The 576,716-nt window shown below is 40.3% G+C and overlaps 12 protein-coding genes and 10 long non-coding RNA genes across 27 annotated transcripts; 14 read left to right on the forward strand and 8 right to left on the reverse strand.

Moving 5' to 3' along the window:
- The first annotated feature begins 6,673 nt into the window (after positions 1 to 6,673).
- On the forward strand, positions 6,674 to 7,150 carry LOC145445042 (uncharacterized). Its single transcript, XR_013916867.1, has 3 exons — positions 6,674 to 6,822; positions 6,884 to 6,958; positions 7,016 to 7,150. It is a non-coding gene; the product is annotated as an uncharacterized LOC145445042 (long non-coding RNA).
- A 301-nt stretch (positions 7,151 to 7,451) lies between these two features.
- Positions 7,452 to 9,133, forward strand: LOC145445041 (uncharacterized). Its single transcript, XR_013916866.1, has 3 exons — positions 7,452 to 7,647; positions 8,031 to 8,125; positions 8,987 to 9,133. It is a non-coding gene; the product is annotated as an uncharacterized LOC145445041 (long non-coding RNA).
- A 9,768-nt stretch (positions 9,134 to 18,901) lies between these two features.
- LOC145445040 (alpha-actinin-1-like) lies at positions 18,902 to 41,902 on the forward strand. The gene is made up of 22 exons (XM_080323135.1): positions 18,902 to 19,021; positions 19,089 to 19,193; positions 19,252 to 19,381; positions 19,887 to 19,973; positions 20,030 to 20,117; positions 20,940 to 21,018; positions 21,129 to 21,210; positions 22,658 to 22,743; positions 22,806 to 22,898; positions 22,964 to 23,089; positions 24,227 to 24,408; positions 25,967 to 26,096; positions 28,218 to 28,309; positions 28,370 to 28,478; positions 30,888 to 31,028; positions 32,535 to 32,669; positions 34,505 to 34,663; positions 35,808 to 35,933; positions 36,776 to 36,976; positions 37,435 to 37,518; positions 39,698 to 39,856; positions 41,097 to 41,902. Exons 1-22 carry the CDS (start codon positions 18,956 to 18,958, stop codon positions 41,253 to 41,255), a joined length of 2,619 nt encoding a protein of 872 aa, XP_080179261.1. The 5' UTR covers positions 18,902 to 18,955; the 3' UTR covers positions 41,256 to 41,902.
- Positions 41,903 to 52,373: 10,471 nt separating this feature from the next.
- Positions 52,374 to 53,751, forward strand: LOC145444153 (uncharacterized). The gene is made up of 2 exons (XR_013916623.1): positions 52,374 to 53,552; positions 53,636 to 53,751. It is a non-coding gene; the product is annotated as an uncharacterized LOC145444153 (long non-coding RNA).
- Positions 53,752 to 57,917: 4,166 nt separating this feature from the next.
- Positions 57,918 to 79,256, forward strand: LOC145445417 (uncharacterized). The gene is made up of 14 exons (XM_080323610.1): positions 57,918 to 57,999; positions 58,065 to 58,131; positions 63,562 to 63,678; positions 64,090 to 64,217; positions 64,412 to 64,552; positions 65,550 to 65,694; positions 65,758 to 65,811; positions 68,216 to 68,341; positions 68,978 to 69,160; positions 71,671 to 71,837; positions 72,890 to 73,025; positions 74,366 to 74,520; positions 77,830 to 78,067; positions 79,032 to 79,256. Coding segments are annotated over exons 2-14 (1,611 nt in total). The 5' UTR covers positions 57,918 to 57,999; positions 58,065 to 58,112; the 3' UTR covers positions 79,034 to 79,256.
- A 1,149-nt stretch (positions 79,257 to 80,405) lies between these two features.
- Positions 80,406 to 126,313, forward strand: LOC145445416 (uncharacterized). The gene is made up of 13 exons (XM_080323609.1): positions 80,406 to 80,628; positions 80,691 to 80,757; positions 91,797 to 91,913; positions 94,849 to 94,976; positions 95,900 to 96,040; positions 96,159 to 96,303; positions 99,931 to 100,056; positions 101,248 to 101,433; positions 118,225 to 118,388; positions 118,960 to 119,098; positions 122,330 to 122,481; positions 123,184 to 123,574; positions 125,714 to 126,313. Coding segments are annotated over exons 2-13 (1,710 nt in total). The 5' UTR covers positions 80,406 to 80,628; positions 80,691 to 80,738; the 3' UTR covers positions 125,716 to 126,313.
- Positions 126,314 to 127,003: 690 nt separating this feature from the next.
- LOC145444506 (uncharacterized) lies at positions 127,004 to 301,192 on the forward strand. 2 transcript variants are annotated; one of them, XR_013916697.1, is made up of 3 exons: positions 127,004 to 127,018; positions 297,902 to 298,019; positions 300,843 to 301,192. It is a non-coding gene; the product is annotated as an uncharacterized LOC145444506 (long non-coding RNA). The 2 variants fall into 2 exon arrangements; XR_013916696.1 differs by lacking the exon at positions 127,004 to 127,018 and having other exon boundaries at positions 297,576 to 298,019.
- On the reverse strand, positions 128,999 to 129,306 carry LOC145444512 (uncharacterized). The gene is made up of 2 exons (XR_013916705.1): positions 129,257 to 129,306; positions 128,999 to 129,187 (listed from the first exon to the last, which is right to left on the reverse strand). It is a non-coding gene; the product is annotated as an uncharacterized LOC145444512 (long non-coding RNA).
- LOC145444939 (uncharacterized) lies at positions 145,166 to 167,935 on the forward strand. The gene is made up of 9 exons (XM_080323003.1): positions 145,166 to 145,352; positions 151,312 to 151,439; positions 151,634 to 151,774; positions 156,157 to 156,301; positions 156,365 to 156,418; positions 157,726 to 157,845; positions 165,650 to 165,832; positions 166,018 to 166,184; positions 167,800 to 167,935. The coding sequence occupies exons 1-8, from the start codon at positions 145,223 to 145,225 to the stop codon at positions 166,110 to 166,112; spliced, it is 996 nt and encodes a 331-aa protein (XP_080179129.1). The 5' UTR covers positions 145,166 to 145,222; the 3' UTR covers positions 166,113 to 166,184; positions 167,800 to 167,935.
- LOC145445070 (uncharacterized) lies at positions 193,324 to 196,410 on the forward strand. Its single transcript, XR_013916871.1, has 2 exons — positions 193,324 to 193,383; positions 196,018 to 196,410. It is a non-coding gene; the product is annotated as an uncharacterized LOC145445070 (long non-coding RNA).
- Positions 212,921 to 232,085, forward strand: LOC145444490 (uncharacterized). 2 transcript variants are annotated; one of them, XM_080322481.1, is made up of 14 exons: positions 212,921 to 213,078; positions 213,143 to 213,208; positions 213,441 to 213,557; positions 214,537 to 214,664; positions 214,783 to 214,923; positions 215,040 to 215,184; positions 215,247 to 215,300; positions 217,586 to 217,711; positions 219,812 to 219,994; positions 220,847 to 221,022; positions 221,290 to 221,425; positions 227,094 to 227,248; positions 227,855 to 228,470; positions 231,466 to 232,085. In XM_080322481.1, coding segments are annotated over exons 2-14 (1,998 nt in total). In that variant the 5' UTR covers positions 212,921 to 213,078; positions 213,143 to 213,189; the 3' UTR covers positions 231,468 to 232,085. The 2 variants fall into 2 exon arrangements, with proteins under 2 accessions (XP_080178607.1, XP_080178606.1); XM_080322480.1 differs by lacking the exon at positions 212,921 to 213,078 and having other exon boundaries at positions 213,174 to 213,208; positions 213,396 to 213,557.
- Positions 254,444 to 257,572, reverse strand: LOC145444511 (uncharacterized). Its single transcript, XR_013916704.1, has 2 exons — positions 255,757 to 257,572; positions 254,444 to 255,647 (listed from the first exon to the last, which is right to left on the reverse strand). It is a non-coding gene; the product is annotated as an uncharacterized LOC145444511 (long non-coding RNA).
- On the forward strand, positions 291,054 to 329,109 carry LOC145444495 (uncharacterized). The gene is made up of 9 exons (XM_080322488.1): positions 291,054 to 291,243; positions 291,883 to 291,917; positions 291,976 to 292,237; positions 306,577 to 306,666; positions 306,729 to 306,843; positions 316,366 to 316,419; positions 316,482 to 316,543; positions 321,542 to 321,700; positions 328,688 to 329,109. The coding sequence occupies exons 1-9, from the start codon at positions 291,169 to 291,171 to the stop codon at positions 328,916 to 328,918; spliced, it is 1,083 nt and encodes a 360-aa protein (XP_080178614.1). The 5' UTR covers positions 291,054 to 291,168; the 3' UTR covers positions 328,919 to 329,109.
- LOC145444513 (uncharacterized) lies at positions 294,473 to 296,545 on the reverse strand. The gene is made up of 2 exons (XR_013916706.1): positions 295,705 to 296,545; positions 294,473 to 295,086 (listed from the first exon to the last, which is right to left on the reverse strand). It is a non-coding gene; the product is annotated as an uncharacterized LOC145444513 (long non-coding RNA).
- Positions 329,110 to 347,492: 18,383 nt separating the features above from the next.
- Positions 347,493 to 378,818, reverse strand: LOC145444325 (uncharacterized). The gene is made up of 13 exons (XM_080322272.1): positions 378,109 to 378,818; positions 365,838 to 365,966; positions 365,190 to 365,319; positions 365,002 to 365,130; positions 362,313 to 362,452; positions 362,021 to 362,247; positions 356,605 to 356,644; positions 354,578 to 354,706; positions 354,385 to 354,514; positions 354,192 to 354,320; positions 352,459 to 352,598; positions 352,172 to 352,398; positions 347,493 to 348,387 (listed from the first exon to the last, which is right to left on the reverse strand). Exons 1-13 carry the CDS (start codon positions 378,201 to 378,203, stop codon positions 348,038 to 348,040), a joined length of 1,995 nt encoding a protein of 664 aa, XP_080178398.1. The 5' UTR covers positions 378,204 to 378,818; the 3' UTR covers positions 347,493 to 348,037.
- Positions 378,819 to 414,049: 35,231 nt separating this feature from the next.
- Positions 414,050 to 467,392, reverse strand: LOC145444542 (growth hormone secretagogue receptor type 1-like). 2 transcript variants are annotated; one of them, XM_080322534.1, is made up of 7 exons: positions 466,304 to 467,392; positions 465,203 to 465,331; positions 465,021 to 465,150; positions 423,789 to 423,917; positions 422,061 to 422,200; positions 421,770 to 421,996; positions 414,050 to 414,528 (listed from the first exon to the last, which is right to left on the reverse strand). In XM_080322534.1, the coding sequence occupies exons 1-7, from the start codon at positions 466,381 to 466,383 to the stop codon at positions 414,212 to 414,214; spliced, it is 1,152 nt and encodes a 383-aa protein (XP_080178660.1). In that variant the 5' UTR covers positions 466,384 to 467,392; the 3' UTR covers positions 414,050 to 414,211. The 2 variants fall into 2 exon arrangements, with proteins under 2 accessions (XP_080178660.1, XP_080178661.1); XM_080322535.1 differs by lacking the exons at positions 414,050 to 414,528; positions 421,770 to 421,996; positions 422,061 to 422,200; positions 423,789 to 423,917 and adding exons at positions 460,100 to 461,465; positions 462,699 to 462,925; positions 462,997 to 463,136; positions 464,830 to 464,958 and having other exon boundaries at positions 466,304 to 467,387.
- LOC145444539 (growth hormone secretagogue receptor type 1-like) lies at positions 431,939 to 448,207 on the reverse strand. Of its 2 annotated transcripts, XM_080322530.1 has the most exons (8): positions 447,570 to 448,207; positions 443,704 to 443,804; positions 442,087 to 442,215; positions 441,503 to 441,632; positions 441,309 to 441,437; positions 437,988 to 438,127; positions 437,696 to 437,922; positions 431,939 to 434,609 (listed from the first exon to the last, which is right to left on the reverse strand). In XM_080322530.1, exons 1-8 carry the CDS (start codon positions 447,720 to 447,722, stop codon positions 434,299 to 434,301), a joined length of 1,320 nt encoding a protein of 439 aa, XP_080178656.1. In that variant the 5' UTR covers positions 447,723 to 448,207; the 3' UTR covers positions 431,939 to 434,298. The 2 variants fall into 2 exon arrangements, with proteins under 2 accessions (XP_080178656.1, XP_080178655.1); XM_080322529.1 differs by having other exon boundaries at positions 443,704 to 448,206.
- Positions 467,393 to 476,782: 9,390 nt separating the features above from the next.
- LOC145444545 (growth hormone secretagogue receptor type 1-like) lies at positions 476,783 to 486,881 on the reverse strand. The gene is made up of 8 exons (XM_080322540.1): positions 486,614 to 486,881; positions 486,464 to 486,551; positions 485,468 to 485,596; positions 485,284 to 485,413; positions 485,091 to 485,219; positions 481,300 to 481,439; positions 481,000 to 481,226; positions 476,783 to 478,171 (listed from the first exon to the last, which is right to left on the reverse strand). Exons 2-8 carry the CDS (start codon positions 486,541 to 486,543, stop codon positions 477,921 to 477,923), a joined length of 1,086 nt encoding a protein of 361 aa, XP_080178666.1. The 5' UTR covers positions 486,544 to 486,551; positions 486,614 to 486,881; the 3' UTR covers positions 476,783 to 477,920.
- An 11,283-nt stretch (positions 486,882 to 498,164) lies between these two features.
- On the forward strand, positions 498,165 to 502,181 carry LOC145445422 (uncharacterized). 2 transcript variants are annotated; one of them, XR_013917013.1, is made up of 4 exons: positions 498,165 to 498,791; positions 499,072 to 499,216; positions 500,875 to 500,954; positions 501,764 to 502,181. It is a non-coding gene; the product is annotated as an uncharacterized LOC145445422 (long non-coding RNA). The 2 variants fall into 2 exon arrangements; XR_013917014.1 differs by lacking the exon at positions 498,165 to 498,791 and having other exon boundaries at positions 498,999 to 499,216.
- Positions 502,182 to 517,840: 15,659 nt separating this feature from the next.
- Positions 517,841 to 533,761, forward strand: LOC145444996 (uncharacterized). The gene is made up of 12 exons (XM_080323080.1): positions 517,841 to 518,207; positions 518,273 to 518,458; positions 520,424 to 520,545; positions 523,512 to 523,626; positions 523,701 to 523,847; positions 523,910 to 524,027; positions 525,694 to 525,836; positions 526,272 to 526,460; positions 526,520 to 526,638; positions 531,838 to 531,934; positions 531,997 to 532,122; positions 533,390 to 533,761. Exons 1-12 carry the CDS (start codon positions 517,873 to 517,875, stop codon positions 533,484 to 533,486), a joined length of 1,794 nt encoding a protein of 597 aa, XP_080179206.1. The 5' UTR covers positions 517,841 to 517,872; the 3' UTR covers positions 533,487 to 533,761.
- An 8,612-nt stretch (positions 533,762 to 542,373) lies between these two features.
- On the forward strand, positions 542,374 to 554,951 carry LOC145444533 (uncharacterized). The gene is made up of 12 exons (XM_080322519.1): positions 542,374 to 543,093; positions 544,661 to 544,849; positions 547,317 to 547,438; positions 547,551 to 547,665; positions 547,722 to 547,868; positions 548,241 to 548,352; positions 548,411 to 548,535; positions 549,277 to 549,471; positions 553,164 to 553,285; positions 553,948 to 554,047; positions 554,110 to 554,241; positions 554,305 to 554,951. The coding sequence occupies exons 1-12, from the start codon at positions 542,630 to 542,632 to the stop codon at positions 554,408 to 554,410; spliced, it is 1,929 nt and encodes a 642-aa protein (XP_080178645.1). The 5' UTR covers positions 542,374 to 542,629; the 3' UTR covers positions 554,411 to 554,951.
- Positions 554,952 to 558,190: 3,239 nt separating this feature from the next.
- Positions 558,191 to 568,301, reverse strand: LOC145445080 (uncharacterized). The gene is made up of 2 exons (XR_013916878.1): positions 563,600 to 568,301; positions 558,191 to 563,287 (listed from the first exon to the last, which is right to left on the reverse strand). It is a non-coding gene; the product is annotated as an uncharacterized LOC145445080 (long non-coding RNA).
- Between the last annotated feature and the right edge of the window lie 8,415 nt (positions 568,302 to 576,716).

Consider the following 576,716-nt stretch of genomic DNA (forward strand, 5'->3'; position numbering starts at 1 on the left):
AGTGGTCATTGATTCTCAGCCGATGACCCTGTATCGCTCACATATACGTGACATAGCCCCAGTGTATAGTTGCCAGACAAAATACCGATTAGATAATAGAAAATCGGATTGATAAGATGCAATGCATTACCCATTTACAAACTGATATGATACAATTCGAGCCTGTGCCAATGGTTGAGGAATATAAAACTATATTCGAATTCAATTTCAATAAAACAAGAGGTTTGTTTAAGGTAAGAACAGAGAACAGAAATAGACATCTTGCTATTAAACTATTTTACTATATTTAACGACAACGAAAGCTGTAAGCTTCGATCACTTCGTTTGCGGAAAATTTATTTGTGTGAGAACAATGAAGGCTCATTAAAACGCACTGTCATTGAATGATTGGACGCTCTCACGGCGTTTCACATCAGCGTTTTGCGAAAAATCCGACCATGCTAGATACAGTGATTTTTGTCGACACCGATACTTGATGACCCGAGTCAAGTCATGACTCAAGTCATCCCAACACTGGTGCATGGTAAACAAGACGTTGCAGGGTCTGAACGCAAATATAATGTTAGTTGAGTGACAATAGTTGGAGATAATCACGACTGCGGGATGATGGAGCTGCAAGTTATTACAACCTCCACGAACGAATTTCTATTTACGTATGCAGTGAAACCAGTCGATTTTTCGCATTTCAGACCATTGTATAGCTGAACTAAGCAAATTTCCCGCGGAACGGAGCACCGCTTGAAATAACTTGGTTTAGTGAATGATTTGGGGAGGCAAAAATATTCATAATTATTGCCGAAGTCGCGATGCAGAAGGAATGTATATAATTACAATTCGCCAAACTTCATCCGTGGTCCTGTTTTACACTATGATGTATACCGCCAAGTCCGCCGATTCCTACATTTGAATCGCACGTTAAGAAAGCTGTGGAGCAGGGGTCGCGGACCGCATGAATTCAATATCGATATAAAATAGGCATTAGGCAACCAGGTTTTAAGAATTTACGTCTGTATGCAGGCGTGTAAAACTCAAATTGCGTCGCGGGCAGAATTCAGTCCTCCAAATCGCCCGCGGGCCGGACGATTCAACTGATTCCAAAATGTTACCTCATGCTCTTGCTTTTCAAGTGAATACCTTGAAAGCATATATATATATATATATATATATATATTATGTATATAGATAATACACGGATCAAGCCGCAACACTTTCATTCGCGAACAATTGAATTGGCAAAAATACGATGATTGTCCGGTTGCAATATATAGACTACAACTGTAGGTTAGTAAGCTTTAGTGGGATACAATTAAGAACTGCTCAAATAGTGGCGTTAACGACAATATTAGTTGTCATATTCGATTCTCCCTTTGATTTAGTCGTAATTTGGCGTTGTGAGGAATATACAAGATATTTATTCGGAAACGCGGACGTTGGAATCTGGTCTGCTGTTGTTGAGCCGCCAGTAGGTTCCTCCTACGTCTGGGGATCTACTGGGACGAATGGAAGAAAATGACACAGAAGTGTGACCATAGATATATTTCAGTTATATATTTGCGCAACTGACATATATTCCATGTAAACTGCATGGATCAGTTCCGCATTGGCATTTGTTACAAATGTGCTGGAAAAGTAATTTTTCAATATACTCAGAATTGGTGTCATATGGTATCATTGTCTTCAACTGTATAAATTATGTATTTGAATTGAAATAAAAGTTCACCCAAGGATGGTATTTATTGAAAATATGTGCCGTTATATAGCCTGGTACAGGCCTCACATTTCACATTAAAAATTATTGTAGGTTTGTTCGTGTTGAATGCAACCATGAATGCGTCGATCGAAATTTATTTTACACCCCCAAAACAGAAAACATCTGTCACAGACCCCATAACTCATGCAGGTCGAAGTTTTTTTTGCATTTGAGGAAAGATTATGCCAGCATGCAATTGTAGACAAATTCACGGAGTGTAATCATGGGATTATCATAGAGAACTTTCCAAGTATTTTCGGTCCCAGTGTCTCATCGGTTCCACATCTCCCCCTATTTAATTACCACGGGCAAAATGCACGTGAAGACTGTTTATTTTACATATGACGCGAATGTTGATCAAACAAGGTCAGCTCAGCGGAAAGTAGACGCGGAAACAAGTTTTCCAAGCACCTACTCGGATGACCTTTTTAGTCAAATCACCAGCGATCAGAGTTACTTCAATAAATTTCCTGTATAATATGTCCTCTTTTTAGAATCCGTACATATTGGGAGTGGGGCTAATTTATGACGGGCTTGATGAGTGGGCGATGAGTCGAAAAAGGTTGGGAACCACTGCAGTAAAGCATGGGGTCATTCAAACATATACGGCCTGCGGGCCACGCACCGCGCACTCTTCACCCGATTTCATCCTACCCGCGAAGCAATTATGAGTAGATCAAAATATGCTTGCATTATTCTGCAAGTTCTTAACAGATGTTGAGATTTTTTGTGAATGCCTCGAAGCAGCAAATATCGAATATGCTCATAGGACACACAATATAACCGTCCGATGGCAATGTTGCGGTTTCACATGTGTCACCATTAGGAACAAGTCGGTGACGTTGACACCAGCATATTCACACAATAAGGGCTAAAAAAGTGCAGACTGAATGCCGATTTTAATGGAAAAATGGACCAAACAGTAGTTGTAATCACAGAAGCTAAAACACCAATGCGAAATGTAGCTTCCATATGGAGATGATTATAGTGCAAAAGGAATGCGTGGGTCTCAATCCCGTATAACTATAGGCCTAACTGACTCAAAATATCCCCATTTGCAAAGTCCGCGTTTACAGCTTAATCTCTCGTATTCCTGTCAACGCATATGCACTGTGCAGGGATCACGCCAGCACATATATTAGGCATACGACTAAAACAAAGGGAGCACGGAGATTCGTCAACTTATTGTTTATTTGTTTTATTGCATGAGACAACAAGAGTGGCGCTTTAAACCTATTAGGGCCATGCACGCCACGACAGTAACAGGTGTAATATTCAGCTTCTTTGCATTTCTCGTCATCTTCAGGGCGACTTTTCACACTCGCACTCTTTTACCATCGGCCTCCCTTGTTTCTCATGCGCCCATATATCTTCGTCTATACTGCCTGCTTTTGGCTCGGTTCACTTTCTATCTGGGCTTTTCATACAATGCGGTTTATACCTGTATTCAATTGGCCAACCATGATATTTTCCTCGATCTCGCTGCTTGCGAATAAAGGTGTTCCCAGCAAACACGAGATATATTCAGGACATGTTCGGATATCTTTTTGTTATCCTAATTATCTCAAAATTGTGTTTATGCATATCTTGTGCGGAAACGTATCTTGAATACATCTTTTTCTTATCCATCAACTTTCGTCAAAATGCCGAAAATATATTTGTGAGGAATCAAATTCGAATATTGTTTCATTTTATGGTATAATTTATCTACTATCAATTTTATTGATGTCTTACTCTTATGGGGTGATATGTCACCGTAATTATTGCCACTATCGAATCATAGCAATTTACATCGTTGTAAATTGCTATGATCGAATGTTTTTCCTTTTGTCACACGCCGCTATCGCGTGATTTTGCAGATATTTTGATTCTTGGCCATCCCAAATTTTGGAATCCGAATCCATTACGGCTCCAGGCGGCAATTTGATAGTCTTATGAATTTCCAATTCTGGGTAATCCGAAAAACTGCTGCATAAATAATGCTATACTATTTGAAAGTTAAATAGAAAAATCCTGCTACAATCCGACTGTCAAAGCAAATTCAGAATCCGGATCCACTCCGGCTACGCTGAAAACCATCTAGCCGTCGGAGCCGAGTGACTCAATGGCTTGAGGCACTTTCTCCCACGCGAACACCCGTTTCGGCGCGCAGGTTTCAAATCGTCAGACAAAAGACACAAGCGCTCTGATAATGGCGGCTTTCAGTGCAGATATCGTTGTCGTTTTGGTTTTAGTTGCGTTCAGGGAAATCGCAGTTAATTGAGGCTAATCCAAGCATATTTCTATGGAAGAATACCGAAAACTGCACTGTATAGGCTATGCTTCTTATATAATCATAGTTAAGGACTTGACTTGAGGTAATACGATATAACTTCATAGAACTAGGGGTAAGTCCATGTCAAATCAACCGCACCCGTCACCACTAGGTGTCAGATTGCAATGAAAATGGAGGGGTAAATCTGGTATCCAGTTCTGACTGCAGCAAACTTAATTTTGTCAAAATTGGTCCATCCATCACAAAGTTATCGCATTTTAAAAAATGGCCATTCTGTGCTCACCCAACCATGAAGTTCAATTACTTTTACATTACCTGTTACAGTAACGTTTATAAAACAGCATAGTCAAGTACTTGAGAGTGGATTATGGTGTCTAATGATAGAATAGAGGACACTCTTGCTATTGAAGGGAAAATTGTCACATAATCAAATGGGGTCAGGGGTTAAAACCCACCTCATAAACTGACACTTTTCAAAATCGTTCATGCGTAACATGAACTTCAATTATATCTAGCGTAATTCTGTCTACACGAAAATTGGAAAGTAACATGTCATATGAAAGCTTGTTTGGAGAGGAAACTGGCTGATATGTTTTGTTAACTAATATTTGACGGCCATAGTACCTCTAAATTAAGTTGACATAAATACTTCATAATCCATGGAGTAATTCAATTTGAGATTAATCAAAACAGAGATTGGGTATCTCTTGAGTTTCAGATTTTGCTGAAATTTGGCTTAAAACACCATGAAGTATATCTAAGTAAATATCAATTTATTTTAAATGAATTACATAAGTAGTTTTCAAGTTATTGCATGATAAAGAACAAGCTTTTAATGCTCATCCAACCGCGAAATTCAAGTAATTTTTCAGGCTGATTTGTAATTTTCTGTAAATGAGCTATTTTGACAATTAGAGAGTTGTTCAATTTGTTATGTTGTATAAATTGATCTATTCTATCATGCAGGACAAAAATTACTGATTTTTGGTTGACAGCCCAAAATGTAACTCATTAAACCCAGAAACCACTGAAGCGTAACATCAATATTTCAGCGGTCTCTCTCTCGTTTCTGTCTGTTTCAAAATTTTTGTAAATGGTGTCATATGAAAGCTGTTAGAACAAAGAATTTCCAGAAAATTAGTAACATGCTGGAGTTTGTCTCAAGGTAACACAGCAACTAGAATATGAAACATCATTTTTAGGAAAATCACTACATTTTCATGACCTGAAATATACCCTGTTTTCAAAACTTTGTAAGTGAATATTAGATAAAAACTTATTTTCTAAGGAATCTAGGTTACAACAGCTTTCATTTGCCCCCCTTCATAACTTTTTTCAAGTAGACAGAAATGAGAGGGAGACTCCGGAAATATTGTCATGCTTGAGTGATTTCCAGAGGTACCGTCTTTCAACTTGAAATAAATTCTGGGCCGTGCACCAAAAATCACTAATTTTGCACTTGAATGATAGAATAGATCAATTTAAACAACATAACAAAGTGAACAACATTTTAGGGTCAAAGTAGCTCATTTACAGACAATTCCAAATATACTTAAAAACAGCCCTTCAATTTCACGGTTGAATGGGCATGAAAAGCCTGTTTTTCATCATGCGATAACTTTGAAACTACTGAAGTAATTCCTTTCAAATAAATTGCGATTCAGTGAGCTATACTTCGTGATGTTTTCAGCAAAATTTCAGCAAAATCTGACACTATGTGGTGACGAAATCCATTTTTTTGGTTGATCTGACATGGAATTACCCCTAGTCTAGTCTTTCTGGTAATATGGTGTCCATATCATAACTGGGCGGCTATGTCTGAATATAATTCTTTGATACATATCAAACCAACTAATAAACTATAGAACTTATGCGGCTAATCATGAGCACATTTTCTGGATATCAACTTACTCCAACCTTACTTTAAGGATTTGCTGTAAATGAATATAGGTGGGTATTAGTCGATCAATAAATCGAGCAATCATTTGCTGTTGTGCTTTTTATTGAACAAGAACAATCGGTTGCTGTTGCTGTAATGCATAAAAGCTGGAAAACCGATGTAGAAGTGATCTCATTAATTCAGACTAGCTTATATCTTATGAATTGTGAATTGTGTGAAATTGTTTGTATCTATAATAGTATTGCATGTCTGGTGGTTGCGTAAGAATGCAAATAGCACGGTAAGGCTAAGAATAAAAAGCAACCATAATATGATAATCGCAATCGAACTCTGTATAAAAGATACAGATGAAATGCTCATCCAGTAAGTTATAAACTCAGGATTAGCGTACTGTTTTCCAAGTGGGTCTACCTTTGCCATCTACATTATCCATATGTTTTAGATGTATTGAAGGTAGCTTTTAGTGATATAATAAACGCTGTGGAGGCCGGAGAGTAGTGGCTTGCTCACGTCTTTGTCATTGTCTGGACTGAAAATGAAGCGCAGCGGCCAAAACGAAAACGTCAGCTGAACAAACAATTATTGAATAATTCGGCGTCAACTGATGGTCAAGGACTCAAGGTACCCTTTTATTCCGTGAAATATGTTAAACGTTTATAATTTGTAGATGATGTTTTTCCTGCAGTGCAAGGAAGAAACGTAATCCAAGTATTCAGATACAAGACATGCCAATTTCAAGAATGCGGTCATCTTATGATTCTGGCAATGAAAGTGTGGCAAGCAGGAGTGATATCAATGATGCTCGCAATGCAAGTTTGCCATCATTAAGCGAAAAGAGTGTTCAAGAATGGCATGATCCCAACATTGAATGTAACGGCCAGAGATCTAAGTCCTGCAGTAAGTTCCTAGCACTTTGATGCGTTCTCGAATTTGAGAATAAAGTCTCTCCGTTTTTCAGATGCTCCTTCATTTAAAATCATCGTTGAACTACAAAATTTTGACCATCAACAATGTGGCCTGTCATAAAGTAATGGTAAGTATATCACATATGATGGTCAATCTAACTTTCTTGTAATCGAATCCTTTTTAGCTTGTGCATCAAAGACATAAAGTTGCATAAAAACCAGATGATGGATTTCCTCAGACATCATATCGACAATGACTCTAAAAGACCTCAATCGAGTGCCCCAATTTTGCTGGAAGATATAATTGAAGATCCCTGTGAAACCTTGTCACAGCTGGAACACCTTTGAACAACGGCAAATACTGCGCTGGTATGTTTTTGTTTCTCATTCGAACAATGCGATTGACAGTCTGAATCAGGGGTGTCCGCCGACACCAAGGAATCATTTTCAGACACAGCAGGGGTCCTTTTCGAAATTAGTTCTATCATCAAAAATTGAATTGCCAATGTGATTTATTGCAAAATCGCAAAGTCAACCAAGCCTTTGATTAGCGTGACCATGAAATTTATGGTGTGGATGGTTTTATCTAGAATGCCCATAAATGTTATTGTTAATTCTGGTGCAAACCATTAATGCAAGGCAGTACCATCTGTATTGTGTACCACTAATATAATGTTTTACAGGTAGCCGCTCTAATGGGAATCCGGGGTGTACAATTGCCGGAAATATGATGACCAGCATAGCTGTAAAGAAAGTATGAAAATCCTAGTCTTAAGGGTCAAAACAACAAGGGTGACACTTGAAAAGACTATTAGACGTAAGTTATCAACGGTTATTGACGGAAATTAAACGTAATCAACGTAAAAAAAAGTTGAGCCCTAGCCTCGATTTTTCAACATTTTAATAGTTTGACGTCATATTTGGTAATAAGAATACTGATGTCGTGATGTGCTAAGTTACCTACTTTAGTACTCTAGTTGCTAATGAGTATTAGCAGAAAATATTCAGCTGCAATTGAATATATTATTGCAATATGCAATATGCATTATGCATATTGCAATATGAATATATTATTCAATAGTATATTGGAATTCTATACCTCCAACAGTCTCTTATATCAATGAAACTTGTTCGTTGTCTGATGTGTAATATACCATGACTGGACAGTGGACATCTTCATCTAGTTATATCTCTTTTTAGGAGCATGCAGATCGGCTCATCCTGACCTCGAGATCCCAGATAAAAGAACTAAAGATCAGGTTGCAAGATCTCTAACTGTTGCTGCATCTTGCAAGGTAATTTTGTTGTTAAGTTAAGCCTGTGCGGTGTGACAGTTGTGTCTTTGATGATATGATTGTGTGGTGTGACAGTTGTGACTTTGATGATATTATTGAACTGTAAGTGAATTGTTGTTACCGCTCATCTTCAGAACATTGTATATCAGTGGTCCCCAAACTTTACGAGAAAATTTACGAGACAGACCTTTACAATTTCCCTCCGCGGGTCGCATTTGTCTCGCACGGGGAGATTAAAATTTAATTTGAATAACTATACTTTGTGTTGATTTACAAAATAATTTTAAGCAACTTCGATTTTGGTTTAGACAATAACCTGTCTAAAGATTTTTATACTCAAGGAATTAAAATCTCTGAAAATTTCTGGATCGTGTGAATTTCTGGAAGGTACTACGCAGTCATAATAATTCTCGCTGACCACAGTTTGGGAACCACTGCATATATTTGCTGTGTCGTGCATGGAAGGAGCGATCAATATCACATCAGCCTCTCACAGGCAACTATTACCATATTAATATTAAAATAATAATGTGGAGAACAATCTTCACCCCGTGCCCAAACTATAGGTTTTGAAATCCGTTTCCAGCAGCAGCCACTTCATGACGCCAATAGCATGAAAATCATCTCTATAATGACAGGCATTATTGAACAGGTTCTGGTGTCTCATCTTGACAGCGTAACTGCGTTGATTATATCTTCAGTGTAAAAGTAAAGGTCATGTCGCTTTTGAAAGAGGACTTCAAGTCTTTTGGTGAATGTGACTTAGACCACCATCCCACTTTACTCACAACCAAACACAGAACAACTTTTATTCTACAGTGATAATAATCAATTGTACTAATCTACTCGTTTATGTTATAGGGTGGCGATAAAGAAGATAACAGGAACAAGGCTGCTATCACAGAGTCTGACAATTCCGACAACGATTTCGAACTTATGCTTAGGCAGCAATATTTGCTGAAGTGATTGCGCAGTTCTGTGCTGATTTAATACACGAACAAAGCCATGCATGATTTGTAAAATTATCAGTCAGTCTTCCTTGATAAGGGTAGTGCAGGATGTGGCAGGTCCAGGTACCTAACTAGGGTCAGGGGTCACCTAGGGTCAGGGGTCATCTAGGGTCAAGCAAGATATCATGACAATGTCATACAGGTATCTTTGAAGATATCCTATATATGTGCAAATGTGTCGACAGATTTATATAAACAATACGTATGACTAGATATATTTTGAAGTAGTTGAGACATATACACAATATATATGCAATATATTCTGTGTTTGCTGGGTTGTTAGAATAGTACTCTTATGATCCGCAATGCAATGTAGGCGGGGGAGTAAGCGTGGAGGTGACGGTAAGCGCATGCTCCCCGGGCGGCCCCGTCGGAGGTTTTTTCTGGGCTCCTCCCTCTGGGTCCCGCGTCGCTCTTCTTACGGCAACAAAAAAGCCCAGAAAAAGACCCGATGAAAGAACGCACTCGCACGGTATGGAAAGAGCAAGAAAGAGCCGCGAAAGAAAGATTAGCATCGAAAAAGAACTGTGACATCGGGCACTAGGCTGAGGTGGAAGCCAGTTTAAGATACCGCAACTGGTCGTTCGGGATCCTCCTATCTGTTCATTACATCGCATTATACATTGTGTGTGTCTTGATCAGATGAAAATATAATCTGACGACTATCGATTTTATTATTGATATTGATATACATGGCTTAAAGATAAAGTATTCCAATGAAAACCAGCAGGGTATGGATTTGGACGCAACAGTTCGGAATCATTTGACTGGTCCGGCCCGCGAGCGATCAAATGGTTTGAATCCGGCCCGGGAAGCAAGTTGAGTTAGACACATTCCTGTTGTTGAGAGTAGGTTGCACGAAGTGAGCACCGCAGAACCAGCTGCGTTTAAAATGTAAGCCTACGCAGAAATAATGACTTTCTACATAATGGATCTAATTAGCCGGTTATCACACCGATTAGTCATGGTTTTGAACCAAAAGCTCTCACGCAGTTGGAGCTAATCTCCTCTCTTTTAGGCACACTGTGTAATACAAAATAAGATATCGGCAGGCTTAAATTAGGGTTACCATACTTCCCCCTTTGGGAGGATAGCCTATGTCCTCCTCTATCTAGAAATCGAAAAGGTAATGTCCTCCGGTGGCACCAAAATGTAATTCTATTAATTGGCAATTCGTCTTTCTTTATAGGTTTGACAGCCAGGCGATTGTACAGGCACAACTAAAAATGACGCGAAATCTGGATTTCGACGACAGTCACGGCAAGCATGACTAAATAAAAGGTCAACCACTACCTAATTAGTAATTACATTAGAGCGGGTCTTGTCGGAGTAAAGTTTGAAAAATGATCTTTTTTTCTTTTTAGTCAATACAACACTATTTACCGTGAAAGTTTTCAAATTAGCCGCTTTCTAGTCCGATATTATAAGTTTTGTGATATGTAAAAACTGTCCCTTTTTCTGGATTTCCACATATGGTAACCCTAGCCTAAGTATTAGTCGACACTTGGCAGACGAAAACTACGTTTTCTTCTTGTGTTTTTGACTTGATCATCAATGTTGCGTTCGCTAGGTGGCAGTATTAGTACGCGGCCGCTTGCGGTTGATTTTTTGAAACATCACCGTGATCAGTCAACTCGTTGTAAATAGATTCAGCTAAGTTAATTTTATTAAACTTTTATCTAATCAATACACCACAAGATGGCGGTACAATGAAGAGATAGATAGGGTTGTATTTGAAACAAAAATCAATTTAATACAATCGTGTTTAAAACAAGGCCCTTGTTTAAAACATGTTTTTATTTAATTTTAATTTTTTTTAAAGTCATAACGTCATAGTGGATTGACATTGACAATAGGAAATATAGGATAAATATAGCTCCTTTGACGAAATGTCTACGTACTTTAGCTGTTGAACCGACTATGAGGGTTCCAACCATCTAATATCGTATACGTCAGGTATATCGGGTGGTAATTTTCGGTAGGCTCATACAACATGTTTTTTTAAAGTATTTACACAATTATGGCTTAATTTTGCAACTTAAATTTTTTCAAAAAAAATGACCCTTGTTTAAAACACTGTGTAAAACAGTGTTTTAAAAATCATTTGTTTTAAATCCAGCCCTAGATAGGAAGGTATCGAAACGACTTTGATTAGTCTGTAGCAGACATCCACCTGCGCCTAGGCGAAGTAAAGAGTAGACATGCACGGCGCATAGTGAATGAAAAGCAATACGAGATAACAGAGAAAGACAAAACGACAAAATGCGGTTTATTATGGACAATTGATGAATGCCCAAAAAGCCGTCCCAGCAAGTCGCAATTTTCTGGGTGCGACTAAAACCGTTAGTTTTACCAAAACATAGTGCTTACTTGCGATTCTGATTTGATCAATGGCCGTTGGACTACGATATTTGTGATAGTGTGATTAAAATAACTCTAAAGCCAAAATATTGATAGTCCCAGTTCCATATCAGAGACATACCCAATATTATTCAAATTAGACACGATAGACTACATACACGTAGGTTACAGCAACATAAAGCCGAATGAACGAACGAGCGAATGTGAGAAATAATGTAAGATCGACTCTTAACTTTGTGACGTTGTAAATATCCAATTATACTGGTCGTTCGCAAACGTTTTGTACATCGATGATAGCATCCTATACGAGACAGTTTATTTACAAATGATTGTTAAATGACTAACGCAAATGAAAATGAGCAAAACATACGTCACCACCAAAGCCGAAAGAACTGACACATCTGACATAAAAAATATAGGATGCGACAGTTACCCCCGTGCTCTTTCCCCCTATGCCCTGCCCGAGTGGGCATATTATCCGCGCAAATTAGACCTTTCCATAGAAATAAATGTTAGACAAATGTTATCATGACATTAAACCAACTTGTGTAATAAAAAGGTCGGCACGTTTTCATGGTCACTCCATTGTAGTAATAACGACTTTTCCGGGTGTCTCACTCATTGGCTATAGTAGCCTACTCAACACAGTGACCTTGTATATGCACATTAGGGCTGTTCAAAAATAACTTTTTTTCCCGGATTCCGGCCATTCACTGATCAAATTGTCAGGTTACCCTAAAAACGCTGCACACCAAATTTGGTTCAATTCCGACAAGTATAGGACTCCGCAGATCCAATAAAAAAAATTAATTTATTAGGGAAAATTGAAAAAAAATATTTTCAAATTTTTCTGCCAATCCCATCAAATTGTTGAGCTGTCTTCAAAGGCCATGCAAAACAAATTTGACTCAATTCCGACCAGTAGAAGCAGAGTTATGTGAGTTTTTCGTTGAGAATTCTCGGATTATTCACCGATCTAGGAGTATGAAATTCATTGTCATCTTGAACACAACCCTAGATATAGTAGTGTCAAAGCCGAGCAACCGAGGAACATTTTATGAGCAAAGCCTGCATTCTACACGCAAAAAGTTATACAATATCGGGCGGAGGTACACGAGACACGAAAGGAGCAAACAGTTACTAAAATGTAACAGGGATTGCAATGAATACCGAACGGTCATTGAATATGGAATCGCGATGGTAAATTTTCACATATTCTGATAGCGATATATGTGATCAAATTTGGCATAAGGTCTATTGGTAATCAGCATGAGCACTTTGAGCAGCCCCATTGCAAAATATGGTGAAGAGTGACAACGTGCTTTTTTACAAAGCACGAACATACTAACAGCTTAATTGTCAGTCTTTTTCCGTGACGGATATGCACTGTCTAGTAGCCTACGAACTCTTATATAATGCTGCAACCAGACGTGTCATTTCAATTGCATCTTTCGGGTGAGTGTCCTACTGTCCATGGAAGCTGATACCTAGTGCAATGTGTTGTAAAATGGCTGTACACTGTACAGCAATTCCAATCACTGCACGTGAACCACTGACCAAAATGTTGCGGGTGTGCAACCTGTGAATCAACTAGATAAAACAGAATTAATTGTACTAAAACAGGATTAGGCGACTTCCTAGGGAGGAATGCGTTGACAGGGATACGTCTGTATGTTAGGCTAAGTGACAATATTACTGTATAACTTTTATCGCAAGCTTATGTGGTCTATATAATTATATCGCCACCCTTCGTAACGCCAGTATAGTGAGTGTTGTATTTTATCGATTTTCTGTATCTTCACGTCTCAACTTCTCGTCTCAATTGATTAAATCGTAAACCTTGAAGATATCAATTTGTTGTCGACAATCTCAACACCACTGTCGTTGTTTATCGAATCAATGTTACGCCGATATCGACATCTTTATGGACTTCACATGTATGTTCTATCCCTTTTGGGTGTAGGCTACAAGCGCACCGTGTGATGAAGCATACAGCATATAACATACAATGACGTTCTCCGAAGCCGTACCGGTATTGATCGTTTCACGCGCCAGAGTAAATTCACCAGTCGCATGCCAGAGTGACTATTTGTGACTTCCGCGGTGACAGAAGCTTGCATTGTTTCAGCGTTCGAGCTATATACAGGACTACTGTCGCTTCAGCTCGACTGCATGTGAGAGCGTACAGTTCCGGCCAGACTGGACTGTTCATTGCATATTATAACTGCGATATAAGTTGCCTTACGGAGAGATTGAAACGATATTTTTGGACAGTTATTCTATTCACAAGTTTTTACGCATAGTAGGTCGATCGATATACGCTATGATAGCACTTCGCCAGGTTAAGCATGAAGCTCTAATGTTTCGTTTCAGATATAGGCGGCATATTACTTTGAAAGCATTTTAACTGAGCGCCATAATCAGGGTGATTATGATTTTTTTAACAGAGTGCACCCTTTATGTAGAAAATATAGACTATGTCGTTCTAACCAGGGTCGTATTTTTATCTGCCGTCTTCCTTGACCAAATTACTCCAGGGATTTCATAAGAGTGTAGAACGAGTAGGTATAGCACTTATTTCGTCAGACCTGCCAATGCATAGCGCGTGTAATATCGTCCCACTTGTATACTGATTGGCATATTGCTGAAGCTCTGGAAATTACAATTCAATTGAACAGTTGTCAATGACTGCAATGTCAGTGTGTTCAACATAGGGTATCTTATCCTTACCAAAAGCATGCTCGGTAGTCGTTATATTAATTAGCCTGCTTGGCATCGTAACTTTGAACATCAGTTGAGTGATCCCCTCATCCGCGTTAGTGCTGATATAAATGCGTGATACCGTAGCTTACAGCACGAGAATGATAGGACTCTAGATAGCTAACTTAATCCGTAGATAGTTATGTATAGTAGGGCAGTATACGGTCAGTAGACCGACTACTCCAAGTTGAAACTTGATCATCTGAACCAGCGCTCATGTTGGTTTGGTGTGGAAATTTGTGTCATATCAAGGAACTCCTCCACAGAATCGCATCCACGCAGCAAGTTTAAGTACCTCATTTATAATAAAGTTCTCCGTAACGCGCGACCTCTTTTCTGTAGCAGCTTTAATGCTGCGCAACTGATCAGTGATCACTAGGGCAAGTTTTTATTGCAGTTAAATCCGTGGAAAGTTGCATTTATTTTTTAAAAAAGTTAAGAAGTTGCAGAAGTTGCATTTTGACCACATCTTGCTCGGTTGACTAAAAAAAAGGTCAATTTTCCGGCTCAGCTCCCGAAATATCCGTAAAAGCGTTACTTCGGTGCTGATTTACGGTGTTTCAGTCAAATTTGGCCGTGTATTTCACCAAAATCGAAAATACTTTCATGAAAATTCGAGAAAGTTGCAAAAAGTTGCATGGAAAAAATGGACAAAAGTTGCAAAAAGTTGCACTATGAGATTCCTTCAAACAGCTTAAAACAGCATTCTACATACCTTGCGAGTATTTAGGAAGCTGCCGGAAACTGTAAAAAAAAGTTGCAAAAGTTGCAGAAACTCGCCCTAGTGATCACTGATCTCTAGTGCCTGACCTCAAACAAATGTTCAGTAGAAGCGTATCAGGCGCACCGGTTCGAACTTGGAATGCATATTTTCCTATTCAGATCCGTAGGTGAATCATTCTCACGGAATCGTCACGTGCACTCGTGCAGGCGATATTGCCCCATTTACTATCATATATTGTAGTGACTGGCCAACAATGGCAATAAAATAAAGATACAACTTCAACACATTCATTTATTTTATGATTGTTGATATAAATTTTCTTTCCAATTCTCTACTAGTTGCTGACCCCTGACGAGTGTAAGCCGACACTATTCGGGCTCATTTCAATAAGAATATACTATTCAATTGTATATTGGAGTTCTGTACCTTCAAGAAACTCTTTATTATATTTTTATGTAGGCTACATTTGTTGGATTTTTTGGCGCCTCGTTTATATCATCTACCTGGTGAGGTTGACAGAGGCTTTTGCAGATCATATAACTTCTGCAACTAATCAGGAATAGCGACCACTGGTTAAGAGGAGATAGAACTTATTGAAGTTGCTTCAGAATACCATGTTAGTGGCAATACAGTAGAGAAACCTTTTAAATCAGGTTGCGATGTTGAATTAACGTATAACTGTTACGGTTAGATGCGGGCAGCATTTGAGCACAGGGTAATATCTAGCGCCACGACGAGGGTTGCATTTAAAACAAAAATCAATTTAAAACAAACATTTTTAAAACAATGCCCTTGTTTAAAACATGTCTTTTACCTTTTTTTACTAGACATGACGTAACGAATCTTTAATTCTGACGTCGCAGTCGATTGACATAGAAAATTGAAAATATAGGGTAAATATGGCTCCTCCGACGAAAAGGGCTTCCGACCACCGTCGTAAACGGACTAAACACAACTTTAACTAGGACTACATCATTATGCAGCATTTTTACGGTCGGCGGTCATCATCATCAGAACACCCATTCTGTATCAAAAATCTCTATGTACGCGCTATAACTGTTGAACCGACGACGATTTCGAGGGTTACATTCACCCCACAACGTACACGTCGACTATATTGGGTGCAAATTGTCCGTAGGCTCATACTACATCTTTTTCCGGCAGTATTTACACAATTATGCAACACCGTTTGTGTCAAATGCAACCCTAACCACGACATGGTTTATGGTGGAACACGCGCACTGTACTCGTGAGGTAATGGACACGCGTTCACAATAGCAAGCTCAAAATATCAAGAGTCATGATAAGGAGGAATTCAAAATAATGCAATCTAACCCTGACTGTATCCTAACCCTAACAAAATCTAACCTAGCCCATATCCATAACCAAGGCGAGGCACAATGATTTGAGTACTCGAATCTGAACCGAGTATTAATACCAATGATTCGAGTCGGGTAGTGAGAGAGTTCCTTGTCCTTGTTCGTACCATATCATATTCGCAGAATAAAGATGCGGTACCGGTACGCATGTTAATGGGAATCACATATCTGTGCAATCGCGGTCAACCAAAAACATTGTCACAATGTGCAAGATATATAGACATGTTAAATAAGATACCAAATTAACTTCAATGTGATGTAGAACTGACATTCTTTTATTTCTGGTGGCATAAAAGTGCAGCCCTAACCCAAATCCAATATAACCTGACATTCGTAAAGCTGACTCGCAATTTTCAATGCCCCGCAATCATAATACTCGCTATTCTGAATAATTGTCAGTGGTGCGGAGCTGATTAAGTGATTAAACGTATCCCGAATTTCAGGCCCGTCGCCACAATATGCCCAGTTCTTAAACCGACTATAAACTACACTTTCCGAATGCAATTTTACGCTGTTGGAGACAAAATGTACAATGTATTGTACAACATGTATAAGGGCCTCGTTTCTAGGTTCCGTTTTCATTCCACCATGGAGCAGGGTTATGAATCTACGTGAAGAATGCGCGAGACTTTGCGGTAATCAAGAAGTTCCCATAATACTTTGGAAAAATTTCCTATGCAATAGCTGCGCAAAAGTTCCATAGCCATTGCTCATGCTCATGCCTAATTGCTCATACCTGATAAACGACCCTTACAATGTTTGTTTGTTTTGATATTCATGGTGTTCCGACGACATTGGTCATTTACACCAGGCCGATATGCTTTAATTTTGACTCTGTGTTCACCGACTTGTAGCACGGCCCACTTCTAGACTTTTTATGAGACACCGCTGATGCGGATCACGTGGCGAGGAGGAGCCTAGATAAACCTCCAATGCTTAGGTAGGACTTCTGGAGTCGACCTCGGTCGGACTCGAACCCGCAACCCATTGGTGTTGCAGCTGTGGATTATATCACTACACTAACCCTTACAATGCGTTTTCATGGGTCTCGCTGTATCGATTCGCAAATTTAATCAGGACGTCTCGATCCACGTGTTACGTGTACTGACTTCTGTATTAATCATACAGGACGCGCGGAATCGATTGCACAGTACAAGGTTAGATGATTACGAAACTGATAAAGCCATAAAAGGCACCGCGCGGGTTTCGGGCGTTCTTCATTTGTACGAAACCGCGTAGCGTTGGAACTGGAAACAAGGAAATAGGAAGTTTACCAACATTTATTGACCGTACATTTATTGCCCTGTTCTATTATGCTGCTGCAATGTTGCGTAAATCATGTACATAGACGTATCAGGAATTATTTCACGAAGGTCTGATTCGACTTTTCCCTTCCAATTTATATCGTATAGAGCTCGGATACTCAATTATTTTTTGCAAAGGGCCTGTTACAAAAGTTAAAAAATGCTGTGGTCCGATGTTACTCGCATGAAGTCTTTTGCAGTCATACTATAAATGTAAACACGCTACAACCATATAGAAAATTCGGTAAAGCGGTATCAGCAAAGTCAAATGTGAAATGTATTTATTGTTCTGTTAGTCTCTTGTTCACAGCTAGTGGGACAGTTGGCATTATTTCGTTCTTGCTAGTTTTATAAATCTTGTTTCGAATCTGGTGAGAGCGAGCCGAAGGCAGTGGTGACGGTTTCCCTGGACATACAGTTGCGAATATATTAATTATAAAGTTCATGTTTAAAAGCGGTGACTGGCAGCTGTAAGCAGACGCAAACATAGTGAGAATAACGAGTTTTGCTCTGTTAGAAGACGAAGTGAACACCAAGAGAGAGATAATGTCCGGACTCAATACTGAAAAGGTCCGCCTGTTGAGTAGCCCTGGGGCCTATACAATTATGTTTCTTCAATGTTATTTCACATTTATCTGATTTTACTTTTCCCTCCATTTCGGATCATAGACTGTATTTCATAGGCAACTGTGTGGTAGAGTACGCCGCGTTTCCAACGCGAATTCTGTCGGTTTCAGTAGAGTCAGCGTTTGTTATTCATTCTCGGGCTGTGTGCGGCAGCCGATAGCTGATAAATATTGCTCACATCCTGATGCGCGATCTACAGGAAGCCGCGGCTGTGACGCTCAGCACCATTATGAACAAGGAAGTTATTTTATCACAACTGCATTGAGGGCGCTAGACTTTGGGTATAGTAGGCGTGCTGCCTCCTTAGCGTTGTTGATGGGCGTGGAGCCAACTTTAAATATACATCAAGTTTATGGATACAGCGCTGATCTGCGGCGTAAGACTCGGTCAATATTTAGTATAAATCAGACGCGTCGTATGCTACCAGGTATTTTAGATCTCACGGAAATATGCATCACTACGTCGTTCTGTAAACATGTCTTGTTCGAAAATTAACGCATGCTAGTCCGTATTCAGGAAGTGATGATGTAGAGGTGAGATATTTGTGTCAGCACGCGATATTGATAAGAATGCAAAAGTGTAGCAATACTGACGTCGACCGTGTATATTATTAGTTTACAGTTCTGTAAGCTCGCCTTAAGCACTGTAACTCAAACGGCTGCAACATGGATGAGCAACAGGAGGATAGCAAGCTGATCATGGATCTGGCATGGCAGCAACAGCAAAAGAAGGTATTGTCCCGTAACTAATGATATCTGGAAGGCTCAGCAGCCCGATCTTGGTAATGGACTTTTCCAGACGTTCACCGCCTGGTGCAATTCCCATCTGCGAAAGAGGAGACTTGAAATCAAAGAAATCGACCAGGACTTTCGTAGCGGGCTGAAATTGATGGCATTACTCGAGGTAAGACTATTCAACGTCAACCCAGTTTCATTCGATGCAATGCGTCTTCCTTTGTAAGATAATATCTGGTGAAAACTTGCCGAAGCCCGAGAAAGGAAAGATGAGGTTTCATTTCGTTAACAATTGCAACAAAGCTCTGGATTTCATTAGGGGCAAAGGCGTGAGGCTAGTGTCCATCGGTGCTGAAGGTAAGGGAGAGGATAGGCATTTGGGCAGTCGTTATTAACATTTACGACCATGGCGAACCTTAACGCTAAACTGCCAGCCTTCGGAGAACCCGAATTTTTCGATTGGTCCCAATATCTACCGCATAACACATCTAATAAAAAGTTCTATATAATGGTGCACAATATCAACTGTATCATCAACAGTGTTCAAAGAACAAAACCAATGAAAAATGATTTTCACGCAGAACAAAAAGACTGTAATGAATATTCACTGCAAATCAGCGTGGCTTCTACTGTATGAGTCGGATGTGTGTCATGACCTCCAGCAGACCCGTGGGGCTGCGTGATCCCCGGTGGTCACGAACCTCTGCATTAGGGGTTACAGTATGTAATGGAGCATATCGAACTATTTGTGTTTGTGAGGTCGATATTTAGCAACCCACCAAATAAAATTGACCTATGTTCCTTCCTGCCAATACGCTCCTGTTGCGAGTGAGCGTTCTAAGCGAAACTTTTGATGCTCTAGAAATTGTCGACGGCAACTTGAAAATGACTCTGGGAATGATATGGACTGTTATTTTACGATTCTCGATCCAGGACATATCTGTGGAAGGTCGGTAGTAAACCCGCATCCCTAAGTTTGCGAAATCATTTATAGCGTATTTACAGAGTCGTCGGCCAAAGAAGGCCTTCTGCTTTGGTGTCAGAAGAAAACTGCTCCATACAAAAACGTCAAAGTAACAAATTTCCACATGAGGTGTGTCATTACGTCATTTCTAGATAACCGCATCAGCGATATGATGACCTATAAAATCTGCCTCTTTCTATTACGAGCGACAAACGCAGGCTTTCCTAACATGGATAGCAGAAAATATACTACGAGTGCTATAAGTCACGCTGATTTCGGCCTTTTTAGCGCACGACTATTGACGTAGTCGCGTAGCGGCCTATATCCATCGCTGTAAATCTGCAATGCGTAACGTATATCTTTCGATCGACCGGTTACTGCTAAATTAATGTCTTCTTGCGAGAACACAACATTGGTTAGTGTCAAGTGGAATCGTTGAACCACCGTTTTCCCCCTTCATGATGTTTCAACCACTATGGTCTTTAACACCATGCCGATATTTCTTATTATGATTCATGAGTTGCTGTGTAATTTACAATATTCTCGCGGGGTTTGATACCTTAATAGTCAATATTGGTATTAGTTTATACTTTAACGACATCTTCTACCGTTTTATTCCGTTACAAGACGCGTCTTGGGTGGAGAACTTTCGCTTTCGCCACACCAAACACGCCGGCTTCAAAATCTATTCTGTAACATAATAATGATCGCGTTATCTGCGTTGCTCCGTAGAAAATGAATGTGTGCGGCATCAATCAGTATCAGATTAATAATATTTTGATCATTTCAAAACACACGACTGCGATACGATGAAAAGATAGAAAGGTGTCGAAACAGCTTGGAGTAGTCTTTCAAATCAGACACCCATATCCCCTGGGCCTAGGCGATGTAAATAAGCGACATGCGCAGTACAGGATAACCGCTTAAAAACTACTGTTTTCTTTACGACAGTTGGAAAGACGGCTTGGCGTTCTGCGCTTTGATACACAGACATCGCCCGGACTTGATTAATTACGACTCCCTATCGAAGGTAAGCGTTGTTGGCAGTGCAATGTGTGCGCTGTTGACCGCAAATAAAGGAAAGCGATTTGCTTTCGCTGTAATTCGCCGCGAAGATTTAATCGCGACCCTGTTTGCTAGGATGATCCTCGTAAAAATCTGGAAACAGCCTTCGAAGTCGCCGAAAAGCACCTGGACATTCCGCGAATGTTGGACGCCGAAGGTAAGCAAACGCGGCTTCTCGTTTGCAAATATTTAGTGTCGAGTTTTCGCGTCCTTACCTGTCCAGTGTCCTATAGTGAGTCAATTTATCGGGTCTTTTAAAGGTTCCCAGCATACCTTTACTCATAATCAAGTGTCTCAACCTAGTGTATAATGACGAAATACCACGTGTTCTAAACAACTACAACAGCAACCTTCACATATGTCCGGTGTCCAGTGTCGTATTAAGTTATAGTATCGGATCTGTTTAGGGCTTCCAACATACCTTTAATCATAACAACTATTTCGGCCAGGTCTAACTTAGTCATCGAAGTCGAAACTTCATGAATTCTAAACAAAAACAACCCTTACCAGTCCAGTGTCTTGGTAAGTTATTATATTGGGTATTTAAAAGTCTTCCGGCCTACCTTTACTAATAACAAGTATTTCGACATGTTGTAAAATATTAATCGATGTCGATACACAATAAATTCTTAACAACAACCTTTACTCGTGTCTCGTGGTTGCAAAAACAAATAAACATCAAAAACAGTCGAAGATACTAGCTGTAACACTGTTATGTGCTTGATGTACCGCGGTACAACGACTTTGAGTGCGTGTTAACTTCCCGAAAAGTGGTGGTCAGTAATCGAATTGTTTCTAGTTTAACAGCATTGGCCTTGCCTAGACTGAGTGCAGGTGCTGGGCTATCTAGTCGGTTCACTTTACCACCGACTCCTCTTCGACTGCGATTCCCGTTATTTTCAATATGCCGACTCCGGAAACTTTAAACACACCAACTCCCACCTTTTCTCCGACTCCTGATATTTTCTCTACTGAACTCCGACTATAATTTCTACTCCGATTCCTACAGTTATGTAAAACTACTCAGAAAATGTTACCATTACCAAAATATTTAGTTATTATTATTACCGAATGGTGGTTACAGGAAGAAATTAAACTTTATGTTCCGCCTACGTTAAAAATATGGTACCATCTTTAACTACAACGGCACTTTGCAGTAACATTTTAGGGCATTTGGTTCGACGTTTAAGTTGGTGGAGTCGGAGTCAGACCATTTAAACAATCACCGAGTATATCGCTTTGCTATATTACCCGAACGCAAGTGGAGTCATGTGTTGGGGAACCTACTTGAAACAATTACTTGACGTATTGAAAATATTAGTCATCGCAATGTAAGAGTTACCAGTTTTTTACTTAATAATTTTTACGGGGGCGATCGTAGACGCTTTCTAACCCGCCGAAGGTTTTGATACCGTGATCCTAACTAAGAAACCTAACAGTACATTAAAGCTGAAGGTTCGGAAATCACAGATCATTCTAAAACACCAGATTAGAATATGTAATACTTGGCATTTCCGGGGCTTTTGTCGCGATTTGATTAAAACATTACATGTCCATGTAATCTTGCCACCCAAACAGATTATCATCTCCATACTCTTGTTTAGATCTCACTGAGATTGTCAAACCAGACGAACGCGCCGTCATGACCTACGTTGCATGTTACTATCACGCTTTCTCGGGAGCTCAAAAGGTATGCGATCACAGTACGAAAAATTGATTCGCGGGGTGTTTTATCGATTCCATAATACCCAGGCCGAACAAGCGAGCAACCGCATCTGCCAAGCTCTCAGAGCCAACCAAGAAAACGAGGAGCTGATGGACAAATACGAGAAGCTTGCAAGCGACGTAAGATCGCTGTTTTGAAAGTTCCCATTGCCGCGTTTTTGTGTGTAACACGAACTGTGCATTAGTTGCTGGAATGGATTGAGAAGACCAAACCACCGCTGGAGGACCGCACCAGCGACAACACGGTAGAAGCACTGCAGAAAAAGCTGGAGGACTTCAGAGACTACAGGAGAACTCAAAAGCCGCCAAAGGTATGCCAACCTTTACTATGCACACAGCAGATGTGGTCGGCACTTAGCGTTGCTATTAGTGGTATAGTAGAAGCAGCCCTGGAATTTCAATTGAATCGCAATTAGGAGTATAAATTTGCAAGAAATGTCCTAAGTAATTGAATTAGTAGTTTCGTAAAGCAGTTATCGGAGGTTGCTAATTTCGAAATACAAAACCATTAATGACACTCCAATTTGGTGCAATTTTCGGAAGTAAATTCAGTTACGGCAGTGTAGAGTCGAACTCACGAAGGTGATGCAAACTTACGCTAGAACTACTTTGTCTTTTACAAAATCCAGAATCCTAGTTCGGAGAAGTGGAAGTAATGTAAAAAACGCATTCCGAGGTAATGGAAGGAGGTTAAACCTACTTGAATACTCTGAAAAAGTAGAAGTACTTCTTTTCTGAACACAGCAGAGCTACAGAACCTCTCCCTGGAGCGAAAAGATGCGTAATGGGTATGGTTTTGGACGTCCAAGTCTGTACTTGAAGAGTTTTTAAGGCGAAGCTAACTGGCTTTACAATCTGGATTTTGAAGGTTAGCTAGCAGATTTAGGAGAGGTTTGCATCACTTTTTAGGAGTGAAATTGAGAAAAGAACCGGGTGAAATGGCCCCTGTATTATCTTAGATTGAACATGTCGACATAACCAATAATTACTTTGCAATTTGGAAAGTAGCCACCCTCGCACCCTCGACCAAATCTGCTGTCTGAAACTGTTTCTCGTGCCTATCATGTTCAACTTTCGCTTAGTTGTTTTGATCTGTCAAGCGAATTCTAATATTCGAGAAATTAAGAAGTAAAGCTGATTATTTTAACAACCTCTGCATCCAGGTAATACTATGCTATCGATTTTTCGTTTCGACTAGTTCGCTACCGAACGTGCTCTCTCTCTCTCTCTCTCTCTGAGGCTCCTCTGAGTAGAATTCTGGGTTAATAAATTGGGGATCAGACCATCTTACATCAATCTCTTTAAAAATGATCCGAATATTCTGCCCACATGACGTGACATTCATCATAATGCGATGGCTGTCGGTGGCGCGTTATGTCATTGCAAAGTTATAGGATGAAGTCGCCGTCCCTTGAAGTTTTGGCGATTTTCATATTCGTGATTTGTAGGCGGAAGAAAAAGGTCAGCTGGAAAGTATATTCAACACCCTGCAAACGAAGTTGAGATTGAGCAACCGGCCTGCTTATATGCCGTCGGACGGCAAGCTTGTTTCCGACATAGCCTCCGCGTGGAAAGGACTTGAAGGGGCCGAAAAGGGATACGAGGAATGGCTTTTGACTGAGATGCGAAGGTGACTGTTATGAATCTTATTTTGTTTCGATATAATTTCATTTTGCTATGCATTTCGCCAGTAGAAGAATCCCGTGTTGCGTCCCGTGCCAGAGCGCGGTTTTAGTATACAGTGATGATTGATGAACACTGAACAGTTTTCGTACAGTCGGTATATCCTTTCCATAGGGCGATATGGATTTGGTCAAGATTAAGAAACATTTTCAACACGTTACAACATGACTTGGACTTAAACATAGCAAATGAATATGGTGTATAATACTCCGCTGTACCGTGTAAAATAGTTCCAGGCTTGCAAACCTAAGAGGCTATTCCTTTATTTTCGTGTTGCCTTATTAATTATTATTATGATTAGCTTCGTGATAGTTGTCTCACGAAAAAAGTAGCCCGATTGCCAAAAAAGGCTATCTTTCCCGTGCAAGCACTTCTTGAATAATACAAGCCGAGGCTTAAGCTCCAGGACATACATAACCAAAATTTTTCTAAAACAGACCGCATTCCACTTATAGTAAGCTACCGCTAGCCCCTTCCCTCTCATTTATTCAACATTCTGTCTATAATCTTGCCTAAAAAATATGTATGTCAAATGAAAATATGGTCGTCACTTTCGCTTGTGGCTACATTGAGGAACGCGATTTAATGGTGTCAGATATCTTGATTATTGTGTACCCTTCCTCATAGAAAAAATACGCATGATTTAAACAAATGGGCATTTCGGCGTCGGCCGTTACCTTGCCACAACGCACTAAGACATATCAAGTTTTAGCCCTGTCCTGTCCTGGCAATCCAAACCCCACAAGACAAATTCCATCCCGCAGAAGAAAAAAAACTGCCAATGCAGAAATACCAATTTATATCGTGTGCGTCTCTTGGTTTAGTACGTTTGGGCTACTTCAATATCTTTTGACATAGCAGCTGTAACCAAGTCACACGGTTCCGAGTCACAAGTCAATCTCACTGTTATAGTTTTGACTCGATTCAAGTCGAGTCATTTTCAATTCAGCACCGAGTCAAGTCCTGACGAAGTGCTGTTTCGGTCCTGAAAATATGAACAATTTGGTGAGTCAAGGTGTACCTTCCACTTTGACCAGCATTTCCGCGCCAAACCAAAGCCAAATTTCTCCCTATACCCTTAGCAAAAAGAGAGTGCTGTATTCACACCCAAAAGACCAAAAAGGGTGGTACACGAAACAGAATCTAACTCAGAATTATCGCGGTCATAAATGGTACCCGCATACCTTCCCGCGTTCCTACGTGCATGCATAATTTGGATTAAAATGTTGTACCCGACTATTTATACCGCGGTGTAAGGCTGAGGTAGGTACTGGTTTCGCGTGCCATGGGTGTATATTCGCACCAGTATATCATGGGTGATACATGCGCAGAAATACACAGTCTAGTCCCTAAGAGGGTACAGATTACAAAACATTACTATTGAGTTAGTACAGTACCATTCTAACCCAAAGGGTGCGTTTCAATACTCATTTGTGAATCGAAATCGTGTGCACATGCCGGTGATCGTGTCAAGGCTGCGTCATCAATCATTTTCTTTCTCACAGACTCGAGAGTCTGGAACACTTGGCCAAGAAATTCCATCATCGCGTGGCCGTGCACCGGGCTTGGACTGAGGGCAAGCACGATCTGTGCAATAGTAACGACTACGAGGACTGTTCTCTTCAACAATGCAAGGTAAAGGAAACGTTGCTGACGTATGTGTTGACAGACAATAAAACTAATAGCTTACTATGAAGATTAAAGTGTAAACCAGGAGAAAATGAAAAAATCTCCGAGTCCATATGACTGTCGCCTTTCGCCTGCACCAGAATTTAGTGTTATAAAGCGGTTATGTGTTCATTACATCCAAAGGTACTCAGCAGGGTTGTTCAAAAATAATTTTTTCCCAGATTACTGGGATTCATTGAACATATTGTTTGAATCGTCGAGTTGTCTACAAAATCGATATAGGACAACTTTGACGCAATTCCGACCGGTGGAGGCAAAATTATTTGAGTTTTTCGTTTATAAATCTGGGATTACCCGCCGTCCAGGATATTTTTGCGATTCCAAAATTTTCAACTGCAATAACTTCCCTTCCACTGGATGTACGTGAGCTCAAATTGATAAGAACCATAATTTTAGATAACCTAACAATATCATGGGGATGACAGGAAAACTTGAAAAATAAAACGCATTTTAATTCACTTGTGCGTTCACATCAACCGGTTGGAATCGAGCCAAATTTGGTGTGCAGCTTTTTTTAGGCAACCTAATAATTAAATCAGGAAAAAAGTTATTTTAGAGTATAATTTGTCCACTTGCATTATCTATTCTAGTTGGTATATTTATAGCCGCCTTCCACTTGCACTTGACAGTTTTTTGCAAAGCTGTTTGCTTTTTCATTAGCACATTGACTGTTGAAAAGTAGAAATTAAATTTAAGTTATTTGGTACATGTTTACGTCGCTATTATGAGTGAAAGTGTCATAGAAGTCGCGTGAAGCACCATCCGTATCACGGTAAATCGATAAATATTTTAAGGTAGCAACTGTAGAGTCTTGCCATGTCGCGATGTGCTATACCTCCGAATAACTACTAAAATTACGCGACCCACTGACCAAACATACTTTTAAATCTATATATTCGAGTACGATTCATACCGTTCATTCTTTGCCCCACTAGAAGCAGTTTTGAGATATCTCAGAAATCGCTATTTCTATTAACAATTGAGTATAAATTTACGGCGTTACTTATAACTCTGCCTCTAGTTGATTAGCAACGCTGAGCAGGGTTGCAAGACTCGATTCGTGATTTTTTGTTGACTCGACTTGACTTAAGTCATTTTTTCAAATGTGTAAAATGATTCAACTCGAGTCAATTTTTGTATTGACTCGACTTGCACTCGAGTCATTGCGCATGATTCGAACTAAGTCATGTGACTCGAGACTAGGACGGCCAAGACAGACATTCCATTGTAACATCGAAGAATAGTGAAGTCACCACATTATTGGTATTTCGTCTATCAGTCCTGATACTTGGAAAATAGGGTCGGAAACTGTTAAGACTGAGAAAAATTAGAATATTATGAATGCGAGCCATTCTATATCACGAGCGCAGAGTTGAAAAAAGTGGTTTGAACCGGATTGAACCGAAAACTGAACAGTGAACAATGAACATAATCACTTGGAGTCGGACTCGAGTCAAAACACTTGACTCGGTTGTGGATTGAAAATGACTCGACTTGACTCGAGTCTAATCAATGAAAGTGAGATTGACTTGTGACTCGGAACGTTGCGACTTGGTTACAACCCTGACGCTGACTGCATTGACCACGTCTGCACTCCTGCGTCTCCTGGCAGGGCTCGAGCCATATGTGCACGTTCCAAGTCCGAAAAAAATCAGACACACAGATCGTTTCGGTTTATTAGCAATTTTATCTGCTCAATACACCACAAAAACTGCGATACAATTAAAAGATAGGACGTTGTCGAAGCGACTTGGAGTAGTCTTTGAAATCCGACACTCTCCTCGTCCTAGGCGATGTAAAGAGGAGGTATGCACAGTGCACACTGAAGATAATATAGAAAAGCAAGCTTTAAAAATGAGGTGGCATGTCACAGAAGGCGAGATCGATAGGTCAGGTCGTGGTCCGGTAATCTTGAGGTAGTATTTACCGACACTAAACTTACCATTGAGATCAAAGTAAAACCCATGATATAATGAATCCGGCCAATGCCAGTATGGAGTGTGCCAAGGCAGTTTGGTGCTCATTCCGTCCGGACCTTGCATTCTAATCCATTGCTTGTTTCTACAGGCTATGGTGAAGAAGCACGAAGCCTTCGAAAGCGATTACAGTGCCCACGATGACAGGGTGGAACAAATCGATAAAATTGCTGAGGAACTCAAGTAGGCATATATGCTTCACTTTAATAACTTACACACTGAATAACATCCACTTTTCCACAGCACCCCGGATTATTACGACGCGGCCAACATCGTCGCGATCAACAACGACGTGAAGCAAGACTGGGACGCGTTACGCCAGGAAATGGAGAACAGAACAAAAGCGTTGAAGGTATGACGAGATAATGACGCTTAAAAAGAAGGATATATTGGAATATTCCATCGCATAAGGAAATCTACCGCAATAAACATCTAATGCATTACTAGAGATTAATGGTGCACAGATTGACCTGGGAGTTAAAATACCTTATCTAATAAAATATTATTTCTAGACGAAACGAAAACATGATAATGAATAGTTATTGCAAATTAGTGTGACCTATGCAATTCCCATTGAGGAAGGCGAGTCTTCACCTTGGGAAATATCATCGTATAGTTCGGTCGAAACGCAGTAGCGTGATACCAATTGCTTACTTACAAATGAGCTTATAAACATTGTATAGATAGAATCGACATTTCAGAATAACGAGGTTTTAAGTTAGAACCCCAACCTCCCCATGCGTACGCCACTACACAAAACGTACCACCACAACACTCACAATTTAACTGATGATCGGGTCCAATTACCTGCAACCAATGATGGCCAAGACAGGCGTATCATCACAAATCACAAGTATGAGCTCAATGTGTGTGTCATGACATCCAGGAAACCCCTGACAATGACTCAGGCACCCCTAATGTTCCATGCAGCATCACTGCATCATTAGTAACGGCTCGAAATTTCCGACAACGGAAGGGCATGATGATTAATTTAAACAAACGTCTTGCCTTTAATGTTAATTGGACGTAATAGGCGATACGTTTGAAATTTTGTATTTTAAACATTGTGACGTCATTATATTAATAACCAGAAATCGAAGACGAAAATGTAGCGCATCATTATTCAGCAGTTATTTAAAGGTATTGATTGGCCAAATTCAAAGTAGGCTTGGGTGTGGAGCCCATGCAATGCACGCAAGGTATGATTTGTTGTCATAAGAATTTTAGCATTGTTTGCAATCACGTCGTAAGCGTTTTATCAACAAGGTATGCCTATATAACGAGTAGGGCTATAATTTGTAATGGTGGGTTTGATCATGGTCTAAGAGTACGATGTAAACTCCCGTGGCCAAAGTAATATTGAGTTGGGTTATTTTATTCCTTGTAAGTCGAGAATGGAGCTTTAAAATTGCCTTGTTAGCGATATGACTGTTCAACTGGAACTCAATTTCCTTCCTCAACGTACGTGCGTTTTTGAAATGATGGTTATGATATTTCAGCATGAGTCGATTCTTCCGGGTTTGGGCCGGTATTTTCTCGATAGTAAGTCGGTATTTCCACTCGTGTTTCCTCTTATTTCATTGGAAGAAGATATAAGATATGGGTCGGTTAATACTTGAGCGAATTTTTTGGTAATCCCTATTTGCTTCAAATCCCCGGCCTGTACGATCATTCCGTAATTCTGGTAACCACCCGACTATATATGCGTCATGTTACCGTACTATCAAACTAGACTTAGACCACTAGATAATTCTAGTTGTTTAATTATAGTAATAAGAGAGAAATTCCGTTAATCCAATTATAATATAATTTGCGAATTGTTTCCATGCTTTAATTTTAAATCTACTCTAATTTCTGGTTTCCCTGAAAATGCTACACTAGACCTGTGTAGTCCGAAAGGTCTATGCTTGGTGTTTGCAGACATTTGTCATTCTCTTGCTTATGAGTAGGGCTGGTCACAATGATTCGAGTACTCGAATCTGAATCGAGTATTAATTTTAATGATTCGAGTCGAGTAGTAAAAGGTGATTTTTTCGAGTACTGAAATTATACGCGACTCGCCACTGAAAGTTAATTTAGCAACGAGGATTATAGTTTCGAATCTAATTTTCACTGCTGAGCCTTGAAACCTTGATTGGCCGTATCGTAGCATACGAAACATAGTACAAAGCAACGAACATTACTGGAAATAGCACATTTCCGAAGTCATGGTCATCCCACAACATTGTCAGCAAGTGCAATGAAATTAGTAAGATCAAACCCAAGTATCTTTAATGTGATGGATAACAGGCATTATATTCTTTGTGGTGGCATTAAAGGTACATATTTGAATTATAATGTATTGCATTCTGCTATGACGTCATAATGAGAGATACTCGATTACTCGACTCGACTCGAAGCATATTACGTGATTCAGAATCGAATCACTCAGGTACTCGATTTTGCCCAGCCCTGCTTAAGAGATGAAGTCTGATTTGATATGAATTGAACCTGATTTTTGCAGTGTTTCTTTCTAATTAGGACTAATCCAATTCCAAGTTTCTGCGGATTCAGTTATTATAATCGTAAGCAGTAAGTATACATTCGTTGAAGCTGAAAATTGTGTTGTCGAGCTCTCTCCCAAACCTTTGTATCGTAAAGCTACTGACCTAAAATATCGCGACCATCAAACTAGAAGATTCTGTAGCGTGCGTGAGTGGTAGTCTACCACATTCTTGTAATTGCGGTGATGGTGTAGCTACAATCTCTGCGTTTATTACAGGAAAAAGAAGCGGAACTAGAGAACTTGGAAGCGCAACGTCTGGATTACTCGAAACGCGCTGGAAAACTTAACAACTGGATGCTGAGTTGCATGGAAGATATGGAGGACACGTTCAATGTGCATTCGATCGAAGAAGTCACTGTAAGTGTGTAGTGGCGTTGAAAATTGCCACCGTCACATTTCAGTGCTGTTTATGAGAGTCCACAAATTGAAAAACGCGTCAAGACGCTCGTTATGTCGATGTTGAACTAACAGTCATGTCGCCGTGCGACGCGCATTATATTCTCAATATGTATACAGTATACTGCCCACTAATGGAGTTCAAGTCCGGTCGCAAAGGTTGCTATATTGGTATCGGTATTAAGTACAGTTCATGGATATTTGCTCGTGATGGGAATGTCGATTCGAGTCATGATTATTGTTCTATTGATGAACTCGATTTTCAAAATTTTCACAAACGAATTGGTTCTAGATTCTGTTCCATTATTTCTTTTCGATGGTTATTTGCCACATAATTCAGTAGGATTCAAGCGTACGTCATCCCTGAACTTGAACCGGAGTTTACGCTACCGCGCGAATTTGTTTAAACCATCGATCAGTGACGTTCTAGAATTAGAACTCGCCTTCAAGCTTACATTTATTGGAGATGGTCGAGTTCCACACGAACACAAACTATTTAAACTCGCCATCCTTCTTGATCATAACAATTTCCAAATTGGTGAATGCCGTTTAGATGCATTATAACATGAAAATAATTTTTACATCTGATAAGAATTTGCTTATTTATAGAGTTTAGATTATGAGTACACTCTGCGCCCACTTTACGGAATGCACCCTTACTGGTAATATTAGCCTAGTAATTCGAACATATCAAAATACTTCGAACATATCACAAATAAGTCACACACTGCAAAACAGTTCCTCTTGGATACTATCGATAACAACGCATCTACTATTGTGTACCGTAGTAAGAGCGCGTCCTATGCAAATAAAGGCGAATAAATAATATTGGAATCATTGATTTCACTTCATGAGAGTTGACTCGCAAAAGACATATTGTTTGGTCATAATAACATGCCCTAGTTGTCTACTAAATGCATGAACCAATTCGTTCAATATTAGCCGTAAATCCCGCGACTAGTTTGTCTTTTCACAGCAGCGCCAGAACGCACATTCCCAATTTTTCAACCTAAAATGTAACATATAATTACATGTGATTGCTCCATTAATAGGGAAGTACAATTAAAACTACTTTTCACTGCATTTGCTCAATCAGAATTTGAATTACATTTCAGATTTTTTCTCAATTACTAATGCAATTACTAAGGCCTAAAAATGTTAAAAATTACATTCAATTACAATTACTTCAACTCTGGACTATGTTGGCATTAAAAATGTATATTGCGCATTCGTTTTTAACTCCAAGTCAATGAGTTTCGGACCACAGCACATTGGAGCGTGTGTTTCATATCAAAATACGTGTTTCCACACTATCACGACTCATTGCAGCCCGGTAACAAGAGCTTGCAGTATAAAGCAAGTCATACTGGAAACTGACTATCAGTACGAAACCTATATACAAAGACACATTTTCACCCAGTCAGAGCGTTATTCGTCCTTCAAAACAATTCAACTTTTGATCAACAGGAACTAATCGAAGAACACAAGGCGTTCACATCCAGTATCGGAGATGCGGAACAGGAGAAGAACTCAATACTGGAATACAGCGGCACGGCCGCGGACCCCGAAACTGGAAATAGCTACACGTCAGTTTCACCGAACGTGAGTCAACTATTCTATATCGCGACTCGCGTTGCAGTAAAGTCAGTTCACATCGGTTGTTGATGTGTTTTCGTTGGAATATAGGCGTTTGCCATGCGCTTAGTACGCACATCCGAGTGTAATGTTTTGTTGCAAAACGGTTGACGCTTCGCTATCATTATGAGTCGGTAATGCGTCGTTGCACGCGGTTTTGCTATTACCCTTTATAGGCCACGCTATACGTGACTCGGGGAAATGGCACGGCGACTATAAGCTAGATCAGTGGAAGGTTACCTTTTTCAGAGACGGCCCTAATTTAAAGAAAATCAACTCATGCGACCTCATTTGGTCTTCCGATACCGAGTAAACCATTCGAAGGAATGCTGAAACTAAATAGTTAGAGTTACCTATATGTGCGTAATTATAGAGAAATATAAATACACAAAAGTATTCCATAATGACTGTTGTTAATCAGTTTCCATTAGCATACGAGCTTCATGTCACCAACGCCAAATGCCTCCGTTTAATTTCACTGTCAATGCGACAGCCTGTATGTTGTCCAACCGTTGCCGAAGCCGCGGCTTGACTTTCGTAAGCTTAACAGTATCTCATGCTCTGCTTCAAATTGCAGTAGGTGTCCATTTATCCAAGTACGGTATTTGGCGAACGGAATGTGTAATACGAACAGTCAAGTTGTGGCGGTAAACATGTAGTACAGAACACACGCTTTCTTTTACTGTTGTATGTTATGTATTTTTCATTCCTACATTCAATATTGGATGCGCATAGTTCCTTCTTACGTAACCTGTGTGTGATGAGTGTGCTAATTGATGAAGCCAACAATTGAATCAGTTAGTCTTTTAAGATTTACGAATTTAAGCCCCAGCGCTCGTCGGTGCAATAAAAAGTGAAAAGCTACGGTACATATCAGGGATCGGTAACCTATGATTTCGGAGCCATTTTGATGATGGATATGGCTCGTCGATAAAATTTTAGTCGGACCCTACATTAGTATCTTATTTTTCCATAATCTTGAAACTTGTCAATACATTTTCAGAACGGCCAGAATTATTATTCTTATGGTATCTGAAACGAGTCGCTGGGAGTCCAAACATTGGTATATCCTGGGGGGTTTAGGCTCGGAAGCCCTCTTTTCAAAATCCCAATATTTCTGTAAAATATTGTCCCACTGAAAATTGCTCATGTTCTGTATGGTAGTTTTATTTTTTCCAAGAGGACAAATATGGTATCTGTGTTATAACATCACAGCAGCTTTTACACATAAATTATAGCGCTTACGACAAATATCATTTGGCGAACTTTGATCATCATCGTGAATGATTCGAACTAAAACAGAAACATTCGCCTTCTAAAACTGAATATCGTGAGTCATAGCGACCCCAAAACGAATTTACTGCAGCCCAACTTGGGCTGCGGGCGTAGTGATTCGACTAATAATTCTATTGATTCAAAATCGAGCATAGAGAGATGATTTTTTCCAGTACCGAAATACACGTTCCGTACTAATTAGATTTGATTTATCAACAAGTATAGTTTCGGTACTATTTCCGCGGTGGAAGGTTGTAAACCTAGATTTATCGTTTCGGAGCCTACGAAACATGTTATAATCTTACCCATGTTAATGAAAATGGCATATATGTGAAGCGATTAATCCGCAACATTATCACATAAAGCGCAAAGAAATAGGTATGATCGAAAAATATACCAAATGATCGTTAATGTGACGTAGAACCGCGGGCCCCAGTTGAGATCCACTGAACTAGAAGATTGCACAGTGACCGATTCAACGTAGCATTACAGTATGGTAGGAGACCTCACGTTGCACTGTCTCGCAGGAGATCGAGCAGAATTGGAGCCGTCTCGTTGAATTGAGCGACAAGAGGAACGTCGACCTCGACGCCGAGCTGGCGACGCAGCACGAGCACGAGAAGCTGCGCGTGCATTTCGCCGAGCTGGCCAACGCCTGCGACAAATGGATGCAGGAGCAGAACGAGGTGAGTCTATCTCTGGAGTCGGACTTTACCGCTTTTGCGTCGCGGACGACCGTGATAAGAATCCGTAGCCCGATAGGCTTCGTGAATTGGTGAAAACCACCACGGTCTGGCGGGATCGGGATTTCAAAAATACTATGCTGCTAAGATTTAAACGAATATTGTTCAGGGCTAGAGATGTATTTGTCGCTGCTGCAGTTTTTGTTGTGCATATGATGTCGCGATTATATTAGGCCTTTTACTTCATTCCGAAATAATATTATGATTCCGTATTGCCGACTAGTAGCACGGTCTATACTTGTAAACTTTAACCATGGTAACATGGCAAGGAGGACCTAGTTAAACCTCCGACGCTCATATGAAGATCGATTCTCAATGTCCTGTTGCAGAGGTACATCAGTGGTTCCCACAGTGGGCGCCAGAAATCAGTGATGGAAATCCAATACCGTAACCATTATCTTTATTTGTGCATTCAAATGGGATATATCAATATGTGGTCACTGGCCACGTCGTTCTTCGTACCCTGTTGCACAAGGCGCATTCCATCTGACATCGTCACCACCCCTCTCCAATAGATTTTACGGGCATGCTATATTGAGTTTTCTAACCAATCTGACAAAACGAACAGAATCCTTAGCCAGCGAATCTTTTTCTACACACATTTAAAAACGCCTGTGCCACGACAATGATGAATTAAAAAAAACTTAATACACCACAATGACGGGAAATCTGGAGGGAAGTTGGCTTGCACGGTTTCATTCCTTGTAACTGTGTATCATGAAATTTCTAGATTTGTGGCTTTGAAATAACGTGTAGTGCTGCCTATGAAGTATATAAGCATAAAAATAGCATAAGCGCCAACGTCGTTTGTGTGAGCAATAATCAAAACGACTTTTTGTCGATGTTAGGGAGTAGGTGGGCGTTTGGTAACTGGATTATTGGCCAAGGGGGAGTTGTGTAGAAAAAGTTTGGAAAAGAGTGAGCTACATAATATCTCCTACATAATCGCCGCAGTTCATATGATTGTAGCCATAATGTCACTAGGCTGAAACTGTGACTTCTCACCAACATTGTATGTGATAGTGTAGCGACCCGCTAATTGATTGATTGATTAATTGATAGATTGATTTACTAATTCGTCCTTCAGAAATGCCGCGCAATCACGATGCAACAGAGCGGATCTCTCGAGGAGAGCCTTCAGAAACTGCAGGAGCATCTGGAGACGATCGAACAACGAAAACCAGACATCGAGGAGATGGAATCCACCCATCAAGTAATGGCGATGTTCTGTTAGCACAACTAGCGCTGCTATTACAGATAATATGGCCTCGTGATGCTTTTTCTCGTAGACTGTTGACGCTTTTTTTCCATATATGGATCTCCATGGCGTGTGATTCCTCTAAGATTGTAGGACAAAAGATGCTTGAAATCGAAGGACACCAATTTTAAATTCTCTGTGCGATCTTGACGCCTATATTATACGCTATATCGTCGCCGAACTTTGGTTGGTTGATTCCCGAACGACCGTATTTTACTGGTAAATTTTCGAGTCATTGCTAGAAGTGTGAGACCCCTCTATAGCTATAACTTTCCCTAATACATTTTCAGACCTTTCAATATTTTTACTTCCAATCGTAGTAGTTTCGACAGGCCTTGAAAAATGCTATATTTCTGCTGGTACTTGTACTCGAGTATAGCTTTACGGTGTTGTGTCAGTTTCTACTAGAGTAGCAACGCTACTTTGACCACCCTGGCCGCAACAGCACCACCTCTTTCGCCTCGATTATCCGAAATTCCATTCGCGCTACGCCTGATTTACCTCCAGCTCGTAATTGTTGATCTGTGCATAGTCCGATCTCCATATTTGAGAAGTTTCTCACCATCCATGACACCTTACATGCCGCCAAGAGTGCGTATAGAGGTTGCAAACATTCCAGCTGCTCTTTTAAATATTTTTTGATGTGGCGAAAAGAGGGGCGCAAAATATTTCACTATCATCAAGGGGGCGTATCGATAAAAGTTTGAGAAACACTGGCCCAGTCTCTTCAAACACACAGTCAAACGCATACTTATAACAAGCCAAGCAAACGGTGCTAATCCTCACTCCGGTAACAGGCTATCAACATCGCCCGCATCTACGACAACCCCCACACCGCTCTGACTATGGAGCACATTCGCACCGAATGGGACCATCTCCGCACCACTTGCTCTAGGACCATCAACGAGGTCGAGAATCAGATCTTACTGCGAGACGCGCTCTCTCTCACGGAAGAGCAGATCAAGGAATACCGGGCGTCGTTCGATCACTTCGACAGGGTACGTGGCTCAGTTGGTCAACTAGGAAATTGTCAGTTTTTTCCGCATAACATCAGAAGTAGAAATAGAGCTACACAGTTTCTGTCCAAATTAGATGAGAATTAGGTTTAGACTTACTAAATTCGCAAACCGGGGGTAATTGAACTATATTCTGAATTAGAAAGCAATGCAACAAAAATTCAGTTCATCGTATCAAGTCAGAATTCATCCTCATCAGCATGAGAATGGCGAATATGTGCATCAAGTCGGGCTCATACCGCGCTATACTGTTCTGTAGCATTTTCGTTAAAACCAGAAATTAGATTCTAATTATAATTAGAGCATAGAAACATTTCACAAATTAGATTGGAGTTATGTTAGCAGCATTTCTTCCTAATTAGATAACTAGTTATGTCCAAGTCTATCATGTGAACGCTTCTCGATTTTGATACCTGTTGATCGATGCGCTTGCTTTTCAGGACAATTCGGGTCGTTTGGATTACGTCGAGTTCCGCGGTTGCTTGCTTTCCCTGGGACACGAGGTGGACCCGAATGCCCCCAAGGTATTGCTCTTATATTTGGGCCTATCAGCGCGATGGGATATCATTTCTGTTTGCCTACGCATCTGAGAATGAGCCAGTCATGTTGAGTAAAGACTCGGAATTCAGAAACGCTCGAATACGTTTTTGAATGCGAAATGCGAATCGTCCGCTCAAATGGAGTTGAACTCAGCCTTTGCTCCGTTGAGCACGACTTGAGTTTGGGTTCGAGACATCTGTACGGGCCTTGGAGTCTTGATTCTAGCCAGGGTTACCATATTTATGTGACTCAAATTCCGGACACTCTTCAGCGCCCACTGGTGGATTTCAAAATGAGTTATGACATCACACTAGCAAAGCTTTGCTCATAGACCAGAGGCGGTAACGATCCGGTTCAGGAGTATATGGCTGTGTGTTGTGTAACCGGGACCGAAAGCACATGTTTTCAGCCCCATCCCGCCCGTTACAACGATTTTGAGCCCACACTCTGGGGAAATCGATGCGACTTCTGGGGGGGGGGGGTTGCTGTATGAATCTGGTTTCTATATGCATCTGGTCTGGGATTCTGTCAATATTATTGGTTGTTCCATATATTACTATATAGATACTACTCTCCGCCCACATGATCAGAGTTAGCGGTGGAGGATGATGAGTTCGAAAATACAGGGAGCGTAATTTTACATCGTTAAGTCATGTTCATGTCCTACCAATAACATTGTTTATCAGCCTTATGCCGGTGCGCATCACGGAGCTTTATAAACACCCGAGATCCAGTGGTTTACAACCTTTTATGGTCACGACTCCATCTCTAATTTGAAAATGTTCCGTGGCCCAGATCAAAATTTGACGAGCTGATTACTAAAAGAAGTCAGCGCCTTTGCCCGGACTTACTCACGGGCTATTTTGGAAGCTGATTACGTTCAACATATTCGCAAACCCCAGAATGGAGGAAAACTACCCCCACGTTTGGAACCACTATCTTTGAATAAAGCATTTAAACGGTCTTAACGATATCTAGGAATATACCGTTCTGCTATAATTGCGATTACAATTAGGCTTATTTCAGTGAATGAAAGTTGATTTTATTTATATGTTATTGCAGTTTTTGCGAGGGTGGTAGTCTCCATATTAAAATCAATAAATGTGATAGTAAATCGCGCGCAGCACGATGAAACATATCATGCATCAGCGTAAATAGTCCGAAAAATAATGTTTCTATGTTGATTTGCGAAAAAAATATGAGCCTACTTCAAGTCTTCAAAATTCTGGACATTTGGCATATTTTAGAAATTCCTCCCATACGCTAGCTTGAACCGTGAAATTCCGGACGTATAGCAACCCTATTCTAGCCGGATAGGATTTACGAAATCGTATTGAATCGGGTTGAATTTTGGGCCAAATCGGCCTGATCCGGATAGGATTATGACTTTTTAATTTATACAATGGATGTATTACCGGCTTACCATCTACGCTTCCTATCTACGCTTCATATAGCTTGACGTGATCTGACAGTTTCTAACCAGGAATGTGGCGTTACCTCCATCAATGCGTTTGAGTTTGATTACGATTTCTTCATAACCGTGTGATTACGATCCCGATCAAGAGAAAATCCAGCAGAAGTCGATTATGGTTACTATTTCACGGAGAAGTACTGACGATTATCCACGATTGCACATTACGGTTTACATATCTGAAGTGCTATCCAACTCTCAGCAGGCTGATGCGCCAACTACCAACTTAGACAGTTGACGAACAACTAGCAACTGATTTTTTGAGTAGTTGAATAGTTCCAGTTGTACATTAAAAAATGATTGCCGAACAACTAGAAAACACTGTCGTTGTTTGGCGTGAATCGTGATACCGGTGTCCTGTTGTGTTATGTTCTTGTAGCCATCGCTATCTCAGAGTCATCACTGCTGACGGTGGCATCGCCAAAAGATGGATTTTGGGCTCCCATTTCGAAATTGTACTTACGTTCAGGCCTATCCTACTCCGACAAATAAAAATGATCAAGTTCGTACAGATATTAATCTATAGTTCGTTTTGTTTTAATTAATTGCGGATGTTTAAATGGCCTTTAGTTCTAGTTGCGTCCGACGCAGATGTGTACTCGAATGGTATTTTCCCTGTCGCTTAACTATTCCGTGACATCTGGAAGAATCGAGTTCCTAATTGATCGATTTCCAATCCGTTTGCTTTCCAGGGCGAGGAAACGTTTAATAAAATCATGGATCAAGTCGATCCCAACAAATTAGGTTACGTTCCGTTCGAGACATTTATGGATTTCATGGCGAAGGACACCGCTGTCGAAGACACGGCCGCTCAAGTTACCGATTCCTTCAAGGTCTTGGCGGGAGACAAGGTAAGCTGGCGCGAAGTATAGGCTACAATCTAAGGGAAAGAGTATGTATTCACACCCTAAAGGAGGTACACGAAAACGGGGCCTACTTCAGATTTCAGAAACCCTGTTCTCGGAGTGTCGATTGAATATATAAACGGACTTGTTAGCGATTGTATTCCTTTTTTGTGTATTTCAATTTAGAGCCAATCGTCATGAACAATTGCTGTTTCCTTTCGCTGTATATCTTCAATCGCTAGTTTGGTTCGTTAGGCTAGTACACGAATGAAACGGTAGTGAATGATTCATGGTTTCCAGTGTTGTTATGATGCTACGTGTCTATACGTGTGCACCTTTCAACGTCTACGTTCTTTCGTACCCCATTCTCCTCCATCCATATCTCCATTGCCTGAAGTATGACCATGTGAGTATCAATCTAATTGAGTGCCGCCGAGCGAAATAAAATACCACTATTCCGCCGGAATCCCTAGTCACCGATTCCCATACTATATGCTGGCCATTGATCAGTCATCGAATTAACGATATCAATTGGTAGGGCAAAATATATATTAATGAAGCATTGAAATAATGCATAAGTCATTATCATGGAGTAAAAAGCCGAGTAGCTAAGCCCCAATACCCCATACTACCTACCTACATACGAGCGCTGGATCAGTTCCTTTGGTTGGTTCAAGGAAGACACGGCTGTGATTGATTCATCTCCAAACAGAATCCACCACAACCCCGATATAAATAGGAATAGGGATATGACGTAGTGTATGTTTGTCCTTCGTGCTTTTGCGGCATATACACCGACTCATGATATAAATACACACGATCTGTGCATGTGCAATTTGTGCATATCATGAGTACCTGATGTGCATATGCCGCTGGACAAGAAGGTGCAGATATAGCCTTGTAACGCTCTCTAAGTCTTGCACTTCCCTTCCATGCTACCCCGGTATTGCCTAGAGCCAAGCGGGGAGGCCGTGAATGCCAGTGTTCCTAATCATGTCTTTAGTCTGACCTGGCCGGGTAGTGAACCCACGACCTATCGACGCTCCACGATCACGTTATCTTGTCAACCTTCATAAGCATTGATGTAGTTCACTCATTTTCACTCATCTGAAGGGAGTAAAAGCACAAAATGGAACCCGAAAGTGCCGTTTACCAGGTTTCATTCAGGCTTAAGCGGAAATCTGTTAAATGCACCTATTTCTCACCCACGGATTCACAGTGTAACCACGTGGCTCTATATATTCAGCCTTACATCCTACCCGACGAAATTCGAAGAGAGCTCCCGCCCGACCAAGCGGAATATTGCATATCAAGAATGAGCCCCTACACCGGACCGGGGGCACCGGCCGAGGCGCTAGACTACGAAAGCTTTTCCTGCGGTCTCTACGGCGAGAGCGACTTGTAACTTAAACTCCCGCCGACTACGCGACAATGTTCCGTGGCTGTCTGAGGCCGGGGGCCTCGTTACTTAGATGCTTGTCGTGCGTTCGCCGATGCGAGTCTAGTTGGTATATTTCAAATTAAGTCGTCGTGTATTTCATTTTCCGAAGCCTGAATAGGCCGACACAGTTTGCCGCGCTACCGTGAGATTAATCCCTGTACATTAATTACGTCTATGCATGTAAATCAAGGGATCTTGAACTGGGGTTCCCGAACTAGTTTTAAGGTTCTGTGAAATGTCAGTGTTGGAATCATGTCATCCCATGGTAATGGCGCCATTACTGGGACTATGACTACCTTGTCTAGTCATGAGTTAGATTATTCGAGGAGTGGAGTCTATTTTGTGTCATCAGGCATCTTAGAGATCAGATAGCCTAAATCGAGATTGGGCCACACAGTGACGCCTTTTTTATGGATGGGCTACTGAAATTTTGCGACTACCCGGTGTCACCCACAAATCCTGAAGCAATCTGCGATCAAAACAGTTTAAGATCCCTTGGTGTAATTGAGCGTGTAAGCAAGATTCGCCCTTTCGTTTTACTCGTTAATCAAGACCGCTCGGAATGATTGGTTATTCCGTTTTTAAAATCAATATATCTTACGGTGTTCGTTTGTGATGAGTTTACTTAGCTTAGCAAGTGTCTTAGGCAAGGGAGTCTGAAGCTGTAGGTTACGAGGTATTATCCGTTGCTTCACCAAGGATACAGTCTATGGAAGGGGTCTCAATAACGCGACCCGTGATAGCATTTTGTGTGGCCTGCGTCGGAATTTATGATCTTCAAGTATCTGACAATATTTAAGTGGTACATACCTTTTTTATTATTATTTAAAAACGTAAAATTCACTCGAAAGTAGTACAGAAAACCTGAAACCACTCATCAAAATTCACGAACTCATCAATCTTTAACCTACAATTCAGTGGAGGATATATTATTACGTCACTTTGCCTATTTATCAAGATAAAACAAGACCCGTGTAGATGATTCGTCACTGAAAATTGTGACTTATACTTAGGCGTGACCTTTCGTAGAATGATTCGGACTCAGAATACCTTGACGATAAATTGAAAATGACTAAGACGTTAAAATCCTGGGAATATCCACGATCGGGGCTAATTTTGCGAATACCAAATTTTCAACTGCAATAATTCCGCTTTTACCGGTTGGAAGTGAGCAAAATTGTTAGGTATTGTCCTTTTAGACAACTTGACAATTTCATGGGGTTGGCAGTAAAATTTGAGAACTGCGTTCACATCTACTAGTTGGAATCGAGTCAAATTTGGCCTGCAGCGTTTTTTTAGGCAACCTAACAATTTAATCAGTAAATTCCCGGCATCCGGAGAAAAAGTTATTTTGAACAGCCCTAAGAGTCAATCAGTTGTATTTGTTCGTCGTTAAGTTATCGGGTCTTTGCTTCTATAATTCTCTCTTTTATAGTGATAGCATACTAGGACAGTGACACTGTCTCAGTAGATATGGAAACAGTATATCATCTTCACCTGCGTTCGAGTGTAGGTTCTCACATGTACCAGCCAGACATGGGGTAATCGACATGTCTAATCGATGAAAACATTCTCAAGTAATCGTAATCGATTTTTGGGTACAATGAATAATCGATTGCTTTGCAAAAGTACGATTGTACTATTAGATAAGCTGAACAGTGAGTAAGGTATAATGCGATGTCACGTGTAACTCACAGTTAGAGTTGCATTTAAACAAATGTTTGTTTAAAACACTTTGTTTAAAACATCTTTTAAAACAATTTTTTTTTCAAGTTGTAACATCATACGAGGACCGATTAGATAAGCTGAATAAGGTATAGTGTGGTGTCACGTGTTACTCTCAGTTAGGGTTGCATTTAAAACCAATGGTTGTTTAAAACATGTTTTAACAGTGTTTTAAACAAAGGCCTAATTAAAACAAAAGATTATGTTTTTATTAAGTTGTAAAATTATGCTATATAATTGTGTAAATACTTTCTAAAAACGAAGTTTTAAGCCTACGGACATTTTTCACCCGTTATAGCCGACGTACATCGAGATGGCGTGGTTGGAACCCCGGAAACAGTCGGTTCAACAGCTACAGTACAGATATTTCGTCGTAGGAGCTATATTTTCCCTGTGTCTTCAATTGTCAATGTCAATCCATTATGACGTCACTATTGAATATTGGTGACGTCCTGGATAAAAAACAAACATTAAAAACATGTTTGAAACATGTTTGTTTTATATTGATTATTGTTGTAAATGCAACCCTACTCACTGTGGAAATCTAGGATTTGTGAATCTCGTTGTTTATTATTAGGGCTAGGCAAAATTGGGTTCTTAAGTGCTCCGGATCGAGTACGAGGCCCGCGTTTATGATACTGCTGATATGATGAAATTATTACCAGGTATATCACGACAGAAATAAATTTGTTTTTCTTCACCGTATCTATTTCATAGTGCTTTGCGACAATGGTTCGCTTCTATCACAATGTCACGGACATGCTGTCATCAGGTAAACGCGTGCCTTTGGGCTGGGTTGGGTTTTAGATCGGTGTTCCTAACCGGTGTTCCATAGAACGCGAGGGGTTCCTCGAATCAGTGTATAGCGTATAGTGGTATAATCTACAGCTACAACACCAATGGGTTGCGGGTTCGAGTCCGACCGAGGTCTACTCCAGAATTGCTACCTATCTGTTGGAGGTTTATCTAGGTCGGCTCATCCGTTCAAGAGGTGTCTTATAAAAGTCTAGAAGCGGGGCGTGCTACAAGTCGGCATCTACGGAATAAAAATGAAGAAAGTTGGTCTGGTGTAAATGACCATAGTAGTCATCAAACACCATGAAGACCATATATACAGCAGTGGTCGGGAACCTATGGCGTGCGAGCCATATATGGCTCTTTTGGGTGTAGGACAGTGGTCGGGAACCTATGGCTCGCGAACCATATATTGCTCTTTTGGGTAAAATATATGGCTCTTTGCCCAATATTTATTTTTGCACTTAATTTATCAATATTGCAGCAAGTTGTTAGTACATTTACATCAGGACCAGAATAAATATTCTCATGGCTGTGTATAAACATGACCCAGAGAGGTCAAGACAGTGGTGTATTCAGGGCTAGGACCCGGGCTCCCTTTCCAAAAATCCTAAAATTCAAGTTGCTTTAGCGCCGGCGACCACTATCATCCGCGAGTTCAGTGCACCCGACGTCGCGCTTCTCGAAATATCGGATTATGTAGCCTACACGATACGTTGATTAATGAAATGATCAGAGAAAATAACCGACATCGTGACGCCTGTACGACAATGCAGTTTTCAAATACGCATTGTCTTCCTGGTCTACGGCGAGAAATGAACTGCCGTGGTAGTGACATTCACAATTACAAACAACGCCATGGCTGTCAGTGTACATATTCTTGATTAGTAAGAATTGTTTTCTAGTACCGGCGTTACAATGTAGGCGTGTTGCGCAACGTTATGTTACCGCCGAATACTTTGAGAATTGAGAAGTCGATCAATATTTAGATTTTCGGAATCAGTGCGACAATTACATTTGATAATTATAAATTTTAGGCAATTTATAGTGAATTGCGCTATCATAGGTGAGGTTTGATATGCGGCCCCAGCTATGTAGCCCGTTAGAGCCTCACATGTGCCTTAGGCTACATCACACTTTTGAATAATAAATATGCAAATTGCGTGATTTAAGGAAATAGAAATGATCAAAATCTAGTCATTCATAAAAAAACGATGAAAATACCAATATTCAACAAAGGTTTCACAACTTTCGTTCAATCATCCTGACGGCAGGTGATGCACTTCCTCACTTGAGTTCTCCCACGTCACTGACGTATAACACTTTACATTGGGTAGGCTATGTAGCCTACTGCTGTAGCGACCATGTTTGGTTCCACTTACGCGTGTGATCATGGGTCCTCATATTACAAAGTAGCATCAAGACGAGCTTACGATCTCGCACAAGTGACGAAAGTAGATTCACACTTTTACTGTTGTCTACATCTGTTGTAAATGGTAATTATCTAAGTATCGAAAAATATCATACGGCTCTTCTCACTGTAATAAAATTAAAAATATGTAACTTGCAAAAGAACTATGTAACTCAACTTACTCAAGTTTCGCCTGCTTAAATAAGGCAAAATGCATGAGAAGTAAAATTCTTTTCAGGTAAAAGTGAAAGGTTCTGAGAGGTTCTAGTTCGTGTAAACACCAACCATTTTTTAAAGGTTCCATGCTAAGTGAACGCGAATATGAGCACGAACCTTTGATGTCGCGTGAAGTCACAATGCTAATTCCAACATTACATTTCCGTAATAGGCCAACCATATATTAGTGTACAGCTGTACACCATATCTTGCGACGGCTATAGCCACATCATGCTATGATGCTGAAGTACAGGATGACTTATTTATTTATATTATTTGAATTTCGTTGCTTTCTAAAATAACACTGGTCAACACATATTTTTAGGCAGACAAAGTAAGAGGGGTTTTGGGGGTTCTGAGGGGCACTGATTTCGAATATGACCTTAGTCTTTTCAAATTGGCTCTTGTTGTGGAGATAACCCATGGGGCTATTTTGACCAATATCCCCCATCTTCGCGGTAATGACTAGATATAAAATCGGCTCCGTCGTACTATAAAGTTTAGAAAATCAATCTACTTGTTATTTTTACACACAGAAGACTTTTTTAAATCAAAATACAGCAACAGCACTATATCTAGGGGTAATAGATTTATCATAGTTACAGATTTTCACAGATATCATGTACATCAGTGGTTCTTAACCTTGCCACCAGCGCCCCCCAGGGGGCGCTGGCGATCTTGAAGGGGGGCGGAAACGCTCAGGGGGCGATATGGGGGGCGCTGGGCTCAGGGGGGCGGTATGGGGGGCGCTGGAGAAAAATGGCTTCGCAGTAGATGATGTGGTGATAGGACATATCCTTAATGAGTATTCAGAGCAAATTAACACCGAAAACGTCGTTACATATAGCCTTCAAAATACATATAGGTTTAATTGTCCATGGGCGCCTAAATGACTGACACCGAATGTTCCTGTCTTGGCAATCAGAACCCCAGAAGACGAATTCCATCTGGCAGGGAAAATTTATATGTCAGTAAAGAAATATCAACCTGAAATCGTGTGCGTCTTTTAGTTTAGTACGATTGGGCGACAGGGATATTCCTGCTGGGCGATATCCCCGTTGAGCGATTCTATATTTTTTGATATTGCAGACAGGGGGTCAGGAAATAACATTATGCAACGAAGTCATACCAACGGGTTCGCCCGCCCGAATATGTTTAATTATTAGTAACGGGCCCTACAGTTTCCAAGAAACCTCACAATGTTCGCTTTAAGTTTTGATTAGTCTGCGCACACTCAACGACTCACTGCGCTGACCCTTGGACAACAGTGCGTAACGACTTAAAAAAAGATAATAACTCCGGATTTGTTGTGCGCAACGTAGATTTTCTGTGTGCAGAGACCGTGTCAGTACTGCGCACGTGCGCAGCTTAGAGGGAACATTGCACCTCACTCAGCTCTACCGGTAAATGCGTTTACGTGAGCAGAGAGAGGATAAAAATTGATCTCAATTTACATGCAATTCCCGGTGATATTGACCAATTCAATCATTAATTAGTGAATTTTTTCGCACTTCGCGCGAATAGACGAGAATAGCTGCCTCAGTAAATGGACACCCAATGTAGATACCTAATAGGCTATCAGCAAATAGCGGACAGCCTAATGGGGGTCTGGGAGTGAAGTCCCCTGGAAGTTTGGTTTATCACCCGATGGGGCCCAGGACCAACGTTTTTAGTTTGGGGGGGGGGGGGGCTGACGAAGTGCTGTTACGGCCCTGGTAACGAATAATTGTACTTGCGGGCACGCCCGAATATGTTTAATTAATAATTACGTGCCCTTTAATTTCCTATACAACAGCTCACTCAGTGCTACTGGTAAATCTGATTACGTGGGCTGAGAGGATAAAAAGTGTATATAGCGACTTATATATGTAATTACCACCTATTCATTCATGCATTATGGAAAATTTTGGTACTTAGGGCGACCAGGCCACACAAACTTTGCTGACCATCAAAATCACGATATGGGGTTCGTGGGGGCGAAGCCCTCAGAAGTTCGGTTTATCACGCTATGGGTGCGCAAGGCAATCGTTTTTAGGGGGGTTAACGAAGTGCTGTTACGGCCCTCCCTCTTACTCATTGTCTTTATTACATTCCTTACAATATGAAGTTGGGGGGGGGGCGCTGGAGCACGATAATTTTTGAAAGGGGGCGCTGGAAGAAAAAAGGTTAAGAACCACTGATGTACATAAATAAACTCCAGTCATGTTATTAAGTATTTACCTAGATACTCAAATAACGTGGAATTAATTCAATCAGTTTTACGCCAACCACCTATTGCAAATTTGAAATATTCAGTTGGAATATAATATTATTGATATATTTTAAATCAAAATTGTTTTTTTTGTAAGATTTTCGCCTATAGGCTATTTAGTGCAGTTTCTTGAAAGGTTCCGGCAATGGTCTGACATATTATGTTCAATTGTTCATCTCATCTGTCCTGATATTTCTATTTTGTTGTTCTGATGTCTTGGTAGAGCCTCTCCCCTTTGATAATCAACAAGATGATCAGGAAATATATCAATATTTCTGAACAGGAAGTGAACTTTTATGCTCATGTTTGTGCTCAGGTGTTCGATATGCAGATACGAAATTTCCGACCAACTGTTTGTGGTTGGGTGCATTTTGATCATCTGAAAAGTTTATTCACTACATCTTAGGAGAAATTACAGGCAGTGAACTCCTTCCTAATGTGAAATTGGAATCTTTCATCAGTATTCGAATATACCAGACAACAGATTTAAGCTTCTCGTTTGATAGGGTTACTAGGTATATCCACTTTGTTGACTCAGCGAAAAATTATCCATTTACCAGTCAAAAAAAGAGACGCATATGAGTATTGTTGGTAAGCCTTCCAAGGACATATTTTATAGTTTTATATCCCTTTTTAATGTAGGTAGAATGACCAATTGTGTTGTGCAAAAGTACAATTTTCATGCTTGACAGACTGTTTTTTTGACAAACAAATATTTAACATCATGTCATGTTAATATTGATAGAATGACTGAGAATGACATGAGGGCTCTTCAGAGTCAATTAGTTATTTATGCGCTGTATAAAATTAGAAAAAACTACGATTTTCTTCCTACCAAATGAAATATTTAAGGGTAAATACAGTAATTTTGGGCTTTTTTAGGGGTATAAATATCTTCTGACTATGAGCCAATCTGACAAAACTAATGTGATATTCGTAATCAGCATCCTCAAAAACCGCAGAAACGACTCTCAGCTCTCAAATAATTTTTCATTTTGTTGACCAGTGTAATCGATTGGTTATAACACACAATTCGCTGATCATCTAGCATTTTAGCTAGAGCCACATGTCGTGTATTTCGCTCTTAATGTTGTGTGATTGTGGGCCAAGCTCACAGAAGAAATTCACTGCATAGCATATTCACAAGCGAGAAGCTCAATATTTCGAGCAAACTTTTCTAACAAAGCGAACAAAATATTCAAAATAGGCAAGGTGCATGATCGTTTAATGCTGAGTTTATTTTCATGATGTCAGCACCACGCAGAGAGTGATCATAGAATTGGAATGGAAGGAATTTCAATCAAAGATGTTATAATGACGTGGAAAATTGTAATATGTGAAAAAGGTTCACAGTGTAGAACAGGGGTTTCAAACTCAACTTGGGTCGCAGGCCGGATTCAAAAGTTTTGATCGCTCGCGGGCTGGAGTGTCAAATGATTCTAGTATGTTAGCCACAAATCCACACCTTTATTTTTCACTGGAATGCTTTATTATCATACCTATAGAAAATACTATTGTATTTTTTATCACGGATCATGTGGGCTCTATTCGAACAACACCGTTATTGGCAAACAATGGAAGTGGTAATAATACGACGATTGGTCGATCGAATGCAGTCATAAACCACTAACCCCACTGGCGACTAGGGCTGGGCAAAATCGACTACCAGGTGATTCTAATCTGAGTCACGTATTACGCTTCTAGTCGAGTCGAGTATTTGCTTCGCTTATCACCCATTATGACGTCACAGCAGAATGCACTATGTCAAAGTTCAATATGTACCTTTTATGCGACCACAAAGAACATGATGCCTGTTATCCATCACCTTAAAGATACTTTGGCATTTGTTCGACCATACCGATTTCATTCCACTTCTGGACAATGTTGTGGGATAATCACGACTTCGGAAATGTGTTATTTCCAGTAACGTTCGTAGCTCTGTACTAAGTCTCGTATGCTGCGACACGGCTAATCAAGGTTTCAATGCTTGCTTAGTGGAAAATGGTATCAAACTATAATTTTCGTCAGTAAACTAACTTTCAGTTGCGAGGAGCGTATAATTTCAGTACTCGAAAATATCGTGTCTTCTACTACTCGACTCGAATCATTAAAATTAATACTCGATTCAGATTCGAGTACTCGAACCCAGACATGGGGTAATCGCGATTAGTAATCGTAATCGATTACGACGATTACAGCATTTTCAAGTAATCGTAATCGCAATCGAGTGCATTCGAGAAAATTCAAAAGTAATCGTAGTCGTAATCAACTACGTCCCATATTTAATCGATTTCTTTGTGAAAGAGCGATTACTTTATATTTGTTCAAGACTATGACATAAACTGAACTTTCGTGAACATGGAAGAGGCATTATACCAGTTAGTGATAGCACAAACGTCAGATTTTCAAACGCAACTGCTCATTATTACGTCAGAAGTGGCCTATTAGCTTTGCTCGTTATTGCGTAAGAAGTATTCAGCCAGCTACCCACACCAGTGACGCGCGGTCCAATGAGGCCAGTGAGGCAGTGCCTCACCTTTTGTCAGGGGGAATAAGTAAAATTGTGAAATCCCTCTATGATTATTGATATTTTCCATTGATGTTGATAAGTAACTGAATATGAACATTTTATACACCCGAAATCATCAATTTGCATAATTATTATTCAGAAATACAGCGCGAAGTGAGAGGTGAGGCACAGGTGAGGCACGGGCGGGTCGTGCCTCACCTGCGACAATGCAATTCATCATAAATAACTCGGAATTCATAATAACTGGTATCAATCAAATGCTATCGTTGCACTGATTCCGTAAATCCAGATATTACTAGTGTCAGTGCACCAGAACCCCCAAAATCGCCAAGGAAGATGGCATTCTGCTTTATTACAAACAATGCCATCGCAGAGAAACAATAGCTAGGTGAGGCACAAACGAATCTGCCTCATGCACTATTCGCTAACAATTGGACAATCACAGCACAGTGAAAAGCGCTATCGATTTCGGAATCGTACAGTCTCGTAGGCAGTGGTGGCCTTACAAACGGGGGGCCCTGGGCGAGACTTACCGGGGGGCCCCCTATAGGTATCTAACCGTAACTTCTGGGGGGGCTCCGCCTCCCAGACCCCCCTTTCCCGCGGTAAGGTTGGGCCAGGTGCTGAATTCGGCTATGTCTATTATTGCATGGGTGTGGCATGCGCTGGCTGTGAAATCCCTCTAAAGATAGACTACATCAAGACTAAGTAATTCTACCGCATGCAGAGACGTGATGATCATCGGGATACGGGACTTTTCTAACAAATGCAGAGATTTGATGATGATTGACACATCCGTACGGAATCATATTCTTGCTTGGTACACGGATTTCCATGTTTATTCGTTATTATCCTTAAAAACAGTGCATCATCCGAATAGGGGGCCCCTTCGACCAGGGGGGGGGGGGCTTCGGGCGACCGCTCACCTCGCCCACCCCAGAAGCCACCACTGCTCGTAGGAATTTTATAGTAACGACTGCCAGTACGTAATGCGGAGCAAATACATTCCTTTACTGATGAAGCTGTTATGTATCTTCCATCCATAGCTTCGTTAAATTGTGGTATGTGATAGCTACTAGCATAGCCTGTGTTGTCGTTGTTTGTTGCCTTTTATGCTATGTTCGAATGCGATAGCTATAACCTTAAATTGTGGTATGTGACAGCGCAATGCAAACTTCCTGGAGGGCTTCTGAGATTTTTAACCCAGGAGGATCTGCTTCAGACGGTTCCAGAGACCACAAAGTTACTCCAACTGGTGCTCACTGTGCCGGCTATTACAGCGTTAGTGGTCATACAGTCGAAATAGGACATATTCAGGGCGACTTTCCTCTTTGGCTCTCATCTCAATTGAGGCGAAGAGACTTTTGAAACTGAAGCAGAATAAGGAGGAATATTAATACAAAACAGAGGTTTTGTGGCAAAGGATAAGCGCATGGACTTTATCTACAAATAAAGGACAATGTAATTCCAAAAAATATTTATTTTGTGTTTCTGTTCATACTTATCGTTGAGTAATCTGTAATAAATCGATTATAATGGAATATTTCACGCGCTTGCGTGTTTGTATGTGTATGTGTGTGTGTGTGTGTGTGTGTGGGGGGGTCCGTACCTCACCAGCCATGAACCTCACTGCACGTCACTGACCCACACACAGTGAATAGATTTTCGATGTACATTAGTGTGATTGTAAGAACGCTCCCCGTGCTGTATATCAGGTTATCAATACATTCCAGAAGCCACTACCTCGCAACAGGATAATTAATCACCACTCTGCCTAGTTTAAAATAGTAACTTTTGTACTGATGTTTGGTTTTGCTCAGTTAAACGCAGTTTGACCGTTGCTGCTTGGCGAGCAGTAGGCCTATGTAGTACGAACGTACACTGGACAAAGGTTTGAAATTTTGTAGCCTACTCATCAAATAAACATTACTGTTTCCATGACGAAGCATTAAAAATCAACAGCTACTGATAGGCCTATATATCATAACCGAGTCGTTTCTCGTAACGGTCGCTTGCATTACATTATTTGTATTAAGTTGAAGACAGAATATTATGTTCACTTTCTCTTATTTTCATATGATTCGGCTTGAAACGGCGCCAATCGTTATCTCACAATTCTTTACTCAACATTTGGACCTGCCGCCATACCCATCATCATTGGTTTATTAGCAATTTTATCAGTTCAATACACCACAAAAATGCGATACAATGAAAAGACAGGAAGATGTCGAAGCGACAAGGAGTAGTCTATGGAATCTGACACCCATCTTGGCCTAGGCGATGTAAAGAGGAGGCATGCACACTGAATGAAAGTGAAGAAGATAGTATAGAAAAAGAATGCGACAAGAAATAGGGCGGCATGTCATGGGAAGCGAGATCGATAGGTCAGTCGTGGTCCGGTAATCTTGAGGATGGACTGTATTTATTTAGTAGTAATTGCTTGTATTTCGACTTGAATGTGGACATGCTCGTCGACTGTCGGATGGCCGGCGGGATACTGTTCCACACATCAGGTCCGGCATATTTGATGGAGCGATGATCTTTTCGGTCGATCATATGATATTTGGACGACGTGGACGCGCGTGTGTTGTAGCCTACTTGTGCGCTTTTGATTCAGAGGTAAAGAAGTCATTGAAATATTCGTGGCAACGACCGCAGTGAAACTGATACATAAACTTGGCGATTTCTAGTTTCCGCATATCTTCTATGTTTAGGACGTCGAATCTCTTCAGCAGCGACTTGTTGGATGGGCAACCAGGCCTATTTGGGGCTCTAGCTATGATTCGGAGTACTTTATGCTGTAGTTTTTGCAGTGGCTTGAGTGCAGTTTTACTGGCAGCCCCCCAACACAGGATGCCATAATGTAACTTCGATTGGATTAAGGATTTAAAGAGTATCAGAAGAACCCATGCTGGCATGAAGCATCCAAGGTTGTAGAACAGGCCGCACTTCGGTGATAATTTAGTTTCTAGGGACTGAATATGACTCTTCCAGGACATGTTCGAGTCCAGTAAAACTCCGAGATATTTGGCATTATCTGTGTTGGAAACGGGCTGACCAGCGATATTAATGGTTAGGTTATTTTTTGAATTTACTGTCAGCAATTGCGATTTCGAGGCGTTTATGCAAAGGTTGTTCTGGGCCGTCCACTCATGGACTTTGAGCATTTGGTCACCAGTCAGGGCATCCAGCTCTGCCGTCGAAGATGCGGAAGAGAGGAGGTGAGTATCATCAGTGAACAGTGTGGTGTTCAATGAGGAGGTTTCAAAAATGTCGTTGACATATAAGGTGAAAAGGACCGGTCCAAGTACTGAGCCCTGGGGCACACCACAGGTCACCGGGTGAGGAGAGGACAAGGTGTCTGAGATCGCAACCATTTGTTGGCGTCCAGTGAGGTAACTTTTCATGAGCTCAAGTTGTGGGCCCCGAAGTCCGTAACGCGCCAATTTCGAGATGAGAATTTTATGATCTACGCAGTCAAACGCTTTTTTAGGTCGAGAAAAATGCTACATCCCACATTTCTCTTCTCTGAGATATCATAGCTATCATATCATTGGCTTGTATACAATGTTAGCGTGGCTTGTAGCTAGAATCGGGACAAAAACAACAAATCGTCCCCCACTCCAAACGTTGGTCTTGTGCCCCCATAGGGTGATTAATTTTCAAGTTGAAGATTTAGTTTCGTCAATAATATTGGTATTTGCATTATATTACTATTCATTTTTAATCCTCTCTCAGCCCCCGATGGTCAGATTTGCCTGAAGAGCTGGGAGCACGTAATTCATAATTATAACATCTGGTATCTTGTAATAATTACTTTAGGGTATGTTGTTAATTCGTGACCTCCGGTCTGTTATATAATCAAAAGATATTGTTGTGGCCAAAACGTAGCAGACTAAAAGAAATACTTGCGTGAGACGCACACACAAATTGCCATCTCTTTTATGTTCTGTGGGTGCCCGGGTGGAATTTGCATCATGGGCTCAGATTGTAAGGACCGGACTATAAATCACGCCCACCCAGCGCGGCTATTGACAATGGACAAATACCCCAAGTTTCGGCCAATGTCTTTCATTAGTATCATACTTCATGGATTCGCATGTTGGCCGAAACTGCATATGTCTTTTGGTGTGTTTGTTTGTTTTGTGGTATTCATGGCGTTACTCGACTACTATGGTCATTTTCACCAGGCCGATATTCATTATTATTTTCCGTAACTGCCGACTTATAGCACAGCCCATATCTAAGCTTTTAGTAAGACACCGCTTGCGGATGAGGTGGCGAGGAGGGGCCTAGGTATCGGAATTGTGAAGTCGACCTCGGTCGGACTCGAACCCATACCCATTGGCGTTGCGGCCGCGGACTGTCTTTTGGTGTGTCATGGCGCGATCTGGCACCTAATTGCCTGTTTACTATAAATTATGCATGCTTTTTTTCTTGAGGAGGAGACGTAGGCTATGTATTTCAAAATCAAGCTATCTAGAGACATTTAAATCGCGATGCTCGTACACAATTTTCAAGTTCATGAAATCTCTCACCAATAATTTGTGTTGGTTTACGAAATGCTTTTGAGTTCCCTTCGAGCTCGATCTCCACCCTATTAGGAAATTTGGGATTCGGCAGTTATGGACCTGGCAAGATTGCAAGCCGTTGGGTGCGATAAATCGTCCAATATAAAATGGGCAATGGGTACTTTATGACGTAACAAGCAAATGTCGCATCTTTTAAAATAAAGTTGTTCTCATTAGGCCTCTTCAGCGCAATCCATATATTGTCTTCCAATATAACTTCTGAGATGTAATCGTGACTACTTTTCCAATGTAATCGTAATCGCAATCGACTACTTCCTGATTTTGCTGTCATCGTAATCGTAATCGCGTCATTCAAAAGTAATCGTAATCTCAATCGACTACATTCACGAAGTAATCACCCCATGTCTGCTCGAATCATTGTGCCCAGTCCTACTGGCGACGATTCAGATGGAATATATCTATACTCCCCTTGGATTTATCATGATGGTTCGCTGGCCCTACGTATTCATGGTGAGGAATGCAACAGATTGTAAAAGCGGATTGCGGGCGTTGGAATTTCGTTCATTATTTTTGTATCACCAATTCACCGTTCGAGTTTCTCTGGAGACTGGCGCGGAGCCCTTTGGGTCAGTGTATGGTAAACAGCGGTGCGACCGAAGCTATTTGAATTATATAATTTCTGTAGCTCCATGTATTTTACAACGGTTTCGGAAAGTCGTTTTCGCCTCCAGAAAACACTGAACTCAATATGCACTTTTTTACCTTCTCAGAATGCAGTGTCAATATCACCGACTTATTCCTGAAGGTAACTTGAGTTAGAACTCAACACTGCCGACATATTGTTATTATGCGACTTCTATGGACAATATTGGACATGCTCGACATTTGCTGTCTGAGGGATTATTTATTATTCACATCAATATATTTATTACAAAAATCTCAAGTTCTGTTATGTGCTGGATTAGGCAACTATTTTGCAATTTGTTGAGAATGGCCTCGCGGGCCGTATGTTTGACACCCCTGGTGTAGAACCAATGTTTGTTTGTGAACTCTAACCACCGAATGTCTGAGGTTGAAACTTTCGCACCATCCCTAGTCGGGAACCTATAGCTCGCGAACGACATGATATGGCTCTTTGATAAATTTTCAATTCGGCTCATAATTCACTTTTCAATTATCGATATTCCTGCAACTTTTTCAACAATTTTCACAACTTCATGCCTTCAAGTTATGTAGGGGTCTTCGGACAAATCTTAGCGATTGAGTTCAATACGACGTTCGTATCATGGCAAAAACAAAGTTTCTGTCCCTCCCGCAATCAATATCTCTCACGAATTCGACTCACCGGACCTCATAAAACATGAAATCTTGGATTGCACGGCACGCTGATTCAACAAAGAAAAGTAGATACGTGACGACTGTGCGACAATGCCGACTTCCAATCTTCATGGTTTCCTGATCATTAGGGCAATTTTTCTGACCTTATAAACGGAAGATTTTGACCTAACACATCTTAATTTTGACCAAATTTGACCTAACGTATGCAAATTGGGTGATTTCCCACATAATGTTATAAGAATTGTAGGCCTACTACTAATCTTCATTTCTGGTTGGAACTGTCTGTCCTTACGAAGTAGTTTGACCTGAAAAAACACTTCATTTTAACGAAATCTGTTCCTATGATGAATTCCAGTAGTTACATTACGCATCACCGTAAAAATAATTAAATTTATGTAGTACAACGAAAGATACTTTCCTACATTTTCGGATAGCAAGTGTCTGTCCTTACTATGTAGCTTGCCAAGAATGGAGACAGAACGTTTCACACCGAAGTTGTGCGTACACTGCTGGTGACAAACTGTGTTGCTTCCTTCTAGCAACGGTGTCTACACCACAATTTGTCATCATGCGCTTCTTGATATACGACCCATGCAATGCCCACGCAGTCTTGCTTCAGTTGGGATATTGCGGTACGTTGAGCATAACACCATATCAACCTATTTGTTTTATTTGAATGTTTATGATTAACAATGAGCAGACAATGGGCCGCCTACAACGGTAAGCCTATAAAGTAGGCTACAAGCTGCAAAATGTCAAATGATAAGTTCACCAACAATGCAAAATCTACGGTACAAACGAAATGCAGGTTGCAAAAAAGTATTTGAAAATTGAGAAGGGAAGTCAACCTAATGATATCAGTCAACAATAATATCCATCGCTGAAGTTATTATTTCGATTTGCAGGAACTGATTGAACCGTATTTGCTGCATGGATTCCTTGGAAAGCTGCATCAATGTAAAAAAAAACACGTGTAACGGAAGAATAAACATTAGACTCATACCTTTACTGTTGTCTGTAATTATTGTGACGCCTACTCAGAAGTAGGGTAAGAGACTTGATTGGTGCGAGGGCCAATATGGCTCTTTTGACAAACAATGTGTTCCCGACCTCTGTGCAGTATAACAATGGACAACCAAGTGCATTGGGCAACCCGGGGTATGTTACATCCCGAAATCGTCATCTAAGCATTGTAATGTTGTGCCTTGCGGTGTCAACCTCAGCCAAGAATTGGTCCCGCACCATTTCTAGAATCAGACTACACATTGTTATAATTCTCGATTCTGCTCCGGATCGGACTTCGGCATTTATGCATGGGTTTGAGAACTCGCAGCTAAGATCAAAGAAGATGATGATACATAATAATGACGGAAAAAGAAATATACAAACATTTTGTTTTAAGACTGCTGTGATTTCCGCTATTCGTAACAACCCGCTATCTCTCAGGATGTTAAGAAAACACATGAATAAGTCATTAGTATAATCACACCGGCTTGGCATCCATATTCACTATTCCTGTTTCCTGTCATATATGTGCGTACTACAAAGAATGTGAGCATATGTGAAAAAGCTCTCTAATAAATCATATCCTCAGCAAGTTTTTCTAACGTACAGTCTGACCACTTTAGCAGCCCAAAACGTCGATAAACTATCACTATTAATCACTATATAAACCGTCAGAATGGATGTACGATGAAACATACTGTTTTCATTTGTCTTGTAGCAGCTTGTATATGGAAAGGTACAGCATTAGGTCATCTTATGAGTATGACGTGTCAAGTGAAAGGAATGTGTATTTACTTTAAAATTATAGGATATTGGTACCTTGTCCGAAGACTATAAATAGTTCCGTACGTCATGCAGAATCAGTACAGATGTATTGTAACTGGGGGACGAATACATCGTGACAGGTGAGAAAATGACCATCCTATATTCGTGGGTACAAAAGTATAAAGATAAATATTTTTCTGTCCAGGATATTAAATTTTCACGGGACTCCACTCTGCCGAAGACTGTTTACACCATGAAGCTTCAATATGCTCGTAGGTGCCGCTAATTAGATGTAATAGTCCTTCTTCATTAGGATGACCAATTATTAGGAATCATATTATGATATGTTCGTATATTTTCATCCTTTCATGACTAGAGTTTTGATCGTTGCAAATGCTTTTTCGGTTTCACTGCTTGCAATTGTCGCCCAAATGCAGTGGCGGCTCGTCCTATAGGGCAACTGGGGCATTGCCCCACCTAAAATTAGGTTCAATAACAATTATTTACCATTTATAGATGCACAAAAATCAATATATACCGAAATCACAGCGAAACCCGCATTATTCTTGTGCTTTCGCTTGTAAATGCCCATACCTAGCAGAGATGAGCGGATTTGAAATTTCTATGTCCTAATCCAATCCAAATCCGAACCTTCAAATCCAAATCCAAATCCTAATCCGTAACTTTTTCAGATTCCAGTCCATGTCCAATCCTAATCCGATTCCAACTGGAAATTCAGAAAAAATACTAATTTATGCAATGGAGGGATTCGAAAATTTTCTTTCACAACCAACGATTCACTTGATTCAAGATAACTAAGTAACCATAATTACATTAATAACTGATCTGAATAAAGTTTGTCGCGATTCGCCACACGACATTTCAATCTCCAAGAAAATAGGTAAATCCAATCCAAATCCTAATCCGTTCTGATAAAAATGTCTAATCCAAATCCGACAAAATTTCGCAAATCCTGTTTTTTCAAAACCTAATCCTAATCCATGCTCATTGCTCATCTCTGATACCTAGCGAAGTCTCTGCGAAAATCGAATTCTCTTCTGTGTTTTCGCTTTGTGAATGCCTAGCCGAGGCTTGCCCCGGTAGCGCTAATAGCAAACTTTCACTGTCTATTCTCTCAAAGCCACGCACAATAAAGAAACGGTGATTTACTCTCTCCTATTCATAAAATTACCGAGCAAGTGGGGCAACCAGCCTGGGTGCCCTTAAGGTGTGATGTAACAATCGTGTCTATATCTGAACTCGCTTACCGTCATGTGCGTTGAGTCGACCTTTGTTGGTATAGGTCGATTTTGACGATCTTTCGCTCCATGATAATTCTTGAAACTTGGTATGTTATGTCGTGAAGGTCGTATTTACCACTGCTCCAAGCTTCAGGGTTGCTACTCAAAGTGTAGGGTAGTAATTTCGTTTCCATAGTTGACTGTGTGCTGATCCGTCATGTATCGCAAACAGATTTTACTCAAAAGCAGGTATTGGTCTCCATTGATTTTGACGATGTTCCATACCGAGATCGGTCATGACATTTGGCTTAGTTGGTCGTAGTGTTAGTATCGATCACTGTACCAAGTTTAAAGTTTATCACTGAACTATGTGGGTGGTAATTTCGTTTCCTAAGTCGAGTGATAGCTGACTCGCCATTTATCACTAACAGATTTTACGCAATACCGGTATTGGTCTGTATCGATTTTAACGATGCTCCATACCTATATCCGTCTTGAGCTTTTGGACGGTATATCTTGATTTCAGTATCGAACGCTGTGCCAAGTCCCGAGGTTGACACTCAATGATTAGGGCATTGATTTCATTATCGAGGTCGAGTGTGGTTGGCCTAACGCTGACTACCACATTGCGGATTTCACGCAAAAGCCGGCGTTGGTCTGTGCTAATTTTAACTGTGTTTCATACTGATATAGGAGATGAGATGATGATTTCATGAAACAGTTTACTAAGATTCTCGGTTTGCATTCAAATATTTACTTTATTTTATATTCTCCAATGCCAATTTCACCGTGAAATTGTGGCCTTCAAGCCATTTTCTGACAACCCGATGTCAAGCGCGTGAGCTAGTTCGTTTTCGATGACGGCTAACAGCTGATCAATTGATCAGCCTACTCCTCAATATTTTTACGCAAAATTCAGCGTTTTTAGGCAAGACTCGGCTCTTATCAGCCTGGAAATTGTCCATTGATCTAATCGTACACGGGAGGAAAGCGCACTCTTACCTTTTCCCAACGTATTGCGATAAAAAATGAAAGGCTGACGTATAAGCGAGGATAAGGACGCCATGTTATACACTTTTACATTGCTGGTGCCAGGGGACAGTGTCTCTAGTTCGACCAAAATTGGGTATCGTATCGTGACCTGAAGCATGTGGTCTACTGCAAACGGTGTCTCGATATTACCCGATAGTCGACATTGCTCGGCTCGAGTTGACTTGTTGATATTCTAATACATCTTTTTCCGAAGTAGTAACCACTAGTGAACTTTTAAAATTCCTATGGTTGAAAAATCGCTTTAGGCCTGCTGATACAAACGTTAAAATATGCAGGTATGAACAACTGTACTTGATATTTTCTTTCGAATAATTTGAAATGCAAGTCTTGTTTACCATGCTTAATGTATATACCCCGTACAAACTGTGTGTGACAACACATTTTCACGTCGCAATACACTATTGTGACGTCATTTAGACAATTAAAATCGCGTACACCCCTTGCCCCACCACCCGATATTATCACGAGCCGCCACTGCATATGACTGTAAGCGAGTTCAGATATATACACGATTGTTACATCACACCTTAAGGGCAACCAGGCAGGTTGCCCCACTTGCTCGGTAATGTTATGAATAGGAGAGAGTAAATCACCGTTTCTTTATTGTGCGCGGCTTTGAGAGAATAGACAGTGAAAGCTTGCTATTAGCGCTACCGGGGCAAGCCTCGGCTAGGCATTCACAAAGCAAAAACACAGAAGAGAATTCGATTTTCGCAGAGACTTCGCTAGGTATGGGCATTTACAAGCGAAAGCACAAGAATAATGCGGGTTTCGCTGTGATTTCGGTACATATTGATTGTTGTGCATCTATAAATGGTAAATAATTGTTATTGAACCGAATTGTAGGTGGGGCAATGCCCCAGTTGCCCTATAGGACGAGCCGGCACTGTCACAAACGCATCCAGCACGACTAGTTTGACCTGAAACAACGCTTCCTCGAAATTTTGAGCGATACTGGTATCTGTTCACAATACGTTTTATGTTGAAGTTATTGGCGAGGGGGGGGGGGCGAGCTCGAAGGGAATTATTTCGTGAATTAAAATAGATTATAGAGTATTTTTTGGGAAATTTATGCCACTTTTTCCAAATATTTTTACGCTGCGATTTAATGTTGCCGAATATCTTTATTATTGGGTACCCTTTCCCCACAAAAATAGGTAGAATTTATAGAAATGGACTCTTCGGCGTCGGCCATTACTGCACCTTGACGCCATGGCCATGTAACATACGACTCCGAGAAGTGTGCCAGAACGATCAGCAGTGAGAAGAGCTTGGCCGAGAAGGAATGCCCTTGTGGTGATAGAAAACTTCGATATATATACAATATACATATATGTTTAATTGTCCATGGGCGGCTTAATGGCTGGCGCCGAATGTTCCTGTCTTGTCGATCTGAACCCCAGAGAACAAACCATTTGCCAGTAAAGCAATACCAATTTGAAATCGTGTGGCCTTTTAGTTTTGGCGATTTACATATCTTTTGAAATAGCAGATATAGGAGGTCACGAAATAGCATGCATAATGTAACGAAGTCAATATACCAAGATGTTTAATACTTATTTAGGAGTCTTACCTTTTCCAACACACCTCACTTAGCTCTACTGGTAAATCCGAATACGTGAGCAGAGAGGGGATAAAAAATTGATAGCAAAACATATGCAATTCCCGATCATATTGACCGATTCAAACATGAATTTTATAAATTTTTTGCGCTTCGCGCGTTTAGTAGACTCAATGTAGCTGATACGTAACGGGGGAAAAGCGTACAGGCTCAGGGGGACTGACGGGGTTCTAGGGGGCGTGGCCCCCGGAAGTTGGGTTTATCACCCTGTGAGGAGCCCAAGACCAACGTTTTTTATGGGGGGGACTGACGAAGTGCTGTTACGGTCCAGGTGGGCAATGAAGGCTCGGAATAAATCTGAAGTGGGAAATGAAGACAAAAAGGTTGAGAACCACTGCTCTAGAATATGTCAATATGCAACCTGCATTTCATTTGTAACGTAGATGTTTGCACTGTCGGTGAACTCATCATTAGACATTGTACCCTAGGGCTGTTCAAAAATAACTTTTTTTTTTCGGATTCCAGCCATTCAGTGATTAAATTGTCAGGTTACCTTAAAAAATGCTGCACACCAAATTTGGTTCAATTCTAACAAGTATAGGGCTCCGCGGATCCAATTAAAATTTTAAATTTATACAGGAAAATTGAAAAAAAAAATTACAAATGTTTCTGTCAACCCCATGAAATTGTTGAGCTGTCTTCAGAGACGATGCAAAAAAAATTTGACTCAATTCGGACTAGTAGAAGTGGAGTTATTGGAGTTTTTCGTTGATAATTCTCCAATTATCCTTGATTGGTGGATAATCCGAGAATTATCAACGAAAAACTCCAATAACTCCACTTCTACTAGTCCGAATTGAGTCAAATTTTTTTTGCATCGTCTCTGAAGACAGCTCAACAATTTCATGGGGTTGAGAGAAAAATTTGAAATTTTTTTTTTAAATTTTACGTAGTAAATTAAAAATTTTAATTGGCTCTGCGGACGCTTAGACATGTTCGAATTGAACCAAATTTGGTGTGCAGCCTTTGTTGTGGCAACCTGACAATTTAATCAGTGAATGGCTGGAATCAGGAAAAAAAGTTATTTTTGAACAGCCCTATGTACAGCTTGCAGCCTACTTTATAGGCCAGACCACCGTTATAAGCCAACCGTTTTAGACGGCCCATTGTCTGCTCGTTATGAATCGTAAACTGTCAAATGAAACATATAGGTTGACATGGTGACATGCACCGCAATATCCTAACTGAAGCAAGACTGTGTGGGCATTGGTTCCTATATGAAGAAGCGCACGATTAAAAATTGTAATGTGCATTGTCAGAATGTAGCAGCAGGGTGTGTCATCAGCAGTGTGCGCACAACTTCAGTGTTGCCAGCCAACAACTGCTGCTGTTGAACGTTGCTTCTCTATTCTTGGCAAGTTACATAGTGAGGACATACACTTTCTACCCAAGAATGTAGGAAGGTATCTTTCATTGTTGCACTACAACAACTTTTATTTATTACTACCATAATGCGTAGTCCAGATTATAGGTTCAGATCATGGGTCCAGATTCCGTTAAAATAAAGTTTTTCAATGAAAAATTCGTCAGTTCTCAAGTCAAAAAGATTTTTCCAAGCTAAAGTACTTGGTAAAGACAGACAGATCCAACCAGTTATGAAGATATGTCGTACAATTCTAACATTGTGTGCGAAAACTCCTAATTTACATACACGAGGCCCAATTTTGTCAAAATTAGGTTTTGTTAGTTAAAAACGACAACATTTTGTTTCTTTTGGTCAAAATCTTCGGTTTTTCAGGTCCAAAACATCGCCCTATTTATTACAATTCACGAAATGTATCACTCAGGTTTATTGCTGGTGTTGGGACTGAGCGGTCTATCGATAGCGAAAGACGTATGCAAGAGAATTTCAGACGGGGAAATAGTGGATGGCGTATCGGAGCAAGAAATCAACGACTGTTACGGTAACCAAATATATTTCTTTAAACAGTACAGTATTAAGTCATACAACTGGACACATTTTATATGACTTATTCAAGTTTCGTATGTCAGGACCGATAATGGAAAAACTAGGTCCAGAAACGGTCTTTTATCTGTTTCTATAAGCACGTTTCAAGTGAGAAAAAGAGTATATTATGAATCCAAGGTCATTGATATCACCCTTCACTGAACTCAATACCTTACAGTAAACATTATGACTTGGACTGAACCCGTTGCTGCCTGACTTGGACTCGTACCTGACTCGGTAGTGAATTGCAATTGACTCGCCTTGACTCGAGTCGAAACTATAATAGTTGGATTGACTTGTGACTCGGAACCTTGTGACTCGGTCACAACCTTAGCATGTCTCACAGCCGGTCTGATTATTTTCTCAGCATGCAAGGGATGGCATAAAGTTGAAGAAGGAACCGCTTACTCCGTGTTGCAATCGCTTCCCGACAGAGAGGTGGTGTATCAACAAGAGTATCAATGGTGCGGAGAGACGGCAGATGACAAATTTGAAGTAAGTCGTCTAAAATGGGAGGGAAGGAAAGGACGTTATGTATGTTTTGTCCTTGATGTTTTTGCGGCATTATACACCGACTCATGATATACAGGTAGAGCCTCCAGCGTACAGACGTTGTGTGAGGTCTCTGACATATGGTATCACAAATGATATAGGATTTTGAAATCAAGCGTTTCTCAATCATTTTGCAGGTAATCTTTCGCCGACCAATCAAATTAGCAGGATTTACCATCAGGGCATCGGAACCAGATGCTTGGGTGAAGGAATTAGAAGTCTGGTATGGTGACGACAGCAACGAGCTATCGCGAGCCAGGAATGCAGCGGCTGGCGAGGTAGTTAGGTATTAGAATCCACGTAGGCCTATATAGTTAGCAGTTTTGCGATCAAGTCACTACCTTGGAGTCATAAGTCATCTCGAGTCATTGCGCAATTTGACCCGTGTCAAGTCAAGTCAATTGGTGTGTGAATGTGATTAGAATCAGGTCAAGTTACTTGATTTGGTGGTGACTCGAGTTAAGTCAATTCAAGTCAACAGTCAATTCACAATTCAAGTCAAGTTGCTTTTGCAAAGTACGAGGTATGATCACGTCAGTACATTTTGGTAGCCGTTCGAAATACAGATTAAGCGGTCATTTATTTCGAATCGAGGACCGAACATAGAAAAAAGGCACTGTATCTCTCATATATACGTAGAGCTGCTAAACTACGGAAGTAGATGTGTAAACTCAGTGTACAATTATTAGCCAAACTGGAAAAGAGAATATAACCCCAGAAAGTAGTAACGAATTGATATGACGACTATTATAAACGTTTATGAATTACATTCAAATTCTATTTAAATCAAACAAAAGGTTTGGTTAAGGTTGGAACAGAGCATAATGAGCAGTTTATAGACCAGGGATATATATTTTGCTACTTGATTATTAGTTTACGTCAACGTAGGCTGTAATCCCCGATCACTTCGTATGCGGTCAATTTATTTGTGATAGAAAAATGGAGACTCCGTAAAGCGCGCGGTCATTGAATGATTGATTGCTCTCACAGGTTACACCAGGTTTTCGCGCACAATCCGAACACATGCACGATAGAGTGATTTTTATCGACACCAATTATTTGATGACTTGAAAGTGACTCGTAAATTTTGCTCCCGGTCACGAGTCAATCCACATTATGATACGCCGAGTCAAGTCAATTTGGGTCATTTTTGCAAAGTGACACGAGTCATCCCAACACTGATTGATAGTCAATATATTTCAATAGTATTTTATGGACTGATATTATGCAGTAACAGTAACAAGTATATATAAATGAATTATATTATATTTCTAGGTGTTTTATGGAAACGTGAATGAACGGACCACAAAAGAAAATAAGTTTGCTCCGCCAATCACAGCTACATTCATCAGAATCGTTCCCAAGTCTTACGAATCAAGACCATGCTTCAGGATCAACTTCTACTCGTGCAAGAAACAAAGTACGTCTACCGTTACGGAGTTACTTCTAAACCCCCCTTGAAATGAATGTATGCAATATTCAGGGTATGCTGCTCTTGAACCACCCATGAGCATGGACACTGATTTCTTGATGGAAGGTAAGAAATTGCCGAGATACGTTCTTGGGCAGTGGTTCTCAAACTGGGGGGCGTCAAAGCATTCGAAGGGGGGCGCGAAGCTGCGGTTGACTGAAGAAAAAAAATTGCGCTTTTCGCTATTTACCTTTAATTCATGGTCTTTGCTCTGTGTATAGTCCGAATTTCATATTGGAGAATACTCCCATCAACAGTCATGCCACCCAACTAGCCACCCGTTGGGATTGCTAGCACTCTCGTTGCATTTTGTGATATGACGATAAGGCGGGCACGAAATATTTCACTGTCATAAAGGAGGGCGTGTCAAGAAAGTTTGAGAACCACTGTCCTAGGGTGTAGGTCGAATGGGCAATTTATATGATGCGAGCGTCTTTCATTATCTTTAATATATTACTTTCTGTATGCGATGTATCCCCTTGCATGAATATGCAGCTTATGAGTTATTTATTCTCAACTGATCGTTCTCAACCTTGGCTCCAGCGTCCCCCGAGATCGATTTGAATTTGGAAGGAAACGGAAACACTCGGTGAATAATAACATGATTTTGATTGTGTATTAGTACTCACGTAAATATATAATTATATTGTAGGACTATACTTCTATTTATTTCTAATTCGTTGTTGCAAGTTTACTCCTGACAAAATGCATAAAATCTTACAGTTTTTCGTCGCGCTTTCTCGAAATATTCCAACGATGTATGCAGTCTCTCTGTAAATGAGGTGGATATCACATTTCTTGTGAAATGAGAGCTACGTGCTTCATGCGCATATCTTTGTGTCGAAATGAATACCCCCAACACACCAGATTGGCGTGTCGAAATCGGGCATTGAGACACTATATAGGCTTACCATATTTTGGGAATTGGGAAAGAGGACTGAAAATTTCCAGACGGCAAATACTGGAGTAAAATCCACGAGATTGCTCAATTTATTGCGAGTTCATAGTTAGGCGACTGAAAATAGAGAAAAGTCATTTTTCTGACTCGACTTAAGAAATACATAAACTTCCATTGAATTTTCCGTTGGTTGACTAACCAAAATGGTCAACTTCCTGGCATAACTCCCAAAAGACGCGCCAGACCGATATATACTTGAGTACTGATTTCCTATATCACATTCGAATTTTTGCGTACATTTAACCTAAAGTTACCAAAAAGAGTACTAATTCTCAAAAAAGTGGACATTTGGGCGTCTTCTTTCACTTTCAAACATGTCAAAAAGAAGACAAATCCTTTTAAAAGAGGACGTATGGTAACCCTAGCAGCTAGCACTACACCACTTTTGAGAATGAGAGCCCTTTGCACAGTAGAAATGATTTGCAGCATTTGGCAATAATGAAAATAAAACCAGGGATGTCAAACATACGACCCGCGGGCCGCATCCAGCCGGCCAGACGATTCATCTGTTCTGATTATATTGAAATATGCCTATATCACGCAGCACAATTTTACCAAATGTTGAGATTTTGGTAGGAAATACTTCCATCAAACAATCACTCAAGACAGCAAATGTCGAGCATGTCCATGGCCATAGGCCCCATTAATTATCACCCAACTACGGTGTTGGTGTGTCACTCTAGTTTAAAGTTATCAAACGTTCGCTCTCAACCTGATTTGTCCTCTGTTTTTACAGTGTCCTCGGAGAACACCCAAAGGTCCACTTTTATGAGATTTTATCCTCTTATTTGAGAATTTTGTTTAAATATAGGGTAAAATTCGAGGGATATACAGTAAATCAGCACTGAAGTAACTCTCCACCGACTATTTCCTGGAGCTGAGCCGTAAAGTTGATTTCCCAACCACAAAGTCGGTTAAAACTTACTATTTATGCCGGATCTTACCCCGGAATTGCAAGTCGGAAAATTTTGAAAAAGTGTCGTCCTATTTTCACATTTCCAAAATATAGTAACGATAAATATAGGATTCACTATATATTTACCTGATAATATAATATTCAAGGGAAAATAAAGGGCATGAGATAACATTCTGGAATAATTTAACTGGTGTGGCCCGCGAGCGATTTGAAGGTTTGAATCTAGCCCACCACGCCATTCCAGTTTGACACCCCTGAATTAAACTATACGTTTTTTTCCTCGTCGTACCATAAAGAATGATTCTATTGAATTTTTAGTCCAACGAACTGACTTATACGTTTTATTATATCAATTGCTTTGAATGCAGTACAGTTTAAAGTTAGGAACTGTTGTAATGTTCTCGATATGTTACCGAACAAAATTAATTCACTGGTGAAATCGGGGCGTTTACGTTTGGCGCGAACCCGACGGTTTCATTTGATCCCGAAAATACTACATGCAATCACTAGATCGGTAATTATTTGAGTGGACGCCGGGCGCGATTTTAGCATGAGATATCTGCAATATTGAAAACCAAACTATTGATTTGCTGCAGAAATAGAATCGGACGAGATGAGTGAAGAAGATGACTGTCGGCCCGTCGTGTGCGATATTACTTGTCTCGTATACCTGGAAGACGAGTATGGTTGTAAGAGGTGTGCTTGTGACAGAACAAACTCAGGTAAATTGTGTTTCAGAGTCGAGGCATTTCGAGTCGGATCTTACTGTGACAGCTAGAGACTTTTAATCTGTTTTAAATTAGATTAGACTTAGAATTATAACTACACAATGTATTTGAAATTTGATTCTGCGAGCCAAGCTTGGCTCGCTTCTCATCATACGGCTCTCCTGTTACATTTTCAGGAAAGATATAAATTAGTTTGGAAATGAAATTTGAGCATAGAAGCAATTTGCAGATGAAATTAGAATCGTAGCGCCTTTATTTCGTTTTAATTAGTCTAATAATAGAATTATAAAGATCGCCATGTCTGATACAGATGTGATAAATATTAAGAAGTATGCGAACCCTCGTTATTGATCGGTCTACAAACGAGCCTCAGTATTGTAGATTTTACCCCACGAGTATTCTTGCCAATACCTGTGTTCACAGTAATCGCAATATCTATGGATACAACTCCTTGGATTTCAGCGTCATATCATTCGCTGCATCACGATGGCAGTAAAAAAGGACGGAAACAGCCACATATGCTATCGACCCTATGTGCGGAATCAGTACTTCGAGATTAGCATTTTGTAGATATCTTATTGACTTCATCCTGTCTATGCCAACAATATTGAAGTTGTACTTTTCAAACAGTCATGCTGGAAGGGGATATCCTCATCGATTCATCAACGATGGAAGCTGCCGAAATCGCATACGGGATTCGAAAAGATCCTTACGGAATTATGCGAGGAGGTATCGCGGATGATGACGATCGTTGGGTTGACTATCCGTCAGGCGACAACTACATCATTCCGTACGTATTCGACGGAAGCTTGAGTGAGTTCAATATCACATCGCGGCTACCACGTAACTATAGCAATTTATGGATGGGATAGCATAGAGCAGTGGCGGGCAACTTCTCCAGTAAGCGGGCAGGATATAGGTAAATTGAGTACTTGGCTGGCCGGATTGCTGAATCGATGCATTATTTTCCCATTTATCCACATATACAAGGAAACAATAATATTAAATGAATGTATATTACCGACAGCAATGTCACTTCAAAGCCGTTCTCGCCGATAATGACGAATACAATGTGGATTTGAGAACAGCATTTTCATACAGGCTCCGCCATGTCTGCTTCTCTCAGATCAATTAACACACGGTGCAATCCTTAATTAGGATTTCAAGGCTTTAGATAAGCCCGGTACCCCTAATTTACCATTATATCAATTCATTAGGGTTGAGTACATGGTAAATGCCCGCAATGCAAGTCTTCTCGCTTCGACGAACTTACGCGTAAGCTCTACTCTACAGTCACTAAAATTTGACATTTAAGCAAGTAATAGGGATCTCGGCAGACTGTACGGGGCCGCGGGCCACATTATCACGTAAGACGGGAAACCGTCGCGGGCCGTATGTTGCCCATCCCTGACATAGAGGGTTACCATATTTTGTGATCGGGAGAGGAGGACATTTTTACCAAATCATACAAGTTAGTCGAGCGAAATTGAAAACAGTTGATTTTGTAGTATTTTCTAATCTTGTGGTGTTGACTAAAAAAAAGGACATCACCCTTACTCGACTCCCGATTACCCACTTTTAACATTAAGTTTGTGGTTTTGACTAAAAAAAGGTCATTACTTCGACCCGACTTACGATTTACCCACTTTTTACGTTAATTAAAAAAAGGTCGTCTCTATTCGACTCCCGAATGACCCGCTCAAACGCCCGTATTAACTATTTGATGTCAGTTATGCCGCTTTTCAGTTGACTCTGTCCATAATCCTAGCTGTAAAGGCTGTAAAGCAGGCCTGGGCAAAGTGCGGCCCGCGAAGCTATTCTGTACGGCCTGCAAAAGGCTCATTGGAAATCAAAACATAAAACTTGCTTTTTGAATGACTAAAACTGGCTGTATCAAATGAAAAGGAAATTCGTTTACTTTGAAGTATGTTCATTTCTATGCCACGATAACGCTGCCTACGTACCTACGTACCTACGTACGCATGCGCAGTCCAGATTCAAAATAAAGGCAACGTGGCAAAGTATGAGTAGCAATTGAAGACAAAAGAAATCGCTCTTTCCATATAGTTTAGTTCAAACCTTCCTTGTTGCCATTGTCAAATTACGCATTATACGGTATGAGATTCAATTTGTTAGATGATATGTTTCCCAATTCCTAATTCGTAAAACAGGTCAATCAGTGCTTGCGATTGTTATATGACTCATAACATATCTATCAGCACACATAAAGGATTATTGGTCATGCCCAAAAAAGAAAGCCGAAAACTGAAATTCAAAGAAGATTTAGGTTTAGAATTTAGAACACTATATAAATACACCAAACTGGAAACAAGGGTAAACCGGTCCTTTCAGTTTTTGCCGAGCATGTCGCTAAGATTAAGAATTTTAACAAAAGTCGGTCTTATGACAAAAACACGAAAAAACACTCGGTCAAGGGAGGGCGAAGTTCAGAAAAACTGCAAGCTTCGCTCAACATCAAGTTTATTTAAGTTTCACACTGCTCGGAAGGCAGCGACCAAGAAAATAAGCTTTGTACTATTACATATACATGTCAGTGCAGTGGTTCTCAAACTGGGAGACGTGATAACATCAGAAGGGTGGCGCGAAGCCGAGAAGTTTATTGAAAAAAATTATCGCACTCCGCGCGATATACCCCAGCTTATAGTTGTTACTTTGTGTATTGTCCGACTTTATATATGTCACAATTCTCTCATTGACAAGCCATAATCTTCCATGCTATCAAACTATCTATTGGGATTATTAGCATTCCGGCTGCACTTTTTAATATTTTGTGATATCATGATAAGGGGGGGGGGGCTAGAAATTGTTCACTATCATAAAAAGAGGAGTGCCTGGAAAAGTTTTGGAACCACTGTTTTAAATTCATAATAGAAGAACACGGATAGAGGTTTTAAGAAAGCAAAAATGTATCATGTTTACCTATGTTACGAATCATGACAGCAAATAGATATTTTTTAATTAACCGTCACTTTCTCATTACTTAATATCAACTCATTCACTGAGCAGCATTTATTAGGAATGTAATTTACAAATAAAATTAAAATACCCTGGAGAATATAGCTAAAATTTTTCACTCGGCCCGCCAACATATTTATCATTCTCATTTGGCCCGCGGAGAAAATAATTGACCTTCCCTGCTGTAAAGCAAGACTTATTGTAACCCTAGGATAGTAGGTTTTATCATCCATATATTTCTCAAAGCTGACAAAGAAGTACACGCAGATCCAGGAAATCATGCACCTTTTTATTTACATTATGTTTACCGCCGCCGTATAAACGTCATAAACATTTATTCTCTGTAGCGAGCGCTGCAAGACAAGCTATCCCTCCGGCATTGCAAGAAATCGAAGACGCGTCATGCTTGCGATTCCGAGAAAGGACAAATCAGCAATACTACATAAGATTTATCAGAGATTCTGGTTGCTACTCGTACGTCGGAAACATTAAGCGAGCGTCAGGCGGGCAAGAGGTAATTTTCATAAAACATTCCTATTAGTATGAGCGAAAATAGAATGTTGGAAACTGACCTATGACAGCGGTTCTCAACCTTTTTGAGCTTCAGACAGAACAAATTTGCAGATCGGCTAACCCTAAAAAATGAAAACAAACTTAAATATAATTACAATGAATAAATGCAACCAAAAACATACATTCGAACTTCATTTAATTCTGTCATATTGATATTGGTGCGCGCTATACGTGGTTCTATTGGAGTTTCCGTTTGGTTTCCTTTGAAAGAAATGTCACTTAACCGATTGCTATAGCCTTTATTATACTGTCAAATATCGCCACAGGGTGCTTTCGAAAGACAACGAGAAAGCTTTCACATATAACTATGGTAAGGGTTGCATTGAAAAAAGCGGTGTTTTAAAACAGCGGCCCAAAAAGCCTTAAAACACAATGGCGTTTTTTTTAGTTGAAATCATGTCATAATTATGTAAATACTTTCCAAAAACACGTGGTATGGGCCTACGGACAATTATCACCCGATATAGCAGACGTATATTGATATGGGATGGTTGGAGCCCTCAAAATAGTCGGCTCAACAGCAATAGTGTATACATTTCGTTAAAGGAGCTATATTTACCCTATATTTTCAATTGCCGATGTCAATCCACTATGACGTCACATTTGAATATCCGTGACGTCATGGCGTTAAAAAGGAAAATGTTTGCTTTATATTGATTTTTGTTTTAAATGCAACGCTACCTATGGTAATAAACTAGTTGTAGGCTATTTTGAAACAGTCTCGACAACACTTGCAGCACTGTGAGTCGAAAGTAGACCATGTATTCTAAGTTTCAAAATCAATTACAATTTTGACGTTTCGTGGACAAGCGCCCAACTTTTTCAATTTAGATGTGAAATTATAGTGTATATATTACGTTCTTATGACGATAATTGCTGGGTTCGGTTGTAATCGTAAAGATGAGATTTTGCAGCAAGCGCCATCATATACTCCACTAATATGATATTGCTATGAGCCCGTATTGTCTAGGAAAAAAGATTTTTATGTCTTAGATCTCGATTGGTGACGGATGCCAATACAGAGGAATCATACAACACGAAGCGCTCCATGCGTTGGGATTTTGGCACGAGCAAAGCCGGAAAGATCGCGATGATTATGTGATCATTTTTCCGCAGAACATCATATCAGGTGAATCTCGAATAAACAGTATCAGTTGCGTGATATCACGAATTCAAAGACGTGAATATTACGAATGCATTTCCTAGAAGCCTGATGACGAAGACAGATTGACGAATGAAGATTTCATTCCGGCTTTAAAATGTAGCTAATTCGATTGCAATTCAAAAATCACCAACAAAATAGTGGTATAGAGCCTTGTCATATCGCGTTATATGATACGTGATCCTGATCATCCATCCTCAGAAACAATGTGCGTCGCGTTCAAAAGGTCTTTAAGGACTTGCGAAGCGACGAACTTCGGTATTGAATCTTTCCACACACCGAAAGAGAAACAGTACGGCGACCTTCGCCATCCCACATAAACATCATTTTTAGGGGGTCAAATTTAAACGACATTAACTTATATTCATTCGCCATACTCGATAGGTCATATAACTTATCAATGTCGCGTTCTATATGCAAATGACATTGTTTAAAGGACTTTATGTCCATAAAAAAGAATTAATTTTCACGCTTGACACATTCAAGTGACGTGTTCGATTTGATACGGGAGAAAGCACATTTGACTCATTCAATCATCGTTACCGGCAACCGTGACCGTACGAAAGACAGTTCAATCTCGAAGAGTAAATCTCATGTATATATATATAGGCCTACATATATGTCATCTCTGCTGGTCCGTCTATTTTCGAGGAGAATGTCTTATCCTTTGCCTTTAACGAACTGTAGAATAAGCTTAGCAGTTGCCACGATGATGAATTCGAAATATCTAATAACAGTGTTTTACAGCTGGAGGAATACCCCTCTCCACTTTGAGGACAATTTGTAATATTTAGGGGGGATCTTGTTTTAGGATGGTAAAGGAAGCTACTCCTGGATTCGCAAAATTATTGATTTTTATGGCGGAACTTTATTGCTGGAAACTTGTCCATTCTAAATGTGCCCCTGTTGAATTATTTCAGCTAACAGTATGTTTAAGTGGTATTGAAAACCATCCCTTTTCGTACAAATTGATCCCTGACTTTTGTAAAGTAGTTCAGGTGTGATAAAAGGGCGCTTTGTTAGACGATGTTTTGGGACGCTCGAAAGCCTTTCGACTAAATTGACTATATGCGGGAAATAGCCATGCCGAATCAATAAAAATTAGGATTGGTTTCATGAACGTTTGAGGCTAAATAACATAATTGACGTATGCAATAAGCGTCTGCGTATTACTTGCTGGCTGCAGTCGTTGAACTGGATCAAAACATAACTGAGAACAACGTCAACCTATAGCCTATCCATTCAACTTTCCCACTGTAGTGTTTCAATATCTCTCACAGCTTACAAGAACCTACATTCCTTTCCAGGATACGAGAATAACTTCGAGAAACGTGATGACACCAGAGACTTCGGCTCACCCTATGACTTCGATTCTGTTATGCACTACGGGAACAAAGATTTCTCGCGTAATAACCAGGATACCATTCAAGCCAGAAGTGATCCTTCGATGGAATTGGGCCAGGTAGCCATCATAGATTAACATAATACCAGAGGTGGTTAAAGTAGTCAAGAAAACTACTCAAGTACGAGTAGAAGTACTTCTTTCATAAGCAACCTAAAACTACTTGAAGTAGAAGTAGAACGGACTGACTTTAAATCTACTTAAATAAGTAAGTAGTTGTCAAAACGATCGTAAATCGTTCACATGGACCGTCAAAAGCTGTAAATTGAGGTATGCGGAAGGTGTAGAGATCTTGATCCACATTGATGCATTGCAGGAGGTATCAATATTTGACAGAATAAGTAGTCGTCCACACCATGGGATGTAAATGATAGTATTGATATAGAAATGCAATAGACATACTAATTCTTTGCTTACTCGAACGCCCTATTTTATAGAATATCATGGCATGGCGCCCTCCCCCATATTTATATATTAGAAGACCCCTAGTTCAGTCGAAGAGCAATTAGGAAAGAGCAAAAGACTTTGCGCGATTGGTATACGGCAGTGGTTCTTAGCCTTTTTTCCCTCCAGCGCCCCTTTCAAAAATTATCGTGCTCCAGCTCCCCCACCTCATATTGTAAGGACTGTAATAAAGACAATGGGTAAATGGAAGGGCCGCAATAGCACTGCGTTACCCCCTAAAAACGACTGTCTTGCGCACCCATAGCGTGATAAATCAAGCTCTTGGGGGCTTCACCCCCAAGAACCCCGTCTCGTAATTTTGATGGTCAGCAAAGTTCGTGTGACCTGGTCAGCCTAGGCGCTAAAATTTTCTATAATTCATGAATGAATAGGTGGCAATTGCATATATATGTCGCTATAAACTTTTTATACTTTGAGCCCACGTAATTAGATTTACCAGTAGCGCTGAGTGAGCTGTTGTATTGGAAAATGAAGGACACGTAATTAATAATTGAACATATTCGGGCGTGACCGTTGGTACAATCAATTCGTTACATATTCTTATTTTATTACTTTCTTGTCCGCTATATATTCAAAAGATATTGAAACGCATAAACGTATTAAACTAAAGTAAGCACACGATTCCAAATTGGTATTTTTTCACTGGCAAATAATTTTCTCTGATGGATGTTATTTGTCCTGTGGGGTGCACTGGGCGAGGACATGATAATTCGGCACGAGCGGTTCAAGTACCTAGGTACAACTACACATATATACATCGAAGTTTATTGTCAACATAAGGGCAATCCTACTCGGCTAAGGTTTTCTAGCTGACGTTCTTTTTGACACACTTCTCGGAGTCCCATATTGACAGGAACTTCATATGTTTCGTGCATCGTGGCGTGGTAATGGCCGACACCGAATTGCCTATTTCTATTTTCTATAATTATGAGTATTCTTCCGTGGGAGAGTCGTCAAAACATGATGTGTAATTTATGTTGATTGACCGACATAATTTAGGGCACCTTCGATCTCACCGATTGGGGGTTTGGTTTGCAGCAGTTTCGGTCCTGGTAAGAAGTCAAAGTCCAGTCGGTCTTTTCGGGACTTTGGTATTGGAAGTATTTCGCGCTTCAATCGCGCTCGAGGACCATTCGACTATAATAAACCATATAATAATTGTGTGTGGTATATTCAGGATCAATTCCAGGTTGTTATATCAACAATGTGATACGGTCTCATACCCTGTGGTTCGAACCATATCGTGTTAACATCTGGGATTGGAAATACGTGGAAATTATTGGTATTGGATTTTTCTTCAGTAATTTGTGAAACAATAAATAAGTCAAATGAGAATGAGATGCATATATCTGCTCACATTGAATTTAGTAGCCTACTGTACCCATTTATTAATTTTAACATGAATGTATTCCAAACAAAGCAACTCATATTACATAACGTTCATGTGAGGTTGTGAACCACAACACTAGATAGTATCATCCTTTATGATACGATGAAGAAATCTTCTGACGATTTAATTTTGTAGCTCTCAAATACAAGTATATTTTAGTTATTCATTTCTTGCACAAAACTTCAAAACTTATTTAATGTACAAGGGAATCTCACTCTCAAAAGTGATATACGGTGTCTCTTTTTCAATTTTCACACGCTGTGCGCTGCGGGATATAATACCTAATGCGAAAGATTTTGTTGAAAATAACCCTAGCAAGCGTAACGGCAGTGTTTTAACGGGAAATTGGCGATCTTAAAGTACGTGCAATTCGCTTTTCATGAATTATAATAACCAACTATATTTATGAAAATATATGTAGCAAATATCGTCGCGTAGCGCGACCAAAAATTTCGGGATGTGGCATGTTTTGTGGAATGTTAATTTGCTCTGAATACTAATTAGGGATATGTCCTACTACCACATCCTCTAATGCGAAACCATTTTTCTTCAGCGCCCCCATATCGCCCCCTAACCCCCTCCCATATCCCCCCCTGACCATTTCCACCCCTTTCAAAATCGCCAGCGCCTCTTGGAGGGCACTGGAGGCAAGGCTAAGAACCACTGGTATACTGTAATTAAAATATGGCAGACCGTGAAAATGCCATATAGTGTGTAGCTTTATTTTCGGGAAATATAAGTCATTACTACACTTGCTTTTATACTTCAACATGTATGTTTTCCAGAAAAAGAACGGGAAATATTATTAGAACTGTACTATTGAATTTCGTCAAATTTAATTTAGAATGTCTTCTTCAGCTTTCAGATATTGTTGGAGGTTACCAAGTCGTGTTTTTAGGGTTGCATTCAAAACAAATGGTTGTTTAAAAGAATTTGCTTGAAAAATAGTTTTTGTTTGAAGTAGTATAACTATGCCATAGTTGTGTAAGTACTTTCCAAAAACATGTTATATGAGTCTACGACCGACGATTACCACCAGAAATTGCCGACGTATACGATTAAGGTTGGTTGGAACCCTCGAAATAGTCGGTTCAACAGCTATAGTAGTCATAGCAATAATAAACATATTTCAAACAAGGTCCTTGTTTTAAAGATGTTCGTTTTAAAGTGATTTTGTTTTAAACACAACGCTACGTCTTGTACTTCTAAACATCTCTCTATCCATCCATCTATCGATGCATCCATCCATGACATTGGATAAGTCGAAAGTATATCACGCCAGAAAGCGTCATATGCTAAACTACGTTCTGAATTTCCAAATTTATTTTTAAATGTGGTTCTTCATTTCGATCAGCAATAGAAAAGCCTTCGCATTCGTAGGGTTTGCAATTAACAATATAGTTGTAAACTATTTTCCCCACCGCTAGTAAATTTGACGCGGAATCGGTTGAGAATCACTCATTTATCCTATGCTTTTCGAACTAAAAATCTGCCAAATATCGTTTATTTTTCAGAGAGTTCGATTTTCTACCGAAGATATCAAACAACTGCAAAGAATGTATCAATGCAGCGGCCCTGTTACCACGACAACTGCAACGACCACTCCTCCGACGACCACCACCACTACAAAACCTTGCTTCAATAGACTTCGGCGCCGTCGATGCAGGAGATTGAGGCGCAGGGGATATTGTCGTCATACGTATGTACGTTTCATGAAGAGAAACTGTGCAAAGACATGCAGAATGTGTCGATGTGAGTATGTGAAAACATCTACATGTCTCCTCCTATACATTTTTGCCAATGTCATTATATGCAAGTCTCTACCATCGAGTCACAAGTAATCTCGACTTATTGCACATTTTGACTCAAGTCAAGTCGAGCCACTCGATTTTTGAAGGTGACTCGAGTCCAGTCAAGTCAAGTAGAGTCAAGTTACGAGACAAGTCACAAAGTCATTTCGAAACACAAGTCATTGCTTTTTTCAATATGATTGAAGTAGAAGTATTACAGTATTAATTCTGAATCGAGTAAAGAATATCTGAGCGTCGTATGTCTCACATATACGCAGAACTGCTATTCTACATCGGCAACGCTAAGTTAAAGAGATGATAGAATAAGAAACATAATAAAGTTCAAACAAATTCATATGATGCAATACACAATTCAGCTACACATCCATACAATAAAATTTAAGCATGCGCCTATTGCTGGTCACTAATATAAATCCATACACTATATCAGTTCTCATATACTCGTGGTTCATTAAGGTTAGCATTGCGCAGTCTACAGAACACAAATACACTGCTCTCTGTAGCTATATTACTCTACCAGTCTACTAGTCTACTACAACGTAAGCTCTAATCAGTTTTCTTGCGGGCAATTTATTTGTGACACCTATACGAAGACTCGGTGAAACCCGGGTGCGAAATTTTTGTGTACAGGTAGAGCGACTTCGGCGACACCGACTACTTGATGACTTCAAATTGACTCGAGCATTTTGCTTCGGGCCACGAGTCAATCCTCAGTTTTGAAAAGCCGAGTCAAGTCAAGACATCTAAAAAAGTTGACTCGAGTTCTAACACTTGTGTGCCATGTTGTCCCTGCGAAGATATCCATTGATTCGCAAGTGGTAGTTTCAGCAGTCGGTGCTTTACTGTCGGATTCCCAGGTCTGGAGATATGAAATCTATAACTTGTCTTACCTTTTGCTCATTCAGAAAGTGACGAAGAACAGATGATGGCATGCCTACAATTGAAGATGTGAAATAACAATAGAAATGTCGATCACACTGGAAAGTGACAAAGAACTTATATGATGAATGCTATCGAACTCATGACCACTCGCAATTGCTGTAGTAAACCTAGTATTAACGTGTATTTCCTATATGTAGTTAACGTGAAATGTGCCAGTACGCATACAATAAAAATAACCCAATCGGTAATTGCTCGTTTATATTATCTTGATGTAATCTACCATGCGCCGTTCACGCAGTACGTTAAATTAAACGAAGTCGAAATTACAGTGTGCGATTGTACTTATAGGTACTTACTTACGGATGGTACTTATAGGTCAGTGGTTGGGGACCTTTTCCGGCCGAAGAGCCTTATTGGTCCAATATTTTCAATTGTAACTCCCAAAGAGCCATACATGTTGCGTCATAATTCAACATCAGTAACGTATTGGTAGCACTAGTATAGATTCGTAGTTTGCGGCATATTTTTCTGCTCACATGGGTAGGTGGAGCCAAAAATGGCAACTACACCAGTATATATCCACCGTGTGATACGCCAGTGTCGTGGGGTTAGGGGAGTCAAGTGAGGCAGTGCCTTAGAGGTCGTCAGGGATGAGCGAAGTAAAATTGTGAACCCTACAATGGTTATTGGTATCTTCTATCGATGTTTATGAATGACTGGATTTTGATCAATTTTATTCCCAAAATCACGGTATTTTCATATTTTTTCGTTCGAAAAAAAAAGCGCCAAAGGAGAGGTAAGACCCAGATGAGGCACAGACGGACCAAGGCTCACCTGTGACAGCACAACTCATCTTAAATACCTTGAAATTTATAATAATTGATAATACTCAAATGTAGGCCTAATTGTCGCACTGATTTCGAAAATCCAAGTATTGATCGACTCCTAAAATATTCGGCGTAACGTAACGTTGCGTTACACATCTACATTTTTACGGTGACGCTAGAAAGCTAATATACAATCACGAAAATGGATAGGTATGGCGTGGTTTTGAATTTGAGTTTGAAACTGTGAATGTCACTTCCACGGCATTTTATTTCTCGGTGTGGATCAGGAAGACATTGTGCATTTGAATACTGCATCGTCCTACAAGTGTCGCCATGTATGCTATTTTCTTTTAACAATGAAGGTATCGGATAAGTTACTATAGTATAATCACACCGGTTGTGTATCCATATTCACAATTCCTGTTTCCTGTCATATATATGCGTACAACAAAGAATGTGAGCATATCTGACAAAGGTCTTTAATATATCATATCCTCACCATGTTTTTCTAACGCAAAATCAGACCATATATATACATATATAAACCGTCAAGGTGGATGTAGCCTACGATGAAACATACTGTTTTCATTTGTCTTGCAGCAACGTGTATAAGGAAAGGTACAGCATTAGTTCATGTTATAAGTATGACGTGTCATAGGAAGGGAATGTGTGTTTACTTTAAAAGTGTAGAATACCTGTACCTTGTTCGAAGATTATAAAGAGGTTTTGTACGATATGCAGAATCAGTACACGTATCGTAACTGCGACCTGCGGGACAGATACATCGTAGCAGGTGAGATGACTATCCTGTATTCTTTGTTACAAAAGTATAAAGATTAATATTGTTTTCGACAGGATATCAAGTTTTCACCGGGCTCTTCACTGTCGAAGATTATTTACACCATGATGCTTCATTATGCTCGTAGGTACCTCTAAATCGTTATAATAGTTCATCTTCATTAAAATGACAAATTATTAGGAATCATATTATCATACGTTCATAAATTTGATCCGTTCATGACTAGATCGTTGTAAAAGTTTTTTCGGTTTCATCGTGTGCAATATCTTTAGTCTCCTATATGCGAATGTACTATCCTTCTAGAGAAGTGATTCCAAAGATTTTTGTATTCATTCGCCACTTCAGGTTTATTTCGAGCCTTCATTCACCACTACCCAAAACTGCTGTCATTACGGAGCAGCTATTTGCTTGTTTGAGGCACACAACTGCACCAATACGCAAGACAATGGGCTTTAACTGCAACATAAAACGTATCGTGAACCGATGCCGGTAACCCTCAAAATTTAGCGAAAGCGTTATATCACGTCATACTGGTCGTGCTGGATGCGTTCGTGACGCCGTGATTGGTTGTCCGGAGTTAAAAATGAGATTTGTGAGCAACACGCAATATAATTTTCGATACATACCCAGAGGTGGTCAAAGTAGTCAAGAAAGCTACTCAAGTAGAAGTAGAAGTAGCGACGAAAAAAATCTACTCAAGTACAAGTAGAAGTACTTCTTCCATGAGCAACCTAAAACTACTTGAAGTAGAAGTAGAATTGACCAATTTCAAAAGTACTCAAGTAAGTAAGTAGTTGTGAATACGATCCTAATTCGTTCACATGGATTGTAAAAAGGTGCAAATTGACTATGCGAAAGGTGACGAGCTTGATTCATATTGCTGCATACCAGCAGGTATCCAATTTTCGTTAGCATAAGGATAAGCATTCGTCCACATCATGGAATGAAAATGATAGTATTGATATGGAAATGCGATACTAATCCTCTGTTTACTCAAACAGCACGTTCTAGAAAATATCATGGTATTGCGCACTCCCCCATATTATGAGGCCTGTAGTTTAGTCGAAGAGCAATACGGAGATGGTGTGTTGGATACACATTGTGCGATTAGTAAACGTTAATAAAAAATATGGTGAACCGTAAAAATGCTATATTGTGTAGCTTTATTTCTGGAAATTGAAGGCATTACTACACTTGCTTTTATACTTCAACATGTACGTTATCCAGACAAAAGAACTGATATTAATTAGAAATCACATTACACTGGGAATTGAAAATGAAATATAAATCTAAAAACGGAACATGTATTTAATGTCTTTAGTCCAGAAAGTTTCGAAGGTTGGTATGCTAAAACAGCTCTAAAACTAAAGAAAAGTCAGAGATGAGGACACGCCATTGACAGCTAGATTACGAAATGATAAGTAAATGCTAGATTGCGAAACATCAGTTTCAAACATTATGATAAGCCATATATACTGTGATGAAATATTTGATATGGCTAAGGGTGACAATGCGGTGTGAACGGAACCACGCCAACCCGCTATCTAAATTCTATTCACCGATACTTTCGTGAAATCATACTTGATACTACGCATTCACTGGGCGCGAAGCGCGACCAAAATTCTAGGCTTATTTCGACTTGTATGAAAATTAAATGTCGATACTCCGTGAAAACAGCCCCGAAATTTCTCAGGCTATATTCCTGATTGGAGGATTTAACTACTTCTACTTGACAAACTGAAAATAGCGAAAAGTAAGTAAGTAGATCATAAAATATTATGAAGTAAAAGTAGAAGGAGTGAAATTGAGATCTACTTGAGTAATTACCAGAAGTAGAGGAATACTACTTGAGTACTTCGAAAAAGTAGAAGTACTTCGTTACTGACCACCTCTCTACATACCTTCCAGAGCAGTTAACTGGTAACGGTAATTGTGCATGTGTCTCCATAATATGTAGACTGTTCTATATATAGTGTTTAACAAATGGGTCTATTCCCCACCAGAAACCATTGAATTTCCCACCGGTTGGGAACCACTGTTCTAGAACAGTGGTTCTTATCCGGCGTTCCATGACGCACTAGTGGTTCAGTGAGCCAGTCCCGGGGGTTCGCGAGGGTCAAGACACTCACTGAACTCATTCATATGATTTGTGATGGTGGAATAGTCTTGGTCACAATTGGTTGAATGTAATTGAGCCCATCAGTAGTCTAATTGTGACTGATGTGTGGTGCAGAGTGGCGTACACATGAGGAGCTTAAGGTTTGAAATAGAAATCCCGCCCGTTTGAAATGAGAATTCTATCTCTAAAATGTATATATATACAGGGCCGTAACAGCTCTTCGTCAGGCCCCCCTAAAAACGTTGGTCTTGGGCCTCCTCAGACGGTGATAAACCAAACTTTTGGAGGGCATCGCCCCCCCCAGACCCTCCTCAGGCTATGCGCTATTTACCGCCACTTATCATCTACATTGGGCATCCGTTTAGTGTGTAATCTTTTCTCGCCTAAACGTGCGAAGCGCGAGAAGTCTCTATAATTCATGACTAAATCGGTCAATATGATTGGGAATTGCATATATATTGCTAACGGTATCAATTTTTATCCTCTCTTTGTTGGCGCAATCTGGTTTACCTGCAGATCTGAGTGAGGTGTAGTTAAAAAGGTAGGCTTCCTCAATTATAATTAGACATCTCCGGGTGTATACCTGTTGGCAGGAACGAAACAGCACTTCGTCAGCCCCCTCCTCACACGAAAAAAATTGAGTCTTGGGCACCCATAGGGTGATGAGCTAACCCTCCATCACGTTGTACTCTTTTGCTACGAAATTATAGCTGTACTGTTTAGTGAACCAGCACGAAGCGCGAAAATTTCGATAATTAATTATAAAATCGGTCAATAAGATTGGGAATTGCATATATATTGTTATCGATTTCTTGTCCTCTCTGCTCACGTAATCGGATTTACCGATAGAGCTGAGTGAGGTGTCTTTGAAAATGTAAAGCCCCGAAGTCTACAAACGATCCACCGTCAGGCGATTAGTGCTAAATCTTTATGTCTAATAAACAACAACAACATCAACAACAAACGACCCACCGGAAATCGCAAGACGCGCAAAGATTTTTTTTGAAACTTAGCAAATACCTAAAAATACCATACCTAAAAAATCGCTCTGATGCCATCGCGACCAAAAATCATACCCTTCGCGACCCATACTTTCAGCAGTCCTGATGTAAATTACCTGAAGAGATAACACGGATGTTTACTAAAACAATTTAAATGTTGATTTGATTGTAACACACATGCGTCAGAAACATTACCGAGATTTTATAAGCTGGCCATCCTGAACCAATTCGCATAAATAAGGCACCAAAGTATAGGCCGTGGCGATTCTCGGGATAGGATGGAAATTTGAATATGTGAGCAAAGAGCGGCTTATAGATGTATGTTGATTCCGCGTTTGGTCAAGCTTCAGAACCAGGGCTTTGGAGCCGGAGCTGGAGCCCCGGAGCCGGAGCCCCGGAGCCGTGCATTTTTAACGGAGCTGGAGCCGGAGCCCCGGAGCTCTACATAAAATTCAGCCGGAGCTGGAGCCGGAGCTGGAGCCAGTTATTTGAGGGGTAGCTCTGGCTCCGACGTATTTCATAAGATGCTATTATATATGCAACAACCATTTGGCTACAGGCAATTTGACGGTCATTTTTGACCGGCTTGCCGAGCATTAAATTTGGTAAGACGGGTATCAATCGAAAGCTGACTCTGCACTGATTACGAAAATATAAATTTAATTCCGCCCGTGGCCCTGAAACTCCCACAATCAGCCTCGAATTTTTCATTGTTATGGAGATTGGCATTTGGACGCAACAATGCTGTCTGGCGAAACGAGAGAGTAGCTCAAGAGAAAAAGAGCCAGACAGCATTGTTGCGTCCCAATGCCAATCTCCATAACAAAGAAAAATTCGAGGCTGATTGTGGGAGTTCCAGGGCCACGAGCGGAACAAAATTTATATTTTCGTAATCAGTGCAGAGTCAGCTTTCGATTGATACCCGTTTTGCCAAATTTAATGCACGCAAGCCGGTCAAAAATGATCGTCAAATTGCCTGAAGCCAAATGGAAATTGTGACGTGATACAATTTCACTGCGGCGTGAGATTTGCTTGTGTCGACACCATATAGGACACTATGGTGTTATTGAATGTGCAATTATGCAGGCTAATTGGAATTCATTACTGCGTATCATCGTCATTCACTCCAGTAAGGATTTTCGAGCGTAAGTAGGGGATGGCAGAAGAGTAGCCCAAACCCCATGGGCGCCATGGTATTTTATGTTGGAGACAAATTACTGATTTGATACGCGATTTCCAATTTGTAATCATCTGTTTCGTAAACTTGTAAATGTGCAATGTGCATACTGCATAGTTTAATTCGTTATGGGCATGGCGCAATGTCCATGGCACAGGGTTTATTCGATTATTCGATTCGTTTCAACGGAAAAATATTATATTCCGATAAACTTGATCGACACCGGATGGACTGGTAACAAGTGCACCAATATCGAACGTCAAACCATTGGCCATTTGGTACAAATCGAATTTTTATAGATCACGTCGTGATATCCGCCCATATTGCTGTTACTGCAGTTACAGTTGAATAATAATCGCACATTTAAAGATTGAATTGAGCTGTATGGCTTAAAGTTAACGAGTACAGTGCCAGCGTTAAAACGCCGCATCCGAATTTTAATGCTGTACACTGCGATGGCATGGAGTAAAGTGCATTCTACTGCAACTATAATGTTATCGACAATTGACAAGTATTCATTATGTCGTCACAAGCCGGCACGGCGGCACCTATGTCTTCGTTGCTGCATCCGATGTTACTGACGGCTGAGAAACTCTAGATTACTATAGATAACTAACCTACGGGTAAATAGTAATCTATACAGACCAGAGGTGGCCAACCTTTTTGGCTGAAGGGCCACATGAACTTGACGAACGAGTGCGTTGCCCACTAGCCGCGCCAGGCGCGTAATATTTCCATAGTTATTATTATTATTACTTGGGTACATTGCGGGTCGACTGTATACCGCCCGATGGGCTCAGTTTACAAGGACAGGACTATTCGGCATCTGGACATATCGATATCGCAGATTTCCGCTAATATACGACAATCATTTTGTGCCTACATTTCATCGTCGACGATCTTTCTGCGAGCGCAAACGCGGATATACTTTATCTCGTAATTGCTAATATAGTTAGACTCAATCGGCTAAATCGGGCGTGTTTTCATTTTCAGGTGGGGGTAGGCTACAGAGAAAGAAATCGTGTGACAATTAAACACGCGAAGCGTGAAGAAAAATTTTACTACTTTTTTAGTTTATTGTAATGTACGACAATTTACTAAAAATTTGACTGCTGGACCCTGGATCTGCCAATGCGTCGGAACTGATATTTTAGTCATTACAATCCCAAGTGTCGCGGCCATACTAATTATATTTTTGGTTGGCCTTGCAAGTTCACAATATGACCAATTCAATTTCGATAATAGAATGGGAAATTAGCTCGCGGGCTACTCAAAACCTTCGCGCGGGCCACATATGGCCCGCAGGCCGCGGGTTGCCCACCCCTGATATAGACAGACACCTTCGATAGTTTTCAGATCCGGAGCCGGAGCTGGAGCCGGAGCAGTGGTAATAATGCGGCTCCGGAACTAGAGCCGGAGCTAGTGTATGATAGAAGAAAGCTCCGGAGCCGGAGCTGGAGCAATGTAAATTTACGGCTGCTCCAAAGCCCTGTTCAGAACACACAATGCTGACGCCAGCAAGTTACCTTTAAATACAGTTCAGCAAAGGGCTTGCTATATTAAATGTGCCTTTCTCAAGTTATTTTATTGAGACGACATCAACATAATTTACTATTGTCTGAAATATTTCAACAATTCGATTTATTTATTTTGCACCTCATAATTTGATAAATTGTAATGCCTATTGCCTTACCGTCGACACCGGAGCAGGAGTAGTCCTGCGAAGTCATTTGATTCTTCATTGATTGCAGCATTCATAGCATTCATCTTCTACGTACTGTTTTTGTAGCCTATTACTTCGGACAACTCATTATGAATGAGCTATATAAGACCGAAGTTTTAAATGATTGGCAACTAACTTCCCATATACAGCTGTGTTGGGATTACTCGAGTCAACTTTTTCGTACGACTTGACTTGACTAGAGTAACTTTGCAAAAATGACTTGACTTGACTTTACTCGACGCTTAAGAAATGTGGATTGTCTCATGACTCGGAGCAAAATTTACGACTCAATATCAAGTCATCAACTAAAGGGTGTCGATTAAATCTTTATCTTGTTTATGCTCAGATTATTGGCGATACGGCGGTGTGACTTGTGAGAGCAACCAGTCATTCAATGTTTGTACTAGGGATGGTGTGAACGTGAGGTTCACGTTCGCGTTCTGTGTGTGAACCTCGGAAATTCAGAGGTTCGCGTTCACAACAGAACCTTGATAGGTTCTGCAATGTGAACCTTTTTCATATATATTTTCAATTTTCACTTCATTATGACATCTTCAGTACAGATTTATTGCATTTTAACTGCGGGCTACTCTGTGCATGCCGCTGGCAGCTGAAAAAATCAACACAAAACGAATATGCACCTTGCCAATCTCAAAAATGTTACTTGCTTTGTTACAAAAGTTTGCTCCTGATTTCCGTTTGTGAATATTTAGCGACTCTCTGCTAAGAGCTCGACTTGTAATCACACAACGTCACGAGCGAAATACACTACATGTAGTCAGCGAATGATGTTTATGTTTATTGTATCATAAAAAAACGTGCGATTGGGGTGTTGGCTACCGCTGTATAACTTATTAATGGGATAATATCGGTAGCAAGTCTAGAAACCCTGTTTTACACTCTGCTCAAAATCAATGTAGCAATACTCAGAAGCTGAATACATAGTCCGGTCTGGCCCAGACTGTTAAGGCGTAAGCATATATTCCATGGCAAGTCCTCATCGAAATTGTTGGCAAAGCGACGGATAATATTGATTTTATGGAAGTATTATATCATTTGATTGCCTCAGTTGATACATTAGGCGACGTTTAAAACGCCAATATGCACTTCAGCATTGTGACATTATGTGGCCCGGGTCTTCGCTAGGTATCGTATACATCAGGGGTGGGCAACATACGGCCCGCGAGCCGGATCCGGCCCGCGAAGGGATTTTGTCCGGCCCGCGGACAGTTTTCCGTTTTACATGATAATGTGGCCCGCGGCCCCAGTCTGCCGAGATTTCCCACTACTTGCTTACAACGTCAAATTTTAGTGACTGCATGTGCATGTTATTATATACGTATATGCGCAGCGTGCTAGAGTGGAGGTTACGCGTAAGTTCGTCGAAGCGAGAAGACTTGCATTATCGGCATTTGCGATGTACTCAACCCTAATTTCGTTTGTGGTAATCATGGTGTTTGTCGACTACAATGGTCAATTACACCAGGCTGATATTTCTTATTTTTCATTCTGTAACCGCCGACTTGTAGCACGGCACACTTCTAGGCTTTTGTAAGACGAAAACACTGCTTATACCAGGGGTCGCCAACTCAAACCGGGTCGCGGGCCACTTTTCAAATTTCGTAGAGGTCGCGGACCGCATGAATTCATTATCGAGATTTCTCAGGCCACACAGTTGAACAACGATGCTATCTCGTCACCTACTCAATCCTAACGAATATATGTGTTGGTAAATTAGGGGTACCGGGGTTATCGAACTCCTTGAAATCTTAATTGAGGATGGCACCGTGTGTTGATTGATCAGATAGAAGCAGACATGGCGGCGCCTGTATGACAATGCTATTCTCAAATCCACATTGTCTTCGTCATTATCGGCGAGAAATGGCTTTGAAGTGACATTACTGTCGTTAAAATGTATTCATTAAATGCGATTTATTCCGTGTATATGTGGAATGTGGATAAATGGGCGAATATTGTATCGATTCAGCAATCCGGCCCGCCAAGTACTTAATTTTCCTATATCCGGCCCGCCGACTCGAGAAGTTGCCCGCCCCTGGTATACATTAATATACGCTATCACTTCATTGAAAGATAGGGTTGGGATTAGCAATATGACGTCACGTGACGTCATGAGGTTCACGTTCGTGTTCACACAGAACCTTTCAAAAAGGTTCGCGTTCACACGAACCTGAACCTTTCAGAGGTTCACACCATCCCTAGTTTGCAGAGATGAGCATGGATTAGGATTAGGTTTTGAAAAAACAGGATTTGTGAAATTTTTTCGGATTTGGATTGGATTTGGATTAGACATTTTTTTCGGAACGGATTAGGATTTGGATTGGATTTACCTATTTTCTGGGAGATTGAAATGTCGTGTGGCGAATGGCGACAAACTTTATTCAGATCAGTTATTAATGTAGTTATGGTTACTAAGTTATCTTGAATTAAGTGAATCGGTGGTTGTGAAAGAAAATTTTCGAATCCCTCCATTGCATAAATTAGTATTTTTTCTGAATTTCCAGTTAGAATTGGATTAGGATTGGACATGGACTTGAATATGAAGAAGTTATGGATTAGGTTTTGGATTTGGATTTGAAGGTTCGGATTTGGATTGGATTAGGACATGGAAATTTCAAATCCGCTCATCTCTGCTAGTTTGCACCTTTCACTGATCCCCCCTGTTACATCACAAATAAATTGACCGAAAACGAGATGACGACGTCCTACGATTATGTACTGAAATGATTTCCAGTGAACTCGGCCGTCGGTGAATTCGGCCTCACAAACTCTGCTCTCGGTGAAATCGGCCCTCGGTGAATTCGGCCCTTGGGAAATTTTGTAGTAAAGCGTATTATTAATAATAGGAATTAGTAAACTAATAATATTAATATCAAGTGATTGATCAATCTTAGATAGGGAAGAATCACGTGCTGTGGTAGATCTCGCAGTGCGAGAGCCTGATATAGAAGACTCCACCACACACGCTACCGGTTCACCGTGATTGGTTACTGGAATTAATCGAATGTTAACATGAAATGGCAACGACCGATTTTGCAGCTTCGCTGTGGCTATATTTGGAATTATTTTGCGGCAGCGACTGTAGGATTTCTGGCAATTCAAAAGTTATCTTCCAGACGGCAGAATTTACTGAATCTGGTATTGATCAAAAGCTACTGTCGCACTGATTCCGAAAATATAAATGATATGGTTGGGGTATATTCATGTCAGGGCACCCTAATCTTGGGATACCCTAACCCTAACCCACTATCAACCCTAATTTCCCCCTCCTCCAACCATAATATCCCTCTCCCCTGACCCTAATTCCCCTTCTCCACTAACCCTAATCTTGGGATACCTTAACCCTAACCCACCATCAACCCTAATATCCCTACTCCCCCAACCCTAATATCCCCCTACCCCAACCCTAATGTCCCTCCTCCTCTAAGCCCAATCTTCGGATACCGTAAGTTTAACTTGAACCCTGACCCACTATACCAACCATCTCCTCCTCCTCCAACCCTAATATCCTTCTCCCTCAACCCTAATGTCCCTCCCCCTAACCCTAATCTTGGGATACCTTAACCCCAACTTGGACCCTAACCCACCACCAACCCTAATACCCCCAACCCTAATATCTCCCAACCCAACACTAATGTCCCCCAACCCTAATATCCCGCCGACCTCACCCTAATGCCCCACCCCCAACCTACAGTTGCAATAACGAGCAGACCACGCGTGGTTGATATGTGAGCGTCGCGTTATCTCCCGCGCTTACACAATCCGTGATCTAATCACGTCGTGACTGCGTGATCTACGCATAGCCCTGACCTCCGTACAATATTGTCAAATCACTTGATAATAATATTATTATTTTAATAATTCGTATTAATAGTTGTTGTTACGTTTTTTTACAAAATTTCCCGAGGGCCGAGTTCACCCAGGGCCGAGTGTGTCAGGCCGAATTCACCGAGGGCCGAGTTCACCGGCAACCAGCAGTAGAATGATCAAATAGCAACGTATCTTTGTTTCTTGGACGGCTAAGTGCTTACATCGCGCAGTGCCAATTTAGCCAACTCTCTTGTATGTTTGAATCGAACGAATATAGTTTATGCATTTATATTCTCACGGATGCGTAGATGGGTAGTGTATTATACCATATCAATTTGTTTTAACTTCTTGATGCTTCGTATTCGATCTTTTATTATGGTTAACGTATTTTAGTAGCTGCTCTACGTCTGCGTGAGCGATACAACGCCTTTTTGCATGTATAGGTGACATTATACTCGTTATTTGACTCAAGATATATGACCCATATATCTGTCTTCCACACATCTAGCAAAATGTAACGACTTTGAATCATCACTCATACTTCGAAAATTCAATTGACTTGAATTGTGACTTGACTTGACTCGAGTTACCTAAAAAACGAGTGACTTGACTTGACTCAAGTCGCGTTTGAAAATCGATTGACGTGACTTCACTTGAGTCAAAATGTGCAATGACTCGAAATGACTCGTGACTCGAAGGTAATGACTTGATCCCGACACCGATGGATGAAGAATCGACCGCAAACACGCGCCAATCGGTTTTTCAAGTAGGCTACAACACTGAAAGTTCTAATCTAAAATCACAATTGTGATCCGAACTCACTCATTTTTGTTTCGATTGTCTTGGATATTTAGCAACCGAAGCGTTTCAAAATGCGTAGGCTTCGAGCCGAGGTCGGTCTATTGTGCTAACAATAAAATCAGAAAATGCAATATTAAGATTATGACTCACTCAATATCATGATAAAATCTATTAGGAAAAAGTTTAATCAATTCGATCTAGTATAATTTGATTCTTCACTGCAAATTTTTATCAATATTTGTATCACGTTTCTTGATGCCTTCGCGGGCCGTATGCGGCAGGAAAGGCTGTAGTTTTCCCACCCCTGCTCTAGTAGATTTGTTTGTTCGGGGACGGTTTACAGGTATGTAAATACCCCGCAGATTAGTGAAGGTTTAAGAAACAAACTATAAACGACATTTATAAAATTCTACTCAAAATTCTACTCAATGATAACGTTGCCGCCATCGGAATTGAGAATATACTATGCCGTCAAACTGTTATTACCACTTACTAAATGTATGTTTTATTCAGGTTTATTGCTGGCGTTGGGACTGAGCGGTCCATCGATAGCGAAAAGCGTATGCACAAGAATTTCAGACGGGGAAATAGTGGATGGCGTATCGGAGCAAGAAATCAACGACTGTTACGGTACCAATTATATTTCATTATAGATAACAAACTTACACATCGATGCAATGACACGTGACTGTACGGTTGGAGAATCGATGTGGAACGCACATTAATGTAGCTTCGCAAACGCCCACGGTGATGATACAGCTATCCGTTCGACTAGATCGCACAATTCATTTAAAGTGGTCTTATAGTCCGACAAGGGTACTGCAGCTACCCCAGAATTGCTATTGTTCCGAACAATCGAAACGCTTTAATACCAGGGTTACCATATTTTGAAAATCCGGAAAGAGAACACTTTTTCAAAATTTTCATACTTACAATACTGGATTAAAATCCAGAAAAAATTGTCAGTGTCAATTTTTGACTCGTTTCCTGAAATTCACACTATTGTTGAATTCTCCGTATGCTGACTAAAAAAAGGTCAATAAAAAAGGTCAAGTTTCTGGCTCAGCCCCCGAAATAGGCGCCGGAGTATTACTTTAGTGCTGATGTACTGTATTTCAGTCGAATTTTACCCTATATTTAACCAAAATTCTCAGAAAAGAGGACAAAAGCTAAAAACTGGACATTTGTGAGTCCTCCGAGGACATTTTCAAAATATCCAAAAAAGAGGACAGATCCTCTTAAAAGAGGACGCATGGTAACCCTACTTAATACACGAACAATAACAACGGCCTTTTGCCTCGCAACAATGTTGATTCACACCGTGGTTTGTGTGTCCGACTGTGCAGTCACTTGTTGCGCATATGTCCGCAGCTTAGTTATCTATATAAAGTCATTGGATATTGATTCGTAGGATGGTCTAAAGCTAATGTAATCATATCCTCATCATCAAAGGCCTGTCCGAGGGTTCTAATGACTCGATCAGATTCGAATCGCAATTTTTCGTGGACTCGATTCGACTTAATTAGTGTATTGACTAGACTAATTGTAATCGAGTCATTGCGCAAGTTTCGATCCTGTCATATGACCCGACGCATTTCGATAACGGGAACTGGCCGACAATGGAAAAATAGGTCCAGAAACTGTCTTTTATCACTTTTAATAAACACGTTTAGAGCGAGGAAAAGAGTATATTATGAATCCAAAGCCTTCGATATGACTCAAGACCAGTGGTTCCCAAACTTTTTCGGTGTCAGGGCCAAATTTAGAATTTCAAAGCACGGTCGGGGCCGCACGAATACCAGGGCAATTAAACGGACCCAAAATGTAATCAAAATATAAAAATTGGCATTGTTCCGATCAATCACTTGACGCCATTGGCCATTGTTATGGTCATTGTGTTGCTGCGCTCCCATTGTTCAGAACAGTCGACCTTTGGAGGCTATTTCGGAGTAGTTTTATTGCTTTGACGAGATTTAAATTTGCATTTCTGGAATCAGTGCGAAACTAGCTTTCGATAAAGACCGGACCTATTAAATTATGCGGACGCTTCGGTCGTGAGCTTTAGTGAGTCAGGTTTTATCGCCTAGACGCGTTAAGCGCGAAATTTTCTGCAATTCATGATTGAATCGGTCCATATAATCGGTAATTGCATATATATTGCAATCAATTTTTATCCTCTCTCTGCTCACGTAATCAGTTTTACAGGTCGAGCCGATGGAAGTGTGTTTGAAAAGGTAGGCCCCTCAATAATAATTAAACATCTTCGGGCGTATATACCCGTTGGCAGGAACTAAACAGCACTTCGTCAGCCCCACCCCCCAAAAATTAGTAAACTTGGGTCTTGGGCTCCCATAGGGTGATAAAACTATCCCTATCACCTTGTTCGCTTTGCCACGAAACCAGTTGCACTGTTAAGTGAGCTAGCGCGAAGCGCGACAATTTTCGATAATTCATGATAAAATCGGCCAATATGATCGGCAATAGCATATATATCGCTATCAATTTCTTGTCCTCGCTGCTCATGTAATCAGATTTACCGGTAGAGCTGAGTGAGGTGTCTTGGAAACTGTTGGGCCCATTAGTATGATTCCGTAACATGTTATTTCGTGACCTCCTGTCTGCTATATCAAAAAAATATAGAATCGCCCAAACGTAGGCTTCTAAACAAAGAGACGCACACGATTTCGAATTGGTATTTCTTCACTGGAATATAATTTTTTCCTGCGGGGTGGTATTTGTCTCGTGTGAGGTTAAGATTGCCAAGACAGTATTCTGTATTTATAACGACGTTTTCGGTCAGCATAAGGGCAGTCCTGTTCGGCCAAGGTTCTCTCTTGATGCGTCGTGGCACGGTAAAGGCTAACGCCGATATGCCCAATGCCCATTTCTATAAATCTTGCGCATTCTTTCTTGGGGATGAGTACCCAAAAATCAAGATATTTGGCAGCATGAAATCACGCCTACAGCAAAAAAGAAATTGAAAAAGATGCATAAATTTTCTAAAAAATACTCTATAATTTATGCTAATTCACGAAATAATTTTGAGCCCCGTTCGAGCTCGCCCCCGCCCCATTCATTGTGGGTTTGGCATGCGCCAGTTACAGTCCTGTCTTAACCTATATCTATAGCTACTGCTCGTTCAACTGAACGTAACGATAGCACTCTACTCACGACTTTCCCGCAATCTTAATTAAAAATTCCAGACTCCAAGCCAAGCTAGTGTATTTTATAAATATAAATTTCATTTTTTGTCATAACTCGATTTCTCAATATTTTTTGGGGCCGCAAGAAGGCTAGCTGGTGGCCGCGCTTAGGAATCACTGCTCAAGACTCTCACATAATTGAGTTGAACCTGACCTGAACTCGATACTTAACAGTAAGCATTGTGACTTTGTTTCGACCAGTTGCTCCATGACGTGGACTCGGACTTGACTCGGTAGTGAATAGAAAATGATTCGCTTCGAGTCGAGTCCAGATTATAATAGTGGGATTGACTTGTGACCTACGACCGGCTTACAACTTAAAACCCTGGCCTATCCCACAGCCGGTCTGTTCATTTTTTCAGCATGCAAGGGATGGCATAAAGTTGAAGAAGAAAATGCTTTCTCCGTGTTACAATCGCTTCCTGACACAGAGGTGTTGCATCGACAAGAATATCAATGGTGCGGAGAGACTACCGGTGACAGATTTGAAGTAAGTCGTGTAGAATTAGAGGAGCCTCCGGCGTACAGACGTTGTATGTTGTACGCAGGGCCGAGACAGAACTTCGTCAGCCCCCCAAACGTTAATGTTGGCCCCCATATGGTGACAAAGCAATCTTAGCCCCCTAGACGCCCTCATCCTACACTTTTTCACCGCTACTTGTCGGCGAGATTCTTTCTACTATTTAGTGAGTCATGCTTGTGCCGCCTATACGCTCGAGGCGCGAAAATGACTTCGTTACAAGATATTATTTCGTGACCTCACGTCTGTTATGTCGAAAAATATTGAAATCGCCCTAACGTACTAAACTTAAAGACGCACACGATTTGAAATTAGTATTTTTTCATTGATGGCAGATAATTTTGCTCTGCGGGAAGGCACTTGTCTAATGGGGTTCAGATTGCCAGGACCGGAACATTCGGCGCCATCCATTAAAACACCGATGGACAATTAAACACATGCAGGCAGATGTGTAATTGTATATGTGTCGAAGTTCCCGGTCAGCATAGGGGCAGTCGTTTTCAGCCAAGGTTTTATCGCTGCCGATCGTTCTGGCAAACGTCTCGGAGTCGCATGTTACATGACCTAAATTTTTTTACTTCCTGTTGCATCGTGGTGCGGTAATGGCCGACGCCGATAAACCACACGTATTGCTCTTGTGGGTGTGGTACCCATTAGTCGATATACTTGGTAGCTTTAAATCGCGCGTGACGGGAAAAATTGAAATAGTTGTATGAATTAAAAAAATTAAAATTATGCAAATTCTCGAAATAATTTGGGGCCCCTTCGAGCTCGCCCCGATTGGTTGGTTTGGGGTGAGACAGTTACGGTCATGGTTGTATGAGGTCTGTGGCATATGTTATCGCTAATGGTTCAAGATTGTGAAAATCAAGCATTTCTCCGTCATTTTGCAGGTAATCTTTCGCCGACCCATCAAATTCGCAGGATTCACCATAAGGGCGTCGAAACCAGATGCTTGGGTGAATGATTTTGAAGTCTGGTATGGTGACGACAGCAACGAGTTATCGCGAGCCAGGAATGCAGCTGCAGGCGAGGTAGGTAGGCCTCAGAAAACACGTACATATAGATAAACAAAAGTATTCTGTCTGTTCAGGCTGATATTATGCAGTAACAGGAACCGGTGTGAGTAAATAAATTATATTATGTCTCTAGGTCTTCCAGGGAAACGTGAATGAACGGATCACTAATGAAAATAAGTTTTCTCCGCCAATCACCGCTACATTCATCAGAATCGTTCCCAAGTCTTACGAATCAAGACCATGCTTCAGGATCAATTTCTACTCGTGCAAGAAGCAAAGTATTTTCAATTGTTACGGAATCACCACTAAACCCGCATTAAAATGAAGGCATATGTTATTCAGGATCAGAGGTGGTCAAAGTAGTCGAAAAAGCTGCTCAAGTAGAAGTAGAAGTAGCGACGAAAAAAATCTACTCAAGTACGAGTAGAATTACTTCTTTCATGAGCAACCTAAAACTACTTGAATTAGAAATAGTATTGACTGACTTTAAATCTACTCAAGTAAGTAGTTGTGAAAACGATCGTAATTCGTTCGCATGGATTTTGAAAAGCTGCAAATTGAGCTATGCTAAAGGTGCAAAGTTTAATTTAAATTGATGCGTGCCAGGAGATATCCAATTTTCGACAGCATAAGCATTCATCCGCAACATGGGATGCAAATTACGGTATTGATATGAATATGCAATACTAATCCTTTGTTCACTCGAACACCCCGTTTTAGAAAGTATCATGGCATGGCGTCCTATAGCCCATATTACAACGCCCCTAGTTTAGACGAAAGGCAATACGGAGAAATTGTATCGGATATGCTTTCAACACTTTTCGCGATCAGTGTACGTTAATAAAAAATGTGGTGGATCGTGAAATTGCCGTCGAATGTAGACTTATTTTCGTATAATAGAGGCATTTTCTACACCTGCTTTTACACTTCAACATGTAGGCCTATGTTCTCTTGACAAAAATACTGAAGTAATTAGAACTCAAAGTATGATACTCGCAATTGAAAAGGAAAATACAAATACCACTTCTAAAAAGCGAAAAATATGTTTCATGTCTTTTCTCCAGAAAGTTTCAAAGGTGGAGTGCTAAAACAAGCGTAACGTTAAAAAAGCCGGAGTTCACTTTTCCAAACTATGACACGTCATGGGCAGCTAGATTACGATATAGGTAATTGCTAGATTGCGAAGCGGTAGTCTCAAACGTTATGGTGGGCCATATTTACTCTGATGAAATATCTGATATATGTGACAATGCATTGTGAGAGGAACCACGCAATCCGGTACCTGAATGATATTCACCGATACTTTCGTGAACACATATTTGGCACTCCGCAACTACTGTGCGCGAAGCGCAACGAAATTTCTGGGCCTTACGTGACTTGTATGAAAATTAAATGTTGGTACTCTGTGAAAACAGCCCCGAAATTCCTCAGGCTATCTTTATTATTGGAGGATTGAAGTACTTGTACTTGACAAACTGAAAATAGCGAAAAGTAAGTAAACAGATCATAAAATACTACGAAGTAGAAGTAGGAGTAGCGAAAATCAGATCTACTTGAGTAAGTACCGGAAGTAGGGGAAAACCACTTGAGTACTCCGAAAAAATAAAAGTACTTCGTTACTGACCACCTCTGTTCAGAATATGCTGCTCTAGAGGCACCCATGAGTAATATAAGCATTAAGCATGGACAGTGATTTCTCGATGGAAGGTAAGAATTTGCCGAGGCACAATCTTTGGTGCCTAAGTGACTGGCGCCGAATGTTCATGTCCTGGCAATCCGAACCCCACAAGACAAATGCCTACCCGCAAGAGAAATTTAATTACCAGTAAATTTGAAATCCTCTGCGTCTTTTAGTTTAGTACGTTTGGCCGATTCCAATATCTTTTGACATAACGGACAGGAGGTCAAGAAACAATATCATGTAATGAGGTTATTATACCCCCAAATATATTTAATTATTATTAACTGGCCCTACAGTTTCTAAGACACCTCATCCAGCTCTACCGGTAAATCTCATTGCGTAAGCAGGGAGGATAAAAAGTTAATAGCAACATAGCCTATATGCAATTCCGGATCATATTGACCGATTTAATCATGAATTGTTGAAAATTTTCGCGTTAGGCGCGTTTGGGGGAGGTAATGCGTCTCACTAAACAGTACAAGCAATGTCGGTTATAAATCGAAGCAAACACGACCGACGTTAGGGGGGTCTGGGATTTGGTTTATCACCCTATGGGGGGGGCCCAAGACCAACGTTTTCAAGGAGGCCTGGCCAATGGCTGTTACGGTCCATCACTTTATGCATGCAATGCTTCCCTTTGTATGAAAATAGAGTTTATGGGTGATATATTACAAAGCTAGACTAATGGTTCTTAACCTTGGCTCCAGCGCCCACTTGAGTTTGATTCGAATTTTTAAGGAAGCGGAAACAATAAGTGGACAATATCGGAAGCGTTGCTATGGCGTGCTGAAGAAAAATGAAATGACATAGCATTGAATGGTGTATTAGTTCTCATACGAATGTATTATTTTATCTTAAAATTATACTTCTATATATTTCTAATTTCACGTTGCAAAGTTACTTTTGACAAAATATAAAAAAAAATTTTTCGTCACGCTTCTCGCGAAATATTCTGTCCATATCTGCATTGTTTCCACAAATGCGGTGTGTATTATAAGTCATATAAAATGTGAGGTACGTGTGCTTCATGGGCGTACCTTCGGATCGAGTCTGCGTTAACACACTTCAATCACATTAGATCGTTTTTTTTTAACGAAATGTTTCGAACTAGGTATTATATATTTCAGCACCCTGCATTTGAAATCTGGCTATGTGGCTACTGTTGCATCTAAAACAAAAATCATTTCAAAACAAACATGTTTAAAACAATGCCCTTGTTTAAAACATGTTTTTCATTCATGACGTCTCGGATCATTATTTGCGACGTCATAATGGATTAACATAGACAATTGAAAACATAGAATAAAGATGGCTCCTTCGACAAAAAGGGCTTCCGACCACTGTCATAAACAGACTAAATATATCTTTAACCAGTACAACATCGTTATGCAGCATTTTTGCGGTCGGCGCTCATGATCATCAGAACACCCATTCCGTACTAAAACTCTATATCTACGTGCTATAACTGTTGAACTGACGACGATTTCGAGGGTTGCAGCCACTTCATAACGTATACCTGTAATATACTGGGTGCTGATCGTTCGTGGCCGCATACTATATCTTTTTCGACAGTATTTACACAACTATGCTCTAATTATTCAACGTTAAAAAAACACTATTTTGTTTTTTAAAAATAGCATTTGTGTAAAAGACCGTTTTAAAAGAAGTGTTTTAAAATACCGTTTGTTTGAAATGCAACCCTACTTTTGAGAGAGCAAGCCTTTTGTACAGTAGATTTAAAGCTTTCTAGAAGAAAGGTTAATTTAGATATCCTTGCATTTGAGAGCCTCAATTGAAATAGTCAGTTATTATCCATAAAGAATGATTCTGTTGAGTTTTGGGCCCTACAACTTCACATATAGGTTAAATTGAACTATAACATTGTGTACAGGATGTTAATGTTAGGAACTGGTGCGGTGTTCCCGATATGTTACCGAACTAAATCACTGTGAGCATCAGTCTGTGCCACATTTTCAGTGGCTTTATTAGTCGCACAACGCAATGAAACAATACCCAATACAACTTTACCCTATCGCCAATGGCAGAGATAGAATCGGGGTGTGTCTACATTTGGCTCGAACCTGGCGACTGTTATAACAACCTTGATTTGATTCCGGAATAGTATGAGCAATCACTAGATCGTTAATTGGTTGAGTGGTCATAGGACGAGATTTAGGCCCGAAATATATCTGGTAGTGAAGTGCATACCCTTGATTCGTCAAAGAAATGGAATCGGACGAGATGAGTGAAGAAGATGACTGTCCGCCTTTCGAATGCGATATTAAATGTCTTGTATTCCTGGAGGACGACTATGGCTGTAAGACCTGTGCTTGCGACAGAACGAATGAAGGTAAATTATGTTTCAGAGTTAAGGCATTTAGAATTGGATCATACAGTGATAACAGGAATATTTGTTTCGTTTTCAAATTAGATTTGAATTAGAGTTTTAGCTACAAAATTCATTTCAAATTTGAACAGAATTAGAATCACTGAATTTGAAAAGACTCAGAAATTGAAATAAATTATGAATCAGAAAGAAATTCAACAAAAATCAAGATTAGTTGACATCAAGTCAGAGCTTATCCTCATAAGCACAAGAATGGGACGGTTCAACTAACTAACTGTTTTTGAGTAGCTCTAGTTCTAGTTGCGGCTATTGTAAAGCGAGTAGTTCTAGTTCTAGCTCTAGTTGCAGATTTCGAAAATTCAGATGTTCTAATTCTAGTTGCGCATTTGAAAAAATATGTTACGTGCCGAACACTTAAAACGCACGTGTCGTCGTTTTGCGTGAATCAAGATACCCGTGTTCTTTTGAATCATGCTTATGCAGCCATTTCTTTTTCAGAGCCATCACTACTGACAGTAGCGTAGCCAGCGAGTGTTTTTATGTCCAAATCTTTCTCATTTCAAACTCGAGTTCTAGTTGTAGTTATAATTGGGAGTTTCAAAAGTTAAGTAGTTGTAGTTACAGTTCTAGTGGCGCTTTTTGAAAACCCAATAGTTTGTACAAATCTGGTCTGCACGCCAAGCTTGGCTCGTTTACCATTATACAGCTCTCCTGATACATTTTCAGGAAAGATATAAATTAGAGTCAGATTTAAATCAAAGCATATAAACATTTGGCAAATTATATTACAATTAGATGACCTGCATTTCGCTATAAGTAGTCTAATTAGAGAATTATATATTTGGCCATGTCTATTACAGATGTGATAAACATTATGAATGGTGCTAACGTTCTTTATTGATTTGTTCGTTTGCGCAAACGAGCTTTAGTAGCATATTTCACAGCACGAGCATTTTGGTCAATTCGTGTTCACGTTCACAGTAATTGTAACATCTATGGTTATAACTCGTTGGATTTCAGCGTCATATCATTTGCAACATCACGATGACAGTATAAAAACTACGAAACTCGCATATGCTATTTACCCAAGTTCCTCTTTGCGGGTTTAGTACTTCGAAATTGGAATTTTGCAGATATCTTATTGAGTTAATGGTGTCTATGCGAATAACATTGAAGTTGTAATTTTTGTAACAGCCCTGCTGGAAGGGGATATCCGCATCGACCCTTCAACAATAAAAGATGTCGAAATCGCATACGGGATTCAGGAAGATCCTCACGGAATTATGCGAGGGGGTACGGATGATAATAGCCGACGTTGGGTTGACTATCCGTCGGGTGGCAACTACATCATTCCGTACTACTACAACGACGAGGACTTCAGTGAGTTCAATATCACATATAAACTACCGCGCAAGTAGTGTAGTTGGTATCGTTATACGCCCGCCAATCAGAGAGCGCCACGTCATCCTAATTGCCACGCCCATTTTCATACCCTAAGGGTACATTCATCTGCTACGTCATCTGTGCCACATCATCAAGCGCCACGCCTATAGTGCCACATCATCCATCCATTGCTATATCATCGCTGCATTGATTGCCGCATCTTGATACTTTTCTCAGATATTCTATTTTGTGTATTTAGGACTAATGTCATCCGTCCATATTTTTAGACTTGATTTTATGTGTACAAGTTACGGTTTCTGCAGTCTCCACATTTTACGACTTATGATTTCCACGTCAAAACTTACCTTGGCTAGAATCGACGGCATGATTTTTGTGATAAGGACCTAGGTAACATTAAGAGTCTGCAACGATTGTTTGAATATACATTATATCAATACCCCACCAAATTAAAGGCGGTTATATTACTCTATTGGTCAGAGATAACTCATCCGTCCACATTTTTAAACTTGATTTTATGTATACAAGTTACCGTCTCTGCAACCGAACTTCAACGTAACGATTTTTCAGTAAGCAGTTATGTTTCCATGCTACTTTTACTTCTATTTAACGGGTTTTCATAGCGATTTTGAGTGCAGGCAGATCGCGGTTTCGATTTCCGAGGTCTCCACATTTTAAGCCTTATTATCAGCTCGCAGTACAACCGCTACCCGTATAATGTTTGCATGTCGAGTATAAGGGTATTTAACTCAGCACTAAAATGCCAACGGACTAGCCGCAGGGCCCGGTTCTCGTCGCTATAATTAAACGAACACCTTTGCCGCAGGTACGCGATCCCCGACGTTATAATGATAGGGCCAAATTAGCCCCATGAAAGCGAGTCTAATGAATATAACGACAGACACCAAGTTAGTTGAAAAGTAAAACTAATCGTGACCGATGCAAGACGGATTGAAACAGCGCTTTCGCTCGATTCTTGTAGTGACGACATTTCATACGATTCAGTCCTTTTCATGTCACTAGAATAAGGGTGATTAAACCGACAGTGAAACGCCGCCGGCGTCTTATAACGTAATAATGTAAGCTGCGTCGGGTGCTGCTATAATGTTAGGAGCGAATATAGTAGAAAGTCCCCGTCCACGCATACTACCGTAGTAAAATGCAATTCACGCAAAAGTCGATATTGCTTTGTGATGATTTTGATGTTGTTCCATACCGATTGGGAAGATAGGACTCCTAATTCCTTAACTAACTACATAATCTCTAGTAACGTAGTCAGACGCATAACGGAATTTACGCAAAATCGGTATTGCTCTGCGATAATTTTGACCACTATGTTTTGATAATAACTTGCTTCCGAGAAATAGATAACATTCATTATACGTTAGATGATACTTTTCCTTTATATTCTATTATGTGTATTTAGGGCTAATGCGACATCACTATGTTGGCGACAGGACTGATTTGAACACACTAATTTTACAAATTAAACTTGTCACCCACCACGAACACTCAATGAAGAGCACCCAGGAGCACCCTCGTAAATGCTCCACAATTCGTGACGTATAATATATACTGAGCATATAATAAGCTGACAAAACTGATACTTGAGTACTCCGAAATGTTCCATTGTCATAATGTCCTACACCTGTGAACCAATCTTCAAGTTGCGCATTCAATGTTTAGCTCGGTAATTCCGTTATTAAAGTTGAGTATGCATAGGTACGTGCTACGCTCCCGCAAAAGTCGGTATGGAACTGCGTTAGTTTAAAATTTGTTCAATCATGAAATGCGTAACAAAATTTGACATGGTGCATTGTCATAATAATGTCTTACAACTGCGTACCGAGTTTCGAGGTGGGGAGTCGAATATTAACATGGTAATTCCGTTATTAAAGTTGACTATGTATAGGTACGTGCTACGCTACGGAAAAAGAGATTTAGCCAAAAGTCTGTATCGAACTGCTTTGGTTTTAAAGGTGTTACATCATGAAATGTCTGACGAAATTTGGTATGGTGCATTGTTATTATGTCCTACAACTGTGTACTAACGTTCACGGTGAGAATTTAATGTTTAGCATGCTAATTCTGTTATTGAAATTGACTTTCCCACCTTTAAAGCTGGTACGCGGTTATAGGACATACCAAATCCAAATCCACCATACCACACCCCATCACACATTTCATGATGGAACAACTATAAAACGAACACCGCTCTACATCGACTTTTTGCGTACATCTGTTTTGCGGGAGCGTATAGCACGTACCCATACATAACAAACTTTAATAACGGAATTACCATGCTTAACATTGAATCCCAACTCTAAACTTGATACGTAGTTGTAGGGCATTATGGTAATGCACCATGCTAAATTTCATCATACATCTAATGACGGAACACCTTTGAAACTATCGCATTCGAATACCGACTTTTACGCATATCTGTTTTTCGTGAACATAGCATATACCCATACATATAGCTACTTTACCTTAATTTAATGGATTTATCTGAGATCATTGAGAAGAAGCGTTTCAGAGTCGAACCAAGCACCTTGTCGAGCTACCTTGCTCATGGTCGACTGCTACCGGACGCATAGGCTACTCTGAAAACTACGAATACAATGCGTGCCGCACTTTGCAAATTGTTTCGATTTATTCTACCCGTTTTAATTTAAGGAAGCCCATTTCACTCAATGTATCGATGCCTACAGTATAGAGTAGGCCTATACTCTACAAAATTTTCTGATTAATTCTCCCTACGTTAATTTACCATAAGAAAGACAATTTGACTCCTAAAGTCCGAAATACTTGTTCGCTTGAGCTAAGCCGCAGCGCCAGGAGTGGAATTTTATAGTTCTTGTAAAAAGTTGTTTGTACACAATATATGTTTAAGGTAAGTCCTACGCATTCATGATTTCGTCCGAGTTTGTATTTTAGTAATATACACTCATTTACGATACCACGTTTGTAACTTGTGCAAGTAGGCCTACAGAAATATCATAGTTCTTAAACCGTACTCAATGCTCAATAGACCATTTTTGCTATTTTTCATCGCCATAAGTCATTCTGGATCGCGTAAACGCATCGTACGATATAGATGAAAGTTATGCAAATTCTAGGATCCTCATTTTTAAAGTAGCTTAGATCTCGAAATAAGCTCCGACTCGCTAATTTCCTCAAAGCATGGAATTATCACGAGTATCACCTTCGATCGCTAAGAAAAGGATGAGATTATATATGAAGCAGAGTTGGATCAATTGTAATTTGTAATTGTAATTGAATGTAATTAATTACATTTTTCAATGTAATTGTAATGTAATTGTAATTGAAGCATTTTTATTTTGTGTAATTGTAATTGTAATTGTAATTTGACAAAAATTTTGCTCAATTACAATTTCAATTACATTAAATTGCTATTGAGACCTGACAAGCACAACATAAAATAATTGACTTATAATGCATTCTCATTAAGATACATAGTAACCAATTTGTTTCACACCTGAACAAATAAATGTTGTATTTTCATCTTCTTTCTGTATAACAATTTTCGGTTAGTTAGTGCGAATGAAATTTACTTTACAAAAAAGTGCGAATGAAGCTCAAAAGGTTGAAAAGCACTGCATTAGACAAAGATGTATTCTTTATATAAATTGCATTGATTGGTTGAAAAAGCATTATTCGCTGACCTACATCAGGGATCTCCCTGACCTGCATGTAGTGTAATTATTTCATTCTTGATGTGTGATTGCGGTTCAAGCTCACAGCAAAGAGTCATGAAATATTCACGAGCAGAAAGCGGAATATTTCCAGCAAATTTGCGCAACAAAGCAAGTAATTTTTTTTTAAGATTGGCAAGGTGCAGGCCAGTGTTTGGATGACCCGAGTCATGACTTGACTCGAGTCAGACTAGAGTCACCGTTTTCCTATGACTTGACTTGACTCGAGTCACTTTGCAAAAATGTCTTGACTTGACTTGACTCGACGTTCTAGAAATGCGGATTGACTCGTGAATCGAAGCAAAATTCACGAGTCAATTTCAAGTCATCAAGTAATCGATGTCGACTAAATCACTGTATCTTGAAAAAGTTCGGATTGTTAATGATACGCTTGTATGAACTGTGTGTGCAGCCAATCTTTGCGTTTTACCGAGCCTTCATTGATCACAAATAATTTGATCACAAAGCAGTGATCGGAGCTACAGCTTACGTCGTCGTAAAGCTAGTAATAAAGTAATATACTAGCAATGCATCTCCGCTCTATTAACTGCTCACAGTGCCCAATGCTCACCTTTACCAACACTCTTCTATGATTTATATCGAACGAATATCGTCCATACTTGTTTATAATGGCATAACATGGATATGTAGGTCGGTAGGGTACTGCATCATATCATTTTTCAACTTTCTGAGGTTTCGTATTTTATCCTGTATTTTGGCTGATAATTGTAGACTGGGGCTTCCATAATTTAGAAGTTCTGCGTATGCGTGAGCGATACAGCGCCTTTTTGCGTGTATATGATCAACTCATTTTTCGTTCCTCGATTCATAATAAATGGGGACTCCATCTGTATTTAAATGTCGACAAGGAATTTGGTGGATCCATTCGTGTAAGCCCTTGACTGCGACTCACGATTGAATACGCCGAGAAGCGAACTGCTGAGCCGGCTAAAAGCAGCAGAATTGATAGTCCCATAGCTGTCTATCCAAGCGTCGAAATTTGATATGTAGCCTATGGTGCTAATCGAAAGCTAGTGTCGCACTGATTCCGCAATAATAGTATATTTCCAGGCAATGGTACCATCCCAAAATAGTCGTGAAAGTCTGGGAATCGGCATTGTTCTGAACAATCGCTGGGCGTAATTGGTAATTGTTGTGGTCATGCTGCTGCAGCGCTCTCACTTTTCAGAACAGTCGGCCTTAAACGGCTATTTTGGAGCAGTTACATTACCCTGACGAGATTTTATTTTGTATTTTCGGAATTAGTACATCAATAGCTTACGATAAAGACCAGATGCATCAAATTTGGACGCATGGATCGCCAGATCTAGGACTACAAAGTTAGCTGCTTTTAGCCGGCTCTGCGGTACGTTTGTCGGTGCATTCATCCGTGACTCACATCTTGTGGGTTGGCAATCTACAATACGATTTCTGATCACGATGCTGCATCGTTATTTCGTCTGGCTAACTAACCAGACCACTGTATATTATATAGCGTCTTATCTGACAAAGCGCTGTTTTGTTTTTACTCCTCATCCTAATTCCTACGTCCCTCGATAAAAATATTATTATTTCTTTAATTATATACTATATACGCAAATCCAACTCATGCATATATTATAATACTTTTTCAACGACATACTGCACCCTATCCTTAATCCTAACCCATAGGAAATTAGGTAAATAACATTTTACATTTCCAATTACGTGCGCCATAATTACCGAGCATACAAAACACGCTTATATTACGTCACAATGACATCTTACATAGCATACTATGTACGCACATAAACGCATTTATTACTACACAATCTGAACTAGACTTGTTGTTGAATATGACGCTACGGTTGTCAAGGAGCACGGTTGAATTTATGATTATTAAATTACATGTTCAACAGCAGCAATTGTAATTGTAATTGTAATGTAATTGAAGCATGCAAGGAGTAATTGTAATTGTAATTGTAATTTGATATTTTTCGCATGGAGTAATTGTAATTGTAATGTAATTGAAACATTCATGAAAGTAATTGTAATTGTAATTGTAATTGAACTGAAATAATGTAATTGATCCAACTCTGATATGAAGCATATTCCTTGACCAGGAATTTTATCATGTACGAACTGGATGCCTCATGCGTTAAGGTAAATACGAAAGCAGAGAGAACCTTAAGCGCGCAAAATTATATTTTGGGGGGCCGACGATCAGTAAACCATTTCGAAGTGCAAGTACAGGAATATCACCGAGTTGCGTAAAGCTAATGCTCCCCCCGTAGCTGAGATCAAGGTTTGCAATTTCGCCTATGGGAATGAGGTATTAGAAAATACCATTTCGAGAGCTTCTCTACTAGATAGTGCCTATAGCTTTCAATACCACAAACTTTGCTTGCTTTCAGAGCCGGCAACTAAATTCAAGACAGACTTTACGCAAAACTTGCTATTCTGAAAATTTTGTCAAGGTAATGCGTATCCGTTTTGCGGGGACTTAGCATATACCTATACATAGTCAATTTTAATAGCAGAATTACCGTGTTGAACATTGAATTCCCACCTTGAAAGTTGGTATACGCGGTTATAGGACATTATAAAAATGCACCATACCAAATCCCATCAGACATTTCATGATGGAACAACTTTAAAACTAACGCGGCTCTACATCGACTTTTTGCGTACATCTGTTTTGCGGGAGCGTATAGCACGTACCCATACATAGCCAACTTTAATAACGGAATTACCATGCATTGAATCCCAACTCTAAACTTGATACGCAGTTGTAGGGCATTATGGCTATGCACCATGCTAAATTTCATCACACATCTAATGATGGAACACCTTTGAAACTATCGCAGTCGAATACCGACTTTTACGCATATCTGTTTTCGTGAACATAGCATATACCCATACATAGTCAATTTTAATAACAGAATTAGCATGCCAAACATTAAATTCTCACCTTGAACGTCGGTACGCAGTTGTAGGACATATTAACCATGCACCATACCAAATTTCGTCAGACATTTCATGATGTAACACCTTTAAAACCAACGCAGTTCTATACAGACTTTTGGCTAAATCTGTTTTTCCGTAGCGTAGCACGTACCTAAACATAGTCAACTTTATTAACGGAATTAGCATGTTAATATTCGACTCCCTACCTTGAAACTCGGTACGCAGTTGTAAGACATTATGACAATGCACCATGTCAAATTTTGTTACGCATTTCATGATTGAACAAATTTTAAACTAACGCAGTTCCATACCGACTTTTGCGGGAGCGTAGCACGTACCTATGCATACTCAACTTTAATAACGGAATTACCGAGCTAAACATTGAATGCGCAACTTGAAGATTGGTTCACAGGTGTAGGACATTATGACAATGGAACATATCAAATTTCATCACACATTTCATGATGGAACACCTTTAAAACTATGATATAGTCTCTACAAAAGGTTTTGATATCAAGATAACATTTTTACATGAATGGTCACGTATCCTAATATTCAAATAACTCTTTAGTACTTACAGGAATATCGTAGTTCTTGTAACAAAGCTGTATGTGCACAATATATGTTTAAGGTAAGTCCTACATATTCATGATTTCGTCCGAGTTTGTATTTTAGAAAATATTATACAACGATTTACTTTACTAACGAGAAGTGTCGAGTTATCGAATGATTTTCCCTTGCATCAAAACAAATATATTTTTAACCTTCCTAACCCTTTGCACACCAGATGTAAATCACACAAGCAACAAGTTTCGAGAATCGAGTTATTGAATAACGTGAAAGTGTTTTCCAGTGTCAAGTCGTTATGTTGATTAAAGCGTATATTGTAATACTCCGAAGTGAGTCTTCGAAACTATCGCCAGTTCTCCGAGAGCAAATATCGTGTTCTACAAGTGTTAAGTTGTTGTATTATGTAGCTAGTAATTGGTGCACGTAAGCTCAGGATCGAACCAACTTGTGTTAACTTGCGTTATTATGTACCTATAGTAATTGGTGCGAGTAATCCTGCAACTGCTGCTGTTCAATGGCTTTACCGCGTTCTTACCAAGCACCTTAATAAGGATAGACGACCCCAAGCAGATAATGTAAGTATATATGCATGAATGACGGGTCTTATGGTGCTTGACAATAGAAGCTGGTCTTCTATTCTATATTCCGAAATAATCAAGTTGATGGTTTTACCAGCCCCGCGCCACATAGAACCTTAATTTTCCAGCAGTGTGATACACGCCGTCAGATGGTACTCAACATCGCGCAATTCCGCTCGAATACAAGTAAAAGTACAGATTTCAAAGTAAGTAAGTGAGTAACTGGTTATGTTTGTAGACTATATCTTGTATTTCTTCAAAGTACTCAAGTGGTTTTTTACCTACATGCACCAACTACTCAAGTGTTTATGATATAGGCCTGTTTCAAATTCAAGACAGTTTCAGTATTAAACAAAAATGGACCTTGAATATTAACTTTTACAATGTGAAATTTTATATGCATAAGCTAAGAAACGTCACTTTTACAATGGTTCGGTATGATTTCTATATTATCCCACTCTCGTTATTGGACTGCGGTGTGACGCCGAGCTATATCTCGATGCCTAGGCTTCCGCATTTATTTATTTCGATTTATTCTGCCCTATGTAGATTTAACATAAGGAAGGTTATTTCACTAATACAATTCGGAATGCGTATTTGCTCGAGTTAAACCCATAACGCTTGGAGTGAAATTTTACGTGGTTTTCGTTGATATCCAACTGGGCTAATTTCGAAATGTAAATTGAAAAACTCAAATACCGCATAGTAGGACTTCCCAAATTTTCGGTATATTTTTGCTATTTTTTCATGGTGATGATAAGACATTCAGGACAGCGAAATGCATTGTAGGAAATAGATGAAACTGGTACGATTCATCAAGACCCCCGAAAAAAGTGCATTACATTTCAACATTTTATTAGCATGTAATCGAAATACCACAAACTGTGCTAACCTTCGAAGTTGTTAAGTAAAGAAGTACTAGTACTTTTTCAGAGTACCCAAGTAGGTTTTTGCCTACATACACCAAATACTCTCAAGTCCTTATGATATTGGAGTGCTTCAACTTCATGATAGTTATAGTATTAAGCAGAAATATACCTGGAGTACTAACGTTTTACTTACTTACTCGGAAATGACTACTTCTATCTTATTTTAAAGGATTCCTCGCTCGACGCGAAATTTTATGAGGTTTTAAATAATATCCAGCATATAGGCTCACTTTGAAGGGTACTTCGTAAAACTCAAATATTGCACAGTGAGAGTGCGCAAATTCTCGACGTATTTTTGGTATTTGTATTGTGGTAAATCATTCTGCAGCGCGAAAATGCATCGTAGGATATAGATGAAACTGACACCGCTCACCAAGGCCACTGAAAAGAAGTACATTTCAACATTTTAGTAGCAGTAAATTCCTAGTAAAGTACAAGAAGTGATGATTTCCGAGTGAGTTAAAAAGTAAGTATTAAAGGTATAGTTTGCTCGAAAAATCGACAAATCTGAAATAGAAGTAGATGCACTTGATTAAGTATAGCGCAAGCAGGCCAAACCTATACTTGAGTACTCAAAAATGTACATGTACTTCGCTATCGACCCTCTCCGCGTAAAACGTGACTAGATTTTAGAGTACTTTATCAGTACTTGACAGTTTAAGTTTTAGACAAAATTTGGAATAAAAATCTAACTCATTCACCCATTCGGAAATCTCTTCTTTAACCTGTACTTGAGTGTAGCAAGTAAATCTCATTTTTTTTTATTAATTCTACATGTACTTGTACACTTGACCATGTGTTATGACTTACATAATTACTTTTCGCTATATTTGAATTCTGTCAAATAGCAGTATATCTTACGGTGAGCTTATATTCGTTCTGCTTGATCATCTTGACTAACGATATTAATCCGACGAGCTCTTCAGTGATAGTCCTGGGACTTGGAACAGTGTTATATGACATCATAGCGATACGAAGTTACGACAGTTTACAATTATCTACCTTACGACACCAAATTTCGTTAGTTCATCTCCACCTTCAAATATCGTGTTATACAAATATTGTGTATACGGGACAAATACATATATGGCTATGTTGTTGCAATCTTCAAAAAAGTACCTCCCTCAGTAAGCAATTTCTCGTAGGCTATGCATACAAATGAGGGCAGTTACATCAACGAGTGGTAACTTGTTGTATTATGTAGGCTAGCTAGTAATTAGTGCAAGCAAGTCCGCAACTACTGTTCAAGGCCTTTTCCTCGTTTTTACCAAGCATCCTCGTAAGGATAGACAGGCCCAATCAGCCAATGTAAGTGTGTACTGTGTATGTATGTATGAGGGGTCTTATGCCGCTTGACGAATGAAGTTGATCGTCTATTCTATTCCGAAATAATCAAGTTGGTGGTTTTTTACAGGACCTCACCTCGTAGAAACTTCAGTTGAATAACTTGTTAACATTAAAGTAGTTTGAGCTTACGTTTTTATCACCTTGACATGGCATTATCAGACATGAAAATGATATTATCACCTAATACCAGAAGTTAACACACGTAAATGTGGTTCAGAATTCACGAGAAATTGGTTACTAAGAGAAGTATATTCTTGTATACACAATTGCGGAGAGAATCTCTAAAATGTAGTAAGCAGGCCGATGGGTATTCGTTGAGTTGTACAAGCATAAAAAACATTCCCGCGCGCGTCTTAGGATTAGGTGGTAGGGTTAGGAAAAATTAGGTTTATGAGCGCGCAGTTTGTGGTATTTCGATTACATGCTAATAAAATGTTGAAATGTAATGCACTTTTTTCGGGGGTCTTGATGAATCGTACCAGTTTCATCTATTTCCTACAATGCATTTCGCTGTCCTGAATGTCTTATCATCACCATGAAAAAATAGCAAAAATATACCGAAAATTTGGGAAGTCCTACTATGCGGTATTTGAGTTTTTCAATTTACATTTCGAAATTAGCCCAGTTGGACATCAACGAAAACCACGTAAAATTTCACTCCAAGCGTTATGGGTTTAACTCGAGCAAATACGCATTCCGAATTGTATTAGTGAAATAACCTTCCTTATGTTAAATCTACATAGGGCAGAATAAATCGAAATAAATAAATGCGGAAGCCTAGGCATCGAGATATAGCTCGGCGTCACACCGCAGTCCAATAACGAGAGTGGGATAATATAGAAATCATACCGAACCATTGTAAAAGTGACGTTTCTTAGCTTATGCATATAAAATTTCACATTGTAAAAGTTAATATTCAAGGTCCATTTTTGTTTAATACTGAAACTGTCTTGAATTTGAAACAGGCCTATATCATAAACACTTGAGTAGTTGGTGCATGTAGGTAAAAAACCACTTGAGTACTTTGAAGAAATACAAGATATAGTCTACAAACATAACCAGTTACTCACTTACTTACTTTGAAATCTGTACTTTTACTTGTATTCGAGCGGAATTGCGCGATGTTGAGTACCATCTGACGGCGTGTATCACACTGCTGGAAAATTAAGGTTCTATGTGGCGCGGGGCTGGTAAAACCATCAACTTGATTATTTCGGAATATAGAATAGAAGACCAGCTTCTATTGTCAAGCACCATAAGACCCGTCATTCATGCATATATACTTACATTATCTGCTTGGGGTCGTCTATCCTTATTAAGGTGCTTGGTAAGAACGCGGTAAAGCCATTGAACAGCAGCAGTTGCAGGATTACTCGCACCAATTACTATAGGTACATAATAACGCAAGTTAACACAAGTTGGTTCGATCCTGAGCTTACGTGCACCAATTACTAGCTACATAATACAACAACTTAACACTTGTAGAACACGATATTTGCTCTCGGAGAACTGGCGATAGTTTCGAAGACTCACTTCGGAGTATTACAATATACGCTTTAATCAACATAACGACTTGATACTGGAAAACACTTTCACGTTATTCAATAACTCGATTCTCGAAACTTGTTGCTTGTGTGATTTACATCTGGTGTGCAAAGGGTTAGGAAGGTTAAAAATATATTTGTTTTGATGCAAGGGAAAATCATTCGATAACTCGACACTTCTCGTTAGTAAAGTAAATCGTTGTATAATATTTTCTAAAATACAAACTCGGACGAAATCATGAATATGTAGGACTTACCTTAAACATATATTGTGCACATACAGCTTTGTTACAAGAACTACGATATTCCTGTAAGTACTAAAGAGTTATTTGAATATTAGGATACGTGACCATTCATGTAAAAATGTTATCTTGATATCAAAACCTTTTGTAGAGACTATATCATAGTTTTAAAGGTGTTCCATCATGAAATGTGTGATGAAATTTGATATGTTCCATTGTCATAATGTCCTACACCTGTGAACCAATCTTCAAGTTGCGCATTCAATGTTTAGCTCGGTAATTCCGTTATTAAAATTGAGTATGCATAGGTACGTGCTACGCTCCCGCAAAAGTCGGTATGGAACTACGTTAGTTTAAAATTTGTTCAATCATGAAATGCGTAACAAAATTTGACATGGTGCATTGTCATAATGTCTTACAACTGCGTACCGAGTTTCAAGGTAGGGAGTCGAATATTAACATGCTAATTCCGTTAATAAAGTTGACTATGTTTAGGTACGTGCTACGCTACGGAAAAACAGATTTAGCCAAAAGTCTGTATAGAACTGCGTTGGTTTTAAAGGTGTTACATCATGAAATGTCTGACGAAATTTGGTATGGTGCATGGTTAATATGTCCTACAACTGCGTACCGACGTTCAAGGTGAGAATTTAATGTTTGGCATGCTAATTCTGTTATTAAAATTGACTATGTATGGGTATATGCTATGTTCACGAAAACAGATATGCGTAAAAGTCGGTATTCGACTGCGATAGTTTCAAAGGTGTTCCATCATTAGATGTGTGATGAAATTTAGCATGGTGCATAGCCATAATGCCCTACAACTACGTATCAAGTTTAGAGTTGGGATTCAATGCATGGTAATTCCGTTATTAAAGTTGGCTATGTATGGGTACGTGCTATACTCTCCCGCAAAACAGATGTACGCAAAAAGTCGATGTAGAGCCGCGTTAGTTTTAAAGTTGTTCCATCATGAAATGTCTGATGGGATTTGGTATGGTGCATTTTTATAATGTCCTATAACCGCGTATACCAACTTTCAAGGTGGGAATTCAATGTTCAACACGGTAATTCTGCTATTAAAATTGACTATGTATAGGTATATGCTAAGTCCCCGCAAAACGGATACGCATTACCTTGACAAAATTTTCAGAATAGCAAGTTTTGCGTAAAGTCTGTCTTGAATTTAGTTGCCGGCTCTGAAAGCAAGCAAAGTTTGTGGTATTGAAAGCTATAGGCACTATCTAGTAGAGAAGCTCTCGAAATGGTATTTTCTAATACCTCATTCCCATAGGCGAAATTGCAAACCTTGATCTCAGCTACGGGGGGAGCATTAGCTTTACGCAACTCGGTGATATTCCTGTACTTGCACTTCGAAATGGTTTACTGATCGTCGGCCCCCCAAAATATAATTTTGCGCGCTTAAGGTTCTCTCTGCTTTCGTATTTACCTTAACGCATGAGGCATCCAGTTCGTACATGATAAAATTCCTGGTCAAGGAATATGCTTCATATATAATCTCATCCTTTTCTTAGCGATCGAAGGTGATACTCGTGATAATTCCATGCTTTGAGGAAATTAGCGAGTCGGAGCTTATTTCGAGATCTAAGCTACTTTAAAAATGAGGATCCTAGAATTTGCATAACTTTCATCTATATCGTACGATGCGTTTACGCGATCCAGAATGACTTATGGCGATGAAAAATAGCAAAAATGGTCTATTGAGCATTGAGTACGGTTTAAGAACTATGATATTTCTGTAGGCCTACTTGCACAAGTTACAAACGCGGTATCGTAAATGAGTGTATATTACTAAAATACAAACTCGGACGAAATCATGAATGCGTAGGACTTACCTTAAACATATATTGTGTACAAACAACTTTTTACAAGAACTATAAAATTCCACTCCTGGCGCTGCGGCTTAGCTCAAGCGAACAAGTATTTCGGACTTTAGGAGTCAAATTGTCTTTCTTATGGTAAATTAACGTAGGGAGAATTAATCAGAAAATTTTGTAGAGTATAGGCCTACTCTATACTGTAGGCATCGATACATTGAGTGAAATGGGCTTCCTTAAATTAAAACGGGTAGAATAAATCGAAACAATTTGCAAAGTGCGGCACGCATTGTATTCGTAGTTTTCAGAGTAGCCTATGCGTCCGGTAGCAGTCGACCATGAGCAAGGTAGCTCGACAAGGTGCTTGGTTCGACTCTGAAACGCTTCTTCTCAATGATCTCAGATAAATCCATTAAATTAAGGTAAAGTAGCTATATGTATGGGTATATGCTATGTTCACGAAAAACAGATATGCGTAAAAGTCGGTATTCGAATGCGATAGTTTCAAAGGTGTTCCGTCATTAAATGTATGATGAAATTTAGCATGGTGCATTACCATAATGCCCTACAACTACGTATCAAGTTTAGAGTTGGGATTCAATGTTAAGCATGGTAATTCCGTTATTAAAGTTTGTTATGTATGGGTACGTGCTATACGCTCCCGCAAAACAGATGTACGCAAAAAGTCGATGTAGAGCGGTGTTCGTTTTATAGTTGTTCCATCATGAAATGTGTGATGGGGTGTGGTATGGTGGATTTGGATTTGGTATGTCCTATAACCGCGTACCAGCTTTAAAGGTGGGAAAGTCAATTTCAATAACAGAATTAGCATGCTAAACATTAAATTCTCACCGTGAACGTTAGTACACAGTTGTAGGACATAATAACAATGCACCATACCAAATTTCGTCAGACATTTCATGATGTAACACCTTTAAAACCAAAGCAGTTCGATACAGACTTTTGGCTAAATCTCTTTTTCCGTAGCGTAGCACGTACCTATACATAGTCAACTTTAATAACGGAATTACCATGTTAATATTCGACTCCCCACCTCGAAACTCGGTACGCAGTTGTAAGACATTATTATGACAATGCACCATGTCAAATTTTGTTACGCATTTCATGATTGAACAAATTTTAAACTAACGCAGTTCCATACCGACTTTTGCGGGAGCGTAGCACGTACCTATGCATACTCAACTTTAATAACGGAATTACCGAGCTAAACATTGAATGCGCAACTTGAAGATTGGTTCACAGGTGTAGGACATTATGACAATGGAACATTTCGGAGTACTCAAGTATCAGTTTTGTCAGCTTATTATATGCTCACTATATATTATACGTCACGAATTGTGGAGCATTTACGAGGGTGCTCCTGGGTGCTCTTCATTGAGTGTTCGTGGTGGGTGATAAGTTTAATTTGTAAAATTAGTGTGTTCAAATCAGGCCTGTCGCCAACATAGTGATGTCGCATTAGCCCTAAATACACATAATAGAATATAAAGGAAAAGTATCATCTAACGTATAATGAATGTTATCTATTTCTCGGAAGCAAGTTATTATCAAAACATAGTGGTCAAAATTATCGCAGAGCAATACCGATTTTGCGTAAATTCCGTTATGCGTCTGACTACGTTACTAGAGATTATGTAGTTAGTTAAGGAATTAGGAGTCCTATCTTCCCAATCGGTATGGAACAACATCAAAATCATCACAAAGCAATATCGACTTTTGCGTGAATTGCATTTTACTACGGTAGTATGCGTAGACGGGGACTTTCTACTATATTCGCTCCTAACATTATAGCAGCACCCGACGCAGCTTACATTATTACGTTATAAGACGCCGGCGGCGTTTCACTGTCGGTTTAATCACCCTTATTCTAGTGACATGAAAAGGACTGAATCGTATGAAATGTCGTCACTACAAGAATCGAGCGAAAGCGCTGTTTCAATCCGTCTTGCATCGGTCACGATTAGTTTTACTTTTCAACTAACTTGGTGTCTGTCGTTATATTCATTAGACTCGCTTTCATGCGGCTAATTTGGCCCTATCACTATAACGTCGGGGATCGCGTACCTGCGGCAAAGGTGTTCGTTTAATTATAGCGACGAGAACCGGGCCCTGCGGCTAGTCCGTTGGCATTTTAGTGCTGAGTTAACTACCCTTATACTCGACATGCAAACATTATACGGGTAGCGGTTGTACTGCGAGCTGATAATAAGGCTTAAAATGTGGAGACCTCGGAAATCGAAACCGCGATCTGCCTGCACTCAAAATCGCTATGAAAACCCGTTAAATAGAAGTAAAAGTAGCATGGAAACATAACTGCTTACTGAAAAATCGTTACGTTGAAGTTCGGTTGCAGAGACAGTAACTTGTATACATAAAATCAAGTTTAAAAATGTGGACGGATGAGTTATCTCTGACCAATAGAGTAATATAACCGCCTTTAATTTGGTGGGGTATTGCTATAATGTATATCCAAACAATCGTTGCAGACTCTGAATGTTACCTAGGTCCTTATCACAAAAATCATGCCGTCGATTCTAGCCAAGGTAAGTTTTGACGTGGAAATCATAAGTCGTAAAATGTGGAGACTGCAGAAACCGTAACTTGTACACATAAAATCAAGTCTACAAATATGGACGGATGACATTAGTCCTAAATACACAAAATAGAATATCTGAGAAAAGTATCAAGATGCGGCAATCAATGCAGCGATGATATAGCAATGGATGGATGATGTGGCACTATAGGCGTGGCGCTTGATGATGTGGCACAGATGACGTAGCAGATGAATGTACCCTTAGGGTATGAAAATGGGCGTGGCAAATAGGATGACGTGGCGCTCTCTGATTGGCGGGCGTATAACGATACCAACTACACTACTCGCGCAACCATCGACATATGGAACGGATTATAGGATTTAAAATCCATGTATTTCTTCAAATCTGTTAAAAAAGTACATGCATACCCAGAAATCACGAACCTGCTAATGGACATTGTATTTACCGCCGCCACGGAAACTGTACAAACGTTTATTCTCTGTAGCGAGCTCTGAAAGAGACAATTTCGCTGCGGCATTGCAAGAAATTGAAGATGCGTCATGCTTGAGATTCCGAGAAAGGACAAATCAGCATTACTACTTAAGATTTGTCAGAGGTCCTGGCTGCTACTCGTACATTGGTAATATGCGAACATCAGGCGGGCAAGAGGTAATTTTAACAGATAAAATCATACATTGGAACTTCATTTATATCTGCCATATTGATATTGGTGCACGCTATACGTTGTTATATTGAAGTTTCCGTTCAATTGCCTTCGAAGCAAATGTTACTTTACCGATTGCTAGCCTTCATTATACTACCAAATGTCGCTACATTGTACTGTCGAAAGACAACGAATTTTCTTTAAAAAGTGTTCTTAGCTTTCACATATAACTGGTCATAAACTAGTAGTTTGGTACTATAAATCAGTTTCGACAACACTTGCAGCCTTGTGCCTTATACGCGAAGTCGAAAGTAGACCATGCCTATACCGTATTCCAAATTTCAAATTCAATTGATATTTTGACGTCTCATGAACAAGAGCTCAACGTCATGCATTTTCAATTTTAATGTGAAATTTTAATGTGTATATAATGTTTTCATGGTTGTAATCACTGGCTTCGGTTGTAATCGTGAAGATGAGATTTTGCAGCAAGCGTAATCAATTAATCAGATGCTCCACTACAATGATATCCCGGGGAGTCCGTATTGTCAAGAAATAATTATTTTTGCATCTTAGATCTCGCTTGGTTCCGGATGCTTGTATACTAGAGGAGTCGCACAACATGAAGTACTCCACGCATTGGGATTTTGGCACGAGCAAAGCAGGAAAGATCGCGATAATTACGTGACTATTTTGACGCAGAACATCATGCCAGGTGAATCCTGAATAAAGAGTATCAGTTGCGTATCACGAATTCAGAGGGGTGAATAATACGAATGCATTTCATTGAATCCTGATCACGAAGACAGATTGACGACTGATTCTGGAGATTCCATTCCGGCTTTAACATGTTGATAATTCGATTGCAATTCAAACATCTCGTACAAACAACATTCGTATAGGGCGGCGATTCCCAACGTGGGCGATTTGGCGACCTAAGGGTCGAAAATGACGAAGGTAGCGACAGGGGGCGCAAATAGCGAAGGGGGCGATAGGGGGGCGATGACGCGTTAAAACGACTATATTGGAGTCAAGTCGGAGACATAACCTTTTTTTTAGTCAACCCACGAAAACTTAGTTGCAAAAGTGTAAAATTCGACTTCGAGCCGAAAAGTTGACCTTTTTTTAAGTCAACCCGCCGGTGATTACAGTTTGTATGCCCATTTTTCGGTTCACAAAATTTGGGGGGCGATAATCAGTGTTGTGCTTGAAAAGGGGGCGATGGATCGAAAATGGTTGGGAACCACTGGTATAGGGCCTAGTTATATCGCGCTATATGGTACGTGATGATTCATTCCCGAGGAACGATTTGCGTCGCGTTCGAAAGCCGATAAGGACTTGCGAAGTGACGAACTTCGATATTGAATCTCATCCCATACTGAGGTAGCAGAGGAACAATTTGATGACCATTGCCTTCCCTAAATATTTCAAAACATCAGTTTTATGGGGTCAAATTTGATAATCACTTTATATTAATTCACCACACTCGATAGGTCATATACATCACCAATGTCGCGCTCTATTCGCAAATAACACTGTTTGAATGAATTTAAGTCGGTTAAAAATAATAGCTTTTTACACTTGAAACATATAACTGAAATGTTTGATTTGATACCGGATAAAACTTACTTTACTCATTGAATGATCGCTAGCAGTCGACCGTGACCGTACAAAAAAAGGTTCAGTCTCAAACACTGAAGTTCTAGAATATATTATATATATATACATATCATCTCTGCTGTTATTTTTCGAGAAGGCTGATTTTATCCTTCCCCGCTTATGGGCTGTAGAATAAGTTCAACAGTTATCACGGTCAAGACTTTGAAATATCTAATACCAGTGTTTTACAACCGGTGGAATACCCCCGCATACACTTCAGGGGTATTTTTTAATATTTAGGGAAATCTGGCTTTAGGATAGTAAAGAAAGCTACACTTGGATGTGCAAAATTATTGATTTTTAATGGTGTGACTTTATAATAGGGAACTGGTCCTTTCTAAAGGGTCTTCCTATCAAGTTATTCCTAGTTAAAAATATGTTCAAATGCTATTCGAAATCTTCCCTTTTCGTACAAGTTTTTCCCTGATTTGTGTGAACTAATTTAGGAATTATCAAAGTGTTGTGGGGTGCGCGAAAGCCTTTCGACCAAATTGACCTAAGCGGGGAACAGCCATATGCTGAGCCATAGGATTGGTTCCATGAACTTTGGAAATTAGATAACATAACCTAGGTATAGCCTACGATAGGTGACTGCGTGTTATTTGCCGGCTGCATACGTTGAACTGGATTGGGACATAGCTGAGAACAACATCAACCTCTATCCATTCAACTTTTCCAGTGCAGCGTTTTATTGTCCTACACCAGTGGTTCTTAACCTTGCCCCCAGCGCCCCCAGGGGGCGCTGGAGATCTTGAAGGGGGGCGGAAACGCTCAGGGGGCGATACGGGGGGCGCTGGGCTCAGGGGGGCGGTATGGGGGGCGCTGGAGAAAAATGGCTTCGCAGTAGATGATGTGGTGATAGGACATATCCTTAATGAGTATTCAGAGCAAATTAACACCGAAAACTTCGTTACATATAGCCTTCAAAATACATATGGGTTTAATTGTCCATGGGCGCCTAAATGGCTGACACCGAATGTTCCTGTCTTGGCAATCTGAACCCCAGAAGACGAATTCCATCTGGTAGGGAAAAATTATATGTCAGTGAAGAAATACCAATCTGAAATCGTGTGCGTCTTTTAGTTTAGTACGATTGGGCGACAGGGATATTCCTGTTGGGCGATATCCCCGTTGAGCGATTCTATATTTTTTGATATCGCAGACAGGGGGTCACGAAATAACATCATGCAACGAAGTCATACCAACGGGTTCGCCCGCCCGAATATGTTTAATTATTAGTAACGGGCCCTACAGTTGCAAAGAAACCTCACAATGTTCGCTTTAAGTTTTGATGAGTCTGCGCACACTCAACAACTCACTGCGCTGACCCTTGGGCAACAGTGCGTAACGACTAAAAAAAGATAATAACTCCGGATTTGTTGTGCGCAACGTAGATTTTCTGTGCGCAGAGACAGTGTCTTCACTGCGCACGTACGCAGCTTAGAGGGAACATTGCACCTCACTCAGCTCTACCGGTAAATGTGTTTACGTGAGCAGAGAGAGGATAAAAATTGATCTCAAATTACATGCAATTCCCGATGATATTGACCAATTCAATCACTAATTAGTGAAATTTTTGCACTTCGTGCGAATAGGCGGGAATAGCTACCTCAGTAAATGCACACCCAATGTAGATACCTAATAGGCTATCAGCAAATAGCGGACAGCCTAATGGGGGTCTGGGAGTGAAGTCCCCCGGAAGTTTGGTGTATCACCCGATGGGGGCCCAGGACCAACGTTTTTTTTTTATGAGGGGGGGGGGGGGCTGACGAAGTGCTGTTACGGCCCTGGTAACGAATAATTGTACCTGCGGGTACGCCCGAATATGTTCAATTATTAATTACGTGCCCTTTATTTTCCTATAAAACAGCTCACTCAGTGCTACTGGTAAATCTGATTTCGTGGGCTGAGAGGCTAAAAAGTTAATAGCGACTTATATATGTAATTATCACCTATTCATTCATGCATTATGGAAAATTTTCGTACCTAAGGCGACCAGGCCACACAAACTTTGCTGACTATCAAGATCACGATATGGGGTTCGTGGGGGCGAAGCCCTCAGAAGTTCGGTTTATCACGCTATGGGTGCGCAAGGCAATCGTTTTTAGGGGGGTTAACGAAGTGCTGTTACGACCCTACCTCTTACTCATTGTCTTTATTACATTCCTTACAATATGAAGTTGGGGGGCGCTGGAGCTCGATAATTTTTGAAAGGGGGCGCTGGAAGAAAAAAGGTTAAGAACCACTGTCCTACACGGTTTACAAGAACCTATACATTCATATCCAGGATTCGAGGGTCAATTCTCTAAAATAAACACCGAATCCTTCGGCTCACCGTATGATTTCGATTCTGTTATGCACTACCCGAACAATGCTTTCACGAAAAATGGAGAAGATACCATTCAAGCCAAAAGTAACCCTTTCATGGAATTCGGCCAGGTAACCAACATGGCTTTACACAATACGTACCAATGGTTCTGAAATATTTGTAGCTTGCGTTGAAGTTTGACAACAGATTTTGCTGGCCGGTACAATTTAAAAATCTAAATCAGCCCAGAATGTATTACGGAAATAGAATGCAACTAACTATTTTCGTAACATTAGCTTAATGAGCAATTTGATGCTGTGTTTTAGATATTACACCTGGTATGTTTGGTTCTATTGTAGTTTCTGAATGGATAAGTCGACCAACTCAGTTTGACTTTTGTGTTCAGTTTGGAAGAGTTCTTGATTCTGTAATATTGCCGACAGTTGCTAAATTGCACTGTTGAAAGTCGTCAAATTTAGTTTGGAATGTCTTCTTTAGCTTTCACATGATGGTGGTGGCTACCAAGCCGTGTTAAACTTCTGAATACCTCTCTATCCATCCATCCATCTATAATATTGGATAAGTCGATAATATCTCACGTCAGAAAGCGTTATTTGTTAATACGTTATAAATTTCTAAATTTATTTTCAAATTTGGTTCTTCATTTCTTTCATTAATAGAAAAGCCTTGGGTTCGTACGGTTTGCAACTGACTATATAGTTGTGATCTATTTTCCCCAATGCTAGTAAATTTGACGCGGACCCGGTTGAGAATCACTAATTTATGCTATGCTTCCCGAACTGCAGATACGTCAAATCTGGTTTGTTCTTCAGAGAGTTAAATTTTCGACGGAAGATATCAAACAACTGCAAAGAATGTATCAATGCGACGGTCCTGTTACCACTACTACTTCAACGACCACCACTCCAACGACCGCCGCTCCAACGACCGCCGCTCCAACGACCGCCGCTCCAACGACCGCCACTCCAACGACCGCCACTCCAACGACCGCCACTCCAACGACCGCCACTCCAACGACCGCCACTCCTACGACCGCCACTCCAACGACCGCCACTCCAACGACCATCACTCCAACGACCACCACCAGTACACCTTGCACCGATAGACGTCGGCGCCGTCGCTGCAGGAAATTGAGGCGCAGGGGACATTGTAATCGAAAATCTGTGGAGAGAAAATGTGCAAAGACATGCGGACTATGTGAATGTGAGTTTGAAACAGTTTTCGATCCTCCGTTTAAATGTTTTCGTCATATGATCCGCGTGAGTATATATAAATATATACACCCAAATTTCCAAGATATCGCCAATATCTCCTAAACGGCTTTAGCCATAACTAAACTAATACATGCGATTGACGTAACTCTGGGAGCTATACAACCCGATTCCAGGAACATATCCACGGGAACCTGTTCTGGAAAAATCTTAGTTTCAAAAACTTTTGTACCCAACATTACATTATATCGCAATATCTCCTAAACGACCTTAGCCACAACTACAATACGCGCGTCAGATGTAGCTTTGGAAGCCTAAAAATGCACCGTGCAACAAGTCCGCAGATAAGGAATTATAATGTAGTCGAAAAACACTGTGAATACTACAAAACAGCATAAAAATACAATTCTTTCGTCTTTACTATTTCATTATGCAGTCGTGTGCCTAGCATTTCATGGCACTTTCATGCAGGTCTTAACGGTAGTCACGATAAAAATCACGATTTTTAGTAATAGCGAAGGTCTCTGGAATTTAGAGTGGCGTCGTATTTGGTGATGCGATCGTTGATATACGATGTTCTTTTGAATTCTCTGCTAGTTGCTGACGACTACCCCTGACGTGTGTCAGCCGAAAATATTCAGGCTCATTTCAATATGAATATCCTATTCAATTGTATGTTGAAGTTTTGTACCTCCAAGAAGTTGTGCACATTGAGCCTAACCTTCCTAATCGAAGGGGCGAGGAACATATCAGTAACGAAGTGAAGTCATGCCTATGTCGTAACGATAATGATGGAAATGTAATTACAAAATGGCGCCAATGAGTGTGATTGAAATGGATGAGAGCGTGTTTTTTCACATTCCTGACTTCGCCCCAGCAAATTGAGCCATATCGTAATGCTTCGTGTCGTAAATTTGGCTATTATGAAATGGTACAGTACTGATGCGATAGGCGATGGGTTTCTGACACTAAATGTTCTTTGAGCCTACACACATCTCCGTTGACCCGCAAGTTATAACGCAGGGCGCTTGTCTTACGGTGGTATTTAACTTGTGCAATCTGACTCCAGAAGGATACTTATGACAATTCGCTGCGTATAACTTCCTTTCGACGGACCAGCGTCCAGCGGCGTTGGCACGGTTTGTTGGCTGACACACAACCTCGCAGCGTCCGTATTGTACGCCCGTAATTGAACACACGGACAGAGTGATTTTGTTCTGTCTCCCAAAGACTTGCAGGTTGATTGAAATCTTGTAAACGTAACGCCTAACCGAATTGATAGACTTAAATGAATATATTTCACGTGCGCAACATACATAAATATATACGAATAACTTGCTCGCATTATACATAGGCTTAACATATTTTGGAAATCTAAAAAGAAGACACTTTTTCAGAAATTTGAGACTTGCAAAACCGGAGAGGAATTTTCAAAATTCGGTGAACTTTTTCCACTTTGAGATCGGTTGACTAAAAAAAAGGTCAACTTTCCCGCTCAGAGCCCAAAACACCGTTTCTTCCTCCACATTGTCGGGTGGTTGACTAAAAAAAAGGTCAACTTTCCCGCTCACAGCCCAAAACACCGTTTCTTCCTCCACATTGCCGGCTGGTTGACTAAGAAAAAAAGGTCATCTTTTCGCTCAGAGCTCAAAATACCGTTTGAGCGTCATTGCTGTGCTAATTTATGGCATATCACTCGCATTTTGCTTTAAACATGACCTCAATTTTCAAAACAGAGGACAGAATCTCAAAAAAGAGGACAAAAGGGCGTCCTCCGGAGACACTTTCAAAAAAGTCAAAAAAAGAGGGCAAATCCTCTTAAAAGAAGACGTATGGTAACCCTAATTATACAGAGATCATGTCATAGGCTACCACGTTTCCTGTAAAACATATCGAAATACTGCACGGGCTTCAATCTATATTATACCCGAAACATCATTACCAATATGTATGCTTCATTTCCTGATTCGTGTTTCAAGATATTCTACCAAGTTTGTTCTATCTGTTATCACCGAAATAAGTTATATATTGTTATGCAAGTTGTATTTATCAGTGTCGGTGTTTATACGTAGGATTTATGGGTATGGAGATACCAAAAACATAGAACTTAACTTACCTGTTCCTCATTCAGAAATCGGCGAAGATCACACGATCACATATCTACAAAGGAGGATGCGACATAACAGTAGAAATTTCGATTAAGTAAAAAAAAATCCGATTGAACCAAACAAGGATGCTATATTGAATCTATATTTAACCTATGTTGATTGCTGTGGACTCCGGGATCCTTACAATTGCTTTAGTACCATTTCATTATCGTGTAGCCGACTATTTCTTATATGTATATATACATTGAATATTAAGATTTTAGGTGAGTATTTGTGTACTACTTATTGTGACTTCATAACAGGAGATGTGAATAGCTCAACCATCGAATGTTAATATGGAATGACAACGACCGAATTTGCAGCTTAACGGAGGCAGTAGTCAGATATGTTTTACGACAACGACTGTAGGATTTCTGGCAATTCAAAAGTTATCTCCCAGAGTGCAGAATTTAAGGAATCTTGTCTTGATCGAAAACTACGGTTGCAGTCTTTTTGTATTAATAATTCTTATCAATACAAATGTATCATGCTATATGCCAACTACTTGAGTAATGTATAGCCGCTTCAAAGTTCTGGTTGAACACAGAAAAACGAATTTCGCGAGTTTCGGCAAGAGCAAACATGCCAAATCTTCCATGCTTCACCCAATCTAAGATGAATTGCGTTGTAGTTGTCAAGTATTGTTACAATTCTGTTTTACGGATGGCTGTTACTGACACACATGCATCCAGCCATTTTTTCGCTATTTCGTGATCGCAAAACATTTTTAAAGTGCAGGTTAAATACTGAAAAAACATTCAAGAGGCTAATGGCAGCAGCAGGCATGATATATCCTTGACAAACACGCGTCCGATAATGCAACATATTTACTATTATGAGGGTCATAGGCAGTTGCAAAATTATACCAATAGATGACTCTAATTCACAAGTATTCATTGCTCCCAAGATCTTGGAAACTGGTCAAGTCGAGCCATTTTCAAATCACTACCGAGTTAAGTCCGAGTCCAAGTCAGTAAGCAGACGGTCGATTCCGAGTCATGGTATTATGACTCGAGTCCGAGTCCAAGTCATTGTGTTGACAGCTCAGTTTCCAGTTAAAGTCTTGTTTAACCCTCTTTTTCCTTTGCTGTGGGAATTCCTTGCGAAGACAAAGAGACAGTACTAAATGTTTAGTTGACTGTATTTACTTATCGCAATATCGATTCGATTAGCAACTGTTATGTCGTGACGCAAAAGACCATAGTTGTTATATGCGTCACTAAAATTGCTTTTAAATATAATAATAATAATAATAATATTCACCCGATGGGAGTATTTGGTTGTATTAAGGATATTAATTATTAATTAAATAATTACTTTAAATTAACCTAACTTCTGAACTGACGCATCACTGCTGTGGATGCCTGCGAAACGATCTGGATATATCGCACCTGGACGTACCCGCCGTGGGACCAAGCGGATGACCCCAGAGGACTCGTCAACTCCGACCACACAGGAACACCAAAGAGAAGATATTTCTCAACATGGCGCCTGTGCAACACCGAACTGCGGCTCACAAAACAGCTCTGCTGCAAAAGAAAAAAAAGAAGAGACACAGATGGAGTAAAGAAGAGTATAAAGAAATAATGAGATGTTACTTCTTAGCCAAATTTGAAAACTCGGCAGGAGTAACCGAAGGAACTTTTCAAAAATGGAAAGAGAGAACGAACAACTCCCCAACCATGACTGCCAATACCCTGGCAACAATGAGACGTTGTGTAATGAAAAATAAAAAATTATCTGAACAAGAACTCGCAGAAATCGAGGCAGAAATGTGTAAAAAAACATAGAAAACTCTGAACTCGCAGAAATCGAGGGAGAAATGTGTAACAAAAACATAGAAAACTCTGAGGCAATGGAATTGCAATTCGGCCAAGATGACCTGAACCCACAACAATCACTTGATGACCCGAACATCGCAGAAGTAGAATTACAAAATACCACCGGGCACCCGAATGAATCAACAACACGTCAACACCTAACGATGGCGACATAGACACGGAATTAGAATTTGAGATCAAAAATCAAATCATCGACCGAATGAAATCCACATTGAATGTGAATGACAGAGTGCAGTTACCTGACTTACAAATTACAAAGAAACTGAAAACTGATATTGCAGTAGCGAACAAAATTTTGACAGAAACCATACTACCTGCAACTCTAAATGACAAACAAGAAAGACCACAATGTCCCTTGACAACAATCAACAACCTCTTTTACAGCACTGCGGCAGTTATCTCAGAAAGACACTGCAAAATACCAAGAACTGTCAACAAAAAAAGGGAAGCCATACGCCAGCTTGGCAACGCAGAATTGAAAACAAAATCGCAAAACTAAGGTGTGACGTTGCGATACTCTCAGAACTAAAAAAAGGAAATGTTTCCCGCAAAGTAAAAAATAAAGTAAAAAGAATAGAACTGGAGCACCAAACCAAACTGCAGTCAACAGAAAAAGTGACAATGTTGCAAGAAGAATTAAAAATGAGAATATGCGCCAAAGCACAACGATTGAAACGATATAAAAAACGAGAAACACAATATCGCCAAAATTTGTTATTTGCTCGCAAACCTGGACAACTTTTTCGAATGATGAAACAAAAGTCAAATCAAAAAATTACCAGCAGCAAAATACCAGCCACTGCAGATGTGGAATCATTTTGGAAGAAAATATGGGAAACCAAAAAATTGCACAACTCAAATGAAAATTGGATACAAGACCTCCACACTGACCATCTACAAACACCAGATCAACAATGGTCAGAAATCACAAAACAAGAAATCAAGGAGGCCCTAAAAAGTTCACTGAACTGGAAAGCAGCTGGTCCTGACCAGATCAAAAACTTTTGGCTAAAAAAACTAACTGCAACACATAATTACCTAGCGGTGACCTACAATGAGCTTTTATCCTCAACGAGCTCGCACGAGATCCCAGCCTGGTTTACACAAGGGATCACCTATCTTATTCCAAAAAATGAAAACACCAGGGACCCCAAGAACTACAGGCCAATAACATGCCTGACAACCATGTACAAAACACAGACCAAAATCCTCGCAAAACGAAGCTACAAACACCTAGAAAATCTTCTACCGCCTGAGCAGAAAGGATGCAAGGAAGGCGCCCTTGGCTGTAAGGACCACCTGCTCCTTGACAAAACCATTCTTGAAAAATGTAAGAGGAGACACACTAACCTCAGCAAGGCATGGATAGATTATAAAAAAGCTTTCGATTCAGTTCCTCACACGTGGATACTGAAAACAATGCGTATGTACAAAATGAATCCGATCATCATCAGATTTATTGAAAATTCAATGAAAAATTGGCATACAAAACTGTTGATCAAACATGACCAAGGTGAAACAGAAACCTGTACAATTCAGATATGCAATGGTATCTTCCAAGGCGACTCATTCACACCACTTCTATTCTGCCTCAGCTTAGCTCCACTCAGTGAGTTGCTGAGAAAAAATGAAACAGGATACGTGATGAAAAAAGCAGCGAATTCTGAAGGTCAAAAAATTCATCACCTTTTGTTCATGGATGATCTGAAACTGTATGCGAAATCCGATACGGACCTGAATTAGGCCTACCAAATGAAAATTGTTCATGAGTTTTCGGAAGATATGAAAATGAAATTTGGCTTGGATAAATGCTCAAAACTTACCATACGACGTGGATGAGCCACCAGCACTGGCGACATGAACTTCAAAATGGACGTAACCATAACAGAATTGAATGCCGAAGATCACTATAAATATCTAGGGATCTGTGAAAGCGACAACATTAAACATGCTGCAATGAAATCAAGTCTAAAAAAGAATACATCAGCAGGCTCAAGTCAATTCTCAAAACTGAAGTCAACTCCAAAAACAAAATCAATGCCATAAACAGTATTGCAGTGCCTGTCTTGAGATATAGCTTTGGTGTGGTGAACTGGCGCAAAGATGAAATTAAAAAATTGGACACAAAGACGAGAAAACTGATGACAATGCACCACATGCATCACCCAAAATCTGATACACAAAGACTGTACATCCCCTGAAAAAAAGGTGGTCGAATACTACAAGAAATTGAACAAACTTTCAAAACAGAAATCATCGGCTTGTCACAGTACATCAGCAACAGCGATAACATTTACTGCAAAATCATTGCACAGGAAGACAAACAGCGCAAAACAAAATCTCTGAGCTATCGTCACGACAAGTACGTCAGAGAAGTCAACATGGAAACAGCTAACCTGTACACTGAAGAAAACACTGTTGCTAAACCCACAGCAATAGCAAAAGCAGCACGAGTCCAATACAAAAATGCAACGCTCAAAATGAGAGAAACGATATGGGAGTCGATGCCTCTTCATGGACAGCACAAGAAGTCAACTTCACAGCCCCATGTAGACGAGCTTTCATGGACCTGGCTATCCAGTTCTGGCCTGAAACCGGCAAGCGAAGGATTCATTTTCGCAGCACAAGACCAATCGCTTCCTACAAAACACTATCGCAAAAGAATTCTGAAGCAAAACACGGACGGCAAATGCAGAATGTGCCACAACCAAAATGAAACCGTAGCACATCTCATGTCTGGCTGTGGTACACTTGCAGCTACCGAATACACATGGAGACACAATAGGATTGGTCACTACATTCATCTTGAATTGCGCAAACATTTTAACATCACCACTTCGACAAAAAATTGGTACGATTACAGCCCAGCACCAGTGACAGAAAACGAACAAGTAAAAATTCTGTGGGATGGACCAGTTATAGCTGACCGTGAAATCAGAAGCAACCGCCCGGATATAATCGTCAAACTAAAAAAGAAAAGAGAATGCTTATTCATTGAACTGGCTGTCCCAGCTGATCACAACCTACTGCAAAAAGAATCAGAAAAACACTCCAAAGACGCAGACCTCAAAATGGAATGTGAGAAAATATGGCGATGCAAAATAAATATTGTACCGATAGTCATTGGCGCTACAGGGGTCGTGAGCAAAAAACTCATGAGACATATCCAACAAATTCCGGGTAACGTTCGATTCGATATGATCCAAAAGATCACATTATTGGGCACTGTGCACATTCTTCGGAAGGCCTTGAATGCACCACTGGACTAAAATTACACTTGTGAATCACAGCATAATTTCTGTAATTTCGATTTTTCATCTTCAATCATCTCTACCTCTGCTCTGTAACCATTGTCAATTCTTCATCTGCTGCAATTCTGTAATCTGACTTCTCCGTGTATTGCATAGGAATAACAATTTGAATGTATTACTGAAATTTTAAAAATTTACTCCAATCTCGCCATTTTCCTTCGGGGGCAGGTTGCTCCCCGGATTATGTGTGTATCTACCAGTTTTACTGTGAATAAAGTATATTAACCCTCTTTTTATAACTCTGCTTGATGATGTCGAATGGTTCGAATTTAAAATATACTAATTTTCCTCACTTTTAGCTGTTTTTCGTCGCATTTTCAAGTATCAGTACTAATAGTCAAAATCGTAATAGTGTGGTTACTTTACTATTCTTCGAAATTAAATTGAAATGTCAAACTTGGCCGTCTGAGTCTCGAGTCATATGACTTGGTTCGAGCCTTGCTCATCCGTTTTAGATGACGTAGCTTTTTACTGTTCCTGTGCGTGATATATGTCGATTATATTGACACCAATAAATCTCACGTGGTCGTGGGTACAGCCCTTCATATTGATATGAAAGAAAACATTACTGTACTCCGCAAAAAAGATGCCTATGACCTATGACCTATGTAATGAGGCAATATACCCGGTATTATGATTTTCTTAATGTTTAATGCTATAGATAACTTTGTTTGTTTTGTTAGAATATTACAAACACAAGAGCTTAGTGGCTAAGAAGTGGCGGCCCCGTACGCATAATCGACACATGGCGTGAGTCATCATCCGCAAACCTCACGCCCAAACCGCACATACGTCTGAATTCATTTCTACAAAAATATATATGACAAACACGTCATTCAGGGTTCTTTCGAAAGATGATATAGTTCTGACGTAAGTGAACCGACCACCGTAACATTACGTCAAGGTCAAATGAATAACAGTTTTCGCCTTTCTTGATGAGAAATCGAGAAAACTTGCATTGGCGTAGCCAGGAGTTGCCAAAGGAGTCATGGTCCCTCCGAAATTTTTCGCGAATTCATATAAGGTGGAGTATTTTTGAGCATTCGTATTAAGCTAAAAAATTTCTTCGCGCCTTGCGCGATAGATAATTTCTGTAGTCATTTGATTGTTGAGTGATCGTCTCTCGATGAATCAAAAGAAATAAACAGGCCTAAATAAAAATACCATAGATATGCAGAATTGAATCTAACTGTATGCTTAGCCTACGTGCCGCTTGCGGTTGCGGAACTATTAGGCACCAGCTTACCGGCGTCAAAAAGACACTTAATGCGGATAGTTTTTAGCCAACGTGAAGATCGCCGACAATGGACGATGATCGCGCGGGACGACCCCTGTCTTTGCAACCTGTATCTCACCGTACGATTGTGACGAGCAGAGGCCATAAATATTGCACCCAGTGAATAAATTCAAATTGGGAATCGTGCGAATACCACTAAAGACATTTGTCTTTTAATTGCTTGTGGCACGTAAGAGCGATCTTTCAAGTGACAACGACTTTCTCCAGAAGTCACGAAATAACAGCATGCTTCAACTGAATGAGCAATTGGCCTGCCGACACTCCTACTCCAGAAATTCGTGAATAGTGTTATCGTGTGATATGAGCATATAGCTCAATATGAACAATTGCGTGTCTTCTAAATCTTTGAATACACCGTTTTTTCAGCTCTACTGATAAGTCTTGTAATGATGACGTATATATGCAGGACCGTAACAGAGTCGCACTGCAAACCCACCGATTGGGGATCGAGCTCGAATGGGGACCCAAAATTATTTCGTAGAATCATTAAACCTGAAATTATTCTTCGCGCGTGGCGCAATTTAATGTCGCCCTACATGTCTTGATTTTCATAGGAGTAGGCTACCTCTTAACACCAGAAAAAAATTCTTTTAATATATAGAAATTGTCATTTTGACACCCCATATTCAATTGTTAGTTGTTTATATACGCGCCTAAATGGTCGGCACCCAATAGCCCTGTCTTGACAAACTGAGAAGGTGCCACACCACGTGATGAAGTGTCAACTTGTTCAGTTTGGTATATTTGAGCTCTACCAATATCTCTTAGTCATATAGAAGCTGGGAGGTCACGAAGAAAGAACATGCAACAGGATAATTAATAACAAGGCCTAACCCCTCGTAGATGGATGAATAATTATTTGATTAATTGTATATCAGGTGGGCAATTATATGATATGGGATTATGAATATTACTGACAAAATTCAGGCATGAATTAGGAAATTTCTTCGCGCTTCTTGCCAATATGTATAGGCATGGTGTACAGTGCACGGTGTGATTACATGACAATGAAGTCGGACTTCCGAGTATCCGCGACACGGAGCGGTTTAGGGGACGAAGCCCCCTGGAGCTCGGTTGATCGCGTAATTGGGTGCCCAAGACCAGCGCAAGTAAAAATATTATTGACTACTTCGTTGCGCCGAAAACAGACCATTTTTACATAAACTTGAGACCTTGGTAGCTTCCACACTCTATTTAACGTCCACACTCCACATGTATGAAAATAACTTTATTAGTTACGCCATCTTTCGGAACTCTGCTCCTTCATCAGGTGATTAGGTGACTTTCGCTTTAACACCTGATAAAGGAGCAGAGTTCCGAAAGCTCGTGTAACTAATAAAGTTATAACCATACAAGTGGACGTTAAATAGGGTCTGGAAGCTACCAAGGTCTTACGTCTAGTATGACCAAATTCAACCAATTACTTAGCAAAATTCTCGCGCTCCGCGCGGAAGTACATACACAATGATTTGTCATTCCATTATGTCTGTGCATGGGTGAAAGATCGCCTTACAATTGTATTAATATCCCAATAAGGGCCCAAGACCATGGATTTTTACTATTTCTCATGTCTTAAAAAGAGAAAGGGCGTCTTTTACCTCATCAAATTTTCGCCCCCCTAAATTTTTGGCTACGCCCTTGAACACTCGGCGTTATTACACTATGATCTACCGTCATTGCGATCGTCGAATTAGCTCAGCACGTGTCGCATTGAAACGCGGTTTCTGACAATGCCTTAGTCAGTTCAAGCCTCGTGGTTCGGATTTTATGAACATTTTAGTGTACCCACTGAAATTTTTGCATAGAGGCCTACCGTTTAAAGAAGGTAGACGAGTTATTACAAATTCTGGGATATTTATGAAGAATGTCGCCACCACATGTTAGTCATGGCCAATCTGTGCCTCACCTCTCCTTTCGGTCTCTATTTTTGAACAATAAATATGCAAATCCCTTGATCTTGTCTGTTAAAATATATCAAAATTAGTCATTTTTAAGCACCGACAAAAATAACCATAATCAATATTCCTTTCTTCATCCTGGCAACAGGACCGGACCGCACGTCACACGGACTGCGGCATGTTAGTACGCGGCTGGGAACGAAGATTGGAGTATCAATTTTAATTATCCAAGTTGAGTAGTCGAAATCAAATTCTAAACACAAAATTTCCCTCAATGTGGTGCAAAAGTGGCAATGATTCTTCCGTGGTCGCATAAAAGGTACAAATTTGATCTTTCCACAGCATCCATACTGCGATGGCATCATAATGACTTGTGCTCGAGCTTAATCGAAGCTTGCTACTCGATCAGATTAAAATGTCTCTATGACATAGTTATTCGATTTGGCCCGGTCCTACTTATTACATGATTTGGCTTCAGCTCGCTACATGGGACTTTTATGTATTTTAGTTTCGGTGACGTAGTGGCTCGTAGTTGGAAAGATACCGATTACTGATGACACATCATTGCGACGTAGAATTCGTCGCAAGACGCCGGCATACACCGCAATACAAACTAGATACCATATTGTGACACCACATTGATTCGCTGCTATTTTAAGAGGCGCAGTCTACACGACGATTTCCATCGATGCAGAGTTTACCGCGAAATCTAAAACTTCAATTTTGACATGCTAACTGCCCATCGTCTTGCTGCTACGTAGACGGCGTATGTGCTTATACGTTTCTGTAAGTAGGTTAATCTGGTATATCGTAGGCTATGTTGTACTACTTAATTTGTGATTCAATCTTGCTTGTGAGATCTTGACCAGACAGATCACTCAGTACAGAAACATTTCGTAAATGGTCGCAGTAAAAGCGTTAACGTGAGTCTATAGCAGTGGTTCCCAAACTTTTTCGGTATGAGGGCCAAATTTTGAATTTCAGAGTATGGTCGGGGCCGCACGAACACTACGGCTATGAAACGGACCCAAACATTCATCATGGCTATTTCGAAGTAGTTTCATTGTCCTGGCGAGATTTCAAAACTGTACACTGTTTACCGCTACTTATGTGCTGCATTGGGTGTCCGTTGAGTGAATGAGCTTTTCTCGCCTAAACGCACTAAGCGCGAGAAATTTCTTCAGTTTCATGACTGAATCGGTCAATATGATCGGGAATTGCATGTATTGCTATTTATTTTCATCACGTAATCTGATTTACCGGTAGAGCTGAGTGAGGTGTGTTTGAAAAGGTATAGGCCCCTCAATGGTAATTAAACATCACCGGCGGTATACCCGTTGTCAGGAACGTAACAGCACTGGGTCAGGACCCCGGGCTCCAATGGGGTGATAAAATGACCCCACATCACGTTGTTCGCTTTTGCCACGAAATTAAAGTTGTACTGGTGAGACAGCGCGACGCGCGAATATTTCGATAATTCATGACAAAATCGGTGAATAAGATCGGGAATTGTATTGTTGTCCTCTTTGCCCACGTAGTCAGATTTACCGGTAGAGCTCAGTGAGAAGTGTCTTTGAAACTGTAGACCCCGTAAAATTAAACATCTTCGGGCGGGCGGACCCTAGTTACGACTTCTTTACATCATGTTATTTCGTGACCTCCTGTCTGCTATATCAAAAAATGTAGAATTGCCCAAACCTACTAAACTAAAAGATCACACGGTTTCAGATTGGCATTTCTTCACTGGTATATAACTTTTTTCCTGCCGGATGGTATATGTCTTGTGAGGTATGGATTGCCAAGACAAGAACATTCGGCGCCAGTCATTTAGGCACCTATATGAACAATTAAACCTACATGTATTTTGTTTTTATAACGACGTTTTTGGTATTTCGAAGTTTTTGGTCAGCATAAAGCAGTCCTTTACGGCCAAGGCTTTCTCGTTGCCGATCGTTCTGACACACTTCTTGGAGTCACATGTTACATGGCCTAAACTTGATATGTCTTGCTGCGTTGTGTTGCGGTCATGGCCAACGCTGATATACCCATTTCTATAAATAGGACTACCAATTATGCTGCTTTTCGCCGGCTAAGCAGTATGCATCTCGGCGTATTCAACCGTGAGTCACGTGTTGCACCTCTAGTTATCATAGGGTTACCATGCGTCCTCTTTTAAGATGATTTGTCTTCTTTTTTTAAGATTTTGTCTTATTTTCAGAGGATTTTCGTTACATACAGGGCTAAATTCGACTGATATACATTAAGTCAGCACTGTAGGAACGCTACTGCGGTTATTTCTAAAACTGGACCGGAAAGTTGACCTTTTTTCAGTCAACCTCCTGTGTGAAAGAAAGACTGTATTTTCCGGGAGTTTAGCCTCTTTTTCTTTTTTGGTCAAGCGACCACGAAGTGGGAAAAATTTACCATTTTTTCAGGATTTTCCTCCGGTTTTGAAAGTTATGAATACCTATTTATATATATAGCTACTGCTCGTTCAACTGGACAGTTAGGGCACACTGCATTGAAACAGCAGTGACGTAACGTTAGCAGTCTGTATACTCACAACTTATCTGCAATTCTATAATTAAAAACTACAGAGGCTAAGCCGAGCAAGAGTATTTTATAAATATGAATTTTATTTTTAGTCATAACTCGATTTCTTAATATATTTCGGGGGCCGCAAGAAGGCTATCTAGGGGCCGCACTTGGGAATCACTGGTCTATAGTCTAGCGCAGGGGTGGGCAAAGTATTACGTACCGCAAGACCGTTTTGTGCGGCCCGCAAAAGGCACACGAAACGCATTAACATTTTTGATAAAATGTGTTCTAAAAATCTAAATACTGCAGGGACTCGATTAAACCTCTCTTCAATATTTTTCATTACTATAATGATTTATTAAGTTCTTACTCCAGTACATTTTTATTTCATTGCTGACGCTTTAGCCCGACCTCAAAGCCCACCCATTTGAAGAGGTTTTAACCGCTAAACATCGCAGAAAGTCGAAACGGGAATGCCTCTCGGAATACGACTGTAATTTTACATTGGTCACTGCAGCAAGTTTATTACTTGAAGTGCTGTACTTGAAAAAACCAACTCGCACATATGTTAGGTAGATTCGTTCTTTGTATGTCCATAAGTACTTATATTTATTAAATCTACATATTTTAGTGGAAGCGAGTTTGAAGCATCATGTGTCCTTGAGTTGAACCAAAAGTGGAATCCTCAAATCTAAAAACAAATCACTGCTGACAGATTCAATGCTACATCCTGTTCTAAGAATCGGGACAACCGACTTTGATCCCGAGTTGTGAAAATTGTTTATTGAGTTGATCAGCTTATGAAATCCCGCCAATGTTTCTGACGCGTGTACGACATCATGAAATCAATGGTTGGTTTGTTTCAAATAAACATATAAATTATTTCCATATCTTCACTATAATCAAATACCAATATTTCGTTTTGGTTTATAATCCCGACTGTATATATAGTGCGGCCTGCGAATGGATTAAGATGTTGATTGCGGCCCGCGAGCGAAAAAGCTTGCCCACCCCTGGTCTCTATAGCGCTATAGCTCATTGAAGACCAATGTTCCCTCTAATTTTTCACGAGTCTGCGCAAATACGCCAACTCACTGCGCAGGCCCTTGGACAACAGTGCGCAACCAGGTCCCCCCATAGGGTGATAAACCGAACTTCTGGGGGCCTTCGCCCCCCAGACCCCCCTCAGGCTACACGATTTTCACCGCTACTAATCCTATATGTCTGGTCTTCGTTTAGTGGGCGTTCCGGCTAAACGCACGACGCGCGAAAATTTTATATAATCCATGATCAAATCGGTCAATATCATCGGGAATTGCATATATAGCGATCAATTTTAATCCTGTCTCTGCTCACGTATTCACATTTACAGGTAAAGGTGATCAAGTGAGATGTGTTGAAAAAGGTAGGACCCCTAAATATAATTTAACATCTTCGGGCGTACCCGTTGGTATAATGACTTCCTTACATCATGCTATTTCGTGACCTCCTATCTGCTATGCCAAAAGATATTGAAATCTGGACATAAGTCACTTTGATTCCACTGCGACGATATAGTGACATACTATGGATTACTAGAAGACAGACACACACGCACGAGAACGCACTTGAAATCAATACATGCGATCGATGTAGGCCTATCGCCTTAAAACACTGATGTGACGTCTTAATACCGGCAACGCACTCATTACTATCAAGACATACAGTCAGATATAATGATACAAATATTCAAGTCTGATTGAAGCAAGAACAAGATCAGCGTATGACCTAATCGACAGAAGATACCCGTTCAAACGAATAGAATAAAATCACAAATTTGTGCTGCTGAGAAGCTGATCTAACGCAACGCCCTACAATGCATATAGTTGCTGCATTTCCCGATCAACGTTTGCAAAGGGATGGATTTTTTCAACAATATTGTTGCTTGTACTTGCATATTCTGCATATTATTCTATATCACCATACGTGATCATATTCGCATGATGGAAGGGATGACTTCGAAAATTCGCGGCATGTAATTGTACAGTAAATCTTACACAATATTCATGCCACGCGGAGAACACTATTCGTTAGTTTCTCGAAGTTAACTTCGAGCTAGCCCAATGTTATTTATAACTTTGTTAAACCATGTTATTTCGCCATTCCCACAAAGGATTGCGCTATTGATATGATATCAGTATCGCTCACGCGTACGATACCATAGTAAAAGAAAAATCTCTTTCGTGAGTAGCACACGATTGCAAATTCTCATTGCTTCGCGGAGCGCAATATTTGCCTTTTCGGGCTGCACTTGTAGGCCTACCTCGGTTTCAGACTTCAGCGATAGCACTATTTACCCCTGACAATTTTCCCTCTCATTTTTCTCGAGTCTGAGCGCCTGCGCGGTGCCTTGGACAAGAGTGCGCAACGATTTTAAAAAAAGTCATCACTTCGGATTTTTTGTGCGCAGCCTAGATTTTATGTGCGCAGAGACCGTTTCAGCACTGCGCATTTGTGCACGTGCGCAGCTTAGAGGGAACATTGTTGAAGACCCTGAACGAACGATTACATCGGAGAAGGTACGCTGCTGATGAAAGGATTACTATTCGAGTTCAAGGCGCCACCAGCAAACTATAATTGTACAAACGGTCCGATCGGTTGGGATAGAATAGACCAGTGATTCCCCATCACGCCTCTTGTAACATATGTCTCCAAGGTAGCTTTCTTGTGTCTCTTTTGATCCCTGAAAACCCCACGAAAGTATTATAACGATTCACAGACGAATGCAGTTTGTATCATCAATGTCTGTGCAGATTGAATTCTAATAGCGATAGGCCTTTGTAGGTTGTTTCTGTGGGAAGCACATATCCATACAATTCTACTTACACCGAGGTAACGACTAATAGTCCAGTATAAATTTAAAATCATCAAATAGTACTCCGCGTTTATCATCCCATCAAACTTGTGTATTTGTATGTACCGAGAGCTGTCACAAAACGATATATACCTTACGTTGTAGCAATAATCTGCAACTGCAATTTGGTTCGATCAATAGTACACGACAATTCTAGTCCATGAAGGCTAAAGTAACCAATATAGACCCAATATAAGTCCAATTAGCATGCTTTTGCATTGGCCGGATGGTTGTATCGGAATTAGCCTATACATCATGGGTGTCAACGGTCCGCGGGCCGCATCAGACCAGCGAAACGATTTCATCTGGCTCGCGAAGCGATTCTGAAGAATGGCTGTAATATACAACACATTTCTGAGAAATGTTTAGATTTTTAGTACGAACTGCTTTCATTAAATTATCCGCCGAGACCAGAAAATGTTGAGTACGTTCTTACATGCTACATTATAACCTCCCGACAGTTGTGGTGTTGTGGTTTCCCCGTAATCATCAACATCCGGTAATGAAAAAATTACACCCTGAGCTCATAGATTTGTGGAAAAATGGATTCACAAAAGTGAAAACGCCAGTTAGAAACGGTACATTGAGAACATTATTTTTAAACAAAAAGATATTCAAAATATCTGTGGTCGCACTTCGTTTTGGCTTATGACTTAACATCTCCTCGTCTTCCAGAAAAAACCGAATCGCGATATCTTAATATTGAGCCAAATCTCAACGTCCGCGTTCTCAGTTAAAATTCGCGCAGGTCTACTCCTCACACCAAATACACAGGGCCACTGCCAGATTACAACTAAACAAAGCAATCATAGCAATATGCTAAATTATATCGTTGTTAAAGTCACTGTTTCAGCAATTTATATAACTGCACGTATTTAACCTCCAAATCATCGACATTTTTCCAATTACATTGTTTACGATTAAAGGTGTTGAAAGGAAAGAACCTTGTGATCCGTAGGCTGGATAATTGAGTATTCAAGTGGACAGCACGGGCATGGACTTTGAAGTAACATTCTGGAATAATTTGACTGATCCGGCCCACGATGTAGCTTGATTTTAACACCCCTGACCTACATGCTTTAATGCTTTGAAATTTTCGGTAATTACCCGAGTGTTTTCATAACGCCCCAAACGTAGGGAAGATGCGGTACCGATGGATCAAAATTGCAAAATGATCTCCCGTCCTCAAATCTTCAGCCGAGAATAGCAGATATTTTGCTTGCTCCACACTTTGATCCAAGCTCTATCTATCGCGTACATTTATGCGAATGTCCGTAAAAATATTGATGTCCAATGTCCAATGTCCAAAAAATATTTATGAACGTTCAAAACTTGTTGCTCGAGCGTATCATCGGTCCCTACGCGGAGGGTCCAAAGGCACACGACCATGGATCCTATGAGACATACGCTCAAAAACTCTAATTATTCATCTTTTTTTTGTTGTGTGGTATAATCTAAGCTGCAGCAAACCAATGAAAAACGTTTCGTCACCACCTTCGACAATAAAATAGACTATATCAACTCAAATGTTGGAGTAAAATCACGTTTCGATTTACGCCCTAAATTACAAAATCAATGGCACACACATATTACCCGTAAATCGACATTTTGACTATCAGATACTTCGTTATAGCGATAAAACACCACAGGTAACTATGAATTCCAGGTTTCAACAAAGGCAATAATCCTGTTCACATTCAGTTTCTGTCATAATTGCGTCGTAGGTCGTACCATCCACATATTGATGCTAGATTTTGACTGATACCGAATTTTGCACTTCAGAATATGCCCCTGAATCAAATGTAATTGGTGAATGCGTGTAGCCATGCCATTTTTTAATGGTCAGGTACGTTTTAGCCGAGCTCAAGTGCGGTAATGGAAGGGATTCGGCACCAAAATCGCCAAAATAGCTATGTATTACGTTCTACCATTGCATATTATGCTTAAAAAACATTCAGCTTGAAATTATTTCGCGCTCCGCGTTATTTACCTCCAGCTCATGATATTTACTCTGTATGTGGTCCGAATTCCATCTTTAAGAAGTGACTCACCAGCTTCAACATCTTACATGGCACAAAACAATCCACTGGGATTGCAAACATTCTGGTTTCTCTTACTAATCTTTTTTGATATGACGATAATGGGTGGCGAAATCTTTCACCATCATCAAGGGGGGCGTGTCGAGAGACGTTTAAGAACAACTGTTCTATAGTAAAATCATCTAATCGACATTTTTCAAGCTGCCGATGACGATAACTCATCAGTGCAATGTTAATATGCGTTAGTTATACGACAGACTTTACGTATTCAATGTAATTGTAACGCGATAATATAAGCAGATATTTTGAAACCCAGAGGTGGTCAGTAACGAGGTACTTCTATTTTTCTGAAGTACTGAAGTATTTTCCTCTACTACTTGTACTTACTGATTTTGAACTAGTTTTTCGCTACTTCCACTTCTACTTCATAATATTTTGTGATTACCTTGCTTACTTTTCGCTATTTACTGTCTGTGAAGAAGTATTTTATTCTTACAATGAGGGAGAGAGAGAGAGAGAGAGATATTGAAAAAAATAAATTTAGAGATTTTTGTCGCGGAGTACCTGCAATTATTTAACTATCACAAAAGTCAAGAAAAGTTCCGAATTTTCGTCGTGCTTCGGGCGAAATAGATATTACGCGAAAGTGTTTATCAGTATCATTTAGGTAGCAGTCTCCTTTCACACTGTATTGCCGCCCATATGACATGTTTCATCGGTTTCATCAGTTTCATCATGACAAATAAAAAATATTTGGATTTATCTAATCATAATATAGCATTCTAGCCTCACAGCGAGTAGATTGTAGGATAAGAAAAAATTGTTTTTGAATTTTTAGCGTTAGACCGTTGAGCGTCAACCACCGTTGAAATTGTGTGGAAAAAATTAATGAAATAGATTCCTCCTTTTCAAGTACTGTAGTCCAGGGGTGTCAAACATACGCATCCAGCCCGCCAGGTGTTTCATCCGGCCCGCGAAGAAGTTTTAAATAGATTGAAAAATGCGAGTATTATCCAGCACATTTCTAAAAAATGTTTGGATTTTTAGTATGAAATACTTCCATTAAGAAATCCCTCAAGACCAGCAAATGTCGGGCATGTTCAATTGTTCATATGCCAAATTACAAACAACGTTGTGTTGTTGTTTCTAGCTAATCGCTGACATTGACACTATAGGGTTACCATATTTTGAGAACCGAAACAGAAGACACTTTTTACAAGTAACAATAGATATTATACCGCACCAGAAAACTGGTAATTTGAACATTTTCACAGGAAATATTATGAGGTTGTCTGAAAAAAGGTCGTTTTGCAAACCTGACTCTTGAAATGCCTACTCTCGCATACAATCGGTTGGCTTTGACCTTGTGCTCACTGCCATTGAAATCCATCTTTTACAATATGTTGTCTTGACCGTCTACGATCGCCTGACTCTCAAAGCTATGAAGGATAAAATATCGCCACAAAGAAGGACATTTGAGCTTCCTCAGAGGACTATTCGACTTAATTCCTCCTACAAGAGGAAGTATGGTAAAACCCTAATTAACAACCAATCTTAAGAAGGCAGAAAAGAGCATATTAGGTTCAGAGATTTATGAGAAAAATGATCAAAATCCAGTTATTCACGGAAGCAAAAACGCCAATGCAAAACTCCCATATACAGGTTAAATTGAGAATACAATAGTTCTTTGGAGAAATAATCCAAAAATATGTGCTTGCAATGAGGCATCGCTTCTGACTCATAAGGTTCCCGTCTTCGATAAGAAACCCAATCGCGATATAATAATAATGAAGCAAATTCCAACGTCCGCATTTGCAGTTATTATAGCCAATGACATTGTTTCCGAATAAAGGTGTAGACAAAATCGAACCGCCATGATCCGTCATGTAATGTAATCATGTATCGATTGTAAATATACTAATATAGGCTTGATAATGTAGTATTGTAGTATTCAAATGAAATATAAGGGAATAGGTTATGCGGTGATATTTTGGAATGATCGGACTGGTGCGGCCCGCAAGCGATCTTATTGTGTGAGTTCGACCCGCGCGTCAATTTCTCTTTATGCACGGTACCGTTATATAAACGTCTTCTATAATTAATCTGAGTTATTTTATCTGGAGCACATGCACATAGAAGTTCAAAATTGCGAAGTAAAATTAAATGTAAAGGGCGTTTTACGAGCTGCCATATTGCTGTTTCACGTAACTATCATCGTGCAAATCGGTATAGCCATTTCTGATACAACTTCGCATTGCTTTTTGTCTCAACTGCGGGCTTTATAATACGGGGGAGGGCACAATTCCATGACATTACCTGAAATCAAGCTCTGTGGTAAACAAACGTTAAGAGCCGCTTCATCAAAGCAAAACTATCAGTTGCATCCCACAGTGTGGTCTAATTCTTATGCGTGGAAACTTTGTGCTGAGACGTCCAAAGGGTTCGGTTTACTGCTTTTGGCAGTCCATGAGAGTGTATTTACGACTGCTGCTCACAAGTACTTACTTGATTGCTAATTTGAGTAGATGTTAGAGTCGCTATTTCCACTTCTACTTTAAGTAGTTTTAGGATGCTCTTGAACGCACTACCATTTGTACTTGAGTAGCTTTCTAGACTACTTTGACCACTTCTATTGAAACCTCTAAATGTTATTCACAGTCAAAAGCTTTAGCTATAGTCAAAGCTATATTTACATCATGTTTCACAGCAAGCATTGACCTTCCAATAATCAGAGTTTCAAATTTGAATCAAGATAACTGTGCAGACTTTGGTATTGAAAAAACACTTTCTCGTTGAACCTTTATTACTCAGGCGAGTTTTTTAATGTTAAAAAAGTATAGATTTTGTCAAAATTGTAGCGTAAGGTCAAAAATGTGTCAGATTTGTTAACATTAAGTCAAATACTTTTTGCAACTTGCAACCTGTCATCTGCATTTCGGTGAACTCATCATTACACATTTACAGCTTGTAGCCTACTTTATAGGCCTACCGTTGTAGACGGCCCATTGTCGGCTCTTTGTGAATCATAAACGGTCAGATGAAACATATAGGTTGACATGATGCGTGCTGTAATATCCTAACTGAAGCAATACGCGTAGGCATTGGTTGTTATATCAAGGAGCCAGTATTGAAAAATTGTGATGTAGACAACATTGTCAGAATGAAGGAACACGGTATGTCATCAGCAGTACACGCACAACTTCAGTGTTGTCAGCCAACAACTGCTGCTGCTGAACGTTGTTTCTCCATTCTTGGCAAGCTACTTATTAGTAAGGAAATATACTTTCTACCTGAAAATGTAGGAAAGTATCTTTCGTTGTACTACAACAAATTTTGATTATTTCTATCATAATGCGTGATGTAACTATTGGAATTCTTCATAGGTCCAGATTTCGTAAAAATATAGTTTTTCAATATACAATTTGTCAGTCTTCAAGTCGAAAATATTTCTCTAGCCCAACTACTTGGTAAGTACGGACAGTTCCGACCAGAAATGAAGATATATAGTACAATTCTAACATTACTTGCGAAAAAACCTAATTTACACACATGAGCAAGATAATTTGTCAAAATTGAGTTTTTTTAAGGTCAAAATATGTCAAAATGTTTTGTTTCTTAGGTCGAAATCTTCCGTTTTTAGGTCGGAAATATCGCCCTATTAATTACAATCCACGGAATGTATCACTTGGGTTTACTGCTGGTGTTGGGACTGAGCGGACAGTCGATAGCGAGAAGTGTATGCAAGAGCATCTCAGACGGGGAAATAGTGGATGGCGTATCCGAGCAAGCAATCAACGACTGTTACGGTAACTAATTATATTCCTTTATACCAGTGGTTCCCAAACGGTGGCGAACTCCCCACTGGTGGGGAATTCAATGGTTTCCGGTGGGGAATAGACGTATTTGTTAAAAAATCTATACAGGACACTTGACATATTTACGGAGACACATGCGCAATTTCCGTTACCAGTTAACTGCTCTGGAACGTATGTATCGAAAATTATATTGCGTGTTGTTAACTAAGCCTCCTTTTTAACTCTAGATGGCCAATCATGGCGTCACAAACGCATCCAGCACGACTAGATTGACGTGAAATAACGCTTTCGCGGAATTCTGAGCATTACTGGTTGGTATTGGTTCACAATACGCTTTATATTGCAGAGGCGGTTGTCTTGCTTACTGGTGTGGTTGTGTGTCTTGTGTAGTCAATCCAGCAAATAGCTTCTCTGTGATGACAAGAGAGCTGCGTAGTGGAGAACAGGACCGTAACTGCCGCACCCCAAACCCCCCAATTAGGGGGGGGAGCTCGAAGGGGTCCAAAATTATTTCGTGAATTAACATAAATTAAAGTCTCTTTTTTCAAATTCATGCCACTTTTTCAAAAAATATTCATGCTGGGTGCGCGATTTAATATTGCCGAATATCTGATTATTGGGTACCCTTCCCCCACGAAAATACGTAGAATTTAGAGAAATGCAGACTTAGGCGTCGGCCATTACTGCGCTACAACGCACCAAGGCACATGAAGTTATAGGCCATGTAACATGCAACTCCAACAAGTGTGCCAGAACGATCATCAGCGAGATGACCTTGGCCGAGAAGGAATGCCCTTGTGGTGACCCAAAACTTCGATATATATACAATATCCATATATGTTTAATTGACTAAATGGCTGGTGCCGACTGTTCCTGTCCTAGCGATATGAACTCCATAGGACAAATGCCATCTCGCAGGGAAAAATTAGTTGCCAGTAGGCTAAAGCGATACCAATTTGAAATCGTGTGTGCCGTTTAGTTTTAACCTACCCCTTACCCGTAATTTTACCCACATGCTCATGTGCCGCATGCCAAATTGTCGCATGCCGAAGTGTCGCATGCTGTAATGTCGCATGCTCATATGTCCACGGACCAGCAGATATAGAAGGTCACGAAATAGTATAATGTAACGAAGTCAATATACCAACGGAAGATGTTCAATTCTTATTTAGGAGTCCTACCCTCTCCAACACACCTCACTCACTCTACCAGTAAATCTGATTACGTGAGCAGAGAGGGGATAAAAATAATTGATAGCAAAATATATGCAATTCCCGATCATATTGGCCGATTCAAACACGAATTGTATAAATTTTTCGCGCTTCGCGCGTTTCGTCGGAATAAGGCGACGCACTAAACAGTGGACCCAAAGTAGCTGATAAGTTGAAGGGGAAAAGCGTACAGGCTCCGCGTGGCTGAGGGGGTTCTGGGGAGCTGTTACGGTCCTGGTGGGGAATAAAGGCTCCGAATAAATTTGAAGTGGGGAATGAAGACCAAAAGGTTGGGAACCACTGCTTCATACAGAACAAACGTACGTATAGATGTGAGACCCGTGACTGCACGGTTGAACAATCAGATGTGGAAAGCAGTTTACGGTAGCTTCGCAAATTCATAATATGTTGATCCTATGGCTTTTTGTTCGACTAGAGCGCACAACTCATTTAAAGTGGTCTTATATTCTGGTCAGGTCAATGCAGCGACCCCAGAGTTGCTATTGTTTCGGACAATCAAAGCGCTCTAGTACACGAACAATAACAACGACCCATCGCCTATCGCATGGTTTGTTTGACCGACTGTGCAGTCACGTGTTGCGCATCTGCACGTAGCTTAGATGTCTATGTAATACCATTGAATATTAATATGTAGTATGGTATAATACGGGGGTCTCAAACACGCGGACCGAGAAAACGTTTTATCCGGCCCGCGGCAGCATTTCGAATTTTTAAGTTATCGACTATGTATGTATTCAATTGCGCATATCTATATTCAGATTTGAGGACTTGAAGTTCACTCTAAAACTACTCTAAAACCTGAAATCTCATCAAATTTCACCATCACATCGCTTTGAAAAAGCTACAATGAGGTGGAAGATCAGTTATCATGTCACATTTCTAGTTCATAATGATAAAACATGACCCGTTGATGATTCGTCACTGAAAATCGTGATTTGGACTAGTGCGCTACCATTCATAAAATTACTCGAACTGACTGGGTGATAAAATAATATTGAATCAAGTTAAGTTGGGTCAAACGTTAAAATCTGAGAGGAACCTATGACTCGGAACGCCGTGACTCTGTATACGACCACGGTCGCAACAAACTATTAAACTTTCGTGGGGATATCATATATCAAAAGGTCGTAGCTTGCGTTACGTAGCGTATAGAGCTGTCTAATCATATCAGTATGGAAACCATAGACATTATGCTGCTCCCATTACGTACAGTCCGTTACATCCTGGATGATCTCTGGTTTCTTCATCCATGTTATTATCGCCGGTGGCGATTAAGGTATTGGTACGCTCCTCAGCTGGTATACCAACGGATTCTGTGGTGACTGGACGTGTGTTTGATGACTTTTTCATACCTGCTAAAATGACCACTTCTATTACACGAGTGCCTCGTCAAAAGGAAATTCTACTTACCCCCACCCAATAGCAATATAACCAAGAGATCTATCGAATACTCGGGACCTATCATCTGGAATACATTACCACCGCATATCCGTGAATTGTCTTATAATAGATTCAAAAAAGACTTACTGGATCACCTCTTGTCGTTATACTAACACTGTTGCCATACCTCGCCCAGACATTCCTTCATTGATCATTTGCTACCATCGTTTGATTTTTCTTCAATTTTCCTTTTTTAACTAACATGTTTTACAGCCCGACTGTTTATAGTCAAGTGTACTTGTTTGATGCTGGTGTGATCCGACTAGATGACCTTCCCGGCCTTATCGATGATTCCTATCTAATACCGAATACTGTGCATGCATATTGTCTGTACCACCATCACCGCCGTGTGTTATGTATTTCAGTTGGATGAAAATAAAGACTCTCTCTCTCTCTCCCTCTCTCTCTCTCTATTCCAGGGTTCTTAACCAGGGGTTCTTGGGCCCCTTCAGGGTAAGAAGCGCCACATCAGAGGGTAGTGGTTGCATTGTGGAATTAGGCCTATACTATCTAGAGCAGCGGTTCTCAACCGGGGTCCGAGAAGCAATTTCATTGGGTCCGCGAGACCAAAATGGTTGATAACCTAATTTTCATTTCATTTTTTAATTTGAGAAAGCATGAGTCAGTTTCACATCACAACTGCTAAAACCTCATGAATCATATCATCATCATAATCGTTTGAAATGAACTATCGTAGTATGGAAATTCATTTTCCTTGCCAATTTTCCAATAACCTGCTGATACAAACATATTGCTGTTTAGAGACGTTCAGTTGGGGTTTGTGGAAAAAATAAAAATATGGAGATAGTAACGTCAACCAGGATGACTTCGTAATGTCTGCGAAACCTTCTCAATTTGAAGTTGTCAGTCTCATCAAATTAGTGAACAGTCGTTTGAAATAAATATTTCCGAAGTATTTCCTAATTTGTCCCAATGCAGGGATTGCAACCTCGCCACAAAATCCATTTCATCCTGCGATATAAATAATCACTACTTGAATAGCTTCTTGGAGGTACAGAACTTCAATATACAATTGCATAGTATATTCAATATTCATATTGAAATGAACCCGAATATTTTCGGCTGACACTCGTCAATAAATTGGACAATGATATACCTGCTCTTAAAGCTCGGCTATCAGATTTGGCGCATTCCAATTGCGGATGCCATATCGACAAGACTGGTTATTTGATGAACAAGGAGTGTTTCGCAGTGTTGGGATCAAGTCACTACCTTCGAGTCACGAGTCATTTCGAGTCATTGCACATTTTGACTCGAGTCAAGTCATGTCAATCGATTTTGGAAGGTGGCTCGAGTCAAGTCAAGTCAGTTGATTTTTGGAGGTGACTCGAGTCAAGTCGAGTCAAGTCAAGTCAAGTCAAGTCAAGTCACGAGTCAAGTCACAATTCAAGTCAAATTGCCTTTTGCAAGTATGAGGCATGATTACGTCATTGCATTTTGCTGGCTGCCTGAGATGCAGATTGAGTGGTCATTGATTGCATATAGAGGTAAATAAACACGCAGAAGATGCTGTATCGCCCACGTGTACGTATAACTGTTAAACTACGTAAGTAATTGCATAGTCTCAGTTTATAGTTACGAGCCTAAATAAAGAATAAAGAGTAGAGAAACGAATTGATAAGATGCAAATTGATATGATACAATTCGAGCCTGCGTCAATGGTTGAGGACTATTTAACTATATTCGAACTCAATTTCCATAAGACAAGAGGTTCGGTTAAGGTATTACCAGAGAACAGAAATAGACATTCTGCTGTTTTATTACTTTACTACTAGTTTACGACAACGTAAGCTGTAAGCTTGGATCACTTCCTTATTAGTCGATTGATTTGTGAGAGAAAGAAAAAAAGACACAGTGATTTTTATCGACACTGATTACTTGATGATTTGAAATTGACTCGTGAATTTTGCTCCGAGTCGCGAGTCAATCCACATTTCTGAAGTGCCGAGTCAAGTCAAGTCAAGTCATTTTAGCAAAGTGACCCGAGTCAAGTCGAGTCATACGAAAAAAGGGACTCGAGTCGAGTCATGACTCGAGTCATCCCAACACTGGTGTTTCGTCGCCATCAAAGCATTACGCTCCAACCCTGAAATTCATATCACCAGTTATATTGGTATGCAGCCTTGTCTTGTTAATGTTCAATTGTTCATGGTCGAAAATGTTTGCTCGTAAATATATATGTAAACCGAACGGAGCAAGTCGTTTCATGACAGTCTTTCTCAGGTTGGAAACTTGGATCCATTCTTTATCGCATGAAATTCGTCTATACTTTTAGATTAGGATTTTACTTTGACGGTAGAAATTCTTTGCGGGCCAAATCCAGCCCACGGTCCGTATGTTGCACGCCCCTGCGCTAGATGCTGGACGTGATATGTTCATAAAATATATGTTTCTTCATTTTGGTGTCATAAATGTTGCGATCACACAAAAAGTATCGTCGGAAGCGTTGTGCTTTAATATTGCATTAGCCTCCATCTATCTTTGCGGAAATGATTTTTGGCACTCCTCATTCATGTCAAAACGAAGACGCCGATTTTCAAGACACGACCACGTACTTCAGGATATACAGCAGCAAAATTAGCTTTGAAATAATAAAAGTCTACAAACGTCTACATGAATAGTATGATGTTATTTGAAGAAACATCATTATTTTGCTGTTTATCATAAGCTTACAGTTCATATTTGCACAAGATGGATGAAGGTTGCACCATGATAGAGCTAAAATTGAATTAAAACTTGAGGCGTCAGCGAGGGTCTGTGACGGTCAAAAGGGGTCCGCCGATCCAAAAACGTTGAGAACCACTGATCTAGAGGTTAAAATAATTTTGCAAACCATTAAAAAGTGGAATATTTTCTGGGCCAATTTACTCAACTGAAAAATATTCTTCGCGCTAAGCGCGATTTTATGTGATTAGGCTTTTTGATTTCAATATAGGTACCACCAGAAATTGTGTTGAAAATTGGCAGGGGTTACGATAAATCTTTTAAAGCACAAGGGGTACGATAGGGTGAGAAAAAGAGCATATTATGAATCCAAGTCCTTTGATATGACCCTAGATCTCAAATAATCGAGTTCAACCTGCCTTGAACTCCATACTTAACAGTAAACACTGTGACACGTTGCTGCTTTACTTGGATTCGAACTTGGCTCGGCAGTGAATTGAAAATGACTTGTGACTTGGAACCTTGTGACTTGGAGTCTTGTGACTCGGTTGCAACCCCGGCCTGTCCCACAGCCAGTCCGATTACTTTCTCAGCATGCAAGGGATGGCATAAAGTCGAAGAAGGAACCGCTTACTCCGTGTTGCAATGGCTTCCTGACAAAGAGGTGGTGTATCAACAAGATTATCAATGGTGCGGAGAGACGGCAGATGACAAATTTGAAGTAAGTCGTCTAAAATGGGAGGGAAGGAAAGGACGCTATGTATTTTTTGTCCTTGATGTTTTTTCGGCATTATACACCGACTCATGATATACAGTAGTAGCCTCCGGCGAACAGACGTTGTGTGAGGTTTCTGGTATATGGTATCACGAATGTTACAGGATTTTGAAATCAAACGCTTCTTAATCATTTTACAGGTATTCTTTCGCCGACCAATCAAATTCGCAGGATTCGCGATCAGGGCGTCGGAACCAGATGCTTGGGTGAAGGAATTAGAAGTCTGGTATGGCGACGACAGTAACGAGCTATGGCGAGCCAGGAATGCAGCTGGGGGCGAGGTAGTTAGACATTAGAATCCACGTTTATAGATAGCAGTGTTGGGATGAAGTCGCTACCTTCGAGTCACAAGTCGTCTCGAGTCATTGCGCATTCTGACTCGAGTCAAGTCAAGTCAATCGATGTTTGAATGTGACTAGAGTCAGGTCAAGTCACTCGAATTTTGAAGGTGACTCGAGTCAAGTCACAATTCAAGTCAAATTGCCTTTTCGAAGTACGAGGCGTGATTACGTCATTGCACTTTGCTAGCTGTATGAAATTCATTTCGAATCGAGGAACGAATATAGAGTGAAGTATACACGCAAAAGGCGATGTATCGCTCACGCGTACGTAGAACTACTAAACTACGGAAGTAACTGTATAACCGCAGGCTACAATTATTAGGCAAAATTAAGAATAGAATACGAAACTTAAGAAAGTAGTAACGAATTGATATGATATAATGTAATAGGATATAATCTAAGCCAATGGCTCTAAAATTGTATGAACTATATTCGAATTCAACTTTTAACAGTAGGCCTACATTCATATTTTGTTGACTCGAAGAAGTTTTCGCGTGCCTCTTATCAAGAGCACGATTCGTTGATTATTGCCTATTTCGCGCGCTTTTTCCCCGCCCCGTGGTCAGTTCGCTGAACTGTACCGGTGACGAACAACTATATCCGGTGTATGTACAACGCACAATCTACATTAGAGGTTCTCAACTTTCCTTGCATAACGGGCCGCATCTTAACAGCAAAAATCGCTGCGGGCCGCAGAACATTATTACCGTATATTTCTGGACTACTATTATATTTAGGCTAATATAGCCTATTTACCAGTCGTATATCGGCATTTAGTACATTTGTATGCATTCTACAGCATTAATTGACAGCGTTCGTAGGCTTTCAGTTGCTGTTTCTAGTGAGATTATGTCATCTTCCGACGGAACAAGTAAATCCCTTCATTAAGCGTGCATTCCAAAGTCGGTATGTGCACCTTCAAACCCTTGCACCAGAGAACTGAACTCTCTGTTTAATGCGTGAGCGAGCAAGTATAAAATGACGGTAACTTTTTCGTTACAGAGGCCATTGTCACTTTGAGCTCTCAGCGATATGAGAAGTCTCATGTTCGGGGTAACTTCTGAGCAAACCAATCAACCCTTCTCCTTTCCTTTCATGGCTGATGCCCTGCACCAATAGTTACAGATGTCAGCTTTGTCAAGTTGATGTTGTTTGCTAGTCCCCTCTCCCCACGTCTGCCCGGCCAGTATTACGTCTACAAATATATCCACTCCGACAGAATACTCCAATACAATTAGCGTTGCAATATCCGCGGATTTTGTCCAATGCTAGGTTTTAACGTAGTCTACGCGACAACGTGTTTCAAAACATGCGACAAAAGATCAACTGACATTGCTGTTACTTTTCTTGTCACGGTTGAATCAGACAACTGCAGCTTCGAAATTTTTTTAGGTGAAGTTGTCCTTGCTGCTAAATTCCGGAAACAGTGGAGATTCGCACAGTATAGTAACATTTTGTTGGAGACACACCTTTTCTAGCAGATTTCATGGGTTCAGCGATATACCCAGCAATTTTGAGCCATGCGTCTTTAACGTCGTCGGCAATCTCAACAATGCCTCAAAATATGGATTGCTAGGCCTGAGACCTAGCTAGCAACGCTTTTTTCTAAGATCAGGTGATATGCATCAGGGCTTTGGAGCAGCCGTAAATTTAAACTGCTCCAGCTCCGGCGCTTTCTTTTATCATACATTAGCTCCGGAGCAGCATTATTACCACTGCTCCGGCTCCAGCTCCGGCTCCGGCTCTGAAATTATCGAATGGGCCTGTCCATATCAAGGGTGGCCACCCTGTGAGCCAAATGTGGCCCGCGAGAGGGTTTTGCGTGGCCCGCGAGGTAATTTCCTACTATATTATCGAAAATGAATTGCTCAGATTGTGAACTTGCAATTTCAACCAAAAATTACAAGTCTGGCTGCGACACTTGGGATGTTGATGACTAAAATCAGTTCCGACGCATTGGCAGATCCAGGGTCTAGTCACATTTTCAGTAAATCGTCGTACATTACAATAAACTAAAATAGTAGTGAAATTTAATTGCCACACGATTTAGTGCTCGGTAGCCTACCCCCTACTGAAAATGAAAAAACGCCCAATTTACCCGATTGAGTCTAACTGTACTCGTAATTGCGGGAGAAAGTCTTTTCGCGTTTGCGCTCGCATAAAGATCGTCGACGATGAAATGTAGACACAAAATCACTGTGACATATCGGAGAGCTTCGAAATCGATGTGGCCAGACGCCGAACAGTCGTGTCATTGCAAACTGAGCCTAGCGGGCGGTATAGAGTAGACCCGCAATATACTCAAGTAATAATATTGACCTAGTTTATTGATAAACTTTGAAAATTCTACCCGCTTGGCGCGGCTAGTGGACCGCGCACTCGTTCGTCAATTGCATGTGCCCCTTTAGCCGAAAAGGTTGGCCAGTCCTAGTCTATATAGATTACTAATCTACCCATAGGTTAGTTATCTGTAGTAATCTAGAGTCTGTCAGCCGTGAGTAACATCCGATGTAGCAACAAAGACATAGGTGCCGCCGTGCGGGCTTGTGACGTCAAAATGAATACTTGTGAATTGTCGATAACATCATAGTTGCACTAGAACGCACTATGCCATTGCTGTGCACAGCATTAAAATTCAGGCCTGCTGTTCAATTATGATAAATCAGCAGATGTGGTTGTTGCATAATAGCATCTTATGAAATACGTCGGAGCCGGAGCTACTCCTCAAATAACGGGCTCCGGCTCCGGCTCCGGCTCCAGCTGAATTTTATGTAGAGCTCCGGCTCCGGCTCCAGCTCCGGCGAAAATGCACGGCTCCGGGGCTCCGGCTCCGGGCTCCGGCTCCGGCTCCAAAGCCCTGATATGCATAACTCCAGATGGAACTATCCGAAGACCTCTTCAAAACAATAAGAATCTAAACTTGACCATATATCAAGAAACCAGAACACATTGAAGAATGAGAATAAATCAAATGAAACAGAGACGGTGCGATAAGAGAGCTTAAGTAGGTAAATTAATATGCAACAATACTGTGCCGGTAGTAATTGCGATCATATTGAAAGCACTCGCGGGCGGCAGAATATCGCGGACCGCTGGTTGAGAACCCCTGATCTACATGGTTGTCCAATAATAAACCATATTCGCGCATCCTTTCAGAAATTAAAAAAAATCGAAAAAAATCAACATGTTGGAACTAAAGTAAAAAATCAAAGAAAATAACTTGAAAAGAAAATCACGCTGATTTAAATCAGCCTGATTTAAAACAGAGCCCATACAGAACAGAGTTGGATTCATAACCAAATGGCGAATTGTGACGCAATAATGAAAATTTATGAATAGCATGATTGAAAATTTCACCATAGCAACAATGCAGCGTATATAGCAACAAGCAACTTGAAAATGTGGTGCGCGCGTGAGGAACAAAATACAAATACAGCGGGACAAGGCAGCAACACAGAACAGAAAATTGAACAAAAACACGGACGGACAACAGCTGGCAACGACAGCTAGTGGGAGATTTTAAGATAATGCAAAAGTTATTTCTGGCGACAAAGGACCGGACTTATTAGTTCGCTAAAAGTGTATTCCAAAGCTGTTATATGAAATGTAGATCTACCCTTGACTAGTACTGAAAACATGTCGAAGGAATTGTTCAAGGCGCAAGGTCGGTTGTCAATGAAATGTTGGATAATGGAAGAATTACATGCCAACACTCGGCTGCACGGTGTCGAATGTGGATTTTGAGACATGTTTATATTAATGCTGAGTGAAATTTACCGAATCGATAGACTGCGATGCCGACCTTATCGAATTCTATTTAAATGAAACTATAGTGAATTGGTTAAAGTAGGAATAGAGGAATAGAGCATAACGAGCAGTCTATTGAACAGAGATAGATATTTCGCTACTAGATTACTAGTTTATGACAACGTAAGCTGTAAACTCTGGTCACTTCGTTTGCGGTCAATATATTTGTGATAGAACAATGGAGGCTCAGTAAAAGGCACCGTTATTGAATGAATGGTCGCTCGCACAGGCTACACCAATCTTTCGCGCACAATCCGAACATATACAGGATACAGTGGTTTTTATCGACATCTTTTACTTCATGACTTGAAAGTAACTCTTAAATTTACTCCGAGTCACAAATCAATCCACATTTCTGATACGCCGAGTCAAGTCAAGTCACTTTTGCAAAGTGACTCGAGTCATCTCTACTCTGATTGATAGTCAATATATTTTAATAGTATTCCATATGTTCAGACTGATATTATGCGGTAACAGTAACATGTATATATAAATCAATTATATCATGTCTATAGGTGTTCCATGGAAACGTGAATGAACGGATCACAAAAGAAAATAAGTTTGCTCCGCCAATCACAGCTACTTTCATCAGATTCGTTCCCAAATCTTTCGAATCAAGACCATGCTTTAGGATCAATTTCTACTCATGCAAGAAACAAGGTACTTTTATTGTCATGTCTTCACCTCTAAACCCCCCAAAAATTGAATCTATGTATTATTCAGGATATGTTGTTCCTGAACCCCCCATGAGCACAGACAGTGATTTGTCGAAGGAAGGTAAGAAATTGCCGATTGACATTCTTGGGTGATGTCGAATAGATAATTTGTATGATGCGAGAGTCTCTCATTTTCTTTAATATATCACTTTCTGTGTGAGTGATTTATTCTCAATGGTTCTCAACCTTGGCTCCAGCGCCCTCTCGAGGTCGACGTGGATTTTGAAGGAAACGGCAAAAGTCAGGGAACAATAACATCATTTTGGTGTGGCGAGATAGCACAGTAGTAGCCTATATTTCACAGCTGCAACAGCAATGGGTTGCGGGTCTGAGTCCGACCGAAGTCGACTCCAGAATTCCTACCTAAGTGTTGGAGGTTTATCTAGGTTCTTCCTCGCCATCTCATCCGTGTAAGCGGTGTCTTATAAAAGCCTGGAAGTAGGCCGTGCTACAAGTCGGCAGCAACGGAATGAAAATGACGAAAATTGGCCTTGTGTAAATGACCATAGTAGTAGACTACCTCCATGAATACCCCACAAAAACAAACAAACAAAAAAACATGATTTTGATTGTGTATTAGTTCCCATAGGAATATTTATTCTACTGCCGGATTATACTTCATTATATTTTTAATTTGCTGTTGCAAATTAAATTGATAAATTTACTTGAAAATTGATAAAATCTTATAGTTTTCCGTCGCGCCTGACGCGAAATATTCTGACGATGGATGAAGTCTTTCTGCATATGGGTTGGGCATTAAAATTCTTGTAAAATGGGAGCTATGTGCTCCATGCTCATACCTTTGGGTCGAAAATTACACCTTAACACACCTCCATCACACTAGACGGGGGGTTCATGTTTCGAACTGGGTGTTGCATCACGTGGCGTTTGGGAATCTGACATTGAGGAAACATACCACTTTTGTGAGTGAGAGCTCTTCGTACCGTAGACATGATTAGAAGATTTCTGGCATAAATGATACATTAAATTATACGTTTTCTCTTAGTCGTAAAATAAAGAATGATTCTGTTGAATTTTAAGACCCAAGACCTGACATATACGTTCTATTATAGGCCTATTGATTACTGTGTGAGCAGTACATCTTCAAATTAAGAACTGTGTTCACCAGATTATCAGTCTACTTAACAAAAAACCATACAATTTTCCCCATTCGCCAGTGGCAGAAGTGAAATCGGGGCGTGTACGTTGGGCGCGAACCCGACGGTTGTTATAACAACCTTCATTTGATCCCGAATATACCAAATGCATTCATTAAATTGGTAATTATTTGAGTGGACACCGGGCGCGACGTTAGCGTGAAATATCTGCTACAATGAAATCCCAAACTCTTGATCTTTTAAAAAATAGAATCGGACGAGATGAGTGAAGAAGATGACTGTCCGCCCTTTCAGTGCAATATCACTTGTCTCGTATTCCTGCAGGACGAGTATGGCTGTAAGAGATGTGGTTGTGACAGAACGAATCCAGGTAAATTATGTTTTAGAGTAGACGCATTCCGAATCGGATCATACTGTCACCACTAGAAACTTTCAATCTTTTTAAAATTATATTATAACTATAACACTGTTCAACAAAATGAAAAAAATTAGGCTGAACATCTGAGAGCGGTTTCTGGGGTTTTTGAGGTTGCTGATTACGAATATCACATTAGTTTTGTCAGATTGGCTCTCTGTCAGAAGATATTTATACCCCTCAAAAAGCCCAAAATTACTGTATTCACCCTTAAATATTTAACTTGGTAGGAAGAAAATCGTACTTTTTTCTAATTGTATACTGCGCATAAATGGCTGATTGACTATGAAGAACCCTCATGTCATTCTCAGTCATTCTATCAATATTAACATGGCATGAAAAAAAAGCAGTTTGCCAAGCCTAAAAATTGTACTTTTGCACAACGTAAATTCATATTCTCCTGTATCAATTGATCATTCTACCAAGATTAAAGAGTATGAAACTATAAACTTTGTCCCTGAAAGGCTTAACTACAATACTCATATGTGTCTCATTTCTTATGACTGGTAAATGGATAATCTTCCACTGATTTAACAAAGTGGGTATACCTAGTAACCCTATCAAACGAGAAGCTTAAATCTGGTATCTGGTATATTCGAATACCGACGAAAGATTCCAATTTTACATTAGGAAGAGGTTCACAGCATGTAATTTCTCCCAAGATGTAGTAAATAAAACTTTTTAGATGATCAAAAAGCACCCAGTTGGTCCGAAAATTCGTAACTGCATATCGAAAACTTGGAACAAACATGAGCATAAAAGTCCATTTTCTGTAAAGTCATCTTGATATAATTCCCGATCATCCTGTTGATTAGCAAGGGGAGAGGTTCTACCAAGACATCAGAACAACATAAGAAATATACCAGGGCAGATGAGATGAACCATTGAACATAGGCTATTATGTCAGACCATTCCCGTAACCTTTCGAGAAACTGCACTAAATAGCTTACAGGCGAAAATCGTACAAAAACAATTTCGATTAAAAATATATCAATAATATTGTATTCCAAAGGATTATTTCAAATTTACAATAGGTGGTTGACGTAAAACTGATTGAATTAATGCCACGTTATTTGAGTATCTAGGTAAATACTTATATACATAACTGGAGTTTATTTACGCACATAATATCCGTGAAAGTCTATAACTATTATAAATCTATTACCCCCAAATATAGTGCTGTTGCTGTATTTTGATTTAAAATAGTCTTCTGTGTGTAAAAGTAGATTGAATTTCTAAACTTTATAGTACGACTTTGCCGATTGTTTATCTAGTCATTACCGCGAAAATGAGAGATTTTGGTCAAAATAGCCCCATGCGTTATCTCCACAAGAGCCGATTTGAAAAAAACTAAGGTCACATACGGAATCAGTGCCCTTCAGAACCCCCAAAACCACTCTTACTTTGTCTGCCTAAAAATATGTGTTCACCAGTATAATTATAGCTACATAATTTATTTCAAATTTGAATAAGATTTGAATCAGTGAATTTGAAAAGACTCAGAAATTGAAATAAATTGCGAATAAGAAGAAATTCAACGAAAATCAAGTTTAGTTGATATAAATTAGAGCTCAGTCTCATAAGCTTTGATTTGTCGCAGGTAGCACATCCTTTTGCGTTGCAGGAAGCAGAGATTTCGTCATGAAGATTATCCGCAGTTCTACTTGTGAAAAACAATGCCTTACTGACGATTTAATTTGCTTTTCAAACCTGTTGGACACTTTCCCAATCCGAGGAAGATGCAAATGAACAGGACATTTTCTAGGTCCAAACGGTTTAACTTTTTGGAAATCTTTGAGTTTACGATCCATGGTCATTTTAATGATATGATAAGGATAACCATTTGACTGAAAGATTGACCGAATGCCCTCCAATTCAGAATCAAGTTTGACTCTACTACAAATCATCAGAGCCCTGTGCACCAGAGTTCTTACCAAATTTACTTTACGTTTAACTGGACAGAAAGAATCCCACGAAATATATTGCCCACTGAATGTAGGCCGGTCTACTAGTTGTTTGTTTTTGTTATTATTACGTCATAGACACAAAATAGTTCTTACATTTCGAATTTGATCCACCCTATCACTGACGTTCGCTACTGATGAGGGTCAGTCGAAAAGCTTTTAGCGAATAAATTAACAATATGAAGTTATTGTTTCGCGTTATTCTCATAAGCACACGAATGGGACGGGTCAACAAGTAGTTCTGGCTCTAGTTGCGTATTTTGAAAAGTGAGTAGTTCTAGTTCTAGTTTCGGATTTTCTCAATTTTGGCCGGACCGGATCGGAGCCAGACCAGTGCTTTTTCTGATACGGGAGGAGCCGGATCAGTACTTTTTTGATACGGCCAGAATCTTTATGGACAAGCATGACTTTTGTAACTGAACAACTACCAACCAACCGCACGCAAGTAACCGCCAAGCCAGTGCAAAAATAAATGAGCCATATTGAAAAATTCACGGAACCCGCGTACCGTGTAGGGCCGGAATTCCGGCCTGACTTTTTCATTTTAGCCGGAGCCGGATCCGAACTAGATCAGTAGGCCTACTTTTCTCTGATACGGCCGGAGCCGGACCAGAGAATTGAAAAAACTGATCGGAGTCGGACCAGAGAATTTGTCGATCCGCTCCGCACTACTTTATACCCGTGTTCTTTTGAATCATGTTTATGCATCCATGACTTTCTCAAAGCCATCACTAGTAACAGTGACGTAGCCTGCGGATGATTTTTTGGGTCTAAATCTCTCTCATTTCAAACTCGAGTTCTTGTTGTAGCTATAATTGCGAATTTCAAAAATTAAGTTGTTCTGGTTCTCGTACGGCTGAAACATGTATATTCATCATTGGTATAACTAAATACGATTATGTAGTATTAGTATCAGACATGGGGTGATTACTTTATGATTGTAATCGATTGCGATTACGATTACTTATGAATGACGCGATTACGATTACGATTACGATTACAGCAATATCAGGAAGTAGTCGATTACGATTACGATTACATTGGAAAAGTAATCACGATTACTCACGATTACATTTATTTTGCATCTTAGAAGCTATATTGGAGATAATATATGGATTGCACTGAAGAGGCCTAATGAGATAACAAACTCCCTTTAAAAGAGATCCGTCATTTGCTTGTTGCGTCATAATGTACCCATTGCCCATTTTTAAAGGGGTCAATTTATCGCGCCCAATGGTTTGCATTCTTGCCAGGACCACAATTACCGCACCCCAAATTTCCCAATATGGTGGCCCAATACTCAAAAAGTATTTCGTAAACTAACATAAGTTATAGAGTATTTTTGAGAGATCTAATTAACTTGAAAATCCTCTCTAGATCAGTGATTCCCAACCGCGGCTCTGAGAACCCCATGCGGCTCCGAGCTAGCCTACTTGCGGCTCCCATTGACGGTGGAAAATTCAACAAAAATATCATAAAATCAATTTAGAACAAACAAAAAATTGATTTTCAAAAATTACACTTGTTTGGCCAGGAATCTGGAGTTTATAATTAAGGGTCGAGAGCAATTCCTTTGCTGTCGAGTAGCGATTCTCTACTCAGCAACGATTTCGTTACTCAACTCACGTCAAAAAGTATGCTCACATTCAAATGCGTTTGGATCGTCACTCAAATTTAAGTCTGCTCATCATCAGACTTGATTAAGTGCAGGTGGTGCTGCAACACGTTTTACAAAGCTATCTGACCATCAAACCGATGGATTATTTGACTTGATTGTTAAGTTCAACGGCCGCATTGACGGAATGAATGCTTTTTTCCCCATGATGAAAATATTTTCAAGTCCTATTGTAGTTAATGTGGCCACTGACCCTGTTATATACAGCTTGAGTTGCTAGACATGCAGTCAGATATAAAGACATGACCATTTGTTTGTGCGTCTCACGAAAGTTTTTCTTCTAGTCTGCCACGCTTGAGCCACTACAATATCGTTTGATTATATAACAAACCGGAGGTCACGAATTAACAACATACACTAAAGTAATTATAACAAGATACCAGAGGTTAGAATTATGAATTACGTGCCCCAGCTTTACAGGTAGGTAATTCTGTGGCGAGATAGCGCAGTAGTATAATCCACGGCTGCAACGCCATTGGGTTGCGGGTTCGAGTCCGACCGAGGTCGACTTCAGAAATCCTTTCTTAGTGTTAGAGGTTTATCTAGGCTCCTCCTCGCCGCATCTTCCGCGTAAGCGGTGTCTTACAATAAGCCTAGAAGTGGGCCGTGCTACAAGTCGGCAGATACGGAATCAAAAATGAAGAAAATCGGCCTGGTGTAACTGACCGTTGTAGTCGACAAACACCAAGATTACCTCAAACAAACAAACTCTACAGGTGAATCTGACCATTGGGGGCTGAGAGAGGATTAAAAATCAATAGTAATATAATGCAATTATTGACGAAATTAAGTCTTCAACTTGCGATTACCACCCTATGGTGGACGAACTGCTGTTTTGGTCTTAATTCCAGCCAGCTACAGCCCATGTTAACATGATATATAGGCCCATGGCCACGCCAATGTTGAGTAAAGATTGGCACCCGTTTCAAGTAGAGTCATATGAGAATAAGATGAAGCGAACATAACATTCTGCCTTCAACTTAATACAGATATTGTACTGCAAGCTGCCGTTACGAGAAACGGCAAAAACGGCTCGGTTTTGATATATATATATCACCAGCTGTTGATTTTTACTGCTTCGTTGTGGAAATCGCAATGTTTTATTTGACGAGTACAAAATTTCAAATCTTGATGTACGTACGTAGCCTACTTGATAGGCCTACTGCTCGCCAAGCAGCTACGGTTAAATTGCGTTTAACTGAGCATAAGCATAACCAAACATCAACCATAAGTTACTATTTTAAAGTAGGCAGAGCGGAGATAAATTATCCTGCTGCGAGGTAGTGGCGTGTGGAACGTGTTGATAACCTGATATATAGCACGACGGGTGTTCTTACAATGACACTAATGTGCGACGTATGTACATGTACAATTGTACATCGAATATCTATTTACTGTGGATACTTCTTACGCAATGACGCGCAAAGCTAATAGGCTGCTTCTGACGTAATAATGAGCTGTGGCGTTTGAAAATAAGACGTGTGTGCTGTCACGAGCCTGGTATAGCATCTTTTCCTTGTTCACGAATGTTCAGTTTATGTCACAGTCCTTCCAAAATAAAAAGTAATCGTTCTTTCACAGAGAAATCGATTAAATATGAGAAGTAGTCGATTACGATTACGATTACTTCGGGATTTTTTCGAATGTAATCGATTGCGATTACGATTACTTGAAAATGCTGTAATCGTCGTAATCGATTACGATTACTAATCGCGATTACCCCATGTCTGATTAGTATATTGTATATTGTCGGCTAGGTACGTATGTTGAATGTACAATTGTACATGTTGGTATGCTAATAACACTAAGCGATGCTGTATATATTTTTATAATCCAAATTCTTTGTAACAACCGGTATAGAAGTGGCGCATAAAACCTGTGGTGGAATAAGCGTCACTACCACGATTTTACTACTAATAATAGTAATCATAGTTCTAGTTCTAGTTGCGCCTTTTGAAAATCCAGTAGTTTGTAAAAATCTGGTCTGCACGCCAAGTTTGACTCGTTTCTCATTCTACAGCTCTCTTTTTACCTTTTCAGGAAAGATATATATTAGAGTCGGATTTAAATCTGGGCATATAAACAATTGGCAAATTAAATTAGTATAGATCACCTGCATTTCGCTATAATTAGTCTAATTATAGAATTTTATAGTTACAGATGTGATGTGCATTAGAAGTGGTGCAAACGCTCGGTAATAATTTTTTCAATTGCGCAAACGAACCTTTGTAATAAGATTTTTTTACCCCACGAGCATTTTGATCAATACGTATTCACAGTAATGGTAATATCTATGGTTATAAATAGGGCAAGTTTTTGCAGATTTTGCAACTTCTTTACGGCTTCCGGCAACTTCCTAAATACTCATAAGTAGGGCGATTTTTTTTTGACATGTCAAAAAAAGTCAAAATAAGGTCAAAATTTTAGCGTTAGGTCAAAAAATGTCAAAATTGACAAAATTTTTTGCAACCTGCATTTTACTTGTATCGTAGATTTTGCGCAATCGGTGAACTTATCGTTTGACATTTTACAGTTTGTAGCCTACTTTATAGGCCTACCGTGGCAGACGGCGCATTGTCTGCTCATTGTGAATCATAAACAGTCAAATGAAACAAATAGGTTGACACGGTGTTATGCTCAACGTACCGCAATATTCTAAGTGAAGCAAGACTGCGTAGGCATTGCATGGTTCTTACAAAAATTGAGATGTACACCATTGTCAGAATGAAGCAACACGGTGTGTCACCTGCAGTGTACGAATGCACAACTTCAGTGTTGCCAGCCAATAGCTGCTACAGTTGAACGTTCTTTCTCCATTCTTCTTGCTGTTGTTGTTTTAATATTCATGGTGTTTGTCGACTACAATGGTCATTTACACCAGGCCGATATTCCTTATTTTCGATTCCGTATCCGCCGAGTATGTGCCGACTTGTAGCACGGCCCACTTCTATGCTTTTTGTAAGACACCGCTTACGCTGATGAGATGGCGAGGAGAAACCTAGATAAACCTTCAATACTTGACCTCGGTCGGACTAGAACCTAAAACCCATTGGTGTTGTAGCTGTGGATTATCCCACTACGCTATCTCGCCACATTTTCATCCTTGGCAAGCTACTTAGTAAAGACAGACACTTTTTACCCGAGAATCAGGGATATCTAGATATCCCTGCCGAGAATGCAGGAAAGTATCTTTCGTTGTACTACAACATATTTTAATTATTTTCACCATAGTACATCATGTGCTGGAATTCATCATAGGGCCAAATTTTGTTAAAATAATATTTCGTCATGTAAAAATTTGTCAGTTTTTGAGTCAAACAAGTTTTTCAGGGAAAACTACTTCGTAAGGACAGACAATTCAAACCAGAAATGAGGATAAGTAGTAAAATTCTAACATTTTTTGGGAAAACACCTAATTTGCATACGTTAGGTCAAAATTTGGTCAAAATTTAGTTTTTTAAGGTCAAAAAATGTCAAAATTTAGATTTTTTAGGTCAAAATCTTTCGTTTTTTAGGTCAAAAAAAAATCGCCCTACTCATAAGTTATGTAGTATGGTGTTTTAATCTATTTCGGGGATTCTTATATTGCAACTTTCTGCAATTTTTCTCAATATTTTTCATGCAACTAACTTTTTCCTGGAAATAATTGGCGCTATATGTAAATGGATGGCTTTCATTATTTCACTGTCGTTTAAATTTGAGGTAGATTTTCATTGGGTCCATTTCTTCGTGCTATTGATTTTGTTGAATTCGCCAACACTGAGTTTTACTGCAGTGCCTTGGATATGGATCGATTCGAATACCTCATACCCTTATAAGTTCAAGGAACTTGTCCACAAATGCAACTTTTTAGTGCAGCTTTGTGAAAAGTAAATGCAACTTTCCAAGGATTTAACTGCAATAAAAGTTGCCCTAGTTATAACTCATTGCATGTCAGCGACATATTATTCGCAACATCACGATGACAATAAAAAACACTAGGAAACTAGGAAACTAGCATATGCTATTTATTCAAGTTCCTATGTTTGGGTTTTGTACTTCGAAATTAGAATTTCGCAGATATCTTATTGGTTTAGTGGTGTCTATGCGAACAACACTGAAGTTGTAATTTTCATAACAGGCCTGTTCGAAGGGGATATCCGCTTCGATCCTTCAACAATAGAATATGTCGAAATCGCATACGGGATTCGGGAAGATACTCACGGAATTATGCGAGGGGGTATGGGTGATAACAACAAACGTTGGGTTAACTATCCGTCGGGCGACAACTACATCATTCCGTACGAACTCGACCGAGGCTTAAGTGAGTTCAATATCACATAACCACGTAACTACCAATTAATAGATGAGATGATAGGATATAAGATGCGTATATTTCTTCAAATCTGAGAACGAAGTACATGTAGATCCCAGAAATCAGGCATATTTTTACTTACACTGTACGTACCGCCATCGAATAAACTGCAGCAATGTCTGTTCTCTGTATAGCGAGCGCTGCAAGACAAGCTATCCCTCCAGCTTTGCAAGAAATCGAAGACGCTTCTTGCTTGCAATTCCGTGTAAGGACAGATCAGACATACTAAATAAAGTTTATCAGGGATTCTGGTTGCTACTCGTACCTTGGAAACATTAATCGAGCATCAGGCGGGCAAGAGGTAACATTCAAAAGTGAAATCTCATTACTATGAGCGAAGATGAAATTTTGGAAAATGACCTAGTGGTTCTCAACCTTTTGGAGCTAGCGGGAAAAACAATTTGCAGACGGTTCAACCTTCAAAAATCGAAACAACACAAAATATAATTACGACGAATAATGTAACTCAAAATCATTCTTTGAAACTTCATTTACTTCGGACATATTGATATCAGTGCGCGCTATACGTGGTGTCGCTACCAGTGTTGGGATCAAGTCACTACCTTCGAGTCACGAGTCATTTCGAGTCATTGCACATTTTGACTCGAGTCAAGTCGAGTCAATCGATTTTCGAAGGTGACTCGAGTCAAGTAAAGTCACTCGATTTTTGGAGATGACTCTAGTCAAGTCGAGTCAAGTGAAGTCAAGTCACGAGTCAAGTCACAATTCAAGTCAAGTTGCCTTTTCGAAGTATGGGGCATGATTACGTCCTTGCATTTTGCTAGCTGTCTGAAATACAGATTGAGCGGTCATTGATTTAGAACCGATGAAGAAATATAGAGTTGAAGAAAAAGGAGCTGTATCGCTCACATATACGTATATAGAGCTTTTAAACTGCGTAAGTAATTGCATAGCCTCACCAGCAGACAAAATAGAGAAACGAATTGATAAGATGCAATACATTACCCATTTACAAATTTATATGATACAATTCGAGCCTGCGCCAATGTATGAGGACTGCATAAACTATATTCGAATTGAATTTCAGTAAAACAAGAGGTTTGCTTAAGGTATAAGAACAGTGAACAGATATATACATTTTGCTATTTTATTACTTTACTACTGGTTTACGACAACGTAAGCTGTAAGCTTCGATCATTTCGTTTGCGGTCAATTTATTTGTGAAAGAACAATGGGGGCTCAGTAAAACGCACAGTCATTAAATGATTGGTCGCTCTCACGGGTTACAACAGCGTTTCGCGAACAACCCGAACATTTGCAAGATACAGTGATTTGTATCGACACCGATTACTTGATGACTTGAAATTGACCCTTGAATTTTGCTCCGAGTCACGAGTCAATCCACATTCATGATACGTCGAGTCAGGTCAAGTCAAGTCATTTTAGCAAAGTGACTCGAGTCAAGTCAAGTCATACGAAAAAGTTGACTCGAGTCTGACTCGAGTCAAGTCATGACTCCAGTCAAGTAATGACTCGAGTCATCCCAACACTGGTCGCTACATTGTATTGTCGAAACACAATGAATTTAAGAAGTGTTCTTAGCTTTTACATCACATATAACTGGTCATGAACTAGTTGTGGGCTACTTTGAAACAATGTCGAGAACCCATGCAGCATTGTGACGTATACGCCGAGTCGAAAGTAGACAATGACATATAATGCATTCCAAATTTCAAAATCAATTAAAGTTTTGACGTTTCGTTGACAAGCGCCGAACTTCATGCATTATAGATTTAGATATGACATTTCAATGTACAATGTATATATTACGTTCTAATGGTGGTAATTGCTGGGTTCGTGTGTAATCGTAAAGATGAGATTTGGCAGCTAGCGTAATCATATATTCCACTAATACGAACCCGCATTGTTAAGGAATAATTACTTTTCTATCTTAGATCTCGATTGGTGACGGATGCCACATCAGGGGAATCATACAACACGAAGCACTCCATGCGTTGGGATTTTGGCACGAGCAAAGCCGGAAAGATCGCGATGAATATGTGAATATTATTATGCAGAACATCATACCAGGTAAGTTATGAGTAAACAGCATCAGTTGCGTATAATTAACCGAAAGGCGTGAATATTACGAATGCATTTCCTAGAAGCCTGATCTCGAAGACAGACTGACGATTGATTTGGAAAATTTCCTTCCGATTTTAAAATGTTGCCCATTCGATTGAAATTCAAACATCCCTTACAAATCATTGGTATTCCACGCAACACTGGGGTGGACGAGTATGACAACCTTCGCCACCCCCAAAATATTTTTATGGGCTCAAATTTTCACGACAATAATTTATCTTCATTCACCACCTTCGATGGGTCATAAAGGTTACCAACACATTACTTTGCGGATTGAATGACCGCAACCAGCTGACCGTGACCGTTCGAAAGACTGTTCACTGTTCAGTCTCGAACATTAAATCTCATATAAATATATATTACCTCTGCTGGTCTATTTATTTTCGTGAAGGCTGACCTTATAGTTCGCCTTTTACGGGTTTTAGAATACGTTAAACTGTTGCAACGATGGAGACATATATCTAATAACAATGTGCTAGAGCCGGGGAAAAACCTATTTTTTGGGGTAATTTGTACTAATTAGAGGGAATCTGGCTTAATAATGGTGAAAGGAAACCACACCTATCGATTTGCAAAATTATTCACTTTTATGGCGGAAATTCAACGCAAGCAACTACTCCTCTCCAGATGTGCCTTCCTATTCGGTTATTTCTAGCTAAAAATATGCTTATATGCTATTTGAAATCTTTCATTTCCGTTCAAATTTTTCACTGATTTATGTGAACTAGTTCAGGTATGATAAAAGTGTTGTGGGGTGGCGCGCGAAAACATTTCGACTAAATGGACCATAAGCGTGGAGCAGCCATGCTGTATCTTTAACAAATAAGATTGGTTTCATGAACGTTGGAAGTTAGATAACATAACTTATGTATGCGATAAGTGTCTGCGTATTATTTGGTCGTTGCAGACTTTGAACTGGATTACAACATAACTGATAACAATATTAACCTTTATCCATTCAAATTTTCTACTGCAATGTTTTACTGTCCCAAACGGTTTACAAGATCCTGCATTCCTTTCCAGGTATCGAGAATAACTTCATGAAACGTGATGACACCAGAGACTTCGACTCAGCCTATCACTTCGGTTCGGTAATGCACTATGGGAACAAACATTTCTCGCGTAATGGTCAGGATACCCTCCAAGCCATTAGTGATCCTTCCATGGAATTTGGCCAGGTAACCAACATAGATTAATACAATACATACCAATGGTTAAAATTTGAAAACTGATTTTGCAGGCCGGTGAACTTTAAAAATCTCAATCAGCCCAGAATGAATTACAACAATGGAATGCAACTAACAATTTTCGTGACTTTAGTTTAATTACCAATTTGCTGCTGTGTTTAGATATTACACCGGGTGTGTTTGGCTCTCCTGAGATTTCTGAATGGTTAAATCCGCCAAATCAGTTTGACTTTTGGGTTTAGTTTGAAAGATTTCTGGATTCTATGATACTGCCATCAGTATCTAAATTGTACAATTAGGATTTCGTCAAATTTAGTTTGGAATGTCTTCTTTCGCCTTCACATATTGTTTGGGGTTACCATGTCGTGTCATACTTATAAACATCCCTCTATCCATCCACGCAGCACCGTAACTGCCGCACCCCAAACCCCCCCCCCCCCAATTGGAGGGGGGCGAGCTCGAAGGGGGCCCAAAATTATTTCGTCAACTAGCATAAATCATACGGTATTTTTTGAAAATTTATGCAATTCTTTAAAATGCATTCAAGTAGCCATTTATCTTTATTATTGGGTATTGGGCCGTTACCGCGCCACGACCCACCAAGACATACAACCAACTTTTAGGCCGTAGGCCTATAACATACGACTCCAAGAAGTGTGCCAGAACGATCGGCAGCGAGAAAACCTTGGCCGAAAAGGTCTATGCTAAGACTTCGTTATATATACAAAATACATATAGGTTTAATTGTCCACAGGCGCCTAAATTATTATTATTATTATTAATACAACAACAGTGGTGCTTATAGCCTGATTAAGGCTTTGTGCTCCACGACATGATAATTCAACGGTTCGGTTCAATGCTTTTCTTCTGGTCTTTTTATTTTGTTTCTTGCACTCTCTCAGGCACGTTTCATCACTTCATCGGTTCTGTTGCTGCCGAATTATAGCTCGGCTCACTGCAGTTGGACTTTTTAAGTCACTGCTTAGCAGTGAGGTCGGCGATGAGGAGCCCATATAACCTCCGACGCATAGTAGTTAGTCCGAACCGCTGCCATTGGTGTCTCGTGACGCTGGCGCTTAACCAACTGCACCATTCGTTTCTCAGGCACCTAAGTGACTGGCGCCGAATGTTCTTGTCTTTGCAATCTGAACCTCACAAGACAAATACCATCCCGCTGGGAAAAATTTTATGCCAGTGAAGAAATACCAATTTGAAATCGTGTGCGTCTCTTAGTTTAGAAGCCTACGTTTGGGCGATTCTATATTTTTTGATATAGCAGACTGGAAGTCACGAAATAACATCATGCAACGAAGTCATATCAACGGTTCCGCCCGCCCGAAGATGTTTAATTATTATTTACGGGCTCTCCCGTTTTCAAAACACTTCACGCACATCTACCGGTAAATCTAATTACGTGAGTAGAGAGGACAATAAATTGATAGCATAATATATATGCAATCGCCGATCTGATTTACCGATTTTATCATAAATTATCGAAAATTTTCGCGCTTCGCGCTGCCTCACAATACAGTACAGATGATTTCGTGACAAACGCGAACAACGTGATGGGAGGTCGTTTTACACCCTATGGGAGCCCAAGACCCACGTTTTTGAGGGCCTGACGAAGTACTGTTTCGTTCCTGCCAACGGGTATACGCCCAAAGATGTGTAATTATTATTGAGTGGTCCTACCTTTTCAAACACACCTCACTCTGCTCTACCGGCAAATCTGATTACGTGAGCAGAGAGAAGATCAAAATTGATAACAATATATATGCAATTCCCGATCATAATGACCGATTCAATCATGAATTCTAGAAATTTTCCGCGCTTAGGCGAGAAAATCTGATTCACTAAACAAACTCCCAATGAATATGAGAAATAGCGGTAAACAGTGTATCGCCGGAGGAGGGTCTGGGGGCGAAGCCCCCCAGACGCTCGGCCTATAACCCTATAGGGGGGGGCAAGACCAAAGTTTGGGGGGACTGACGAAGTGCTGTTACGGCCCTGCATCCATGCATCCATTCATGACATTAGATGAGTCGAGTTTATCAAGTTAGAAAGCATCATTTGCAACAATACGTTGTAAATTTGACTCTTCAGTCTTTCAATAATAAAAAGCCTTCGGATTCGTACGGTTTGGAATTGACTATAAGTTGTGATCGATTTTCCCAATGATTAATACATTTACCGCGGACTTAGCTAAGACTCACTCATTTATTCTATGCTTCCCGAACTACAGACTCGTCAAATCTCATTGTTTCTTCAGAGAGTTAGATTTTCGACGGAAGATATCACACAGCTGCAACGAATGTATCAATGCGACGTCACTGTTACCACTACTACTACATCGACCACCACTCCAACGACCACCCCTTCAACGACCACCACTCCGACGACCACCACTACAACGACCACCACTCCAACGACCACCACCACTACAACGACCACCACTCCTACGACCACCACTCCAACGACCACCACTCCAACGACCACCACTCCAACGACCACCACTGCAAAACCTTGCTTCAATAGACGTCGGCGCCGTCGATGCAGGAGATGGAGGCGCAGGGGATATTGTCGTCATACTTATGTACGTTTCATGAGGAGAAACTGTGCAAAGGCATGCAGAATGTGTCGATGTGAGTATGTGAAAACGTCTATACATGTCATCTCCTACACGTAACAGCACTTCGTCAGCCCCCCTAAACGTTGGTCTTGAGCCCCCATAGGGTGATAAACCGAAATGCTGCGGGGCTTGGCCCCAGACTCCCCACAGGTTATTAGTCGTGTTTGCCGCGACTTGTTACCGACATTTATTGTACGGTCTGGTGATGCGCATTACTTCGCCTAAACGCGCATAGCGCGAAAATTTTCAACAATTCATGATTGGACCGCGCAATATCATCAGGAATTACATATATGCTGCTATCAATTTTTTATCCTCCCTACTTACGTAATCCGATTACCCGGTAGGGCTGAATGAGGTGTAGGCTATTGGAAACTGTAGCGCCCGTAAATGATATTTAAATACTTTTGGGCGGTATAATAACTTCATTACATGATGCTGTTTGTGGAACTTCTGTCAGCTATGTCAAAGATATTGGATTCGCCCAAACTTACTAAGCTGAAAGACACACATGATTTCAAAATGGTATTTCTTCAGTGACAACTAAATTTTCCTTGCGGGTAGGCATTTGTCTTGTGGGGTTCAGATCGTCAGGACAGGAACATTTAGGATCATTTAGGCACCTAGGGACAAGGCCTATGTATATATATATATATATATAGATATATATCGAAGGGAAGCATATGGGCGGTCCATTTTGGCACATGAATATCCTTTGAAAAAGTTGCATGAATTTAAAAAAACTCTATAATTTATGCTAATTTACGGAATAATTTTGGGCCCCCTTCGAGCTCGGGCTCCTTCAATTGGGGGGTTTGGGTGCGGCAGTCATGGCCCTGCGTACAACATCTTTGCATACATGCCCTGCCTACATATCATTATACGCAAGTCACTACCTTCGAGCCACACTTCATATCGAGTTGTTGCACATTGTGACTCGAGTCAAGTCGAGTCTCTCGATTTTTGAAGGGGACTCGAGTCAAGTGACGTTAAGTCGAGTCGAGTTATGGGACAACTCACAAAGTCATCTCGAATCTCTAATCATTAATTTTTTCAAGATGATTAAAGTACGTATGTATTGTATTAACAGGCACAGCACAGTGGAGCTTATCGCCTTTCTAGGCCTTGTGCTCCACGACATGAATTTCATAAAGTTCATTGGTGTTTTGCTTTTTGTATTCTTGGGAACGTCTTTCAATCTCTCTCGAAGTCATTCTTCATTTTCTCTCGCTCCCATGCGTCCCCATCGTGGTCTTTGCTGCCGACTTATAGCGCGGCTCGCTTTCAGACTTGGCTTTTCAATGCACCACCGTAGTAGTGAGGTCGACGATGAGGAGCCCAGATAAACCTCCGACACGTCGAGTAGACATTGGTCAGAACCGGGATTCGAACCAGCGTCCATTTTGATTAAAGTACAGATTGAGTCGCTATTTGTTCTGAGTAGAGTAAGGAACATCGAGTTAATTAAACCTTCGGTGGGGCGTCGTATGGCTCACATACCTCGGTACCTATACGGACGATCAGTGATACCAGCAGGCAGCGCGCGGTGTCGTCGACACCGACTATTTTATGAGTTGAAATTGACTCGAAAGGCTTCGAGTCACGAGTTCATCCACAGTTTTGAGACGCCGAGTCAAGTGAAGTCATTTTTGCTGAGTAAAACGAGTCAAGATTAGATGTATGAAAAAGTTGACTCGAGTCCCACTATACATGTGTGCTATGTTGTGCCAGTGCACTGCGCAGATATCTGTTGATTCGAAAGCGAAATTTTCCACAGTCAGTGATTTACTGTAGGATTCCTAGGTCTGTAGATATGAAATCTATAACTTGCCTTACCTTTTGCTTATTCAGAAAGTGACGAAGATCAGATGAAGGCATGCCTCCGATTGAAGATGCAAAATATCAGTAGAAATGTCGAGAGCATCGGAAACATGACTGTCAACTTATGTGATGAATGCTATCGGACGCACAACCTCTCACAATTGCTTCAGTAAACCTAGTATTAACGTTTATTTCCTCTATATAGTTAACGTCAAATGTGTCAGTACGCATGCAATAAAAATTAATCAATCGGTAATTGCTCGCTAATATTCTATTTACGTAATCCAACATGCGCTACTTACGCAACGCAGTATGATAAATTCAACGAAGTCGAAATGTCAGTGTGCGATCGGATGGTAGGCTACTAAGTAATATTCATAAGGTTATTTCGATCACTACTCCTCATTATAAGGGGGAGAGAGAGAATCTTTATTCGACAGTGGTGTAAATGAACATTATACTTCACCATAATGCAATTATGTAAATATGATAGTATGGTTTCATAGTAGTGTAGACACATTGTGGTATGGACAAATAGTAGCCTATGAGCAGAAGGCTCGATAAAAGAGACTCATCAAAACCAAGCGACCCCACCCAGGAGTGTCTTACTAACCCAGGGGTGGGCAAACTTTTGACCTCGCGGGCCGCATTCAACATTTGAATCCATTCGCGGGCCGCACTATATAAAATTGGGATTATAATCCAATATTGGTATTTGATTATATAGTAAGGACAAGGAGATAATATATATGCTTAAAGCAAACCAGACATTGCTTTGATGATATTGACACGCGCCAGAAACAGTGGCGAGATTTCACAGGCTGATCGACCTCCATAACCAATTTGTCAAAACTATAGAGATGAAAGTCGGCTGTCCTGATCTTGGAACAGGATTGAAATTTAAATCTGTGAGCAGCGATCTGTTCATAGATTTACTAATTCCACTTTTGGTTCACTTCCAGGACACACAATGCTGACAGCATTGTAACCATGTCAGCTTCAAACACGCTTCCACTGTGTGTAGATAAAATATAAATACCCTAATTCTACGCATACAGAAACGAGTTTACCTAAGACACGCGCGAATCGTTGCATCACTGAAATAATTGAAACTGGAGTGGCCAATCTGAAATCACACTCGTGACCGAAATATGTCAATGTCGCTTAGGATTTCTGTGATGCTCAGCTGTTGAACCCTCTCAAACTGCGTGGGCCTTGAGATCGAGCTGCCGTGCCAAAAATTGAACATAAAAATAATATAGGAAGTTTTTACCTTATAACAGTGGTTCTCAAACTTTGTAAGACACCCACCCCCCATATGATGGTGAAAGACTTCGCGTCCCCCTTAGCTAGCAAACTTAACGGATAGTTTAATGGCATGGAAGTTTACGACTTTGGATGAGAGATTGTTAAATATGAAATTGAGGCTAAATAACGAGCAACCACTGCTTTAGAATTATCATGGTGAAATGTACTAAGAATTCGATTTTTAGTACGCATTTCATCAATATTTTTAATAAGTTTCGATAGAGTCTCGCGGGCCGCACAGAACGTTGTTGCGGGCCGTGGTTTGCCCACCCCTGTACTAACCCATCAGAGGTGATCAGAATCAACCGTCTACTTTTTCGAAGTACTGAAGTAGTTTTCTTCCACTCCAAGTAATTACTCAAGTAAATCTGAATTTCCGCTACTTCCACTTGTACTGCGAAATATTTTTTGATTTACTTACTTACATTTTGCTTTTTACAGTGTGTCAGGTAGAAGAATTACGGGCAAATTTAGGGGATATGAGACCGTAATATATAGCAACACAGGACGTGTCCCCATGTGGAAATGTGATCCGTGACTTTTGAGCTTTCAGCGCGCCGCCGTTAAAGTGTCATGCACAAAAGACATGAAATGTATTCTCCGCTTTTGAAAAAATGCATTTGTATCCTAAAGTGCATGGTATCAGTACTTAGAGTCTTTCTAATTAATTTGATTTATTTTGCCTCGAGCACGTGCATCTTGAAGCTTAAAACCAAATGCAGTAATACCTCTATATTCCGGAAGTAAAATTGAATGTAAATTGTATTTTTACAATCTAAGAAATTTACTAATCCCGCAAAGTGGTGATGTAGTATCCGACACAACTCTTTCGTACTGCTTTTCGTTTCAACTGCGGGCCTTCATGGGATGGCGCCATTCCATGACATTTTCTGAAACGGAAGTTAAGAGATGCTGTTCTATGGAAGAATCATGATTTGCATTCAATGATGCGGTCCAATTCATATCCTGTGGAAAATGTTCACCCCGTGGATTTCGCATCACAAATCCAGCTCTCCGCACTGTCTGATCAACTCTGCAGTTTTTATAGACGTGTTAGCGTCGAAACCTGTAACTAACCAACATAAAAGAATCGCAAATGTATATAAATATACATAGCACCAAGGAAAACAATTAGAAGTCAATTGAATAAGATAACGCCACGTCATCCAGTCATTGCCAATACAATTTAGCGGTAGGATGAGAGTAGTGTGTCAAAACATTGTTTGCTAATTCACAAGAATTGAAATTATGAAGTTCAGAAGGTACTCCATATTATGAAACCAACATCGGTGATCGAATTATGCACACGGCTGAAATAGTGTTACTGTACTTCGTAACAAACTATCGAAGTATGGTCGTTGATAACTAAGCATAAACGTCAAGACCAAAGTTGAAAAGGTCCGCACATTTCAAATCCTCGGGCTTACATACATTCTGTCATAATGTACATATCTAGATCAGAGGTTCTCAACTATCTTATGGCCGTGGCCCATTTTCGGATTTGAATATGTTCTGTGGCCCTCCTCTTATCCTCTAGAGCAGGGGTGGGCAAACTGCGGCCCGCAACACCGTTGTGTGCGGCCCGGGAGAGTCCATAGAAACATTTTAACAATATTGATTAAATGCGTACTAAAAATCGCAGCAAACAATACGCTCATATTGTTAAATTTATTTCACTGGAAGCTTTCCGACTGGCTCTCTTCAGCAGTGAACGCCAGTAAATGAGATTAACCAAGTTCGAAATATAGGAAGAATTTTGTCGTTGTGACGTAATAATGACAAGTACACAAGTAGCGAACGGCAGTAAACAGCGCACGGTTACGGTACAGCACACACAAAATCAGCTGTAAAACAGCCGAATGACAAAACAACACTAATGGAAGATTCCCGGCGTGTAGAGATGTTCCTTCTGGCGGCAGAGGATCGGCTTTTGCAGCTTTATAATGGTTGATTCAAGGACCTTTAAATGAAAAAGAGAACGACCACGAGCAACTATGGAAAACTGATTGATATTGTAATGTTTTGCACACTCTGGGTGTTTCAATAGGTGCTGTCCGATGGCAGAATTACATGTCGTTACTTGGTCATAATCACGCATGGTAACTAGGGACTGTGATGATGAAGCAGACATGTGATCACCCTGCGAATTCCTAATTTGACGTGGGACATGTTGACGAATTCCTTGTTGCAAGCGTTGAGATGTGCGACCCACATACCGACTGTCACATCGGCACGTATATTGGTAAATTATGTTACTCTGATCAATCGCAGGAAGCGCATCCTTACCAGAGATGCCACTCCTGGGTTTATCCACCCAGATCTGGGTTTTTTGAGCATCACCTGGGTTTCTGGGTTTTTATCCTTGAAATCTGTTTTTTTTTTCAACATCCAGTTCGCCAGGTCAGTTTTACGCTCGAAAATTAAATGTTAGATTAGTATGGTCGCAATATCGTAAAATACACGCGCTTCAGTTCGCCATTGTCGATGGATTTTGCTGTTATTGTAACGACAGAGTGTTGAGAATCTATTTCACTACTAAAATGAGAGTCTTCAGCTTGATGCGACGGAGCTTCATTGAATGGTAACTTCCAAATCGCAAAAAGTCATCTTCATATAGGACGATTGCCAGTAGCGAACTCGGCACTTGATGAACAATTGGGCATGTATCGATCAATATCATGTAACATGTATAGTATGCACAAGCACATGAACAGACCAGGTGACGATCCGACTAATACAATCCTATTGTTATCTGAGTATATTTATAATTCCAACAGGGACACTCAGAGAGAGATAGAGAGAGAGATAGAGTTAGTTAGTTGGGCACCCCTAGCAAGTTAATCAGAGGCATTGGTTATCAGCACAGTCGAACCCTAACCATAAGTCCCTTACCCTGACCCCGAATTTTATGATTTGACAGTTATTTATTTCCACTATACATTGGTCTGTGATCATTCCAAATAAAAGTGATTGTCGTAAGATCGAAAGCTACTTTCAATCTGTTCAGGTCGCAGAAAATAATGGAAATCATCCTTAGAAATAGGGAATGGATGGCATTGCATTGAACTTTCGCAGCGCGATGATATAATTAAGTACCGGACTACCGGTACACTATCATCATCTATTCACGCTGCGCCCCAATTGTATCATTGCGATGTGTCGAGAGGAAAACATGTTTTTTGTGCGATTCGCAGTGTTAACCAAGCAAAATATGTATTATGAACGGTTGTAAATTCAATATCAAAGGCTTCAATGACTGTATGAGTGTATTGGACGGCTATCAGGCTCCACTTTCACAGCTATCTCGTGTCTTTTGCGTGAAATATAGGATCTGGGTTTTTCTGGGTTTATTTCGCCTCCATATCTGGGTTTTTCCGAAATGTCCCAGTGGCATCTCTGATCCTTACGCGTTGCTGGTAGCAAAGACTTCGTAGTAAATATGACACGTGGTTCCACTTGTGGGAAACAATGACTAACGGAGGACTTAATCTGTTTTTCAAACCTGTTGCAAGCTGTGCCTATCCACGGGAGATGCAAATAAACTGGGCACCTTCTCGGTCCAAACGGCTTATCTTTGTGGAAATCTTGTATTTTACGTTCAATAGTTACGTTGACAATACGCTCAGGATATCCATTGGCAAGGAAAATGGATTTGATGGTATTTATTTCACAATCCAGTTTGTCATTACTGCAAATCATCAGGGCCCTGTGTACCAGGGTTCTTATCAAATTGATTTTACGTTTCACAGGGAAAAACGAATCCCATGAAAGATACTGACCACTGAATGTAGTCTTACGGTAGACAGATGTAACAAAATTATTGTTCATCTTCTCAACAAAGACATTTAAAAACGGTATCGAATTGTTATTCTCTTTTTCAATAGTAAACTTGAGAGAAGGGTGAAGGTTATTTAATTTGGCCAGAAACAAATCACATTGAGCTTCATTATTAAACATGACAAAAGTGTCATCAACATACCGATAGTACATCAATGGCCGATCGGCACTATCCAACAATCTCTTTTCATGAAACTCCACAAAGATGTTAGCCAAAATGGAGCCGAGTGGAGAACCCATGGCCAAACCATCTGTCTGTTTGTATATATGGTGCTATTAAAACTAAATTCAACACCGCAAGTCGCCATTTGCATAAGTTCTACGAACATGGATTTGGAAAATGGCGGAGATGGAAGCTCACCACCATAAAGTGCATTGGCGCAAATCTCTATGGTTTCCTCAATAGGGACATTGGTAAAGAGGCTCGATATATCAAAGGAGATGAGGTATACCTTGAGGACAGATGGTTTGGCCATGGGTTCTCCTCTCGGCTCCATTTTGACTGACATCTTTGTGGGGTTTCATGAAAAGAGATTGTTGGATAGTGCCGATCGGCCATTGATGTACTACACTCTTAGCGAAAAGAGTGGTTATACTCACCCCAAAAGGTGGTACACGAAAACAGAACTTACGTAACCCTGCCGGTGTGAATGACCAGAATCCACCCCATTCCTTGCGGTGTGTATCGGATATCTCACCCTAGCCATTAGAATTGATTGGGGCGGAATTTCAATATATACACCCCACTTGAAATCCTGCATCTTCTTCCAAATGGCACGCTTTTGCAAATAAACTTTCTTGATTGCATATATTCGATATCAATTGAACCATAATAACATAAAATGGAAACATATTTCGTGAAATAACAAAAACAGAGATCCCAGCGACGGAGAAAAAATTCACTGAAAATACTGCTCGAAGAACATTGCCCATGTAGTATTGGGAAGTCGCCTCCTCCAGGTTTCCGAAAAACACTCTTGTACGGCGAAGGCTGAGTCACTATCTTCAGCAAGAACTTGTGGCATCATCCTGAAATCAAAATGCATATTCACAACCCAAATAACAGGCACATATGCTAACATGCATAACTTAATGAAAGACCACAAAAATAGAAGCCATTACAAAGTATATATATTTTCACAAAGTACTTACAAAAAATCAGATGTTACACTTGCTAAGGAATTGCAGCACAGACTGTGGTCCGATAGGGTGAACGTACCGCTATAGGAAACATGTTCACACACGATCACTGTATGTGTGGGCAATTAGGCATCGACAAGATGGAAATTGATGGATAGTTTTCATGCAAGCCGCATGTAACAGGCAGACTTGGACAACTAGAAAACGTTCCCTTTTTCCAAATTGGATTGGAATTATATTACAACTACAAGTTTTTTTTTCGAATTAGAGTAGAATTAAAATTTGAGCTACACAGTTGGAAATCAGATTAAAATTATAATTCTACCTAACAGTTTTTTTCAAATTAGATTAGAATTAGAATTACTGAAATCGCCAAAAGTTGAATCAAACTCCGTTATCATCAAATCATAGTTCATCTTATGAGCATGAGAATAGCAAATGTCTACGGTACAGTAGGGGTGTTCAAAAATGACTTTTTCTTTCAAATCTACTGGCTACTTGATAAAATTGTTAGGTTACCGAATTGAAGCTTGCACACCAAATTTGGTTTGATTCCAACCAGTAGCCGCATTGCTACAGGAGAAGAAAGTTTTTTTATTTATTATATGAAAATGAACGAAAAAAGATTTAAAATTTTCTTTTCACCTCATTAAATTGTTAGGTTGTCTATAGCAACAATGCTCAACCGATTTGGCTCAATTCCAACCAGTGGAAGCGGAGTTATTGCCGTCACAAAATTTTGGATTTGAATAAAATAGTATTTACGGTGAACGATTCTTTAATCATTTATGACTGTTGTGCCCACCGTAAATACTATTTTATTCAAATCCAAATTTTTCGAAATCAATAACTCCGCTTCGGCTGGTTTGATTTGAGGCAAATTTGGTGGGCATCGTTTCTATAGACAACCTTACAATTTCATTGGTGAACAGAAAATTTTGAATTTTTTTACTAATTTTTAAATAATAAATAAAATAACTTTCTTCTCCTGTAGCAATGCGGCTACTGGTTGGAATTGAACCAAATTTGGTGTTTAGGCTTCAATTCCATAATCCAACAATTTTACCAAGTAGCCAGAAGAATTTGAGGATAAAGATTCATTTTAACACCCCTACTGTACAGCAAGCTTGGCTTGTTTCGCACTATACAGTTCTCCTGTAGCATTTCCAGGAAAACCAGACATTAGATTAGACTTAAAATTAGATCATAGAAAGATTTCATACATTCGATTAGAATTGGAATTAGAGCATAGAAACATTTCACAAATTAGAATAGCTTCAATTAGGATAATTAGACAACTAGAATACTAGCAACACCGCCTATATCAGAAATAACTGAATACATTTTTGAAGATTCTTGCTGTTAAGTAGTGTCACATGCCATTAGTAATTTTATATTAGTCGCGAAGATTCATATCGCAATTTTCAAGGTAGAATCCTCTGAAAATCTGCGTACCATACTTGACTATTTTTTCAACATTTCTTATTCTACTTCCACTTGGCGTAGTTTTGACTTGTATTGGGAACTGTTGCATCTACTTGTAATCGAGTATAAATTGACGGGGTATTTCTACATAGACTTGAGTAGCAACGCTAGTAACTTTGACCATCTCTGCTTTGGTTTACTTCATATATGCGACTACGAAAGTTGACATCAGGTGTCGTTAACAAAGTTGTCATACCTGCTGGTTTGATAACGAGTCTTTCAGTTGTCGCAGCATACTCCTAAACTCGGTTAGTTCCAGTGATATAATCTTGCTCTTGGAGCATGCAGTCTTTAAGCAGCATCCTAAAATTTAAAAAATAATCAGAGAAAGAGATGCATGGACTTGATTTAAATTTGACTACTTGGTATTAATCCAAAACACGAAACGTTTTCTAGTTGGGCAGTATTGACTTTCAGAATGGATTCAAAGCGACCGCAGATACAGGTCTGATTAGGAAAACTTGACTTGCCTTAGCCCAGTGGTTCCCAACCTTTTTCGACCCATCGCCCCCTTTTCAAGGTCAACACCGATCATCGCCCCCAAAATTTCGTGTACCGAAAATTGGGCATACAAACTGTAATCACCGGCGGGTTGACTAAAAAAAAAAAGGTCAAATTTTCGGCTCGATGTCTAATTAGACACACTTTTGTAACTAAATTTCCGTGGGTTGACTAAAAAAAAAGGTCAGCCGTTTTGACGCGTCATCGCCCCTCTATCGCCCCTTCCTATTTTCGCCCCCCGTCGCCCCCTTTGTCCATTTTCGCCCCCCTGTCGCCCCCTTCGTCATTTTCGCTCCCCTAGACTGCCAAATCGCCCCCTGGGGGGCGATATCGCCCACGTTGGGAACCACTGCCTTAGCCTATACATGGAAATTTGCAAATTAGCTGAATGATAATGATTACCTTGGAATATAAGCTGTTTGATAACGATCCTTTACTGTTTCGCAGCATACACTTCCACCGTTAAATGTGACGTCGATTTGGTTGAAATTCCATGATATTAGCTTGTATAGCAGCATCCTAAAATTGAAAAAATAACCATGAGGCATACGGTAAACGTTTAGTTGACAATTTGGATTGGATTCGAAAGGCCCACGACATCCGAAATGTGTACTGATGTTGTAGCCTTGACTTGCTTTATGCTTGTAAATAAGCGAGTTAAAGTACAATTTTGTAACTATCCTACGCATAGTATATTACTCACCAACAACATATTTGATTTCACATTCACAGAGTAAGAGTCTGCTACTAATAGCAATCAGTCCTTGAATCTAACAAAAAGCAGATTTGTGCATATGCACAGATCGTGTGTATGTCATATCATGAATCAAGAAGTGCATATATTATGATTTGTTTATATTGATCGAAAGGATAGTTTGATAAACTTTGGCAAGGCTATGTTTGCCTCTTCATATTGGTCAAAACATTGAAGACCCAGCTAATCCGTGCATTGTTGCACACCGAGTTGACCGCAGTAGTGCGCATTGCTACTCAAGCCATAGATGTCAATTTCTACTCAATGACAAGCATATAGAAGTGGCTACGTCAAATCCATGTCAAGCTGCTTCAAATTAAAATAAATATATGAACAGAACTCAGAGAAGTAGTTTCAAAAGAAGTAGTCTGGTTGATGGGTCACATACTCTCAACAGATAGTCTGAGTTGGCCACTGCAAAATGTGTTCAATGAGGTAAGCCTGTTCCTAGTCAAGTCTCTCATATTCATAGTGATAGCAATATAGCATCGTCATATTTTCACCCATGTCATAATATCATTAACATTTACTGGCCCCAATTTACGGGGATCGAAAGCTTTCATCAAATGTCCATTGCTCACCTCAGATACCATTGCTTCATATGCTTCAGCCCTTTGCTGTTTGTATGTTACACTTGTTTTCTCATGAGGAGAAATCAATAATTTCATTCTTCAAGAGCCCCAAATTTGCGATCTTTGCCCATGCAAGTCCGAAGTAGAATAGATAATATGTTTACCTTCCTACCATAACATAACATAATATATAATGTGTATATAGCTCAGTGATAATGACAGGGTGATAGGCCTATAAACATAGCTCTGCATAGTCAGTGGTAGGCTACCCTTTACACTTAAACAGGTCGTGATGTGCTTTGGCAATCAATATAACGACAATCGAGTCGATTTTTTTTTCAATGCACTTACAAACGATGTCGCTCAAACCCAAATTACCGTAGTTTATAATCATAGTTTATGCTGGACCTGTCAACAGTATCTCCATTAGAGACATTGAGCTACTGTGTCTTGGAGATTGGTATCGGTACTGGTGATACAACAATTTATGTGAATTCAATGTATCGTCACTACCGGTACGTTTAAAATTCCAACTTGCTACATATAATTCTGTTCAGTGCAGCTGCGACACTGAGTAACAGTCTGAATCGGATCTGTACTGGAAACGCAACGGAACAAATGTTCTTTACTACAATATTACAGATACGAAATGTAACTCACCATCCAGATATTTTCAATCTCGAAAGAGGCTTTCTTCACAGATTCACGACGACTAATTCGGTCAGTCGATAGCCAGTCTGGTCTCTTCAGCGCGGAAATACGGCATATAACGAAACATTTTAGATAGCTGTAGCCAAACATAGCAGCAGCTGTTCTGGTGACGACGGTTTGTATATTCCATTATGATGTGACAATTGACTCACTGATGTAATAACTATATTGAAGTTAAGGATCTCCGGAATATTTGTATGTATACTATAATTGATTTATCGGAAATATGGATTTGATAGCTGTGAAGCTGCAGATTGCATCATAATAAGCTTCAAAAAGTCTTGCAGTACTAGATTTATCTTCATAGATCGAACCATTGATACGATCCGAAAGCTGTATGCGAATTGTCGGTTAGGCTTAGTGTGCAATTCATAAAACTACCAAATAGTGAATAACACATCAATATAGATATGAAAATAACCAGGAAACTTTGCCCAATTTAGTCCCTCTTTCGCCCAATTCAATGATTGTTCCGTGACGTAACCTGGTGTTCCATTCTAATTTGAATTCTTGCTACGCCCATATTGCGTACTGCTCATATAAGTTTGTGGCTGAAATTTAACTCCTTCTAGTATTCCCAGCTCTAAATACCCTTAACCTGCATTATATTGTGGTTATACACTAATGCTGTGCGGAATAGGCCCGATATATTTTGTACATATAGGCTACGTACAATGTACATTGTACAATTGTGCATTTGACGTGACATGAAAGAAATTATAAACCAGTATCGTGACAACTTCTTAATGTGTCGTATTTTTGCCACACACTTGAGATACATCGGCCACACTATAGTAGACAGGGTGAAATTTCAGCCAAAGTACGAGTACCGCAGTGCACGATAAATGTGAATTACAATATGATATTGCGGACTTAGCTATCATTCATTCATGTCAATGTAGCACACGTATGTTATACAACGAATGCTTATTTGTCACTGAAGCTGAAACTATATGCGTAGGCGAATTTACTTGATCGAACCGGGTTAAATCCATAAAAACTGAACAATGGAACATTGCCGAAGCCTACCCAAGAAGCCTTAAAGACATGGACAACAATAAAGTGGGTGAAAACACGCATTTTCGGTGGATAATTCAACCCCAAAGCGAATATGTCCTACACGACCTACAGTTAGACACAGCAGAGAAGTTCTCAAGTGCCCATACAATGATCAGTACAGTGATTCGACTGAATTTTTAACAAGAATGCAGACTTGCCGCACCCCTGCCTGCTTAACCAGGCTTCTGACCGACACAGACTTAAAACTTCAACAGTAAAGTTTTGTGGAAGCGGCTAGCGCGGATTGAATCCCAAACTTCATATTTGTCTGACAAAAGGTGTAATCTTTAACAATTCACCCCAAATGCCAATGCTTGGGGTGTATATCTTATGGTATATGTGTGTAGGGGTGTGTTCGGCTCATTTCCACCAATAGCTTAGGTGTAAATGACAAATTTAGTACCCAATAGGTGTGATGACCCAAAACACACCCTACGCTAGGGTGTGAATTGCGAAAACACACCATTTTCGTTTACAGTGTATCGCTATGTTGATGACACTTTTGTCATGTTTAATAATGAAGCTCAATGTGATTTGTTTCTGGCCAAATTAAATTCCCCTCACCCTTCTCTCAAGTTTACTGTTGAAAAAGAGCATGACAATTCGATACCGTTTTTGGATGTCTTTGTTGAGAAGATGAACAATAATTTTGTTACATCTGTCTACCGTAAGACTACATTCAGTGGTCAGTATCTTTCATGGGATTCGTTTTGCCCTGTGAAACGTAAAATCAATTTGATAAGAACCCTGGTACACAGGGCCCTGATGATTTGCAGTAATGACAAACTGGATTGTGAAATAAATACTATCAAATCCATTTTCCTTGCCAATGGATATCCTGAGCGTGTTGTCAAACTAACTATTGAACGTAAAATACAAGATTTCAACAAAGATAAGCCGTTTGGACCGAGAAGGTGCCCAGTTTATTTGCATCTCCCGTGGATAGGCACAGCTTGCAACAGGTTTGAAAAACAGATTAAGTCCTCCGTGAGTCATTATTTCCCACAAGTGGAACCCCGTGTCATATTTACTACGAAGTCTTTGCTACCAGCAACGCGTAAGGATGTGCTTCCTGCGATTGATCAGAGTAACATAATTTACCAATATACGTGCCGATGTGACAGTCGGTATGTGGGTCGCACATCTCAACGCTTGCAACAAAGAATTCGTCAACATGTCCCGCTTCAAATTAGGAATTCGCAGGGTGATGACATGTCTGCTTCATCACCACAGTCCCTAGTTACCATGCGTGATTATGACCAAGTAACGGCATGTAATTCTGCCATCGGACAGCACCTATTGAAACACCTGGAGTGTGCAAAACATTACAATATCAATCAGTTTTCCATAGTTGCTCGTGGTCGTTCTCTTTTTCATTTAAAGGTCCTTGAATCAACCATTATAAAGCTGCAAAAGCCGATCCTCTGCCGCCAGAAGGAACATCTCTACACGCTGGGAATCTTCCATTAGTGTTGTTTTGTCATTCGGCTGTTTTACAGCTGATTTTGTGTGTGCTGTACCGTAACCGTGCGCTGTTTACTGCCGTTCGCGACTTGTGTACTTGTCATTATTATGCCACAACGACAAAATTCTTCCTATATTTCGAACTTGGTTAACCTCATTTACTGGCGTTCACTGCTGAAGAGAGCCAGTCGAAAAGCTTTCAGTGGAATAAATTTAACAATACGAGGGTATTGTTTGCTGCAATATTGAAGTTCTGTACTTCGAAAAGCCTGTACTAAAAATCGAATTAGTGCAGGGACTTAATTAACTTTTTCTTGGTATATTACACCATGATAATTCTAAGACAGTGGTTCTTAAACTGGTGGGCGCGCCCCCTTGGGGTCGTGGAAGTATAGATAACTAACCTACGGATAGATGCGCAACACGTGATTCTGATGAGATTTTAATGTATATTATCAGAATCAGCGCGATTGTAGCTTTCAAATAAATTCAGCTTTATTTAATTTGAGCGCTCGGGTCGTCACTTATGGGATAAGAAATTACGTCGCCGTTTCATGCTGAAATCTGCCGTCTGTAGCATCTCTCGACCGTGAATCACGTGTGGCGAATCTATCAGTAGGTTAGTTATCTATAATGAAAGCATCTGAAGAGGGGCGCGAAGCTGACCTCAACTGAAAAATGTTTCGCGTTCTGCGCGATTTACGTCCAATTCATAGTTATTGGTCTGTTATTAGTCTGAATTACATATTTAAAAATCTCTCATCCACAGTCGTAACCTTCCATGTCATCAAACTACCCGTTAGGTTTGCTAGCGTCCTGGTTGCGTTTGTGATATGACGATAAGGGGGCGCGAAATCTTTCACCATCATAAGGGGAGGGGGCGTGTCTTAAGAAGTTTGAGAACCACTGATCTAAGGTAAATACTTAATATCACAGCGGGATAGCTTCAACGAGATTGGCATAAATTGGATCACCAGTGGGATTTCAGATTGGCCACTCCATTTTTAATTGTTTCAGTGATGTGCTTATAAAAAACAATTCGGGCGTGTCTTAGGTAGATTCGTTGTCTGTATGCGTAGAATGGGGGTATTTATATTTTATCTACACATAGTAGAAGCATGTTTGAAGCTAATATGGTTATGATGCTGTCAGCATTGTGTGTCCTGGAACTGAACCAAAAGTGGAATTAGTAAATCTATGAACAGATCGCTGCTCACAGATTTAAATTTCAATCCTGTTCTAAGAATCGGGCCAGCCAACTTGCATCTCTTTAGTTTTGACAAATTGGTTATCGAGGTCCACCAGCCTATGAAATCTCGCCAATATATGTTTCTGACGCGTTTACGATACCATCAAAGCAATGTTTGGCTTGTTTTAAATAAGCACATATATTATCTTCATGTCCTCACTATATAATCAAATATCAATATTGCGTTTTGGTTTATAATCCGAATTTTATATAGTGCGGCGCGTGAATGGATGCAGATGTTGAATGCGGCCGGCGAGCTCAAAAGTTTGCCCATCCCTGCTCTAGAGTCATAGTCCTGGTCAGTGGGACTTAATTGCCGGGTTGGTATGCCTATTTCTCTAAAATATGCGCATTTTCTCATAATAACCATATTTAAATGCAGGCCTGCAGGGAGAAGTAATCGGACGAAGCGTGACGAAAATTATCAAGTTCTTATACATCTATTAAAACAAATTAATTTCTGGCCCCTTCGAGCTCCCTTAAATTGGGGATTTGCGGTACTAACTCTTGTGTTATACTTCCTTTGTTCCACTCACGTCGCGAAACCCAATGAAACTATCCCTCATCCAGGGTGCGATGGGGGTTTTTGTTCCAGTAACGTCGTGAATATTATAACCATTCCAGGCCGAACTTCAACAAATCGTTTGGTGAATGGGATACTACAGATAAGTGGAGAAAGAATTTTTTATTATGCTAGCTGTAGAATGTACAGAGAATGACCTGTAGGAAGACCGCCCAGCAAACACAAAACCGTAAAAGTATCATCCGGGATCATCTCGATTAGGTTCTGATTTTCTAAGTGTCGAGGGAGTGTCTAAAATACGTAGTAGGATGGTCTTGTGGTTATATTCAATCAGAATAAATTCATACTCAGTGTTGTCCCATCTCATGCATTAGGCTTCGTTATATCCGGTAGTTAACCTAATAATGCAAATTTTCTATCTCTCGCGGGTATGACTAAAATACGTAGAAAGGATGACTTTGTCGGTACATTCAATCACGATGAATTCCTATCCGGTTTTGTTCGATCTCATGCGGTAGCTTCGTTCTATCCATTAGAAAACAATGTTCTCCCTTCGTTTTATTGCGTGAGGATGTCACCGGTGTTGTATATTCGTGTTGTTGCTCTAAGGTCGAACAGTTTTGTTTCCTTCTGATATATATCGTCGCAGTGGAATCAAAGTGACTTATGTCCATTTTACACATTTTGAGAAAATTGACTCGAGGTAAAATTTTCATATTCTTTCATCCATATATTGGCCCTGATTGACTTTGAATTAATGAAACTGACATAACCATGGCCAAGATATGGCCGAAAATATTGAAAAATTTTCAAAAACTTGACTCTTTTCAAGCTTTAGAAATGGACCTTGAAAATTTGAAAACTGGACATAAGTCACTTTGATTCCACTGCGACGATATGATCTTCATTATATATATATTCGCTCTTTCGGTAATCTCGCATGTTCAACGAGTATGGCTAATAGTTTTGTTCAGAGAATAACTAAATAAGTGAGATGTTGTACGTTCAGGAATATGATTATCGATGCGTGACTTCTAGAATATTTCGGCGATTCAAATTTTACGTCATCGCGCCGGACAAAGATTTGACGCGCAACAGGTCGCACCCAGGCATAGTTCGCTCTTTCTGTATGGTAAATGCCGTAAATATATAGGAATTGTGACTGACTGAGGTAGCGGGTTAAAGGTATATACGCAGTAGCATATAGCTTATGGGGTATTTCGAATTGCCTGTAGTATATGACGCCTAGAGCTGTTTGACTTTCTGCAAAACAGGTGTAGACAACTATAGAAAAGTTTCAGCTTTTCCAGGTTAGAATTAGAGCTAAACCGATTTTTCCGAATTAGATTACAATTATATTGCTGGCATTTCGCTCTAATTTAGTGAAATTAGACCACTATAATTATCTAGTTGTCCAAGTCGCTTCAAACATCTGAATTACCGGCAGTGGCGTAGCAGCCACTTGGCGGTTCTGGCTCTGCGCCAGGGGCGGCAGGCTCCAAGGGGGCGGCAAATGTGGTTGCACAGTGAGAAAGAGAGATAGTTATTGTTTTCTTTTTCACCTGCACCATCGAGATGCTTTGACGACGGAGATGCGATACGGACTTTTTTTTAATAATAAGGTCATCTAGTCTGCACCCCCGTTTTTCCCTCTGTGATTGCTGAGCGCCTAGCGGGATAATCGCGGATACCAGTTATCGAGTCTTTGGTCTGACCCGGCCGGGGATCGAGCCCACGACCTATCGATCAAGAAGCCGGTCGCATCACCATTATACACTATCTCGCTCGGCACAGTGTACACAGCCGGCTAAAAGAAGCGTTAATGGGTAGTCCTATAGCTGGCGTCCCGTGCGCTAAAATTTAATCAAGCAGGTCTCAATCGAAAGCTAGAGTCGCGCTGATTCCGAAAACACGAATTAATATGTTAACATGGCGATGAAACCACTCCGAAACAGCCGTCAATGCCGATTGTTCGGAGAGTTCGCAAAAAAAAAAGGAGAATGCCTGGCGAACAATCAGAAGATGCTGGCCTCAGTGTTGTTGAAGAAGTTAGACGATGCATGTTTCAAGCTTTGAACAGATTTAAACTTGAAGCTGAAACTAGGTTTACCGACATACACCACTTAAATGATATGTTTGGATTTTTGAACTCCCACGCGCTGCTGCAAAGCGAAAGTCACAATTTATTCACCAGCGCTTTTAGAAGCACTTATGACAACGAGGTGGACTTTTTGGAGTTAGCTGCGAAAATTGTCATGCCTTATACCTTCGAATCATATAAATCAGAAGATTGTTAGCTTTTCGTACAAACCAATATGAGGCCTCTAGAACGGACACAAATTAAGATATGATCATATGAAGTTGTTCAACTTGAGATTTTAAAAGGGTCAAGAGGCCGGTGCAGAGCAGTGAAACCACGTTTGATCGTAGTGCAACGGCGTTTGATGTTTTACAGTAGTTAGTTAATGCAACGCTACTTGATTCGACACCATATTTATGCTCATGTCTGAAACTTTATCCGACCATTGGTGTTTCCATTGCGAGCTGTGTGACGCGAGCTTCTCAAAGCTCACACTGATTAAGTCTTATTTATGTTCTACCATGAATGATGATTGGTTATCAGCTCTATCCATTCTGTCTATAAAAAGAGACTACGTTCAAAAACTTGAATTAGAGGATGTTATCACTGATTTTGCTTTAAGGCGGCTTTTGATTTTCTATTTGCGCAATACAATCGTTCGCTACTTCTTGTCTTTATTATTTTTGGCCTTATTAACGATGAGATGGTGAGGCTGAGACGCGGCCTATTGTTTGTAATTATTTTTATTGACAAGGTTGCTTGAACATGAATCTATGTCGAAATTTGCTGCGGTCTACTTAGGGGAGGGGGGCGGCTTTTAGGCGAGAGCCAGGGGCGGCAGCACATGCTGCTACGCCAGTGATTACCGGTACCTATACCTATACGGCATATCATACGGTAATATTTATGCTTGAATTTTCTAGGTATATAAGTCAATATAGATACATACCTGTAGAACACTGATTCGTGATTTTATAAAAGTTGGTGCAGGAATGGACATTTTCAACTTGATGTTGATTAATGGAGCAAAATTTGATATTTGAGTGCAATTATACCTCGAATCCAGTGACAAGATTATTAATCGTTGAGACCAAACGCAGCTTGTATTTATGTTGGCCCAGAGAATTTGGCTAGCCAGACCATATTGATAGAATATGGTCACAGTAAGATAATATTTTGGGCTAATTTACATGAACTTTCCAACATTTGATTTGATTTGTCCGCTAAAACAGTTGTTATTCTGCTTTCGAATAAGACCTAAATTGCTGATTTCAATGGTAACTGTGTTTGTCAAAGGCTGTAAAGGTAATTTCTTTTCCATGTTAGATGTTTGTTTGTTTGTTTGTGGTGTTCATGGTGGTGGTTCGACTACACTGGTCATTTTACACCAGGCCGGTTCTTATTATTATCATTCCGTATCTGCCCGATTACCAGTGAACTCGGCACTTAGTGAATTCGGCCGCACAAACTCGGCACTTGGTGAATTCGGCCGGAATAGCGGTACCGGTCACCATGATTGGTTACTGGAATGTTTGCCGGTGAACTTGGCACTTTGAGTGGTTGTCAATGTTGTACGGGGGTCAGGGCATGCGTAGATCACACAGTCAATGCGTGATTAGATCACAGATTGCGTAATCGCGGGAAATAACGCGACGCTCTTCACTTGGTGAACTCGGCCCTTGGAGGAATTGGCACTAGAACACCTTCGCATTAGAAATACATATAATATGAATGAACAGTATCAAAAAGGAAATTTAAACGTGTCGTGGCTCGCGGTAGATCTCGTAATCTTGGGATCCGTCAACCCTGTTATCGAGACACCCTAACTCCAGAGTGGAATCGTCTCTCCAAAGGCAAAAAATAATTTATTTTGACGTGATCATGCGAAACATTTGTTGATGAGGAACACTGGCTTGTCGTGATCGATAAACGAAGAAGCGCCGCTTGATCTTCCACGGTTTCGATCTCACATACAACGCCAAGATCCATCTTCTCAAAACTTACACGACACAGGCCCGTCACTCACGCCATCGATTCCAAGCAGACAGCGCGTGGTCGGTATATGAGCGCTGCGTTATTTCCCGCGGCTATGCAATCCGTGATCTAATCACGCCGTGACTGCATGATCTACGGATGCCCTGACCTCCTTACAAGATTGACGAATCACTTGATAATACTATTATTAGTTTAATAATTCATATTAATAGCTGTTAATACACTTCATTACAAAATTTCCCGAGGGCCGAATTCACCAAGTGCCGAGTTCATCGGCAACCATCTGCGCACTTATAGCACGGCCCACTCCTAGGCTTTTTAAGACGTGGCGAGGAGGAGCCTAGATAAACGGCCAACACTTCGGTAGGAATTATGGAGTCGACGTGTCAGGCTCGAACCCGCAATTCATTGGTGTTTAGCTATAATGGAACGTACCACTACGTTACCTCGCCATACCTTGTAAAATGGGACCGTAGCATTTGGCATTTCGTGTGGCAATTGACTTTTGTGTGGAAAATTGTGTTTGTTTCAGAACTCCGAAACTTTTATTCCGCCATAGATTGTATATGATAAAACGATATCGGAATTGATCCTAGAATAATTCCAAAGCCACTCACCACAAAGGAGGATTTAAAGAAGTTTGATGACATATTGAATGAAAGCAAAAGCCTTTGCAAGATATGTGGTATGTTGAATCTGTTTTGTTATTTTTAAATACTTTGTTGTGCCGATAGCAGACGGTATATATAAACGTAAGATGTGGAAGGTATCAAGGTGTTATGTTTATTATTTTTAGAAATTCAGTCAGTCAAAGTGGACGATCGTATTGCTTGGATTATATTTAGGCTTATTTTAGCATCTTTGAGATGCAACTCTGAATGTGGACGGTCATGAACAGTCAACTAATTCCGTTCCTATATTGACGTATCAGACATTTGCACTCGTACTGTTGACGGCGACAATATTGGTCATTCAGCAAGAAGCATCCTGAAGAAGGTTCCCAGTCTGGTGTAGTTATAGAGTCGGAAAGAATGGGAAATACGCTTTCATCAACCTCCATTTGAACAAGATCACATATAGTAAGAGACATTCATGATATGCTGCAAATGTGACTGTGTTCTTTGTCTAGTCACCCCACTCATGTAATTATTGAGGCTTCATGCCAGGGTTGTAACCAAGTCACAAGGCTCCGAGTCGCAAGTCAATCTCACTTTTATAGTTTTGACTCGAGTCATTTTCAATTCACCACCGGGTCAAGTCCGAGTCCAAGTCAGCGAGCAGGGGTCCAAGTCCGAGTTATGGTATTATGACTCGAGCCAGAGTCTAAGTCATTGTGTTATCTGCTCAGTTTCCAATTTAAGTCTTGTTAAACCAACTTTTTATATTTTTTTTTGTGATATCGAGTGGGTCGCATTTATAATATACGAATTTTCCTTACTTTTAGCAGTTTTACCAGTATCGATAGACGAAATCCCAATAGCGATTTGCTGTACTATTCTTTGAAATAACCATGAAATGTCGGTCTTGGCCGTCTGAGTCTCAAGTCATGCGCAATGAGTCGAGTCATTTCCGTACTTTGAGAAGATGACCCGAGTCAAGTCGAGTCAACAGAAAATCGTGACTCGAGTCTTACAACTAGGGCCATTTTTATATGACCTTAAAAAATCAATTATATGACTTTATTTTTGGGAAAATATGACTTTATATGACTTTATGCAAAAATCGTGTATTTTTTCATGTAACCAACGTCACTCGTGGATCTGACGAGTAAAACATGAACAACATAACAGTAATACACATCTATTTTTAGTTTAAACCACTTTTGTAGTACAGTTTCGTGTAGTGTGGAATGTTGGAGTCTTTAAAGTTAGGATTTGGACGTAAAAATGACTTTAGTAAGGAAAATTAGCGCTCCACAGACGCTGATGTTGGTTGACACTTCTGCAGTTTTGCATACAGCGCTGGTGAAATGTCTTGTCTTTGTAGCTCTATAATTTGTTTCACATCGTTTTGTCCAATCGGTTCTTAAAGTAATTTTTGAGCTCAAGCGGATCTTTTCCGAAATCAAGGGCATTTAAATCAGCATGAGCCTCTTTGATAGTGTACGTACAACTTTTCATTTTAAGTGTCAAGTTTAAAATAATGTTGTAGTGGAGGCATATTTCTGTTAACTGACTCGTCAACTTTGGATCGTTCACTGAATCTTTGACGCTCTTTACAATAACTCCTTCAGCTTCCCATGCGTTGACTATTTCTTTCACTTGTGGAAGTCTCTGAACTTCAAATGACGTCCCACTTCAGTGCACAGAAGTAAAACGGATTGTGTAGCAAAACAATGCAATGTGTGACCTCATAGGTCTGCGACTATAATGTTTGCCTTCGTTCAATCAGAAATTACCTTACTTTCTTGGTGCGTAATTGCTTCAATTGGCACTTTTTATTTAAAGTATACAACAATATGACTTTATAACTGAAATATGACCTAACCAGGAAAATATGACTTTATATGACTTTATAACTTTCTTAATATACCCCATATGGATGCGGTTTTTGCGGTAAAATTGATTTCACGACTTACTGATGCATAGAAAAAAATATGACTTTAATGACTTTAAATGGCCCTACTTACAACCCTGCTTCATGCAATGAGCATTTACTTTGAAGATAAATAGTAATTAAATAACTGGTTGGTGGTACAAAATTTTAATACTGCTTTCAAAAGTACCTTCATGATAAACGTTATTGAAACCCGAAGAACTTTTCGCGTGCCAATTAAAGAGCTACCGGCATGATAAAGGAAGCAAAACAGAGTTTAATTCAAAACCAGATGGAGAATTTTGACGCATTAATGTCGAATTTAGAAATAACATCAATGGAGCCAGAACACAGCAACAATGCAGTGTATAATAACAGTTGCGTAAAACAGTATGACAGCGTGACACAATTCTTTAATTATTTATTATAGTGGTGCCCACCGTAAATACTATTTTATTCAAATCCAAATTTTTCGATGGCAATAACTCCGCTTCCACTTGTTTGAATCGAACCAAATTTGATGAACATCGTTTCTATACATAACCTAACACTTTCATGAGGTGAACAGAAAATTTTTCTATTTTTTCTATTTATTTTTAAAATAATAAATAGAAACTTTCTTTTCCTGTAGCAATGCGGCTACTGTTTGGAATTGAACCAAATTTGGTGTGTAGGCTTGAATTAGGTAACCTAACAATTTTATCAAGTAGCCAGAACGATTTGAGCAAAAAAGTCATTTTTAAGAGCCCTAATGTCCATGTCAGAGAAACGTTTTAGGGTAGGCCTACTCACATGTCTCGCAGCGTTCTCTACATAATTGTCAATTGCGATACAAACTGTTCGCTTGTACTGGTAAAGCCATCCAACTTCGAATTGTAAAATGTTGGGAGTCTTGATATCAAATTTTTGAAAGGTGCACTTTGAGAAATTTTGGAATCTGTCAAATTATACAAAATTTTTAGCAAATTCTTTGACATATTTCATCTATTTGGGACTCGATCAACGCAAAAGAATTGGTAATTATTTTATACAATATATTGTATTTGTAGTTGAAGTATAGTAATAATTCTTATGGTTACCGCACTTGTAACGATTCACGGCCATAACTGGAATAATTAGAATGATGTAACTTTCAAATTGTCATGCATTTTGCAACAACATTGTTCTCAATTTTCAAGGTGCTTACCATTGGAGGAAGAATCACCATTAAGCCGGGAATTCACGATCCGTAAACGCGGCCGACTGTTTCTCTCCTCAAGCGGAAGCGACAGAGGAGAGAAACGAAGAGAAAAAAGGAGCAGAAATAGCAAGAGTGTGACAAGTCGCGTCCGTTCGCTTTAATGCGTATTTCCATCCGCGAAGCGCGAAGTAGTAGGTGGGAAAACTAATGGGCGTTTGGTTAGCGCTTATATAAGGTTGACTCCAGCGCTGTATTTGCTAAATGTTGCGGTGAAATAGGGGTGGTGTCATTTGGTATCAATATTGACTATTAAAAGACCATTTGTTAGTGGTCATGGATTTGTTCGGCCAGTATGCAGTAATTTCTGATGGTCACTTCCCGGGCTTCTGTTCTCCAACCCCTCATGATTGTTATACTGCTTCTAGTAAGACTGTCGATTCTAATGTTTTATCGTATCATTTGTCGGAGGTTTCGCTCGCTTTATTTACAACATTTTGCTCTCTGCTAGGTCAATTACTGGCTGAGTATCACTACAGCCTAAGGAACTGCACTAATTCTCATTTTAATGTCTTGCTGGTTATCTTGCTGTCAATTCTAATAATTTGTTAATGTCTATACCAGTGCCGCCACTCAAATGTTTTGTTCTCTGTACACAATATTGTTAGGTCTTCAGCTTTCCAGGCAGAGTATCATTCCACTTTCTAGACATAGTATATGTCTCTCCAACTAGCTGCCAAATAACTGATTCGTTTGGATTGTTGAATTGATCATTTTTGACAGAATGTGACGAAATTTTAGTCAAGAATTCATTTTGTGTTAGTGGCTGTTTTCAAAGATTGCTGAAGTAGTCAGCGTTGATCTTGATAATCAAGTAGAAGTGGCGATTGAAGTCAGTTCTCTAGTCATGTAATAATAAAAAATATAATAATAAAAACTTGAAAACTTGAGTGGAAATAGTCCAGAATCAAATCCATTTTAGTAAGTATCGGTGAAAAAAATGTTGGAGTCATTCGTTACTCGCTACCTCCGCCATTTTCGCAGTACGAATGTCTTAGCTAAAAATCGTCATTTTCATTTCATTTCTGCAGGGTGTTGAAAAGAAAACGCCAGAGGGATTATCATCATCAGACGATGAAACCGTCTGATTACTGACTGTTCTCATAGTTTCATTCATTGGCACTACTTTGCACTACAAGTAATTTCGTTCATTTCATTTTTTACGCCGCCATTATTTACTTGCCAATTCGTTTTGAATTAAATTACCGCAAATGTGATTAATATGTAGTAGATAATGTGGTGTGTGTGTGTGGACACAGCCGTGATCAGGTTATGCCCAGTGGTAGAAAACAGGTTATTATGTCAGGATCTTCTTCTAATGTAGGATCTACATTCTACTCACCATGTTTAAAGGCTGTAGCATCTGCATAATATGTACATGTACATTATTGAAGTACATGGAAAAGACATTGAATTGAGTCGACACAAAATCCCCCTTTCTACTACCTGCCGAGATCTAATATCTACTATATCGACTCAGCTTTTCTACATCTTTGGTCTGTACTGTGTTTACTGGGCGGGGACAATTGTAACACTTTTCGTATTTTCCAACATTACGCGTTTTTCTCGTGAAGATTTCACTTCCAAAGTTTTATATAAAGAAGCCAACAACTCGATAGTTGATATGAAAACTAAATTGGAACTCAATTAATCATGGAAATTTTGGGTCGCAAAAATCGTTGCTCAAATGTTACAATCGCCCCGTACCCAGGGGCAATTGTACCACCCTTGCGGGGCAATTGTAACAGTGTTATTTATAACTAAACACAAACTAAATGAACAACGGAAACGGAAGCACAAATTGTAATATTGCATGAAACTAAAGAAAGAGACGTTTGAATGCTTCCAGGCTACGCGCCATCGCATTTATGGCATCTGAATGCAATATCAACCTTCGTGTTTTGTTCAAGCTTAAAGTGTACAAGAGACACATTCATTTCATCATCTCCCTACACATATTCGGCCTCTTCTACCAAGGTTCTATTGTATAGCGGGCATAATGGGTTGATCATTTGGTCACCTACGAAGGTGCGAAACCGACCTGGCTAAAATATCTTGGTTGAATGGGCCGATGATAGTATAGTAAAACGAGGTCGCAGCATTGTGTGGCGTCAAAGCTATAATGACATTTATCTGTGCTGTAGAAAATTAACATAAATTGTTCACATCAAATATCAAAATGTAAGTGGGCCATGATCAAAGTCAGAGCACGGGAATTAAGCCATGACTATTGAAGTTCGACACACCAAAAGTCGATCAACATGAGAAAGGGTAGTTGAATCACGAAAATAACCGAACCGTCAGATTCACATCACCACTATTGTATCGCCCTTTCGACAGATGATCATGTTAGAATTGGTATCGCAAGGCAGTATCTGTTCTGGTGAGCTTCTTGCTGTTGCAAGATTATTCTGCAGTAGATGAATGGTAATACCAACATATGAACAAAGACATTCAGAATTGATAACATATTGTAACGGGGCAAAAGTAACAGAGTGTTACGATTGCTCCTGACACGCTCGACCATGATTAGTGTCTCAGTATCGTACCTTCCCGGCGATGCAAGTCCTATTCTTTCTATCACCACGGTAGACTATAGTAACATTGCGCCAGCTACACATATTACGTTGTAACTACTTGAGGTACTATTCGTATTCCAGACCAGAAAAACTTAACTCGAGGGTCAAAAATTTCGTTTTTTGCAAAATATTCCGGGGTTTCGCATCGTAGCTCAACGTAACTCCAGGTATGATTGGAGAGATAACTACTGCATGCGCACTTAAAATATCAAGCTGATTTCTACCTCCTACTAGCGGCGAGGTCGATTGTTACATTTGCCCCTAGTTACATTTGTCCCCGGTCTCCCCTATACCTATTGAAGTAGCGATGTCAGACGACTAAATCCAATGATACATTCAATTCATGTTACTCTTACATTATGTACAATGACTTCAATGCCGGCATTGACCGACTCCAAAGATTCATGTGCTGCGCTAAATCCTCAATTCATTACGATTCGTTACGGTGGTGCCGTATACTTCTGCAGAAAGTTGACAATTGAGAATAAATTGCGATCGTGGCTATGTTACAATATTACGACCTGCCGAGGTACCGCAAATCTACATCAAATGCACTTCAGTCCGAGTTTAATGTACACCCTTCTCAAGGGCATATGACTTATGACACTGTCAGAATTCTTGGATAGTTGAGCACTACTTTCCAGTTAATATATAATCGCAATTATTTTCGTTGGTGTTGGTCGTAGGTTGTCATAGTCGACTCCATGCGTGCCACTTCATCTCATCAGAGTCAGATGAAAAGCTTGATGTCATTTTCAGCAGGCCGACATTGTGCATTCTTTCCGAAACTGCCGACTTATAGCACGGCAGTAGTAGTATAGATCCCTCGTGATGTGCCTGGGGCTCTTATGGGTGCGGTCGCACGGTGCCGAGAAACTCGTGGTGACACGGTGACCCTTATCTCTTATGGGTGCGGTCGCACGGTGCCATTGTGTCTTATGGCTGCGGTGGCATGGTTACCTTTTCGGGTATAGGCTGCGGCGGCACGGTGCCGTGAAAACTCGTGGTGGCATGGTTACCTTTTCAGGTATAGGCGCGGCGGCACGGTGCCGTGAAAACTCGTGGTGGTATGGTTACCTTTTCAGAATAGGCGCGGTGACATGGTGACTAGGGATGGTGTGAACGTGAGGTTCACGTTCGTGTTCTGTGTGTGAACCTCGGAAAATTTGAGGTTCGCGTTCACAACAGAACCTTGGTAGGTTCTGCACTGTGAACCTTTATCATATATTGCAACCTTCACACTTCATTATAACATCTTTGGTTCAAATTTATTGACTTTCAACTGCGGGCCACTCTATGCATGGGGCTGGTAGCATAAACATTCAACACTAAACGAGCATGCCCTTGACAATCTCAAAAATTTACTTGCATTGTTACAAAAGTTTGCTCGAAATATCCAGCCTTCCGTTTGTACATATTTAGTGTCTCTGTGCTGTGAGCTTGACCCGCAATCACATGACATCAAGAGCGAAATATACACTGTATTTTGTCAGCAAATGACCCTTATTCAACCAAACAATCAGATTGATATCGTCTTCAGATGTAAAAATCTAGCAGGCGTACGGGGTCAATCTTACTATATCTTACTATATCTTACTATACTGTATCATAAAAACCAAATCCGTGCGACTGGGGTGTTGGCTATACTGCTGTATAGCTTGTTAATCGGTAGCAAGTATAGAAACCCATTTTACACTCTGCTCAATATCCATGTGGCAATACTCAGACGCCGAATACATTGTCCGATCAGGTCGAAATTGTTGGCAAAGCGACGCAAGATACTGATTTTATGGGATTATTATATCATTTCATTGCCCCAGTTGATACATTTGGCGACGTTTCAAACGTCAATATGTCCTTAAGTACTGAGCTATTATGTGGCCCCGAGTCGTCGCTCGGTATCGTGTACAGTAGATTAATATAGCCAATCACCTAATTGAAATACGGGGTTTAAATTAGCAATATGACGTCACGTGACGTCATGAGGTTCACGTTCGTGTTCACACAGAACCTTTCAAAAAGGTTCACGTTCACACGAACCTGAACCTTTCAGAGGTTCACACCATCCCTAATGGTGACCCTTCGGGTATAGATGATTTGACTAACGTTGCGGGTATAGGCGCGGAGGCACGGTGTTGAATATGTATCTGCTATGGTAAATAGTGACGTGATTGGTTCTTAGTTGATGTATATGTCGCAAATTATTATATATGACCGATTCGAGGTAATCCCGACGTTTACGGTGAGTGCGACCTCAATATGTCGTTATTCTTATGGACGCGGCGATGATTCGTACTTTCAGGTATAGGCTGCGTTGACATGTCGTACTTTCAGCAAAAAGGGTGTGAAATAGTTTGCTAAATCTAGGAATCAATAGCAAGGTAATATTTGGTAATTAGTTTACCACAGAGCCGGCGTAGACGGCGATTCGAATACCAACAATAGCCGCGTTCACATACTAACACTCCAAAAAGGTGTGAAATATTTGTAAAATCCTACGAGCGCTCACAAGATAACACATCAGACAGCCATCTCTCGTGGTTTGGTGTTACAGAGACAGGAATCACGCACAAGTAATATTTTAGTAATTAGTTTGTCACAGAGCCGGCGTAGACGGTGATTCCAATACCAACAATAGCCGCGTTCACATACTAACACTCCAAATAGGTGTGAAATAGTTTGCAAACCCCGCGATCGCTGACAAGATAATGTCTCGGACATAACCAACACTCTGCAAAGTGCATATGTTTCAATTCCTGTCAAAACACCGACAATAAATCGTATCAATTGTTGGATTCAATAGTAACGATATTGTGATATACTGACTCTATACGTAGTCATTTCAATTAGCCGTCGCGAATTCGACCAATAAAGCATTTTGCATCGGGTGTTCAATGTTTGAATAACGAAATTGCTGTTTCATCTTTAGTCTTGGTTACTGGAAACAATTACATTTGTAAAATATTTTCTGATATCCATAATACGCAGAGTGATTTGTACCAACATGGAATATCTTTCAAATCAAGAACATTTCAGACACGCATAGTTTTACAAATCAATATGTTAATAACAATGTTTCTGAAAAGTTTGTTGCTGTCATAACTTTTAACACAACCCCGGTCTAATTACGTCATAATTTAATAATCAAGTCGTGATCGACTATTACAAAATCTCGTATGTCAAATCAATGCGTTAATAAGGATGTTTACAACATGATAACTTTCAATGTAACACAGGTGTTCGATCGTAAGAAATGAATTCTTAACTATACGTTGGTCAGACATTCAAATATCATATGCTTAAAACATATGTTAATCTCAAGTTGCGTGCACCGAGTAGTAATTACTTTAGGTTACAGAATAGTAACGACTTTTACAGTTGAATAAAAATACGAGTTGGCGGACTATGAATACAACCGAACTTGCTATGGATTTTGGATTGTAGTGATTACTCGCGTAGTCTTGTCTAATTTTCATAAGAATACTGTTGAGTTGGTTGGGTAAGTTACAAACGGATTGACTTGACAAGGTTTTTTGTATTTTACTCTTTTGTGTATGGCAAGATGTTAAAATGTTGAGACGTAATACTATTTCCGTTCCCTCAATTGCAACAAAAAATAACCTGATAGCTTGTTCAAGGTTTCGACAAATAGATTGAAATATTCCGATTTAACTCAACGCGTCACAAGTCGATCGCGGTATGCACAAGTGGTTGTCAAGTTAGAAATATTTACAACAATGAGCGATATTTCATTGATTGATTCTATTGTGTGTAGTGACACATTAAAATATCGCGATAGTATTTACTGAAACTTTATTTGACAAACGGAAAACTCAGTCGTGAATAGAGTTGTAAGTTTCAAGGATTGTTTCAAAGTGTAATCTTGAAATGTGACTGGATCAAAGTTGGTAGTCATGTTTGTCAAACCTATTTCTATTCACACTATGTCAAGTCGAAATATTTCATTTTGGGTGATCTCGATTTACCTTTAGTACATCTCGCGAGTGGATTCCGACGCCGTACTATAACATTCTTAATAATACGGGTTCGAGGATTTTCATGATAGAGTTGACATTTGATAAGATGCGTGTTTTTGTTAAGGGTTTGATTTCAAGTTGATAAAGACAATAACTGTATAATGCACATACTTGTGATTCTTGATTCTTGTAGAGTTATAGTTGGTATTGATTCTAGAGGTGTGAAAACAGCGGTGCGGAATGTGCGAATAATGCGATGTGGCTGAAAGTCGGCGTCAGTAATATTCAGGTTACGGTTGCATCAAAAGATCACGAAAAGATTTCTCAAAATAATTAGAATTGTGCCGAATTAACACATTCAGATACGAATCAACTTGAGCTATAGTAAGTTTCATTTCAAGTTGACAAATTGACACATTACTTGTATATTCGCATGATTCTTATCATACAACTAAAGTCAACTACGTTCCGAGGTGTCAAAACATAGAGCGACCGCATGCCAAATTGTTGGTTTACGAATCACCGTCTGCGACGGCTCTGTGACAAACTAATTACCGAAATATTACCTTGTGACCGATCGGTATGTCTGTAACACCAAATCATGAGCGATCGCTGTCTGAAGCATTACCCTGTGAGCGGTCGTAGGATTTGAAAATTATTTCATAACTTTTTGAATAAGCGTTCACTTCGCAAAGGATTAGGGTTAGGTCAGAAATAAGTGACAATCTATCGCTATTCAAGTTACCGACACTGACGGTCTAATATTCGTTACTTAGTAAATCTTACGAGTTAAATCAAGTTCTGTGACAAACTGCTTACGAAAATTTCACCGCGTGAGCGATCGATGCCTGTAGCACCAAGTCGCGAAAGATGGTTATGTCCGAGACATTATCTTGTCAGCGATCGCGGGGTTTGCAAACTATTTCACACCTATTTGGAGTGTTAGTATGTGAACGCGGCTATTGTTGGTATTGGAATCACCGTCTACGCCGGCTCTGTGACAAACTAATTACTAAAATATTACTTGTGCGTGATTCCTGTCTCTGTAACACCAAACCACGAGAGATGGCTGTCTGATGTGTTATCTTGTGAGCGCTCGTAGGATTTACAAATATTTCACACCTTTTTTGGAGTGTTAGTATGTGAACGCGGCTATTGTTGGTATTCGAATCGCCGTCTACGCCGGCTCTGTGGTAAACTAATTACCAAATATTACCTTGCTAGTGATTCCTAGATTTAGCAAACTATTTCACACCCTTTTTGCTGAAAGTACGACATGTCAACGCAGCCTATACCTGAAAGTACGAATCATCGCCGCGTCCATAAAAATAACGATATATTGAAGTCGCACTCACCGTAAACGTCGGGATTACCTCGAATCGGTCATATATAATAATTTGCGACATATACATCAACTAAGAACCAATCACCTCCTTATTTACCATAGCAGATATATATTCAACACCGTGCCTCCGCGCCTATACCCGCAACGTTAGTCAAATCATCTATACCCGAAGGGTCACCATGTCACCGCGCCTATTCTGAAAAGGTAACCATACCACCACGAGTTTTCACGGCTCCGTGCCGCCGCGCCTATACCTGAAAAGGTAACCATGCCACCACGAGTTTTCACGGCACCGTGCCGCCGCAGCCTATACCCGAAAAGGTAACCATGCCACCGCAGCAATAAGACACAATGGCACCGTGCGACCGCACCCATAAGAGATAAGGGTCACCGTGCCACCACGAGTTTCTCGGCACCGTGCGACCGCACCCATAAGAGCCCCAGGCACATCACGAGAGATCTATACCACTACTCACGGCCCACTTCCACGCTTTTTGTAAGACACCGCTTACGCGGATGAGATGGCGAGAAGGAGCCTAGATAAACATCCAACATTTGGTATAGGAATTCTGAAGTCGACCTCGTTCGGACTCGAACCCGCAACCCATTGGTGTTGCAGCCGCGGATTACCACTACGCTATCTCGCCAATGTATACTCTTGAGGTGGACTACGTCAGTCTCCGTAGGTGATAATTGTCAACGCGTTGTGCAAATTTAAACAAAGAGATTTCTATCATGCATTTCAGTAAGCAGGGTCGCATCTGTAGTATGGTGTGACGAATAAAGTAGTGAAGAAAGCTACACAAGTAGACGTAGAAGTAGCGAAACAGAATTTCACTCAGGTACGAATCCAAAACTACTTCAAGTAGAAGTAGAAGCAGCTTAATTTCGATGATACTCGAGTAAGCATACGTGAATAGCTGTGAACAGTCGTTAAAATATACGCCGTCATGGATACTCCAGCTAGCGGACAGTCTGACACCCCGGGATTAACCATTATTGGTATGGGTGTACCACTTTTGTAGTATGTACTGAAGGGTGTGTACCAGATACCGCATTACAATAGGCAGTTGAGTATATCAACCGAAAAAATATGTCGAACAGATTAGTTGTATGTATTTTATATATAATCTAATATTTCAACCGTCGAAACGGGTTGCTTTTGTTGTGTAGATAAAGTTGAAGTTACTATGCGCTTAGCTTGCAATTTTTGTCTTGATATCACAAGGAACCAGCTCAATTCTTGACTGCATTTATAAATCGTGCAATATGAATTAGGCACGTCTGAACCCGGAAATGTTCTGGCTCGTCTGAAAACGAACCTCTGCTAATTTCAAACACTGCTGTTCAGTTAGATCGAAAATGTATACTTGTTCAATACGCACAGAGAACTTTTCAAAGATGCAGTAACATCAGGTTGCTATTGTTCCGTTAGAAAACATGTGTTAGAATACCTCACGCTTTACAATGAGGAATGTAGTCTGATTAGATCGTGATAAAAAGTTCTATATCTCGACCATCTTTAACATATGACAAACTATAGAGCAATGGTCGGGAACCTTTTTCGTCCGAAGAGCCATATTGACCTTATATTTTCCATTTGAACTATCAAAGAGCCATACAGGTCAATCATCTATTACGTCACAAGTGAAAAATCGTGACGTCATGTTAGCGCAAATTCGAAATCACTACATGGGATTCGTCGTATGCACTGTATTTTCTCTGTAAAAACTAGTACTAATCATAGGGTTACCATATTTCAGCAACCCAAATTCGGGACACTCTTTAGCGCCCACTAGTTGATTTCATATTGGATTATGACGCCACACTAGCAACGCTTTGCTCATAGACCCGAGGTTGTCACGATCCGGTTCATGAGTATGGGGCTGTGTGTTGTGTAACCGGGACCGAAAGTAGGCCTACATGTTTTAGCCCCCTCCCGCCCAAATAAACAATGATTTTGAGCCCACACTATGAGGTAATCGATGCAACTTCTGGGCGACTCCGCCTCCAATTTGAAAATGTTCCGTGGCCAGATCAGAATTTTACAATATTAAGCTGCCGAAGGCAGCATAGCGAGAAAAACTAATAGCTACGCCCGTAAGGACGTAGTACAGAGTTTCCGCAATGGATCCACCACAGTTCTTGTTCAGATTTAAGACATGATATAATATATACATTTAAGATATATATATATTGGTAGGAATTTAGTGAACAAGACATTCTGGTGTTTTAGCCAAAGGATCTTCATCCGTAAGCTGTCATAGGCGGGCTTGACCCTACCGACAAGAATTCAAAGCATGGGTGTTTTGGGTAGATATTATGTAACATAAAATTTGAGAGTATATAGGATAAAGAGTTCTTATGGAAAGATAAAGTATAGCCTAAATAAAGATAGGATAAAGTCATAATAAGGAAATAAGATTAACAAAATAATTTATAGTATAAGCAGAGGGTAATAATATGGTAGCATGAATATGACTCAGTCCAAAGCAACTCTACCATAGCATCTCACGTCGTCAGGGGTGGTAAAGATATAGGTAGGGCGTATTAGCCTCTCCTTTTCTGTAGCAAATACCGGTAATGCTTACGGCAGAGGGATTATAACAATTTTGAGTGAGTTTAAATAAATGAACTTGTATGGGGGGTGAAGTTCTACGAAAATGGTTGATTTCAAATCGTATTTTAACATACTCTGATTCGAAATCAGACAAAAGCAATATATTTTTGAAAAGAACTAGTTTCATACTTTAGGATTCTGCAATAAAAAAAATTTGGAAAATTTTGTTAGTTCAGCAGTACCTCATGTTATGGCCTTAAAAAGCGGGACGTTTGACTGACTGGTCGGGACGCCGGGACAAGACGTTAAAAAGCGGGACTATCCCGCCTAAAACGGGACGTATGGTAAGCCTAACTAATCATGCTGGTTGCCTTCAGTTGAGTAATGAGTATGCAAAACTTGAGTTACATAGATCTTTTGCAAGTTATATATTTTTTATTTGTATTGTAGTGAGAGGCATATCATATTTTCGGAGCTTGAGACGATTACCATTTAGATTTCCAACAGACGTAGACAACAGTAAAAGTATGAATCTACTTTTTACTTGGTTTTACAGTTAATGCGTCTTTGGTGTTGCATATGGCATTCCTGATGACTTTGTAGTGTGGTTAATAATTGCCGAGGTTAAGCTTCATACGAATTTTGAGACTTTCTTCAGTCATACGAGATGGTAAGTTCGTCTTGATGCTTATCTTAAATGCGAGGACACATGATTCATAGGTGGAGCCAAACATGGTTACTATACAGAAGTATACATACCCACAGTAATGTGTGATGCGTCAGTGACGTGGGGTCATGGGAGGCAGGTGACGCAGCGCCTCAGCTGTCTACTAGATTTTAAACATTTTTACTACCAATATCACGCAAATTGTCTATTTATTGTTCGAAAATAAAGTGTGAATGAAGAGGTGAGGCATAGGTGAGGCAAGGCCTGGCGATGCCTTACCTGTGATTGCGCAATCCATCGTAAATATCATAAACTTTATAACTGATATTAATCGAATGTAATTGTCGCACTGACTCCGATTCGACTTCTCAATTCTCAAAGTATTCGGCCGTAGCATAACATTGCGTCACACGCCTACATTTTAACACCGACTACAAAGCTATACGTTATCAATCAAGAAAGTGGATAGCGGTGGCGTTATTTGTAATTTGAATTTGTCATTGTGAATGTCACTTCCACGGTAGTTCATTTCTCGCCGTAGATCAGGAAGACAATATCTATTTGTTAACTGCATTGCGATACAGGTGCGGCCACGTCTCCTACTCTCGTTGATCAATCAACGTATCGTGCAATCCAAGATTTCGTGGCGGGTACATCGAATTCGAGAATGATATTGGTCGCCGGCGCGATAGCAACTTGAATTTGAGGATTGAGAAAAGGCGTCCGTCCGAGCCCCTAACCCCGAATACGCCATTGTATTAACATCTCAAAGACATGTTTGTTAGGCTTACCATACGTCCTCTTTTAAGAGGATTTGTCCTCTTTTTTGACTTTTTTGAAAGCGTCCTCGGAGGACGCCCTTTTGTCCTCTTTTTTGAGATTTTGTCCTCTTTTTTGAAAATTTAGGTCAGATTTAGAGGAAATTGCGAGTGACATGCCGCAAATTAGCCCAGAAGTGAAGCTCTGGCGGGTATTTCGGAGGGAAAAGCGGCGATTTTAGCTCTGAGCGACAAGAAGACCTTTTTTTTTTTTTTTTTTTAGTCATCCACCTGACAACGTGGAGAGAAAAACGTTATTTTGAGCTCTGAGCAGAAGTGATGACTTTTTTTTTAGTCAACCGATCACGAAGTGGGAAAAATTTACCGGTTTTTGAGAATTCTTTTCCAGTTTTGCATGTCTGAAATTTCTGAAAAAGTGTCCTCTTTTTACATTTCCAAAATATGGTAAGCCTAATGTTTGTACTTCCACAAGAATAATTAGACTGGTCGTGCTGAGGATTTAATAACAAGTTTCTGCAATATAGATAAATGAAGCACAAAAATAAAAAATTCGCGAAGAGCCATATATGGTTCGCGAGCCATAGGTTCACGACCACTGCTACAACACACGCGCGTCCACGTCGTCCAAATATCATATGATCGACAGAAAAGATCATCGCTCTATCAAATATGCCGGACCTGATGTGTGGAACAGTATCCCGCCGGCCATCCGACAGTCGACGAGCATGTCCACATTCAAGTCGAAATACAAGCAATTACTACTAAATAAATACAGTCCATCCTCAAGATTACCGGACCACGACTCGATCTCGATTCCCATGACATGCCGCCCTATTTATTGTCGCTTTCTTTTTTCTATACTATCTTCTTTACTTTCATTCAGTGTGCATGCCTCCTCTTTAGATCGCCTAGGCCAAGGTGGGTGTCAGATTCCATAGACTGCTCCTTGTCGCTTCGACATCTTCCTGTCTTTTCATTGTATCGCATTTTTTGTGGTGTATTGAACTGATAAAATTGCTAATAAACCAATGATGATGATGATGCTATAGAGGGTAGTGGAATCGATTAACTGGTTGTTAGGAACCTGACAACGACGCCAATGCACATGGTGTTTCGATTTTGACTCGTTGATGCCACCTTGGGGTTCGACCGTCTGGAAATTGAACCACCGCCGTTGGTGAAGTATTTATTCGTTTGTTTTATTGACGCAACAACCGTGGCGCTTTACGCCTAGTAAGGCCATGTGCGCCACGACAGTAACATTTCATTGTCTTTGATTTCTCGTCATCTTCCGGGCGACTTTTCACACTCGCACTCTTTCACCATCGGCCTCCCTCGTTTTTCATGCACCCGTATATCTTCGTCTGTACTGTCGACTTTTTGGCGCGGCTCACCAACATCTGGGCTTTTCGTACGACACTGCATATGCAGTGAGGTCAGCGAAGTCCGAACCGGGATTCGAATCACTATCATTGGTGTAGTGGCACTGGCGCTTAACACGCTGCGCCACTCGCTTCCTCGAATTCAATTGTATTTTCGAATCATACATGTCGGCACAACCGCAACTAGTTAAATTGATGATGTTCGGTTATGCTTGCAAGGGAAACCGAGTCTGAACGTTGTTTTTAAGCGGGAAATATCTAAACCATTTTAAGATTTGAAAATCTTTTCCGCAATAAAAAAAAACATATGATTATGAAGTAGGCTAATTAGAACAAAACGTTCGCGCTGGTTACTGTATTTAACTTACTTCGTTCTGTCGATTCCATTCGTTTGTCAGTTGCTCATGTCTGTGCTTGGAAGTGCATGTCTTATATCTGCGGCGGGCAACTTCTCCAGTCGGTGGGCCGGATATAGGAAAATTAAGCACTTGGTGGGTCAGATTGATGAATCGATACATTATTCGCCCATTTATCCACATATACAAGGAATATATCGTATTTATTGAATGTATATTAATGACAGGAATGTCACTTCAAAGCCATTTCTAGACGATAATGACGAGGACAACGTGGATTTGAGAATAGCATTGTCATACAGGCGCCGCCATGTCTGCTTCTATCTGATCAATTAACACACGGTACAATCCTTGGTTAGGATTTCAAGGCGTTCGATATGCCCTACCCCAAATTTACCAAGATATCAATTCATTAGGGTTGAGTAGGTGACGAGATAGCGTCTTTGTTCAAATGTGTGGCCTAATTAATCTTGATATTGAATTCATGCCCGCGCCCTCTAAGAAATTTGAAAAGTTCCCCGCGACCCGTTTTCAGTTGGCGACCCCTGGCATAAGCGATGTCTTGCAAAAGCCTAGAAGTATGCCGCGCTACAAGTCAGCGGTTACGGAATTAAAATTAGGAAATATCAGCCTGGTGTAAATGACCATTGTAGTCGACAAACACCATGATTACCACAAACGACATTATGGTTGAGTAGTGAGTACATCGTAAATGCCGATAATGCAAGTCTTCTCGCTTCGACGAACTTACACGTAAACTCCACTCTCGCACGCTGCGCATACACGTGTATAATAACATTAAGTCACTAAATTTTGACGTAGTAAGCAAGTATAGTGGGGAATCTCAGCAGACGGGGGCGCGGCCACATTATCATGTAAGACGGGAAATTGTCCGCGGGCCGGACAAAATCCCTTCGCTTGTCGGATCCGGCCCCTGTCTTATATCATTGTAATTGGTCGTAGCCAAATTTTAGTTAATAAAATTTTAGTTAATAAAATCCTAGTATGCCACCAAGCAGATTCGTCTGTGAGATGTTTTTCGTCGTTATTCACAACGGCAGCTCGCAATATTCGTCGGATGATGATTTTCGGAATTGCGTTATGTGGCGAAAAGCATTCTTCGTTGTGGTATCGTACATTTTGCCAATGGTCCTACAAAAAGCGTAATCTGTCTGTTATGTCGCTATTCTTAAGTCAAAATGTCCAATCGACCGTCAGTAATCAAAGTGAGCCGAGCTATAGATGATGAAGCACGCGTGACAGAAACGGCCTGTGAGAGTGCAAGAAAATTAAAAGACACGAAGAAATGCATTCATTGTACTGTACAAATTGTAATGTCGTGGAGCACAAAGCCCTAAACCGGCTAAAAGCACCACTGTTGTGTATAATTATTAATAATAATGCCCCATGTAGACGAGCTTTCATGGACCTGGCTATCCAGCTCTGGCCTGAAACCGGCAAGCGAAGTATTCATTTTCGCAGCACAAGACCAATCGCTTACTACAAAATACTATCGCAGAAGAATTCTGAAGCAAAACACGGACGGCAAATGCAGAATGTGCCACAACCAAAATGAAACTGTAGCACATCTCATGTCCGGCTGTGGTGCACTTGCAGCTACCGAATACACATGGAGACACAATAGGATTGGTCACTACATTCATCTTGAATTATGCAAACATTTTGACATCACCACTTCGACAAAAAATTGGTACGATTACAGCCCAGCACCAGTGACAGAAAACGAACAAGTAAAAATTCTGTGGGATGTACCAGTTATAACTGACCGCGAAATCAGAAGCAACCGCCCGGATATAATCGTCAAACTAAAAAAGAAAAGAGAATGTTTATTCATTGAACTGGCTGTCCCAGATGATCACAACCTACAGCAAAAAAAAAAACAGAAAAACACTCCAAATACGCAGACCTCAAAATGGAATGTGAGAAAATGTGGCGATGCAAAATAAACATTGTACCGATAGTCATTGGCGCTACAGGGGTCGTGAGCAAAAAACTCATGAGACATATCCAACAAATTCCGGGTAACGTTCGATTCGACATGATCCAAAAGATCACATTATTGGGCACTGTGCACATTCTTCGGAAGGCCTTGAATGCACCACTGGACTAAAATTACACTTGTGAATCACAGCATAATTTCTGTAATTTCGATTGTTCATCTTCAATCATCTCTACCTCTGCTCTGTAACCCTTGCCAATTCTTCATCTGCTGCAATTCTGTAATCTGACTTCTCCGAGTATTGCATAGGAGTAACAATTTGAATGTATTACTGAAATTTTAAAAAAATTACTCCAATCTCGCCATTTTCCTATGGGGGCAGGTTGCTCCCCGGATTATGTGTGTATCTACCAGTTTTACTGTGAATAAAGAATATAATAATATTAACGATACCTTGTTTTCCGGGTTCGCATTCTTCAAAAGGCCCTTTTTTCTATATATAAAAAGGATGTAAAATCTTCGGAAATGAGCCGCCGATAACATCTGATTAGTTTGAATTATTGTAATAGTCATTGGTATTTAATTTCCATGTCTGTGACCCCAAGAGAATACGCAAACGACCCCATTTGGGTCGCGGCACCTAGGGTGGGAGATACTGCTTTAGTTACATCAAAATCTCTGAGAATTGTAATTTTGTGATTTGTGGGGTCAATCACGACAAGACATTCGTCATATTCCGCTTTTTAATACGATTCTACACTGGTATAATTTCTAATATTGATGTGAAACGGAATGATGCATTTATCTTTAAGTCTAATGACTAGCAGCAAAGAACAAAGAAGATAATGATACATAATAATGACGGAAAAAGGAACATACAAACGTTGTGTTTTAAGACTGCTGTGATTTAGGTTATTCGCAATATCCAGCTATATCTTTGGGTGTTTAAGTAACTACATGAATAACGTATCAGTATATTCACGCTGGCGGGATATCCATATTCACAATTCCCGTTTCCTGTCCTATGCGTACTATAATGAATGTGAACATATGTGACAAAGCTCTCCAATAAATCATGTCCTCCGTATGTTTTTCTAACGCAAAATCATACCACTTTAACAGTCCAAAACGTCATCAAATTATCACTATTAATCACTCATAAACCATAACGATGAAAGTGCGATGAAACATACTGTTTCATTTATATTGCAGCAGCTTGTACACTGGAAAGGTACCGCATTTAGTCACCTCATGAGTATGACGTGTCATGTGAAAGGATTGTGTATTTACTTCAAAAGCGTATGATATTGCCACCGACTATAAATAAGTTCTGTATATTATGAAGAATCAGTAGCATACAGGTACATTGTAGCTGTGGGACGAATACATCATTACAGGTGAGATGGATATGTGGTAATCTTTGCTGCAAAAAGTAAAAAGACAAATATTGTTTTCGTCAAGATATCAATCTTTCACGGGTTTCGACTCTGACGAAGATTGTTTGGAACATGATGCTTCAATATGCTCGTAAGTGCCACTAATTCGACAGAATAGTCCTTCCTTATTGGGACGACCAGATTTTTAGAAAATTCTCATATGCAGAAACACTCTTATCCGTTCATGACTGCAGTTATGCTTGCTGTGAAATCCTATTTGGTTTGATTGCCTGCAATCTCGTTATAATCTACCGAATGCGAATGCGATATCCTTTCAGAACGCCGAACTTTATTGCAACTCACGAAAAGTATGTTGTGCTCAGGTTTATTATTGTTGTTGGGACTGGGCGGTCCATCGCTAGGGAAAAGCGTGTGTAACAGAATATCAGACGGGGAAATCGTGCGTGGCGTAACGGAGCAAGATATCAATGACTGCTATGGTAACCAATTATATTTCATTATTGTAGATTAGCGCACGGATGGATGCCAAACTTAGTATGGAATTGTATATAATCGACTATAGTCACTGCGGTTGCAACCGTATCCTTATCAGCAAATGGCTAGTCCTTCATCTAGGGATGGTGTGAACGTGAGGTTCACGTTCGCGTCCTGTATGTGTGAACCTCAGAAATTTAGAAGCTCGTGTTCACAAACGAAGCTTGGTATAGGTTCTGCACTGTTAACCTATTTCACATAGTCAAATATTCCACGTCATCATAACATCTGTGGTTGAAATTCTTTGCATTTCGACTTCGGACCAATCTATGCATGGCACTGGCATTATAACAAAATGAACATTAATCGAGAACGCACCTTGCCAATCTAAAATATTTTACTAGCTTTGTTACAAAAGTTTGCTCGAAATAGTCAGCTTTCCGTGTTTGAATATTTAGTGACACTCTTGGTTGGAGCTCTTACAGTGGAAAAATCTAGCAGGCGTAGCCTACATTGCAAGTCCTCGTCGGAATGTTTGGCAAAGCGAAGAAAGATGTTGATTTTGTGTGGTTATTATAGCATTTGATTGCTACAGTTGATACATTTCGTGACGTTTAAAAAGTCAGCATGTACTTCATCATTGTGGCATAACGTCGCCTGAGTCGTCGGTAGGTACCGTCTACCTACATTATTACATCACTTCACTGAAATGATGGGTTGGATATTGCAATATGATATACGGTACGGTATACGCACGGCAAGCCCGGATAGCATGGATGAGAAAAAACGGAGGTGCAGATTAGGTGACCTTACGGTCGTATCGCATCTCCGTCGTCAAAGCTCTCGATGGTTCAGACGAAAAATAATATCATCTCTTTCTTTCGCGTTCACACAGAACCTTTCAAAAAGGTTCGCGCTCACACGAGCCTGAACCTTAATGGGTTCGCACCATCCCTACCCGCATCTGTCTTATTTTATTCGTAGCATGCAAGGGATGGCATAAAGTCGAAGAAGGAAATGCCTACTCCGTGTTGCAATCGCTTCCTGACAGAGAGGTGGTGTATCAACAAGAATATCAATGGTGCGGTGCCACTGCAGAAGACAAATTTGAAGTTAGTAGTCTAAAACGGGATAACCCTCCTGCCTGCAGACGTTATGAGATCTCAGGCATATCGTTTCGGTATATAGTTATAGAATATTGAAATTAGGCGTTTCGTCATGGTGTTGCAGGTAATCTTCCGTCGACCAATCAAATTCGCAGGATTCACCGTACGGGCGTCGACGCCGGATGCCTGGGTGAAAGAATTGGAAGTCTGGTATGGTGACGAGAGTGACGAGTTATCGCGAGCCAGGAATTCACATACCGGCGAGGTGGCTAATAGTTAAAATTAGAATTGACAGTCAGTATATGTTAACAGTATTATGGATGTTCAGGCTGACATTATGTAGTGCCAGTTATATGTATATCAATTATATCATGTCTCTAGGTGTTCCAGGGAAACGTGAATGAATGGACCACAAAGGAAAATAGGTTTTCTTTGCCAATCACCGCTACATTCATCAGAGTCGTTCCGAAGTCTTACGAATCAAGGCCATGCTTCAGGATCAATTTCTACTCGTGCAAGAAACAAAGTACTTTCTACTGTTGCGGAATCACCTCTAAACACCCTTTAAATATTGTATTTATAATTTAGGATATGCTGCACCTGAACCACCGATGATCGTGGACCCTGATTTCTTCGATGAAGGTAAGAAATTATCGGAGCACAATCTTAGGTGTATGCCGATTGGGCTTTGGATGTGATGCGAAAAATTGTCATGTTCCATTATATCACTTTCTGCGTGCGATGCGTCACTTTATATGAAAATGCGTGTAGAAATCTGGGATGAAGGCACTATGCTACTTTTTAGATGCTAAAGCTTTCTGGTCAAACTGATAAACTAAAAATCCTTGTATTTGAGAGCTACAAAATTAAATTGTCAATTTATTTTTACCGAACTGATTTTTATTTGTCTTGTGGCCAACAACCTGCAGGCTAGCATGTAGACTACGTCCTTTAACATGGGTTATTAAAGTATGGGTAAAAATACGGATCACGACCGCACAACAGCGATCCCTATATAATATATGTTGAAATTATTGCAACAAAAATTTCTTTGCGCCTGGCGCGATCTCTTGTGTGTAGTGTGTGATTATCACATGTCACTGTGTTGGGTGCTACAGCAACAAGCGAGATTATAGCAGAAAATTGGTTGATCGTGAAAATGTGCCGACCTTTGTGTTGGACAAATTGGTTTGAGGTGCTGATAAGAATTGTCCGACATTGGTTTCCTCCTAATACTGTAAATGGCACGGCTAATAGTCGGTCAGCCTAACTAGAGCGAGGGAAAGTGTGGCGCCGCCACTGCCAAGCCCCATATCTTTTTAGTATAGGGGTGTTCAATGTGTGACTGTTAAACACAGGTACATCGGTACCGAACCTTTATTCGTCGGGACACGTGATGACATGAAGTTTTGGTTAACATGCCGTAGGGCAAAGTGCGGCGTCGAAAAGATCGGGGGCGATAAAGCCTTACTCCAAAATGCTTAGTTGACCGAAATCTTCGATATTGACATTTCCAATTGTCGAAATGGTCGGCAACGAATATTTCCTTCCTTGTAATGCAATCTGAGCCCCGCAGTACAGATACGACCAGCAGAGAAAAATATTGCATTCCGCGTGAGATCGCTTGGGTTACACATTCCTCATAGAAACGCGTTGCGTACAGTTTGTTGCCTGCTGGTTATACATGTATATTGTATATATAGCACCGACTCCGACTCCGACTCCGACTCCATACATTTTAAATATACCGACTCCAACTCCCGAGTCTTCAAACGCACTGACTCCGACCTCGTCCCTCCGATTCCGACTATTTTCCTCACAGAATTTCGACTCTGATTCAAACTCCAACTCCAACAGTACTACAAATTTCCTACGAAAATTAGATGCCACAGCGGTGACTTATTCAATTATTGACTTTGATATGGCCATTAAACACATGCAAACATATTATTCTCTATGCCATGTGAAATCGTTTCATTGTGGCACAACTCGGAATACTCACTGTAAAATTAACATGGAAGTATTTATTTCGAAACATCCTTCCTTTTTCATATCTTATAAGACTATATATATCATAGAATCTAATATACTCTAGTATGTATGTATCATTCCAACATGATATATAACCCATCCTCTATAATTAAAATATGGATGAAAACAATATAAGTGTAGCTCCTGTGTATGAGTCTGCAACTGTTACGGAGATGTACAAATTTTCTTACTACACACTATGCTGATGAGAAGCACACACTGTCCCACTACTAATAAACGGTGGTCAGAAACGAAAGTTAGATAATAATCAGTTTAACATATGTCTAAATGTACTTATACTTAGTCATGGACTAGTACTATACTTGCACTTTTGATGAAAGATTTGTTCGACCCACGCGGCTGAGCTACTTATTGCTAGAAATATTTTGGATTTTTTCAAATGGGATGCTGCGTTTGGTTATATTTGCATCAATTTTACAAGTGATGTTGTCACTTGCAAAACCAAATGATTTACTTACTATTGTAGCGTCCCAATGCCAATCTCAATAACAGTGAAAAATTCGAGGCTGATTGTGGGAGTTTCAGCGCCACGGGCGGAATAAAATTTATATTTTCGTAATCAGTGCAAAGTCAGCTTTCGATTGATATCCATTTTACCATATTTAATGCTCGGCAAGTCGGTCAAAAATAACCGTCAAATTGCCTGTAGCCAAATGGAAATTGTGACGTGAATCAATTTCACTGAGCCGTGAGATTTGCTTGTGTCGACACCATATAGGACACTATGATCCCAGAAAATCGGCAAATCCAAATCCAAATCAATGCTCATCTATGGTAGCCACTATAGCCACTAGCCAGACCATGAAAATTCCTAAACGGTTAAAAACACTCTTCCAAACAGATGTTACTTCTAAAGTGAACTTTATTTGTTGAAGAAATGGAATCAGACGAGATGGGTGAAGAAGATGACTGTCCGCCCCTCGAGTGCGATAATAAATGTCTTGTATTCCTGGAGGACGACTATGGTTGTAATACCTGTGCTTGTGACAGAACGAATTCACGTAAGTTACGTATTAGAGTTGGAAAATATCGAAGTGTCTGCATATGCAGATGTGATCAACACCAAGGATGGTGAAAATGTTCGAGTCACGCCCGACTTCCGTATACCAGACTTGATTATTGAGAGGTTCTTGTCCACCAGTGAACCTCAGCAGCTTCTATCCCATGAGTATTACTGGTGAAAACCTGTGTTTCTCGGTAATTCTAATATCCGTGGTTAAAACGCATCGGATTTCAGGTTCATATCAATCGCTGCATCACGAAGGCAGCAACAGAACAGATTTTACATAGTAATTTTGACGGCCGTGGTGCACAGTGGGTCTAGGGATGCACGTATCCTCCCTAATATATTACAGGGCGCGAATGCGGGTCCTTACTGACACAAAGTGGCCTTGGATGATTGCGAAATTTAGCAAGGAGTTGTTAGAACATATTGTGATATGACATTTCGTTAAGGTATCACTGTCAGGAGTCACGTCTTTGTACCAAATATATACTCTGATCATAGTGACTGCTGTTCTAGGTACAAATGTACGTTTAATGCCATTCTGTAATCGGGATAAAATAAACGTAGTTATCCGTATTTCTACAAATTGTAGGTTTTCCCCGTGCCAAAAGTGGGGTAAAATTTGTCAATCTATAAATGCTCATATATGATGACTTGCCCGCAATTGTTGCTAACAGTGTGACGCCACAAATTCGTGTTCGCAGAATACTTTTGACAATCCCAGAAAAGACCAAAATCAGAAAACCCAATCACTAATGCATTTTAGTGATTTTAGTGTTCTTGACTCTTTTCTTCGCCTATTCGAGATTAACACAAAATTACCAGATTATATGAGCCAAATTAGAAACATATTAGGCCAGCCCGTCACAGTAGGAGGGAATTTTGCAATTTGTGATAAGAGAATCCGTTTGAGGATCTGCTGGGATTGAATGTATATATTCAGAGCAGAACTATAACGTATGGCACTAGTTCTTCGCATATATGTGCATTGTGCATACCGCCTTTTTGCGCATTCCTAGAGCGATAAAGAACCCACTCTACCCCTGGGATATATCTCCATAATAATGGGTGTATTACATTCATTTTCATTCACTTCTGTCAATAGCCGTGAAAGAGAAAATCCTCTTCTCTTTATGTTCACCATGATCTATGGTGGAAACCATGGAAATACATGATTGCCGTTAACTGAATTGCGAGAGCCAATGTTCTCGTGTACGGAAATGATACGTTCTATATTATTTCACAAATGAAAATTATGGTTTCGATTCCTTTGGTCACTGCAGGATCCTTTAAACCCAGATGCGACACACACCATATTATTCGATGAGGATGCAGAAGGCTACCGACGTTCATGGCAACGAGATTTTCATGCAGTAGTGCCCGACCTGTAGTGCTATTGTCTCAAATGGCAATTGCATATCGCTGCCAGATAATTTATATAAATAACTGTAACTAGCTCTTTTCCGCTGTGGTCGTACAAATAGTACTTATTTTGACAACTCAAGTCCATCCTACTGTTTTGGCCTCATTGCGATTAGCAATGGAATACTTGGTTCGGAGTCGAATAGTCGACGTACTCAATTGTTTTCAGTACAATAGTCGTTACCTGCATTCTGCTATTCTTGCGTCGCCCAAATCTCAAACGTAATTCCGGGATTTGTAAATGTAAATGTAGGCTCTCAGATGCGTGATCGCGTCCGTCGTAGCGAATTTGGATACTTCTGGTTTTCGGCACTTGAGCCGACCCATATTAATGTGTGCAGCACGGATCCATTTATTTAGCAGAATAGAAAACTTTTGGGCGTTGTTATCGTTTTCACTATCCCTACCTACGAAATCAAGAGAAATATTTTTCATTAGAAAATGGCAAACATTCAATATCGTTTTTCCGTGTTCTAATTTGTTGCGGTCGTGTAGGGTAGTGGGGTATCAAGGGCTCTAAAATACCCCAAGGCAGGAAGGGAAAGGTGTGGAACATAACTAGTTATAAGCTGTAACTATACCTACATGTGGATTTAGTACTTCGAACATAGCAGTCCGTAGGTATTTTAATATTGTCTATGCTAAGACTAATAACGCTGTGATTCTCAAACAGGCTTGTTCGAAGGAGATATCCGCGTAGATTCATCAACAATAGAAGCTGTAGAAACCGCATACGGTATTCGCAATGTTCCGGAAGGAATCATGCGAGCTGGTATAGCGAGTGATTTCTATCGATGGATGAACTATCCATCCGACGGGAACTACATTATACCGTACGTACTTGACGGAAGCTTGTGTGAGTTCAATATTGAATAGCGACAGCCGCGCAGCTTGTGGATTAGAAAGTAGGATTTAGGGCGGAGATAATAAAGTTGGATTAGCCATGAAGTCGATTATCGCGTTCCTCAGGATTTATCAACCCAGGATTAAGGGAACCGGTTGATCGCAGCTCATAAAGTTGGTGTTAATCTCATGATTTAACAAACCGGATTAAACTATCGATAACTGCGTACGCTGCGTACCATTCCTACGCACAAATATTTCCGATAATGACCGTACCGATTGTCAACTAGGTAATGGCTTCACCAAACAATCAACGAATTAAGTGCCCACCATTGCAGAGCGATATCAATGTTCTATAATCCGTTTCTTAGCTGTACCGTACTAATTGGACACGACTTTCGTTTGACGATGATAATTCTACCTATTACAGTGGTAGTATGGTTGTCAGCAGGCTGCTGTTTCATTCAACAACTTGACAACTGACAGCCTATTACGCGTTTTCGCATTATGATGCAACAGATAACGCCACTTGATTGAAAACTCGGGACACCTCGACTAACAATCGCGCGTAACCTTTCCCAACTTCTTCGCGTCGCGATTAGCAGTATTTAATCACAAGATTAGCATTTTTCCGGATCAGCTGACTTTAATATCTCCGCCTAAAATGTGTCCCGATTAGCAGTTTTTAATCACATGATTAGCATTCTCCCGGATCAGCTAACTTTATTATCTCCGCCCTTAGAATCTAATAATTCTCCTGGCGCGATTATTAAAAATACACAGAGATCCCGACAATTACACGTTTTTTCATTACATTCAGTGACACCGTATAAACGTAAACTAGACAAACGTTTATTTTTTGTAGCGGACACGGCCATACAACTTATCCCTCCGGCATTGCAAGAATTCGAAGATGCGACTTGCTTGCAATTCCGTGAAAGGTCAGATGATGCTGAAGAAGAATACTACCTCAAATTTTTCAAGGGGTCTGGTTGCTGGTCGTACGTTGGCAACATTTGGCGTAAACCTGGCGGGCAAGAGGTAAGTAAGAACAATCAAATATTTTTACCATGAATGATGAAGGAATTCAGTTATGGCGTCGCTGAACGTAATAATTACGTTATAAATAAACGTAATAAACTTGGTGGCACGGCGACCGGCCCATTTGAATACACGATAGGCCGATATTGGTCGGGCGCGTTGGACTGGAGAGACTTTGCTACTAGAGTCATCAGAGGCTCGTCCACCATTATATCGCGATGACTCCGTATTATCGAGGAAGTAATATTCGTGATTCATTAATCCAAGATCTCGATTGACAACGGATGCGAGAATAAGGGAATCATACAACACGAAGTTCTCCACGCGTTGGGATTTTGGCACGAACAAAGCCGGAGTGATCGCGATCAATATGTGAATATTTTGACGCAGAACATCATACAAGGTAAATCTTAAAATTAACACTTCAGTTGCGTATCAAATTATTCAAACACCAGGACTCACCTCATCAGAATGGTCATCAGATATAAAATACCCTACCGTCTAAACTCTTATTAATTGCCGAATTGCCCATATAGCCTGAAATTCCTGATTTTTCCTAATCTCTCCCAATGAAGGGATTGAAACCTCGCCACGCCACGAAATCAATTTCTCCTGTGTAGGACCGTGGCCCAAACGAACCAATTAGAGCCGAGCTCGAATGGGTCCCAAAGTTATTTCGTGAATGAACATAAGTTATAAAGTATTTTTTTGGAAGATTTACGCAACTTTATTCACATTTGGTTGGCGCTACGCGTGATTTAATGTTACCAAATATCTTGGTTATTGAGTATCCATACATAAAGAAAAAATACGCATGATTTGAAGAAATGGGCATTTAAGCGTCCCCCATTACCCCGACACGACACACCAAGACATATGTAGTTTTACGCAATGTAATATGCGACTCTGAGAGGTGTGCCAGAACGATCGGCAGTGAGAAAACCTTGGTCGAAAAGGACTGTACTTATACTGACTGCAACCATCGCGATGTATAAAACATACATATATGTTAATTGTCCATAGGCGTCTAAATGGCTGACGCCGAATGTTGTTGTCATGGCAATGTGATTCCATCAAGACAAATGCCATTCCACAGATAGAAATTATTTCCATGTGCAGAAATATCAATTTGAAATCGTGTGCGTCCTTTAGTTTAGTAATTTTGGGCGATTTCAATATCTTTTGATATAGAACACAGGAGGTCACGAAATAGCATCAAGTAGCGACGTCATTATAGCAGAAGGCCCGCCCGAATATATTCAATTATTACGTACAGTCCATGTACTTGAAATTCTGAACTTAAAATTAGGTCTGAAACTACTACAAAAACCTGAAACTACTCCTCAGACTTCACTATCACATCATTTTCAAAATTCACCATGCGGTGGAAGATCAGCTATTACATCACATTACCTGTTAATGTTAAAACATGACCCGTTGATGATTCGTTACTGAAAATTGTGATTTAAACTTGGGCGCGAGAAAATCGAGTATGTGAGAGAAGGACTTTTGACTCGGAACGCCGTGACTTTGCACAACTACATACGCAACAAACTATCGAACTGTTATGGGAAATACTAACTTATCAAACGGTCGTAGCGTGCGCTGTATAGCGTATATAGCTATCTAAGCAGGTATACATGGCAACCATGTTAACATGTAATGGCAACGACCAATTTTGTAGCTTCGTTTCGCTAGTGGTTCACAACCTTTTTCCACCCACGTACCATTTCAAGGTTTTATGCAGTGCTCGCGTACCACCTACATAAGTTACTCGCGCCGAGGCGGTCAAAAATGTTTCAACCGTGTTGAGTTGCCGTAGTCTGCGAAACAGATAATAAACTGCCCATTTTGAGACGCAGTATATGATTGCTGTAGTGGACCCATTTGGAATTATTGTGGTCAAATATATTGAAACGGAATTTGGTTAGGTAAGAATCCCAATGCTTTACGACTATCTCTTCGCCGTAGGCATGTATTGGTGGGATTGCCCCCACCCACGACGACGAAGGTTTAAAAAACTCAAAATAAACCCCACTTGAACTAGTAACACCCTTCGGTGTTCGAAAAAAACAGAATCTACTCGCGTACCACCTGGAAGACATTCGCGTACCACAGGTTGGGAAACACTGCTGTAAACAGAATTGTTTTGCGGCAGCGACAGTAGGATTTCTGGCAATCTAAAAGTTATGTTCCAGAGCTCAGAATTTACTGAAACTGGCCTCGATCGAAAGCACGCTCCAAGTCTGAAATATCGTCATTGTCCGAACAATCGGAGAGCCGCAACCGGTCATTGTTATGTCCAATGTATTCTGGCCTGACCATATTTTAATTTATATTTTCGGAGTTAGTGCGACAGTAGCTTGCTATCAAGATTCAGTATAGTAGGGACTATAACTTTTGGATTGCCAGAAGTCCTACAGTCACTGCCGCAAAACAATTCTGAATGCAGTCTCAGCGAAGCGGAACAAGGTTGCAAAATCGTTCGTTCCCATTCCATGTTTACATTTGATAGTCAGACCAATGGATTCCTCGGCGATCGAAAACTTCTATTGCTATGGCTCATTAATCCTTGCATTAAAGTTGTTATTGATCTGTTCCAATATTCGAAGTGGATCCAGCGCTGATTTAATTTGACTTTGGAAATGACTAGGGCTGGGAAAAATTGAGTACCCGAGTGATTCGATTCTGAATCATGTAATATGCTTCGAGTCGAGTCGAGTACTCGAGTATCACTCACTATGACGTCAAAACACCTCATCCACCTCATCCGCGTCAGCGGTGTCTTACAAAAGCCTAGAGGTGGGTCGTGCTATAAGTCGGCAGCAACGGATAATATGAAGAATATCGGCCTGGTGTAAATGACCATAGCAGTCGACAAACACCATGAATACCCCAAAACAAACAAACAGACGTCAAAACAGAATATAGTATGTCGTAGTTCAAGTATGTACCTTTTTTGCCATGACAGAGAATATAATGCTTGCTTCCATCACAATAAAAATACTTTGGTATTTTTTCGACCATACCGATTTCATGGCGCTTTGTGACAATATTATGGAATGATCATGACTTTGGAAACGTGGTATTTCCAGTAAGGTTCGTAGCTTTGTACTATATGTTTTGAGCGCTGGGATACGGTCAATTAAGGTGTCAAGGCTTTCACATTGGAAATAAGTATTGAAACGATAATTTTCGTTGATAAATTAACTTTCGATGGCTAGGAGCGTATAATTTCAGTACTCGAAAAAATCGTCTGTTACTCGACTTCAATCACTAAAATTGATACTCGATTCAGATTCGACTACTCGAATCATTATGCCAAGCCCTAGTAATGACATGATAAATAGCCAAGTAATCAGGAGTATGTTCGAAGCCCGGATTGGGCTGTATTGCTCCAATGCTATGATATCTAACCAATATTTGTTAAATTCTAAAATATTCTACCTATGATTGTGACACGCAAAGTGTACGCTAGCGGCAACATTATGACGCAACAGCTTTTACGATGTCACCAGGACCGAAAAACATTTCTTAAGCCACCCTCCCCCCCCCCCAAAAAAAATTGTTGGTCTCGTCCCCCCCACAGGGTGATTATCCCAAAGTCTGTAATTTTTGCCGCTACGTATCAGCGGGATATGTTGCACTCGACATAGCCGCGTAAGGCGCGAAGATTTTCAATAATTAATGACCGCATCGATCAATGTGATCTTGAATTGCATATAAATATATTGCTATTAATTTATAATCTACTCTCTGCTCACGTAATCAGCTTTACCGGTAGAGCTGAGTGAGGTGTTTTAGAAAATGTAGGGGCGGTCAATAATAATTATAAAGCTTCGGTAGACCCGTTGACATAATGATTTCATTGTAAGATGTTATTTCGTAACCTCATGTCTGCTATGATATTGAAATCTCCCATACGTACTAAACTAAAAGACGCACACGATTTCATATTGGTATTTCTTCACTGGCAAATAATTTTTGGCTGCGGGATGGCATTCGTCTTGTGGGGTTCAGATTGCCAGGGCAGGAACATTCCGCGCCAGACATCGCCTATTGGACAATTAGACATATATGTATAATTGTATAGACTAATATATACATCGAAATTTTCGGTCAGCATAAGGGCAATCCTTTCCGGTCAAGGATTTTTCGCTGCCGAGCATTCTGGCACACTTTTCGTAGTCGCATGTTACATGGCCGACGCCGAAATGCTCAATCCTATAAATTATACGTATTGTGGTGAGAGGATCAAGAAAACTGGCAACATGAAATCTACTTGTGTGCAATGCCAGTCTGTGAGGTCACGTCAAATAAGGCCTACTTCTGAATACATTGAATACCTCTGTTATTGGTGATGCAGCCCGCAGCGCCACCGAAAACTAGAAAATTGACCCGCGAGCTCATTTGAGTTTGAGACCCCTGGCGTAAATCTCGGATCGTCCGGCTTCTTGATCGTGAGGTCGCTGGCTCAATCCCGGCCGCGTCAGACCAATTACCTGATTAGTAACGCCAGTATCCCTCGCTTCCCCATTTGTCGCATATCATGGAGGGGTGGCGCAAGACTTAGAAAGCCTTACAGGGCTATAGCTGCCCATTCCTTCTCTGCGTCATGCACTTAGGACAGGGACGGGCAACATAGGGCCCGCCACATAATTTTGAGCGGCGCGCAGGATAGTTTCCGCGTGGGCGTACAATATATTGTGGCCCGCGGCCACAGTTTGCCGCAATCCCCCACTACTTCAGCGGGCATGTGTGCGCTGAGTGCGAGAGTGGATCTTACGCGTATGTTCAAAAACACGGTAAGGCTTGCATTACCGTCACGTCCGTCATGTACGCATGAACCCAAGCCTAATGAATTGTTATCTCGGTAAATTTGAAAACAAAATCCAAACCCTCATTCGTATACATAACACACGGTCCAAGAAAGGATTTTGAGCGGCGCGCAGACAGTTTTCGGTCTTACGTAATAATATGGACACAGTATGCCGTAATTCTCCACTATTACTTCATTGTGTGCTACGTCAAATTATAGTGACTGTAGGTTTTTCTTTCTTTTTTCTGACACAAATATTAGTGATTGTTAATTTTTCTTTATTTCTCTGATTACTTTGTGTCCTACATGCAGCCAGAGTTCATAAAACTTTGTGTTGACACCTTCGATCGATCGCAGATGTTTCATTGACTTCAACAACTTTTGAGGTAGGCCTACATTACGCTAATAAATTGAATACTATTTTGGTATCTATGCTTTAAAGTTAAAGTTTCCATTCAACACGATAAATCCTAGGTGGATAAATACGCGTTTAATGTATTGATTTAGCAATCCGGCCCGCCAAGTACTTCATTTCCCTATATATGGCCCGCCGACTGCAGACGTTGCCCGCCCATGACTTAGGATGTACAATTGTACAATGTACATGCTGCAAAAATATAGGCTATACCCTCAATTGCTAAGCGTCCTGTTGCTACATTCCTATTCCTAATACTATTCCTAATAATCATAAATGTTCATCCCTACTAGACACACGAAATGTACAATGCGGCAGGCCTATACAAGAAACAATGACATGAACCGGTATCCAACGATGTATTTATTTGTATTTTTCACCCCTCTTGATGCGTTAATACGTCACATATGTCACGTTTCATATGACGTTACCACTCCGTGAGTGACTTCAAGTCCGAAAATGGACCGGATTTTTGTCGGCTTGACAAACTCAAGTGATACGTTTGATTTGATAAAATACGCCGTATTATTGAATGAATGTAACCAACCGATCGTGACCGTACGACAGCGGCCTATTAATCACCGTTATCCGTCTTTTTATTTTTGAGGAAACCTGCCTGCTGCCCCACCCGTTACGAGCTGTAGAATAACTTCGATATGGATGTCAATGCAGAATCTGGTACACCTTGGGACTGTTAGTCTGTAATGCAGGTCCACTAATTGAATCCCCTGGCAATATTAATATAATTCATATTGATTTCATGATCAACACATTGTGCATCATGTGTTTGGTTTAATGAAAGATTAAATTTACGTGAGCCTCTACGTTCATGTCTAGACAGGTTGTCTAACTTCAATAAACAAGATGACAGCAGAAACTTCAGCTCGCCATATGATTTCAACTCTGTAATGCACTACGGGAAGAAAGCTTTCTCTGCCAATGGATCTGATACAATTCAAGCTATAAGTGATGCTTCAATGCTCTTCGGTCAGGTAATCAACAAGCCTAATGCACTATATACCAGTGTTTCTCAAAATTCTCAGCTTGCGATGGTATTGCAAAATTAACCCAGAATGTCACCAGGTCAAATGAATGCAACCAAAAAACGATGATTTTGAAACACCAATGATGAATTTTCCGATCCTCTTTGATATTTCAGATTTTACACGTGGTTCTATTGACGTTTCTGCACGTCAAAGTACGACAAATCCAACATTATTACGCTGTTAATAGTGGCTAAATTCTACTGTTGATTGTTTTGAAAATGTCCTCATGACTTGCATATATTGCTTATAGTCGAGTTTTATTCTACTTTAAAGCAGCACTTACAGCAAGCACGTGGCATTCTATATATCAGTTCTGAAAGCGTTCTCCATCCCGTTCTAACTTTCTAGATAAGTTGAACATTTGGTGGTTTATTTCTCTACTTAGCCGTCAGGTTACGACAGTTTGCAATTTACCATAAAATTCCAATTTATTCGGTCAACCGCCCCAACAATTGACGCACGTCGGAACCGCCAACGGGTGGCGATTGAGAATCACTGATGTATACAATGCTTCCTGACTTAAAAATATTCGAATTCTTGTTTGTTCTACAGAGAATGGGGTTTTCCGTGGAGGATATCAAACAGCTTCACAGCATGTATGAATGCCCCGGAACCGCTGTAACCACTTTACGACCATGTGTCAATTTACGTTCGGATTATTACTGTGAAATCATCAAAAATAACGGATACTGTATTTATACAAGCTACTGGGGGTTTTATTGCCCAAAAGAATGTGGAGCATGCACCGACACCGTTACCACCACCCCAATGACAACTACTCCAATGACCACAACTACAACGATCACCACAATTCCAACGACCACAACTGCTACGACTACCACTCAAACGACCACAACTCCACCGACCACAGCTCCAACGACCACCACTCCACCGACCACGACGCCAACGACCACAACTCCAACGACCACAACTCCAACGACTACCACTCCAACGACCACAACTTCACCGACCACGACTCCAACGACCACTACTACAACAACGACCACTACCACTGCTACCACAACTCCAACAACCACCACGGCTACCACTATTACACCTTGCACTGATAGACGTCGGCACCGTCGCTGCAGGAAATGGAGGCGCAGGGGATATTGCAATCGAAAATCTGTGAAGAGAAGATGTGCAAAGACATGCGGACTATGTGTATGTGAGTATGAAACAGCTTTCGTACCTCCGTGTGTCATCGTCGTCTGATCCGTATATATATTTAAACTCGAAATTCCACGATATTGCCAATATCTTCAAAACGGCTTTACTCACAACCGGTTGTGGTTTTGGGGTATGCGAGATTGGTTGATACGCATGCAGAACATGGTACCGTAAACATTGGTCGATCAATAAATTTCTGCACCCGTTAAAAAATTACTTTTATTTTCTACGTTTACGCGAATATTTGTTATGAATTTGCGAATAACCGTGAAAAACATGTAGGCTTACCATTACCAATGTTGAATATGGTATCCTACCTTAAACAGTGGTCGATCATCACATTTCTGCTCAAGTCTAAAGAGCTTACTCTATCCATTTTGCGGCTAGATAAAAGGTTCCCCTCCTACATTTACGCGATTATTAGTTATCAATTTGAGAATAACGACGGAAATCTATGCACCCATGTGGAATATGGTGTCGTAAAGAGGGGTCGATGATCAAATGTTTGTACCCATTGGAAGTGTCTACTCTGTTTTTAAGTACCCTACACTATTCATTTTGCAGTTAAATGAATCGCTTCTAAATGCTATCGAAAGTGCCGCGGTTTATTTACATGCTTTTTAATTCCCCTCCCGCAATTAACTGACCAGAATCCCTGTAGATTCTAGGGACCGGTATCGCACTATTTGCTCACGATATATTCACTTAGCTTTAAAGACCTCGCTGCTTCCTCTTTTCATCTAATTGTTTTGTAAGAGAGATTTGTGCGAGAGATGTGATCGCATCCCCAAACATAAAATTTTGTCGTAGATGATTTTTTGACATTGATGATATTTTTTCAATGACATTCTACACCTTTTCTCAGTATTTTAAAATTACAATAATAGTGACCATAAACTACTACAGATATACAGGAAATATATTTTTTCAGTGACCGGCGCATTCCATTCATGTTCAGTAATAGGCTAACTTCATGCCGGTAGCCTTACAGTAGGGTTACCATACGTCCGGAATTTCCTGGACGTATCCGAAATTTTACTGTTCAAACTGCGTCCTGGAGGAAATTTTAAAATATTCCTAAATGCCCGGAAGGTTGTAGCCTTGGATAAGGCTAGAAACATTTTCGTCAATGAACATGAACAATATTATTGGTATGCAGATGTATGCCACTAGAAATCTTTCTTCGCGCCGTGCGTGATTTAGTGTCACATATATTGAATTTATTATGGGGTCCACCGCCCTCGCAAAATTTCGGTGATATATCAAGGGCTTATCACTGATCCCGGACAGTGGCATTAACACGTTGATCACGTTTCATCATTACTAAGAACGAATATATTATATTTATAAATTTTGGAGAATAGTAGAAGATAGAAGCGATATCGTTTATCGCAACCTGAACGCTGTGTCTAAGGCCACGGTCGCAGCACTGTAGAAAATCCACGATCGTTTGAAGCAGTTTATGTTAAAATGCCGCCACACCTTCCAGTCGGAATAACTGCCTAAATACTTCGTAGTTCTTACAGCACTAGCACACAATGAACTGCGCTTTCTAGGGATTCGGCCGACTGCTAACTTAGTCCATAGATGGGCATTCGGCAGCATGAACATTGTCAAGTATAGCTATGGACTTTTCCGGTACAGCTAATTAAATAGACGAAGACCCTAAATTGCCATGCCTGAATCGATTTTGCATTTCTACTGCGTATTTATTGCTTTATTCAGCAATAGTTTCAATGTTAGACATCTGTTGCCTACTAAACCTAACCGCCCATTTGCTCTCAGCGCTCTCTTACCGCCCAATTTTAATGTCAGCGTCCCCCAATCGCGTATTTCATGGTCATCTCCTCCTTCGTGCCCGTGAGCGAGCCCATTGGAACGTTGGCGCCCGCTTTGGGAACCACTGGCCTATACGTTCATTTGCGCCACGACATTAATTTCAGTAATTTCTGTCCATCAGGCCCCTGTAATGTTTCGGACGACTTCCGTGCAGGCGCTATTTCATCTTCGGTCACTCTCGCTTTTCATGACCCCATAGCTTGAACTTTGCTTGACTCGGCTATGGAAACACTCTTATGCCAGTGAAGTTAACGATGAGGCGCAAAGAGAAACCTCCGACACATGGAAACGTGATAGAGCAGAGATGTGAACCAACAATCATTGGTGTCGTGGGGATGTCGCTTAGCACACTGCGCCACTCGCTTCCGAACGTTTAAAGTAGACCATGAACACTCTATTGCGACGCCGTGCGAAAAATACGTTTCACACTTTTTATAAATTCATGTTATGTTTATTTCTCTAATCAGTGGACAAGCACCCAATTTCTTGCATATTGGAATTAGGATATAGAATTCTAATAACTGGTGAGGAGGACCTTCGGAAAACTTGTCATGGACTGCCGATTAAGAACAACTAACCTAGAGAAAACTTGAATTAAAAAAATTTCATACTCAAAATTACATAATACAGCCAATATCTCCTAAACGACTTCAGCTACAAATGTACTAGCCTGGGCGTTTGATGTAGCTTTGGCAGCCTCGAGATGGGCCGTGCTAGAAGTTTGCAGAAACGGCCTCATAATACAGAATAACGGCTTTCTGTAAATAACTAGTGTAATCGAAAAACACAGTGCATACCACAAAACAGCATCAAATGTCCTTCACTGAAGTTGCCGTACGTACGATACGGTAGCCAGTTGACTATATACCAACGATACGGGTGAGAACGTGTTTTTACACCCCCTGACTACGACACAGCAAATTAGCCCATGCCGTAATGCATTATATATTGTCGTAAATTTGGTTATGATGAAACGTTACATTCGTGATGCGACATGCGTTGGATTTTTGACGTTACGTGTGCTTTGAGCCTAGCTCGACATACATCCCTGCTGACTTGCAGGTTGTATTTATCAGTGCTGGTGTTTATACGTAGGATTTCCAGGTCTGAAGATGTCGAAAATATATAACTTAACTTACCTCTTGCTCATTCAGAAATCAGCGAAGATCACATGATCTACATTCTACAAAGGAGGATGCTGTATAACAGTAGAAATGTCAATTGAATTGAAAATGTGATTGATCATGCAATCATGCTATATTGAGTCTATATTGAATATATGTTGATTGCTGTCCAGTGTCCACCCCGGAATCCTCTCAATTGCTTTACCGTCATTTCATTAACGTGTAGCCTACTATTTCTTAATATATACATCGAATACTAGGGTTTCGGGTCGAGCATTCATGTATCACATATTGTGACTTCATAACAGTATGAAAGATGTGGCCAGTTGGACTATGTGCCGTTTGTGCAACCACGACGACTATAATGCCATTATTACAGATAATTACCTTCACAAAAATGTCATCTCCAGTATTCTGGGTAGCTTTTTACGACATGTTCCGTATGTTCTGATACGACCAGTCGAGGTTTCAAGGCATCCATAGTGGAAAATACTATCGAAGCCATAATATTCGTTGATAAATTATTACTAGATTCAGATTCGACTACTCGAATCAGTTGCCCAGCCCTATACGAACGTTAAAGATGTTTTCTATATATTGTCGTGACGTGAATTGTTTCGATCCGCATACAATAAAACATTTATCTGAAATTGCTCTCTTATTATATCTGGATGTAATCCCCCATATGCGGTCTACTCAGTTGAATAAATCAAACGAAATTGTTATGTCAGTGCGCAATATTATATTCATATCAGTGATCATATCAGTGGTTCCCAAGAAGAGGGTAGAGAGAGAGAGAGAGAGAGAGAAAATCTTTAGTTTTCAGTCGTGTAAATCAACACTATATACTTAAATATACCATATTGAACTTGAGTGAAATATGATAAATATAATATAGATAGGAGCCACCGAGGCCAGGAGTAACTTTAGTCAGGGAGGTCGTCACCCTCGAAACAAACAAAAAAATTTGCAGTAGTTGGATAGAAGATTGTCAAAACGTTGTTTTCAAACTCACAAGAACAGAAATTATGAAGTTCAGACGGTATTCTATATCCCTACACCACAACGTGTTTGATATTTGCACAAGGCGGATAGATTGGTTTTGTACGGACAAGAAAAAGCTGGGGAAAATCTTGTTAGATGTTGGTGTGTGAGTATCCGAAGGAATATAGAAGAGACTATAAAAATATGATGGTAATTGACACAGTTGATAACTATGCATGAATTTCATGGCTGCAAATTTGAAAATTTTCTCCGCCTTTAATATCCTAACGCGTTCACAGTCCGTACATTGTATCACAATTTTCATGTCTATATTTGCGGCAAAGAATTCGTATGACTCAGTTTGCAAGACTGGCAGTCCATACAGATGTTTTCTTTTTGAAGTGGATTACTCCTAAATATTATGAGATATCAAAAATTTGAAGCATAGTAGACAAATTTGTGAAGGTAGTTGGGAAATAAATCACTAATAATATTGGAGGATTATTTACTTGATCTACGCGCATTAAGCGGTGTGTTATTGATTACCATTCTACTGTGGTTCTCTTATGCGGGTAAAGTATGGCATATAAGAGTTCTGGTTTTGGATACTTTCAGTTGAAATCGATTAGACGGCAGCTAGTGCGAGACTGGGAGTGGCCTAGTTTTGATTTTTGTGAATTGCATCTGATAAATTATTATTTCCCGATATAAATAGGCTAAAACCCACTGTTATCAGCAAACAATGATGTCGTGTTCAATTAGATGAGCAATATCGTTGATGTGAATTATAAATAAGCTACCAAAGGCTCGCGAATGGAGTCCCAGGGTTGCATTTAAAACAAAATTACATCTATAACACACATGATCAAAACATGGCCGTTGTTTAAAATATGTTTTTTATAGTTTTTGTTCAAGTAATGACGTCAGGAATCCTCAATTGTGACGTCACAGTGGATTGGCATTGAGAATTGAAAATACAGGGTAAATACGGCTTCTTCGACGAAAAAGGCTCCGACCACTGTCATAAACAGACAAAAGTATCTTAACCGGTACCGCATCGTTAATTCGTTATGCAGCATTTTATGGTCGGCGGTCATCATCATCAAAACACCCAGTCCTTACCAATGATCTAAATCTACATGCTGTAACTCTTGAACAGACGAAAATTTCGAGAGTTCCAGCCACTCTACATCGTATACGTTGACTATATCGGGTGAAAATCGTGCGCAGGCTCGTACTGCATGTTTTTCAAAAATAATTTCAATCATGGCATAATTATATAACGTTTGAAAAAAAAACATATTTAGGGCGTGTTTTAAAAACATCATTTGTTTTAAATGCAACCCTAGGTTCCCCTGTCTGTATAGGTTACCGCTGTGAACGAATTGTGCAAATTTGAACCAATTGCCTTCTACCATCCGCTCATGTAACTAATTGGTCATCACGTTATGATAAGGTTAGAGTTGAGAAAGCAAGTCCAGTAGACATAATTGCAGCGGTAGAGAATTCTGCTCGAGTATGAACAGATGCTGTGATCTTTGAAAAGCCAAATTCTGCTTCAATTGGAAGCAGAATTGTCTGACCTTGAATAGCAGCCTACCAGATCTGTGAAAGGCAGTCATAAACACGCTGTCATGGACTGACAAAATCATGAAACTGACACATGCATACGGCTCAAACACTGCGCTGAGACTTGATGAATGTGAGTATGAAAATGTTCACATTTCTTCCTGTATATGTTATCCACTTGAATTGGATATACACCCACGATGCGTCCTGAGTTGTAAGTAACATTCTCTCGATCCAAATTCCACGCCTCTCAAGATTTTATGGTATCGGGGAAAATCGAAATCTCTTGTTTTGCCGTTATTGTTATGCTGTCACCTGCTTTATTTTCAGATTACTTCATGGCGGTTTGACGCAGGCCCGGATTATTATATGCACTGAAACACACCAAAATCGCTCGAAAAGGCAAAGATTGTATTGTTGCGAACGATCGCAGCGCCACAATACATCATCGACATCAGTGACTTGCCGATTTGCTTCTATTCACATTAGCACTTTTCACGCGCAGGCTATCAAGCCAGCACTATACATATCCACAGTTGAAGCTACAGGCATGGATGGAAAATACATAATATATATTATCAGTAGGGCAGGTTTTGCAAATTTGGCCACATCTTTTACAGCTTCCGGGAACTTCCTCCAAATACTCAGAAGTTATGTAGCATGACGTTTCAGGCCGTTACGAGATGCAACTTTTTACTATTTTTTCATGCTACATTTTAGTGCAACTTTTATCAAGTATTGCGCAAAATGTAAAGGTGTGCTTCAAAAAACATGCTATAAAATATTTCGAGTATGGCTCTCTCTTTGATTTGCTTAAAAAAAGAGCTATGTGGTGGATTAGCTGCATCACAAGGTTGTATATGACGCAATGCCGTGCAAGCTAGAACTTCAAAAACCCCAGTCTAGTGCGACAGCGCCTGAATTATATGTAAGTAGATCGCTTGATCAATTCACAGTGCTTTTTAAATTGAGGCCCCTCTCCATTTGACAGACGCCCAGGCGAGACCACTGAAAATTACATTATCACGGGATCAGGCTATTTATTTTGTAAAAGTCTACACAACTGAGTTTTACTGCAATGCCTTGGTGCAAGTGTGCAGACCTAGTGGGTTAGGGGTGTGATATTTGTCTTGTTTTATGGGTTATCGCTTTGCATTTCAGCTTGTTTCGGAAAAATAATTTTCGCATTGCGTTATTTGTTTGCTACGTACGGGCGAAAAATGTAATTTTTGGCGGTCTTGCCAGGCCGTCCGTGAAAAGAGAAATCACCAAATTCGACAGCTCTGAACGAAGTGACAGCGACAGCAGTGACAGCTGTAATGTAGGTTTCAAGCATAAAGAACATAAAATATTTGCATGATCGTTTAAACAGCGAAGAAAGAAACGTAAAAAGCAGACACCTTGCGAATCTTAAACTGTTGGGTCACGCAACGGAACCGTTCGAGTTTCCCATACCTTAATAATCGTAAAAAATAACGAATGCAAATTTTTACGGCAATTTTCCCACGATTTTAGTGCAACAAAAACCTTTCCTAATTATCACTATGGGATTGTATTTGCTCTGCACTATACATGGTGACCGGCGCAACTATACACGATTCGTAATTAGGGCTGGGCAAATTCGAATACCTGAGTGATTCGATTCTGAATCACGTATTATGCTTCGAGTCGAGTCGAGTATTCGAGTATCACACATTATGACGTCATAACAGAATGTAATATGTCAAAGTTCAAATATGTACCTTTATGCCACAGCAAAGAATATAATGCCTGTTATCCATCACATTAAAGATGCTTTGATATTTTTTCGACCATACCGATTTCATTGCACTTCGTGACAAGGTTATGGGATGATTATGACTTCGAAAATGTGTTATTTCACGTAAGCTTTGTAGCTTTGTACTATGTTTCGTATGCTTCAATGCAGCCAATCATTGTTTTAAGCCTTCCACATTGGAAACTAGCATGAAAACTATAATTCTCGTTGATAAATTAACTTTCAGAAGCGAGGAGCTTGTAATTTCAGTACTCGAAAATATCCTTTTTTACTACTCGACTAGAATCATTAAAATTAATACTCGATTCAGATTCGAGTACTCGAATCATTGTGCCCAGCCCTATTCGTAATACAACGTCGGCTGGCGTAGTCGATAGCCAATGTACAATTGCCGCGTTATTGTCGGAATGTTAGCTAACAGTAGGTGAAACAAATGCAGGGCCAAAACAGCACTTCGTCAGCCCCGCCCCAAACCGTTGGTCTTTGCCCTCCATATGGTGATAAACCAAACTTCTGGACGGCTCTCCCCCCCCCTCGGTGCCAAGGTTTATCCACTAGGCTACTTATCATCGTCATTTACTGTACTCGATATTCGACCACTGTATCTGTCTTATTTCATTTCCATAGTTAATGATTGCATCGGTCAATCGTAATGGTAATTGCAAATATATGGCTGTAAATGTTGTTATCCTGTCTCAGCCCGTGCAGTCATATTAACCGGAAGATATGGGTGGGTGTTGTCTTGGAATATTTAGGGTAGGTTGCCCGATTAATAATGAAACATATTCGGGATGGGCCGTTGGTATAATTGCTCCGTTACGAGTCATGTCGTTATGTTGTTATTTCGTGGCCTATATGCTATGTCAAAAGATGATGAAATCGCGCAAACGTACTAAACTAAAAGACGCACAGGTCTCCAAATTGGTATTCTTCACTGCCAAATATTTTCTCTGCAGGATGGCATGCAGGGTTCTGATGACCAAGAAAGGAATATTCAGCACCAGCTATGTAAGTATCAATGGATGATTGCACTTATATATCCAGAAGTATTCGGTCAACATTAAGGATAGTACTCTTCGGCCATGGTTGTCTCACTGTCAAACTTTTTGGCACACTTTTCGGAGTCCCTTGTAGGCCTATAGTACGTATTTCCTGGTGCATCGTGTAGCGTAGTATTGGCCGACGCCCAAATGCCTATTTCTATTAATCATTTATTCATCGTTAGACCGAGCGTAGCGCGAAAAAATTGTAAAAAGTTGCCGGAATATTCTAGAAATATTTACTAATTTACGTTTATTCACGAAATGATTTGGGCCATCTTCGAGCTTGGGTCTCCTCCCCAATTGGGGTGCGACAGTTACGGTCCTGGGCAAATCCCTCTGTTATTCATCCCTTCGTTGTTTCTCTGCGCTGTCACCGTACGCAACTATGCTGAATTTCACATTCCCCGTTGAATGTGATGGGGTTCTGCTGTTCTGACGTTTTTAATCTGTAGATATTCGGAATTACTGCGACGATAGCATTCGCTTAATATCAGTTATTACAAATTGTGAGCTGCATATGAAGAATTGCGTTATCACAGGTGAGGCATGGCCAAAATGTGCCCCACCTTTTCCGTCGGTATATATTTTTGAATAGCAATTATGTAAATTTCGTGATCTTGTCTGGTAAAATTCTTCTAATATACTCATTGATGAATCTCGTAAAAAATACCCGTAATCTATGGAGTTATAATCATTGAAGGCTTAACAATTTTCCTTTATTCCTCCTGACAACAGGTGAGGCACTGCCTCACTTCATTCCCCGACCGCACGTAATTAGGACTACAGCATATTACTACTGATGAGCGCAATGATTCGAGTACTCAACTCTGAATCGAGTATTAATTCTAAAGATCCAAGTTGAGTAGTGGGAACCAAATTATGAACACCCAATTATTATCTTTAACGTGGTGTAAAAGTGGCATTAATTCTTAGTGGTCGCATAAAAGGTACATACTTGATCTTTCCACATCATTCATACTGCGATGGCATCATAATGAGTTGTGCTCGAATACCAGACTTTACTCGAAGCCTAATAGTCGATTCAGAATGTAATGACTCCATGACCTAGATATTTGATTTAGCCCGGTCCTACTTATAACATGATTTGGCTTCAGCTCGTTAGATGTGACTTTTATGTATTTTAGTTCCGGTGACGTTGTGGTTCGTCGGTGAATACTGAATAGATGCTGACTACTAGTGCCACAGCATTGCAACGTAGAATTCGTCGTAAGACACCGGGATACAACGCAATACAAACTAGATACAATATTGTGACACCACATTGATTCGCTGCTATTTTAAGAGCCGCAGTCCACACGAGAATTTCCATTGATGCAGAGTTTACCGCGTAATCTAGAACCCCATTTTGACATGCAAATCGCCCATTGTCTTACTGCTAAGTTGACAGCGTAAATGTGCTAGCGCGCCTAATCAATGGAAGTGATTCTCAGATTTCTATTACCTCTAGCGTTTGCAGACAGGAAGTAGCCTGGTGTAGTTAATACGTCTCTGTAAGTAGGTTAATCTGGTATATCGTAGGTTTTGTTGTACTGTACTTAATTGGTGCTTCAACCATGCTTGTGAGATCTAGACCAGACAGATTACTTCGTAAAGATAGATTTCGTAAATGGTCGCAGTAAACGCGTTATCGCGAGTCTAGCGCAAGGGAGGGCATACTACGCCCCGTAACACCGTCTTGTGCTGCCAGCTAACGGCCCAGGAAACGTGTTAAAATTTTTGCTAAAATGCGTACTAAAAATCGAATTACTGCAGGGACTCGATTAAACTTTTCGCTGCTATAATTATATGTGATATTCTTACTATAGCATATTTTTATTTCATTACTGGAGCGGTATTCCGACCTCGAGTTCCACGCATTTTAAGAGGGTTTACTGCTAAACATCATAGAAAGTCAAAACGGGAAAGACTCTCGGATCACGAGAGCAATTTTACGTTGGCCACTCCAGCAAGTTTATTACTTTAAGTGCTGCAATTCGCGCGTGTGTTAGGTAGATTCGTTATTTGTATGTGCAGAAATAGTTATATTTATAAAATCTACATATTTTAGTGGGAGCGTATCTGATGATAAGGTATGGTTATGACGCTGTCAGTATTGCGTGTCCTGGAGTTGAACCAAAAGTAGAATCAGCAAATCTAAAAACAGATCCATGCTCACAGATTCAAATCCCCATCCTGTTCTAAGAATCAGGACAACCGACTTTCATCCCTACTTTTTAAAATTGTTTATTAAGTTGACCAGATTATGAAATCTCGCCAATGTTTCTGACGCATGTGCGATATCATGATATCAATGGTTTGTTTATTTTAAATAAACATATAGATTATTTTCATATGCTCACTATATAATCAAATACCAATGTTTTGTTTTGGTTTATAATCTCAACTGTATATAATGCGGCGTGCGAATGAATTAGGATGTTGCTTGTTGCTCGCGAGCTAAAACGTTTGTACGCCCCTGGTCTCGCGCTAGGTCATTGACGGCACTGAAGGAACGATTCCATCGGAGCAGGTAGGCTGCTGATGACAGGATTACTAGTCGAGTTCAAGGTGTGAACAGCGAACTATAATTGTGTAAAGACGGTCTGATCGGGTAGAATGGAATAGGCCAGTGATCCCAGATCACGCCTCATGGAGCATACTTCTCCAATATAGCTTTTTTGTGTCTCTTTTTGACCCATGAAAACCCCACAAGAGTAACACAACGATTCATGGACATTTGCAGTTTATTCCTTTGCATATTTCTCAAAAATTCCTATACATATTCAATTCTAATGGAGATAAGCCTTTCTAGGCTCTTTCAGTGAGAACACATGTCCATACAATTCCACTTACATCAGAGTAAAGGCTTATAGTCAAGCTTAAATCGAAAAGAGTCAACTATTACTCCGCGTATATCATCCCCGTAAGCTTGTGTATAGGCTATGTATGGAGAGCTGTCACATAATGATACATATACCTTACGTTGTAGCAATATTCTGCATCTAGTATTTATTTCGATCGATAGTACATGACATTTGTGGTCCAGGAATGCTAAGATATCTCAGATAGAACCATCATAAGTCCTATTAGCATGCTTTTGAATTAGCCGGCTGGAGGTATCGGAGTTAACCTACATGCTTTCATGTTTTGAAATTTTCGGTAATTACCTGAGCGTTATCATGACGCTCCATACGCACTGAAAAGTTTGAAATTCGTCCGCGTTACCAAAAAAATTATTATTCACTGGAATTGACCAGATTGCCTTGTAAGGCCAAGTGGGCCATTCGAGTCAGATCTTATATAGCAGTGCAACGACAGATATTTATTTGTATCATATTTTCGAGCACTATGTACCTTACACACAACTGCTCAGCATTATCATATTATCATCCGTGATTGACTGCCTTTCGGTCTTTATTCCTGAACCCTATAAATTGGATTTGCCATTTTTTTAACTTCTCGGAACTGAGTGCGGATGTTACAGAATCGTTAGGTGAAAACGCAACATAACCGTCGGTCGGTTATGATGTAACGTAACAACATGTTCCATCGTTGCCATATTGAGAGATTATTTGCGTGAAGATATTTGTAGACAAAATCTGAGCTTTTAGAAATAGATTTCATATTACCAGCATTTTACATTTACTCCGCATTGCTTCGCGGGCCACGTAAAATCCTGCGATCCGAAAAGCGTATGTTTGACTCCCCTCACCTACCATTTTTAATTAAATGCATTCTTTACAGTTCCCACATATTGCGATAGAAACAAATTTGCTATGGTTCTACTTCTACGACCCCTTCCAAATATCGATCGTAAGTAGAATCGGAATCGATGACCACATAGTCAGATGTCGCACTAATTTACGAGCTCATATTGTTGTCGAAGTCGTAATGAGTGATGTGATCCGAAGAAAACATTATTGCGGTAACATTTTCCATGTCAATTTTCTGTAGGTTCTGTGAAATTCACTGGCTGGAATTTCTTCCCAGCTGAGACTCACACTTATAGACCAACGGTTCACAACGCATGGGTCGCGAACCAAACTAGGGTAAAATCCTGCCCTATATGCGGCGGTGTATCAATTTTAAAATGTCGTTGGTTTTAGTTTTAGATCTAGTTGCGGGTTTCGAAAAGTAAGTAGTTATAGTTTCTGGCTCGGATTTTGAAAAGAGGTCGTTTTTAGTTCTAGTTGCGGATTTTGAAAAGTGAGTATCTAGTTTTAGTACTAGTTGCGAGTTTTAAAAAGTGAGTAGTTCTAGTTCTAGTTATTGTTGCGCATGTTGAAAATCCAGAAGTATGAACATATCTGTTTGTCGGCTGGATTAGTGCCATGTGATCAGTGAAAGACCGGCAGGAAGTTGAAGCCGATATACGCGTATTCTTAACACGGCACTGCAATTCAAGTATGATGTCGTCAGGAATTATTAAAGTTGAAGGCATGAATAACATTTTGACACTGGCCAATTTCCTCTGATAGTTATGATATTTAAACTGCAACTAAAACATTTTCAAGTAAGGTATTATTCCACTCTATCGGTATGCTTGGCATCGAACTTTCGCTAAGCCATTCGTGAAAATCCTGGCACGCATCTCTTCATTGGTGCACTTTCTGAACGCGACCAATACAGTCAAGGAGTTTTAGTTAGTTGTCAGTCGATAATTGGATGAAACTATGTCTTACAAACTTCTAGATAACCCTGACACCATATTTAGAGCGCAGTGTCCCTTCAAGTAAAATCACACAGCGAGCACAGCTACCTCATTTGTGTGACATATGAGGTGACTTAATCTGTAAAATATCACGACTATCTGTTTGGGTCGTAAGATTTGACGGACCTTTTTTGAAACGTGGACCACCTCTAAATGTGCTGGACCCACTACTCTAAACTATTTGTGCAGTCGATTTGATTCTATGATATAGTTTTATGCTTTATGGAAGGTGTTTACAAACTGAGGGTGGTCGCCCCCCACTTGGGTTGCTTGCGTTTCCTTCGAGAGTCACGAAGACGACAATCAAATACAAATGAATATTACGAGAATAAGAATGAACCGCATGCTAATGGTGGGTAATTTCTGAACAATTTGAGTTAGGAACCCCTTTTGTATGATATACCGGCCTAGCAATTGCGCTGTCCGTGATCGAATGTCGCTTAATATTTAGAGTAGTTCCACACTTTTACACATATCAGATAGTGTTAGCCTGACCGTAACCTGTATATGTGCTTGAATAAACTGAGGAGTGCAAAGTCAGCCATTGTAGCTATCGATCACCACATGAAAGGACATCGATGTTGAAGAAAAACTTTTCTCTGAACACTAACCTCAAGCTTGATGTGGATATACATGATGGGATAGAATATCATGAATGTCATATATGTGGAAAAGCATTTACTCGGAAATATAACCTCGACTGTCATATGGATACACATGCTGGAGTCAAAATTCATAAATGTGATACATGTTGGAAGACATTCAGTCGGAAGGATACACTCAAGCTTCATATGCAAACACACGACGGCGTCAAAAATCATAAATGTGATGTATGCGGTAAAGCGTTCACTCAGAAGGGTGGCCTCACACGTCATATGGGTCTGCATGCTGGCGTCAAAAATCATAAATGTGATATATGTGATAAAACATTTACTCTGAAGGGTGGCCTCACACGTCATATGGATCTGCATGCTGGCGTCAAAAATCATAAATGCCATATATGTGGAAGGGCATTTACTTGGAAGAGCGGCCTCAGGCCTCATATGGATCTGCATGCTGGCGTCAAAAGGCATAACTGTGATATATGTGGGAAAGCGTTTATTAGGAAGCATCATCTAAAATGTCATATAGATATACATCGTAGCGTCAAAAATCATAAATGTGATATATGTGGAAAAGCATTCACTCAGAAAAGTGGCCTCATAAGTGATATGGTGTTACATGCTGGTGTCAAAAATCATAAATGTGATATATGTGGAGAAGCATTTACTCAGAAAAGTGGCCTCATGAGTCATATGGCTTTACATGCTGGCGTCAAAAATCATAAATGTGATATATGTGGGAAAGCGTTCACTCGGAAGGGTGAGATCAAGGATCATATGTATCTGCATGCTGGTGGCAAAAATTATGAGTGTGATATATGTGGTAAAGCATATACTCAGAAGAGAGGCCTCAGGATTCATATGGATCTTCATGCTCCCGTCAAAAATCATAAATGTGATGTATGTGGCAGAGCGCTTACCCGAAAGACTGACCTCAGAATTCACATGAGATTGCATGCTGGCGCCAAAAATACGGAGAACACACTTTGAATGTCATATGGATCGGCATGTTGGCATCAGAAGGCATAATTGTGATATATGTGGGAAAGGGTTTATGAGGAAGGATCTTGTAAAACATCATAAAGACATACATCGTAACGTCAAAAATCATAAAAGTGATATATGTGGAAAAGCATTCACTCAGAAAAGTGGCCTCATAAGTAGGGCGATTTTTTTTTGACCTAAAAAACGGAAGATTTTGACCTAAAAAATCTAAATTTTGACTTTTTTTGACCTAAAAAAACTGAAATTTGACCAAATTTTGACCTAACGTATGCAAATTAGGTGTTTTCGCACATAACGTTAAAATTGTACTACTTTTCTTCATTTCTGGTTTGAATTGTCTGTCCTTACAATGTAGATTGGCCTGAAAGAACGTTTTTGGCTCAAAAACTGACAAATTTTTACATGAAATAACTAGTATTTTAACGAAATCTGGCCCTATGAAGAATTGCAGTAGTTACATTACGTATTATGGTGGAATAATTAAAATTTGTTGTGGTACAACAAAAGATACTTTCCTACATTCCCGGGTAGAAAGTGTTTGTTTTGTGGTATTCATGGTGTTTGTCAACTACTATGGTCATTTACAAAAGGCCGATATTCTTCGTTATTTTCCGTAACTGCCAACATATAGCACGGCCCACTTCTAGGCTTTTTTGTAAGACACCGCTTACGCGGATGATGTGGCGAGGAGGAGCCTAGGTAAACCTCCAACACTTAGCTATCGGAATTAAGAAGTCGACCTCGGTCGGAATCAAACCCACACCCATTGGTGTTGCAGCCGCGGATTATACCACTGCGCTATCTCGGGTAGAAAGTGTCTGTTCTTACTAAGTAGCTTGCCAAGAATGGAGAAAGAACGTTCAACAGCAGCAGTTGTTAGCTGACAACACTGAAGTTGTGTGCACACTGCTTGCTGGTGATGCACCGTGCTGCTTCATTCTGACAATGTTGTCTATATCACAATTTTTCAGCTTGCACTTCTTGATGTAAGAACCATGCAATGCCCAAGTAATCTTGCTACAGTTAGGATATTGCGGTACGTTGGCCATAAAACCATGTCACTATTTGTTTCATTTGACTGTTTATGATTCACAATGAGCAGACGATGGGCCGTTTACAACGGTAGGCCTATAAAGTAGGCTACAAGCTGTAAATTATCAAATGATAAGTTCACAGACAGCGCAAAATCTACGATACAAACGAAATGTAGAGGTCAAAAAATGTTTGATTTTGTAAACAATTTTGACAAATTTTGACCTAACGCTACAATTTTGACCTAATTTTGACTTTTTTTGACATGTCAAAAAAAATCGCCCTACTCATAAGTCATATGGTTTTACATGCTGGCGTCAAAATCATAAATGTGATATATGTGGTAAAGCATATACTCAGAAGAGAGACTTTCGGATTCATATGGATATTCATGCTGCCGTCAAAAACCATGAATGGGATTTATGTGGGAAAACATTCAGTCGGAAAGGTAATCTCATACAACATATGGATCTGCATGCTGAAGTCAAAAATCATTAATGTGATATATGTGATAAACCATATATTCAGAAGAGTGGCCTCGGTAATCATATGGATCTGCATTCTATCGTCAAAAATCATTAATGTGATACATCAAGGATCAAAGGTATCTGCACGCTGACGTCAAATATCATAAATATGTTATATGCGGTAAAGCATTTATTCAGAAGATTGACCTTAGGCATCATATGGATCTGCATATTTCTGTCAAAATCTTTATGGGTTATGGCATAAAAACTCATCAATGTTCTATATGTGGGAGAGCATTTATTATTTTGAGGACGATTATTTTCTTACATGACAAATTTATTCGCCATTTTGTTGCAGACTGAATTTTGTTGGTATCGTAGAGGTTGCACTGTCGGTGAACTGACCATTTGACATTTTGCACCTTAGAGCCTACTTTATATGCTCACTATTGTAGATATGGCCCATTATCTACTGATTATGAATAATAAACCATCGGATGAAACAAATAAGTTGACAGGGAGTGATGATCAACGAATGAAATTTTTAGTAGCTCCGAGTGAAGTTTTTAAAAGATCACGCCTATATCTCAAATCTCAATCTGAAAATTGACTGCGTGGTGGACGTTTGTTCATATAGCATAGTAGTTCCCAAAGTATGGGTTAATCTCGCGCGATGTAAACAAAACTCAGATTTAGAATGCGGTCAAAATGTGTGATGTAGACCAGGGCTCTTCAAACGGGTGTATCGTACACCCTAGGGCTGTGCTCCTCAACCTCTTTCACCCTTTTACCGTTTGCTCAAAACTCGTGCACCCCTGACCACATAATATACCGATTCCACAGTAAATCGCATTTCGATTACATATATAGCATACATGCAAATTTTATCTGAGAGTCGTCATGGCCCAGCTAGACGACAAATACTCATGTGAAGTTGGCCACTGGTACTGTGCGCCTCAGAGAGCCCCTGTGGAGTTATGTCCCATCATTGATTTTTTTTAGATATACCTTGCGTATAAAAGTTTCTAATTGTAGAAGCAAAATATTCCCGCTGTCCTACTATATACGCAGCAAAATCGCGAGTATAAACGGCAAGAAAATTCAATCGGAGTCGGTTTCTAGTAGCGCGGAGTGCGAAAATTTTTACAACTTCTTGAATGAATTTCGTCAAAAATGTTGATGGTTTCACATATTAATGTCAAATTTAAATAATTATCAGCCTGCGTGATCAATTGAACCGGTAGAACTGAGCTGATGGGGTGTTATCGATAAATTTGGGCACAGATTTACTGATGATGCATCCTCCGGTTTTAATTAATCACTTTGTGGCATGCAGTATTTCTTGACCTCTCATCAGGATTGACGGTATTGTCAAAATATATTGGAATCGACAAAAAAACCTTATGTGGGACGCAGTGGTGGCTTTCGAGGTGGACGAGGTGGGCGGTCTCCTAGCCCCCTGGTTTACTTACGTGCTTTCGACCCCCCACCCCACCCCCACACACCATTTTACGAATAAACCTGGAAATACATGTAGGCCTTAACATGTACCGTAAATAGCTGTCGATCATTAAATCCTGCACGCTTTGTACGAGCATGCTTCGATTTTATGAGGGGGCCGTCTTACATTTACGCAATTTATATTTATCAATTTGCAAGTAGGGGAGACCGGGGACAATTGTAACACTTTTTGTATTTTCCAACATTACGTGTTTTTCTCGGAAATTTCACTTCCAAAGTTTTATATAAAGAAGCCAACAACTCGATAGTTGATATAAAAACTAAATTGGAACTCAATCAACAATCAATCATGGAAATTCTGGGTCGCAAAAATCGCTGCTCAAATGTTACAATCGCCCCGTACCCGGGGGCAATTGTACCACCCTTGCGGGGCAATTGTGACAGTGTTATTTATAACTAAACACAAACAAAATGAACAACGAAAACGGAAGCACAAACCGACCTGGCTAACATATCTTGGTAGAATGGGCCGATGATAGTATGGCAAAACGAGGACGCAACATTGTGTGGCGTCAAAGCTGCAATGACATTCTTCTGTGCTGTACAAAATTAAAATAAATTGTTCACATCAAATATCAAAATGTAAGTGGGCCATGATTAAAGTCATAGGACTAGAATTCAGTCATGGCCATTGAAGTTCGACACACCAAAAGTCGATCAACATGAGAAAGGGTGGTTGAATCACGAAAATACCCGAACCGTCAGATTCACATCACCACTATTGTATGGCCGTTTCGACAGATGATCATGGCAGAATTGGTATCGCAAGGTAGTATCTATTCTGGTGAACTTCTGGCTGTTGCGAAATTATTCTGCAGTAGATGAATGGTAATACCGACATATGAACAAAGACATTCAGAATTGATAACATATTGTAACGGGGCAAAAGTAACTGAGTGTTACGATTGCCCCTGACACGCTCGACCATGATTAGTGTCTCAGTATGGTACCTTCCCAGCGATACAAGTCCTATTCTTTCCATCATCACGGTAGACTATAGTAACATTGTTCCAGCTACATATATTACGTTGTAACTACTTGAGGTACTATTCGTCTAGACAAAATATTCCAGACCAGAAAAACTTTACTCGAGGGTCAAAAATTTCGTTTTTTGCAAATTATTCCGGGGTTTCGCATCGTAGCTCAACGTAACTCCGGGTATAATAGGAGAGATAACTATTGCATGCGCACTTAAATATCAAGCTGATTTCTCCATCCTACTAGCGGTGAGGTCGATTGTTACATTTGCCTCTAGTTACATTTGTCCCCGGTCTCCCCTAACCGTGAAAATATATGTACCCATGTAGAATATGGTACAGTAAATTGTTGTCGGTGATCAAATTTCTGTGCACGTTGAAAGAGCTTACTTCGATTTTGTGATAGGGGGCCCCTCCTACATTTATGCAATTTATAGTGATCATTTTGCGAAAAAACGTGAAAATACATGTAGCCTACCCAAGTAGAGTATGGTACGGTACCGAAAACTGTTGTCGATCATCAAATTTCTGGGCTCTGTAAAAGAGCTTACTTTGATTTTATATGGGGGGCTCTCCTAGATTTACGCAATATATAGCTATCATATTTCGAATAACCATGGAAATCCATGCACCAATGTGGAATATGTTGTCGTAAAGAGGGGTCGATGATCAAATGTTTGCATCGATTAGAAGCTCATACTTTTTTGTGAGTCCGCACTTTATTCATTTTGTAATTAGATAAAAAGCTTCTAAATGCTCTTGAAGGCGACCCGGTTTATTTACCTGCTTTTTGAGCCCCCCGCCCTGAATCCTTCCAGATATAAATAATATTCTACACCTTTTTCTCAGTACTTTAAAATTACAATACCATTGACAATAAAGTTCGTCAGTGTATGCAGGAAGTATATATTTCCAGTGACTGGTGCATCTCATTCATTTTCAGTAATAGGCTACCTCCATGTCAGTAGCCCGAAACTAGGGTTGCCATACGTCCGGAATTTCCCGGACATGTCCGGAATATCACTGTTAAAACTGCGTCCGGGAGGAATTTCTTAAATATGCCTAAATGTCCGGAATTTTGAAGGCTTGAAGTGAGCTCAGAATTTTTTCGTAAATCAGCATAAACAACATTATTTTTGGGCAGATTTATGCTACATGAAATTTTTCTTCGCGCTGCGTGCGATTTAGTATCATGTATGTTGGTTTTAATATGGGGACTAAACACCCTCGCAAAAACTGCGATCAAAAATAAATAAAAATAACATTCATTTACAAAAATAAGTCTAATTGTAATCGCAATTAAAAGATAACGTATATTCATAGAGTCGGCTTAGGCCATTTGGATGCTTTATTCAAATATAGACGTTCTAAATCTGGGTAGTTTGCCTTTATTATGGGGTAATCAGCTTCGAAAATAGACCATGAGTAAGTCTTGAGAAATATGCCAACCTTTAATTATTAATCAGCTCATAAAATTTTGAACTGGACCACGCAACATTTTCGAAGTGGAAATGAAATCGTGACCATAAAAGGTCGGATACCACCGGATGTGCGGCGTCTATATAGCTCGGTGGTGCAGTGCGCATAATCTTATCGGTGTTACATGAACATGACTTAGCGATGTACAATCACCCTCATTACATTTTCGAAGTCATCATCCTCGACCAGTCCTCGACCAGTCCTCGACCAGTCCTCGACCTGGTCTACCGCTAACTCGCTGATCATGTAGTATGTCGAAGAACCAATATTATTGATATAATTCATTCAAATAATTTAACGGCCAAATGCATTTAGTAAGCCCCCAGAAATTGCATCGATTCACTGACGGTGGACCCAAGATCAGTGTTTATCTTGTCGGAAAGGGGGCTGAAAAAAGTGTGGCTTCGGCCCTAGTTACAACTTACAGCATACAACCACATACTCCTGAACTGGATCCTGACCACTGACCACCTCTAGTCGATAGCAGAGATGGCCACAGTCCGGTTCAGGAGCCGGAGCCGGAGCAGGATTTCATTGATTTTTTACCTGGCCGGACTGGATCCGGATTCTGAATTTGCGGTGACGGTCGGATTTTAGCCGGATTTTATGCAGCAATACGATAAATTAGTATCGTTCTGGCAGGATTTTTTCGGATCCCGAACTTGACATTATCCAGCCGGATTTTTTCGGACTCTGAATTTCCAATTTTCAAGCGGATCCGGATAGATTCGGATCTCGAAATTTTGGAATCTGCCCATCTCTGGTCGATAGACAAAGCTTTGCTTGTGTGACGTCATCTTGATCGACAATGTGCTCATACCTCATTTTGAAATCATACTAGGTGGCGCTGAAGAGCGTCCGGAATTTGTCAAACCAAAATATGGCAACCCTACCCTAAACCAAATTGATGGTTTATTTCAGTTTTTAGATTTGACAGAAATTTGGATCAACTGATTTTGAAATTCATCCGAGTAGCCTACATCGCAATTTGAAGTTTTTAAATTCAATATCCAGCTTTTCAAGTTGGCACATGATAACAAACAAGCTTTTCCGGCTCATTCAATGTAAAAATTACCATAAACATGAAGCTATGTCTTGGTGAGGTAACTTCTGGGAACAATGGTGATTTTCAATATACCGGTATTTTTTTTTTTGTAGGTACTTTTGCTGTGTTTGCTGTTACGAATAAATAATTTTACTTTCGCTGTAGAAATATAGTCCATGAGTTAATCCTTGTTGAGTGATCCGGTAATAATTCATGACAGCCATAAACTCCTCTTGGTGGAGTTGCCTTGTCAAAGAAGAGAAGTCAACACTGTTTGTTGTTGTTGTTGTTGTTGTTTTGAGTATTCATGAATCATGATGTCTCGACTGCTTTGGTAAGTTGACACCAGGCAAATATCATTTTGTACCCGTATGATAGTTTCCATTTAGTCGTTCCGTTTTACTTTTGGTGTCATATTTCCTATCATCATTTAATTTCTACTAAATTCATCATTTCAATTGTCCGGTCGTAGTAGTTTCTTCATTCATTGGAAGTTTCAATTCAATGTACGTGTTTCATCAACTTCATTGTTTGGTCACCTTACTGATCGATTAGCTCTTGGTCCTCATTCAGGGTTGTAACCGAGTCAACTGTCAATCCTATTTTTATATTTTACCAAAATATCACGACTCAAGTCATTGCAATCCTGTCATCGTTTCCTTGAAAAAGTATGAACTTTTTCTTTCTCAGTTTCCATTGCCACTGTATTTGTGGTTACTTTCACGCATGAAAACCACATCTTGAACATGAATGACACAGTTGCCTGTTATAAATTGACTTTGTGATTGATTTTATAGTAAATAGTTACACACAACATAGAGTTTGACGGAGTCTGTAGCGAGAAGCGGCGTTTATAGATATATGGGGGGGGGACTGTAAGCTCCGCTCAGGACCCCCCAATCCTAGGGCCACCACTGGTGGGACGCACGAGATTCCAACGTGAAATGTTATGGGCCGCATCATTTTCCTCTCGGGTTAGCATTTGTGCGATGGGGTTCAGATTGCACGGACACTACTATATCAAAAACTAAAAATCACAGTCACCCTGAATCGTGCTAAGCGTGAAGAAAATTTTTTGGTTAAAATAAAATATCTCAATGATTTGGGAACCAGTCCGTAAACACAATTTCCGTATTGACGTCCGCCTACACACTAATTCAATTATGTGTGGACTGCCGCTTAATTATGGTTTTATAGCTGCATGTAGTCGTACGCCCTCAGGTTGGCCACCCCTGGCCTGATCGAAATAAGGACTAGAAAGACTGCAACGTATAGGAAATGCTTAATACTAATCAGGGCTCGATGTTACTGGACCACCTTCTAACACGGTGGTTCTCAAGCTCAACTCCCAAGACCCTGTCACCGTCGTCCTTGCAATTACGTAACCTGCGCTATTTATTTGCTTGTCGCAGGAGGTACCAATAGACACTTACGTGACCTTTGACACGAACCAATCAGGTTGCAGTAGGATGTAAACAAAGAACAAGCCCGGGCAAGCTTACTATGAGCTCTTATGGAAAAGGGTTGAAAAATATAGGTTTTTAGCAAAGTTACATTGAATTGGGAATAGCTGGCTTTGGTGAATGGTAATGACGTAGAGCTAGTATGTATATGCAGTGTTATAACCTACAATAAGCATGAATGATGGCAAGCACGCATCAGCATGGTATGTCCAAATGAATGAATTTCTGACAACTTTTCGGATGAAGCAACTATTGCTGTATTATCCTTAGTCGTATACTATAGGATTGTCGTAGCGAATAGAATGTATTAGACTCTTAGAGGAATATTGAGTCAGGATATGTGTGGTATCCATTATGTGGCGTTATATGCGTTCTATTTATGGAATCGACATTTGTATATAGTAGTCTACAGTCTGTATCATTATCTAGCAAATTACTGTTACACTGGACACTTGTCTGCATATTCAATGATCATATTAATATGATATATGTTAGGCAACATGATCTGTTCCCGGCTGAAATCGTCATTTTTGTTCTAGCTCGTGTATTGTATCTATCAGGATGAATACTGTGCTAATAGCCTGCGTAACATGGAGATGGCTACCCAGACCGTTCCTGGTGTGCGCTTTTACCTTTCCCAGAGCCAATGACATGCATGGAAGAATGTAAAATCTGGATAAAGGCATGTGGACTTCCTTGTAGTCATCTGAATTCTCATTTTATTAAGAAAATGACACATCTATTATTGTACCAAAAATATTGAATCGTGACCAATGATATATATACAATGATTGGAAACTGCCACGCCCCTTAACGCTATAAGATAGTTGCCCGGCGAAATCAGTCCGTCGCGGGATATGCTTGAGTACAGAAACGGGATTGCGTATGTCGACTGTGGTGGGGTGCTGCGATCGGCCTTGCTGGCATACTAATTCACTGATTTTCCCCAATCGGTTTTGTTTTTGTTGGTTTCTTGAGCATAGTGAGGCAGTGCTGCATAATAGGATGTAATACAACTTTTAACAATGCACATTTATCAAAGTACAGACTAGCTGCGAGGCATTTTAGCATCAGTTGCAACCATGCATGTACGACACAGCCTAAAGAATTTATAGATACTGTGGGTGAGCGTCAATATAGATGTGCAGAACCTGGAAGGATTGTTGAAAGAGGATTCGAAATTTTTCTGGTAGCATTTACGTCACCTGATTTTTTAAAAGAGAAGGGTTGATTACGAGAATTGTGTGAGCAACTAAGTTGTTTCAGATAGTATATATTGTAATATTGTGAGGCCGAATTCACCAAGGGCCGAGTTAACTGGCAACTATTGTACCAATATAGCGATTGTACCTTCATAATATAAAATCGGAACTAACCGAAAACTATCATTGTACTGATTGCTAAAATGCTAACATATATAACTTTTTACTGGATCAGGCCGTTGAATCCACATCAATGATGAGAATCGGCATTGTTACAAAGAATATACCATCGGCAAAACAATGCACTAGAACAGTGGTTCCCAACGTGGGCGATTTGGCGGTCTAGGGGGGCTAAATGGACAAAGGAGGCGATGAGGGGGGGCGAAAATAGCGAAGGGGGCGATAGGGGGGCAATGACGAGTTAAAACGGCTATGTTGGAGTCAAGTCAGAGAAATAACCTTTTTTTTATTTTTAGTCATCCCACGAAAATTCAGTTGCAAAAGTGGAAAATTCGACAGGGAACGGAAAAGTTGACCTTTTTTTTTAGTCAACCCGCCGGTGATTACTGTTTGTATACCGGTTTTTCGGTTCACAAAATTTGGGGGGCGATGATCGGCGTTGGGCTTGAAAAGGGGGCGATGAGTCGAAAAAGGTTGGGAACCACTGCACTAGAATGACATTTAGGATAATCACTCCATAGTTAGTATTGTTCACATCGACCTGGCGTGATATGTCGTACTTCTCTCAATAGTTGAATCTTTCACACCAGGGTTTCCGAAAACATCTACCAATGCCCATTTATTCAAAATATACCTGGTAAACGTTTTGGCACTTCTTTGATATGAAATAGCCGTTGTGAGGTGTTCCCCATGAATTGCCTGTAAACCTTGAAAATTAACATGGAGTACTCGTTAAGATTGATAGCTGGAAGGATTGTACAAAATAGATGATTTATGCATTTGCGAGCAACATTCTATGGTGTCTTATTCATTGAAAGGTTAGGAAATGATTTTGTAACCTTCGTCATTGTATAGTGTGTACGTTAGGGCTGTTCAAAAATAACTTTTTTTCCTGAATCTTGCGGGTTACGTGATCAAATCGTTAGGTTGCCTTAAAAAACGACGCACACCAAATTTGAATTCATTCCAACCAATATTCGCGGATTTCGTAGAGTTTGAAAACTTCGAATTTGCCTATGAATGCAAAAATTTTTTTTTTTCAAATTTTTCTTCCAACCCCACAAAATTGTTGCGCTGTCTTCAAAGATGATGCAAAACAAATTTGACTCAATTCCAAGCCGTAGAAGCGGAGTTATTTGAGCTTTTCGATGACAATTCTGGGATTATCCCCCAATCAAGGATAATCCAAGAATTATCATCGAAAAAGTCAAATAACTCCGCTTCTACGGCTTGGAATTGAGTCAAATTTGTTTTGCATCATCTTTGAAGACAGCGCAACAATTTTATGGGGTTGGAAGAAAAATTTGAAAAAAAATTTTTTTTGCATTCATAGGCAAATTCGAAATTTTCAAACTCTACGAAATCCACGAATATTGGTTCAAATGAATTCATATTTGGTGTGCGTCGTTTTTTAAGGCAACCTAACGATTTAATCACGTAACCCGCAAGATTCAGGAAAAAAAGTTATTTTTGAACAGCCCTAGTGTACGTCTATGGTTTTTTATGTATAACCTTCATAACTTTTCGCCATTTGCATCACGCTTTATGACCTGAGCATGAGCATCAACTTGCATTGTATGTGCTGCTACCCAGGTTATTTTTCCAGCAATGTAACTCCACAATCATCCAATGCAAAATCTCTCTTGAATATGCACATTGCTCACATATATTGCATATGCGGCAGTACGGAAAATACTTGACGGATTGAATAAATAACTTGATTTCAATTGTAGTTGACTGGCAAAACTGTGACATAACAAATTTCCATTCTGTAAATGTCTAATGCATAAATTTTTTACAGGATCGTTAACATTTTTTTATAAAGGTCTAACTTTCAAGATTGTTCGTGTATTGAAACAGCCGCAAAGCAACCCAAAGCCGCGAGGAAATTGAAAAGGATTCAGGGATCTTAATAAAAGTGCAAATCATTATCTTGTGGGATTTCGGCACGCCAGGCCGTCCATGAGAAGCAACCATGTCATGTTCCACTTTGCTTCAGACATTGAGATATTTCCAAAGATTGTAGTCAAAATGAATAATACTTTGACGAATGGTGCCGGATTGGATTGATACTCATTGGATCGATTGATGCAGAGAAAAATAGTCTTGCTGAAAGACTATACATATTATTCGAGTACGAGAGGTGAAGAGATGGACACTACAATGCAACCTGTGGAAAATTTCGTGTGCCTTGTGAATATGACAACCAAGTTCAGCTACAACTGCCATTTAAAGCCATATTGCATTCCAGATAATATTGCTTCACTTGTACTAGCTGGAAAAAGATATGCCGCTACTACAAAACTGGAGATATTCTTATGCCGCAGAAACAGCAATGAAATTCGTGAACAGGGAAGCTTATCAAAGAGACAAGAAAACAACAACAATGATAAATTTGATACGGACATTTTTGCCAACCCATCGAGTAGACTACCTCATTATCACCAAGAGATTGAGTCTTGATCCGTTATTGGAATCATTTTTATCCTGATCAGGAAATCTGGCCGCACCAGCGATATGGTAATTTTCAAAGAATAATTGATTTCTAAAGAGGCTTGAAACATACTAGTGTTCAAATGCCATGGTACTTGATGCTTGAATGCCCTCCGATGTTCAACGTCATGTGAGATCGCTGCTCTACCATCCAACTGCTGTCCTGTTATTGTCATTAAGAGAGGATAAGAAAGCTCGAAAAAATAACATTTGAGAATATATATTTTTGTTACGTGACAAGAAACATTGACGTTATCAACTACTAGGCACAGTTATTCGATTGTTCATAATAGCACAGCACAGTTTCACAAATTACAAAAAAAATAGATGCAGACAGTACATTTATTGAATGGCTTAAACCAGGGCTGGCCAACCTTTTTGGCCTAAGGGCCACATTTGATTGACGAACTTTTGTGCAGGCCACTAACCGCGCCAAGCGCGAACATTTTTTGAAGTTCGTAGATCAATAATATTGTCACTTGACTGTATTGCGGGCCTGCTGTATATCGCTGGGCTAAGTTTGCAAGGACTGGGCTATTCGGCGCATGGACATATCGATATCGAAAGCTGTGACCAACATGCGCCAATCATTTCCTGCCTAGGTTACATGGTCGACGGTCTTACTGCGAGCGCAAACGCAAGGTCGCATATGTTGAACGACACTTTGTCTCGTAATCGCGAATATAGTTAGACTCATGCTGATACATTAGGTGTTCTTCCATTTTCACAAAAGGGCAACAATATTAAAAACAAGAAATCGAGTGGCAACACGCTAAGCTTGTAGAAATTTTTACCTTTAATAAATCTATCGCAAATTATTCTGCTTTATTGTAGTGTACGAAGATATACCAATATGTGAATGACTGATGGATCTGTCAATGCGTCGGAACTGATATTCTAGTCATCACATCTCAAGTATTGCGGCCAGACTAATCAAATTTTGGTTGGCCTTGCAAGCTTAAAATCTGTGCAATCCATTATATTAGAAATTTCGGAAATTACCTCGCGGGCCACATGCCACGGGTTGGCCGGCCCTGGCTTAAACATAGGTATATCTGATATTGTAATTTGCATAAACAAGAAAATCCCTTTTTGCTACATATTCACTTGACTTAAATGCTTTCCGTTGACTAGGATTTTGGTTCTTGTTATTCTGAATTTAGATGACAACAAGTCTGACATGATAACAAAAGTTGTTTATGCAGTTTTTAAGTGTTATAGTAAATGAAATATCCATACCCTGTATAAAATTTTCAATGATATTATGGTGTTGGTGTCATTGAAATTCAGACACGACTAGTATCAGAGCATTTAGGAGTCCATGAAGAGGTGAGGTATTTAAGCTGTTCAAAATCCTGCTTCTGTAATACCCATGCGATGACACATTGTTATGATGCTCGGATTCGATCAACTTCTTCCATGATCACCTCGACCGTTGAGGGAATAGATGGTGATGTGGAGATGGAGATTTGTTGAGTGAAGGGATTGTTGGATAGTCTCTATCCCGTCCCATTCTTCGAAGTCACCATCTTGCAAGTCAACTATGACTGTAAGAGTTGACAAACTGGACTGGACATGGACAACATCACAATTTAATGACTATACAAAGTATATGCTGTGAACAATCATTTATAGATCATTGGCTGTGCACAAGTCTATCAAACCTGACATGGACAGTGGCAGGAACTTTCTACCTATTGTGGGTCGCTCTTGCGCACACATACACTTATAAGATATACCATCATATCATGGTAAATTGTACTCATGAAGTACCGTAGTTTGAAAAAGTAGGTTAAGACCAGGTTTTGCAGACGTTTCTTAGTCAATTGGATATTGAAATCTACTTGTTGAAGCAGGAAATGAACGGTCTGAAAAGTACTCTAGTAGTATGAAGAAATGAGTTAGACTTTACTTTGTATACATCTGTTAGTCAATTGTATACTGTATCTACAAGCTGCTGACGATTACTCCTGATATGTATCAAACAAAAATATTTTTATTTTTATTCAATTTTATATATGAGCATTCGGATCACAAGATGAATCTCCGTAACAAAGGAATAATGACTATTATTACTTCAAAAACGTGATGCTTTTTGCGATATCCTCAAGTAGGTTTTGCCTACTTTCACAACTTCAGAAGGCCTGACTTCAGAGTCAGTTTTAGAACCTGCCTGAATTGACTTGAAAAAATTAGAAATGACTTCGTGACTTGATTAAAAATTTGCAATGACTTGAAGATAGTGACCTGATCCCAACTCTAGCTCGTACTATGAAGTATCCACCTTTATTTGATACTGCGAGACCACCTCCGATCATAGTGTTCATCACCTAGGCACACTGGTACATCAGTTTCGTCTGAATATTAAGCCATGCTACTGGTATTGGCCAAAACCTGTACAGTATGCACACATTTCACGTGCAAAATAGGTCTCGATAAAAAACTTTTCACTACATTAACGCCAGTTCCTGAAGAAAGATTGCTGGCGAACCGTTTGTTTACATCGATTTCATTCCTGTAGTGAAGCATGACTCGCGACGCGCTCAAACGCAGAGCTCACTGGAGTTTCCAATCATTGTATATATATCATTGATCGTGACATAATCTAGAATCTAGATCAGTGGTTCCCAACATGGGCGATTTGGCGGTCTAGGGGGGCGAAAATAGCGAAGGGGGCGATGACGCGTCAAAACGGCTGACATTTTTTTTATTTTTATTTTTTTTTAGTCAACCCACGGAAATTTAGTTACAAAAGTGTGTCAAATCAGACATCGAGCCGAAAATTTGACCCTTTTTTTTAGTCAACCCGCCGGTGATTACAGGTTTGTATGCCCAGTTTTCGGTACACAAAATTTGGTGGGCGATGATCGGTATTGACCTTGAAAAGCGGGCGATAGGTCAAAAAGGTTGGGAACCACTGATCTAGATGAAACAATTCTGTGTTTCAAAATGAGTCCAATCTGAAATGCAGTCACACTTGATGCCACAATCGACTTGGTGTGTGTCTCGTTTTATTCCACTCCAGTTTTGTTGCTTGATGGTGTGTAATGTATTGAAATTGTTGAAAACAATATATTCAGTAATGAGACGAATAGTTGAAATTGGTAGCGGTGATACGTTGTACGAGTCGGACGAGTACGCCTTGATAGGTGCCTTCACAGCAGTATTGCTCTGTAAAATAAACATATTATATATTTTGTGCAGGCTTGATGGATATCTTTTATGAAGCTGCAGAAAGAGGAAGTCGATGGATAAAACGCAAGAAAATCAAATTTCTGGAAGAAGTATAGAAGCACAAAACAGTAAACTCGTCCAGGAAAATTACAAATTGGCGGACAATTATTGCTAGTGAAGTTCAGTTCTCAGAGGAGCATCATAATGTCAAAAGATGCGGAGAAGCTGAAATTTTATGCTAGACTACATTAAATTCTTTCTGAATTGCCCGACTTATCCTACTGACGTCAAATTTACAGTATTGCAGTAAGCATAGTATTTAACCATTGGGTCAGCCATATGTAACTGCTTCATTAAATCGCGATTTGGCCATGTAGATATTTGAAGAGCTTCTTGGAGGTACAGAACTTCAATATACAATTAAATAGTATATTCATATTGAAATGAACCCGAATATTTTCGGCTGACACTCGTCAGGGGTAATGTCAGCAACATGTAGATATTTGGTTCTTAAAAATGCACCATTTGCATTCATTCATGATTTCTCAAATCTAGAATGATTATTGACTGTCAATAAATCACATACAACTTTGAAAGGATTGATGGATTGTGGTACATTTACTTTTGTGCAGGAACTATTTACAGGGAGCATTTAAGATCGAAATATTAGTTAAATATGTGGATTCGACAAGAAATGTAAGAAAATGATGGAGTTCAGCTATGGTGAGCCAGGCAATGCTATCATGGCAGAAAAGGGATTCACCATTGAGTCTGAAATCAAGAAATTGAATCTAGATTTAAATATTCCTGCACGTGATTTACACACCTTCAAATGCCTGAGCCAGACTGTTCCACAACAAGAAAGATGGCGAGAGAACGTATTCATATTGAACAGCTGATCGGAAGAATCAAGGAGTATAAAATTTTGTCTGGTGTCATACTATGCAGCATTGTGTATCACAACTAACCAAATATATATGGACTAATTGCATACTCTAATTCAAGATTGAAAATTAAAAATGAATGACGCAACATATTCGGCAATTGTGCAAATTCAGTTCCATTGTCAATATCGTAATGCCTAATAGCATGCTACGGATCGTAATTGCGCGGTGCCATGGTCAGTCTGTACCAACAGTGCGTGTCTAGATATTCCAGTGGTGTGCATTATTGAAGCTCATTTAGATGCCCAATTTGTTGAATGAACAATTCTCCGGATGAAAATGTTCTAGGATTATTTGTGTTTGATGGAATGTTATAAAACTGAAGACACCAGATACACCAAAATCTACCTTGAGGCAGGAGTTGATCGGTTGCGAGTACGGTGGTGAGATTGCTTGTCAATCACGATGGAGCTCACTGATGCTGATGCAAATCACAATGTAGTCCTTTTAGCTTCAGGTGCTGGATTGTCTTAATCAATGCATATGCATGAGAGCATATATCAGAACCTAATATGAAAATAAATCATGGTTAAAATATCTATTGAAGGAGTCTCTGAAAAAATGTCTTTTTCCTTACTTACCCTGTCTTACAAGTGCAAGACGAATCAATAATGGATTTTCCGAGAACGTGTATTTCCATTGAGCGTGTTATCTCACTTTTCCGCAAGTTGCCATAACATTGGCTGTTCACTAGAATATTGCTTCTAAAAAGAGTAGATTGTCTCCTCAATCTTTATCCCTAAATCGTGTGCATAGCGCTCCATGAAATACTTCGTAGCTTTCTCCGCGGTGTTAGAAGAAGATGCTGTTCCACTCAAATCCATAAATTCGATAGAATCTCAATAGCTTTCAAGTTTCATAATCAATACACAAAAATTGTGATGTGTGGCAGCAGCTATATTTTATAGTATATATATTTCTGAACATGAGATATGCTTGAAAATTTTGCTCGAGACCTGGAGCCTATGAAATCGTCAAAATATGCATTACCACAATCCTATAGTATAGTATACAACAATCGTCGCTTAATCAGAAAAGTTGTCAAAAACCCGTGCATTTGGACACAGCACGCTGGTGCGTACTTGCCACCATTCATGTTCATCCTAGATTAAAAGCTGCAACCACATACTAGCTCTACGCTATTACTATTCATTAAGGCCAGTCATCCCCAATTCAACGTAATCTTGCTTAAAACCTTCATTTTTCAACCTTTTTCCATAAGAGCTCATAGTAAGCTTGCCCGGGCTTGTTCTTTGTTTACATCCTGCTGCAACCTGATTGGTTCGTGTCAAAGGTCACGTAAGTGTCTATTCAAAATGTCTGAGCGATCGCGGTGGTTTTCTCGCGAATCATTATAGACAGATATCCCAAGCTGATTACATGTTAACTTCATCAGCGATTGTAATTTACAAGCTACATACATTTAATATGAATATTGTACGATCTTGCACATCGGTCAACCTGTTCTGATACATAAACTTTTATTGTAGTTTATTCTGATAGCTATGAGTCATCGGTCCATTGTAATGCGGATCTGGTACACCTCATCCGAGTGGTACACCCTATAAAAGTTATGGTACACATGGTACGTTGAGTTGGTACGTTGTTAGTTGTTTTTGTGTCCTATGTGGTCTCTACTTACTGACATGTGTTTCTATTGTTTAGGCTTGTCTTTCATAACCGCAGGCGACCACTATTTAAAAACCTAGTTTCACGACCTACCTTATTTGCTGTATTTAAGACATTCATACGTTACGTCGTTCATTCGAATAAATTAGTTCAACCGTCATCAACGGATCATCATTTGTCAGGATCGTTCGTGGGATTTGAGTTCAATTAAAAGTGGTTTCGATAACTCTCCTTACGTTATCTTCGCGGACCCCTTTTGATCCGTCACCGACCCCGCCGACCCCCTCAAGTTTTCGTTCAAAATTAGCCCAATCATCGTGCAACAGTCGTCTGCCTTGTGCAAATACCAATTGTAGGCTAGTGATAAACATCCACAAAATGACTTTTCTTTAAAATTGCAGCACACTATATGAAGAAATTTGATGGACTTTCATTATTTCCAAGCGAATTTTGCAGTTCTACTTATTGTCCCGAAAATACGCATCTTCGATTCGATATGAATGAGTGCCGAAAACCATTCCACCAAGATCAGGTGGTGGCGAATGTAATATTAACGCGTAATGCTTCCGACGACAGATTTTGGAGTTTTAATTAACATATCACGTCCAGCCTAATCATTTCCAGCTGACATCTGATCTTGAAGTTATTTAGTGGTTATACCGGAGGAGAAAATGAATTTCGTAGCGAGTTTTCAATTCCTTCATTGGGACCAATTAGTAAAATAATTCAGTAATTTATATTTCAAACGAGGTTTATTAATTTATGGTGAGACTGACAACTCCAAATCTAAAATGTTTGGTAAATATTTTGAAACCACTTTGTTTGACCTTGCTATCTATCCAAGATTTAATTTTTCCACAAATACCAACAAAACACCTCTAAACAGGAATATGTTTGTATTGATATCAAGATATTGGAAATATTTTCATTCAAAATGAGTTTGCACCGTCAGATATTTCATCTCAGACGACCGTAGTAATGATGTGAGTCCTAAAGGTTTCGCAATTATGAAGCGACCAATCAGGTTATCAATCGATTTACAACTTTAGTGGTTTCGCGGACCCCCTCAAAATGCTTCGCAGACCCCTGGTTGAGAACCACTGCCCTAGGGTTATGATACACCCGGTTGAAGAGCCTGTCCTAGGGTGTTATTTCGTTATCAGTTTTTCTTTGATAATTCTGGGATTATCCTTGATCGGTGGATAATCCAAGAATTTTCATCGAAAAACTGGAATAACTCCGCTTCTACGGCTTGGAATTGAGTAAAATTTGTTTTGCATAGTCTTTGAAGACAGCCCAACAATTTCATGGGGTTAGCAGAAAAATTTGAAAAAAAAAATTTTTTGCGTTTCTGGGCAAATTCAAAATTTTCAAACTCTACGTAAACCGCGAATATTGGTTGGAATGAATTGAAATTTGGTGTGCGTCGTTTTTAAGGTAACCTGACGATTTAATCACGTAGCCCGCAAGATTAAGGAAAAAATGTTATTTTTGAACCGCCCTACTGCACATGGCCTATTGCAGATGCGATTCTTCAATCCAGTGGGACTATCGGCTTGTTGAAGACGCGATAAATCAGGCCAGAGACGATAGCCGAGCGCGCGGCAATCAATGACCTAATTTAACGATCTTCTCAGCAGGAGATCGCGTCACATTACATTGTGCAATGTGTACAGACGCATTTCGCTAATTGGCAACACGCTTCTCGTTAATCGGCCGCGCCAACACTGAATACGACTTATTGAAGCTTACTAAAACGTGTAAAATGCATTAGCAACGATTCTTTTTTATCCGGTTAACCGGCAGAAAAATATCCGGATATCAGATAGTGAAATTACCTGCGGTTAACCGGTTAACCGGTTAACCGTTATCCGGATAATCCAACCCTAATAGGTACTCAGGTAAAAGTAACTTCTTGAATTTCTACTCAAGTACCAGAAGAAATAGTGATATCCAAGTAGGTAAAAAATTAAAGGTCAAGTATATCGGTGAAAGCAGCTTTGGCTAAATATATAGAGCCGTGGTTCTCAACCGCCGGTCCACCTGGCATTTTACAATTTTATACCTTAAGTTCAAGATGCAATATGTTGAAGGATTGTCATTCATAAAATAAATAAAACATCAAAATTTCAACTGATTGAGAAATTTGTGAGGTAACATTAGGTCTGGAAACATTTGACTTGAAGTTCAAGCCGTGTAATTTGACGACATGCGAGCGAAAGTACGAGATGACTCGCTAAAATGCGCAGTTTGCACGATGATTCGTTTTTCATTCATTCATTCATTCATTCATTCATTCATTCATTCATTCATTCATTCATTCATTCATTCATTCATTCATTCATTCATTCATTCATTCATTCATTCATTCATTCATTTTGTGCAGTAGACTAGGCGTTATCGTAACCGCCGCACCACAAACCCCTAATTGAAGCAGCTGAGCTTGAAGGGGGTCTAAAGTTATTTCTTGAATGAACATATATTATAGAGTGTTTTAGTTGAAACTTCATCCAGCTCTTTTCAATTTTCTTTCACCCTTTGTCCGATTTTGTTTCACTAAATACCTTGACTATTGGGTGCTCTTCCGCCACGGAATACGCATAATTTATAAGATTAGGCATTTTCGGAGTCATCCATTGCCGCGCCACGACGCACCAACACATAATTAAGTTTAGGCTAACATAGCACTGCGTGAAAACACTGGCCGAAAGCGACTGCCCTTTGTAAGTCAAATTGTCCAAAGGCACCTATAAATGACAGGAGCCGAATTTCGCTGTCCTGACAATCTGTACCCCACAGGAAAAACGCCATCCCACAGAGAAAAGGTATTTTCCAGTGATGATATGGCAATTTGGAATCGTGTGCGTCTTTTAGCTTAGTACGCTTGGGAGATTTCAATATCTATTCACTATATTACGGACATACGTTAATGACATGCCACGAAGTAACTATTGCAACAGTCCAGTTGAATTTGATTACATCCTAGGGATGGTGTGAACGTGAGGTTCACGTTCGCGTTCTGTGTGTGAACCTCGGAAATTTAGAGGTTCGCGTTCACAACAGAACCTTGGTATGTTCTGCACTGTGAACCTTTTTCATTTATTAGAATTTTCACTTCATTATGACATCTTTGGTTCGAATTTATTGCATTTCAACTGCGGGCCAGTCTAGGCATGGGGCTGGCAGCATAAGAAATCAACATAAAACGAGCATGCACCTTGGCAATCTCAAAGATTTTACTAGCCTTCCGTTCGTGAATGTTTATTGTTTAGTGACTCTCTGCTGTAAGCTTGGCCCACAATCACACAACATCACGAGCGACATACCCTATACATGTAGTCAGCGAATGATGCTTATTCAACCAATCAATGAAATTGATATCGTGTTTTGATGTAACAAATCTAGCAGGCGTACGGGGTCACAGTGGCGTAGCAGCCACCTGGCGGTCCTGGCTCTGCGCCAGGGGCGGCAGGCTCCAAGGGGGCGGCAAAATGAGGCTGCACAATGCACAGTGCACACCAATTCTTTAATTATGTATTATAGTGGTCCCCACCGTAAACACTATTTTATTCAAATCCAAATTTTTCGACGGCAATAACTCCGCTTCCACTGTTTGGAATTTAACAAAATTTGGTGAACATCGTTTCTATAGACAACCTAACAATTTCACGGCGTGAACAGGAAATTTTCAATTTTTTTTTTGTTATTTATTTTTATATAATGAATAGAAACTTTCTTCTCCTGTAGCAATGCGGCTACTGGTTGAAATTGAACCAAATTTGGATAGGCTTAAATTAAGCAACCTAACAATTTTATCAAGTAGCCAGTGCGATTTGAGAAAAAAAAGTCATTTTTGAAGAGCCCTAGTGCACAGTGTACACTACACAGCCGACTAAAAGCAGCGTAATTGGTAGTTCTATATAGCTGGCGTCGCGGGAGCTAAAATTTAATCAGACTGGTCTCAATCGAAAGCTAGTGTCGCGCTGATTTGGAATATGTGAACATGACAATGGAACCACTCCTAACAATCGGAACACAATGACCAATCGACCATGATAATGGAAATATTATCGAGCGATTATTCGGAAAATTGCCGATTTTCAAACCAGGATTTAAATTGTATTTCCGGAATCAGGGCAACGATAGCTTTCGATTACGATCAGTTGTTAAATTTGACCGCACGGAGGGCCTGGCCAACTATAGAATGACCATGACCAATTATGCTGCTTTTACCTGTCTCATCAGTGGTGTCTGGGTAGTGGGCATTCAAGTCTGACAACTAAGTTGCCCACCTATCCGTAGGTTAGTGATCTATACTTTGGGTTACGATTGGGGTTTGGTAAAATCGAGTACCTGAGTGATTCGATTCTGAATCACTTATTAATAATAATATGCTTCGAGTCGAGTCCAGTCGAGTCGAGTCGAGTATTCCAGTATCCGTCTATATGAGGTCAAAACAGAATGCCATATGTCACAGTTAAAATATGTACCTTTTATCCCACCATAAAGAATATAATGCCTGTCATACATCACATTAAAGATACTTTGGTATTTTTTCGACCATACTGATTTCATTTTGTGACAATGTTGAGAGGTGATCATGACATCTGAAATGTGGCATTTCCACTAAACTTAATAACTTTGCACTACATATTTTGTATGCTGCGATACGGCCAATCAATGTTTCAAGGCTTCCACAGTGGAAAATAGTATCGAAACTATAATTATCGTTGATAAATTAACATCAATGGCGAGGAGCGTATAATTTCAGTATTCGAAAAAAATCGTCTTTTACTACTCGACTTGAATCATCAGATTAATTGGAGTACTCGAATCATTGTGCCCAGCCCTAGTTACGATTTGGTACAGCAGACCGAGATAGCTGTGAAGGTAAACCGGTCCTAGGAACTGTATAAGTTGGTTATAATTGTCAGATTGACAGATTGGGTTTAAATTTATACAAGTGTTAATTAAGACTCGAAAATGAAATACATTCGTTCGCTATTTCTTGTCTTTATTATTTTTGGCGTTATTAACGTTGAGACGGTGAGGCTGAGACGCGGCATATTATTTGTAATATATTTTTTGAAAAGATTGTTTGAACACGAATCTATGTAGAAATTTGCTGCGGTCTACTGAGAGGGGCGGCATTTTAAGTGAGAGCCAGGGGCGGCAGCACATGCTGCTACGCCAGTGGGTCAATCTTGACTTCATATGTTTACTGTATATTAGGGTTGTCCATCATTTGGAAAATCTCAAAATTTATGCGTGTCCATGTCTCATTTTATAGATTATAGATTAAAAAAACGCCAATGAACCTTCAATAAGCTCACAGGAAAGTCGTTAACATTTGTCTAAATGCGTTTGAAAGTAGCTGCCGTAGAGTGGGCGTGTCAGCGATCATAGAACGGCAAGCAGACTAGTAATCACGAAATCACGTCTCTCGATTGGCTAATCTGCTATGCTTCAATGATCACGACGGTGGCGGCTTGCTGATCAGTTGATCAAGAGAGTCGGCTAACGGCGGTGATTCTGTAAGCGCATTGTAGGTTGGTCCGCAGATAATGATTCAAGATCAATTCAGAACATGTTGAGTGACGAAATACATGATGAACAAAGAACAGCTGCTTCACAAAAACTTCAAATACATGACTTGATGGCTTATTGTGAAGGCAACCGTTGTAGCCTGCATGCCTTGTTTTCATCGAGGGAAAGCACAAAAACAAGTGAAGAAATATTGCAAAGGAGCTTATGCAAGTGGCGAACGAACTTCTAGTTTCAGAGGGGATGTTCCATGATTGAACACAAATATAAAACTTGACATTGGCACTACTGTGTCTGATCTTATCTTGTCGTGGTAGCCTAATTGAAGTCTTAAAAGCTGTACGGGCTGGATGAATCAGCCATTTATGCTTGGCACTTGTCACATTCTTGCAGCATAATGAATCATACCCGCGAGTGCTGTCTAAGTCGTCAATGATGCCCCGGAAGAAGGTCGCAAAGGCAAGCATAGACTATGCTGGTAGGACCAGTAAAAAGACTGTTCGCTTGCATTGTTTATCATTGACCATAATGAATCTTAGATCATTACCGGCTGCATCACGACTAATGCTTGAATCAAATAGACATGGACATAAAAAAGAATGTATTGAAGCGGTGCGGTAATTACATTTCTTTAGAGTCCCAATGCAAGCTACCTGGTCGGCCCACATATCTTCTGAGCATACAGGATTGTGTCCAGAATCCATCTCGCATGGTGTGCTGCACCAGTTTGGCGATAACTAATATACTTTACCTGCACTGCACCCAGAAAAGCAGGACCACTTGGCGTAATCTCAATCATATCAGATAGGTATTTCTGGGTTCTATAAATTCACAAGCATTCGCTGTTTCACCTCTGTCATGTTGCAAGGGGGTATTGTTGTTCTCATCATATCGTTATCTAGTTTTAACACTAAAAATTCAATGACCAAGAGTCTCATTTTAGTATTTAAACGTCAACTATATCGACCAAAACAACTTTGGCTAATTCTGTAGAGTTTTTCATGCCGATTCCAAAAATATACATCCCACCTTCTAAAATTAAGTATTTTCTGAAATATCGAGCAGCAAAAGTCTCAAAATGCCATCACCGGCAAAAACGCTACTTAAATCAATGAAGCATGTCGATGACGTATAACCAGGGGGATTTCCATGCTGCGGCTGTTGTGTATGCATTGAAGTGGGATAATGCCAACATCTGCCGAAGCTATGGAGTTAACTGATAGCGACACGGTGTCTGTTCAGTATCAGTTTATTAACATTTTCATCATCTGAAGACACCACATAACTGCGATACAATGGGAAGCTAGGAAGGTGTCGAAACGACTTGTAGTAGTCTGTGAAATCAGACACCCACCTTGGCCTAGGGCCTAGGCGAAGTAGAGAAGAGGTATGCACTTGAACACACTGAATGGACAGTAAAGAAGAGAATATAAAAGGAAAATAGATCTGAATACCCTTATAAAGGTAAGTCATTGAATTACTTGGTCATCCTCAGGCGACCAAAGTAGTTCCTTTTCTTCAAATGATTGTAATTGTCCAAACAAATTAGTGAATGCATATAAGATTGCTGCGCATCAATGCTCGAGGGCTGATGCATATACCGACTACATGTTGACTTTTCAGAGACGCTTGACCAGACCAGACTAGATTCCATCCGACAGGAACTCCGCTCTACCGCATCCACTGGATTTGAAGTATTTGTACACTCCTCATCAGTTCTCACAGTCTGCTACTTTGACCTCATCTTTGTATAAAATATAATGACTTCTGAAAAGCTGTTACTACTACATACAGGAAATTCAGAAGCGTTTACTAGGTTTTAATACATACAAAATCGCAAGGATTATAATGTCACAGAAAGAAATCGTGCTTGAAAAAGTCTTCATTATTTCCAGGATTTTTCTGCGATTTCTCTTTTTTTAATGTTATACTCCAGGATGATGCCCTCAGCCTGGAGTGTCAGCGTGGCTGAAATAGCAATTTAAAGCAGAAATTCAATTATCATGTTTGATCATAGACACTACCATTTTATTGTATCATCGTAACACTGGTTCGATACCCAAGTGAAAGCCAGCAGCAATACTAAGGGGGTTATATATAAGCCTATATCAGGGGTGGTCGTTTGAAGTTACAAAACACCGTGAAGCTGTGAGGGAAACGGAAGTTGAAATCTTAATTACCGTTTGTGATATGGTATCATCATGATGTGCTGAACCTAGTTTTCTGCTCTCTGATGGCTTGCTCTCGTGGCAATCTTGCACGTGCAGCAGCAAGGGGAGGGGGGTCTGGTCGCACCTCGTCGTCTACGATGGAATGACAGATGCGCTTACAAACCTCGTTCTTCACCTTTGTACAGTATCCTATGCGGTAGAGGAAGTGTGATGACGAGGTACAAATCAATGACTACAGCAGCTTACTGTAAGTAGCGTCGGTTAGCACTTTTTTAACGATGTAGCCTTCCTTGTATTTCACATATTTTACTGCGAACAGTGACTCTCCGGACCTGCTTTTCTTCTGCCCTCTGCAGCTGTTTTCATTAAAGTGCAGGACAGCTAGCCGCATCCTGAAGAGATGGTGGTTTCATGGTATCAATACATGTGATGGCAACAGAACTGGATACTTGCCTTGCACGTTGGCTTCTGTATCTGTAATGATACAGCTTCGGAGCAAAGTGATTCAGAAGAGCGTTGAAAGTTTCATTCCCTGACGTGTTGCTTGACCCAGACAATTGCGCAATGTCATTCATCATACGCGTGGAGTACATCACGTCGTACAGCTTCTGGTATACAATGGAATCTGAAGCAGAACAGATTTTGTGATTAAGAAATTTGCATCATTATGTCGTTGAATAATGGGCGGGGCTGTCATTGCATTAAATTTTGTATATACCTTCATTGAACCATCGCCGTGCAGGAGTCAACTCCCCATGTTCGCAAGCACGAAAATGTGTGTGCTCTGGATGAACATGCTGGTTGGTGATGTGATTAGCAACAGCTTTCCAGACCTCGGTATTAACCTCTGCATTTCCATCCCCCCGCCTTGCACAGAAGAAAAGTTGAGCAGTCAGGGCCTTTTGCCAAACTGCGATGAGCTCACAGTCTTTCCTCCTTGACAAGGCTGATAATTTCTTTTTCAGCCCTGAAATGGGAAATTAGGACAATTGTGTCATTAGATACATGATATGGGTTTAATATTTATCGTACTTATTATTCTTACATTATTTGAATATTGAACCCATAAGTACGATACCTTTTGCAATGTGCCACGTGTCAAAGGAATGCTTGACTTCTGGATATTCATCATGAAGGTACTTTCGTATCTGTGGATGCCTATCAGTCACAAGCTCTTTTATTGTAACCGATTGCATAACTGAAGCCATGCAACGCCGCAGACCCTCCTTCTCCGTGCGTGAAGTTCCTCCAGTTTCGTTGGACTTGAAACACACTCATTATATTCACAATCTAAGAGTGCAGTATTATGCTACATACCTGTACCAATTCGCAGCATAAAATATTCTTCGAGGCTGTGTCCATTAAAGAGTACACCATATACTTGGCACAGTGTCCAGGACTGTCAGCTCTGAAAATTAATTCGAACCGGTCGGTGAAGGTAGGTAAATGAAGTGTGATGATACAACAACTAACCTCCCGTCACCCGAAAGCGTTAACGAGTTCCCTGCTACCCGTGCCATACATGCCACCTTCTCTTCATCGTAAATATAATCTACTGATGGAATGATATAGCTTTTTTGATGTTGCATATATGTAGCATATGAGATAGCTTGCATTCCAATCAGCTGAAGCATCTTCAAGGCCTTTGCTGGAGAAGATCCACTCAGGAATACAGCGCTACTTATCGCAATATTCCCTTCGCCAATTCCCCTGTTCAGTTGCTTTTGACTTTTCCAAAATCGTTGAAATTTACAAGAAGCGTTGTCACACTGTTGGTGAATGGTTAACAAGCTGCCAGAACGGTATTCCTGGAGTGATGATTCCGTATTACAGAGTGGACACTGTGTAAATAGACTTATCAGCTTCTTCTTTTCAACAAGGACAAATTTCAACGCAACATCTTCGTCCTCGGAGAGTCTGAAACATAAATTCATCTTCGAATTTGAAACTCTACTCCTGCACCTCAAATGACTTACTCGGACGTTTCTTCACTTTCAGGCATGTAGTCATCAACTTCCGAATCAGTATCAGAACTGCTGGTGCTGCTGATGCACTGACTCGAATCCACAAAACTTGGTCCAGTCTGACAGGAGAAATCGGACGTCGACGGGGTTGCGGTAACTCCTAGAACACTGATATGTAAGCTCATGCTATGAACATAACAAACCATGATACATACCCTTGCTCCTAAAATGAATAGATTGCACAGTATGCGTTTGACAACTCTTATCTAGTTTCACAGGAGTCACAGAATGTTGAAGTGAGTCAGACAACATCGGTATTGTTGTAGAGCATCCAGGTATGTCATCATCGGTTAGTCCAATATATGGAGACTTGGAAACCTGCGTTAAGTAATACTAGTCTACTGCCAGTCATCAAGAGTTTCTACCAGATAATGAATATTTACCTAAGTTGGCTTGTTTTATCATAGTCATTTCACTGTCACCCAAGTAAACTAACTAATAAACTAGTAGAACCACAAAATTTTACCTTGTCCTCATTGTCCATGGATGATGCTGAACGTTTTCTGGCAATCTTTAGTTTTTCAAGGACTGCAGTTTCTCTCGTCTTTTTTGGCTCTCTGTCATGAAGTCTATGGAAGAATTTCGTTGGGATTGCATCTGGCTTCAGTGCCACTCGAGTGCGAAACCCCAGCGATTCTTTGACCTTATTGTAGGGAAAGTATTGGTCCTCTTCGAAGTGCTCAGAGCATAAAACACAACCATGATAGGCTGGAGAAGATTTTGGTGGCGGCCCTTTCCAATTGTCTCTCGTCTTCTTGACCATTCTTACCCAAGCATTATGGCGTTCTCTATCCTTTTTTACATCGGGAAACACATGAAATGACCTCTTCGGTATACTATATTGGCTATTGGAACAGCCATATGCAACGCAACGCAGTCCACTGTGATTGTATTTCCTCTTCTTAATCACTCCCTCTACGCTAGCCATCACAAATTATAAGAACCTAAAGTACGATAAAATGGAGATTTAATAGCCCAGTTGGAGACTAGGATCAAAACAACGCAGAATAAGGAAGTTTAGAGGATAACAACAACCCACGACTGACTATGACTTCCCATTCAGTTTCCCATGCATCGGCAAAGCCCCCTGGTAGTACGTCATCGTCACGGGTGCTGATTTTACAGCCGTTTCTCAGAAGTCGGCAGTTTGAGCTGCGATATCTCAATAAATACTTAATTCTCGAAGGTAGGATGTATATTTTTGGAATCAGCATGAAAAACTCTACAAAATTAGCCAAAGTTGTTTTGGTCGATATAGTTGACCTTTAACCACCAACGTACAATGCGCTTACAGAATCATCATTGCCGTTAGCGTACTTCTTGAACTAGTAGAAGCACATAATCAGCAAGCCGCTGTGGTCGTGATCATTGAAGCATAGCTGATTAAGCAATCAAGAGACGTGATTTCGTGATTACTAGTCTTCTCGCCATTCTATGGTCGCTAACCCGCCCACTCTATGGCAGCTAATTTCAAACGCATCTGGACAAATGTTAACGACTTTCCTGTAAGCCTATTGCAGGTTCATTGACGTTTTTTATCAATAATCTACAGAATGAGACATGGATACGCATATATTTCGAGATTTTCCAAATTTTGGACAACCCTACTGTATATAATTAAAACTAAATCCGTGCGAGCAAGGTGTTGGCTACAGCTGTATAACTTGTGGGGTAGCCTAATATCGGTATCAAGTACAAAAACCTGTTTTACACTCTGCTTAATAGCAATGAAACAATACTCAGACGACGACTATATTGTCCGGTCTGGCCAAGACCGTTAGGGCGTAAGCTTATATTCCCTGGCAAGTCCTCTTCGAAATTGTTGGCAAAGCGGCGGATGATATTCATTCTATGGAAGCATTATATCATTTGATTGCCTCAGTTGATACATTTAGCGACGTTTATAACGTCAATATGTATTTCAGCATTGTGGCATTATGTGGCCGGAGTCGTCGCTAGGTAACGTGTACATTAATATAGGCTATCCCTACATTGAAAGATAGGCTTGGAATTAGCAATATGACGTCACGTGACGTCATGAGGCTCACGTTCGCGTTCACACAGAACCTTTACAAAATGTTCGCGTTCACGCGAACCTGAACCTTTTAGAGGTTCACACCATCCCTCATGCCCTAAATTTTCCGAGATGACAACTCACTCAGCTCTACCGGAGAATCTGATAATTCTGAGAGGATGAAAAAAATTATAGCAATATGTACGCAATTACCAATATTATTGACTGATTTGGTCATGAATTATAGAAAATTTCTGCGCCTTGCGCGATTAGGCCACGTAAACTCTCTGCCTGCATTGAGTAGAATGGATGTGCTCACAAGTACTGGAAAAAACATCCATCTAACTGTGGGGGTCCTAAGACCAACGATTTTCGGGGGTTGACTGATGACGTGCCTTTTGGGCACTGGTTTTGTTTATGGCATTGGCCAGGTATAGCTGCTTCCAGGTGTTTTCGTGCGGCGCATTGTATTCGTAGTAGCCAGAGTAGCCTACGTCTGGTGGTAGTGGGCAATGGACATTCAGCAAGGTAGCACGACAAGGTGCTTGTTTCGACTCCGAAACACTTCTTCTCTCGATATTGTCGAAGAGGAGGATATTATTCGAGTTGGCGTGGTCGTTAAATCCACGACATACTGCGCAAAAGACTGTAAACGACTCTCGGCGGTAGCACGTTTATCCGGGAAAGGCAATTTCACCTCGACTCAGCAGACTCACCACCTTAAAATCCCATGGATGCCATCATGAACATAATTAATTACGACAAAACCCTAAAAATGTTACCCTCTATAGCACCATATACTTGCAAAAATCGGCTTCATACCTTACATTTTGTGTTGATATCGGTTTCTGATAGTCCACCGGTCCGCCAAGTAGGCCGAACATGTTCATGGGACACATTATAACCACATGTCTGCAGTGTTGAGTTCTAACGCAAGTACCCATCAGGAACAAGTCGGTGACTTGGTCATTACATATTTCGAAGGGAAAAACCGCACACTGAGTTCAGAGTTTTCTGGAAAAATGGGCCAAATAATAGTATTTATAGAGGCGGAAACGACAATGCGAAACCGTTGTAAAAATATATGGAGCTACAAGAAGATTATATAATTCAAATATCTTTGGTCGCACTGCTGTTTACCTTACTCTGACCCAGAAGGCCCCAGCGCCGATCTCCAGAGAAACTGGAATGGTGAATTGGTGAGGTCATATAAAAATAATGAACAACCTTCCAACGACCGCGTTTACAGTTTCTCGTATTCCTCACCGCGAATATGTCGGGTCAACGACCCATCATAATTCAAACATGGAGAGTATAGAAATATGCGAACTTATATCGTCGTTACAGACACTGTTTTAGTGATTTATATCTGTATTCAATCGACTAATCATCACATTTTTGCCAATTCTATTGTTTGCGAATAACGGTGTGGCTCGAATAGAGCCCATGTGATCCATGATATCATTTTGTTTTGCATAACGTTGATGAGAAAGCATTCCAAGTAAAACAAAGATATCGATTTGGAGGAAAGACATTGCAATCATTTGACTGGTCCGGCCCGCGAGCGAATAAAACTTCTGAATCCGGTCCGCGACCCAGTTGAGTTTCACAACCCCAAATTAGAGTGACCTCGTCAGACGTGGCAGTCGACTTCCCAAGAGACATTTCACAATGCGCATTCTATTTAGAGCGCAGTGCCCCTTTAATTCGGACACCGGCTAACAGTGTTGGAATGTTCACTGTCATAACACAGCCTCCCGCAGGCTCCGACAATCAATGTCCTGTTCATAAACACAGCCTTCCGCAGGCTCCGGCAATCAATGTCCTGTTCATAAACACGGCCTTCCGCAGTCTCCCCAACAGTACGATATCACCAGTCTCTTGTCGTAATTCCCATGCATACGAAACAAATCTTCCGATTATCACCATGTACCGGTACGGCAACCACGAAAATGAACGAGGTCCTGGCGTGCTCGCCAATTGTAGCGTCCCTGACACGGCATGCAAACCTAACAGGGACTTCGTCGTGTTCGTGGGCTCGGGACCTCGCCTTTCCGTGATCGCACGCACCGGTAACACAAATCCACATTGCTAAATACGCATCTATTCATACAACGACATAACACCGCAAAACATACACATTGGCACAATACCCATTACCCAATCAACTACGTTACACACATAATTCACTACACAAACCCCAGTAGCCCTGTCCAGTCCACCTTAGACACTTCCTACTGTACTAATCCACTTGAACTACTACTTCAACCTCAAACCCCAACATACTCGCTCACAACCAGCACCTCCAGCCAGGGCATGGTATGGTATGGTATGGAAGTATGGTATGGTATGGATCGATATTTTGGTATGGAATATGGAACGATGCAAGTATGGTATGGAATGGAAGATTTTAATCTATGGTATGGAAGGACATTTCCATACTTCCATACTTTGGTATTTTATACATTTTATCGTGATCTGTGCAAGCTTCAGCAAGCATACATTGTTCGCTGTTCACGGAATACGATCGCTTTTGTTATGTGTGAACGCTGTGTAGGAACAAATACACGCTTATGCTGATGCAAGGGTTTTAGGAGCCCCTGGAATGACATGATTTTGTGATGCAATAATCACGCAGATCGCTGCAGTATTGATCACCTGCAGCTGGGATATTTTGTGGGTGCGCCTATATTATAAATTATTGTGCGAATATTTACTTCAAACTTGCATGTGCCTAATGCCAATGTATCGAAAATACGACGATATTCTTATGGGGGGTCCTGGATAACAATCCGCTGACTATCTCATTTTGCTCGCGGGAGCTGTAGACCAGTGGTTCCCAACCTTTTTCGACTCATCGCACCCTTTTGAAGCTACACATCGATAATCGCCCCCCAAATATTGGGAACCGAAAAGTGGCCATACCAAACTGGATTCACCGGCGCATTGACTAATAAAAAGGTCAACTTTTCGGCTCGACCAAACCCCAGACCCACCTCAGTCAGTGGGATTTTTGTCGCTACATATCAGACTTACCCTATTTCACGCACTGTTTGGTGAGACACCGCATTTCGCCTAAACGCGCGAAGCGCGACAAATTTATATAATTCATGTTTTAATCGGTCAATATGGCCGGGAATTGCATATATATTGCAATAAATTTTTTATCCTCTCTCTGCTCACGTAATCTGATTTACCCATAGAGCTGAGTGTGGTGTGTTGTAAAAGGTAGGACTCATAAATAATAATTGAACATATTCGGGCGGACCCGTTGTTATATTGACTTTCGTGATGCTATTTCGCGACCTCCTTCCTATATCTATATCTATGCCAGAAGATATGGAAATCGCCAAAACGTACCAAACTAAAAGACGCACATGATTTCAAATTGGTATTTCTTAACTGGCAAATAATTGTTCCCTGCGAGATGGCATTTGTCCTGCAGGGTTCAGATAGCCAAGGTTTTCTCGCTGCTGATCATTCTGGTACACTTCTCGGAGTCGCATGTTACATGACCTATAAATTCATATGCGTCGTGGCGCAGTATTAGCCGACGCTGAAGTATCCCATTTCCATAAATCAGGTTCATTTTTGTTGGGTGACGGGTACCCCAAAATCACGATATATGCCAATATTAATTCGTGCCAGGCGCGAAAAATTTTTGAAAATGTTGCAGGAATTTCTAAAAAATTACTCTATCATTTATGTTAATTCACGAAATGATTTTGGGCCCCCTACGAGTTCGGCTCCCCAACCCTAATTGGGGGTTTGGGGTGCGGCAGTTAAGGTCCTGACACCAACATAGCCGTTTTAACGCGTCATCGCCCCCTTCATTGTTTTCGCCCACTTCGTCCGTATTCGCCCCCCTATCGCTCCTTCGTTATTTTCGCCCCACTAGACCGCCAAATCGCCCCCGTTGGGAACCACTGCTGTAGACGTACACTGCACCTCACCGCCGTGAACTAAACCTCACCAAAACAGACTCTGTAAAACTATTACCAGGAATTAGATTCGCATCTTGGCAGGTTTAAGCAATAATTCCACCCGAAATATCATAATACATGTGCTAGGAAAGGTACTTTACTATTATATTGAAGTATTTGAAAGTATGGAATATGTATCAAGTATGGTATGGAACAATGTTGGTATGGTATGGAAAATTGCAAGTATGGTATGGAGAGAGTAAGGCAAGTATGGAGTATGGAAAATCCACGTTCCATACCATACCATGCCCTGCCTCCAGCCACACTCCCAGCCAGACCAAGCACTCTTCCACTTCTCCCAGACTCCCACGTGCAACTTCTCTCGAACATTCTAGAAAACAGCTCAATGACAACACAATGCGATTACCAGAGCGTTACAATAGGAATGATCGATAAGACCGTGCAGGTCATCTAGTCTGATCACACCAGCATCAAACAGGTACACTTGACTCTGAACAGACTGGCTGTAAAAAATGTTTAGCTAAAAAAGGAAAATAGAATAAAAATTAAACGATGGTAGCAAATATATAATATTATAACCGCATTTTAGAACAGGATACTGCCACATTAAACGTTGTAATTGTGAAATTATCGACTGTTCATCTAAGTTACATTCGACTATAGATAACTAACCTACGGATAGATGGGCAACACGTGACTCACGGTCGAGTGATGCGACAACGGCAAATTTGTTGTCGCTTCATAGCATGAAACGGGAGCGTAATTGCTAATCCCATAGATGACGACCGGAGCGCTCAAATTAAATAAAGTTGATCTTATTTGAAAGCTGCAGTCGCCCTGATTCTGATAATATACATTAAATTTTCATCAAGGCAATGGAACCACCCCGAAATAGCCTTCAAAACATGAAAATCGGCATTGTTCTAAACAATCGCAACCACGCACGGACCGTTGTTATGGTTATTGTGCTGCGCCGTAGCAATAGACACTTACGTGACCTTTGACACGAACCAATCAGGTTGCAGCAGGATGTAAACAAAGAACAAGGCCGGGCAAGCTTACTATGAGCGCTTATGGAAAAGGGTTGAAAAATGAAGGTTTTAAGCAAAATTACATTGAATTGGGAATAGCTGGCTTTGGTGAATGGTAATAACGTAGAGCCAGTATGTATTTGCAGTGTTCTAACCTACAATAAACATGGATGGTGGCAAGCACTCATCAGCATGGTATGTCCAAGCGAATGGATTTCTGACAACTTTTCGGATGAAGCAACTATTGCTGTATTATCCTTAGTCCTTAGTCGTATACTATTGGATTGTCGTACCGAATAGAATGTATTAGATTAATCTTGAGTCAGGATATATGGGGTATTCATTATGTGGGCTTGGCGTTATATTTATGGAATCGTATATAGTACAGTCTACAGTCTGCATCATTATCTAGCAGATTACTGTTACACTGGACACTTGTCTGCATATTCAATGATCATACTAATATGATGTATGTTAGGCAACATGATACGTTCCCAGCTGAAATCGTCATTTTTTGTCCTAGCTCATGTATTGAATCAATCAGGACAAAAGCCATAAACACTGTGCTAATAGCCTGTGTAACTTGGAGATGGCTACCCAGACCGTTCCTGGTGTGCGCTTGTACCTTTCTCAGAGCCAATAACATGCATGGAAGAATGTAAAATCTGGATGAAGGCATGTGGACTTGCTTGTAGTCATCTGAATTCTCATTTTATTAATAAAATGACATATCTATTATTGTACCCAAAATTTTGAATTGTGACATAATTTAGATGAAACAATGTCCAATCTGAAATGCAGTCACACTTGATGCCACAATCGACTTGGTGTGTGTCTCGTTTTATTCCACTCCAGTTTTGTTGCTTGATGGTGTGTAATGGATTGAAATTGTTGAGAGCAATATATTCCATAACGAGATGAATAGTTGAAATTGGTAGAGGTGATTCGTTGCATGAGTCGAACGAGTACGCCTTGATAGGTGCCTGCACAGCAGTGTTGCTCTGTAAAATAAACATATTATATATTTTGTGCAGGCTTGATGGATACCTTTTATGAAGCTGCAGAAAGAGGAAGTCGATGGATAAAACACAAGAATATCAAATTTCTGGAAGTAGAAGCACTAAACAGGAAACTCGTCCAGGAAAATTACAAATTGATGGACAATTATTGCTAGTGAAGTTCAGTTCTCAGAGGAGCATCACAACGTCAAAAGATGCAGAGAAGCTAAAATTTTATGCTGGACTACGTCAAATTCTTTCTGAATTGACCATTGGGTCAACCATATGTAACTGCTTCAATAAATTTCAATTTGGCCATGTGGATACGTGGTTCTTAAAAATGCATCATTTGCATTCATTCATGATTTCTCAAAACTAGAATGATTATTGACTGTCAATAAATCATATACAACTTTGAAAGGATTGATGGATTGTGGTGCACTTACTTTTGTGCAGGAACTGTTCACAGGGTCAATTTCAGATCGAAATATTAGTGAAATATGTGGATTCGACAAGAAATGTGAGAAAATGATGGAGTTCAGCTATGGTGAACCAGGAAATGCTATTATGGCAGAAAAGGGATTCACCATTGAGTCTGAAATCAAGAAATGGAATCTAGATTTAAATATTCCTGCACATGATTTGGCACACCGCCAAATGCCTGAGCCAGACTGTTCCACAACAAGAAAGATGACGAGACAGCGTATTCATATTGAACAGCTGATCGGCAGAAACAAGGAGTATAAAATTTTGTCTGGTGTCATACTATGCAGCATTGTGTATCAACTAACCAAATATGGACTAATTGCTTACTCTAATTCAAGATTGAAAATTATAAATTAATGACGCAACATATTCGGCAATTGTGCAAATCCAGTTCCATTGTGAATATCGTAATGCCTGAAAGCATGCTACGGATCGTAATTGCGCGGTGCCATGGTCAATGTATAGAATGTAAACGTGGAATGGCAGCGACCAAGCCCCGAACTACTGCCATCTCCGGCTAAGCAAATCTGCGTTGTCACCATGTTACAGTTGCATTGTGGGGAATAGGCTGGACGACTTAGTACATGCGCTTATGGAAAAACGTCCAGTTTTAAAATATATTTGATTCGTATTGGGTTTGTAGTATTTTATACGAATGGAGCTTTGAATGAATAATCATCGTAACAATCAGGATTTGTTTCAGCCCAATATCTCGTGTTTATATCTGTGTTATCTGTGTATTTCGACATGTCGAAGACATCTCGTTTTGGTGGTATAGTGTTTGTTGCGCCTATGGGTGCAGTAAAAGGCAGAGAAAGATATCCACGGAGTCGTATATGAGAAGTAATAGCGATGGTAGTAGTGATGAAGAGTCTTTGGTAAAGCGTTGGCATCCAAGAACATTTCACCGGTGAGTGAATGGCAGAATATGCAGGGCAGCAAGACTATATTTGAAGAATCAGTTTCTATTTTTAATATCTCCTGACCATCACTGTCAATCAATGTCCAGATAAGCCACAGCATTAATGAATAGGCCATGTCAAAGTGCCATTATACCAGAACATTTTGTCACAAGTATATGGATGTTGGTATGATCAAAGCAGACTATATCAGCAGTCTCAGCACCATGTCAGTTCATCAGTATATCTGTAATAGCATGACCAGCCAGGTCACTGTTTGTATTCTGTATGGGCAGTTCAGCCAATAACTACCTTCAGTGGCGGCTCGTCCTATAGGGCAACTGGGGCATTGCCCCACCTAAAATTCTGTTCAATAACAATTCTTTACCATTTATAGACGCACACCTATCTATATAAACCGAAATCACAGCGAAAATCGTATACTTCTTGTCCTTTCGCTTGTAAATGCCCATATATAGCGAAGTCTATGCGAAAATCGAATTCTCTTCTGTGTTTTCGCTTTGCGAATGCCTAGCCGGGGCTTGCCCCGGTAGCGCTCATAACAAGCTTTCACTGTCTATTCTCTCAAAACCGCGCACAATAAAGAAACGATGGTTTACTCTCTCCTATTCATAAAATTACCGAGCAACCGGGGCACGATAGCTCTCTGTGCCCTTAAGGTGTGATGTAACAATCGTATCTATAGCTGAACTCTGTTACCGTCATATGCGTTTAGTAGACCTTTGCTGGTATAGGTCGATTTTAATGGGGTTTCACACCATGAAAACTCTTGAAACTTGTTATGTCATGTCGTGATGGTGGTATTTAACACTGCCCCAAGTTTCAGGGTTTCTACTTAAAGTTTAGGGTAGTAATTCCGTTTCCGAAGTTGAGTGTGTGCTGATCCGTCATGTATCGCAAACAGATTTTACTCAAAAGCCGGTATTGGTATCCATTGGTTTTGACGGTGTTCAATACTGAGATCGGTTATAACATTTGGCACGGTAAGTCTTAATGTTAGTATCGAACGCTGTACCAAGTTTTAAGTTTGTCACTGAACTGTGTTAGTGGTAATTTCGTTTCCTAATTCGAGTGAGAGCTGACTCGTCATTTATCGCTAACAGATTATACGCAAAGCCGGTATTGGTCTCTATTGATTTTAACGATGCTCCTTACCTAGATCCGTCATAAGCTTTTGCACGGTATGTCTTGATTTTAGTATCGAACGCTGTGCCAAGTCTCAAGGTTGACACTCAATGATTAGGGCAGTAATTTCGTTATCAAGGTCGAGTATGGTAAAGATGTTCTCCGATCTGACACTTTAGCTTACAACACATTGCGGATTTCACGCAAAAGCCGGTGTATCTGCGGTAACGTTAAGTGAGATGATGATATCATTCTCAGTTTGCATTCAAATATTTACTTTGATCGTATATTCTCCAATGTCAATTTCACCGTGAAATTGTGGCCTTCAAGCCATTTGCGTACAACCCCTCCGTCACTTGATCAGCCTATTCCTCAGTAAATTTTACTCAAAATTCGGTGTTGGTCTGTTCGCATTAATTTTGACAGTGTACCATACCGAAAAGGGCCATGAGGCCACTTCTCGATAATGTCATGTAACAGTGTACCAAGTTTAGGGCTTTCATCCACGTATTTATTCGGTAATATATTTTTCAAAGGCGATTTCGCAGCAGACCTATACGGCCGTCAACCAAACTTTACGCTGATTGGTCGAGAGACAATGGCCATGGATACGACGCAGCAACGGAGGACGCTGCATTTACTTCAACATATAGTCGGCACTACGATGTATTCCTATAGCCATGTAGACTGTATAAAAACGACAAGATTACAGTTAAATGTTTATTTCTTCATTAATAATGAAATTAGGAAAGGAAATAAAATATCTAATAACACATACTGAAATATAATGCCGAAATACTACTGTGTTTATGAATGCAGTGCCACCAATGGCAATGAACTGGGGAAGAACAGATCTTTCCATTCATTTTCTTCCAACGCAAAGGACAGAAAGGCTTGGGAAGGCAGAGTATAAGAAGGCAGGACTATTTGTGGCATACATTTGGGTCTGAATTTGATGCCAATAAGAGTGATTTACTTGTAATTATCTAGCAGCAGTCAAATAAAAACTCCTTTCCTGTGATTTCTGCCCAAGTTCAAATTTCATGAACTCATTGCATGTGCTATTACGATACGTCAAGCACACCAGTGCAGATGAGGTCTGCTCAGCTAGAATCACTCTATCATGTGAAGCACCCAGATATCCATATGGAAAAAGAACATGACCAATCTTTGCTACATTCACATGCGTGATGCTTAGTAGTCTTGAATGGCGCTTTCTCCGTACAATAACCCCCACAATATTGAATACCCGTTCATACTGTACTGTCATTGAAGTGATTTGAAAAGAGATGTTGCATATGGAGTACCTGCTGTCTTGTTCCCCTCAAAGCAGTCCAAAACCATACCAAAATTGCTACTTGTGAGTCGAAGAGCCCTATGCATTTACCCCATTCTGCACATCCTCTCTGTTCTGATGTTCTGTGGGCTTAGGTAGCTAATCTGCATATGACTGACTTCGTTGGCTTCTCACTCTAAGATTCAGGTGATGGATTTGAAGATTCCCTTTCAAGGCTACACGATGGCGATTCTATAGATCAGGATCACCAGATGACAATGTAAGATTTGCATGTGCAGCATCCACAACATTGCAGGAAGACAGTTGACACGGCATGGAGTTCAGGGTCCGCCTCTTTGCAATGCGCATAATCTTCTGCTTCACCACGGAGATTGCGACTGGGAATCGCACCTCTCTTTAGACGTGACTGTATTGGTATATCTATAATGCACTAGCAGCAAAATATTCCTTGCAAAATTGGTAGGAGCAAATTATTATTATTATATTTTCATATTCTTTATTCACAGTAAAACTGGTAGATACACACATAATCCGGGGAGCAACCTGCCCCCAAAGGAAAATGGCGAGATTGGAGTAAATTTTTAAAATTTCAGTAATACATTCAAATTGTTATTCCTATGCAATACACGGAGAAGTCAGATTACAGAATTGCAGCAGTTGAAGAATTGGCAAGGGTTACAGAGCAGAGGTAGAGATGATTGAAGATGAAGTATCGAAATTACAGAAATTATGCTGTGATTCACAAGTGTAATTTTAGTCCAGTGGTGCATTCAAGGCCTTCCGAAGAATGTGCACAGTGCCCAATAATGTGATTTTCTGGATCATGTCGAATCGAACGTTACCCGGAATTTGTTGGATATGCCTCATGAGTTTTTTGCTCACGACCCCTGTAGCACCAATGACTATCGGTACAATGTTTATTTTGCATCGCCACATTTTCTCACATTCCATTTTGAGGTCTGCGTATTTGGAGTATTTTTCTGATTCTTTTTGCAGTAGGTTGTGATCAGCTGGGACAGCCAGTTCAATGAATAAGCATTCTCTTTTCTTTTTTAGTTTGACGATTATATCCGGGCGGTTGCTCCTGATTTCGCGGTCAGTTATAACTGGTACATCCCACAGAATTTTTACTTGTTCGTTTTCTGTCACTGGTGCTGGGCTGTAATCATACCAATTTTTGTCGAAGTGGTGATGTTAAAATGTTTGCATAATTCAAGATGAATGTAGTGACCAATCCTATTGTGTCTCCATGTGTATTCGGTAGCTGTAAGTGCACCACAGCCGGACATGAGATGTGCTACAGTTTCATTTTGGTTGTGGCACATTCTGCATTTGCCGTCCGTGTTTTCCTTCTGAATTCTTTTGCGATAGTATTTTGTAGGAAGCGATTGGTCTTGTGCTGTTATTATTATTATTATTGTACACAACTGTGGTGCTTTTAGCGTGTTTAAAAGCCTTTGTGCTCCACGACATGACAGTATTCGAACTGATCAATGCATATATTCTTGTCTTTGACATTCTTTCCACTCTCTCATGCATCGGCTCGCGATTCATCGGCTCTTTAGCTGCCGACTTGTAGCTCGCCTCACTGTTATTTCTGGGCTTTTTAAGTCAGTGCAACTGCAGTGAGGTCGGCGATGAGGAGTAAATGAAGCTTGCGGAAGTAGGCTTGAAATCCTGCCTTCTTACTCTGCATTCCCAAGCCTTCCTGACCTTTGCGTTGGAAGGAAATGAATGGAAAAATCTGTTCATTGCCATTGGTGCCACTGCATTCATAAACACAGTAGTATTTCGGCATTATATTTCAGTTATGTTATTAAATATTTTATTTCCTTTCCTAATTTCATTATTGATGAAGAAATAAACATTTAACTGTAATCTTGTCGTTTTTATACAGTCTACACGGCTATAGGAATACATCGTAGTGCCGACTACATGTTGAAGTAAATGCAGCGTCCTCCGTTGCTGCGTCGTATCCATGGCCATTGTCTCTCGACCAATCAGCGTAAAGTTTGGTTTACGGCCGTATAATACAGTAATAAAAACGTATGTGTCGTGTTACAGTCTCCAGTTTCAAGGCCAAAAGGTACGGTGCCTGATCATATTTTCATTTACATTTTCAGAGTCAGTGTGACGGTAGCTTTCGATCAAAACCAGATCCAGTAAATTCTGCGCTCTGGAAGACGACTTTTGGATTGCCAGAAATCCTACAGTAGCTGCAGTAAAATAAGTCTGAGTAAAGCTTCAGCGAAGCGGGACGAAGCTGCAAAATCGGTCGCTGCCATTCCACGTTTACATTCTATAGTCAATGTGTACCAACAGTGCATGTCTATTCATACTATATTCCAGTGGTGTGCATTGAAGCTCATTTAGATGTCCAATTTGTTGAATGAACAATTCTCCAGGATTATTTGTGTTTGGTGGAATGTTATAAAACTGAAGATACCAGATACACCAAAATCTACCTTGGGGTAGGAGTTGATCGGTTGCGAGTACGGTCGAGAGATTGCTTGTCTATGCAGTCCTTGTAGCTTCAGGTGCTGGATTGTCTTAATCAATGCATATGCATGAGAGCATATATCAGAACCTAATGTGAAAATAAATCATGGTTACAATATCTATTGCAGGAGTCTCTGAAAAAATGTCTTTTTCCTTACTTACCCTGTCTTAGAAGTGCAAGACGAATCAATAATGGATTTTCTGAGAAAGTGTATTTCCATTGAGTGTGATATCTCACTTTTCCGCAAATTGTGATAACATTGACTGTTCACTAGAATATTGCTTCCAAAAATAGTAGATTATCTCCTCAATCTTTGTCCCTAAGTCATGCAGGTAGCGCTCCATGAAATACTTCGTAGCTTTCTCCGCTGTGTTAGAAGAAGATGCTGTTCCACTCAAATCCAGAAATTCGATAGAATCTCCATATAGCTTTCAAGTTTCATAATCAATACACCAAAATTGTGATGTGTGGCAGCAGCTGTATTTTATGTCATATACTTCTGAACATGAGATATGCTTGAAACTTTCGCTCGAGACCTGGATCCTATGAAATCGTCAAAATATGCATTACCACAATCCTATAGTATAGTATACAACAATCGTTGCTTAATCCGAAAAGTTGTCAAAAATCCATGCATTTGGACACAGCACGCTGATGCGTACTTGCCACCATTCATGTTCATCCTAGACTAAAAGCTGCAACTACATACTAGCTCTACGCTATTACTATTCATTAAGGCCATGTAGTGGTAGCTCTATGGCGCCACTAGGGTGTGACGACACCGCATGTGCTTCGGTGCTTGGTCGTCACTGAATACATGGCTGCTTGAGAACTCACATCTCGTATATTAGACAGACCGTCAGTCACGTTACTACATGGTGGCAGCAGTGGGATTCGAACCCACGCCATCGAAATGACTGGTGGGTGGCTGAAATGCAAAGAGACGCTGCATGGCCCACTTAGGCCATACTGGAACGATAGAGCCTGTTTATCTACTTATGAAGGACTCCTGCTTAAAGGGAATCGCTTGGTGATCCCCTGTACGCTGAGACAAGACGTTTTAAGATACCTTCATGTTGCTCACCAAGGGGTGACAAAATCCCGACTCAATGCATCACAGTCATGCTGGTGGCCTGGAATTTCTAAGGACATTGAAGAAACCGTCAGAAATTGCGAAAAGTGCACGGAGCATCAGCGAGAAAAGGTTGAACCGATGCTGTCAGCATCCTTCCCAGAGAGACCCTGGTCCCGTGTTGGTGCCGACTTCTTTCAATACCAGAATTCCATGTACCTGCTAGCCGTTGACTACTACTCCAGGGACATTGAGATTTGCATAGTCTCCAAAACAGTGAACGCAGCAGAGACGATTCTGAAATTCAAGAAGATTTTCAGTAGGCATGGCATCTGCGAGACTTTGGTCACCGATGGAGCACCTATGTTCTCTTCCCGCGACTTTGCGTCATTTTGCGAAAGCTGGAAAATTGAACATATCATGTCCTCACCTAGATATCCACAGGGCAACTCCGAGGCTGAGCGTGCCGTTCAGACCATCAAAAACCTTCTGCGAAAATGTGACGATGAATATCTGGCGCTACTCACATACCGCAACACGCCATTGGCTATCGGCTACTCGCCGGCAGAATTGAGCATGGGCCGCAAACTAAGAACAAGAGTACCGTGTCATCCAGACGATCTTCTGCCCAAGTCTGTCGACCGAACCGCCGTGAAGAAAGCTGAAGCAGATTACCGACGCAGAGTTACTCGTGATTACAACAAAAGACACAGAGTAGTACCGGGAGATGAGTTCAAGGTGGGAGATCGCGTCTGGATTCCGGACTGCAAATCGCAAGGTGTTGTGGAAAAACTTGACACGGACACTCAACCCAGATCCTTGGTTATCAGAACTGGGCGTGGCACCTTCAGAAGAAATCGCCGAATGGTGCGGAGATACCAGACGGAGAATGCCCCGCAAGAAGGCGTCGACATTACCGCCAGTGAGGCAGCTGAATTCTTCAAATTTCCTGATCAGGGAGGAGATAGCAGTTCGAGCGCTACTAGTGTCGATCGTGATGACCATAATGAGGCGGCGACAGTCCGACGGTCGGATCGGAACAGAACCGCACCTCGCAGATACATCGAGGAGTACTGATGTAGTTATAGGAGTAGTGTGTGTAAATATGTTGTGTTCTTCATTCACCTCTTGCCTGCCAATTGCTTCATACCTTTGTACCGCTAACTGCCTCAATTCGGATTGTTTATTGTCTTCATTCTGTGCTTGCGTTGTATATGTTTGTGCTGCTTATAAGCATTTGTGCTTGTCCCGAGAAGGGAGATGTAGTGGTAGCTCTATGGCGCCACTAGGGTGTGACGACATCGCATGTGCTTCGGTGCTTGGTCGTCACTGAATACATGGCTGCTTGAGAACTCACGTCTCGTATATTAGACAGACCGTCAGTCACGTTACTACAGGCCAGTCATCCCCAATTCAACGTAATTTTGCTTAAATCCTTCATTTTCCAACCTTTTCCCATAAGAGCTCATAGTAAGCTTGCCCGGCCTTGTTCTTTGTTTACATCCTGCTGCAACCTGATTGGTTCGTGTCAAAGGTCACGTAAGTGTCTATTGTCTAGAACAAGGGTCGGCAACCTACGGCCCGCGGGCCGGATCCGGCCCGCCAAGCGAAATCGTCCGGCCCGCGACATAATAATTAGTTATCACAAGAATACGGCCCGCCGCTTCATAATGAGTTTCAATCTGCAGTGCAGCGCTGCATGAAAAAAATGCGGCATTGCTACGATATAATAGTAGCCTACATCGTATTAGTCTATTGTTACGCCATAAAACGAAGGTGGTTGAAGTAGGAGATGGAGATAGACTAGACTGGATCAGTGCTTATCAATCGGGCGTATCTCGCAACCGAAGGTGTTCCATGCTTTTTTAAAGGGCTAATCACTCTAACGGGGTGTGGCAATAAAGGTGTTCTTCCTTTGCTTCAAAAGCGCTTGGAGCATCTCAGACGCAATGACGGAATCTCAAACTATTCAATTATAGATAACTAGCCTCCGTATGTTAGTTAGCCTGTCTATAGTTTGATTTTCCAGAAGGCATTGTGTGCCAAGACAAAAAACCTGAATAGTGTTTTGGCCACAATAGTGAAAACTGTTAATATGATTTTTGTCTCATCAACTGAATCAGTTACGCCAGATATTACTAGAAGCAGAGAATCAATATGGCGATGTCATGTAGGCCTATATCTGTCATGTTCGCTCATTGAGTCGAGCAGCTATGCTTACACGAGTGTATGAACTGAGAAATGAAATAGCAACTTTCCTCGAAAATACAAATATCGCCGACTCATAATCTTGTAATCAGGGCCGTAACAGCACTTCGTCAGGCCCCCCCCCAAAACGTTGGTCTTGGGCCCCCCATACGGTGATAAAACGAACTTCTGGGGGGCTTCGCCCCCCAGACCCCCCTTTCGCAATCCGATCTTTGCCGCTACTTGTCATCTACATTAGGTCTCCGTTTACTGACTCAGATATTCGTGGATGGACGCGCGAAGCGCGAAAAAATTAAATAATTCATGATTGAATCGGTCAATATTATCGGGCGTACACCCGTTGGCAGGAATGAAACCGCACTTCATCCCCCCCCCCAAAAAATTTAGTCTTTGGCTCCCATAGGGTGATAAACCCCCCCCATCACGTTGTTCGCTTTTGTCACGAAATTAGTCGTACTGTCTAGTCAGCTAGCGCTAAGCGCGAAAATTTTCGATAATTCATGATTAGGGCTGGGCAAAATCGAGTACCTGAGTGATTCGATGCTGTATCACGTAATATGCTTTGAGTCGAGTAATCGAGTATCACCCATTATGACGCCTTGACATAATATAATAAGTCAAACTTCAAATATCTAAATCTTATGTCACCACAAATAATTTAATGCCTGTTATCCGATTTCATTTCTCTTGGTGATGATGTTGTGGGATAATCATGACTTCGGAACTGTGCTACATCCAGTAACCTTCGTAGCTTTGTACCATATGTTTTGTGTGCTGCGATACAGCCAATCAAGGTTCCAAGGCTTGAAAATCAGTATCGAAACTATAATTCTCGTTGATAGATTAATATTCAGTGATGGCGATGCGAGAAGCGTACAATTTCAGTACTCGAAAAAATCGTCCTTTGCTACTCGACTCGAATCATTAAAATTTATACTCGATTCTGATTCGAGTACTAGAATCATTGTACCCAGCCCTATTCATGATAAAAGCGGCCAATAAGATCGGGAATTGCATATATATTGCTATCAATTTCTTGTCCTCTCTGCTCACGTTATCAGATTTACCGGAAACTGTACGGCCCGTAAATAATAATTAAACATCTTCGGGCGGGCGGACCCGTTGGTATGACTTTGTTACATGATGTAACGTGACGTGACCTCCTGTCTGCTATATCAAAAAATATAGAATAGCCCAAACGTACTAAACTAAAAGACGCAGACGATTTCAAATTGGTATTTCCTCACTGGCAATTAGTTTTCCCTGCGGGATGGTATTTGTCTTCTCAGGTTCAGATTGCCAAGACATGAACATTCGGCGCCAGTCATTTAGGCTCCTATTGACAATTAAACCTATCTGTATTTTGTATATATAGCGAAGTTTTCGGACAGCGTGTGGGCAGTCCTTTTCGGCCCAAGTTTTCGCGCTGCCGATCGTTCCGGCACACTTCTTGGAGACGCATGTAATATGTCCTAAATCTTTATATGTCTTGGTGCGTCGCGGCGCGGTAATGGCCAACGCCGATATGTCTATTTCTATAAATCTTGCGTGTTTTGTCTTGGAGGAAGAGTACAAATATTCAAGATGACTGGCAGCTTGACATCGCGCGCAGCGCGAAAAATTTTTGAAAACGTTGCATAAATTTTGGAAAAATACTCGATAATTTATGCTAATTCACGAAATAATTTTGGGCCCCCTTCGAGCTCGGGCCCCCCCCCAATTGGGGGGTTTGGGGTGCGGCAGTTACGGTGCTGCTTGTAATCGAAAATGGGTATCTCATCTTGCTTTCCTGGTACATCTAACGTCACATCTGAACAAATTGAACTGATTGCAACTTCAGGGGGAAAACAACTACATACATGAGATGTTGAGGCGCATTCAAAACAAATCTGTGACTCTGGAAATGTCAACAGTACAATGAAAATTATGCTCACTTTCCTATACTGGAGAAGAGAAAACCTAGTACCAACACTACATTTGTAACTGTGATACGAAATTTAACTACTGAATATTCACCTACTTTTCCGACATTCCTTCTCTACAAAATGAATTCTGACTATTCAGTACTCTGTTTAATGTGGACGCCAATACCATTGCCTGAAAATTTCAAATGGGCCTTTCTGAAATGCGATGCAGTTGAATTGAATGACAAATTTCATACAAAGAGCATATCGCTGCATGACTTTGACAAAGAGTACGCTCTTGAAATTGGTCTTTATCCCAGCTTGACCAGCAATGCAAGAGAAATTGCATCGATTTTTGGAAGCGCGTACGCATGTGAACAATAGTTTTGAACAATGAAATTCACGAAGAGCAAGCTAAGATCACGTATTTCGGACGTCCATTTTGAATAGGGTCTGATTCTTGTTTCATCTGACTTGTTACCAGAAGTTGAAAACCTTTCACAAAGCAAGCTGCGTCAATTGTCACAATTATTCTGTGTCGTTGAAGTGTAAATACCTGTGTCTTCGGATTGGTATGATTGAGATTGCAGCAATGTAGGATAATATACCGAAGTTAGCGTAAAATATTGTACTAAGAAAAAATCCGGCCCGCCAAAAGGTTGTACACCCGAAATTCGGCCCGCGACTAGCAAAAGGTTGCCGACCCCTGGTCTAGAACAATGCCGATTTTCAGACTTTGAAGGCTATTTCGGGGTGGTTCCATTGCCTTGATGAAAGCTTAATGTATATCATCAGAATCAGCGCGACTGTAGCTTTCAAATAAGATCAGCTTTATTTAATTTGAGCGCTTGGGTCGTCATCTATGGGATTAGCAATTACGCTCCCGTTTCATGCTATGAAGCGACAACAAATTTGCCGTTGTCGCATCACTCGACCGTGAGTCACATGTTGCGCATTTATCCGTAGGTTAGTTATCTATAATTCGACAGCGAAATCACAATTTTAGCATCCAGATTTTAATAGAGAACTGGCAAAATCCGGTTGCTTGAATCAGATATGGCTCATATGTTCAGATGTTGATATTGCAATCCCTGCAGCTCAGTGAACGAGATTGCCGACGATTGTGCTTTTTTTGTCGGCATTCCTAGCCTGCTTGCGCTTTTGCAGTGTTCTTTGCGTCAATGATCGTCAGAGGAAGATGCTCAGACAAGGTAGTTTGATTCTCGGAAGAGTGAACGCAGCGCCCACGTTTACACGACGGCGAATCACAGAGGTTTGCCCAACTTTGATCTGTGGTATTCTAGTACATTGCGCAGTACAGTGATAGACATTGTGATTCTGACTCTTAACTGAATTATTTTCTCCGCGTTCCATCTCTGAAACAGCATTCATTGTATGTTTCACTATTGAACGAATGAAAACCGTGGAATAGGCACGAATTGCCCCAACCTTTTTCAGTTTTCGACCCACCTTGTAATATACGGGAATATATTGTACGACCCTCAATGAGATATGACCAAGTGAATGTACATGAAAAGAGAAACAATGCATACACATGCAATTTACTCTTAATGGGAAAGTCGAGCTTGCATATTTTATATTTTCTGCTTAAGTATAGGCTTAATTGGCTTGATTTTTCTACTTGGAAAATATTCATAAATATTTACTTTGAATCGAGTTGAGCTACATCTATTTTTGACCAATTGCCACTTGTAAGATTGTTACCGTAGTCATGTTTTATTAATACCTCTAAAATTGTTGTCATATTAATTAGAACATATCTGCCACTCCATAACAAGCAATAGCAGCGGTGTATGATATCTATTCCTATTGATTAGAAAACGGTGGTATTTGGAAATGCTTTGCAACTGTTTGGGAAGCACTGGTTTATATGATATATATTCAATTACAGGGCGTTTTGAATGGATTTTTTGGCACAGTTGGAAAGTGAGTAAACTTCTTAAATCCTCATTTAACATTTGCTCAAAAATTGATTGTTTTTCAGCACACCATTGATTAAACTGGAAAGCGTCAGTAAAGAGACGGGATGCAACATTTTAGTGAAAGCAGAATTTATGAACCCAGGAGGTTCTGTCAAAGACCGCGCTGCGCTCTTTTTAATCAAGGATGCTCAAGAAAAGGGACTGATTAAGCCGGGCGGTACGATAGTGGAAGGGACTGCTGGCAATACAGGCATTGGACTTGCTCATATATGCAATGCTTTGGGATATAAGTGTGTTATCTACATGCCAAACACTCAGTCACAGGTGAGCTATGTATTATGCAATCTATGTAGGCTATATATATATTTATATAGCCTACATAGTTATATATTTACCTATTAGGCTACTTTGGGAGACAATCGCACTTATTTTTGTAGCAGTTGGGGGACGAAAAAAATTGGGAGACAATTTTGTGTCCCCCTAATTCTTGGCGACATTTTTCCCTCGGTTGCTATCGTCTGTTAAGCAAATCCGTTTGGGACCACGCTTATTAGTCCCTCATTTGTCCCTTCCAAAAGAAACCAAGTCATGAAGTAGCAGGAATTTCGAGTTACAATGGCGACATTTTGACCCCTGTATAAACCCCGTATTTTGAAAAGTGGCATTAAGTCGACAATCAATAGGGGGGATTTTCTTCCACTTTTCGCGTGTATAAAATGACACCGCTTTGCATACATGATAGTTTTTGTTTAGGATTTACTCAGTTTAGACCATTCCAGTATATATAGGGATTTTAAGACTTTATACTCTGTTTTAAAAAATGACGACATAAAAAATGCTGACTACCATTGTGATGACTCGACATAAGTTCTAGTTGCGATCTTGGTAGACACCGCGAATCGTACGATTTTAATGACGACTCCTATTATTTGGGCCCTGATTAGCTCTTGGCGAAGGCGAAAGGGCACTATACCATCGTTAAATTTTGCTGTTTAACACTCCTGATACATATTGTGAAAAAGAATCCCTGCTTTACCTTAATACAACTCCATCAAATATATGTATTGGTTATAGCATGATAAATATTCTGTAGTATTTCCCGCAAGCAATATATCGAGCTGATAGGTCGGTGATTTACTTGTGTCAAGACAGCTTTAAGATGCTCTGTCAGTTGCGAGCGTAAGGCATATACCTTTTGTCAGTTATTCTCAACCTTTCATGTCTTTGCGGACCCCTTTTGGACCGTCGCGAGCCTCAGCGAACCCCTGACTTTTATTTCTAATTTAGCTCAAATTATTGTTTCCGCTCAAGCCAGACAATGTGCAATGCGGTACTAAAGATGCATTGCGACATATTGAACAGAGAAGAGAATGGTCAAACTACCAAGCACGGTTATTATTAATCTATAGCATCCATCTCGGCCTAATCGTGAAGGTGATTGGCTTCCAGTTTTTTCTCTTCAGCTGTGTTTCAGTTGCTTGTCCTAACAATTCAGTGTTCGCTTTCCTGGCATTCGCAAATCCATGTCTTTGTCGGAGGAGTAGCCCAGATAAACCAAGGAGGGTTGTTGCTCTAACCGTGCAAATAAGAAAGGATTCACCTTACTAATGCTCAAGAGAGAGAAAGAGAGAAAGCAAACAAACTTATTTTTATCTTAACCATCGGATACCGTGGATACCAGTTTTCGAATCTTAGGTCTGACCCGCCCGTGGATTGAACCAACGATTTACAGATCAAAAAGCCGCACGCATCACTGCTACGCTATCTCCCCCATTCCTGCCACACCCAGATATTCCTACCCCGCTTGGGGGAGGGCGAGCTCGAATGGTGCCAAAATTATTTCGTGAATGAACACTAATTATTCGCTATTTATTTGAAAATTTTCGTAACTTTTTAATTTTTCTCGCGCTGTACGCGATTTCATGAAGATAAATGTTTGTTTATTAGGCACCCTTCCTCCACAAAAAATGCGCATCATCTGTAGACGTAGGCATCTAAGCGAGCGTTGGCCATTACCACGCCACGATGTAAAAAGACATATAAAGTGTGGGTCAACATGGGTCTCAGAGAAGTGAGCCAAAAAGATCGTCAGCAAGAAAACATTAGCCGAAAAGGATTTCCCTTATGTTGACCGTAAACTTCGATATAAAAATGTCTTGATCCGGGTACCTAAATTGCTGGCGCCGAATATTCATGTCGTGTCAATCTGGACCAGATGAATATAAAATGTGACCTAATATGGCCGCGGGTGTAATCATCCCTCTCCACACCCACAATAATTTCGTTGCTAGAGAGAGGAGAACAGCAACGACTAGCATAATAACAATATATCTCGTCGTAATTTTCAAATTATGTGCAAGGTCCAACGGACCATGTGACCTCAATCAGCTTTCCATACCTTCGTAAGTTTGTAGCAATTCCTTAAATGATTGTAATCACCCTATCATCTTACCAGAAACGCATATCTGGGTTGAAAACGCGTGATATCAATCAACCGTAATTTTAACATTAAATTCAACTGACGTAGCTCATGTCATCCGCTCATACCATGCAGCAGTGTTGCTTGAAAAATCAAACTCGTTTATTCGTCATCACGTACAAGGATAAAATGACTTTGCAAAGCTAACATAAACAAATAATGATGATCAGGCTGAAATGTGGCGATATAGGTTCGGAAAGCAGCCAACTGCAAAGTTGATTTGTTTTGTCATTTCATAACGTCACAATGCTGCGGCAAGAGAGTGTCCATTCAAACACCTATCACTGGCTATCAGACATATTGTGGTATCAGTTGTAAATACCCAGAGTGTCGGTTTCGCACAATGCGCTGGTCACAACGCTCGGTATAATCTAGGCTTACAACCGATAATCTTACATTATATGCGTTGCACTAACTAAAACATGGGTACAGATATTCTATTTTCCTTATATTAACACACGGTAAGAAGCAGTCAGATTCGGCTATCAATTACGGCCCCGTCCGTTCAAGCCAAGGCAACAATACATATATTGACATTGACAGTCTGATGTTTAAGTGATCAGAGCGTCACGTCATCATCGTTGATCATTATGGCAGACTAGGGAGACCGCAGGCACTTTGATCAGAATTGCTTGACGGCAAATTCATTAAAGTGTCTTCCCAGCTATCTTGACGTCTCGATTGTTTGCAGTGGCTGAAAAACAAGGCAGCGATCTAATGCCAAATTGTTAGCTCCATGCACAGTACATACGTTTGAAGATTATACACAACTCCAGTAAATTTCAAAACAAAAATGCAACATGATAGGTTGCTTCATCAAGATGGAGCTTTATCATAGGCCACACACTTGATTTTGAATCAATGAAACGAAAAGGCAGATGTTATCGTAACTATGTGCTCACTCACACAGCGTATATATACGATTTATCAATATTTAGAAAGTATCTAGCTAGTTGAATTATTTGAAATTAACCGGGAAACAATATAAAGTTAACGTTACGCGATAAAAGTAGGCCTATTCCCAGATATATTGAGCGTGAAGTCAACATTTTACTAATTGAGTTCTGTGAACACCTTTTCAAGGACGATTCTAAATCCGTTGCTACTCACATAGACGTTTAATAATCTGTCAGAAAGCACGTTACGCAGTGAAAATCTACCACGGCACGAATTGAATTAGTGAGGGAAACATCACAGGACGCAGCCTCCGTTTGGCGACTGTTCTGTCCAGTACTTACCCTTCCGCGTGACGTAGTTAACGAAATATAATACTTACAACAGAAGGGAAATGCATTCTATACTGAATACTCACTTTTTGTCATGGAAAAGGAGTCAGCGTGGCGATCCAAATTTGTACGCTATTGTACGCATAATTCAGCAGCTATGTAGAATACTCTTCAATACACAGAACGAATCGTTCGATGAAAACACTGATTGGGAAGTAACTCCATCACGCATGTTTGCGTCTTTAACTTTTCATATAAGATTCGTGTTAAGGATTCATGCTGATATACTTGTCATGAAACTTTAGGGCCATGAGGTGCTAATACATCTTCTGCATCATTCTACATCATCTGCTAGTCCATCGTCCAAAGTAACGTCCATTTACAATAACCTGCTAATACGCTGAAACTAATCTTTCAATCACTCGGTGACAGCGGACATGAGACCTTACCAATTGATGGCACGCAATTGGTCGCGCGTACGTATACAATACAAAAGTCATCGACCTAATTCAACATTGTGAATTGTGCCTATCTCTGTAAGAAAGGCGGCATGTTAAATTTTTTGTGATAAAAGTAGGCTATTCCTAAGCTACTGATCGATCTGTATATTCTGCGAATTCGGTAGCCTTTGGGAGACAAAATCCGACTTTTCAGACACCAATACCGGGCCATCCCCGTGCCCAAGCCGTTGAATCGGATATCATCGCGTTCAGTTCGACGAGAGGAAAACGGGGATAACTCTGTCGAACCCCTAAGACCAGCGGTTGTCGATCGGTATTTCGATCTATGTTCTGATACCGACCGATCGAAAAACCAACTGCGTAACCCGTATTGGCGTACCATCACGGGTTTTTGGAAGAAAACTTTTTTCTACGCGTCTCAGCCCCATTTCCCGGGTATCGTTGGAATCGTAATCGAATTACGCGTCTGCCGTTACCAAATTTATCCGGCTACCATATTCGGTTGGCGAGAAATCGGTGATTAAAAAAACAGTGAAAAAAGCGCTATACACTGTTTTTTGAAGGCCGATCCCGAGTCGGCTGAAAGTCCGATACGATCGTATCGGGTATCGGTCTACGCGGGGCCCGAAGACGAACGCAGCGGTACCTCGTATGGCCCAGTGGTGTGAACGACCGAGACGGAACCTCGAAAAGCCCGCCTATGAAAAACGTGAACTTCTCGGATGATCCACCGATCCAGGATAATCCGAGGATTATAATCGAAAAACTCACATAACTCCGCTTCTACTGGTCGGAATTGAGTCAAATTTGGTTTGCATCGTCTTTGAAGACAGCTAAACAATTTCATGGGGTTGGCAGAAAAATTTGAATTCTTTTTCAAAATTTCACCTAATAAATTAAAATTTTTAATTTGATCTGCGGAGTCCTTTACTTGTTAGAATTGAACCAACTTTGGTGTGCAGTGTTCTTAGGGTAACCTGACAATTTAATAAGTCAATGGCTGGAATCCGAAATTTTACTTTATTTTTGAACAGCCCTAGTGTACGTACGTACAGTCCATTTATGATCAGTGCGGGACTTGAAGCACAGGCCTGCAGGCATAGGCGGAGCCTGGAGCCTATTCAATCATATTACGTCGCATGCCATGCAATACCTCGTTTACAATGATGATGACCCCATTAAACGCCAATGTAATCAAGGAGGTTCGCAATTCGAAATGAAGATAGGTTGGGATTAGTTTATACAGGGTTTGGCGCTTTGGCCATGTTGATAATTGTAATTATAATTGATCGGGCAGGGTTATTACCAAAGGAAGTCATATGGGCGAATCGAAACCGTTAGTTGATTTGGCGGAGACAAATACTTTGTAAGTGGCCGGGAGGGTAATATCTAGAGATATCATAATGAAATGCTATTGTCTCACGTACATTTCTACTTGTAAATGTACAGTACGAGTGCACAAGCACATACGTACATACGTACATTTATGATTAGTGCGGGATTTGAAGCACAGGCCTGCGGACATAGGTGGAGCCTGGAGCCTAATAAATCACATAATGTCGCATGCAATACCTCGTTTACAATGATGATTATCTCATCATGCGCCAAGGTAATTAAGGAGGTTCGAAACCGCAACTGGCTGGTATCGCAACTGTGGATCATATCAATACGTTTTCTCGCGACGCTCTCACTAATTGAGTGGCCTTGAATTCGAGATCTAGACGTGTCTCCGAGTACAGGCGAATGTTGGGTTAGCTTTGCTGGATTTCAGGCGGTGCGTTCTCTTCGGTATCAAGCAGAATATTCATACACGCATCTGTTTAGAATTAGGTTTGACTAGTCTGACTATATGATGGATATACTAACCGACTCTGACTGCGACAACGAAGCATTTGATCCTAAGCCAATAAAGCTCGGAAGATATGTCTCTTCTGACAAAGGTACGTACCATGTAATTCCGTATGATTACATGTATTTCAATATATCAGTGGTTCCTAATTATATATTAAACAAGTGGAAATAGTCTAGAGCAGTGGTTCTCAACCGCCGGTCCGCGGACCGGTGCCGGTCCGCGACGACATTCCTGCCGGTCCGCCAGGTAAATTACAATTTAATACTTTAATTTCAAGATGCAATGTTGAAGGCTGGTCCATTGATAAAATAAATAAGTAGAATAGATGTGATCACAATTACAGGTGAAATATCCACCCAACTGTAGGGTCTAGGGACGAATCCCCCGGAAGTTTGGCTTATCGCCCTGTAGGGGTCCCAAGACCAACGTTTTTGTGGGTGGGCTGAAGAAGTGCTTTTTCGTTCCGGCTTTTTGGATGGCCGATATAGGTGCTGTAATGTATTTTCTTGCGGCCCGCATTTTATTCGTAGTTGGCAGAGTAGCCTTCGTCTGATGGCAGTGGGCATGAGCAAGGTAGCACGACAAGATGCTTGGTTCGACTCCGAAACGCTTCTACTCTCGATATTATCAAAGAGAAAAATATTATTGGAGTTGGCGTGGTCACTTAATCCCACGGCCTTCGGCGCGAGAGACTGTAAACGACTCTCGGCGGCAGCACGTTTATCTCACAAGGCAATGTAACCTCGACTCGGCAGACTCACTACCATAAAATCAAATTGATGCCATCATGAATATGATTAACTACGATCAAAACCATCTGAATATCACTCTTTAGCACCATATAATTGCAAAAGACGGTTGCATACTTTACATTTGGACCTCATTTCAATTTTGAAAGTTCACCGGTCCGCCAGACATTTTTTGAAATTTCACCGGTCCGCGAGGCGAAAAAGGTTGAGAACCACTGGTCTAGAGGGTATTAAAGGACAACAGAAAGGTGGTATAACAATCTTTCGATTAAATTATAATCGCAAATTTACATTTGACAAATACATCAAGGTACGGCTCGTTCGTTGGGCTTTCTGAGACATAGGGACTATACGCCATGTGTTTCGGTCATCGTAATTTATGTAAAATGTGTGTCATGTGCGTATACAATTATGCATAGTGTTGGTATGTTTCTTCCCTGTACCATCATGAATGATTCAGTTTACTGATATGATCATACAGCTTCTTATACGAGTAGCATAATATTAGTTGTTTCGCTTGAAGCAGGCCTACAGTAGGCCTATATCTATGTTGAAGTCGAAACTGGAAGTATTATCTCTACTCTTTACTCAACTATCAAATGTCTATACCACATTTCAGTTAATTTACTATTCGAACAGAGCAATGATACAAAGTTTTAAATTATTGATTCGAGCCCGAAATAATTCCAATGCTGACTCCAAGTTTTGAAAACGAACCATTCATCATTATGTCTATTATCAATTGAGTCAATTTGATGAGGAGTAATGTTTCGCAATGTTTCGATGATCTATGATATGGTATATTTCATCAAATAGCGTTGTTATCCACGTACAATGTACATTGTGCAATATGTTTACGGTTTGTTGACAAGGATATTACGTGATGTGTTCGCTCCCTTATTACTACCGTGTACCATGAGCCAGGGGTGTCAAACTCGAATTGCTTCGCCGGCCGGATTCAGACCTTCAAATCGCTCGCGGGGCGGACCAGTTACATCAATCAAAAATGTTACCTCAAAATCAACGCCTCAGTTGAGCACTTGAATACTCAATTATACAGCCCATGTATGATGCGGTTATACTCTATCAAACCCGTTATTCGCAAACAATAGAATTTTTTCAAGTCCGTAATAGAACCTAGTCCAACCTTTGACGACTTTGTTATTGTCGATCCGTCTGCAACAGTAATTAAAGGCAAAGTCGCTATTGCTCTTCGTTGATTTTAACTATGTTTCATATCGATTTGGGGAACATCATTTCGTATGGTATATTTTGATGCTGTCATCTTACCAAGTTTCAAGACTATGACTTTATGACTAGCGCAGTAATTTCGCTGTCAAAGTCGAGCATCTAGTAAATCAGCCCGCGCCAATATATGGTCGACTTTGATAACGTACTTACTACTTTAATTATTGGGTCACAGCCTTTAAATCTTCATACAATGTTAGATGCCATCATGAAGATATACAATCCGAAATTTTGCCATATAGGAAACAATCAAAATGTACACATACCAATACTGTTTTTCGTGAAAAATCAGTTATGCGGTAGGCTGAAGGTCAGGTGATTGCATCTTACACTGAACCAATTTTTGAGGGTGTGACTCGGTGATCAGGATAGTAATTTCGTTATGATAGTCGAGTATATCAAGTACATCGCTGACCTGCCATCTAGGCTACCGCATGATAGATTTTTCACAAAAGCCGAAATTGCTATAATGCTATATGTAGGTTTTGAATGTGTTTTATCCCGCGGGGGATAAAAAATATCGTATTGTATTGTATTGCCAGGTAGAGTGGAATGGGTTTGTTCGTTTGTGGTATTCATGGTGTTTGTCGACTACTATGGTCATTCCCCCCATAATTGCCGACTTTTAGCAGGGCCCACTTCTGGGCTTTTATAAGACGCCGCTTACAGGGATGAGATGGCGAGGGGGAATGTAAATTGATGCTGTGTGTTCGCGTAATATACATTTATTAGTTATTGATCATGGCAGTGAAGATATCGATTTCTTTGGATCCTACTTCCGAGCTAGGCCAACCTTCGATGTTATATGATTTCTTCTGACCGTCGTCGTTGAAATACCATTGAACCTTACAATAGTTATATGCAGCTAGTTGCCCAAATTATAGATTTAATGAAATATGCTCGTGTCTTTTTAGGGTACAAAGAAATTGGAGAATTTGTGGAAAGCAGTGACATCCTGAAAGGTTTACCGGACATGCAGAGGATAAAAATGGTTAAAACCAAAATCTTCAATGAGAGAAAAAGATGCCGCTCTGCACTGCATAAGGGGATGTCACAAATGCACGAATAGTCATGGACTATGACATCAGACTTTCAGCACGTAGCGTCAGTGATCTCTAGCACTGACGACTGTAGATTACGATTGAGCAATTTCGTTTAGTACCTGGTGGCAATTTTAAATGTACAATTCGTTTCATGATTTTCGTTGCATTCTCTTCACAACATTTTGTTGCGAATGTGTTTTGATAAATTGGTTTCGATCGCATGCTTCCAACTATTTCATTTCTTGGTGTGATTTAGCAGGTTGACATTGGTAGAATCGAACGATTTTTTGGCCGCTTTCAGCATTGGCTGGAGGATGCACCCATGGCTCACCATGGGGCGTAGCCGTATTGCTCGAGATCCGAATTACTGAACAGTGAACAAGTTGGCGTATGGCTTAAAACAAATGGAAGTTAGCAATTATCAAGTGCCCAAGATTATCACGAATCAAGATTCAATGTGATCTGCTGTAGGGTTTTTAAGAGAAACATGAAATTGGAGCGAAGTTTATACGGTAACTCCTTACAATTTGACGCGGCTATAACATGGCGAGAGTCTGAGATCGGTTTAGAGACATGTTAAAGTGGTCTTTATTCGGTATTATTGGGTCAAAAAGTGTACAGTGCCTTAGTGGAAAAATTGCCTCATACCTGCTAGTAGACTGTATGGTCCATGAGACGTTATACTTCCGAGGGATATTAGGGCTGCTTATATTAAACCGAATATATTTATTACCTAATTAGAACTTGGATCTGCTATCGCGACAGAGTAGCCACGGCTGGCCAACGAATGTCATAGTGATTTGGATACTAGCCGTAAAAAACTGGTGATCTAATCTGCAGCATGGCCAACTGTAGCTTCTTATAAAGACACATGTTCCGTATTTTCACAGCAGTTTTCAAACGCAAATATGTGCGTGGTGAAATGGAATGGTCATTGGTATAATCCACAGCTGCAACACCAATGGGTTGTTGGTTCGAGTCCGGCTGAGGACGACACGAGAATTCCTACCCAAGTGTTGGAGGTTTATCTAGGCTCGTCGTCATCCTGTGATCAGCGTAAGCGGTGATTTATAAAAGCCTAGGAGTGGGCTGTGCTAAAAGTCGGTGAATACGGAATCAAAAAATGAATATAGGCATACTCTAAAACTACGAAATTAGTCAAAACACCATGAATAAAAAACAAACAAACGGTGAATTATATATCGCGATCATCGATATCGTACAAGGATGACGTCGTGGATTTCAAATAGTGACGTCAAAAGTGATTGTCATTGGTAAATGACTCTTTTGACGAAACTGGTTCCCGAACCTTGTCATATAATACGACGTCAATGTCCATGTCCACCTTAGTTCAGTAACAGCAATGGTCATGGTCTGGTAATTCAAAATGGCGAATTGTCTCCCTAAGTAACAAATGTCCACTAAAGTGGTCTATTAGATATTGAAAAAGTTGGGAAAAATTAGGGCGACCGCAGTTGGAGGACATTTCGTGTATATTCTAAACGCTGCGATATAAACCGCAAATCACCAGTGACAAAGCGCGGAATCGATATTCCAAAACCAATCGAGTTATTTTCAGACGCCTAGTTTGTCTCCTTCTGTTGGCGATAACTGTCGCCCAACTGCTTCAAAACAGGACTGTCCACCAAAGTAGTCTAATAGGTAAATATATATATATATATGTATTCCTAAATTGCTATTTAGCTAGTTCATGTACCCATTCGTCCACTATGCAACTCATTACAGCATTTGCGAATGTTTTGCTTTGTAACCTACGCTTCGGCTGCAACTAGGCCTAGTTGATTTAGCTCATATGTGTACGGTACTATCAGAGGTGGTCAGTAACGAAGTAGGCCTACCTCTACTTTTTTGAAGTACTCAAGTAGTGTTCCTCTACTTCTGGTACTTACTCAAGTAGATCTGATTTTCTCTACTTCTACTTCTACTTAAAAATATTTCGTGATCCACTTACTTACTTTTCGCTATTTTCAGTTTGTCAAGTAGAAGTAGTTTAATCCCCCAATACTAAAGATAGCCTGAGGAATTTCGGGGCTGTTTTCACGTAGTACCAACATTTAATATTCATGAAAGTCAAGTAAAGTCCAGAAATTTTGTTTCGCTTCGCGCACAGTAGTTATGGAGTGACAAATATGTTTTCACGAGAGTATCAGTGAATATAATTTAGGTACTGGATTGCTTTGTTCCGCTCACACCGCATTGTCGCCCATATCAAATATTTCATCACAGTATATATGACCCACCATAACGTTTGAAACTACCGTTTCGCAATCTAGCAATTACCTATCATATCGTAATCTAGCAGACCATGACGTGTCCTGCTAATCTGGAAAATGTGGCTTTTTTTAACGTTACACCTGTTTTAGCAGATCACCTTTAAAGCTTTATGGACAAAAGATATGAAATATATTTTCCGCGTTTTAGAAGTGGTATTTGTATTTAATTTTTAATTCTGAGTATCATACTTTGAGTTCTAGTTACTTTCAGTTCTTTTATCTGCAGAACACAGGCCTAGGCCTACATGTTGAAACATAAAAGCAAGTGTATTAATGCCTCTATCTTCCTAATATAAAGCTACACTAAATATAGATTTTACGATCCACAATATTTGTTATTAACGTATACTAATCGCGCAAAGTGTTGAAATCGTATCCGATACAACTTCTCCGTATTGCTCTTCGCCTAAACTTGGGGCCTTATAGTATGAGGTAGGGCGCCAATGCCATGATGTCTTCTAAAACGGGGTCTTCTAGTAAACAAAGGGTTAGTATCGCATTTTCATATCAATGCTATAATTTGCATCTCTTCTCCTCGGATGCATCAATACGAATCAAGCTCTCTGCACCTTCTGCATAGCTCAATTTGCAGCTTACAGTCCGTGCGAACGAAACAAGACTGTTTTCAAACTACTTACTTACTTGAGTAGATTTAAAGTCAGTCAATTCTACTTCTACTTCAAGTAGTTTTAGGTTGCTTAAGGAAGAAGTATTTCTACTTGTACTTGAGTAGATTTTGTCGTCGCTACTTCTACTTCTACTTGAGTAGCTTTCTTGACTACTTTGACCACCTCTGGGTACTATAGACGTAAGCTATAGCCTACAGATATGACATGTCAAAAAAAGTCAAAATTAGGTCAAAATTTTTTACAAAGGTAAAGCTTCTTTGCAACCTGCATTTTGTTTGTACCGTAGATTTGGCACTGTCATTGAACTTATCATTTGACATTTTACAGCCTACTTTATTGGCCTACCGTTGTAGACGACCTATTGTCTGCTCATTGTGAATCACAAACATTCAAATGAAACAAATAGTTGACATAGTGTTATGTTCAACGTACCGCAATATCTCAACTGAAGCAAGACTGCGTGGGCATTGCATGGTTCTTATATCACGAAGCGAATGATGAGAAATTGTGATGTAGAAGGCATTGCCAGAATGAAGTAACACGGTTTGTCACCAGCAGTGTACTGTACAGAGTGTACAGGCACACACAACTTCAGTGTTGCCATCTAACAACTGCTGCTGTTGAACGTTCTTTCTCAATTCTTGGCTAGGCTAGCAACTTCGTAAGGACAGGCACTTTCTACCCTGCAATGTAGGAAAGCATCTTTCGTCCTACTACAAATTTTTTTTATTGTTTCTACCATAATGCCTAATGTAACTACTGGAAATCTTCATAGGGCCAGATTTTGTTAAAATCGAGTTTTTCATGTAAAAATTTGTCAGTTGTTTAGGCAAGATAAGTAGTACAATTCTAGCATTATGTGGGTAAACACCTAATTTGCATACACTAGATCAAATTTGGTCAAATTTGAGATTTAAGTCAAAATCTTCCGTTTTTTACATAAAAAAAATGACCCTAGATATGACATGATGGTAAGACGCATGGAATTTCGTTCTTGTTGTCAATTTTATTTCCAGTGATATAGCCATACAATTGGAATAGTGATAAAATGTTAATATCCATTTCGTAGCTTCAACCTTGCTGTTGCTACGAATTCCGAAATACCAGATTCCAACCTGTAGACCAGTGGTTCCCAACCTTTTTCCACCAACGTACCATTTCGAGGTTTTATGCAGTGCTCGTGTACCACTTACCAAGTTACGCGCGCCGAAGACTGTCCAACAATGTTTCCACGATTTATGGCGTCATAATCACGTATTTGACTTATGCGAGGTGTAATAACAAATTCAAGGCATTATCAGCCACATAGCCTTGACGGGATGTATGGAATTTTTTTTTTTTTCACCATCAGTCACAAGAAGGACAACATAATGACATACAACAAACAACAAAAGTCAATTTATTTAATGCGATGGCTGCATTTGTATATTTTCCACTAGATGGTTGATGCGTGGCATACGTTTGCTCACAACGCATCGAAATTCACGCATGGGCGCAACAATAAGTCGGTTTCGTTTCTTCGACTTGATAGTCATCAGAGATGAAAATCCTTGCGCGTTACATAGAAGGGAAAATTAGCAACTGGGGCATAGCTAGCGTCGAGTACGAGGAGGCCATGCGAAGCCAGAAGTACCCGACGGCTTTAAAGTAGGCCTACTCAAAATCAACCCCATCTGAGCTAATAACTCGCTTCGGTCGAAAATAAAACATAATCTACCCGCGTACCACCTGGAAGACCTTCGCGTACCACTAGTGGTACGCGTACCACAGGTTGGGAACCACTGCTGTAGACCATGAGGTTCTCAACCTTTTTGTTTTCGCAGACCCTTTTTGGACCGTCACGGACCCCCCGAAGTTTTAGTTCAAATTTCGCTCAATTATCGTGCAACCTTAATCCAATTTTCCCTCTAATTTTTGATGAGTTTATGTATCATTATCGAATATGGTAGACCGTGTAGGCTAATTGTGTATACTGCAATTCGTCAATCACAGTTCAGCCTTGAGGATTGTGTGTTCGATTGTAATACTTGTCATATGCTGACCGCGTGCAAGATCTCGAACAAACTTCATTAAAAATAACAGTTTGCCCAACTTGGTTGCTGTCACAAAAATTTAGTGTCATCTGGCACTGAAATTTGTTCCTACTGGCGTCAACAATTTATCAGGTACTGGTTGCTACGTAATGCTACAAGGGCTTTGATATTGGTACAACATTTTATTACATCTACAATCGCTACTAGCTCAGGAATCTAGATTTAATATTTGACTGTTTATTACTCATATATTTGGCTACAGTAAGTTACATCAACTCCTTCATGCTTTTGAAATGCCTCAATGTTACATGTGCTGTGGAAACTTTCATTATTACAATTCATAATCACAGTCTTCTCCCATCACATCACTTTACCCATCCTGTAAATTTACAGTACATTTCCCTTTTTGAAATGTAATCTGTCTTACAACCTTGTGTTTGTATAGTTACAATTCTGTTTACTGACAATGATTCATAACAGTGGAAAGCTTTTTTTCTCGGATACAAATTTACTTTGGTACTTGGCGTGACGCATGAGTTTAGTCTTGTACATTTACCAGTACACAACCTTCACACTTCCATTGATTGAGAAAAATGATGTTTCGGATGCTCTCAGTAATGTACCAATCATTAAAATGGCTTTTTAATAGGAAAAAGTCGACTTAATACGTGCTCTCGGTGCAGACGTCCGACCGGTCCCGGCCGTGCCGTTTGATAACCCAGACAATTACAACCATCAGGTATGGTGAACCTATTCAAAATTCTATTGCCAGCTTTGCCCGATCTACGCTTTATCTTTCAGGCTCGACGATATGCAGAATCTCTGAGCAACGCCGCTTGGACGAATCAATTCGATAACACTGCCAATAAGCGAGCGCACATCGAGACAACGGGTCCTGAAATATGGAAGCAGACTGGTGAGATCAGGCCCATTATAATACTTTTCAATACGCTATTCATTTGTATACGGGAGAAGTCCAATCTCCTTGCTCATGTAGGTGTATTTTTCAAATTCCCTGTAGTTTGAACATACTACCAATAGCGAGTACGAGGTTAAACCATGTCTATCGCGGTCCCTCGTTGGTCTGGAGCGGTGGTTCCCAACCTCTTTTGACTTTTCCGTCTTGTCAAGCTTGACATATTTTATCGCCCCCCCCCCATATTTTCGGATCCGAGAAAGAGATATAAACGGGAAATTTATACGGCTAACTCTGATTGCTGGAAAACTGACTTCAAAGAGGTCAACTTCTGGCGGCGACACTTCCATCTGAGGATAGTTTGCGGCTAGTTATATTTTGTCATTTTTTGCGACAGTCTCAGAATCACCCGTTTTTCATGTGTATTTTGTGCCATCATTCGATTGCCAGGTCATTAAATAAATATATCTGACTGAACGTTCTAACATTAACACGCCATTCGTACGTTTCCGCCCCCAATCGTCCGTCTGGTATTTTTGCCCTCCTGTTACTAAAATATCGTCCACATTGAGAACCACTGGTCTAGAGTTTGTTTGACATTTGACACAAGATGATATCATTATCATACAAACAGCAATCTCCTTGAAGAATGACATGTCATGTCAAACTGCCTCCCTTAGATGGTCCCATTCAATAAGTCGTCAGTCTGGTTTGATATCCTTGTAAAATTAGGCCTAATTAGTTTTGAAGTAGGCTACTCTCTGCAACTCTGCTACCTTATGGCACTGTGGGGCTTGCTTACAGACTCAGGAGATGCAGATTTTTGAAGGAGTTTCAAGTTTTTCAAGCAGAACTGACCAGGCTTGTCCCATCTGCTTGACTTGTTCAATATTCTGTCATAGGCCTAGGCCAGGGGTTCTCAAAGGTTGGGCCATGGCCCACTGGTGGGCCACAGAGCATTTTGAGGTGGGCCGCAGAGCAACTTAGAAAACTTCAGAATTGATGTAAGTTTAGTTATATTTCTTATGTTGTTCGCTAAAAATATATATATTCGTATTATCTAATTATACGTAGGCTACATAAAGCTTGTTATCCGACTCTGATTAGACGTAGTGGCACGCATGAAGTCAGCATGTACAAATCAAGTACGTTAGCCAGTAGAAAGAGCCACCGTTTCTCCCTATGACAACCTATACGACTAACAGCAACTAAAATAATTTCAAGCGTATAATAACTGGAAGATAATGCCTAAGTAACCAAGTATTCTGGCAGGTTCATATGTCGTATTCCATTGACAGGGGTATGCAATGAACTCGCAATGAAGTGCAGTTGATGTACAGATTTACTGTACTTCGGCAGGCCCTATTATTGCGAGCTAACCATAGCCATAATTGCAAATTTTTAGCAACTTCTGGCGGAGGTATACTGCACAAATCTTAATGGATTGAGTATTTATCGAAGTGCATTAATCTTTGAAGTCGGTTTAAAAGAGAACCCGTCCCTTGGAGAACCCGTCCCTACCAACTCGGCCCTCGGAGAACCCGGCCCTTGGAGAACCCGGCCCTCGGGAAATTTTGCATATCAAGCACGCGTGGTCTACTTGTTGTGGTATTCACGGTGTTTTTCGACTACTCTGGACCTCGGTGAATGAGGCCCTCGAACAATTTTGAATTAAAATGCAATAAATGTGTACCCGGCCCTCGGGAAATTTTGTATTCACCGGCAACCCTAACCCTAATATCCTACCCCAACCCTAATATCACCCTCCCCCAACCCTAATATCCCACCTCCGGCAACCCTAATATCCCACCCCCGGCAACCCTAATATCCCACCCCCGGCAACCCAAATATCCCACCTCCACCAACCCTAATATCCCACCCCCGGCAACCCTAATATCCTAGCCCTAACCCTAATATCCGACCCCAACCCTAATATCCCCCTCCCCCAACCCTAATATCCCACCCCCGGCAACCCTAATATCCCACCCCTGATAGGAATTGATTATATCATTGGATTGAATATTCTGACATCGCAACTTCAGTTGTTTTGGTACACGACACGCAAAGGACATCATGCATATTGAAAAATCATTCTCCACTTCTCTGTAGTGCCCCATTCACCAATGAATTGTTCGACGCTGGTCCAGAATGAATATAATATTCCCCACAATAGTATCACCAAAGTCCCAATCACACAGTGCAGGGATCTGATCATTGTGTTTCGCGACGCGAATGGAGCAGCGGACGAAAATAATCTACTTGGGAGTTTTAGCTTATGATCTACCAGGGCCGTAACTGCCGCACCCCCAATCCCGGGGAGCTCGAAGGGGACCAAGATGATTTCGTTGGTCGTTTGCTGAACAATATTTATTCAACTTGGATTTTTTCCGCGCCTCGTGCGATTTCTTATCCTGGGAGATCCAGATTTAGGGGAGAGGAGGCCAAGATGAGACACGGGGCAAGTTGAGACATGCAATTTTTTCATAGAATAAATTGCTGATGGACAGATTCCTTCAACTATGTTGTTCCCATAATGCCATTCCATAGTCCTACCATATTAACAAGGCAAACAGATTTGAGGTTGGGCAGAAAAATGCCAAAAACTATATTTTCATAGCCTATGTCAGTTATGTGAATTCATGTTTGTAAGGGCATACCTATCATAGTACTTAATATTATATATAAAACTGGAGCTGCTTGAGTGCAATATTAGCAGTATAATCATGCGCTTACATCTGAAAAGTAACGGACAGAAATTTTTTTAATCACATTTATATGTAAATTTAGGTGTGGGGGTAAGATGAGACAAAATCATGGGGGTAAGATGAGACATGGGTATCAGAGGGCTTTTCTATTGAAGGCCTCGGAAGATTAAAAATTTACTGTTGAAGGCACACAAAATGTATTATTTATCTAGTAGTTTACCAGATGTGACATTACAAGACAAAATGATAACGAAACTCTTATCTCATGGTTAATTGGTTTTCGATGTCATTTATATTTGTATATGATGTACCAATTCTTTTTAAAAATGAATTATTTCATGATTATTATATTTTATTCACAATGTTGCTGGTTGATGCATCATTTTGGATTAATTGGTGGTGTAATGAGCATAAATTGCTTGGTGTCTCATCTTAAACACAGTCTGTCTCATCTTACCCTCACCTGGGGGTAAGTTGAGACATTTGAGCAAGGATTTTTGAGGGCCAAGAAATCCATCAGTATGTTGTTCAATATAACTCAAGCCATCGTCATAGAAAGTAGAGATCACAGGATTTCCATTGGTACCAAAATTAATCCTCAGAAGGCATTACTCTTTGAGTGGCCTTGAATTATCAGAAAAGTGTCTCATCTTGGCCTCCTCTCCCCTAAATATCATCAGTTAGAGCAGGGGTGGGTAATTATTTTCCGACGCGGGCCAAATGAGAAAAAATAAATATATTGGCGGGCCAAGTGAAAAATTTAGCTATATTCTCCAGCGTATTTTAATTTTATTTTCAAATTACATTGTTACTAAATGCTGCTCAGTGAATGTGTAGATATTAGGTTATGAGAAAGTGACGTTTAATGAAAGAAATATATATATATTAACTGTCACGATATGAAACAATGTTAAACATGATACATTTTAGCTCTCTTTAAACCCCTATCCACGTTCTTCTATCAAGACTCTGAAACAGCGGTTGTCAAACGTTTTTCGGCAAGCCTCACTTTAGATTGCGAACGATTTCACGCCCACTTATCATGATATCACAAAATATTAAACAATTCTTCCAGAATGCCAGCAATCCCAGCGGATAGTTTGATGGCACGGAGGATTATGGCTGTTGACGAGAGAATTGTGAAATATCAAAATCGGACGATACACATAGCAACCGCTACAAGCTGGGTGGTAAATCACTTGGTGCGCGAAAATTTTTTTCAATAAACTTCGGCTTCTCGCCACCCTTCTGATGCTTTCACGTCTCCCAGTTCGAGAACCACTGCATTGAAATGCATATGCAATAGTGCAAAGCTTATTTTCTTGGTCGGCATGGTTGATAGATGTGATGCGTCATATAGTAATCGCGAGCACTGATTGACTTGTTTTACGAATTATGGATTTGGAAACATATCACGTCACAAATCGAAACACACACCGTATAACGCGTAATGTGACAATGTCAACAAGGAAGGTTTCGGCTAAACTATATGGAAAGAACAATTTCTTTTGACTCCAATTGCTACTCGTACTTTGCCACATTGCCTGGATTACGCTGCCAGGTACGTAAGGCGGCGTAACCGACGCATATTAATGAACAGGATTAAAGGTAAACGAATGTCCTGTTCATTTGATACAGCCTATGGTTTTAGCCAATAAAAAGCAAGTTTAATGTTTTGAATTCCAAGCAACCTTTCGCGGGCCGCACAAGATAGCTTCGCGGGCCGCACTTTGCCCGGGCCTGAGTTAGAGAAAAGTGCGCATATTTTAGAGAAATAGGCATATCGGCGCTGTTCGTGACCACGAATTAAACAGGATTATGACTTCAAAATATCGGGTGGGCCACAGCACATTTTTAAATCGGGAAATGGGCCACGGCCAAGAAAGGGCTGAGAACCCCTGGCCTAGGCTCAGGAGTGATATTGTTTTGAGAATTGTAATCTGCAACAATCCTCAAAGGTTATTATAAAAATAACTGCACAATTGCAAACATATGTCTAACCAGGCATAGGCCTAATGTATGGTACCTTAGACCAGTGTTCTCAAAACTGCTCATGGTGTGGTTCCCAGATTTTTATGTGTCTTTATGTAAATTTCTCACTCATTACTGTGCTTTATGTATTGGTATGGTATGAAAAGTATAGTAGTGGTACTTTGTCAAAAATATGTAATTGGCCTTCGTATGAACACAACAACCTAATGTTTGTTAGGAAGCATAACCACATCATTTCTAGCTTTCTGTTATATGAAATGTACAGTTATAAGAATTCTTTTCATTCGTATATATATATCGGTAGTCATTGGAGTATCTTGTTTTAATATTCCTTTATTAAAACGCAGTGGTCAACCAAATATTTGTTTGGGCGAATATGCTAACACCTTTCCTTATCGAAATTGGCCAGCCAACTTATGAGCTATGTTTACACTGATATGTTGGATTCCATGACATCCTTTTTGATAACATGCAGTGACCATCGTAGGATAAAGCTTCTCAAATTCTGTATTATCTCGAGATTGTGCCCGTTGGTAAATTGTCATCTTTGTGAATAAGCTACCGCGTCGGGATTGTGGTCTGGCGTGACCGCTATCGAAGATGGCTTGTTCTTATATGTTTTGCTTTCACAATCAAGTGAGAATAATGATACTGTTCCTTACTAAGTACCAAGGTTGTAATGACTCGAGTCATGACTCAACTTGAATCGAGTCGTTTTTTCATAATACGTAAATAACTCGACTCGAGCCAATCTGTGTGTTGACTCGAGTCATTGAGCTTGACTCGAACCAAGTCATATGACTTGAGAGTCAGACCTCCAAGACCGACATTTCATTGTAATTTCGAAGAATAGTCCTAGTAAAGTAACCACCCTATTGGGACTTCGTCTATTGGTAGCCTACTAGTAGGGCCTACTTGAAAATGCGACCAGAAACTGCTAAAAGTAGGAAAATTAGTACCGGTATACTATAAATGCGAATCCTTCGATATCACCAACCAAAGTTATAAAGAGTGGGTTTAACAAGACTTTAACTGGAAACTGAGCAGTCAACATCATGACTTAAACTCGGACTTGTAAAAGTGAGATTGACTTGTGACTCGGAGCGTTATGACTTGGTCGCAACCCTGCCAAGTACAGAGTTGGTCACTTGGTTAGCGTTCCTGCATCCCTAGAAGTTGCATCCTAAATTTCTAGTCAATTGCAAGTAGAAGTAGACGACGAAGACCTGCAAAACGCTCAAGTGAGCGGCTTTTCAAAGAGTATTTATATTCCATTAATGAGTCGCATAGTGTTAGCAGTTCATCTGAGGTGGCCAGTTCTCAAATTGCATGGCGTGCCTTCGAAACTCATTCAAAAATCACCTAGACTCTACAAAGTGATGCCTTTTTTAAATATATTTTTTCTTCACTGTGATAAAGTGCCTTATCTGACGCAAGCATACCAAAAAAAACCTACTTTCTATGTTATAATATCCCTTGCATATTAAAAAATATTTTCAGTCACCATGATATAGGTCAGGGGTGGGCAAACTACGGCCCGCGGACCGCATGCGGCCCGCAACACCGCTCTGTACGGCCAGCGAGAGTCTAAAGAAACCTATTATAAATATTGATAAAATGCGTACTAAAAATCGAATTATTGCAGGGACCTGGATTAAACTGTTTTTAGTATATTTCACCATGATAATTCGAAGGCATTGGTTCTCAACTTGGTGGACTATTGCACCTCGGGTTGTGAAAGCATCTGAAGGAGATCGCGAAGCTGAGCTCAACTCAATTTTTTTTTCGCGCTCTGCGTGATTTACTTTCAATTTATAATTATTGCTCTGTGTTTAGTGTGAATTTCATATTGAAAAACCTGCCATCAATAGTCGTAACCTCTCATGCCACCAAACTATCTGTTAGGGTTACTATAGCATCCTGGTTGCGTTTTGTGATATGACGATAAGGGGGGCGCGAAATCTTTCACCATCATGAGGGGGGTGGGGGCATGTCTTAAACAGTCCGAGAACCACTTTTCTAAGGTAAATACTTTCTATATTATTTTTTTTGTTTAAATTCAGGCGCGACAACCCGATGTCAAGTCCCACGCAGTTTGATTGGTTTCAACTGCTGAACATCGCAGAAATCCTAAACGACATAGACGCAATTCGGATCACGAGTGTGATTTCAGATTGGCCACTCCAGTTTCAATTATTTCAGTGGTGTGCTTATAAAAAACGATTTATGCGTGTTTAAAAATGATTCACTCTCTGCATGCGTAGAATCGGGGTGGGGTATTTCTATTTTATCTACACATATAGTAGAAGTGTGTTTGGAGCTAACATGGTTGTGATGCTGTCAGCATTGTGTGTCCTGGAGCTGAACCAAAAGTGAAATTAGTAAATCTATGATCAGATCCGTGCTCACAGATTTATATTTCGATCCTGTTCGAAGAATCGGGACAACCGACTGTCATCTCTACAGTTTTGACAAATTGGTTATTGAGGTCCGCCAGCCTATGAAATATCGCCCTTATGCTTCTGGTGCGTGTACGACATCATCATAACAATGTGTAGTTAGTAGTTTGTTTTAAATAAGCATAAATATTATCTCCATGTCCTCACTATATACTCAAATACCAGCAATATTGCGTTTTGGTTTATAATCCCAATTTTATATAGTGCGGCCCGCGAATGGATTCAGATATTGAATGCGGCCCGCGAGCTCAAAAAGTTTGCCCATCCCTGATATAGAGCAATGGTGGCCAACTCAAAACGGTTCGTGGGCCTCTTTCCAAGTTTTGTAGAGTGCCACAAGTATGCAATATCGAGACAACATAGACCACGCAGTTTAGCGACCGTGTTTCAGAAGTTTACGTCTGCACAAAGCCGTGTTTTCTAAAATCGGGCGATGGACCATATAAGCTCATAGCTAGTTATCACAAAAACGTCTTATTTTTTTTTAAGGAAATACAAATACCGGTAGCCTACAACAAAAAATTTCACGTTCAACACTTTAATTTGATTTTGACCTAGCGATATCGGGGCTAGCGAGAGACGGCACTCTCTCCTCAGGGCCAAATATGTCCACGGGCCTCGTGTTGGGGAATAGGGATAGGGACCACAGATATAGGGCCGCAATTTGCCCGGTTATCGTGACAACTTCACACATAAAAGAAATGCGAGCGTGACTCCAAAAATTATTTTTACTTCAACCCAAGTCGATTTTTGAGGGAAGTAGTCTTAAAACGTAACACTCGAATAATAAGCGCAAGTACTTGAAGAAAGTATAAGTAGGCTACGTCTTCACTGATCACCTCTGATCAAGTAGAGCCTGCTTTGTGATGCGCGGAAACGCAGCTCACTTGGTACTATTTGTTGCAAAGTGCGAAGTAAATATACCGGTGTTTGCTTGATCAGTGCAATCACTGCATGTTACCGAAATGTTTTGGCATTGGAATGCAATACAGCAGCCTATTATTGTGATCCTTCAAAATAGACTGTGCGCAGCAAAATAGTCATGGTCCGGAAATTTTTCGGCTTGTTCTGATATTACATCGGCTGGGGTTATCAGTATTCACATACTTTTGTTTAGAGGTCACCGGCTTAGAATGGGTACGGTAGGCTAAAGGACAACCTTGTAATATCGAAATTCATATAGGCTACCGCCTACCGGCATATGTTTTACACGCTTAGCAAAGATTCTATGATGTATATATCTTTATATAAATATTTAATTCAAGAGTTTCTTGGAGGTACAGAACATCAATATACATTTGAATATTAACATATATGTATATTGAAATTAACCCGAACATTTTCGGCTGACAATCGTCAGGGGTAATCGTCACCAACTAGTAGAGAATTGGAAAGAACATTGTATATCGACAATCGTATCACAAAGCGTTCAATGTACTATTTCAAGATGGTACACGAACTCCTTCTGTAGACAAAGTTTGAGCTGATGTATTTTGATAAAGTTTGACTCCAAGGCACACAGATGTTGGCACTAGTGTGACTCAATCCAACATTCTGAACAGGTCATACGATTTTTGCAACCACTTATACAAACAATGCTGACCCAGCAGTGCCTGATTCCTAATCAGCCTTCTTTCCAGCGACTTACAGTAGATGCACTGTGATTATGATTAAGAGACGGATAGTATTAATGGATGCCCTTATATGTGGGTGACGCCGCGTGCCGGGGTCTCCGCTTTGTTCTGCTCCTTACCCCATATCGTTGAAGTTGACATTATAATAATATTATATTTATTAGCCCCATTTGTAGGTGAATGGTGATGCCTCTAATATTATAAATCATGACTCACCACTGCTGTTAACTTTTGCTTGTCATTCATGAGCTACTTGTTGTCATTGCGTTGGAGCAACAATATTCTTTTAGTATTTCGCATTCCACATGAAGCATTTGCTGGTGTTCGCTCCTAATCAGTCAGCTGAATACCTAAAGTAGAATAAACTATATGAAATGGGTTCAGTTATGGTGCAAAGGAACCAACTACATCTTCCAAGAACTGTATTTTCTTTTTTCAATAGCTCAGTGGCCCACATCAAAAAGTTCCTGTTGCCCAGCTGTTGGAAACCACTGCTTTATAACCGGGCGCTTTATTCACATCTCCATCATCGAAGCGCTACGATGATGATCAAGAAAATAAACCTTCTTTCTAACAGCCTACAAAATAATATATTTTGCTTCGAATTTCCCTGTATATTGCGTAACCCTGCACAGTTTATAGTTTGAATAAGCTTTAGCCCATGTTGCCTATAATTAGGCCTCCTACCGGTATTGGTAGGCCTGCCACTAATGGTGTATTGGAATATTGCAGGGGGAAAGGTCGACGCAGTTACTTTTGGAACGGGCACGGGAGGAACTATGGCGGGTATTAAGTTACGCTGGTGCGATTGACGTTTGTTATCTGTACGTTTTTTTTTTCATCCGCAGGTGTATCTACTTATTTGAAAAGTAAGAACAAGAATATCAGGACCGTGGTTTCTGATCCGCAGGTGAGCCGCTGTTGCCCAGAATTCTGTCCTCCGACTAGGTGTCATTCGGTCAATGGAACCACAGAAAGTATATGATTTGGATGGATCTAATAAATCGAATATGAGTGTTTTATGATTGTGAGTTGTGACCGTAAAGAAAATAGCGTCAGTTATAGCCTGCACCACATTCAAATGATTGGGTATATCTTTGGCAACATTGTTCTCGTTACGCTTTGTGACAATGCTGTTGGGCAATCAATACTTGACAAAAATGTCGATTCCGACAAGATAAGACAAGATAGCGCATTGGTTAAGCGTCCTGCTTCTTGATCGGTAGGTCGTGGGCTCGATTCCCGGCCGGGGTCAGACCAAAGACCCGATTAGTAGCACTGGTATCCATGGCTTCCCTGCTTGGCGCTCATGCATTACCGGGATAGCATGGAGGGGTGGCGCATGACTTAGAAAGCCGTAAAGGCTATATCTGCACTTCCTTGTCCAGCGGCATATGCACATCATGTACTCATGGCATGCATATGCGCAGATCGCGTGTATGTGTATCATGAGTCGGTGTATATGCCGCAAAAACATCGAGGACAAAAATAAACTACGTCCTCTCTCCTCCTCTCTCCTCTGAAGTAGGTAGTCTTTTGCTGGTTGCCTCATACCCTCTGATAAGACTAATGGACGATCAAAGCATTCTCAGGGGAAAAAAAGTGTCAAGACTGTATAAATGTCCTTGATAATGTAACTGTCGAAAGGGGCGTAGGCTATCATTACGATAATAGGTTTAAATTATTTCTCGTTAGTCGACTAATATCATTAGGCCTGCAATTATTACTCGTTCTGGATTCGATTACCCATATCGTCGTGCCCGGGCTAATTGCGTTTGGGACTCTGCTCTCGTGTTTACTGCGTGACTCCACCTGCAAAACTTTGACTGTTATCTTGACCAACAAATTTCCTTTACAAGCTGTTATCTCGGATGGATTTTAGTCGGATCGGAAGTAGATATAATATCTCATTGACTGATATTGTAAAATCAAGGTGGGGTAGTAGAGGCTCTATCTAACTCCCATAGGAGTGCCTGCTTTACTACTGCAGAAAAGAGTTTTTCAAATCTTCTGCGCACGGGCTCATCTTCCAATATTCTGATCTTGGTGGTAGCTTAACGAACAACGAGAGAATAAATTCAGTTGTAAAAATGAATTATCTTACATAATTTAAGCTGCATCGCAGCAGCATCATATTGAAAATGTTCCTAAGGACCCTGAAATGTGATGTATGGAAATTTCTCAATTGACACTGTAGCTTTCAGATTGTGAACAGTTACGAACACAGAACGCGAGTAGGGGTACGGTATTAGGGTGGAGTGAAAAATGGAAAATTTTGAATTTCACAACGGACATTTGATATGTGGTGCCAAATTTAAAAAAAATAATTTCTATAATAATTTTGGGCTCATGCACCCTCTAGTGGTCGTGCAATGGCACCGAACGAGCCAGAAATAGCTAATTTCGCTATATATTGATGATCGCTTCCGCTAGAAAGCTGATTTTGGGCTCAAAAGATGCGGAAGCAACAAGTTTCTATCTCACTTCCGCAGAACTTTGTCTTAAAAATGAACAGAAAAAAAGTTACGAGCAAATTATTGATTTATATACCATTTTTCGGTAAAATTACGCACTGAAGCAGGGTACGAGGCCAAAAGCGTTCAGTGATCGATCTTATGACTAACAACTCCATATTGGAAACACATAAATTGCTAATTCATATTGAAAACACAAAACCATCAATTCTATATTGAAAAAAGATATATTTCGAAGATGGTTTCACTACCAGAGTACTAGTCTGCACATACTTTGAAATCTTGTTTCGTATTAAAGGATTTCATCTGTTTTTGAGACTTCAGTTTTTCTCTGATTAAGCCATCTCTACGGTTTAATCTCGACACATGGGCAGATGCTTTGGTCACCACTTTAACGCCTCTTTCCACTGCCTGGTTGTGCCAAGGATGTGTGAGGGGATGACCTTAGATTTTCCATCTTGAGACATGGCGAGTTTTTGATTGCTGGTGGCTGCTGGTTTCGTTTCATTAACATATCCTCCTTCAAAGTCGCTAATTGGAATCTGGTATTCTGTTTGATCTGCTCATAGTTGTAATCTTGCAAGTCTTCCGAGACCTTCATCATCATCACCGAGCATTCCCATAAAACATTATCCGTGTGCATCCGATGTGCAAAATATGCTTTTCGTTGTAGCAAAGGTAGTGCAAGGTTGCGAATTCGTGTTTCAGAAAGCTTTGTAATATGGGAAACTATGCTGCACAAGTTTTTAGCACCATCAACAATAGAATTGTGCCTTTTTATTTCAAACCATGACGGAAAATAAAATTCAATGCAGAATTAAGCAAGATAGTTCAGATTTCTTGATGTATGACTCTGTCGCACATGTATGCTATGTATAGGACCTCAAAATTTGGCATGTTCTATGTGGGACAGAGTCATCCATCAGGCAATCTGAACTATCTTACGCAATTTTGCATGGAGGTTTATTTTCCGTCATGGTTTGAAATAAAAAGGCACAATTCCATTGTTGATGGTGCTAAATACTTCTGCAACATAGCTTCCCATGTTACAAAAGCTTTCTAATACACAATTTGTAACCTTGTACTATCTTTGCTACAATAAAATGCATGTTCGGCACATCTGGGAATGCTCGGTGATGATGATGAAGGCCTCAGAAGACTTGCAAGACTACAACTATGAGCAGATCAAACAGAATATCAGATTCCAATTGACGACTTAGAAGGAGGATATGTTAATGAACCGAAACCTAAAAACAACGTTGACACTAGAATCAGATTGTTCAAAATCCCAATTATAAACATCAAGGCCAAATCATACCACCAAATTGTCAACTTGCATCTAAAAGATGCGGAACAGCCACCAGCAATCAAAAACTTTTCATATCTCGAGCTGGAAAATCTAAGGTCATCACCATTAAGGATCAATCATCCTTGGCACAATCAGGCAGTGGAAAGAGACGTTAAAGTGGTGACCGAAGCATATGCCCATTGCCCATGTGTCGAGATTTGAACGTAGAGATGGCCTCATCACACAAAAACTGAAATCTCGAAAGCAGATGAAATCCTTTATTACGAAACAAAATTTTAAAGTTTGTGCATACTAATACTTTAGTAGTGAAACCATATTTGAAATATATTTTTTTGCAATATAGTATTGATGTTTTTGTGATTTTAATATGGATTTGCAATTTATGTGCTTTTAATGAGGAGTTGTCAGTCATAAGATCAATCACTACAAGCTTTTGGGATCATATCCCCTGCTTCAGTGCCTAATTTTACCTAAAACCAGCCTAAAAATCAATAATTTGCTTGTAACTTTTTTTCTGTTCATTTTCAAGACAAAGTTCTGTGGAAGTGAGATAGAAACTTGTTACTTCCGCATCTTTTGAACCCAAAACCAGCTTTCTAGCATAAGCGGTAATCAATATATAGCGAAATTAGCTATTTTTGGGTTGTTCGGTGCAATTGCACGACCACTAGAGGGTGCACGAGCGCAAAATTATTATAGAAATTTTTTTTTTTCAATTTGGCACCACATATCAAGTGTCCGTTTTGAAATTCAAAATTTTCCATTTTTCACTCCACCCTAGTACGGTATGTAGGTAGGCCTACTACCAATTACTAGTCAATTTGACTCATCCTTGATAATGTACAATGTACGATTCAGCAGCAGTCTGAACATGGAATCAGATGATTTAAAGCGAATTATAATATATGATACTCTCATTGGCCTAAGCAGTTTTAATTGACAATTCCTAGTAGACTAATTGTGTTCACTTACTTGCGCCAGTTGATCGTGCGCGCAAAGACCCCTTAAAACTCGAAGGAATGTAGCATGCTGGATAGGGTTGTTAAAAAATAACAATTTTTTCCGGATTCCACGGATTCACTGATTGAATGTTAGGCAAGGCAGAGCCAATTGAAAAATTTTAATTTATTATAAAAAATAAAAATTCGAAATTGACCTGTCGACTGCATAAAATTGTGAAGTTGCCAAAACGAACGATGCATAACAATCTTTGCTCAATTTCAACCGGTAGTGGCGAAATTGTTGCAGTTGAAAGTTTTAAATTTGCAAATATACCATTAAAGGTGGAAACACCCAGAATTATTAACGGAAAACTCAATTTTTTTGCATCGTTTTCATAGACATCTCAACAATTGGATGAGGTTCACATTAAAATTTGAAAAACAATTGTAATTTTTTTTTTTTTAAATAAATAATAAATTTCAATTTGCTCCACGCTTGCTTCTACTGATAGGAAGTAGGAACTGAGCCAAATTTGGTGAGCGGCGTTTTATTAGGCAACCAAACAATCTAATCTGTGCATACTAGGGTGGAGTGAAACAAAAGTTATTGGTGACGACCCTAATGCTGGACTATACCAGGCCTATTTACCTATAGTTGCACTGCACAGTGGATACACTTATTTAATAAACTGGTATTTCGAAGTATTTGCCCGTGCCTTATTTTAGTGGAGTGATGCACTTGAAAATTCGACCCGATTCAAGCGTGGATATCGAGGTCCAATTCAAATTGTTCACAATTAACTAGACAAGGAAGGTTCAGATATAGCCGTGTAAGGCTTTTTAAGTCTTGCGCTACCCCTCCATGCTATCCTGGAAGTGCTGAGCGCCAAGCAGGGAAGTCATGGACTGCAGCTTCAACTGACCACGATCTTTGGTGTGAAATGGCTGGGTTTTCAATTTTCACGACCCACCTATCAAGCCGGACGCTCCACGAATACGCTATCTTGTTCGACTATCTTGTCCAGTTGCTAGCATTCGTACATTTCATAATCACTATCCGTCTTGTTTAGTCACACAGAGATATCTAGAACCCAAACTCTGAAATAAAGCCCTTTTTTGCCCTATTGTTTTTGTTTTATCATAAATTTATCTTCATCGTATGATTATGCATTCTTATTTTGCAGGGAAGTGTCCTATACAATTGGTTCACAAAGGGAAAACTAGAAAGATCGGACGGAAGTTCAATTACCGAAGGAATAGGGCAAGGCCGTGTCACCGATAACATGAAAGGAGCGCCAATAGATGATGCAATATGTGTTTTAGATAAGGACGCCGTGGAAATGGTCAGTAAACACTTGCTTACAACACTCTTGCTGCGTGCATTTGGTTGTGATCCGTCTGCACTACTTATAGCGGTTCGAACTATGTGCTGCGTTTCATTTAATAATGTAACACGCTGTAAGACAAAAGGGTTTTGAGCAAATTTATTAATCGAATCATACTATATGGAAATGTAGTGCCGCAAGCCGGCTGTAGTTGAGAACGTCATTAAATTTGTCGACTGCAATGACTCCACTTCCACTGGTCGGAATTGAACCAAATTTGGTGAGCATCGTTTCTCCAGACCAGTGGTTCTTAACCTTTTTCATACCGTTACCCCCAAGAAGAAAATGACAGGATGCAATTACCCCTTTTCAAAAAATAACAAACTACAGCTTGCAATCAACGTGACGTCATAATGTACACTGAAATGCCTGTTAAGAATATCAAATCAATGGGAAGGCTGTCAGACATAATTTTTCTGACTAGACTAGACCACTACACTTTTCAATACTAACAACTATATTTTTACGATATTGTTACTGCATTATAGGCGTAAAGCTGAACTTAGACGGCCCTTGTTGTCTTTCAATTTGCCAGCATAATGATCCTCACCACTGCAAAATAAATTGGAATTACCTAGCATTATACTAAACTACATTCGACCCTGTTATTCATAATCACTATTGGTTCTGGTTACTATGATATCGTAGCAGGCATGGCATGTTAAGTGGAACAAAATATACAGCCGACAAGCTCACAAAATTATATGTTAGCGAAATATTTGCGTTATAAGTGCAGCGTCATAAGTTTATAAGAAATGTCACTTCGAATTACCCCCCGGAAATTGGCAAATTACCCCTTTGGGGGTAATTACCCCCAGGTTAGGAACCACTGCTCTAGACAACCTTAAAATTTCATGGGGTGAACAGAAAATTTTTAATTTTTTTTAGTTACTTTTATATAATAAATCGAAAACGTTCTTCTCTTGTAGCAATGCGGCTACCGGTTGGAATTGATTCAATTTTCGTGTGCAACCTTCAATTAGGCAACCTAACAATTTTATCAAGCAGCCAGTACGATTTGAGAAGAAAGGTCATTTTCGAACACCCCTCTGCACGTGTCGCGCTGTAACTCGCCGGCCAGATATTTCTTTGCTTTTGTTTCAGCATTATCCCGAAATGTGTAGGTAACTGCTAATTTTCGAGGGCTGTTTTATTAGTGGTAAACGTTTCAATTTGAGGTATCGCAAGTAGAGCTGAGATGAATCCAGTATCTTGGCGATTTGATTCGATTCGTGAATGCCAGTAATGCCAAGCAGGCTTATTATAAAGCTTTTCCACTTTGTTGACAGTAAGATGTCGTCTCGATTTAGGACAATACTGCACGTCGATCACTACGTAACAAAAATGTTGTTGTTGCGGTCACTGGTTGACTTCGACTGTATGTATTCAATGGTATCACTTCAAAGTCCACATATCTCGGTTTCAATGCTCCTGCAGGGCCAACAAGTTATCGCAACCACAATTTTTGTGGTATAGTTTCAGTACTGGGAAGTAGTGATGAAGGGACTAGCTTAGGGTAACCGTATTTTCGTGGCCTAAATTCCGGATACTCCTCACCGCCTCCCAGCTGGTTTCAAATAGAGGCGTGACACACATATGACGTCACTACCAATGCCTTGCGTGTTGCTTGTATAAAGGGGTGGATCTTTTTGGAATATAGTTCGTGCATTAACTTCACTTTTGGGCCATCCATAATTTGAGCTCTGGTGACTGCTATGGTCGGTAACCTCACTTGACCCGCAACATGCTTTTTCACCGACCAGATTATATTGTCCGGTTCGCCGGCCAGTGTCGGGATCAAGTCACTACCTTCGAGTCACGAGTCGTCTCGAGTCATTGCACATTTTGACTCGAGTCAAGTCTAGTCGATCGATTTTCAAAGGTGACTCGAGTCAACTCAAGTCACTCGTTTTTTGGATGTGACTCAAGTCAAGTCAAGTCCAGTCACGAGTCAAGTCAAATTGAATTTTCGAAGTGTCAGTGACAATTCAAAGTCATTACATTTTGCTAGCTGTGTGTGAGACAGAATAATTTGCCATTTATCTCGCATCAAATAACGAATATAAAGCTTGATATGCATGCAAGAAGGCGTCTATCACGCACACGTAGAACCGCAAATATAATAAGCAACTATGTATAGCTACTAGGGATGGTGCGAACGCGAGGTTCACGTTCGCGTTCCGTGTGTGAACCTCGGAAATTTAGAGGTTCGCGTTCACAACAGAACCTTGGTAGGTTCTGCACTGTGAACCTTTTTCATATATTACAATTTTCACTTAATTATAACATCTTTCGTTCAAATTTATTGCATTTCAACTGCGGGCCACTCTATGCGCGGTGCCGGCAGTATAATAAATCGACACTAAACGAGCATGCACCTTGACAATCTCAAAATTTTTACTTGCTTCTTACAAAAGTTTGCTCAGAAATATCCAGCTTTCCGTTTGCGAATATTTAGTGACTCTCTGCCGTGAGCTTGACCCGCGATTACACAACATAAATAGCGAAATACACTACATGTAGTCAGTGAATGATGCTTATTCAACCAATCAATGAAATAGATATCGCTGGCTGATGTAAAAAATCTAGCAGGTGAGCGGGGTCAATCTTGACTTCCTATGTTTATTGTATCATAAAAACCAAATCCGTGCGATTGATGTGTTGGCTACTGCTGTATAATTTGTTAATGGGGTATTATCGGTAGCAAGTATAGCAACCCGTTTTACATTCTGCTCAGTATCAATGTAAGAATACTCAGACACTGAATACATTTTCCGGCCTGGCCTGGACCGTTATGGCGTAATCTTATACCCCGGATAAGTCCTCGTCGAAATTGTTGGTTAAGCGACGGAAGATATTGATTTTATGGGAATATTATATTCTTTGATTGCCTCAGTTGATACATTTAGCGACGGTTTAAACGTCATTCAGCATTGTGGCATTATGTGGCCCGAGTCGTCGCTGGGTATCGTGTACAGTGTAGGCCTACTGTACACACTGTGTCACATTAACGTAGGCTCTCACTTCATTGAAAGATAGGATTGGAATTAGCAATATGACGTCACGTGACGTCATGAGGTTCACGTTCGCGTTCACACAGAACCTTTCAAAAAGGTTCGCGTTCACGCGAACCTGAACCTTTCAGAGGTTCACACCATCCCTAATAGCTACGCTACAGTCTGTTATAATATCAGCCAATAGGTTCGAATACGAAGCCTCGAGAATTTGTAACAAATCGATATAAGTTTGAATCTTTCAAGAGGGTCGGTGATCACTATGCAATGTTAGCACTGAGCCGTCCAAGACACACAGATATGTTAATTGCCTAATTACTTCTTCCTCTACTACTATACTACTTCGACAGCGTAACCAGTGATCATTTCGTCTGTGGTCAATATATTTGTGATGCAATAATGGAGGATGATTCAAACGTACATTCATTGAATTCCTGGTTACACTCACAAGTGACACAAGCGTATCGCGAACAATACGAACATATGCACAAAATACACTGATTTGATTGATACCGTTCACTCGATGACTTGAAATTGACTCGTAAATTTTGGTCCGGGTCACGAGTCAATCGGCATTTTTGAAGCGCCAAGTCAAGTCAAGTCAGTGTTTGACAGCCCTACTATACTGGTCGGTGCAGACATGTGGTTTTGTGTTGTAGAACCGAAAGGAAAGCCAACCGAAAGTCAATTCCCACCCCCTTAAAACACTGGTCCGGCGCCCACCATAGGGGGCAGAGATGAGCGGATTTGAAACTTTTATGTCCTAATCCAATCCAACTCCGAACCTTAAAATCCAAATCCTAGTCCATAACTTTTTCATATTCAAGCCTATTCCAATCCTAATCCGATTCCAACTGCAAATTCAGAAAAAAATACTAATTTATACAATGGCGGGATTCACTTGACCCAAGATAACTTAGTAACCACAAGTACATTAATAACTGATCTGAATAAAGATTGTCGCCATTCGCCGCACGACATTTCAATCACTCAGAAAATAGGCGAATCCAATCCAAATCCTAATCCGTTCTGAAAAAAATGTCTAATCCAAATCCAATCCAAATGCGACAAAATTTCACAAATCCTGTTTTTTCAAAACCTAATCCTAATCCATGCTCATCGCTGATAGGGGGACCAAGGCAACTTCTGGTGGGCTTACTATATGCATCTAGTTTCCATGTATCACTATAAGATTTATTTCCCCTCTCAGCCCACGTGATCATAGCTAGCGACGGAGCTGGTGAAGATGATGACTTTGAGAATGCAGGGAATGTAATTGTACAATGTACGTACATTGCTAAGTGATTTTCATGTCACACTAATGGGACTATTTGTGAGCCGAAATGCTGGTCCGCACCACCAGGTGGCACATTCGTTGGGTTCCAACCTTTTATGATCACACTTCATTTCCAATTTGAATCAATTTAAATATGTTGAATTTAAATATGCTTTAATTTAAATTTAAACAATTTGAATATGTTCCGTGGCCCACCTCAAAATTTGGTTAGCTGATTACTAAAAAAAAATGATCAGCACATTTGCCCAGACTTGTTCATGGCCTATGTTGTAAGCTGATAAAGTTCAACATCGTCGCGATCCCTAGAAAAGGGCAAACGACCTCAAGCTTGACAACCATTAGCTTTGACTAAAGCACCCAAACGGCATTACCAACACTAAAAATATACGAATCTCTTCAAATTGCGATTACAATTAGTCTTAGTAAATAATAGTTATTTAAATTTATTTTTATTGTCGTTTTTGATAGAACGGGGCACCCATATTAAAATCAAAATAATTGACACTATGTGTCGCGCAGTGTGAAGATAAATTTCAAGCAGGATATATCTTCCCTAAAATAATATATAGTTTATGTTGATTTACGAATTTACCTTAAATTCCGGACATTTAGGCGTATTTCAACAGTGAAATTCCGGACATGTCCGCAAAATTCCGGACGTATGGCAACCCTAGACTAGCTTGAAGCCATGGTTCTTAAACTGGTACAAATATGTCCTGGGCTGTGCTCTGTATCTGTGCAATCTGCCTTCAATTTATCCTCATTGTACAAGACTGTGGGCATGGAAGCTCAATTTCTGCATCAGGCAATGACCAAACTCAATTTACCTTTCATTCTAATTGATCTCTATGGTTGGACCAAAAAGTATAGGAAGAAGATGACACTTGCGGTACGAAACGTTTTTTTCTGGAAAAAAAAATCATAATTTCGAGAAGTTCATGAATTTTTAAAACGAACTCCGCTAGCGGGCGCTATGCGATCGTTGATATGACAGAAAGATGTTGTCAGGAATCTCAGCTTTTCGGTGATACCTGGCCGAGTTATATGGAGGTTTGAGCCACGAAAATGACGATTGGAAATATCTGGCAACCTAATCAGGGCGGCTCTTACACGAACAGTTATGAGTCACCATTTTCGGAGTGCAAATATGACCGTAATCACCCTAGCAGGAACGAAATCAATAAATATTGCGTGGAATAAGGATTTCTGATCCTCATGTACAGATAAGAGACAATGCCGACCTGATCACACCGTCCTATCGGGTGAATGCCAAGCGAAAATTCTCGTTCTCCGAGGCAGGGCATGGTATGGTATGGTATGGAACGAGAATTTTCCATACTCCATACTGGCCTTACTCTCTCCATACCATACTTGTAATTTTCCATACCATACCAACATTGTTCCATACCATACTTGATACATATTCCATACTTTCAAATACTTCAATATCATGAGTATAGTACATTTTCTAGCACCTATATTATTGATATTCCGGATGTCGTTATTGCTTAAACTAGCCATGATGCGAATCTAACTCCTGGTAATAGTTTTACAGAGTCTGTTTAGGTGAGGTTTAGTTCACAGTGGTGAGGTGCCGTGTACCTCTACTCGACAGCTTCCGTGAGAAAAATGAGATAGTCAGCAGATTGTTATCTAGGAATGTCCACAAACGGGACTGGCAACATACGGCCCGCAACGATATTTTATCCGTCCCGCGGACAGTTTCCCGCCTTACATGATCATGTGGCCCGCGGCCCCAATCTGCCGAGATTCCCCACTACTTGCCTAAACATCAAATTTTAGTGACTGCATGTTATTATATAGGTCTGCGCACTGCGCGACAGTGAAGCTTAGGGGTAAGTTCTTCGAAGCGAGAAGACTTTCATTATTGGCATTTACGATGTACTCAACCCTAATGAATTGATATCTTGGTACATTTTGGGTAAAGGGGCTTATCAAACGCTTTGAAATCTTAATTGAGGATTGCACTGTGAGTTAGTATAATCAGAGAGAAGCAGACATGGTGGCGCCTGTATGACAATGCTGTTCTCAAATCCACATTGTATTTTCATCATTGGCGAGAAATGGCTTTGAAGGGACATTTCTGTCGATGAAATACAATCAATAAATACGGTTTATTCCTTGTATATATGGGCGAATAATTTATCCATTCAGCAATCCGGCCCGCCAAGTACTTAATTTTCCTATATCCGGCCAGCCGACTAGATAAGTTGCACGCCCCTGCTCCATAAGATATCAGCGATCCTACACAATGTTCAATAGTTCACGTTCACACATAACAAAAGCGATCATAAAGTACGCTTCTTGAAGCTTGCACAGATCACTATAAAATGTATAAAACACCACCAAAGTATGGAAGTATGGAAATGTCGTTCCATACCATAGATTAAAATCTTCCATTCCATACCATACTTGCATTCTTCCATATTCCATACCAAAATATCGATCCATACCATACCATACTTCCATACCATAACATACCATACCATGCCCTGCTCCGAGGGCTTGCGAGTCTGTCTGCGAATTGGCCAGGTTACTAATTCTAATCTTATATGGAAAAGCTGATCATTTCCTAATAATTCAACTCTAACCACATGACGGTGTTTGTTACAGACATTCCGACTTCTTCACGAAGAAGGGTTCTACGTCGGGGCTTCCTCTGGACTGAATGTCGCTGGTGCGGTAGCGATCGCACGTGACATGGGTCCAGGCCACACCGTGGTTACCTGCCTTTGCGACACCGGCCAAAGATACTTCACCAGACTGTACAGCAAGTCCTGGTTGGAGACCAAGGGCCTTCTAGACTTTGTGCCGGAGCCTTACAGAAAATCGTTAATACCTTAGCTATGCTCACTGAATATTATCTGGATATATCTGGATATGTGCTTAGGAAAGTTAACAATTCTCTACTATTTAATTCACATAATGAAATGTATAATTTTTTCAATTCTTTACTAGTTGCTGACGATTACCCCGACGAGTGCCAACCGATAATATTCCGGTTTATTTCAATATGAATATATTTTTCAATTGTATACTGCGGTCTACTGGAGTCCCGTGCTTCAAAGTGTCTCTTCATCTCCATTAGATTACGTGACCTTGGCTGTTGAGCACGTCGTGAGTCGAATTTTTATAAGAGTGTACGCCATGCAGAAGACTCGTTTCAGGACACAGTTTGAAGAAATCACTGATGTTATGGGGCGGGGGGGGGGGTTGGGTAGATATAGTACATAGCACCAGAATAATTACTGAACCACTAATTCTGCTGCATCCGTGGAGATGAGCGACTCGTGATAATCTTACGGCGTTGCTGCTAAGGTTGCCATGCGTATTCTTTAGGGCAGTGGTCGGTAACCTTGTCGACCGAAAGCCATATTGGCCCAACACTATCAATTGTAACTCCCAAAGCGCTCATATGTCAATTACCTGTTACGTCATAATTAAACATCGGTGACGTGTTAGGTAGCACCAATACAGTGGTTTTCAACCTTTTTGATCTCGCGGCACCCTTTGAAAATGAAAAATAGTTCGCGGCACGCTAGCACAGTGGTTCGCGACATTTTTTGACTTACGGCATCTGTAAACTGAGTGAATACTTGGCAAAACCCACAGTAGTAATAAGTAAAGCTGGGTAAAATCGAGTACATAAGTGATTTGATTCTGAATCACGTATTTTGCTTCGAGTGGAGTATTCGAGTATCACTCAGTATGACGTCATAACAGAATATAATATGTCAAAGTTTGAATATGTACCTTTTATGGCATCGCCAGAATATAATGCCTGTTATACATCACATTAAAGATACTTTGGTGATTTTTCGACCATACCGATTTCATTGAACTTTGTGACAAATGTTGTGGGATGATCATTACTTCGGAAATGTGTTACTTCCAACAACACTCCCAGCTTTGTACTATATGTTTCACATGCCGGGACACGACTAATCAAGGTTTCAAGGCTTCTACAGTGGAAAATACTATCGAAACTATAATCCTCGTTGGTAAATTAACGTTCAGTAACGAGGAACGTATAATTTCAGTACTCGAAAAAATTGTCTTTCATTACTCAGCTCGAACCATCAAAATTAGTACTCGATTCAGATTCGAGTACTCGAATCATTGTGCCCAGCCCTAGTAATGAGGTGATCTCTGACGAAGTACTGCTACCTTTTCGGAGCACTGAAGTAGACTTTACTCTGCTCCAAAGAATAAAATACGGTATCTTCTATATCTGCGGGCATGTAAAAAGTAGTAAGTCTACGAAAGGTATCATTTGACATGGGAATCGTTTTCATTTCTTCACAGTTGCGGTTACAAACATTTTTTACAGTTCCAATGCAAGCTGGAAGAATAACTTTCTCCGCATCCGTATCAGATTTCGAATTTTTATCTGTTTATTACCTCTGCTACAACATAACTTACCTGCTGCGATCTCGTTGAAACTTCGGGCTGCGCTAAGATAAGGGGTTTACATATCGGACTCGGATGTGACGCAGTGGCACGTATACGGAGCCACAATGTAAAAGTCGAAAATAGGACGGGAAACGGCAGCTTTTGTCTCACGACTATGTCAACCCACGACTAACAACAACGAAAGTAATTTTTAGGGATGGTGTGAACGTGAGGTTCACGTTCGCGTTCTGTGTGTGAACCTCGGAAATTTAGAGGTTCGTGTTCACAACAGAACCTTGGTAGGTTCAGCACTGTGAACCTTTTGGTAAATTGTAATTTTCACTCCATTTTAAGATCTTTGGCTCAAATTTATTGCATTTCAACTGCGGGCCACTCAATGCATGGTGCTGGCAGCATAAAAAATCAACGCTTAACGAGCATGCACCATGCACCTCGACAACCTTAATAGTTTTAGTTGCTTTGTTGCAAAAATTTTCTCGCAATAACCAGCTTTCCGTTTGTGAATATTTAGTGACTATCTGCTGTGAGCTTGACCCGCAATCACACAACATCACGAGCGATATGCGTATTCAGCGAATGATGCTTATTCGACCAATCAATGACATTGATATCGTCTTCTGATGTAAAAAATCGAACGGGCGTACGGGGTCAATCTTGACTTCATAACTTTACTGTATCATTAAAACCAAATCCGTGCGATTAAGGTGCTTGCTACTGCTGCATAACTTGTTGTTGTTTGTGGTATCGGTAGCGAGTATTGAAACCCGTTGTACACTCTGCTCAATATCAATGTAGCAATACTCAGACTCCGAACACATTGTCCGGTCTGGCTAAGACCGTTAAGGCGTAAGCTTATATTCCTTGGTAAGTCCTCGACGAAATTGTTGGCAAAGCGACGGCATGTATTGATTTTACGCAATTATTATATCCTTTGATTACCGCTGTTGATACATTCAGCGACGTTTAAAACGCCGATATGTACTTCAGCATTGTGACATTATATGGACCGAGTCTTCGCTAGGTATCGTGTACATTAATATAGGCTATCACTTCATTGGAAGATAGGGTTGGAATTAGCAATATGACGTCACGTGACGTCACGAGGTTCACGTTCGTGTTCACACAGAACGTTTCAAAAAGGTTCGCGTTCGCACGAACCTGAACCTTTCAGAGGTTCACACCATCCCTAGTAATTTTGATTATGTGAGAACTGGAAGTTTACGCTGAAATAACCAAGTATTCCGGCAGCGTCAAAGGTCGTATGTCGTGGAAAACGGTGCTCATTAAACTCGGGCTGAAGTGTATTTGATGTAGATTTACGGTACTTTCGGCACGTCGTATTCTTGTAACCCCAATCACACAGTGGATGCGGGGATTAGATGATTGGATATCTACTTAAAGTCAACCGTTGTTCAATTATAACTCCAACAAACCGGGATAATAAACTCAGCGGAGGGGACATTTGTCAATTGATATGGTTTGATCAACTTTACATATCTCAATTCTCAAATTCTTCGCCTGTGGTATAACGTTGCGCTCCGAGCCTACGGCGGTGTCAGTTGAGAATCCATAGTCTAAACGCAGCCCCAAGTTTCAACGTGATCGCATCAGGTCAGTTAGCCTATGTTGTAGCAGAGGTAATAGCTAAAAATTCAAAACCCCACACAGCAACAAAGAAAGTTGTTCTTCCAGCTTGCACTAGAACTGCAAAAAAATGTCTATGACCACAGCTGTGCCAGAATTGAAAACGATTCCGATGTCAAATGATGCCATTCATCGACTTATTTGTGACATGTCCGCCGATATAGAAGACACCATATTTTCTTCTCTGGATCAGAGCCAAGTCTACTTCAGTGCTCCGAAAAGGTAGAAGTAGGCTACTTCGTCAGAGACCTCCCGGTGTTGTTTGTAATTCGAATTTGTAAACATGAACATCACGTCCAAATAAGCAGTTTATTTCTCGCTGGTGATTAGGAAGACAATGAGGATTTGAAAACTGCATTGTAACACAGGCGCCGCCATGTTTGCTCTTCTCTGCCATCAATCACCGTGTTGTGCAAAACTGAATTCATATCAGCCTTTAAAGCACGCGATGGCATGACATCAATTTTGATTTGTCATAGGTACAAACTTCATATCGAGTCTGCTTTAGATTATTATTGATCGTTTGCTATAGACTAGAATTATTTTACACATAATTTCAAAATTTAGAAGAAATCACTCGCCGCACACTTGCGAGACGCAAATGGCACACTCGTATGCCGTGGCACCCGGTTGAGAACCACTGCACTAATATATGGGATTCGTAGTGTTTGGCATATTTTCTGCTAGGCGCTCGTTGGTTGGCAGATCGAATTCGCGAGTGGTGTTGGTCGCCGGTGCAACTTAAATTTGGGGGTTTTGAAAAGAGGGCAGTGCGAGCCCCTAACCCTGCATATACCCAACTGTCTTGAGTCTTGACCTCTCAAACACATGTTTGTGCTGGTGCGAGAATAATTATTCTCGCCGCCATGAAAATTTACTAACAAGTTGCTGCAATATTGATAAACTAAGTGCAAAATTAAAAATTTCAGAAAGAGCCACATCTTATACTCAAAAGAGTCATACATGGCTCGCGAGTCATAGGTTCCCGACCACTGCTTTAGGAGCATCTGTCTACTTTTTGGAAATACGTCCTTTACACTGTAAAGTGGTTCTTAACCTGGGGGTAATTACCCCCAAAGGGGTAATTTACCATTTTTTGGGGGTAAATGAAATAGATTTTTTTATAGGCCTACTTATAACGGTGTACTGTGCAAACGTAAATATGAATGTAGACTAACATATATTTTTGCGAGATTGTATATATTTCGTTTCACTTATAACACACCATACCTGCTGTGATATTATTGTAACCATTAGTGATTATGAATAACAGGACCGAATATAGTTTAGTATAGTGCTGAGAAAGTCCACTTTATTTTGCAGTAGTGCAGATCATATGTTTGTTGCGCATGCTGACAAATTGAAAGACAAAAGGGGCGTCTAAGTTTAGCTTTACAAATATAATGCAGTAACAATATCGTAGAAATATAGTTGTTAGTATTGAAAGGTGTAGTGGCTGTCTAGTCTAGTCCGTAAAATTAGGTCTCAAATCATCAAAATGCCTTCAAAGAAACGAGAGGGAGATTTTGGAACCTTTTGTGTTCGCCTTCAAAATGAATAACCAGTCTTCGTCATACTGGCATGGAACTTTCTGATTGAATTTCCTTCAACTTATTGCTGTAAAGTAGGATTTTCTGCAATGGTACCTATTAAAACGAAATGAGTTTGCGATTGACAATTACATGAGAGATACTGTCTGGTGTCCTCCCCTTTGTCTAGATTTGACCACCGGATATCTCGAAAACAGCATCGGCCTTCCTATTGAGTTGATATTTTTAACAGGCATTTCAGTGTTCATTTATGACATCATATCTGTGCTGTTTTATAATTAATTGAATATAAGCTGCTATTTGGCATTTTTTTGAAAAGGGGTAATAGCACCCCGTCATTTTCTTCTTGGGGGTAACAACATGAAAAAGGTTAAGAACCACTCTTACAGCTTTGAGAGCCAGCCGATTGCATACGGACAAGCTAAAAAATTGCAATAAATGACGCAAAATCTGGGCTGTGACGGCAAAGTTATCTGAAAGAAGGCTAAAAGCCTACTGATTGTATGACTATGGTCGGGTCATTAGCGAATCGATCTAATTTTTTTAATCAAAGCAGTAATACTTCCCTTGAATTACCCGTTTTTTCTTCCGCTATCATGTCTTTTAGAACTTGTGAAAACAGTTCTTTTTTCCGTATCTCAAAATATGGTAGCCGATTAGTTAAAGCACTGCCATCAATTTTTGCGGAAAAGGGACAATTTACATTGAACGCGACATATTAGTCAATGGTATGTGCAAGTGCATGCAGGGATATTTATTCATGGTTTTACGGCCTCAACCACTGGTCTCAAACACGGGTCCCGTTAAAGATTTAGCATGGATTTAGGGATGGCCGGAACCCCTAAAAGGTTCAGGCTCGTGTGAACGCGAACCCTTTCGCGGCGTTCACACGGAAGCTATTATGTAGGGTTACCTTATTTTGGAAATCTGAAAAGAAATCACACTTTTCCAAAATTTTCTGACTTGCAATACCGGAGGAAAAAAATCCTGAAAAACATTTTCGGTCGATTGAATTAAAAAAAGGTCAACTTTCCGGCTCAGCTCCGGAAATAGCCACTGGAGCGTTACTTCAGTGCTGATTTACTGTATCTCCGTCGAATTTTGCCCTGTAGATTATGTAACCCAATTTCTCAGAAAAGAGGACAAAATCTCAAAAAAGAGGACATTTGGGTGTCCTCCGAGGACACTTTCAAAAAGGCAATAAAGAGGACGTATGGTAACCCTACTCTTATAGGACGTCCACTCATGTACTTTGGTCACGAGTGGATGACAGCATTCGAGTTTGCGGTAGTAGATGCGTGAGATTGGAGGTGAATGTCGCCAGCGAATAGTGTGGTACTCATTGACGAGATTTCAAAGATAGCATTGACATATAAAGCAAAAAGGATCGGGCTAATAAATGAGCTAAACTGATCGGAACACCACAGGTTACGACAAGGGTCGGCGCACTCGGCAATCCCTGGCACGCGCATGACAATTGTGGCACGCGGGATGATTTTTCATGGCACGCCAAATGAATTGACACACACGACATGTTATAATCAGCATGTTTGTGGCGCAAAGTCTAAGAGAAATGTTCAAAATGGAAAAGGCTCGATGGTGACCAAAATTATTTCGTAAAATAATATAAAGTAGAGTCTTTAGCGGCAGATTCTAATTATCTTTAAAATTTTCTCCACGCTTCGCGGGATTTCATTGGACCAGATTTAATTTCAATGTTGATATTTAAAAAAAAAAATGCAAAAAATACAAAATATGCTTACTATACAGCAATGACTTCAAACGTATTAGCAACTATAAGAGAACGGCACGCCAATGCCGCATGCGGTCGGATGGATGCTTTTGTCTAGGGGCGCGCTCTGTGCAGCCTATGGGAGCGCGACTACTAGGAACCGCGGCATTTCGGGGCTAGGTGTTTTGAACCTAGGAGACACCAACACATATGACGTTTCGGGAAACTTGCGACTCCGTTAACTGCGCTCCTAAAATGAGAGACAGAGAGAGAGAGAGAAAGAGAAAATTTTATTCATCATCGCAAAATAACAAAACAGGCAACAAAATACCGTATACTTCAGAAACACACGAACACATAAAAAAAAATGGTTACAGTGTCAATTTCAAAGCGAATGAGATGTGCACGATGTACAGGTCATAGAATAAGGCCAATATGCTTTAACATAGCAAGATGAAGCTGCAGCGAAGTGATCTGTTGCTCATCGAGTCTACTGCAGCTGATCAAAGTACATTCGCTATAAATTGCATTCATCGAACTGCAACAGTGAATTGTAAGACTGACAGGATAAATGTAAGAACACGTGCTAGGATAAACGGAGGAGAAGAATAGAAAGAGTTCTATAGAGTATGAAACAAACAAAATATGTTGACCGTTACTAGTTCGCACTAGAAATATTCCTAGCTTTTGTATGAGTCAATAAGGAAGGCACGATACATGGTTTTGAATACATATAAAGAATTTCTCCTAATATGGGAAGGAATGGAGCTCCATGTTAGAGGACCTTGATAGGCAACGGATTTTTGATGAGCCTTAGGTAAATACAAATTCATAACAGAACCTATTGTAAAATGGGAATGATGTTCACTGACAGGTGTAAAGTAGTCCGAGAAAATGTCAGGCACTGTGTTATTGTAGAACTTATGCATCAGAATGCCGACTTCAAATCTATAGATTGGCGGCGATCAAACCTTGAAATTAACAAAAACGCCGCACGGTGGCAAAAACGTTCGATATTAATATGTCCAGGCGTCGAAATGACCGAGCCGAACAGTCCTGTGCTCGCAGCCTGAGTTGCACGGTACAAATGAGACCCTCATTAAAAAAAGAATAATGAGCCCCGCGACGAAATGCGAAATGCGCGTTCGTCTCACGAAAGGAGATTTTATTCCATAGTTTCGTCTGATAGCCTACGTGTAAGTGATTCCAATATATTTTGAACATCTATCTTTAGAGATTTTTAGACAAACCTATATGTCAAAATGAACTGTATGAAACAGCGGTGGCACATTTTTCATTAACGAGGCGTACCGTCGTAACAACGTCGATACGCGTGTCGCTGTTGGCTATGGTATCGAACATAGAAACTACGAAAGCAACCACAGTAGATAGTCCTTAGCGCGAATAAAGTTTTTTGCGATAAATACAGCAAATAATATGCACAATAACTGATAGCTGTTGTGCGATACCGACCAAAATTTATACCTTTTCCGATTCATACTTTGAGAACCACATGCGTAAGTAATGCCGTTGCCAGGGCTGAGGACAAGGTGTTGGATATTGAAATCATTTGTTGTCGTCTGGACAAATACCTTGTCATGAACTCTAGTTGTGGCCCCGGAACCCGTAGTGCACTAATTTTGAGAGGAGAATATTGTGATCGACGCAGTCAAACACTTTTTTTATCAAAAAAAAATGCCACACTCCACACTTCGTTTCTCGAAGATGACATAGTACTGTTCAGCTACTGGTAGCACCGCATGTGAGGTTTGATACTTTTTGCGGAAGCCAAACTGTTGTGGAGAAATGGTGGACATCTTGGCAAGGAACGAAGATAGGCGGTAGAGGAGAAGTTTTTCAAAAACAATTGCGATACGCGGGAGAACAGATAAAAGTCTTTAGTTGGTGGCAATATGTTTTATTCCCAACTTTGTACGCCGAGACCACTCTGACAATTTTCAAATAACTTGGGTAAATACAATTTTCTATCATGAAGTTGAAAAAATGGGGAGTAAAATGACCGATGTGTAGGCTGATCAGTTTTCAAAACAAGGCTGGAATCAGGTTTTTTAGTCAACTGCTACTGCCTTATTGGATTTATAGGTTCATGATTGACGATTTCCACCTCCGTGGAATTAGAAGACTCGAGCATGATAGATCGGGTTACCGATTTAAACCTCAGACTGGCCGACGCAGGTTTCGTAGGCTAATAGACGAGGCGCAATTAGATCCTACATTGCAAAAATATTCGTTGAAGTAATTCGAGATGGGCACAGGATCTGTCAGTGTCCCCAGTAGTTGAGCTCGTTGATTTCCGAATCAAGCATGTGGTATCGTCTGGGGCAAGAGCAATTTAATTCCTGCCCCGGTTTTGCGAGTGTCTTTCATACGTTTGTTGAATAATTTCGCGTTGGAGATATTATGGAGATTAGCCTTGGAGATATGATGGGCGATGCGATTTCTGAAGCGTCGAAATCTTTCTCGTTCATCTTGTGTGTCTAGGCCAGATCGGACAATGTATTCAGCATTTGACTATTGCTACATTGATATTGAGCGGAGTGTAAAACGGTTTTTTATACTTGCTACCGATACAGGCCTAGCCAACACCCCGATCGCACGGATTTGGTTTTTATGATACATAAACATATCAAATGAAGATTGGATCCCGCACGAATGCTAGATTTTTTACATTACATAACAATGCATTCTTTATATAAATTCCATTGAATGGTTGAAAAAGCATCATTCGCTGACTACCTGCATGAAGTGTATTTCGTCCTTGATGTTGTGATATATTACGGGTCAAGCTCATAACAGAGAGTCACCAAATATTCACAAACGGAAAACTGATCATTTCGAGTAAACTTTTGCAACAGAGCAATAGTAAGGGTATTTTATGGAATATTTCCCAAATCTGTGAACTATATTGTTACCAAACAATTTCTTCGCCAATAGATTTGTCAAGGTCTCTTATAATATGTGTTAAAATGTTGAAGTTCAATTCTTGTGGGAAACCCATACCCCAAAAAAAGCTGTTAAATTGGACGAATTTGAAAAAAATTATCGCCCACAACTAACTACGGATGGGTCTAATAATGGTTTTTCATGATTCTCAATTGATTTTTAACATTGTCATGTTACTACGGACTGTTTTATGGAAAATATATGTAACAGTAATGGCACTGATGACTTATAGGTATACCGTCAGAAGTACAAAGTTCAGTAATTCGATACCGAACTATTCAATAAATACTGTATCTTGTATATTACTGTGTAACACACACATTTATTTGAAAAGCTTTTTGAAGGTACAGAACTTCAATATACAATTGAATAGTATATTCATATTGAAATGAGCCCCCATATTTTCGGCTGACACTCGTCAGGGTAATCGTCAGCAACTAGTAGAGAATTGGAAAGAACATTGTATATCCACAGTCGTATCGCAAAATATGACGTCACCAGCATGAAATTTCGAATGAGAGAGCGTTCAATGTACTGTACTACCAGTACACGAGCTCCTTCTGTTGACAGAGTTTCGGCTGGTGTATTTTGATAAAAGTCGACTCCAAGGCACACAAATGGAAGGTTGAACGGCCCCTCCCGATGACGGGAAATCTGATAATTATTCGCACAAATCGGATTATCCAACAAATGTTTGCCGATTGCAGAATTAATGGCCTTTGATCGCTCAGCATCAAGCTTTAGTGGATGAGTCAAGGGTGAGCTTTTCACCGAGCTTGATGCACGTGTTCTGATAAATCTGGGGACATGCTGGTTTATGCGTACCTGCAAACGCTTTGATGTTCTTCCCACGTAGCCACAATCACAGTTGTCCTTATATTCTTACACTACTTTGTTGAAGTGCAGGAAGCACGTCTTGGCGTGTTGAGGCGCGCAGATGTGTGGTCGTAAAAATCGCATTGGTTTTGACTGTGTCGTAACATTTAGTAATCGCAGAAATCAATTGTTTTTCAAAGCGGGTGGAAATGGGACCAATCCGAGCAGGGTTGCCAGATTGGCCCTTTTGGGGCCAAATTTGTGAAATTTGGCCCTTTTTAGAGGCAGTTGGTCCCCAAAAAATTTCTTGGCCACTTGGCCCTTTGTTTTCAGTATTTGGCCCTTTTTGAAAGCAGTTAGCATGTAGTATCAAACAAGCTATCTTTTGGTGAAAAATCCAAAACATCAAGTATGTAAGTTGGCTAAGTTCAAATTTTTAATAAAAATTCAGAAAACCTAATCTTTAAAGTTTCCATAACTCTCATAATAAAAGACAAAATGTATTTTACGATTTTAAATTTAGGTAAAGAAGGCTTGAAATAATAGCAGTTACAATACTATCACCAGTTATAGTGGATTTGGTGTCCAACAATATCAACAATATAAATCTGGAATTCCCGGCGATTGACAAAAGGTCTATGACAGGCGTCACCAACCCGTGGTGCGTGACCTGCTGGTTTGCCCATGTCAGAAAGCACAGCGTTGTACTGACGTAAAGTTTTAGATACGTGATGTTAAACTGTGTGGTCTATTTTTATCTCGATATTGAATTCATGCGCGGCAATGCAATATTTGAAAAGTGGCCCGCGAGCCGTTTCGAGTTGGTGGCCCCATGCCTATGGGTGATATTGCAACGTTATTGACGTTGTTAATATTAGTATGTATTATTTACTACGTTATTAACGTTATTAACGTTATCAAACAATTTGGCCCTTTTTATGGCCCGCTTTTCGACACCGTTTGGTCCTTTTTCCCAAAATCTGTCCGGCAACCCTGCAATCCCAGGTAGATGGATATAAACAACTTTGGTTGTCCGTTAGGTGGCTCTGTTGATTTTTCTGCGTAGAATTGCGGTAATTTCCTCTCACAATTATATATATACGCTTAAAATCAGTACAGTAATTTCTCAAATAGGCCTACAGAACTAAGCCATGCAGCACATGCTAAAACGGTATTGTCTGTACCATTCCGTTCTGTAAGAAGGGCCCAATTGTACTGAAATAAAGTCGACTATGAATCCGGCATTGTCGATTGTTACTAAATGGATCGTCACTGTTTCACCATAATTATTACTCATCGTGTGTTAACAAGAACAAAGTACTGTTAAGCAGTATTTGACTGTAAAGTAGTTGGTATTGGAAAGGTATGCATGCTCGTTTAGTGTTGATTTTATATGATGCCAGCGCCCTGCATAGAGTGGTTCGAAGTTGAAATGCAAAAAATTTCAACCAAAGATGTTATAACAACATGACAATGTAATATATGAAACAGGTTCTCAGTGCAGAACCTACCAAGGTTCATTTGTGAATGTGAGCCTCTAAATTTGTGACGTTCACACACAGAACGCGAACGTGAACCTCACGTTCACACCATCCCTATATTTTCTTCCCCGTTGCATATATATCGTTATTAACATTTTGAAATTTTCAGCTTGAATCCGTTTACTTAGTTTGCTTGCATGCTCAGGTTCACCACCTTGATTTTCTCAGCTTGATCTCAGTTTAAAAAAATAACAACATCACTATTCCTCACTAGCTGAAACGGCTTCGGCGATGGCAACAGCATTCATCCAGGGAGGGAGAATCCGCTGATGTGATCGGGCATATTGCCTTGACGTCCAATGGCCCAGACACTGCCAAGACCGAGACGCTTAGAAAACGGCTTGAGCCTTCCCCACGACACCAGCAAGCATTGTGTGAAGATAGTCTTCCGGTAAAGTGTCTCGCTATCCCCAATATGGATTCATAGTCGCCGAAAGGCGTTTTCAGGCATTGTGCTGACACATATAGTGCAAAATAAAAGTGTTGATAATCAGGGCTTTGGAGCCGGAGCCGGAACCGGAGCCGGAGCCGTGCATTTTCACCGGAGCTGGAGCCGGAGCCGGAGCTCCACATAAAATTCAGCCGGATCCGGAGCCGGAGCTGGAGCCCGTTATTTGAGGAGTAGCTCCGGCTCCGACCTATTTCATAAGATGCTATTATATATGCAACAACCACATCTGCTGATTTATCATAGTTGAACAGCAGGCCCGAATTTTAATGCTGTGCAAAGCAATGTCACGAAGAAACTGCGTTCTAGTGCAACTATGATGTTGTCGACAATTGATAAGTATTCATTATGACGTCACAAGCCGGCACGGCGACACCTATATGTCTTCGTTGCTACATCGGGTGTTACTGACGGCTGACAGACTCTAGATCAGTGCTCTTCAACCTTTTTCGACGTGGTACACCCTTTTAACGTTTGCTCAAAACTCGTACACCCCTGGTCTTCAAAAATGACTTTTTTCCTCAAATCGTACTGGCTACTTGATAAAATTGTTAGGTTACCTAACTTAAGCCTACACACCAAATTTGGTTCAATTCCAACCAGTAGCCGCATGGCTACGGGACAAGAAAGTTGCTATTTATTATATAAAAATAAATAACGAAAAATGTGAAATTTTTCTGTTGTCTATAAAAATGATGTTCTTCAAATTTGATTCAATTCCAACCAGTAGAAGCGGAGTTATTGCCGTCAAAAAAATTGGATTTGAATAAAATAGTATTTGGTCACAGAGTTTATTCGCAGCCAGTTAGGCCGCCCGCCACGCAAATTGGAATTTATTTCGTGTCAGCCCCAAAACAGCATGACATTACGAACGATAATCAACCTAAATGTAACAGTATTGGGGAGAAAGCAAGTAAAGCTACTGCTGCAGAAGCGGTAATTCAGATCAGCGATGATAGCAGGCGCACCAGCCTACTGCGTATCAGGCCTGCCTCACACCACACACAGTCGATAGTAGCACATGGGCATATTATAGAATTCCCTCATCAACAACTATAACCTTCCATGGCATTAAACCATCCGTTGGATTGGGCGTGAACATTTTCACTATCATGAAGCGGGGCGTTCCTAAAATAAGTTCGAGAACAACTGTTTTAGTGTCTTAATAGAAGAACGTCGATAGGGGTTTAAAAAGAGTTAAAAACGTATCATATTTAACATTGTTTCGAATCATGACGGCAGATAGCTATTTCATTAATTAACCGCCACTTTCTCATTAGCTTACATACACTGAGCAGCATATATTAACAATATAATTTAGAAATTGAAACACACTGGATAATATAGCTAAAAATTTCCACTCGGCCCGCCAACGTATTTTCTACTTCTCATTTGGCCCGCGGAGTAAAATAATTGCCCACCCCTGCTATAGCTGAACACATGTTTGTTAACTGCATACTTTCCAACACCAAACGGAACCATTGGTCTATTGCCGACGGCTAAATGAATAGGAGAAATATTTGCTTATGACATCACAATCAAGCGGTGTACAGTATTACCCAGGGATATCTAGAAGTCTAGGAGTTCTAGATATCCCCGAGTATTACCTTTGAGATAACATCGTACCATATTGCTCATTAACCTGTGCGTCAACCTGTACTGACCCATAAACCTGCCTTTGTGATAGCTAGCCATCGGCTCATTGTGATTCGGATCTGGTACACCCCTGTACACCCCATCCGAGTGGTACACCCTTTTCAAATTCTGGTACACCCTAGGGTGTACGACCACCCCGGTTGAAGAGCACTGCTCTAGATTACAATAGATAACTAACCTATGGGTAGATTAGTCAGTCAGTCAGTCAGGTTTATTAATATTTTCATCGTTTCAAAACATCACAAGACTGATTAGTAATCTATACAGACCAGGAATGGCCAACCTTTTCGGCTAAAGGGGCACATGCAATTGACGAACGAGTGGGCGGTCCACTAGCCGCGCCAAGCGGGTAAAATTTTCAAAGTTATGAATAAACTAGGTCAATAGTATTATTACTTGAGTATTGCGGGTCTATTGTATACCGCCCGCTATGCTCCGCTAGGCTCAGTGTGCAAGGACACGGCTATTCGGCGTCTGGCCACATCGATATCGAAGGTCTCCGATAATATGCAACAATCATTCTGTGCCTACATTTCACCGTCGACAATCTTTATGCGAGCGCAAACGCGAAAAGACTTTCTCCCGTAATTGAGAATACAGTTAAACTCAATCGGATAAATTAGGCGTTTTTTTTTCATTTTCAGTAGGGGGCAGGCTATCTAGCAAGAAATTGTGTGACAATGAAACACGCGAAGCGTGGAGAAAAATTACGCTACTATTTGAGTTTATTGTAATGTACGACGATTTACTGAAAATGTGACTGGACCCTGGATCTGCCAATGCGTCGGAACAGATATCTTAGTCATCAACATCCCAAGTGTCGCAGCCAGAATTGTAATTTTTGGTTGGCATTGCAAGTTCACAATCTGAGCAATTCATTTTCGATAACACAATAGGAAATTACCTCGCGGACCACGCAAAACCCTCTCCCGGGCCACATTTGGCCCGCGGAATGGCCACCCCTGATATATACAGACCCATTCGATAATTTCAGAGCCGGAGCCGGAGCCGGAGCTAGTGTATGATAGAAGAAAGCTCCGGAGCCGGAGCTGGAGCAGTTTAAATTTACGGCTGCTCCAAAGCCCTGTTGATAATGATAATTTTTGTTGTATTTGTATTTCTTTGATGAAACATCATTACCTTTGTGGTAACTATGTGCCTGTCGTAAACGTAATCTCTTTATAATCCAGTGGTTCCCAACCTTTTTCGACTCATCGCCCCCTTGTCATTTTCAACACAAATTTTAGCCACCCACCGTATTTACGGATCCGGAGAAGGGGACATGCATAAACGAAACACATATTCACCAAACTCTGATCGCTGGCGGATTTACTGGAAAAGGCAATTTTCCGATGTGATAGGTGTTCGTAAAACCGGTTTCCGCGTCTACTTTCCATTGACTTTTTCGCGTCATATGCAGAATAATCCGTCTTCATGTGCATTTTTGGCCGTCATATTTAAATATATCTTACTAGGCGTTCCCCTATTTTCGCACCTATTACCCCCCCCCAAAATATCGTCACTGTTGGTATTTTCGCCCTCTTGTCTCTCAAAATCTACCACTTGGGGGGGGGGGGGGCGATATGGGCCACGTTGGGAACCACTGCTCTAATCACTACGTTTGGGGTTAATTTAATCAAGGCTGAGTATAATCGTTGAATGACAAGTTGCTCACACAGCGTGTCGAGAACATGTACTATTTACAGGCACAACAAATCAGTTGACGCCGATTACTTGATGACTGGAAAGTGACTCGAAAATTTGGCTTCGAGTCACGAGTTACTCTATATTTTTGAGACGACGAGTCATGTCAAGTCAAGTCATTTTTGCAAAGTAACTAGAGCAGTGGCGGCCAACCAGTGGCCAGCGGGCCAAATGGGACCCGCGAGAAGGCTTTGTGTGGCCCGCGAGGAGATTCTGGAAATTACAAGCCCAACCAAATTTTGATCAGCCTAGCCGCGAATTTTTATGATAACTAAAATATCAGTTCCGACGCATTGGCGTAGTTAGGGGCCAGCCACATTTATCGCAGATCTTTGTATATGACCATAAAGTAGAATATTTCGTAGCAGATTTATTTGACTTGAAATTTTTCTTGGCACTTCGCATGATTTATTATTGTAAATGTAACTAGATTTCTTGCATTTAGTATTGGAGCCCCCTCCTGAAAATTATAAATACGCGTTCTTTACGGAATTGAGTCTAACTATGTTCGCAAATAGGAGATAACGTGTCGCCAAACATGCGACTTCGCTCGTGTGCTCGCATCGAGATCGTCGGCGATGAAACATTTGCACAAAATGATAGAGTCATGTTCACCAAAACCTTCTATATCAATCAATAAATCAGGTTTATCAACATTTTCATCGTTTCAAAACATCACAAGACTGTGATGCAATGAAAAGATAGAAAGGTGTCGAAACAACTTGGAGTAGCCTTTAAGATCGCACACCCACCTTAGCCTAGGCAAAGTAAAGAAGAGGCATGCACACTGAATGAAAAGTAATGCAGAGAATATAAGACGCATGCGACAAAATGAGGTGGCTTGTGGTTGGGGGCGAGGTCGATGTTCGGTCGTGGTCCGGTAATCATGAAGGCTGGCTAGTATTCATTTAGAAGAAATCGCTTGTATTTCGACTTGAATGCGGACATTCTCGACGACTGTCGGATAGCCGGCGAGATCTATATCACTATGTCTAAACGCCAAATAATCCTGTCCTTGCCAAATGAGCCTAGTGGTATACAGAGGCGACCCCAAATATATGCAAATAAAATATTTATTGATCGAATTCATACATAAACTTTGAAAAAATTTCGCTCGTGGCGCGACCAGGACATGAATGCACAGTCGCTCACTGCAAAGTTGCATTCAGAGTTTTCATGGCATAATTTTATCAATTTTAAAGCTTTATAGTAATGTAATATTTGTTAGCAACGTCACCTAATACGGTTTGCTCCTATCGGAAGACTGAAAAGGTCATCAACATTCAAGTGGCCCGCACAATGGTTCTTAAATCTCGTGTGGCCCTTTGGCCGATAAGGTTGGCCACCCCTGAACTAGAGTCAAGTCAAGTCGATCATTTGAAAACGTTGACTCACGTTGACCCTACACTGTAGCGTGTACTTGCATAAAGTTTTAAAAACTTGGTTGCTAAACGGCGTTGTTCGTCTCGATAATGTGCAGTCTTGCGGCCCGCGGGCTCTACGAAATTTAAAAAGTGGCCCGCGCGCCGTTTTGAGTTGGCGACCCCGGTCCAACGGCTCATAATCGAGTATAAATTGCGATAAGTCCAGTGTTGCTCAGCGTAAAATTCCCCGCAAACTGATTGTTCATCAAGGGCTGGAATGTATGAAGATTGAAGAGCTATCACATATCGACATAATAGTATGTTGTAGTAATGATATGCATTTTCAGTTTATTTCAATGTATAGCACTCGCCAATCTGCATCTATCAATGCTAAAATAACCGATAGAATCTATAGAAGTATGAGCAATTGAGGATTCTTTTGGATTAGCTGGATAGTGAGATCCAGAGGTGGGCTAGCTACCTCTAAATTTTCGTTATAGGTAGCCTACTCGGGTGTTTTCATGCGGCTCCATACATACGCTGAAGCTGGAACTGCGGCGCCAACATCCAAAAAGGTTGGGAACCACTATTCTAGACTATTACGTGTCAAAGATGACCGAAACGAGTCATCAGGGTTGTAACCAAGTCATAAAGCGCCGAGTCACATGTCAATCTCACTTATAGGTTTGACTCAAGTCAAGTCGAGTCATTTTCAATTCACCACCGAGTCAACTCCTAGTCCAAGTCATCGAGCAGAGGTTCGAGTCCGAGTCATGGTATTATGACGCGAGTCCGAGTCCAAGTCATTGTGTTGACTGCTTAGTTTCCAGTTGAAGTCTTGTTAAACCCACTTTTATAACTCTGTCTGGTGATATCGAATGGTTCGCATTTATGTAATACTAATTTCCTCACTTTAAACAGTTTCTGGTCGCATTTTCAAGTACCAGTACCAATAGACGAAATCACAATAGGTTGGTTAGTTTACTTGATCTTCGAAATTACAATGAAATGTCTGTCTTAGCCGTCTAAGTCTAGAGTCATATGACTTGGTTCGAGTCATTCGCAATGACTCGAGTCCAAGTCGAGTCAATACACAAATTGACTCGAGTCGAGTCGAGTCATTTCCATATTTTGAGAAAATGACTTGAGTCAAGTCGAGTCATCAGAAAATCGTGATTCGAGTCTGACTCGGTCGAGTCATGACTCGAGTCATTACAACCCTGCGAGTCATTATATTATCTATCAACAGAAGATTCATCACGATATTAAAAGCTATGCAATTGAGTCGGCAAGACACTTTAATATTTACTATTTTGCTCAGGTTTCAAAATAGGCCGGGCTACAAAGCTACACCCAGCCCTTGAACCTTCTTCTGACCGTACCAATGATAAGCTATTGCTGGCCTCAACGTGAAATCGTTGTCGTCAAATTCCTGAGAACAACTTAATTGTTGTCAAACGAAATCCTAAAAAATCCTTGGCAACAAATGAGAGATAAAACCTGTAAATGCAGACCCGCGACACGCAGACACGCGACCACAAATATCAGTGTCGGACGAAACGACAATTCCTTGTACAAGGAGTCAATCACAGATTTTGAGAGATTTTATTGCGTATATTTTGTTCCATCGACGTATCGCTCAACATGCACAATCGCAGAACATATATATAATAGATTCTAATATAATCTACATTTCGTATACGCTTGGGCTATAGAGCGGACCTCGACTACAACACATTTAACTGATTTAGCATGATATCATACACTTAAATCACTTCATCTTAATTGACTGAGCTAAGATGCATTTATAATTTATCGGATGTGGCAAAAGCAAGTACTTCTTTCGGACTAGAAAAGGTGCGCGATGTCAACAGCGACGACAACATAATATGCACAAGAAGACACTCTCGCACGGCATATAATTCTAGATTGTCACTTCACGGTTTGAACTGTTATAGGATGATATGACCTATTATTGCATCCGGCTAAAGCGCTATATAGCTTGGATGTAAATCCAATACTACCGAGACATTGAATGGGAATTATTTTCTGCGATCGGATTGTCCGGTGCTCAATATCGGAAAGAGTCCATTGTAAGTCCATGCGACTTTTCTCGGAAACCGATAACGCATTACGGAGCCTGATTAGGATCGGAGCTGGAACTGGATTCACACACTGCGGGCGGCTGTTGAGCTTGAGATACAAACCGCGCGTTTGCCGCAGAATTCTTTCTCTTGCTTTCCGAATCCAAGCTAACAAATGACGACTTTGTGGTAGTTCTGACGCGTACAAATTTCCCGAATAGACCGCGCAGGAAATGACGGGTGTGCCATCGCATTTTAGTCGACCCGAGATTGTAGAACACCGGATTCATGCATTCCGAGAATCGGAGGATGATATATTCAATGTACCCGAAGTAATAGTCCACGCGTCTCGTGTACTGAGAGTGATCGTGACTTTGAACCGACCAGTATTCGTAAGCTGTGTTGTGAGTAAAAATTCAGGCTGTATAAGGACACGACATACTGATATTTTAATTGTGGCATATCATCTGGCATCTTAAGGAATGCTGCAACTGGACTTGCCCCCCCCCCCCAAAAAAAAATGTCGACTGCTGCATGTAAAAGCCAAAATCAAAACAACACACCCGTGGTAAATTAACTATGCATGGTATATCCATGTCTTATACCAGTGGTTCCCAACGTGGGTGATATCGCCCCCCAATCCCGCCCGCCCCAGTGGGTTATTTAGAGAAACAAGGGGGCGAAAATACCAAAGAGAGCGACTGGCGGTGACAGCGGCGAATATTTTAGAACATTCGGTGAGGTCTATTTAATAATCATGCTCAAAAATGCACGCGAAGACGGCTTATTCTGCATGTCGCGAAAAATTGGTCAACACAACGGAAAGTAGACGCAAAAATTGGTTTTCCGAGCACCTACCACCTAGGAAAAATGGCCTTTTTTATTAAATTCACCAGCGATCAGAGTTAAGTGAATAAACTTCCAGATTATATGCCCTCTTTTTCGAACCCGTAAATATTGGGGGGAAGGGGGGGCGAGAATTTATAACGAAATTAATAAGGAGGCGATGATGACTCCAAAAAAGTCGGGAACCACTGTCCTTTACGTTGTGAGAAAGCAGGGATATCTATATCCCTGTGGGGAAATCTGATATCCTGACGCAACCTGTAGCCTACTGTTAGACCCAAATAAGCAGGGAATTGGTACGTTACGATTGGATTTTTGCAAAAATCACGGTACGACATTTTCGCCTTGGAACGGATCGGTGTCTTACAAAATCCTAGATGTGAGCTGTGTTACAAGTCAGCAGCTACGGAATAAATACGAAGAAAATTGGCGTGGTTTAAATGACCATAGTAATCGACAAACACTATGAATACCACAAACAACTACAACCGCCCCGTACTTTTTGCTTCAGATTTAGAAATGTCGATCAGTATAAAGATACAGCTGCGCTGCTACTGACGTAACACCATGTAACAAAAATTTACTTGGGCCGATTTTTTGATATTTATCATACAATATTCCTTGATAAAACATGTTTCCGGCATTTTTTGCCTCAAGTGTCGTTTAAAAATGTCATTTTAAGCTATTCAAACTTCACGCACCATGTTTTCAAGCTCGCTTATTTAATTTCCTATTAACTGTGACGTCACACTGATCCATCATTCGATTCATAATAGCGGGCTGTTAGTAACAATCACCTTCTCAGTCTCAGTTAGTCATAGCAGCAAGCAACTTCGAATTCCTTTTCGTTTTGTTCTGTTAATGCACTTTATTGTTCTGTCAGGAATGTAATCTTCCTGCTCGCTGTTTTTGGTGTATATCAGTTTGAAACAAGTTAAGTACAAAATATGGATAGAAGTAAGGTTTATTATACTTATTAACTTTACTTTGGCATGGAAATTGGAGTAAAAGATAAAAACTGGTCATTTCATGTAAACTGCAAAACATGCCAATGAAATATGGATGGATGGCTGAGGAGAGATCCGCATTTAATGTCATTTGCTATTAAAGAATCTGAAGGTAAATTCGAAACCTTATAGATGAGTGTTATTTCTGAATGGGTGACCTTCCAAGGTTCAAAAATAACCAAAAAAATGACTTGACATTGCATATCCTTCTATGCCATCTCCTCTTAAGCACCTGCTCCGTATTGTAGTGAGTTTTCACTGCCCAAACTATCAGGCAAAAAGCTCCAGAACACTCGACAGGACTTAAAAGTACAGAAAATGACTCTGATGACGACTTCAACATCTCTCATATAGATATAAATCCAGAACCACTCATTCGGAACCCACACGAACATGATGATTCAGTCGGGACTCACTAAATAAAATGCGGAAATTCTGACTCCAAGGTTTGGATTAGGGAATTTGTTGCATTCATCGTGTCGATGTCCTTTGTCGAAAAGATGGGCCATGAACGATTTTCACGGTATTTTACTGTGGCAGGTTTTGAGGTTCTCCTTGCTTATGCGGGAATGTTGGCAATCTTTTGTATAGCACTTGACAATAAAATGACTGCGAGAGAAGCAAGAGCATTGAAGGCATTTCGAGATGTAGTCGAAAATTTTTTTGGAAGTAAAGGAAGCAATGAATATAAACCTCTGATAAACAATATGATCGATATATTTGAAAAATAAAGCGGGGCATGTCCCTGAAAACACATTATACCTGCACTTTCACCTTGATTTTATTAGTTCAAATATGTATGATGTAAGCGAGGAACATAGTTACTTGTTTCAGCAGGATATGTATGGTTTGGAAAGAAGATACTAAGGGTGGTGGAGTTGCATCATGATAGGGGATTATTTGCGGTCCATAATACCAGCAGATTTCTCAGTTTATAGACCCAAATCATGCAAACATAACAACTTCGGGAATTTTTTGAAGTGTTTCCATCCTTTTATAATCTACGGTAGCCAACATTTGTGCATATTTCTTCTTTTCGTTAGTGTGTTTGTACGTCCAATAAGGAATTATGCAGATTATTACAGGGCAATTTTGGGTAAAACGAGAAATCAGAAAAAGTGACATTTCTCAAAGACTAGGAACGCTTCAGAAGAAATTTTTGTATTTTAGTGATTGGTTTGGTATAGCAAAACACAATAATACATACAAAGTTTTACTCGACCTACATTTTGCAAAATTTTGTTACATGGTGTTATTTGTAGAGCTTCTTGGAGGTACAGAACTTCAATATACAATTAAATAGTTATTTGTGGTCCATATAGTAAGAGAAGATTTCTCATTTCACAGACGCAAGTCACTCAAACAAAACCACTTCTGACGATTTTTAGAGTGTTGCATTGTTACTTGATGCATGGGTAAGCTATATTTGTTCATATCATCCTTTTCATTAGCGATTTTTCGCGTCCAAGAAAGAATTATTGTGATTATTACTGAGCAATTATGAGTAAATTCAAAAATTTGAGAAATTGACATTTCTTCAAAATTTAGGACACTTCAGGAAAAATGTTGGTATTTTGGTAATTAGTTTGGAATACTGAAACACAATACATAAACATGTTCGGCCAACTTAAACTTTTGAAAAATTTTGTTACATGTTGTAATCATCTTAACTGTGCAACTGAGATTCGAATTGGTGTGCTACTATAGGGCATCGAGTACATTCATGAGTGATTCGATTATGTATCGAATATTTGGCGACGAGTCGAGTATTTGAGTATCAGTCGTTATCACATCGCAGGAGTGTGAATGACGTGGAAAGTTTAAATATGTACCTTTGATGCAGGGATATCTAGATTTCTAGATATCTCTGCTTTTATGCGACTACAGAGAACATAATGCCAGTTCTCCATCACGTTAATCATTATTGAATAATTGTCGACCGTACCAACATGGTTTTGCGATGATATCTAGCGCAAGTTTAAAAACCTTAAGAATACATCTGTCTCCAATCGAGCCGAGTCCTCGTCTAGATTGTTGGCAAAGCGATTTTGTGTAATTATTATTGATTGTTCCAGTTGATACATTAGGCGACTTTTCAAAGTCAGCACGCACCCCTACTTCGACATTGTGGCATAATATGGTCTGAGTCGTTGCTAGTTATCATGTACAATAATATATTACTTTACGGAAGTATCGGGTTGGAATTAGGAATATGACGTCACGTGACGTCATAGGTTCGCATTCGCGTTCGCAAGAACCATGCAGGACCTTTCAGGGGTTCGCACGATCCCTATCTACGTATAGTAGCATACGGAATTCCTTTCTTACCTATAAACGGAACGTATCCAAATAAAAAGGAAACCACTATCAGAGTCAACTGCAATAGAGCTTGCTTCTCTTTGCGCTTTTCTCTGACAGATCTTCTTGAAATCGCCGAATGAGTTGTCGCATACACTTTCAAGCAGGTCATCACAGAAATGGTCACAATCAGCGCGAATGGTACGAGAAGGAAAATCGGATACGCGATCTTCTGAAATTTCGTGTAATTCTCATACCTGAATAATAAAACACATCTTTCCATGGAGACCAATGTTTGTTTTGGTAATCTATCATACCATTCCATGTTAATCGTACATGCCGGCCATCGTGCATCAGGAGAAGAGCTATCTCTGTCCCGTTCCCGAGCGCCGAACCACATAAAGTAAGGAACGAATCCGCACACGAGACTGATTGTCCATATAATTATGACGGAGAGCTGAAACATCAATAGGAGCGATTTAATTAGGTTGATGTACAGCAGTGGCTCTCAACCTGTGATCATTTCAGGTAGTACGCAGCAAATGCATTTCATTTTAGGTAAAATTACAGCAGGCTGATTTTCCCAATGTAAGAAATGTCTTCATTGAATGCATAGATAAACACGTTATGTGTCATTCGACTCAGTTGCACCCCACCTAGATCAGCTTGTGGAGATGAAACAATTGCAACTATCATAATAATTTTGCCTTGTTTGGGTGTGTTATTATTAATAATGGACGGATTACCTCGGCGGCCGCATTTACGGGCCGAATTATTTGCTAATTCGCCGATGTTAATAATCCTATATACATTTCGCGTAAAATTGCGCTCCTCGTTATCACACCAGATTTAGATGACATATTACCAACTATTTTTGAATGCTTTGAATTCACAAGAGTGATTTTATGGAAGTAGAATTAAATTTCATAGTTTCAAGCCAAGAACTTTGTGTGTCAAAGGCAAATACTCGGCCGTTAGTGACATATCCACGAATAAAGTGACTGGCTGCACGCAATTGGAGGAGGGTCTGGTGGTATCATACAGTGGCTTTTGGTCCGACTAAAACACAACCCTATTGGTTTGCAGTGATCACCAGTAGAATGAGCGATTTTAAAGACATGCTATATATATTTCGGGTGAAAGTAGAAAACTAGATGCATTAGCCATAAAAGTATGAATAGTTTGAAGATTTATAGATTGAGACAGCTGCAATTTTCGAGACGAAAATCTAATACCGTGATACGAACTATATATATCTTGTAATAGTCATGATTACAGCTGACCGATTACCGATTCGCCGATAATATCGAGTCGATATCACACTTTGAAAGAATTATCGGTATCTGTCATTGGAGGTGAAAAATATCCGCTATTTTCGTGACATCACAACGTTGGTGATAGGAAATCAGAAGACTATAATCTTTGACTGCTGGACTGGGGATATCGATATATTTCACATAGCTTACACTTTGCAGGTGTCCAGACGCAGCCTCTCGAGTATATTTCATGCCCAAGTATGGCTTTAAAGCTGTTCAATAAATGCTCTGAAAATTTTTAAATGGGCCATTTAAGGCACATTCCACATCTTTTGAATATCGGCTGAATATATCTGGATTATCGGTGAAGATGTTTGGTAACGGTTATTTTCGGTATCGGCCCAAAACTCCAATTCATCCTAATCATGATACGTTCACCCATCAAAGTGATGCAAATCTAACCAACAAGTTCTTTCGACTGGACATAATCTCAAATACAAAAGATTAGTAGTGGTAGCCGTCAAAACCTACTCGAGTATTCCGAAAAAGTATAGGCAAGTCTACTCTGTTACTGGCCATCTCTGCATATGCCACTGATACTCTAATAGCAACAATGATCTAAAGATATAAGGTTATGCGACAAAAGAAAACGTTTCGCACTCAATATCTCGAATGGAATGATCCGTTGTCTTATCGCGTTCATAACAATGCATTCTACCACGTACAACGGCGATTATAGGGGGCCCATAATAACGCATACATGTAAAATATAGACGAAATTTCGAAGAACTTACGATTCCAAGTCTGTTGGAAAACTTTGCGAACAAATGCGGGTCCGCTATTGATATCAACCGAAAAACTCCGAACGCGGCGATGTGCATTGCTGTAGCTATAGATGTCATGAAATCTCCTCCCCAGAATAACTAAAAAAGACGACAGTACGTAGATATAATTTCGGCACTGTTGACTACTTAGCTAGTCATATACTTTGCAAAAGAAATCTGGTATGACGAAGTGATCAAATCCAAAAGTTCGCCGGTGCCAGTTCAGAGGGCTGATCAACGCGGACAGCAAGTCCGATAGACAAAGCGAGAATATGAAATATACGAAAAGGTTCCTGCAAACAAAATACCTCGATCATCGCACTTGTCTATACGATGACTAGTTAACCTGCGCTTACCTCAACTTTTTGTATTTCAGAATCACGGCCATGGTGACGGAGTTTAAAATCACTCCGACTACTAGCATTGTGAAAATTAATATGGCGGTTACCAGAACCGTAGTGTCATCGAAAGGACGCTCGAACGGCCTGCAACACATCGTAAGAAATAGGCATCAGTTTTACTACAACTTCAAATATATTCCATGTCACTTTTCCCCCATTTTCGTCTTTTTGGGCCGTTATTTCTACCGGTTAAAATGATCAGTAGACATATGAGCGATGCGCATGTGATATTTCAAGGTTCGGTTTGATATCGAGATAAGGGTTTAGATTAGGATTGACGTTAAGCTTAGCTTTTGGGAAAGTTGTTCAAAGTAGTCAAGAAAGCTATTCAAGTAGAAGTAGAAGTAGTGACGCAAATATATATTCAAGTACGAGTAGAAGTAGTAATTTTAAAAGCAACCAGAAACTACTTGAAGTAAAAGTAGAATTGACTGACTTTAAATCTACTCAAGTAAGTAAGTAGTTGTGACAACGGTCGTTATTCGTCCGTATGGACTGTCACAAGTTGCGAATTGAGCTATGCGGAAGGTGTAGAGAGCTTGCTTTATATATTGATGCATCCCAGGAGGTGTCGATTTTCGATAGCATAGCATTCGTCCGTATCATAGGATGCAAATGATAGTATTGATATGAAAATGCAATACTAATCCTTTGTTTACTCGAACACGCCGTTTTAGAAAACATCATGGCATGGCGCCCTCCTCCATATTATAAGGGTGGTAGTTTAGTCGAAGAGCGATACGAATAAGTTGTATCTGATACGGTGCGCGATTAATATACGTTGATAAAAATATGGCGGATCGTAAAAATGCCATACAGTGTAGCTTTTTTTCCGGCAAATAGAGGAATTACTATACTTGCTTTTAAACTTCAACATGTATGTTCTCCAGGCAAAAAAAATATTGAAACTCATAGTATGATACTGCGAATTGAAAGAAACATACAAATACTACTTCCAATAGGCGGAACATATAGTTCATGTCTTTTGTCCAGAAAGTTTCGACGGTGGTCTGCTAACATAGGTCTAACGCTCAAAAAACTCATAGTCCACTTTTCCAGATTAGGACACGCCATGGGCTGCTAGATTACTATACGATAGGAAATTGCTAGAATGCAAAACGGTAGTCTCAAACGTTTTGATGGGTCATATTTACTGCGATAGCATATGAGCGAAAAACGCAGTGTGAACTGAACCACGCAACCCGCTACCTAAATTATGTTCACCGATACTTTCGTGAAAACACATTTTCCCCTCCATCTCTACTGTGTGCGAAGAGCGACGAAAATTTTGGTCTTTACTTGACTTTTAGGAAAATTAAATGTTGGTACTCCGTGAAAACAGCCTCGAAATTCCCCAGGCTATCTTTCTGATTGGATGATCAAACTACTTCTACTTGACAAACTGAAAATAGCGAAAAGTAAGTAAATAGATCACAAAATATTATGAAGTAGAAGTAGACGTGGCAAAAATTAGTTCTACTTGAGTAAGTATTAGAAGTAGAGGAAAACTACTTGAGTACTTTGAAAAAGTAAAAGTACTTCGTTACTGACCACCTCTTGCTTTGGGCCATGGTTGTTGTGCGCACTGTGCATGATGAAGAACAGATTTCTACCAGACTTTCCTTTGTCCATAATTTATGCGTGTGCTTTCCCAAGAGTAGATTTACCGTGGAGTAACGTCAATCTCATTCATCGCAGTGAACTGATATTTAAAAGCGCAAATACATAGTTTATCGTGTTCCGGTCTTTAAATAGCATAAATTTTATGCAACATCAGTTCGAAGTAATATGCTATAAGTGCAGATAACTCGAAAGGGTAAGATGTGAGAAGAGGCTTGAGAACCACTGGTTCAAAGCGATAGTGGTCCAAGCCAGAATTCAGCAGCTCATCAATCAATATAAACCACTAAAATGTCGGTCCGATGTTGATTGACCAATGGCCATAGATGTAGGAACACCAAGTGTACTAAATAACAACTTACGCCATATCTGCAATGGATGTGTTCGCTGCTGGAGTGTATCCTTGAGGAAAAGTAGTTCGCGTAACGACATAGTGAGTATTCATGGCAGTCTATGCGCTACCAGGAGTTACGACAAATGAATTCTGAAATAACAGTTGTGTACCGTACACTACAGTCCGATGCCTCGCTGAAAAGTGAAAATACAATGTCTTGTGACGTCGTGGAGTAAAATGTGCATTGACTATACACTCGACTTCGGTATCGTCTGCATGAAGCATGCCACGCCGGAAATACAAATGAGATTATTGTCTGCGATCTACTTCGACTGTGCAGGAACGTGGTATGACGTCTCCAGCATAGTAAAGTATCTCGATGCAATCATGCAAACCAGACACTATATCTCAATGTGAATAAGCATTATGTCGTGTATCACGACTATAGGGATGGGTAAAATGATTTGAGTGCTCGAATATGAATCGAGTATTATTTATAATGATTCGAAACCGCGCAGTAAGTATAGAGATGACTTTTCAGAGCACCGTAATTATACGCTCCTGACCCCCACTAAGAGTTTATTTAACAATGAGAAACGTGGTTTCGATACTATGTTACGCTGCGGAAGCCTGCAAATTTTGATTGGTCGTTTTGTAGCATCCAAAACATGTAGTACCAAGCTACGAACTTTGGTGCAAATGACTTATCTGTGAAGTCGAGATCAACCAACAGCATTGTCGCAAGGAGCAATACGTCTGGTCAAATATAGTAAGTAATCCTGAATGCGTTGTAGTACTCGCATTACATTCTCTTAGGTCTCATGAAATGTACCTATTTGAGCTTGTCATATCATTCGTACGCTGTTCCACTCGGAGCGTAATACATGATTCAGTGTCGAATTACTCAGGTAGTCGATTTTGCCCAGACGTTCGAATCAATGGTTTGTATATATCTGCATAGAGTATTTACGTACTCTCTTTTGCACATTTATATTTGTCAAGGTCCAGCACTGTCCAATCAAAATTTTGCTTCTCTACGAGACTCCGATTTATGACGATGGCTGCAATGAAGCGTATCAGGTATACTATCGGTAAATAAATACGGGATACCGATATTACATTTCAAAGCAATTCATCGTGATCACATATTCATCGACGAAATCTTCATGCCTTCCAATTAAATCGGACTTGGCCGATTTGTAAAATCCCAACTATAGCCGACTCTGTAAAAGGGTGACTGTATTCCCAGACATCAACACTACCATTTTATAATTACGGAACGAAACAGGGAAGTCACATCGGGTGACTTAAGACGGCATGCGTCGTGACAAAAGAATCTAATTTTTACGTATATTCGAGCTATTTTGATCTGCACATTTTATTAATAGGGATTGTGTCCATATCAGCAGCAGGCCCGGACTTCACGAGCTCGCGGAATATATTTGAAATGGGTCATTTCTCAAAAGCCGAATTTCGTGGCTTTTGTGGCCTGCATATATATCCTGTAACTTTCCACGCCCGTGCATGGCACGTCTGCCTCGTGACGAGCTCATTATATGAAGCCGGATACAGTATTGTGTATACAAAGATAGATAGATGTATTTATTTGATACACCAATGAAAATCCGGTACGGAACAGGATAACAACAGGCCACGAGGCCTTCTTACACAGTCGCCACCTGTAGCAGTACACTCATTACAACCAATGGCACATTACAATGAAATGAAATAAATAAAACCGGGAGTAAAGCGAGTTGAAAGATTTTCCAAACAGGATACAATAACAAGATATATGCAACTGCTGCATCGATCGAAGATTTGCCACTTCAATGCAGGACTTTGACTATAGTGCAATAAATACAAATGGGTACTTTCCAACACAAGACAGCAACCGCAATATCTAATCAATACCGATCTAAGATGTAAATGCAACACCACAAACCCCTCAATGCTGGGGGGATTGAAGGTGGCCCAAATTATTTCGTAGATCTACAGAAAGTAGAATATTTTTGGGAATATTAATAATGTCGCCGTTTTCTTTGTTTTTTAAATATGGAATTGATGTTGGAATTTGTATAAAGGTATCAGATTGGATTAGAAAACCAGTGTTTTTCGTTTGACTTGAAACCATGTGACTTTCTTTCGAGCCCTGCATGGCATCTCTCGACAATGCTTGAGTCACCGAATTCCGATCACAGTAGAAGTGTGTTTTTTGCTTTCCGGTTGCCAGCTGATCGATGCCACTGACGATGCACTTCGTCCATGCAAAGGTTGAACGCACAAGCCGCGCAAAAAGTGACATGTGTACCATCGCATTTTCGAAGAACCCAGATTGTAGATCACTGGATTCATGCATTCCGAAGTGCGGAGAAATAGATACGAAATGAGCCCGAAGTAGAAGTCGAATCTTCGCACGTATTGGGTATTTTCGCGGATTAGATGAGTTCCCCAATAATCATAACCTGGGATTGAAAACAAATGTTATATATTATCTTTGTTGACGGGCTGGCACAGTGCAACAAATCGTTTGAGTCGGATCGGTTTATGCTCATGAGCATCGGTACAAGTTTTATACGGGACGGGATTCGAACCAAAAATTCACCGCTGACTACACCACTGTTAGTAGTGAGGACTCTGTACTAGTATTCCTTCAAGAAAATCTCACAAAAGAACACTGGTAACACTAGTCACGGCAAACGACGACAAGCGTTTGCCATAGTTGCTCGTAAATTATTTTTTTTAATGTGAGGCTAGAACTAGAACTGGAACTAGGTACTTAAAAACGACGAATTAGTTAAACGTCTGCTAACTAGATTAGTAGTTGTACAAGTCTGGTTGACGAGCCACTATACTTGCTAGTAGGGTTCGTTTAAAACAAAAATCAATTTAAAACTATCACGTTTGAACGTGACCTTTTGCAATGTTTCTAATCGTTTTTTATGGGTATTTTTAGCCAGGACGTGCCGAATCTTTAATTGTGCAGTCATACTGTATTGAAATTGACAATTGATAATATAGGGTGAGTATACGGCCCCTTTTTACAACAAAAGGCTTACGACCCTAGTCTTAACCAGGATTTTCCAACCTTTTTTTGGCCGTGACTCATTTTGCGGTTTGAATATGTGCTGTGGCCTGCCTCTTAGCCTAGATTCCTAGTCCTGCTCAATGCGTGGTATTCGCTGACGCCGATATGCCTCCGTTCTCTAAAATATGAGCATTTTTCCTGCTATTCCCATTAAAATCAATGTAGACCGCTAGCGAGATTAAATCGCGCAAAGCGCGAGGAAAATGTTCATGTTCAACCCATCTCCTCCAAAAGCGACCAAAGAGATAATTTTGAGCCTGCTTTGAGCTCCGCCCCCACCCCATCCCAGTTGAAGGGATTTAGGGTGCGTCAGTTGCGGCCCCGCTAGCCTGTATAACTCTTGTGTACATTTTGGCCGTCCACTGTTCTACGGTCGCCGCGAAACGCAATGATCTAATCCCCAGCACCACGAGCTCAGCTTGCGTGATTGAGGTTTTAGTTCCACTATGGTAGTGAAACTGTTGTAGCGAACCGGTTCTAGGCCAGTTTCAAACAATTGTTAACGTGATTTAGATTATTGGAACACAACAGAGAAGTGGAGAAATAATTTTTATTATGCAAGGGTTGCGTATGTCTTGTACTTACTGAAGTTGCGAGGCCAGACCATTCAATCCAACGATACAATCAATTCATGCGACACTTGCATCATGTACAATAGCGTTGTTCAAAAATACCTTTTTCCGGATTCAGAGTATTCACTGATTAAATTGTTAGGTGGCCTGCAAAACGCTTCACAACAAGTTTAGCTCGATTCCATGGCAAACAATTCAAGCGACTCTTACATTATGTAGCCTACAATGATTTCAAGGCCGGACATTTTTAGATCGACACTACAAAGATTTATGCGGTGCTCTAAATCCTCAATCCAATACGATTCGCTGCCGCGATGCCTGATACTTCTGCACTACAGCAAGTTGATAATTAATAATAAATTGCAATTATGCCTGTTTTTATGTTACAATAATGCGACTTGCCGAATTACCGTGAATCTAAATCAAATGCACTTCAGTCCGACTTTGATGAACACCCTTTTGAACGGTATACGATGTATGATCGTGCGGGAATATATACTTGGTTACTTCACCATTAACTTCCAGTTATTACATAATAGAAATTATTTCCGTTGCTGTTGGCCGTAGCTTGTCATCATAGACGTAGCTGAGGAACAAAAGGCGCCGTTATCCCGTCACCTTTTCGACTTATACATTGTGACTCCGTAGGTGTCACGACGTCTCACATGAGTCAGCCAAAAAGCTTGATGTAGCCTACCTACTAGTGCGGAACGGATCGACAAATTCTCTGGTCCGACTCCGATCCTGTTTTTCAATTCTCTGGTCCGGCTCCAATCAGGAAAAATACTGATGCGGCTCCGGCTAAAAATGAAAAACCCTGGCCGGATATCCAATCCGGTTCCAGTCCATGGTCCACCCTACACGGTACGGTGGTTCCGTGAATTTATAAATATGGCTCGTTTATTTTTGCACTGGATTGGCGGTTACTTGCGTGTGGTTGGTTGGTTGGTAGTTAGTTACTTAGTTGCAAAACTCATGCTTATACATAAAGATTCTACCCGGAACAAAAAAAATATTGATCCGGTCCGATACGGCTGCGGCCATATCCAATCCGGCTCCGGTTCATGTTCCGCACTAATACCTACGTGCAATTCGATAATATTAATATTGTATATTATATACTTATATTGAAATAAACCCGAATATTTTCGGCTGACACTCGTCAGGGGTAATCGTCAGCCGAAAACATTCGGGTTTATTTCAATATGAATGTACTATTCAATTGTATATTGAAGTTCTGTACCTCCAAGAAGCTCTTCTAATATTAATATATGTTCTGAGCGAACAACATCACAAATATAACTTCACTTCTACTTAATCTACAATTTTCAAAATAACTACGTGGCCCACCTCAAAATGCCCATGTGCCTCACTGGTTGAGAACCCCCTGTCTTGAGCGGACCAAAAATATCTCTAGCCAGGACTACCTCGTTATGCAGCTATTTGAGGGTCTGCGGTCATCATCATCAACACATCCATTCCTTAACAATGATTTACATCTGCATGCTATAACTGTTGATCCGACGACTATTACGAGGGTTCCAACTATTCCATATCGTACACGTCGACTATATCGGGAGCAAATTGTCCGTAGGCCCTTGCTGCATGTTTTGTCCAAAGCATTTACACAATGATGGCATAATTATACAACTTTCTTAAAAAATAAATTAAATAACAATTAGTTTTGAATATAATTTTCCTAAACACTGGTTAAAAGATGTTTTTCACAAAGTATTTTAAAACACCATTTGTTTCAAATGTAACCCTGCTTACAATGTTTTTCTTACCTAAGAATGGAACGTATCCAAATAAGAAGGAAACTACTATCAAAGTCAACTGAAGAAGAGCTTGCTTTTCTTTGCGTTTCCTTCTGAGGGATCCATTGGAAATCGCCGAATGAGTTGTCGCATAGACCTTTACACAGGTCACCACGGATATGATGATAATCGACAGTAGTGGAACGAGTACAAACAACGAAAGCGCAATTAATTGATATTGTTTGTAATGTTCGTACCTGAATAATGAAAAGGCAGCGTTCCATGAGAAGATTTTGAGGTGTAAGAATTTAATACAGCATACCATTCCATGTCAATCGTACATGAGGGCCAGCGTGAAATAGGGGAATTGCTAGTCCTGTCACGCACCGCAGATCCGAACCAAATGAAGAAAGGAACAAAGCCGCACGAAAGACTGATCATCCAGAAAGTTATTATGCATACCTAAATAACGCAAATCATGCAACCTTAGAGCATTATGCAGTCTGAACGGAATATCTGTCAGATGGTGTAGCTTGCCGCTAAATCATGGTTGTTGAAAACATCAAATCATTTCCTAATGGACAGACATATAGTATCAATATGTTTGAACTTCGCCAATTTGTCAACATTGTCCATTTTAGTTCCATATCCGTATTCCATCCATCACAGTTCTGTGCAAAAGATGATGGCGCTACAATTTCAAACCATAAGATATTCACGATAAGACATTTCCCACTCATCCTACGTAAGCTATATAGCAGTGGTCGGGGACCTATGGCTTGCGAGACATATATGGCTCTTTTGGTTATAAGATATGGCTCTTTGCCAAATATATATTTTTGTAGTTCTGAATTTATCGATATTGCAGCAACTTGTTCGTAAATTTTCATCACGGCCAGAATAATTATTCTCGTGGCAGTATCAACACGTCTTTGAGAGGTAAAGACAATGCAATCTTAATGGTTAGGGCAGTGGTTCTCAACCGGGGGTCCGCAAAGCAATTTCAGGGGGTCCGCGAAGCCTCTAAATTTGAAAAATGATTGATAACCTAATTTTTATTTCTTTAATTATAGGCAAATCACGATGCAGTTTTGTTTCATACCTACTAAAACTTCAAGACTCACATCAACAGCATGCCCGTCAGAGATGAAACATCCTACTACGAAAACACATTTTAATTGCGAAAGTCCCAGTGGCTCACTGATACAAACATATTGTCGTTTAGTGGTGTTTTGATGGATTTTGTGGAAAAAATATGAGCTGGAGTATAGTAAGAACAATCAGGGTGACTTTGAAAGGTTTCAAATCATCATGGATTTGAAGTCTTAGCAAATTAGTGAAAAGTAGTTTGAAATATAACTTCCTGAAGTTTGTTCCTAACCTGTCCCAGTAACGGGATTGAAACCTCGCCACAGAATCATTTTACATCTGTGATATACAATACCAATATATTACAGAATAAGTTCAATGTGAGCCGTTACATGGAAATGACTGGGCTTAATGTTCATTAAAAAATCGATTACTCAATTTTGGTGGTACATATGTTGCGATCATACCCAAAGGTGTTGTCGCAAGCGCTACACCACACGTTAATATTACATTCGCCCTCAGCTATCTTTAGGGTTATATATTTTCGGCAATCGTGTATATCAAATCGAAGGCGCTGATTTTCAAGACACGACTGCGTACTGATACCGAATTTCTACACGTAGTAATTTTGTTGCTGTTCATGACTAGTATTTGCATAGGACAGATGACGGTTAGATAGTAATTGAGCTAAATTTCAACCGAAACTTGGAGTGGTCCGTGGGGTGCGTGACGGTGTAGAAGGGTTTCGCGAAGACAAAAAGGTTGAGAACCACTGGCTTAGGGGCTCGGATTCCCTTTTCAAAATCCTCGAATTTAAGATAATGTCGCGCTTGCGACCTATATCACTAGTAAATACGATGTACGCGACTGTAATTCTTGAATTGCACGATACGTTGATTGATCAAAGAGAATAGCAGACATGGCGATGTCCATATGACAACGCAGTTTTCAAATACACATTGTCATCTACGGCGCGAAATGAACTGCCGCGGCAGTGACATTTAGGGTGGATTGCACAGATGCTGATTGAAAAGTAATCACCGATTGCCTTAATCGGCGATAATTTAATCGGCGAGCAAGGTCACCTGGTGACTCTGTGGTACAGATGCGGATACGTCTACGAGTTATCTTATCGCGGATTACTGACGCAAATCGACGCAAATGACGTACGTTAGCAATCAGCTGTTTTCGGTCGGTGGCGGTATGAACTGAGTCGTCATAAGGGAGAGATGCGATCTTCATAGATATGTATTATGTATGTTAAGTTGATGTCAGTGAATTAGCAACAACGCCATAGCTATCCACGTTCTTGATTAGTAAGTAACTTCGTAGTACCGCCGATGAAATATCGGCGTGTATATGTTATACGTTATTTACCATGAAATGCGCTAGAAATAGAGAGGCTTGGCCCGTATATGTGCCTTACCTCTCGTTTCGCACTTTACATTCGATAATAAATATGCAAATTGTGTGATCTTAGGAGACAATGTTCAAAATCTGGTCATTGATGAACATCGATAGAAAGCACCAATAGTAATTGAAGGTTTCACAATTTTTTTCACTCATCCTGACGACAGGTGAGTCACATGCCCCCTGACCCCACGTCACTGAGGTATCACACCTTATTAGAGTGAGTATATATACTCCTAGTGACCATGTTTGGCTTCACCTACGCATGTGATCATGAGTTCTCGCAAAAAGTTTGAGAACGACTGAGCAACAGTGTAACTGCCATGTATACATAGGGTTGCATTGAAAAAAAAATCAATTTACAACAAACTTGCCGAATGGGAAGCACAAGCTATGTCAGCGTTTCCTATCTGAAGGCGAACCCTTTATTTCAAAAGATTCTCATCATACGGAACACGAACGCGAGCAGTGGATCTCCCCATTTCTGTAATCTACACACGCAATGAACTTACGATTCCGATTCTGTTTGAAATCCTTGCGAATACATGCGGATGCGATATTGCCATCAATCGGAAAACCCCGAAGCCAACAATATGCAATGCTGTCGCGATCGACGTCATCCAATCGGCTGCCCAAAAGAGCTAACAGAAGCGAGAGCGCTTTAAAATGGATTTCAAAGATGATAGATATTCATACTCACCTTGCAAAAGAATTCAGGTGCGCTCCAGTCATCAAAACCAAGGGTGCGGCGATACCAAAAAAGCGGACTGATCAGCGCGGACAGGAGATCCGATAGACAAAGAGAGAATATGAAATATACGAAGAAGTTCCTGGAAAATACGACGCCGTCAGCCTCGCATCTAACGCTCGTGTTCAACCGCTATATCGATTGCTATCCAGACCTTTTCAAACTACTGGACCAGAACGATAAAAGGAGAACTAAAGACCTTTTAAAATCCGCAACCAACTAACTATAATCCTACTAACTATAGAAGATTCAGATCGGCTGTCCACATGAATATCAGTACAAGCTTGAAATGGGTGGAGTTTCAAGCCCAAAACCAACCCCCGGGCTACCTCACCGTTAGTAGTGACGACTCTGAGCTAGCAAGGGTCGCAAGAACACCGCACAACAAAACACCTTTATCACGATTCACGCCAAACGACGACGCGGGTTTTCCCGTGGTTCGGCAACTAAATTTGTTTTAAAATTTGTACCTAGAACTCGAACTTGAACTACCCACTTTAAAAAATGCGCTACTAGAACTAGAGCTACTCCAAAAACCAGTATAGTTGGTTGACCTTCAACTAGCTAGATTGGTTCTCTGGGCAAGCCCGTTGTTCTCACCTCAACTTTTCGTATTTCACAATCACGGCCGTTGTAACGGAATTCAGGATCACTCCCACTGCTAACATGGTGAAAATCAAAATGGCAGATATCAAAACCGTGGCATCATCGAAAGGACGTTCGTAGGCCCTGCAACGCAATAATCCTGTTCAGGATAGGTCACTCGTTCTGACATTGACAATCCTAAATTTTATTTTTCAAATTTTATCTTGATCAAGGAGGAAGAATAAAGTCATATATATTTGCCTACCACAGGGGTTCTCAACTTCCCGTGTAAAACGGGCAGAATTTTAACAGCAAAAATGTGGGCTACTTTTCAATTTAGGCTTCTGTGAACTATATGTACCAGTCCTATACGGAAGTTTATTACATGTTTTATATAACAATAATGGACAGCGTTCGTAAGTTTGCGGCTGCTATTTCTTGTTGGAATATGTATCGTCCAACGCCGCAAGTAAATCCCTTCATGTAGTGTACATTGCATTCCTTGCAAAGTCGGTATATGCACATTCAAACCTTTCCACCAGAGAACAGAACTCTCTGTTTCAATGAGGGAGCGAGCAAGTACAAAATTACGGTAACTTTACGGAGGCTATTATCACTTTCAGCTCTCAGTGATATGAGAAGAAGTCTGGCGTTTCGGGATAATTTCTGAGCACACCAACCAACCCTTCTTTCCTTCAATGGCTGGAGCACTGCACCAATAGTAACATAAATCAGCTTTGTCAAGTTGATATTTTTCGCTCGTCCCCCTCACGTATCCCTTGCCAGCATTTTCTCTACAAATATGTCCACTCTGATAAAATCATGCACCCAGATAATTATAGCTAAGCAATGTCTGTGGGATAGGTGGATTTATTCTATGCTAGGCTAACATGCGATAAAAGATTGACTGACATTGCTGCTACTTTTCTGGTCACGGTTGAATCAGACAACTGTAGCTTCGAAATTTTTCAGATGTGGTGTCCTTACTGCTAAGTTCCGGAAACAGCGAATATTCGCACAGTATGGTGAAGTTTTATTGAAATCACACCTTCTCAAGCAGATTTCCTGGATTAAATGATATTACAGGACATCTGCAACGTCGTCGCCAATTTCAACAATGCCTCGAATTATTTATTGCTGGGCTTGACATCTAGCTAGACTAGCTGGCAACGTTTTTTCAGATCGGGCGACATGAAAGCTCCAGAAGAAACTTTCGTGGTATCAATTTAAACTTCTACGCTTCGTTACGACTATTGTTCTTCGACAAATGTGACACATCTGTTTTTCATTTACTTTTGAGTTCCACGCAGAGTTACAAACCCAGTTTTCGCTGCTTAATTTCCCGTTCCTTGTTCTTGATTCTGTTCAAACCATACGCGGTGAGTGAAACGCTCTGTAGTAGTGTACTGCGCAGCGGTATTCTCTTAGACCAGAGTCCAGACGAATACCGATTCAAGACAATAGCAGTCTAAACTCGAGCATATATCAAAAAACCAGAACACATCAAAAAATGAGTATTCAAACGAAACAGAGACGGTGCGATAAGAGAGCTAAGAAGCTAAATTAATATGTAAAACAATTCTGTGCCAGTAGTAATTGCGTTCATAATGAAAGATGTCACGGGCCGCAAAATAAACGTCCGCGGGTTAAGAACCCCAGGCTTACGATTACTTTACTCGGAAGCAAATTACACATATATAGTTAGAAAGGGTCCATAACACTTCCACAAGACCATTATCAAAGAGTCTGGTATTGTTACCTGACGACCGATGTTCCCTCTAATTTTTGACGAGTCTGCGCGCACTCACCAACTCACTGCGAGGTCCCTTGGACAACAGTGCGTAACGACTAAAAAATGGTCATCACTTCAGATTTTTTGTGCGCAGCGTAGATTTTCTGTGCGCTGAGATCGTGTCATCACTGCGCAATTGCACACCTGCGCAGCTTAGAGGAAACATTGCTAACGGTAGTGCTAACGCAGGGCCGGCCAACCCGTGGCCCGCGGGACCATTCTGAGTGGCCCGCGCGGTATTTTTCGAGATTTAAAATATTATCAGTTTATTACCTACGTAATTGACTGTCTTTTACTCTGTAATTCTGTAGGAGTGGTATTCAACTCGGCTCAATTGCTTCGATTGTATAACAATGCACATTGCCACGCACCACACGTCCCATATTGTGACGTCCTCAATCAACATCCTTCCACACGATTGCCCTGGTGCTTCAGTCAGTAATATTTCTTGCTTTGCTAGTTGCTACACGATTGAAGTACGTTTAATATCAGAGAATCGCGCAGTGATGTCAAATAGGAAGAGAAAAGCAACTGACGCGAACAGAATATTTGAGGAAAAGTGGACGTACGACTACTTTTTTGTTGCAGTTGACGGTAAGCCAATTTGCCTGATATGCAATCAGCCTGTATCAGAGTGTAAAGCAGGGCTGGCCAACCTTTTCAGCCAAAGGGCCACTTTTGATCGACGAATTATTGCGCGGGCCACTAGCCGCGCGAAGCGCGAACATTTTTCGAAGTTCGTAGCTCAATAGTATTGTCACTTGACTATATTGCGGGCCTGCAGTATATCGCTGGGCTCAGTTTGCCAGGACTGGACTATTCAGCGCCTGGACATATCAATTTCGAAAGTTTCGACCAACATGCGTCAATCATTTTGTGCCTAGGTTTCATAGTCGACGGTCTTTCTGCGAGCGCAAACGCTAGGTCGCATATCGATGTTGTTTACCGCTGCACACTTAGTTTGAATTATAATCCGTCTATACCGGCGAATTGTATTTCCGAGATTATAGCGTTGGAAGTCAATATGAATGAAGTTCTTCGTTGAGATAACTTTAGCAAAAGATATTTCGGGCTACTAATTAAATTTGAAATTAATGAAAGCTTAGATGTGTATTGATAGTCAAAAGGTTTGTCGAATAGCAGTTTAGTCAGATTGACTGATTGTTTGCGCTAGGCTTCTATCATAGAACTCGCTATAAATGCTTATAGTTTTCCGTGGCCTGAAATATCCGATTGGCGGCAGTGAACAGCGTGATACTTGTCAAGTTATTAGTGCTCTGAACGTAATGCGTACTACCAGTCCGTTGATATTTTAATGCTAAACCGTGGTAGAGTGTCGGTACCCCTCACCGGATCTTGGCGTGTTGTGGTTATGGCTTTGACATCATTTGTTAGTGCATTCATTAATGTATTTACATGTACTAACGAAACATGGGACATGCTCAACCCATCTATTTTCTCTATCTGCAATATCTGTGACTGAATTTACAATCATGAATGTTCGTTACAATGGTTGGCATTTCAATTGTTCAGCCAAATACTATATTTTGTAATAATTCCTGATTAAAATTCGTGATACTCTTTTCAGTTAATCTACGAGTTATTTTGTTGCTATATTTAGCCTTTATTTTACGATGAAGACTGAAGCCACGAAGTGATTGCGATATGGCCAAATATCAGTATAAGTCTGATGGTGAATTGAAAAGAATGCAGCGCTGGCGAAGGCAGCAGTTCATAACATATCGTTCTCTAAGCATCTATTCAACCTACATCGACAATGGCCATGATCAGCGGATTATCAGTGCTAAGGATATCTGGCTGACAGTAGCCTACATCGCACGAATATGAGGCCAGTGGAATTACCAAGATATCAGAGACTACGCTAAGCCTAAACTTGGGAAAAATCATTCACCATTGGCCTCTGAACGAGGCTAGCGTGCCACACATTGAGTAGGCTGCTGATGGTAGCTCCGCGTTGCGTAATCCTATTCTTCCCGTCAAGGCACAGACTTATTTGATAAACCAGATTTAGTCTGTATTTCAATTCAGGAGCAGAAATAGTTGTATCAAACTGTATCTCGACTGAAATCAATACGTCGTTTTATGCATTTTATATGGCTGTCTGTCTGTATTTGACCAGTGTTTTGTATGTATATCGTATATGCTCGTGGTGTATTTTATTATAACTAGAACTATAATGAAAACTATTGTCAAATTGTGATGTCTTACAACATAAGGGCCAGTATGTATGCCAGAAAGCAACAATGATTCAGGTAGCGATAGGGCTAATAGCGGTTGTAAGCTGCAGTAGCGAGAGGGTTAATGGACGGCAACAACGGGTTAATGAGTGCGGCAGAAGTGCGAAAATTGTTTCTTTTGAAGCATCATTTTGACATCGAATGCGCATTATGCGCCGGGCGATCGCTTTCCATTTTGTTGACTGGGATATGTTGAACGACACTTTGTCTAGTAATCGAGAATATTGTTAGACTCAATCTGATACATTAGGCGTTCTTTCATTTTCGCAAAGGTGTAACAATATTAAAAGCAAGAAATCGAGTGACGACATGTTGCGCGAAGCGTGTAGAAAATAATTACTTTTGATAAATTTATCGCAAATTATTCTGCTTCATTGTAGTGTACGAAGGTCTACCAAAGTGTGACTGGCTCATGGAAATGCCAATGCGTTGTAGTTGATATTTTAGTCATCACATCTCAAGTGTTGCGGTTGTTTGGTTGGCCTTGCAAGTTCACAATCTGTGCAATTCATTTTTTATAACATTACCAATTTCGGAAATTACCTCGCGGGCCACTCAAAATCTTCTCGCGGGCCACATGTGGCCCGCGGGCCACGGGTTGGCCGGCCCTGGTGTAAAGAATACAACTTAAAGAGACACTACCTCACTAAACATTCATCAATCTACGATAAATACCAGAATGAGTATAGACGAGATAAAGTGAAAGAGTAATCTAAATGTCTTCGTGGACAGCAAAAGGTGTTAACGAAGGTTTCATTGCAGCACGGTGAGGTGGTGACAGCGAGCTACATAGTGGCAAAAATAACTGCCAAAAAATTGAAGCCCTTCGGAGATGGGGAATACGTGAAGAAATGCCTTCTTGGTATTGCTGATGTTGTATGCCCGGAAAAGAAAGACACATTTGCAAAAATAAGTCTGTCAAGACAGACCATAACTCGTCGTGTTGAAGAGCTTGGAAATTCCATGGAGGAATCATTAATGGAAAAGGCGCAAATGTTTTCATCGTATTCTTTGGCTCTCGACGAAAGCACTGATGTTAGGTCTACTGCTCAGTTGGCGATCTACGTGCGAGGAGTTGATGATGATTTTCAAATTACCGAAGAGCTTGCAGCCCTTGTCCCAATGAAAGGCACGACCAGAGGCATCGATGTGTTGGAAGGCGTGATGACAACAATAAAGCGCTTTGGCTTATCTTTGTTGAAGCTTTCGGGAATTACGACCGATGGCGCCCCATCAATGGTAGGAAGACAGCAGGGTTTAGCTAACTTACTTCAACTTGAAGCAAGTAAAGTCGGGAATGACACTGTCATGTAATTCCATTGCATAATACATCAAGATAACCTTTGTGCTAAGTCTTTGAAAATGCAAAATGTCATGTCAGTTGTTACTAAAACGGTAAACTTCATTCGTTCCAAAGGACTGTGTCACAGGGAGTTTCAAGAACTTTTGCGTTGCATGGATGCTGAATTCGATGACATTCTATACTACACTGAGGTGCGATGGCTGAGTCGCGGCAAAATGCTTAAACGAGTCTTTGAACTCAAGGATGCAATACAGCGCTTTATGAAAAGCAAAGGAAATAGCATTGACGAATTCGAGAACAAAGAATGGATAGAAGATTTTGCATTTCTGGTTGATATAACTACCCACCTGAACGAGCTAAATTCACGCCTGCAGAGAAAATTGCAGCTAATACACTCCATGTTCGATCATGTAAAGGCGTTTGGTTTGAAATTGGCCCTATGGGAAACGCTGTTAAACAACAACAACTTCGCTCATTTTCCCACTCTTGGCAGTCTTCAAGTTCGAAACTCCCGTAAATTCGCCAAAATAATAGCAGGACTAAGGGAAGACTTTGATCATAGATTTGCTGACTTTAGGAAATCGGCTATTCTTTTCAATGTGTTTTCCTGTCCCTTTTCTGTGAAGATAGACGAGATACCTGAATACTTGCAGATGGAATACATTGACCTGCAATGTTCATCTGATTTGAAGGAGAAATTCAAAAACGTTCCCTTGCTGGAATTTTACAAAGAATATGTCCATAAAGATAAGTTTCAAAGGATCCACAAATTGGCAGTTTCCGTTGCGTCATTATTCGACAGCACATACTTGTGCGAGCAAGTTTTTTCGCAGATGAGTTATGTCAAATCTACTGTGAGATCATCAATTTCCGACATCCATCTGGAGAATTCGCTTCGTATTGCTACTTCGTCAATCTCACCGAACATTGACAAACTTATTAAAGAAAAACAGTGCCAAATTTCGCATTGAAATGTCGTGTAGTACACACTTTGTTGTTGACTTAACCATTTGCATGCTGGTTGTTCTTATAAGTGTAATAGAGAAAGGATAACACCCATTTCTAAAATTAAAATTTTGCAGTTAATGCCCATGTGGCCCGCGCACTCGTTCTGGAATAAACTGTGGCCCTTTGGCCGAAAAGGTTGGCCAGCCCTGTGCTAACGCAACACAAATGTGCGCGTGAGTTACGAAAGTATCGTACACGCGTCTGTACTAACAACATCATGTTACATAAAGTTGTGTCATTCGTTTTAGATGTCATACGAAGTTACTGTTCACTTCAATGAATAGCTGTATCACTAATATGGAATAATAGTCGTGTAGAAGATGTTTCAAATTGATATGAAATCAAGCAATACCATAAGGCAATATATATTTACTTACGATGGCCTTATGCAGCTACAAATTTCACATATGGTTAGTTGTATACGGTCAATAGGATCGATATTGCAAATACCATGGAGTTTGGTCTTATATTAGATCAGGGGGTGGCCAACCTTCTAGGCCAAAGAGCCACATGCAATTGACAAAACATTGTGCGGGCCACCAGACGCGCTAAGCTCGAAAATTTCTCAAAGTTTATAGGTCAGTAATATTGTTACTATATAGTACAGTGGTCCGGAACCTATGGCTCGCGATCCATATATGGCTCTTTTGGGCATAAGATATGGCTCTTTTCGAAATTTTTGTTTTTGTGCCTAATTTATCAAAACTGCAGCAACTTGTTATTAAATCTTCAGCATCATCAGTATAATTATTCTTGTGGTAGTATGAACATGTCTTTGAGAGGTTTATACAGTTGCGTATTCAGGGTTTGGGGCTTGGACCCCCATTCCAAAATCCTCAAATTTAAGCTGCGGTATCGCCGGCGACCAATATCACTTCGGATTTCGATATACCCGCCACGAAATCATGGATTGCACGATACGATACGATATAGCAGGGGTTCTCAACCCGCGGGCCGCATGCGGCCCGCAGACGTATATTTTGCGGCCCGCGACATCTTTCATTATAAATGCAATTACGAATGACACGGTATTGTTACAAATTACTTTGGATGCTTAGCTCTTTTATCGAACCGTCTCTGTTTCGTGTGATTACTCATTCTTGAAGGCAGTGGTTTTCAAACTGGGGGCGCGCCCCCTTTGGGGCGTGAAAGCATCTGAAGGGGGCGCGAAGCTGCGGTCAACTGAAAAAAAAAATCACGCCGCACGCTGCCCGCAATTCCTGCCCAATTCATAGTTATTTCTCTGTGTATAGTCCGAATTTCGTATTTGAGAATTCTCTAATGAACGGCCATAACCTTCCATGCCATCAAACTAGCCGTTTGTATTGCTAGCATTCTGGTTGCATTTTGTTATATGAAGGATTATCACTGAACTCGGCTAACGGTGAATTAGGCCTCACAAACTCGGCCCTCTGTGAATCTGGCCTACCCCAAGCCTAATGTCCCCTCCCCCAACCCTAACCCTAACCCTAATGTCCCTTCTCCCTTAACCCTGATCGTGGCATACCTTAACCCTAACTTGGACCCCAACCCACCAACAACCCTAATATCCCCCTCCCCCAACCATAATGCCCCCCAACATCCTACCCCAACCCTAATGTCCCTCCCCCCTAACCATAATCTTGGTATACCTTAACCCCAACTTGGGCCCTAACCCACCAACAACCATAATATCCCCCTCCTCCAACCATAATGCCCCCCCAACATCCTACCCCAACCATAAACCTAACCACCAACCCTAATATCCCCCCTCAACCCTAATATCCTACCCCAACTCGAATGTCCCCCTTGCGCAACCATAATATCCCCATAACCAACCCTAATACCCCACCCCAACTTACAGTTGCAATAACGAGCAGACCACGCGTGGTTGATAAGTGAGCGTCGCGTTATCTCCCGCGCCTACGCAATCCGCGACTGCGTGATCTACGCATGCCCTGACTTCCGTACAATATTGACAAATCACTTGATAATATTATAATTAGTTTAATAATTCATAGTAATAGTTGTTATTACGCTTTAATACAAAATTCACCGAGGACCGAATTCACCAAGGGCCGAATTCATCGAAGTCCGATTTCAGCGAGGGCCGAATTCACCGTAGGCCGAGTTTGTGAGGCCGAATTCACCGAGGGCCGAGTTCACCGGCAACCATATGAATATAAGGGGGCACGAATTTTTTCCCTATCAAAAAAGGCTAGGGGGGAGGGGGGGCGTGTGCAAAAAAAAGTTTGAGAACCACTGCTTTAATGTGTTCTCGTTTCTTGATATACGCACGACTCCAGATTGTTATTGTTGTGAATCGTTGTTGTTCGGCTGGACTCTGGTTCAAGAGAATTCCGCTACGTAGCAGGCCTACACTTTTAAAGAGTGTTTGACTCGCTGCAAACGGTTGTTGAGATTTCCGACGACGTTTCAGACGCATCGTTTAAAATTGCTTCGAATATCGCTAAACCCAAGAAATCTGATATGGAAGGTGTGATTTCAATAAAACCGTAACATACTTTACGAATATTTGCGAATACCAGCGAAAAATATCAACTAGACAAAGCTGACTTCTGTAAATATTGGTGCAGGGCCCCAGGCATGGACGGAAAGGTGAAGGGTTGATTGGTTTGCTCAGAAATGGCCCCAAACATCAGACTTGTCCTCATATCACTCAGAGCTCAATGTGATAATGGCCCCTGTAACGCAAAAGTTATCGTCATTTTATACATGCTCGCCCACGCATTGGAACAGAGAGTTCGGCTCTCTGGTGGAAGGATTTGAAGTTGCATATACCGACTTGGCAACGAATGTAATGCACGCTCCATGAAGGGATTTACATGCACCGCTAGAAGATACATATTCTCACAAGCAGCAGCTGCAAACTTACGAACGCTGTCCAGCGTCCATTAATACTTTATAATGAATATAAATGCCCGTATACGACAGGAAAATAGGCTACAATAGCCTAAATTTAATAGTAGCCCATGAATACAATATAAGTAATATTGTTTGCGGCCCGCAGCGTCTTTTGCTGTTAAAATGCGGCCCGTTATACAAGGGAAGTTGAGAACCCCTGCGGTAGAGACTATAGGAGACATGGCGGCGCCTGTATCACAGTGCAGTTTTGAAAATACACATTTTTTTCTGATCTACGGCGAGAAATGAACTGACGTGGGTGGAAGTGACATTCACAATTACAAATTCAAATTACTAACAACGCCATAGCGATCCACGTTATTGATTGATAACGTAGCTTTGTAGTCGCTAGTATAATATAGGCGTGTGGCGCAACGTTATGTTACCGCCGAAATCGAATCGGAATCAGTGCGACAATTACATTCGATTAATTTCAGTTATTATAAATTCTGAGATAGTGACGACGAATTGCGCTATCACAGGTAAGGCATGGCCCGACCGTGCCTCACGTATGCTTTACCTTCCCTTTCGCGCTTTATTTTCGAACAATTTGGTTGTAAAAATGTTCAAAATCCAGTAGACAGGTGAGGCGCGGCCTCACTTGCCTCCCCTGACCCCACGTCACTGACACATCACACATGACAGTGTGTATATGTATACTGCTGTATATAGTGACTATGTTTGGCTCCACCTACGTATTTCATCATGGGTCCTCGCATCAAGACGAGCCTGCGATCTCGTATATCTGAAGAAAGTCTCAAATTTTGTGTGAACAACCATTACCAACCAGAGTACAAAGCCATCAGGAATAACATGCAACATCAAAATATGCATTAACAGTAAAAAGCGTGTAAAAGTCTATTCATACTTTTACTGTTGTCTACGTCTGTTGGAATTCTAAATGTTAAGTGTCTTGAGCTTCGAAAAATATCACAGGCCACTCAGTGCAATACGATTAAAAATACATAGCTTGCACAATATCTATGTAACTCAAGTTTGGTATACTCATTACTCAAATAAGACAATCAGCATGATTAGCCTAGTACGATTTTTTCCGAGGAAATAGTTGCAAACGACGAGTCCCATGTAGTGATTTCGAATTTGTGCTACGATGACGTCACGATTTCTCAATTGTGACGTAATAGTTGATTGACATGTATGGCAGGTGTCTTCCTGACTGTCTTATATTAAAAAAAAACAGAAGGCGATACAGATGTATAGTTGTCGTGTTCCTTGCCTTAAATTTGTTTTACCGATGCTAAAAGCCAAGCGCTACCATGCCCCAGTTCATTGTTGATCATTTCGCACAATCGTCTAGTATGAAATGTTCAATTGAATTTTCTCCAAGATTTCATTTGTTCAATTCGAACCATGTATGTTATTGCCCACTCTCGGTATATTTACTGATCGGTACAAAGTCGCCAGACAATGAATAAGACGAATATAATGCACACATGAGACACTGTTTTTTCAATGAATTCGCATCCGGCAACAACATTCGATGACGTTGCCGGATGATCGCAAAAATAAATTCACAACATTTCATGACATTTTCATTGTATCCCAGTTACAAGGTTTATTCGTTTAATTTTTCAAGTCCAGATAACCGTTTGAAAACATCTAACGGATCACCTTGCTTCTACTTGTACTTAAGTAGCAATTGGATACGATTCTTCAACTTCTAGTAATGATTTACCAACGATGAGCACTTTGACCACCTCTTTATGTTACACTGCGAAAACAGATTCATTTACAACAGGGACGGGCAACTTCTCCAGTCGGCGGGCCGGATATAGGGAAATTGAGTACTTGGCGGGCCGGACTGCTGAATCGATACAATATTCGCCCGTTTATCCACTATATACACGGAATAAATCGTATTTAATGAATGTATTTTAACGACAGCAATGTCATTTCAAAGCCATTTCTCGCCGATAATGACGAACACGATGTAGATTTGAGAACAGCATTGTGGTACCGGCAACGCCGTGTCTGCATCTCACTGATAAATTAACACACGGTGCAATCATAGTGTCCTATAATGACCGGCTTGCCGATCGCGAAATTTGATAAAATGGTGTCAATCGAAAGCAACCACGATATTAATTGCGAAAATATAAATTTTATTCTGCTCGTAGCTCTGGAACCCCCCCTAATCAGCCTCGAATGTTGCATTGTAACGGAGTTTGGTGTTGTGACGCAATGATGCTGTCTGGGAGCAAGTGAAAGCAGCGCAAACCGCAAGCATCTTGGCCATTGTTGGACAGCCAATTTAGCATTCACACTCTCAGTATTATCTCGTGCGCATTGTTCCTGAGCTGCTCAGACGGCATTGATGGGTCACAATACCAAACTCCGTTACAATGCAACATTCGAGGGTGATTTTGGGAGTTCCACGGCCACTAGCAGAATAAAAGTTATATTTTTTGCAAACAGTACCGCGGTAGCTTTCTGTTGATACCAGTTTTATCAAATCTAATGCTCGGCTAGCCGGTCAAAAAATACCGTCAAATTGCCTTTATTAGCCTAATGAAAAGTGGGACGTAGACCAATTTCACTATGCCGTGATATTTGCTTGTGTGCACACCATATAGGACACTATGGTGCAAATGGTGCGATCCTTAATTAGGATTTCAAGGCGTTCGATGAGCCCGGTACGCCAAATTTACCAAGATATCAGTGCATTAGGGTTGAGTACATGGTTAATGCCAATAATGCAAGTCTTCTCGCTTCGACAAACCTACCCGTAAGCTCTACTCTCGCACGCTGCGCACACACGCATATAAAAACACACAGTCACTAATATTTGACGTTTAGGAAAGTAGTGGGGAATCTCGGCAGACTGGGGACTCGAGCAGGACAAAATCCTATCGCGGGCCGTTTGTTGCCCGCCGCTGATTTACAATATTGATATCGGAAGAAGGCCGGGAGGTTGCATGTCAATTTAGTCAGGAGGGGTAGGGTGAAACATTTTATGTACAACGTGTTAAAATACATATATGCCTGCACTTAACTACTCACTCCGTAGTTGCTGCGCCGTAGGCGTCCGTCCATGAAGTGTTTGATTGGGTGAAATTACTTTCTTGACCATTCATGACGTCAAATTTGGTATTCATGTTAACCTGTCATGTACGGTCATGTATGTCGGTCATTTAATTAGATTTTGAGAAATTACAGTGGGCCAATATGAAACGTTCTAGCGGTACGAGGGTCACCATCTCTGCTTTATAAGAAATACTGTATGGACAATTCCACTTCATATAAACCGGAGTGCTAATAAGAAACTTTACGTGAACGCACCGACACTATATGCTGGTAAAACCCTGCATGGTGTTGCTGTTGCTGTCAATCTATTGACCGAGAAGTAGACTGGTGACGGGATAACCGATGGATTGCCAATTTTCATATACTGGTATTTATAGACCGGTACACAGCGCCGGCCCGTAGAAACATTATATAGAAAAATATGAGGGGCAAAGACAGCGAAAAATGTTCTGCGTATTTCCTGATATAGGTTTTTCACTTCGTTTGATATAAGCATATTGCTGTAGTTACGAGAGATGAACTAACGATTGTTAGGGACCCTCGGAACGTATTACAGCTCTTAATGTGAAAACGTCACCAGATTATCATAGTCTCTGCAGCGCTCATGGGCTATGCTTATAGATCAATTTTACGCAATGTCTATTTTCTGAGACACAAACTTCGTGCCACAGACCGGATCAAGATGATATACATCGCCCTCAACTTGGCAAATCACTTGCAAATGGGTGAACTGGCCTTGCTGTTTCTACCTACGCGCTGCGCCCGCTGTACATCAGAGACAAACCCCTGGCCGGATCTCACACGAGTATTCGCGGTAGTCGGTTTATATAGGCCACGGAACGAAACAGGGAAGTAGCGATGGTTGTCTCGAAGAAGTATAAATATCATTTAAGATCCCATTGCGTGGGTAATCCGTCTATTATTGCCATTTTCGTGATATATTTTCAGTAAAGCTTGAGTTCCACATAGAGTTCACCGCAATGCGACATTATACATCACACAGTGATCGGCATTTTTGACGGCACTGAAAAGCGATGTGACAATTGTATGCCTACCATATTTCCTCTTTTACGAACATTTTTCCTCTTTTGTCGAGAAAAATGAATGGTCCTCCGAGGACGCGAAAAAATACCCAAATGTCCTCGTTTTTCGCATTTCCAGTTATAGTTGCTTGTACTTTCAAGAAGAATTTTAGGTGAGACGCTGTGTTACTTGTATATATTTACCAATCTGAAAAAGAGGACATATATACGGGGAATTGATTCACCTAACTCTGATCGCTAAATGCCATTTTTCGAGATGGTGGGTGCTCGGACAACCGGTTTCCGCGTTCTGCTGATTGAAAGATACCAACATACACGAAGTGGCAGTGGAAGTGACTCGACTTGACTCGAGTCAAAACTATAAAGGTGACAGTGACTTGTGACTGGCAACCCTGTGACTTAGTGACAACCCTGGATAAATTACCAACTACGCCACTCGCTTCCCCTATATGAATATGTACAAATGGCTTACATACCTGTTTGCTTTTAGTATTTCTAATATGACTTATGTGGCAGTACGATTGTCAACAAAAGGTTCTTAAATAGAGCTACAACGTTAGAAATAGTTCCTGGCTAACTTAAAAAAACCCTGAGCTCTAAGGAAATCTGAAGAAGTTGGAGAATATCATAGTTTCGGTATCGGCGTCGAAAATATTCTCGAAATTCCTCGTAATTGAGCTCTAAAAAGCAACCCGACTTCAAATTTCAATTGATAAGTTGACCGATAAGGAAAATGGACTCAGATAAAGGGAGCTCTTTCGTAGGCAGCGTCTTACTGAGTACGAATATTAGGTGCTTAAAGGTACTTACTCTGTCGTTATCGATACCGTGGACGTACTGTTAGTAGTCATAGAGGACGAGACCTTGGTACTACTGTAGTCTTCATTCGGGAGACATTCACATCCATGGTCAAACCACTAGAGGCGCGCCATTCCAGTCCTTCTTTCGTCACTGAGATATATTGTCTACTATCAATGGACGGTCTTTCTACAATAGATATCGCATCCTTGAAACGGAGAACGGTTTTATCAAGCAAAAATCGTGCGAAAAATACCAGACCTTCATTTTATTCAAAACGGGGTAGTATTTTCATAGATTTACAGCTATTGTATTTATAAAACGGGCTCAATACAGACCGTTCGCCCCATTTGTATCGGTATAGTCTAAATCAAGGGTCATCAACATTTTTGCAGCCAAGGGTTACTTTTGGGTACTGATTGAAGCGACGAGCTTCCATTTACTCCCGCCGTTTACCCACATCAGGTGGAATTTCCGCTTTGATATTCATAGGACTGTGCAGGAATAGCATAGCGGTAAGACTTCTAAGAGAGTCTTTTAAATCAAAATATCTCATTTCAACTAGCTAGCCCAGGGGTTCTCAAAGGGTGGGCCATGGCCCACTGGTGGGCCACAGAACATTTTGAGGTGGCCACAGAGCCATTTAGAAAATTTTAGAATTAATGTAAGTTAAGTTATATTTCTTATAATATCCGTTTATATTCGTATTATCTAATTATACGTAGGCTACATAAAGCTTTTCATCCGACTCTGATTAGACGTAGTGGCACGCATGAAGTGAGCATGTACAAATCGAAAACGTTAGGGAGAAACGGTGGCTTTTTCTACTGGCTATGACAACCCCCGGCTAACAGCAACTAAAATAATTTCAAGCGTATAATAACTAGAAGATAATACTGAAGTAACCAAGCATTCTGGCAGGGTCATATGTCGTATCCCGTTGAAAGGGGTATGCAATGAACTCGCAATGAAGTGCAATTGATGTATAGATTTACTGTACTTCAGCAGGCCGTATTATTGCAAGCTAAACATTGCCATAATTGCAAATTATTAGCAACTTCTGGCGGAGGTATACTAGCCTCCACCACCGCAACAACGAATCTTAATGGATTGGGGATTTATCGGAGCGCATTAAACTTTGGAGTCGGTTTAAAATGTCCTGCCTGGCCTGGAAATCAATGTACATACTGAAAGAGTCACAGGAATTGATTGCATCATTGGATTGAATATTCTGACATCGCAACGTCAGTTGTTTTGGTACAAGACATGCAAAGTACATCATGCATATTGAAAAATCTTTCCCCACTTCTCTGTAGTACCCCATTCACCAATGAATTGTTCGATGCTGGCCCGGAATGAATAAAATATTACCCACAATAGTATCACTAAAGTCCCAATCACACAGCGCGGGGATCTGATCATTGTGTTTCGCGACGCGAATGGAGCAGCGGGCGAGATTACCAGTGAACCCGTCCCTAGGTGAACCCGTCCCTCGGTGAACCCATCCCTCGGTGAACCCGTCCGTCGGTAAACCCGTCGGCGGTACCGGTCACCATGAACTCAGCACTTTGAGTTTCCTATTGTGACGCATCAATAGCATCTGGAATAAGCCGCAGCCATACGTACCCTCATCTCACCTCAGCTCGTGATCTGTTACTTAATCCAACCTACACTGACATCATAACATTCAAGAGCCTGCCCTATTCTGACCAGCTTCACACAACCAATTGAATCAGCTATACGAGACCATTGGCTAACGTAGAATATCACATATAATATTAATAAAAAACGACAAAATCACATCTAATATAAATAAAAACGACAAAATCACATCTAATATAAATAAAAACGACAAAATCACATCTAAAATTAATAAAAACGACAAAATCACATCTAATATAAAAGAACGACAAAATCACAAAAATCTAATCTAATCAGGTTTTTTATTCTTCAGAAATGGGCCCATTAATCCCAGCTATTTCTTTCAGAAGGCGACGGGGTGTCATCCTCCCTTTTTTGAATTCCTTCCACAATTTATATAACTGCCCATCGACTAATCGGCACTCCTTGCGCCGGCGTTTTTTGATCTTTCCTTCAGAGAGGAGGGCCACCTGTTCATACGAGAACGACGCTTCCTCATTCAATAGAAGAATGAGGTTATACATTGGCATGTTGCGCCGTCCTCGCATGTTCAGGCGGGTGTGCCATCCCTCCAAGTCATTGTTCGTACGTATTGCTGTATCGTATACACTCCAATTCTTCGGTTTGAAATTTTTGGACGTGATCCATGTGGTTTGAAAATAATCGAACAATGGTTCTAGTTTCGGGTCCGCTTTAGGAATAGCGAAGTGTGTGATATTTTGGATATCTGTGTTCGGCTGAAACTAGGGTTGTCCCTGGGTCTTGTGTTGGTTAAATCAGAACTATGTCTAGAATTCAAGCACGTCCAAGTAACGTCTTTTAGTGACAGAGTATTGTGATGACATTTACTTTAGCGAATGACAACGGAAAAATTTTCGATTGCATTGTCGGTGTATGTGTTAGACCAGGGGTTCTCAAAGAGTGGGCCATGGCCCACTGGTGGGCCACAAGAGCATTCGAGGTGGGCCACAGAGCTATTCGGAAAATTTTAGAAACAATATAAGTTTAGTAATATTTGTTGTGTTATTAACTAAAAAATAAATTCATATTAGTTGATTATACGTTGGTTACATAAAGCTTTTCATCCGACTCTGATGAGACGTAGTGGTAGGTAGGGAGTCCGGATCTCGAGTCGAAAATGGGAGGCAGAAACGGCGGCTTTTTCCACTGGCTATGACTACCTATGGCTAAATTATTAGCAACTTCTGGTGGAGGTATACTGCACCACCGCAACGAATAGTAATGGCTTGAGGATTCAGCGGAGCGCATTAATATTTGGAGTTTGTTTAAAATGTCATGCCTGGAAATCAATGTACATAATGGAAGAGTCACATGAATTGATAGTATCACTGGATTGAATATACCGACATCGCAACTCCAGTTGGTTCAGTACGTGACATAAAATGTACATTGTACAGCATGCATAATATGAAAATCTTTCTCCACTCCTCTGTAGTACCTCATTAACCAATGAATCGTTTGAAGGTGGCCCAGAATGATTATACTATTCCTCTCAATAGTGGAACTAAAATCCCAATTACACAGTGTATGCGGGAATCCTATCATTGTGTTTCGCGAAGCGAATGTAGCAGCGGACGATCATAAAATGCTTAGAAGTTTTAGCAGAGTGGTAACTGCCGCATCCAAACCCTCAATCGGGGGAGCTAGAAGGGGCCCAAGAGTAATTCGTTGTTCGTTTGTAGGGCTGGGCAAAATCGAGTACCTTAGTGATTCGATTCTGAATCATGTAATATGCTTCGAGTCGAGTCGAGTAATCGAGTATCACTCATGATGACGACATAGCAGAATTAATATGTCAAAGTTCAAATATGTACCTTTTATGCGACCGCAAAAATATAATGCCTGTTATCCATCACATTAAAGATGCTTTGGTATTTTTTCGACCATACCGATTCCATTGCACTTGGTGACAATATTGTGGGATTGTCGGGACTTCGGAAATATGCTATTTTCAGTAACGTTTGTACTTTGTACTATATGTTTCGTATGCTACGATACAGAGAATCAAGGTTTCAAGGCTTCCACAGTGTAAATTAGCAACGGAACTATAATTCTCGTTGATATATTATCTTTCAGTGGCGAGGAGCGTATGTTTCCAGTACTCGAAAAAATCGTATTTTACTACTCGGCTCGAATCGTTAAAATTAATACTCGATTCAGATTCGAGTACTCGAATAGTGGTGCCCAGCCCTAGTCGTTTGTTGGAAGATATTCATTCAACTTGAAAATTTTCGTCCCGACATGTTCATATTTTAATTTCATTAGTCAATAAGGAGAAAAATGCGCATATTTTAGAGAAATAGGCATATCGGCGCCGTCGATTACCACGCATTGAACAGGATCATGACTTTGAGATTAGAGGTGGGCCACAGCACATTTTCAAACCGGAAAATGGGCCACGGCGAAGAAAGGGCTGAGAACCCCTGTGTTAGACAAATAATTCTAGTACACCTAACTATAGGATACATTTGGCGAACATCGTACAAATTGTTTCGTTGTGATGGTAACGACTTTCAGCGGCTTGGTTTCATGTCGGAATTATTATTTGGGGGTTCAAAAACAATTTCAATCAATACTACAAATGAACAACAATACAAAACACGTTAAGTGAATTACAGTGTAGCAAGTGATTCCTTGATATTACGATTGTTGTGCACCAGACATTTCTAACTGAATTGAATGCATCGAGCAAACATATTCCAATTTACTTTTGTAATGATCAAAGTATGTGAAATGGTGCGAACGGATTAGGTATTAATCAAGCGGTGGTATGTCAATTCACCTAGTGTGATATCTTGACACCGGGTAATGTGCGAAAGTGTTTCAATTCTCACCGCAGATTACGATGATAAAGTATTGTACCGGTTATTGTTCAACAAAGGAAATTGTTGTTTCATCTTTAGTCTTGGTTACTGAAGGCAATTACATTTGTAAAATATTTCCTGATATCCACAATACACTGCGTGGTTTTTTACGAACACGGGTTAATCTTCCCAATCAAAACATTTCAGACATGTTGATCTAGTTTCACAAATCGATATGTTAATAACAATGTTTCTGAAAAGTTTGTTGGTATCGTAATAACCTTCAACACAACCCGGTCTAATAATGTCATAATTTAATAATCAAGTCATGATCGACTATTACAAAATCTCATATGTCAAAATCAATGTGTCAATTCGTATGTTTACATCGTGAAAATTTTCAATATAACGCCTGCGTTCGATTGTAAGAAATGAATTCTCAACTACGTTGGTCAGACATTCAAATCCGGTATACTCAAATGTAATATGTTAATCTCAAACCACACACCGAGTAGTATTTACTTTGGTTTATAAAATATACCGAGTAGTAATTACTTTATCTTACAGAATAGTAACGACTTTTACAGTTGAACAAATAAAAAGACGATTTGGTGATATATGACTACAACCGAACTTGCTATGGATTTTGGATTGTGGTGATTATTCGCGTAGTCTTGTCTACTTTTCATAAGGATACTTTTTGCTTTGGTTGGGTAATTACAAACGGATTGACTTGACAAGGCTTTTTTGTATTTTACTCTTTTGTGTATGGGAAGATGTTAAAATGTTGAGACGTAATACTATTTCCGTTCACTCGATTGCAACAAAAAATAACCTGCTAGTTTGTTCAAGGTTTCGACAAATAGATTGAAATATTCCGATTTAACTCATCGCGTCACAAGTCGATCGCGGTATGCACAAGTAGTTGTCAAGTTGTAAATATTTACAACAGGTGCTATTTCATTGATTGATTCTATTGTGTGTTGTAACACAATAAAATATCGCGATAGTATATACTGAAACTCTATTTGATAAACGGAAAACTCAGTCGTGAATAGAGTTGTAAGTTTCAAGGATTGTTTCAAAGTATGATCTTGAAATGTGACTGGATCAAAGTTGGTAGTCATGTTTGTCGATATATTTCGATTCAGACTATGTCAAAGTCCAAATATTTCATTTTGGATTATCTGGATTTACCTTTAGTACATCCCACGATTGGATTCCGACGCCGCGCTATAACATTTTTGATGATAAGGATTCGAGGATTTTCATGATAGAGTTGACGAGTGATAAGATGCGTGTTTTTGTTAGGAGTTTGATTTCAAGTTAATAAAGACAATAACTGTATAATGCACATACTTGTGATTCTTGATTCTTGTAGGATTATAGTTGGTATTGATTCTATAGGTGTGAAAACGGCGGCGCGGAATGTGCGAATGATCCGATGCGGGTGCATGTTGGCGTCAGTAATATTCAGGTTACGTTCGATTCAACAGATCGCGTTGATAGGATTTGTCAAAGGATTTGAGTTGGGTCGAATCAATACATTCAAACACGATTCAACTTGATTTGTGTAGTGAGTTACATTTCAAGTTGACAAACTAACACATTGATTGAATATTTTCATGGATCTTATCACGCAACTAAAGTCAGCCGCGTGAAACTAAAGTCAGAGGCGTGAAACATATAGCGATCGCGCGCAAGTGACAAATTGTTGGTTTTCGAATCACCGTCTGCGACGGTTCTGGGACAAACTAATTACCGAAATATTACCTTGTGAGCGGGCATGAGGGATTGATATGTCTGAAGCATTATCCGGTGAGTGGTCGTTGGATTTTAAAATTATATCACACCCTTTTGAATAAGCGTTCACTTCACAGAGGATTAGGGTTGGAGCGGAAATAAGTGACAATTTGTCGCTATTCAAGTTACCGACACTGGCGGTCTGTTATTCGTTACTTGTTAAATCTTACCAGCGAAATCAAGTTATGTGACAAACTGATTACTAAAATTTAACCGCGTGAGCGATCGGTATGGTTATGACACCAAGTCGTGAAAGATGGTTATGTCCGAGACATTATCTTGTCAGTGATCGCGGGGTTTTGCAAATATTTCACAGCTATTTGAAGTGTTAATTTGTTGAATTCTAACAGCAGACACGCCACAACTACCAAGTGTGAGCTGGTTTATTGTCAAGGCAGGAACGCGAGTTCCTTACACAGCAGCAGAATACAAGGAATAAGCCAGACTACATAATAGCACGTGCACAGTAACGAAAAGGGGCAACACTAAAGGTTGCTGTCTAGCACAATCAATTAATCATCAATCATTCACATTACAACACTCCCACTTGATTGATATTTCAATGCTAAAGCATTTCGAGAGCCATTATCCCTTTCTAGTTCCAGAAAGTGTCACAGATAGTGGAAACACATTTTGGTATCAGACTAACCATATCTATCAATCAAATTGCAAATGTATCGTTTTTGATGCAAATAGATACACTTCTCAGTGTGTTCCTGCTTAATGCAAACATCAAGGCAGTAATGCGATTCACCGATACCCGCCATGCAAAATTCAGGGCCGAAGTTATACTTCACTTCAGTTAGTTGATCATAAGACGGCGAAGTCAAAATGACATCATCAACAATGAACAGATTCTTATCAGTGCATGTAACGCATGAGTCAGAATAACAGTGTTTGAACCCGATCGACTCAAAGTACTGATTAAGCACAATGTTCCAACAGCTTTGCGGCTGTTTCAATGCATACAAAGACTGATTACACACCAAATGTTCAGAACCAAATGCAATATAACCAGGTGTTCGACTCATATAGATGTCTTCTTCAAGCAGACAATTCATGAATGCAGTATCAACATCCATTTGATGTAACATATCGTTTTCAGGTGCTACAGCTAGCACAGCTCGACTCGAGACAAATCTGACAACTGGTGAAAATGTCTCATTATCATCTATGCCGCATTTTATTTCGATTACCGAGGGGCATTCAGCTGGTGCAGTTCCTTGTGGTTGCTCCACAACACTCCCGGTTTCATTCTTCATCAGAGAAGCGTATTCTCTGTCAGCAGCTTTTTCGCACTCACTTGAATGAGGTGATTTCATAGCCTCATCGACGATTATAGCTTCACATAATCCAGCAGCTGCAAAAGCAGTTTGTTCAGTACCAGTCCTCCCATCAGTTGATTCATCAGGAACATCATCATACTGGTTATATCCATTTCCAGTAGGGTGGTTTTCAGATTTAATTTCTCCCACTGGTTCAACATGTCCATTGGCAATATCTCCTGTGTCAGATATAACATGACGGCAACACAATCTGTACAGTCTTCCTGACACTGAGCCAGTTCCACAAAGCTTTCCATGCTTATTGTAGATTCTGCATTCATCTCTAATAAATGCAACTTTGCCACCAAATTTACTTGCTGCTCGCACAGAAAAAAGGTTGCATGCCAGCTTCGGAACGTATAAAACCTTTTTTAGCGTCATAGTTACATTTTCTTCATTTTCAAGAAACATTTCAAGGTTTACTTTTCCAATTCCAAAGGCTGAAACAGTGCTACCATCGGCTAAGTGAATGGGTCGAGGAACCTCAAATTCTTTGTAGTCTGAGATTGATTCTTTCACCTTCGACATGTGCTTTGATGCACCACTGTCTACATTCCAGCTTGGATCAGCATCATCGCAAACTTCTTGACCACCAACAGAAAATGTGTATTCTTCATCACTGTCATCAGACTCTGGACATTCGTGATACAGGTGACCAAATTTGTCGCAGTTATAGCATCGTAATTTCTTTATCGACACCATTGCTGATTCTTCCAGTTCATAGCGATTTTGTTTACGCCTTTTTTGCTTGCCATACAGCTTATCTTCTTCATTCAAAATTGCTCTTTGAACAAATTTCAACTTTAGACCTGGTTCGCTATGAGTTTCCAGGGCAGTGTCCAAGGTTGCGTAAGGCTTAGGTAAACTTCCCAGCAACGTTACAACTTGCAGTGTTTCTTCTACTGGCGAGCCAAGAGCAGCCATTTGATCAGTCAATTTCTTCATATATTTCAAATGACTCTCGACTGAGTCAGACTGATTCATTTCACATCGAAAATACGACTTCATTAGCAAAAGTCTATTACCGGCAGAGTCACCCTCAAAGTGTTCCTTCAAGGCATTCCAGGCATCCTCCGGCGTATTGCAGGATGTTATTAAATACAGTTGCGACGTAGAGACAGCCACAGTTATGATGGCTAACGCCTTATCTAACTTCTTCTGATGTTCCCTTGTCTGCTGCTGATTAGCGCCTCCTGGCAACACTTCCGATCCATCAACATATTGGAATAATTCCTTCGCCTTCAGCAAACAAGTTATCTGGTATTTCCACGTTAGCCAGTTATCACTATGCAGTTTGTCCGCCGTGAATTTCTGTACTTCACCGGACGCCATAGTAGTCATTAGGCTCCAACGCAAATTTTAGAAACTTTAAGCTCTCCGTACGATCCAATATTCTCAATATATCTTCTTCGGAATCCCAAACTCGTTACTTGCCGCAGCGGGGGCATGCTGGTCCCATAACCTGTTGAATTCTAACAGCAGACACGCCACAACTACCAAGTGTGAGCTGGTTTATTGTCAAGGCAGGAACGCGAGTTCCTTACACAGCAGCAGAATACAAGGAATAAGCCAGACTACATAATAGCACGTGCACAGTAACGAAAAGGGGCAACACTAAAGGTTGCTGTCTAGCACAATCAATTAATCATCAATCATTCACATTACAACATAATTTGTGACCGTTGTTATTGTTGATATTCGAATCGCCGTCTACGCCGGCTCTGTGGTAAACTAATTACCAAAACATTACCTTGCAAGTGATTCCTAGACTTAGCAAACTATTTCACACCTTTTTTGCTGAAAGTACGACATGCAGCCCGCAGTCTATAAACGAAAGTACGAATCATCGCCGCACCCATAAGAATAACGATATATTATTGTCGCACTCACCGTAAACTATAGGATCAACTCGAACCGGTCATATATAATAATTTTGGGTATGCACATTAAGTAACGATCAATCACGTGACTATTTACTTGATACTTCTTCGGTATTCATCATCGGTCGAGAGATGCATATACCGAAAAGGGTCACCGGTCGAGAGATGTCTATACTAGCACCGGTTGAGCGATCCCTATACCGAAAAGGGTTACCGGTCGACAGATGCCTATACCAACCCAGGCACCGGTCGAGCGGAAGGGAGGGTCAAAAGGGTCACCGGTTCAACACGAGTTTCGCGGCACCGGTCGAGCGGGCCCATAAGCCACAATGGCCGTTCGCGTCCGATCTACACTACTACTTCCGCATCTTTTTGAAGAATACGGTACAAGGCAGCGGCTTTATTCGTGAAATTAGGAATAAACGCGCGATAATAATTGACTTTGCCCAGGAATGCCTGTAGCTGGCGAACATCTTGAGGTTTAGGCAACTGTTTGATTGCTTCAACGGATTTGTGAGACGGGAGTTTGCCGTCCTTGTCGATTATATGACCAAGGTACTCGATACTACTTTTGAAAAATTCACATTTCGCGAAATTGACAAACCGTATTCGGTGAGGCGCTCAAAGAGTAGCGATAAGTTGCGAAAATGATCGCGTTCATCAATGCCAGTAACGATTATGTCATCGATAAAACTAGCAACACCGGGTAAGCCGGCGATCATGGCATCAATACAGCGTTGAAAATTTGCGGGACTAGATTCGACTCCGAAACACATGCGTCGGTAACGGAAAAGACCGAATTGCGTGTTTATGACACACAAATTCTTCGCATCATCATCTAATTCTAGCTGAAAATAAGCATCGGCAAGATCAATTTTCGTGAAAATACAACCACCCTGTAACTTGTGAAGAATTTCATCAAAGGAGGGCAGGGGATGTTGATCTATCTGAATTTGTTGATTCAATGCTTTGAAGTCACCACAAATGCGTACTGATCCATTTGATTTAGTGACGGCAACAATTGGTGCTGCCCAATCACTGTAATTGATTGGTTCGAGAATACGTTGATTGACTAATCCAGTGGTTCCCAACCTTTTTCGACTCATCGCCCCCTTTTCTAACTTCACACCAATCATCGCCCCCCAAATATTGGGAACATAAAAATGGGTATACAGACTGAAATCACCGGCGAGTTGACTAAGAAAAAAGGTCAACTTTTCGGCTCGACCTCGAAATTGCACCTTTCCAGCTAAATTTTTGTGAGTTGACTAACAAAAAAGATGATTTCTCCGACTTGATTCCAAAAGGACCGTAACAGCACTTCGTCAGCCCCCCCCCAATACGTTGGTCTTGACCCCTCCATATGGCGATAAAGCAAACTTCTGCACCCCTCAGACCCAACTCCCCCGATACCTCTTTACCGCTACTTCTCAGCACAAATTGTTGGACTATTTAGTTAGTCGGCTTAATTCGCGCGAGGCGCGAAAAATTTCCATCATTCATGATTGAATCGGTCAATATGATCGGGAACTGCATATATATTGCTGTTAATTTTTATCCTCTCTCTGCTCATGTATTCAGATTTACTGGTAAAGCTGAGTGAGGTGTCTTGGAAAATGTAGGGCCCGTAGATAATAATTGAACATATTCAGGCGGACCCGTGGGTATAATGACTTCGTTACGTAATGACATTCCATGGCCTGTCTGCTATGTCAAAAGATATTCAAATCGCCCATACGTACTAAACTAAAAGGCGCATACGATTTCAAATTGGTATTTTTGCACTGGCAATTAATTTTTCTCTGCGAGATGGCATTTTTTTGGGGGGTTCTGATTGGACAGGACAGGAACATTTGGCGCCAGCCAGGCACATGTGGACAATCAGATATATATGTATATCGTATATATATCGAAGTCGGTCAGCATAAAGGCAGTCCTTTTCCGCCAAGGTTTTCTCGTTCTAGCACACTTCTCGGAGTCGCATGTTACATGGCCTGAAACTTCATATGTCTTGGTGCGTCATGGTGTGATAATGGCTGACGCCGAGATGCCCATTTCTATACCTCATGCGTATTATTTATTGGAGGAAAGGTATCCAATAAGCAAGAAATACGTGACCACGAAATGGCGCGCAGCGTGAAATTTTTTTGAAAAAGTTGCCTAGATTTCCTAAATAATACTCTATAATTATTGTTAATTCAGGAAAAAATGTGGGCCCCCTTCGAGTTCGGGCCCCCCCATCTCAATTGGGGGCTTGGGTGTGGCAGTTACGGTCATGGACGCCAATATAGCCATTTCAACATGCCATTGCCCCCCTATCGCCCCCTTCGTCCGTTTTCGCCCCCCTATCGCCCCCTTGGCTATTTTCGCCCCCCTGGACCGACAAATCGCCCCCTGGGGGGCGATATCGCCCACGTTGGGAACCACTGGACTAATCTATTCAATTCGGTTTGAACAGCGATTTGCCTTGCAAACGGCAAGGGACGTGGCTTGTTAAATGCGGGCTTGGCATTAGGTTTCAAGTGAATTGTCACCTTTGTCTTGGTGCATCGTCCTAATACATTAGAGAAATCGAAGAGAAATTTGGACTGAAAGGATACCAATTTGCCGTTCGAATCAGAAATGTCAATAGTATTACATGATTGCGATTTGACCATCTGCGAGGATATTGCATCCAAGGCAGACGTTCCCTTAGCGGTCATGGAGAAAGCATCGCTCCAATCGAGACCAAAAATGTTTTGCCCACTGTGTTTGTCGAGAACTACCAATTTTAAACCAACTAGAACTTCGGAACCCACCTGCACAGTTACAGTGCAAATATCTTTCACTTTCAGTGGCTTGTCGCCATACGCTACGAAAGAGCAATGGTATGCAGAGAGTTTCGGAGAGCCCAAAGTTTTGTACCCAGTCAATCCCACCATGGCGGAGGGTTCACCAGTGTCCCACTGTGTCGGCAACGGAATGCCGTTGATGCTGGAGTTGATCCAGAGCTGGTTTCCTACGCGTCGATATAGTTGATCGATGTCGAAGGAGAGGAGCGGCACTGAGCAGAAATTGACGGATGTGACCTGTTGCGTGATACTAGGTTTGGACATGCACGCAGGTTTGATATGACCTTTACGACCACATTTCTGACATACTGAATGTCGATATTGACAGTCTTTTCTCTGGTGATCGATGAAACAGCGGCTGCAGGATTTCAGTCTTTCCGGGAAGTTGCCTTGGATGGATTTGGAAGGTTTTTCCCCTTCTGATAGCTTCCAGTCATTTTGTTGACGATGGAAGTATTTTTACCGTTACTCTCGCCCTGGATAACCCTATCGGTTTCCAGCGTTCTCACGTATGTTGCGGCTACTTTGAGAACGTCGTCAAGGGATGGATTGGTTTGTGTTAGACAATGCCGTCTCACATCCGCATGCGGCGTTTCTTTAATGATGAGATCGCGCATTAGCTCATCAACGTAGCTCTGATCACAGCCATCTCTTGAGCATGTGAAGTTGCAATCCTTGGAGATTCCGCGTAGAGTAGCGATCCAATCGGCGTACGATTGTCCCGGTTGCATTTTACAGTTGTATAATTCGTACCTGGCTGCTTGCACATGAATTGAATCCTTGAAGTGTGTAGACAACTTCTCAGTCAACGCGTCGAAAGTTTGCGCACTGACATCAGCAGCACCAAACAAATTACGTAGGAGCGAGTACGTTTCAGGTCCAACCCACGAGAGTAGACACGCTCTTTTTTTCTCCATGTTGGAAATGCCGTAAATTGCTAGGTGATGGTTGAATCGTTGCAGATATTGGTCCCATTTCTCCTTTGATTTTACAAACGAATCAAACTTGGGAGCGGTAGCTTCTGATGTTGACGTACCGGGACTCAACCTCTGTGCTAATTGCGATATGGCTTGCTCATGCTGCAGCTTTTGCTGTGCCATATCTTCTTTATGCTGTGCGCGTTGTTGGTCCAAATCTTCTCTGTGCCGAGCATTTTGCTGCTCCAGCTGAGCTTTTTGATTTGCCATTGTTTCATATAGACTCGCCATCATTGCCTGCTGCTTCTCGAGCAGCTTCAATATACCTGAATCCATGCTTTATATTCGTCGCAGAAATAACTTTGAATCCGACTTCTGACACCAATTGTTATGTTCTTGATCTTGTTTGAACAATAACTCAATACACACGAGGTTGCAATACGAAATCAGCATATTTTACAGCGGTATGACTTGAAGACAGGCGACACGATCCAGAGTTCAGTTAAATGAAAGGACACGAGACAACAGAACACAGGGTATAAATACAAGCACGACACACGAGGAAATAATGATTGGCTGTAATTACTAATCCTATAGAAAGAAAGAGTTGTACGACACCAAAACGTAAATGCACGAACATAACAATTACCACTTATTCAATCGAGCATTATAGAAAATTTTGGCACCTAGGGCGACCAGGCCACACAAACTTTGCTGACCATCGAAATCACGCTACGGGTTTCTTGTGGGCGAAGCCCTCACAAGTTTGGTTTATCACGCTATGGGTGTGCAGGGCAATTGTTTTAGGGGGGTCGACGAAGTGATGTTACGGCCCTCCCACTTACTCATTGTCTTTATTACGTTCCTTGCAATATGAGGTTGGGGGGGGCGCTGGAGCACGATAATTTTTGAAAGGGGGCGCTGGAGGAACAAAGGTTAAGAACCACTGATATACAACGAAATTATAATAAATATTTATACCTAAACGCACCTAAATTATGCTGATATAACCCTGCATACATGGTATTCTGCTGCCATCAATATATTGATCAACACATTAACTAATGGCAGGATAAACGGTGGATTGCATATTTCTTCGGTAGAAAGCGACAGGTCTGTTGTACTCGACTCGGTAGAACACTCGATAAGCCAGTTGTAGTTTTTTGTTTTTTATTTTTTACAACCGGTGCACAGCATCAGCCCGTGGACACATAACAAAAAGTAGGAGAGAGTTAAGACAGGCGGAACGATACTGCTTATTGCAAAATTATATGTTTTTCGCTAATCGTTTACCCCAGTAACGATTTGCGAACGTAAATAGGGAAATGCATCGAAACAGCCCAGAACGTAGCCCATTTATAGATCGCATACGATTGTCGCGATGCGAGTGAGTCAATGCGATGTCCGAACGAGTCACTGCGATGTCCGAACTCCCTGGTGTTGAATATAAGAGGGCAATTAGTGATTGGATGCGCTCTTTCAAATTCGCGATCATCAATTTTGTGTCTCCATGCTTGCCTGCTTGATACACTCGTATTCTTTAATTGTCGCAAAATGTCAGTTGTGAGCTTGTAGTTTAATTCGTTACTGGCTTTACAGCGCACGGCGTTGAATTAAATTGTCAAATATTGATGCATGCAACAACAGATTCTCAGTGACACTAACTCTGAGTCTATTCGATGGTTTTGAAGAGGACCCTTTGGATCCACGACGCACTGACAGGTAACGAGCGCATCAAATTTCAAAACGTACGGTATTTGATAGAAAGTGGATTTCTGCAAATAAGGTCGCGACATGCGCAAATTACTAAAGTTACACGTGAACAAATCGCACCATTTTAAGAATAAATTAGACTATGTGACTTGATATTACCGAGTGCAGTGCCGGTATTGAAACGTCACGTCACTGTTTTATTGCTGTACACCAGTGGTTCCCAACCTTTTTTCACCCACGTACCATTTCGAGGTTTTATGCAGTGCTCGCGTACCACCTAGATAAGTTACGCGCGGTGAAGGAGGTAAAAAAGGTTTCCCTCGTTTATGACGTCACAATGACGTATTTAACGTATGCGAGGCGTAATAGTGAATACTATTAAACTAGGCATTATCAGCCAGCGTTAATGGGATGCATGAAAGTGTTTTTTCACCACCAGTCACGAGAAGAACAATATAACAATGAAATAACAGCAAACAACAAACGTCAATTCTTTTAATGCGATGGCTGCATTCGTTTATTTTCTACTAGCCCAGCGGTTATCAAAGTTTTTTAGACTCGTCCCCGTTTATGATGGTGAAAAATTTCGCGCCCCCCTTATCGTTAGATTGCAAAATGCGCCCATAATGCTAGCAATTCCAACGAATAACTTTATGGCATTGAAGGTTATGAGAGTTGATAAAGAGAATTCTTAAATATGCAATTAGGACTACACACAGAGCAAAAACAATGAGCAAATCGCCCGAAGCGCGAAAAAATTTTGCAGTTGGTCGCAGCTTCGCGCCCCCCTTCAGATGCTTTCACGCCCCCTTGTTTGAGAACCACTGCACTAGTTGGTCGATGCGTGGCATATGTTTGCTCACAGCGCATCGAAAGTCATGCCTGGGCGCAACAAGTCGGTTTCGTTTCTTCGACTGGATAGTCATCAGAGATGAAAATCCTTGCTTGCACTCCCACGTAGAAGGGAAAATTAGCAGCTGGGGAATAGCGTCGATTACGAGGAGGCCACGCTAAGCCTGAAGCTTATTGGAGAACAATCTTTGTGTTCAACCCCCCTTGACTAATAAGTCCATTCGGTCGAAAAAAAAGAATCTACTCGCGTACCACCTGGAAGACCTTCGCGTACCACTGGTGGTACGCGTACCACAGGTTGGGAACCACTGCTGTACACGGTACAGTATACAATGTGTACATAGCAATGAAATGGAATATAGTGCGTCATTGCGGGACTATGATGTCATTGAAAGATGACACGAAGTAATTAACACATCGCGGGACTTTGCACGCCCACACGACAGGACGGCTACAACCGAACCATTCCATAGTTTTCGGAACCGGAGCGGGAATCAGCAGTGGTATTAATGAGCTCCGAAGCTGGAGTAGAAGGTAATTTATGATATGAGAAAGCTCTGGAGCTAGACTAGTTAAACATTTACGACTGCTCCGAAGTCCTTGTCAAAACCGATGCTCTAAACCAGAGGTGGGCAATTATTTTTTTCCGCGGGCCAAATGGGAAGCAGAAAATATGTCGGCGGGCAGAGAAATTTTAGCTGCATTATCCAGCGTATTGATTTTACTTCTAAATTGAAAGCCTCGCCCTCAGATCAGACCCATCCGGATGCATGTTTTTAACACTACTCCAGAGCGAGATTTCTTATATACACTAATTGGCAACCCTTGATGCCCTAATCGCGCGTAGCGCGGGATTTTTCCACGTTTCATGATTCAATCGGTCAATAATATTGGTAATTGCATACATATAGCTATATTTTTTAAACCTCTTTCAGCTCTCGTACTCAGTTTTACCGCTAGAGCAGAGCGAGGTGCTGTCATTGAAATATTCGAAAGGGCCTGTTGGTATGATTACTTCGTTACATGTTATTATTTCGTGTCCTCCCGTCTGCTATGTGAAAAGATATTGAAATCGCCAAAAGGGCACTAAACTAAAAGACGCACACGATTCCCAATTGATAATTCTTCACCGGACAATATTGCCCATGGACAATTGGACATCGTGGTTTTCGGTCAACATAAGGGCAGTCCTTCTAGGCCAAGGCTGTCTCGCTGTCGAGCTTTTACTTAGTTAATTTGATCAGCAGTTACAATTGCAGTGCCTTCTCGGAATCCCGTGTTGGCCTAAATTTCATCTATTTCGGTACATCGGGGCGCGGTAATGACTGATGCTGAAATACCCAATTCTATAACCATTGATCTCGAAATCGCGCAAAGCGCGAGAAAAATTTGAAAGAAGTTGTTGCATAAATTTAAAAAAATCCTCTATAATTTATGGTCATTCACGAAATAATTTTGGGCGCCCTTCGAGCTCGCCCCCCAATTGGGGGTTTGGGGTGCGGCAGTTAAGGTCCTTGGTATACTTTAAAGCAGAGGTCTGAAACACGCGGCCCGCGAGATCATTTTGTGCGGCCCGCGACTGCATTTTAGAATTTCAAGTATTCGACAATATCCAGTGCCACATATCTTTTTTAAATATAAGAACTTGAAGTTCACCTTAAAACTACTATAAAAACACGGAAATCTCAACAGACTACACTATCACATCACTTTTAAAAGCTACCACGCGGTAGAAGATGAGCTAATACGTCACATTTCTAACTCATGATGATAAAACATGACCCGTTGATGATTCGTGACTGAAAACTGTGATTTGGTTTTGTGCGATCTTTCGTAAAATTACTCGATTTCGGATTGACTGGGTGATTAAATAAAAATGACTCGAGTTGAGTCGAGTCAAACGTTAAAATCAGAGAAGGCCTTGCGGCTCGGAACGGTGACTTGGCAATCCTACGGATGCAAAAGTCTATGAAACTGTGATGGGGAATAGTAATATATCAAAAGGTCGTAGCTTGCGTTGCGTAGGGTATGTATGGCAACCATCGGCATTATGTGACCCCCGTGACGTATAGTTGGTTACATGCTGGGTGTTGTCTGTTCTCTCTATCCATGTTATTATCGTTGGCGAGCAAGGTAGTAGTACGCTCAACAGCTGTAACACCAATGAATTCATCAGCGATTGGACATTTCTATTCCAGGGGTTCTTAACCAGGGTCCGTAGAGTCGTAGACGCATTCGGGGTACGGAGCACCACTTCATGTTGTACGAGATGCGTTGTGGAATCAGGCCTATATGCTGTGGAATATTTTCTTGGCCAATTTATTCAACTGGAAAATGGTCTTCGCGCTACGCGCGATTTTATGTGTATGGGCTTTCTCATTTTAATATATGGGTACAATCAGAAATTGTGTTGAAAATGAACAGGGGCTACGAGAAATCTTATTGGAAGCATGGGGGGTACGATCGCTAAAGAAACATTTACTATGGCTCAATAATGATTATATTTCAGTTGTTAATCGAAGGCAAAATCTGAAGCTGATTTAAATTGAATTTGGCAATGACAAAGTAACAATAGCCTACTTATTATCACGACTATATCATAACCCGGATTAGGCTACACCGCTCAAATGCTCCGATATCAGATCAATCTTCAGTAGATTTTAAAATATTCTACATAAAACTATGGCACGTCAAAGGTCCACTAGCTGCAATATTGTAACCCCGTAGTTTGACGATGACATGAATCATGATGCATCCTCTCGCATGATGTCTATACCTCATCATTATTTGAACAAAATGCCCGGCATAAAAACAATTTTATTCAAACATTTAAAAATATGTTTTTTTCCGTGTCAAGCGTGAATGGTAAAATAGTAAATTACATTTTCATGATGTTTGTGAAATGCCTGTCTTCAAGCTCCCGTCAAATAAGGCCTATTTTGAAATTTTGTGTTGAATATCCGTATTATTGGTGGTGCGGTCCGCGGCGTCGTCAAAACTAAGAAATTGGCCCGCGACTACATTTGAGTTTGAGACCTTTGCTGAATCTTATTGTCTTGGTAGCTGGTTTCCGAGAAGTGTGAAGCTTGCCGAAATGGCCTTGCACTTATTCCGAAATTCGCCGTCCCTTGATCGACCGAAGGCCCTATATGTCTTCGTGTTTTTATCATGGAATCGACTTAAATTTTTATTCTTTATTTTATTGATACATCACAGTGGCGCTTATCGCTTTTTCAAGCTATGTGCTGCCACGAAACGAATTGTGGTAATGTTCATAGTGTCTTTGCCTTTCAAAACGTTGGGGACGGCTTTCATTCTCTTCTCCCAGTCAATCTTCAGTCACACTTACTAGCACGCGTCCCAAGCGTCGTCTCAGCTGCCGACTTCTAGCCAGGGCTGTGGAGTCGGAGTCGGAGTCGGTGGAGTCGGAGTCAGAGTCAGGACAATTTTCGCTTGATGGAGTCGGAGTCGGAGTCGTGAAAACTATAATAGCTGGAGTCGGAGTCGGAGTCGTGGGAAAAATACTGACTGAAGTCGGAGTCGGAGTTTGTGAGAATGACCCTGACTTCGACTCCGACTCCGACTCCAACTTCTCTATCATGGAAACATTTGCTTTCAAAAAATTTTCAATAGAATTTTTATGTACCACCAATCACTGTTATTAATAACCATACAGATCAGGTGCGACCAGCCCGTGGCACGCAGGCCAAATATGGCACACGAGAAGGTTAGGTGTGGCCTGCTAGGTAATTCTCGAAATTATTTATGACATCAGGTACAATTGCAAGGCCAACCAAAATTTGATTAGCATGACCGCGAAATTTGATGATGACTAAAACAACAGTTCTGACGCATTGTCGTGTCCAGGGGTCAGCCACATTTATCCCAGATCTTCGTATATGACCATAAAGTAGAATGTTTCACAGCAGATTTATTTGACTTGAAATTTTTCTCGGTACTTCGCATGATTCATTGTCACTAGATTTCTTGCATTCAGTATTTGAGACCCCTTCTGAAAATTATAAATACATATTATTCACAGAATTGAGTCTACCTATCCCAACATGCGGCTTCGCTTGTGCAGGTGCACTCGCAGCTAGATCGTCGACAAAACATTTGCACAAAATGATACAGGCATGTTCACTGTCGATTTTGCTATGCCTAAACGTTGAATAATCCTGTCCTTGCCAAAGAGCCCAGTGGTATACAGATGCGACCCCAATGTATGTTAGCAACATATTTATTGATATAATTAAGTCATTATCTTGCAAAAAAAAGTTCGCGCTTCGCGCGACCAGGACCTGATTGCGCACTGCACAGTTGCATGACATTTTGTTATCAATTTTAGAGCGTATTGATATAAGTCTTGTTTGCAATGTTACCGAATTCGGTTCGCTCCTATCGGACAACTAAAAAAAGGTTATCAACATTCCAGTTGCCCGCGCAATGGTTCGTAAATCTCATGCGTCCATTTAACGAAAAAAGTTGCCCACCCCTGATATAGATAAAATTAGACATTACTTGCAAATTACAACTCACTTGCACAGGGGAAGAAAATCGCAGTATGCGTTTTCGCGATGCAGTCAAAATTGATGCAATTTTTCGGATTATACCATGATACTGTGACAGAGCAAATGCATAAGATGGTTTTGTAAAATTGTGAAAATGATGTAAATATGACCAGACGATGCTTCCCACTTGACAAAATTAAAAATATTTGTAGTGTAGCTTAGCTGTTTGGGTCGAGCAAATGATTAAGAAAGACTGCAAGCCCCAATCCTTGAATACTTGAGTACATGTAGACTAGACATAAGCTATGGTCTTTGACTACTCAACTAAATTCCATTTATGATCAATGTCTATTAGTAGCAAGAGTGTGTGTGCTTGTAATCAGGATAGTGTGCCATGACAAAATTAGTAAGTTCAATCTCTTTATTAGTTGCTGACTTATACACAAGAGCTACACTTTTATCTATATTTTTATTATACAGGATTGGATATCTGCAATATTTGAATGATTCATACATTCCAGGATATTAGAGAGTCCATGTTATAAAAACTTGAAAAGGAATGATATATAGCAAATCTTTCTTTCAGGTTAATTGCATAGTGGATAATTCGACCTGTGCTACGATGAAACAATTTAGCATGCCACCGTTAATCATATGTTTGCATATGTTTAATGGTTATATGCAGGCCGTGTTATTTTTGGCATATGCCAAAACTGCCAAAAATAGCTTATTTTTGGCATTTTTCAATTTTTATTTTTGGCAGTTTTGGCATCGACCTCTAAATAGATATTTTCAGACCCGAATTATTCATAAAAACGCTTTATTTGGGTCAGTTTATGAATAGAGACCAAAATATGTGCAGCATGCACTTATAATCAGTACCAACAAACAATAATAAGTTAGATTACATAGGTTAATATTATCTAAAGAAATCACAAAATGTGCAGTATCTATTCGGAATCGGTGCCAATAAGCAAAAAGAATGAGAGGCCGAACATACACGCTCAACACCTGATTTTTACAGCTTTTGAATAGACTTAAATTTTTTGCACTGTAACAGTGCTTCCAAACTCAGGTCAGCAAAGTTTCTCCTGAATTAATTTTTCGCTCAACGAATCTGGGAAATATCGGCTTCAACAGTAGCCGTTGAAGGAAAGCATGTTGCCAGTCCTCCACAAAAGGTTTTCAGAGCTTCAAAATTTCAGAGGGCAGAACCGCCTTCCAAGCATCATGAAAAGAGATCACTGCGCTAGTGCCATCGATCTCATCGCGGAAAGAATTTTCTTCCAGATACTTTTCCAGGAGTTCCCTGTGTTGTCTCAACACATTCTATTTTGTGGCGCGACCATCCCATCTCCATCAGTCTACCGATATATTTTAGGAGGACTTTTGTCACGTCAGATGGCTTTAATATTACCAACTCACATGGAAGAGTCCTGGGAAGATTAGCTTGTTTAAGAACATTAACGCAACAAGACTGTCTGGCAAAACGACACTGCAGCTGAGAAATAGCCGGACTTTTTGTTGTGTCACAATGTTCAACTCGATCACAATGCAAAAATCGTGGTTGAATTTGGGGGTTTCAGATCCATGAGCAGAATAAAATATATATTTTAGTAATCAGTACAGCGGCAGCTTTCCATTGATACCCGTTTTATCAAATTTAGCGCCCGGCAAGCCGGTCAATTGCCTTTGGACAAATGGAAAGTATGACGTAACCAAATGCAGTCAGCCGTTCAATCACGCTGTGCCCACACCATTTAGGACACCATGCTTTCTCCCCTAATGGGTGGGCTGGACCCTTGAAGTAAGAAACCTGCCCTTCACACACGCTCTTCTTGCTTGTAATACGGTCCTGTTAACACAACACCATGAAAGAAATACAGTATTGGCAGGCAGTGTTATTTTTGGCATATGCCAAAAATTAGTTATTTTTGGCATTTTCAAATTTTTATTTTTGGCAGTTTTGGCATCTGGCACCTGAAATGCCAAAAATAACATGGCCTGGTTATATGATAGTCATTCAACCGACAATGTGCCATATAATTTTCGAAGTAAATTGGTAATAATGCTGGAGTCGGAGTCGGAGTCGAAGTCGGTCCGTCTAAAGACCCAGGAGTCGGAGTCGGAGTCGGAGTCGGTGCGTTTAAAGACTCAGGAGTCGGAGTCGGAGTCGGTATATTTAAAATGTGTGGAGTCGGAGCCGGAGTCGGTGATAAAATTTACCGACTCCACAGCCCTGCTTCTAGCACGGCTCACTTTCGGTATGGGCTTTTCAATGCACTACCGTAGTAGTCAGATCGGCGATGACGAGCCCAGTGAAACCTCCGACACGTAGAGGTTGGGCAGAACCGGGATTCGAACCCACTTCCATTGGTGTCATGGCCGCAGTGCGTAACCAACTGCGCCACTCGCTTCCCCAACCGACTTAAATAATATCTCCTTGAACACAGTGACGTGCTCGGCACTAACTACTACAAGATTTGGTAGTAATCAAATATTTAGTCCTCCGAACCATCTTTGAATTTCTACTTTCGGCTTTCTTTTTTGACATCCTTTATGGGTGGTGATATACTCATAGAAAACACGGGCAGTGATTGACTTGTTAAGGATTTGGAAACACATCACGTAACAATTTGAAACACAGACCGTGTAATTCGTAATGTGACAATGGCAACAAAGAAGGTTTTGTGACTTGTTGTGAATTTAATTGAAACGGCATCATTTTTTACATTGACTTTACTTTGAATCTGGATTAGGCACGTAAGGTACGTATAGGCTACGTAATCGCGGCATGTTAATGAACAGGCTTGATAGTAAACGAATTTCCGGTTCAGTTTATACATCCTATGGTTTTAGTCCACGCAGCAACAGCAAAAAGTAGGTTTTATATTTTAAATTTCAAACAACCTTTCGCGGGCCGCACAGAATAGCTCCGCGGGCCGCACTCTGCCCAGGCAAGTATAAGAATAGTGTCACTATGGTGTCACTGTGGATTACATTCCGTTAGCAAGAAATCGTGACTCCTATATACAGGTACAGCTAGGATTACATTTAAAGGACATCTTCATCGGTTGAATCGACTTTCCGTTATTCGGTAGATCTATTTCCACTGATTTTGAAAATACATATGGTTTTGGCAGAAAATGAGTATTTTTCAAGATATCGGGCGTAAAACAGCAAGCCCCCGCTGAAACGACACAAAATCAGTCGAGCGTATGATGACGTCAGATTGTGTGCAGTTTTATTTCTGTTGCTCACTCATCGTACGTCCATATTTGGCGATCTGTTGTCTTGTTCCTTATTTCTGGTGAAGTGATTAGCGACTTTGACGTGTATCGAGGAATATGGACAGAGTAGATAGCAGCCTATCGAAGAGGAGACGAAAAAACGGTAAACGCTGCGTGGCTTACGGGTGCTCAAATGACTCTTATACAGAACCTAAGGTTTCGTTGCATGTGTTCCCCAGGAAAGAGTCCGAACCTATAAGGCACAAGGCATGGGTTGATGCGGCTAGGAGAACGAGGAAGGATTGGTTGGGAACGCCAGAAAAACCATCCTCCTTCTTAAGTTGTGTTTTGTGCTGCAACCATTTTGAACCGGAATGCTTTGTGCGTATAAACGTTCTTCACAGGCAGACTGGTTTTCGATGCAGTAAAGTGCAGCTAAAGAGGATGCTATTCCAACTAAATTAAAGTATTGAATAAATCGAGGGACACAACATCATTGGCAAAGCTTCATGAAGCGAGAACGGATGCGTTAGTCATCAAGCATGATAGCAAGGAAACTGGTCCGTGTGATATCGATATCATCGAATCATCTATGAGCGAGAGTACTTCTGCTGGTGATGACTATTCCAATCACCGAATATTATCATATAAAGTGACTCAGACAAATAAAGTTAAGCTGAGTTCATATAGGAGCAAGGGTGTGAATGCTATAATGGAGATGAAAGAATTTTCATGTCAGGCTGGTAGTAGCTATATTCATTACCCCAATGTGGGGGATTATAGCAATGAAAGTGAATACAATTTGAGTGATACCGACTCTGAGTATGATGCTGAGAGTGACGAGGAATCAGAAATGTGCGATTTAACTGAAGAAATTGAATGTACCACCAGTGGATTTGTGATGGTTAAAATACAGAAGATCATTGATCTTTTTTCAAGCTGCCCTTTGTGCCAAGTGGAAGCCGACATTAAAGTTGCTTGCCATGGCACCTTGATGAAAATTGATCAAAAGTGTCCTGACAAGTCATGCAACTATCACCGTACGTGGGAAAGTCAGTACTTGAGGTAAGGCAAGAGTGAAGGAAACATTGTGATGAGCAGTGCTATCATGTTCAGTGGATCATCCCTACCGAAAGCACTGAATATGTTTCGTTTGATGGATTTACAGTCGATTTCCTACTCTACGTATATGTACCAGACATGGGGTGATTACTTCATGAATGTAATCGATTGCGATTACGATTACTTCGGAATCACGCGATTACGATTACGATTACAGCAAAATCAGGAAGTAGTCGATTACGATTACGATTACATTGGAAAAGTAATCACGATTACTCACGATTACATTTATTTTGCTTCTTAGAACTAATCTTTGAAGATATATTGCAGACAATGTAAAGATTACAACAGTGGTTCTCAACCGTTGTGCCGCGGCACACTAGTGCGCCATTTACGTCTCGCAAGTGTGCCGCGAGCGATATCCTTGAAATTTTGAAATTATGCGCAAAATATTTCTAGTACATAGCAAACGATCAACAATCTAAACCGAGCTTGATGTGAAGTTTATAGGCAACATTTGACAAATCTAATTTGATATTATGCCCGCAATCAACATCTCCCGCGAACTCGCTTCACCCGACATATCGCGTGTCGTGGAGGCTGAATTTAGTTTTGCACAATACGTCGTTTATTCGTAGAGAAGTGCATACATGGCGGCTCCTGTGTGTCAATGCAGTATTCTAATCGTCATTGTCGCCCCAATCACCAGCGAGAAATAAACTCCTTTGGAAGTAGCGTTCGCGTTTACAAATTCTAATTTCAAACATAACAATCCACATTGCGATGCCGGCACTTTGGGTAAAATGTAGGTATGCAGCACAACGTTGTGTTACCGGCTACGAGAGAATTGAGAAGCAAGGTTGATCAAGTTATATCAGTTAACAAACTTTCTTCTTGCCGACTAGATCGCAACAGGTCAGGTATGTGGTAGCGGAGGTACCAGCTAAAAACCCAAAGCCTCACACGGAAGCACAGAAGATTTTTCTTCCGGCGTGCACGGGAATTGATAAAAAATGTTTGCGAATGACTGCTGAGGTGGTCGCATGAGTCAGCGTTACTACCGAAGTCGGTGCTGCAAATTGTTCTTGTAGTTTGCAAATACCGTAAGCCCAAAAAGTTCACAACCACTGTGTTGGTGTGCCGCGAACTATTTTTCATTTCCAAAGGGTGCCGCGAGGTCAAAAAGGTTGAGAACCACTGGATTACAATGAAAAGGGCTAATGAGATGACAACTTTCTTTATAAATGATACGTTATCTGCTTGTTACGTCATAATGTAACCATTGCCCAACTTAATAGGGGACGATTTATCGCACACAACGATTTGCATTCATGCCAGGTTCGTACCTGCCGGATCCCAAACTCCCCAATGGGGTGGGGAGCGAGCTCGAAGGGGACTAAAAAGTATTTCGTAAATCAGCATAAATTATAACGTATTTTCGAGAGATTTAATAAACTTTAAACTTTTCTTAAAGATTCGAGATTTAATGTATCTAGATTGCTTGGTTTTGAAATGTATACCTCTCCTCGTCAAGATAAAAAAGCATAAAATGCATAATTTATAGGAATAGGCATTTCGGTCACGGTCAATACCTCGCCACGACACGTCAAAGACATATGGAGTTTCCGTCAACATGCGACTCCACGAAGTGTGCCACCAAAGAAAGAAATTGGCCGAAACATTGGGTAGGCTATATGTGTCCATTGTCAATAGCAACGTTGGATGAACGTGACAAATAGTCCTGTCTTTCCAATCTGAGCGCCACAATACAAGCGCCACCTGGTTACCCACAGGGGAATGAGGACCCGACCAACGTTTGGAGTGCGGGGACGAATTGCTGTTTTGGTCCTGATTCTAGCTACAACCCACACACTAACATGGTGTATAAGCGGATTGCTACGGCGGCAGGTACAAATGTTGAGTAAAGAATTGCGAAATAGCGATTGGCACCCGTTTTAAGAAGAGTCATATGAGAACAAAATAAGATAAAGCAAACATAAAATTCTGCCTTCCACTTAATACAGATATTACAAGCTGCCGTAACGAGAAACGGAAAAGAAAGGCTCGGTTATGATATATATTTGCAGCTGTTGATTTTTAATGCTTCGTTGTGGAAATCGTAATGCTTCATTTGACGACTACAAAATTTGGTTGTATTAAGGTTGTATTAAGAAACGGCTTGATTGGATAAGAATTAGTATTAATTAATTGCTGAAAGCTGTATGCGTTACGTTTGAACGGTAGCCATACGACGGAATAAGGCTGTATGTGAGTTACGAATGAACGGTAGATACATACGACGGAAGGTTCGGACACTGAATTATCACTAATTGTTGTACACTGGCAACTCTGCCTGACAATATACCAGTGATATCAACGGATAGGTAACCTGTATGGAAAGCAGTGGTGGCTTTTGGGGTGGGCGAGGTGGGCGGTCGCCCAGGGCCCCCCTGTTTGAGGAGGGCCCCCCTCCTCGGTTTACGCGCTTTTTTCCAACTATTTCTCCGGTTTACGCGCTTTTTACCAACTATTTCTCCGGTTTATGCGCTCCTTTCCAAGTATTACCATTTTCTAAATAACCGTGGAAATCCTTGTATCCATAAAGAATATGGTACAGTACCGTAAAAAGGCGTGAATCATAATTCTCATTTTTTTAGTTATCATTTTTCGAATAACCATGAAAATCCATGCACCCATGTAGAATATGGTCTCGTACACAGTTGACGATCATCAAATTTCTGCGCGCGTTAAAAGAGCTTACTTTGATTTTATGAGGGAAGGCCCTCCTACATTTATGCGATTTTCGGATATCATTTTGCGAATAACCGTGAAATATATGTACACATGTAGAATATGGTACCGTAAACAGTTGTTGATCATTAAATCCTGCACGCGTTGTACGAGATTACTTCGATTTATGAGGGGGGGCCCTACATTTACGCAATTTTTGGTTATCATTTTGCGAATAACTGAAAATACATGCAGGCCTACCCATGTAGAATATGGTACTGTAAACAGTTGTCGATAATTAAATTTCTGCACGCGTTATAAGAGCTTACTTATATTTTATGAGGGGGGCCCCTGCTACATTTATGGAATTTATAGTTATCGTTTTGCGAATAACCGTGAAAATATATGTACCCATGTAAAATATGGTACCGTAAACGGTTGTCGATCATCAAATTGGTGATTTGTGTGAGAGACGCGATCGCATCCGCTAACATAAAATTTTGTCGTCAATGATTATCACTTCCAGAGTTCCAGTATATTTTTGAATAATATTCAACACCTTTTTCTCAGTGCTATAAAATTACAATAACATTCACAAGAAACTACTACAGTGTATACAGGAAGTATATATTTTCAGTGACTGGTGCATCTCATTCATTTTCAGTAATAGGCTAACTCCATGTCAGTAGCCCTAAAACAATTAAATGGTTTATTTCAATTTTTAGATTTGACAGAAATTTGGATTAAGTGATTTTGAAATATATCCGAGTAGCCTACATCACAAATTCAAGTTTTTAAATTCAATATCCAGCTTTACAAGCCAGCGCATGATAAAAAACAAGCTTTTCCGGCTCATTCAATCGTAAAATTGATAGAATTTTTGGTAGGTCTGTACAATGTATATGAGCTATATCTTGTATAAGTTGACCTAATATATCATTCAAGTTACAATTTAGCTTTTTTGTGTACTGCACTCAAGTTTAAAGTCATTTCTAATGAAAATCATTGCAGTATCCCTCTCATTTCTGTCAACTTGAAAATTTTCATGACTAGTCATCATATGGAAGCTATTATAAGAATGCTGAAAAATGAGTTTTTATTGACTCTATTATTTTTAAGTTGTGACAGCAATGTATGTTGTAGGCAGAATTAGGAGATTTGGATAATGTTTAGTTCCTCTTAAAACTAGCGTTCGAAATTTTCGTGTGGACAGTGTTGCGCCAACAATATTTGAATTTGACGCTGTGTATGATTTGATTTTGAAAATTATTATGAGCCTAGTTTTGACCCCTTAACTCATTTTATTGTCAGGTTCAAGAGCTTCTTCTATTCTATCTTTAGGCGTTTAGACGAGGTTGTCTGGTTAAGCTGTTTTATGACCGGCACCATTGCAAGGATTCATTGTAAAATTTACCATAAACATGCAGCTGTCTTGGTTAGGTAACTTCTGGGACAAGTGGTGATTTGTAATATTCCGGTATTTGTTTTTTTCTGCAGGTACTTTTGCTGTGTTAGCTGTTAAGAATAAATCATTTTTCTTTCACTGTACAAATATAGTCCTTGTTGAGTGATCCGGTAATAATTCTTGATGACCATAAACTCCTCTTGGTTGAGTCATCTTGTCAAAGAAGGGAAGTCATTGTTGTTTGTTGTTGTTTTGAGTATTCATGAATCATGATGTCTCGACTGCTTCGGTAAGTTTACACCATGCCAATATCATTTTGTACCCGTATGATAGTTTCCATTTAGTTGTTCTTTTTTACTTTTGGTGTCATATTTGCTATCATCATTTTGATTTCTACTTTTTTGAAGAACTAAATGCATCAATTCAATTGTCCGGTCATAGTGGTTTCTTCATTCATTGGAAGTTTCAATTCTATGGATGTGTTCTATAAACTTCATTGTTTGGTCACCTTCGTGATCGCTTAGCTCTTGGTCCTCATTTAGGGTTGTAACCGAGTCAAATATCAATTCTGCTTATATATTTTGATCTGAGCCAAGTCGAGTCACCAAAATATCACGATTCGAGTCATTGGAATCCTGCCATCGTTTCCTTGAAAAAGTATGAACTTTTTCTTTTTTAGTTTCCATTGCCAGTGTATTTGTGATTACTTTCACGCATGAAAACATCATCTTGAAGTTGAATGACACAGTTGCCTTTTATAGTAAATAATTACATACAGCATCGACATTCCGTCTAGTATGACAGAAACTGTCGACATGCAATATACAATAGTTGTATGGAGAGGGGAAGGGGGTCTGGGGGGCGGAGCCCCCAGAAGCTGCGTTTATGGATATATAGGGGCCCCCCTGGAAGTTTCGCCCAGCCCCCCCCCAATCCTAGGGCCACCACTGATGGAAAGCATTGCGTCTTCCTAATCTATATCTAGCCTACATCTATATCGTAATTTTGTGGTGTTTTGAAATGATGAAAATATTAATTAAGTGATACTATATATGGTTATAGCTATATTCAGGTGCAAACCCCAACTGCTCGCCAAGCAGCAATGGTCAAACTGCATTTAACTAAGCATAATCGAACATCAATACTTGAGTTACTTTGACACTAGACTGAGTGGCTAATATTACCCTGTCTCGAGGTAGTGGCGTTTCAAGGGTACTGATAACCAGATATACAGCATGTCGGGTGTTCTTACAATCATCACACTACAATGTACATTGAATATCTATGGATAGTCTGGATATGTCTTACGCAATGACGAGCAAAGCTAATACTTCTGACGTAATAATGAGCAGTGGTGTTCGAAAATCAGACGTTTGTGCTATCACTAACGTGGTATAATATCTCTTCCTTGTTCACGAAGGTTCAGTTTATGTCATTAGTCCTTGTATAAATAAAAATTCATTCTTCTTTCACAAAGAAATCGATTAGATACGTGAAGTAGTCGATTACGATTACGATTACTTCGGGATTTTTTCGAATGTAATCGATTGCGATTACGATTACTTGAAAATGCTGTAATCGTCGTAATCGATTACGATTACTAATCGCGATTACCCCATGTCTGATATGTACTACCTAGAAGCATATTTGATTCCAGCTTTAAATCATGTATATACCGCTGCAAATGAGTGTGATTTGACAATGGTTGCTGGAAAGTCACTGATACTATCTGGTGATAGGAGGGCAGACAGTCCAGGACATAGCGGAAAGTATATGATTTACACTCTAATGGATACCGCCTCAAGGAAAGTTTTGAGCTGCGAGTTGGTTCAGTCAAATGAAACGGGAGGTAGTGCGTATATGGAGAAAGAAGGTTTGAGGCGATGTTTGAGTGCATTATCCAGTGTTACAGTTGAAGAGCTTGTCAGAGACCGATATCCTCAAATTAGGAAATATTTGCGGTTAGATCATCCGAACACAAGACATACATTTGATACGTGGCATATTGCCAAAGGGTTGAAAAAGAATCTCTCATCTTTGTCTAAAAAAAAGGATTGTGAGTTCATTGGACGTTGGCAAAAGTCATCGGGCAGCCAGGTTTACTTCTGTGCGAGACGTGAGAATGGCAACCCAGAGCTTAATCAGCAAATTTGGAGTGCAGTTGGTCAGCACATAATTAATGTACATGAGCACCCAAACAATGATTCTTTCCCAGTTTGTGAGCATGGTGAATTGTCAAGACCTCGACATTGGTTCAATCCGGATTCATTCGCTTACGACAAAGTTATGGAAGTGCTATATTCAAAATCAATGTGCAAAGACATACGACAGCTTTCAATTTCCAGCAATACTTCGAGCAACGAGACCTTCAACGCACTCCTCAATCACTTCTGTCCGAAATTATACCATTACCATCACTCAAGCCAGAAAGCAAGAATGCAGCTAGCGCTACTTTCATTTTAATGAAAACGTGTCGAGGAAGTATCGGCTAAGTACTGCTGGAACACCTCTTCATGCTGTGAAATATCACAAATACAAGAAGGGCTGCTCAGTTCAGAAAGTTCTTCAGGAGGCTACATATGACTACTGTGAGTAACTGATTGCCAAAGTCGAGCGTCGTGTCACGTTCGGATTGCCTTTGCAGAAGACAGAAATACCACCACCTCTTGCATCACTGTCAGAAAAAACAGAGAGAAGTGATGCGATCCGATCTCACAGAAGCAGATACCATCACACTTGAAAGATGGTCAACTTTATTATATATTTTCCAATTCATGTTCTATGCATATGTGGGTAGCGTGGTAATTTGTACCGATCGGCAAATGAGTTGCTGTGTAGGCCTGTTGCGATGGGCATTTAATGTTTATTGGTGGGTCTATAGTTTGAGAGCCATATTTGTATTCGCTTGATTGCGCATGTTCGACGCCATTTCTTGGTAATGTCTAAGGAAACATTCTGGATATAGGTGTGATAGGGTACTCTCTACGTATCAATAGTAATCGGCCCACCAGACGTTCGGCACTATATTTATCGATCTTGTTGAGTCTTCAAAACTATGTTGTTTCGATCTGTTTCAGTACTGTATTGTCTTATCATTTGAATATAAGCATCATCGATCAATTGGTACTTTCAATCAATATACCGATAATACTTCAGGATCGCATGTAATTACACAGGGAAACTTATAGGCAGGGTTGCCATCGACATGGTCCCATAAACAACGACAGTCGAAAAATTAGATTGGCATTAAAAAGCGTTTTCGTACATACTGTGAATTTATACGAGGCGTGGCATATTATTTCCATACTTTCGCCAGAAACAATCTGCTCCAGCAACTCCTTGTTATCATAAAGTGCTTGATTGATCTCACGACCGCTCAGGTCTAGGTTTACCTTTACTCAGGGCCGAAACAGCACTTTGTCCCCCCCACCCCCCACCCAAAAAAAAAACAATACGATGGTCTTGGGCCCCCATAGGGTGATAAACCAAACTTCTTCACCTCGCTGTGATTGGAGGCGTCAAACAATATGGAAAAAGGTTGTACACCAAATTCAGACAAAATCATTTTTGAGTGTATGGATCAAAACCTCCAGTAACAATGCTTGTAGTCTTGGTCCTGGCCGAAGTAAACTCCTTGCGATGTCAGAATCGGAAAATATTGCGATGTGTAATCGTTGGTGAGGAATGATTGCTGGTTTTTGTCAGCATGGAATGCCCCAGGTATCCTCAGCAGCAGCTGACACACATCTTGTGTTTTGGGGCATCAATATAAGTTGAAATAGCGGTCTTTTTCATATGGCTTCCAGGTCAATGTCACAATTGCAGATATTGCAACACAGATGCCAGAGGAAAATGATCGAAGTTCTGTAGTTGTTGAAAAGAAGACAAAATAAGGACGCAAGTCGAAAACTACGACATTTCTTAGAAATAAGGACAGTTGAGTTTTCTAAGACGTGGATCTCCAAAATAAGGACAAATCTTAGAAATAAGGACGGTATGGCAACGCTGCTTATAGGACTATGTGGCGATGACAGAAAAATGGAAGACAGGTCTACATCTAGAATCGTATAGGCAGTTCAGTGACCACATCAGGGCCTAGAGTACTAATGCCGTTACAACAGGGAATGTATCATGCTACTAATAAATTACCAGGGGGGGCTAGTAATATAGTACTTTACGTATATTTTGGTTACTCGTGCTACCTCTACTCGACAATATTCAGTTTATGAGATCAGACTAGGCTTAGAACACTTACTTCTTACTTGCTACTTTTTTACATGGTTCTGCCTAAGTACCAGCAGTGACTGCTTTGACTATCTCTGTATACACTACATAATCCATCTACTCACTAACTACATTGACTTTCGTAGAACGACATCTTTACTTCTCAACAAATATATTCATGAATGATTAAAAATGAATCCTTTATAGCTGTCAGAGGTAAATTCTTTTCTGATTCTTGTCGCCACACACGAAGGTAAAACTTTCCTGTTGTCTCTGCCACACCACCCCCATATCCATCGCAGAAAATTACGGTAGGATGTATGCCATAATTCCTTGCAATTGAGAATTGATATACATAGTTGCTGAGCTGAATATGTACCTACACGTACTCGTGTAACGTTTATCTGCTTATCGACTACCTTCCATATCGCTGCCTGTACCCATAATATGCTGTTTTAAGAACCCATCTATCCAAACAGACCGAACAAAATCCAGGGTGATCCGTGATACACTTAATGCTAGGATAGTCCAAACGGTCGCGTACGTAGCTGAGCTCCTTACAGCACACTGATTCTCTGCCTATTGGCATAACATGCCACAACGAGCACTGGCACCATAGATAAAATATAGAATTGAGCAGATGCTGGACAAGTGACGAGAGGGATCGCTAAAATCCCCATTAGGTGTTGCCTTGTCTTGTGCTATTGCTGTCAGGTACTGGGGTTGGATTGATGGTGCTGACCTCTACATCTAAAACCATGGGTTCTAACTCGGTAGGATCAAGAACGTCTAAAATCACAAGTAGATTAATTAAAAGGCGTTGGCTATATATTTCTTTAATATCACATATAATTGATACCTTGGTCCGAAAATTCTTCCGAATAGCTTCCGCTTCTAGAAGTATCACTGGTATCTCCTTCCATTATTATTTAGCGTTGCTAACTACCAAGCGTTGGATTGCGTTGGCGACTTTGCACACTATCTGACGTCATAGAACGCATCGCTGACTCGCAGCCCGTTTTTTGTAAGGTCGGGATTCTCAACATTCAACTTAAATATTCTCTGTCATGCTGCGTTTTTCGCCGGTCGTTTTTAGCTATAAATGTTCAGCATGAAAAACTCTTCAATATAAGATAAAGTTGTATTTGACGATATAGATGACCTTTAAAACAAATATGATTTCAACATGCCCCTTTCTGAAACATGGTTTTTATTTAAATAATTGTTTGTTCATTTTTAGTCATGACGTCACGCATTTTCAATTTTGATGTCAGAGTGGCTTGACATTATTATATGGCACCACCGTCGTATGCATTGGGTGCTGACGTTTCGGCTGTATGCTTGTTCTTGTTTCTTCCAGTTGCAGAAACCGTCCTACATGCAGCCGTAACCGATGTTACATTCTCTTGCGCGGCATCGCTTCCGCATAACCCGCGCAGGAATGCCTTCGTGTGCTGTCGCATTTTGGTCGAGCCGAGATTGTAAAACACGGGGTTCATACACTCGGAGAATCGCAGCAGTATGTACATTACCACGCCGAAATAATAATCCAATATTCTTGTGTATTCGGTGCTTTCGCGTGGTTGCAGTGACCAGTAGTCGTACGCTACAAGAAAGCAACAAACTAGTCGGAGATAGATTATGTGAAGTTGACATCACGGTGGCGGTCACCAACAGAAAATAGTTTACATGTAAGGGCTCGCGTTCAACAAGGAACCGTGTTAGGTTCTGCACTGTGAAACTTTTTCATATATTGCATTTTTTCACGTCATTATAACATCTTTTGTTGAAATTCTTGGTATTTTCACTTCGGGGCACTCTGTACATGGCGCTGACAGCACAAAATAAATCAACACTAAACGAGCATGCACCTTGAAAACCTCAAAGTTTTACTTGCTTTGTTACAAAAGAGTGCTCGATATATCCAGCTTTATGTTTGTAAATATTTAGTGACTCTCTGCTGTGAGCTTGACCCGCAATCACACACTATCAAGAGGGATATACACTACATGGAGGTAGTCAGCGAATTATACTTATTGAACCAATCAATGAAATTGATATGAAAATACATCGTTGTCTAATGTTAACAATCTAGCAAGCATACGGGATCCATCGTCAGTTTATACGTTTATTGTATCATAAAAACCGAATCCGTGCGATTGGGGTGTTGGCTACTGTATGACTTGCAAATGGGGTAATATCGGTAGCAAGTATAGAAATCCGTTTTACACTCTGCTCAATATCAATCGAGCAATAATCTGACACCGAATACATTGTCCGGTTTGGCATAGACCGTAAAAGCGTAAGCTTATGTTCCCTTGCAAGTCCTCGTCGAAATTGTTGTTAAAGCGACGGAAGATATTGATTTTATGTGATTATTGGTCCAGTTGATATAGTTATTGACGTAAATAAAGCAAGTGGGATAATGTGGCCTGACTCGTCTCTGGGTATCCTGTACATTAAAGCATCGCTTCACTGAAATGTGGAGCTGGAATTAGCAATATGACGTCACGTGACGTCATAGGTTCATGTTCGCGTTCACACGAACCTGAACGTATCAGAGGCTCATACCATCCCTACTTATCAACCAGTCTTCCAACTTTATAGGCGATGCGGGAAAGAATATCGAAACACCAAAATATAAATGAGCTATACGATTTAGAAAATTGGTACTACTATATCGAGTAACTCAATACAAGCGTTTTGCTCTCTAACTTGAGTTATAAACATATTTTGATACATCATAATGAGTAGGGATGGTGTGAACCTCTGAAAGGTTCAGGTTCGTGTGAACGCGAACCTTCTTGAAAAGTTCTGTGTGAACGCGAACATGAACCTCATGACGTCACGTGACGTCATATTGCTAATTCCAACCCTACATTTCAGTGAAGTGATAGCCTATATTAATGTACACGATACCTAGCGACGACTAGGGCCACATAATGCTACAACGCTGAAGTATATATTAACATTTTAAACTTCACCAAATGTATCAACTGGGGTAATTATATAATATTCTAATCCCATAAAATCAATATCTTTCATCGCTTAGCCAATAATTTGTACGAGGACTTGCAAGGGAATATAAAATTACGGTCTAGTCCAGACCGGACAATGTATTCGGCGTTTGAGTATTACTACGTTGATATTGTGCAGATTTTAAAACGGGTTTCTAGACTTGCTACCGATATTAACCCAATAACAAGTTGAACAGTAGTAGCCAACACACCAATCGCACGGATTTGGTTTTCATTATACAATAAACGTATGAAATCAAGATTGACTCCGTACACCTGCTAGATTTTTTTTCATCAAACAACGATATCAATTTCAATTATTGGTTGAATAAGCATAGTTCGCTAACTACCTATACATGTAGTGTATTTCGCTCTTGATGTTGTGTGATTGATTGTGGGTCAAGCTCAATGCAGAGAGTAACTACATACAGAGGTGGTCAGTAACGAAGTACTTCTACTTTTTGAAGTACTTGAAGTAGATTTTGCCTACTCACACTACTTTTTAAGTATTTATGATGTTAGACTACTTCTACTTCTACTTGACAGTTTTCAGTTTTGTAGGCAAAAATAGGCGTAGAATACCTACTTACTTACTTACTTGTGAACCATCACTCTTACTTCTACTTGAGTAGAAATTTCGGCGTTACTTCTACTTCTACTTGAGTAGCGACGATGACTACTTTGACCACCTCTGACTACATATTCGACCAAACTTTTGTAACAAAGCAAGCAAAATTTTAACATTGTCAAGGTGCATGCTCGTCTAGTGTTTGATTTTTTTTATGTTGCCAGCGCCATGCATAGAGTCACCCGCAGTGGAAATGCAATAAATTTCAACTAAAGATGTTACAATGAAGTGAAAAATGTAATATATGGAAAAGGTTCACAGTGCAGAACCTATCATGGTTCGTTTCTGAACGTGAACCTCTAAATTTCCGAGGTTCACACACAGAACGCGAACGTGAACCTCACGTTCACACCATCCCTAATGATGAGCATAATCACTGGACAGTAGGGTTATGTAGGCTTACCATACGTCCTCTTTTAAGAGGATTTGTCCTCTTTTTTGACTTTTTTGAAAGTGTCCTCGGAGGACGCCCTTTTGTCCTCTTTTATGAGATTTTGTCCTCTTTTTTGAAAATTTAGGCAGATTTAGAGCAAATTGCGAGTGATATGCCGCATATCAGCACAGAAGTGAAGCTCCGGCGGGTATTTCGGAGTGAAAAACGGTGGTTTCAGCTCTGAGCAGAAGTGAAGACCTTTTTTTTTTTTTTTTTTTTTTTAGTCAACCGATCACAAAGTGGGAAAAATTAACCGCTATTTGAGAATTTCACTCCGGTTTTGCATGTTGCAAATTTCTGAAAAAGTGTCCTCTTTTTTGATTTCCAAAATATGGTAAGCCTAGGTTATGACTTAAAAAAAATTCAAAATTTTGTGTGTCCTGTAGTCACAAACGATGAACTTTTGTGTCCTGATTTCAAAATTAACAAAAGTTAAGAATGGTGAAAAAAAAACCTCCCGCACAAAACTTTTCCAGTTTTCACCGTGAAGAGTTTCTTGGAGGTACAGAACTTCAATATACAATTGAATGGTATATTCATATTGAAATGAAGCTGAATATTTTCGGCTGACACTCGTCAGGGGTAATCGTCAGCAACTAGTAGAATATTGGAACGAACATTGTATATCACTGTATGAAGGAAAGGCTTTTTTTGTAGATACAGACCATACAATATATATACCGACTTATTTGAATTTAACTGACACAATTCCAATTGCGAAGATTTAAAATAATATTTTCGTAATTTGTGATTGCCCAGATGGAATTAATCCGATTTTTCTTGCTTACATACAATATTGAATATTTAATATATGATTATTAATTTTGATTTTAGATGTAGACTGCATATATCGTATAATTTCAATTTGTCTGACACAAATCCAACGGGCTGTTCGAAAAGGCGAATTTAGAACAACTTAACATATTTTCAGCGGTCTAGAAAACCGATTCGAGGAATTTGATGAAAATTTGAAAATGCCATATCATATGTGACTCATGTGGCTGGGCGGCGGCAGGTCATTTTGAGACTGCAAATTGCAATGATGAGCAACGGTTGTCATAAATCACAATACATTGGTTGCCAACATAATATTATTGATTCCTAAAGCATATGTCAGAGTTATTCAATCCAACATCCTCCACAAATCCAACTCTCTGCTACAAATTTGGATATGATATGGTAAATCACTACGAAAACTTGGTACAATCCACCAAGCCATAATTTCAAATAAAAATATTAGAAAACCGAGGATGGAGTCATGATTTTAAGTTGTCTATAGATGGAATATACTGTAGTCCAGAGGTGGTCAAAGTAGTCAAGAAATCGACTCAAGTAGAAGTAGAAGTAGCGACGAAAATATCTACTCAAGTACGAGTAGAAGTACTTCTTCCATAAGCAACCTAAAACTACTTGAAGTAGAAGTAGAATTGACTTACTTTAAAAGTACTCAAGTAAGTAAGTAGTTATGAAAATGATCCTAATTCGTTCACAGGGATTGTAAAAACGTGCAAATTGAGCTATACGATAGGTGACGAGCTTGATTCATATTGATGCATACCAGCAGGTATCCAATTTTCGATAGCATAAGTATTCGTGCACATCATGGGATGAAAATGATTGTATTGATATGGAAATTCTCCATATTATACGGCCCGTAGTTTAGTCGAAGAGCAATACGGAGAAGTTGTATAGGATACGGTGTAAACACTTTGCGCGATTAGTAAACGTTAATAAAAAATATGGTGGACCGTAAAAATGCCATATTGTGTGACTTCATTTTCAGAAATTAAAGGCATTACTACACTTGCTCATCCGCGTCAGCGGTGTCTTACAAAAGCCTAGAGGTGGGCCGTGCTATAAGTCGGCAGTTACGGAAAATAAGAAGAATATCGGCCTGGTGTAAATGACCATAGTAGTCGACAAACACCATGAATACCCCAAACAAACAAACAAACAATTGCTTTTATACTTCAACAGTTATGTTATCCAGACAAAAGAACTGATACTGGGAATTGAAAGTGAAATATAAATACTACTTCTAAAAGTAGAACATGTATTTCATGTTTTTAGTCCAGAAAGTTTCAATGGTGGCATGCTAAAACAGCTCTAAAACTGATAAAAAGTCGGAGTCCACTTTTCCAGATTTGGACACGCCATGGACATGCTAGATTACGATATGACAAGTAAATGCTAGATTGCCAAACATCAGTTTCAGACAAACACCATGAATACCCCAAACAAACAAACAAACACTTGCTTTTATACTTCAACAGTTATGTTATCCAGACAAAAGAACTGATACTGGGAATTGAAAGTGAAATATAAATACTACTTCTAAAAGTAGAACATGTATTTCATGTTTTTAGTCCAGAAAGTTTCAATGGTGGCATGCTAAAACAGCTCTAAAACTGATAAAAAGTCGGAGTCCACTTTTCCAGATTTGGACACGCCATGGACATGCTAGATTACGATATGACAAGTAAATGCTAGATTGCCAAACATCAGTTTCAGACGTTATGATGAGCCATATATACTGATATGAATTATTTGATAAGGACGACGGGCGATAATGTGGTTTGAACGCCAACCCTCTACCTAAATTATATTCACCGATACTTTCGTGAAATCATACTGGACATTCCGTATCCAGCACTGCGCGCGAAGCGCGACGAAAATTCTTGGCTTTAATAAACTTTTATGGAAATTAAATGTTCATACTCCATGAAAACTGCCCCGAAATTCCTTAGGCTATCTTTCTGATTGGAAGATTGAACTACTTCTACTTGACAAACTGAAAATAGCGTAAAGTAAGTAAGTAGATCACAAAATATTACGAAGTAGAAGTAGCGAAAATCAGATCTACTTGAGTAAGTACCAGAAGTAGAGGGAAACTACTAAAGTACTTCCAAAAGTAGAAGTACTTCGTTACTAACCACCTCTGCTGTAGTCCGACCTATTATCGGTTCGCCGATATTATCGGGACGATATCACACTTTGAAAGAGTCATCGGTATCGGCCATTAAAGCTGAAAAATTATCGGCAATTTTCGTTGCGTCACAACATTTCGGTAGGAAGTCACAAAACTATCATTTTTGATCGCTAGACTGAGCATATTGATATATGTCACATAGCGTAAACTTAGCAGGTGTCCAGATGTCGCCTATATAGTTTATTTCATGTTCAAGTATAACAATGGCTGTAAAGATGTTCAAATAAATGCTCTGAAGCTTTGAAAATGTGCTTATATATACCAAACTTCTTTTGAATATCTGCTGAATGTATTGCAGCTCTCGGTCAATGTGTGAGATATCGGTATCGACCAAGAAATTCGATATCGGTCGGGCTCTAGAGTAGCCTATACCAAAGATTATTTGCTGCTATCTTTACGCTCGAATGTCCTGCAGCGATAAAGTGCCTTAAAATTCGGATATGTCCGTTTTAGGTATCCCTGGAACTAACATAATAACAGAAAGGGAAGTCAAATTGATGGATGAACTTCACCAGAAGTGCAAATGGACAGAAATATGAAGATTAAATTTGTAGCAAAGAATTCCTTTGAATTGTAAATCTTTTCTATATTTGGAACAGTGTCGAAAATTGAAGATAATTTGTGCGGGACATTTTTTTCGATCTGATCAAAATGATTATAATTTTATTAATTTATTCCAAAATAATCATTAATTCCTTCTACAGACAAATTTTTTTCCTAGTCACAACCCCACTGGACAGTGCGCATTGAACACCCATTCGATGTTTGGCAACGCTAAGCAGCAGTGGCTGGTTTCAAAGACTACTCCAAGTCGTTTCGACAACTTGTTATCTTTTAATTGTATCTCAGTCTTGTTATGTTTTGGATCGACAAAACTACTTAATAAACCGAACCGACTAAAGGGGTCTAGTTTTGGTCAGAGTTGGCGTGGATTATTCTATGATAGTTTGCAAATGTTCGTCTGCCGGTGGTTAGCCTAAGTAAGATTTGTTTATATTCATTTTCAGTGAGATTTGGGAAAAACCTGCGCTGCTCTATCATACACCTCCTATGTAAATAGGGATGACGATATGAGATTATGTCATTGAGTTCATGTTTACCGATGTGAAATTGAAATTAATTTAAGCATTTAAATATACTTATCAATTGTGTAGTTTCCGACTTCGCAAACCAAGCCACATATGGCCCGCGGGACATGAATGAATTGGTTATCACTCATACTGCGGCGCGTCAGCATAACCCTTGGATTAGAGTTCGTAAAAAAATTCGAAATTGCCCATACGTCCAGCGTATACTCATTAGTCGCTGAGATGCATCATTTAATTTGGAAACTTCTTGCTGATGTTAGTTAACAACTTGTGAGATGCACTATAAGCGGGGAGAGGGTGGGATGAATCTAGAGATGGAGGCGAACCTTATTAACAAAGAGGCGTGACCAGATGAGCACAGATCACGTCACTATGAACACGTCATAAAATGTATGGAAACAGTTCTAATTGTTGTCGTCACTCACTCGAATTCTATTGACAGCAATTCTTATTCCCCTAGCCTAGAGAAAGGGTCCTAATGCTCCGAAAAGTGATAATTAAACTAGTAGTATCCTAGTAGTATTCTAAGATCTATGTCATTACTTTCAGCTCAACTTGGATTGTATAAATGGGCACTATACACCTATCTTCAATAAGGAATGACTCGCGCATAAGATTACAGCTTATGTGTGTATGATATCCTATTGTCCATATGTAAAATAAAGGAAGATTACCAATTGTTGAACACTTACATACGAAGGGAATGTAGGCGAATAGGAAGGAAATAACGATGAGGGTTAGCTGCAATATTGCTTGTTTCTCTTTTCGTTTCTGCCTTTCGTCTCGTTTTGCAACCGATGAATGAGTCGTGGCATACACTTGTAGACAGGTGAGTATGGAGATGATCACAATCAATACGAGTGGAACAAATAAAAACAAGATGAAGGCACTTTTCTGGAACAATAAGTAGCTTTCAAACCTGTCAATTAGGAACCCCGATCAGATGGTATTTTTGATCGGAGTGGACGGCAAATCAAATTTACCATTCCTTCTCGAGTGTACACGACGGCCATTTAGCGTCCGGAGCGTCGCTATATCGGTCTCTTTTGCTCGCGCCGTACCATATGAAAAATGGTACAAAGCCAGAGGTAAAAGAAACAACCCAGACGACCAGAACGCATACCTAAATATTTTAGACATCATGATCATATTCGCACGAGGAAAATCACTACATCATTGAATCAGCAGCTGATGACATTTAATCGAGTAACATTCAATACCTCATCTTAAGTAATGTAGTTGTATAGGCCTATGGGAAGCCAGAAACCGACCCAAATGGCGAGTTTAAAATAACAAAGCATTATTATTACTGATTGCTACTCAACAACGAATAATGTAATGACGTAATAGCTTTTAAATAAAAATAGCGATCGAGGTTTATGGTGAGGGTGCGGGGATCGGTTTGGTTGAGTTTGCGGTATTTCGAATGACTCGTTATGCGTGACGTTCATACTGGAATTTCAACCCCGAAATATTTCAGCCTTTTCGTCAAGGGGATATTGTTTATGTCAGAGTCCATTCTGCGCGCGAGTTGTTTGTTTGTTCGTTTTGAGGTATTCATGGATTTTATCGACTACTATGTTCATTTTACACCATGCTTATATTCTTCATTTTTATTCCGTAACTGCCGAATTATAGCACGGCCCCCTTTTAGGCTTTTTGTAAGACACCGCTTACGCGGATGATGTCGTGAGGAGGAGCCTAGATAAACTACCAACACTTAGGTATAGGAATTCTCAAAGTCGACCTGGGTCGGACTCGAACCCGCAACCCATTGGTGTCGCAGCCGCGACTTATAACACTGCGCTTTCTCGCCACCGGCGCGCGAGCTTGATTTAAGAGGATTTGAAAATTTATAAAATAATATCAAATTTTTCATCTATTTTTTTGGTTGGAAAAAATAACATGGTATCTTTATGTGTATTTCATGTCCATGTTCTGTTTAAAAAATTGCAGAAATCAAATTTAACCGAGCGTATCGATAGTATTTTCCCTTACTGCGAAAATATTCGATAGTGTTATTCTCCATTCTAAAATTTTTATCATATCGCTATCCGCCATGCCTGTGTTTAATGGGTCCACCATACTCAGAGATGTAGAACCGCATAGCGAACTAAAATAAACACAATTTTGAAATTTCAAAATGAAATTTCTTCAAGGTGAGTTGCACCTAATATTCCACAATTTAGCAACATTTAGTACTGTACCAAGACTTCCTACAACAGGCATCAAATCGGAATACGGACATCAGAATGATTCACTTGTCGGCGGACCTTTTTCCCTGTCAAACTCAAATGGTGTCGGGTGAAATACAATTTCTTCATATTTTATTTATAGCATAGCGACACCTAGCAGCTGTTGAAATATCCAGGTCAGAAGATGCCCTTCACAAGATCGCCCCGTTGAGGTGATTGTTCTCTTAAACCATCTGATCACTTGCGAGCCAGCCCAGTGAATGTGGCCTTATTAACCGGATTATCTTAAGAGTTTTGAGTTCGAAACATTTTAAAAAGCATAGATGCTGCAATTATCTATTCCAGGGGTCCAAGTACGTTACTTCGGAAAACAGTGCTAATTGTTTTCTTTATTTGGATTTCATCGTTCGAAATTAATGCACGATCGCCAGGTCATATGGAAAGAACAAATGGATAAATTAAAATTACTGACAATATACCAAGAATCCTGTAACAATGAAGTAACTGTACACTCACGATTCCGACTCCATCGGAAATTCTCGCAAACAAATGTGGATTCCGTATCGAAAGTAGACGAAATATTGCAAAAGTGGCGATTTGCGTAGCGGTCGCAAACGATGTCATGATATCACCCGCAAAGAAAAGCTGCGTAAATCACAGCAGAAAAGTGGCTGCCATTCGTGAAAATTTGAAGATGCGGTTTTGTTTACTTTGCAGAAAAAATCAGGCAGCATCCAATCATCAAAGCCGACAGTTCGTCGATACCACCATAACGGGCTGAGCATGGCCGATAACAGATCGGATACGCAGAGCGAGAAGATGAAGTACACGAAGGAGTTTCTGAAAACCGATTGTTATGGGAGGTTGGAATTGCTCCTGCGTAATTACCAACCTCAGGCGTTTATATTTAAAGATCGTTGCAATCGTGATAGCGTTCAAAACCACTCCGATAACCAACAAACTGAAGATGATAACAGCAGTTATCCAAATCGTGGCTTCGTCAAAAGGTCGTTGATAGACTCTAAACAACTCTTATAAATTAGAGCAGGCTTTTAAACTTATAATGTCCGGGTTGGATTCAAGAAGAGGGGCTTTTACACTCTACCCACCAATGTTGATTTCTGTAACTAAATTGATGTTCACTGTAAATTGGCTTTGTTTACGAAGGTTTTTTAAGGATTAGCTTAAGTTCTTGGGAAATCTAAAGAAATTGTACAATATCCTCATATTAATATAGGCGTCGAGAATATTTTCGACATTACTCGTGAATGAGTGCAAACATGCCGGCCCACAAACTTCGTGGAAATCGAGTCATAAGGAAAATACCTAAAATTACTGATTAAACAAGAGTCAATTTGTGTATTGAATCTACTCGTATGGTGTCATTGCGCAAGACTCGCCAGAGTCATGAGACTCGGGATTAGTACTGACAAGACATGCATTTCGTTGACACTACCCGACACAGTATTGGTAGTCCGTTTACCAGTACATGTACTTGATAAATAGGGCCGGAATGCACGAGAAACTATTATATTATTCATTCGATATCACGTAAGGGTAAGCAGAGTTTTACGAAGTCGATTGAGCATGAGTTGGACACGAACTCCAGTCTCAACGCTGTGACTGGGACTCGACCCTCTGACTCTCCTCTTTGATTCGGACATGCCTCGGTGGTGAATTAAAAATGACTCGACTTGACTCGAGTGTAAACTACAAAAATGAGAATGATACTTAGTTAAAACCCCGATGGTATACCGAGTTGAGGTGGTCTTTCGAATCCAATGTAGTATACTGACCACTGATATAACGGCCGAAAGATATTTTCGTTTCGTTGAAAATATATACAGAAGTCTGAGAGGAAGTAATGTCTTCACCCCTGTGGCCTTCATTCATATTGTGCGCAATTTATATGGATAGTCAGTCGACGAATAGACAATCTTGAAATAAGAAAGTATATTTGCAACGCATTGTGTTGATTATTCACAGGCTATTCCACAATGTGTTGACAATAATACTTAAAATAAACAGATGCGTGATACATTTCTGAATGATTCATGCGCTTCTGGCGTTGTCTCAACACGCGTTGGCAGTTGCGTTGCCCTACAGTCAGACAAGCCGGAACGGGATAGTATTGGTCATATAGGGCCTACTGAAATTATATGCACCTGGCTTCTATAAGAGTTGATTTATCCCTCAGAATTCTAGTTTCAATCAGGGTTGCATCTAAAACAAAAATCAACTTAAAACAAACATATTTAAAACATTGCTATTTTTAAAACATGTTTTTCCATTGTTTATTTTTGTAACCATGACATCACATATCTTCAATTGTGACGTGACAATGGATGATAATTGAAAGTAGGAAATATGGGGTAAATATGGCCCTTCGACAAAAAGGGCTTCCGACCACTGTCATAAACAGACCTAAAATTTCTTCTACCAGGACTACATCGTCATGCAGCATTTTTACGGTCGGCATCATCATCGGAACATTCGTTCCGTGCCAATGATCTATATCTACGTACGCCTTTGAACCGACTAGTTCGAGGGTTCCAACTATCTAATATCGTATACGTCGCCTATATCGGACTGTAATCTTGACGTCAGCTCATACAACATGCGTTTTCTTGGAAAGTATACACACAATTATGGTATAATTATAAAACTTGGAAAAACACAATTTTTGTCTAAAAAGTCCCATGTTTAGAACAAAGTTTAAAACATGTTTCAAACAAAGCGATTTGAACCATCATTTGTTTTAAATGCAACCGTGGATATAGGTATGATCGAAAAATACGAAACAATTTACGACGTGATAAAGAACTGACAGTGTAATATCTCTGGTCGAATAAAAGGTACATATTTGAACTTCCAACCTCATTTATACTTTCTTGACGTCATTCTAAATGATAATCGAATACTCTACTCGACCCCTATGCTCGTTCAGAATCGACTTTCGCCCAGTCATACCCACGACTCGTATAAATCAAGAATTCTGTTACATCGCTATCGCGATGTTATGATTTCAAACGGGCTGAGAAGTAAGCTACTAATGACCGAAAATTGGATTGTCATTATGAGACTTCGATGCTTACTACTTGTAGAATAGATGGCTAAATTTGCCACCATGGTTCTGATTAAGACTCAAAAAAGGAGTAAGCAAGCTGTCTTATCATTGCGCTTTGCTTTCATGTTGTACCGTAACATCATGAACGACTCGGATGGTTGACACTCATTCTAGTAACTAATATTAGTACTGCTGAAACAATGATTCGATTACTCAATCTGAATCGAGTATTAATGCTGATGATTCGTGTCGACAAAGTAGATTAGGTTTTCTGGAGTACTGTAATTATATGCCGCTTACCACTAGGCTATTCTATTTATCTATGAGAATCATGGTTTCGTGCAAACTCCGATTGGTCATTTTCTAGCCTCCAAAACATGTAGCACCAAGCTACGAACGTTGGTGCAAATGACATATCTGTGAAGTTGTGATCAACGCTCAACCCACACCATTGTCACCAGGTCTACAATAAATAAATGTTCCGGTAAAAATATTAAATAATTCTTAATGTGATGTGGAACTTGCATTACCCGCATTTTCTGGGGGCGCAAAAAAGGTACCTATTTGAACTTATCATATCATACTGCTGCGACGGCGTAACGAGCAATGCTCTCTACTCAACTAGACTTGGGCGCAATACACTATTAGAAGTCGAATTATTGCCGGAGTCAATTTTTCCCAAACAAACTAATTAATGATTCGTATACATTTGCACGGTGCATTTTCGCACCCACTTTTGCACATCGAAACTTGTGTATGTCCAACACTGTCCAATCACATTTTATGTAGCTTGCTTTCTATGAAACTACGATTTATGACGATGGCTGCTGTGAAGCGTATCGGGTACTATCGGTGAATAAATACGAGATACCAATAATATATTTCAAAACAATTCACCGTGATGGCGTATACGTTGACGAAATTATCATGGCTAATTAGATGCGACTTGGCCTATCTGTAAAATCCCAACAACTGCTGACTCCATAAAAGTATATCTGCATTCCCTGGCATCTACATTACTATTTTATAATACCGGGACGAAACAGGGAAGTTGCATCGTGCGACTTGAGACGGTATGCGTCGTGATGAAGAATCTGATTTTTAAGGATATACGTACTATTTCGGTCTGCAAATTTAATAATAGGGATTGTGTTCTTATCAGCAGCAGTCCCGGAATACACTTGAAACGAGTGATTTTTCAAACGTCGAATTTCGCGGCTTTTGTGACATGGATATATATCCTGTAACTTTCCACGCCTATGTATGTCACGTCCGCTTCGTGTCGAGCTCAGTATATGAAGCCGAGAAATGTATTGTGGATGCATATGATTCATTTATTTGTCACACAGAAAAACAAATATATATGGTGCCAATATTGAGAAACCGACTTTTCGTGAATATATAACGTCCAGCCCAGTCATTTCTATCTAGCACAGTGGTTCTTAACCATTTTCATATATTTACCCCCAAGAAGAAAATGACGTTGTTTAATTACCCCTTTTCAAAAAAGAACAAATTACATCTTGCACTCAATTAATTGTAAAACAGCACAATGATGACGTCATAATGTACACTGAGTTGCCTGTTAAAAATATCAAGTCAAGGGAAGGTTGATGCTGTTTTTGTGTTATCCAGTGGCCAAATTTAGACAAAGCGGAGGATAATAGACACCATCTCTCATGCAATTGTCAATTGCAAACTTATTTCATTTTGACAAATACCATTGCAGAAAATCCTACTTCACAGCAATACGTTGAAGGAAATTCAATCAGAAAGATCAATGCCATCATGACAAAGATTGGTTATTCATTTTGAAGTCGAACCCAAAAGGTTCCAAAATCTTGCCCTCGTTTCTTCGAAGGAATTTTGATGATTTCGGACCTAATTTAACTAGACAAGACAACCACTACACTTTTAAATGCTAACAACTATATTTCTGTGACATTGTAACTGCATTGTATAAAGGTGTAAAGCTAAACTTAGACGGCCCTTGTCTCTCAATTTGTCATCATGCGCAACGACATATGATCCGCGCTACTGCAAAATAAATTGCTCTTACCCAGCACTATACTAAGCTACATTCGGCCCTGTTATTCATAATCACTAGGGCTATTTTTTGACATGTCAAAATTTGTCAACATTTTCTCAAAATTGAAGCGTTAGGTCAAAATTTCCCAAAATTGTTCACAAAGTCAAAATATTGTTGACGTCTGCATTTCGTTTGTATCGTAGATTTTGCACTGTCGATGGACTTATCCTCTGATATTTTACAGCTTGTCGCCTACTTTATAGGCCTACCGCTGTAAATGGCCAATTGTCTTCTCATTATAAAACAAATATGTGAACATGGTGTTATGGTCAACATACCGCAATATACTGAATAAAGAAAGTCTTCTTGGGCATTGCACATCATTCTTATATTAATATGCGCATGATGAAAAATTATAATATAGACAACATTGTCAGAATGAAGTAACACTTACTGGCACTTACTGGCAGCATTAAATGCTGCTATTGAAGGAAAAGTCAACGTTGATCGGTATAACTAGAGAAATACTATTTTGACTGACTGAGTGTCGCCCTTGGCTTTCATTGAAAATGCCGCCCCTAAGTAGACCGCAGCAAATTTCGACATAGTTTAATGTTCAAGCAATCTTTTTAATAAAGAGTTCTGTATTGCTTGAGAAAGAAGCATCGCCGTCTCAGCGTTTATAAGGCCTAAATGAATAAAGACAAGCGATGGTTAACAAATGTATTAGGCCAGCGGCGGCCAACCCATCGCCTCGAAAAGAGTTTGAGTGGCCCCCATTATAATTCCCGAAATTAGCTGTAATATCAAAATATAAATATTCCCTGTAATTTATTGCGTTTATATTTATCGTCTGCTATCGGCGCAACAAACTATGTAATTTATTTTAAATTTGCAAGGCCAAGTAAAAATTTGACTAGCTTGACCGGGAACTTTGGATTGTTGATGATTTAACCATCAGTTCCGACGTATTGGCGTAGCCAGGGGCCTGTCACATTTTTCGTAAATCTTTGTATATGACCATAAAGTAGAATATTTCGTGGTAGATTTACACAACTTAAAATTTTTCTCAGCAATTAGCGCGATTCATTGTCACTCAATTTCTTGCTTTTAGCATATTGTTATAAATTTTTTATCCTCTCAGGATTATCAGATTTGCTGTTGGAACTGAGTGAAGTGTTGTCTTGGACCGGGCACGTCATTATTTCGTGACCTACTGTCCGTTAAATGGTGAATAGCTATTGAGATCGTCCAAGCGTACTAAACTAAAAGATGCACACGACTCGAAATTGATGTTTTTTCACTGTCAATAATTTTTCTCTGTGGGATGGGATTTGTCCTGTGGGGTACGCATTTGCCAGGACAGCAAGATTAGGCACCAGCTATTCAGGCGCCTATGTACAACTAGACATATTTATGTATATATCGAAGTTTTCGGTCAACAAATGTCAGTCCTTTTCGGCCAAGGTTTCTCGCTGCCGAATTTTCGGCGCATTTCTCGGAGTCCCATGTTAGCCTAAACTTCATTATGTGTTAGTGCGTCGTAGCGCGGTAATGGTTGACGCCAAAATGCCTAATGCAATAAATCATGCGTATTTTTTGTGAAGCGGGCACCCAATATTCAAGACATTTGGTGACGCCAAAATAATTGAAAAAAGTGTATAAAGTTCCTTCACGAAATAATTTTGGTCCTCCTTCAAGCTCGGTCACCATCAATTGGAGGGCTTAGGGGGCAGTTGTGCATTTAGTGCAGTTCATGTCCTGCACAAAATTAATGAATCGAAAACGAATTATCGTGCAAACTGCGCGGTCTAGCGAATCAGCTCGCACTTATAGCTCGCGTGTCGACAAATGACACGGCTTGGACTTCAAATCAAATCGAACATGTTTCCAGACCTAATGTTGCCTCACGCAGTTTTGAATCAGTTTGAAATTTGACATTTTATTTATTTCATCAATGTATAAACCTTCAACAAATTGCATCTTGAAATTAAGATGTAAAATTGTAATATACCTGGCGGACCGGCTGGAAAGTCGTCGCGGACCGGCGGTTGAGCACCACTGACCTAGAAGACAATGGGATGGGCATTATCGGAAATATTTGCGCATTGGTTTCCTTAATCTTGGGTGGCTAAATACTAATTAACGCTTTAATCAACTTTATCAACCTAATTAATAGTGCTGAAACATTGAGTCTTGTCGACAAAGTAGAGATGGGTTTTTGGAGTACTGTAGTTATACGTTCCATACCAGCACTTAGAGTTTATTTATCCATGACAATCGTGGTTTCGATACTATGTTCCACCGTGGGAGCCTGCAAACTTCGATTGGTCATTTTGTAGCATCCAAAACATATAGTACCACGCTACGAACGTCGGTGCAAGTGCGGCGAGATAGCGCGGTGGTATAATCCGCGGCTGCAACACCAATAGGTTGCGGATTCGAGTCCGACCGTGGTTGACTTCTGAATTCCTATACGTAAGTGTTCGAGGTTTTCGTATAGTCTCCTCCTAGCAATATCATCCGCGTAAGCGGTGTCTCACGAAAAGCTTAGTAGTGGGCCGTGCTATAAGTCGACAATTACAGAATAAAAAAATGACGTATATCCGCCTGGTGTAAATGACCATAGTAGTCGACAAGCACCATGAATACCACAAAAACCAATATGATATATCTGTGAAGTCGTGACCAACCCACAGCACTATCGCAAGGAAGCGTGCGGCTAAAATACTGAATAATCCCCTAATGTGATATTGAACTTGCATTAACCTCATCCTCTGTGGGCGCATAAAAGGTACCTAATTGAACTTTTCCTATCATTCGTATACTGTTGCGACGGCGTAACGAATAATACTCCAATGCTCGACTAGTCTTGAAGCGAAATACACGATTAAGAGTCGAATTACTCAGGTAGTCAATTTTGCCCATACATACTAATCAATGATTCGTATATATCTGCACGGAGTATTTACGCACTCACTTATGCACATCTAAATTCGTGTATGTCCAAAATTTAAAAATTTCGCTTCTCCATGAGACTACGATTTATGACAATGCCTGCTGTGAAGTGTATCATAAGCGTAAATACGGGATACCGGTATTATATTCAAAAGAATTCACCATGATCACAAATACATCGACGAAATTTTCATGCTTGCTAATTAGATCGGACTTCACTGATTTGTAAAATCCCAACTATATATGACTCTATAAAAGTATGTCTGCATTCCCAGACATCAACATTACCATTTTATAATACCGGAACGAAAGAAGGAAGTTACGTCGGGCAACTTGAGACAGTACATGCGTCGTGCCAAATAATCTGATTTTTACGGATATTCGAGCTATTTTGGTCTGCAAATTATATTAATAGGGATTATGTTCCTATCTGCAGCAGGCCCGGACTTCACGAGTTCGCGGGACATATTTGTAATGGGTATTTTCTCAAACGCCGAATTGCGCGGCTTTTGTGACCTGCATATATATCCTGTAGCTTTCCACGCCTGTGCACGTCACGTCTGTCTCGTATCGAGCTGAATATATGAAGCCGCCAACTGCATTGCGTATAGATAGATAGATAAATGCATCTATTTGACACACCAGTGAAAATCCAGTATATACAGAGAAGGATAACGAGAGACCGCCAGGTCTGTAATTCAGTCGCCACCTGTAGGAGTGCACACATTACAACCAATGGCACATAATGAACATAAATAAATAAAACCACGAGTAAGGCGAGTTGAAAGATTTTTCAACCAGGATACAATAACAAGATATATGCGCATATGTGGATTGAAGATTTGAAACTTTAATGCATGACTATGACTATAGTGCAGTAAATACAGATGGGTACTTCACAATCACAACACAAGAAGGCAATCGCAGTTAGACATATTTCCAATACTGTTTTTTTAAGTAGATGGTCAGGGAAATTTACAAAATCTACTGGTAGAGAGTGCCAGGTCATGGCAACAATATTAATATAAACTCTTCTGGGTTGATCATTTTGATACAAGCGGAAGTGATAACTGATTTGAGGAAGCAGAACAAGTTTGGCGTGAGTGTACAGAGGAACAAGTAGTAAAGTGCTTGTTAAAGAATGGTCTATTGCATTTGTTCTCAACCCTATTTGTCTTCGCGGACCCCTTTTGGACTGTCACGGATCTCCGCGGACCCCCTGAAGTCTTAGTTAAAATTTAGCTCAAATATCGTGCAATCGTCATCTGTCCTATGTGCAGATGATAACTGTAGGCTAGTGATAAACAGCAACGAAATGACTTTTATTGGAAATAATATCATACTATCTATGTGGAAATTAGGTTGATTTTTATTATTTCAAAGCGAATTCTGCAACTGCATTTCTTGAAATACGCGGCCGTATCTTGACAATCAGCGCTATCGATTTGATATGAACGAGTGCAGAAAATCCATGTCTACAAAGATAGGTGGTGGCGAATGTAATAATGACGTGTAAGGCTTCCGACGACACATTTGGGTATGATCGCAACAAATATGACACCAAGATTGAAAAAAAAATTTTTCAGTGAACATATAACGTCAAGCCAGTTCAATGGTCATTTCTATCTAGCATCTCATCTTGAAGTTATGGAAAATGGTTATGACCTTGCTAAGTCAACTTTTTATTTTTTCCACAATTCCTACAAAACATCTCTAAACAGCAAAATATTTGTATCAGTAGTCTATTGACAATTTAGCTATTAAAATGAGTCTGCACAGCAGGATAATATAATCATAACATAATCGTTGGGCTATATTTTTCATATGAACAAGTCACACAATGTACAATGCGATAAGACATAATGCGATGTCATGAACAGATAGGAGGATGTCGAACGACACGCATCAGTAGCGATCCTTTACTCTAACATCCACCTCGGCCTAGAGTGTCCGATGTCACAGTTCTTTTCGATGTTGATCTTTTTGAAGACGTGGCATTTTCTACTAGTTCTTTCCATTCCTTGTGAGTGTTTTCTTTCGTCGGGTCCTTTTCTGGGCTTATTTTGAAGAGGAGCCCAAATAAACCTCCGACAGGATTCGAACCAGATTCGACAGATTGGTGGACGCTTATCGTTATTCGTTACCACTACGCTATCTCCTCCGCAAAAGATATTTCATCTCAGACGTTATTTTGTTGATGTGAGTTTTGGAGTTTTTACTACCTAGTGATTTTCCTCATTAAAAAAATGCAAATTACGTTATCAACTATATGTTGTTGATAACCACTGATCTATTATGATGGGGGGATATTGTGTATCATTTTTGCAGTTTTATATTTTATGACGGAGGTCATTTTCAGAATAGCAAGTTATTTTTGTGTGGATGGAGTCTATGACTGTAACTGACACCACTTAATGCCGTATAACACTATTTTGAATAGTGATAATGGACCTCAGATGCACGAGTTGAACTTGGATGGTACATTTTTCGTGATTTCTTATCAATATACTAGATAATGGGCAGTGTGCATTCTAATTAACTTATTAGGTGCAAGTAGGTAAAACAATAGGAAGTACTTTGTCACTAATGATCTCGGCAACTACCTTAGCAAATATCAATTGCGGGAGTTATATTCCATAGCATAAATGTAGCTACCACAAGAGTTTCGAAAGTCAACAGTGGCACTTGTGAACCACAGCAACGATTTACTACATTTTCAGTCCAATGACTTCGTAAGGCTGGCGGACGTTCGGTTCGCGTTAGGTGGCCAAAATTATTTCGTAGATCAACTGAAAGCAGAGTATTTCTGGGAATATGTCGCCGGTTTTCGTTGTTTTCTAAATATGGAATCGATGCCGCAAGACGCAGCTTGGGTGGGAATGTGTATAACGGCTTCAGATTAAATTCGGAAACCCGTCTTTCTCGTTTGACTTGAAACCTTGTGACTTTCTTCCGAGCCATGCGTGGGTTATTTACGCATCCCTCGACTGTGCTTGAGTCACCGAAATTCCGATCACCGTAGAAGTGTGTTTTCTGCTTTCAGGTGGCCAGCTGATCGGTGCCATTGACGACGCACTTCGTTCACGCGGAGATTTTCCGCACAAGCCGCGCAAAAAGCGAAGTGTGTACCGTCGCATTTTTGACGAGCCCAGATTGTAGATCACTGGATTCATGCATTCCGAAGTGCGGAGACAAAGATACCAAATGAGCCCGAAGTAAAAGTCGAATCTTCTCGCGTACTGGGTATTTTCGCGATTTTCTTGCATTGTCCAGTATTCATGACCTGATGGAATTGAAAAGAAATATTATATGTTATTTTTGTTGGCAGGCAGGCATAGAATGACAAATCATTTGACTTGGATGATCGGCTTTCCACATGAACGTCAGTTCAAGTTTCAAATGGGAAGGGTTTCAAACCCAAACATCCACCCCTGACTACACCTATAGGCAGGGTTGCCATACCGTCCTTATTTCTAAGAATTGTCCTTATTTTGAAGGGCCACGTCTTAGAAAACTCAATTGTCCATATTTCTAAGAAATGTCCTTATTTTCGACTTGCGTCCGTCTTATTTTCAACCACTACAGAACTTCGATCGTATTCCTCTGGTATCGGTGTTGCATAATATTCTAAAATTATGCTTTTGCGTCGAGATTTTATAACATCATAAATGAAAGGAACTCTCGTGACGTACACACCATAAGATTTGACTTCTAAGTGGTGAGATAGCTAGGGCACTGGGTGGTATAGCAGTTTCGTCTGTACCAAGCTACCGCAGCAGACGTCATTTTAGCAGCAATCAGCAGTACCAGGTTCCTGCTGTTTGATCTACAGCAGAATAAGCTCAAGCTGTGGGGAAGGCAGCATACATTGCGTAGTGAAAAAAGACGCAGTGCAGCCGACACATTGGCTTAAAAGTAGCAAAGCTAGAAATCATTGATAAATCTATCTAAATTTATTGCACTTATGCATATAGTTTTAGTTACTCAGCAAGGCTAAATCTGATTAGTTAAAATGAGCAGACGTAAAAACGTTTTTCGTGGCGATTATGAGAGAGAATTCAAAGGTATCTAACGAAGCTTGAAGTGCGAGTGTTTCGCACATTGCAATATCTGCAATTGTGACATTAACCTGGAGGCCATAAGGCTGCTGCACACTGGCTCTCGCGACACGACAAAACGAGAGAATCGCGCCCGTCTGTGACAAAACCATGCACACCGCGTCGCCAGACTACGCAACGAAGCGTCGGCGAGCGGGCTGCGCAACTAGCCGACAAAGTTGAAAAAATCCAACTTTGTCGCGAGTTGCGGTCTCAGTCGCCGTAAAAATAAGCACGCGCTCTTATTTCGACGGTGCTGTTGCAATCTTTTCTAATCGTTCAACTTCCTAATTTAACATACTCGTGTACCAGATGCGTAATTTATCTTGGGATTGACTCAGGGCGCTGTATGATATCCAACAAGCCCAGAAAAAGAATAATTCAACCTCAAGTTGATAACTTGAAGATGGATGAACGAAATGAAGATATAATTGATAATTAAATTACGATATGTTCACAATACAAGATGAATAACAGAGAACATGACCGCTAGCCCGCCAATGCCACTGACATGCTTGACATTACGAAAGTACCGGTAGGCCAAGAAGGGTAGGCCTATATATTATAAAGATATCTGGTTGATGGAGTATGTTAGGGCGTTTCAACGATTAAATACCTTCTTGTTTATATTCTTTGTATCTTGGGTACTGTATATTGGGCAGCTGCGTCTTAAGTTGAAATAATGAACTGAGTTTTCGAAATTGAGAATATCTTAGTGGCATTATGGTGTATTCCTTATCAAAATTCGGAGCATCAGCCAAATGCTGTCGGTACACATAGAAAACACATTTGTGTAGGAAGTATCTTGATGTGTTCTTCAAAAGTAATAACCAAGAACCTATACTGTTACGAAATCATTAAGCTGGTACAGAACAGATCGGCCTACGTTACGAGTGTACGACTCGGTGTCCCAGTGTGCAGCAGCCTATAGGAAAGACCGCTATTTCAACTCACATTGATACCCCGAAACACAAGAAGTGTTTCATAATGATTAATTTGAGCCAGTCGATGAATAATTGTTCGACAAGTCGATCAGCACTAACGACCACAGACTGCAAGGCAGCTGCTGCAGAGTGTACCTGGGCATTCCATACTGTCAAATACCAGCAATCATTCCTCACTAACGATTGCACATCGCAATTGCTCAAAGCAATATTCCAACATCGCAAATAAGTTTTTCTTCGGCCAGGACCAAGACTACAAGCATTGTTACTGGAGTCTAGCTCCATACGCTCAAAAATGATTTTGTTTAAACTTGGTGTACGGCCTTTTTCCATCTTGGTTGACGGCCCTAATCACAACGAGGTGGTGAAGAAGTTCGGTTTATTACCCTAGTGAGGAAATACCAAGGTTTTTTTTGGGGGGAGGGGGCTGACAAAGTGCTGTTTCGGCCACGAATAAAGATAAACCTAGACCTGAGCTGTCGTGAGATCCATGAAGCACTTACTAATAACACGGAGTTGCTAGAGCAGATTATTTCTGGCGAGAAGTATGGAATGTGATATGCCACGCCTCATATAAATCCAAAGTATGTACAAAAACGCTTTTCATGCGAATTTAATTTTTAGACTGGCCTTATTTTTGGGTCCATGTCGATGGCAACCCTGCCTATAGGGTTGCATTTCAAACAAATTTCAATTTAAAACAAATATGTTTAAAACGAGGCCCGTATTTATAACATGATTTTAATTTTTTGTTTCCAAGCCATTACGTCATGGATATTCATTTGTGACGTCATAGTGAATTGACATTTACAATTGAAAATATAGGGTAAATAGGTCCTTATTTGACGAAATATCTACGTACCAGGGCTGTTCAACCGACTATATGATGGTTCCAACCATCCCATATCGTATAGGTCGGCTATATCGGGTGGTAACTGTACGTACGCTCATACCACATGTTTTTTAGAAAGTATTTACGCAATTATGGATTGATTTTACAACTTAAAAATACATTTTTTTAATAGGCCATTGTTTAAAACACTGTTTAAAACATGTTTATTTGTTCAAATGCAACCCTAACCGCACCACTGTTAGTAGTGATAACTCTGAACTAATATTCCGTCAAGAACATCTCACAATAGAACACTGACGCCACGATTCACAGCAAACGATGATACGTGTTGCTAGTGGTTCGGAAACAAATTTCTTTAAATGTGCAACTAGAACCAGAACTAGAACTACTTGAAACGGCGAGTTAGATGAACGTGAACGAACTGGATTAGTAGTTAGTCTGGCTGATTTGCCGCTCCTGGTGATGCCTTTCTTACCTAAGAATGGAATGTATCCAAATAAGAAGGAAACTACTATCAAAGTCAACTGAAGAAGAGCTTGCTTCTCTTTGCGTTTTCTTCTTACAGATCTTATGGATATCGCGGAATGAGTTGTCGCATAGACCTTTACACAAGTTATCACGGATATGATGATAACCAAAACGAGCGGAACGAGTAAAAACAACGAAAACGCAATCAATGCATATTGCTTGTAATTCTCGTACCTGAATAATGCAAAGGCAGCGTGGCATAAAAATATTTTGAGGTAAAAGAATTTTAAACAGCGTACCATTCCATGTTAATCGTACATGCGGGCCACCGTGAATCAGGTGAATTGCTAGTCCTGTCGCGCACCGCTGATCCGAACCAAATGAAGTAAGGTACAAAGCCGCACGTAAGACTGATCATCCAGAAAGTTACAATGCATACCTAAATACAGCACATCATTCAACCACTGAGTATTATGCAGTCTGAACTAAATATGAGTCAGCAGGTGTAGCTTGCCGCTAAATCATAGTTCCTGAAACATGAAATATTTTCTTAGTATACAGACATGCAGTATCAACCGGTTTGAACTTGCCATTGCCAATTGTAGTTCATACCGTATTCCGTCCATTACAGTTTGTGGAAAATATGATGGCGCTACAATTTTGAACGATAAGATGTTCGCGACAAGACATTTCCCACTTAACCCATAGGTACGTTATATAGAGATTCATATATAGCAGTGTTGGGATCAAGTCACTACCTTCGAGTCACGAGTCATCTCGAGTCATTGCACATTTTGACTCGAGTCAAGTCATAATTCAGGTCAAATTGAATTTACGAACTATGAGTGATGATTAAAAGTCATTAAATGGTTCACGTTCGCGTTCAGTGTGTGAACCTCAGAAATTTAGAGGTTACCGTTCACAAACGAACCTTGGTAGGTTCTGCACTGTGAACCTTTTCATATATTACAATTCTCCACGTTATTATAACATTATTGGTTAAAATCCATAGCATTTCAACTGCGGGCCACTATATGCATGGCGCTGGCAGCATACAATAGTTAACACTAAACGAGCATGCACCTTTACCATCTCAAAGATTTTACTTGCTTTGTTACAAACGTTTGCTCGAAATATCCAGTTTTCCGATAGTAAATATCTAGCGACTCTCTGCTGTGAGCTTGACAAGCAATCACATGATATCAAGAGCGAAATACGCAACAGTATAGTCAGCGAATGATGCTTATTCAACTAATCAGAGGAGTTCATATAAAGAATACATCGTTGTCTAATGTAATAATCTAGCAGGCGTACGGGGGCCATCTTGATTTGATATGTTCATTGTATCATAAAAAACAAATCCGTGTGATTGAAGTGTTGGCTAGTCCTGTACAACTTTATTAATAATGGGATAATATCGGTAGCAAGTATAGAAACCCTTTTTACACTCTGCTCAATAACAATGTAGAAGTACTCCGGTCTGGCCTAGACTGTTACGGCGTAAGCTTAAATCCCCTTGCAAGTCTTCGCCGAAATGGTTGGCAAAGCGACGGAGGATATTGATTTTATGGGATTATTATATCATTTGATTGCTCCAGTTGATATATTTGGCGACGTTTAAAAAGTCACTATGAAGTTCAGCATTGTGGCATAATGTGGTCCGACTCGTCGCTAGGTATCGTGTTGTACATTAATATATCACTTCACTGAAATGTAAGGCTTGAATTAGCTAAATGACGTCACGTGACGTCATGAGGCTCATGATCGCGTTCACACAGAACCTTTCAAAAAGGTTCGCGTTCACACCAACCTCAACATTTCAGAGGTTCACACCATCCCTAGTTGCTAGCCGTGTGAAAGACTGATTAATTGGCCATTTATCTTGAATCAAATAACGTTGAAATATATTGATATGATACAATACACTACCCATATACATATCCGTGAGAATATAAAACTACAAACTATATTTGTTCGATTTAAATCATACAAGTTGGTAAAGGTGAGCACTGCGTAACGTAAGCGCTGAGCCGTCTAAGAAACAGAGACACGTTGCTATTATATTAATCTACTACTACTAAACGTAACCTGTGATGGTCGTTAGCGGTCTCAATATATTTGCGATGTAACAATGGAGGATTAGTGTAACGTACAATCAGACTGGTTGTTCTCACAAAAGTGACACCGGCGTATCCCGAACCATCCGAACATACACAAGATATAGTGATTTAATCGACACCGTTTACTTGATGACTTGAAATTACCTCGTAAATTTTGCTCCCAGTTACGAGTCAATGCACATTTCTCAAGCTCCGAGTCAAGTCAAGTCATGCGAAAAACTTGACTCGAGCCATCCCAACACTGATATATAGTGCGTCACGGAATATCGTTACAAGCTAGAGCAACAGTGCAACTGTCATGAACACATAGGGTGTTGCACTAAAACAAAAAACAATTTGAAACAAACATGTTTAAAATATTACCCTTGCTTAAAGGATGATATTTATTGTTTTTGTTGTTGTTGTTATTTAGTCATGACCTAAAGATACTTCAATTGTGACGTCGCAGTATATTGACATTGTTATGTGGCTGCTAAGAATTCCAATGGAAAATATAATGTCAATATGACTGTTTTGACGACAAAGGTTTCCGACACCGACCTTAAACGGACTACAAAACATATTTGACCACGACTACATCGTTATGCAACCCTTTTACGGTCGGCGGAAGTCATCATCAGACCATGCATGCCGTCCCAGTGGTATATATCTTAACTACGTGCTATAACCATTTGAACCGACGGCGATTTCAAGGGTTCCAATAGTTGTATATCGTATGTTGACTAATTATCGTTCAAGCTGTATGAAGGCTCATACTGCATGTTTTTTCGAAAGTATTTACACAATTATGATATAATGATCATACAGATTTTGACAAAAACAACATCGTTTTGAAATGGTAATTGTTTGAAACAGTGTTTAATATATGTCCAAACAAATTGTTTCGACACACCTTTTGTTTATAGTATAACCCTATCTACACACGTCATCTATAGATAAACCGGTCATGCTATCATAGGGTTACAATATTTTGGGAATCTGAAAAGAGGACACCCTATAAAAATTTTCAGACTTACAATACTGAAGAAAACTCCTAAAAAAATTGTAAATTTTTTCCGACTAAATGGTCGGTGGACTCAAAAAAGGTCATCTTTCCGGCTTAACTCTCGAAAAACTCGTCGCTCCGTTACTTGGCCGCTGATTTCCTATATTTCAGTCCAATTTCCACGTATATTTAAACAACATTCTCAAAAAAGACGACATTTAGGCTTCCTACGAGGACACTTTCAAAAAAAGCCAAAAAAGAGGACAAATCCTCTTAAAAGAGGACGTTGTGGATGTTGATTCTTAGAAATGTATCACGATTGTTCAGGCCCTTAGAACGTGGTTCTAGTATCATATCACACGTGATGATTTTATCCAACTAAAATTACCTCAATTGTATGCTATCTATCGATATGCCTAATCAGATGCTCAAGCTATGTCAACGTTTCCTTACTGAAGGCGAACGCGAATAGTAGATCGCACCATTTCTGTAATCTACACGCGAGACGAACTTACGATTCCGAAACGGTTTGAAATCCTCGCGAAGAAATGCGGATGCGATATTGCTATCAGTCGGAAAACTCCGAAGCCAGCAATATGCAATGCTGTGACGATCGACGTCATTAAATCGGTTGCCCAAAAGAACTAACAGAAACGGAAGCGCTTTGAAATGGATTTCAAAGATGATGGAAAGTAATACTCATACTAACCTTGCAAAAGAACTCAGGTGCTCTCCAGTCATCGAAACCCACAGTACGGCGATACCAGAAAAGAGGGCTGATAAGTGCGGACAGCAGATCCGATAGACAAAGAGAGAATATGAAATACACGAAGAAGTTCCTGAAAAATATGACGCTATATTGATTGTTTTCCAGACTTACGCCAACTAGAACTAGACCTGAAGAACTTTAAAAAAGTCTGCAACAAACTATAGCATATCTAACTGTAGAAAAACCAATTCCAATCAACTAATTAATTTTTATTTTATCGGAATCGGATCGGCTTTCCACATGAACATCAGTACAAGTTTGAGATATTCGAGCCTAAACTCCCCTGTTAGTGGTGATAACTATGAGGTAGCACGGGCGGCAAGAAGATCACCCAGCAGATCACCTTCATCACGATTCGCGCCGAATGACGACACGTGTTTTCTAGTTGTTCGGTAACTAAATTTGTTTTAAAATTTGTAATTCGAAATAGAACTAGAACTAGAACTGGAACTGCTCTAAAAACCAGTAGTTAGTTGACCTTCCACTAACTTGATTGGTAGTTTGTACATGCACGCTGTCCTCACCTCAACTTTTTGTATTTCACAATCACGGCGATTGTAACTGAATTCAAGATCACCCCCACTGCAAACATGGTGAAAATGAGAATGGCAGATATCAAGACCGTGACATCATCAAACGGACGTTCATACGGCCTGCAACACAATAATACTGTACAGCAGGGGTCGCCCAACTGAAAACAGGTCGCGGGATACTTTTCAAATTTCGTAGCGGCCGCGGGCAGCATGATTTCAACATCGATTTAAAATAGGCTGCACAGCTTAGCAACCACGTTTTAAAACTTTATGTTAGTACAACGCAGTGCTATCTTACATAGGCAATGGGCATAGTTACCACAAATAGGTAACATTTTATCAAAGTAATACAAATACAACAAAAATCATGATAATCAATTTCAATTTATTCTGAACTCCGAGCTGAGCACAATATCTGGCAACGCTTTTATCGACTATGGAATCGATATTGAGGCTGGCGAGAGACGTAACTAGATGGGAGACCATCTCCACGTCAAGCTTGATTTTATGGCGAAGCCCTAACCCGCTTTCCTTGCGTGTATCGGTCTTGGCAGTGTTTGGACCATTGCACGTCAAGGCATACGGCCACCCAATTCATATCAGCTGATTTTCCCTCGATGGAATGCTTTTGCCAATAGTTGCCATCGCTAAAGCCGTTTTAGTTAGTGAGGAAGAGTGATGTTGGACACAGGAGAACAGTCTATTTTGAAACAACAACAACAATATGTTCAAACTGTAATCAATTTCAGCATTTCAATGTGCTTTTCTTTGCATTCTTTCGCAATCTCAAATCAAGTCGCGGGCCGCCAATTACGACATTGCGCACCGCATGCGGTCAGCGAAACGCGTGTTGGTGGCCCTGCTGCACTGGATATGTCACTCCTTCCGAAATTGACAATCCTAAATCTTTTGTTGATCAAGGAGGAGGATACTGGTCACCCCCCACACTCGCGTCGCGTTGTGCCAGTTCATTGTTGATCACTATGCACGATCGTCGCGTATGAAATGTTCAAGTGAACACGCTCTTACAGTTCATTTATTTAATTCCAACCATGTATGTTTCTTTCCCACTCTCGTGAAATTTACCGATCGTCAAGAAGTTCCAAGACAATGAATAACACGAATATAATACACACAAAAGACACTGTTTGGTTGCATCTGCTTTTGCAGTGAATTCGCGTATAGGCAACAGCATACCATAATGTTGCCCTGGCGATCGCAAAAAGTAATCCGCAATATGTCCTGAGATTTCCACTGTATCCTATTAACAAGATTTATTCATTTAGTTTTTCAAATCCAGCGAACCGGATAAAACTTTCAATGGGCCATCTGTGCCCCCTCCGAATCGTAGTTTTAGAAATACTTTCATTGATTTACTTGGTAATCTTTACTTCTACTTGCAATTTAGTATGAATTGGCGACGATTCTCCTACTTGAGTAGCAACGATGAGAACTTTGACCACCTCTGGTTGCACTGCGAAAGAAAATTCGATTACGATATCGGAAGAAGCCCGGGAGGTGACAGGTAATTTGGTCAGGAGGGGAAAGGGTAGGACATGTTATGTGACACGTGTTAGATTATATGTATACCTACACTTATCTACTCACGGCGTAGCTGTTGTGCCGTAGACGTCCGTCCATAAAGTGTATGATTTGGTGAAATTATTTTCTTGAGCATTCATGACGTCAAATTTGGTATTCATATTAACCTGTGATGTATGTATGGGGATCATTAAATTAGATTTTCGGAAATTACAGCGGGGCAATATAAAACGTAAAACTGGTCCGCAGTTGGTTTTAGGTCGATAGTTTGTACATCTGTGATTTATAGGTAAGACTGTATGGACAATTTCACTCCATATAAACCGGAACTGTAATAAAAAAAAAATCACGTAAACGCACCGACACCATGCTATGGCATAACCCTTCATGATATTGCCGGTGCTATCAATCAATTGATCGAGCTATAGCAGTGGTTCCCAACCTTGTTCGACCCACGAAGTATTTCGAGGCCTTATCAGTGCTCGTGTACCACCTACATAAGTACTCGCGCCAAAGGCGGTCAAAAACGTTTTCACCGAGTTGAGCTGCCGAAGGCACGAAACAGAAAATAAACTGCCCATTTTATGGCGCAGTATATGATTTATGTAGTGGATCCATTTGGAATTATTGTATCCAAATATATTAAAACGGAATTTGGTTAGTTAAGATTCCCAATTCTTTAGGAATAGATCTCTTCCCCGTGTAGGCCGCCATCGGTGGGATTGCCCCTACCCACGACGACGACCTAACAATGACGACGCCGGCTTCAAAACACTCGAAATCAACCCCACCCGAACTAATAACTCCATTCGATCGAGAAAAAAATCTACTCGGGTACCACCTGGAAGACCTTCGCTTACTACTGGTGGTATAACGCGTACCACAGGTTGGGAACCACGGAGCTATAGACTAATGACAGGATACCAGATTGATTGCATTGTCAATTTTCATATATTGATAAAATTAGACAACTACACAGCGCCAGCCCATGGAAACATGACAAAGAGATATGGGAGGTGCAAAGACGGATAAAGATACTGCGCAGAGGCCTCACACAGGTTTTTCACTTCGCTTGATATTAGCATATTGCGTTACTTACAGGAGATAAACTAACGATTGTAAGTTATCCTCGGGGCGTATTACACCTCTTAACGTGAAGGCGTCATCATATTATCATAATCACTGCAGCGCTCATGAGTTATGCTTATAGATTAATTTCACGCACTGTCTATTTGCTGAGACACAACCTTCGTGCTACAGACCGGGTCAAGATGATGTACATCGCCTGCAAATTCGCAAATCACTTGCAAATGATTGAGCTGGCGTTGTAGTTTCTACGTACCCGCCGCGGACGCTGCATATCAGAAACAAACCCCTGACCAGATCTCACACGAGTATTCGCAGCAGTCGCTTTATATAGCCACGAAACGAAACAGGGAAGTAGAGATGGTTGTCTCGAATAAGTATAAATATCATATAAGATCCCATCACTTGGGTAATCCGTCTATTATTGCCATTTTCGTAATATATTTTCGGTTGAGCTTGAGTTCCACATAGAGTTCACCGCAATGCGATATTGTACATCATGCTGAAAAACGATGCTATAATTATTGACCGGTCCTTTAAGAAAATTTGTCCTCTTTTGTCGATAAAAATGAATTGTACACCAAGAACGCGAAAAATTTACAGATGTCCTCGTATTTCGAATTTCGAGTTATAGTTCTTGGTACTTTCAAAAAGACATTCAGGTGAGACGTTGTATATATTTACGAATCCAAAAAAGAGGACATATAAACTGGAAATTATTTCACCTAATTCTGATCGCTAAAAAAGGCCATTTTTCGAGGTCGTAGGTGCTCGGAAAACCGGTTTATGCGTTCTGACGATTTAAAGATATAAGCATACACGAAGTGGCAGTGAAAGTGGATTTATCTTTTTACTGTGATTAGTTGATGACCATCTCTATTGCGAAAATGTCAATGGTTTGTTTACATTTGATTCCGCGTAAAATCAACCACATGGTCGCACACTGGTTGTCAGCTTTACATTTAAATTTAGGGAATCTAATACTGAATGCGGCGTCGAAGCAAAGTTGTCACAATTTTCAAATTTGGCTATTTCGAGTTCACCCCACCAAAAAATTCAGTGACTCTGACATTGCATGAAACCGTAACGGTCATAAAACAACGTATAGATTTGTTGATTGATTTGTAGTGTCTAATGATACAATAGAATCAATAGATGAAGCCAGTGATGCTGAATTGAACAATGGGATCAAAATCTAGTTTAGCAGCCACTATTTTTCAAAATCAGTCATGCGTAATATCAACTTCAAACATCTCCAGCGTAATTTTGGCCACACAAAATCGGAAAGTAAGACAGCATATAAAAACTGGATTTAAGTTGGACCTATGGGTCCCATAAGTAATTGAGTCCAACTAGGAATCCAATATCAATGGCTAAAATATATCAGATACTCATTTGGTCTCAATTACTTCACACCAGTGGCTCTAAACCGGGGGTCCGCAAAGCCTCTAAATTTTCAAAATAGTTGATAACCTGAATCCGTATTTTTTAACCCAAAAAAATCGTGAGGTACTTTCGCTTCATTGCTAGTAAATCTCCGGCACTCACATCAACAGAATTGCCGTCTGAGTTGAAATATCCTACTGTTCAGAGTAATTTTAATTGCTCAATTACCAAAAGCCTACTTATATATATATCTTGCAATTTCGCGATATTTGTGGTTTGTGAAAAAATAAAAAGTTCGACTAGTTAGGTCAACCACGGTTTACAAAAATCCAGTTTCTCCCGTGATATAAATAACCATTTTCGATGATAACTTCAGTCAGTTTCAGTATCAGATTATTAACATTTTCATCATTTCAAAACACCGCAAAAAACTGCGATACAAGAAAAGATAGGAAGGTGTCGAAAAGAACTGGAGTGGTCTTTGAAATCAGACACCCAAGATGAGCCGCTTGATAAAAATGCCCAGGCTTGACGTTAAATGTTCAATAAAAAATAGTTTATCAATTTTGGTGCCATATTTGTTGCGATCATACCCAAATCGATGTTCGGCACTCGTTCATATCAAATCGACGGCGCGGATTTTCGAGACACGACCACGTATTTCAAGAATTGCAGTTGCAAAATAAATTTTGAAGTAACGTTAATCCAATTTCTACATCAATAGTATAATGCTATTTTTAGGAAAAGGTATTTTGCTGCTGGTTATCACGAGTCTACGGATATCATTTGCACAAGACAGATGATGATTGCACGACAATTGAGGTAAATTTGAACTAAAACTTTAGTGGGTCCGCGAAGACAAAATGGTTGAGAACCACTGCTTTACACCATTGGTTCTTGACCTTTTGCTTTAAGCGCCGCCTTTCAGTAATTTGCATGTGATGGTGGTCCAATGTTTTAAAAGTTGTACTAAACACGATGGGTTTAAGGTCGACTTCTGAGCGGTCTTGCCGTGAGCGGACGTGAATATGAGGAATATTACATGCTTGAATCGCGCACGATATCATCTCAACTGATTAAGTAGGCTACTATTTTCAAGATCTAATCAAGCTTTTATAACAACTGCTGCGTATGGGCTCATGCATCGGTTCGAGCCCAATATACACATCCCGATTTGAAAATTGCGATTGACGTTAAGGTGAAGATGTAATGTGTTTTGCTTAATTAATTCGTGCGACTAGTAAATCAACTGAAACTGTATTATATAGACCTACGCTTTATGTTCACATTTCATTTAGTTTGGTAATTGCGCATTACGCTCCCAATTCTCAACTTTAATATGCATGTACTGAAACAAAGAAAACAATATTATGTAACGTAAATGTGGGACTATCGGCCACAATGCTAAACAGAATCATTCTTTATTGCACTGGTACATGTACACTATAAATATCGCTTACTCTTAGAAGCAGTATAAAACCAAGTCTCCAGATTTCGATGCGCAGTGTGCTAGTTCGAACCATTTTGTCGGGCAAACCCTTACCCACTGTGATGGAACTGTTAAGGGAGACTTTGCGGTCGAAAAGGTCATGCATAAAGCATAAAATGTACATTATATATAAATTATTCTAACCATTGCAATATTTTTGCAATATTGCTTACAATGGCGGCACATTACGCACGAAGCGCGACGATAATTTGGAACATTTGGTGAATCTGGACAAAAGAAAAATTCCACGAGATCTCAGGGATATGTCGAAGTATAGTTTTACCATATAACATTGAATTCCTATGAGTAAGGCTACTAGTACCAGATCATTTATACGGCTACGTCATTTTTCTTCGGCGCCCCCATAGCGTTCCAGCCAGACATGGGGTGATTACTTCATGAATGTAATCGATTGCGATTACATTCAATTCTGATTCACCCGATTAGGATTACGATTACGATTACAGCAAAATCAGGAAGTAGTCGATTACGACTACGATTATATTGGAAAAGTAATCACGTTTACTCACGATTACATTCATTTCGCTTCATAGAACTAGTCTTAGAATATATATTAGAGGCAATAAGGATGCGATGAAAATGCCTAATGAGATGACACCTTTCTTTATAAATGATATTTCATTTACTTGTTACGTCATAATGTACCCATTGCCCAGCTTTATAGTGTTGAACGACATATCGCACCCAACGATTTGAATTCTTGCCAGGTTCGTAATTGCCGCACCCCAAACTCCCCAGTGGGTTGGGGAGCGAGGTCGTAGGAGACTTGAAAGTATTTCATAAATCAACATTAATTATATAGAGTATTTCTTTAACTTTAAAATGTTCTTCGAGCTTCGCGGTTTAATGTCTCTAGATAGCTTGATTTTGAAATGCATACCTCTCCCCTTAAGACAAAACGGGCATGATTTATAGGCATTTCGGTGCCGGTCAGTAACGCGCCAGGACACACCAAAAGTTACCTAGGCTCCTCCTCGCCACCTCATCCGCGTAAGCGGTGTCTTACAAAAAAGCCAAGAGGTGGGCCGTGCTATAAGTCGGCAGATACGGAAAATAATGAACAATATCGGCCTGATGCAAATGACCATAGTAGTCGACTAACACCATGAATACCACGAAACAAACAAACACACCAAAAGTCATATGCAGTTTCGGCCAACTTGCGACCTCATGAAGTGCGCTACCAAAGAAAGAACTTTACCGAAATGTTGGGTACGCCTCTGTGTCCATTATCAATAGCCGCGAAGGGTGGGCGTGACGAATATATGGTGTTTTCCTTCCCATCTGATCGCCACATTACAAATGTCATCTGAGGAACCCACGGAGGAATTGAGACATGACAATTTGTGTGTGCGACCCACATTGTTCGTCTCTCGTCTCAGGAAAGTTTTTCATTAGTCTGCTACGTTTGGACGACTACAATATCTTTTGATTATATTACAGACGGGGTCACGAATTACCAACATATAATAATTACCAGATATTATAGCTATGAATTACGTGCCCCCAGCTCTACCAGTAAATCTAACCATCGGGGGCTGAGAGAGGATTATTAATGAATAATATAATGCAATTACCAATATTATTAACGAAACTCAGTCATCAACTTAATATTGACCACACTATGGGGAACCGAGACAAACGTTTGGAGTGGGGGGGGGGGGGGGCGACGAATTGCTGTTTTGGTCCTGATTCTAGCTACAACCCACGCTAACATGGTGTAGAAGCGTAAAGCTATGGCGTCAGGTCCAAATGTTGAGTAATAAATTGCAAAATAACGATGACTCCTGTTTCAGGTAGAAGCTTATGAGAATAAGATAAAGTGAACATAGAGTTTGGTGTTCCAGTTAATACCGATACTGCAAGCTGCCGTTACGAGAAACGGCAAAGACCGGCTAGGTTATAATAAATATCAGCAGCTGTTGATTTTTATTGCTTCGTCGTGGAAATCGTAATGTCTCATTTGACGAGTACAAAATTTTACATCTTTGTTCGATGTAGGCCTACGTACCAGGGATGGTGTGAACCTCTAAGAGGTTCAGGTTCGTGTGAACGCGAACCTTTTTAAGGGGCTAGGCTACCCCAGAAAAGGAAAAAAAATCAATTTTTTTTTTATTGTTGATATTTGTTGTATTAGATGTCATCTTTCATATACCCAAGTATTATAATGATTGAATTCACCTAAGTGTCACAAATTGACTTTTTTCTAGAGACTAGGTAGTCAATCTCCCCCCATAATTGTGAACACGGTCACAACCACCGCGAATATCCGAGCCCTTATTACCTACACACGTCGCTGTCGATCTAGTGCTTTTAAGGATATCTATGGTGTAATCAACGATGCGTTGCAACAGATCAAAACAAACGGTATGCCGGTCTCAGCACTTTGCAGCTGGTGGTTCGTAGGTTCTCAGTGACTGGGTTTGGTGACTGTTTTTTGTCAATCAAAGCTGATATTGATCGCTGTTAGAGGCTGGATTGGAGTGTCACATCTATCACAGTGTTACTTGATGTGTCATGGCATTTGTAAAGACATGCAATTGATCACGGAATCGGATTTTGTTCGAGCCGTTCACCGTTTTATGGTCGACTATTGAGCGACTATTGCAAAACGTGGGAAATCAAGGGGGGAAAATGGGAAGTCAAAAAATGGAAATCTACTCATTCAGAACTGTGAACGAATGGACAGGGCTGTCAAAAGCAGAAAACATGGCAATACAGAAGGAAAATATAGCATCCTGGCGCTTTTTAGACTATTAACTGTGTGAAATTTTGGATTTTCAGACTGATAATGTGACTTTTACATGTTACGAAATTAAAGTGGCTTTTTCTCAAAATTTTCTATTTTTCGTACCTTGAAAGTTATGAATCATTTTTGAGGCAGTAAAAATCGTCCAATCACCTTGAAAATTTGCAGATATATGTATCTTAGGATGCTTCTCCGGATGAAACTGTTAATTTTATTTTATAAGTGAAGGGTCCCTCCCTTTAGGTTCAACTAACTCAAAAATTTGCAAAAAAATTAATTTTTTTTTAATTTTCGAATTTTTTTTCCAGAGAATAACCCTTGTTGAAAAAAAAAAAAATTTCATCCGGAAATTTAGGGTAATTTGAATGTATTATAAGCACCAAGAAAAAATTTCACTCAAAAATTTTGCCAGAAAAAAATTCACAAAAAAATAGTTTGAAAAATCATAAAATCGGATGAAAGTCAAAAAATCGTTGACTATTTTCCACCAAATTTTCACCAAAGTTCGAATGTCCTAAACAGCACCTTGTGTCAAAATTTCAGAAAGATTGCTTCATTAGTATCGAAATTATGGTTATATGACTGATTTCCCGATTCGAGGGGTAGCCTAGCCCCTTAAAAGGTTCTGTGTGAACACGAACGTGAACCTCATGACGTCACATTGCTGATTCCAACCTATCATTTAATGAAGTGATAGCCTATATTAATGTACACGATACCTAGCGACAACTCGGGTAACATTACGTCACAATGCTGAAATACATATTGACGTTTTAAACGTCACCAAATGTATCAACTGGGGCAATCAAATGATATAATAATCTCATAAAATCAATATCCTCCGTCGCTTTGGCAACAATTTTGACGAGGACTTACCAGGGAATATAATGGGAAGGAAAGGACGTAGGTAATTTTTTCCTTGATGTTATTGCGGCATATACACCGACTCATGATACACATACACGCGATCTGCGGACATGCATACCATGAGTACATGATGTGCATATGCTGTCGGGAAAGGAAGATGCAGATAAAGCTTTGTAGAAGTGTTGGCGTGACTCGAGTCATGACTTGACTCAAGTCAGACTCGAGTCACCTTTTTCGTATGACAGACCGGAAATGTATCCGGCGTTGAGTATTGCTACATTGAAATTGAGCAGAGTGTCAATCGGGTTTCTATACTTGCTACCGATATTAACCCATTAACAAGTTACACAGCAGTAGCCAACACCTCGATCGTACCGATTTGGTTTTAATGATTCAGTAAACATATGAAGTCAAGATTGACCCCATACGCCTGCTAGATTGATTAGTTGAATAAGCATCATTCGCTGACTACGCAGCATATTTCGATCGTGTTGTTTTGTTATTGTTGGTCAAGCTCACAGCAGATAGTCAATAATTATTTACAGACGGAAAGTTGGATATTTCTAGTAAACTTTTGCAACAAAGCAAGTAAAACCTTGGGAGTGTCAAGGTACATGCTCGTTTAGTGTTGATTTTTTATGCCTATAGTGCCATGCATTGAGTGGCCTGCAGTTGAAATGCAATAAATTTGAACCGACGATGTGAAAATTGTATTATACGAAAAAAGGTTCACAGTGCAGAACCTACCAAGGTTCTGTTGTGAACGCGAACCTCTAAATTTCCGAGGTTCACACGCAGAACGCGAACGTGAACCTCACGTTCACACCATCCCTACTACGTACCTTAGTATGCCAACTTACATAGGCGAGGCCTACTGCTCGCCAACCAGCAACGGTCAAACTGCGTTCAAATTGGCACAACCAAACATAAATACATAAGTTAGTATTTGAAAATACAGGCAGAATGGTGATTACATGTATTATTCTGCTGCGAGGTAGTGGTGTGTGGAATGTATTCATAACCTGAAATACAGCATGACGGATGTTCTTACAACTACACTACAATGTAGGCCTATATCAAATATCTATATATTATGTGTAACTAATAAAGTTCTATTCATTCGCAAGTGGACGTTAAATAAGATCTGAAAGCTACCAAGGTCTTAGGTATCGTCTGCTATCGGCGCAACAAAGCATTCATTCTATATCACAGTATGTTTTATAGATACTTCTTACGCAATGACGAGCAAAGCTAATTCTGACGTAATAATGACCAGTGACGATTGGAAGTCAGACGTTTGCGCTATCACTAACCTCAGCCTGGTATAACATCTCTTCTTTGTTCACGAATGTTCAGTTTATGTCATAGTTCTTGTACGTACAGATTAAAAGTAATCGTTCTTCCTCTAAATCCTTTATGTAATTATGTGCCAAAAAGTAGTTATTCACACAAGCGAAAACGACAATGCCGGACCGTTATATGAAGATTACATGGATAATAATACATTATTTACACAAAAAATGTAATTAAAATATCAGTGCATGGCAGTGTTGGGATGACTCGAGTCATGACTTGACTCGAGTCAGACTCGAGTCACCTTTTCGTATGACTTGACTTGACTCGAGTCACTTTGCTAAAATGACTTGACTTGACTCGGCGTATCAGAAATCTGGATTGACTCGTGACTCGGAGCACAATTCACGACTCAATTTCAAGTCATAAAGAATTCGGTGTCGATAAAAATCACTATATCTTGCATATGGTCGTATTGTTCGCGTAACGCTGGTGTGACCCGTGAGAGCGACAGATCATTCAATGATCGTGCGTTTTACTGGGCCTCCATTGCTCTCTCACAAATAAATCGACCGCAAAGGGAGTGATCGAAGCTTACGTTGTCGCAAACTAGTATAACATAGTAATTTAATAGCAAAATGTATATTTCTGTTCTCTGTTCTTACCTTAACCAAACCTCTCTGTTTCATTCAAATTGAATTCGAATATAGTAGGGTTACCATATTTTGTATCTTTGAAAAGAGGACACTTTTTCAGAATTTTTAGACTTGCAATACCGGAGGAGAATTCTCAAAATATGGTAAATTTTTACCACTCTGTGGTCGGTTGACTAACAAAAAGGTAAACTTTCTTGCTCGGTGCCCAAAATACAGTTTTTTCCTTCACATTGTTGGGTTATTGACTGGAATAAAAAGGTCAACTTCCTCGCCGGAGCGTAACTTCGGTGCTGATTAAGGGCATCTCAGTCGAATTTTGCTGTGAATATGACCAAAATCCTCAAAAAAGAGGACAAAAGGGCGTCATCTGAGGACACTTTCAAAAAAGAGGACAAATCCTATGAAAAGAGGGCGTATGGTAGGCTAATCCTATTATATAGTCCTCAGCCATTGGCGCAGGCTCGAATTGTATCATATCAATTTGTAAATGGTTAATATATTGCATCGTATTAATTCGTTTCTCTATTCTCTATTTTGGCTGGTAACTATATAAACTGAGGCTATGCAATTACTTACGTAGTTTAGCAGTTCTATGTAGATGTGAGTGATACAGCGCCTTCTTCAGTGTATATTTAACTCTATAATCGTTCATTGGTTCAAAATCAATGACCACTCAATCGGTATATCAGACAGCTAGCAAAATGCGATGACGTAATCATGCCTCATACCTCGAAAAGACGACTTGACTTGAATTGTGACTTGACTCGTGACTTGACTTGACTTGACTCGACTTGACTCGAGTCACCTCCAAAAATTGACTGACTTGACTTGACTCGAGTCACCTTTGAAAATCGATTGACTTGACTTGACTTGACTTGAGTCAAAATGTGCAATGACTCGAAATGACTCGTGACTCGAAGGTAATTACTCGATCCCAACACTGGTGCATGGTCGCGGTGCTGTATCATTTCTGACTCAAAAGGTCCCCGGAATCTAGAGGAACCTGAATCGTGATCTAATAAGAATACAACAAATTCAAAAGTCCGCGTTTACAGTTTAATATCTTGTATTCTTCACAACGCATACACACGGCTAACGCCAGATTACGACTTAGGCAAATGGAGCATAGAAATAAGTGAACTAGTATCGTCGTTACCGCCACTGTTTTAGCAGCGGCTCATAAGTGTATTCTACTACAATCTCTATAATTCAACCAGCAAATCATCATCGACAATTCCATTGCTCGCGAATAATGGTGTTGCTACTTGCTAGAATAGAGCTCCTATGATCCGTGATACAATTGTAATATGCTATTACCTAGATATGCTTGGTAATAAGGTGTTCAAGTGAAAAGCAAAGCGTGCGGCCCACGAGCATTTGGAATTTTTGAATCCGGCCCGCGACGTAATTTGAGTTTGGCAACCATGGTTTACACAGTAGCATAGTTAATCTTATACGGCCATTCTGTTGATGTGCTTACTGAAGCATTAGCAGTTTGAAGCGAAACTGCGTCATGATTTCCTTAACTGAAAAAATTACAAATTAGTTTACAATCAGTTGGCAAATTTAGAGTTCTCCCGGACCCTGGTTGAGAACCACTGATCTAGATTTCATCCTCAATCCTCAATCATCAATTGTTACGTCACGGTGGATTGGCATTGACAATTGAAAATACATGGTAAATATGACTCCTTTGACGAAAAAGGCTTCCGACCACCGTCACAAACAGACAAAAAGTTTCTTTAACCATGACTACATCGTTATGCAGCTTTTCAACTGCCAGCGGTAATCATCATCCGGACATCTATTCCGTGCTAATAATCGATATCTACATTCTATAACTGTTTAGCCGCCGACGATGTCGAGGGTTCCAGCCATGCATTTCAGCATATTGTATACGTCGACTATTTCGGGTGAAAATCATCCGTAGGCTCATGCTACGTGTTTTATCGAAAATATTTACACAGTTCTGGTATAATGATACAACGTGTAAAAGTTTTTTAACATATGTTTTAAATATAACTCTAGCTGCGGATATATTCCTGTTTTAAAACTGCTTATTAGTCGGTTTACTATCCATGTAAATCAGTGGTTCTTAACCTTTTTTCCTCCAGCGCCCCCCAACCGCATATTGTAAGGAATGTAATAAAGACAATGAGTAAGAGGGAGGGCCGTAACAGCACTTCGTCACCCCCCCCCCCTAAAAATGATTGCCTTGCGCACCCATAGCGTGATAAACCAAACTTCCGAGGAGTTCTCCCCAAGAACCCCATAGCGTGATTTCGATGGTCAACAAAGTTTGTGTGGCATGGTCGCCCTAGGTAACAAAATTTTCTATAATGCATGAATGAATAGGTGGTAATTACATATATAAGTCGCTATAAACTTTTTATCCTCTCAGCCCACGTAATCAGATTTACCAGTAGCGCTGATTGAGCTGTTGTGTGGGAAGATGGAGGGCACGTAATTAATAATTAAACATATTCGGGCGTGCCCGTAGGTAAAATTAATTCGTTACCAGGGCCGTAACAGCAATTCGTCAGCCCCCCCAAAAAAACGTTGGTCTTAGCCCCCCCCCTATCGGGTGATAAACCAAACTTCCGGGGGGCTTCGCCGCCAGACCCCCTTTCGGCTATCCACTATTTGCTGATACTAGTCATCTACATTGGGTGTCCATTTACTGAGCCAGGTATTCCCGCCTAGACGCGCTAAGCGCGAAAAAATTCAATAATTAATGATTGAATTGGTAAATATGATCTGGAATTGCATGTATATTGATATCAAATTTTATCCTCTCTCTGCTCACGTAAACAAATTTACCGGTAGAGCTGAGTGATGTGTGATTCAAAAGGTAGGACCCCTCAATAATAATTATACATCTTCGGGCGTATACCCGTTGGCAGGAACGAAACGGCAGTTCGTCAGGCCCCCCGAAAAAACTTGGGTCTTGGGCTCCCATAGGGTGATAAACCGACCACCCCCATCACGTTGTTCGTTTTGCCACGACATCAGCTGTACTGTTTAGCGAGCCAGTGCGAAGTGCGAAAACTTTCGATAATTCATGATTAAATCGGCCAGTAAGATCGGGAATTGCATATATATTGCTATTAATTTCTTGTCCTCTCTGCTCACGTTACCAGATTTACCGGTAGAGCTGAGTGAGGTGCAATGTTCCGTCTAAGCTGCTCACGTGCGCAGTGCTGACATGGTATCTGTGCACAGAAAATCTACGTTGCGCACAACTAATCCGAAGTTTTGACCCTTTTTTAGTCGTTACGCACTGTTGTCCAAGGGTCTGCGCAGTGAGTTTATTGAGTGTGCGCAGACTCCTCAAAATGTGGAGCGAACAATGTGAGGTGTCTTGGAAACTGTAGGGCCCGTAACTAATAATTAAACATATTCGGGCGGCGAACCCGTTGGTATGACTTCGTTGCATGATGTTATTTCGTGACCTCCTGTCTGCTATATCAAAAAATATAGAATCGCCCAACAGGGATATCGCCCAACAAGAATATCTAGTTTTAGATATCCCTGTCGCCCAATCGTACTAAACTAAAAGAAGAACACGATTTCAAATTGGTATTTCTTCACTGGCATATAATTTTTCCCTGTCGGATGGAATTCGTCTTCTGGGGTTCAGATTGCCAACACAGGAATATTCGGTGCCAGTCATTTAAGCGCCCATGGACAATTAAACCTATATGTCTTTTGTAGGCTATATATAACGACGTTTTCGGCGTTCATTTTCTCCGAATACTCATTAAGGATATGTATGTCCTACCACCACATCATCTACTGCGAAGCCATTTTTCTCCAGCGCCCCCCATACCGCCCCCCTGAGCCCAGCGCCCCCCATATCGCCCCCTGAGCGTTTCCGCCCCCTTTCAAAATCGCCAGCGCCCCCTGGGGGGCGCTGGTGGCAAGGTTAAGAACCACTGATGTAAATCCTTGCGACTCGATTTCCACGAGGGTTGAAATTTGTAGGAGGGCGTATTCGAAACCACTTACACTAGTAATTTCGAAAATATTCTCGACTCCGATGCTACAAATATGAAGTCGTACTTGTTGAGATTGCCCATGTGCTTAAACTGCTAAATTAGTTGCTACATACAAAGCTTCATCGCACACGGAACAGTCGTACTGACAACCGCGTAGATATCCTAATCATGATCCACGAAGTGATGCCACATAGCCAAAACATAAATAATGAAAGCAACGGGCAGATGAGCCATTTTTACAACTAATGGGCTATAAATTCAAGGTCACAGTCTATGGAAGCACAAAATTAGATTAACATTGTGAATATCATATTATCCTTTACTCAATTTATCGATTATCTTCTTTCGCGACTCACACGCGAATCCAAATTGCCCCTTCTTCACGGAGAGCATCATTTTCCACTCCGTTTGAAATTGTACTGTGGGCCTCAGATTACTGTACACGATAGGGCATCATTACATCGAGCGTACAGCGGTGGGCCCTGTCGATCTTATCCTCGCTAATTTAGTGGCTTGAGGCGCGGCTGTAACGGCCCTGCTCATATACGTGCACTATCCACCTAGTCCAAAGTGGTTATGCTTTCAGTATTTAATTCTGCAGAACTGTGACTAAAATATAGTTATCTCTATTTATCTATATCAACTTGGAAACCGCGACTTCTAGTTGGGCTTTGGTAAAAAATCTATACTTCTACTGGAGTACCGAACCAGAGCAGTGTCGTCGGTATACTTTGCCACTGACTCAGATTAGGAATCCAGGCATTTTCAGTATACCGACTCTGACTGCAGTTCCGGCTCCTAATATGTCCTTCACAGAACTCCGACTCCTGCAATCTAAAGGATTTCTGACAATATACGTTTACTACGTTTGTAGTCACTAATCTTATTATTACAGGCTTTGGTTGTAGAAATATATAACATATTGCGGTCGCAGAAAGAAATTCAGTTTGTAAAGGTTCATTAAATTTTAATCACTATCGAAGCGTCACTTTTTATGAACATTTGAAAACATTTGGTTCAAATTAGTGGAAGTTGGATCGTCAGTAATTCAACGAAACTGCGACGCTACGCAGCCCGGTACCAACGATGAGCAGCCTACTTTGGCCACCTTTGATTGCATCCTGCAAGTATGTTCGATTACAAAATTGTCATCGGGAAAAGTCCTTAATTTTATGTACAAGAAAATCTCAAGGCACGTGCATGAAAGGATGTTAGAGATTGCTGGCTGACGCAGCAAATTAGTCAGAAAGGGTGGCGTGTTGGCTTGCATGTAAGCCGACACTTGCCTATACTCAATTTATTCTTATACCATAGGCGTTCGTCCGTAAAGTGTATTTAATTGGGTAAAATTACTTTCTCGCCTATTCATGACGTCAAATTCGTTATATCAACCTGTCATGTATGTAGGTCATGTATGCGGTCATGTAGCAGTTGCGTGACCTAATGAATTATAAATGCCGAAATTATGCAGCGAAGCAATATAAAAACGCAATCGGGAACCACAGTTTGGCCTAGGCTGGGAGCTTGGACACCTCTGTCTTATTGGAAAGATTGCACAAACAATTTCGCTTCATGAACAACAGAATTGTAATAAAAATTTATACCTAAACGAACCTATGCTGATAGAACCCTGCATACGTGGTATTCTGCTGCCAGCAATATATTGATCGAGACATAAACTAAGAACAGGACAAACCGCTGGATTGCGAATTTTTTCGGTAGAAAATGACGAGTCTGTTGTACTCGACTCGGTAGAACACTCCAAGCCTGTTGTAGTTTTTAAGTTTATTATTCTAACCGGCACACAGCAGCAGCCCGTGGACACATAGTAAACAAAAAAGTAGGAGAGAGAAAAGACACGCGACACGATAATGCTTATTGACATAGTTATATGTTTTTCACTAATCGTCTACTCAAGTAACGATTTGCGATTGTAAATAGGAAAATGCATTGAAGCAGCCCAGAACGCAACCCACTAAAGACCGCATACGATTGTCGCGATGCGAGCTAGTCAATGCAATGTCGGAACCCCGTGGTGTTGGATATAAGAGGGAAATAAATTGGAAATCAACCATCAAATTATATTTATAATTATGATAATAAAATAATAAATAATAAAAATATTCATAATTGGGTGGGTGATTTCCAATTTACAATCATTAATTTTGTGTATTTATTCTTGTCTGCTTGGTACACCATCGTTCCTGAATTGTCGCGCAATGCCACCTGTGAGCTTGCAGTTTAATTGGTTACTGACTTTACAGTGCACGGCGTTGTATTAAGTTGTCAAATATTGATGCCTGCAACACCAGATTCTCAGTGACACTATAATTCTGAGTTTATTCGATTCATTTGAAGTGGGGCCTTCTAAATTCCATTAAACTGTATCGAAGACGCACTGACTGCTAACTATCGCAATAAAATTTCAAACTATATGGTATATGGTAGAAAGTGAATTTCTTCAGATAAAGTCGCGACACGCGCTCTTTTCTAAAGTTACACTTGAACAAACGCACCATTTCAAGATTAAATTAGACTGTACGACTTGATATTAGGGGATGGCGTGAACGTGAGGTTCACGTTCGCGTTCAGTGTGTGAAACTCGGAAATTTAGAGATTCACGTTCACAAACGAACCTTGGTAGGTTCTGCACTGCACAATATTGATGACGGAAGAGAGCTCGGGACCTGGGATGGAGGAGTTTAAAATTTACGACTGCTCCTAAGCCCTGACCAGAACCACTGCTCTAAACCTAGGTGTCAGCAGCCTGCAACTTCCAAATTCGATACAAAGGCCATCCACTGTTTGTGCTCGCCATACCCTTATTTAACTCCTTTTCAGATGTCTTGATCCAGAAATTGCGTTTTTAGCATTTGAGCTCACCCGCTATAAGAAATCTCTTTTGCAACAGTTGATGAGACGACGATATTATATTATATGATAAAAAACGCAGAGGCGGTTAAAGTTGTCAGCGTTAGTATACTCAAGAATATAGCAACTTCGTAAGTTTCTATTCAACTAAAAACAACAGAAGTAATTTCCAATAAATTGCAAAATTACAGTTAGTGGAAGTAAAAAACGAAAGATCTGACAAGTACCTAAGTAAATAGCTTGCAAATGCAAATGCAAATTATCCCCTAAGTACTTTAAACCTTCAAAATCAAAATGACAAAGTGTAGGAAGTTCCGCATACACACTGTTTAAAGAGAAGTACACTTGGTCTAAAAATATAACCACTTTATTAAATAGTTCAAGTACTGCGCGAATGATTAGATGTACTTCGCGACTAAAAACTTCTATACAGGAATAGTGTCACTGTGGATTACATTCCGTGACCAAGAAACTATGACTCTTATATCGATATATAGGTACAGCTATAACTGCATTTAAAGCAAACATGCTTTAAACATGCCCCTGCTTAAAACATGTTTTTATTTTATGTTTTTGTTTGTTCATTTTTAAGGATGACGTCACTTATTTTCAATTTTGACGCAAAGTGGATTGTCACTATTATATGGTTCCTTCGACCGAAAAGGTTTACAACCCGACTTAAACGAACCAAAAAACAGCGTAGACAAGGACTACATCGTCGTGCAGCAATTTTTGCGGTCGTCAGTCACCATCATCACCACATCCATTCCGTTCCATTGATATTTAAGTACGTGCTATAACTGTCGAAATGGCAATGATTTCGCGGGTTGCAACCAATTTGTATGGTATACGTCGACTACACTTTATATATAATGCAAGTTGTCCGAAGGCTCGTACTACATGTTTTTCGAAAATACTTACGCCAATATGATACAATCATACTACGCTTGAAAAAAAATTGTTTTTAATGGCATCTGTTTAAAACACCTCGTTTGTCTCAAATGCAACCCTAGGGAAAGCAATTTGCTAAATTGATCATTCACGCGAGTTGAAGAAGACATCTGATCCGAATACGATTCGAAATACTTTTGGACCGGTACCATCCGCTTGCTTCGGAGTCCTATATATTGGGTCGGCCTGTACGATAGTTCTTGTTTTTTTCCAGGTACAGGAACCGCCCTACATTGTCGCCGTAACCGATGTCACATTCTCTTGCGCGGCATCGTTTCCGCATAATCCGCGCAGAAATGCCTTCGTGTGCTTTCGCATTTTGGTAGAACCGAGATTGTAAATCACGGGGTTCATGCATTCGGAGAATCGCAGCATAATGTACATTACCACACCGAAATAATATTCCAAATTTCTTGTGTATTCGGTGCTTTCGCGTGGTTGCATTGTCCAGTAGTCGTAAGCTGCGAAAAAATAACAAACTAGCTGGAGATAGATTATGTAAAGTTGACACTACGGTGGTCATCGACAGAAAAATTGGTTAGGGCCTTATACGCGACATTCTTCCAACTTTATAGGTGACGCAGGAAGGAATAATGCAATTCCAAAATATAAATGAACTGCGGGCTATACGCGTTAGAATTTGTACTACGATATTGCGTCACTTATTACACCGTTTTTATCTTTATCTCGAGCGATAAACATAGTTTGATATATCATGATGGGCAGTGGGCATAAGCATTGAGCACTGATTCGATGTTCGGCAACGCTTAGCTGCGGTGTCCGATTTCAAATACTACTCCAAGTCGTTTCGACGTCTTGTTATCGTTTCATTGTATTGCAGTCTTCTTGTGTTTTGAATCGATGAAAACTCTTATTAAACTGAACTGACAGAAGAAGGAGTCCGGTTTGGGTCCGATTCGGAAAGCTAGAGATGGAGGCGAACTTTATTAACAAAGGCTTGACCAAATGACCACGGATCACGTCACTGTGAGCAAGTCATAAAATTTAAGGAAACAGCTCTACTTGTTGACGTTACTCACCCGAATTCCCTTGACTGCAATTCGTTTTCACATAGATAACGTGTCCTAGTGCTCGAAAAACGGATAATTCTACTTGTAGTATTCTATGATCTATGTCAGTGGCGGGCAACGCCCGAGACGGTATTTTGAGCAGCCCGCAGAGGTATTCTACCACGAAAATGATATTCTAATCTGAAAGTATTGGCAAAACTCATACGTCACAGAATGAATGCGAGTTTGATAACCTGAGAAGGGTGGTCATGGAACTCCGATACGAGCAAACATTTTCGACCATGAACGTTAAAAAGACAAGGCGGTGTTCCCGTATAACTGATGCTCTCGTGCAGTCTTCACGCTACATCCGGCATGCAGACAGAGTTTAGAGAACTTGATGACAATTTTGATCGACCACAGATGTCCGATTGACTTCACAACTATTGAAGTACATTAGGTTGATGAATTCATTACATATTGTTGGTCTTTATGCTTTGTACTTAACGTTTACATTAAATACGTTTACTTCCAGTTCAACTTGGATTGTATAAATGACCACTATAGACCTATCTTCAATAGTAGGATGGACTCGAGCATAGGATTACAGCTTGTGTTGATGACTATGAAATCATACTATCCGTGTACGGAATATAGGAAAATTACCCATTATTGAACACTTACAGACGAATGGAATGTAGGCGAATAGGAAGGAAATAACGATGAGGGTTAGCTGCAATATTGCTTGTTTCTCTTTTCGTTTTTGCCTTTCGTCTCGTTTTGCAACCGATGAATGAGTCGTGGCGTACACTTGTAGACAGGTGAGTATGGAGATGATCACAATCAAAACGAGAGGAACGAACAAAAACAAGACGAAGGCAGTGTTCTGGAACAGGACGTAGCTTTCAAACCTGTCAATTTGTTTCGCGATTACATGGAATTCATGATCGGAATAGAGGGTAAATAAACTTATCAAATTTACCATTCACTCTCGAGTGTGCACGATGGCCAGGTAGCGTCCAAAGTGTCGCTATATCGATCTCTTTTGCTCGCGCCGAACCAAATGAAATAAGGTACAAAGCCAGAAGTAAAACAAACAGTCCAGATGACCAGAACGCATACCTAAATATTTTATGAGAGAGAGAGATGATATTCTTTTTCGCCTGCACCATCGAGATGCTTTGACGACGGAGTTGCGATACGGCACCCGTTTTTTTTTCTCCTCCATGCTATCCGTGATTGCCGAGCGCCTAGCAGGATAGCTGCGGATACCAATTTTCGAGTCTTTGGTATGACCCGGCCGGGAATCGAACCCACGACCTTCCGCTCGAGAAGTCGGACGCATAACCATTACACTATCTCGCTCGGTGACATCATAGTCATACTCGCACGGCGAATATCACTACATAATTGAACCCGCAGCTGATGACATTCAATTGACTCCACATCGCAAACACATATCTGAAGTATTGTAGGTAGGCATCAGGGCCAATCTCACTTATATTGATTCGTTTCGAGTCAAGTAGAGTCCAGTCCGAGTCCAAGTCAGCAAGCAGATGGTCGGGGTCGAGTCCGAGTCCAAGTCATTGCGATGAATGCTCAGTTTCGAATTGAAGTCTTGTTGAAACCACTTTTTATAACTCTGTTTGGTGATATCGAATGGTTCACATTTTAGATATAGTAATTCTTTTCACTTTTAACAGTTTCTGGTCGCATTTTCAAGTACCAGTGCCAATAGTTGAAATACCAACTGCAATGTTCCCTCTATGCGCTGCGCACGTGCGCAATTGCGCAGTGCTGATATGGTCTCTGCGCACAGAAAATCTAAGTGGCACACTTAGTATCGGAAGGGGAGACCTTTTTTCTTTAGTCGTTACGCACTGTTGTCCAAGGGAAATTCCAATGAAATTTCTGTCTTGGCCGTCTGATACTCAGTCACATTACTTGGTCCGACTCAAGCGCATTGACTCGAGTCCAAGTCGAGTCAATACACAGATTGAATCGAGTCGAGTCGAGTGATATCCGTATTTTGAGAAAATGACTCGAATCAAGTCGAGTCATCAGAAAATCGTGACTTGAGTCATACCGACCCTGGTAGGTATATATGACAAACTGGAAAGCGGGCGAACTACCAAGTTCAAAATTACGAAGCACCAACAACAAAGATTGATAATAATAAACAGCCAATGACGTAAGCGCGACGTATTAGAAATAGTTAACCAGGGTTATGGTAATGGTTAGGTTACGGCTGTCGGTTCGGTTTTAGCTTGGGATATTTTTAATGGCAAGTTGTACGTGACTTTGGCTGTTTCGACCGCGCTGTTACCTGACAAGCGAAGTTCATGCTCGAAACTCTTCTCCAGGTTATCCGTAACGAACTACTTCAGCCTCTTCGTCAAGTAGATACTATTTATGTCAGAGTTCATTTGGCTCGCGACTTGGATTTAAACCATTTGATCACTTGCGGGTCGGACCAAGCGAATTATGCGTAATGTTATTATGCGTAATGTTATTATGCGTAATGTTTATTATGCTTATGTTATTTCGGTGGAATGTGGAATGCTTCTTTATAAACTGGATCATCTTATGGGTTTTCAGTTGAAAAAATGTTTGAATTCATTGCTGATGATGCAATTATGGATTATGTATTCCAGGGATCCATATTCGTTGATACCTCAAGCAGTGTTCAATAATTTTTTTATTTGGATTCATCTTTCCAAGTCACTGCATGGTCGCGAAGTCCAGAACGAATGGAGAAATAGAAATTACTGAACATACCAAGAATCCTGTAACAATGAAATAATTGCGAACTCACGATTCCGATTCCATCGGGAATTCTCGCAAACAAATGTGGACTCCGTATGGAAAGTAGACGAAATATCGCAAAAGTAGCGATGTGCGTAGCGGTCGCAAACGACGTCATGATGTCGCCAGCCCAGAAAAGCTGAGTAACGCACAGAAAAGTGGTTGCCATACGTTTAAATTTAAACATGCAATTTTGTTTACTTTGCAAAAGAAATTGGGGAGGAGCCAATCATCAAAGCCGACAGTTCGTCGATACCACCATAACGGGCTGACCGTGGCCGATAACAGATCGGATACGCACAGCGAGAAGATAAAATACACGAACAAGTTCCTGAAAACCGATTGTTATTGAATGTCGGAATTGCTCCGGCACAATTACCAACCTCAGTCTTTTGTATTTCAATATCGTCGCAATCGTGATTATGTTCAAAACCACTCCGATTACAAACAGAGTGAAGATGATAACAGCAGTTATCCAAATTGTGGCTTCGTCAAAAGGTCTTTGATAGACTCTAAACAACTCTTGTAAATCAGGGCAGGGTTTCACACTTGTAATTTATATGACGACTTCAAGGAGAACAGATGCTTTTACAGACTACCCAGTAATTTTGATTTCAGAAACCATGAACTGAATATATTCGTCGCCAAGTGCCCTTTTTACGGTGTTTTCATCCCACAGAGATGAAAAAGCAGCTTAAGGAGCAGGAGCAGCTTCAGGACATGGGCAATAGGGCTGTTCAAAAATAACCGTTTTTCCTGAATCTTGCGGGCTACTTGATTAAATCGTAAGGTTGCCTTAAAAAATGACGCACACCAAATTTGAATTCATTGCAACCAATATTCGCGGATTTCGTAGAGTTTGAAAATTTTGAATTTGCCTAAAAATGCAAAAAAAAAATGTTTTTCAAATTTTTCTGCCAACACCATGAAATTGTTGCGCTGTCTTCAAAAACGATGCAAAACAAATTTGACTCAATTCGAAGCCGTAGAAGTGGAGTTATTTCAGTTTTTCTTTGATAATTGTGGGATTATCCTTGATTGGTGGATCATCCAAGAATTCTCATCAAACAACTTGAATAACTCGGCTTCTGCAGCTTGGAATTGAGTCAAATTTGTTTTGCATCGTTTTTGAAGACAGTACAACAATTTCATAAGATTGGAAGGAAATTTGGAAAAAAGATTTTTTTTGCATTTTTAGGCAAATTCAAAATTTTCAAACTCTACGAAATCCGCGAATATTGGTTGGAATGAATTCAAATTTGGTGTGCGTCATTTTTTAAGGCAACCTAACGATTTAATCAAGTAACCCGCAAGATTAAGGAAAAAAGGTTATTTTTGAACAGCCCTAATGGGCAATCTAAACAAGTTGTACCATATCCGAGATTAAGCATGCCCGCTCACAATCCCCCATCCTTGGCGGACATCGAGTCATAAACCCAATGCCGTACTGACCACCGATATTACCAGTTGAACGATATACTCACTCCGTTATTGTCGTTGCGTTGAATGTATATATAGAAATCAGAGAGGAAGTATTCTCTGCGCTCCTGTTGTCTGCATTCATATTGTGCGCAATTTATACGGATAGTAAGTGCATAGTAAGTAATCTCAAATGCAAGGAAGTATGGTTACAACGCATTGTATTGAATATTCACAGCTAATTCACAATTCTAACCCGCCTGGAGGCAAGTCTCATAACAATTGTGTATCACAACATGGATAGACTATAAATAATTAAACTGAACCGATGCGTGGTACATTTATAGGTGATTCATGTGCTTCTCGCATTATGTTTTAACGTGCGTTGGCGTTGCGGTCAGACAGGCCGGAACAGTATAATTATTTCGTCATGCTCTCATACAGAGTGACTTTTCTTTTTCAGGTCATATCGGTTCACGAATGTGAAAAATCGAATAGCTGAGTGATTCGATTCTGCAGCAAATTATCAGGCTCCCTATCGAATCGAGTATTCCAGTATCACCCGTTATGATGTCGCAACTGTATGAATGTTATATAAACTTTAACTATGTACGTTTAATGCGACCACAAGGAATATGATGCCAGTTCTGCATCGCATTAGAGACGATTTGGTATTTTTCGGCCATACATATTTAGCTGCACTTTGTGATGATGCTGCGGTTTGATGATGACTTCACAGATACACCTTTTCGAGTAACGTGCGTAGCTTATGCTGTGTTACCACCAATCTAGGTATACAGGTACACTGTAGCCTACAGCCTTCCACATTCAAAAACAGTGTCGGAACTATAATTCTATTCGATTAATTAAAGGGGCACTGCGCTCTAAAAATGATGTGGTCTCAAATTGAAGCGAAGATCGAAAGAGAATTTTTGGCCTCAGCCATTTTCTTCTGAATGCCACCGTAAGGGAGCAGCAATAAAATGAAGACAGCTCCTCTCCATCAACCGGGCTGCGCGTCGTCGTTCAAGATCCAGTAAAAAACGAAGAACTGAAAATCTGGTAATTTCAGCCAGTCAAAAGATTTTCTCCCTTCTTACACAGATCGACATTGAGTTTTTCTGCAATACCAGCATCCAATGCTACCAGTGAGTTACTAACAGAGGTGGTCAGTAACGAAGTACTTCTACTTTTTCGAAGTACTCAAGTAGTTTCCATCTACTTCTGGTACTTACTCAAGTAGATCTGATGTTCGCTACTTCTACTTCGTAATTTTTTGTGATCTACTTACTTACTTTTCGCTATTTTCAGTTTGTCAAGTAGAAGTAGTTTAATCCTTTATTCAGGAAGATAGCCTGAGGAATTTCGGGGCTGTTTTATCGAAGTATCAACGTTTTATTTTCATAAAAGTTAAGTAAAGCCAAAAATTTTCGTCGCGCTTCGCGCTCAGTGGATACGGAGTAACCAGTATGATTTCACGAAAGTAAACGGGAATATAATTTGGGTAGCGGGTTGGCGTGGTTCCGTTCACACCGCATTGTCGCCCTTTGCCCATATGGAATATTTCACCATAGTATATATGGCTCATTATAACGTTTGAAACTGATGTTTCGCAATCTAGCATCATATCGTAATCTAGCAGTCCATGGCGTGTCCTCATCTGGAAAAGTGAACTATTACTTTTTTAGTTTTAGAGCTGTTTAGCATACCACATTTAAAAATTTCTGTATTTAGACATGAAATACATATTCCGCTTTTATAGAAGTAGTATTTATAATTCACTTTCAATTCCCAGTGTTATATACTTTGTTCGCTAATTAATATCAGTTCTTTTGTCTCGATAAGGTACATGTTGAAGTATAAAAGCCAGTGCAGTAATGCCTTTAATTTCCGGAAATAAAGCTACACAATATGGCATTTTTACGATCCACCATATTTTTTATTCACGTTTACTAATCGCGCAAAGTGTTCACACAGTATCCAATACAACTTCTCCGTATTGCTCTTCGACTAAACCACGGGCCTTATAATATGGGGGAGGACGCCATACCATTATATTTTCTAGAACGGGCTGTTTGATTAAACAGAGGATTAGTATCGCATTTTCATATCAATAGTATCATTTTCATCCCATGATGCGGACGAATGCTTATGCTGTCGAAAATTGAATACCTCCTTGTATGAATCAATATGAATCAAGCTCGACATCTTTCCCATAACTCAATTTGCACCTTCTGACAATCCATGCGAACGAATTATGATCGTTTTCACAACTACTTACTTACTTGAGTAGATTTGAAGCCAGGAAATTCTACTTCTACTTCAAGTAGTTTTAGGTTGGTTATGGAGGAAGTACTTCTACTCGTACTTGAGTAGATTTTTTCGTCGCTACTTCTACTTCTACTTGAGTAGCTTTCTTGACTACTTTGACCACCTCTGGTTACTAATTAGTACATGTGGCAATGCCATTACATAAAAAATGGCTGCCTCGTCCTCTTCCACCCGGAAATCAATAGTTACATTGAACAGTTCTTGAACATAAATCGCTTGCTAAGTCCAAGTTGGTATATTTACTTCAGAGATGGGTTGAGTTTGGTCTTTTCGTTTTCAATTTCTTGTTTGTTTTGTTTCATTTAATATTCAAGACCAATCTGTAAACTTTTTATGGACATGTTTTCTTGTTTCAATTTTCAATAACAACCTGTGTCATGCTTCTTTTTTTGCAATGTAAGCTGAATCCGCATCCTATAATCCCCTGCTTATGTAGTTGAATAAAAAAATTAGTAGCAGATGATTATTATCGTAGTTTTTCCGATCGGATATTGCTCGTTTCAAGAATGCGGCCTCAGAGTCGGATCGGAGTCGGACCAGGGAATTGAAAAACAGGATCGGAGTCGGACCAGAGAATTTGTCGATCCGCTTCGCCCTATTAGGCAGCAGTCACGCATAACGTACTTTAGATAGTTGTCAACCGATATTATAAAGGAAAAACGTCTTACACACCACGGCCATTTAGTTACGTTAAGTAGGCATACGATACCGGCGCTCAATGAACGATGCTCAGTCAGGAGGATTTTTGTCGCAAGCTTGTTTTCACTCTATTATATTTGTCAGTTGCCTGATAATGAGATGCTATTATAGTTGTATATTGATGCAAAGCTATTCATCCAGCTGTAATTTCCAAGCTGTGGTTTGGCAGAGTATTTCTGACTACACAACCTTTAGTAGTGGTCTTGCCTATTCTCGTCGAGCAAGTTCGGCGGGGAAGATATCGCGCCCAAAATTCCGTAACGGGTTGAGCAACGATGACGCACAGCCGCGGCCACTGGAGTGGAACGGCCCTTATCCAAAATTCATTTAATTGCAGCTCGATCACGGTGACTTTCCGAAGATAATTACGGCGGCTAAAAATTTATTTACGCTGTGTCCTTCAATTTGAGACCACGTCATTTTTACAGCACAGTTCCCCTTTAACTCTTGGCGTCAAGGATTTTATAATTTCAATGCTCGAAACTATCATTTCAGACTCGAATCATTGCGCCCAACTCTATTCACAAGTATCATCATATCACCAAAAAAATCGGAGCATTCACCGCCGGATCACCCAACGTCCTCGTCGCGACACGGTCGGAATAATTCACAGTTAAGACCTAATTATATATATACTATACGTCTTGATATTTACTGTGCTAAAATTTCAGGTAGTGCAAGTAATAATTGTACAATAAATAAATTTGTAGTTCATGACGACAGGAGCATGACCGCATGATGTAATATTTAGTAATGTCGATGAATCCTTTTCATCAAGGCACCATATTGACACGAATTAAGTATTTAGTGACCTACAATCGAATATAAAGCGAAGCAGAAAAATATAGGTTGATATTTATGGATATAATATGTCTGTGGATTCTAACTCAGTGGTTTTGTTCTCCATAGCCGCCATAGTTAGTTGCGGCCTATATGACTGCATTGGTGGGCGGCGCGAAGCGAACTCGATGACCTCGGTGAAGAGGTGTTACTCTGTTTAATAATACACCCATCAGACGAAAGTTGTTCTGCATTTGGTACAGCTAATATTGAGACGGATCAAGCTGGTGTGTCATTAGCATCATCCTCGTCGTATTGGGTTTGTGTTTCAGAAGAACAATCTCATTCTAAAATCTCTAGTCCAGTCCAGTAGTGTCAAGTCGGTTTCTGATGCGGGCAAGCACTGAAATCACGTTCTATCAAATATGAGCGGGCAAGGGCATCGACAAAGAAGCTAACCCGACTCCAGCAAGAGTATTTATATTTGATTGAATTGTGTGTCCAGAACGATTGATTGGAAATATTAAACTCGAGTTTGAACTCAAAATTGCTCTATCAATGTAATCAGCTCCTCAATCATTTCACGCTCGAAAACTGTACAGAATGAGTCGATAATCCGGTAGGGAATTTCTAATTGACATATATATCCTGGACTAAAATCACCATATCCTTTGCAGTTTTCTAAGATGATTGATTTATGCTTCTCCGTCAAAATCGGATATTCAAATTCGACCGGTAGTTCATTCTAGCTTGACAATTGGCAGTTCATATCTCGCAAAATTTCGGTGAAGTATCACGGGCTTATCGCGGAATTAGGACAGTGCTGTTTTCATCTTTATCAGATTTCACTATTACTAAGAACGCAAATATTGTACTCATAAATTTTGGAGAATATGCCCGTCAAGTAGGCATAAAATTGGGTTACCATATTTCGAAAATCAGAAAAGAGGACACTAATTTTCAGACTTCAGTGATGATTTACTGCAGGGAGTGGCAACATACGGTCAGCGAGCCGGATCCAGCCCGCGGAAAGTTTCCCGTCTTACATGATAATGTGGCCCGCGGCCCCAGTCTGCAGAGATTCCCCACTATTTGCTTATTACGTCAAATTTGAGTGACTTGACTATATGTTCTTATATACGTGTGTGCGCAGAGTGCGAGAGTGGAGCTTGCGCGTAAGTTCGTCGAAACGAGAAGACTTGTGCATTATCGTCATTTACGATATACTCAACCCTAATGAATTTATATCCTGGTAAATCTTGTGTACTGGACTTATCGAACTCATTGGAATCTTAATTAAGGATTGCACCGTGTACTATTTGATCAGAGAGAAGCAGATATGGCTGCGCCTATATGACAATGCAGTTCTCAATTCCACATTGTCTTCGTTATTATCAGCGAGAAATGTCTTCGTTATTATCGACGAGAAATGACTCTGAAATGACATAGCTGTCGTTAAAATATATTCATTAAGTACGATTTGTTCCTTGTATATGAGGATAAATTGGCGTATAATGTATCGATTCAGCAATCTGGCCCGTCAAGTACTTAATTCTCCTATATCCGACTTGCAGACTGGAGAAGTTGCCCGTCCCTGATTTACTGTCTCTCAGTAGGATTTTACCCTAAATTTAAGCAAAATTTCTCAAAAAATATGACAAATTCTAATATAGGAGGACATTTTGGCGTCCTCCGAGGACACTTTCAAAAAGCAAAAAATAGGACAGATCCTCTTAAAAGAGGGCATTGGTACCCTAGAGAAGGGATATCGTTTCTCGCAACCGGAACGTCGCGTCGAAGACCTAGGTCGCAGCATTGTGGATAATGAACGATCGTGTGTAGCGGAGATTGAAATCACGCAAGACAAATTCTCTCAAAGAGCCATCACCTTCCAGTGAGCAATAACTGCTGAAATACTTCGTATTTCTCACAGTAGACATCGAACCACGCTTTCTAGGGATTCTGACGACTGCTAAATTAGTCGATTGATGGACAGGATCACCACAGTCAAGTAACAATGAATGTCTCGGGTACAGCTGATTAAATAGACAGACGACCCTGAATTGAACTGAATGAATAAATTTTGCATTGTTACTGCATATTTACCTGCTTTATTCATCAATCATTTCAACACTGAGCAGCAGTTGCTTTATAAACCTACACCGCCTCCATTTGCTCTAATCGCCCCCTACCCCCAATTTCATAGCCAGCGCCCCCAATCATTAATTTCATTAATTTCAATTTCATCAATTCTCGCTCGCGACGCCCCCAGGGGGGCCGCTGGCGCCCACATAGGTAACCACTGTTCTATGCGCTTTTCGAGGATTATAGCGAAAGAACGTGGGAGTCCGTATACCAATCACCCCCATTATCGTAGAGCCACCACAAGCCTATACTACATTGGGATCAGACAGCATGATGAAGTATTCTATAATTATCGGATGATAATGGATATTAAATACTACTATTGATGAGTCAGCTTGGCGATCGCGATCAAAGACGGTGGCAGTGCACTTGTTAAGTGTGCAATCGCAATGAACTTTACCGAGTCACCGGAAGCCTTCACTGTTGACATATAAGACCACTACAGTTGTAAAAAGAATTGGTGACGAAAATTTGAGACGCGCAACGCCTGACACTCCGAATCGCCATGCTTGATGGTCGACGTGATTTCACGAGCATACGCAAAGACATTGTAGTAGGCTTACTCAATAAAGTTAGGCTATAGCAGAAGTTCTCAAAATCGTACTGATTTAGGAACAACAACAACAACAACCGGAGAGAGAGAGAGAGAGACATGATATACTTTTTCGCCTGCACCATCGAGATGCTTTGACGACGGAGTTGCGATACGGCCCCATGAGGTCATCTAGTCTGCGCCCCCGTTCTTTTTTTCTCCTCCATGCTATCCGTGATTGCTGAGCGCCTAGCAGGATAGCTGCGGATACCATTTTTCGAGTCTCTGGTATGACCCGGCCGGGAATCGAACCCACGACGTACCGCTCGAGAAGCCGGACGCATAACCATTACACTATCTCGCTCGGACCCCATAAAAGTGCCGAGCACAGCCAGCAATGGAGTCGAGATAAACAAGCCTTAATGTAGTTTTATTCTTCATTACGAAGCCTTAATATTACGTTCAAATTCGTATAGCTTTTATTCGTGAATGTTTGAGGCAAATTTATCTCCCTCGAGACCAATCGCTGTGAATTGTAGTGACAGTTATCGTACTTGTGATTCCAGGACTCAATGATAACTATACAGCACCAAGCATAATCTGATTGAAACTCACCACATCCAAAATCAGTATGAATTTTTAACCCGGATCGTTATCCGCCAGCACAGGAAGCGAGCATTATGGTTAATCAGTAGCGCAATTGTTTAGAAGTGTATTGAAATGCTAAACACCTTGTTCCGATAGAAGTTCATAGGATAAATCACCAATGTACTACATAGAAAATATTAAGTTGTCTTTAGGGGTGCTTCAAAACACAGCATAACCATAACATCATCCTATGACAGTATAGCATCCGCAGCATACATCTTTGTGAAAGTAGCAGAAAAATCGAAACTCAATTAAAATACTATTAGAATGCCACAATAATATATTTATTGTTGTAATCCTATATGAGGACACCAACTATAGCAATGTCCTACTGAAATCTCAAAACACTTGATATAGGTCTTCGAACCTCGGATCATCACCCGCTTCACACTTGGAATCGCATCAAGCTATATACCCATGCAGCAAGAGTCGCTTTTAATCAACAACATCTCTATCTATACTATCTGTTTGTCGCTGGATTCCTTCATTTCATTTGTCATTTATGCCAATACTTCTTCCAGCTCATCTGCTGTTATCGTGGGCGAGTGCGTAATTGTCCTTCGTCGGATGACTGCCCACGCGTCCGCCTACGAGTACTTTTATACACAACCCCGTGCGTTGGCGATATTATTTGCATACTGGATTTCTTCTCTGTTGTTTTTTGTGCTGCTCAACACTTGCGTCAACTGATTTGGTGACATTTCCAACTGCTTGAAATGGTACACCATATCTAGTGGTTGTCGGTGTGTTGATGTACACAAGCACAGCACGGCGCATCAAGCCATTGAAAGCTGATTTCTGCACAAAATAAAAAGAATACAACGTATATTTACCGTCAATCAGGGCAATTTCTGCGATATGACACGTATTATGTATGACGTGAACTCCGTCGAACCCTGTAACTGACTCAGAAAACGATTATGGAATTCTTTCCCGCTAAGAACCCTTGCTCTGCACAATCAACCACGTGACAGAAATCCTACAGAAGGCCTATATTATATTACATTTGACTGTGTGTAAGATCCACCGTAGGACCACCAAACTATATATTACGCTTTTCGCAATGTCGAGATTAGAATATACGGTATACAGCATACATACATGCTTCTAATGCACTATGTGGGTCTACTAATATCCGTGAAAACAAAATTCGAAAACAAATCTTTTGTAGTCTTAACTACGGCCTTATATCACAATTAGAGAGCGGCCAATTATACTATGATATGATGCTATGTCGCAAGGCATCCGTGATGACGTTCTGGAAGACAGCTGTCTATTTTATCGCCTCCTTCAATAAGCATGGACTATAGCGCCTACCCTTGCAACACAATAAATCCTCTAACGCTCTTCAAATTCAGTCACACATTCGATTTCCGTGGCTATAGGCTATTTCTTCAGAACCTGAATATTGAATATTAGGTATCATCATACTGTATATCTTGAAGGGTTTTCTCATAGCGAACAAAAGTTTTAATTCCTAAACTTCGGTATTTGCTGTTAATTGTTGGAACATGCGTGAATGCACTCGTGAAAATTGTTGGTCGGGGTCATTCTTCGAAATCAGTTTTATTCGATTTGTTTGTTTTCATACAGATCACTTATGGTTTCGAAAGTGGCTCTGATATAGGGCTTTGGTACCCCTACGCTAGTATATACAATACATCACATTGTGCTGTATTCAATTTCTCTAAGTCGGCGCTATTGTAATTTATATGCGGGTGATTTATCGTTTAATTAGAATTCGGTAATTATGAACTCGGCAATTGATCTGATATCAAGAACCTGGTATAATCAATAATATTGTAGTTATTGAAGACAGCTTATGTGCACTAATACACCCATACGCACACAATTCCAATTTGATATTTTTTACGGAGCTCATCATTTTCCTCCGTGGTTCGCCTCTGTACTGTAGGGAAGACATTACAAAACGTATTACTATATTTAAATAATATAATCAACTCGCAACGAATCGCGCACGGCGCGAAGGAAAATTTCAAGATGAATTAAAATCTGTCGAAAACTTGGGATTCAATTCGTAACTTCAATTTGCATGTTGACAGCAGCCAACAAACACTAACTGAATTACGTGTCGACGCTGCAGCAGGTTGGCCACCCCTGCTATAGTTGCTTCGAAACTTCTCATCTCATTGGCAATTGCCTAGTGCTAGGGTGATGTCCAGAGTTATCACCTAGATTTAATATCAAACTACACATAGCAATTACAATTGAATAGTATATTCATATTGAAATGAACCCGAATATTTTCGGCTGACACTCGTCAGGAGTAATCGTCAGCAACTAGTAGCAATTAATATTACCCGAAGCTAAATCTTTCGAGGCGCAACAAAATAGGTATTTAATCCATTTCATCGGGAATATTCATGTACAACGTCAGCGTAGGCAATGTGCATATATTTTCGTGCTTTTCAACCATTCTCTTTGCCCATATGCGGAATATTACATGCTGCTCGCGTCATGGTTGGTCATACAATTGTTGGTATACAAAATTTTCTCCAATTCTTTATTAGTGCTGACGATTACCCCTGACGATTATGTATCAATATGAAAAAGTTTTACTCCACGAAACAATTGAATAAAAAACGACTAATAATGGGCTTGTGGTCGTCTATAGATCAGTGTTTCTCAAACTTTTCCGATCCCGTAACGCTGATTTGTTTTTTCAACACTGCGTATACCGCTCGGCTCCTGAATGACTTATATTGCTTAATGGTATGCATTAGTTACGGATGTTACTATACTATAACACCAATGCCAATAGCTAGGAAACACAATCCAGTGTCATAGATGCAACTTTTTCTTATTTAGAAGCTTGTCCATCCGGGGTATGATATGACTCACGGGACATCGACGATCCACATGCTATAATTGGCTTAATGGCCATGCCGAGAAACCTTCCTCGTACACCCATGTCGATGCAGAGATCGGAATATTTTTCCATGGCACAACTCCGGTTGAGCGTGTAGGGTTTTCGTCTAAGCCGTTGTTACTACCTCACAACTACATTAACTGAAGCAACGTGAAAACTATATCATTATTTGTCTTCAAACAGGACACTGTCGGCGAAATGCACACCAGCGAATTGGCCATCATGGCAGTAGTCTCTGTGAACGATGCCAAGTGCCCGAAACGTTAGAGCACATCTTTTATTGCGTGCACGCGTCACCGATCCCAAAGATGTTCTCTACTCGGGGCGTGTAACCTGCAACATCTTCCTACGGATCTTAATGTACTACTGAGCAATCCTTTAACGGTACACCCAATAAAAGATAATGTGATATTTACCAGAAGGGGAATATAACCCCCTATCAACCCCCCCCAATAAGGTCTGGCACACAAAGCCCTAGTTTCTGAGCGACAAAATACTCCAAATCTGTAAGCCCGCGAGGAACCCATATTTTCGCTTTGTTCTAAAAACCAAAATGTACACTAAAAGAAACATGGAAATATATACACATCTGACACATTACTATAGTATAGAATCTATGCTATAGATGGTTGGTGTACAAAATGAACAGTGCGCCAACAGAGTGTTACCAGAACAAAAGCATTGAATTCTACGTTTCACGGAACACTAAAACATTACAATGAATATTTATTGCAAATTCGTGCGTCTTCTGCCGTTCCCATTCAGATACCAGCCCGGAAATAACCTTGGAAAGTGCCATCGTATTATTCGGTAAAGATGCAACACCATGACGCCAATTGCTCAGTGGCAATTGCTTTAAATAATGAAGGTATAGAATTGGCATTTCAAAAGGACGAGGTTTCGACTTCGAAGCCCAACCTCCCCTACGCACGCCGTGCACATGACGTATCAATACGATAGCCATACTTCGATTACTGTTCGGACCTAGTTACACCTAACAACAGTAGTAAAGACGGACGTATCATCACAAATCATTTACATGAGGTACGTTTATGTCTAGACCTGTAGATATGGTTGCATTTAAAACAAAAATAAATTAAAAACAAACATGTTTGAAACAGGGCCCTTGTTTGAAACATGTTTTGCATTGTATTTTAAGCCCTGATGTCACGAATATTCAACTGTGACGTCATAGCGGATTGACATTGACAATTGAATATATTGGGTAAATATAGCTTCTTTGCAGAAATATCAACGCACTATAACTGTTGAACCGACAATTTTGGAGGTTCCAACAATGCCATATAGTATACGTCTGCTATATCGCGTGGTATTTGTCTGTAGGCTCGTTCGACATGTTTTTTTGGGAAAGTATATTTACACAATTATGGCATACTTTTAAAACTTTAGAAAACACAACTTTTTCAAAGGCCTTTGTTTAAAACACTGATCAAACATATTTCAATCAAAGTGTTTTTAAGCAACCTTGCCCGTAGAGAACCGCTGAGACTATGGTTCATTGAAATCATTGGACAACACTGGTAAGAATTACTGTTTTAGGTACTATGTGTTTACATTCGATATTGTGACCGTTGTCGCAAAATTTCACTTGCTTCCGATTCGTATTTCTTTGGTAGAGTCGCAGACTTATTTTCTTTCAGTTACTGGTACCGTGCAACACTGTCGGCGTTAGCGATGCCCCATTTCCTTGCGTTGCAGCGTTTCCGAAAATCCCGCGCAGGAATGCCTTTGTGTGCTTGCGCATTTTAGTCGAGCCGACATTGTAAAAGACGGGATTCATGCATTCGGAGAATCGCTGCATCATATACTGTGCCACCCCGAAATAATAATCGACTCTTCGCGTGTAGTTAGTGATTTCACGTTCTGCAATTGCCCAGTAGCCGTACGCTACAAGAATATAACAACGAACGGTCGTAAGATGGAGATGATGCATTGAAGTGAAAATGGCACTACGGCATGGCAACACGGGTCATGGCATCAGGGAGATATATTCAAAATTAATTCCATGTCTAGCCTATTTATTCCTCTATATTATTGAAGGGGATGCGTCACTGATTTTGAAATTTCTTCAAATTTCTTCAGTTCAGTGGAAAGGCTGAGATGGAGACAAAATTTTATGAAGGAAGACTAGACATCAAAAAGTACAGGGATTTCACAATGAACAATACAAAATCTTGTAGAGAGCACACTCTAGTTCAGTGGTTCTCAACCTTTTTGGCTTCGGGGACCCCTTTTGACCGTCACGGACCCTCGCGGACCCCCTCAAGTTTTAGTACAATTTTAGCTTTGTTATGGTGCAACCTTCATCTGTCTTGTGCAAATATGAACTGTAGGCTTGTGATAAACAGCAAAATAATGATTTTTCTTGAAGATAACATCATACTATTTATGTAGAAATTGGTGGACTTTTATTATTTCAAAGCTAATTTTGCTGCTGTATTTCTTGAAGTACGTGGTCGTGTCTTGAAAATCCGCAGCTTCGTTTTGATATGAACGAGGAGTGCCGAAAACCATTTCCGCTAAGATAGATGGAGACTAATGCAATATTAACGCATAACGCTTCCGACGATACTTTTGGTGTGATCGCAACATTTATGGCACCAAAACTAAGAAACACATATTTTATAAACATATCACGTCCAGCATCTAGCGCAGGGACGGGCAACATACGGACCGCTGGCCGGATTTGGCCTGCAACGGCATTTTGATCGGCCCGCAGAGAGTTTCTACCGTCAACGTGAAATCCTAATCAAAAAGTATGAACAAATTGTATGCTCCAAAGAATGGATCCAAGTTTTCCAACCAGAGAAAGACTGTCATGAAACGATTTGTTCTGTTCGGGTTTACATATATATTTACGAGCCAACATCTTCAACCAGCATGAACAATTGAACATTAACAAGACAGGCTGCATACCAATATAACTGTGATATGAATTTCAGGGTTGGAGCGTAATGCTTTGATCGCAACAAAACACTCCTTGTTCATCAAAAAATCAGCCTTGTCGATAGGGCATCCGCAATAAGAATGCTCAAAATCTGATAGCTGAGCTTTAAGAGCAGGTATATCATTGTCCGCTTCATGACGAGTGTCAGCCGAAAATTTTCGGGTTCATATCAATATGAATATGCTATTCAATTGTATATTAAAGTTCTGTACCTCCAAGAAGTTGTTCCCTGCATTGGGACAAATTATGGAAATACTTCGGAAATTTGTATTTCAAACGACTGTTCACTAATTTGATGAGACTGCTAACTTCAAATCGAAAAGGTTTCGCAGACATTACGAAGTCAACCTGATTGACGTTACTATCTCCATATTTTTATTTTTTCCACAAACCCCAACAAAAAAAAACATTTTGATGATATGAGTCATGAGGTTTTAGCAGTTGTGGTGCGAAACTGCCTCATGCTTTCTCAAATTAAAAAATAGAATAAAAATTATGTTATCAACCATTTTTAAACTGTAGAGGTCTCGCGGACCCCCTGAAACTGCTTCGCGGACCCCCAGGAGTCCACGGACCCCCGGTTGAGAACCGCTGCTCTAGTTCTTGTAGCTACCCATCAGAATTCAACTATGAGATGATATTTTCTGTCCGTACAACGAGTTCAAATTCTTTGGAACAGTTGTTCTCAACCGTTTTTTCTTCGCGGACGCCTTTTGGATCGTCACGGATCCCCTAAAGCTATCGTTCAAAATCAGCTCGATTGCCGCGTAAACGTCATCTGTCTCGTGCAAATAGTTGTAGGCTAGTGATAAACGGCCACAAAATGACTTTTCTTGAAAACGCTATGTGTAGAAATTGGGTAGACTTTTGTTATTTCGAAGTGAATTTTGCAACTGTATTTATTGTCTTGAAAATCCGCATCTTCGATTTGAAATGAACGAGTGCTGGAAATCCATTTCCACAAAGATATGTTGGTCGCGAATGTAATATGAACGCGTAACGGTTTCGACGACAGTTATTGATGTGAGTTTTTAATAAAAATATCACGCCCAGCCTAGTGATTTCTATCTAGCATCTTATCTTGAAGTTATTTAGTGGAGAAAATGGATTCCGTGGCGAGGTTTCAATTTCTTCATTGAGAAAAATTAGGAAAATAATTCAGGAATTTCTATTTCAAACGACTGTTACTAAGTTGCTTAGACTGGCAACTCCAAATACAAAATGTTTTGCAAAACATTTAGAAGTCACCCTGTTTCACATATCTCCAACATTTCATTATTCCAAAAACCTCAACAAAACATCTTTCAACAGCAATATGTTTACATTGTCAGGCTATTGGAAAGTTGACGATTAAAATGAATTTGCACAGTCCGATATTTCATCTCAGACGACTATTTTAATGATGTGAGTCCTAAAGTCTTCACAATTATGAAGCGAAACTGTCTCATGCCTTTCCTAACTAAAAAAAAAATAAAAATTTGGTTATCAATCATTTTATAAATTTCGAGGTTTTGCGGACCCCCGGTTCAGAACCATTGCGTTAGAAAGCTAGAAAGCAGTACGTTGAATTGTGTATATCTCTACTCTATATAGTTTCCTTCAGCTCGAATTGGATAGCATAATTGACAACCACATTAAGTGTATCCTTGTGAAATATACTCAAGCATCACGGTAAACGAAATGAACGTGTCTAACAAATCTGGGATATCTTTCCATGCATGATATCGTTAAATGCAATTAGAAATGCTAACAATTGCAAGACACTTACCGACGAACGGAATGTAGGCGAATAGGAAGGAAGCAACTATGAGCGTTAGCTGCAATATCGCTTGTTTCTCTTTTCTTTTCTGTCTTTCGTTTCGTTTAGCAACCGATGAATGCGTCGCCGCAAAGACTTGTAGACAGCTGAGTATGGAGACGAACAGAATAAACACCATCGGAACGAGTAAGAACATGGTGAACCCGGTCTTCTGGTACAGAATGAAGCTTTTAAACCTGTTAATTCGGAAACGCGATATAATTGTGTTTTATGAGCAGAATGTAGGGTGAACCATTTTATTGAATTCACCATTCTTTCAGCAGTGTACACGACGGCCATTTAGCGTCAGGGGCATCGCTTTGCCGGTCCCTTTTCCTCGCACCGCACCAAATGTAAAAAGGTACAAAGCTGCAGGTGAAAGTGACAATCCAGATAATCAGAACGCATACCTGAATTTTTATGAATACATTAATCATAATCGCGCAAGAATATAACTGCATACTTAAGATCCTAGCCAATGATATTCTGTGTGTGTTCATCTGATGTGTTATAAGCTACTCGTACCATATCGTTGAATTGTACCATTCCGTACTGCAAAACACATGTTCAATATTGTAAGTGTTACAGTCGGCTTTATCTTAATTCGGGTACTTTGGTTATCAGTGTTTTGGGCGAATTAAGCGGGAAAACAATTTCTCTGTTCAGAGTCACGCATAGAGGCAAACAAATCATAAAACATACTATGTACTGTTGCGTAATAAATGAATTGCGCAAATGCACATGCACGTGCGCTATAATGCAATTGGCACTAACCGCATGAAACGCTCAAGAGTCATATATCTTCAAGTTAATTGTACCAAACTGTTCAACAAACGCTGTGTACTGCATTATTGTGTAACACACACATCGGGTTATAAAAAATACGAAAATTCTTCAAATACAATACTAAACCATACAAGAAGTGCTGAAATAGTGTTTTCTGAAGGATACCAAATGTGCAAATCCGTTGTGCAAAATGGACGCAATTTTACTGAGACTATATTTAAGCACGTCCCGCTTGGTTCCATTTCACTTCAAACGTTTTTGAAGCCAAGCTATTTACTTTCTACCTTTTATTAAGTAAGGATTAGTGTTTAGATCTATACCGGCCTCGTGCATCTCGGTAGCAAAATATGCTTTCAAATATTGCACCCATAAGTTTGTATCTCGAATGTCGGCAATGATTCATCATTCCAATTTCGGAAATTGTCACCGACGATTGATTAGGTCTAGTCTACGTCCAGTGGTTCCCAACCCTTTTGTCTTCATTCCTCACTTCAGATTTATTCCGAGTCTTCATTCCCCACCACCAAAAACTATCGTCATAGTTCCTTTTGGCTTTTGTCATTACGGAGCAGCTATTGGCTTGTTTGAGTACACAAGACACACAACCACACCAATACGCAAGACAATCGCCTATAACTGCGACATAAAACGTATTGTGAACCAATACTGGTAACCCGCAAAATTTAGCGAAAGCGTTATATCACGTCATACTGATCGTGCTTGATGCGTTTGTAACGCCATCATTGGTTATCCAGACCTAAAATGGATTTTTCTTAACAACTTACTCTATAATTTTCGATACATACATTCCAGAGTAGTTAACTGGTAATGGTAATCGCGCATGTGTCTCTGTAAATGAGTTGACTATCCTCCATATAACCTTTAACAAATGCGTCTATTCTCCCCCAGAAACCATTGAATTCCCTATCAGTGGCAAATTCCCCACAGGTTGGGAACCATTGGTCTACGATGTCTCCACCATAGGCACTTGTCCAAACATGCTGCCGAGTCATGTTCAAATAGTTTGATTTCTACTTCTACATCGAGTAATACTTGTGACAAAACAACAGGCTATTCCTTAGCAGTTTCTTTCTGGTTTCCCCATAGCAATAAATGTACCATCTCATCATGTAGCGTTCAAGTTAGAGATACTGAATGAATTCGTAAATTCATTCGCTTGTTACATTAAATCAGGGGAATGCAATAATTTTTCTCGGCGGGCCAACTGATAAGAAAAAAAAGTGTGCGGGCCGAAACAAAAGTTAAGACTAAATTCTGCGGTGAGCAGTATATTTGTGAATTGAAATCAGTGAGTTACATATTGAATGCATGGTACTAAGTGGAAATGTTAATACTAGGCTGCGAGCCTAGCTCTGCAGATTGGTAAAATACGGTTGATACCGCTAGCCGGTATGCATTGGCCGAGTGTATATGAATTTCACTGCATGATTTTGTCATATTGCCGATCAAATCATATTCCTAACACGGAGGCCTGCTAGGTGCTCATTATTAAAAAGACCGGCTCACCGCTGACTTCAGTGAATTTAGTGCTCCGAATCTTTCTGAAATTGGCTTAACATTGCTTGAAATAATATTATCTGTGAGTGTAGATGACCCCTAATCACCCACACTGATTGCATCAGTTTATACGAATAAGGATTCGGAAAAGTATGCCGTAACGATTTAAGTTCAAGCACAGACCTAGTATCAAACAAGATTTGAACTTTAATACAGAAACCGTGAGTTGTTACTTAGCTATTCAATTGCTACGACATATGTGCTATATTGCCTTTATTTTGAACCTGGATTACCTATACGGCGTATCAGTGTTGGGATGACTCGAGTCATGACTTGACTCGAGTCAGACTCGAGTCACCTTTTTCGTATGACTTGACTTGACTCGAGTCACTTTGCTAAAATGACTTGACTTGACTTGACTCGGCGTATCAAAAATGTTGATTGACTCGTGACTCGGAGCAAATTCACGAGTCAATTTCAAGTCATCAAGTAATCGGTGTCGATAAAAATCACTATATCTCACGTATGTCGAATTGTTCACGAAACGCTGCTGTAACCCGCGAGAGCGACCAATCATTCAATGATCGTGCGTTTTACTGAGCCTCCATTGTTTTCTCACTCTCACAAATATATTAGCCGCAAACGAAGTCGAAGCTTACAGCTTATTTTGTTGTAAACTAGCATAGTAAAGTAATTTGATAGAAAAATGTATATTTCTCTTCTCTGTTCTTACCTTAACCAACCTCTTGTTTTATTGAAATTGAATTCGAATATAGCTTACATATAGTCCCCACCAATTGGCGCAGGCTCGAATTGTATCATATCAATTTGTAAATAGGTAATTTATTGCATCCTATCAATTCGTTTCTCTATTCTCTATTTTGGAAGGTGACTATAAACTGAGGGTATGCAATTACTTACGTAGTTTAGTAGTTCTACGTAGCCTATATGTGAGCGATTCAGCGCCTTTAACTCTATATTAGTTCATCATCGGTAGAAAATCAATGTCCACTCAACCTGCATTTCAGACAGCTAGCAAAATGCAATGACGTAATCATGCTTATATACTTGGAAAAGGCAACTTGACTTGAATTGTGACTTGACTCGTGACTTGCCTTGACTTGATTCGACTTGACTCGAGTCACCTCCAAAAATCGAGTGACTTGACTTGACTCGAGTCACCTTCGAAAATCGATTGACTTGACTTGACTCGAGTCAAAATGCGCAATGACTCGAAATGACTCGTGACTCGAAGGTAGTGACTTGATCCCAACACTGCGGCGTATACGTAGGTGACGTAAACACGATGCATAAATAAACCAGACGCAGTTCCGGTTCAGTTTGTAAAGCCTTAAACTTTTGCCCACACATTAAGCATGAATTTATATTCTAAATTCCAAGCAATTTTTCGCGGGCCGGATCGCTGGACTGAATTCCAATCAACAGTATATGCAGCCAATTTGACACCGGGTCTGCTTACGAATGTTTCTCGGAACAAAAGTTCAAAAGAACAGACGTATAGCATATGAATAATAAAGAAACGGTGTTAAGAACGGCAGGAAATCATAAAGATACAATTAACGATTCCAATCTCACGTCTACGACGACACCTAACTTATCTTGTTCTATCACTCCTTCGTTATTAGTCGTTGATTCCTTCAATGCACGCTGACCGTGTCTTTTGGAAAGAACGAGAAAACATTGAACTAATTCTAGCTTCGAAGTGCCCTGTAACAATGTAGTAATTGGTCACTCACGATCCCGATTCCATCACGAATTCTCGCAAACAAATGTGGACTCCGAATCGACATCAAACGAAATATTGCAAAAGCAACGATGTGCAAAGAGGTAGCAAACGATGTCATGATATCACCAGCCCAGTAAAGCTGCGTAAATCGCAGAAAAGTAGTTACTATATGTCGAAATTATCATTATGCAGTTTTCCTATACTTTGCAAAAGAAATTGGGCAGCGGCCAATCATCAAAGCCGAGAGTTCGTCGATACCACCATAACGGGCTTATCATGGCCGAAAACAGATCGGATACGCAGAGCGAGAAGATAAAATACACGAATAGGTTCCTGAAAACAGATTGCTAGCGGATTACGTGATATGGCTCCTGCAAAAACACCGACCTTAATGCTTTGTATTTCAAGATCGTCGCCATCGTCACCGTGTTCGAAATCACTCCAATTACTAACATAGTGAAGGTAATGACAGCAGTTATCCACACTGTGACTTCGTCAAATGGTCGTTGATAGGATCTAAATATCTCATGTAAATCAATATTGCTTTAAAACTTACAATGACAGGACGGCATCAATTAGAGAATATCACTAGATCTCTACGCATCAATTTTGATTTCAGACACCACGTCCTTTAATATATTCGGTGTTAAAATGGCTTATGTGTCCTTTGCTTTCAATGTTTCCATGTATGTGTCACCACTTATTGGATCATAAATATGATGAGTTATCCCGAGGATCGTCAGCGAAACCAACAATCGTAAATAAAATGGAAGCTTTCATCGCACACAAAGCAGTTTATGCTGATGGGGAATCTAAAGAAGTACAATATCCTATTGTTGATATCGACGTTGGAAATATTTTTGAAATTAGCCTACTCGTGAATGAGCTCAAACATAACTTTAATTGAGAGATCTATCGACTGCTACGGGCGTATATTAATCTGGAATACTCTACCACAACATGCTTGTGAATTGCCGTATAATAGATTGGAAAAAGGCATACTTGACCACCGCTTATCGTCGTCTCAACACCTGTGCCTTGCCCCACCAGGCATTGTTTCATTGACTTGCTACTATCCTTTAACTTGGATAATTCTTTTGTTTCCACTAACATCCGTTACAGCCAGATTGAGCAGAGATCATGTAATATCTGATGCGGGTGTGATAAGACTAATTGACCTCCAAGGTCGTATGTATTATTCCTAACCGATACCGAATAATCCACATGCATATTTTTCAGCATCATCACTGTTGCCATTTGTTTATTTTGCTTCTCTCGTTGAAATCGAGTCACAAGGTAAATGACATCGAGTTAATTCGGTTTTCCAAATGCAATGTCGCACTAAGAGAGTGAATACCGATATAACGTACGAAAAATACCCACTCGACTATTGTCGATGCGTCAGATGTATTCGCAGTAGCCAGAGAGAAGGTATCCTCGGAACTCCTGTTGTCGTCAGTCATATTGCTGGCTAGTGTTCAATATATTTGGATAGTAAGTAGTCAAACAATATCAAAACAAGAAAATGTATACCGATTGCTGGTCGCTGATTGCTTGCAAATTAGTGTAAGTGTTCCTCGAGGTATTCAAAGTGAGGACCACTGCTAAAACATGTTCATTACTAATAGATCACCAAGGAAGTTACGAAACATGGCTTAATCCAGATACAGTAATACAGCAAGTGTCCTACAGTGGTGCGGACATAAACAAATCTCACAGAGCACTACGATTGGGTTACTTCAGTCTTCCCACTTGATCAAAGGCAATTTATGGCACTATTTAGACTGGCTTGCCGAGCGCGAAAGTTACCGCCGTACTGATTACGGAAATATAAATCGTATTCAGATCATGGCCCCGGAACCCCCACAGTCGGCCTCGAAATTTGAATTGAGATGAAGTTTTGCATTGTGGCGCAACAATGCCGTCGACAATTAGAAACCACAGCTCCTGAGCAAGTGCGCCGGAGCGCAGCGAGAGTAAGAGTGTGACTGCTCAGTGCGCAATCGCTTCCACAACCATGACCTATATGCTTGCGGTTTGCGGTCCTCCATACCCGCTGCTGAGCTGTGGCATTATATTTCAGACGGCATTGTTGCGTCACAATACAAAACTACGTTGTAATCAAAAATTCGAGGGCAAATTTGGGCTATTTCAGGACCACGAGCAGAATAAAATTTATACTTCTGTAATCAGTACCGTGGTAGCTTTGGATTGATACCAATTTTATCAAATTTCGCGCCCGACAAGGCAGTCTAAATACTGCCGTCAATTGCCTTTGGTCAAACGAAAAAATGAAGTAACCATATCCCAATGAGCCTTGAGATTTGTTGTGTCCAAACCACTCTGCGACACTATGGTAGTACTGTTCATTGCGATGAGTTCATAACACATAAAATCGTTCTGCCCTTATTCAGAATCCTAGAAGCAAATGCATCTGACTGGAGACTTGTCTCTGTAAATTGTAAATCCAGTTATCGTTTAGTTGCGATTACAGGTACCCTATATAAACAAACCGCATTGGGCGTCAATTATACTATAAGAGGTACAGAACTTCAACATACAATTAAATAATGCATTCATGCTGAAATTAACCCACATATTCAATATATTCCGTATGAATGTATTATTCATTGGCTTGGCCAATCTGATGCTGGAATCTCGTCGCATCGTATATAATTATGAATATTTCATTCACTCTGAGCATCGCTTTTCGGCACTGGATGTGGGCATTAGGATTTAGCGGTACTTCAATTGTTTAGAAGTGTAATGTATTAATAAACATATTTTACCGAAATTATTTTATAGGGGAAGTCACCGTTATTGTATCCTGCATCAGATCATATTAATTTACCTGTGTGGAAGTATCACAAAGCATCCCCGCTCGTACGTTTTGACCGAACAGAATCGTTGTGACAATAGTCTATATTTCGAAACTCACATTAAATGACACAAATGAAAATACCACAAACATTTTTTGTCGTAATCCTATATGAGGCCACCCGTCCTCCCGAAATCCAAACACACTTGATTTTGTTGTTCACTTTTTGAAGCATCACCCAAATTACACTTGAAATTGCAACAGGCTACCCATACAGCAAGCGTCAGATAACGCTTTCATCCGCACTCAGCGCAGTTCATGTTCAACACCAGGCGGATAACGCGGCATAATGCGACCCGTGTATACGCATTGCAGGTTAATATACCAGCAATATCTGTTGTGTTCCGCCAAGAAAATGACCTTGAGAAATAACAGCGAGAAGAAGGCATGAACAGAAAAATAGACGTAATCTTAAAACAGAATAATAAAAAGAACTTGTTTTCCATATATTAATTGTAGACATGTGTATCTAGAAGTTAAGATTACCTCAATCATTACAAAACTAGCATCTTGAAACGCCATTACTCATTACTAATAGTTGTAATGACGAAAATCCAAGGTGTGATCGAAAAGCAATTAATGTGAACAGTGAACACGCCAGTTGAGTGCGTAGGCTCTGCCCTAGCATAATTATTTCAGATCAATTACCATACCTTCGCGATTCACGTTTGATGAAGCGCGGTATTCACCTATCTCATTACAAGCATGGCCTACTAGAAACAGTAGGCCATGTTCCAATATATCAAGTTCAGCATTTCGGTTGAGGTCATAGCGGGTGGAAACTGAATGAAAATTACACCTATCACGCACAAACTCAGATATATGCCTCAAGAGCATGATATTTTTCGCCGCGACTGAAAACACGATCGCCATCCTTGATCACTAAGAATACATCACAGATTCTCTCGTGGGATATATGAAATAGGTGCCGTGTGCGCTATACCAGCGGTTCTCTCCGCGACGACTATTCCGCCGAGCTGCGACGAATTTCCTGCCGCTCCGCCAGGCACATTACAATTTTATACCCTAATTTAGAGATGCAATATTTTGAAGGCTAGTCCATGGACAAAATAAATAAAACATCAAATTTTAAACTGATTCAGAACTTCGTGAGGTGACATTACGCCTGGAAACATGTTCTATTTGACTTGACGTTCAAGACGTGTCATTTGACGACATGCGAGCGACAAGTTCGAGCTGACTCGCTAAATCTCGCAGTTTGCCCGATCGTTCGTTTTTGATTCATTCATTTTGTGCAATATCAAACTGTGGCACGTCATACACCCCAATTGTATAGGGGCAGTCGTTGAACGGACCCAAAATTATTTCGCAAACGACTTAGAAAGTATATATATATTTTTTTAAACTTTATCCTACATATTTCAATTATTTCGCGCCCGGCGCGATTTAGTGTCACTAAATGTTTTGCTTATTAGGTGCCTTTCTCCAAGACATACAGATGATTGATAGAAATAGGCATTTCGTCGTCAAACATTACCGCGCTACGACGCACCCACACATGTTGAAGTTAAGACTAACATGGGACTCTGAAATGTGTGCCATAAATCGGCAGCGAGAAATCCTGAACCGGAAAGGACTTCTCTTTGTTGACCGGAAACTTCGATATATAGATGTCTAATTGTCCATAGCGCCCGAATGGCACGTGCCGAATTTCGCCGTCCTAACAATCAAGTACCCCACACGACAAATGTCATCCCACAATGAAAAATTATTTGCGGGTGAAAAATACCAATTTAGAATCTTGTCCTATTTTAGTTTAGTGCGCATGCGCGATTAAAATATCTAATCACTATATAGCAGACAGTAGGTCACGAAATAATGACATGCAACGAAGTAATTTCTTCAACACGCCCGCCCGAATATGTTCAATTACTAAATTTTCCAAGACGACTCCTCACTCAATTGTACCTGAAAATCTGATAATTATGAGAGGATAAAAACTTTATGGCAATATATATGCAATTACCAATATCCTTGACCGATTCAGTCATGAATTATAAAGAGTATTCGCGCTTGGTGCGATTTACTTAAACTGTCTGCCTGCACAAAGTAGAATGAATGTACTCACAAGAACTGGTGAAAAAATCCACCCCACTGTGAAGTCTGGGGGCGATGTCCACCAGAAGTTTGGCTTATCATCATGTGGGAGCCAGAGGCCAACGTTTTTCGGGGTGGGCTGATGAAGTGCTTTTTCGGACCTGATTTTGTGGATTGCCGGTATAGCTCAGGATTTTTCGTGCGGCGCATTTTATTCGTAGTAGCCAGAGTAGCCTACGTCTGGTGATTGTGGGCAATGAGCAAGGTAGCATGACCGTAAAATCAGATGGACGCCATCGTGAACATAATTAATCACAATCAAAACCCCGTAAATGTCACTCTCTAGCAACAAATACCAGAAAAGAAACGGTTGCATATTTACATTTTGTGTGGATTTCAATTTTTGAAAGTCCACCGGTCCGCCAAATATTTTTGGAAATTTTACCGGTCCGCGAGGTGATTCAGGTTGAGAACCACTGCGCTTGACTGTCTAGGCGCCTACCGACCTTACACTCCATATGGGCTACGCTGCTCATTTGGGCGACTCGTTTCGAATATAATCGCAGTTGCTCGGAAGCACTATCGCTGAATTATCTATATTTGAAAGAAGTTGGGCGGCGATATCGACGCTAAAGTCAGTTCCATGGAATCATACTTTAAATATTTGATGTCCGACACATGCAAAATTAACCAGCTGACCGTGAATCTTACTGCTTTGTACTGTGATCCTTATCGATATACACAATTTAAAATATAGGTTTAAAATTAAGCTGATGTCCGTGTTTCTTGATGTAGTTAATCGTCGATTCGTCGTGACTTTGTGACAGACACCGCGGATTATTGCACATTAACCTCTCTGCTGGTTCAGTTCAGTTCAATTCATTGATATATTTTCATGGTTTCGAGACAACACAAGATTACAATACAAAAGCATAGGTTGGCGTCGACGCGATATGAGATAGTATCATTAGAACAACAATCCACCATGGTCTATTTTTTTTTGAAATTTATGCAACTTTCTTAAGGAAAATGACCTACGCGTGTGGCACCACTCTTAGGCTACTACTAACATAGAATTCCTTAATAAACTGGAGCCGCAAAAGCTAAACGAGGCGATGTGAATTGACTAATGTGTGGTGACGTATTGTGTTACAGCTGCTACAACAATCCAGGATATCTGATGTCGACAATCCATCGTCCGGAGGCGGCACCTAGAACCACTGTGAAGGGCAGAAAATCTAGCGCGAACTCTTCTTCTATTTGCTGGAAATTTCGATCCAGATCGCGCCTGTGATGTATGAAAGGTCTGTCGACAGGAAACAAAATTCGTGCAGATTCCGTGAAGAGCTCATCACTGCGTTAGTAGATGGTTTCGAAACTTCGAGGTCACCGACAGTTGGCAGCCAGCCAAATGAAAAGCTCCGGTTTGATAGTTCGTCGTGGTATCTACCCACTAACGTCCCCGACAGATCCCACAATGCTGTGTTTATTGCTTGGCGAAGAAAGCGGTTGAGAAACCGGCCAATGCGAAATTCATCGTCATCCGATATCACACGGTTCATCTTTACAATAACAGGGACCGTGAATGCTTTATGCTATATCACAAAAAAGTCTCATTCCATCCTTGAACCGAACACGGATTTTGTACAATGTACAATGTACATACAGTGTTTTGGGCAATACATTCAAATTTCGTTCATATCTGTTTTATGATTCGTCTGCAATGCTATATTGCTGCAAGAAAGTCGCCAGCCGTCGAAAAATGCAAACGCACTGTGCCTAGACCAGGGTTGGCCAATCACTGGCCCACCCGTTAATATTCCAAAGAAGTCCTATCATCCCCTGGCTTGGGCATTGCGTAATGACTATTGCAAGTCGTGCTCACTCAGTCGTGATTTGCCGGCATCGCGACCGATATTATGCGTATCGAAATTCTGAAAAGTCAGGTCACACCTTCACATAATATACATAGGTGAATAGCGTTGTTCATCACTGACATTTTATGGAGAAGATGATATCACTGTCTTTCAAGTTGCAACTTGTCTGAGATCGCAGAACGAGGCTAACAGGGTTCGCCCGAAGTCATAAGGACAAATCCCGCTAATCAAACATGAGGTTGTGGTGATTTATAATCGTAATCGATTGCGACGATTACAGCATCCGCAAGTAATTGTAATCGGTATCGATAACATTCGAAATAAATCCGAAGTAATCCTAATCGACAATTTGTGACGTCATCGAAATACGAAGTCAATGTTAACTATGCATGGGATTCCTCGTGTGTGCCATATTTTATGCGTAAACACTGATTTTATGTTGTAGCGCCCGTACTAATTGAGCCGACTGTCTTACATTTGAGCATCTGACACAATGAAAAACGACAGTGGAGCATGTGACACTTTAGCCTAGCTACAAAGTTCGGGAGAATTTTGCAAGCTACATATTTTTTTTATTTTCTTTGCATTAGACTTAGAGAGCCATATGATATCTTATGAACTCAAGGCTATTAAGCCCCAAGCTTGAGAACCACTCTCTTTGACGAACGCATCGAAACTGCCTTACCAACACTAGGAAAACACGGTTCTCTTAAAATTGCGATTGCAATTAGTCTTTATTGCAGTAAATAGAGTTATTTTAATTTATTTTTGATGTAGTTTTTGCGATGACGAGTTGATTAAGGCTGCTTCGTTATGATTACATGATTGATATTGGATGCCATCGCGATTTCGAAACCATGGGTCGGTAGCACGCATGCATTTCACGTCACTACATCTTCGTGATAGGAGTTCTAGTATAGTCAGTACAGACTTTGTAGCAAGGTTGGCATGAAGCAGTGCTGGGATGACTCGAGTCATGACTTGACTCGAGTCACCTTTTTCATATGACTTGACTTGACTCGAGTCACTTTGGCAAAATGACTTGACTTGACTTGACTCGGCGCTTCGAAAATGTGGATTGACTCGTGACTCGAAGCAAAATTCACGAGTCAATTTCGAGTCATCAAGTAAACGTTGTCGGTTAAATCTCTGCATCTTGTGTATGTTCGGATTGTTCGCGATACGCCGGTGTCACTTGTGAAAGCAACCAGTCATTCACTGATAGTACGTTTCACTGATCCTCCATTGTTATATCACAAACAAATTGACGGCAAACGAAATTATCACAGCTTACGTTGTCATAGTAGTAGTAGATTAATCTAATAGTAACGTATCTCTGTTTCTTAGACGGCTCAGTGGCCAGTGCTAACATTGCGCATAGCGCTCACATTTACCAATCCTCTTGTATGATTTAAATCGAACGAATATAGTTTATGCGTTTATATTCTCACGGATGTGTGGATGGTTGGGTATAGTGTATTGTACGATATCAATTTGTTCCAACTTTTCGAGGCTTCGTATTCGATCCTCAATTTTGGATGATAATAACAGACTATAACATGTAGCTATACAGTTATTCACGTATTTTATTAGCACTTCTACGTGTGCGTGAGTGGTACAACGTCTTTGCATGTATTTAACTTCATATTCGTAAATTGAATCAAGATAAATGGCCAATTAATCTGTCCGTTATGCAGCGAGCAAAATGTAATCGCTCTGAATCATCACTCATACTTCGAAAATTCACTATGACTTGAATTGTGACTTGACTCGTGACTTGACTTGACTTGACTTGACTTGACTCGAGTCACCTCCAGAAAACGAGTGACTTGACTTGACTCGAGTCACCTTCGAAAATCGATGACTTGACTTGACTCGAGTCAAAATGTGCAATGACGCGAGATGACTCGTGACTCGAAGGTAGTGACTTGATCCCAACACTGGCATGAAGTGACATAGCCCACCGTTTGGACTTCTTGATAATCATATTCTTGTAGGGTTGGGTACTTGAATTCGTTATCGCTTTCAACTTGGATAGTGTGTGATCGTGATCTAGACAGGTAGCCTATTGTACGAATCGCTGCTGATGTACGACCGTGCAAGTGTGCTCGCTCTGTAACGATTTTGCCTAACCGTCAATCCCACAGCTCACGTTGCGTCTGGGTAACTCTCGTTCCACATACCTACCTGTTGAAAGCCCGATAACCATGTCATCCAGTTAGGCCAAACCTGCCATGTGACTCAAATTTTCTTCACATCCTCCTAGCTTCTGAAGTCAAAGGAAACTCTACATTCTGATTCAGACGTGATCGCTTTTCCGAAATCCAGGTTATGGCAGCCCGAGGACCATGTCATCCAATAAGAACACACCTTCCATGCGACTCAAATTTTCTTCTACATCTGTCTGCTGGCTTCTGAAATCCAGAAACTCTACATATTGATCCTGGCGTGATCGCCTTTCTGAAATCGCGGTTTACTCAAGAGAACAATACAACAAGTATAAATGTACGATGGTACCAGCTGCTATGAACATTTGTTATCAAGCGTTACTCAGTGGGGATGCAGCTCCTTCTTGCGTCTTAAATTACTCGCCTCTTCGGGAATTGACACATGCTCTCACCATTCTAATATAATCGACTACCACTGCGGAAACAATATCACAATAACATGGAATTTCGTTCGCTCCGAGGTAAGAGGAGTAACTTAGGTGCGTGATGTATTGTTCGCTAACCTTCACTGTAAAAAATAAACATGGATTTTATCATGGAAATGACATGACTTCCTCTTTCTCATGTTAATTCCATGAAAACACCGACATGGTTTTAAAATCTCATGTTGACATGACAAAAACTTCCATGATGGGACATGATGGGAGCCATGTCTATGGTTATCAAGTAAGAGTATCACGTTGAGCTTTAGTGATATCATCATAAATATCATCATCATCGTCACTGAGATAGAGGAAGAGAGAGAGAGAGAGAGACAGAGAGGAGCGAGAGAGAGAGAGAGAGACAGAGAGGAGCGAGAGAGGGAGAGAGAAAGAGAGGAGGAAAAGACGGAGAGAGAGGAGATAGAGAATAGAGCAGAAAGAATAGTGGGGGAGAGAAAGAAGGGAATGAGAGCATATAGAAAGGAGAGCGAGAGAAAGAGAGAGGGGAGGGGAGGGGAGGGGAGGAGAGAGATAGGGGAGAGAGAGTGGGGGAGAGATAGAGAATAGAGCAGAAAGAATAGAGGGGGAGAAAGAAGGGAAAGGGAGCATAGAGAAAGGAGAGCGAGAGAGGGAGGGGGGAGGGAGAGGGGAGGAGAGAGAGACGGGAGAGAGAGGTGGGAGAGAGATATCAGACTTATTCTCGTTTTCACCATTGAGATGCTTTGACGATTGAGATGCGATAACCATGCTATCCCTGAATGATGAACGTTGAGCCGGATAGCCACGGATACCAGTTTTTTAGTCTTTGGTCTGATATGGCCGGGAATTGATCATATGACCTACCGATCAAGAAGCAGGACGCTTTACCATTTCACTATATCGCTATTTCAGCTGAGTGACAAGTAAACATCGTTACATCCTCACATGATATATTGCAATACACAAACATCGTGATTCGTACATAGCTACATCATCGCACGCAAACATAGCCGTTCGGTTACGGAGCCATAATGACTCCGGATTATCTGGTTACAAAACCAGTCATGCGTACAGTATAGCCGTAGCGTTCAATTCAAAAGGATTGCAAAAAAGAGGAAGTTTGATGGAGTTGGTCATTGCATAGGTTGTCTTTGTCAAAGTTGCCAAGTTTATGGCTTGTTGCTGTATTAAGCCGTGGATTGGATGGTAGGTATTGATGTATTTATTGTTCCTATCTACGTTGTAATATATCCGCCGAATCTGCAATGCGTCACTGGGTATAGTCGCGCCTGAAGCAACTTAGTCGTATTCAGTCAGATACCGGCATATAGCGGGAACTGCCAAACGGCTGCAGATAGTGATCAAAGTTTACTGCGTATCCATTTGTATGTAGTTGTAGATCATGTGGTATTTGGAAATGCGTTAGTAGTCCTAGACGTTTCACAAGCTTCCTTGCTTTTATTTTGTACCGTACTGGGCAATGTTAAAGTGAAGTATTTATTCAACTGGAGGAATATTTATCCTGAGGTGATTGAAAAAACTTCAGCTTTGAAAAATATGGGATATCATGCTATGCTCGAGCCTTTGATTCAAGATTTGAAAACCCTAGAAACATAAGGAACTGATGTAAATTTGTATTCTACAGATATACATACTGCAGTTGTTTGTAATGCTACTACTGTGATATTTGTGACATTGAAAATGAGGCTGCTGGAGATCATGAACGAATGATCACAGTGGATCACAGATCTGAGATAGCTGAAAATGTGAGAACTGTATTTCGGAGTAATATCGGGGACAGTATATTCAACTTCTATATTACGACGAGGCATTTGCCTCGTATGATCTCTCGACAATTCAAGATAAAGGAGTAATACGACTAATCTTGGCAGACGATGAAAGTAAGTAATTATAACCACACATAAATTGGTAGGCTACTATACTAGGATGACACTCTTAACGCATATTTGAAGAGGTGTTTCAGGGTTCCGAACGACACTGATTCCAAATATGACCTTGGTGTTTTCAAATTGTCTCTGGTTTTGGTGATATCCCATGGGGTTATTTTGTCGAACGTCACATTTTCACTGTATGCTCCAGATAAAAAAAACGGCTAAGAAATTGAATCTACTTGTTATACTGAACACTGTATTAAATCAAAATGCAGTAAAATAATTATATTTATGGTAATTGGATTTACCGTAATTTTCCAAGTATTGTACGCCCCCATGTATAATACGCACCCCTAAAATAGCATGTAAATTCTAGGAAAAAGCCTGTACCCATGTATAGTACGCACCCTGCATTTCAGTACATGAATAGTTCCGATTTCGTATACGATGTCATTCTGTTTTGCGATGTCACTCTTGAACAATCATTACACAGCGATCGCTAATCATTATACAATTAGCGGGATTGTCTTTAAACGATAGTAGATAGCAGCCAAAGCCTGCGGGGCGGATGGCGCGATAGTTCAGGCTAGCGACACATCATCTTGAGCACGAGAAGACCTTTTACAGATGCGATCGCTAATCAGTATACAATTAGCGGTATTGTCTCTAAACCAGGGCTGGCCAACCTTTTCAGCCAAAGGGCCACATTCGATTGACGAAATATTGCGTGGGTCACTTACCGCGCGAAGCGCGAATTTTTTTTGAAGTTCATAGGTCAATAATATTGTCACTTGAGTATATTGCGGGCCTGCCGTATATCGCTGGGCTAAGTTTGCGAGGACTGGGCTATTCGGCGCATGGACATATCGATATCGAAAGCTGCGACCAACATGCGTCAATCTTTCCGTGCCTAGGTTTCATAGTCAACGATCTTACTGCGAGCGCAAACGCAAGGTCGCATATGTTGAACGACACTTTGTCCCGTATTCGCGAATATAGTTCGACTCAATCTGATACATTAGGCGTTCTTCCATTTTCACAAAAAGGGCAACAATATTAAAAACAAGGAATCAAGTGACAACATGTTGCGCTAAGCTTGTAGAAAATTTTTACTTTTGATAAATCTATCGCAAATTATTCTGCTTTTTGTAGTGTACGAAGATATACCAATATGTGACTGGCTGATGGATCTGTCAATGCATCGGAACCGATAGTTTAGTCATCACATCTCAAGTGTTGCGGCCAAACTCATCTAATTTTTGGTTGGCCTTGCAAGTTCACAATCTGTGCAATCCATTTTTGATATTAGAAATTTCGGAAATTACCTCGCGGGCCACTCAAAACCTTCTCGCGGGCCACATGTGGTCCGCGGGCCACGGGTTGGCCGGCCCTGCTCTAAACGATAGTAGATAGCAGCCAAAGCCTGCGACGCCGGCGGTGAATTGGTTTAGGCCAACGAATCGACATCTTGCGCACGATGTCTATTATAGATGCGATTGCGCCTAGGCTAACGGTTATGTCATGCGCAACAGGTCTGTTGGAGATGCGACTGATTACGCAAGCGATTATATCTTGCGCATATTGCCTCTTGTGTATGTATAATTGCGTATGCGATTGTTCGGGCCGGTCGTTGACGCGATGAATTGGCGAGAATTGCCACGCACGACTGTCTATTAGTGACCTTATTTTGCTCGCGTACAAACGGCAAACCAACTCAGCAGGAGGTCGCGTGCTTTTGCTAACGACTCTCGGTAATTGGATACACGCGTCGCTTCCCACTAATTACTACGCGCGATGGCTGAAAGTGATGCCCGATTGGAAACAAACATGAAGAATGAAGATAGGTGTGATTTCAAGTTTTTTATCGAGGGAGATTTTTTTCAAGCGTGTTGTTCCCATGTATAATACGCACCCCCCGATTTTAGGGCTAAAATCGTGAAAATTTTGCGCATTATACATGGAAAATTACGGGTATCATAATTGGAGTTTTTTATAGATTATTTCTTGAGAGACCACATCATATTTAGAGTGGTGCCCCTTTAATTTCAACCTTGCAATCGATTTCTTACAAGCACGTTGCTATGTTTGCGCTGAAGAGATATTTCCATGGCTAAGCCAAGTATTATCGTGACTCTTCTATACTTGTGCACAGAAAGCTGTTTGCAAAGTCAACACATCTACCCTTCCGAAGACGAACTTAGCGTCGACGAGCATCAAAAGGAAATAAGTCAGAGTGGAAATAGAGGGTGCCAGATGAAGAGATGCTGCAAGATAGAATGAGAAGAACTTTTGAATCAGGCCGCGACAGTATCGTAAATGGAACATCAGCAAGAATACTGATGGAGAATGAAAATCAGTTTGGACCCATGCTCCCTTGGTAGGTACAATCTAACGCAGTTGTTTCAAACACAACATTGCCATGATCGAGTCAACCTGCGACTTTGCAACAAGCTCACAAAGAGTTCGTTTTACAGAATGATATGATAGTAGGCTACAAAACAAACTACATATATATATTCCTTAAATAATTTACGATAGTTGTAACATATCCTCGACCACAAGCCCGACCTGTGCAATTGAGACTACTGATAGTACTAAAGGCTCCTGCAGACAAACTTAATTAATTAGCTATGATGTAAATCTGTCACAATGTTCAGATTTTGGAAGAAGTGAAAATATGTTGCCTGAATCAAGCCTGTTTGGATGTTGACTTGACCTCAAAGATTTTTGAAAAGACTTGGAGCTCTGCACTCAGTCTCCTGCAACCGCAAGAAATTCCGATCGAAATTCAAAAAGTTATGGGTAAGTAAGATACTTTCGCAAATTTAGTTAGTTGGCGGTCAATATCTGTCGAGTAGTTCTAGTCGCGGATTGTAAAAAATGATTAGTTCAAATTTTAGTTGCGGGTTTCGGGAAGTGAGTAATTATTGTTCCAGCTTCGCAGTTGTGTAGGTGCTCAATAACTGAAAAACAGATGTCATCGTGAGGGTGGGTTGAAATCGAATAGCCTACCTGAGTGATTCCACAGATCTAGTTAGTTCAGGGATTGGCAAATATTTTTCTCTGCAGGCCACTTCAGTAATAGAAAGTAAGTTGGCGTGCCGAGCCGAGCCGAGCCAACATGTTCAGCTATATTCTCCCGTGTATTGATTTTATTTATAAATGGAAAGCAGTGAATTACATTTTTAATAAATACGTCTCCGTGGATGTGTTGATATTAGATAGCCTAATGAGAAAAGTACGGTTAATTAACGAAATGAAAATTTATATTTATTTTCCCTCCTCATTCAAGATAATGTTAAACATGATACATTTTGAATTCTCTGTAATCCGGGTTTTTATATCAATACATTAAAAGGTAGGCTATATCTTAACAGTGCGACTTGATGAAATTGACTATATATATCGGTTCCGGCCGACATGTGGCGGTACTTTTGGTCAAGATTTCTTCGCAGTTGAGCTTTTTTGCAGCACACTTCGCAGAGTCACATGTTAGCCGAAACGTCATTGTCAATGTCTTGGTGTGTCCTGACGCACTAACGGCCGACGCCGAAATGCTGATCTCTATAAATTAGCTGTTCTTGCGGGTAGAGTGGTACCCATATTATTATCAAAACATCTAGTCACTATATATCGCGCGAAGAAAATTTGAATTAATTTTAATAAATTATAGGATTTATGTCCATTTACGAAGTAATTTTTGGTGCTTCGAACTCGGACCCTCTCCATTTGAGGGGTCTGGGATGCGGCAGTTGCGGCCCTGTGTTTAGTCCTCCATACCTTCTTTGCATTTCAGGTTTCGACATTCTTTTTATGATATGTCCATTCACCCTTTATGTATGATGAGGTCTCAGTCAAAACGCGCACTGACAATAGCAACAAAGAAGGTTTGAACCAAACTATACGGAAGGAGTAACTTATTGTGACTTATTGTTACGACTTTGCTACATTGACTTGATTTTAAATCTGGATTACGCATACAAGCTTGGGAGGGACGTACGCTATGTAATCGCGATATATTATTGAGCAGGTTTCAAAGCAAATCAATTTCCGTTCCAGCTCAGTTTATCCAGCTTATGGTTTTATTCAGCAATATTCAAAAGTAGGTTCTATGTTTTTAATTCCAAAAAATGGCCACACGTCCTACTCAAAATAGCGGGGCTCACTTTGCCCATGGCTGTGTTCGATGTAATATAGTTCGTTAGTTGCGGATTTATAAAGGTCATTACTTGGTAGGATATTATAGAAATAGGGTATTTCAAGTTGCCGATTTTAAAAACTGTCTGGTTCCCAAGGCAATGTTAAAATTTGCATATTTTTTGCCACGCCCATATTTGCAGTTCACACTACACAAACAGTAACTGCATTCATTTAATTTTTGTAACTGCATTCATTTAATTTTGAAACTGTTTTTTTTTCTCGAATGTTTCACTTGAGCTGATCTCTCACTTCTCATCCAGGTAATCAGAAATTGGACTGGGTGGTCGGCATCCCCACCATTTTCAATGAACGCTTCGACAGCTTCCTGATTGTGGATAAGGTGAGTTGTTGATAATGGCCAAAACTGGTTTGCTCAATAATACTACAAGACAATGCTACAATAATAATAATAATAATTAATTCAGGTTCAAGTGCTCGAATCATTATGCCCAGCCCTACAAACAATGTGAGTTTAGTGTGCGCCATTGCCTCGCGGGAAAACCAGTCGAAAACCATTGATATTGTTAGATGTGATTTAGTTCATAAGCTCCTGATTTTAAAAGGTTGCTAGTACTAGTTCTAGTATCAAATTTAAAAAGTTCTAGGTATAGTTGTAAGTTATAGTTATATTTGTGGATTTTGAAAATTGAGTAATTTTAGTTACAATTCTAGTTTTGAATTTTATAAGGTATTTGATTAGTCCTAGTTTTATTTTTACTTGCGGATTTGAAAAAGCGAGTAGTTCTGTTTTCGGAATTCCCAGAAAAGACACAAACAACCTTTGGCCGGGTCGCAATCATCAAAGTTGAACTCCGTCACCAAAATACATCCGTGCAATAATCCATCCATTTATTATTAATTGGATAATCGTAGGTCGTAGCATCAAATAGTATAGTGGTGCAGAGGTAAAGGAATGGAAGACTGTGCATGTGTGCATACTTGATATTGTCAAGTGAAAAGTAGATTTTGTACATACCGAGACAATTCATAGACAAGGTCATTTTAATGAGGTGCTAATAGATTTTTGTCATCTCAACTGGCTGTGATTGATACAACTTTGAACCACCTTGGAAACTATTCATATGTATTCTATCAACCCGTGTGCCTTGAATAGTGCATGGATGGTAATGACATGTATATTCATTATAGGATCCGAAGAATGTCTACCCGACGATGAAGTGCGATACTCTTCAGAAAAAGTGGACAATCCATTTCGTTTGGGAATCTGTCGATGGACTAATGAGTTTCCATCATACAGTGGCGACATTGCGTTTTCAACATGAAGTTTGCGCCAGCGTCAGCGAGTTCATTGAACTTTTCGCAGATTTTCTTGCAAACATTCCAGATGTCAAATACAGCTAAATACATCTAACCACAGGGTATGTGTACATTAGTAGAGGTGAAAGGTCAATTTGCAACATGATTAGGACATGGGTAGGAACATGGATGTCAACAGGTCTACATGGATGTCGACAAGTTATCATGGGCCTTTTCCATGTCAACATGACTCAGGTGGGACCAGGTCTAGACTATGGGTACACCCATGATTATTTTTTACAGTGTTCATTTGAAGACCGGACGTCATCGGTGGCGGGAGTAGTCGCCGACATTTGGAACACGGTAATATGATGCAAAATAAAACAGTAGCAATATCCGTAAGCAATGGTGAAATTTGAACTCGAATCTGATGCAAAGCAATGTCGTCTGAAATCGAAAAATGATGCTCACACTTCAAAGACATTTTTTCTACCAGACAAACTTATGTTCTTTAGCTATCAAGTCTCTTCACCAATTTCTGTAGAACTAATAGATGGATGCAAACCCTATAGTCCCCTACACTCTTAGATCTATATATCACTGGCACGGGCGTCCTCGCATCCTCCAAAAAGTGTTGATGCTCGTGGTCGTTGTCAATGCCGTACCCAGTCGAAACTCGTGACCATCATGTCGTTTTATGGATGCTTATTAATCTTTTTTCTGAAATATATATCTATGAATAATAGGATCTGTTCTCGTGCGCTCGAAGGAACTGAGTTCCTACTTTACACATATTTACACTACACGTCAGGAATGTAGGTAACACAATTACACGCCAGGAATGTAAACAATTGGAGCGACATCGAATTCAAATAATATATATATTGGTAAAATAGCGAGCGATCAGGATGAAAAAACGAAAGATAAGATTTAAACCACACCGTACAACAAATAAGGATCTATAATCAACAGTCATTGCAACGTGCGTTCCCAAACTAGAGCATTTGGGCCTCTGTGACACTTCCTCGAAACCTTCGTGACTCGGACGTCGCAGTAGCAAATTAGAAAGCGTCAATTCACACAATTGACAGACGTGGTCTTAAAACCCATTCCGTACGTTCAAATAAGTAGAATGCTTTCCAGGCATGAAATTCAACAAATCAAAGGATCGATTCAAGTATTTACAATATAGTATGACCCATATATTTGACTCTTATAAAAGGTGTATGTAAGTCTCATCTCACAGCGATGGAAAGACAGGTTAATCTCAAAATCAACTGCTATTAAAACACTTCGATTTTGCCAAAAATGCGTGCATGCCACCAAGAAGAGGTGATCCAAAAAAGACGCTACTTGAAAGTGATAATAGAATTTCTGCTTTTCGCCGTGCAGCATTCTGCTTTTCACCGTGAAGCACAATATCGCTCAACGTACTCATACTGTAGACCAGTGGTTCTCAACCTTTTTGTCTTCGCGGACCCCTTTCGGACCGTCACGGACCCCGCGGACCCCCACGAAGTTTTAGTTCAATTTTACCTTAATTATCGTGCAATCGTCATCTGACTTGCTGAAATGATGCCTGTAGTCTTAGTGATAAATGTTTCCGGCTGTACATTTATTATGGCATCCCTGTGCCATCAACCAGAGATGAGATAAGAGAAAAAGCGGTCAAGCACGAGTGATATGGTCAATTGGTCATGCACAGTTAGGTAATACATGACGTCATACCGTACTACTCAACAGGGAAGCATCATCATAATAGATACAATAACCCACGGAACAAATCAAAATGACTCTTTTTGAAAAATAAGAACATACTAATCAGTAGAAATTGGGTTGACTTCAATTATTTCAAAGCGAATTCCGCAACTGCATTTCTTGAAATAAGTGGCCGTGTCTTGAAGATCTGCGCCTTCGAATTGATATAAACGAGTGCCAAAAATCCATTTCCACGAATATAGATGGTGACGATGTAATAATAACGCGGAACGCTTCCGATGGCACATTTGGGTACGATCGCAAAAAATTGACAAACAAGCCTGGTCTTTTTTATCTAGCTTATCTTCAAGTTATTATGGAAAAAATGATTATGTATCACAGGAGAAAACAGATTTTTGTGAACATTTCGAAGTCACCGTGATTGACCTTACTCCTTCACAATTTTTCTTTCTCACAATCTCCGATAAAACATTTCCAGCACTAAAATATTTGTATCAGTGGGCTATTGGCAATTTAGCAATTAAAATGAGTCTGTACAGTAGGACATTTCGTCCAAGACGGCCATTATGTCGATGTGAGCTCTAGAGTTTTACTAGTAATGAAGCGACTCGGATTCGTGATTCTCCGAGTTTAAAAAAATACAGATTAGGTTATCAAATATTTTGAGGCTTCGCGGACCCCCTGAAAATGCTTCACGGACCCCCAGGGGTCCGCGGACCCCCGGTTGAGAAGCGCTGCTGTAGACCGACTCAAACATTGGCGAGAAATCATATATCAACCGTGGTAATTTTCTGGAGCTGCTCAATTTAAGGTGTAACGACATCTCGTGGCTGGCGTCAAGCCTGGAGAATTCGTTAGAATTGCATAAACAGAGGACATCCCCAATTGTCCAAAATGAAATCGTCGATATAGCAGCTACTCAAGTACAGAAAGCAATCTGTACAGACACTGCTCAAGCCGGGATTTTCAGTCTCATAGTTGACGAGACGACTGATGTTAGTAATGCTGAACAATTGTCGCTTTTTATACGTCATCTGATGACGCAAGGTCAAATCGAGGAAAGTTTCATAGGTTTTTATAATCAACAAACACTAAAGGCGAAAAATTGTTTCTTCTTGTAAAGAAGCACGAAAATATGGCAACCAAAATACAGCAAATTGTTCCACGTGCAATATATGTACAGCGTACATTGTTATGCTCATCGTTTGAACTTGACCCTTCAGGATATACTCTGGAAGCAAATTCCATATTGAGAAATACCCTGGTTTTGATACAGTCGTTGCTTCATTCTATTCATACCCCGAAAAGGGAAACTATTCTACGAGGTTTTTCTGATGGAAGAAAATTTTGGCAAATATGAGAAACTGAAGGGAATTTGTGTGACACGCTGGATATGTCGTTATAAAGCGGTGAAGGCCATATACATACGAACTAGAATTATCTGGTTTTCTAAGTCTGGCACATGGCAGGTGTGGCCTTACTGGATAACATTGTAATCGGGTTTTCAACATGTCGGTATATGCGGAACGGGCGTTAGCCGGACACGATGTGAGCTGTACGATTGTCGGTTAGGCAAAATCGTTACAGAGCGAGCATTCTTGCACGGTCGTACAACAGCAGCGATTCATACAATACCTGTCCAGATACTAGAGCAGTGGTTCCCAACCTTTTCGTCTTCGCGGACCCGTATCGGACCGTCACGGACCCTGCGGACCCCCACAAGGTTTTAGTTCAAAATTAGCTCAATTATCTTGTAAACGTCATCTGTCATGTGCAGATGATAACTATAACCTTATAGTGATAAACAGCAACAAAATGACTATTATTGAAAACAAGATCATACTATCCAGGTAATATTGAGTTGGCTTCTAGTACTTAAAAGCAATTTGTGCAATTTCATTTCTTGAAATACGTGGTCGTGTCTTGAGAATACGCGCCTTCGATAGGCTATTAACGAGTGCCGAAAATCCATCTAACTGACGTTCACGTGCATTCTTTCCCAAGGGTTTCTGCGTCCGACATGCCGCGAAACTTTAAAGAACTTGTTGACAATTTGATTGCCACATATGTCTCATTGACTTCAACAGCTATTGAATCACATTACGAGTAATCTAATTTTAACACCTGAAGAAGGAGCGGAGCTCCGAAAGCTCGTGTAATAAATAAAATTATTACGTTGCAAGTGGACGCTAAATAGGGTGTGAAAGCAACCAAGATCCTAATAAATACTGTTTTCCGAATTTGAAAAAATAAAAATTAGCTTATCAACTATTTTGAGGCTTCGCGGACCCCCTGTTGAGAACCACTGTAGCCTATTAGAGTATACGATCACACACTATCAAATTTGAAGCGATAACGAATTCAAGTACCTCAACCCTACAAGATCACGAATATCAAGAAGCCCAAACGGCACGTCACTTCATGCTAACCTTGCTACAAAGTCTGTACTGACTAGAACTCCTATTACAAAGACGTAGTTACGAGAAATGCAGACGTGCTACCGACCCATCGTTTCGAAATCGCGATGACGGCCAATATCCATCGTGTAATGAACTACGCAGCCATAATCATCTAGTCTTCAACTACAAACGTGTCAGTGAGCGTCTAATTATGACTATGTTATCGATGAACAGTGAACACCTTGCAACTGAGGTAAGTTACAGTGATGGAGCGGAATACAATAGTAGGGTTACCATACGTCGGAGGACGCCCTTTTGTCCTCTTTTTCGAGATTTTGTCCTCTTTTTCGAAAATTTAGGACACATTTAGAGCAAAATGCGAGTGATATGCCGTAAATTAGCACAGAAGTGACGCTCCGGCGGGTATATTTCGGAGTGAAAAACGGTGATTTAAGCTCTGAGCGAAAAGTTGACTTTTTTTCCCTCATCGACCTAGCAATGTGGAGAGGAAAACGGTGTTTTGACCTCTGAGAGGGAAGTTGACCTTTTTTTTCAGTCAACCGATCACAAAGTGGGAAAAATTCACCGATTTTGAGAATTCTTCTCCGGTTTTGCAAGTCTCAAATTTCTGAAAAAAGTGTCCTCTTTTTAGATTTTCAAAATATGGTAAGCCTATACAATAGGGTAATTGCTGCATAGTAGCTGCATCGACAGCGGACTTCGGATTGTAATTTGCCCCCGTCTGAGCTAATACATGTCAGAAAAGTTTAATACAAAAGTCCAGTATACTCGAAATTCCATATGCCGACGTGACCGAGGACCTACTGTTATGTTCTTGATCTTGTTCGAACAATAACTCAATACGACGAAGTTGCAATATGAAATCAGTATATATTAACAGCAGAATAACTTTAGTACAGGCGACACGATCAAGAGTTCAGTTAAATGAAAGACCACGAGTCAACAGAACACAGGGTATAAATACAAGCACGACACACGAGGAAATAATGATTGGCTGTAATTACTAGTCCTATAGAAAGAAAGAGTTGTACGACACCGAACGTAAATGCACGAACATAACACCTACCTCTCAGCCCTTTAAACAACAGGTCGCTGCAGGCAGTAGAGGAAATGATATTTTCCTGCTGTTGCGACAGAACGATAGGACTTTCTGTTCCCATCCAATAAGTTTGCTGGTGCGGGCTGCCGATGCTCCATCTTTGCACGCTGAGAGGTCGGCCTCAATCGAGCCGGCGGACGAACCTGATTACGTCATGGAGCTTTTCAGCACGAATGAGGCAATGCGGTTTTGGCTGTGTTTTTATATCAATAGCAGTTACACGGTATTGTGTTGTATTGGATTCGATTTGCTTCATGTGCTTGACCTTTGACCGTGTGTTCGAAATCGTTTTTGGTTAGAAATGTCATCGATTCGAAATACCACATGATTTGGAAATTGAAAAAAAAGCGGTCGAAACAAATTGGTTATTCATCTGATAGGAAAAAATCAGAGAGAATGAAGTGATCCTTATATTCTCCAGCCATGCGAATCAATAACAGAAATGCAATTCGGGGAAATGTAATATGTGGGAAAAGTGGTTGGCGACGGACGGTAAGCGTCCCTCAACAAGTAGCCAAATGGCAACGTGCAGTTGACTTTCTTCAACAATGACATTTGCCCGTTGGGCCCAAACATCAAATCATTCACAAGGCACGAAACGCCAAAGCCGTCAAGAAGCTCAGACGGAGTAGTTTAAATAACACGTAGCATACCGTCACTATCTACAGTTATTGTGCTGCTGTGGACATGCAGGCATAAAGTTTCCAATATTGGAATAAATGATATTTTGGCATCACAGCATCTGATGGTGATGTCTGAATTTGTATTACCACATCAACAACTTTACGATGGTGTTACATCAGTGCATGGTTCCCAACATTTCTCGTCTCAAGGAACCCTTTCGTCGATATTTGAGCCAAAATCACCCCCTGAGGAAAAAATTGCCCGGTGAATAAAAAGGTGCGTTTAAACGTGCAACCAATTCGTTGACTGAGTGATATATCCCTAATATATTCCGATATTCCACACTCTGTCGAATTTGGACCGCATTGCACTTGATAAAGTACCGCCATTTCTATAAGAAGTATTCAACACTAGGTGTACTTAGAAAATAATAAATCAAAAGAAACCGGGCGTCACTTTCCGTTGTGGCGACATTGCGCTAAATTTTGATCTGTTTTCACTGGTCGGGTATAGCTGCGGAATATGAATTAGCTCCGGAGATCACTGATACTACTTCTCCGGCTCCAGCTTCGGAAACCATAGAATGGTTCAGTTATTAGTCGGTCACAACCTATCTATCGTTGGTAACAGCAGTTACAGCCGTCGCACAGAACCGTCATTTTGTGTGAGTATGCGAAGTCCTAAGATGTGATAATTACTCTGTGTCGTATGTCGATGATGTCAAGAGAAGGCACTTTAACTCCATGCTATATTGCTGTGTCTAGCAGTAAAACACTGATGCGACGTTTTAATACCAGCACTTCACTGATTAATGTTGAGCTATGCAGTTAACCTGGTGTGATTATTCAAGTGTAACGGATGCAAGAGCAATATGAATGCATGTTGCGACCTTATCATTAGAAATACGCTTTATACCAAATACCCGACGGTTTAAAATTCGATTATGGTGCGTTCGTTGCCAGTCCGCCCGGTTTCCGTTTCCATCAAATTTACAGGAAGTATTGAACGTTTCCCTTCAAACAGTGGCGGCCCTACGATTTGGGGGTGGGCTGGGCGAGACTTCCGAGGGGGGACTATATGTATGAAATCGCTTCTGCTGGTTTGAATTGAGCAAAACTATTGGGCAAAGTTGGTTTGCAACGATGTTTCCACCAACCTAACTATTTCATCAAGTAGCCAGTGAAATTTGAAGGTTAAGTTTTTTTGAACAGCCCTACTGTCTAGCCCAGTGGTTCTTAACCTTTTCTCCTCCTGCGCCTCTTTTCAAAAATTGCCGTGCTCTATCGCCCCCCCCCCCAACACCTCAAATTTTTAAGACTGTAACATAAATTTTAACTACTGTAACATAAACAATGGGAAAGAGGCAGGTCCGTAACAGCACTTCTTCAGCCCCCTAAAAAACGTTTGTCTTGGGCCCCATATAATGATAAGCCAAACTTCTGGGGGGCTGCACCCCCATGAACCGATGCTCTCCAAAGTTGATGTGGCCTATAATGCATGAATTATTTTGTCAAAAATATTGGTAATTGCATAAATATAATTTTTAATCCTCTCAGTCCGCGTAATCAGATTAATCGGTAGCGCTGATTGAGGTGTTGTCTTGGAAAATGTAGGGCACGTAATTAATCAGTAAACATATTAGGGCTGGCCCGTCGGTACAAGTTACAGGTTGTTCTTTTGTGATCTCCTGTCCGCTATTTAGTCAAGTGATATTGAAATCGCATGGACGTACTTAATTGAATGTAGCACACGATTAAAAATAGATATTTCTCCGCTGGCAAATAATTTTTCTCTGAGGGATGTTATCTGGTCTGTGGGGTTCAGATTGCTGCGACAGGATAAGTCCCCACGACCCATTTAAGCACATATGCATAATTAGACATATTTATATCAAAGTTTACGGTCAATATACTGCTAGAGTTTTCTCGCTGAAGATTGTTTTGGCACATTTCTCGGAGTCCCATATTGACCCAAATAATATGTCTTCGTTCATCGGGGCGTGGTAACGCCGAAATGCCTGTTTCTATTTTCTATAATTCATCCGTATTTTGTCGTGGAGAAGGGTCGTACCTAATAATAAATAATTTGGCAACATTGAATCGCACGTAGCGCGAAAAAAATGAAAAAAGTTGCATACATTGTCACAAAATGATGTTTAATTTATGTTCATTCACCGAAATAATTTCAGGCCTACTTCGAGCCCGAGCTGCCTCCCTCCGATTTGGCGCTAGGGGTGCGGCAGTTACGGTGCTGGTAAGAGGTCAAAGTCCGGCCGGACTTGTCGGGTTGACACTTTACTTTTGGAAATATTTCGCGCTTCAATCGCGCTCGAGGACCACTCGACTAATAAACGATATAAAAATTTCATGTGGTGTATTCGGAGTCAATTCAAAATTATACTATAACAACGATCGGGAATAAACCATGTGGTTCTAACCCGATGTAAACATCCCAAAATAACATCTTCGAGTGGTAATACGGGGAAATTAATTGTATTGGGTTTCGTTTTAGTTCTTTGCATGACTAGTAAATCAACTTAAAATGTGATGGAGATATCTGCTCACATTGAACTTAGTACTGCACCCAGTTGTTAGGTTTAACATGAATATATCCCAAACAAAGCAACTCATATTATGTAACGTTAATTTAAGGTTATGGACCACACCCCTAAATAGAATCATCCTTCATGATAATAAGATGAATAAATATTCTTACTATTTATTTTTGTAGCTCTCAAATACAAGTATATTTAGTTAATCATTTCGCTCACAAAGCTTCAAAGCAGAGTAAAGGGGCTCCCATTCTCAAAAGTGATATACAGTGCCTCGTTATACGATAACCACACGCTGTGTGCTTCAGGATACAATAACTAGTTCGAAACATTTTGTTGAAAATAACCATAGCAAGCATGACGTCAGTGTCTTAACGAGGAATTGGCGATCTGAAAGTACGCGCAAGTTATTTTAGATGAATTATAAGAAGCCACTACATTTATGAAAACATATTTGACAAACATTGCCGCGAAGCTCGACCAGAAATTTTGACGTTTGACATGTTTTGTCGTATGTTAATATGCACTGAAAACTCAATAAGGGTAAGTCCTACTACTTAATCATCTACTGCGAAGCCATTTTCGTCAGCCCCCTACCGCCCCCTGAGCCTAGCGCCCCCCATATCGACCCATGAGCGTTACCGCCCCCTTCGGAATCCTTTTCGCCCCTACCGAGCGAGATAGTGTAATGGTTATGCTTCCGCCTTCTCGATCGGTAGGTCGTGGGTTCGATCCCCGGCCGGGTCATACCAAAGACTCGAAAATTGGTATCCGCAGCTATCCTGCTAGGCGCTCAGTAGTCACGGGTAGCATGGAGGAGTAAAAAACGGGGGCGCAGAATAGATGACCTCGCGGCCGTATCGCAACTCCGTCGTCAAAGCATCCCGATGGTGCAGGCGAAAAAGAATATCATCTCTCTCTCTCTCTCTTGACGGGCGCTGGAGGCAAGGTTGAGAACTTTGCCTACCAGCCTCTAGCCCAGCGGTTCCCAACCTTTTTCGACTCATCGCCCCCTTTTCAAACTTCACAGCGATCATCGCCCCCCAAATATTGGGAACCGAAAAATGGGCATACAGACTGAAATCACCGGTGAGTTGACTAGGAAAAAAGGTCAACTTTTCGGCTCGACCTCGAAATTACACTTTTACAGCTGAATTTTGGTGAGTTGACTCACAAAAAAGGTGATGTCTCCGACTTCATTCCAAGAGGACCGTAACAGCACTTCGTCAGCCCCCCCAATACGTTTGTCTTGTACCCCCCCCCCCCCCAATAGGGCGATAAAGCAAACCTCTGCACCCCTCGGACCAAACTCCCCCGATACCTCTTTACAGCTACTTCTCAGCAAAAATTGATGGCCTCTTTAGGTAATTCGCGCTAAGCGGGGAAAATTTCTATCATTCATGATTGAATCGGTCAATATGGTCGGGAATTGCATATATATTGCTGTAAATTTTTTATCCTCTCTCTGCTCATGTAATCAGATTTACCGGTAAAGCTGAGTGAGGTGTCTTGGAAAATGTAGGGCCCGTAAAGAATAATTGAACATATTCGGACGGACCCGTGGGTATAATGACTTCGTTACGTAATGGCATTTCGTGGCCTGTCTGCTATGTCAAAATAAGATATTCAAATCGCCCATACGTACTAAACTAAAAGACGCACACGATTTCAAATTGGCATTTCTGCACTGGCCATTAATTTTTCTCTGCGAGATGGCATTTGTTTTGTGGGGTTCTTATTGCCAGGACAGGAACATTTGGCGCCAGCCATTTAGGCGCCTATGGACAATTAAATATATATGTATATCGTATATATATCGAAGTCGGTCAGCAGAAAGGTAGTCCTTTTCCGCCAAGGTATTCTCGTTCTGGCACACTTCTCGGAGTCGCATGTTACATGGCCTGAAACTTCATATGTCTTGGTGCGTCATAGTGTGATAATGGCTGACGCCGAGATGCCCATTTCTATAACTCATGCGTATTATTTCTTGGGGGAAGGGTATCCAATAAGCAAGAAATAAGACACCACGAAATGGCGCGCAGCGCAAAAATTATTTGAATAAGCTGCCTAAATTTCCAAAATAATACTCTATAATTAATGTTAATTCACGAAAAAAATTGTGGGCCTACTTCGAGCTCGGGCCCCCATCCCAATTAAGGGTTTGAGTGCGGCAGGTATTGTCATGGACGCCAATATAGCCATTTTAACGCGCCATCGCCCCCTATCGCCCCCTTCGCTATTTTCGCCCCCCTGGACCGACAAATCGCCCCCTGGGGGGCGATATCGCACACGTCTAGCCTCTAGCCTACTTAGATATGGCCCCTATGTACAAGGCGGTGCCAATATATGGTGCCAACGAGGCAAGAGATCAGAATTTCCTGAACGAATACCATGAAATTACGTGGATTAAGTTATTAGTAGTAACATACCATCTTATGGAGCACTTGGGAGCCGGAGCTACCTTTGAAACAACCGGCTCCAGTTCCGGCTCTACTTGAATATTCTGCAGAGCACCGCCGAAAATGCATGGCGAAGTTCGCGAAATTCGCGAAATTCGCTTTTCTCTCTGATTAATCCCTTCATCGTGCACCACAAGATTTCCGGGGTTCAACGTTGAGTACGACGAATTATGCGTGATATCGCATGGTTTCTTGAGCGTCTGGGGTGCCTACATTTTGTCCATGCAAGCTAATGAAAAGCTAATGAAGCTAATTAGGCTAATGAAAAGCTAATTAAGCTAATGAAAAGCTAATTAAGCTAATGAAAAAGTAAGCTAATGAAAAGTACGCTAATGAAAAGCTAATGAAGCTAATGAAAGCTAATTAGGCTAATGAAAAAGTAAGCTAATGAAGAGTAAGCTAATGAAGCTAAAAGCAAATGAAGCTAATAACTATGCTGTAGCACGGGGGCCTTTCGACCCGCCTGGCGGGAGCAGACCTTTTAACGTGGCTCATGCATTTCAAAGGGGAGTTTGGACTTTGAAATTTTTCGAGCTCGCCTATACTTTAACGTGGGCGACATAACTGCCGCAACTTTGCCGCGCGTTGCCTTCCCCAAAACTCGCGGCCCTACGGCAAACCGCCTATACTTGCTCGGATCGGTCCCGGATTTCGTGTGAGCCCCGCCTAGGGTGTCGTCGCGTTCTACGCCTTGAGCTGCGTCGAACGATACCCGAAAAGTAGAACGATCAAGTCCAACTTCCCTCTCCTTTAACATGGGGACGAAATCGAAAAAAAGTTAGAGTCCGAACTTTGGTTTTCGGGCCATAACTTCCCTCCCGGTGGTTCGATCGAGACAAAAGAGGTACCGTCGCGTTTTACAGCGTGCGCCGCTTCGACCGATAGCAGAAAATCGGGAATCGAAAAAATTGTAAATTATAAAATGTCTGAAAAATCGATCAAGTCCAACTTCCCTATCCTTTAACATGGGACGAAATTGAAAAAAAGTTGAAGTCCGGAAAATTTCTAAAAAAGTTATCGGTCAAACACCCCCCACGACTAGGCTCATACGAAATCTGGGACCGATCCGAGCAAGTATAGGGGGTTTGCCGTAGGGCCGCGTGTTTTCGGGGTACGCCACGCGCGGCAAAGTTGCGGCAGTTATTTGCCCACGTTAAAGTATAGGCGAGCTCGAAAATTTTCAAAGTCCAAACTCCCCTTTAAAATGCATGGGCCAGGTTAAAAGGTCTGCTCCCGCCAGGCGGGTCGAAAGGCTCCCGTGCTACAGCATAGGTATTAGCTTCATTAGCTTACTTTTCATGAACTTACTTTTTCATTAGCTTAATTAGATTTTCATTAGCTTACTTTTCATTAGCTTACTTTTTCATTAGCTTAATTAGCTTTTCATTAGCTTTTCATTATCTTTTCATTAGCTTACTTTTTCATTAGCCAAATTAGCTTTTCATTAGCTTCATTAACTTTTCATTAGCTTACTTATCATTAGTTTACTTTTTCAATAGCTTAATTAGCTTTTCATTAACTTCATTAGCTTTTCATTAGCCTAATCAGCTTTTCATTAGCTTAATTAGCTTCATTAGCTTTTCATTAGCTTGCATGTACAAAATAAAGGCACCCGTCTGGAAATGGATTGCGCGATGCGTTGAATAATCAGAGAGAAATTTAATGCCTTTTGATTTTGCACCTACACATTATTATAGAAACAAATCCTATTATATTGGAATGGTATATGACCAATTATCAGTCAGCAATATATTTCACATTATTTTAAAGGGGATAACATGCCCCTAAAAAAACCCTTGGATGGGCCACTTTTTAGCCCTATATAGACTACCACAAGTCAAGTAATTCCGATCCATTATGAAAATGTGCAAACAAAATCAGCGGTATTGTAAAATAAGAATCGATTTAGGTGGCAAATTAGGAATTTATCAAAGATCCATATTAGATCATCAAAATAATTATAGGTTCCGACGTCTGTTGTAGCAGGTAGATGGTGGAAACGTTGGATTTTCAGAATCCTCTGCCTAATAAAGCATCACGCGAAACAATAACTTCATATAGTTAATTTATTCGCAAAAAGCTTTTCGACTGACGCTCATCAGTAGTGAACGTCAGTAAGGGTGAATCAAATTCGAAATGTAGGAGCTATTATGTCTGTAAAACGTGATAATACCAATAACAAACAACTAGTAGACAGGCAAGACAGGGTAATAGCGATACAAAACAAACGTTAACGAGTACATATTCGGTTATAAATAACCGGAGACAACAACACAGAACATCAATGTTGTTAATATCACATCACAAGTATTATATTTGCTGGTCATTGCATTAGGATTGGCCAAATTGCTCCTGAAACGACTAGGGTTACTCGAGGCTAAATTCAGGGCTGTAACTAAGTCACAAGCTTCCGAGTTACAAGTCAATCTCACTTTTATGGGTATGACTAGATTCAAGTCGAGTCATTTTCAATTCACTATTGGGTCAAGTCCGAGTCCAAGTCAAGGAGTACAGTGTCAAGTCCGAGTCATAGTGTTTTGACTCGAGTCCTAGTCCAAGTCATTGTGGTGACGGTTTAGTTCAGAGTTATTGAAATGTAAAACTCACTTTTTATAACTCTACTCAGTAGTATCGAATGCTTCGCATTCATAATATACTATTTCCCCCCAATTTTACCAGTTTCTGGTATCATTTCCAAGTACTAGTACTGATAGACGAAATAATAATAGTGTTATAACCTGACTATTCCTAGAAATTACAATAAAATGCCTGTATTGCTAGACCCAGTCTCGAATCATATGACTTGGTCCGAGCCATGAGCAATGGCTCGACTGCAAGTCGAGTCAATGCACAATCAATGTCAATGCACAGTCCAGTTGAGTCATCAAAAATCGCGACTGTAGCCTGGCACGAGTCATTACAATCCTGGCTAAGTTGTGGTCGCTGAACACAAATATTTACTTAAAATTTGGTGATTAGCTCATAGTAATCACCGAACAATCGTGCGTGTACCACAACGTTACTCGCCACCTTTTAGTAGCGTCAACAGCTTCGATAAAGGGGCCCACGACGTAACTATTTTTGAATGTATACATCACGGAGGCCACAGAATAGGAATGTTTGCTAAATCGATTTGCTTGGATCACGAAATACTAAGCTACGTCCTTCTGATCTATTACTATTCCTCATGACATGCGAATAATTTATTTTTATGTCCATAGTTGTAACTAGAGCCCGACCGATATTGGATTTCTGAGCCGATACCGATAAGACCGATATCCAGTACCTCCACCGATAACCCCGATATATTCAGCCGATATTCAAAAGATACGGAATCTAGCTCAAGGCCCATATCTAACACCTCAGAGCATTTCTTTCAACAACTTTACAGCCATTGATATGCTTGAACATGAAATAAATGATCAAGGAACTATAATAATATATCAAAAGCACCAATCCAGCAGTTACAGATTACAGTTCACGAAGCACAATTTTTCGGCCCTTTCTCCAAGGAGTAAGCTTCTGTGGTCTTCCATAGATGATGTACATAGTACTAAACACAGTGAGCAGTCTTTAACTTGGTACCATAGTTAGTGGCACAGCAAAAATTGGAAATCTTTCTTCATTTCGGTTTCACCGCTCCCTTGCAGTTGCAGGGGATCGTTCCTTCAATGGTTTCACCAAATATTGATTTTTATATTGATATTCTTCTGGCAATGCATCTGGAGCCTTCGGCACATCATTAACAAATAGCTGAAGAGAATGTGCATAACAACTCAAATTGTCGACGTCTGCAACTGCTCCACCCATCCCCCTTGCGCCTTGACCATGACCAGTATTTCAACAATCAATCGATCACTATTTTACGCTCTTTTGTCAGAATTGGCCAATGTCATCATGGAATCAAAAATGTTCGTATCAATTATTGGCTTTACTCCACGTTTGCTTGATTTTCTTGCCCTCTATGCTCGCATTATGCGAGTCGCATATTTCCCATGATGGTGGCCCCGCAGCGGCAGGCCTCAGTCAGACGACTTCATACATTACTGGTATAATTAACTCTGTTGGTACCGAACCGAGAAATGTTTCGACGCGACGATTTTCTCTGTCATTACGAGGGTCAGTCCAGCATGATTGGAGGTCTCATTTCTCTTACTGATTGAAATCTTCTGCAGACAACTATCCATCCAGCTGCTCTCTGTCCTTGGTGATCGATTACCGCAGGGGGAATCCCACGAAGTCAGTGGGGCATAACGGTGGTTAGTTATCTATAATATTTTTCATATAGGCACGCCTACTGCCCTGTATGCAGTATGCACTATATGCAGCTTGGCCATTTATTTTTATAATTTACCGTCCTCACGTCTTCTATCGATTTCTCTGACTCCCTGCCACCATGTTGTGACGTCACGAATATGGCCGATATCTTTTTACCTTCAATGGCCGATACCGATATTTCTCTCCAAGCGTGATATCGACTCGATATTATCGGCGAGCCGATAATCGGTCGGGCTCTAGTTGTAACTGGGTAACTTCGTAACGGAGTTACGAATCAAGTCGGAATTGTCAGTCACTTATCGTCTACGGGTCATATTTTATCAGAACATCATATCAGTTCTTCCCTCGCATGGTAGCATTCTAAAATGGTATGATCGTAAATGTGGATAAGTAGCTCATGTTTTAGGAGCAATGCGGGTGATTTCAACTTCACAAATATGATAAGAGGTATGTGGCACATAAATATTGTCAAATCTCGAAAATCCGAAATTTCTGTTCTTACCGTTAGGTTGAGATCCCTGGTATAGAACATGTAAGAAAAAGGCACGCGCACTTTTACGTAGTCGCAGTGGGATCCATTACTTACCGTTTCCAACCAACGAATATTATTTATTGAAAGTATACATAACATTTATATGAGTCAGCCTTTATAGTTGACCAACACAAACAATAATATTATTAACTTAGGTCAAAAAATATAGACAAAAGGTTTACCATTCATCTACATTCTTGTGTGTGAAATTTAAAATAGCCTGGGGCAAACTATTGGCAGGCGAATCAATTACCTTGTGTATTGCGACACGATGTGTTATTTCAGTAGTACAGTCTACCGGCAGGTTTGGGAGTAGAAAATGAGAAAGTTGGAAAAATTACTGATTGGCGCATTAGCTTTGCTCTGCATAGTTTACCTCACGTTTACAGAACGGAATGCTGGAATTCACGGCAATTCCAAGGTTCGAAAATCAACGCAAGAAAATTCTGAAGATAGGCAAGTTGTTATCACTCCGCCAGTGCTGCGTGGTTTTCCTTCTTTCGATATCACTGGAACGGAAGGGAAAAGACTCTTATATCGACGTATTCAATGCAGCGATGAGATTGTAAAACCCGGGCATAAAATACCGAACGTAATCCATTATGTTTGGTTTGGGAGGCTAACGCTGAACGCAGTGCAATACTACTCGATAAGGTAACCTGCAAATCACTGGATTGCTAATTACATTGCACGTACATCATCGTCGTTACATCATTCAGAAGTACGGCGCTGATACAAAAGCCGAAATTCATAATATTCCACATGGATCATCCTGAACCGGACGGACCGTACTGGGAACGGTTAAAAGAAGAGGTTTCATGTTTGAGAACTACATACAGGAAGATGCCGGAAAGCGTGATGGGCCGACCAATCAGTCTTGTGGAGCATAAATCTGATGTTGCTAGGTGATATTATAGTAACTGTTGGTCATAACACTTATCGGGTTGTTCCATCACACTATTTAATAACATTATAAATCGAAGCGATACTATTATTGCGTCAGAGCATCAACATTTACGTCGAACCTGTAACTGTAACGTAATTGCGCGTGGGTGTCGCTAGATCAGCTATCTGGCACCTTTCTGTCAAGGATGAATAGTAAATATATAACGCAGTAAAACCACGGGTTGCCCAGAGACATTGTACTTTGAATTTGAAGTCAAACGATCTCATTTAAACCGGTAATGCTCATGGACCGGACTTATCAATAACTTACCAATATTGCAACTACAGCTAAGAATTAAAAACAGCTGAAGTAAGGTCGCGTGAAAGGAATTACATCATAGGGAATACATTTTGCTAAAAATATATATGTGCAGAACGACCAAATCAATGTGATGATTCTATACTTTTTTATGGTCTTTCTCTTGAACTTAGCTTCGGGTGGATTAGGGCTGGTGCCTGAGTTCGGGCTATTGCGTCAGCAATGAAATAAGTACCACTACAGTAAGAATGATGGTGTGAACGTGAGGTTCACGTTCGCGTTCTGTATCTGAACCTCATAAATTTGGAGGTTCACGTTCACAAACGAACCTTGGTAGGTTCGGCACTGTGAACCTTTTTCATTTATCACAATTCTTCACGTCAATATAACATATTTGGTTTAAAGTCTTTGCCTTTCAACTTCAAACTACTTGCTTGCTTTTGTTTGCGCGAAATATTCAGTTTCACGTTTGTGAATATTGCTTGACCCGCAATCACACAACATCAAGAACGAGATGCACTACATGTTTGTAGTCGGCGGATGATGCTTATTCAACCAATCATTGAAATTGTTATGAAGAATGAGTCGTTGTTTAATCCAGCAGGCGTATAGGATCAATCTTGATTTGTGTAGTTATTGTGTCATAAAAATCAAATCTGTGCGATTGGGGTGTTGGCCAGGCTACTGTGCAACTTGTTTGTGGGGTAATCTCAGTAGCAAGTATGGAAAACCGGATTACAATCTGCTCAGTATCAATGTAGCAATAGTAAGACGCCGTTTATATTCCCTTGCAAGTTGTCGTTAAAATTGTTGGCACAGAACCTTTCAAAAAGGTTCGCGTTCGCACGATCCTGAAACTTTCAAGGGTATATTATCAAAAACTTTAATTAAGTCGCTGCACTAATTAGATTTTAGTACGCATCTAATATTTCGATAACGTTTTTTAGGGTTTTATGCGCCGTCTCGAGTCGCGTGAAGCCCGCGGGCCTTAACGAACATACAGGTGTAAATTCTAAAACCCCTCCTCGAGCCACACAATTTTAAATATAAGACTGCACTTTGCACATTGATGCATTCGATTCTTACTCCGTATAATGTAACGACAAGTTTGTAAGACTGAGAAAGAATCTATTGAGTTTACTTGGCAATCCTCTTGAACTGAATGTTGCATGGAAATCAGTGCCAGTGCTAGCTGAAGGCTAAATTGCGTTTGAGATATGATGTAGCCTAATGATCTGGTAAATATAGGCCACGTGTTGCACGTAAGCAGAATATGGAACAGTGGATGTTAATCCTTTACTCATCTAACGAAGCATTACGCTTATCTGCAATACCCACATCTAAGCCTAGTCAGAAAAAAGGACGAAAACTGCCACTGTCGAATACTGGTGCACGAAATGAAATGTTAATCAGCAACAGTGTTAAACGTTCGAAACTATTTAAACATGATTTTCGTGCATAGCAAATAGATTATAATGAACATTGGCTACAAATTAATGTGACTTTCTGTTGTATGAGTTGGGTGTGTTTCTTGACCTTCAGCGGGCCCCTGGGTTCGCGTAAACTCCGGGTAAAAACACTATTATAGAACCCTAAATTTTGCCTTATTTGTGTCTTATTTACATGGATAGAGCTTAATATTCCGGACAAATGCTTGATTTTATAGATTGGAAATACTAAGCGAATATGGTGGGATCTACTGCGACGTGAACGTGTTTTTCATTCGTGCCTTGGATCCCCTGATGAAGCATTCGGCGGTGCTTGGCAAAGAAGAAGACCGGTCCTACGGTGAGGTTCGCGAAGAACCATATTTTCGCCATATATAGTACTGCTTTGATAGTACCGAAAGGTAGTCACAGTTACAATAGTTTTGTCTAGACACAGCGCTGTGAAGTAACTTGGCAAGCGACGTAGTACATCAATTCCTCATATATGTGTCAACGGTGGTGACTGGGGATGGTGTGAACTAGGGATGGTGTGAACGTGAGGTTCGCGTTCGCGTTCTGTGTGTTAACCTCGGAACTTCGAGGTTCACGTTCACAAACGAACCATGGTAGAATCTGCACTGTGAACCCATTTCATGTATTACAATTTTCACGCCATTATAACATTTGGTTGAAATTTATTGCATTTCAACAGCAGGCCACTCTGCATGGCGCTTGTAGCATAAACAATCAACTTTAAACGAGCATGTACTTTGACAGTCTCGAAGATTTCACTTGCTTTGCTGAAAAAGTTTGATGCTTATTCAACCAATCAATAAAATTCATATCGTTGTGTGATGTAAAAAATCTAGCAAGCGTACGGGGTCCATCTCGATATCATATGTTTATTGTACCAAACAAACCAAATCCGTGCGATTGGGGTGTAGGCTACGGCTGTATAACTTGTTAATGCGGTAGAACCCGTTCTACACTCTGCTCAATATCAACGTAACGACTAGGGTTGCATTTAAAAGAAACGGTGCATTAAAACAATTTGTTTAAAACATGTTGTAAACAGTGTTTTAAACAAAGGCCTTTGAGAAATGATTTTTTTTAATTTGTAAAATTATGCCATAATTGCGTAAATACTTCATAAAATCATGTTGTATAAGCCCACGGACAATTACCAACCGATTTAACAGGCGTACATCGATATGGAATGGTAGGAATCCTCAAAATAGTTGGTTTAACAGTTATAGTACAGATATTTTGTCAAAGGACCTATATTTACCCTATATCAGGGGTCACCAACCTTTTTGCAACAGAGGGCTACTTTTGCGTAATGATAGAAGCGGCGGGCTACTATTTACTCCCGCCGTTTACCCGCACCACACTGAATTTCCGCTTTGATATTCATAGCACTGGGCAGGACTGGACATCATGTTATCTGTTTCTATAGCAGTCAGTGGGAAGCCTGGCATTGTATGATATCAACTAGTGCGCTGTACTCTGGTATTTAACTTGACACTGCAATTCTGAGTGAGTGTTCCAGATGTGCAATAATTAAGCGTGTTTTGTGTTTGTTTTTGATGAAGTTCATGTCCGGAAAGGCTGATTCACAACGATAAGTTGAACCATAGACGCTTGCAACCTTCACAGCTGCTGCGCATACACCACTGTACTTTTCCGTATCAACAATGCACCAAACGTTGCTGCACAGTGAGGTGGGGTCATTTTGCAGTGTTACAATTTCAATCTCCTACTGTTCAGCATCCAAAAATGACAATACCGGACAGCAGCAACGATTACGGAAAGTTAGAAACATGGTAGCCTATATTAAACTGCGTTGATTGTAACAGAAACAAGCTGTGTCGAAAGATGCAATACGTAATGGGTGTACAGATATTGAAAATCTGCTAGTACTTCACGGCTATCTGAGTCCGAATAGTAATATTGTTTACTATACTGTGGCATTGTCCTGGTCGTCGAGCTATCATAACGGAACCGCCACCATTTCAAGAAGACCGTGGGGCATTCCGTTATGTCACCTGTATAGGCAATGCGCCGTATCTTGAATTTATGGTGATTCTATCACATATCTATATATTACTAATTGTAATAGAAGATAAGTGTTTATATATGTAAGTTACATGTTAGTGTGTTTTAAACAAGAATAGCTGAATCGATCGATCTATATATTTAAAAGCTCATTGGTAATAATCTGACGAATATTGGTAATTGCTGTTACTCCACCTATTTTTAGAATGGGCTCGCGGGCTACTCATTTAGTCCTCGCTGGCTACCTGGTGCCCGCGGGCACCGGGTTGGTGGCCCCTGGTGTAGAATCTACCAAGGTTCGTTTGTGAACGTAAATCTCTAAATGTCTCAGGTTCAAACACTGAACGCGTTCACACCATCTCTCGTGATTACCACACGTGATGCGTATCGTGTATTGTCCTGTTAATTACAGGTATATATGTTTGTGCTGTTGTTGAATATTTTGTTTGGCGATTTTAGCACGGAGATTTTATTGTCTACTCCATGATCGAATGTAAATTTCTAAATTTTGGGTCTCGTAGAGATGGGTAAATTTCGTGCATAAGTAATTCGTGTATATAGGTTCGAAATTGCCCCTTGAAGCAATATCTCACAAATGCGCAGTAGTATAAACAATACTTTGTAGATACGGTGAACAAAGAATACAATCCTGCATGAAGTTGCCTGGTACAACATTGAAACAAGGGCGACTTTACAAAATCGATGTATGCCACTCGTGTTCTGATATGCTCATTTACCAGGAATGGGTATAACGAGTCAAATACAATAATCTGCACCAATTTTAATGATCCGAGTGGAATGCATAGTGGCAGTCGGTATTTCCGACCACCAAAATCATTCGCCCCTTGCCACTATAGCAGACATTTACTGAACGAGAATCATTGTCTCGATCATTTCTTCTCGTATTCCGAGCCAATAAACTTCGATTCATATCATATGCGACATTCCTGCGATGTGATGATTGAACGGTTGCATTGTTACAGATCGCACCGTAATAAATATTACATAAATTGATCGATACGGCCGTGTTGATTGAGTTGAAATAAATTTTCATTAATATTATTTACTTTTGGATTGTATTAAAAAGTACATATATGAATCCCTCAAATCTATACCATTGTTGTGATATCATAATGTGTAATACTCCAAATGACGAATCAACTGGAAGCTTAATACTTGATTCATAATCGTATCCCCATGCTAGTCGATTCTTTCCAGCCCGACTATACCTACATATAGGTAAATGTAATATTGAGATGACTTTATGTGAAGGTAACAGCTTTATTATGGCCGAGAAGAACGCTTCCTTCATTCAACTCTGGAGAAGCTCTTACATTAACTTTGATCACACGCGCTGGAGTGATCACAGCACCGTGATGCCGCGCAGGTAAACACAGCCATTTATGCAGCACGCAATCAAATTTTACAGCGACGTGAAGCTAGTATTTCGATTTATTACAGACTCCACAAGTGGTTCCCGGAGATTCCGCTGCACGTTGAGCAATACTCTATGATGAGGCCTAACTATATGGATGGGGAAGATTGGCTGTTTTACAATAATTGGGACCTGAGATACAATTATTGTGTTCATCTTTATGTCAATGAGCCGTACGTATTGCCTTGGGCTCGAGGCTGCTGCTATTTGTGATCTGACGGTGTCAATGTTTCAGAACGGTCAAGGATGCGTTGGAAGCGATATTACAACATTCTGAGTCTGATATAGTAACGTTAGACAACACATTCGGCCAGCTGGTTCGCATTTCGTTGTTTGGGACGCCATATTTTAAGGTTATAGTTGCTCTATATCATATGTCCTCGGTTTGCGGTCCGGGATTCATTTGGTAGTCCATAAAAGGCCAATTTTGAAACTACAACTATAGAACACATCGTCCTTTAAAACATCTCTCCCTATATTGACTTACTTTCCTATTCACAGCGTTCACCACAGGTCACAGGTGAAAGCGATGGCCTTTTGCTTGTCACCAGCAGTTTCCGGCATTTCGTGGTTAGGGGTGAACGCAGCAACCAAAAAATATTGGCGCTTCTTCGATATACGCCCCAGATCGAAACAGTGATCCCCCTGTTACCAAAAATGCTTCTCATGAACACGATAAAATTTATAAACGTCAAAATATATTTTTTGCCTTCGGAGAGACGGATATTGGGACTGGGGGAATGGAGATATTAGGGTTGGATGTGTGTTAGGGCTAACGTTGGGGTTAGGCTATCCCAAGATTAGGGTTGGGGTGAGGGACACCATATCTAATCCTAATATCCCCCAACCCTAATCTTGGGATAGCCTAACCCCAACTTTGACCCTAACCCACCTCCAACCATAATTAGGTTTGGGGTGAGGGACACGATATCTAACCCTAATATCCTCAACCTAATCTTGGGATACCCTATCCCCAACTTTGACCCACCTCCAACTCTAATATCCCCCAACCCTAGTATCCCCCTCCCCTTATCTTGAGATACTCTAGCCCACCTCCAACCCTAATACCCCCTCTCCTCCAACCCTAATATCCACCTCTCCTCCAATCCTAATATCCCCCCTCCCCCAATATCCCACCCTCTCCAAATCATGATATCCCCAACCCTAATCTTGGATACCCTAACCACAACTTTGACCCTAACCCACCTCCAACCCTAATACCCCCTCTCCTCCAACCCTAATACCCTCCTCTACTCCAATCCTAATATCTCCCCTCTCCCAATATCCCACCCTCTCCCAATCATATTATCCCCAACCCTAATCTTGGAATACCCTACCCTCAACTTTGACCCTAACCCACCTCCAACCCTAATACCCCCTCTCCTCCAACCCTAACACCCCTTCTCCTCCAACCCTAATATCCCCCTCTCCTCCAACACTAATATCACCCTCCCCAACCCTAATATCACCCTCTCATCCAACCCTAATACCTTCATTCCCCCAACCCTAATATCCGACTCTCCAAAGGCAAAAAAAATTATTTTGACGTTTATAAATTTTATTATGTTGTGGGAAACATTTTTTGGTGTCATGGGGAGCACTGTTCGATCTGGGACGTATATCGAAGAAGCGCCAAAATATTTAGGGGACCGGGCTAGATAAAAGGCTTCGAAACATAATGCTCACTACGGTGGAATAAACAACCAATTCCATAATTACCCGTAGGCCTGTCCGAGTGACGTATATCAGAAAGATGTCAGGAATTGACACGAACCATATCATAATCTACTATTCGGAATCTAATGTCGACTAATACATCGATCGTTTATGTGATAATGGAGACAGCTAACGCCATATAAAAATAATGTCCATATTATAACTGGTGTGAATAGCTGGATATCCTTTTTGTGGATGTAAAGTTTTACGACAGGGATGACCAACGCGCGATTTAATGTACATGTTTACAGTAACTTATGGAACTGTCTGCTATTGACACGAAATTGTATACTTCCGAAACAGGTAGACGACCTTGACAACAAACTGCTGAGAGTACATTCGGCTGTTCAGTGCTCCGAAGAAAACGTCGATCAACGCATCCCGAATATCATTCACTATGTATGGAACGGAGAGCGGATTCAGTATCAGCACTACCTGGGTGTAAGGCAAGTTCACTAAAAGTCATCGAAAGCCATAGACATGACTAATCGGCAATGGGATAAATGGTGCATCATAAAAAATTATGATCATTTGTGTTTGTCCAAGTCTTAATACATATACGAAATGTTATTATTCAATGAAGGCGATTATAGAAATATAATCAATTACCGTGATACAGGGGGTCTTTCGTCCAGTTAACATGACAATATTACTAATAAATCATATCCCAAAAGTAGTCTACTTGGCATATTAAAAAATATGTAGTGTATAAAATAAGCAGTTTTGAATAATTTTTTTTTAAACCTAAAATCTCCCACTGGATGACAAATTCTGCACTGAATAGATGAGAATTGGATCTTCGCGCGATTTGTGAAATGTAAACTGAGAATGACAATGATTGACAACTACCAACGTGAATACCATTCTTTTACTTCGATAAGGTCCGCTTTACAAATGCTGAAACCGTCGGCTGTATATTTCCATGTCCTGGTCGACAAGGACCCGTTTTACCAACCTTACCTGATGCTTATAAGGGAGGTGACTTGCATTAAAATGATGAACCAGACTGGCGCTATGCAGCAACAACTTCAAAGTACCATTTCTGCGGAAAACAAAAAGTTGCTCACCTCGTGAGTATACATATGTGATTTTTAAGAATGAATAAGTGATGTATGCTGCTCCCCTGTAGATTGCAAATACTGGAAGAATATGGCGGCGCGCTCTTGGATCTCAATGTGACCATGCTTCGACCTAGCGATGACTTTTTTGCGCTTGATTTCGCTATTGGAAAAAAAGAGGACGACTTTGGTATGTTCTTGGCTCGATTGAAAAAAAAAACATTATTTCTTACATCGGTGCCATCTTACTGGTCGCATACTGAGAATTTCTGATCTTTCTGTTTTCTGAAATTTCGTCGAGCGATGTAGTTACACCTGACATGGACTTTTGCATTAGTCAAGTTAAGAAATCTGGAAATGAGCATGATAAGACATCTGGATAATTCTAGCTGGCTAGTTACACTAATTAGAGTGAAATGTTGGAATTCTAATTCTAATCAAGATTATGAAATGTTTCCCTGCTTTGTGATAATCCTAATATTTATACAGGAGAAATACATAGCTCGAAACGAGCCCCAATTGGTGTACAATATACATACATTTGCCATTCTCATATGCTTATGAGAATTGACCATGAATGAGATATAGTGAACTGGCTTTTCGTTCGATTTCTCTATAATTCAGTTTTTTAAGTTTTGCTGATTCAGTAACTATAATTCTGATCAAATTTCCTGAAGTGGTGTAGCTATTATTCCTATTGTAATCTATAATTTAGAATAGCTGAATTTGTCCTAGTCATTCAACTCTGGAAATAAGCTCGCCGACTAACTATATAAGCTGCGAAAGAATTTATAGCCATAATGATGAATGATATCTCTGGTTAAGAGAGAAGGAAATTAATGCAATGTTAGGGTTGCCATACGTCCGGAATTTCCCGGACATGTCCGGAATTTCACTGTTCAAACAAGCGTCCTGGAGGAATTTCTGAAATATGCCGAATGTCCGGAATTTTGAAGACTTGACGTAGACTCATAATTTTATTTCGTAAATCAGCATAAAAACAATATATTTTGGGAATATTTATGCTGATCAGGGATATATAGAACTCCGGGATGGCTGACTGCGTCAATTGCGTCATCGCGGCATTACCTAAGTAGGTCCGGATTCACGCATTCAGTTTTGATGCACGTTCCAGTCAGCCGCTTCAGCTGTGTGTAATTTCAAGTTTTTGAGAGCGGTAGGGGCATATCATATTCATGTTTATGTTCTTATATAAAGCTATAGGTTAACTAGGTTATGAAATGTTCAGGTAGTCTGAAACTTTGCGATATTAGCCCTATTCCTTCAGCAGCAATTTAGCGGTATGCCGGTACGGTCATTTACTCGGCTTCGGAATATCTCTGCTTCTGTAGTATCTTATGTAACATGTTTTGCTGCGCTGATAATCGTGAGAAAATAACAAAATGTAGAATAATTAACGTTAACATTGATATCCGCAGTATGATTTAGATTACGCCTTGCGGTATGTTTTTCATTTACCGGTATGTTAAGCGAATGTATGTCACCATACCATCCAAGGCTGTACATTGTACAAGTACAAGTGTACATTTACACTGTGCCGTCTGAGCTATGAAGGCGACCGTTAGGAGGGACTTCGTCAGTTAAGATCTTGTGCTATAGATTAATATGTGAATATGCAGGTAGTGCTGGTAGCCTATTGCAGGCTTACAGGTATTCCGGATCATTGTTTGATTATTCTTAGTAAGAATTGGAGCCACTGAGTACACTACCGATGTGCAAGATTCAAGAGGCATTTCAATTAAGGATAACCAAACATTTGAATCTAATACAAACACAACACGTCAAGGTCGTTGCAGTTGTAAGTGTCCATAACAACTGTTATAACAACTGTCGAATCCAATCTCGTTACAGATACTATTTATCAGTTACATGTCTGTTAAAACAAGGCAGGCATATGTTTGTTAATGAACGGCACCTTAATGCTACAATACTGGAAATATACTTCAACAGAAGTGCACTGTTGTGAACTGCCAATGGCTGACTCCCAGAATATGGCCACAACATTTATTGACCATTTGCTTTGAAGATGCAAAACAGGACTGTTAAGTGTTCATGTCACCAATTGATGTTGACCACTCCCTTGGATAAGCCAACACAGTCGTCAGGACAGGATACGACCCTGAGATATGGCCTGTCTTTACCATATAAACACTTATAGCCTATAGGCTTTAGGCCTATACGATGTAGGAAGAGAGAACTCTGAGGATTGATTCAATTTGCAAGGTTTCGTCAAATCGTCGCAACAGAGCATGGACCTCTGCTCAGTCGGCCTAAGGTAAGTTTGGCTGATTCTAGTGATACGGTATTAAATGAGGGATTTACATTAATCCTGATGTGGTTAAAGTAGTCTGCGTTGCTACTCAAGTAATAGTTGTATTCCCGGGCGTACTGGTATTTAAACTTCCTCAAGTAGCTGTAGAAAGTGAAATGCCTGCAAGGTACTTGAGTTTGGAGATGGCTGCTTCAAATTTACAAGATTTATCTTCGAAAATAGGCAACACCTACTTGAGTACTACAATGAAGTAGTAGTTCTTCACTATAGAACAACTCTGCATACATATATATATATAATTATATTCTTAAGGTTAATTTGTGTCTCTAAATACATCATTTGTTCATTTTTGTTGCAGATTCCAGAAAAACAAACGCGATGTTCCAGCATTTGCATCACGTCAACAGTGGATATCCTGATATATTATACTGGGGACATCCCATTGAAATCTTGGCAAAGATGGCCACAATCTGAATATTTGGATCTCGTGCCTCCTCACCGAGATGTTTTTTTGGCATGGAATCATCTATCGCTCTATCGGAAAATCTGCGAGACAATGATACTGAATATTTCTTAACTGATAAATGGCATGAAATGCTTCAGGACGCCCATTCGTGATGTACTGTTAAGCCATGGTTGTAATTTCTTCACTGCGGTCATGAATCTATTGCTCGGTGAACAAAATATCAGCTGAATTCAACAACTGGGTCTACCGAATGCTTCTCAAATTGATAGTGATATGTATCAAACTTCTACCCCCCCAGGCTGCATTTGAACCTGAAGAGAAGTATCAATGGTGTGTTGATTTCTTGATCAACTTTCATTGAGTGACATAGAATTAGATAACAATGCTGCTATCACAATTTCGAGTCCTTACAGGCCGTGCTATCTTTTCATTATTGTAAATGCTCCATGGTGGGGGTGCATTTAAAATAAACTGTGTTTGAAACACAATGTTTAAAACATGATTTAAACAGTGTTTTAAACAAAGGCCTTTTGAAAAAAATTCTTTTTAAGTTGTAAAATTATGCCATAATTGTGTAAATACTTTCCAAAACACGTGTTGTATGAGCCTACGGACGATTACCACCCGATATAGCCGACTAATATCGATATGGAATGGCTGGAACCCTCAAAATAGTTGGTTCAACAGCAATAGCACATATATTTCGTCAAAGGAGCTATTTTTACCCTATATTTTCAATTGCCAATGTCAATCCAATATGACGTCACTGTTGAATATTCTTGACGTCATCGCTTAAAAAAAGTATGTTTTATACAAGGGCCTGGATTTAAACATGTTTGTTTTAAATGCAACCCTATACTTCATGGTAATTGTCGATTAACGCTAATTGAAATGGTTGATTTAATCAATCCTATTACCCCCCCCCCCTTCCCAGCTGCAAGGTTTAAGACAATGGCTTGTAAATAGGTAGAAGACGCTGATATTATTCGTTATTCACTCTGTTATTTATGGCCTGATGCAGATTATATGATGTGTAGAAATTAAACACATTCATGATTTACTGAAATTCAGAGTTGTCATAGTTTACTTGGTTGGCTATACAGCAGTGTCATACTTTACTAGGTTGGCTATACAGCAGTAAGGTTGTGATATGGGAAGAATGTCTAGCTTACTCACTAACTATTCTGCAAAAGGGTGAGGATCATTATTCTAGAAACAGCTGTATCGCTAGCTTGCAGAAAAGTGAATATTTCGAGGCAGATTGCAGGTAACTTTCTGGACCTACTTAGGTAACGGCCAAAATGAAGTCAGCCATCCCGGAGTTCTATATATCCCTGATGCTGATGCATGATATTTTTATTCGCACTGCGCGCGATTTACTATCACATTTACTGATTTTAATATGGAGACTACCGCCCTCGCAAAAACTGCAATAAAGTATCAATCAAAACAACCTTCGTATACTGGAATAAGCCTAATTGTAATCGCAATCATACGAAAACGGGCCGTTGCAATGCTTTATTCAAAGATAGTGGTGAGGTGGGGAGGTTTTAAAGCTCTGTGGTGCCCACCGGCATAAGGCTGATAAGCAATCTTATTGGCAGGACATGAACATGACTTAACGATGTGCAATTACGCTCCCTGTATTTTCGAATTCATCATCCTCCACCACCTCTACCGCTAACTCTGATCATGTTGGCGGAGAGTAGTATCTACATAGCAATATATGCAACAACCAATATTATTGACATAATTCATTCAAAGAATTTAACGACAAAATTAGGCTTACCATACGTCCTCTTTTAAGAGGATTTGTCCTCTTTTTTTACTTTTTTGAAAGTGTCCTCGGAGGACGCCCTTTTGTCCTCTTTTCTGAGATTTTGTCCTCTTTTTTGAAAGTTTAGGTCAGATTTAGAGCAAATTGCGAGTGATATGCCGCAAATTAACACAGAAGTGACGCTCCGGCGGGTATTTCGGACTGAAAAACGGTGATTTTAGCCCTGAGCGAAAAAATGACCTTTTTTCTTTTCTTTAGTCATCCACCTGGCAATGTGGAGAGAAAAACGGTATTTTGAGCTCTGAGCGGACAAGATGACCTTTTATTTTTTGTTAGTCAATCGATCGCAAAGTGGGAAAAATTCTCCGGTTTTTGGGAATTCTACTCCGGTTTGCACGTTGCAAATTTCTGAAACAGTGTCCTCTTTTTAGATTTCCAAAATATGGTAAGCCTAGACAAGATGCATAATGCATATAGAAACCAGATCCATATAGCAAGCACCCCCCGCCCGGAAGTTGCATCGATTACCCTATAGTGTGGGCTCAAAATCATTGTTTATTTGGGCGGGAAGGGGCTGAAAACATGTGCTTTCGGTTCCGGTTACACAACACACAGCCACATACTTCTGAACCGGATCGTGACCACCTCTGGTCTACGAGCATAGCTTTGCTAGTGTGACGTCATAACTCATTTTGAAATCCACTAGTGGGCGCTAAAGAATGTCCGGGTTTTGGGTTGCAGAAATATGGTAACCTTATGCAATGTAGATTGCGTAAGTCGCCTGAAGATGTATTTTATTCCATCTACTCCATCTTTACGGTGTGTCTGTGTAATGAACTTGTTTGCTATTCAGATTATTCTGTAGTAATCGCCAAACCGAGGTCGTCGATCACACGCGGTTGGTCGGGAGGCATCGCAAATGGACTGAGGCCTAGTGTGGCATTACTCACGTATGGTCAAATATCTGCAATCTTATATTGTACGAAATCTAATGACGAACAACATCCCACAGGATTTTACAAAGTACACACGAGACATTCCTCGTTAACGAGCAAATCGTAGCAGCCCCGCAACGGGGATGGTTTGAAACAACAGGCGCGCATCTGCCTTTCGCCAGGAGTCTTTCTTTTCGTAACAGGTGAGAGGATTTAGCTAGAGAGGTGCGATTGAATATAATCATCGTCGAAATATAGATGTGGTTATAGTACAGTCAGCATTGCTACTCGAATAAAAGTAGAGGTAACGTCTGAAAATTCTACTCAATTACATGTAATAGGCCTAGTTGCAATGTCGCAGACATGTCAAATCTACGTCAGGTAGAAGTGTAAAATGTATAGTCTGAAATGTAAACAGGTAATTACTTTTAATAGGAACATTCGATTTGATCGAATTGTTACGCAACATGGCCGTAGCACGTGAGAAGCAGCGCAAACCGCCAGCGTATTGGCCATTGTTGCGCAACCGATTGAGCAATCACATTCTCACTCTCGTGCACACTTACTCATGATCTGCTCAGACGGGATGGTTGGTCACAATACTAAACTCCGTTATAATGTAGCATTCGAGGCGGATTTTCGCAGGTTCCAGGGCCTCGAGCAAAATAAAATTTATATTTTTGCAACCAGTACCGCGGTAGCGTTTAATTCATACTCGTTTTATCAAATTTCGCGCCGGGCAAGCCGGTTAAAAATGACTATCAAATTGCCTTTAGCCAAATGAAAAGTGTGACGTAGACCGATTTCACTGAGACGTGAGTAGCGCTGGGCACAATGATTCGAGTACTCGAATCTGGATCGAGTATTAATTCGAATGATTCGAGTCGATAAGTAAAAGAAAATTTTTTCGAGTACTGAAATTATACGCTTCTCGCTAGTGGAAGCTAATTTATATACGGGAATTATAGTTTCGATACTAATTTTCACTGTTGAAGCCTTGAAACCTTGATTGGCGGTATCTTAGCATACGAAACATATAGTACAAAGCTACGAAGGTTACTGGACGTAGTACATTTTTGAAGTCACGATTATCCCACAACATTGTCCTCAAGTGGTTGAAATCGGTATGGTCGAAAAAATACCAAATTATCATTTATGAGATGGATAGCAGGCATTATATTCTTCGTGGGGGCATAAACGATACATATTTGAACGTTGACGTATTACATCCTGTTATGACGTCATAATGGGTGACACTCGATTACTCGACTCGACTCGAAGCATATTTCGTGATTCAGAATCGAATCACTCAGGTACTCGATTTTGCCCAGCCCTAGACGTGAGACTTGCTTGTGTCCACACCATATAGGACACTATGCTCAGACTTTATACTCTACTGTATTCTCATCTACAGGTTGCTAGTCTAATGCCTTTTCGTTTTCGACTTTCGATTCTTTTATCTTTTCTAAGCGGCTGGGATTCACTGGAATCTGACAGAAACGAAAAAGAACTTATGCTAGGAACTCTACCCCTGGGAACTCTGGCTAGAAGCATATTGCTGGGATAAATTTTTCTGGAGCATGTATTGCGTCCCGCAAAGCGTTTTGAGCACGGCTGCTGGCCGTTCGTTTTCTATCATAGGATACACAACACATACAGGATGCAGTATCATATCGTTCTGCATTTCAGTCACCGTGGAAGAAAGCTTGGAAGGCGACAGATGAAAGAATTGTCATGACATATCTTGTAATAATATAGATTAGTACTACTACCCTGCTGAATGCGTGTTTTGGATAAACATAAAATGAATAAAATCATTGCTAATTCTTGGCGCCAATGGAATATAGCAAACAGTAAAAACCAACACGTAGCCAGGATAAAAAGTTGGAAGGGGCATTCGACATGATGGAGGGATATATTTTGGAGCAATGACGTGATGTGACGGAACCTTGTAACGAAAAGATATTGAAGTCGAAACGTCTGGGCAAAATCGCCCATCGCCCGAGTAGATATAGGGTCGTAGTGGGAAACATATTTTGATGCTGGTAGCATAGTAAATATTATTCAATAATGAAATAGCCCTTAATGATATCATCAATGACGTCTTACCTATAATGTGTCTGCAACCAAGGGGACTGCTGGCAACCGGGTTTTGAGAGCCAAATTCTCGGTACGGCACTTGTAGGAATCAGGGCGTTGCAGCCGGAGCCGTGCATTTTCACCGGAGCTCCACATAAAATTCAGCCGTAGCTGGGGTCCGTTATTTGAGGAGTTGCTCCGGCTCCGACGTATTTCGTAAGGTTCTATTATATATGCAACAACTAAATTTGTTGATTCCACATGATTTAACAGCAGGCTTGAATTTTAATGCTGTGCACAGCAACGGCATGGAGTAAAATGCGTTCTAGTGAAACTATGATGTTATCGGCAATTGACCAGAGGTGGTCAAAGTAGTCAAGAAAGCTACTCAAGTAGAAGTAGAAGTAGCTACGGAAAAATCTACTCAAGTACAAGTAGAAGTACTTCTTCCATAAGCCACCTAAAACTACTTGAAGTATTTGTTGAATTGACAGACTTTAAATCTACTCAAGTAAGTAAGTAGTTTTGAAAACAGTCTTAATTCGTTCGCATGGACTGTCAAAAGCCGCAAATTGAGCTATGCGGAAGATGCAGAGAGCTTGATTCGTGTTGATGCATCCCGGGAAGTATCAATTTTCGACAGAATAGGCATTCTTTCGCATCATGGGATGCAAATTATAATATGGATATGAAAATGCGATACTAACGCTTTGTTCCCTAGAAGACCCCGTTTTAGAGAATATCATGACATGGCGCCCTACCTCATATTATAAGGCCCCAAGTTTAGGCGAAGAGCAATACAGAGAAGTTGTATCAGATTATACGGTTTCAACAATTTGCGCGATTAGTATATATGTTAATAACAAATACTGTGGATCGTAAAAGTTATGTTTAGTGTAGCTTTATTTTCGGACAATAGAAGCATTACTACGATTGTTTTTTTGCTTCGACATGTATGTTCTGCAGACAAAAGAACTGAAAGTAATTAGAACTCAAAGTATGATACACGGAATTGAAAGTGAAATACAAATACCACTTCTAAAAAGCGAAAAATATATATTTCATGTCTTTTGTCCATAAATCTTCAAAGGTGATCTGCTAAAACAGGTTTAACCCTAAAAAAAGTCGGATTTCCAGATTAGCAAAACGCGTCATTTGCTGCCAGATTACGAAATTATAGGTAATTGCTAGATTGCGAAACGGTGGTTTCAAACGTTATGGTGGGTCATATTTACTGGGATGAAATATTTGATATGCTCGACAATGCGGTGTGAGCGGAACCAAGCAATCCGGTGCCTAGATTATATTCACTGATACTAATGAGAAAACATATTAGTCACTCCATAACTACAGTGCGCGCAGCGCAACAAAATTTCTGGGCTTTCCTTGACTTTTTTGAATATTAAATGTTGGTACTTCGTGAAAACAGCCCCGAAAGTCCTCAGGCTATCTTTCGTATTGGGGTATTAAACTACTTCTACTTGACAAACTGAAAATAGCGAAAAGTAAGTAAGTAAATCACAAAATATTACGAAGTAGAAGTAGAAGTAGAGGAAATCAGATCTACTTGAGGAAGTACCATAAGTAGAGGAAAACTACTTGAGTATTTCCACAAAGTAGAAGTACTTCGTTACTGACCACCTCTGCAATTGACAAGTATATAATATGACGTCACAAGCCGGCACGGCGGCACCTATGTCTTCGTTGCTGCATCCGATGTTTCTGACGGCTGACAGACTCTAGATTACTATAGGTAACTAACCTATGGGTAGATTAGTAGTCTATATAGCAGAGATGAGCGGATTTGAAATTTCTATGTCCTAATCCAATCCAAATCCGAACCTTTAAATCCAAATCCTAATCCATAACTTTTTCTTATTCAAGTCCATGTCCAATCCTAATCCGATTCCAACTGGAAATTCAGAAAAAATAGTAAGTTATGCAATGGAGGGATTCGAAAATTTTCTTTCACAACCAACGATTCACTTGATTCAAGATAACTTAGTAACCATAAATACATTAATAACTGATCTGAATAAAGTTTGTCGCCATTCGCCACACGACATTTCAATCTGCCAGAAGATAGGTAAATCCAATCCAAATCCTAATCCGTTCCGAAAAAAATGTCTAATCCAAATCCAATCCAAATCCGACAAAATTTCACAAATCCTGTTTTTTCAAAACTTAATCCTAATCCATGCTCATCTCTGCTATATAGACCTGGAATTGCCAACCTTTTCGGCTAAAGAGGCACATGCAATTGAAGAACGGGTGCGCGGTCCACTAGCCGCCGATATCGAAGGTTTCCGGTAATATGCGACAATCATTTGTGCTTACATTTCATCGTCGACGATCTTTCTGCGAACGCAAACGCGAAAATACTTTCTCCCGTAATTGCGAATACAGTTAGACTCTATCGGGTAAATTAGGCGTTTTTTCATTTGTAGGAAAGGGTGGGCTACTAAGCAAGAAATCGTGTTACAATTAAACACACGAAGCGTGGAGAAAAATTTCGCTACTATTTTAGTTTATTGTAATGTACGACGATTTACTAAAAATTTGACCTGACCCTTGATCTGCCAATGCGTAGGAACTGATATTTTAGTCATCAACATCCCAAGTGTCGCAGCCAGACTTGTAATTTTTGGGTGGCCTTGCAAGTTCATAAACTGAGCAATTCCTTATCGATAATATAACAGTATTACGATAATACAATAGGAAATTATCTCGCGAGCCACTTAAAACTAGGGCTGTGGAGTCGGAAAATTTTACCTACGACTCCGGCTCCGACTCCGACTCCACACATTTTCAATATACCGACTCCGACTCGTGAGTCGTTGAACGTACCGACTCCGACTCCGACTCCTGGGTGTTTAAACGTACCGACTCCGACTCCCGACTCCGACTCCAGCAATATTACCAATTTACTTCGAAAATTATATGCAACATTGTCGGTAGAATGACTATCATACAACCATCAAACATATTCAAACATATGAATAACGGTGGCATGCTAAATTGTTTCATTGTGGAACAGCTCGAATTATCCACTATGCGATTAACATGAAAGAAAGATTTGCTGAATATCCTTCCTTTTTCAAGTTTTTATAACATGGACTCTCTAATATCCTGAAATGTATGAATCATTCAAATATGGCAGATATCCAATCCTGTATGATAAAAATGTTGATAAAAAATCCAAGTGTAGCTCTTGTTTATGAGGTAGCAACTAATAAAAGAGATTGAACTTACTAATTTTGTCATTGCACACTATCCTGATTACAAGCACACGCACTGTAACCAACAATAGACATTGGTCATAAATGGAATTTAGTTAAGTAGTCAAAGACCATAGCCTATGTCTAGTCCAGTGGTTCTCGAACCGCCGGTCCGCGACGACATTCCTGCCGGTCCGCGAGGTATATTAAAATTTTATACCTTAATTTCAAGATGGAATGTTGAAGGCGACAAGTACAGAGCATATACAAGCTGACTCGTCATTAAACAGCGCAGTTTGTGCGATCATTCGTTTTTGTTTTATTCATTTCGGGCAGGACCGTAACTGGGACCCCCCAAACCGCCCAATTCGAGAGGGCCCGAGCTTGGAAAGATCCCACAATTATTTTGCAAATGAACATAAATCATAGTGTGAATTTTTTGAAACTTTTTTAAACATTTTTCAACTTCTTTTCGCGCCTTGCTTGATTTAGTGTCACTAAATGCCATGCTTATAGGTGCCCTTTTTCCGAGAAATACGCATGATTTATATAAATAGGCATTTCGGCGTCAGCCATTACCGCGCCGCGACGTACCAGCACAAGTTCAGGCTAACATGGGACTCCAAAAGTTGTGCCAAAAATTCTGCAGCGAGAATACCGATTCAGTTATGAATGATAGGAAATTTTCGCTATTGGCGCGATTAAGGTGCATAAACTTTCTGCTTACACTGAGTAGAATGAATGTGCTCACAAGTACAGGTGAAAACAACCACCCAACTGTAGGGTCTGGGGGCGAAGCCCCAGGAAGTTTGGCTTATCGCCCTGTGTGTGCCCAAGACCAGCGTTTTGGGGTGAGCTGACGAGGTAATTTTTCGGCCCGGGTTTGCGCAAGGCTGGTACATTTGCTGTAAGGTGTTGTCTTGCGGCACGCATTGTTTTCGTAGTTGCCAGAGTAGCCTGCGTCTGGTTGCAGTGTGCAATGAGCAAGGTAGCACGACAAGGTGCTTGGTTCCACTCCGAAACGCAATACAAATATTTTTGATTTTGTCAAGCGGGAAGCATCGTTTGGTCATATTTACATCATTTTTACAATTTTACAAAACCAGCCGATGCATTTGCTTTGTCACATTATCATGGTATAATTCCAAAGATTGCATCAATTTTGACTGCATCGCGAAAACGCATTTTGCGATTTTCTTCCCCTGTGCAACTGAGTTGTAAGTGATATAGCAGGTAATGTCTAATTTTATCTATATCAGGGGTGGGCATCTTTTTCGGCCAAAGGGACACATGAGATTTACGAACCATTGCGCGGGCAACTGGAATGTTGATAACCTTGTTTTAGTCGTCCTATAGGGGCAAACCGAATTAGGTAACATTGCAAACAATACTTATATTAATACGCTCCAAAATTGATTATATGTCATGCAACCGTGGAGTGCGCAATCAGGCCCTGGTCGCGCGAAGCGCGAAATTTTTTGGCAATATAGTGACTGAATTATATCAATAAATATGTTGCTAACATACATTGGGAGTCGCATTTGTATACCACTGGGCTCGTTTGGCAAGGACAGGATTATTCGATGTTTTGTCGACGATCTCGCTGCGAGTGCACAAGCGAAGCCGTATCTTCTAATTGCGAATATAGTTAGACTCAATTCTGTGAATAATATGTATTTATAATTTTCAGAAGGGGGGTCAAATACTGAATGCAAGAAATCTAGTGACAATGAATCATGCGAAGTACAAATAAAAATTTCAAGTCAAATAAATCAGCTATGAAACATTCTACTTTATGGTCATCCAGTGTTGGGATCAAGTCACTACCTTCGAGTCACGAGTCATTTCGAGTCATTGCACATTTTGACTCGAGTCAAGTCAAGTCAATCGATTTTCGAAGGTGACTCGAGTCAAGTCAAGTCACTCGATTTTTGGAGGTGACTCGAGTCAAGTCGAGTCAAGTCAAGTCAAGTCACGAGTCAAGTCACAATTCAAGTCAAAAGTTGCCTTTTCGAAGTATGAGGCATGGTTACGTCATTGCATTTTGCTTGCTGTCTAAAATACAGATTGAATGGTCATTGATTTTGAACCGATGAACGAATATAGAGTTAAATATACACGCAAGGAGCCGCTATATCGCTCACACATACGTAGAACTGCTAAACTACGTAATTGCATAGCCTCAGTTTATAGTCACCAGCCAAAATAGAGAATAGAGAAACGAATTGATAACATGTAATACATTACCCATTTACAAATTGATATGATACTATTCGAGCCTGCGCCAATGGTCGAGGACTATATAGACTATATTCGAATTCCATTTAAATAAAATAAGAGGTTTGGTTAGGTAAGAACAGAGAACAGAAATAGACATTTTGCTAATTAATTACTGTATCAACCTAGTTTACGACAACGTAAGCTGTAAGCGTCGATCAATTCGTTTGCGGTCAATTTATTTGTGAGAGAACAATGGAGGCTCAGTAAAACGCACGATCATTGAATGATTGGTCGCTCTCACGGGTTACATCAGCGTTTTGCTAACAATCCGAATGTATGCCAGATACATGATTTTTATCGACACCGATTACTTCATGACTTGAAATTGACTCGTGAATTTTGCTCCGAGTCACGAGTCAATCCTCATTTCTGATACGCCGAGTCAAGTCAAGTCAAGTCATTTTAGCAAAGTGACTCGAGTCAAGTCAAGTCATACGAAAAAGGTGACTCGAGTCTGACTCGAGTCAAGTCATGACTCGAGTCATCCCAACACTGTCATATTCGAAGATCTGGGATAAATGTGGCTGGCCCCTGGATACGTCAATGCGTCCGAACTGTTGTTTTAGTCATCATCAAATTTCGCGGTCATGCTAATCAAATTTTGGTTGGCCTTGCAATTGTACCTGATGTCATAAATAATTTCGAGAATTACCTCACAGGCCACACCTAACCTTCTCGTGTGCCAAATTTGGCCTGCGTGCCACGGGCTTGCCGCACCTGATCTGTATGGTTATTAATAACAGTGATTGGTGGTACATAAAAATTATATTGAAAATTCTTTGAAAGCAAATGTTTTCATGATAGAGAAGTTGGAGTCGGAGTAGAAGTGAGGGTCATTCTCACAAACTCCGACTCCAGCTACTATAGTTTTCACGACTTCGACTCCGACTCCGTCAAGCGAAAATTACCCAGACTCCGACTCCGACTCCACAGCCCTGCTTAAAACCCTTTCGCGGGCCACATTTGGCCCGCTGGCCGCGGGTTGGCCACCCATGATATAGACCAGCGGTCGGGAACCTATGGCTCGCGAGCCATACATGGCTCTTTTGGGTAGAAGGTATGACTCTTTGCTAAATATTTAATTTTTAACCGAATTGATCAATATTGCAGCTACTAGTAAGTAAGTTTTCGTCACGACAATAACAATTATTCTCGTGACCGTATAAACATGTCTTTTGAGAGGTAAAGACAATGCCATCTTCTGGGTTAGAGGCTCGGAGCCCACTTTTTCTAAATCCTCAAATTTAAGTTAATGTCACCCGGTGGCCAATATCACTCGCAAATTCGATTTACCCGACTCGAAATCTTGGATTGCACGATAAGTTGAGTGACGAGAGAGACTAGCAGAAATGGCGAAGCCCATATGAGAATGCAATAATCAAAAATGCACACCGTCTTCCTGATCTACGGCGCGAAATGAACTGCCTTGAAAGTGACATTCACTATTAGGATCTCGAATTAGAAACAACGCCATAGCTATCCACGTTTTTGATTGGTAAGTCGCTTTGTAGTACCGACGATAAAATGTAGGCGTGTGGCGCAACGTTATATGTTCCCGCCTTATACTTTGATAATTGAGAAGTCGAGCAGTATTTAGATATTCTGAACCAGTGCGACCATCTTACATTCAATTAAAATCTGTTATTATAAATTTTAAGCTATTTCCGATGAATTGCGGATTCAATGGTGACGCGTCGCCCGTCTGTGCATAGCCTATCGTTTCAGGCTTTATTTTCGAATAGGAAATATGCAAATTTCCTAATATAGGGAGGAACATTTAAAATTTAGTCATTCATGAACATCGATAGAAAATACCAATAGTAATTGACGGTTTCACGATTTTCGTTCAATCATGCTGGCGACAGGTGACTGCCTCACTTGGCTCTCTTGACCCCACGTCACTGATGTAACGCACCTTACATTAGGTTTATACCGCTGTAGTGACCATGTTTGGCTCCACTTACGCATGTGATCATGGGTTCTCGCATTTAAAAGAAGCATCACTACGAAGCTACGCTCTCGTAACGCAAGGTTCGCACGCTCGGATAAGGTTATACCAGCATGATTAGTACGAGTTTTTACAGAGAAAGTGAGGCGAAACACGACGAATCCCCTCTAGTGAGCTTGTATAAGTGCTACGATGACGTCACAACTTTTCAATGGCGACGTAACAGTTGATTGACATGTATGGCTCTTTGGGAGTTAAAATGGAAAAAAATTCAGCCAAATTGGCTCTTCGGTCGAAAAAGGTTCCCGACCACTGATATAGACAGACCCATTGGATAATTTTCGGAGCCGGAGCTGGAGCCGGAGCAGTGGTAATAATGCGGCTCCGGAGCTGGAGCCGGAGCTGGAGCAGTTAAAATTTACGGCTCCTCCAAAGCCCTGGTAGGCATACGGAAATAAGACTGAACAGTGTAACTCGGTTCATAGAAATTCTATAATTGCATACAATCCATACAATATTCGAGTGAACTAACGCTTGGTATCTGCATACCAACAGACTATTGTAAAAATTAGAAAGTTGAATCAACTATACGGCTCATAATAACATTGTTGTGAGATTTATAGGGCTACGCTACAATTTTGTAATCACCATATGTTTATTGCTAGTTTTCAGTCCTGCTAGAATAGATGATCGTTCCGGTATTTGTTCCAACCTTGCCTGATAATCGCATAGAGGTCGATACCTAGAAGTTGACAGATATACAATCAGATAATGACCGGGTTTACGAAAACGCTGCAAGTGGGTGATACGTGTGGTATTTAATGAGTTGTGACTGCGAAACAATTACCGAGCTGTTTGATCATCTTTATTCTGGTTTGGCTTACTCGTAATTATGTACTGTCATTCGTTATTTCTTCGCGATTATTAAATCTGCGAACAGTCTATCAAGAGAAGTCGGTATTCTCAGAGCAAACAATTCAAGTGTGGTACAGTTGGTGAATTGGTTTGAATGTGGCGTTCATTAGTCTCATGACCTGACGACATGATTGGCATTACATCACTAGCCTACTCTGTATAGTAATTTTGTAGGATTTTAAGCGTTTGGTAACTTGTTAGTCAAGTCACCAATGAGCCAGCGGTGAGTTCAGGTGTTACACATTTGATTCCCGCATTTCAGAAACTTTGATGCGGGCATCCAGCGTCGTTCGGTTGGATATGAAGGCTGTAGCTATCACACTTATATTTTCGTTAGTCCTAGTAGCCGTTGGAAACCATTTGCTGAATAGTAGATTCTGGGGGTACAGTGGATACCTAAAAATCCCCGATTCGTTATCCAAAAATCCCATTAAATGGATAACACTGGCGAATGAGAAGCAAACTATCGAACACCCGCTGCCTGCGATTCAAGATATTTATTATGCAAACAAGTATGAAATTGATGTCGACGCCGAGTTTGATATAGGTGACTCAATTGCAACGCTGAGGAGACATCAATCAGAAGCCAGGTTTATTGACATACATTCCGAACATATACCGGGATATTCCGAGATTAGATGTCGACCAGATCTAGGTCTCAGGATTCCTAATGTTGTGCATTACCTTTGGCTTGGATCGTTTCCTATGAAGTTTCACCACTATCTGTCTCTAAGGTAAGGGGCGTCCTACACGCTTTTTCCATTTTCTTTTCGAATATCCTACTATTGCTACAGTAAATTAATTGTATTTACTATTGATGTAGTTGTGTACAAGATTCGAATTCAATCAAACAAGAGCGGACGAGTGGACCTCTGGGACCTTGTGACCCAATACTGGCAAAAGTTCTGCAAGCTGACTTAGTGTAAATTAATCCCTAATACATGATTACAAATATATGAATAATTACTGGAAATTTACTGGAAATTACAGTTTTCGCGACGAGACCTTTGAAGTAATATATTTGTAGTGTTGGTCCACCCTATATTTTTAGATATGTAATGATGTAGGCCTAATGCATCCAATTTCATGGATGTAGACTGTAGAGCAATACTTGATTATGGCGAGCTAAACCACTTGTGTTGTAAACACCAAAAAAAACATAATCCACAAAACAACCGAGCATTGCGTGGCGAGATAACGCAACGGTATACAGGGTTGTAACCAAGTCGCAAAGTCTCCGAGTCACAAGTCAATCTCACTTTTATAGTTTTGACTCGATTCAAGTCGAGTCATGGTATTATGACTCGAGTCCGAGTCCAAGTCCTTCTGTTGACTGTTCAGTTTCCAGGTAAAGTCATGATAGTTCCACTTTCTGTTTGGTGATATCAAATAGTTCGCATTTATAATATACTAATTTCCTCACTTTAAGCAGTTCCTGGCTGCATTTTCAAGTAGGCTACCAGTACTTATATACGAAATCTCAATAGTGTGGTTACTTTACTATTCTTCGAAATTACAATGAAATGCCTGTCTTGGCCGTCTGAGTCTTGGGTCATATGATTTCGTTTGGGTCATGCGCAATTACCCGAGTGTAATTCGTCGATCCAATCCACAGATTTTGAGAAAATGACTCGAGTCAAGTCGAGTCATCTGAAAATCGTGATTCGAGTCGGATTCGAGGCGATTCATGGCTCGAGTCACCACAACCCCGGTGGTACAATTCACAGCCGCAACACAAATAAGTTGCTGGTTCGAGTCTGACACGAGTTTGACTCCAGAATTCCTACCTGATTGTTGGAGGTTTATTTAGTTACCTCCTCGCCATCTCCGCCGCGCAAGTGGTGTCTTGCAAAGAGCCTACGCGCGAGTCATTCTACGAGCCGGCATCCGAGGAATAAAAATGAAGAAAATTGGCATGTTTTAAATGATCTTAGTAGTCCCATGAATACAACGATCAACAACCACTGCGTCTATCCGCTTGAGTGTGCCAGAGCTTCATAGGCCATACGATTGTCAAACAAATTTCTTGCCTTTCGTGACCAACCTTCAGAATGATGCCGTAATGTTGCATTGTAACGACAGCACGCCAATCCGAATATACTTGTGACACCTCTGTGTAGGAGTGCGCAAATTCCGAGAATATAGTGGCATAGCTCTTTCCCGCACGCATGTTGAACAAAGTATCAGTATAGCCTATTGTACCATGACAGTTCACATTGTCGAATTTTCACAATTAATAACAATAAGTATGACCATAACAGCTGATCAGTAGTCCCAACTGTGCGGATATCATCATTTTAGGAGTGCCGCGTCCATCCAACAGCCTAGCAAACTTCTCGTTCATGCAGACAACACAAATGATCCCACTGGTCGTTATTGGAAAAGATTGAAAGGCGAAGTTCCGTGTTTGGAAATTGTCCGCCATGAGCATCCGGCAACTCCACACGGCGGCGAATTCTCGGATATTTCACATCAATCTGATATCTTAAGGTTTGTTCTGTGATGACTGAGATCAATACCAATGCAGGTCTAATAAACGTTTCGGATAATTCCCTCTTGTTCAGGAAAACAGCTCCCACCTGAGCAATCATTACATATAGGCCTACAGACAGTGTTTATTATGGACACAACTCTTTAGTAATTGCGATGTATATTGTCTATATTAGTTCTCAGTCATTTCTGCCAATACGTATCAGTAGGACTACGGCAAAGCTTGCAACTCCAAAGCTTGAAATCGATTATAACCAGGGCTTTGGAGGCGGAGCCGGAGTATTTTCATCGGAGCTGGAGCCAGAGCCGGAGCTTTACATAAAATTCAGCCGGAATCAGAGCCGGAGCTGGAGCTAGTTATTTGAGGAGTAGCTCCGGCGACGACGTATTTCATAAGATGCTATTATGTAACAATCTTATTTGCTTATTTCATTTAATTCCACAGCGGGCCTTCGCTAAAGTAAGAATGTTTGCCTCTTTGTCGCTATCTTTTCCAACTAACCACCTAATTTAACAGCACAGCAGCCAAATATGTTCAATGTTCAATATTCATACATGAGCGCCGAGCCTCGGTATGCTAGACATGACTGTGAATATTGTAGGTACCCGCAATTTCATCATCAGTAGTACAGCCTTGTTGGCCAATTGCACGGTTAGCAAATAATGATCACTATGTATTACGCGAAATGGAGAGAGGATAAAAACGTGATTTTGTTGCACATGTCGATAAGGCGAGCACGAGCCGACAAATTCCATCTCATCGTTGTTCTGAATCGGATATGCAAGTACTCGTTCTTTCGCGATAGTTTTTTAATCGGTGCGAGAAATTGGACAGTGTTATTTCGTATGAAACTATGCATGTGAATTGGAATTCATTACTGCACATGATCGTCATTCACTCCAGTAGGGACTTTCAAGCGTAAATAGGGGATGGCAGAAGGGTAGCCTAAAACGCCGTTACACTCAGAAAACATTGGTCGCGGTGCAAGCTACTCAAGGCGATGTCCGAACACCATGATGTTTTATGTTGGAGACAGATTACTGAGTTGATACGCGATTCCCAATTTGTAATGATCTGTTTCGTGGATGTCTGTTGGATACTCTAGTATTCCCGAATTATCGCGCACTGTGACTTGTAAATATGCATAGTTTATTTCGTTACGGGCACGGCGCAATATACATGGCGCAGTGTTTAATTCGATTATTCGATTCGTTTCAAAGGAAAAAGATTATATTCCGATAAACCTGATCGACACCGGATGGACTGGTAATGAGTCCACCAATATTTAACTTCAAACCATTGGCTATTTGGTACAAATCAGATTTCCATTGATCAGGTCGTAATATCCGCCAATATTTCTCTTACTGCAGTTACAGTTGAATAATAATCGTACATTTAGAGATAGAATTCTGGTGTATTGCTTAATGTTAACGAGTTCAGTGCTAGTGTTGAAACATCGCATCAGAATTTTAAGCTCTACATAGAATTGTCATGGGGTAAAGTGCGTTTAGTGCAACTATGATGTTACCGACAATTGACAAGTATTTATTATGATGTCACAAGCCGGCACGGCGGCACCTATGTCTTCTTTGCTGCATTAGATGTTTCTGACGGCTGACAGACTCTAGATTACTGTAGATAACTAACCTACAGTTAGATTGGTATCTGTATAGGCCAGGGGGCAACCTTTTCGGCTAAAGGGCCACATGCAGTTGACGAACGAGTGTGCTGTCCACTAGTCGCGCCATGCGCGTCAACTTTCCAAAGTTTATAATGGAACTAAGTCAATAATAATATTACTTGAGTATATGTATTGCGGGTCTACTGTATACCGCCCGATTGGCGAAATGCGTAAAGACTTTCTCTTGTAATTGTGAATCTAGTTCGACTCTATATTGGCTAAATTAGACGTTTTTTCTCATTTTCAGGCGGAGGTAGGCTACTACACAAGAAAACGCGTGACAATTAAACACGCAAAACATGAAAAAAATTCCTACTATTTTAGTTTATTGTAATGTACGATGATTTACTAAAAATGTGACTGGACCCTGAATCTACCAAGGCGTCAGAACTGATATTTTAGTCCTGTCATCAACATCCCATGTGTTGCAGCCAGACTAATGATATTTTTGGTTGGCCTTGCAAGTTCACAATCTAAGCAATTCAATTTCGATAATATCACAGGATTTCGATAATATAATAGGAAATTATCTCGCGGATTAGCCATCCCTGATATAGACCGACCCATTCGATAGTTTTCAGAGCCGGAGCAGTGGAAATAATGCGGCTGTACAGCTGGAGCCGGATCTAATGTATGATAGAACAAAGCTCCGGAGCCGGAGCTGGAGCAATTCAACATTTAAAGCTGCTCCAAAGCCTTGATTATAGCTATATGCTTTGCTATACTATCGAACCGCTATTGTCCTTTACCGGATATCCCAAGTAATTTGATCGTGTACCCGTCAGGTTGCAAATTCTGCTTAATACGGGAGGAATATTCATCGATGCCAACTCATACATTTTAATGCCAATGGACGCGCTTTTGAACGAATCGTTTGTAATCGGACAGAACGAAATCGGATGCTACGGTAAATTTTCAGAAAGAACGGATTGTATTAATTCCTAGATGCGTAGTTATATTCAATGGTCAATTGGTCACGGATATTTAGATTATATTTCTTTCCATGTGCATCCATCTAGGAAACAGTGTAATGTTATCCGAGCCAAGAGCTCCTTTCTTGCGGATATGGATGGAACACTACAAAAGCATACGACCGTGGCAGTGGCGAGAATACAACAGCCAGCTACCCGCCAGGTAAGCGCACTACAGTTTTATGCTATACCGCAGATATGACACTTTCCGCGCAATAGGCTTCACAGGAGATTCCCGAAGACGGAATTACACGTATTGAAATACTCAATGACACGACCAAATTATAGAGACGGTTTCGAGTGGATGAGAACGAAGAATTGGGACTTCTCGCAAAGTTATGCTGTTACTTTGCACGAAAATAAATTGTGAGCGTACATGAGATTTAACTGTAGTTTTATATCCATTTATCAATCTTTTAGTAGGGATTTAATACCATGCTGCTGTCGTAATTGTCCTGAAATACTATCTTATTAATGAAAAGTATCTCGAAGCCGAATGAGGGATTGTTAATGTGTTTTTAGCTTCGAAGTTGGCTCGATTTCACGGATATGCTATTTATTTCAATTTTACTAGTAACCTGATGGAAAGCTTTTTATAGCATTCGAGGCATCGGATAGGATTATATACAGTTTTTTTTCAATCCTGGAGTGTTGTGCCTAATTATTATTTGCATTCATATGTTTGAAATGGAAAGATCTCATGCATGGTTTGCAAAGTTGAGCATTGATATTTCGCAGCACTCTTGAGCTCGCTCCGTTTTTCGCCATGCCGGAACGCGATGCAGTTCGTGTGGATTCAACGTTCGGCCAGATCGTTAGAAAGTCCCTATTCGGCGAGTTTCACTTCACGGTAAGCCAGATACGTTCCCCCTGACTCGCATTGTAAATGCTGCATCATGATATTACAGGAAGGGCAGGACAGTAATGAATTGAGATGTTCGAAGAAGCTTGTGAACCGTGCTGGCTTTCCCAATATTTTACATTTACTTTGGCAGGATTCTGAGTTGTCTTTCCTGAACTACGTGAGCATCAGGTTTGTAATGTACCAATTCTGGTGTAGTTTGATGAAGATACACAAGCATGGATGATCTAAAACTGGGCGGGCAACTTCCCGAGTCGACGGGCATGATATGGGAAATGATGTATTTGGCGGGAAAAATTTGTGAAGTGATACATTGATCTCGGATTTCTCTACCTAGGCAAGGAATATATCTTATTTAATTAGAACTTTAATTAGAAAGATGTAGACCAACACCAGTATTCAACGAATTTAACGTAATGAATTTCACTAGCTGTTGAAGTCAATGAGATATCTGTGGTCGATCACAGTTCTCAACAAGTTCTATGAAATCTGGTTGCATGTCGGACGTGGAAATACTTAGTAAAGACTGCACGTGATCATCAGTTAGATTGGAACACAGCCCTGTCTTGTTAGTGTCCATGGTTGATAATGTCTGCTCGCAAATGTTTGCAAACCCGAGAGGAGCAAGTAATTAAATCCGTTTTGGCGAACCACGCTACCCAATACATCTCCACAAGGATTGATGTAGCCCAATGGATTCATTGCACTCATTGCGAAGGGTGTGGAAGCAAATTGTGTTGCATGAAAGTGCTGCGTCTACCCTTTTAACATTCGATATCGTAGGCCTCGATTCACACCATCGTGGAAATCTTATGGATACACCAGGGCCTATTATATTATATAGTAGGCCCTGGATACACCTATTTTCATTCCCCGGATAAACAGAGTATCAATGTATATTCCGTGTTGCAGATCAGGCGTTAAAGCGTTTATTCCTTACTCTGTGGTCTTCCATATATTCGGTTCCGAAAACGATGTCGATGAACCGTCCAATTACTTGTGGGTGAAATTGCAAAGCGAAATTCCGTGTCTGGTGACAAACAGATTACCGACAGACCTCATCTCCATTGCCAGATCCGAGTCGCGTAAGCAATTATTGAAATTGAAGTGAGTGTGGATAATTCTTTTTTAATTTAGATATCGCGTAGGTAGCAGGACTAAATTTGTAGGATTTTAGGATTTGCGATATATAATATCACTTATTAGTAGGGCAAGTTCTTGCAACTTGAGTAACTTTTTTACAACTTCAGCTTCCTAAATACTCAAAAGTTATGTCGAAAAGTGTCTTAAGCATTTTCGAGGAATCTTATATTGCAACTTTTTGCAGCTTTTCTTCATTTTTTCATGCATCTTTTTGCAAGTTTTTATTATTTTTTTCATGCAACTAACTTTTTACTGGAAATATTTGGAACTATTTGTAAATCGATCCCATGGTTATTTCATTGTCGTTGAAATTTGAGGTCCTTTCTGATTTGACGTGCTATCAAGCTAGACCGCCGAAATTATATTTTTACTGGGTCAATTTTTTCACGCTATTGATTTTGATTAGGTCGCCGACATTGAGTTTTGCATGCCGTGGACACAAAACGATTCGAGTATCTCATGCCCAAACAAATTTAGGAACTTGTCCATAAATGCAATTATTAGTGCAACTGTTGTGAAAAATAAGTGCAAATTTCCACGAATTTGATTGCTACAAAAACTTGATTACTATAAAATACTGGTGGACAAAATGAAATCGGTTTTACTGCAGTTGTATGATTCGAGTTTTTGTCTTGAACTAACGAGAACCTTGTTCTAGTATCAGCACTGTTTGATCGACCTATGATCGACTATTCACAACTTTCATTAGGGTTACCATATTTCTGTGACACAAATTCCGGACACTCTTTAGCGCCCACTAGAGCATTTCAAAGTGAGTTTCGACGTCACACTAGCAAAGCTTTGCTCATAGACCAGAGGTGGTCACGATCAGGTTCAGGAGAATGTATGTGGCTGAATGTTGTGTAACCGGGACCGAAACCACATTTTTCAGACCCTTCCCACTCAAATAAACAATGATTTTGAGCCCACCATGGAGTAATCGAAGCAACTTCTGGGAGGGGGCTTGGTATATGAATCTGGTTTCTATATGCATCTGGTCGTTAAATTTTTGGAATGAATTCCATCAATAATATTGGTTGTTCCATGTATTACTACAGGGGTCGGCAACCTTTTGCTAGTCACGGGCCAAATTCCGAGTGCACAACTTTTTGGCGGGCCGGAATTTTTCTTAATACTATATTTAACGTTCACGTCGCTATATTACCCTACATTTCTGCAGTCTCAACCATACAAATCACAAAAAGAGCAAAACACATGTATTTACACTTCAACTACGTAGGATAAATGTGGCACTTGGCGCAGCTTGCTTTGTGAAAGGATTTCAACTTCTTGTAACAAGTCAGATGAAGCAAGAATCAGACCATATTCTAAATGGGCGTTGGAATACGTGATTTTAGCTTGCTCTTCGTGAATTTCATTGTCGATGCCATTTCTTTTGCATTGTTGGTCAAGCTGGGATAAAGACCCATTTCAAGAACGTGCTCTTTGTCAAAGTCATGCAGCGATATGCTCTTTGTATGAAATTTGTCATTCAATTCAACTGCATCGCATTTCAAAAGGGCCCATTTGAAATATTCAGGCAATGGTATTGGCGTTGACTTTAAAACGGAGTACTGAGTAGTCAGAATTTATATTGTACAGAACGAATGTCGGAAAGCGGGTGGAAATTCAGTAATTAAATTTCGCATCACAGTTACAAATGTATATTGCTGGTACTAGGTTTACTCTCCTCCAGTATAGGAAAGTGAGCATCATTTATTTCTACTGTTGATATTTCCAGAGTCGCAGTTGTTGTTTCCCCCTGAAGTTGCAAATTCAATTTGTTTAGATGTCACGTTAAATGTAGAAAGCAAGATTAGATACCCATGTTCGATGACAAGATTATGAGTCGGCGATGTTTGCATTTTCAAGGAAAGTTGTTATTTAATTTCTCAGTTCATACACTCGTGCAAGCATAGCTGCTCGACCTAATGCGCGAACATGGCAGATATACAGGACATCGCCATACTCATTCTCTGCTTCTAGTAATTCATGGGTTAGGCTCACTGTCGGTGATTCAGTTTGTGAGACAAAATCAGCTTTCACCATTGCGTCCAAAACACTCTTTAGGTTTGTTGTCTAGGCGTACATTGTCTTCTGTTGAATAAAGTACATATGACTAACCTACGGAGGCTAGTTACTATGAAACAAGGAAAGTTTGAGATTTTGTCAATGCGTCTGAGATGTTCCAAGCGTTTTTGAAGCTGAGGCACATCTATATTGTCGCACCCTATCAGAGTGGTAAACGCATAAAAAAGTATGGTATACCTTCGGTTGCGTGATACACCCGCTTGATAAGCCCTGGTCTAGTCTACTCTACAGACATTCTCCATCTCCTACTTTTAGTACGAGACAGGCTACTAGTCAACCGCCTTCGCAGCAGTTTTATGGCGTAACAATGGACTAATACTACTTAGGATACTTATATCGTAGCAATGCCGCATTCTTTGCAAGCGGTGCCGCACCGCAGATTTGAACTCATTACGAAACGGCGGGCCGTATTCTTGTGGTAACGCATTATTGCGTCGCGGGCCGGATTCGGCCCGCGGGCCGTAGGTTGTCGACCCTTGTATTACTATATGGTTACTCATGGCCTACTAGTACTTAGTAGGCCATGGGTTACTACAGTTACTATACTCACCGCCCGCGCCCACATGATCAATGTTGGCGGTATAATTGGTGGAGGAGAAAGAGTTCGAAAATACAGGGAGCGTAATTGTACATCGTTAAGTCATGTTTATGTCCCACGGATAAGATTGTTTATAAGCCTTATGCCGGTGCGCACCACGGAGCGTTATGAACACCTCACATCCAGTGGTTTCCAACCTTTTATGGTCACTACCCCATCTCCAATTTGAAAACATTCTGTCGCGCGGATCGAAATTTGAGGAGCTGATTACTAAAAGAAGTCAGCAATTTCGCCCCGACTTACTCACGGTTTATTTTGGAAGCTGATTACGTTCAACATATTCGCGAAACCCAGAATAAAGGCAAACGACCGCCAACTTTGGAACCACTATATATCATTGAATAAAGCATTTAAACGGCCTTAACGATCTCTAGGAATAGACCGTTCTCATATAATTGCGATTACAATTAGGCTTATTCCAGTAAATGAAAGTTGTTTTCACTTATATTTTATTGCACTTTTTGCAAGGGTGCTAGTCCCCATATTAAAAACAATGTACGTGACAGTAATAGTGAAGTGACAGTGATAGCGAATCGCGCGCAGCGCGAAGAAAAATATCATGTATCAGCATAAATATTCCCCAAAATAATGTTTTCATGTTAATCTACGAAAAAATTGTGGGCCACGTCAAGTCTTCAAAATTCCGGACATTTGACATATTTTAAAAATTCCTCCCGGACGCTAGTTTGAACAGTCAAATTCCGGACATGTCCGGGAAATTCCGGACGTATGGCAACCCTGTCATAGAACAAAAATGAATCCTCTTATTTATAACGAATCTGCGCATGGACGCTTCTATCGTGCATATGAGTTCAAATATTTCAAATTCGGATCCGAATCTTTGTCGCGCTTCCACCTTGTAGGTGCGAAGGTTATCGATTCAGCACCACGATTCCCCGTCTTGGCGCCATGGTATATCGAACGTCCACGGTGCAGTGTCGCGGCAACATTATGACATTTCAAACAGATTGCTCATTGCGTACTACTATGGTGGCGTGGTGTGGAACATGGAGGATGTCATTTTGCACTCGATTTCCGATGAATTGGATCCTTATTCGGGCTTCGCCTTGTTTGATGAAGACAGTGCCGGTGAGTTATCGAAATCCGTATAAGAGTCAATCTTGCAGGTAGACGTACCATACATCCATGTCTGTTTTACCTCATCCTTACTCTGGTGACAGTACCGAATAAAGACATAGCAAAAATAAATAATAATATATTGTCTTAGGATTTATCCGGCGTACACCGTGACTGCTGGAATATCAACGTTATGGATGGCCAGGTGAAAAATCTCTCACTGCTCCCCCTCCTGACGTGACAATTTCAAATCCTTTACTCCTTCGGATTTCACATCGGTGGTCCTCAGGCTCGCTTTTTAATATTTTCACTGAATCCTTTCTTATTATGCATACGGAAATGCTGAATTGCAACCGTCGTCATAACTATGTGCCTTGATGTCGAGAAAATTTTTCTTCGCTAGCCTATATCAAGCCAAATCTTCTGATCAACCCTAATTTTATAATCAGCCGAAGCTCGCTGTAAATGAAATCAACCGCTGTCTCGCAAAAGAGTAAATCTTTCCTTTAAGTACACTCAAAATTGTATTTATACCAAACTAAATCCCATAATGTGTTCAAGCACATAGTTGCAGTTCTATTTGCACCTCACTGATACCGCAATACGACTGATGACTTACTTGTTACGTATAGGCTATTTCATCAATGAAAGATTGCACGCTATCATACTTTCAGATCGCTCAGTTGTTGGAGGACGAAAGACGTCAGAGTTCCTTGCTAAATTCCTAAAGATAATGGATACTGATCATCCTATAACATTTTACGACGTGATGAAGTGAGTGTCTGAATTATCCACCGCTAGTGGGCAGCTCAACAACAATCTTCTTACACCAAAAGGGTTGCTGAATCCACTGGTCCACCGTCTCTTGCGAAAGGCTATCCATTCACGGTGATAACAGACAATAATTTGACCGTGACCTCCAAGGGGAGATACAAGGAGAATCTGAATGGATATCATTTCGAGATAAAGTGAGAAAAGAGAGGCCACATCCCTTATGGAAAATTGTAGAACTAATTGGCATTTCTGTTCAGATCTACCGAAGAAATGCAAAAATACGACAAAGCATTTTTCACGTCCATATTAAACACGCTATCCGAGAGACTACTTGACAGATCTCCGTTTGCGATGCCTCTTTAATAATTTTACTTAATTGGCAAGGCCGACACAAGGGAAGTTACAGCGAAAACGCGATGAAGCGGGTAATCCCGAACTCCGAACCCGCAATTCAAGATGACCCTTGTTGAAGAGATGATTTATAAAATCGAATGGAATGTTTTGTTTTATTTTCTCATTTCAGAAGTTTTCTACGCATTTCCCGCCATTTACCAACACATTAACCACCTTAAATTGACCCATCACATATAGAACTCAAACCATGTACCACGACTATTGTCGAAAGGTAATGAAATGGGTTTTCTGTATGACTGCGTATGCATTCAATAATCGAATCTGATACGACGTGTCTGGAAGGAAAGGTGCTAGGGGGTGCAGGACCACATAAGTTTTGCTAAAGAGTATATTGGGGGCCCGTGACCAACATTTTTCACTGGGCCCCTATAACGCTGTTTCTGATCTATTTATGAATATTCGCTTGTCCCGACAGCAAGAAGAATATTTACACCAGATTAGGCCGTTCCTGTCTGCACGATGAATACAAAAAGGTTCTGATTTACAAGCATATTGACGGAAACCAAGAATTTTACTACAAAATATGAAATTTCGAGAAACTCTGTACAAATCGAACCTTTGACCAATAGTGACAGTATACGCCTATATGCATCAGCAATTTTAGTGACGAGATGTTTACTCCTGTTCGGGTCTGAATATTTCAAGGCTGATAATGCGGCGAGATATGCAGAACAAAGCTACGCCCGTTAGTGGAAATGACATATACGTGAAGTCGTGATTGATCCACAGCATGGTCTCGAAGGGCATGAATTAGGTCTGGTGGAAGAATAACCGAACTGACATTATGCTATCTGTGACGCAGTGTTGGGATGACTCGAATCATGACTTGACTCGAGTCAGACTCGAGTCACCTTTTTCGTATGACTTGACTTGACTCGAGTCACTTTGCTAAAATGACTTGACTTGACTTGACTCGGCGTATCAAAAATGTGGATTGACTCGTGACTCGGAACAAAATTCACGAGTCAAATTCAAGTCATCAAGTAGTCGGTCTCGATAAAAATCATTGTATCTTGCATATGGTCGGGTTGCTCGCGAAACGCTCGTGTAACCCGTGAGAGCGACTAATCAGTCAATGATCGTGCGTTTCACTGTGCCTCCATTGTTCTTTCCCAAATAAATTGACCGCAAACGAAGTGAGCGAAGCTTATAGCTTACGATGTCGTAAACTAGTATAGTAAAGTAATTTAATAGTAAAATGTGTATTTCTGCTTTCTGTTCTTACCTTAACCAAACGTCTTGGTTAATTGAAATTGAATTCGAAAATACATTTTTATAGTCATCAACCATTGGCGCAGGCTCGTATATATATATATGTATATTGCATCTTATCAATTCGTTTCTCTATTATCTATTTTGGCTGGTAACTATAAACTGAGGCTGTGCAATTACTTACGTAGTTTAGCAGTTCTACGTATATGTGAGCGATACAGCGCCTTCTTGCGTGTAGATTTAACTCTATACTCGTTCATTGGTTCAGAATCGATGACCACTCAATCTGTATTTCAGACAGCCAGCAAAATGCAATGACATAATCATGCCTGATACTTCGAAAAGCCAACTTGACTTGAATTGTGACTTGACTCGTGACTTGACTTGACTTGACTCGACTTGACTCGAGTCACCTCCAAAAATCGAGTGACTTGACTTGACTCGAGTCACCTTCGAAAATCGATTGACTTGACTTGACTCGAGTCAAAATGTGCAATGACTTGAAATGACTCGTGACTCGAAGGTAGTGACTTGATCCCAACACTGCTGTGACGGCATAAAACTTAATTTTGAGCTTTTTACATCTTTCATAGTGTTATGACGTCATAATGAATAATACTCGAAGACTCGACTTGAGTATAGAAGCATAATACTCGATTCAGAATCAAATCAATCAGGCACTTGATTTTGCCGAGCCATACTTGCAAGTGACACAATTTTTGTCAACGTACACATATTCTAAGCTTACATACAAATGACGATTGACGTCACTACTTACCACAGTGTATCATTTACACTGGGCGAGTGAGTTTGTGCGATTGGGACAAGCAACAATATCAATTTGACTGCTTGCATTATGACTCATTGTTCGAATAACATATTACGTTGTGTACGTCGAAACAGGCGAAATTAGGGGAATACATTTTATGCGACATAAGACGTATATTCAGCGATACTTCACCATGTCCTAATTAGCTTATAAATCGCCCAAACGTGGAGCAGCGCGTGTTATCCGGGCACTTTAGTCGTGGAATGATGGATCGATGTGATGCCATAACAGAGATGTGAGTTACGCGTTTATGGACCTCAATTTAAGGCATGGCTACCCGGCTACAGAGCGAATTATATTCCGGTATGGTGGTTTTCCACGTCACACCATACCAGAACCTGTGACAAGAAGCCGTAATTGGTTAAAAAGGTCTGTAATCTCCGCGAAAGCCGCGGTTGTTTGTAGTAAAACGCACGGAGAACACAGAGCAACACCTAGAAAATCTTTTCCTTCCACAACACCTGTGACCAGAGGCTGGCACGCACTTACGCGGGGGCTAATTCGATTTTCCTAAACATTACACCATTTTGGTTCCACTTTACGGTCTCGTGCGCCCAGGAGGGTGTTACAACGATTTCCCAACAACAACTTCGCAGTAGATATTTTATAATTTGAATTTTAACAAGCAACCCTCACTCCCATGCTCTCCGGGTGCATAATATAATTGGCGCATAACTGAGAAATTCAAATCATTTTCACACCTATCGTAATCTCTGTCTGGTTAGGGATGTACGACATTATATGACAACATTGATAAGAAATGCTGAGGCGTTCACCAACATATAATGTATTTGAAATAAAGGTTTATACGAGGATTTCGTTTTGCACCAGGATTGAACTGCACCCAGATAAAACCCAAGTTGGAAACACCGGATATTTTGTGGTTTCGATTCAAGCATTTGACTTCGACGATCATGCTCAATTACACTAGCCAGGGGCGGGCAACTTCTCTAGTCGGCGGGCTGGATATAAGAAAATTACCTTCGTGGCGGGTCGTATTCCTGGATCGATACATAAATCGCGTATTTATCCACCTATGCAAGGAATAAATCGTATTTAATGTTGACGTTAAGTTTAAAGCATATAGAGGCCAAAGACAGTATTCAAGGCCGAGTAGTTGAAGTTCGTTTCAGAATTAGGAATTGGTTTTTGATCGAAGTCCAATCACAAACTGCCAAATGCACCAAATAGCCTACATATATATCTCGCAGCTAGGAGAGCCTGTGGTCAGCGTATATGCGACTGGCTCATGGCGGCAAAAAATGGTAATAATATTAATAATTAGGCGTCTTGAAGATGCATGAAGGGTGGTAGGTCTTTGTATCGCCCTCTTAAATAAAGTACATCGATTACGATAAAGTGGACTGAATTTTATCAGGTTAAATACGTAAGAGTGCTTTTGATGTTAAGATACTATGTTATAAAACAAGAGAGGTAGAAAAGGGTTTGTTGAAAAGTTATAATTTCCTAATCACGAAGTAGCCAAGTAATGCGTACTGAACTGTTTACCACACGTTTTTGCTTTCTGCTTCGCGACTGTTGGGATAGCCTACATTGCCGCGTATTGCGCATCATCTTTATGAGAGATCATGGGGCAAATGTTACTTCTTTGACATATCGTTATACCACTGCTATAGTATATATCGAACTGTTGTTGTCTATTGTGTGGAATCCGAACTCGTCTGATGTATATGTTGAAAACAGATGATTTATTACACCATTTAACCCAGTTGAGGTACGCCGTATCTTGACTCGGGGTCGAAAGTTCGTCGCTAACCACCGAATTATCGAATATCCTATATATTTGTGACAGAGAAAGCGTTTCTCCTGTCTTGGTAACATACGGACATGACACGCCGAATTTGTTAGCTTTCGTTATCGCCGCAACTGGCGTTGTAGGTTCTCTTTTCCTTTCATTGACTCGCCCGGTAATTGTGAGCCCAATTCAATCGCCTCCGACTCGATTTGATATGTCTTCTAGATCCGTCTTCTTTCCATTATTCCGGTATTGATCGATGCGTTCTGCTATCTTTCATCTTTCACAATTTCAAGAGAGCGTTTCCGAAATATCTACCTATGACAAACAACGGTACGTGTGTGAACTTAACGTGACCTTGACTGCTGTGAACCTTCGTATGGCGTGACCACTAACGGTGAGAGAACGTTATGGCGTATCTAACCTAACCAGAGTCAAGCCAAAGTTATGTATCATTCCCACAACGCTGCAATTGGTACCAATTTTGTATATACTATCAAGACAAGGGAACGTACCAGTTGTTCCTATACTTCCGCTCCACGGGAAGAAACGGTGCAGCTTTTTATCGGGACACAGATTGGTGAAATCTCGAATCGATAAGCATTAATTTGCTGGATAGCTATTCGCTGCCGAGGCACATTGTTACAGAACAATTAATTTTAGAGGTTCAGCGGACCATGTCATGTTATATACTCTAACATGCGACTTATGCCAAACTTGGAGTTCCATTCAAATATGCTATTCATTCACGATTAAAATGGAACGATCATTGTTGATGTTGATGACAAAGTCAGTAAAACGATTCACCCACGTTGATGCTCAGTATTTACGTAGTTTTGCCTTATATTGCCATTTTACTCCAGGCCGATAATATTATTTTGATTGTTATGTTGCCGTCACATTGTTATACTTCGTTCTAGATTTTTTCTGGGGTCTAGCTAAGGATTCTGGAGTCGGCCCGCAGCTATAAGCGTCGTTTGACTTACATTATGGAGGCTAGGGTAGGTAATTTCGGCTACTGCGCCTGCGTCGAAGTAATAATGACTGTTTGGAACTTTCACAGATGACAAATAAGCTGAATAATCATCAATTATTTCGCCTTCGACGGAGACAGAGAGCCGGATTTTATGCCCTTCGTTTAGTTGCGATACGCACGACATACCGGGACGTGATGTTTTCCGAAGATACTCGCAATCAGCCGCATCCAAAGTTCAGCTCAAACTCCGAAACTATTGATGTGGCATTTGTCAACGCTGAACGACGAATTTTAGGAAAGAAGGCGATGACTTGAAGAAAGAGTACGAAATGATGAGGCCAGTATAGCTTCGACCTAACTCCATTGCTTACGATCATGAATAACACGTAAATGGTTCACTGACTTGAAGATCTCATAATTTTCAGACCATAATCACCGACGTGTTCCAATCGTAGATCGTACAGCACTGACGCGAACTTTCTCAGGACCTTACACAGTATACAAAGTGACATGTAACAACGTAACATTCAATAATGCACAGGAATCAGCAGAAACACATATTAGTCCTGACATTGGAACATTTATATATCTTCATTGTTCGTATCAATATGATACAAATTTTAAACCTAGTTGCATTAATCTAATCCGGGGTGACAGACTTGCGACTTTCGATTTCCATTGTGCCAGAATACGAGAATATTCAGCTTTAATTCCTATCACCAGATTACTTTATTCACGAAAGATATATATGATGTAACCATCGGAAACGATGAGCAGAAAAAAGTATATTGTGGAAGTGTGTAGTGCTCTCATCTTTTCAATATTACAATGAAATTTATCGCAGTCCAGGCAAAAGTTAGATTCGATATGAAGAAAGGCAATCGTGATGACATCCCGATCAGTATTTTTAGGTTTTCAGAATTTTTTTTATTACCAACAATCCACACTTGTATAGTCACGACATGGATGATCTTACAGTTCGGCGATAGGTCAGGGATGGTTACCGCGTGATTCGTAGTTTTTTGTTACGCTATTTAGTGTTTAAAAGTATACGCCCCACCTAAAAGAAAAGGTTGGTTTAACCTAACAACAACGCCAGTTATTCTGGAAACACACGCCAAAGCCATTTTAGGGGTTACCTTTGAAGGTATGACTTAATCGATTTACAGTCCTCCGTGTGGGCTTTTGACAAAGCACCCAGTCGTGCGTTTTTGGCTACATAATGGCAATTTGTCAATTCTGTCCGTTCCTCACGAGTACTTACGCTGGACGCGGAGTCGTGCTCTTGCTTTCCTCGGATACCCGTTTACATTAGCGCAGTAACGGACTGGATATAAAAGACAGCCTGATTTCTGCCTCGTATCTGATGGCGATGCTTCGAATCAATAGAAATGTATGATATATGATATAGGTTTACCCCGTCATAACTTTACTTGTGATGACATAATCCCTTAACATACGAAACATGCATATATGTTCTGTAGGAAATTCGGGACTTGACGCATTTACCATTTAGGCTACATAAGGAGATTCTGCTCTCGGCTGAGATTATTAGAAATGACTCTTGTCACTTCGCAAATTTTCGTGACTTAATTTGAGGAATTTTCAATGAATTGACTCTATACTCAAAATTTGCAGTGACTCGAACTGACCTGCGACCTGATCCCAACACTACATTGTAGCATTGTAGAACACTGCATTGTTGCATTTTCAAAGAGATATAGATAAGTGTCAGCGGCCTTCAACCGGTGGTGCGCGGACCGCTGCGGGTCCGCGAGGAGCTCGTTACTGATCAGTAAACATTTATTACACTTTAGCGTAGTGGCTAGGATCCCTGATGAAAATTGACACTAATCATATTCCGGTCCCAAATGTATGGCTTTTAGCTCTGAATAGGCGTCTGGCTTATGACTTCACATTCAAGTATTGTTTGTATTGAGTATTATTCTTACGAAATCTGGCTTGGCAAGTCAACATGACACACCTTTAAAATCATTTTGATACTGTCTCGATTTGGACATACAGTCCCAGCATGCGCAAATATGTCATCGATATATTTCCAAAGACCGCCAGTAAAGAAATACTTACATTTTTTCGAAGTGCTCAAATAGATATGTCCATTTGTACTACATCCACATGTAGTTACGATTTAAACTACTTCTACTTTACAATTTTATTTTTTAGCCAAATCTAGGGTCTAGAATACTTGCTTTATTATTTGGAAAGAGATACATATACTTGCACTTGAATAGAAATTTAGGTCCTTACTTCTACTTCTACTGGAGTATCGGCGATGACTACTTAAATCATCTCTGTATAGCCCAGAATTTTTTTATCCAAGGTAGAATGTCGTTTTTTAATGTTGCGTAAGAATGGAAATCCCAATGCTATGGAGGCAGCTTTTCGCTGGCCTCCATCGCCAGTCGCATCTGAACAAAATGGCTAAACAACAACTTTGTTTCGCTCGAATGCCACCTACTGAGAGGGTGTAGATGGGCGAGCCAGCTGATTTAGCAATTCCTCTCTCATTTCAATCAGATTCGGAAAGCCCTGAGTCACATTACTCGTGTGGCCATCAACTCTACAAATCGCGTTACGCTTTGGAGACTTTGAAAGATCTGGTTGCAAATTACTAAACAGTCTTCCCTCTTTCATGTTAATCAACCAAGCATGACATCATTAATTGGTATGTCGTCAACGCTCATGATACGGTGGGATTACTTATAATTACTGATTTGACACAGTTCCGACTATGTACGGCGTGTAGAAACTAGAATAATGGGTTTGGAGTCATCCACCTTATGTCTGGTATTGATCAGTTCTGATGTAGCGAGTTACTTATACGACTATACAACGATACACGCACTACAGCGGTAACAGCTGGCGGCAATATGACACTCGAGTAAATTTGGTGTCATGACCCGAACATATAGCGACAAATTGCTAAAGAGCAAATTTTCCGAACGCTCGTTAGTTTGTGGTCATCGTGGACCATGAGTCCATGAGTTTGTCGTCTTGGCAATCGCATTTTGATTTCAAAACCTTTGATTCGCGCTGTTATCTGGTTTTATCCATTGGTTAGGCTACTTATGAATATTATGGTACATTATTATAGGTGTAGCAGTAGGCCTACCTAGTGCGACATGCATTGTAGGCTACTCCATTCGATAAGACATAGATATCGATGCATTATTGACACTCAGCTATATAGAATTCAATCGGCGGCCCCGATTTATACAGATGTACCAACTCAAAGCAAGCTGAATGAATTAGAAATAAAGTTAGCAAATGCGTGATCTTTCTCCACACATGTCTTCATATGACAGGTGAAACTATGGGGGTGTTTGCAATTTTTGTTTTCCACTTCCAACTCTTCTTGCTGAAAAATAACAGGAAAGTCAACACGAGTGCCTTGTGAAATAGGGCCAAAATGTCAGGAATATCTCGCATAACCACTGTAGCGTGTGAATCATTGAAATGCTTTCATAGCACTGCGTTCATCTCGGATATGGGGAGCTATTTAACGTATTGAAAAGGCTGCTGTGGTTTTGTCAGGGACACCCTGCAAATAGCACTCATTTTAAACAATGATTTGCAATGAGAATGTATAATTACGATGGAGATTATCCGCCACGAATGGAAACATAATTGTCGGTTCATTTCAAGCCACCCGTGAAAGAAAAGTGATTCATTCATTCGATTTTGTCTTTGAAGATAATGCGCTGAAGTGTTCGATAGACTCAGCTGGGTTTAAGCTACGTACCCATAACAGCGATCAAGCATCTCCACTGGGCAGCGCCGATTCGCGTTTCTTAAAAACGCGCGATAATTATATTTGCCAAGTCGGGCATCGACGATTCCTTGATGATGGATATATCTACCACGCTGTTTACAAAAGTCGCTTGTGGATTACCTGAAATTCTTTGGTGTCCAATTCGCATGTGTCGCCTGGGTAATGATGTTGGACCCTGGTTGGAGGTGGGAGAATACATTTTGAAGCCAGACACGATTGTACTATTCATCTGATATCATCAAGTGATGCGCAAAAGATTGCTGGAAAAATGAATTGGCCACTTTTTTCTCCTGAAAATGAATGGTACCACCACGATTATAGAATAATTGGAAATGCTCTCGAAGTATCAGTTCGAAATTTATATCCGCATTCCTATCAATTTTCATTATTACTTTGGAATTTACTTAGAAGTAGTCTATGGCTAAGAAACCGATGTTCAACTCTTCTGATATCAAACAATGAAAACTATAATTGAACGCAGTCCAATCATGAGTGTGCAGTTTGAATAACGTTATTGCGATATTGACTATAACATAAAGTCATGTTATTACGGGTGTTGGATAGTAATTTACCTTATACCAGAACCACATAATAATAGTAACTCTGCTGGCGTGAAGCACTTCAAATTTATTTTGCTGGACGTCTTGTGCGGTTTCGAACAATCTAAACATAAATTTTAATCGTGTTTTGAGCTTTCGTATACCTCCCTTGTTGCAAACGACCTTAATACTCAGGGATTCTGTCGTTACCGCAATTGTGATTCAAAACAACGGTTTCCAATGGAAAATACCTTTGAAATGGGAATTGTTGTCTGAAATGTCTGGAAATCCTATATCCATTTTCTACTTATCCCCAAAATAAACAAATTCACACTTACTCGTCATCTGTTTTATCCGCGTTTCTAGCTAAAACGATAAATTTCTCGACCGATATTGCCAATGATAGATACTTCGTTAGGTAAATGCTACACAATTATACATCAGCAACTGATTTTGACAGTTTGGCATTGGTTAAATCAGCGCACTGTGTTAGGTAGCATTATTGTTTTCGAATTTTTACCACGGTTAAATATTCTGTTGATCATATATCCCCCTCACTTAATATTAAATACCGCTCTTTATCTAAAGCTAAATCATTGACTCGGTTATATTTGTCCGTTGGCATATGCGACCATTCATAGTAACCCAAAATAGTGATGGGTATAGTATCCTATAATTTTACGCATACTCTCATGTATTCTGTAGCAATACAGATAGCATATGAAGGTAACATTGACGCCACTTACCAGTGAAGCGAGGTGGCGCGGAAAAAACTAAAAACGACTTTTCTCTGTCTGTATTGAAATACCAATGGTAATTTTAGATGCATTGATGTTATGTTACAGAATGAGTAGGCAAATTACTCAGGCGTTACAGAAATATCTAATATGCTGTATTGAGCTCCTGTTTGCGAATGTACACACTTCGCCATTTACGCAAATATTTAACTTCAACACCTAAACAATTCGGTAAATATACTTTGGTTTGTATGGTATATTAAATCAACATTGTTATATATAATATCCGCAGGAAAGATTAGAGGATATGGCAGGCCTAAGTCAATTCACCTTATTTAACTTACAGATTATAGTAAATTCAACGTATTTAACATTGTTAGTGTCTTTGTTGATAGCAATTCAGAAACACGCGCTGTCAATATTTAAGCAAATGGTTGTATATGTTTTGGAATCACTCGCAACAATTCTTAGAATATTTTTAAATGAGAGGGGATAATTAAATTACCGTGTGAGAACATGCTGGCATTTGCACTCATGACCAAACCATACGCTTGGGTTTATAGATTTGCGTTTTTGGCCCTATACCATGGATATATGCATATGTCATGTATTGGAAACGTTATTTGGCTATGGCGAACAACCCAATTGCGTCGTAATTGCCAATCACATATAATCAACAACAAACAAACAAACAAAGAATAAAGCACATAGTATAGGATAATGGTTGGGGATGTAGGTTTACGTATTGAATATACAGTGCATTTTCAATGTTCGCAAAATATTCCTGTATTTATAGAATATCCTTTTGTTATTATATGTGTTTGATTTACCGGAAAACAGAATAAAATTGTTGTCGGTAGACTATTGCTCAAACAAGTCACGGTTGAAACAAGAAGTAAGACAAGCTGGTTTTGTGCCACATTGGTACTTAATTCATTGATGCTTCAGTGCAAAATGGCCGAGTGTTGTTATTACAAGGTCTTAACATCGTATCTTATATGTTTCCCAGATTATCTCTCAGTGTATTTAACTGCACGCTTTGGTCCTTACGCAGAGTAAAGGGCAGAAGTTCATTTCAGTTACAACAAGTGTATCGTTAGCGTGTGATTCCTCCTATAAGTGCGTGTAGGCCATGGTTGATGTTTTTCGCAGTGCAAGTATATTCAATAACCAATACAATTGCTCCACACTTAAGGCTTCGTTTATTTGAGATTACTTTGGAGTCTGTATAACGGAATAGGTCATATTTATACAAGACGTGTCCCGCTATTGTGAGGTTCTCGAAATGTTAGTCTAAGCCCACGTGCAGCATCTTACTAAGCGTCCTGTATTGTAGATCGTTTTCTATCCGGCAGGAGTCACGCATATCTTGGAAAGTTTCGACAATCCGTTTGAAGTGTAATACACCCGACATGCTCACTCAATTAAGTAGGTACAGTTATGGGGTGTGAATTCACAAATACTGCAATATTTTGTAAACAAGAAGTGTCAGCGTTTCGTGTGGCAAAACATTACGGACGCGTACAGTCCCGAAGATTCAGAACAAATATTCCTTGCGAAGCTGATGTTGCTTGGTTACTTATGGTAACGAATACAGAGCAACATACAATTTTAGAGATTTTCAAGTCATGAGATCCGGATCCATACTGGTCTGGTAGAAACAACAATCATTCTCAAAAGCAATTACATTTCCGCCTATGTAACCGATATTAATAAAAAGTATTCATCTATACTACATCAATTATTCACAATAAAATCTGTCGCCGACACATCCAATAAGTACTTTTAAGATAGCGCAAGGATTCCTGTTTACAAGGATGAGGCATATTCGCTACGTCCGAATAGAGCGAAAAAATTGATTTCGAAGTTGTATTCCATCATGCGGAGATCTATGAAGGGGCGCAAAAGACGTTTGTCAACGTAAGGCGCTTGTGTCAGTAAGAGGTGAGAAAACTAATGCCTGAGAAAGCATTTAACGTAACCGTACATTAGCTCTACCGATAAATCTTATTTGGTGGGATGAGATATGATGAAATTTCCAATTAATATAAAAGCACTAATAATATTGACAAAATTCATTCAATGACGTGTTTGTTGGAGAAAGTTTGCCTTATGGCCTTGCTTTAAGAATAGGCGAAAACAGAGAACAACTAATCAAGTGACCCAAAGTATGGAAATATCCCAACTATACACGAACCTTCCAACGACCTTACAATCCAGGTATCGCTGTTTTGTAGATGAACTCCAGCAGCAGAGAATTTAAGTAGATTGCATTCTGGTGAAGTTGCAGCAACTCGAATTTCAGCGTTGAGAGGGTGGTTCAGAAATGACCAAATTCGAAACAATCGTTTTTTTCAATCAGTCTCAGTGTTTGAGCCCGCTAAAACGTGTTCCCAGCACTTTTATGTGACAACTCATATATTTCACCTTGCAGTATGGTGATATAACTGAATTTACGACAAATATGGTGTCCTACTATCATCGCCAGTTTATATGCAGTATGTATATTTACCAAATGATAAAGTAAGAGTTGCTTTGTTTCATATGTTATGATGAAATACCCTTTGATTTTTTCTGACGTTACGATGAGCATTTTATGTCGCACGTAAGGTTGCATTTAAAACAAAAATTGATTTAAAGCTAAGATGTTTAAAACAAGGCTGTTGTTTAAAACATGTTCTTTTTAAGCCATAACGTCACGAATATTGTGACGTCATAGTGGATTGACATTAACAATTGAAAATATAGGGTAAATATAGCCCCTTTGACGAAACCATAGCTGTTGAACCGACTATTTTGAGGGTTTGAATCATCCCCTATCGTATACATTGGCTATACCGGGTGGTAATTGTCCGTAGGCTAATACAACATGTTTTTGGGAAGTATTTACACAATTATGGCATGATATTGCAACTAAATTTTTAAAGGCCTTCGTTTAAAACACTGTTTAAACATGTTTTAAACAAACTGTTTTATACAACCATTCATTTTAAATGAAACCCTAGTCGCGCGTTGCATTGAGATAATCTAGTCTTTCCAATCCAGCCGCGCAAAGTCTTCCAGAGCACATAGCATTTACACATTACAATGAAGACAGAATTTGTAACCGCAAATCAACCACGCATTTCGCCTTCATAAATCCATCTTTCATACTGTTCTAGCTCATTCGTTTTCAAAAGTGAGCAAGCCTTATCTTCGTTACACGCGCACACGCCCCGCGCCGATCCATCAAAACTACCACCAAGTTTGAATCCTGTGTGATCACATCCGGTCCTTATCTGCACTGGTCAGGCTTGCGATTGATCATAGACAAACTCCCGAGTATCACTCGTAGATGTCCAACGCTGCAGATGTAATCGCCGTCGCGACACGATTTGCAAGCCTTAAAGACGATTCACCGCCACGATATGACCCGTGACACATCCCCTTAGTCAATGCCCGTGTCTGATCGGAACGCCTCTTATGTATTCGTGCGGACTCACTATGCAATTACACTGAGGAAACCGTGTAGACGACTGTAATATTCGTTCTACGCCCCATTGACAGGCACTTAATCGTAATAACCGTAATTTCGTAATAATAGTCTCGGGTTACTATATTCCTAACATTAATGCCCCGTGACAATGTCAGTCGATGTAATATCTCGAAAAAAAGCGATTTTACTATGGTTGACGTTTGTTTCTCGTGTATTAGCCCACGCCTATTGGCAATAAGTTCAAGTTTAACTGCTCGAATATACCCAATATTGCACGACCTGAAAACGACTGAATCGTCAGGAATATGGAGGTCACGACTTTCCTGCTAATGTACACCGGCCTACCCCGGAGGACATAAGCTGACTTTGCAGCCACAAGTTTGGCGTAGGTCATAGTGCCGGCATGCTTGTTTGGGTCGCGAGCCCGACGTGTGGAAGTCATGTCATAATGTTAAGGCTAGAGACTGACCAATAGCGATATCGGATTATTATGATATGATCCTGATAAATCGAGTAACTAGCACCTTCAGTAGGGCTGTTCAAAAATAACTTTTTTTCCTGAATCTTGCGGGTTACGTGATTAAATCGTTAGGTTGCCTTAAAAAACGACGCACACCAAATTTGAATTCATTCCAACCAATATTCGCGGATTTCGTAGAGTTTGAAAATTTCGAATTTGCCTATGAATGCAAAAAAAAATATTTTTCAAATTTTTCTTCCAACCCCATAAAATTGTTGCGCTGTCTTCAATAACGATGCAAAACAAATTTGACTCAATTCCAAGCCGTAGAAGCGGAGTTATTTGAGTTTTTCGATGATAATTCTTGGATTATCCTTGATTGGGGGATAAATTTTGGTGAGTTGACTAACAAAAAAGGTGATTTCTCCGACTTGGTTCCTAAAGGACCGTAACAGCACTTCGTCAGCCCCCCCCCGCTCCAATACGTTGGTCTTGACCCCCTCCATAGGGTGATAAAGCAAACTTCTGCACTCCTCAGATCAAATTCCCCCGATACCTCTTTACTGCTACTTTTCAGCACAAAATGTTGGACTCTTTAGTTAGTGGGTTTAATTCGCGCGAAGCGCGAAAAATTGCTATCATTCATGATTGAATCGGTCAATATGACCGGGAATTGCATATATAATGCTGTCAATTTTTTATCCTCTCTCTGCTCATGAATTCAGATTTACCAGTAAAGCTGAGTGAGGTGTCTTGGAAAATGTAGGGCTCGCAAATAATAATTGAACATATTCGGGCGGACTTATATAATGACTTCGTTACGTAATGACATTTCGTGGCCTGTCTGCTATGTCAAAAGATATTCAAATCGCCCATACGTACTAAACTAAAAGACGCACACGATTTCAAATTGGTATTTCTGCACTGGCAATTAATTTTTCTCTGCGAGATGGCATTTTTGTGGGGTTCTTATTGCCAGGAGAGGAACAATTGGCGCCAGCCATTTAGGCGCCTATGGACAATTAAATATATATGTATATCGTATACATATAGGAAAGTCGGTCAGCATAAAGGCAGTCCTTTTCCGCCAAGGTGTTTTCGTTCTGGCACACTTCTCGGAGTCGCATGTTACATGGCCTGAAACTTCATACGTCTTGGTGCGTCATGGTGTGACAATGGCTGACGCTGAGATGCCCATTTCTATAACTCATGCGTATTATTTCTTGGAGGAAGAGTATCCAATAAGCAAGAAATATGTGATCACGAAATGGCGCGCAGCGTGAAATTTTTTTGAAAAAGTTGCCTAAATTTCCAAAATAATACTCTATAATTATTGTTAATTCACGAAAAAATTGTCATCCCCCTTCGAGCTCGGGCGCCCCATTCCAATTGGGAGTTTGGGTGTGACAGTTATGGTCATGGACGCCAATATAACCATTTCAACGCGCCATCGCCCCCTTCTTCTGTTTTCGCCCCCGATCGCCCCCTTGGCTATTTTCGCCACCCTGGACCGACAAATCGCCCCCTGGGGGGCGATATCGCCCACGTTGGGAACCACTGGTCTATTTGATTTCAATTATGATATCGCTGTGCTGCGAATAACATCGATCAGCACATAACATTAGATTGTATGGCGGCGGGAAAGATATTCGATGCCTTTTTATTTCAAAACTTGATTACTTCTGGGAGTTTTTTGGGACAAAATATCACATTGTCAAGTAATGTGCGAAATACGTTCATTCCTGTGCTTGTTCAATATATCTGTGTGAAGTTGTCAGTTTTTATTACCAAATCACAACAAAAAGCTATGGAGTTATGGAAAATGGGAAAAAAATCTAGTGACTCAATTATCCTACCTATACAATTAACGAGATAATAAGCAAATCAATTTTGTCAATTCATAATTTTTAAAGTAGCCAACGAGCTCCTCGTGAACTTGATGCTCATGCTTAGTACGCAGCGGGGCCATGAACTTTAAATTTCCTGTAGACGTATGATAGGGTTACCATATTTGGAAATCTGGGAAGAGGACACTTTTTCAAATTTTACAGACTTACAATACTGGAGGAAAATGAAAAAAATGGTAAATTTTTCGCGATTTTGAAATAAGTTGGCCCAAAAAATAGGTCATTTTTTTTGACTCAGCTCCTGAAATTCACACTTTCGTTGAATTCTTCTTTGATTGATCAAAGAAAAGGTCAATTTTCTGCCTCAGGTACCGATATAGTTGTTGAAGTGATACTTCAGTGATGATTTACTGTATCTCAGTCGAACTTTACCTTATATTTAACCAAAGCCAAATATGACATTTGGGCGTCCTCTGAGAACACTTTCTAAATAGTCAAAACAGACGACAAATCGTCCTAAAAGAGGGCGTATGGTAACCCTAAAGTATGAGAATATCTTGCGTTACATCGTTTTTACGGAGACTAGCTTGTCGATTGCGAGTCCTCGAAAATTCTGCCACTCGGTCACAACAAACGGAAGTGGGCCACTCTTGTAGCATATAACTACTATACAATGTATTCTTGTAAAACATCGGATGCTGTATCAGTAATTTGGTGCTAATTTCGTCGTGTTTCCATGGTGACTCTGGTAAGAGTGAATGTCATGACTGCCCCACAGACGTGTATGTCTGACATTTTCCTCTTTTGCTGTCAAAGTAAACTATGAACATATAACGGGTTGATTGCTCCACGGAATTCGCCCGAAATTTGAATGGATTTGTTTCACCGCGTGTGCACGACTGGTAAATTTTGGCCGGACGACGTTTGAACGTTTGTAATCGACTTTGTACCATGATATAAAAATCTACGCGTTTTATTGTATTGACGCATGGGTACGGGACTCTATTTTTCTTACTCTAGCCCAAATCAACACTATCGCAATCCAAGGTTTACCGGTATATCTATTTATGACCGTCCACTATAAGCATATTAAACGCCGCAAAACTTAAAATTTAGAATGTGAGCAATGTTTAAAGATTGCAGCCAGGTGTTTTAGCACCTTTTGGGGATAATTTTATCGAGCGCATTCCACGTGTCTCCCATTTCTTTAATGATATCTGTTTACGCGCTAGACGGATTACTCACTCAATCTTCTAGTAATAACTTTGTTACTATCAGTAAAAACCTGTTACCGACTCGTCTTTATTGATCTATAATAGCAATTACTTCTGAGCGGAGATCCTCACCCACGTCATCCATCAAAGCACAGTTGTTGTAATGCTCTGCCAATATTAAGACACCGATTTTGATTTTGTCTGAAGTAACTGAAGTATAATTCGACATTAGAAGCAAGGTATAATGTACGACCACAGTGTCGGCATTTCTGTTTATTCAAATACTCATGCCCTTATCTTTGTATGTGGATTTATAACCTTGATAGAAGATATGATTTTACTACCATTGATAACAAAAACACTGCAGCCTGCGAACTGCGGATCTTTGCCCCTCCGGGAGAAATTCATATAGCCTGCAAGTGAAGTATACCTTTATAATTCTAGCAACCTCTATTAGTGTTACTGCCTTGCTGGGCCTTCTACAGTGATCTACCAGTGCAGTACCAATGACCTGTAATAAAATTTTGTGAACACCTGTGTTATTCTATTATGAGGAGCCTATGGTTAATTCTCAAACACTTTCGAAGGAACTGTGCAGTCGACATTACACCAATAAGCTTACTTGTTATTGATCGTACGTTGGAAAGTTGCCACGACTTCCAAATTTCGCCAAGGAATTGCCTGGCTCGTGACATTTAGAGAGTTAACCGTGCTGGAAAATTGGTTGAAGCTTTTATCCTGCACCGATGACTGTAATGTTGTTTGGTAAATCCGCTTCTCCCCTCCATCAGTTTGTCTTATCTGTTAGTTACGCGCATCAAGGAGATCCTATGCTTGGACACGTTGGAATAGAGTTGAAGACGAATTCCTCACTAATTCACCGTCTCATCAAACGACAAACCTTTTGTGCACGTCCAAGGTGGCGTTTCGTACGCCTAAAATCATGTGTCTCAGAGATGAGGTTGCATATCCATTTCATTGTCAGTAATGCTTACTGGATTAAGCGGTTGACAAAGTCATTTTCACGCATACATGCTCTGCATCGAAATAACATGCGTGATACACCTCGTTCTAAATATGAAATCATACACAAACTTGCACCTATATTTCAATTCCCCAATTTCACAACAATCGCCTGACACGGTGGATGTGGAGCCGTTTATGGCCAATGACCATAGACCAGTGTTTCGTAATCTTAACTAACCCGGGGAGCCCGTACGCTCATCTGAAAGCCTCGACGAACCACAAATTTCGGTGGATCCGAAAAACAAATATCGACCAAATACCACATACAACACATTTTCATACAATCTTTGTTCACAATGTGACCTGTGCATCAGCAACGATGTTAATAAAAAGGTACTTTAAATAAGATTTTTAAAAAAATCCTACAATGAGTATTTAATACAAATCACCGTGAAATTTGCTGTATGAGTCGGCTGTGTGTCTAAACCTTCGACGAATCCCTGAGACTGGCCCGGTAAACTTACTACAAGTATAAGGGCATTTGCATTACATCAACATGATTGGGTTTTAGAAGGATTTAACCAAAACGAGCAATATCTGCACATGAGAGTGATTTGGAACTTTCAGTGTAAGGTTTCTCGAGTCCAGAACTGAAATCTTTTGGTGAAATGCCGAATTATGAGTTTTGAAACCGTCGGAATGGCACTTTCAAATGTGTTATCATTATGCAGCGAGTTGGGCATATACCAAATGAAGGCTAATATCGCGGCCGATACTATATATGTATCAAAAAATCAAAAATGTTGGAAATTCAATGCTCCGTGTTCTTAATCTCAAGAAATCGACAACGCAAAGGGCAATACGTGACATATTTACCCTTGCGCAGGACGAGTTTAACTGAATGAGAATGCTGAGAAACTGCTTCCTGCATCACAATCTATATCAGTGGTTCCCAACGTGGACGATATCGCCCCCCAGGGGACGATTTGGCGGTCTAGGGGGCGAAAATGACGAAGGGGGCGACAGGGGGCGAAGATGGACAAAGGGGGAGACGGGGGGCGACAATAGCGAAGGGGGCGATAGGGGGCGATGACGCGTTAAAACGGCTGACCTTTTTTTTAGTCAATCCACGGAAATTTAGTTCCAAAAGTATGTCAAATTAGACATACTTTTTTTTTAGTCAACCCGCCGGTGATTACAGTTTGTATGCCCAATTTTTGGTACACAAAATTTGGGGGGCGATGATCGGTGTTGACCTTGAAAAGGGGGCGATGGGTCGAAAAAGGTTGGAACCACCGATCTACTGGACTGATCTGAAATTCCGTGTTACGTTTTGTTTTTTGGGTTATACCAAATTTCAATGAATGTGCACAATTAGGCAATAATTCTATTTAATTTCAGTGGCATGTACCAGTGCCATATTGCCTAATATAAAATATTTTGGGCGAAATGGTTCTCTGTTCCTTCTATATTGATATCGGCCTATGATATCAGTTATCGGCCTTGTTAGTGTGTCGGTAATCGGTATCGGCCTGCAAAAATCAATATCGGTCTACCTCTACTCTGAACCGGGCAGAAAACCATTTATGGAAAATATCGACGCAATTGCGCTGAAGTAAGAGCACCTATGAAGACCAGTATTAGGATTTATTTTCCAAAAGAAAACGCAAGATTGGTTTTTCTCAACTTTTTAATCGGATATAGTATACACTTAATACGTGGAAATAACATAATTAACTCTTGACAATGAAGACCAGCTATAGTTGAACCGGCCTTGAACCTTAAAGCGACTGAACAGAACGCTATTCGCGACCGGCTTAAATTTTCCTATGTAATGTTGCCGACACAGTAGGAAATCACGTAGCCTTTGAAAAGGGCCTATTAAAAACTGTCGTTCTCACGAACCCTTGATCTTAACACCCAACATTTTACTATTGAATTCCAGGCGGAGTCGGCGAAACCCGGTATCGGTGTCGTCACGCGGAATAAATTTCCAATCACGAGTTTGAGCGGGAATTTTTCATGATGCTACCGGCGATAAATTGCCGACCGCCGTCATTTTGTTGCCGAATGTTACAGGACGAAAATTTAATCTCGTTTGCGCGATATGTGCACCTTTATACATTGTGGAATCCTCTTGTGGGCTGTTTGATGTTTCGTGATTCAGTCATGTAATATGTTTGTTACAAAAGTATTTATCGTCATAAAATATACGTCACCGATGCCGTAATGTACATAAAGACGCGGCGAGCGAGCTGACAACTTCGGGATTACCCAATAACGTAATAAAGTGTAATCCATTGGTTTCTTTAAACAACCCTCTTGAACAGATGTGTTTGCGCGCGTTGGTAATTGCGGTGTAGCCGGCATATTTGGGGGATCGGTTAAAATAGGTTAGACATCAACATTTTGGCGAACGAGTCCGAGTCTGCAATGCGCTCCTCACATATTTCAGACACATTACTCGTTATTCATTATTAATGGTGCTTAGTAATGAACCGTGGATGTATATATAAGTTGTCAGCGAGCATCCAAATTAAATGCCTAACGAATTGTCTCCGTCACTGCAATAACATTTCAAGTTGGATTATCACCTAAAAATCAACTATAAACCTACTTCATAATTTCTAAATATTATTACTAATAATATTAATTGTACAAATTTTATTTATCTTTTATGTGTCAAGGAGAGGGGAATGAAAAATGGCTGATTTTCAACGGTAATTCACATGCCAATATGCAAGATAGTACTTACGTTTTTGAAGTACTCCGCAGCGTTATAGTTGAACTACTATTTCATCTCTACTGCGATTGGGATTGAGATACTGCGTCCTGGAATATCGCGTGAGGTGTTCGTTACGTATTATACTCATCGTATTCAATAAATGATTTCACAACTCATTGTGCTTGTAAAGGAAAACCAATTATATGTTTATGATAACGTATTCCTTGGCTTCTTTGAGATGAAGAAAGACTGCATAAATTAGCAACAACTTGTAAATCGAGATCAATTTGCATTATTTTATGTTTCAAGATCATGGATTTGTCTATTTCCGAAACTGCCGGCATGCGAATATTCTGCATTTGGGGAATTCAAGATAGTTTTTAGGGTTTGTTTGTTTTTGTTTCTTTTAGGGTATTCATGGTGTTTGTCGACTACTATGTTCATTTACACCAGGCCGATATTCTTCTTATTTTCCGTAACTGCTGACTTATAGCACGGCCCACCTCTAGGCTTTTGTAAGACACCGCTGAGGTGGCGAGGAGGAGCCTAGGTAAACCTCCAACACTTAGGCATTGGAATTCGGAAGACGACCTTGGTTGGACTCGAACCCGCACCCATTGGTGTTGCAGCCGCGGATTATACCACCGCGCCATCTCGCCACAAGTTTTTAGGGTGTTTCGCGTCTTATTCGTAGACATATTCACCACCGCATTTTCCCAAGATTAAGATCTACAACCATTATAATTTCATTGCTTTATGTTGAACAACCAGTTCCCGCTTCTCGTTCACATAAATCTAATGCGACAGTACAGTACGGCAGTCCTCAAGTGAGCAAAATATATTGAGTGGTGTATCTATAATGTATATTGTGCACAACCCATATTTATATTTCCAATGGACAAAATGTTTGCATTATTTCCCAAATCGTGAGTCACATATATAGGCTATATTACATGCATAGGTCTACTGTAAAGTCTCATCCGACATCGCTGTGCATGGGGCTTCAACATGGCCACAAACCCGTAGGCACAAGACGTGATTGTAACATTTTCTAGGGATAAACCTTAGAGCCAAAGGGGTTCAACCCGCGAAATTCTCAAATAAGAAGCCTCAATCAAATCTCGAACACGCGCAAAAGATTCTAAAAGAGATACACCAGGTCACGTCCGCTGTAATCCGCATTTAACTCCCACAAATTTGAACACTGATACGCTAATATTTGTGTTGTTGTAAGATATTACCAATCGCATCGGGTTCTGTAGTCTACACTTTATCTAAGAACGAAGAGGAATGTGGATACCTTTGCTTGGATAAACAATAACTAAAGCTACTTGGATTTATTTATCACGACTGGCTGTTTGTTTATATAGGGATGTCACAAAAAGTCGCGTCCGTCACTACCTACGTATATCATCTCGAAATGAAGCAACTCCGTATTGACCAACACACGTACGCTGTATTTCTGTCAGCTGCGCGTCAGAATCGCTATTATCGGATTTAATTGACGACGGACGGCTTATTTTGCTTCACAGATCTTCAATACCTTACAATCACGTCAATAATATAAATCTTGTGTCACTTGATTCGTCTTATAGGGTGTTAAAATGATCCAAACATTGGGTTTTGTATTGTGGCTTTGCAGGGTTAGTGCATCAACTGAAAATTTGTACCTTGGAAACATGCTCACACTGAATTTGATTTTAGTAATATACTGCAACCATAAAAT

The sequence above is a fragment of the Botryllus schlosseri genome, chromosome 8, assembly GCF_051294905.1.
Source record: "Botryllus schlosseri isolate E-star chromosome 8, Bs_hap1, whole genome shotgun sequence".
In the NCBI taxonomy this organism is placed as follows: Eukaryota; Metazoa; Chordata; class Ascidiacea; order Stolidobranchia; family Styelidae; genus Botryllus; species Botryllus schlosseri.

Coding starts and splice junctions, on each gene's coding strand:
- LOC145444325 (XM_080322272.1), bottom strand. CDS start 378,203: ATGAATACCAAATTTGACGTCATGAATGGTCAAGAAAGTAATTTCACC. Junction 362,453..365,001: donor TTTCAAACAGAATCGGAATC/GTAAGTTCATTG, acceptor TGCGTTATTTAG/GTATGCATAATAACTTTCTG. Junction 348,388..352,171: donor TGGATACGTTCCGTTTATAG/GTAAGAAAGGAA, acceptor CTCACAACACAG/CTTACGAATACTGGTCGGTT.
- LOC145445417 (XM_080323610.1), top strand. Junction 65,695..65,757: donor CTACTCGTGCAAGAAACAAA/GTACGTCTACCG, acceptor TGCAATATTCAG/GGTATGCTGCTCTTGAACCA. Junction 74,521..77,829: donor CTTCGATGGAATTGGGCCAG/GTAGCCATCATA, acceptor TTTATTTTTCAG/AGAGTTCGATTTTCTACCGA.
- LOC145444490 (XM_080322480.1), top strand. Junction 214,924..215,039: donor GGAATTCACATACCGGCGAG/GTGGCTAATAGT, acceptor TCATGTCTCTAG/GTGTTCCAGGGAAACGTGAA. Junction 215,185..215,246: donor CTACTCGTGCAAGAAACAAA/GTACTTTCTACT, acceptor TTTATAATTTAG/GATATGCTGCACCTGAACCA.
- LOC145444539 (XM_080322529.1), bottom strand. CDS start 444,026: ATGAAGGGTTATGCCATAGCATGGTGTCGGTGCGTTTACGTGATTTTT. Junction 437,923..437,987: donor TGTACGATTAACATGGAATG/GTACGCTGTTTA, acceptor TGCATTATTCAG/GTACGAGAATTACAAGCAAT. Junction 434,610..437,695: donor TGGATACATTCCATTCTTAG/GTAAGAAAGGCA, acceptor CAATTCCATCAG/GTCATGAATACTGGACAATG.
- LOC145445416 (XM_080323609.1), top strand. Junction 91,914..94,848: donor AGAAATCAACGACTGTTACG/GTACCAATTATA, acceptor TCATTTTTTCAG/CATGCAAGGGATGGCATAAA. Junction 119,099..122,329: donor GACGCAGAACATCATGCCAG/GTGAATCCTGAA, acceptor ATTCATATCCAG/GATTCGAGGGTCAATTCTCT.
- LOC145444545 (XM_080322540.1), bottom strand. CDS start 486,543: ATGACTGACGACAACAGGAGTTCCGAGGATACCTTCTCTCTGGCTACT. Junction 481,440..485,090: donor TTCGTGATGGAATCGGGATC/GTGAGTGACCAA, acceptor ATAAAAATTCAG/GTATGCGTTCTGATTATCTG. Junction 478,172..480,999: donor CGCCTACATTCCGTTCGTCG/GTAAGTGTCTTG, acceptor ATATTCTTGTAG/CGTACGGCTACTGGGCAATT.
- LOC145444533 (XM_080322519.1), top strand. CDS start 542,630: ATGCGGGCATCCAGCGTCGTTCGGTTGGATATGAAGGCTGTAGCTATC. Junction 547,869..548,240: donor ACTTTGCACGAAAATAAATT/GTGAGCGTACAT, acceptor GATATTTCGCAG/CACTCTTGAGCTCGCTCCGT. Junction 554,242..554,304: donor GGATATCATTTCGAGATAAA/GTGAGAAAAGAG, acceptor ATTTCTGTTCAG/ATCTACCGAAGAAATGCAAA.
- LOC145444495 (XM_080322488.1), top strand. CDS start 291,169: ATGCTCAGACAAGGTAGTTTGATTCTCGGAAGAGTGAACGCAGCGCCC. Junction 292,238..306,576: donor TGCCAAACACTCAGTCACAG/GTGAGCTATGTA, acceptor GCTTTTTAATAG/GAAAAAGTCGACTTAATACG. Junction 316,420..316,481: donor CACGGGAGGAACTATGGCGG/GTATTAAGTTAC, acceptor TTTCATCCGCAG/GTGTATCTACTTATTTGAAA.
- LOC145445040 (XM_080323135.1), top strand. CDS start 18,956: ATGGATGAGCAACAGGAGGATAGCAAGCTGATCATGGATCTGGCATGG. Junction 23,090..24,226: donor GAACTCAAAAGCCGCCAAAG/GTATGCCAACCT, acceptor CGTGATTTGTAG/GCGGAAGAAAAAGGTCAGCT. Junction 34,664..35,807: donor GGATGCAGGAGCAGAACGAG/GTGAGTCTATCT, acceptor TTCGTCCTTCAG/AAATGCCGCGCAATCACGAT.
- LOC145444542 (XM_080322534.1), bottom strand. CDS start 466,383: ATGAATGCAGACAACAGGAGCGCAGAGAATACTTCCTCTCTGATTTCT. Junction 423,918..465,020: donor TCCCCAATTTCTTTTGCAAA/GTAAACAAAATT, acceptor TGATTTACGCAG/CTTTTCTTTGCGGGTGATAT. Junction 414,529..421,769: donor CGCCTACATTCCCTTCGTAT/GTAAGTGTTCAA, acceptor GCTTTCTTGTAG/CGTACGACTACTGGTCACTG.
- LOC145444939 (XM_080323003.1), top strand. CDS start 145,223: ATGTATCACTTGGGTTTACTGCTGGTGTTGGGACTGAGCGGACAGTCG. Junction 145,353..151,311: donor AGCAATCAACGACTGTTACG/GTAACTAATTAT, acceptor TTACTTTCTCAG/CATGCAAGGGATGGCATAAA. Junction 157,846..165,649: donor TTGTGACAGAACGAATCCAG/GTAAATTATGTT, acceptor TTTTCATAACAG/GCCTGTTCGAAGGGGATATC.
- LOC145444996 (XM_080323080.1), top strand. CDS start 517,873: ATGAGAAAGTTGGAAAAATTACTGATTGGCGCATTAGCTTTGCTCTGC. Junction 518,208..518,272: donor GTGCAATACTACTCGATAAG/GTAACCTGCAAA, acceptor TACATCATTCAG/AAGTACGGCGCTGATACAAA. Junction 523,627..523,700: donor AGCACCGTGATGCCGCGCAG/GTAAACACAGCC, acceptor GATTTATTACAG/ACTCCACAAGTGGTTCCCGG.